This window comes from Zootermopsis nevadensis, unplaced genomic scaffold, assembly GCF_977971745.1.
Source record: "Zootermopsis nevadensis isolate Lab colony 2312 unplaced genomic scaffold, Znev_1.0 Znev_ptg000022l, whole genome shotgun sequence".
NCBI lineage: Eukaryota > Metazoa > Arthropoda > Insecta > Blattodea > Termopsidae > Zootermopsis > Zootermopsis nevadensis.
In genome coordinates, this window is record NW_028259154.1 from 2,493,862 (window position 1) to 3,014,327 (window position 520,466).

The 520,466-nt window shown below is 41.1% G+C and overlaps 8 protein-coding genes, 4 long non-coding RNA genes and 2 pseudogenes across 29 annotated transcripts; 8 read left to right on the plus strand and 6 right to left on the minus strand.

Annotated features, from left to right (window-relative positions):
* The first annotated feature begins 16,373 nt into the window (after nucleotides 1–16,373).
* Nucleotides 16,374–231,393, plus strand: LOC110834179 (neuroligin-4, X-linked-like). 3 transcript variants are annotated; one of them, XM_087353254.1, is made up of 10 exons: nucleotides 16,374–16,738; nucleotides 135,930–136,003; nucleotides 175,729–176,654; nucleotides 214,331–214,483; nucleotides 222,050–222,250; nucleotides 223,125–223,765; nucleotides 225,170–225,321; nucleotides 226,847–226,965; nucleotides 229,357–229,503; nucleotides 230,001–231,393. In XM_087353254.1, the coding sequence occupies exons 3-10, from the start codon at nucleotides 176,201–176,203 to the stop codon at nucleotides 230,618–230,620; spliced, it is 2,487 nt and encodes an 828-aa protein (XP_087209380.1). In that variant the 5' UTR covers nucleotides 16,374–16,738; nucleotides 135,930–136,003; nucleotides 175,729–176,200; the 3' UTR covers nucleotides 230,621–231,393. The 3 variants fall into 3 exon arrangements, with proteins under 3 accessions (XP_087209380.1, XP_087209382.1, XP_087209381.1); XM_087353256.1 differs by having other exon boundaries at nucleotides 223,125–223,675; XM_087353255.1 differs by lacking the exon at nucleotides 135,930–136,003.
* On the minus strand, nucleotides 157,519–163,227 carry LOC110834180 (brachyurin). Its single transcript, XM_022073067.2, has 7 exons — nucleotides 163,119–163,227; nucleotides 162,108–162,261; nucleotides 161,807–161,975; nucleotides 160,126–160,286; nucleotides 159,379–159,477; nucleotides 158,664–158,803; nucleotides 157,519–157,867 (listed from the first exon to the last, which is right to left on the minus strand). The coding sequence occupies exons 1-7, from the start codon at nucleotides 163,164–163,166 to the stop codon at nucleotides 157,694–157,696; spliced, it is 945 nt and encodes a 314-aa protein (XP_021928759.2). The 5' UTR covers nucleotides 163,167–163,227; the 3' UTR covers nucleotides 157,519–157,693.
* Nucleotides 231,394–238,098: 6,705 nt separating the features above from the next.
* On the plus strand, nucleotides 238,099–328,014 carry mtgo (miles to go). 5 transcript variants are annotated; one of them, XM_022073058.2, is made up of 22 exons: nucleotides 238,099–238,206; nucleotides 238,737–238,799; nucleotides 240,428–240,529; nucleotides 252,039–252,496; nucleotides 296,310–296,479; nucleotides 302,065–302,206; nucleotides 302,780–302,932; nucleotides 303,638–303,789; nucleotides 305,224–305,420; nucleotides 305,697–305,867; nucleotides 307,227–307,409; nucleotides 308,415–308,661; nucleotides 309,866–310,070; nucleotides 310,826–311,044; nucleotides 313,329–313,501; nucleotides 315,424–315,693; nucleotides 316,761–317,014; nucleotides 318,741–318,944; nucleotides 320,266–320,432; nucleotides 322,143–322,270; nucleotides 324,479–324,670; nucleotides 325,324–328,014. In XM_022073058.2, the coding sequence occupies exons 4-22, from the start codon at nucleotides 252,061–252,063 to the stop codon at nucleotides 325,450–325,452; spliced, it is 3,792 nt and encodes a 1,263-aa protein (XP_021928750.2). In that variant the 5' UTR covers nucleotides 238,099–238,206; nucleotides 238,737–238,799; nucleotides 240,428–240,529; nucleotides 252,039–252,060; the 3' UTR covers nucleotides 325,453–328,014. The 5 variants fall into 5 exon arrangements, with proteins under 5 accessions (XP_021928750.2, XP_021928754.2, XP_021928755.2 ...); XM_022073062.2 differs by lacking the exons at nucleotides 238,099–238,206; nucleotides 238,737–238,799; nucleotides 240,428–240,529 and adding an exon at nucleotides 251,576–251,722; XM_022073063.2 differs by lacking the exons at nucleotides 238,099–238,206; nucleotides 238,737–238,799; nucleotides 240,428–240,529; nucleotides 252,039–252,496 and adding exons at nucleotides 269,361–269,587; nucleotides 280,659–281,226.
* A 1,172-nt stretch (nucleotides 328,015–329,186) lies between these two features.
* Nucleotides 329,187–346,191, plus strand: LOC110834183 (P2R1A-PPP2R2A-interacting phosphatase regulator 1). Of its 2 annotated transcripts, none has more exons than XM_022073073.2 (6): nucleotides 329,187–330,086; nucleotides 331,350–331,508; nucleotides 334,715–334,882; nucleotides 340,184–340,395; nucleotides 341,368–341,532; nucleotides 343,047–346,191. In XM_022073073.2, the coding sequence occupies exons 2-6, from the start codon at nucleotides 331,488–331,490 to the stop codon at nucleotides 343,270–343,272; spliced, it is 792 nt and encodes a 263-aa protein (XP_021928765.1). In that variant the 5' UTR covers nucleotides 329,187–330,086; nucleotides 331,350–331,487; the 3' UTR covers nucleotides 343,273–346,191. The 2 variants fall into 2 exon arrangements, with proteins under 2 accessions (XP_021928765.1, XP_021928764.1); XM_022073072.2 differs by having other exon boundaries at nucleotides 331,350–331,437.
* On the minus strand, nucleotides 342,978–350,046 carry LOC110834186 (uncharacterized). The gene is made up of 2 exons (XR_002544507.2): nucleotides 349,685–350,046; nucleotides 342,978–343,221 (listed from the first exon to the last, which is right to left on the minus strand). It is a non-coding gene; the product is annotated as an uncharacterized LOC110834186 (long non-coding RNA).
* Nucleotides 348,224–349,170, minus strand: LOC110834187 (uncharacterized). Its single transcript, XR_002544508.2, has 2 exons — nucleotides 349,029–349,170; nucleotides 348,224–348,572 (listed from the first exon to the last, which is right to left on the minus strand). It is a non-coding gene; the product is annotated as an uncharacterized LOC110834187 (long non-coding RNA).
* Nucleotides 349,003–366,071, plus strand: LOC110834184 (delta(3,5)-Delta(2,4)-dienoyl-CoA isomerase, mitochondrial). Of its 4 annotated transcripts, none has more exons than XM_022073077.2 (10): nucleotides 349,410–349,565; nucleotides 350,109–350,220; nucleotides 352,816–352,975; nucleotides 356,086–356,174; nucleotides 356,452–356,579; nucleotides 358,432–358,558; nucleotides 361,214–361,367; nucleotides 361,896–362,022; nucleotides 364,386–364,493; nucleotides 364,956–366,071. In XM_022073077.2, the coding sequence occupies exons 2-9, from the start codon at nucleotides 350,169–350,171 to the stop codon at nucleotides 364,482–364,484; spliced, it is 936 nt and encodes a 311-aa protein (XP_021928769.2). In that variant the 5' UTR covers nucleotides 349,410–349,565; nucleotides 350,109–350,168; the 3' UTR covers nucleotides 364,485–364,493; nucleotides 364,956–366,071. The 4 variants fall into 4 exon arrangements, with proteins under 4 accessions (XP_021928770.2, XP_021928769.2, XP_087209797.1 ...); XM_087353671.1 differs by having other exon boundaries at nucleotides 364,386–364,488; XM_022073078.2 differs by lacking the exons at nucleotides 349,410–349,565; nucleotides 352,816–352,975 and adding an exon at nucleotides 349,003–349,125.
* Nucleotides 366,072–368,011: 1,940 nt separating this feature from the next.
* LOC110834185 (dynein regulatory complex protein 8) lies at nucleotides 368,012–399,905 on the minus strand. Of its 4 annotated transcripts, XM_087353673.1 has the most exons (6): nucleotides 377,669–377,826; nucleotides 373,930–374,040; nucleotides 372,722–372,984; nucleotides 371,661–371,784; nucleotides 369,976–370,186; nucleotides 368,012–368,178 (listed from the first exon to the last, which is right to left on the minus strand). In XM_087353673.1, the coding sequence occupies exons 3-6, from the start codon at nucleotides 372,771–372,773 to the stop codon at nucleotides 368,098–368,100; spliced, it is 468 nt and encodes a 155-aa protein (XP_087209799.1). In that variant the 5' UTR covers nucleotides 372,774–372,984; nucleotides 373,930–374,040; nucleotides 377,669–377,826; the 3' UTR covers nucleotides 368,012–368,097. The 4 variants fall into 4 exon arrangements, with proteins under 4 accessions (XP_087209799.1, XP_021928773.1, XP_087209800.1 ...); XM_022073081.2 differs by lacking the exons at nucleotides 372,722–372,984; nucleotides 377,669–377,826 and adding an exon at nucleotides 375,571–375,603; XM_087353674.1 differs by lacking the exons at nucleotides 372,722–372,984; nucleotides 373,930–374,040; nucleotides 377,669–377,826 and adding an exon at nucleotides 399,545–399,905.
* On the plus strand, nucleotides 375,759–417,794 carry LOC110834182 (uncharacterized). 3 transcript variants are annotated; one of them, XM_022073068.2, is made up of 17 exons: nucleotides 375,759–376,036; nucleotides 379,800–380,182; nucleotides 381,487–381,665; nucleotides 381,773–381,837; nucleotides 383,405–383,547; nucleotides 387,569–387,665; nucleotides 390,356–390,468; nucleotides 390,827–391,087; nucleotides 391,180–391,302; nucleotides 392,212–392,340; nucleotides 396,741–396,909; nucleotides 398,813–399,016; nucleotides 400,092–400,173; nucleotides 401,571–401,748; nucleotides 402,699–402,906; nucleotides 407,371–407,516; nucleotides 411,022–417,794. In XM_022073068.2, the coding sequence occupies exons 1-17, from the start codon at nucleotides 375,901–375,903 to the stop codon at nucleotides 411,145–411,147; spliced, it is 2,742 nt and encodes a 913-aa protein (XP_021928760.2). In that variant the 5' UTR covers nucleotides 375,759–375,900; the 3' UTR covers nucleotides 411,148–417,794. The 3 variants fall into 3 exon arrangements, with proteins under 3 accessions (XP_021928760.2, XP_021928761.2, XP_021928763.2); XM_022073069.2 differs by lacking the exon at nucleotides 375,759–376,036 and adding an exon at nucleotides 376,162–376,242; XM_022073071.2 differs by lacking the exon at nucleotides 375,759–376,036 and adding an exon at nucleotides 376,529–376,666.
* Nucleotides 413,103–414,261, minus strand: LOC110834188 (death-associated inhibitor of apoptosis 1-like; annotated as a pseudogene).
* Nucleotides 417,795–418,541: 747 nt separating the features above from the next.
* Nucleotides 418,542–437,921, plus strand: LOC147872941 (opioid-binding protein/cell adhesion molecule-like; annotated as a pseudogene). Its single transcript, XR_015536502.1, has 13 exons — nucleotides 418,542–419,999; nucleotides 420,270–420,481; nucleotides 420,822–421,027; nucleotides 422,180–422,259; nucleotides 423,231–423,400; nucleotides 426,633–426,851; nucleotides 428,417–428,538; nucleotides 429,398–429,551; nucleotides 430,249–430,512; nucleotides 431,537–431,663; nucleotides 432,960–433,131; nucleotides 435,499–435,543; nucleotides 437,653–437,921. The product of XR_015536502.1 is annotated as an opioid-binding protein/cell adhesion molecule-like (transcript).
* Nucleotides 437,922–439,619: 1,698 nt separating this feature from the next.
* LOC147872942 (uncharacterized) lies at nucleotides 439,620–442,751 on the minus strand. 2 transcript variants are annotated; one of them, XR_015536504.1, is made up of 4 exons: nucleotides 442,506–442,559; nucleotides 441,710–441,744; nucleotides 441,351–441,462; nucleotides 439,620–440,600 (listed from the first exon to the last, which is right to left on the minus strand). It is a non-coding gene; the product is annotated as an uncharacterized LOC147872942 (long non-coding RNA). The 2 variants fall into 2 exon arrangements; XR_015536503.1 differs by lacking the exon at nucleotides 442,506–442,559 and adding an exon at nucleotides 442,619–442,751 and having other exon boundaries at nucleotides 440,094–440,600.
* Nucleotides 442,752–458,616: 15,865 nt separating this feature from the next.
* On the plus strand, nucleotides 458,617–461,498 carry LOC110841564 (uncharacterized). Its single transcript, XR_002547229.2, has 3 exons — nucleotides 458,617–458,719; nucleotides 460,632–460,777; nucleotides 461,071–461,498. It is a non-coding gene; the product is annotated as an uncharacterized LOC110841564 (long non-coding RNA).
* Nucleotides 461,499–494,686: 33,188 nt separating this feature from the next.
* LOC110841553 (uncharacterized) lies at nucleotides 494,687–496,726 on the plus strand. Its single transcript, XM_087354004.1, has 2 exons — nucleotides 494,687–495,122; nucleotides 496,446–496,726. The coding sequence occupies exons 1-2, from the start codon at nucleotides 494,687–494,689 to the stop codon at nucleotides 496,724–496,726; spliced, it is 717 nt and encodes a 238-aa protein (XP_087210130.1).
* The last annotated feature ends 23,740 nt before the right edge of the window (nucleotides 496,727–520,466 follow it).

Here is a 520,466-nt window from a genome sequence, read left to right on the forward strand (position 1 = left end):
ATAGAATCAAAGGCCCCTTCGTTTCCCTCATGTAATCGTTCGGCTAACTTCACAGGTCCCTGCTTATTTGCCGCGTGTAGAGGATGTCTCCTGTGCAGATGCCCGAAGGAGAGCATCGGTTAGCTGAGTGGTCCCTTAATCTCAGGATCGAGTAACCCTATCATAGGAGTAGATCAGTCGGGACAGATGTTAACTTCTCGGTGACTTAAGTGTTTTGGTAGTTACTTAGTAATAACACTGGATTAATCTTACTAACATGCTACTTAACTGCGATGTTTGAATCAGGAGCGCAAAAATGCAGACAGGCTCCTGAACACTTGAATGTTGACATAAAAATTGTATTCTACCACACCAGCAGAAGTAATTAAACCCGTAACCATTGTGATTTCGGCAATGTTTGATAAAATTAAAAACGTCGAAACAGTGCGAACACTCTCCCACCTGGCGATTTGGAAACACGCAGGAATTACCAGTGACTTGACGAGTTCTCGAAACTGGACAGAGGTATTCCGTTCCTCAACCAAGGCACTCTGAAATTAGTATTTGATTCGAAGACGACCGTGTTCTTGGTGGTAGCGCCCTGATGATGGAGGCAGCAAGGACCTCTGAAACGTCGATAAAGTTCTACCAGAGTACACGGTGGTACAACCCAGAAGACAGCCATCTTCGGACTCACCGCCGTAAAAACCTAAAATCCTATTTTTAAAAAAAATATTTTTTCTCGGGTCGTACAGTTTTGCCATCTGTTATCCATTCCTAGGCCTTCTGTAAATTCAAAATTTAGCTATCGTAGGTCAGAGAAGCAGTTAGGTTGGTTCAAGGCATATGACAAAGCGTCGCTTTGGACTGTGTGAGGTGACCTCCAGCTCATAATGCGAACTGGGGAAGGCGCATGTTGCTACGTGCGAATCGCATTTACGGACATCCTCAGCTGTCACGAGGTACAGCCCTCCGTATTTCATCACATCAGCAAGCAATTCGGGATTTGAGCTGAAGACTCGGTTACAGAACAGACTGAAGAAGCTGCGATCCGGAGATCGAGACCATGTTTGGTTTTGGATGTACCGACCCTTACAGCTGCACCCTGCTGAGTTTATGGCAACGATGATTACCAAGGGTAAGAGCTTTGTGCTATTATTCAGCGTAAAACACGAATACACTGAGGATTGTTATACAGAGTGACAGCGAAGTCACCCAGTACATTTCTGACACATAACCTGCCAGTCATAATATAAATCACATTAAAAAGAGAACAAAACATGCGAAATGCCGAGGCTTTCACTATTTTCATCATGACTGATACACCCCGGTGAACAATTCTAGCGTCGCGGAATCGGTTCAGCAGACGACATAGGAGAATCGAGAAACGTATTTCTAAAGCCGTTCTGGCAAGTTAAGTAAGAACGAGAGATGCCAGGGAGAGTTGTTCGACAATGAACACTCTTTGCACTTAGAGAAAAGGACATCCTTGCGCTTCGACTGTTGAAAGACAACTGACGGGCTGGCGCGAGCAGGTTACAACATCACGTGACGTGACCTGCGATTTTGCGTGATTTTACTCCAGTCTAAATTTACTGAATTGCAACCACGAATGAATGTTTTGGTGTGGGCTGCGTGCAGTTTCGATAAACCAGAATTTGTGGGAGAAAACTGTGTGTCCTGTTATACGCGTGGAGTTTGAAATTGTGGGTTCAGTCCGAAAGATATTTTGAAATGGGTGATAGATAAAACGCTGATGATTGTTTTAACCAATTTTTTGTATCCATTTCTCAGTTACTCGAGTTTTGGTTCTCAGTTTTGCCTATCTTCACTCTTAGTCACAGTACCACCCCCGACTAAATCTGCCAACAATATCTGGTAGAAATGATCGTAAATGTCGTGTTTTTCCTCCGCCACTGGCGTCTTTTCCCGTGTTTACCCTAAAATCAATTACAGTTTGCTTAACGCAAGTCTCCGTTTACCCATCACACTTTAATACAGATAAAACAAGCGAAAAGCAATTGTGTCACTGTGATAGCAATTTACAAAATACAGGAATTTACAAGTTTCAAATTTCCAACAAATTTCCTTTGTAGTCTTATATTCCGCCTACAAATTGGTTGCCCTCCTGTCTCAGATTTTGAAATCTTCAGCGGCATTTCATCATCACCCTTCCGCACAATCAAAGTTACATCAGAACAGTCTATGCTTTCTGTAAAATAATTAAAAAATATAAATAAAATTTCAAACCTCATAGCGTGGGTTCTGAATCTGAACAGCATAATTTACCTCCTTCCTATTTTTATCCGGATGTTAGTGTTCAAATACTTTTGCACTTTACAGACTACCTGTTTCGTAATCAATGCGTTACTTCCACTGCCTCAAAAGTACTTCAAAGAGAACAAAACCCAGTTCTCTTTTCGAGTCAATGGCTTTGAATGCACAGAATAAGCCACGAGCAAAGTAGTTCCGTTAGACGCGCTCCGTATAAACTGGTGATAGTTTATAGATTGTTCTCAAGTGTGGATTCTATTGCTGAGCGCAGTCTTATCGTATGTTCATTTATTATAATACAATAGAGCAGTATTATGGAAAGGGAGGTTATCTTCCATTGTTTTCTGGTTTTGTTTGTGTACATGAGCTGGAGGACTCATCCGCTGTAATTCGGAGACTCGGTCTCTTCACATTTCGTATTTGAGATATGGACCTTCTCGAATTTTGGAAACAAAAGCTGGTAAAAATTGCGTTAGTACCCTGGACCGAATCCTACGAAAGAAGAACATTCATATTTCTGAGAAGAGAAGAGAGCAGCTTAGTTAAACGAGTTCAACAAATACCAGAAAAGTTTTTTTATAAATCAGTGAGGTTTCACCGCGCTCAACATTTTCATAGTAATGCATGAACACAGAGTCCAACAGAGAAGGAACGCTTATTTGGAAAAACCGTGTACTTGGGCTCATTATAAGCATGGGTGACGTCAGTCAGATCGCAATACGCATGCGCAGAGCTATTCCACCCTAAATCGCAGGATGTTTTCTTAAACGGTTCCTGTGTCAAATCTCCATCGAGTCGTCATCTCCTTCATTTCTTCGTCATTGCCTCAGTCGCTGGAGTGACCACACTAACCAACTGGGCAACCGGGGTTCGAATCCTTCCCTCGCCACTACGTCCAGACCGGCTCAGGTGTTCACAAAGGCCCGTGCCCACTGGGTACGTCACACTTCATGCAATGAACATGGTTTTCGTAGAGTAGATGAACCGAGTAATTCTACCTGGTGCAAACGAACAACAGATTTCGAAACTGGTTGCTCCTACAAACACACAAACTGAGTCGGTTTCGTCTGACGCATAAATCAGCGGGCAAAATCATAAAATTCGCATGATCTGCATATTTCAGCTGCTAACGCAGTAAAACCGGTAACACTCAGTGCTGGACGCCACGGCGGTGAAATACACGTGGCTGTGAATTTATTATTACGAAATTAGGGACAGCTCTTTTTCTTTTTCTTTTTTCACACGATATTTGTGTTCTGGAGATAAAGTCTAAAGTCATTTGTGACCTGAGTTATCATTTCAATGTTTGTGCATTCTAAAACGTAGGTGTAATAATAAATGAGTCCCACATTCCGAAAAAAAAAATCCTTAAACCTCAACATGCGTTCTAAGTTCTCATAACAGAAAAGCGAAATAAGCCTGCGTTTCAAACGTTCGATATAATCGAATCACCCTGTATTTTGCAGTTTATCATTTACGGAACCCCACAAAACAACACGACGATCTTGGATCAAAGTTTCAAACTGACGTGTGTACAGCGCGGTCTTCTGTCTGGAATAATAACCCAGGGTCTCCGCGTCTTCGCAGCTGAGACTCCAGACGGGGCGAAGCAGCGTCGACCCTTGTAATTAGCCGCGCCAATCGCTAGAGCCGGTCACAGTCTTCGCTTTGAAGTCTTAAAGTTTTAAAATCAAGTCTAAGTTGACTTGAAAGAGAACTAATTTCTCCCTCTGTGTCTTTCTGGATTTATCGCAATTCGAATCCCAGTCTTGTAACTGCGCTGTTAACTTTCACAAAGTCCTGAGAATTAATTCCATAAAATTTCATATTTTGTAATATTATTAAAATGACGCGAGACTTTGCCTCAGCTGTCCCTGATTGTCTCTCAGTGTGTGAATGAGTGGCTATGGAGCATAATCGCTGAAAGTCTCATGATAGAATTTTCTAAGTTGGACTTACTTAATACTTAAGCTAAGCTAATGGAAACTGGATCCAATTGGTGATGAAGCTGGATCAATAATATCACCAGCACTAAATTTTGGTGCTAATCGTTGGCAGCCCTGTTTCGTATTCGGAAGTTGCAAAACCAATTCCGCATCTGGTGCCGAGCTTGAATACGTCTTAGCCCTTACCATAAGTCAATGCGTAATGTCGTGACACAGGAGGAATGCTAAGTCCCCTTTCACGACAGCGTTAGCATTAAAGTTGAATAAGCAGATTCTAAGGGACGTCGTAACCAGCAACGAGGGTAAGCAGCTCGATCCAGTTCCTTGCAATCAGTAACACGTGTTCTGTAATTTAGTGTTCTGTTCCCGACGCCGTTGATTACGGCGTCGAGACAAGTGTTACGACAAACTTATCAAATTTTTGGCGGGATTTTAAGTTTGCTCGGAATATTCGTGGCGTACTCGCTCTACTTTCGAGTTTGTGTCCGATTTGTCCGCTGAAATCAATCCAGCACCAATTCCTGGGCGCAGCACAGCGTAATCATTGCCTGAGGCATCTGCAGTCCTTCAGTAAGAATTTTGGAAGTATTCACTTCGGACTATAATCTTCACTGCTTCGTTCAGTATGTCGTCAGACATTATTCAGGTTTCCTGTCGATAACCCTGAGGCCTCAACTCGCTGCCTATTAAATGTTAATGTTTCTAGCCACGACCAAATCATTAATAACTCATTTATTTTCGGATTTTGAGTCGCCGATCTGAAAATATTCTAATGTTTTTAATACGCGTTATAAATTAGTTTGCATTAAAATTCTACTTAGACCCAGAATTGTATGACACGCGCCAATAAACTAGGATTGGCACGTTCTGCCTTGACTCGGTATTCCTGTTCGTTTGTGTCCCTGCATTTTGTATTTTTGACGTATTTTGAAAGCGTATTCTTGCCTGTTCCTAAAATACACTTACACCAATTTATCCTTGGATTTCTGTTTCCTCATTCATATTACCAATAATTCAGTCGACCTATAAACACCAACGGCTCAAGGCAATGCCAGCTGACTCAGAAATATTTCAAAACAATGTCCTATTATCACTCTCTGAAACTGCGTGTGGTTCTCAATAATTTGTTTTTCTCTGCTCCACATTTCGTTTAAATCTGTCCAGTTCAATATTTCCATATAAATAAGAAAACACAATAATATTCTGTAGCCCAAATAATTAGATACTTCTATTATTTCATTATCGACAATATTTTGCACGTTATGATTATTTCATTCTTTTCGGTTTTTAAATATCTATTTCAAATAACCAAATTAGTATAGAAGTATCCTTCGGAAGCTGATAATTTCTGAGTTGCTCAAGAAATTTTCCACTTTCCATAGATCCCGAATATTTATTTCCGTGTTCGTATACATTTTCCACTCGAACTTATCTCGAGCCAGCTGAATGAGTCCACATCTTTGCATATTATTTCATTTAAGGTTCATTTCAATACAATTATTTCATCTACCAGCATGAACACCAAGTGTAATCTGGTAGACCAACGTTTCGGAGGTCTTTGCTGCCTCCATCGTCAGGGCAAATTTATTGTCTATACACTTCTCACCTCTCCCATGCAATAATAATGCAACGGAGAGGATTATAAGAATAATATAAAAAATATGCCGTACCGTTTAATTTTGTTTTTCCATTAACCTCTACATGATTAAAAATCGAAATGTATTATATTGATCAGAGTTTTATTCTTTATTCTGCCAAGGCTCGCATTCCGCGTGTGCCCATATTTGAATGGGGTCATTTTGATTGGGTCTTGTAAACTGCTCCAACGTGCAACCCCTCCCACCCGTCTCTTCCTTGCTGTGTTCCTGCTGGCATGTATTTCTGTGCAGTAAAACTGGCGAATGGTGACACTTGCATTCATCAATCGTGACACGAGTTCAATATGGCGTCTCTTTTTGTGGACGGCTTATCTCGTTTACAGCGCCACGCACCAGATGCCTCTGCAGTGGAAACACTCGGCTGTTTGCATCAGCCATCGCTGGGAATGAACTGAGGTCGATGTTCCACGCTAGTTTCAATCATCATTAATACCAAGTAATTAATCATTATACTTCGATGGTCGTCTTCTGGATTGCAGCGCTGTGTAGTCTCATAAAAGTTCACTAACGTTTCGGAGGTTTCTGCTATCTCCATCATCAGGGCGATTATTCATCACACCCTTGCCTTCTCATCATTCATAAATTCATAAGAACCTTACTATCCCACTCGATACTGTGCAGTCTAACTCTGCAACTGAATCGGATTCGATAAATCGATTACTAAAATTTCAAAACCCCTTTCAGTCTGGTTTGAACTTTGAGTCGAATTGTCTCAAAATCTGTAACAGAACTCTTAACCCGCAAATACTTGCATCTGTATTAAACACGTTCCCATTTGACGTCCTCTACGACCTGGGAACCGGACGTTAAATCGGGCGTCTGTGCATCCAAGTTTCGTTTTGGGTTACAGCAGCTTGTCGTAACGCGGACAGAGATAAGGCGCGAATGGAACACGCCCTTAAGGTCTGCATAACAGCGCGCCGTTGGCTACCACAGAGCCCTCTGGGAGCCGTACCTCAGCGCTGATACGGATGTGTACGACCACACGTTCAACCAAAAAGTATTCAGATATTCCCAGCTGAAAAGTAGTGAACCGGGCAGATTACGTAGAAAATAACAAAGGCTTACGATACAGCGTAATTATTTCCTAAAACTTGTTACAAAATTGCCTCTAATATTTTAGTTAATTAACTCCTAGGAGCAGAATTCTTTTTGAGTAGATAATAGTTGATCAATAAACCTTGAAATCCTCAGCCAACTATGCAACACAAAGGTCTATTACCGTGTTCATAATAGCGCATTTCTGTACCTTATTCTGAGCCGGTTTAATCCATTCCACATTATCTACAATTCACGAAGACTCACTTTACATTGCCTCATTAATCTTCAGTCAATGACATGTTTTTTCAAAGCATTCCCCTTCCTTCACGCCTCTAGACCAAAATTTTATGTACATTTCATCTTTCTTTTACGCGTTATAAATTCCTCATGCGACTGGCCTTTCTTTATCCGTCTTTGTGTCTCAAAAATTAGTTACGCTGACAGAATGTGTTTACTTCTGTAGTGGACAGCCAGTGCTTGCTGATCTACGAGTACTTCTGAGCCAGTTTCCACCATTTCAACCCCGTGGACGAGTCCAGCTGTACATTTGGTATTTTTTGCTTTACTGATCGTCCTCTGTTATTGATTCTCTAACTACATCATCGTTTGCCCTCCACGGGCTCATCTCATGCCAGTTCCGACTTCAAAATCGTCTCTCGCGTGGGCTTTCTATGTCTTTGTTCTGTGCTGGTTTGTCCTGTAAAGCTGCTTATAAAAATACGCTCCTGTTGAAGCTGTTTAAATATTTCCTGTGGAGTCGTTCATCCTACAATTAATCTAATACGTATTTGGGTATCGATTGTGGTATTTTGGGCTGTAAAGTATCGGAGAAGCGTACCGCCTACAAATTCAGGGTAGAATCGAGGCGGTAATTTCTTCGAAAAAATTCGTAATCACCTACAATGCGGTGAATTTTTGAAACGCCTTCTAACTGCGTGTTGCTTGGTGTAAGAAGTTCAAATTCTACCTTACCTACGTGATTCAAAAATGGAATTCCCCACTAAAATGCCATCCCCGCTGGGCGCTAACCTCCAACGTCTGCGGCAAACGAATGTACAGTTACGCGTTGTAATCAAGTCCGATACAGCGCCACGCTGCACTGGTTAACTTAAGTTACTTAATAAGCGTATCTGGTAGGGCTCACGATGAAAGGGAGAAGGGAAAGGCTGCACGTAAGCCTCGTAGGCCGAGGAAAACTTGATTTTTGTTCGCACTACCAAACGCGACACTGCATTCAACACCCGCAGACGAAAACTGAAGGCTTTATGTAATACTTTCTTTGGAAATTTCTGAAGTCGAGAAATGTCCCGCTCCCTTACTAAAGGGCCACCCCTGGATAACTCACGAAATGGTTATCAGAAAAATTGATCTCAGAGGACCAATAAACCGGCTGGACAATATGCTCCATTCAGACAACAAAATAACAAGCAGGCGAACAAAGGTGCATATGAGAATAGAATGGGACGAGGGCCCAGGTTACATTCTCTGTGCTACGACAGTCTCTCAAGAACCACTTGCATGCAAAATGGCAGTCTGTGTCACAACGCAGACCAAAACAAAATGTCCGAAGTACGAGAGAAGTCAAACGGGGTCAGAGTACAGACCGACGCTCTCCTTTCTAAGCGCATAACATGAATAAAACAATGTGACTTACCACCCTGGATGCCTGCGGAAAACCAAGGGACGCTCGCCTGCAGCCAAAGTTTCCCCGGGCAGAAACATTGTTGCACAAACGACTTGCTCACACCAACCACTGCACATCCAAGGCTGAGACATGACTTAGGCTCGCCGAACGGAAGACTCGAGACTCGTTGATTGCGATGATTGGCGAGGTGAGGTGGGGAGAGGAGGAGGAGGGGTAACTGCCCTAGGGGAAGGTGTTGCCAACCCACTGTTGTGCCGCACGCGTATTTAATATAGTAACTAAACCAAGTAAGACAAAGTTAGCTGTTTCGGGGAGCCCATTAGTTCTGCAACTTGCTAGGCATTTGGGGTTGCAGCTTCTTTAGGTCTTTGTTCAAACAGAGCTTGTGAAACCTCAAAGTGGCGTTAATTACGAGTATCGCATAATGTTAGAAGCCTCTCTTTGAACGGCGGAGTCAGCGTACAATTGTCCGCCAGTGATGGTTCACACCGTGACATCCATCCTCCCTCTGGGGCTTGGACAGGGGGGCTTCATACCCGGCCGTCCTCTTCATTTCCGAGATGACGGTGCCGGTGCAGGCGATGGATTTACCGACTCCGGGTCCGGGGCTGATGTGCCTTTCGCCTGTGCGAGAAGAGGCATTACAAACCTGGAAACAGGACAACTGACAGCCCTTAACTGTAACCACACCTCAGCCTCTCCAAATTTATTCTGAGAATCAGATAAGGGACGGTGGAAATCTGACGTTCGATCCGTGTCAGTGGCAGTTAGACGTAAGCCTTCGAGTGTCAGTAACCTATCGCCTTTTCTCCACAAATAAATTAATTTTACCTGTAACCTTTGTAATATACACGTAGGTCGTGATTCCTGTGATGGTGAGGACGAACCTCTCAGCTCAGGTGTATCCGTTCGCAATCGGAAACCTCAATTTTCGTGTCGAAATATCGACCATTGGTCACTAGAATTATAATCCATGGCGCGTAATTCTTCCGAATGACGCAAACTGACTCTCACCGCGGATGACGTGACAGGTAAAGCCTTTGATATGATCGCCGCATAGCACAAGGAGCCTACACTCACAATTTCGCTTTATCCATCTGTATTTGAGATTACGAGCGTCCACAAGCAGAGAACCAGCATCGCCATTAGTCAGAACGGTGGGAAATGAAGTCTGTGCTTCATTAAATGAAGCATCACTTACGTAATGATATTTTAGTTTGATAGTAACAACTGTGAGCTTTGTGGGTTGCAATTTATACATCACGACTGTTTTAAACACTCGTAATGCTGTTAATTCTTTGTGGAGTTGCGATGGTTTGACGCTCTGATTTGCAACACGAACGCTCCAGGTTGCTCAAAGGGCTGTTACTTCAACATTACTGCCATAATCTCCTCCAGCCCGACCCACGCAGTAATCACAGTTTTAATTCCTCGTGTTACGTACGAACAGAATGAACACCGGAAGATCCCTTTGTCAGATTAACATAGAGACGGAATTCCAACAAGTTCGAAAGGCTAAGATGAACTGTCCAAAAAATTAGCATCTTCAAAAAGTTGATAAAGGAGTATTATATTCTTAAAACTGTATCAACAAAGTTAACCCCAGCTGCAGTGTAATTTCAGAAATATAACTGATACTGGGCCAGAATTAACATTAGTATTATCGAAAGATAAAGAAGGAGATTGAAGTCAGTGGCGTACTGTATCAACAGGACCGACAAAGAATTTGCTTCGGCTGATTATATAAGAATATATGGGGGTGTGTGTCCTATTTTAGTGTTCCTTTATATTCGTAACTGCCCTCAAGTGGCGTCACTTCCAAATGTCAAAGGTCAAATTACGTCGAAGGCAAAATAATTCTTACGTTACGGTCGTATTTCCTAGTTTGTTAAACTGGTCCGTGTTTCTGCGCTAGTCAGTTTAGTTAGTTAGTTAGTTAGTTAGTTAGTTAGAGCGTGTCTTAATTACGCACGAATTCCACGTTACCAGTGACTGTGACGCCCCAAGAAAGCAATTTTAAGTAGGGTCTTCACTGCGCAGAGCCTCTGTTTTGAACTCACACGCTGTAACCCATTAGCTCAAGTGTTTTATTAATGCAGCGAGTTCATGCGTCCTTTAAAATTTAAACTTCATTTCGACCACATCCTGACCTCTGTTTCCTATCTGTGAGTGAGCACTACCCCATTAAATCGCGTGGAAGTTGTCTCTCACCCCCTCCCCCTAACCCTCCACCCTCACACGCACACGTGGTTAGGTACGAACCAGGTCGCGTGGGATGTCCGACGTCGTCGCTTGAAATTCCATCTGAAACGTGCAGTGCTATCGTAGCCGAGCTGAATGTTTTGTCTCTGAATTGTTTCTCAACTCTTCAGACCACTTTGTATCAGATGTTTTTTTTAATTTGGACATTCTCCTCTCGGTCCTTCTTCGAACACGACTCAATCTCCTTCTGCTTCTGTCTTCAGGTTCGAGAGAGCCAATTCGAAGGGCCCGTTTGAAGGGATAAGACGTACAACGGAACCTCGATATAGCGCGGATTTTTTTTTTTTTTGGGGGGGGGGGGCAGAATCAGTAACCGTGTTATATATGAAATATGTATTCGTACTGACGGACATATATCGAGGTCCAACTGTTCTTATAAGTTTCAGTCTGTCCATGTTGCTAACATTAACAGCAATTCTTAGTGCATAAATCATTGGATGAGACACGAGTAGCAGATTAAGAAATTCCTCATCCTTTATGTAACTAAACGTTCATTACTATTTTAATTAAAATGATATTTTCATCATCAAGACTTCCTCGAAAAACCAAGTCAAGAATATTGCCGCTGCTGACAGGCGAAGGAACACGTGGAGGCATCCCCTACGCTCACAGTAACTGATAATCATTCCTGACAGTCAAATACACGAACTTTTAATTCACCCGCGAATGTAACCCGAAAACTGTGCAGACTTGGTGTTCATGCTAATGCAAACTACAAGCGAAACAAGCCCAAACTGCTTTCACATATTTCTCAGTGTCGGAGCCTGTAACCAGGGGTGAGGGGTGGAATTTAGAGGCCAAATGTGACTTTAATAATAGTAATAAATTCGTTAAATAATTTACTTGACATCAGCCAAGCGAGGCCAACTGCAGTCGTACACGATTAAAACAAAAATATTGAAATCAGCTCTACAAGTAAGAATAATATTAACAAAAGGGAGCAGAATTAATTTCTTCGGTGTCGTGGCAGGGACACGCACATTCCGCCTCGTCACGTTTCGGCGAGGATCCTATGCAAAGTGGACTGAGAGTTGGAAACAGCCGAACGCTGCTAGAGAGAGACGCACAGGGCTTAGTGGAACGTACTGTCGTGTCAGACGGAAATACGAGTAAGCATTTGCACAGCTAAGACGGCCCTACGAGTTATTCTTTGCGGCTGATTCGTTGTTAGAAACATCAACGGCTGGAGCTTCAAGCGAAATCAGTTGAAAAGTCACGGAGCAAACTCTTTTAAGAAGTCATCCAAGCCCACGTGAATAAAACCAACTTAGGGATACTTTGGGGAAAACTGAAAGAGTTGGTACGACTGACGGCCAACAGTTCAGACGCGTGTAGAACCAAAGTTGCAAAAGAAAATATCCTACACGGCAGTTTTATATGGGAAAAATCAAAATAAATAAATAAATAAATCTCTTTAGCTGACAGTAAATATTTTCGAACAGTGAAACTGATCAGAATCTCCTTTACAGCCTCTCCGATGATTCATTTCGCTCAGGAATTGAACAGATGGCGGGCTCTTGTTAACACGGCAATGGACATTCGTGTTAAATAATAAGGGAGGAATTTCTTGACAAGCTGAGAGAGTAGCAGCGTCTCAAGAATTTAGTTGGGTAGTTAACTTTTTAATTGCGTTTTGTTCAGATGCGCGGACGCCGGAGAGGCGTGGGAGGATATTAAATTTAAAATGGCCGCGTTTCTGAGAGGAACAGAGGATTTGTGTGACAAAGAGAGAGAGAAGGGGGGCGGGGGAGGGAATTGGCGTGGCGGCTCTACGAACTTTTTGTGTGTTTAAAATGTTTTATAAAAACGCAGGTTGGGTAACAGACGGCAACACGTTGTATTTTAAGCTGCTTAAAATGTTAATGAATGTTATAACACTTGCAGTGGACACGACCTCTTCTTACTGAGCCGCTCTACTGCGTTCGTCAACCGAATAACTTACTCACCAACAGCAATGTAACGAACGTGGACTGTTTTGTTGAGACGGCAATAAAATGTCGGGTTATATGAAATGCGAGGTTTTTGAGAGACTGTTAGTTTTTCAAGATGAATTCTGCTCCGTGGAGTTAGTTAGAGATCTAGTCAGCTTGTAAAAGAATGGATTCTGCATCACGTGACAAACGATTTCCTTATTCTTGCGACAAAACACTGTCTGCTGCCTTTATCTTTGCACACACTGTACAGAACGGACGAGAGACTTGCGGCCGGCCAGCTCCGGCCCCTGTCTAAGCAGTGCTACCAAATGTCGAAAAAAGTTTCGAAAATATGGCGAGAAATTTCTCCAGAAAAGCTGCAGATCCGCGTGGCTTAGCCTAACTCTGCTAAACTGAACGCAGATTAATTAATTCTCAATCAAGACATAAAATAGCCGACTAATGACACAGCCAAGTTTCTCTGTTGACTTGAAGCATCTGTTAGCTGTTTCAAGGTCAAGACGCCGTAATGCCTCTACAGACCGTGCGATGACGCATCTGCTTGTGCCAAATTCTTCGTTCTTTCCAGAAGTCTCTTTGCTCCTTTCGGACCGCTGCACAGAGTGAGTCACTTTGCTGTACGTAGAAACGTCGTTTCGCGACGCCGACACCAGGCTGCGCCGCTGACAGCCCGCGGGCCGCAGACTGCAGACACGTGAACTACTGACATTCGCTGATTTGGACAAGAAGTTCCGAAGGCTCCTCGCAAAGTTCTTAAGAACCAGGAACTTTACTCCGTTCTGAGCCAGAAAATCGCAGTTTCTTCGAGATGCATTTTAGACCTGCAGCTCAGTTCTGTAACTAGGCTACAGGCTGGACAAACCTGGGTTCGATTCTCGGCTGCAAATGTCTTTTTCTTTGCCGCACCATCCAGATCATCGCTAGGACCCACCAACCCCCCTCTCCAGTGGGTATCGCTTTTTTTCGTCAAGTCGTCTGGGGAGAGAAATTCAACACTCACTTCCGTCTAGTTCCGAGGCTAAGAATGCATGGAGTTGTCTCTCCAATCTCCCACACATCTGAGTGTTTTGAGTTTTGTGCTCTTAATGTTTAATATTCATATCCCGTCTACTCCTAGGTCTTCTAATGGTCTCTCCCTTAACATTTTGGGCACAATCCAGAGCGATTGTCACATTACGACTCTTTCTAAAATACCTCCCCCCGCGCTTTTGAAAAAGGAATCCACATCATATTTCTGCTCGAATTTAATTGTTCACATATGAATTAAAATCATAAACTGCATTAATTAAATACCCGAAGCTTGCTGGTGACGAGGGGGAAATGAGAAATTCCTTCAGTGAGACATTTTTTGTTAATGTCATTTCGTTCGAAATGTTCGCCTGAAAACTGCTTTATTCGCTCAGAATAACAGGCGTTTCAGTAGCGTAGCTTGCCAAATAGCTCGTAAAATTATTTGTTTCCTGTGTCTTTTGTTCTAGTAAATTTGGCGAGTGTCACAGTTACAACTTTGAGTAACAAGAAGTATCTTAAAATATAATTACAAATTTTACATTAATCTTCAGTTTCTATTTGCCACACCACCTTTAATTGGTTTTCGAGAATGTGTGTGTATTGTTTGTGTCTAACCTACGCACCAATTCCTATCTGCTTTGTGAAATATTTTCTAGTTCAGCGTGTTAATAAATTTGTATTCTTACCAACGCCAACTACAAGAACCTCATGTCGGATATTTAATTTCATGTACGCAGAATTTCACGGAGGATTTTGCATCATAATGATCTATATCCCCGTCTCAGCTTAGGAACGAATGAAGAACAATTTCATAGTAATGTTGTCACGAGTACAATAAATTTGACGTAACTTTAAACATCATTTGGTTATTAATATTGTGGACGTTTCGGAATTTTCTTGGAGAGGCTGAGGAAAACCACAAAAAGACAGTCAGGATACCTCGTCTCCGGGCCGATATTTAAATCCGAGATCACCAATGCACGAAGCAGGAGTGCTAACCACTTCAGGAAGCTAAGTTATGTAATCTCATGCCATCGAGAATAATTTCACAACTTGAAAGACGTCTACATTTGTGTCATCATTAACAGATCATCTGAAACAAGAACGTGTCGGAATATTAGTTATCATATGGGTCGGATGCCTCCAAATTCCTAGTCAGCAAAGTCGACCTCTCGGTCTGCTAGTAGCGGATTTAGGTAGAACTTGAAACTCCCACTTCATAAAGATCGACATTCTTTTTCGTGTTCATGGACACCGCAGTTTCTGGATTTTCGACGATATGCAAGATACGTAATTAGGTTGACTGTCTGCAAAATAATGTTTATTAAGAATCCACCACATGTTTCGACCTTACCTGGTCATCTTCAGGCGATTCTCTTTAAATGTCACAGTCACAGTCCATTGCATTGTAAAGTCAACAACAGAAAACGTGTTTATAAATTAGCAGTCTCATCTATTAGTTTCGAAAGCTTCTTGAAGAGATCCACCTGAAGATAACAAGTTAAGGTCGAAGCGTGTGGTAAGATTCTTATTAAACATTGAAACTATAGTTAATTATTATTTTTGAGGCTTTCAACCTTTCGTTCAAACAGACAAACTCTGGTAGTTGATGCAGTCAAATTCCCACTGGAAGAAGCGAATCTCTATAATTGAAAATGTGTTTCGCTTACGAACGGAGTTTAAACGCAAATAAGCCTGTAAACCCGCGCTTTAAACACATTTTGCTTTTAATATCGTAATGTACGAACGCCTCTGCGTCGCGTGTATTATTACTCGAGTGTCATACAATTTCTACGAGCCCAGTCAACACAATTAGTAGAGAAAATGTCTACGGGTGGACGATCAGGTGTCGATTTCCGGCAGACAAGAAACTTCTCTGTCCAAAACTCATCATTCTGCCCAATACTTAATAGGACTAAGACAGACGGAACTTCACGCTGCCACCTCGTCTTCGTGTAGTAAGGAAGTGTTCATAACATTAGGCACATTAGAGACTGACACGCGTTTGTAGAACACGTCGCGAGCAGGAGTGTTCTGGGACCAGTAGATACAGTCTCTGGCCACAGGGAGTGAATCAGTGAAGTTGTGGTGAAGGAGCCCAATATGTACGAAGCGCCACGTTTCGCGTACAAACATATTTCGGTAGAGAGCACAGAGTTTCAAATTTTATCGTAATTTTACATACGTCACTGTTCTTCGTGTCAATTTGTTCCTACACAGACATATTCTTGAATCAGATTATATCAATTTATTCCGGTGTCGTTAACTCATCTGCAAGGTTTAAAAATACCAAGTCCTCTCATATTTCTGTAAGATGGGGTAGGTTTGATCCCAGGTAGACGCAGGGACCTTCCGCTAGGCTGAGTCAGGCTCTGAGCGCACGGATAAAGCGGCCGGGGAGCGAGGCTAACCACTTACCTCCGTTTAGTGTCGAGGTTAAGTCATAGTGCCATTATGGCAAAGTGCTTTATCACAGGAATAAGTTTCACTTTGGCTCAGAGTCGAAATTCGTTAAGTGAATGTATGAAAGGTAAAGTTTTAATGCCAGCTGCTTGCTTGGCAACATCGATCGTCAGTGCGCTGGTCCACAACGCCACTGAAGCAAGCGAACTAGAGCCGATCGCGTCAGTAGTGGGAGAACGCCTGACGAGCGAGCCTCTTGGTTCCACGTGCGAGATCCGCACTTCACTTGTTCGTGTCTTGGGAGAGACCGGCAGAGTGCGTTGTCGTATGCGGCTAGCAGTGTTTTGTTCAATGTGGCGTCTGTGAATAGGTGTTGCATTATTAGTGCTAATGTGACTTTTTAATTGAGTGATTAGAAGTTAACCCGCACGCAAATTGCCTCAGTATTTCTCAACAATGTGAATAAAACTTTTACTTGATGAATGTAGTAGCACTGCAGTGATGTGTATCAAAGTCCAAGGTGAATTTTTAAACTTCAGGAGCAGTGCAGCGCGGGAGTTACTTCAGTAGCCGCCGAGATTTATGGTGAGTGAATTGATCAACAGTAGTTTATTCTCACTCTTGTTCAACCAGTCGTATTTCAGGCTTGTGAACCTTTAAGCTTATATGTCGTCCACGCCCTTTCTGAACTATAAAATTACTTCTTCAGTCAGATTTCGACTTGTCGTTGTTTGTAACCTTCTAATGGCATTGTTGTTCCTTTCTAAGTGAATAATTATAACTGATCAAATGTTTATAGCGTACATCGGCATTAGTAGGTTACTGATTGTAGTCTTCATGAATGCGTTAAGTTTCTTAATGTTTTAAAGTGAAGAAGAAACACCTGTTGTGGGATGTTTGGCAGTATAGAAATGCGCCACGTCAGGAGCACAAAGGGAATGGATTCTGCATAAATGCTGGAGATGAAATGTGAAGTGTGAAATTAGCCCGAAATATAAAAGTATTAATATGACGTTATCAAAGAAGACAATTATTAACAAATAAATTCTAATCGGCATGAGCCAATTTGACGTAACTAATAACTTCACTGGAAACCACGACTGCAACTTGTTCTAAAAATGGTTATCACGATTTCAGTTAAGCGGGGGGGGGGGGGGGGGGGAATGATTCCACTTTAACCACCGAGAGGGACCCGCTGCGTTGCTGTTCTTTACTCATAAATCCGTACATGAAACTACATCTGGTCCCCAGAATTGACCATTGTCCATGAAATCTCTCTTCTTGGTCACGTGATGCGTCTCGGTGCAGATTTAGCTTAGGGCAGTCTGCAATTGAACTTCCTTCTTGAACCCCTGAAAGGCGAACCGCACCCAACGGGCCCATTTAGCAGTGTGTCCGAAGCCAGTGACACCCGTAACCAGGAAATAAACCCACTTCAATCCTTCAAATGTAACTGAAAAATTCTTGAACATTTTCCCTCTTATTGACCGAGAAATTACTTCGCGTTGTGGTTGATGCTATAGCACGGGAATCAAAGTTGTGCGCCACAATCTTTAACCTTTAGCGTGCTACGTACGATATATATCGTTTAGGAACACGCGCCCCACTTGCTAAGAATTGGACACTATCGGTGGACTGAAATCTCTGCAAAAGTTACTTGATGTTCTCTCAATTGCAGTGTGATTTAAAGGTGGAACTTTTCTCTGTTTCCATGGTAACGTAATGGCTCCCCGAATTCTCGACAATGCTGTCCGGGGATGTGTCTTTCCCTGTCTTGAGACTAGCTTTTGTGTGACGAGGAACTTCGTGATTTATCATAGGCTTTCAGCCCGCGTCGTACGTTCAGGACGTGGCAGTGTTGCTAGGAACGAGGGCGCGCGGAGTGCGTGGAGCATCGGATGAAGGAGCTTCAAATTCCCGGATCCACCACAGAGAAGGACGGAGAAAAACCTCGAGATTAATATTGGTGAAGCAGGAGGTGGACGGATATGCATTGGCGGCATCTGGTATCAGCGGACGGACTCTGCTACTGCAGCGAGTTATATCGTGAATAGCATGGAAGGCATTACGGCTGATCAATATACAACCAGGGGGCAATGTCCTATAAAGAACTCTGAATGTTTGCGACACAACACACGAATGTTGCAGGAGAAACGAACCACCAGCCTCTGCGATGTTGCCTTAAATGGCTTGTGTTCAAGAGGTTCTCGGTCGCGCTAGGCGAATGCTGTGATAGTACCTTCAAACATCGCACGACCGCCATCTTCCCAGTAATATTCGAGTTCAAGATATCGGTGCGTAATGAATGGACCCTGTTATTTTACTCGATGATTCATCGCTTTTCAGCTGTTAGATAAAAGTGTGAAGCGATCGGCTTATTTCTCAACCTTTGTCGTAGGTCCTCGTCTGTTGCATGTCGGGTACTAACGAACAGAAACGCTTAACAGAAGCGTTGGACTGTTTCTGAGATGTTTAACGACGTTGCTTCGAAACCAGACGTTGTCTTGGCGGGGAAACTCGTGTGAGGCTGTGGTAATCCGGCCAAGATTCGAACAGATTCATGAACCAAGTAGCTGTTTCTGGGATGCTTGTGGTGTTGGCTAATTGAAATAAACGTCCAGAACACCGCAGATGCTGACAGGATGGACACGTGCGTGACCTGGACACGGGAAGTTAATGCAAACAGCTCGCTTGTTAAACGCGGACCCAGATAACTTTTTTGAATGATTCCATTTCAGATGTTAGGCCTTATTTTTAATGGTGTTACGTCTCTGTATAAGGGGCGGGGGGGGGGGTCGTTAGTAGAGTATGATGACATTTGTGTTGTCTATTAAAGATCTTATGACCTAAAGCCGTACAAAATAAGGAGCGAGTCAAATGACAGAGTTTGTGTGCACAAAGGAAAACCGCCTGATATTTTACAGAACTCTGCCAGCGAGCGAAGTAAACTGGGGCAGAAGTGCACATTAGCCGCTCACATGCGCCTGGAAGCCAGATGACCCCATCAATATTAAACGAGTTTCGATCCGCGAATGTTTTTTTCTATTTCCTCTCGTTCTTCTGTTTAAGAGCTTGTTTTTTTAAAAACATATAAAACAATCAAAAATAGCATTTGCTATTATGCGACAAATGCGCGGTTTTCCTCCGTGTATGGGGAAAGAGTGACGCCACAGCGGAAAAAATGCGTGCGAATTGTTTGTTTCGATGATTCTCTTTTATGTAGATTTTTCGCTGCGAGTTGCTCCATTGTCCGTCTCCTGTTCTCCGTTGCTTTTATTTTAGATTCAGTCTCTGAAAGCAGAACTTTTAAATATTCGTTTCTCATTGTCCCTCTCCTTTGGCCTGTCTGTCTGTCTTAAGCAACGTGGGATCGTATTCTGTGAATCTTGCAGATTTCGCTGTCTCCGTTCTGTTGCACGAAATCTTGTCCCAGGTCCCGCTTTAACCTTTCTCTTTGCGTGCTAACAGCTGCCGGGTTATACACATTTCACAATTCATAGCGCTGTTACGTTTTTAACCACTTATTACTAAGTAACTCCCTTGTATCAGAGCACTTTTAAGTCATTTTAAACGCTTAAAATGATGTCTTATCTCCTTTGAGGATATTTCCGTTCTTGTATTTCTTTAAAAATGCTGGTGAACACTTGAATTGTCACTCGAATCAGTTGTATAATTTATGCACAAAACACACTCTCGCCCCTTGCCTCTTCGCCACAGAGGCTCTCGTCCACGGTTACCGCGCGTTCCGTGACGTACGTGAACCATATGAAAGTGCAAGGACGGCGCAAAACCCACGGACGTCCGCACATCAGCAGAGCGAAGCTGTAAGCGTATTAATAAGACGCCACGAAAAGAGATCACACATTAGTCACATACGCCGATGAACAATCGTCTGTGTCAGAAGACTGCGAATTCTATTTAATTAATTTGGTTCCACGACATAAACGCTCTCTCCAATGCAGTCCTAAGCAGATTCAGACTATAATTTGTAATAGAATTAATAAATCAATACAAGTTCTTTACTGGAGCGTTTGCCAACAGCAAAAGTGTATGACAGGCAAACATTGTTGAAGATCGACAATACTAATGAAGATTAATGAGACGAAACAAATTAAAACAGAATTAAACTAAGATATATGGAAAATGGAAAAGCTTTTTTGTTTTTAACATCGGAGGTACACGCCCATCTCGGAATGACACTTTATTATTATTATTATTATTAGTGTTCTGTGTGACGACAGGTCCATATGAACAGGATCCTTCCATCCTTTTCTCGGACTGGGACCTGTTCATATACGTTCTTGGCAGATGATCCAGAAGTGGTTTGCCATTGCCTTCTTCTGTGTGTGAATGGAGTAATTGTTGGGATGCCACGGAGGAAAACTCCGTGTTGCCTAGACCACGGCCTTGCCCAACACAAGTTATAAATTCGGGCACCGCCGGGAATCGAACCCGAGACCCCAGGATTACAAGGCCAGCGTTCTAACCGCTGGACCACCGTGGCTTCCATTTTATTTTACCCTAAAATAAATAAGAAATCAAAGATCGGTGTGATCGTCTGTTCTGCGTTATCAACAGCTTGAAGACAAAACGTCATTACGTGAAACATGAAATTGGCCGATAATGACACGAATTATGAAATCAACCCTGAATAATTTATTAAACTCGGTCAGTGTAAGATTGTTCCGTACAGCCAAGGCACACTTCAGCTTTTATCTGATTAAGGCATTGTATAAAATACCAAGACTGCAGTGAAGGTTAAAAGCTCTGATGTCCTTAGTGACTGAGAATTTGCATAATCAATAATAAAAATAATGTAATTAAGAAGAAAGCGGGGATCATCTTGAAATACAGCGAATGTGAAAAGTGGAAGCAAAAGTGTTCCCAATAATTACAGGAGCAACTGGAACTGTCTCCAGGTCACTCAGAAAATATTTGGCCAACATCCAGGGCGAAGACGACGTCAGGGAAGTTCAGAAAACTGCTATTTTAGGATCTTCATACATCATTCGAAAGACGCTGTCGTAAAATATGTAGTCATCCCTCACAATAAAATTATACACGTATTAAGAACAAAATGTATTTCGGAAATAGCCACTGCGCTGTGTACCTCAGGGCCAAGGTTTGTATCGGGTACATGGAAGTAAATGCCCTATAAAGTGGCGAGTGGATGGAAGAATAATAATAATAAATTGGAACGACAGTAATAAAAAAAAAGAAAATTTAATTCAATGTGTAATAAAGAACAGATTAAATTCACGGAATGATGTTGTTAGTCGCTTCCCATCCGGTTCGTATTAAAACGTAGATATTAAAGGATGGAAATTGGAATGAAGACGCAACCAGAAATGCACTGGGTGGGACTGAACCCAGGACTTGCAGGCGGCGAAACGTCTGGTGATTTAGAGTGCGCTCAGGACACTCCGAAGCCACTCATGGTCTTAGGTCGCTGCGTCGAATGCGCCATTAGCTTCGTTCGTCATCGCCTCTTACCGACTTCATCTGAATAATCCGTCCCAGTCGAGGCGTTCGGCGCTGGCGAGACCCCACGCCGGCAGAGTACATTTGGGCTTAAGCCACACCCACGGGAATCACCTGGAAGACAAATGTGAAAGGAAAGGGAACACGCTTGTTCCCAGTCACATGGCATTTACTCTCAACTGCTTTGTTTAAAGCAGGTTAATGCTTTGACATCTTTTCTGCATTTCGAGTGCGCAAATGAAAAGATGTAATATTATTTTAATTTTATTATGAAATTTCATAAAAAATGTGAAGTTAACTTGAAGATTTCTGTCTTCTGGGTTGTTGCGCCTTGTAGTATGGTCGATGTTAACCAAAGTTTCAGAGGTCATACTGCCTCCATCTTCAGGGCGATGAGTATGAAGATTTCTGTCTTCTGGGTTGTTGCGCCTTGTAGTCTGGTCGATGTTAACCAAAGTTTCAGAGGTCATACTGCCTCCATCATCAGGGCGATGAGTATGAAGATTTCTGTCTTCTGGGTTGTTGCGCCTTGTAGTATGGTCGATGTTAACCAAAGTTTCAGAGGTCATACTGCCTCCATCATCAGGGCGATGAGTATGAAGATTTCTGTCTTCTGGGTTGTTGCGCCTTGTAGTCTGGTCGATGTGAACCAACGTTTCGGAGGTCATACTGCCTCCATCATCAGAGTGTGAAGATTTCTGTCTTCTGGGTTGTTGCGCTGTGTAGTCTGGTCGATGTTAACCAACGTTTCAGAGGTCATACTGCCTCCGTCATCAGGGCGATGATTAAGCGCAACAACCCAGAAGACAGCAATCTTCATACTCACCGCTGTGAAAACCTAAAATCTTACATGAAGTTAACTTAATTCTCCCAGAACTACACAGTTCTCATAAATTTTACGCTATTCCACTGTCACGTGTAAGCGTTTCCTCATTCCAAGACGTACGATGTTGGTGGAAACTGAAATCCTCCAGATGTTGTCCCAGATAGCAACTCAGTTCGGTCTACAGACCTGTGACTCATACAGAAGGACCCTGTACCTCTAACAGACGAGTGTTAATGCAGTTATGTCGTTCAGAGTTCATATATCGACGTTATAAAAATCGAATGCTGGGAATAAAAAAGAGAATACATCACTTTTGCCCTTTAAAGTCCATGTGCCGTAACACATTTTAAATTGATGGCTTTGATATGATCCTCGGTGTAAACGGGGATTATTTACTTAAACAGCGTTAACCACTTGATCATTTACGTGGACAGGCGTTTTTTCCCTATTTGTGTTTGCTGCAGGGGATTTATTATTACGTGTTAGGTGAGCAGCGACTTGTAACGGGAAAACAAATTTTCAAATTAAACATTCTTAAATTAATTTTGGGAAGGAAAGAGGAGAGACGATCGAACTGTGTATGAAACGAAACATACCCGCTTGAAAAATGGAAGAATTGAGCGTCACTGTTCTGACATTATCCTCGGAATTTCTTCAAAGTGATTCATGTCAGCACTGCGGCGCTGTTGCAATGAAGGGGGGGGGGGGGCACAGAACCACAAAATAATGTTTTCGTAGAGCCGAGGAACGCTGAATGCATGCCTAAGACCCGGTGGGAGAATTCACGGCAATTAAGAAAATTTACGGTTTATTTAGTAAATCTGTATTCAGTAATCAGTTGTACGTGTTTTGTTAATTTCAAAGTAACAGATTCAAGGATAATGGGGCGGGACCCAGTAGATGGCTTACTTTGTACGTAATTGTAATCATTTGCTGTACGGTCCTGCATTCGGACAACTAAATATTCAGCCTATTATAAATACGAAGGATTTGATATAGGCTTTGAAGGTATAAATTATTTATCAATTAAATGATTTTATAATTATGTAATTATTAAATATGAAATGTTAATTTGTCAGGAAACTTATTGCTAGTATTTATGGACGCTTTCATTATCTTAAACTGCATTGGAAAGATTTTGTCGTGGTACTATCCCGGCATTTTCCTGAGGGAACTGAGGAAAACAACGAAAATCGTGTCTTAGGGCCGATATTTAAACCCAGGACCACCGGAATATGACTTAGACTAGCGAAATCGTTATCGTTAAGCATTTTACTAATATAGGAAGCTGAATCAAATGAAATTGCGGAATTGCCCCAAAAAGGCATAATTAAATTCCGATTTAATTTCTAGTCGTAATTATTTTTAAGGTTAGCCAAAACACGGTTGCGAATGAGAAACGTAATTGACCTAATTACGTTTCAACGGAGGCTCCGAAATGCGAGGAACGATTGAACTACTTACTAAAGCAAAATTAACTTCATTCCCACTAGTCGTACAGACCTCACAATAATTTTTGTGGCACTCCATTACGTCCGAACATTATAGAACTTACAAAAAAATATCTTGAACCGAGCTGAAATTGTAGGATCCGCCAATATTACACAAAAAATCGCAGATTGCAAACCTTGGGTTAGCAACAGCTGTCAGCTACGCGTGGGAACGAATTCGTTGTCGCCTGGGGCAGGTTCCGGTCCAACGACTTTAGTCTCAGCTGGCTGATACATTCAGCATCGTTGTTGCGATATATCAACTGCGTCCGTGTCTCACCGAAGCCTTTGAACCCAGACTGTAGCGACTGTTCTGCCAGGAATTCTCGACGCAGGTCGCCGTCTCCCGCGTCCGCCACTGCTCAGAAAAGGCGCGTCTCTAAGCGACGTTCAGTAAGTGTGTTTACGCTAAACTAAGTTAAGGTGAATAACAGCGGAAACTTCGTTTCGACGCCACGCGTCGTCGCACAGTCTTCTCGCATTACCCTTCAATTTTGTTCGACGTGAGTAATGTCACCCATACCTGACCGTCACTTCTCACGTCATTAAACAATTTTTATCAGAGTGAGTCACCACGTCATTCGAAACGGTGGCCACCAATTCAAACAGCGCCTTCAGACGCTGTTAAACAAGGAGGTTACTCTGGATTTGTATTCTGGAGGGGCTGGTCTCCCGTTTAAGCACGCCTAAAACTGAGTTGACTGCAGATGTTCGTGATAATTATCGCTGTCTTTAAGCAAATGCTGGACCAGTAACCTGAAGTTTGTCTGGATCGATTTCTTCCAAATCATTGCCTGATTTTTGTTTCGTAAATTTCTTTCCACTTTATTCGACTTTATATGGAACTAAATTTAACAGACGAAACAATTTTATTAAATATTTGGGAATCGATTACAAATCGTTCATGATAAATGTAAAGCAGCTTAAGTTTTAATTTCGGATTCAGATATATTTTCCTTCGAAATGCGTGCTTGGAGAAAATATATATTCCTTCTGTCGACATTTTTTGAAAATGAGGTTTTTAATTTATTATTGTCTAACTTTAATGACAGTTATTGGTCGACTGAATCATCCTGTTGACACAAATTTCAATTTGTGCGTTGTTAAAAGAAGTCATAAATCCGTGATATTGGGAGCGGCCAACATCAAAGCCTGTACGGGCAACGTATTGAACATCTGCTGTCCCCTGTTACGCAAACAGCGCATTTCTGCGTCTGTTTTCATGGCTACTGATGATTGAACGCCAGTCGGACACACCTCACATATGTCCGGTTTATAGTTTCCAAGCATTTAAACTTACCTTTACATCGAGGTCTTATTCGTAATTCCACCAAACTTCGAAAAGTGATGTGTCGCGTCTTGCCAAATTTCCTACTAGCCAATTTCCATATTTACTCTGAAAGCAACCTCTGACCTATACCGGGCGTTGGCTTTACTCCCGAGTACACGCTATCGGCTGGTTTGATCATTAATCTCAAAAGAAATGAAAATAATTTATCAGCAGTGTTTTAGAGAAGCTGCAAGCCGATTGGATTTGCTTCAAGACTGGGGAAGGCAGCGAAGTTCAGGTGCCACCATTTCTCCTACACTGACGCCGTACGAATAAACCAAGATTTTCTTTTCTCTGCCCTTGACATTTTAGGCCTTCTCGTGTTGTGAAGATTCCAGAGAAAATAATCTGCGAAACGACTGTTTTTAAGAAACCCAGGGAAATTTGTTGTTTCTATCAGAGTAGACCCCGTTGGTGAGCCCCTAACAGTGAGGATAACCACTTTAGAGTCGCAAAGTTTCGGACAAAGTTCGTGGAAATAATACTTAAAAATTCAGTTCCTACCTTAGGTTCAATACGACGTCTGTCCCATACCAAAAATACGACCCACTGGTCGATGTTGTTTGGGAATATATTATGATAGTCGCACGAAACCCCGTAGATGTTGATTTAGCAAAACAGGTGGCGTACAATGGACCTGGTGTTAAACGTAGAAACTTACGATTATGGCGTAATCTTCTGAAGTGCCATAATTTGAGATGTGCTTGCAAAATTTTAAGTCGTACCGGCTGTTCTGACGCTCTCATAAGAGAAAACCATCAAGATTTTTTACATCAGAAAATAAGAGAGACAGAAAATGTTCTCTGGTGGTGCTTACGAAATCAAGCTAATTTGCATAAATGAGACGAAGGGCGAGGTGTGTGCGCCATTAGCATATCACAGAGTTCATTTTGACATTTCCTCACAGTGCGCAGTCAATATAAATTTTCATTTGGGGCAAAGCCGTCCCTGACCTTATAATAAGCTCAGTGAGCAGTCAGCTATGCGCAAGACACTTTACTTAAGCCAGCAACTCAGATTAAGAATGCATGAAGACTTACCTCAACCAACCCTACTCATGGAGATGGCGATGGAAGTTTATCAACGTTTCAGACCTCCCTGCTGCCTCCATCATCAGGGCGATATGAAATTTAGAGCATCTGAAATTTTGGTAAAATTCTACGAGACTACATGGTGTTAAAGCCCAGAAGGCAGCCATCTTCAGACTCACCGCCAAGATAACCACAATTCATACAAACCCACACATCTTCTCTGACATATCCACCTCATTACTGAGGTTAAACTCTGTGTTGTGTTTAATTAAAACTGGGCTTCAGCCAGTGTTATCATCACAGGAGATCTGACTGTGAAGAATGTGGCTCGCCATATCTGGCCTCTGCCTCGAGCCCTCTTATGGAAAATGGTGGTCAGAAAAAAGTACTCACGGGCACTGCTAATGCACGCGTCTTCAAGTTCGGGTAGCATCGGGCAGTCCATGTTTTCGAAATTCAACACTGCTGTCAATTTTGTACGAGTCATTTTGATGACTTTATTTCTTTTAGCATAATTCACATAGATGGTGCGAAACCCCTTTTCCGACATCCGTCCGTCTCTGATGAGCCAATTTCTGACAATAAATTCGATCTTCTTCGAAACATTCTCCAATAAAACGCATGATGCTGTTTTGTTGTCAGCTGGCAAATCGTACGTTCTAAGTTGTGTCAAATGAACCTGCTTTCTACATTTTAAATTCTTCTTAATTTCTTTCTCGATGTTCCTCTCCGCCGTGAGAATCTTACTTCCTTCAGCTTTCCTTTACGACTTTGGAGCCTGGTTTATTTATTGCATCTTTTACGGGCAAAATCTTTCTGAATATCTTTCCAACATGGCCGCCACTATTTTCCACTGCCTGCGAATTGCCATGTTCAAGAATCTTGTTCCTCCTGTTGTCTCTGCTCTCCTCGCGTCATCAACGGAACCGGAATCAAGGCCACAAAAAAATAAAATCTTGGTTTATTGGAAAGATTCCAGTGCAGGAGAATTGGTGGCACCTGAATTTCGCGGCCTCTCCCTGTTTTCGAAATCCAGTCTTGAAGAAAATCCAATCGACCTGCAGTTTTAGCCGCCAGCAGAGACACCGCCAAGTTTTCGACAGTCCAGGAACCCCTGTCGCTTTGCTTCCCCTTGAATGTCGGCATCCTGCGATAAACACGTAAAAGTTATGTAATTACCATACGCCCCGCGGAAAATGTCCGGAGCCAACTTGGTAAGAGAGCGGTCTGACAATCTGTGACTGTGATTGTATTTTAACAGCATCTTGTTTATAAAGCGATGAAAGTAGGAAACATTCGTGGAGCCGATGAAATTAGCGGATGCTGTGCTCTGAGGAAGCAACTATTGGATAGGAATGACTGAGGACAAGGACGAATGTAGCATCTAGGCTCAGGGCGGTATCGACCTACGCTGCCTGTGATCTGACAAGGAGAACAGTGGTCCTAAATGCCACGACGTACCTGCTACCTTTATAAATAAAATACGATTGTCCGATAATGCTCCAGGGCTGTCCCGTTTTCAACTTAGTGGCGAACATTCTAATCATTTACGTCGCACAAATGTGTAGGTAGAGGGAAAGCTACGTAGTTGGGGCAGACGTGCATGGAGGTTTTGCTGAACAAGTGGCTATTTTTTTTTTAAAAATTCTACGTTTTCTGTCAATATTTGTTTTTAAAAAGTGCTCCACGTCACCGAAGCTGCCAGTGTTGTACCTGAGCAAACAGACCGCGAATGAATGAGACGAACGTGGAGCGGCGTAAGACGGCTCAGCGTTGCTTATTCGACGACATTTGGAATAGAACGTGGCTGTTACGTGCTATCGCGAGAACCTGTCATTCATTTGGACTTAAATTTATTTTAAAATGATGTACCAGGATTTTTCTGCCTGTTTTGGATCACAACTTGCCTACATGTTGATCGGAACTTGGTGTCCTTTTGATGTATTGTTTTTTAATACAATCAGCGTAGAATTTTCCAAAGAATTTGAAAATTACACTGTAAAATGCCAAGTATAATATAATCAGCATACGAAATCTGATCTTGTTCCTTTAAAGCGTTGTAAAATGTATGCATCTCGTCTAAAATTCTAATTATGGAGATAGGGTTGAAGGCGATACCGAGATTTTGTGACTACGGTAATGAACATTCTGTTCTCATATAATAGGTGAGTTGTTGGTCAGCATTTTAGGCGTGAGTCTTTTCCTTTTGAGGCATTATTCAGTACTCGGAAGTGGTTTAAGAAACGGTTATTACTTGCTTTTAGTCGTAGGGCGCTTTGTCGTTATGAGAAGACTTTCTTTTGGCGCTATCTGAATTAAGTCCGTTGCATACAGCTGTTAATTCAAAACTAAGCCCTTAAGGTAGTCTGTCACCAAGGTTCTGCAGTAACCACTGTCATTAACGTCTGAAACAGAAGAAATAAGTGTTTTTTTTCGAAATATTAAAATAGTAGAGCTGTTTGAAAGTTGCTCGTTATCGCAGTAACAACCAAATAGGCCACACGTCAACTTGTTCCTCGCTTGTTCTGAAACGGACTGATATTTCATAATGATTCTCTTCTTTACGGATTCATAAGCTGGTCAAAGTGAAAATTACTCGTGCAGAAGGACCACAAAATGTAAGCAGTAAGCCGCTTTAATGCAGGTACGGAGTAGTTTGCTTTGTCAGTGGTTTCAGATCAATCCCTTTAAATTAATCTATATTTGTTAGATCAGACTGCTCTGAAATGTGTTCGGATACAGGAATCTCTTACATATGGAGACAGGTTCTAACTGCTTGGTATTGTGACGTAGATCCCTTGTCACAAGAGCACGTTAAGGATGAAGGGAAGGTTTCCACATGTGGAGGGTGGCTGTAATTATTTGAATAGTTGCAGACAGCTTGCAAGCGGTGATATTGAAATATGGGGTCCTTTACTATAAGATGTTTAGTGAATTAGAATTTGTATCAACAACTAACGCAATTCTGGCCGAGGTAACTCGTGAGGATCGAAGGTGGGCGGAACTGCCTCTGGAGTACAGAATGGGCATGTGCAAAGCGACGAATGGACCCTAATTTAAAGCCTGAAACGCTACTTAACGTGATGGAAAGTGTTTACAGTTTAAGTGCAAGCCACATTGAGGTAAATGGGTTCTCAAAACTAGGACGAACTAGACCGGGTTCGTAATTTAGTCACCACAAAGACGGCCAGCACAAAACGTCACCAACGCGAGGACAAATGGATTGTGACGCGGAAAGACGCGTGTGTTTGCAGCTCACAAGAATTTCGTTTCGGTGACAATGATGACAAAAGATTTTGTGTTCCACGTCAACCAAATGAATTCTTAGCTTCCGTTGTCCTCCTTGAGGTCATCTGCCCGTTAACAGAGGCTTAACTGTCTTTTGACGAATCTAAGATCAGAACAGTCATTTATTTTATTTTAATTGTAGAAATCATTCAAAGCTGCAGCAGGTAAGAGGTGTCGACCGCTCGTGATGGAATTAACACTGGTCTTTCGTTACGCGTGAAGTATTTTCGTTGCAACAATAACACGTGAAGCCACGCCCCCCAGCTCTTTGTTGCGCTGAACGACAATCGCATTTCCGGTGCGTGCTTGCAGCACGTTCTTTCAAACAATCAGCCGTAATTTTGTTTGGAAACTTTTCCAATTTTAGTCAAACAACTGTAGGTGTTAATAATGTTGTTGTTAATTTGCGATTCATAAATTGTAAAATATATCTAGATCATTCCAAGCCTCAGAATCTCTTAACTGTCGCTTTTAGTCGTAACGAAAGTTTCAGTTTTCTTTAACGGGTTTTTAAATTACTCGAAATGCATTGTGGGAAAATTCTCTTCATCCGCCGCACCTAGAGCGACGCTTGGAGGCCAACAGTGGGTAGGTGGAGGTCTACTTCCGATGTTCAAGGGCGTGGAGTTCACCTCCTCTCGTTCGCACAACGTACGGCATGGTGCTTAGAAGCTTTTCTCCTCGCCCCCTCACATGCATCGAGATGTTATTAAATAATGCATATGTTACAATAAGACTAAAACCTGCCGAAACATATGTACCTTACCCTACGGCCAATATATCCATCTTATGTATAAAAACCAATGTTTCCTTGCATTAAGCTGTCCGTGTGCCGTGGGTGACAGCCCGAAAATTATTTGTACTTATGTTTCCAAGAGTCTAATTAAGGCTGGCACCAGGGGTATATAAACTCCAACGTCAAAAGGTCGGCCCAATTAATGGACAATGTTTTGTGTGGCTGTTACACTTTTGCACCCAGATGTGGAGTCATTATAAGCTTCCTTAAATTTTTGTCCGCTTTCGACGAAATAAAGCAATTACCAATGAGATTTCCTTTGTACCAGTTCCATCGCCATTAAGGCCCTGCCTCGCGTCCTCTCGACCATGTAGCCGAAAGCTAAGCCTTTCCAGTGGTCTCTGGTTGTTTTTTTATTTATTTTCAGGGAACATGGATTTTCCCCCAGAGAAATGCTTTGGTCCAGTTAGGCTTGGTTACTCTGCCCCTAACATTTGGATGCCGGAGGGTGCAACTGCGCATGCCCGTTACAGATAAAATACGCAATGTAACACGGAAATAAATTAGGCTCTCCCTCGCGTTTAGACTACCGGGCACACACACACACACAGTCCCCCCCCCCTTGATCCAGGCAACCCTCGAACAAAGGCACTAACGCCAGTTACTTTCAGACTTGCAGTAAACTTACTGGCACCAGTGCACGATGTTCAACTTCTTACAAGTGAAACATTAGGAGATTGGGCGGGGAGGGTGAACCGGAGGGTGAGTTGAAAAAGTTGCTGAAAAGTTCAGGAGACGGTCGACAAGAAGGTATTGAATACTATGAATAACTTTGCGATTAGTCCCAAGGTACCAGTATACCGTGCGAGTTTGTGGAACTCTGGTGTGTGCGGAATCCAGACAGCAAACCGCTGTGGATCAGGAGTTCAGTCGCTTCTCTCTCCCCCCCCCCCCCCTCCCCCGTGATACGAGCAGTTTCCTGTACCCTGGCGTTATTTCTGAACTAGACTAACACGATTCTAGTTTTGGAGGAAAACAGAAGTTTTGTTGATACAAGAAGCGAATTGATGTGTTACGTTGTCACACGAGGTCAGTCGACTCCGGCCTAGTTCTTGGAATCTAGTTCGGATACTTTTTATTTTTATTTGTAGTGTTCTGTCTGACGACAGGTTCATATGAACAGGATCCTTCCATCCTTTCCTCAGACTGGGACCTGTTCATATACGTTCTTGGCAGAGATGATCCAGAAGTGGTTTGCCATTGCCTTCTTCTGTGTGTGAATGGAGTAATTGTTGGGATGCCACGGAGGAAAACTTATAGCACCCTAAATTTTGAGTGCGTCCCTCATTTTAGTCTGTTTTTGTCCGCAGTTTTTATTAATTTTTGCAGTCAATTGCCCTCTGACATAATTATCTTTTAGGTAATATCTCATAGAGCGAGAGCGGTAGAAGCACGTAAGTACCACGTTCTTTCTTTCCTGGACTTACGAATGACTGCCTTAGTTTTACGTGAAGGAGGGAAATCCTTAAATCAGAATTTCCCGTTTGTGACTTCTGAAATCCTCCGTCTAGGAGTCTTAAGGCCTTTAGGAATTTTCGGACTTTTCGTTTAAAAGGAAAATCAGTCGGTGTCGATTCTTGTCTGTGCAAGGAGAGAGGTTGTACGATACATGACAACGCTGTGTTAATTGCAGATGCTATGAATTTTTGATGTCATAGGATGGAGAAAGGAGAATGAAGTGGTGGAGCCTTATCACGAGGTACTATCCCAGTAAAAAAATGAAGGGGCTGAGGAAAACCACGAACAGTTCCGGTCGGGACCGGCAGTGCGGCTTATGAGATTGCCCCAGCGAAAATCGGCGGAACTGGAATCAGACGTAGCGCGGCCGTAGTACACGAGGCCCGAGCTTATAAAGCAGTTGGGTAGTTTGTTATTGAGTTACAGTAAACGTGAATAGAAATTAAGCGACGGATATGCTGGGGCCCTCTAAGTCAATTACGAAATGGGACCGCGGCTCCTGCTTCTGCAAACGTCTGCAGCTTTCTACGCGACGCACGAAGAAATTGTGTTTCAGGAAACAAAATGGAGTGTCGTAAACAGAAGAGGAATGACATTTAAGTGAAAATTCTGCTTCCCGGCCTTTAATTATCAATGATCTATGCAATAGGCTAGGTCTGTCTCACTTGTCGATTTTTTTGTTGAATTTGTGGCGTATTTATCGACCGTGTAGTGCGGAATTATGTGATGCAATGGAAGAAATAGGGAAGGAAGCGTTACCGGCCTAATTAAAAATACTATCCCAGCATTGGCCTGGAGGGAATGAGGAAAGCCACGAAAAGCCACTCGAGGTAGGCGGACGGAGATTTGATGTCGGATCTCTCGAGTAGGAGGTATGACTGCAAACCATTCGGTCAAGACTTTCAGCTGTTTAATCTTATAGTTCTTTTAAATTAACTGTGTTACTTTAAAGTGTTGTCGTTCGGATTTTGACGCTGTCCTGTCCTGTAAGCATTTCGATGCCGTGAGAATCTCAGCTCGCAATCAACTAAGTAGCTATTTGACTGCACACTGGGCGCACAGTGGACAGTTCTCCTTCTTGCAGCCTCAGACTTTCATTTAAGACTTAACTATGTCGAACAAATCTCGGTTAGTACGCCTAATCTAATTACAAGCTTTTCGGTGTTTCCTTGGCTGATTTAGACCATTGCATTTTTATAGGACAAACAGCTGTCATTGCCCACCGCTGTTCTGTTGTTTGTAAAGCGAAGTCACGACACTGGTCATCGGGAGAACCCAGTCCTGCAAATCTCGTAATAAACAATCATTTTGATTCTGAAGGGTTGTGACGACGGTGTAATGAAATTATTGATGTTTGGGAATTTTCTTCATCGTCTGATATTATAAAACACACGACGTTTCGAGTATTGGATCTGTCCTCGACTTCAGATTTAGTGGGGAGGCGCGCCTGCTCTGTGGGGCCCTTTATAAGTTAGCTCACGCGGAATTAGAACACGGAGGACAAACGTAGGGCTCTTTTCCGCTGTGAGAACATCGTATCTTATACAGCGCGTGATTTTATCGTGTGATGCACGTGTTAGCTTTCAAGTAGATGGTTAGAAATTGTATTTGAATTCTTCATTTCGAGTTGTGATGACAGCGGACAACGCAGTGTGAAGGTGCCACCAGTTGATTCAAGTTAGTCACGTGTAATTTAAGATATGAGCCGGATACTACATGCCTGTCAGTTGTCCTCAGAGTTTAAATGAGCACCACGCCATGCGGGCGTATGGGGTGTGTAGGAATCGCTCCATGCATTCTTAACGTAGGTACTAGGTCGGTGAGAGTGGTCGCTTAACTTCAGATGAAGGAACCCCCGAAGTGTACTTAAAAGATGCTGGGTGGGCCTCGGAGCCGACCTGAAATTCGAGACAAAGAAAAAATTCTAATTTACCTGAACTAGAACCCCGTTGTTTCAGGCCGTATGATAATTAATATGTTTTTCATATACGCGCGTGTAGGCCTCTGTCGTTTAGGCGAGTGATAAAATACGGCAGTGAGATGTTAGAATCAGACAAGAGAGAAAGGTTAAAAGGGCGGAAATTACAAATTTAAAGCCCGAACCGGGGGTTAGAAAAGCAAAGAAGAATTTGGCGCATCGTAGCGACGACACCAGCCAGGATATTGATTCTGGAAACATTCCCGCCTATGAATAAATTTGCAGAATTACATACATTTTAATTACTCCCTTTTTTTTTTTTTTGTAAATTAAAACTAATTACGCGAGTCGAAATACGAGTTATCTTTGCTTTTCCTTCGGCACGCTTTCACAATCGGGCACGAAGGGACATTGGCACAGAACAGATGACACATCTCGAAATATCGATAAAGCTTTCGGTTTGAAGGAGAGAGAGAGAGAGAGAGGGAGGGATTGAGCACGCGTTTCAGATATGACAGAGTTGACGAGAACCAGCTATGACAATTTTTAGACAGCTCTCTAACACAATAGACTTCGTAAATGCCGTCAAAATGCCCTGCAGGAACACAAATACCTTTCAATAACTGACCAAGATAGAAGTACATATAAATTCAGGTCTTCCAGAGGGACATATCCTGGTCCCTCTTCGTAATTGACTTGCACGTTCCAGGAGAATGGGGAAACGGAACGTTGGTATCCATAATGGAATTAAAATGGTTGGCGACTGCTCCATAATCAACATCTTCTTTGCAGGTGACCGAATACTTACTTCTTCTGTGGCGAGGCACGAGATGCCCCTCGAATACGTAAAGTGTGTGTTTATTTTTTTTTAAAGGTGGCGTTTTAAATAGTCTATTAACTTTAAAATGTGGCATCTTCGAACACAGTATTTCGGCACGAAGTGTTTATATTGAGAATACTAGTAATCCCCTTTTATAGAAAACGCTGGGGGTGGGGGTGGGGGTGAGATGGACGGTAGGTCAGTGAGTGAGTGAGTGAGTGAGTGTTTGAGCGTCTAAGCCAGCCTCTGCTAGCGCACGGCGAGTTGTCATCATTAGCACGGAGACCCCGCCATCCATTTGTGGCTGCCGTTCGTCCTGAGGCTAAACGTTTTCTGCTTCGTGTTGTAGACGAGGAACACGTCGACATCGATTTGTGTTGCAGCTTCTAGTGTTAATTGCGTTTCCGAGCGTCTGTCCCTCTGCATTAGGTGTGTCTATCGTTAGGTTAGGTTGCAAGCCGCAGATGAACACGTGTCTGTGATGAGATCAGGCAGCCTGACGTCCGATGGTTTTACCTTTGGGCGATGATTGATGTACGTCGCGGTCAGGGCGCGTTCAACCCCACGTGACTAGCAATGCCTGACGTTCCTTTTATGCGGGCGGTGCCGGGAGACACGTGATGAGGTTTGTAGTTATTCGCAGTTTTAATAAGCTACTTAATTCATGCTGGACAACAGACCGAAACATTTGATAACGCACGCTTTGGACAGATCAGAATTTTAGTCGGATGAACTCAGTGACGTAGGTATATATGGAAGGATAATACTAAAATGAATCCTAAAGTAGTAAGGTGAGGGTGTTGTCTGGATAGGGACAGACTTCGGGCTCTTGTGAGTACGGTAATGAACATTCTGGTTCCTTAATAGACGGAGAATTTCTTTACTGGTCGAACGCCTGTTAACATCAACAGGATAAAATCCGCTCACTGAAGATAACAGTGTGAGTGTGATATATAAACATTGAAAATTATATTAAAAACTACAGTGATTGATAAGGAAGTATTGTTTGTTTTTAGATGCAGCTTAGGACCTTAAATTGGTTTCGTCTGTGTATGACCCGTCTTCTTTACGTGTTCAGAAGCGTTTTAACCTAAAGATACGCCAGAGCGAACGCCATGACAACGTTTGCTGATTTCGGCTGCTGTCATGACGTTCCGTTTCATAGAAACGTGATTACTCGTTATGCATATACTCACTAACCCTGCTACTTCAGAGACAGAAACCTGCAGAATCCTCGTTGTCATGGAGCCGCTTGAGTTTCATCTGCGTTGGAAATTTGGCTAAATCCATTCTGCCGCACTGTGGGTCAGTTTTCTTTCGCCTTGGGTGTGGTAATCCGAGCAGTCACGAACAGTGAGATGTTATTTGTCGCTTCGTTAACACAATCACAGGGAGAACTTTCCTGGTCACACGGAGGAAGTGGCAGTCATTCTCAAAGAGTAGAAAAGCTTATTTTTCTCCATAAAATAGATATCATGACAATCGACGATTAATATTTTCCTGATAGTGGTAACTGAGTTTGCTCCCTGCCAGCACCCCCCCCCCCCCAGTGCCGCGCAGACCAAAGGAACACGATAAATAGCCGGGACAGTGGGATATACTGTACATACACGCTCCAACACAGTCATTTGTCTGTCATGAGTTGAATCCCCTGCTGTCAGAAATTTGATGGAATGTTTTCATTTATCACGCGACTGGATGATCCGGCAGTCCGGAATGGATTTCCGGAAAGTGACGTGGTTTACAGACTTCGGCTTATCGTATTTCGACTACACGAAACTCCGCGGAACTTCGAACGGACACACGTGCTGCTGCTTATGCTGTGGCATATAAGGATCCACATTTTTCAGCAGATTGAATCCTTTGTGAGGCTAACAGAGATTTTCGGTAATCGTCGGTGAATCGGTGCAAACTGCAAGGCCAAGTACAAATTCCTCCTGCCTCCCCTGATGCCTTACGTCCTAGGTGTCAGGTGTTCGCCAGTTTAGCGCGTAAGGCTTAAATCACGAAGCTAACAAAGGCAGCTATTTAAAGACGACTGTCTTCCGGGTTGTAGCCCTGATGATGGACCTTCGAAAAGCTGGTAAACGCCTACAACCCAGAATACGCATAAAGCTTCTTCATTTTGCTGTAATGCGTGGTGTTTAAGACACGCGTTTGCGTCGGTGAAGCTTCGTTGTTCTGACGGCCCACCTCCTCCTGCGAATTTCATTCTGCGTGAATCTGCATCTTTCGCCAGTTTGTTACGTTTGCGTCATGCCGCTTGATATTGGTTGGGACAGATTTTGGCAAGGACTATCAAATTTAGGTTAAATTATTTTAATATAACTGGGGCTAAATATGATAGAGTTTTCCCAAAAACGGAATTTGATTACATTATTCCATCATGCCAGTGAAATCGCAACATGACACGTCATTTGCGACAATGGCGGCCCTTTATGTTTTCGGCTGGTCCAGCCTGAACGGGAGGTGGGCCATAGTGAAATATTTGCTACTACAGACGGATCATACAATTATCTCAACGTAACCGAAACAAAACCTAATATTACAATCTGGGTTCGCTTTTCAAATTCCAATTCGCGTCATATCAAGTAAATGCACATCCGTGATTCTTAGACGGGACGTCGGTTTGTTTTGTTTTAATACGTGGAAAGCATGTAATTTCTCTGGCGTTACACTGAGTGATGTGCCATACTCTGACCTGTACAGACATGCCGCAGGCCATGACACGGCCATATTTTTATATAACACCTGATTCCAGAAGAGTTAAAAATTATTTTCCTGTTTAGAAAGTTCTGTACTGATTTTGGGAAGTGTCAATTTTTTTTGACAGGTTTAAAATAACCTCACGTCTACAATTGTCAAGGAGTTGAATGTTGGAACAGATTAGTAGTTATTTGAATGTCAATTCTATGAATAACCTGAGACCTGTATTGGACTGAGTGATAAAATGTTTAAGTATTCATAAGGAAAGATAATCTGTGAAAATTATTTGATAGCTGTACAAAGGTTGTCCAAATGTTTCGAAAATCAAAATTTGATTTGTCGAGCTCACAGCGACATACACCAACAAGTGAGTAACACGTTAACTTGTCCACAGTGCATAGGAGCGCTCATCGGATTCTTTCCTGAAGACATTCTGTCGTGACCTGCGCCCTCTGTGTTTGTCTTCACAGAGTAAAACGCAGTACTTTACATTGTGCCTTGTATAGTACTTTGGAGAGGCCACGTGGAGAGGTGCTGTGGACCGAATCCTGCCCGCGGACCGCAGGTTGAATATCCCCGCTTTAGACTGAAGCACTTTGCTGGATTACGATGCGTTTGTTTCTGTAAATGCGTCGTTAACCTGATTTTCTCTCAAACAGTTTGCGGGGGAGCTCACGAGTGAATCTGGATGTCTTCTGTCGCATTACAGAGCAGTTTCAATGCGGGATGAACGCGGGCTTTTGTTTCTGCAAGCAGAAACCAGACGCGTGACAAATAGTAGGCCTGTATTCATACTATTAGGATATTGATATCCGGAAGAAACACGGTCGGGTGGGCATACAGAAAGGAGCAGGCAAATGCTTAAAAGATTTTGATCGGAAAATCTGAAGGTGGGAAACGGCTTTTAAAACCTAGTCACAGGTGGGAGGATAATATTAAAATGAATCTCAAGGGTGCAGCGTGGGAGGTTGTGAGCACGATAATGAAAGTTCTGGCTGCAAAACCTGCGGAAGACTTGTTTACTATCTGAGTGAGTGTTTTCTCTTTAAAAAGGACACAACCTCCATGGGGGTTTATGCGGAACCAGTCCGGTTATATAATTATCACATCCGATAAGGAATTATTTCTAATGTGGTCCTTGCCTCTCCTCTTTTGTGGCTTGATTGTGGTCGCACTGAAGAAAACCACTGCCATCCTCAACCACGGTGACAAGGAACCAATTAAGAAGAATCCCTTTTACTGTTCACGTGCTGGAAGGCGGCGAGGCAGATTTAGCCCCCGCTGCCTCATCTCTGACTACGGGAGAGGGGAGAAATGGAATTTGCAGTAAAGCTGATGATCCACATCGTGGGCTTGTATGTATTTCCTGGCTGTTTGTCTTGTACTTCAAAAAGACCGCCCGTGTATCAGCTAACTCTTCCCTGCCGTAGGTTCGTTTCAAGTAAACTATTTTAACGAGGGCTGTACAATCAAATAATTCAGGGAGTTGTATCTTATAAGCAAACGACGGATTAACTGGGGAAACATGTTTAAACGCTCCTATCGCTTGCTACAATACGCTGTATGCGAGTGTAAAACACGTGACGTGGCTAATCCGACATAATTGGGGTGCGTTGTGGTGTTTCAGCCTACCCCATGCAATTCGTGTTTAATAATTACCCTTCCTACCCCCTACCCCCCACAAAGAGCTATGAAATATGGCAGATGTGTTATCAAATCGTGTATTATTGTTTACACACCAAATATGGTTTTCAAACCGAACGTAATATTTCTGCTCGTGTTAATAACTGCGGTTAAGTTGAAACACGTTAAATACGCGCATCTGTGCGCTGTGGGGCTTCGTACCAGATGGGAACCAATTCAAGCGCTTAACGTGGACTCTACAGTAGCCGGGACGAAACTGTGCGTTTCGAGTACGTCACTAGTTCGCGGGTAAAAGAAAACAAATTCATTTACTGTTCAAACCAAGACATCGAATGGGAATATCCGAGCAATGGCCGGCTGTACTTCTCGCCTTTCGTCAGTCCGTTCTGGCACGAATCCTGCTGAAGTGGCCGCTGTTTCTACACCTTCATATGTCTGACTGAACACCACATCTCTGCACATGATACAGCGTCGCAAAATTAGTAAATCCCTCCAGTTTTTACGCGATTCATGTACACGTGTTGATTTCTGTTTGCGTGCGCTAATTAATCCTTACATTTCAGAAGCAAGAAGCTTTGAATTGCAAAGTGGACACTGTAAAAGAAAGTTTCCAGTTTTTGCCACAGGATTTCGAGGCGCGAACTGTCAGTGATAACAGCAATAAATTATCAAATCAGCAACTTTTACCTGCTCTTTTAGGCGTGTATTCATCTAGCCAAACGAGTTCCGGCCCTCCCGGACCATTATTAGAGGTGACACATTCACAATTTTGAGGTTTTGTTGACTGAGAGGTTCAAACATCACCTCTTTGTGTATCTGAACCAGACTTTGTGAATGTTGACTATTTGATGAGGCGAATTGTTGATTTGGTAATTTTTATTACGCGCTACTGTACGTTGGTAATGGGTTTTATGTCTGTGTGCCTTCCTTCTGTTATAATTGGAAAGCACGTGAGAATTTCTGTTTTTTATGTTCAAAAATCATTTGCATCAGCAGACACGTGTTATTCACAAGAAGTGCTCAAGGCAATGAACAGGACGTGTCGGTTCGCGTGTTTTATCTCCAATTTGGCTCAAGAAACAGGGATTAAATTCTTGGCTTGGGTTTACACAAATCGCAATCCGGTGGATTCGATTTTATGCTCATCAGTTGAATAGGGTCTCTAAATCTTTTTGGGTGTGGGAGGTGTTTATTAAAACTTCTTTGTCAAGACTTGGCAACAAAAGTACAAGACATTATTTTAACAGCACTTTTGAAAGTGCTTCCCAATTTCTAGTTCACAAAATAGTGCTTTAAAAGGAGACGTCTTACTAGAGGTTTATCGGAATGAAAGTGATAGGCAAATTGAGCTCTTCTCGAATTTCATTTTAATCCTCGCACACAAATTCTGTAGAGTTCTATTTACAAAAACAAAATATCTTCGATAATTTCAAAATAACAAATCTTAAAAAAAAATGTTTCGTTTTGAAATACCCTTTGGCATTATATATCTCTTAAACATGTTTCACTGCGGATCTATCTTAAAATAAGACGTATTTGAAGTTATTAAGCAAATGTGTCGGTACAATTGACCTTAAAAGATTGTCACTCAAAGAGGCGTGGGTATATTTTGAAGTCTGTCATGCGCATTGTAGGGCCAAAGTAACTGCCCCAGGGTGAGTTGGGGGCGGACAGACAGGCGCCATATTTATTTTACACCTGTTACCAGAACTTATGTTCCCTGCACCCTCAACATTTGAAACTTAGTGGTAACTTCTGCGCACTCAGGCTTGTGGTTCGCAAGGGCTCTGAAGCTGCCATTGGTATCCCCCCCTCCCGGGCCCCTTTAACTTTATTTATTAGACCATTTAACAGTGACATTTAGATTGCACAGAGAGTCTCATTGCATGTATTTCACAACATACCGGTTAAGACATGAAGTTAAACTGTGGCCATTGGCCATCTGGTGACGTCCAAATAAGGCCACATTACCTGAATTTAGTGCTGAAGATCGCTACCTGTACCTCGCCTCTCCTGCTCTTCGTCTGTTGTAATGTAAGTGGTTCTTTGATGTTATTATGGAGGGATTTCAAAGTGTTTGTAATTCCGATGACGGAATGCACGTTAAATAAGGCTTTTGAGAGCGCGTTTCGCAGGATGTGACAGACGACGCTTAGCTTTTAGCGTAGAAACAGTTTCTTCGTCAGTTCATCCGGCCTACGGGCACTGCCAGAATATTGCAGAGGCCTCTCGAAACATGATGCGTTTAATCGAGTCATAATTTCCGACTACGTGGAGCAAGATTTTTTTTTTTTCATTTTAATAACGCTGAAGCGACAGATCGGCGCTGTCTGTGTCCGTTGCATCGCGCCGGTCGCTGTGCTCTATTGATGGTTGCCGAAATGTATCCAAATCCAGAACCGAAAGGTAAAAATTTGAAATATTAAGATCGGTCTCAGTAAATATGGTGTGAGGATGTCGGCTAGATTCATCTGACTCAAAACAGGAGCCGGTGGCTGGCTCTTGTGAACACAGTAATAAATAAACGTTCGTAGTTCCTGGCTAGCTGAGCGACCATTCGGATTTCGAGAAGGACTCAGCCCCACGGAGTTTGTTTCGTCCGCAGCAACGCTTGAGATTTCGTGCAGGTAAAGCTGATGAAAGCACGGATTCAAGATGTTTCGAAATAGCCTGATCTCGAAAATATTTGGATCTAAGACGGGAAGGAACTAGTAAGCAACAAAACAAATGAAAGTGTGGAATTCAGAGCTTGGTAATTTGGCTCTGGAACCTAACCTTATTAACACTGAGTTATTAAACCAAAAAGAATAAGATGGGAGCCCTTCTTCATAAACTGGTAGTCTTTCATCTGGTTAATAACTTTCCCGCTTTGTACAAAATTCAGAATTTAAATATATTGTTTAAAAGGGGTCGTTTCTTGAGATAAACGTCTGTATCAAAACACGCCCTGTTCTTCAAGATCCTTTTTTTAATATCCTTCCATCATGGCTTAGATCTCCCAAGTTATGTCTTACTTTTAGGTTTTCAACTCATATTTTACACGCATTTCTTATGTATCCCATGCCAGAAGTGTACTACGCCAACCTTGCACTCGCTCTGTTTCAGTATAAGTATTAGGTAAAAGGTATAGATTGGGAAACATTCTTCCGTCTTCCTCTTACTTCGGTCCAGAAATTGTCGTCAGCAATCTCCTCTCATACGCCGTCAAACAGAGTTTCTGTTCAAGGCGAGCGAGTCAGTTTCATACCCACACAAAACACCAGTTAATAGTGCTTTATATTTTAATGTGGAGGGGAAACCATGAAAGGTGTTCAGGGACGCCATCAGCCAGCGAGCAGTGTGCAGACTTCAATGCGTATTGACAAGAGCAGAAGAAAATGGATAAAATAGCGCCTTGTCACTCGTAAGATAAGGAGGGCTTCGTTCTCTTTGAATTCAGAAATCTTTACCGGAAGATTCGGATCACAAAGGGAAGGACCAAACCGCTCTTAGCTGAACATTCAAAATGATTTTTCTTGTTGTCGCGACTGAATGAACCCTCTCACCAAACCTCGTGCTCTTCTCGATTCGTGCGCTGTTTCCCAATATCTTGTCTGATGGGTTCTCGCTGGAACTTCATGCAGAGCAGTGGAAGACATCGAAGATAAAGGAGGAACTTGAGCATTGACTCCAGTTTCCTTCCGAAGTAGTGGATATATCAATAGGATCTGAAAGATTTCCTTCCAGTAATCGAATCACATCACTTCACCAAATAACGGGCGTTCATGGGTCGCGCTGATTGAACGTGGCCTGCTTTATCTTGATGCCAGTCTGCTTTTAAATTTTCTTGGTCGCTTTGCGCTCCATCAGATCTCAATTGTCCTTTGTTCTTGATGCAAAATGTAGTCCCTCGGCAGAAGACAGAAATGAGGTAATTCTGACATTCAGCTCAAACGTTTACTCTAAATCGATCTACTGTCTGAGCTGCCTTCTGTAAATAGGCCATTGTGTTTTATCTGCAACCAACGCAAGAATAACAGCAGATGATTAAAATGTTACAGGCTTACATCTTCATTTGTAATCCCGTAACCAGAAGATTCGACATCCCTTATCCCAAATTAAGTCACTCAACACGATTGTGAGTCGATTTCAGCCACCTTCTAAATTAAACTGAGCCCTGGATCAAAATAAATACAGACAAGGCAAAACTTAAATAATCTGAATAGATTCTGAGAGAAATAAGTTCTATGAATAAATCACGACGCCAAAATTTTTCAGATGCTTAATACACAGAACAATTATTAAAGCTTAATTATAAATTTCCAATGTATAATTTTCACTAGTACAAATACTAGCTATTTTAAATTTTCCAAATATAACCTCAAAGACTCCCACTGAGACCGATTTTATAAATTTAATATAAGATAACATTAAGTATGTGATTTTATGTAGATACGTCTATGTTCTCCCTTCACAGTCGTATTTTAGCTGCGGATATCCGAGTCATAGACTGCGTTAGAAGGACGGAAGAAAATTTAGTTACTCAAAGTATTATTATTAGTCTTGCCTTCAATCAAGTCAGAAATATTTATATACGAAATGAGACACAGATTTGCATATATGACTAACTAACTAACTAACTAGATGGCTTACCGAACCCGAAGGTTCATCACCGAATTAACCAAAGCCCTCCACCGGACCCTGTCCTGGGCCAACAAAATCCAGTTTCCTTCAACTCCTATCTCCCATAGATCCCGCCTGAGATTATCCTCCCATCTACGTCTAGGTCTCCCCAGCGGTCTCTTCCCTTCAGGTTTCCCAACCAGTACCCGGTGCACACCTCTTGTCCCCTCCATGCGCGCTACATGTCCCGCCCATCTCACTCTTCTCGACTTAATCACCCTCAAAATACCGGGGGAGGAGTACAGATTTTTAAGCTCGTCATTGTGCAGTTTTCTCCACGCCCCATCGTCTTCCCTCTTAGGCCCAAATATCCTCCTCAACACCCGATTCTCAAACACCTGCATATATGACTGTATTTAAAAATATATTTCAAATTCTATATTTTATTTTAAGATCCTTTCATTCAAAACATCAGACGTATCAGAACTTGGTGTAATAGAAGAGTGTGAGCAAGCTAATAGACTATACTCACGTATGGTTGAATTTCTGATTGAATGAAAAGGGCAGTCCGCCCCAGCGCAGCAATTTCACACGCGACTGTGTGCAAACTCTCTGTAGAAGTGGAGTCCCGATGTTGTAAATTATGTAACTGAATTTAATTAAAATATATGTAACATATGGGTGGACTATGCACTGCCCGGAGTAGAGAATTTGCGCTATTTAGATGTGAGGTCGCGCCAAAATGCAGTATTATTAAATAACCCCAATAATAGTTCAATAATGCTAAGGGTTTTTTTTTTGTAGAATTTTGGTTTTTACGGCGGTGAATCCGAAAATTTCTGTCTTCGACAAGGTTCTTTCAGACTGAACCCAGAAGTATTTTGACAATGAAAGAAGGTAATTTATTACCAGGGGAGACAGAAGGGTTCCATTTAGGAAATAAAGGTTGGAAGAATCAACTGTTGATATCAAAATCAAAATTGGAAGACTGTAATAAGAAAAGAAATTATCTAAACATTGCATGGATTGAATATCAAAAGACACTTTGTAGTGTTCCTCATAGCTGGATAGCAAAGTCAATAGAATTGACAGGAGTGAACAGTAAAATTGTTAAATTCTGCAAGTTGTTTATGCAGAAATTCAGAAAAAATACAGTCGAAAGCAAACGAGGAATTGATGCAATCAGGGCCCATAAAGATAAATAGAGCAATATTTCAGGGCGACTGTCTGTCGCATGGCGCTTATTCGCTTAATTCATGAATTAATGTGGTCCAAATGTGAATGCCGATTTCGTGGAACCGGAAGGAACACGAGCCATTTGCTCCTCATGGATGATCTGAAGCTGCGAGGGAAAAGTTTGGGAGGAATTAAGAAATGAAATTAGAATTGCAAAACCATTTAGCGATGATATAAATGTGCCAAAATTTCTGTAAGAATTGGTACAGTGTACAGAAAACAGGACACAGGAAGGTCCTCGGAGTCTCCTTCCTCCTCCGTAGGTACTTTATTTCTCCGATCCTCTGTTCTAATTGTTCTGGGGTATTTAAAAAAAATTCCTGCCAGTAAGCAGCATTTCACTACAAACAAAGATCGATTGCCAGAGATTACTTACGATTTCTACTGTTAAATTTTACGTAAGTGCTGTATTTACCGTTAACAACGCTTCATGTCCAGTTCGTAGTTATGAAGTTTCAGCTTATTTTTCAAAATGTCTTCCATGATAAATCGTTTCTCCCCCTTCGCTTTAGGGCAATACAGAAAATCGCGAGTAAAGTTTTGTGTGTGTGTGGGGGGGGGGGGGGGGGGGGGGCTTTACGAAAATAGGACCTCTAAATTCTGTGCATTAGTATGCAAGAAGTATCAAGAATGATGCGGGAGAATGAGTTGGAAGAAGGTGACTAGGAAGACAATAGGAGGACAGAAAAATTGTGTTTGTACATCCTGTTCGGTCTGTTTGAAGTTAACGCAGAAAGATTTCCATGACATCGTAAAACCTGTTAAATAAATAAAAAGTAAATTGCTCTTAGTTAGTAATAAAAATGTCTGTATTGGGGGATTTCAGTATCTTGGCGAGCACGTTTAATGATGTCTAAATAGCCTGTTTCCTAAGATACGAGTAATTACATTTTATAATTACTGATTTTAATCTTTATAGCCTTGCCATTGCTACTGAAGCAGTGTGGCAAATATAGGCATCATAACTTCATGAAGTGGTTTTCCTGTGAACAGCTTCAAGAAACTCATGAGCCTGAAGTACGCTTGAAATATTGAAACATGTATCAGAGCTTGAGGACAGCACGGAAACCGCCCGTCTTTAACGTAGGACGTTTGAAATTTAAATTGTAACTTTGTGCTCGGGGCCTTACATTTAATGGGAGTATAAACATTTAGGTCGAATCCTTTGGTCCTTAAAGCCCTTGAAGGCGGCGAAGTGCATTGTTTCTGGCCCTGCGTTTGTATTGACAGTGAACGTGAGTTACTTACTGAAAGCCGAGCTTCAACTGGCTCCAGATGTAGCTGCTAATTTCCTGTTTGGACAAAGAAGACAGTAGCGAGATACCACATCGAAACGCGGAAACATTTAATGGTTATGCTGAATCCCACAGTTGACACAAAAGCCTTCTCACACAGCAGCCCGCTATTCTGCTGTCTAATGGTTTAACTTCCCTAATTTAATATAAGAGTCTCGAAGTGACGGCCCTTTACCTCTAAACATGCCTCACGTAGTGAGAATATATTTCTATACGCGCTTAAAAGTTGCTATGGGGAAATACGAAATTTCGTGTTTGATATTTGCTTGAAGTTGTTCGAAAGGGAGCGAATTCTGCATTACACTTATTTTTTCAGCGTGTCAATACTCACGTTAAGTTCTGGGTCGAAGAGTCTTTTGAATTTGGATTTCTGAAACCACCTAGAATATCGTAATCTCACTTGGCAATCTGGAGGCAAAAGCCTGTGTATGTAACTGTGGTTTTGTAAGGTTGGCCCCTATGAAAATTGTACCAATGTGAGTTGTGCGTTCTGCTGCCCTGATCCCGTAGAACGTAATTTTGTTATATCGTCCCTGTACACGGCAATTCTCTCCACGAAGAACACCGTACAAATACGTTGTACATCAAACATTTCTGTTCAAGACCTCTCTTCATTTTTGAACACAACATTTGAGAGAAATGCGAACTGCGTCTATACGAATTTCAGGAACGACTAACCTAACCTAAATAAGAGTGAGATTGACGGGACACGTAGCACGCGTAAGAGACGTGAGTTATGCATGCAGAAACCTTTGAGGAAATCCGGTCATAGTTAGGAGGATAATGTTGAATGCATCTTAAAGGAATGTGATACGAGGGTGTGCAATATGTTTATGTGACACGGGATAAGGACTGCTGTTGAGCAAGGCAATGAACCTGGTCCCATAAACTGCGAGGAAGTATTTGGAGAGCCGTGAGAATATCAGTTTTTCAAGATGTGCTTCGTTCCATTCAGTTAGGCATGTCTGGAACTCGGGGGGGGGGGGGGGGGGGAAGGAGACATTTCCTTTGAAGTAATCCTGTTTTACGTCAGACAATCTAATTTTCAGATGATAAAAGGACGTGGTCGGGCTTATATCAGACTTCATTTGTTACACCTGTTAACCAAGTTCTTGGTTGTTTCAGCCTCAAGCAGGAGATTACTTAAAATAAATTTCATTTGTTTTGATAAGTTTTCGTTTCCAGCACGAGATCAAAATAAACATAAGTGCAGAGATGTGGAAAAAATCTGGAGTAATAAGTTTTCCTCGAAGAAGTCAAAGTGACAAGCGTGTGGTGTTCCCGAGGGCACTGAACTGGCCTGAGCGTGGACAATCAATAGACATTTGCCACGTCCCTCTGGGTCAGACACCGTACTACGGTAGTTCCATCTTGTATCTGTCATTTCCTATGTTTATTTTATTTCATTTTATTCTGGCCAGAGGTCAAATTGGCGCCAATCATTTCAGAAGTTCTACCCCAGTAACCACTAGCAGAGAGCAGTTTGAAATCAATAACCCGGTAGTGCCCTCCTCGTCATGAATTCTTCTTGCAAGTGTTTCGTCCCTAAGGTACAGATGCTTCTTTGTTTCTGAGTGAACTCATTTAATTGTAATTAACTAACTAATCACATTTGCAGAATCTTTCTTGTGATGCTACAATCAATTGCATATAATAAAGAAGTTTATCGCCTTCATTGCCGTTCTCGTAAGACCCCAACACTAGCTGAGGTCGACTTTGAAACTGGTACACAGGCTCTGAGTACAGAACAGTGGAATCAGTTGCAAGATTTGTCGATTGGCGTATTCTGTACCTACTACAGAAATACAATCCGTTATCTGAGAATTTCGCGGCTTAATAAGATAAAGTGATGAAATTGCGTGCTTACAGAACGTGTTACATCTGCTATTCGAAGCACATTAATGCAATTCGGAGATCATGAAGGGGGACGTTCCAGTTGAGAGACCGTGACTTAGATTGGAAGGAATAGGCGAAAATGTTGAAATGGATCCTGGAGAAATGTCGTACGATGGTGAGGAGCGGATTCACGTAGCTCATAATAAGGTTTAATGACGGGCTTTTGCCAACAAGATTGTGGCTTTCGTTCCATAAAACTGGGGGTTCTATTTATCAAGGAAGTTTGAAGCACGGAGGCTACTCAACTCAACGTAAATCAGATGCTTCTGGGTTAATTCCGACTTTCACTGACACTCGTCCACTTTCGTTCTTGTGCTTGGTTGACGAAATTTCATCTTGTGTTTCTTTCGGATTTGTGGTTTGCAGTAACTTCTCGGTTGCGGTGTCGTGCGTGGCTGCAGCTCTTCCTGGGGGTCACGAGAACGTGAGCAGCGTGGCAGCTCCCTTTATTACCGGCCGGTCTGAGACAGGTGCAGGGAATTTCGCGCTGGCAAGGCAAGGCAGCAAGGTCTCGAGATTAATGGGAACTTCGGGGTGGGGGTGAGGATGAGATTATATGCGTGCCCTGCTCGTCGTTCTGGACATCTCAGTTACCTCTGCCTTCCTTGCTGAAGCCCCACCCCTTCGTCTGAACGTTTGCTCAGGCGCGGAGAAGTAATCAGGTTACCAGTGCCTATCGTTGTTTGCTTTTCTAAACGGCTTATAACAGCGAACACAACGCGGAAAACCAGACAGAATTAGTCGTGATGGCTAAGCAAAGAACTGTGGTTACCCTTTGTACATCACGATATCTGTTGTTATCCTCTTCGTAATTTCAATATTTTCGCGGTAACCACAGTCGATTATTCATCGTCTGAAGCGACGTGAAGCATTTCATTCACGACATTTCGCCGAGAGTCACGACCGAATGGTTAATACTCCCGCTGTGAGCTGCACTAACTGAGGATTTACGTACTTCGCCCTCGGGGAAATGACCTCCGGTACCCATTGTGCAGGAGGCTTAGAGGTCCCTACAGCCAGTCTGGACGCAGGGCTAGAAGAAAAATCCTCTGTCCCGTCAGGGATCGAACCGCGGTCGGCCAGTCCGTAGCTGGTCACTATACTGACTGAGGTGCCCGACGACGACGACTATTCAGGCCTACGTGTAAATGGGAAGATAATATTAAAATGGGGTGAGGGATGTATCTTGGTTTAATGTAGGGAACGGCGCCAGATTCATGTCGACACTGTAATGAACTTTCCGTTCCATGAGAGGCTGAGAAGGATTTCTTCGCTAGCTGGGCGACTGTCGGTTTCTCTTCACGAAGATCTTTGCTCCATGTATTTAGTTTAATTAGGCAGTCACTTGCTTCTTTACCATTTGCTGTCTACTCTCGTTTATGACGAATCTTCGTTCTTTTGCGTTCGTGCTCTTAACTCAAACTCATTAAACTTCAGGATCACCGCAGATGTTCAATGCTGAATCAAGATTTTTCATCTCTCCGGCGTAGTGGAAGTTCGGACTGATTAGTACTGGAAAGGGACTCTGTGTCCTCCTCAGGCACGTTCTGCCGTTCAGTCCCTGGTCCGGAATTTCAGATTTCGTACGCGACGGCCAACTTGACAAATAGGAAGCAGTCGATTGAAGACGTCACACGTAAACCGTGAATTCAAGTGTTTGTCATTGCCTTTACACAAAACGCAAGTGTTCTTTCCTTGTGTCCTTAATGTAACATTACATGTTTCGGGGTATCTCCCCTTCAGTTCACACGTTGTTGGAATTGTTGGACAGATATGAATCAGGCGTGTTTTTTATGAATAAGGATTTACTTAATATTTTTGTGTAAAATGTTTCCTTAATGGTCGTTGTTCGATTGTGTGAAGTTTTCGTGTTTACTTAATCTTGTAATATAAATTTAATGAGATTTATATTATTTTGCTCGATTGAAGGTATTAATTGAGTAGAACCCTAGCCCCCCCCCCGCCTAAAAAAGGAAACACGTAATTGGTCAGCGGGGAGGAGCGGATATTGCGGGGTTTTTTTTGGGGGGGGGCTTGGGGCTTTGGGGAATATTTTAAATTGTAAGTTGTATAGTAAAAGGACGATTCCATAATTGAAGAATTTCATACATTTTGCTCTTCGCTAATTATTATTAGGATAATCGAACCAAGAAGGAGAAGATGGGCGAGGCTGACAGTGCTTATAAAATTTTGGTTGGAGAACTTGGAAGAAAGAGATAACCCTGAAGACCTGGGCGTAGAAGGGATAATAATTTGAAGATGTGTTTGAGGAAATAGGGTTTGTGGTTCTGGGTTAAATTTATGTGGTTGAAAATAGGGACCGGTGGCGCTCTTTTGTGAACACGGTAATGAAACTGCGGGTTTCATAAAATAAGGGAAATGTTTGGTTAGCTGCTTCTTAAGAACGTCTCTGCCGCATGGAATTAGTGTAGAAGAGCGACACCTGAGTGGAGGCTTCCACGTTTAATCGTGTTCTGTTTCTCCAGCAGAAAATATTTCTTGGAAAAATTAACGAATTCAGATTTTACGGAATTTAGTTTTCTGACCACTGTACAATTGCGTATTGGCCAGTCATTCAGAAGGTCATCGGTTCATTCCCCACCTTCGATTGCAATCTTATGCCGTTCGACTGGAATATGCCCCATTTATAAATAATTATTTTACCAATAAACTATACCGCAAATATCTGCAATACTATACTTCGTATAAGACTTAATATTGATGGAATTGAACATGTAACACCGTCATTAAACAAGTTAGGAATGTTGCCTTCGCACAGCGTAACAGTTCTGGAGCGTTCGAGAGGATTCGACCTTTGACTTTTAGTTATGATAACGATAGTAACCATGGTAATGAAGGCAGCTCGTGTTTAGCCCATTCAGTCATATGTGCCCTCAAGCAAAGCATGTGAAGTGCTGATTATTGTTGTCCGATTTTAGCCAGAATCGATACGTGTCGACGACCTATTTTTTATTAAAACTCAAATTTCGTGAATATTCACAATGAAGGATTAACATCTACTGTTTTCATTTAATTGTGCAGTTATTAGTTATTTGCATAATTTTCTCTCGTGTGAGTCGCATGAAGTCAACAGCAGCTTCCGATGAAAACTTAAGACTTCTCTTTGTCAGAGCTGAGTTAATCAATTAAATTTTGTTAAACATGACGTCCGAAGAATGGTCTTCCTTTTATCGAGTGTCAGATGAATTAAAACGACTTTTGTACCGTCTAAGTTCTTATTTTGATAATGGAAACGTCACGTCTTGTCAAATTCCACGTGTTGCTTCGCCTTCGAGAAGAGAGTTTTAAGGCGCTGTGGTTGAAATCCACATCTAGTGCAGGAGTATTACAGCTTGTAAAGTTCGTTCATTCTCGAAAGCGCAGACGTCCATAACACTTTGATAAGGCTACGTACGAAAAAATTGTAAAAGCGGCGAAGAGATGTCTGACAAGGAACGTTGAGAAACTCCACCAAAATTTACTGCAGTTTCGTGAGCGTTCGCTCTGAGTCGCGATAGAATAGCGAAGCGTGGGCTCTTTCGTCAACCCATTTCTTCCCTTCCTCCCAGTCTAATGGCATTAATACTTCGGGCAACACAGGACAGTGGTTAGGAATTTTGGTTTTCCCCTTCGACTCTCCTTCGAAAACTGATTAATCCATAAATAAAATATATAATTTAATTCAGGTCTATACACAAACTTTATTTACAGATGTTAAAATTTAAAATTTAAAATTTGCGCTATTCATCGTTACTACGATGTTACAATACTGCGCCTTCATTTACTACATGTTTCGATGCGAAGCATCATCTTCAGGTTTTTTCTTTAAAACTACTTTATATTACAATGCAAGTCTTTCAATTTATTCATCCGTTTTGTACATTATTATAGTATGTGTTCTGTTGATCTTCTTATTTTATGTATCTTATGTTTGTTTTCCATTATTCTGTGAATAAAATTAATAAACATATGAGTTATTTATTTATATGTAAATAAGTTTGGAATATTGTTCTATATTTGTAAAAGTAAGAACACAATAACATACCATGAATCGTGATGTACGGTGTATCTACGTCTGAGCAGGTTGACTGTCTGAAGATGATGCTTCGCATCGAAACATGTAGTAAATGAAGGCGCAGTATTGTAACATCGTTGTAACGATGAATAGCGCAAATTTTAAATTTTAAATTTTAACATCTGTAAATAAAGTTTGTGTATAGACCTGAATTAAATTATATATTTTGTTTATAAAACACAAACATGACGCATTTAAACCTTAATCCATAAATGTTTCTTGAGACAATGCCGAATAAACGTATGTAGCACCTGTGACGAGGTTAAGAATACATGGAACCATACCTCCAACCCCCCCCCCTCCTCCACGTCTTTGCGGCCTTTTATTAATTACTTCTTTTGTTGTCCACTTACCCGTGTCCGAGCCCCTAATCCTCCTCGTGTCGAAGGCCCGCCGTACAGTTACGACGACCGTAGCTCAGCCGGTTCTGCTGAGTCCTGTAATTTAGTTTATACCTCGTTCCGCGCTTCCGGGCTTAACAGTGAGCTAAATCGATGGATACTGCATTATGATTCTCTCTGGTTCTAATTCGTATCGATGGACGGGGCTTGTCATTGGCCATTTGTGGGCGATGACTTACCGCTCCTCATATGTTACCAATTTCCTCTCTTTGTTGGAGGAGTGGATTACGGTGGGCTCTTAATATACCAGGATAGCCGTTTTACGAGGTCTTTTTCTATCTCTGAAACCAGGAAGTCCTTTTTACGGCGCTGTGGCTTTGTAGTTTGGAAGGAAGAAAATACCACGAATTATTCTGGGCCTGTTCATCCGCTTACCGTCGTGCAAACATAATTAACACACTCAAAAGTGCCCATTCTTCGTCCTAAATCAAGCGTACTTAATTAAGAAATTATAACTTAATTCTAATGAACGTGTGCATATTGTACCGATTATTCTTAAATAAACTTCTAAACGATGTTAAATGGCAGGAAGACTTAGAAGATGAAACTTAGCGAACGGCAAGAAACAAACAATAAACCATCTTCCTAAAGCCTGTCGTTAAATTCAGATTGTGAAGGATGTGACATTTCGCGTAATATTTATTACTCACCACATCGTTATATGATCGAGTAGATCGCTTTATGCATTACACCAATATGTTTCCTTTGTGTAGCTAACAGCCTGCAAACAAAGTAAATCATTCCACACACATGGACCACTAGGCAGTTTTCATCTGATGAGGGAATTCCCTGTGAGAAGACTCAAAATTGCTTAGAAATTAAAGTATGAGTATGGATTCGTCAGAGATGTTTTGTATGTCTTCGGCGCAATTATAGAGCAGGCCAAATATTGTTCCATCGTAAATTAATTATTAGCATGTTTGAGTTCACTTTCAGCCGCTTAAGTAAAACCAGTCACACCACGGATTATTTTAAATGACGAATACAAATAGGATAAATACGTAGATAAGGGGTTTTGTGGCCTATTATAAGAATCTTTTATGGATCTTACCTGGCGAAACTTGAGAAAAACAGTCGAAGGCTCCAGTCCCTCAGCCGGTACGTAAACCCGGAAAATTCAATACGAAGATTTGGTACAACTGAGCTAGTCACTGGATCATCGCATTTGTGACGAACCCGTCTCGTAGGTTTCATAAAAAAACTTCAGGAAATTGAACGGTTCATTTCAGTTCTCCAAGATTCTGGCGATGACATTCTAGACCTGCTATTGGCGTTTTTGGGATTTGTTCTTTCCCCGTGTTCTAGGATTCGGATTGGAACCTCATTCGAAGATTAGGCCCTTTTCTGACCTCAGCATAACCTCCGTCTAAAACTATAAGCTTTGCGGGAGATAATGATTAACGATGACATTTTCCAAAGAAATATAAACTCCCGTAAAGATCTGAACGTCATTATGCACCGCGAAAGGACAACAAAAATCTGTGAGCTACAAAATTGTAATGAGCGGACAGCGTGAATTTTGCACATTTCTTTCAGTTCGTGGCGTTCAAAACAGCGAAAACAATTTTTGTCTAATGCCAGCTAGAGTTCTGTACCTCCTACGAGTTTCGTATGTTCCTCCGCGTACAAAGGTGTTGTTCCCGCCATTTAATACGAATGTGTTCACGGTTGAAGAGACTGAGTCACGAACCGGAAGACCGTGGAGGCCTCAGACCTCAGAGACATACATGCACTGCCCCCCAGAGGTCGGCAGACCGCAGACCGGCGGAACGAACTATTCGGTTGTTGTTTTGATAATACGGGCCTTTATTAAATTTGCGTTTCCTGTCTGTGGTATGGAGAAAGTGTTTCTGTCGCAAAATAAGGACGAATGTAGATGAAAGTCCAGATATTTATGAAATTGTGAAAATGGGTTCATTGTGGAGGGAACCTTGCAGAACGACAGGCAACATTATACATTTGCATATCTTATCGCTGAAGTTTTTTGGACAGAAAGAGAGGCTGAATGTTATTAATTGACACTTTCGCCGAATTCAGTCCGTTCTTAAATTCATTCCGGATTCAATTTTGAGTTATTACTGGATTCAGTATTTTGGCTAGTAAAATGGTTCGCACCAGCTTTCTAATGCGGATTTAACACTCGATTTGCTATTAAGCAACATTTTCATTCTCTGTGTCTCATCACATAATACTTTATGAAATTACAATAATCCTTAATACGTAAATTAATTAATTATTAACTGTAAATTCAAACAATTATTCCACCCCCCCCCCCAACAATGTCTTCTTTCTCTGATTACACAATTAACTTAATACGAGGCCAGGATTTGTTAATTCGTTTTCAAATCCTAATGGATATTTTGTTGTAATGTTACAGTTCTGTATCCATACATGATGACACAAAGTTAATTAAGTCTTTGTACTCACTGCTAATTGTCCTTATAGCCTTCAATTATTCAACAATTCACGTATAAGCATCTGCAATATAACAATGAAACTATGGAATATCGACATTGTGAACTCTGTAACAAATATCTGAACCGTTGAATGATATTGTTGCAAGTTAAAAATTAAACACGCAATTAACAAGGATCTCACGTGTCTCAATTCCTTGCTCCACAGTTAAGACTTTCAGAATTAAAAAAATCATTCTCTAATATTTGTAGAAGTTTACCGACGTTTCGGAGGTCCTTACTACCCAGAAGACAGTCGTCTACAGAAGTTATGTTGCACAATGCCCATTTCTGGCTACAAAACGTTTCAGGTGTTTGTCCTATCCCTGTCACTTCATTATAGGCCTCCCGACGGACTTCTTATCGGAGCCAGTTCGTTTTTAATATTATCATAATATTTAAGAAGACCCTCTTTTGTGTTCAACCGGTGCCACTCATATCAGAATAAGAGTTAATGGAAATGCTCCAATGTAGGCAAGCATTTAATTACTTAAAGTTGTGAGAAGTTGAAATTCCCGAAACGTCGAGCATATGAGATTATATTAGGCTGTGATCACTGGCTAATCCCAAAATTATATTCAGGCAGTCTTATAATCAACGTTATCCGTAACGTGTGACTTAATAGACTTGTAGCTGTTCAAGACAACTGCTCTCAAATTTACGTCCGATTCCTCGCGTGTAGTTGAACGTGATTTATGTCATTCTATTTTTGTTATTCAGTGTAATAACAAAGATGAACATCATTTTGACGGATTAACAGTGTAAGTTGTATTATTTCTGGGAAAAGAATCTGTTCTCGGTTAACCTTTCTCCTGAAACATACGAGGTAATTTGAGTGAAGGTTAGGTTAGAACATAAAGGTAATTTGATTACACGGCATAATTAGAAGTCAAACAGCAGAATGTCTACTTAAGCTGTCAGTCATACAAAACTTAATCTTCGTTTTCAAACCCGCTCTTCGTGAACAAACGCTTTAGACCGCCATGTTGCTGCCTGTTTCACAGAAGTTACGACGAACTACGGTTAACTGGTGGTCTGAATGAGAGTTCGACGTGTCTCTCGTCTTTGAAGAAGTAATGAGCCGTCTCTCGACTTACTGTAGCCAAATGACGTCACACTTCTTCTTATTCTGCTTCTGCTGATGTTCGTAAATTCCACGAACTCATTCAAGGATTCCTTTGATTTCATTAAGGAAGATGAACGGCTTTCATGTCGCGTTCAATCCGTCTTCGGCTAATTAACATTCTTATTTCTGTGTACATTTGGTTGGTCTTAGCGTTCGGTTCATATAAATTCATCTCATTCTATGACAGCGGCTTAAAAATGAGGCAATTTCCGTTTCATCGTCTTTATGTTGTCTGTCCAATCACACATGGAATAAAGGCGCTGTTTAAGAGTAGCCTTTTCAATTCTGCCAAATTTAATAATATTATTATAAATGAATAACTTGACCCCTTTCTCTTCAGCATTTGTGTCAAGGTCTTCAGCAAGCCATAAAATGTTAATTCTATTACAATATTCAATTTTTTCTCCTTTTTATTCGGAGTACAGGTAGGATCTTAGATTTTAGGCCGGTGAGACCTGTGATAGTTGTCTTCTGGGTTGCAGCGCCGTGTAGCCTGGTTAAAGTTTACCTACGTTTTAGAGATGAATCGCCCTGATGATGGAGGTAGGAAGTACCTCTGAAACGTTGGTAAACTTCTACCATACTACACGGCGCTGCAACCCAGAAGACAGTCATCATCGGAATGCAGAATCATGTTGTCTGTGGCCAGCTCCGTTGGCCCTTAGATGCTGTCTCAGTCATCTTGCAACGCCTTGGGAACATCTGCCGTTCTTTTCTTCTTATACCACAAAATATAAATTTTGTTGAGATGGATAATGAATGGACGCATTTATATTCTATTTTGATATGCTGTTGACGTCGGAAATGTTGGGATGAGCAAAGTGTCTTGCAAATCAAATGCGCTGGCGCCTGTTCACTGGCAGGGCAAAGGGCCGCCTTGGTTGATGAGCAGGTGACGATTTGTCGTAGTTTCCAGAATGCCTTTACGTCATATTCATTTCGAATCTGGTTGCAAGCAGACAGGAATTTTTGGTTGGCAGAACTTTGTTATCTATTTTGCATCTATCAACGAAAATTTCGATGTAAATTATTTTACTAATATTTAAATCCGAGGTAAAATATCTGCTCTACGGATTTTCTTTCTTGGAATAAGTATTTTCGTAATATGGGAATTAAAAGGATTTAATTAATAATACCTGTTTCGTGCTTTCATCTCAGTCAGGCTGCCAGTAATGATTGTAAGTTTGCAGAAACACTCTCAATAACAATAATAATTATAACAATCGCCAACGTGCTTTACGCTGATGCTGGCTTCGTTCACTGGTGCACAGAAGGCAAGAAGTAAGCTACCCAGTGTAATATAATATTGGCTAGCTTTGTGTCCAGGGGGTCTCGAAATCAGATCTCGGTCAGAAGACGCGTTGTCCTGGTTGAAATCCTTCGTAGTCTCGTTAACTCCTCCAGGCTCGTTAGCCGGGATGGTTGCTACCAGAAATCAGACCACGGTTCACATTCACTGTTCATTAATCATCCCATTATTATACGCTATACTACACAGTTTGAGCTACTGACAGCGTCGTTAAATAAACAATGAACCACATAGCGAATGGCATTTAACCTGCATCGTACAGAGACTGAAATGCAAGCTGTCAACAACTGCCCAACGACCTACCTGTTAGCAGATGGGAATATCCTTTCTATTATACAACATCGAAAAATAAATGCGGCTATTATATGACAATGTTGAAATGAGGCAATTAACATTTATGACATGTTAATGATTCAGGTCTCCATGAATTTCGTAACGAAGAGGAATGGGCGATAGTCCGCGTTTGTGCCCCTGCCAATCTGCTCCCTTGGCCTAAGTGCCTGCGCCTTGAATGACGTGCACCGCCTCCATTCTGTGAATACAGGGTTGCGCGTAGCCTATTCTGCGCCTGCAACAAAGGCAACCCGCAGGAACTGACAGAAATCGTTGTGACGCGCGGACGGAAGCTCCAAAGCTTTCACAACTTCAGCATCAAACCCAGGACACTTTATGTTCGGAGAGGAGACTGGGTGACTCAGAGCCGGTGTGGACTTCTCTGCCCCGTAATCCCGGGAACCAAACCCTGGTCGTCCAGGCCTTACTCAGTGACGGAAGTGATTGATGACTCGGTTATGAACTGAATGTGATGACGTGTCTTTGCAGTTTGTCTGTCGGTCCGGGGACCGTTTTCCGTCTTCGGTTTCTCGAGTTCTTTTTTCTTCCCCAGATGTCTCACTCACACGATCCTCCTACCTGAATCATGTCAGTCCTTTGTGTTGATTGATACTTCCAAAGATCGGGTGGTCTAAGAGTATTCGATTTACAAGACTTCCGGATTTCTCCTTTATCAAATATTTGAAGACACTGAACATTCTCCCTGTGCCCCATGCAGAGTCCGTATGTGCTCCGCTGGTCGTGTTGGCCGCTTGGTCGTAAGTGTCTGAGGGCGTGGGCCGCGCGAACACGGGAGTACCCGGTTTCAGTCCATTTCCGCCGTGTGTTCCTGTCCACCGCGCGCCTCCGTTGATCTTGTCTTGAGCGTGCTTGTACCTGACTTCGTCTGAAGCATTCAGATTTTATAAAACGTTGTAATTCCCAACAGCGCAAACGGGTAATGAGGTTTAATTAGAAAGTTTCGAAAATACATGGCCCTAAAATCTGTTTTCGAAAGATAATGCTGAAATTCTGGCAGTTTCTTTTCATTAGACTTCCATCCTTTGCAAGTACCTGTTGAAAGAGAATCCCGTGTATCAACAGAAAACAAAAGCTCACTTTAATCAGAATTAATATTTGCTTAGTGATGTGTATATAAAGCGGGAGATGAAAGGCGTTTGCGTAAGGCACAGGAAGACAAACTGTGGATGTTATTGTGTGTGAGTTTCCCTGTTAAGTTTGTCTTCTTTATGCATCACCGAGACAACAAGACGGAGCGAAAAAAGAAGGACTCAGACTCCACTTCTTGTCTCACAAAACCAGCGTGAAGGAAGTGCCACTTTACCGACTGGAGTTGAGGAACTATGTAAATTGAAATTTCATCCGAACCGAAATCCCGTTAAAGTTGCCAGACTCTGTTCGCTGTTTCCTTTTTTTATTATTATTACCTTTGCCTCTCCCCCTATTCCCTCGCTGTTATTTTTCCATTCCTTTCCCTTCGTAACAATTTTTCTCCACTGCTGTAGAGAAGCCGCTCCCAGCCCCCCTTTGCACCCCTGAAAACTCTGGACGAACCCATCTGTGCAGTCGAAATGTGTTACAACCCCGTCAGACATTTTTCTTGAAGACCAAAAATGTCGTAATCTTTTTGTACAACTTAAATTTAAAGTTTAAATGCGTCATGTTTGTGTTTTATAATTAAAATATATAATATAATTCAGGTCTATACACAAACTTTATTTACAGATGTTAAAATTTTAAAATTTAAAATTTGCGCTATTCATCGTTACTACGATGTTACAATACTGCGCCTTCATTTACTACATGTTTCGATGCGAAGCATCATCTTCAGGTTTTTCCTTTAAAACTACTTTATATTACAATGCAAGTTTTTCAATTTATTCATCCGTTTTGTAAATTATTATTAGTATGTGTTCTGTTGATCTTCTTATTTTATGTATCTTATGTTTGTTTTCCATTATTCATGAAACGGATGAATAAATTGAAAGACTTGCATTGTAATATAAAGTAGTTTTAAAGGAAAAACCTGAAGATGATGCTTCGCATCGAAACATGTAGTAAATGAAGGCGCAGTATTGTAACATCGTAGTAACGATGAATAGCGCAAATTTTAAATTTTAAAATTTTAACATCTGTAAATAAAGTTTGTGTATAGACCTGAATTATATTATATATTTTAATTTTTGTACAACGTTGAACGATTTTAAGTCTGAAGTTCTGTGAGAAATCATGACGGATTTTTTGCGCTCAATGCGGAGGATAGTTTTGGGGCTTCCTTGCGTGTTACAGAAAGTCGTCTTGCGCCCGCAGTTTTAGTCTTTCTTTTATGTCTGCGTGGTTATTAGTGGGGGCACAACACGAAGCCCGTGCCCCGCCATAATTTTGCAGAGAGTCACTAAGTGCCGGCTCAGACGATGTTTGCAAATGAAATCCGAGGCAGAGACGTTTTAATTCTTAAATCCTCCATTTATTGAATGTTGGTGAAAGTTTTGTTCAGGAACAGATCTCTCCCAACTGATGTCACATGACTGTCTACACATCACCTGATCTAGAAGTTAGGTCATGCGTCAGTGCATTATTATCATATCCCCCGAACTATTGCACCATTGCGAAGGAATTTTGATGATGATAATAATAAAATCATATGCCACTCTTGTGTTCCATAGCACACGATTTGTTTTATATTCCTCCAGTTTTATCGGTTCGGCGGCCCGCCATTTGTCATACCGGAGCGTTCGCCACTGTCACCCTGAGTCGTCGTCCTGTAGACAGGATGAGAAGTATAAAGCCACAGAAGTTCGTGGTTCAGAGAAGTCGATGCGAGACAGTGATTCCACAGAGTGATCTGTGACACTGATAATCGCTTTTTACGGAGGAGCACTTAATTGGCTCAAAGGATGTGATGGAAGCTCTTTTGAAAGAATGATTTCGATCTCGTCTAATTACTGTCTGGGGATCGTTTCAATGACGGGGAGCGTTCGTGCTTTTTCCCCCATTACAGTGATTGGCCAAAATCACGCTTATTGATGAGTTCTCTTTCGCCCCTGCAGTAGACTTGAAGCTTCAACAAATGGACCCGGTTGAGCTGAGTCGGTAAAGTGATCGTCCGTGATCTTGAAGACCGGAGTTTACTTAAACAAAGTAAGGACTGGAGGCTGCATGTGAACGTAAATAACACAAGCAACGAATGAAAAGCGTCGAACGTTCGTTGTACCATGCAGGAAATACAGAAGGCACGCGTATTTCGGGAGACGATGACGTGAAATACGTTTTACGTTGTGTGTGAAGTGAAAAGATGTGTTTCAAAGAGTACAAACGAGCGACGGCTTTGTAATGTGTTTTAAAGGTCGATTTAATGTAATGGAAACGTACGGCGATGAGCGGATAATGTAGAAGGCATTTATGTAGTGTGTCGGCAGAATACAGTCGTTAAGTGGCGCGGTGTTGGAGATCAATGTGCTCTTACAACCTGCCGGTTGCTAGTTCAGTCACCAAGCTTCTGTGTCGGGTCGGGACATGACAGTCGAAGCCTAGGACATTATTCCCTTCATTTCAGTGTCTCGTGTACTTTCCAGGAAACTAGACTTCGTATTCTTTTCTCAAAGAACTGTCTCGCCTCCTATCTAGAAACGAAAATATTAAAATAAAATTTTTATATTATCTTCATACGTAACTATAACTGGCTTATAATCAGGACGATGACGGCGGCAGTAAGTACCTCTGAAACGTCGGTCATCCTCGAGGAGACTAAATGACGATGTTCTATACCCGCAGACGTGAGAAACAGAGTTCCCACATGTAATTTACTCTTGTGCGTGAATCTACAGTGAGTCACGTCTCAGTTGAATGCTGAAGAATAATATCGTTTACCTGACAGAGACGAACAGATGCTGGAGACTTCACGAGGAGATTCATAATTTATATTCTTCACCAAAGAGCCTATAATCGGGATAATTACGAGATGACGGAGCATGTAGCACGCATGAAGGATCTGAGCTACATAACAAACAAAATCTTAAGGGAAAAAAAGCACTTGGAAGACCTAGGCGAAGATGGTAGGTTGCTGTTAAAATTGATAGCATTTGGGCTTGTTCTGCTATGTACGGATTAGTTTTATTCAGAGACGCGTTTCTAGTGTAATTGTTAACGTCGGTGTTAAATTCTAAATATGTGGAAACCTGAAGTTGTAGGGACTGAAGAAAAACATGTAAACAGACTATTCCCTCAAACTGTGTCGCCTTCTGTGGAGATATTAGGGAAGTGAGCTACGTAGGTCATAATGAATGTTTCTTAAGCTGCGTGTCAGTTGTTTGCAACGTTTATTGAAGGAAAAACAAATATCAGTACACCGGAACCACGTGTCAAACAGGAAGGTGTTTGAAGGGAATATTTCCAATGGGTATTAGTCACAGACTGCGTCACACGACACAGACATGCGTCAGCTTGTGCGCGGCGCTGCGTTTATCAGACGACGTTCAGAGTGCTCAGAGCTTAGGTGGAAAGGAAATTTCTGTACTTTCGTGTAGTGCAGGGGTAGCCAACCCGCTACCCGCGGGCTGCATGTGGCCCGCCTTGAACATTTTTCCGGCCCGCGAGATTCATCACACTTTTACAAAATATATTTATTTTATAATGGCCAAAGTAGTGAAAACCAATGTATTAAAAAAATACAAAATTTTTGAAATATATTCATCTCCCTTTCATGTTAAAATCGAGTCGGCCCCAGAATATCTCCAAATGGAACTGGTTGACTTACAGTGCAATATTGAATTAAAACACATTTTTGAAACATCAGAATCAAAAATAGATTTTTATAACACTTACGTCACAAAAGAGAAATTTTCCAATTTGAGAAATCTGGCACAAAAAGTTGTTAGCGCTTTTGGTTCAACTTACACCTGCGAATCGTTTTTTTCGAAAATGAAATTGACCAAACACAAAACACGCACAAACATAACGGACGCTAACCTGCAACACCAATTACGATGTGCAAATACCCAAATTGAGATCGATTTGCAAAAGCTAAGTGAAAGAGTGGAGAAACAAATATCGCACTAGTAAAATAAATATTTTTTAATGATTTCATTATTTTTATTTCATTCATATTTATATATTTTTTATATTTAATTTTTAGTGCTATATATTTCTTTACAATGTACGCTTAGTATCATTATTATTATATTATCTATGTTTACATGTAAGAATAATAGTAAACACAATAATAATAACTCATTATGTTTCAATTTCTCACTCCAAAAAAATGTCTATAGTGTATCTAAATCTAATATGGGGATATATAATTTTATATGTGGCCCGCGGAGTTATGATGCATTTCCAAAGTGGCCCGAAAGATCATTTGGGTTGGCCACCCCTGGTGTAGTGTATCTGGATTTTATATCATTCTTCGGTAGACCTGCTTTTGGCAGACATAAATAGAATCAAACCAAGTGCAAGTTATAGGCCAACCCTGCACCGATACTAATTTCGATAAACGCACAGAATTGCTGATGGACGTACATGTTTCACGGTGAATACTGGACGAATTTACATTTTCAATGACGAAGTATGCAAGTTGGGTGCCGCTTCACTTTAAATTGAAAGAAAATTCATGTTTTTGTTGCTTTCAAGTTAATATTGTAAAATAAATTTTAGTGACGTATTGAAACTTTGCTTGTGTTAATTCTTTGCATTAATATTCGAATTTACGTGTTTTTAGACGCTACGTACTCTGATGTTGTATGCATGGCCAATAGAATACTTTTCAGAAGAAAAAAAATATTTTTTTCTGATAAAAGACAAAGGACACGATATTTTTTAATGTAGCTAAATGAATCGTGTGTTTTGAAACGTGTTTAATATAATAAAACGCAGATAAGCTTAGCGTGGCCACATTCTTTCCAGGCACCTTCATTCGATGCAGTTCGTAGCCTGTAGGTTGAATAGTAGGCAACCAGAGGCGCGTCGTAGTCGAAAGGAGGATCAAGACGACGTGTTCCTCTCAGAGAGAAAACTCAGGGAGAATTGTGGAGTTTCTCTCATTTCGAGAATAAGGCGCAGGTATCAGCCGGCACATTTTTCTCAAACGGTTCGTCGTAAGGAAGAAAAGTGACAAGGAAACATCCCGGAAAATGTTTCGACTTTCTCTGTTGCAAAAATTATGCACGGAGCTGCTCGAAAAGTGTGGCACGTTTTAGAGTAATTTTCCAAAGAGAGATTCTCTCGTTGCGAGGATTTTATTTTAAAATAAACGAACATTTCTTATCGGCGCATCGGAGAAAAAACATACAATTTCATGTTTTCCGTTGAACTTCAACGGATACCGCTAGTTACTGCTTTAGCAGTTAGAGTGCATTGATAAATCGTATATTTAATAATTTATACACAACAACAACAACTCTTATCTGTTTCATTTCTTCTTTTAAGAAATGAAAGGATGTGATAGCAGAAACGCCGAGAATTAGCTGAGTATTTAGTGTAGTGGCAGCAGTGTGCGCTTGTATTGGACGGGGCCCAATAGTTGGCTATTGTTAACACGATAATTAAACTTTAGTTTCCATAAAAACTGTGATTTTTTAATCAGTTAATTGTTCTTTATATAATCTGCAATGAGACTTGGTGTCTTTTAAACGAAATAATTAATGCATGATAATTTTATTATGACGAAAATGAAACATGAATTTTAATTTTTTGCGGGATTAAGCAAGATCAAGCACCGTTGGTCCAGAGGGGATGCTGTCAGCTCAGAGAGCGGAAATGCGCTTTGCAGGAATTTAACTTTCCTGGATATGATAACGAATGGCATTGTGAGGTGGGATTTTGGGAAATGCTTCATAAAGGGGAAGATTAAGGCTGTCAAGAATAGCGGTTACAAGACGCACAGCGGCGGAGAGACGTAGAATTTATAAAAAGATCGCCAGATTTAAAAGCAGAGAGAAAGAAAATTAGACTGCCAGAAGGGGGAGACGGGATGAATAAGCAGAAGATGGAGGGAAACGTCAGAAGGACGTTGAGCGGGGAAGAGGGTTTCAGAAGACGCGAGGGCATTTTCCAGACGAACTTCCAAATGATCAGCTCGAAGGCGAAACGAAATACTTTGGACCGCACGGAGAAAAACAGCGATGGTGGACTTGTGGGCTGTGATGTCATGTGGAATTGTAGGTGAGAATCAACGTTTGGTACGAAAATGTTGTTCCAAATTTAGGACTGCCCCCCCCCCCTCCCCAACCCGAAAGACCACAACTGGCCAATTGACCCTCGTAAGAAATGAGAGCCTCCTCAAACATATTTTCCATGCTGTGACCTCTACGTTGTGTCTGTTATTACAGCTTGTATCTGCTTCTCGTGAACTCTGGCTCCGAATTCTTCTGACTCCCGATAAAATTACCAGACAGATCGAAGAATTGCTCACTGCCTCGTGAGCGGGAACTCCAAATATCGGCATCAGACGGCTATTTGTTCATTTGGGACTTATTTTGGTTCTCTGGAACGTCGATAAAGCGGTCTTCTACGACAAGATAAATATGGTATCATCAAGCTGAAATGGAAATAAGATTAGTTTCGATATAAGTAGCCATGAACGTCTGTGGAATTCTGTGGCATCACTAAATGATCGTTGTTTCTGAAGGCTTCTTGATTCTGGAATGTTTTTGAATTGCCAGTAATACTCGTATTATTTTTGATGTAGCCCGATCATTTCTTAGCCCACAGCGTTACAAAAAATTTTAGCCCCCCATTACAGTTGGAAATTTGTTATTATTGGTAGATGACTCTGCTGAAAGTGTATCAAAAACTTAAACCTAAATAGTTTCTGTCATGAAAGTTAAGGAAAATGGATGCGTACGTGATCATTTTAAAATCCTTCGGATAATAAAACAAAACACTCTTTTCGGAAAACAATCCACAGCTATAATAATACTTTCGTTTACAGGAGACATCACCATTTTAATTTGTGTCAGATGTTCTGTAGTTGATCACATTCCAGCCAGAGCTGCCTCAAGTCTTCTGTCAACACGGACCGCAGATATAGCACAGAATGGACAGGTCAGTGTCTGTAATTTCCTACGACAGGGAAATGTAAGCCGCCTGTGTTGGCAATAGCAGCGAAGATAATGCAAAGAAATCCACAGAAATGTAAAAAAAAAATTAGGAGATTTACCAAGCACATGTTCCGAAGAGAGATGTCCTAAATTGTTTCCTGATAAAGCCACGTGACAACGCGTCAGCTGTTTTGTTCAAGTGCGTATTTGGCTCCTGTCCTCCTCCTCATTGTCATTCCAGTGTTCCTGTGGGGATGGATAGGAATGGGAGGAAAGTAGGGTTGGGGGGACATGAGAAGGTGGGGAGTGACCGGGGGCAGGGTCAGAGCCTGCAGTTCATACTTTTTTTGCAATTTGAATCCTTGTTATTAAACGATTTCTGAAATGTTAACAGTGTGTTGCTGAACACTTGAAGCCAGCGTCTGTGGTTGATCGATTAATTCTCAGACCATTTTGATAAGTTGAAACATCTGAAGGCACCGTGCAGTAGCGAAATACTGAGCTGAGTAAGTCAATAAATATTTGTTTGTACAAGAAAGATATAGCTGTTACTAAGGAATATTTTTACGCGTGACAAAAGCTTGTCGTGATTCAGTTCAGTTCGTTAAACATTTATAAGGCCCAAATTACAAATGCTTGCAAACAAATTTCCCAAGAAAAATTTCTTCCTCACAAAGATGAAGTGAGTGAGCGTAACGAGTAGCCGCGTGATTTACAAAGTTCGCCCATTATTTTTTTGATGATGGCAGAACCCAAGAAGCCGAATCAGCGGTAGGCGAGAAGCACAAAGTTTTTCTTATTTTGTGTCATAAAACGTGCATCACACCGAAAAGTTTTCCAAATAGTTTGCCGTATCAAAACAAGAGCTGAGTATGTTGTCTTACATCCATTTCTGTACTTGGAGATTTTTAGTTCATGAGGGATTATGTGGGCCAGAAGCTGGTAGAAAATGATTTTGCTAAAACTTTTACCGAAACTGACGTCAGAGGTTTCAGAAGTGAGGAATGAGGACTGGCAGATGAAGACGTGTTCTTCCTCAGTGCAGGCGCTTTACAGAACAAGGAGAGGGCAGCTTTGTATGGAGGTCAGCAAAGAAATTGTGTGAAACTCGAGTTTCTTCAGTTAACACACTCAAACATCGTTTCTGCGAAACACAACTCCGCATTTTTTTGAAAATGAAAAAATGCTCGCACATTAATGAATGAACGTCACCGTTAACTGGTTAGCCCCGCTGTTTTAATCCCGGTCGATCAGTTCCCGCGTTTCTCCGAATCACTCCAGAATTTATGTGGATTAAAAGTTGCCTTAAAGCACGCTAATACAATTTAAGATTATTGAACACAACAGAGCAACGTAATAGCTTACAGTTGAAAAAGCATCGTTAAACAAGGAACTCAAAGTACGTATGTTTACCCTGCGCGTTCTATAAATCAGGGTTGATACAGCATCAGTTAACAGAGTGAGTAACAATTAAAGTGGGAGGATTGTGAAAGCAAGCCGTCGTGGCCTGTTTTAAGCTGCTATTCCACAATTAATGTATTGCTGTATTATTCCGTAACACGGTAAATACGATTCACTGTATTCGATTAACAGAACGTGTGGTAGGCCCACGGTATAAATTTTATTTCGTGTCCGGTACAAAATATGTGGGCCCTAGGCCTGTTAGTTATGTATCACAGATTTTTTGGTATTTCGCTGTTTCCCTTTTGTGACCGCTGAGGTATGTTTGGAATTTTGTAAACAAGTACAGAATATTGTCGCTCGCTGCCGGTTGCAGCGCTGCACACAAACGCGTTACGCATTCTGTTTGCTTACGCCAAAGGAATGTTGTGTTGATTTATCGGGAAATCAACATTAGTGATGAAATTCGATGGTATATTTAATTAAATTTTGTATGGACCTAATAGTGATTATATCTAGTGATCAGTGTGTTGTCCACATTCATTTCCATGCATGGAAAAACAATTCTGTGTGACACTTTTCATTCTGAACTGATAATGTTTGAACTTTTCATTCTGCATATATTTTTCAACAGCGACCTTCACTCTGTAAAGCAGCAGTGGTCCCAAATCAACTCCGTTGTCACTAACTCCTTGGAGAAAGGGCCTTTTTTTCCAGAAGCTTGTAGTTCCTCAGTTGGTCAAACCACTCTTTGTGGAACTTGAGAGACTCAACCACCTCTTGCCTGTGGATGCTATCCTGTGGCAGTGCAGTTTAGTCCACACCCTCAGACACTATTCTCTAACATCATTTTAATATGTCTCTTGATTCGGAGAACATCGTTCTTTGGTGCAGTTTTCGCGGTTTCATTCATAGGTACTCATCCGTGTAATTCCAGCTCAGAGACTGCGGGCGTAAAAGCTCGAATGGCTAATGGAGGAGGAGATGGTCCATATAAAATACATGATAAAAGCTGTGGGAATTTCGTCAAGAGTAAAACTCCCAGCTCGGTCTCCATTTCGCATGTAAATCATCGGTCTCAGATGAGCGAAGTGGCTAGAAATAGTTTGTTGCGACGCTGGTTCAGATTCCAATAGACGTTCTCACCACCTGGGATACAGCAGACTCTTACAACTTACTCGCGTCTAATGCAGAGGTCGAAACGTCCGGACGTTTGCCTCTGCTTTCCCGTGCGGTTTCTTCTTCATTTTTCAATTCGTTTAACAAAGTCAGTGACCAATCGTTTTGCGCTACTGCGTCACAAGGGAACTACATTTGTACAGCAATATCTTGACTCTGTGGCAAATGGCGGTGTGCTCTGTCCCGCGAACCCACAGACCCAAAACTGTTAATCGGACTACGAACCCAAAGAACACTAGTTACTACCGCCGTCAGAACCTCAGATCACACAAAGAGATAGTACTGCCATCTATCAATGGCCAACTGAACCATTTGTCATCCTCCGTGATAACGCCGTTCCGGGACCATCGACAGCTAAGACCCTGAAGCTCCCTTCATCACTTCCCACCTTTGACCATGATTATGTCACAACTCAATTGAACACAACCAAAGAACTTTTAAACAGTTCCTTCTGCTTTAAAATTAGCGAAGAACGCCCATTGGGCACCTTTTATCTGTCTGTCTGTCTGTCCGCCATGCCTTTCAGCTGAATATATGGTGGTCTGTCAGTGAACTATTTAATATCACAGCCATTCGATATGCCACTGGAACATGTGTATAATGTACAGTGCACACCTCTCATACCTTTTTTTTTATCAGTTTTGTGTTTCAGTAGGAGAATCTGGTGGATCTGTCGTAGTTTCTAAAGAGAAATCGTAGATGGGTTGGCTCCAAAAGTCTCTGGCGTTCCACAGGCTAGCCAAGAAAAAGAGAAGAATATTCATGGAGTTAGGAGAAGACTAGGTCGTTTTCAAGCTACATTGCACGAGACCCTTGAACCGGTCGGTCACTTGAAACGTCTGGAGTCGCGGTTTTTTTTTTTTTGTTTTGTTTTGTTTCCTTAAGATTCAATGCTCCGAAGTACGAAGTTTGCCTGTCAGTTGCCAAAATAAAAGAATAAAACAGTCGTTCAGCGATGGATGGATTTCAGTCGGTGGTAAAAATGGCATCCTTATTTACGAATGCTAACGAAGGCAATCTTTATAATCACGTTAGGTTTTTAATTGTTTGTTATATTTTAAAATTACTGGCTTCACGCTGTGCAGGACGTATCGATGTTTTACCTTGCTGGCGTTCTCTGTTTCGTAAATATTAGCGAAGGACAGCGAAGATTAATACTAACAGTGATACTGCATTGTGATTGTCTCTTTACCAGCGACACAGAAGACACGAAACAGGGCATTTATAAAATGCAGACTGTCCATTACAGTGAAGATCTCGGCGCCATTATTACGGATATCACCTCGGTACACAACCACACGTACGAGGATCCTCAGAGACGGTTTCTTTTTTGAGACTGGGCCCCAGGCTCAAAGCCGTGCACAGCGAACGGACGCCCTTGTGAAATATGGACGAGACGCGCCGCAAGCTGACACCGTGTTCCAAACCCACGTGTGGTGTCACAGCCATGCACTGCGATGGACCAAGAGTGGCACAAGTACAGAGAATTTTCCTTTACGATTGCCAGTCGGAAGAAGTGGCAAAACGAGTAGAACCCGAATTCCTGGATTTGCCGTTTTTGAAGTTGGCGGCGTCGTTATTGGCTTTAAGATTTCACCTTGCAATTTTACCGTAAGAAACGAATGTGTAGCTGTGAATCGAACGGGGTGGATGGTCGTCCATTGGTTCAAAATAATTCCTCGTAAGATTTTAGGTTTTCACGGCGGTGCGTCCGTAGTTGGATGTCTTCTGGGTTGTTGCGCCGTGTAGTCTGGCAGAAGTTTACCGCCGTTTCGGAGTTCCTTGCTTCGTCCAACATCAGGGCGATTAGGGACCTCTGAAAAGGCGGTGAACTACCACCAGACTACACGCCGCAAAAACATAGAAGACAGACATCTTCAAAATTCCCCTTCTTTTTGGGACCGGAAAGTTGGCTACCGTGCTCATAGACCCTGGTCTCCTACGTCACTTTCGTTCTGTGTCGGCTGCATCAGGTCTCTTCTTTATTGTACCCTGAGACCTGCTGTAGACCCTATTCATTTCCCGTTTTCCGCGTGCACCCCCTCCCCATTCCTCACCACTGGCTTCGATTTCTTCGCTGTAGTAATGTTTTGCCCGAGGATAGGGACAGAGAAGGAAAAGTCGACAGGTTTCGACCATTTAACATGGATGAAAGCCCGAGAACATTTTATTTATCACACCCACGAAGTTAGAATAGTAACTCAGTTTTAATTATCGAGTCCACTGATGTCTAAAATGAAATCAGTACGAAAATATGTCAGTAAATTTGCAGCAGATCTCGTGAGGATATAACTTCAGCCAGCTTCCGATCAAACCATGTGAAATGCAACTTAGGTTTCGAGGCGTTATTCAGAATAAGTGCGATGCCGTCGTGAAACAAGCAGCGATTAAACTGTGCAGCTGAAGGACCGACGCTCAGATGACTGAATGTTGACACGGGACAGGAGTACGGAAATTGTACCACAAATATGCCAGGTCAGCGCTTTCAGTTAGCATGAATACCAGCTGTTCGCCAATATGGCCGGTGTTAATCGAGCGAGTGGCAGCTGACGGGGGCATTTGCGTGGCAGGGCTGTCCGCCCAGAATGCGACCCCCCACCTCCATTTCGCGAGTTCCAGAGAACGCGGCTGAAGGGATTACAAGCGTTATCCTTTTACGTCTGTGTGTTATGAGATGTCTTCTGCGAAAGCTGCACTAAAGGCAAATACAAAGGACAAAATTAAACGCGTGTCATTTACAGTAAATAAGCTGAGCTGTGCGGGATTACGTTGAGGAAAGACTGCAGCAAGGCTTTGTGACTGGCTGACTGGAGGAATTTCTCTGTTTAAAGCGGGAAATTTGGTTCCTGGAACATGAACATTGCCACGCGAAGAGCTTCGTCGCTTTTAAAGGGTTCGTGGACTTCGTCCATCGTCTGGTGTTCAAGAAGAATTCCAGACGATGGACAAAGGCGAAGAATTTAGTAACCCCCAAGAGATTCCTGCTTCGTACTCTTCACCTGGTTTCGTTTAGGTAAGGACGATGTGATTAATGGGGAATCTTCCTCACACGAGAGAGACCAGAAATGCTTACAAAATTTTAATAGGGAAGTCGAAAGAAAGGTACGACTAGCGTAGATTGCATGATACGTCTAACTCTGTTGCTAGGTTAGGTTAGGAGACTGCTGATTATAGTGAAATTTCGGCTCTGTACAAGAAGGGAATGTTCAGGACAGCTGAGTAACTATCAGCTCTTCGACAAATAGGCTACCTCATTTAAGCATGATATTGTCCTGCTATATAACGCAAGGATGTTCGACTCTTTTGTAAAAACACGTGGATTAATATTTTATAGCCTGTCTTGACTACAACGTTTACTGATCTCTGTGTGTTATATAACGTTGAATGTGAGATGATTTTGAAGAATAATAAGTATTATGGAAGGAAACTGTAGTGAAGATTGGAATGTAAGATTTCAAGATCTGCGCAGAAGCCATTCAGGGCAACCAACCTCCGAGCCCGGAATGGAGCCGAATATTCACAAGATGGAGACTGGAATCAGTGGTTCCTAATCTGCGACCCTCCCACGTATGTTTTTGTAGTTCAGTTTCAGTGCACGATAAAGTAATATGTGCGCTATTTTAAGTCAGTGTCTGGCCATTTTAACAAATTCCCGTGAATTTCTCAATAAATTATCTACGGCAGCCTGCCAGTCTCGTGATAAATTTGAAAGAGGTTTCGGTCTTCGAAATAAGAAATGCATTTTCAAAGTTTTCTGTACGCATTTCGTGTTTCTTCCGTCCGATCTATATGCGCAATCCATCGTAAAATTCTTGATTGTCACTGTGCTAACGGTTCTAGGTGACAAATGAGCATCACCAAGCTCCCAGTCACGAATATTGTCCAAGGCTCCTCGCTTTAGAACTCGTGGCATTTATGCCAATTTCTCAAAGCAAGACACGCGTAATCGTTGAATATAGTGACGTCGCTGTTTTCCATTTCTTACGACCAAAAACTGGGGCGAGTTATAAAATCGCCTGATATCTGAAGGGGTGAGGGTGGGGGTAAGTGAAAAGTCACGCGCAGTCGCGAGGGCTAAAGGAAGTGATATTAAAACTGTGGATGTAAGAGACGGCATATTTATCGCCTCCGATGTTCTGTACTTCGCTTGTCTCCGTCAGCAGAGACTAACCGGAGTTCATTTGCACACAAAAGAGAATGGCGAGAAGAAATACATCTGTCATCCGCCACGATGTCTTGAAGCTTATATTTGGAGATAAAAAAATTAATTAAAGGCGCCCGTGACGACATTAAAATGGAATTTGCGTTCGAGAACCGAGGTGATGGTGCCTTGGAAATACAAGTGGTATCAGAGAGGAGACGGTGTCTGGATGCCGGGAGCAAAGTGCGTGAAAAATGAGGGAACAGAGTTAATGGGGAAAACAGCTGAAGGAGAATTTCCTAGTGGAGAACTTGCGAACAGAGGTCAGCACGGGTCAAGGTCTGGATCTGGTGCAGGCTGTAGCAATACAATGTGAAATAGAACGTTTCGGGATTTCTCGGGCCATTTTTTTTATCCGCAGAGAAAAATGTATTCGTAATTTCCCTTGTCTTAAGCTCGTGACGCAGCCGGACCCCGGAAATAAATCCCACCGACTTGATTTTCTCGGGGATTTTCGTACTTGCCCACTCACAGAAACATTTCGTATAATACGTATTTTCGGTATTCCTCAAACATCATTACAACCTCGGATGCTCTTAATTCATCGAGGGATAACTGGAGCTTGTATTAATGCGTAATGGAAATCGATCGGGAATTCACTTCGGGCTGGAATAAACGCAAATTTGGCGTAATGGGATGTCGGTTTAACGCATCTGAAGCTGAAATTCGAGTTCCTGTAGTCATTTTAAAATTTCTCCCTTTTCATGAATGATTTTTTGATATATTGATAGGTTATTTAAGGACCATTCCTTAAATTCAGGTGTTAATGAAGCCTGAAATAAATTATGATGCAATGAGCGATAGGCAGACAAGGGATTTGAAAGGATGTGGTCGTGGCATATTTGAAGGCAGGCCGTGCTGTCCCGGAATTTTTCTGGAGGTACTGACAAAGGCCCCAGTAAAACTCACTCACTGCGCCATTCGGGATTCGACTTGGAGATATTTGAAGCATTAACAGTAAAACACGTTGTTCTAAGAATTAAGACAAATTCGACGGGGGAATGGTCAGATTTTTGCTCTACTCGTACATAGCAGGAAACAGCTGTTCTGGTCTTTAAAGGCGGTGATAATTTATCGAGAGAAAAATAAATATCTTAACGGAACACAGAGAAAGTGTATGAAATAACCACGAGGTGCGTCCGCTTCTCATAACCCAGAGCCCAGAATCAGAATATTCACTAGTTCGGGAACTTCAAAGTCGTATCGAATTTCTTTCCCTTTGTTCAATAAATGATCCCGCGAATTTTAGTTCGGATAGAAACTAACATCAGACCATAAATTTTCCTTTGCTGATACAATTGTTTAGAATTATTTATATCGTGTCTCTCTAAATCAGCGGCGAAGCTGGGAGTCATATTTCTTTAGACAAATGGTTAAGTTCGCATATTCAGCGACAAGAATTATCAGAATTAATGCAATAGAAAATATTAATATAATTTTTTAGGACTTAATTTGCAATAATGTGTAGAATGTGAGAATATCAGTGAGAAGCCTTCCACCGTTTTTGGCACCAATTTATCAACGTCTGTTCTTATGTCAGAGGTTTCTAATCCTTTACTGTCGAGTCAGAAACTCGTCACAAACACGTGTTGTCCGGAAAGGCGTGTCATTTGTTCTGCAAGGTCACTAAGCGTGGTTACTGTCACTACAGAGCGCAGGTGTAAAGAAGGTTTCAGTGTTCCATCTAACTCCCTGGTAGCAGAACCCGCAGGTTCAACACCGACGACACAAAAGCCCGCCATCGGACTCGATCCTGAGCCAACTCCTTCCATTTACTATCCTTACAGCCGACCTCCCTAAGATCTATCTTAATATTATCCTCCCATGTCTTTAAAATGTAATTTGGATCAAAATTCTGATACATTTTTCTCAAATAAATAAACCCGGTTATGATGAAATAAAAGTGAAATTTTGAAAGGTTTTTCAACTTTAATCAGAAATGTTTGAACTAGATAACATTTTCATGATTTCCAAGGAATAGCTTATTTTAATTTGTAATAATTTTGAATTGTTTAAATCTTAACATTAGAAGGAGAGCAAATTAGACAAAAAAGCTGTGAAATCCTCATATTCTGCAGTAAGTACTCGGTCATTAAAATAAGAACGCAAAGTAAAATACTCTTTGGAATAGGAGAAACATAACAAAAACAATTTTTCTGTTCTAGCAAACGTGCAAGCTGTCCTTCTTTCCCATGCGTGTGGCATTTTCGGGAAAGTTTTCAATTCCTAGTTGCAATTTTATATTCTCAAGGAGTGCGGTAATAGCTTCTCGTCATGGATCGTGCGAGGTTTGTTTGTTTAAATCGAATTTCGACGCTCGTTACCCCGTTCAGTGCAAGATACACAGAGCCTCTGCTAAGCGACCGAGCGAGAGTCGTTTAGAGGCCAATGTACTCCACCCTGAACAGCAATTTAATCTAATACACACATTAGGAACAAAAGCAGGAGACGTTTCCAGAAGCCACCCGCGTCACATCCATATTAGACGCAATGCGTTTTCTCCTTTGTAGTTCTCGTCCTTTCTCGTTTGTCCTTCGAGGCATGCAAAGTGCGTGGGCAGGAGACTAATTCCGCTCGCCAAGTCCTTCTTTATTTGTTCACAGGGGGGTTCGCGCGAAGAGTAATGAACTTTCCAGTTCCATAGGAGAGGGACGATTTATTGACAAGCTTAGCGACCACCAGCTTTTCACGACGGAGTGAATTACGTAATTTCTGTCCAACTCTTGTCCGACGCCTTCGATAGACTTCGTGCTTGTCGCAGAAGTAATCAAACGTCTTCAGCGCTTCTGTTTATCGTCCTAAAACGTTTTTGTCTGAGTGGAAACAAAGTTGTATTGTATTCATGGATTTTTCATAGGAAAATAAAAAAAAATTAACCAACATTTTGTAAATGAGATGCGAATTGTTTCATACGGACGGGCATTCTGCCAGTCGTCTTTGACAAGTGCGACTAGAAGTTTTTGTTGTTAAGAAATTAATTCTGCCGTTTAGTGGCGGATCTTAAAGCGCGCGTGTACCAGCAGTGACATCTGCACCGATGCCGATGGCCCGGCCTCTCTGTCCGTGGCTGTACCTTTCTTTGATTTGGAGAGGGAGCTTCTTTGAAAACATCGATTCTGTCTGCGAGGATAAGGCAGGTTAAGTATTGGCCGTATGACTCAGTTACGACTCAGGGTCTAGTGCCGCTGGGTGCAGTGTAAATTTTACATTCGACAGGTTATCGCAGTGGTATTTCGTTGTCCATGAAGTCAGACTGAGATTTCTTGGACTAGTGATTGGGTGTTTATGGCCGCTGGACTTGGAACTATTCAATTTATACTCTAATTACCCTTAACTGTTACTGAAACAACAGAGCGAAGTTTTCGAGACACGTCCGCTGCCCGGAGCCAGACGAATCCAACCCACAACTTCCCATCTTATTCTTTAATATTCACTTTAACATTACGCTCCCACCTACGCCTAGGCCTCCCAAATCGTCTTTTCTCGTAGCTCACAAGTTCGAAAGGCGGCACAATGAACAACTTATTGAATTATTTTTAAATTTAAATTCTAGTGGCATTGTGTACATGCCAGGTTTCACCGCAATCCGTCAATTTGTCTTAATTTACGAGGGTAAGATTACACCGTATGATAGGACCATAGGATAGTTCCTTATTTTAAAATAAGGAAGGCGTCTATGAATCGTTAGTCGACCTGCCAATGACACGGGACCAGGAGAGAAGCCATTCAGAATTCTGGGTGAAGTTGCCATTGGAATGCGTCATCAAATTTTGTTACACAAAATGTCTCACATACAGAATCTTAGTGCTCGTATAACCGAGTGATTTCAGGCAACTGTCGCCCATCCTGCAATAAATTTTCGTGATTTCCCTCATACTTTGAATATAAATACTCTACCGATGTAGTGACTGGCTTCAAGTAGCTCGATCCCGCCTCCTGTCGGATTCATACCTACTACCCGGTCACTTTCCCGCCTCATTCTTCGTCTTCCAGCTGTAAAAGTTTAAACAGCTCGATCACACCACGAAAATAAACTTTCCGCCGTCGTAGGGAACGAGGGTCTCCTGCGAAACCCCCCCCCCCCCAACACCCCCCAGGGCGGCCGAACATTTTATGGCGAGGACGACGACTGTTTCTACTTCTTTCTGTCGGCTTAATGTATTTTGAGCGTGGGTGTGTCGTCTTGCTGTAATTCTCACTAGAAGCCTTCCTCCTCCTCCTCCTCTCGTCCTTTGTCTTGCGAGTTGTCGCTTTGTAGCCAGTCTTGTCTCTTCCAAACGTACTGACCGCATCCATCTTCGGATTCACGGTTCTCTGTCACTGACTCCGTCCTGAACCCTATACTCTCCGAGCGGAAACGGCGTTCTTGTCAGAGGCCTCAACAGTGGTCGATGCTGCCTGACGGACGTTCGAAATATTTCATCGATTGATTCTTATTAACCGATACGACTTATTTTTCATTTATAATTCATTGGTTTTAGGTTGGAATCGAACTGAGTACCCTGACACTCCTCCGGTTTTCTAGTGACTGGCAAGGTTGTCTAATATTCAGTCGTTCGTGGCTCCGATGCCAATCGTCATCAGTAATCAGGTATTACAAGAAGAATCTTTCGATACAGCTCACCGAAGACGGCGATAAAACTTACCCCCGAAACACCGTTTATTCAAATATACTTCAGACACGGGCTGTATGGACATGATATTGGTAATACTTTGCAGTTGTATGATGAGGAGTTTGTAGCAGGGCGGTAAAGTTTGTGGAGAAGTGTTCATTTTTTACGATGCGACTGGACATTGAATGGAAATGACTCGAATGAATCGCAGACACAGATCAGCGATGCAGGAGACGCCTACAGAAAGGAAAGGAGGTCCCTGCGCCTGAAAGCCGACGTTTCGGATGAATTCTTGGAGTGAGAATGTTGTTATGCTTTGGTTAAAGCGTCAGTGTCAAATGTATGGGGGGGTATTAGAGATGATCAAACAATGGCGTTTGTGGGAACATGACATCTAAGACATATTAATCATAGAATTTCAAATACCAGTCCTGTTAAGTAGCTTTAATTACTTGGGACGTAATATTTCATATTTAAAATTTGATAGGAACGAGAAGTTGTCTGAATTCCTACCATTTACGCAAGAAGAACCACCTCAAATTAAACGACACTGGATACACAAATACGATTTTATAAGAACCGCTATTTGTCTGTTGACAGATGGCTCTAAAGTATGGACAGCGAATACGAGAGACAATTGTGAAGAATGAGGAGCAGAATTTCTCTTGTTATGGTCAGAAGCTCGGAGTCTTTACGAGATGAATACAGAATTTTCAGACATGAAGAAAGAATTATGTTTTTAACGTACATTATAGATTATAATTTACAAACAAACATGAAAAGCCAGTCTTGACAAATGAGGGCTGAACCATTACCAAAATATTCGTTAGTTATGAGATGCGGTCATGGAGATATCAGAACGGCCCGGTTTAATCCAAACCAGTTAAATTGAAAAATAATAATGAGAAAAGGCCCCTTAGTATACAAAATATTCGTTCGTTCATTTTGGGAGATCAGTAAGTGAACTTTAAATTAACGTTGAAAATAAGCCATTTCTAGGCTCGAGAGTCTTATCGTTAAGTTTGCACGAGGGGGGGGGGGGGAAGAGTCTTGTCAGTTCACGCAAATAAAGACGCAGTTTTCCATCATAATTATCGGGATTGCTTGATTTACAAATGCAACGCTTCCCGCTTATATAGAAGCGCAGAGTCCTGAGGCCGCCCGCGAGTGCCCGATGGAGGAGGACGATGCTCGACTAGGATCTGACTGAGAGTTTTTCCTTGTTGTTCCAAGGCAAACGCTGGGGTGTAATTCAAAAGTGGCACGGCCCGCCTACAGCAATCACGGAAGCCATCAGCCAAAATGATCCCCTCAAGTCACAGAGCCCATCATCCAAGGCCATCCCGACACTTCTGGGTTCAATTCCCAAACATCCATCAGCCAAGGTTCCAGAAAAATCCCATTACCGTAACCATTTTCCCAGTTGTATTTTTAAAGCGCCATTATTACATTTTCCAACTATGCGTTTCGCACGCAGGAATGATCTAACCTGCGCTTGCGCACAACTTCGCCCATGATTAGTTAACTTTTTGGGTTTCTTTTCTCAGAGTTGGTCCACAGTTGGTTGTGAAATAGAAGCTGCGTCCGCGGATTGTGAAGTTACAGACAAAGCGGCCGCATTACCGATAGGCTTCAGGAAGCTGAATCTACAGTACGACGTTGAAGCACACATTTATACCCAGATAATCAGGTGCGTGATTTGTGAAACGTCAGGAATTCTTCCAGGAAAAAATCAATTGTACTCGTTACATCGTCAAATACATTCGTTTTGTGTGAAGACACCCCCCCCCCCCAATCCGTTTAATACCTGATTACGTCACAATATGAAGGAAATCTCTCGATCTCAGAGCTGAGTGGCCACATCCTTATAATTAGTGACGCCCTTGGTTCAGATTCCACGTGGTCCAGGACAGGTATTCGTAGCTGACCGAGTTATTCCAGACGAATGCGAGGACAAGACCAGTTCCTCTCCAACGCCAAAGAACGACAGAGTTTGAAACTGCGTCTAACAAGGTTGAGGCTGTCGATGCTTGGATGAGCCCCAGATTTCTCTTTTGTTTCCCATTTGAATTACAGGGCTCGCATTTCACTCCTTTTCCAGGAAGGGTTTGCTGCGTGATTCATTCATAGGCGGTCGTGTAATTGATCAGGGCTGCAAATACGACGCGCGCCCTCCGCTGAACGGACTGGGAATTCTGTACTCGGCATTGCCCTTGAGGCGTGTTTGGATTATTGGCTTCAAACCAACATGTCGGACATCATGGCGCTGTCCGTCCATCCGTTTACAATTATGTTAATAAAACCGAAATTACGAACGATTCTCCTTTGCGGTCTGCAGCAGAAGTTACGAATTTGTTAAAAACATAATTTTAGCTCTTGTACTGAATGTAATTTCTCTACAAAAATGGGGCGAAAATTTGCGCACAGGGGATTTGGAAAGAAACGTTTCGTTTGCACGTGGCATTTGCTGTTTGTTTAGACGGATTTTGCCGTGGGCCCGAATGGACTGTGTCAAGGAGGGGACAGGAAAGGAGCCGGTGGTATGTCGATGTTGGCGTTCTCGGTTTTAACGACGTGTGGACTTGTGGGTAAATTCCTTCGAAACGTCAGTTTTGTTGTCATTAGTTGTAATTTGGCCGTCATGCTATCTGGGGACTAGCAAGTCATTCGGAACGATTCCACGTAAAAAGTTCATCTCCATTTTCCTTAGAAACTCACTAAATGCTCTCTCGATCTTCCGGGTGTCTGTTCTGAATCGCACAGTGACGTTAAAGTTATCCGACAGCTTACGACAAGCGAACCGGTTCTCAGACACCCACCGCAAGTCGATTACACCTCGCGAGCCACTACGTCGACGATCGAGTTGACTGCAAGAGACGGTAAATAAATGCCGTGATGCATAGCGCAAATTCGCCATCCTGGACCAAGCGCTTCGACACTAAGAAACGAGTTATTCGGTTTGGAATAAAGAACGGAAGAAGTTTTGCTGAGAATATGTCGTGTCCGTCAACTTTGTTGCCACTCCCTTGTTAAGGAGACAATAAAATGATATAAAATGTAGTTTTCTTGCATTGGTAGGAGGCGCGGTCGCCGATTCTGGCTTAAGCATATTTAAGGGCTGCGCTTTACATGAGGACGTAATATAAAGTATCTACATTATGGAAAAATTTAATATCAGTTCTTAACATCCTAACTTCTCTGCTCGTTCAGGGTTCAGAGTAAAATTATCCAAGGGTTTGTCAACTCATGAATGCTACACGCCGCTCCCATCTGATTTTCAATCACGTGATCACCCTGATAAAGATATTAGGGGATGAATGCGAATTGTGAAGATCCCTATTTTCTATTCTTTCATACATCATCTTTCTTCGTATCTCTTAGGTCCGGATATTCGTAGCCCTTTGCTCTCAGACATCCCGTGTTGTTTCCTCAACGTGAGAGAGCGAGCCTCGCCCATTGGCTGCAGCATCGTAAAGATGAAAGTGCCGACGGACCTAGACGGTTCGCAGTAATGCCAGTGTCTCGGAGAGGTAGGACAAAGACCCTGATGACGGACACAGGGCTGGATTCGCAAACCTTAACTCGGCTTTGACGCTGTTGTCCGTCGTGAAAAAGGCCAGAGGGAGGGTTATCTGGTACGGGGCCCAGGCGTCAGAATTGCTTAGACTTTTGGAAGCTGCTTGTCAGAGGTCGTGCGTCGAGTCACATAGCAGCAGCAGCAGAGTTCATAATAACATGAAAGAAGGAGATGCTTCTTAGCACTGCGTTTCCGCTTTTCTGTGGAGTACTCGAGTATAAATAAATCAGAAAACAAAGACGAAATTTGAAATAAATTTCTGCTCCATGGTGATGACCTTAATTTACTCGGCGAAAGAAATAATAATATAAGCAATTCAGAGAGGCTCTGCTACGGTTTATCTCGACTTCTTTAGCGATCTTACCCTCTGAACGTAACCAGTAAACAAATATTAACCCTCCTCCCCTTCTAAACAATGGCATTTATACGCCAAAGCTGTTAAGACCCACCGAACACAGAAACCTACGTTTTACCATTTGAAATATTTTGTTTCCTTGTATATTATGTTGGACAAAACTGAACACTTGTTGTATTACGCATTTTGATTCTTTATTCAGAATTGAAAACACAATTGGGGACGACGGTAAAAAAAAAATAAAAATTTCATTCGAGATGAAATAAGCAGCATCTTAGATTCCTTCTATTCTTTGTACCGTGCAGTTCAGAATCTTTATTCTTCCCATGTGCTGAGTAAAACCGTAAGGCGAAAAGGACACACAAATCTATAATTTCACGCGTTATTTGGTTTGGGTGTAAAATTTAGTCTTTTATATTAGCCAAATTGAGAAACACGGACTGAGGGACTGATGAGAATATTCGGCCTGAAGAAAGATGGTGTGGCAGGAATTTCATTATTCACTGTGTAAAATTAGAGTAATCAAATCGAGGGGTTTGCAATAAACAAATCATGTAGTAGGCGTTGCGGAGAAATCTGTGCTTTATCGAGTGAGTTCAAAAAGGTATGTAACTTTGTCGTATTTTGATCAGGATACCTGACACTTTGATACATTGTGTCTACAGTGCCATGAACTTGTATTATTTGATATACTCATGCCTTTAGAGAAATAATATTTGTTTAGTCGAGTTGCTGTTAGATTAACGCTGTTCCAGTCCCTAGTTTCTTGTAGCGCACGATCATCCTCTGTGATCAGAATCCGCATGCATAAATTTGTCTTCTGTGCTGCGTTACCCCCGACACATTGTACCACCTGCCTCCTGGCAGAGAGTCACGCACGCACGTACGTACTCGCACACACACACTGCAGATCACATGGTCGCTTTGCCGAGTGATGACGACGTAACCTGCCACAGACCTCGTGGCTGTTTTACGTCGACGCGCGAGGATTGTTCGGTGGACGAGGAAATAAACTTTGACGGAAAGGAAGCGAAGATAAACACGCGACATGGGAGATGGTGAAGAAGTACCGAAAATCTGAGGTTATTAACTCTATCTTTCCACATAAAAGAAAGTAATTAGTACATAAACAAACGGTAGAAAATATTTCATAATTGTTAAAACGAGTTCCAATTCATTTTACGTCTCTTCTAAACTTTAGGCTTCCTCTGCAAAATAAGGAAATGCTCTCGTAACATTCACATGATGGATTTCGAGACGTTTTAAGAATTTTTTAAAAAATTAAATCGTATTATATTTCACGGGAGGACTTCGCTTATTTCAACAAGCAAGTCCTTGTGAAGAAACGGGTAAATTGTCTGTAAGTCAACAGGCAAAGAACCTCGTCGTAATCTTCATCTTAGTAGATGATATAATTTCGTATTTTTCGCTCTTAACAGATTATTTTCGCGTAATTTTAATTTTGCGTGCCACTGGATATCAACAGAATACAGGATGATTAGTAAAAGATTGTTTATTGCTTAGTAGTCACATATGTAATAGTCCTCGTTCTTCCTTCTCATCCACAGGCTATTGATAAACGAGTATAACATTTGGACGCCCCTAAGTGTGGCAGAACTTTATTATGGAAGAATTTTCTTTCAACGTTCTTAGTTGTATGTTCACGGAACAGATAGGAAGCGGGTTGCGTGCAAGTTACAGCAAGGGGCTGCGCCGCAGTGACCCAGGAAATTGATGATACCAAAACAGTATTTCTGTAGTTACAAAACAATTTTACTGAACTCTATGACCGTCTGACAGAACGTTATGTGTGTCCTCGAACGGGAAAATGATGCAGAATAATCAGTGCGAAAAAAAGCGGAATTATTTTTTAATATTATCACATGAATTTACTCTAAGAAGCTTACCGACCAACATCTATACCAAGACCAGAACCCAGGGTCTCCGGAGTGCTAACCACTCAACTGTTGAATTTGATGTTCTTTTTCAGACTTACATTCAGGGCGTGTTTGCCCTCAGAATTAGGCCAAATAAATTGTTTCCATAGATGATTGATCAGCTCGTCCTGTTCTCCACTATTCCATCATAAGATAACAATGGATAACGGATAATAATGCTAACATACATTCAATAACCGAGCTAATTCGGGACCCATTTACGAAGGGCTTAAAGAGATAAAAAAATGTCATTTTGAATGTGAAAGCATTTGTTATAATATCGAGCTTTTCTGTTGCGTGGTTTCATACGCACTTTTATTTGAAATAAATTGGAGTGTGTGTGTGTGTATAAATAATGGAAATGGTTTGCTCCGTATCTGAAAGTTGTATTATAAATGTCAAATGCGATATCACTGTGCACTCGTAGCGTTAATAAAAAAAAAAGGAAACTTTCAGCGAAACGGAAGGAGCAGGCTGATTATTATGCGCAGGCAAACTTTTAATCGAACGGAAATGAAAGGCATTAATATTCGATTGAAGTTTAGCGAATAAGTACCGGTTGTGTGCAAAGCTCGTTTCACAGATTTATTTTGAAATAAATCTTGTTCTTCTCTGAAATGGTGTCGGTACATGAACCTTAAAATATTAACTCCGTTACTCGCTGTGAATGTCTGTAGCTCATTTAATTTCGGGTGTCCCTGAAAACGCTAGTTTCTCTGAAAGTATCCACATTCGTTGTTAAGTACTGCTACAGGTATCTGAGTGTGAAACGTAGTAATGCAGCGACTAAGTAACTAGCCATTAATCTAGTTAATGGACTAAGGAGCGAACTTTCCAACTATTTATGCATCTAACAAGCGAAATACGTGACGAAAGAGCCAAGTGATTAACTTCCCAAACAACTAACTATTCAAGTTTTAACCATTAACTGGCAGCTACACATGAGTCACAAGGCTCGACGTTTTACGGCGCAGAGATCAACAAAGATTTGACGTGGACCAATATCACGTCAGCTTCTTAATGGCCGAGAGGCAGGACAGTATCTTTGAGCGCGGTTCACATGTACTTCGCCTCCCGCCTTGTCTCTGTGAGCTTGTCCCGCTGAACTCATGAGGGCTGAACTGCGCATGTCATATTCTTGTCCTTGTTCCATCGGTTGTGTTCGTTTCAGTTCAATACACATCCTGAGTACAGCATAGTAAGTTATCAGAGTGATCTCCAGTTCAGACCAGGCACTACAGGATATTTCAGTTTTATCTATTTTAATATTATCCTGTTATCTCTTGTTCCGCAGCCAGAATAACCGCTTTTCTGTCAACATTTTTCGTGGTCAAATTCCGTGTTACCTCGTAATACGGTTGGCTGTCATTAAGTAGGCCGTGGGAGTTCCCATTGTACATATATTCACGTTTTGGCTTTATAATTAGTCATTACAGATGAATAATCCACTTATTAGCCGTGTTAATTGACATAATAAAGTTCATCAGCCACTAATTCATGTAACGTCGTCCACTTCTTGTTTTGAAGCTCAAAGTGCCTTTGTCATGAAACCATTCTGTAAAATACTCCCAAATGCATAGAATCATCTACGTATTACTACTGTTATTAGTGCACATAACAACCAGTCTTGTGTTGAAAGTCTTTAAAATTAATGTGATCATTAAAATAGCATTTTAGAGCTGGATATAAATATTTCTAACTGCGGTTAAAACATCCATAAAATATCCATATCCAGTAACAGTAAAGTTTGTCCCACTATACGCCATGTAGGCGTTTGGGGTGAGTGGAGGTATAGCTCCTCTCTTCCTTGACCTCGGCACTAGATGGGGGTGAGTGGTCAGCATCACGCCCCGGCCGGGTTTACCCCCGGGAAAGGACCCCGGTACCCATTGGATAAGAGGCTGGGTGGGCCCCAGAGCCGGTCTGGACGCAGAGGCTAGAGGAAAAATCCTCTGCCCCCGTCGGGGATCGAACCCCGGCCGTCCAGCCCGTAGCTAGTCACTATACTGACTAATTGTGACTGAAAGTTAATCACGCCTTCATGCCTGTCTCTCTGTCCGTCCGTCCGTCCGTCTGCATGTTCAGTCTTCACGGCCAATCGCTGGTCCCAGGAATTCATGTACATAATGACCAAAGAGCGGCTGATCAAATTTGTATGAAATCTGGTATGGACGCGAGACCTTTGCAGACAAATACAAACTTGTATTTTTTTATTAAATTTCATACATTCGGTAATACCAACGCGACGGATGCACTAATTTGTGATTTGTAAACATGATCACGTGCGTACTTTCATCACATTGTCACCATTCTTGCATTTGTTACCCCGTTGGCCGTCTTAATGATTATGGCTGTGGGTCTGTACACAAACTTTAACTATAGAATGACGACAGATTTTCATTAAATTCAGTATGGTTGCTATACCGTTGATGCCTAGCTTATGATAGCAATGTTTTGCTTTTCATTAATCCTTAATATCAAAGTGACGGGATGCCAGACACTTGAGGTCGGATGACGCCATCACCCATGATCTCTTGCGTAAACCCCCCCCCCCCAACCCCCCATGAAGGGTGAATGATCAGATTCGAAACTGAAAACAAATCTCTTCTCGCGCTAACACGTAATTCTTTTCTAATAGGACATCTAGGATGGTATTTCCATGCCCTTTCTTGATAAAGGCCCTGCGTTTTCAATGAGAGAATTCTGTTTTTAATTAAATATTCTTTAATTATGAAGTAGCTTAAGTCTTTTCATGTGTGTTTCACTTCAGACTCTTCTAGAACTGAAGCGAAATGTAAGAAACAAAGGACGAATAATCTTCCTCGTTCTAAGCGATTCCCAAGCAACGAAACAGTGACGGACATAGATCACTTTATCACGCAGGCTGCATCCAGTTAGCAGGAGAAGATTTGAAATGAAACCATTTTCTCCTTTACAGAAGCATTACTCTGGGCTTCCGCAGTCTAATCCGAGCCCCAGTACAGAACTCTTGAGTTCTTGAATGCGGCGAGAATGTCTTCGTCAGTGTCTCCTTGCGCCCTACGGAATAAAGGAAAGCCCATAATGTTTACCGCATATAAATTAACTGTGTCGGTACGCACTCAGCCACGTCGTTATGCTATTACGCGGCTTTATCACACCATTATCAACAGTTTATGTCATGAAGCACGAAGAAACTTTTACTGCGTACGTAACGTTAAACCTCTAAAAGTACAGGCCACAACGACGGGAGAAAAACTTCGCCACATTTCCCTCTAATTCGACGATAAATCTGAATGTCTGACACTTTCGTTTCGTTTAGTAAATCCTGCAGAACGACACAAAATAAACACAAATTGTGCGTGTGGAAATGCGACGGTGACGTAAAGATAATGAGTGGTAATTGTACGGCCCAGGGATGATTTGCGAGGCATTGCGTGTACATGAGCACACGCAGCTGGTTGAAGACCCACGATCTGTGATCCTGTGGTGTGTGACATGTGTGTCACCCAGCATCGCAGCTCCTCTGAGAGCCACATCGTGTTCGAGCTCCTGGACAAATTCGAAAGGAAATGCTGTGTGCTTATTATTTATTAAGGCGTGGCCTGAATTTGGTTATGGATACTGTAGTTTATTTATTGATCTTTATATATTTAAATCTGTAAGTGTAGAAACCTAACAAATAAATGTAAAATAACAAAGTGACAGATTCACTTGTGTCGTTGTAAGACGTCGCTTATTTTGAAGAAAATTATTCGAACATAAGCAGGATAAAGTGAGTGACTAGCATAACGATTAACCTCGTATTAGAGACACGAAGGCAATATTTAAAGCCGAGGTAGGTTTCTTTTCCAAATTTTCTTCAGTCAGTAAACGACATTTGTTACAAAAACTTTCAGAAACTTTTAGATTTGAGCGACACTCGTTTCGGTTAACACGCCAATTTTTCATGGAATCTTCCTTCTGAATGTTCTCTGGCCCTTTCTATCGGAGTTACACTTCGCTTAAGATTCATTTAAACACTCAATATTCAAGAGAAAATTTATTCATATCCCATGCTCCGGAGTTACACATAAATATCGTCACATTCCCTTATCACCACAGCTGACACATGACTGTGAACTTCACACTGTGTCAAACCGAAGCGACTCATTGACCGTACTTATTGGAAAGTCCGTGCCGCGGCACAGCCACCAAAAAATCCTCCGAGTTATTGTTACAGTGGTGAAATGAAGGAGGTTGCAATGGTCGGAGTATGTAACGAAAATGCATTGACAGGAAATGTGTACAGAATTTAGGTGGGAAAACGCGTACAGTGCGGGGTTTAGCGGTGTTCATCTTTTGTTTTCACATTTTTAAACAGTTATGTTACACTTTCAACTTATCACATACGACGGGATTTAATAAAAATATTGTATCAAAGCCACACGACGTAGGTTTAGTTACACCTTAGGTTCCGAAGGACTTTAAATTAATTGGATAAACAGTAGCCTGTATTTGCTGGTACATTGATTGGCCATTTCGAGAATTTCAAAGAGTTGTTAAGAATCCAGTAACGTTTAACTATGTGTTTTATCTAGTCATAGTTGATATCTTATGCAGTGATTAATAATTCTTCGCTATTAGAAGGAAGTTTGTCTGACGACTTTCGTGTTGCTGTGTTATTAACCAAACTGCTTATACGAATGTATTTCTTGAGAAGCCGATGATCGCCCGGAAATTCAAGAATTTTTCTTTCTGCCTATTTATCTTATTTTAGGCGGTGGTCGGATGACACTGATTCTTCTGTTAACTTAATGACTGTCAAATTATTGTGAGAAATTGCGAAGGAAGCTTATTGATTTGTCTGAAGGAACTATTTGACAAGGGATTTCAAAGAGAGTCCAACTGAGTTTTGTCCCGTGAATTTTTTTCTTTCAAATTTGGAGCGTAGCCTCGATGGTGCCCGTGTTATATGAACCTCTCTGTACTCTGACCCCGCCATGCGAGGTGACCGCCTGAGAAAAACATTTCTTTAAACCCACACGTAATGGAATTTTGTGTAGGAAAAGAAACGAGCTGTGTGTAACCTGTTTCTGCTTTTACTAGAGTAAGTTGATATAATCCGCCTCTCCGATGCGATTGGGAGTGAGCCAGTACCCTCGATCGATCGATTGATCGATCGAGGGTTCCTTAAATAGCTCTGGAGCTAGATGTAAATTATTAAGTGAGGAAGGACATTCAGTTAAGTGTAACCGTGACTGCTGACAAAAGAAATAGTTCCCTCCCGTTTTAGTCTTTATCACAACGCAAGGCTGTGCCAGCGCGAACAGAGCACAAGCCATTCTTGTGGTATATTCTAGGGTTCCGAAGGCGTAGGTCTTCTAACTTTATTAGGTTTTAGAAACGTCAGAAGTTGCGCCGTGTATGGTTGTAAGTATTCTCATAAAACAAATCTGTTTAGGGAGTGTACCATATTCTGATTCTCCAATCCACCTCTTAAAACAATTCATCTTCAGTTATCAGAATGCATATTGAGAAGTTATGTAGTCACTGAGCTAGTAAGCATGCCCCGTGGGTTAAGGGCGTCGAACATTCATTACAGTGATAGAATCAGCCGCCATTGTGCTCCGTCTTCAGCCAGATGAACCCAGTTCATGCCTTTAAACCTCGTTCCTACTCCCACAAAGACCAGTGTCTCCGCTTTCCAAGTTTCTCAGCTACGACTAGCATCTGACATGCATTTCTAACCTCTCCCGCAGTCCTTGACCTCTTTTGCCCCCAGACAATTCGGTAGAAACTGCCTGCAGCGCGCGTCGCTTCCAATTACCTGTGTAATGTTCTCTTTTATGAACAAACTTCTTACGTACGTCTCATTTTCAGTCCGACAGAGTGAGTGACAATCGCGGTGAATTTGGCTGATTAGACTTAACTACGTCACGCTTCATACGTCTGTCCGTCCATGTGATTTAATCGATGGGGACCGATCCTAATGAAATTTGGTACAGACGTTATGTTATTGGGAACTCCCCAAAAATCGCGCTTTGCAATTTCTTGCAATCGGTAATACCAACATGGCAGAAGAAGAAACTTGTTAGATGTAATCGGCACTAGCGCCACTTGCAAGTGGTCATTCATTTTTGGAAAACACGAAACTTTATTATAGTAACTCTTTGTGTAGTATAAAGTAACATGGACGCTGCATAAAAGATGATACACCACTGTACGGTCAGAGCTAAGACCACGTGACTTTTATAATCGTATACTTTGCTATTCTCCTACTAGCTTAATTTTGTTTTTATTAATGTACAAGGGTTACATTAGCAATCTTACAAACCAAATTGTATCAGCGGTATGTTATCAGACTTCCCTACCTTCAATAGCCTCGACTGACTCAGGATAACTTCGAAGGACATGGATTCCTATTCGAAAGTTTTTCTCTCTGAGTACCTCTATACGCTCCTTCAGTTTGGCCCTAACCTTTTGAATCACCCTGTAGTTCCTCAAATATTCCACAACCACTTCCTTGCATGCGCGGCATTTGCAATAGCTTCTTCAGCTGATTTGACGCCCTAACTCGTGTCGTTGAGACGTTGTTGTGTAACCTAAGAACAGATAAATTATGAATCCCTTCGTGGCTAAACACGCGTATTTTCGCTGGTGTTCGTGTGTGTTAATTAGCAGAGAGACTGAACGAAGCTGCAGGCTTGCGGGTTATTTATAAAGCCTTTGGTCCAAAGACAATTAATTACGCCATTCTGTTCACAAATACACGGTCTCACTTTTTAAACACGTGAGTCGGCGTCTCTCGACCCTTCTGTTAACTGGAGTGAATTTAAATTTTCGTGTCTGAAGTTTAGTTTAAGTGGAATAAATTGGTTGAAGCTACGCGACGCATTATGACTCTAATTGCTTGTGGAAGTACGGATTCTAACAGCGGGAATCACAGTAAATGGTGGCATTTTTCTATGAATATTTCATGTACGTTTCTGTTTTGCGTTGCTTGGGAGGTACGAACTGTGGAATGTTGAAGCGACAACGAGGCTCCACGTAACCATTTTTTAAAGTCTAAAACGAATGACCAATTCCACTTTTCCCTACCATGTACGGGAGAATAGACTTCAGGCTATTGTCCTCATTGATAGTGACAATTAGGATGCCATGCCTCCAAACCATGAGAAATGTATGAAGGAAACGTGACGAAGTTTAGGTTTGTGATCTCAGGAAGAAATAATTACAAACCTTGTTCAAGACGAAATTTACAGCCAAGTGCAAGCTTAAAGCACGCACTACTGTTAAACTGTCGATGTAGATAGCATGTATTTATATATATTTATATATATATGACGTCTGGCTTTTTTTGTGAGCTTGGAACTTTGTCTCCTATTGCTCAAAAGACATAGCTCGAACGATGTTTGTAGACAAATTACTGTGCCGACAGGATGCCCCGAAATGCCCCTTGTCAAGTTTAAAGCTTCATTTCACCTGAACGACGAGGCATACAAATCTCATTCGTGTGCCGTTAAAATCGTTACCACGTGTTAAATGCGTTGTCCTCAGTTTCCACGATCTTTTACAATCTCATCTCAAAGTTTGATACAGCATTTTGGATAATGCGTCGCGTAATTTCGTGACGAAGGTTGAAACTGTGTGTCCCTGTGGTCTAACTCTGACGCCAGACTTAACCTGTACGCTCATCTCCGACCTTTCCTTGGCCTTCAGATAATCGAATCTGCATATCCGCTGCTCGGTACAGCAGGCCGCCATTTTAGTTACGTACAAAATCTAACGAGAACAAATGACAAATAACTGGCTCGAATATTGCAGTGTGTTAACGAAGCTTGTTGCGGAAAAGTTTAGTTTTTAAAACTTCGTTGGTACATTTTGGACCACTCTGTGGATAAAGTTACAAGAAGCTTCGCAATTTATACGTCAACTGTTTTTCAATATTATAATAACATCAGGAGTGGTGGTGGTGGGGGGGGGGGGTATTTTACGTGTGACGCACGAGGAACGTAAAAATGGGTAAGAATATAATTCTCAATAAAATAAACAAACCTAACATAACTTGCCTTAACCTGACCTAACCTAACCTGTTCGAACAAAATCAGTTTTAACGTGCACGAAAACTTCGACTGATCCCCACTTGAATCAGGTCGAAAACGTGACGGCTCGCCAATAGCAAACACCCCGAAAGGCCAATGTCCGTCTCGTGTCGCTGTCGCAGGATATTAAAGTGGAAACCTCCCCCCCCCCCCCCCCCCCCCCCGTTCCAGAGACGGGACGGATAAAGCGTTCTCGCTGTGGACTCGCCATAACACAGAGCCGCAGACCACGACTTCAGTTCAACGACAGTGCGTAGTGAACTTCGTGTACATTTCCTGTAGAGACTGAAGAAAACCTCGGTGAGGATAGCCGGGGTTTGAACCACCAGCTCAACTACGTTTTTGTTAGGTTTTTTTTATTTACGTGAAAGTAGAAACTCATTCACATTCACAAATGTCACGACATAAATTAATTATGTTGAGCGCAGTCCGCTTTTTACTCAGTGCCCTAATTCTGTTCCAGTGAATATACGGAGTTAATTTGTAGCAACGCAATCACGTGCGCATGTCTGCTCCCTTTGTCAGTTCACAAGTTTAATGGTGTATAAAGCAAATTCGTGGGTTTCGCACGAAATTGCTGTCTGGATGCAGACTACAAATGTTTGCGGTGAACTGGATTTTGCTCAGCGTCGGTGATTTGACACGACGGAAAATAAAAACCTTCCACAAAAAAATAGTCGTAGTTTTATTTTAAACATTTCTGGATATAATATTAGGAATTTCATGGAGATAAAGCTGCTTAATTATAATGTAACTCTTCTTACTTTAACAGATGCTTATTGAAATTATTTCTTTTAATATCGTAGTCACTGCTAGAATGACATTTGCCAGGAAAATCATTCGGCTGTCAGTTTTACGTCTGTGACTTGATGTATCACAAAAAAATATCGCACAGAGTGAGGAGGAATATATTATTAGTCGCTTCGCCGACGTCCCGCTGAGCTCTAGGTAGCTGCCGTGTTTTCCCCAGCTCCGTTTTCTTATCTTGTCCTGAATTACAGTGAAAGAAATACGTGCGCATCTGCAATAATCATGGAACAAAGGTAATGTAGCACGAAAAATCGCGAAGGGCCTGAAATATGTGTTAAAGATCAGAAATGTTCAGTTCATCGAACGTATATGAAATACCTTAAATTGCGAAATTCTCAGTGGGTTGGAACTAAAATCTGATTAAATAGTAACAGAATTTTGATCGCGAAGTCTCAAGTTGTCTTAGCCGACGACTGCTGTCGGCATATAAATCGTTCATCAGCATTTCTATTTGTAAATTCACTGTAAAGCATAAAAAATGTGAAGAATCAGTGTCTCGAGGCCATTTTCGTTGGTTCGTGTGGTATTTTCCTGCCTTCTATCAGCTGATGTGTTAATAACCTCCTAATAAATTCAGAGAATCATGACAAATATTAAACAACAAGGTAGGGAGACCCCGAGGAAAATGTTTCGATGTGGTTGTCACTGAACAAATTGTGTTAGTTGTTAGTTTTTAAACAATTGCGAACTGTTAGACAGGTTTGTGTTACTATCGACATTGAGATTTGTGGGCTCCTCAGAACAGTTAATGCTAACCTGCATTATCACATCGCTGCCCGCACCCGAATCTACTACTGGTGGTCCGAAATATAAGTACAGTCGCGGGAATGATTTTTGAATCCACGATGTCATCAGTCGCAAAAGTAACCATCTGTTCAATCATAGTTCTCACCTCGCATTTCCCACTGACATCTACTCGCACTAGAAGCCTTGTGTACGTACATGCTCCATTTTCTCCCCCAGTTCACTCTCTGACTTATTCCACTCTTACTTGTTAACTGTTCAGTAGTGACGTCATTATGAACCGGTCAGCTGTCGAAGCCTCACGCAAGACTCAACCGACGATCTGACAAATTAGCCAGTTAATTAATTAGTCAGCTAGCTGGATAGTTATTCAGTTTCTTATCTAATCAGAGGGTCAGAGCAGTCGTTTCACTTTGCCTTCTTTGAACTTCTCATGTGAAATTCCCCCCTTTCATTCAGCAATTGATTCCCTCTCTTTCTGTTTGATTAGTCCATTGATCCGTTATAATTAGCCTCTGTGATCGCCTCTGATTAGGTTCTGGTGTTCGCATCATCCCAGCTGGAGAATATTAGTTGCTACGTTTCTGGAAGTGCATTGCCGTCAGTGCACTGCATTGTCGGACAGTCTAAAAGGGCGTGATGTGAGCGGTGGTGGGTCTCCCCTGCAGCAACCAGGCCGGGAAAGCTGTTCGGTGTTGGTCGATGGAGGGCCAAGACTAGCGCGCTGTCTCGTACAAGCCAGAAGTTTCATTTTCCCAAGTCGTCTCCTTTGCTTTGACCAGATCAACAATTTTACGCAGAGAGTACACATCTTCAGTGTTTTCCTTACGCTATCTTGTGTTCTCGGATGAGACATCGGCAATGCCTCAACGGCCTCGATATCTTCTTTTCATTTCGACCAAAAGTTTCATGGTGAACCCCGTTGTTCAAGATCTTTGTAGAGTAGCCAATAAACACTCAAGATTTCCCTACATTTTGCAGAACGTGATTGTCTAGTGCTGTTCGCAAGATCCCGCTCATCTCCTCGTCATGTTTAACATTTTTTTCCAAACAAGTATGTGTTAGCACGTACAATTTCTCTTGACAGGGAACCAGGGTTAAACTGGCGACTTAATGGTGGACCCTGGATAGATTTTTGGCACTCTCTTTGCCGCCACAATTGGCATTTGGCTCGTCAGCCCTACCAGAATCGTACCCGGCGGGCAAAATGGTAAATCTGCGGGAGCGTGAAGCTGGATCCCGAGCTTACAAAGGAACTCCTCGATATTTTGGCAGAAGTTTCTCATTGCACGGGTTTGCCCAGTCTCCTGCTACGCGTCTCTTTTTAGGTCCAGATGCTCTGCTTAGCGCCTCGTTCTCAGACACGCCCAGAGTAAGAACGTTTTAACGCAATTTTGGTTGAGGCGTCACCGTCACGCTTGGTCCCACACACCGTCCATGTCGTCACGACTCGATCGATCTCCATTTGATAACAATACTGCGAGAGTGAATCAGTAATGCCATGACGTAACAGGATAATGAGATCGCATGCGGCCGTCACTTCGCAGGAAACATTTCCCAATCCAGAATCCGACTGAGAACAAATAACGACAAACGTTCATTCTTAAATCGTACTGCAATGCCGTGATACCTAGCTTGAAAGGAAACGGATTTCTTTAAAATTAATTAATTATAATTAATTATAATAAAGAAGAGACAGGCACAACCAGCGCTTGAAGACAAAGGCTGAGCGTCAATTTGTGGGACTAAACCAACACCTTGAAACATTTACATTTTTTCCCAAACGTTCACATTTCCAGTGCGACAGATGAGTAGTAACGCAACTGATTATTGCGTGTGTTTTAAAAAGTGCGTGTGTTTGTGTGCACAGTTCAGTTGGTTGACTGCGGTAAATGTTATAGATTCTGCACGTATTTACTAATATAATTGGAAATGATTTTCGAGTTTTCCCTCGTGTTCCTGCATCGCTGATTGAATCAAACGGTCGGTTTTCACGGTTTTTGTGGTTCAGATATAGCCAAGTGGTTTAATCCGGACTTTCAAAACGTGCGTGCCAGAGAAGCATCAAAATACCGCGTGTTAAATATCGATATTAACAATGCTTCGAGGCGGTTTCTTTTGTAATGAGTGTGTGGTAAACAATCGTAGAATAGCCGAGAAAGCGCGACGCCCCCGTGCTTTTGAAAGCGTCGTCACCGCCAATCTTGAGCGTCTTAGGTCTGACGACTTGTGGCCTCGTGCCAGCGTCTGTGGGCTCTCCTCAAATAATTTCGTCTGTTTGGTTGGTAATGGAAAAGTTTAAATGCGGTTCTCGAGCTGCATGTTTTACAGCTCTTTAAATTTGTTCCGTGACTGATTTGTATTTAATTTATTATTAAGTCTAAGTTCTTTTAGTCTAGTTTCTGATTTTTGATTATGCTTTGATTCGAATAAAGAGTGTGGTGGAGTGCGGACATGTTTCCATAGGAAGAGCTTGAGAATTACATCATAAGTTACTAGAATTGTCACTTTTGCTGTTAATTGTAAGGAGAAACATTATAGACTGAAAATCGTATCTTCAGACGAAGTAGACAGATGGGGTTTTTGGAATTAGTGGTTATGGCACTACTGGTGGGTGATTGCTAGAGTGGAGATAAATTGGGATTCCTGATTGGTTCAGAGGAAGGCTGGCAAGACTTTAGCGGACATGATAAACAAGGAGAAAGACAGTATCGAAATTAAGAATTGGAACGTACGGCCTAGACTCTAGTCTGATAAACTGAGTGATTACATACAAATCATTCAGCAAGACACAGAATCCGAGGAGAGGCTACGGATAACAGATGGTAAAGCAAGACATTTGGATAGTTTCGTTTTCCGAGAGAGAGAGATTGGGGGTACCTGGAGGCACCCGGAGTCGTGGTCACAGCCTGTTTACTGACGTAGAATTTGGCACACTTCTCGCTGTTGGCATATCTGTAATTGTTCGATAGAATTCAGCGTTCTGCCATACCCCGGAAGCTATGAGTCTTGGTGACGCCTGTCAGATGTAACGGACTGACGTCACCGCGGGGTCGGGGGTTAAAGAAAATTGCTTTAAGGTATATAACAACGATGATTCATTATACGATTATTACACAGGATTCTGTTCTCTGTCTCAGGTGATAATTTAATTCAATCAATTTAATCGAGTTCAATCTGTTTAGTAAGGCGTTCATTAACAGCTGAAAAGCTAATTACAATAAGTAATGAAGTTAAAAAAAAGTACAATTAAATTAAGAACAAGAAGGAGATGGAAGAAAGAGATGAATTATTTTGATTAAAGAAAGCAGAATTAAACTCTGTTAAAAATTTAAGTGATCCCACAACTTCGATGGGAGCGGAAACACGTGTGGCTGATGGTGTGACCTTGAAATTACGATCCACGGCAAAAGTATAGAATTTTCTATTAGACATAGTGTGTACGCGCAGGCTTACTTTATCCCCGAACAGATGAGCAACTATTTTTTGCTCTTAAAGACGCTGATAAGAAAAAGGCATCGTGATGAGTTCTTAAAGGGAATGTCAAGAAATTTAACTTAAATATTTTTTTACGTATTTATGAGCACATTAGAGATTAAAATCTTGTGTAACGTAAAACTGCAAATTCTCTTTGAACCCTTTCAAGTGTAGAGGAGTCATTGGTCTAATTGTGAGTTCGAGACAAAATTAATAATAGTAGTTCAGTTCCTTCATCGAAATATATGCGAACGGCAAAGAGCCTGCGATAGGCAAATAGAAATAAACATACCGCAGGCCTATATATTAAACAAGAATAAATTGAAACGAACAGAAACTTGTTCAACAAATTCCGTGTGCGGAAAGCTTTCTCAAAAGAGACTTCAATTTCGCCGTTACATGTGCCACGCTCAAAGAGCTGGTTCTGCAGAGGGCTGACGTGCACTGGCGCTCACAGGACGAATGAATATTGTCCATAACCAAGTTCTGTGTCGGATTTCCATCCCAGCAGTGTACAACACTTACTTACACTTGGGCTCTCAGAAATGATTAATATTAATGTCAGTAATGATCATTAATTGATTGTAAACATAAATTTTTATTCAGACGTATTTTTCTGTCTTATCCGTTCTTTTAATTAACTCCACAAATTAAGTTGCGTTATCCATATTCGTTTCCTCATTTGGCCACGCAATGCATCTAAGATTATAAATCAGCATTTTATTTACAAGTGACCTCAGGATGGAGAGGGACGACTTCGGGCGTTCTACTAGCAAGCAATGGAATGAAAGCACATCCTTTCTTCTGTATCATTTTACCTGTCTTAATTACTCTGAATGTTGTCTGTTGGCCAGCATTTCATCAACTTATCCTCTCTTCTGTTCGTTCCAACCCTAGTTAGACCACCCCACTAATCTAGATGTCTGTAACTGTTTCTTACAGAATCTTCCTTTGTCCAACTTTGTCCAGCCAGCCGCTAGCCCCTCATGTCCACGCCGTCCTCAGAATCATTTTGTAAAATGTTCACCTTTAAATCTCAGATTATATCCGACCTTTATTGATAAACTCGACGTTTCGATGATTGCAATTTCTTCAGTTTTAAAGTGACGTGTTGTCAGTATACTTGCAGAAATGTATTGTTATTATGTTTTTCCTGGTGGTTTAGAGAAAATCATACGAGATATTATTCAAAAGCTCTTGGCTTTTTTTCATACATCCGCCACTGATATTACGTAGGCGTTCAGAAAAGTAACGCTTATTTACTTCTGTAATGGGAATGCCTCTCCTTGAAACAGAAACGGGCAGTGTTCTTGAAATTTCTCGGTGACCTTACATACTTGTTTCTTAACATAACGAATGACCTCTGTGGTCAACTAATTTTCGCCACGTTCAGGTTCTCCGATGAGTCCGTCACGATCAAACTGAGCGTCCTGTTGAGAAAACGACGTGCTAACAGCGGTCTTGAATTCATCGTCTAAAAAAGTGATATTCTGTCAGAACTGAAGACAGAGAAGAGGCATCTGATGCTCCTTCAGTTTTCGGTACGGACAGAAGTCAGACGTAGCCGAGTTCTTGTAGTGTGATGCTGGTCCATGGCAGTGAAATCAAGGCTGTGTTCGTCCGTTCGATTGTGCGACGTCTTCTTGGAGTAAAATTCACGGCATGTCGAATAAGGTCTTCTAATTCTGCTGAAGATGTAGGCGCTGTACGTTCCTCTGAGTCTTCGGTGGCTACTCGCAAGTCCACTCGGTATTACCCAGAAAACCAACGTCGTCAAACTTACACCCGTATTTAAGCAGCCGCAGTAAAGAACTTCTAAAGTTTTCGAGTTTCCATTAAGGAAAGCCAACAGGTTGAACCATGCATAAGCCTCAACGACCCCATATTTCAAAATATTGACTATAGATTAAACTCCTTGCGATTATAATGCATGAATCGATATGCGTTTTGTGTATTCATGGCGATGTGTCATATTCGGATATGTTCCGAGAATCGAAGGTTTTATCGAGTGGACGGACGGATGCAGGAGATCGGAAAGAAGAGGGAAATGTAGGGCGGATCCTCGGGCTATTACAGTAAATATCTGTCTTGCCCAGAATGGAAAATAAATGAAAGGAAAAAGTCGAGGGACCTCGGTAGAAAATTTGTAAAAGGATGCACGTGGTAAAAGGCACGGGGAACTGTGCGGAATTTAAAAAAGAAATGTGTGGTTTCGTTCCATATCTTTGAAGAAATGGCAGCCGAAGTTGAGTTTAACGCAGAAGGGTGGGGGTGGGGTGGGGGTGGAAGAAGGATGTTGAGCTTCCAACCCGGACCAACTCCCAAAAGGCCACAAGAAGAAAACGGATGTAAGTCGTGTTTGAATTATGATTCGAATTTCGACATGGACTGCCGGCGGGTGGGGGAGGGGAAGAGGAGGTTCTGTTTCTTTTGGGTCCACAGCAATCACGTGTGGCGCAGGCACGCGGCCTAAAACTGAGGGCAGTAGAGGAGGGCCGAGCCCTTCCACAGTCTGAGTCCCAGACATCCGTTTAAAGCAGTCGCCTCACATCGTACGTCGCTATTAAAAGCCCGAAAGCAGAAAGTTTTCAGGTTTCGAAGCCCTTAAACACATAACGCACTGAAAAAACTTACATAATTTGCTTTGAAATAATATTAACGCACTCAAAACAATGCTTATGAAGATAGGAATGGATTCAGGACGAATACTTGATTAAATTGTGATACGAAACGTCACCGAATGTCGTGATCTATCGATCAGAGCCACTGTTTTCTGTTCCAGAGATCCCGATGTTAAATATCGACCCATGACTTTATGTGGTTTTTCTTAATCCGTCCAGTAAAATGTAAGAATAGTTCCTTAAAACTTTAAAGAAAAAGTTGCTGTATATATGCGGTTCTTGTCTCCTGGAGAAGAACCTTCATCAGGGTTAGAAATGTAAATAGCCTGCCTGTATTAATGATCGTGAGGAAAATTAAGCATCTTATTCTGGAAACCTAATGAAACCCACCAATAGACTTTGTGATGGGTTTATTGAATTATGGGTTTGGAATTAGGTGGTATAAATAGGCGCATCTTTACTGTGCGTTCGTGAACTTTGGCAGTGATCGCCTCTTTCCACAAACAAAAATACATTTTCACTAAATCCTTCTTTCCCAGCGCTCCTCAACTGGCGTGCCGCGAATTTTTCTAATAAATTGTATATTCGCACGTTACAGATAAAGACAATATCTTATCTTTCGTTTTATATATATATATATATATATATATATACACGTTACAAGAATTCGTAATCGCTGGTTCATCATCAATAGTTTTATTCCGCTTGTGATATGTGTTGTTTTCGTAAGCCTGCGTTTTAAAGAGCAGGGATTTATATGTAGATACATATTTATGGTCATGTAGAGTTTCATAACCCCCCTCTTTTGAAGTGAAGTTTTGCGGTGTGCCGTCATGTGTCTTTGACAAATTGGGGCCCACCCACCGCCTATGTAGAATGTTTGTAGAACACTGCTCCACCGTTTTATGCTAAATAGGGGTCTCCCCTAGCAACTGGAAGCTGCCGCTATAAATAAATCAACAGTACATCGAAAGAAACGAGATATGTCGATCTCAGTGGCCGCTTTATCGAAGACGCGTGTGGCATAAGAGACTTGGGTGCGAATCCCAGTCGGACCAGAAGGTTTGCGTGTTTCTGAGTTGTGTTGCGATAAACATTCTGCCCGTCGTACGAATGTGTGTAACCGGATTTTATGCCGAAGTGACTCAACATGAAACTGGGGATGGAAATTCTGTTTTTGTATGACCCTGAGAAAAAGCGGAAATGTAAATCTGTAGGTTCACCCCCCACGAAGGCGCAGTTGTCAAAATCAAAAGTCATGATTTTTTTTTTTTTTTGACTTTGTTCCACCTGACCAGATTGCCAACCAGAAGTTTCGTTTCCAAATTTTGGAGCATCTGAGACGCCGAGTTCAGTGCGTGAGGCTATAAATGTTCCCTGACAGGCGGATTCACCACCATGATAACACGCGTCGCGCACACAGTGATTTCCGTCAAGGAGTTTTTGGCGAAAAATCAATCGCGGTCCTGAAACACCACATCTCACTCCGTGCGACCTCTCCCTTTTCCCTATCACGAAGAATTATCTGAAGGGATAATATTTTAAACCCGCGGAAGAGATTCGGAAGATTACGACGACCGGTTTGGAGTTCTTACAGCAGAATTACTTCCGGAAATGCTTCGACAGTCGGAAACAACGTCGTAAATCGTCTACTGCAGTTCAGAACAAAAATTGAGTATACAGTGATTCTTGTAATTGTGAGACCGGAACAGCGAGGCGTCTTGATAAAATCATCGTGTTTTTGTGTTATTATTTTCAGTACTTAAAAATGTTTTATGCTGACTTAACTACGGATCAGTGACAAGAACATGACGTGGCAATGCTGCTACTATGTCGCGCGCCCTTAGGTGAGAATTAACTAGTGAACGTGCCGGTGGCTCTGTATGTCTGTCTGTGTCTGATGACGGTCGATTGTGAACCATTTGAGCTTGACATGTGCGATAATTTGCAAAGAGGCAGATCGTTATAATACATACAAATCATTTGTGGAACATTTTCCATATGTTATATGTTGCGAATCTTTGATGTCATCGGAATGGAAACTGTTGAAAATTATGCAACGGAATGAAACGCGAAACAGCGCAACAGTTAATTCAACTTCCGGTTCCTCCAGTTTCGCCATGCGAGGCGATGGTCTTCGATGAAATTAGTGTTTCATCACTTCTGTTCGAGATCCAAATGTTCCCAGACTTTTGCGTTAACTTCTTAGCGTTCAGAATGTTTCCGTACGTCACGTAGCTGGGCGTAAAATCCAAATCTCATAGCAGGTTCGCTCAGCGGTAAGGCGTTCGCCTGCCTGCTTCGAATGCCACCTGTAGTCCAGCTGTCTTGCCCGATGTTGTCTCTGGATGTTCTTAGTTCCTCCTGGAAGACGTCGATTTATAGTCGGCGAATGATTCCCCCTTCATACGCACCCTGTCAGATATTTTCTGGTTTTATAGGTTTCATCACGTGATGTGTCGTAGTGAAACAGTGAAATAATCTTAAGCAACGGTTTAGTACACTAGAGTAAAGTGTAAAAAAGCAAACAGTTTTGTCTCATCTTGTAATTCCACGAACGATATTCATAACAAAATCCGTGCATCGGGATCTGACGTCTCGCGATGTTTTAGTATTCTGTCTCGTGCAATGCGATGCAAACGAGCTCGTCTGAATTTTCATTATAAAATAATTCGTAATTCTCCCGTGATTGCAAATGGATTTATAGCTTCTGGAGCAGCAAACCTCTCAGTGCCGCAAATCTGCGTTACAGTTTTATGATTCGCACACGAGAGGGGGACGTCAGCGGCCCCCTCTCACGGATTAATGCTGCACAAATTACAGCTTCCTGTTCTAATAAAACAGAACCTTAGCCATAAATTTCTACGCTGATTGGATTTATTATCTGCTACATTCAATAAGCGTTGACAGTCTGATGAACGTGGATGTTTTCGTGTTTGGCATTCCGGACACTGTAATTTAAATTCAATAAAATCCTTTATCGATTAGAATTGTATTAAATTCAGTTTGAACGACGCTCTACTGTAATGCAGCGAGTATAAAGTGCACTGGAACGATTATTGCTGGACGAGACGGCCCTGGACACTTAGTTGAGCCTTGCAGGTCCAAAATGCAGACACATCAAATACTCGCAGCATAGAGAAGTTTTTATTACCACCGATCCCGGTGGCTAGATAGGTCAAACGCTCCAACACAGGGACCGCTGTTTCACGTCGGTTTTAAGGCTTGTACTCGGCTGTTTCTTGAAGGTGTGCCCCTCCGGTCAAGGGGTCCTAGCGCCTCACCGAATCAGTATTCGGAACGAAGTTATCGTGCATCTCAGTGACTGGCATGAAAAAAAAGGACTCAAATTCTATTCATATTCATACAGAATTAATGGTAAAATAGTGACGAAAGTCTTTGAAACTAATTAATGTAAATGGTACACCTTAAAGAAAAATGTCCTTGGGTTTAGGGATTATAATCTTTTATGATATTCAAGAATTGGCCTACGCGTCGGATGAGAAACTTTGGGACAAGGGAGACTGATAACATTTCTGTAATTACACTGGGTAGATTGCTCGCTTACTTCATAATTCATACGAGATGACAGCAAAACTTTTATTTGGCACTGTTAAATAATTATCGTATTTTATTCAGAAAGTGTATCTAGTTCTCAGCAACCATAAGGTTCGCATTTTCAGTGCCTGATATAGCACGTTCATACGTAAGAACTGTTGAACACGCGTCGTTTGCACTGCCAGCAGAGTTATTATGAATTGGCGGAGAGGGAATCTGTGAGTTACTTCCCCCACATTCACCTGAGGGGCCGAGGACAACTTCGAAACATATGAATGAGTGTGGCCGCTGGGCTGGTCGAGGTCAGAAATTTGTGCAACCCGCAAGAGCGCCGAGTTCGCAAGCAACCAGCGTTACAAAGTGGACATGAGAGAGAGAGAGAGAGAATTTCCTGCAGACCAGGCGATCAGACTGGGAATTAACGTTCTGCCGTAGGTACATGAATAAAACCACGAGGCAGAGCAGAAGTAGTTACGTCACATCCGTCTTTTCAAACCGAATACGAAACTAAATTGGAAATATTAAATTAATTCTTTTCATTGGGTTGAATCGGGCAGGAGCAGTCGGGCTATCGACACATGTCTCAGCACGTTTATTGTTTGAAATTGTTGTTGTTTGTTTTCGATGTTTGCAAAATGTAATCTGATCTGAGGTGGGTTACAACAAAAAAGACGCCCACCATCCATCCTCTCTCTTCCTCAATCTCCTTTCGTCGTTCATTTCCTCTTCCCCATGTTCTCTCTGTCTCCGCGTTTTAGTCTTCATTCCGTGCTTTGTTCTCAGTCCAGTGCTGCGTACCGCGTGGTTTTATGCAGTCAGTCACCTGCAATTTCCGGCCAGGAGCAAAGTCCCCCCCCCTCCCCCCCGCCCCGTCATCCTACGACGCGCAATCTCTCTCTCTCTCTCTGAGACATACGGCAACTGAGTTGATACGCACAGGCCACGACACAGCCCGCAACTGTGGAACCAATTTCACGGTTGTACCCCAGACACTTCTTGGCTCGAGGGAAGAGGCTGGCTCTAAGAATTTTCCCAGTCTGAGTTGGCTCAAAGAACGAAGAAGTGAGTGTCGGCCCCGTTCGTCGAGGTTTGGTGTTTCCACGGCCATTTTTACAAGGTGGCCGGTGGCGGTGTTGGACCTGCGGGTTATGCTACCCGGGAGTTAGTTATTCAGCGATTCATATTCAGTGGCCATAAAAAAGGAAACTTTTGTCTCGCCGAATAACTGAAAAATGAATTAGGCTTTGGTGCGTTAAGATAGGTTCGGTTGTGTTAGTATGAGTCGATTGTGACGGTGCATTATGCAATGTTAGGTTAATTTTACTGAATTTACTGCTGGGAGAATATCCATGCCTGAAGCCCGGACGGAAGATGCAGAGGTCCGTTCGAGGGGCGTAGCCCTCAACAGCGACTTTGTGGAGGGAGGAGGAGCAGTGTAAGAGGGCCTACGGTTGGGGCAGAGACACCCTGTTTATTTGGTTGTCAGGTAGGTTAGGTTACGGAAGGTTGAGCTTGATGAGGGTTGTTTAGGTGGGCGAGGTTAGACAAATTTGTGGACTTACTTAGAACTGTTGCTGTTTTCTACAAATAATTCTTCGATGGATGCTCTCATTTAGAATAAAAGTTAAAAAATACGCAAGTGGAAACTCCGTGTATTCCGGTACGGATTTTACCTTCCAATTTTGTTTGACACTTCAGCACGTAGTCCCATCATTTACGTGTTTTTCTGAAGTATAAAAGTCGGTGCACATTCGTTTTACGTGTCCTTCCCTGATTATTATCCTGTGAGACGTTGAGCATTTTCGGATAATCCATTTCGCCATTGTGAATGAGACCCGCGTTCGATGGTGGTAGTCTGTAAGAGACAGATTCCCCTGTAGCATTGTGCGAGTTATAAAGGCTACTCCATTTTGTGCCCTTCCAACACTTTGCTCTTGCATATTTTTACAAATTTTATTGCACGAGTGAACGTTTCGTCGGAAACATGCCACTGTAATGCACTGCACGATGTTTATATGACGTTTAATTAAGAATAAAATGCTTTCATGAAGTGGCCGTATCAGCAGGCTTCGCCCTGTTTCTCTATTACTGCGTGCCATATATAAGGCGCCTAATGTGTGTGCCTTATTATGTACAGGGTGTGTTTTAAAGTGTGACAATACAATGCAAACTAATAGCAACAGATAGTGGCACGTTCCCCCGCGTAAGCTCACGAACGCGGCAGCTATAAAGTAGAAAAGGAACATCATCGTAAAAATGTAATATAATAAGGAGAGTATGTGAGGGTGGATTTGGGGTGGAGGGAAAAACAACCCTCCAAGTATTTCGTTCCCTCGCCACGCAAGCTTCCTGGGCGATTAGCCCTTGTTTGCTATCTCAAATGGACGCACGCCATTACAGAGCATTACCGCAAGGATTCTGACAACTCAGTCGGAAGCAATTTGTTGCTAACCTAACACAAAGAACAAACAGCTATTGTGCGCCGGCTCTTATTGGTTGGATTGCTGCAAATTATCTGCACAGAAAACAGAGCATGAACTAGCCATGACCCTGTATCTCGTAATAGAGCACGCGGTTCGTATCCAGACACGCACGCAGCGCAAGATAATCGTTTTATTAACGTCTGGGTTACAAATATTTGCATTTCTTAGGATGTAACTGTGTTCTGATATTATTTTCTATGGCTGGAAATTGTCTTATGACTGCTTATTAGAATTTGGCTGATTTCTAAAATTAAATAGAAAATATGAAATGATTTGATTGAACTCTGATTCCTACACTTCCTGGGAAAGAAAGTTGCTGATATTTTTCGTGGTTTTGCTCAGAGCGTCCACGGCAACGACGGTATAATACCGGCACTTTTAAGCGTCGTTAAACAACGTAAAAATTAATACACGTGTCGTCTGTATTTAAATGTATTTGTCAAATTATCGAAGAATAAACAAAATAAGAGTCACTCAATATTAGGTCTACTTTTTATTGTCTGAATATTCCGTGATTATATTAATAAATTTCGTTTAATTATTAAACATCGCCCGTTTAAAATATTATGGGGTTTTGGGTAGAATAAATAATTAGGTGTATCTTATTGTCTTCGTAATTTATTGGTTCGACGAATTATACACAGTAGAATGCACTGATAATCGGTTATTTCTTAGAAATGTTGGAGAAAGCAAAGCGTACAGCAAGGAAGAAGGCACAATTTCAGTTTTACAGAGCACTTGAAAAGTACAGAGGTGTTACTCAACTTTGTAGAGTGAGGCTTACGTTCTGGTGGAGAGATTCTGAAGAAGCAAGGAACAATTTATTTTTGGAAAAAATGTAGAATGATGCTCACGGACGAAGAAAGATGGTGCGTATACACGACAGTGACAGAAGCGGGCAGAACTTGTAGACAGATTATCGGGGAAAAGTTATGAAAGCAGTCAATGGAGAAGATATTTTTGGTAAGCCTCGTACACATTAGATAGAAATCTGAGCGGTGCCGTACGTTTACGCACGTAATGAAGAAGAAGGAATAAGTTTGGCGGAATTTAATTTCTTTACTGGTTTAATAATAGTCATTTACTGCGTTGTGTGGCTTCTCGAGGGTTAGGTTAAAACGAATTTATAAGAAATGTCTTAAGTCGCAATCGGCTTGCGTTGACCCCCAATAACTTTGCCAGTCTGTGGATACGCTTGCTCGGGCTAGCTGCTCGATTCGCGATTTAACATTGGCAGGGGGGGGGAGGCGGGAGGTGTCGTATGTAACTGGATGTTTCCAAGGTGACTTTACAACTGTAAGTAAGACCACGCATTTCGCGCTGTGCAACTCAACATCTCTGCACAGCGTAATATGTACTTTGGTTACAACGCAGACCATGTCATGTTCCGATTGTATACTCTTGTCGATAGTTCATTCAGTTGCGTCGCTTGAATCAGATTATTCCTAGATCGATGTTTACGTTTGTGAAGTCGATCAAAATTTAGTTTTAACCCCGTGAGTTCCTGACAAAACAGGTCGAAGAATGTATGCTGTGTTTTTTATCGAGTGCTAAGTAGCATAAATGTGAAAACTACGGCTGAGACAAACCGGGAACCAGCGAACACACAAGGAGGACTTCGTACGTGGTGGCAGACAACACGATTTCTGGACGCTGTCTGAGGTACAGAATCCTCAGTTGACGGATTTACCACTTTCCAGGGACCAAAGAATATCTTTGTGATTACATTTTTAATTAAAGGGAGGCGAGAAATTTTTATTACATAGAAGATTAACGTTGTAGATAGTAACCCTGAATTCTGTGTATTTTTAATTAAAGGAGACGGTTTTTGTTCTCTAGATATTAAAATAGAACATTGGACTTTTATCTTCGCGTTAGAGGATCAAGGCATTGGGTGCAACTGAACAGCACAGAGGCTACACGTGGCACAGTCCCGTGTAATTTACATCGAAATATTTCTTTTTCTGACGAAGTCGGTAACTCTGTTGTACCAGAGCTTGCCACGAAACGTCGTTCCGAGCTACGTTTTTCAAAGAGTCATCTTGACGTGGCCGGCTTTTAAAAATGATTTCCCACAAAATTCTGCAATCATAAATTTGTCTACAGCATTCGGGCTACGTTCTTCGCCTTTCGTAGGTCCTTTGATTTCGATGTCCAACCACACGAGTGTCAACCTCGTTGCAAAGTTTGTCGTGATGTTATATAAGTCGATATAGTTCTTCATTTACGTACTTAATCTCTTCTGAATCTCATTGAACGCCTTCTTTTAAGGTACTTGTCCTTTATCTAAACGTTGAGCATATCGCTGAATTACTTTTTTAATTGGGCATTTAGTACAAGTGAGTTCCTGCTGCGAACTGAAAAGCACAGGCGATTCGACGCTGCTGAGAGACTCCGATGCAGCGACGGGAAGAAAGTGCTTTATGATGGTCCTGTACCAGTTTCTCCCAAAGCTGTTCTCTGGGCTGCACCTTGGTGATTCCCCCTCTCAAACCGAGATGTGGCGTTCTTTGCGCACACCCCAGGGAAGGGACAGAATGTTCTAACTTCCTCAACGTCGTAGCGATCTGAGGGAAACAGGATTTTCTAGCGACGTCTACAGAAGGTAAATTCAGTTCTCAAATATCGCACGTGATATCTGCATTTGGCTCATCCGCCACGTGAAATTTTGTGAATAAGTCAGTTTAATTTGTTTTGAAGATTTTTCTAGCCTGATAAGCGTGTTTTTGCGCTGTTATTACAGCATATTTAGTTACGGAGTTTAATTGTAATGTCGCCAATGTTGTTGTTTCTTGTTCAAACGGAACCATAAATAATAAATGTTTCGTGGTGTTCGGCAGACAGCGCCACTACCCCTGCCGTATACGGCGTCATAGTGTGAACGATGGCCAACAGTGTCATTCATCAGATCGTGGAGAGCCACGCCGGAAGTAAAAGGATTTTGTGAGTAACTTCATGAAACGGCGTCCGTCTTGAAGACGCAGCAGGGAAATGTCGACGTCGTGTGTGTCCCGAATGTCCAAGGGCGGGCTGGAGAAGGACGAATTCGAAAGGATGTGGAATTAGTCGCGGGGTACTTGAAAGTACTCTGTTTGCATTATCCTGAAGGGACTGAGAAAACCACGAGAATTTTCTGTTGCCGTGGCCGGCCTTCGGAACGGAAATCGAACGCGAAACATCCCGTCCGCGAGCCTCCAGCACGTGTCGTTGGTTTGCACCGCGGTGAAATAAATGCTGAGTGCTTCTGGCTGCTTGTTTACGTACGAGAGAAACAAGGACGTGATGTCAGTTTAACTTCCTTCGGCTTGCTGAGTTATGAGCGCAAGGCCCACGGACACGTAAGCGTGATAATGCCCGGGAGACCTGAGTCATGAATAATTCGAGAAACAGACGAAGGTTTCGCGGTTGCAAACCCACACGTAGCAAATCCTCGTCGTCTCTTCTGCCACTGCCCCATTTTATTGCGCGAAGTTGGGAGGATCCTCTGCCTTACTTTTCTTTTTATGACGCTTATTCCAAACCGCGAAACATCGAATTTAAAAAAAAAAAAATCTGAAATGCAGTTTTCGTAATTGTCAGGATGAAATGATAAATACGAAATCAGAGCGAAGATTCTTTGAATTGCTTCAATGAAACTGTACATTCCAACAGCCTTAGTGATGGAATTAAGTACTTGAAGTGCTGTCGTATCACACGGTAAACCCTCGTACACTAGAATTTGCGACGGGTAGATCCGCGGCGGTGGACGAACCCCGTGCCTCAAATAGGGATATTTAAGTGTGGCGACTCACTCTTCCAAGGGCAAGGGCCCTGTGAGATACGTAAGAGTACAAACATGTCGAGCTTTATATTATTTTTTTTACGTAAATCACATCTGCGAAGGATGTCGATTTAAATTTGGAAGTTGGTGACTTGTTTGTTTCGGGCTGATGGGTTATTAAGAAAAAGCTGGACCTTAAACTCTATGGAAACGGATGCAGATGTTAACTGTTTGAGACCAACGCAGGTCGCAACTGCGGGTTCTGAGAAAAGGCTGCAACGCCTTTTGGCAAGAACGGTACTGGAGCATGTTTGGCAAATTGCATATACGTATTTAAATTTTCCGAATTCGTCGATTGATACCTCTCGCTTGTTCTTGTGTGTATAAGCAAATCCGCGGTGGACAAACACTCGATGGACGAGGCTCTACTGTAATACGAACAAAATATGCGGAGGTTGCCTCCGTGCATTTGCATGTTTCATCTCCGAAAGGAATCAACTTATTTTGTTTATATTTCTTATTGGTGTCTACGCTAAACGTTGTCGGGAGAAGGCCTGTTCGCATCACGCAAATATAATTCGTACTTTGCATGAAGCTAAAATCTAACTAACCATGTTTCTGCATAAGCTGGCTCAGTTGGTATGAAGTATTATTGCACGTCGTATAAAACTTTTTACTATTTGCAACTTTATTTTTTAAAAAATATCAGTTTATCGAATTTAACTAATTATTTGCAGATTAAAATAATATATTTCTGAGTAACGACACGCCATTGGTGTGATTAATTCTAAACGAACACAAGGTAAAAATTTCGGTCGGAATACCTGGAAGGCGAGAGGCATAAGCTGGCTCAGTTGGTGAAGATAGTCGCCTCGCTTCTGATCGCCACGTCAGAAAATTGCGTCACTGGACGCTACCCTAAGACCTTGAGTCCAGTCCACATCGTCATAGGATATTCACTTAAGGTTAATTTCTGTGTTATCCTCTCGTTTCCTGCTAGATATCCCGAGTAGCAGTCTCATCTCCTTTCAAGTTTCGAAATTTAAAAATTGTTTAATTCTTTCTAAGTTTCCAATTTAATTTTTTTTAAAAATCCTTAATTAAAAATTACATAATTCAACCACTGTAAATTCTAACATAACCTAATCAAAAATAATATGTTTTAACCTAACTTAACCTGCCTCAAAAGAAATCTTAAAATGCACTAACCCTTCGGCTGATTCACAATTACGTCAGCAGTAGCCGCGGTAAACGTTTAAAGAACACGTAACTGTGTTTGCTAATAGTAACCATGGAAACAAATAAATTTGGAATATGGCGACCAGATTGCAGCATCTCAGTACACGCCTCGCGAGTTTCCTCATTCGTCATTTTGTTATCGCCACTCGTAGGATATTAAAAATTACGATTTTGAGGTCGTGCAGTATTTCGTCAAAATCTGCCCTTGGCTCTCTTCGTGGCCGTGAGTCCTCGTAGTTGTTGAAGTCTGTCACGTTGACGTCAGCTGCCTTGTCAGACTCACGTCGTTCGCTGTGGATGAGAAATACGGCCGAATGCTGCAGCTGAGTGATTGGTATTACGCGATCTAGGGTTCGATTCACGACAAAAATGTCGTCTGTCTTTGTGATTATCATATTCTGTAAGCTGTACGCTAAGAGGGCTCAAGGCGGAAAAGCATTTGTCTTATCAGCGACATTTCGGGACAGATGTTTTTAAGATACATAAGAAAGTTGGAAGGGTGCACTCCTTTGGGGAGTACACGCAGTTCCTACATACGTCCATTGCGTTCTTAATGCTCGTAGCTGTTCTTATCGCAAATTTATTAGAGAGAGGGTAGAATAGTTTAAAGTTCTTTATTTTGTATATACACCTTACATATCGCGAATTACTTGGTATACGTAATTTATAAGATATATATCTACACAACTTTGTTTCGAGCTTTGCAAATCTTCTTTTGCGAACGTCATACTTTGGTAATACGAGATGCAGTTTAGTCCACGGGCTAGCATTCTGGACTAGTACAAAAAGATAAAATATATTATCTGAAATTCTAAGTGTTTTTACAAGTTGTTACAACTGTCGTTGTCTTCTATATCCTTATTAGGAATTGGTTATTTCTGTTGCTTAAGTACAGATTTGTCGCAATTTCGAAGATTCGCATTATCGCCGTGTTTTCTTTCCTTATAAGCAATATTTAATACCAGATTTGAAATTATTAGGTACAATGGTTTTTTTGTCATCAAGCCTAAAATTATACAGACTTCATACGGCCGCCATGGTTCGCATTTAACAAAACAATTGACCTAGAAAACCTTAATTTATTTTAATCAGCGTTAGTGTTGTACGCACCTCAATGCTGTTAGTACCTACTGCAACATGTTTAACACGGGCTTGGTTTGGCCTTAAATGGCGTGACGCCCGTATCAAGTTTCATAAAAAATGTGTCGAAACGTTCTCGGGTTGAAACTTGCGGTCAGACGGACAGACACGACCAAAACATGTGCGTTTATTTTGGGTGCATTTTGCAAATAACACGTGATAGCACATCTGATGTGCGTTCTGGTATTTGGTGTGAGTTGCAGCATACATTCGAATACACGCCAATACATTTCGAGAGGCGTGTTGCTATGGCAACATTGTGACTAAAATACAGGGAAAAATAACACGAGTTTGGGGAGTTAGATAGCAAATGAGATGAATGTAATCAGATATTAATGCAGTCCACTGACTCTGAACACGGTGTTTATCCACTTTATTCATTATTAATGTGGGCGTTGCCAGACAGATGGGGTTGTCTGGTTCTTCATTAAGCTCCGAGCGTTTAAAACAGGAAAATCTGCAACATATATTCTCAAAATGTTTGAAATCTCATTATGAATCCGATTAAGCTTCTTGTATTTCTGATATAACTTGTTCCAGGAAGCTTCCGTCGTCATGTTGTTCCCCAAGTTTGTTAATTATTCACTTGTCGAGTCAAGCAGCGAAGTTCATCGTAGGCGGAGTGGCTGTGCGCGTACTCAGGACGGAATGTTCCAACACTTCGCTGGTCTCACATTCATAGGCCGGACAGTTCAGTCAATGAAGTGACAGCGGGATCAGAGAGCGTGAATTACGAGATTAAGAATGTGTGGAGGCCTTCTCCTTCTTAGTGTGTGCCTCTGAAACAGGTGTAAATTTCTCCAATTATAAGTGTGATTAATACTGGTAACCGCCCTGATGATGGAGGCAGTTTGCATGTCGTTAGTCGTCTACCAGACTACACGGTCAAACGTTTTTACATATTGCAGAGCGGCGAGTATCAAGACTGATGTCTTCTGAGTTGTAGCGCCGCGTAGTGTGGTAGGATTTTATCGACGTTTCGGAGGTCCTTGCTGCCTCCGTTACCAGGACGATCATCGTGGCAAGGTGAAACGTCGGTACAATTTTGCGCTGCAACCCGGAATACATTCATGATTGTCGGGTCTCCTTTCGCATTATATAAACAAATTCCTTATACATACGATATAAAAAATTTGATCCAACTAATTAATTAACCAAATAACACGCCAGTTTACAACACTGGAATGTGCTCATTTGATGTGAACATGTGTATAAAATGTATCCTAACAATATGCAGTGCACATAATTCACGTGTTATTGAAATACGACAGAAACACGGTCAAAGGTATGCAAAGTATTCTGAAAATCGTACAGCAACAAAATGTCTTCCACTACTTCAAAAAAAAAACGAACAAAGTTTGAAAAATAATCAAGTATATAATTTACCAACAACACATAAAGTTATGGGATGTTTTAGGTGTGTGGACGACTTCCCTGTTGTTTGAGATTTGGATTTAATATCGGCCACAATAACCATATTTTTTAAAAATTTATGCACAGAAAACTCAGAACACATCTTCACAGACAGCAGAACACTGACCTCCGTGACGCCTGATAAAACGTACAAAGACACGGCAACCCGCGTCATTCTGCGACGAAACACCACACCACATACGCCTCGGGTAATGTAATACCGCATATACGCGTATCCATTTTGTAATGTAAAACGTTCTGTTTACATATCAAAACCACACTGACACTCACCAGACTGTAAAACAATCATTAAAAACTTTTTTGCATTTACTGGTTAGAATAATTTAACTAATTAAAAACGTGTTAATAAATATTTTAGTAATATTTCTTGACATCTGGAGGAGAATAATACGATCCTGACGATGGTCACATAGGACCGAAACATGTTGTTTCGGTGTGTGGACAGTGATGTGAGTGTGTGAAAATTGACGAACAAATAAACTGCATAACATTGTAAATGATTGTAATTCGAGTTTTAGATTTACCAATCTAATTTATACCTGAGGACGGTTAAATATAACCGAAACATGTCGTAAGAGACGTTCCAATTTGTAAATCGATCATTCGATGCGGAACGTGAAATGATATTTTAAATATTTTATATTTTATTATCTTATTAAAATTGTGATTTGACGGAAAATATTAAAATATTAACCTAATTCAGAATATGACGCAAATATCCTACCTTATAAAAGAGAACATTTCGGGGCTGGACGTAAAATACGGAGTCTCTGCCTATTAGTGGTAACGCGATTTAGCCGATATTGTTGGAAGCTTTTGTTTCTGAACTCGACGACACATTGCTATGAAAATGTTGTGGCTCTTTGGTCTCCGTAATTGAAACGAGGATGCCTATTACATGTCGGGCGACCAGAAATGTTTTCATAAAATATCTGAATGGAGAACTCGTTAATTCGTTTTGGTGCGTGCGGACGCAGTTTCGGGAATTGCGTTGTGGCGCTGGACACGTGAAATGCTCTTCTCAGACGTCGGGACGTTCCAAATTGCCTAGTTTTGATGACAGATCGAAAGCATTCTCAGCGTTATTCTAGTATTTGTCTAATTAACACATCGCATGCTACGAACTAGATTTTTCGGTTGTTCGAGCGTGCTAGGATTTTTCGCTCCTGCGAAAATATGGATTTTCAAGATATTTTGTCGCTTGCGTTCGCCGCTTCCATAATTTTGTAATGAATTAATAAACGTACGAAATTTCTAAGGCTACTTGCGAATCGCAGAACAGTGAGCGCCTTGCAAATTTTCCGATGATGCGAAGTTGCTACGCTGTTTCCAGGTGCTGCTATTACAAGAGATGGCTGTCTGCTACAGATTTCTAGGGCGAGCAGCCGTAAGTCATAAAACACCTACTGATTGTTTTCTTAAGATCAGTTAAACGTCGCTTACTCTTGAAAGATGTTCTGAAGGCCTTGGCTTCAATTATTTCTAGACGCATTTTGAAAAACAATAAAATCGAGGTACGTCACGTGATTTACAAAACTGGTGTTCGGTACGTTAAGACAAGCCTCGAACGATCTGTAGAATCAGATGGCCCTAGTCTCGTCTTTGTTTGCTTTTATGCTCCATCGAACTGAGAAGGCGCTGCCCGTTTCCAAGAACATGCGATTCTTTGGGTTTAAATTTGCGCCTTTCAAGATCTTAAAAACCGGAGTTGGAGCAACTATTTCTAAGTCGTGTCTTCGTCCTTTTCAGTTTTAATAAAGTGTAAATTAGCCCACTGTTCCTCCCAGGTCTTGAAGTGTTTTTAGACTACGGTTTCCTCCGGAAGAGAAATTGTTCGGTTAGACGAGAAAGGATAGAGCTAGTGTATGTAAACAAAAGTAGTCAAGATCACAGTGCACTGAAATGCGTTCCAAGTTGTACTATAACTTTCTTTTTTATATACCTTTCTCTAGATGTACTTTCGCTCCGGTTTTAAACAAAGTGCTTGCATATATTACAGAAAGTCAAAGCATCGCAGTGATTTTAGCGCCGTGGAACTCGACCTTTTTGGCTTTGCTACTGCGAAACCTTCCTTCAGCAGCAAATGAAAATGAGTTTCTCTCCTGAAGATTAGAGCAGTCGAATAAATAGTCATCACGTTGGCCTCCAGTTCTGAGGCTGCCAAACAGAAATCAACGAGCTGCAATGATATTAGTTTGAAGAACGGTAATAGGATTTAATTCCGCAAGACATTTGCCAGCACTCTGCATTTTAAGATTCCGAAGGAGGCTTCATTGTCAGTAGAATGTATGGGACTTGGGATACATGTTTCGCTCGTTGTCTTGTGAGTTTTGACGCCGTGACCAACGATTCGGAGATCGTATCGCCTCAGTCGTCTGGACAAAATTTGGTCAACCTGATTGGCCTAGAAAAGTGCTCCTACTGTGGTTGACAACGCCTGATTTCGTGCCTTGGTTTTAAGCTGAATTGTGATTTTTTCCACTAAATCGTAGTACATGGGGCATGACGTCATAATTTAATATCATTATTTTGTTTGATTGTCGCCAGTGTGTGAAAATAAGCATTGACGTAGTTTCGCCATAAAACTTTCGTGCCTGCATTGACATTATTTTGACAGTGATATTCTTGAATAATCTTCTTGCTGGGGGCAACAGATGTTGAACAGTAAAACGTATTTGTTTTCAAATTTTCCTGATCACATTGAAGTACGTTCGTCATCAGAGGACTGGCATCTTGAAGCTGTGAGCCTACGGGGGTGTACGACCGCTCTTTCGAAAACTCGATTCGTCCTGATTTTGGGAAAGGAACTTAAGAAAGCTGTGAACTACGCTGTCTCGAGTAACCATATTTGGGGGCTAGCACAAAGGTCTGTTGTGCTGCGTTGCGTAGAAGCACGAAAACAGTGCGTAGTAGACAATGGACGACGCGAAGACTTGTTTTTCTTTTTCCATCCTGTGAATGTACGAGATAATATTTAGTTGTGAATGTGTGAGGTCAGCGATTAGCGAGGCGTGTGGATCCTTTTCAATATTTGGAAGATTCTTATTTTCTTCAGACGACTCTCTTACGAAAAGTTGTTTCGTGAGGTCTCGTAGAAATTTACCGACGTTTTCGAGGTGCTTTCTTGCTTTTCAAGACGCCGATCGCCGCCTTAAAATTTCAGAATATTAGAATTTTCTTTAATAAAGGTACCTGGACGATTTCAACGCAGACCATTTAATAATATCGTACTCGCGAGTTGTCTAATGTGAGTCCTACAGTATAAAGCAAAGGGACGCTTATTAGGCGTGTCTACGTATTACGACAGCAAAATGTAGGCCGATTTGGTTGTTAGGCGTATAATTCTTTATGAATGTAATGTGTAGAATGTGTTACAGACAGGAACTGTGTTTAGTGAGACTCTGCTTATTAAGTTTATAGTTACTCATTTACGTATGAATAATATTAATACTATTAATTATATTGTTGATAATTTCACAGAAATAATGAACAAAATAATATAAACACGCCACATAATATGCAAAGAATCAGAAGATAAAAGGAACATCCACAACTACAACCTACAATCTACAATTACCGAAAAGCGTGCATTAAAAAAAAATATTGAATAGTTTTAAAAAATAAACCTGAAGATGATGCTGAGACATCGAAACATGTTGTAATATATAGCGCAAATTGTAACATCGAGAAAAACGATGAATAGCGCGAATTATTTATATCAATTTTAATTTTAAACATCAATATTAAAATGTTTTGTGTATAGACTTGAAGAATAAATATATGTATCTGCTTATTAAGTTGGTCAGGCTTTAAACTTTTTATTCTTACATTTAAATCATTCTGAACTTTGTTCTAACCTGTATTAAAAGTATTAAATTACTTTTGATTTGGAAGGGTCCATCTCGTGTATTACTTGTAGACAACGATAGCAGACACGATTTTCGGTCGTCTGAAGTTTTTTTTTTTTTTAACTTCAGAAAGATTTGAATGATTTATTCCAGTTTGATATTGGAAATCCTTCAATTATTTTTCTCCGTTTATGAGGGTGTATCAGAAGTTAGGACACACGAAATGAAAATCTAGAGGCAGTCACGGAGCAAATATGCCATATGCTTACATTTCCGACCTTGTTATTTCTCTTATTAGTTACATTCGTACAAGTGTACACAAGCGACATTAATTACGATAGAATTCAAATGATTTAAACTGTAAACTTAGCATAGCAGGACAATCAGCTCTTGTGCAAATTGCAAAATGGCGTCAGGTTATATTGTCATTTAGGATAATTTATGGAATTTTATACAGAGTAATGCAAAATACAACAAAATGCGGATAGGAAACAATGCCGCGAAGTAGCTTGAATGTTAAAATATCTTACTGAAGTCAAAATAAAAATTAAATCCGTGGCGTAACCTCCCTTTGAGAGCCAAAGCCGACTAGCTTGACTGTTGGCCTCGCGTCCACATGCCTAAGCAGAGGTGAACGATCATCCAACCAGATATAGGGTGACGTGTGGTCAGCACGACGAACCCCCAGCCATTGCTATCTTACTGAAGTCAGTTTCTAGATTATTGTCTCAATATGAAAAATGTTGGTTATTTGTACCCAGCACAGAAAAGAGAGCAATGCAGTATACAGTGTACGTCACAGATAACAGCTTCTAGGATTCCTGTGTCTTCCCTGAGGACGTCTCCCGGCATCTGATACCTTGCGTAGCGTAGTAGTTGCTGCATTCGATAGTCGCAAGACCACTAAGAAGCTGTGGGTTGCAGCAGTTTTTTGTTTAATTTTTAGTACAATTTCTTGTCGTTTCTCCTGCCTTATATACTTTATTACATTATGATAGCATAATATTTATGTCGTGTACTGCACATTATCTGATACACACATGCGACACAGCACACAACGTCTCCAGCCTTGGATCAGCTCCAGTCTTTTGTTAATCTGTTAACCAAAGACTGACATTTTTTGACATTTTGTATTTTGAAATTGATCTGTAATGACAACAAATTATCTGAGAGCTGGAAGAGGGATGTGACCAAGTCTCGAATCGCCATGAAGACGATATTAAATACTACAGCTCGAAGAACGGACAATGTACGCTCTGGATCAACCTCTGTGCCAAAAACTTCAGAGAATCCTTCAGTATACTTCATGCAATATCGAACGGGAGATCAACGACCTCTTTAAGAAGTGCCTCGAGGTACTGAGTAGAAGCACGAGAAATATCAGCGAATCTTTGCTGCACGCCGGGACAATGGCAGTGACCTTAACGAGCGAGATCCTTACTTCATTTGTTTGCTCCGGTTGAAGTTAGAGAGACGACGCCATTGGTACAACTGGAACAATGTTCAGCAGTGAAGTAATCCACCGCCTTGTATAGAGCATGAAGGTTCATTACCACGTACGTTAAAGTCAGAAACTGGTCCCTAAAGTCAGTTCAATTCAATCCATGCCACCAATTCCAATTTACGTGGGTTCTATTCCGTCATCGCCTTCGCATGGGCGACTGGGTCTTGCAAATAGACACGTCGCTCGTAGATTTCCGAGCAAAATGTAGCAAGCTTTTCTTCTAACCTATTTCTACAACTCACAAAGAAAATATCTCTTTATATTTAGTAATAGAAACATATTGAGGGTTGCGAGGAACACTAAGGCCCTACATGTCCGCCCTTTTCTCTAACACGAGCGCCAACATTCGGTAATAAAGCTGGAACTAATTGGTGGGTAGTGAAATTACCTTAGGATTTTCTGTGGCTGTGTGTAGTTCATTTCTGCTATTCGCGTCGCAATTACGAGTCACAGTTTAGAGACTCCGTCCGTCGGGTGGCGCAATTGAATTTCGCACGTCAGTCACTAAACAAATTAGCCCCTAGAACGAGACAGAAAATCCAGAGCTCAAAAATGGAATTGAATTTCACCGATCGCCAAATTAACCCTCGTTTGTTGCAGAAGCTAACCTAAGCCGATGAAGGTACATCCATTACTGCCAAATTTAAAATCCTCTTCCCTGTCAGGATGGATGCAAAATCCATGTAATAGAAGCTCGTAGCATTATTTGAGCAGATCACATGGGTAATTACTACAGCCTATGTGATTGACCACATAATGAGCTCATTGGACCGTATTTATATTTGGACCATGTAATTCGTTCCAAATTTCCGTGGCTCTGAACTGGTTAATTCTGTGATGAAATGAAACCCTTGTGGCACTAGGACTCTTAAACCAGGTGACGTTTCGTGCACAGATAACTGCGGAGATGCGTCGACAGTGGAAAAAGAATGGTGGATACAGGCCTATCACAACTTATCTTAAACAGGATAAGAGGTTCCGGAGTGGATCATCGAAGGCTGCCGGGCGCTTGTGAAGATTATAAGGAAACTTTTCCTTAAGTCTTTCGCGGCTCTAGTTCAAGGGGAAATTTCTGCTTCCGTCAACCAGTCAGCACAATGAGGATTTTGTTGGTCCAGGACAGTGTCCGGTGGAGGGCTTTGGTTAATTCGGTGATGAACCTTCGGGTTCGGTAAGCCATCTTGCCAGTTCCAAAGATAATTTTTTTCGGCGTTCGACGCGACTCAACTCCGAAAGCGATAATGAACGTTCTTGTGGTCTGCTTATGTCGTGTGAGTGACATGTGAAGATGGTTGCTTCACTGCGGGGTTGCGCCAAGGACGATCAACATTATTTCCCAGTCTTGTAGCCAATTCTTAAAGTTTCCCTTCGGTTTGTTCGTGTTCACGTGCGTCTGTTTCAACAACACCGGTTTGGCCGGTTTTAAACATTTTAATCCACTCGTAATTGAATCTTACCGATCTAATTTTGAAAGGGGCATTTCCTCCACACCGAATTTAATGGTTATATCGCATTGCCTCTGCGAAAACTCGTTCTGCGTTCAACTGAGGAAGACCGAATTAACATTGTGGGGGAGAGGCACTTCCATTCTGAACAGTGATGAAGGACTTCTTTGCGGAGAATCAGCTTATTTCAGAAAAAAATGTAATCCGCAGAAAACACACAGAGGCACGTGACGTTATTTATTCATACGGATCTGTTTAGGTAATAAAATATTAATTTAAATGCTAAACTTCAATGGGAAAAGTATTGGTTTTATTTTTTCATCATTTACTGTAGGAATGTATGAGCCGGGATAGCCCAGTCAATATACTGACTAGCTACGGGCTGGACGACCGGGGTTCGATCCCCGACGGGAGCAGAGGATTTTTCCTCTAGTCTCTGCGTCCAGACCGGCTCTGGGGCCCACCCAGCCTCCTCTACAATGGGTACCGAGGTCCTTTCCCGGGGGTAAAGCCGGCCGGGGCGTGATGCTAACCACTCACCCCCATCTAGTGCCGAGGTCAAGGAAGAGAGGATCTATACCTCCACTCCCCCCAAACGCCTACATGGCGTGTAGTGGGACGGCTTAACTTTACTTGTTACTGTAGGAATGTACGCGTACTTTCAGCAAAGATAATTAACTAGGATGTAACACATAATTTATAAATTCATAGCAGGATACATTTCGGACGACATGAACTTAGACATAGAATTGTTTGATGTGGGATACGAAATTGCATAAAATAAAAAAGTACTGGATTGCCACTCGAGAGGGTTAACAATCAGAGAGAATTTCAAGGAAGGGCAAAATTTCCAAATCGTGTGATTAAAATGGACGAAGGTTTAAAATTTACGTGTATGAAACGAAAATAGTTGTTATGGGCATGTATAATTATAGACAACGTGTGGCCCAAATAGCTGTAGCAGTTGATAAGAAGGAGTGGAGTGACAATTGAGAGTCAGAATGCGTCGGTGAAATGAAGAATGCCATAAGTGGTCCCGCACACGTCACAAGTCACCAGGTGATGTTATTTATTACGCGATGAAGCTTTTTTTTAATCTAATTTCCGTATCTGAAAGGTTCGGCGCCCGTGTTTTGGTGTGTGCACAAGAGCACAAAGGGCCGTCCTAAAACACTACAATAACGCCCTCTGTAATTCGCGTACACAAACAATGCTTGAAGCAAGCCTCCCTCAGCACGCGGCATTTTTAAAACAAAATTGATCTCTTGGTTCATTTATCAAAAGTGCCTCTCGTTTTTAAAATAAACCACGTCGCTTGACAGCGGAAATGTTGTCCACGGCTGGTTGCTGCACAAAGCAGAGTTCATTCAATTACGATATGCAGCGTTAGAGGTCGATGTACGAAGACTGAAACCAAGAATTATTGTACCATTATTCTTTGTTTTAGCTTTATCAGGCGATAATGGACATTTATTATTTGTTCATGTTTTGTAAATGTGTGTGTGTGTGTGTGCAGTTTGGACTGACTTAAGTTTATTTAATGTCGTTCAGACTTCGCATCCGTCAAATTGTCCTTACTTCCAACGTCTGGTCTGCAACTGAAGCTTTGTTGAAGGATGTTCAAAAGAAACACACAAATATCTATTTTTTTTAAATAGTAAGCCTAGAATCAGAAAGAGCATCTTTGGCCTAGTTACTGTTGTGTCTGAGAAAGCTTATTCTTAAATTAAATTTAGTGTTTATAAACTGTTTGACTGTTTCTACGTTTGTTAAAGTGTCGGCTCTGAATATACTCGGACCTAAGATATCTGAAATGTTCTGGATATTTAATTCTGTATATTAATAATGCAAAAGGACAATCTCTTCAGTCTATAAAGTTCGCATGATTTCAATGAGAGGTTAAGCTGGGCTTGACACGTAGATCGGGTGGGAAACAAAGACTGCAAAACAAATTTGGTGAGGAGACTTCAAGAAGAGGTATTTAAGGGACCGAAGAGGAGACTATGATAATGTTAAGATAATTTTTTCTGCGGTAAGTTTTAAATGGAACTTATTAAGAATTTTTCAAAATGACGGGCGTAGTATAAACGTCGCGAAACCGACGGTTTCGGTTAAAACGTCGGCCAGCCTACTGTGAACAAAGAATCAATTGTAAGAGGCGCTCAGGGATTGTGTTTTGTTAATGACGTTTAGAGAGATAACCAATTCTAGACTCGATCCCCCCCCCCACCCCTCTCCAGGCGACTGGGCGAATGCAACGAACAGACATTATTCTGCGTTGTAAGAAGATGAGAATGATGACATTTCGATCGGGGGGGGGGGATTCAGTTAGAAAATCTCTGGTTAAAGGCGAGTTAACAAACAAGAGAAGGTGGGGGCACGCGCCTCTCCTCCGCTATTCGGAGCAGCACGGACGAAGGGACCAGATTCAGCCACAATTGAACTTATGTTCCGACAACAGACAAAAGAAGCAATGAGAACGTGATCGTCGCCATAGCTACGTGCCATTACGTCCCTTGTAAGCGTCCGACAAAGGCAGTTTATAATCTCATTTGTGCAGCGCGTTCAGGGTGTAGCTTCTGAGAGCCAAGCGTCGTCCTCGTCGCTTGTCTGAACTCTTACAACAAAGCCAATGGTTTCTGATTTCTGTGATATTTGTATTCACCAGATACTGGGTTCTAATCTCGGTCAGGGACGTGCCATACTGACTGAGGGTTTCTCTTGCCTCGTGTTAGGGCCTGCATCCTATTCAGAGACGGGATTTGGCATTAGCATTGTCCATAATTAGGGCTCTAGTGACGTAATTGCAGCTCCTACGTATTCTCACGGCCTGTCTGCAGGTTCACTGCTTCTTCTCAGTTGTGTCTTGCAAACGACGGAATGGGACCAATGGGAGTGCTTCGAAAGCTTCCCCATAAATGATTGCAAAACCGTCATTACCAGTCATTGCCGTCTTATGTTCTGTGAATTCGAACTGTGTCAGTCGATAGAGCTCTGCTTAATAAACGAACTAACCTACAGAAAACAATGAACATAATATATATAAAATGCTGGAGATCTATGTTATAAGATATTGATTACAGATTTTTAGAACGATTATGTACGAATAGAAGGATTTTGCTTTAATTAAATGCTGAGTGTTAGGTGAATGAATGTTTCGGTTGTTTAACGGCGCCGAGCAGAGCTTTTTTAAGAATCTAGTCGTAGTTAAGCTAGTGAACAAATTTTCCTATTATTAAGCCGGCTACGTGTGGAGCCTGCTTTATGGAACAAGGAAAGGTTTTCCGTGTTAAAATTCCGAATCACATGAGCTCGTACCCTCACTTTTCTTCTTCAAAATCTGTTAGAATTATTTTCTCTCATTTGTGTCTTACAAATTATGAAGCCCCTCATCACTCGAGTTCCCTGTTCTCAGTCATTCTCGATTTACGTTTGTTCTACAAATGTAAGGCAGGTAATGTGGCAGTACTTTCGGCCCAAGCTGTACATCCCTCGGCATGTGGTTGCAAGTAATTTGTTGGGAAACAGTTACTCAGAAACTTGTATATGTATTGCGACGCTGACTTGCCCAAGCTGGGAAGAACATGAAAAAGAAAATCTTTAGTTCTCTGAAAAAGGAAAATAAGTGGCCACGTTGAAATCAAATGTCGTTACTCGGAATCAACAGCTTTCACGTTTTTGCCCTCAGGGACGCGTGAGCGAACGTTTCAGTGAATAATAATTTCAAAAAATGTTTCGAGTGTTAATGTGTTCCTTGCGCGAATGCCGTAATGGGGACAGATCATTTTCGTCCGTCTGCCTGTACGCACATAAATTCCTTCAGGGTAAGTTTATGTATTACTGAACTTCCCTTGCTCATTCGGTCGAGTTTCAGGAGAGCGAACACCGGAAATTACTGCTGCGTAGTCCGGGAAAGAAGAACACGTGTAACTATTAAACGTGCCATGCAAATGGCGGCAGCAGTTTGCATTTGAATGCGGTGGAGTCGTAACGGCAGACAGGCGTGTCAGTGGTCGGAGCTGCTCCGCCGCGCCTCGATCGACTAGCAGCAACCCGCAACACACATCTGTATGGCATTAAACTCCGCAGCCCCAAGCTCAGGGGCACAGATGGTCCAAAATTATGCAAAAAGTGGAAGGTGCGTTTGGGCACTTAACCAAGTTCATGGCGTAGAGTCCTTCTTGGAGCTTGAGAGATATTTGGCTGATCTACGACTCCCTCACATTTTTGAAAAATAGAAACGATTATCTTGTTCAAAATAACACACGAAGTCCTAGATACTGTGTGGCATTTTGTAACATGCTGGAGGAACATCCCTTATCGTCTGTCCGCGATTCTCTATTCTTTGTATAGTCTTGAAACAACTTTTGAGATACAGGAATTAAAAAAATCAAATCGTTATCTAACGCTGATGAGGACGGATAAGTGGAAACCGTGTTAGCCCGGATAACACTTTTAGAAACTGAAGAGCGAGGTCTTCCTTCTTCCTTCTGTCTTCAGTCGTTCATCGACACGCCATCCACTGGAACAGAGAAGAACCGACCAGGTGAAAAGAAAGGACTGTTACGCATCACGAGCTGTGCGTTCCTTGGGGCTGACGGACGTGGCGAGCGCCTGGCTAACGCAGTATCTTAAGTAATCCGCAGCGTCTCAGTGGATAAAGTACCACTGAACCACGAAAATGAGACAGAAGACATCTATTTTTCTTTCTTCGAGGTGTTAGCCAAGCTAACACCTTAACATAAACAGTCGACAATGAATACTAATTGTTCACCACGCTGAAGTTAATTTATTACGTTAAATACGTTCCTGGACAAGGAATTAGCAGAGCAGTCATCGCCGACGTCTGAAAATCTGATAAATCGTCCCTGCACAATTCTGTCAGGAGTCACGTAACAAAAACAGATGATAATTTTCATTTTCCAGCTACTTCGACAACCTCATCTTCAATTATAGACATAATAACTGTTCTCTACGCTCTTATTTGATTTCTTTTTGTCATCACAGTTGAGATGAAATCAATGTCGTCGTTCTGGGCGTCATGAGAAGTGTCAATAAACACTGTTGAAGTTTCTAACTGAACACGAAGTTTCTTATCGTACTGAGTTCTGCGATGAAGGAAAACTCAAAATGTCCTCCTATTCTGAGCGTTTACGATGTCCTCTATATAGAGATATTTCAGGCAGATATTAAAACCGCAGTCTTTGCGTTGTTGCACTGTGTAATGTGATAGATTGGCAACGTACAAGATGTTCCTGCTGCCTCCATTATTATGGTCGTGCAACGGAGCCTCTGATACTCCTGTAAACTTCTTCCAAACAACAAGACGGCCCTCTTCAGACTGTTCAGAATTTGCATGATTGATTTACAACTCGGCCTTCTCTGTTCAAAGAAAGGTGTGACGTCACTAACGCCGTTTGCTGTCAGAATATCTCTCGGAAAATAGGACCGAAGACCAGACCTTACTGTCACACAACCAAGGATCAGTTTCGTATCGAGAACCAAGAAATTGCCTAACCTGTTCCTTGAACGTTTCTCCATTTTTGTATATGGTCTGCCGAGTTCAGTCATTTTTTTTTCCTTGGAAACGAAGTCTCTGTAATAAAATAAAATTTTAGTAAGTCCCCCACAATTTCGTCTTTTATGACGCACGATGACAACACGGCACACGCGTGAGACAGAGGTTACGCAAGAGACGTGATCCATCCTCTGCGCCAAACGCGAGCGTGCAAGGCAATGTAATGTGTTAACATTCGACGTCTGGCTAACGCGACTGTTCGGAATGTCATTCAGTCCCTCGTCCCCTCAAGCCTTTTACGTCTCTTCTAATTTCGCGTGCGCTCGCAAACGACCAGCGTAAGCCTGACCGAGCTGGCTAACAGCGCCTCTGATGGGTTGGTTTGAGCTGGCTAACAGTCGTTTCTCCTGCATTCCGGCGTGTGGAGTGAAACTTAACCGCGAAAATAAGACATTTTGTTCTTCGCTTTTCAAATTGTTAGCCGCGTTAACAGCCATTGATAATGTATTAAATGAAACTGGGTTCAGAATTATAAAAAAAATAGAAACGGAATATTAATTCCTCCAACCAGAATGCGATTGCAAATCTTGAAGAAGCTCGCAATAATCTCTCGAATCTCGAATCTCGAATCTCGACAATGACCAAAGGAAATGCCAAAGCTTTATTAAGGGTATTTTCAGATGGCGAGTTTTATTCAGTGTTTTCCTCGAGGCTCTTCCTTCCCTGGTAAGATGTCCGTCGTACTAAGGACTGGCTACCAGTCCCATTGTGAACAGATAAGATTTCAAGTTAATTGTTCCCAATTATAACCCCTGCTACTTGGTTGAGTTAGTTCTGGTACGACAAAGAATGTACTTTTTTAATTATGTATTTGGATGCAAACTAAGGTTTAAAAGAACGTCTTGTTAAAAATGTCGGAATATTTCTAATTCAAACATGCCACCGTATGTTCAGTAATGAAAGAACGAAAATCCTTCAAGACCTAAAATTTGGAATCATGGGTCGTCCAAGCGGTGCATAGAAAGTCGTAGTTAATTGTTATTTCTGCTTTGATAACAATCCTGCTCCTGCAATTGCTGTGTGTAAACCGAAGAACGTTAATGTAAAACTGAGTAAGAGGGACATTTTCCGGTGTTCCTCCATGCAGGCTGACGTCATTAAGGCTGGTGGCCACCTCGCGGCCTTCAGACCTTAATATTTCCAGGCGATTCATATAAAGCAGCAGAAGGTTCAGGTGCCGCGTAATTTGATCTGGCGCTGACCACAACTGTGAGCACAATAGGGAGAAATCAGACCTGACGTGCATTTACATGGAACGCACCAAATTACGTACAGAACAGATTTCAATCAACTGCTGATTTTAATGCGACTGTACACACGACAGGTCGCGATTATCTTGAGGCCGTACACAAAATGTTAATGACCTGGGGTCAGTGTTTGGAATTTATTTGAACAGTGTTTGTTTCGCGTGCTGAAGTTCAGGTCAGTCTCGTTTTGTTAAATGTTATAATTTGTAAAGGGTGTTACGCAATCTGGATTCTCGACTCCCCAGATAAGATAATCGGTATTAAACAAGTGGACTGACTTGAATTTAGTTGAACCTCTGGGGGAAATTGCAAATTATAATTTTCTTTGCTCGTTCATGTTGAAATGAGACTTGAAATCGCACCAAAGGGAAATGCAAAAATCTCAAACCCTGATCGTCCAGCCAGAGTCTGATCACTGTACTAACTTAATTTCCTGAAGTATCGTGTCCTTAAAGCAGAATCCAAGGTTTAGCACGTGTTCTTTGTGACACTGTATCAGTTATACTTGGGGACAAATGTAATGAAAACAAATGACTGTTAACGAAGCCCACAAAACAAAGCCTGCCTCCGAAAATACTGGAGCATCGAAACGCAGGAGTTGGAAAGCAGATCGAGGGTTGTCCACCCCTTTTACAATCATTTTTACATTTCCCCACGTTTTAAATCTGCCCCTAATTCTGGTTTCTTCTCGTGTTTATAAGCTTAATTGTACCTTTTTGTATCTTAAGTGCGTCATGTTTGTGTTGAATCAAATACATATATTTATTTTACAGTCTATACACATTTGCATAATAACACTTGGAAATTAATTCCACAGATAATGAACGTCTGAATACAGACACCAGATCATTATGAAGACGGAAAATTCTACAAACATACTAAAAGATCAATAAATGCAATGCATCAAAATGTATAATAGTTTTTAAAATAATATAGATTGATAAACCTGAAGATGATATCATAAAACATCGAAACATGTCGTCCAAAAACAAAAATAAAAGCGTTGAATAATGTAATGTCGTACTACGATAAAGGAGCGCCATAAATATAACATAATATACTTCATACTGTAAATGTTATAATATTTTAACAACATTATTTTAAATAAGTTTGTGTATAGACTGTAAAATAAATATATGTATTTAATTGTACCTGTACTAACTAATTAACTAACTAACTAACCAAGAAGCCTGGAATGTGTTTGCCTTACTGCTTCGTAATTCCGATGTCAAGTCTTTGTTGATGCCTGTTTATTCTGCTTACTCCAACAGAGCGGTCGAAGAAATCAAAGTTATTGGTGAAATTGGAAGCAGATAACGAGACCATGCCGATATTTTATTCTAAATACGTTGTAGGGACTTTGTTTACTGTTGCAACTACAGACCTAATACATTTATGTATTTCGCATACCGTACATTAGACCAACTTAATGTACTTACTGAAATCTTCGTTTATTTTGATTTCTGATTTTCTGATGTAAATGTTGGTGACATATAAAGAAATTACTGTCTAATTTTACCGAATGTCGTGGCCGAGTGGTTAGCACTTCTTTTCCCTTCGCGTGTGTGGCGTGGTGGTGGTGTGTGGGGTGAGGGGTGTTCTCAGATTCAAAAATCCGCCAGAAGGTGGTCCCTCTTGTCAGGTTTTCGTTTTTCTCAGTTTCTTTACGCAAATGTCTAGATAGTACGTTAATCAGGCTATGACCGCTTCATTACACATTCTTTCCGGTTAATTATTGATAATCCGACGCTGTATTATCTGAGCTGCTGAAAGATTCAGTAAATAAACAACGGATAAAGAGGTAGACGCTCTCTAATTACCTGAATCTCGCGGTGATTAAAGGAAAAGTTTTCGTGTCAATGCCGACAGGTTGTTGAAGTTTCCGCGTGATATATTTTGGGCGCTGTAACGGAGCTGGTGCGTTCTCTTGTGCGGTCAGCTAGAGCGGCGCTTACCCTCAGTGCCTCCTTCCGAAAGCTTGGGACAGATGGACGGAAATTCTGTGGGTGTGGGCGAGGATTCGACTTCTGTAGTGACGTCTGGCATTTCCACTTCTCGGGCACTGAGTTGCGTTGGTCGAAATTATGACGTAAGTTATGAACAGTCTTCAGATTGTGACGTGTTGTGCTGGAAGGCTCGCATCCATCTGCAGAGTCGGACTCGACTGAAGGAAAATTATGTCTGAGGAAAAGGAAGACAGTGACCTTTACCCCTTGCCACATTCGAGTACCTTCATAAACATATTTCAGCTTTGCTTTATCCGTGGAGGGTAAGTAAATAGGACCTGTATCAATTTTCATACCATAAGGTAAATACTCTTCATTACACAATCACACACAAACATTGGTTTCAAGCTGTTTATAACGTTACATATTTCGGAATTTGCTTTAATTCACTTTGCATTTCATTACGTAGCTTTAATTTACTTTTGATTCAGATGCTTCGGTCTGTATTTCATAAGTAACCCTTTGTGTAAATAATATTGGTTAGTACAAATTTCCTACTCTGTTAAATTTGCTCGGCAGGATTCGTATCCTTAGCTAAGTTGCCAATTCTCAGTATATTTAAACATGTTTTTAAGTACGCTTATGGTGATATATCTGTAAGGACACGCACTGAAAGCCAAGCGTAACACCCGTTGGGTTATCATCTCTTTCACATTCCTCAGGGCAATTTTCTCAACAGACGTTACGTCATCGTGGAAGGCCTGTGGCCTCGTCGCTAGTATCAGCATCGTGTGTCCACTTCTGCTGAAACTGGCGCCGGGGTCACGTGACAAGTCTGCAAGTTTTGTCATGCAGATGCTTTTGATGGAGGAGATTAAACAAATGTGAAGTGACTTTTAGTGGCGTGTTCCCCATACCCACGTTCATGGTACCACTGCGGTTTAAAATTTATTGGGGCAGACATGATGCCATCAGAATTCTGTTTAATGTCAGCCGTATTTACAAACCTTCATTGTGAAATATTCTGTGGCGATATATTTTGAGTTACGTAAATGTCATTACAAAGTGATTAACTGTACATAGTGCGCCGCTTCTGTATAAAAACTTATTTAAATTAATTAAAATTGCATAAAATGGAACTACGTTTTGAGGTTATTTCATGTTTGTTTTTAACTTATAATTACTAATTTATATTCCCAGATGTGTCGTATTTATCTTGTACCGATTATTCTATATGAAAAATAACCAGATCCCACCTTAAGAAGCTGACAGTCGCTTAGATGGTCCGTTTATGAAACTGGGAGTTTAAATACCATGTCACAATGTCCAGCCACCCGCTCCTCTCGTATTTTATCATATTTTCTGGTTGAAAATATTCCTATTTGTTACCAGTCAGTATTTATGTCATCTGTATATTTTTATATTCTTGGGTTCTTTATAACGAACGACTATGATGATGGCATCAATATTTGCCGACGAATCTCGCCCTAGGGTCATGTTTCATAATCAAGTTATGTAATTGGAACTGAGTAATATGATAGACAACCAAAGTGCTTCAAAGTAAGACAATATAACACGCCAATTTTTTTTGTCCTCGTATTCTAATGAAAATTTAATTAAAATATAAAGTCCGTGAAACTTTGCTGCTTCCTGTTAAGCTTTCTAAACGAACAGTTGCAAAACCGCACCACAAAGACGTCTGTTTGTCTGTCCGTCTGCCTTCATGTAACAACTTTTAGAACCGCGAAAGTGATTTCCTCTACATTCGGTTAAAATCAGACAGCAGTAATGAACATTTTATACATGAATACTTACATGTGTCTATGCTAGCATGTCGATAGTAACTCGCTAGACATTGATCAGAGCGAAGAAATATTTTGATAAACTTTTCAGAGGAAAGAGAAACACACGTTTTATGACCAATGGTTTTGGTTGAATTTCATATTGGAGGTCGTAGCTGCTTCTACTGCACGATTTAAAAGTGAGCGTTTGAGGTTAGCACGGAAATCTATGGCAGTTGATGCAGTGTGCATTAATTTCCTAACTTATAATTTTCTGTTTCCACAAACTCAGTGGAGCAGAGTATTTATTGAGATGCAGGTAGTAGTTGATACAAAGAACGCGTTTTAGCGGACTTGCATAGAGTATAATGAAATTAGCCTCTTGGTTTTTAGTGCAGCTCCCGTACAAGACGTCGGAGTAAAAGTTTTAGTCGTCTGGGTGATAAAATAGACGGCTGCGACGTCTCTGTGTCAACTCATTACGACGTTTAGTAATGAAGCTTCCCGCTATTTTTGCTCTGAGGCCAATGGAACCGGCGTGAAATGTTAACGATGTCCCCAGATATTCTACTAACTTACCAGCGTCTCGAGAGTCTCTCGTTAGCACGTGATACAGAGCCGCCAAGCTTCGTAATTAACAGAGACGCAACACCATCAAACGGAAAAGTCAGATTGACCTCCAGTCAATAAATTACGCGCCGATTTCAACTGTGAATGGGGTGCAGAAGGCCGTCCTTGGCCTTCGCCCGCAAACTGAGGACCCGTGGTTCGAGGGTGTGGTCATTATGACCTGCATTATGCCTGTTATGAACCACCTACAAGAAGGCCACGTTTCTCTGTGTAGTGAGTAGTGGATGCAGTCCGGGCAAGAAAGAATCTTTGTTTTATAGATGGATTGTGTTAACATTTAGCAGATTCGTGTTGTGGCTGGCAGGTGACAGCACGCGTATTGTCATTGTGGGTGTAATTATTTTCGTTTTTTTGGTTACACAATTTCAGGGTGTAAATCTGAAAGGAGACACTGCTTAAGGACACCAGGACGAGTCTGGTGATAACAGAATTCAGCTGTCTAAAGTTACGTCGTAGAGTGTGGTTGTTTGTTACCATGGTGATGGACCTGACAGTTTCCCTGATCAGCTGTTCAGCATTTCGAGTAGATTCTGCGTCACAGAATTCCTGTGTCAGGACGGACGGCTATAAAATGTGAATTCATTAGAAGAGGACGGGGAATAATTTGGACAATGTGTGTCGGTTTGTTGTGCTCAGCGTCAGTAACTTCGTGACAGAATTTTTTTTTTTAAATTCTTTGTGTTTCTAGGTTACGCAAGGATATTATTGTTATGCGATCACACATGAACACATTTCACGCTAAATTCGTTTCTGCGAGCTCTCTAGGTACGTTCAATTGGCTCTGCTTTCACTATACAGACATTGGTGCCCAAAGGTCACAAGGATGTAGCCGAACTGTACAAGTATCTGATTTCATTATTTCTTCGACATTCAATGACGTAATCACAAGTCTAAGTGCCCTTCTTCGTTTAAGCAAATGTTACTTGAATTATTTTCTCTAGAGCCTTAAGATGGTGATTAGTCCTGACTTCTGGCGCTGATCGTGTAAGGTGGACTCCGCGTAGCTTTCTGGCATAAACGTAACTTGCTAATGAAGGCACCCGACTCTAAGTTCGTTAGATTAATTACTTTTGCTGTAGAGGGGGTAATTACGGCCACTTCAAAGAGGAAATGAGATGTTCATTAGCAAAGCCACTAGAAAATGTTGCCCGTTCTGTCTGACTTGGTAGTCAGCCGTACGAAAACTCAGGGGTTCGATGTTGTAGTCACAGGCCGTGACAAATGGGTCAGGAGGGCCGGGGAGCGAATACGTATCTTGCGATTTCTCTTACCTGGAAGTGACAACGACTGCTGGCACATTTGCTTTGTCATGTTGTCGCATGATTTGTGTTTCTTTTGTCAGAGGAGAATATTTCTCCGTTTATTTTGGGTGCAATTACTGACATGCCAGTAATTATGCACTTGTTATCCTCGGTCGTCATGTGCTGTCTTTGATGTCAAAATCGCTTGACAGGAAAGCTGGTGTCACGGTTTATATGATTTCCCCCCCCCCCCCCCAGATTTTGATTTCTCGGTAAATGTTGATAGGATAAATTCTCTCTCTAAATGTTAATTTATTTTTACTTGTTATGAATCACGATAGATTAGTTACAATTTTCGTAGTTAAGTCATTAAATGACTGAGCTTCAGTTACCGGTAGAACGAAGGACCTTTCTGTTCGTTACGAAGTTCGGACCAAATCTGAAGCCTGGTCACGCTTCGGGCTACACCCAGCGTAAGAAAAGGCGACTGACCACTCACGACACTAGAATACGTTCTAACTCCGTCCCACGAGGCACAGTGTCTGGGTTCAGAAAGAAGCCTCTCTTTATTACCGAAACTCTCATCTTCGTTTTCAGAGTTCTGAAACTGAATAATTACATCCGTTTCTAGAAGTTATTATTTTTCGTTTTAACATAATCCTCGTTTTTAATAATTTCTCTTCTTTTTCACGAAAGTGTAAAGAAATACTTTTTGAGAGTTGTTTTGTATGAAAATGAAGGTTATCTAACTTATAAGCAATAATATAAATTAAGTTTTCTGTGAAAGCAAAGTGCTCAGGAAAATATTTAACGCGAAGTAAGACTTCAGCTAGGATATTACACATAATGACTTACGTGGGTTGCCTGTCAGTGTCGAGATTTGTTGAATCTGGGAGTTCACGCTGCGCTGGGAATGTAACATATAAGTGAAAGGGTAAGAAAACACAAAATTTCTGTGGGGAAACGCCTCGAGTAGCCCACCAGTTGCAAGACCGAGAAGGAAATGGGAAGTTAATGGAGAGCAGATTCTATGAAGGGAGATGGTGAGGGTGGAAGTGGCTGAGCTCCGCGTCTGATGCCGTGCAGTGGCGAACCTTCGGCTGCTGGTAACATAACCTCAATTAGCTGTCGTTATTATCACCGTCATCTGTACCATCTTTCGCCGTAACTTGATAGATCTCTGTCGTATTCAGATCTTTGCCTCTTGCTAACTCTGCGTCAGACTTCAAGGGGATGAGAATCTCGTTCATTAGTGAAGTGACTGTAAGTAATCATCTTCCTATGCAGCGGTCAGCTATCTGGTCTTAGCGGTTGTCACTGCTTAAATTACGAACTGCAGAAGAGAAGGGCGAATGTAAATCGAAATCCTGACCACCGAGGAGGACGGTTAGGTTAAGACTTGTCCCTGAGGCTGGTCAGTGCATCCAAGTAGAAAGAAAATGTTTCGGAACGGACTTCTGATTTGCGGGCCCAGGAAGTTGTGGTGTACGGTCTTTTGCAGAAATTGGATTTAGGTTAAAAGGACATAAAAAATTGAGAGAAATTGACTCAGGAGTTGTAGGAGAAATAGAACGCGATGGAAGGACACTTCGCACGAACGTGGTGACTGAACTAGTATCTCGTCTTGAAGACCCTGTACTGATGTAGGGAAGACGTGTTGATCGTGACTGCATCAAATGGAGACATTAACATTAATCAAATCCTCATTATTAATGATAGATGTGTAGTTTTTCCTATGCAAAATTTTGGCTACTAGGGATTTCCAGTAGTTACATATTTACAAGAGACGAAATGAAATGAAACTGTAAAAGATATGTCGTTGTTTCGATCTACATTTATGACGAATATTTCGTGACATTCAATGACCTGAAATCACGTGATTAGGAACTTTGTAACTTGTACTCCACCATAAATCGTTAAAGTGATAAAACCAAATGGGACAAGACGGGCGGGACGTGTAGCCCGCGTGAGATGAACGAAAAATGCTTTTGAAATGAAGTTGGAAAACAAACAACGCGTAGACGTAGTTGTCTGTCGGAACAGGTGACATTAACAAGCGGCCCTCTGCTGCTCAGGAAAAGCCGCATCTATAATTAATTTAGGGACGACAGACGAAAAGCCAGTGGAAATCGTTCGTCGTTCTTCAGAATAAGTGTGAGAACTTCATCTGCAAAATGGGGACCGCTGTGAAGCAGGCAGTTGCTTAACGCGTTCTGATTTTCGTATGTTCTTTCATTTGTATTTTTAATGCATTTCTTTCGAATTCGTAGAACTTTCCAGAGATCTTGGAAGAGCTTGGCTTCAAGTCAATTTATCTTGTCCCCCAGCACGGATAATGTTAATACGGAAACCCTGTTACACACTTGATGGATCGTAAGTTATTTGACAAAAGTGTTTCTTCTGCAGTGGTCTGTCTTCGGGGCTAAAATTCAGAACAGTCGCCGTATTATGAATATTCCTTTTTACAGAACGGACGTAAAATCTTTATCCTGGCATCCGTAACAAGAAAGTGTTCCTGGAACACACGTGTCGCGTTGCTTAGAGCGACGAGTCAGGCGTGGTTTTCGCCGTTTCGCCTCGTCTGCGTTCGTAAAGCAGCGTGTGACGTCACAAGAGGAGCCTTGCATCCTTTGAATATTCCACCAAATCGGAATCGAAGGCAGCTGACTGACATACGTGCAGCTAAATCCCTCCATCCATTTTGGGAATTAAGCTCCACAAAAGCCGTCCTCTGAATAGCGCTATTAAACAGGCGCGTGATGACGCCGCGTCCTTGCAGCAACACGGCGCGAGGCATCAAAACACAAAGCGGATCTTCACTCCCATTACGACCACGGAACTTAATTCCATTTTTCAACGTGACGTGTATAATCTGTTTCAATTAGAGATTTGCATCTTTTGCCTGGAAATGTCGAATTGCCTCTCCGAAGCTGAAAAGTGTTTATTAGATTAGCACAGTCGAATAGGCTCTTAACATGCACTTCATGTGTCAGTGGGTGTTAGTATCGTTCAAAGTGTCGCCGCGGTTTCGAGTTTAAAAATTGGAAGCTGTCTCTGCTCATTTGTGGTTTCCCACAGTCTCTGGAAAAAACTTGTCGTGTCATAGGTCAGTCCTCCGAATTACGAATGGCAGCCACTCGGCTAAAATTATCTACGCTGTTGGATTTCAGAAGAAACGCATTGCAAACTCCGCCTACAACATTATTCAGTGAAATAGCGAGCTATGGGTTTCATGACTTGAATTAGAATTCCAGAAGAGGCTTTGGAATTCTTCTCTTTGCAGCCCGTATTCTGAACTGAGACTGCTCAGACAATATAGAAACAGGGCTTCGAGATAGACGTCCGCGGTTTGATTACCCCCAGGACAGGAAATTTGTCTTTTTTACAATGTCCGAACTGGCTCGGGTACCTCCCGATGTTTACCGGGGATTTTTCCTGGAGTAAAGCCGCTGGGGACTTAACCTAACTACTCACCACACAGTAACGAGGTTATGAAAGCATGGAGTTACACGTCCACTTCTCCATACGCGTGTGTGTGTCAGTTGGTGGGACAGCATCACTGCTTCCAGAACGTCTGCAAAATCCTCTTCTCTCTTTTGTTCAATGCGTGTCGCAGACTGAGCGTGGCTGTGGAATTTTGTCGGTCACGTGCTGATCATTTGATGCGGAATAGGGGAGTGAAAAGGAGAAAGCGTCACTAGGAAACTTTGAACTTAATTGTGTATCTGTTTAAAGCGGAGAAGTGTATTAGTGTAGCGAACGTCTTTCGAAAACACACGTTTAAATTATTTTTCTACGGTTTTGGCTAAAATTTCGGACATTATCCATAATTTTTTTTATTTATTTTTTCAGTCAAAAGTATTACATTACGTCATCGTCAGTATCATTTAGAATTATCTTCTTATGCTACGGCTCAGAGTATCTGAACTATTTACGCTACCGTGGAAAAGCGGGTTTTTCTCGTGGATTTTTGGTTTCAGAATAATAAAGTAGCATTACCTCCCTCGCCTCTTCGTGCTACTCATATTTTATGAAGTATATAAATTACCGAATACCTCATTATACGTACAGTTTTACCCATCCTCATATTACTGGGCTGTTAACTCAAAGACTTGCTCGCGTATCAGAAGTTCTTAGTCTTCGTTTCATAACAAGAAGGCGGGACGTGTCTTCTACGCCGAGAATCTTGTTGGAAGCTAACTACAAGAGCTCATACATTCAGTTCTGCGTGGGGAAACTAGCCTAACACTCAATTTCCGACCGCGAAACTTAAGTCAAGTTAGTGCGCTATTTACATAGCTCTCACGACAGCCTGGGTCTTCCTTTGAATATTACATCCCGTTTTCCCTGTGGCTAATAACACAAAGCTCGCCCTGTCACCACATGTAATTAACGGCACATAAAATGTTTGCAGGAGCTGGGCTCACCTACCCGGGCGAAAATCATGTTCCAGTGCAGTCAGACAGAGACTTCGAAATGGCGGGGCAGGTACAGTTCCACGGTCTTTGTCCACTTACGTAAAATATCTGGAAATGCTCGTGTACAGCCTCAGGGACCATTCTCTGTCAAAAGTTGCACTCTGCTTAAGGTTCAGTTGGAAATGAACAACGTGAAATGTACATCTCAGGTTTGTTATTTACGCATTTATCGTTTTCTGGTCACGAAATTTGTCCACCAAATGACATGATTCTGTTCCAGCGTTGTAAGCGTCCCTCTAAGACTTGTCCGAGTCTTCTTCGTCAGGATCAGTCGGTATTAAAGAAGCTGATATTCGTGTGTAAGATACGTCCATCCTCCGAACATGACCTGACCACTTTGTCCTAATCGTTTTTCGAACATGTAGATTCTTTTTCCTAAACACAGGTTCTCACAAACCTTATCACTCCGAACCAGTAACGATAAAGATTTAGACCACTTCATATCGGAAAACAAGTTTCATTTAGTATAGCTTCAGACTTGACGGTGAGATGAGATGATGGTCCGCGTCGTTACTGTGCCGTGCAGTCATACGGCTGAAAACCAACGTTTCGGAAGAATGTACTGCTGCCATTTTCAGGGCTGACGTGAAAATTATCCGCATGTTCTGTTAACGTCGTCAGTATTTGGCTGTGGCCCTGTCTGTCGCTGTGAATAACTACTCATTTTAATGACGACCGAGTCCTGCTGATGAACAATTTAAAGTTTTGTGCAAATTACAAGAAGATAAATTACGCTTGGTTAGCGGAAGCACTGAAGATTTATCACTAAAGAAAGTGATTTAGTGGCTTAACATGCCAACCCGTTGGCATTAGCAGTCCTAATTTAGTCGGATTTATTAATAAATTGCCCTAGAGTTTTAATAGTTTGGCCCACGTTTATAACCCTGCGGCACGCGAATCGATGAGAAATGGTAATAGTGATTTCATAACAATGTTCCAAAATCCCAAATTTTGAAGAAAAAATGTCCGTAGTTAACTTATGCTCTTTCCGTGTCATAAAAAATTTTAAAACCGAAATTTGTGAATCTAATTACTACATTTTTGTCCATTCAGATCTTCTTTAATACATTTTAATACACATTTTATTTTATGAAACGCGCTATTGTTGCGTACACTTTATTGTACTAATAGTCTGTTGGAAGAGAATGTTGAACAAATTTTGAAGTAACGTTTCAAGTCATTTTTCAGCTGTTTTTCATTGCTGTTATAGATCGGATTTCTGGAAGAAGAAGAAGAAGATCCTGACCTTCTGTTTATCACCCCGACTTAATTTTTGAAAATTTTCATGTCTATAATTCAGTTTCAGTGCGCTTTAAGAGTACGCTGTTGTACATTTGTCGCAGCTTATTTTTAATTGGATTGACAACTAAAATATGTCAGTAGCCTAGGTATTTAATTTCGCAAACTTCAAAATTGGTTGAAAGAAAATCGATACACGCACGTTGGAATTTTTCGGTATAATTTTGTTATGGTCCACGTTGTGATTCGTATTTTATATCGAGGTAAACAATAATTTAAGAGTAATTTTTAAGCCAACTTACCTCGTCAAAAATGGATACATTGTGTAAAATTTCTGTGTATGTTTCAAAAAAACATTTAAGCTATTTGATTCGTTTTCCGTAATGATGAACATGCAAATACTACATAACTGTGTGTTCTGGAATATTTCTGTGGACAAATATCTTTGTCAGCAGGATAATTTATGACTGTGTGGATTGTATTATCAGATATGTTGTGTTGTTTAGCTCTGTCAACGACAGATTTCTATCCGTAATAACCCCACGGCTCAAATGAAAACGTGAGAAGTTGGCGACTGACCGTTTGTGCAATGTTGCTGCTTTTTCCCACCTGTCACTCCCTCCCGTTTGGGCCCAGATACGGGCCTTAACCTGCGGGTCTAACAACGTTTACTCCCAAATTTTACTATACGAGAGAACATCTTGAAGACGAAATAAATTAACTAAATAACAGTTCCTGAATAACATGAATATATTTTCCACTGAGATAGTATACTTGCGTCATATTGTGATATTAATTAAAATAATTATTATATTTGTTTACCGTCAAATCACAATAAAATAGTAAGATAAGATAATTAAAATTATTAAAATATCATCTTATGTTCCATATGAGCATTCGATTTATATCGGAACATGTGAACATTCACATGTTCCGATATAAATCGAATGCTCGATATGGAACATAAGATGATATTTTAATAATTTTAATTATCTTATCTTACTATTTTATTGTGATTTGACGGTAAACAAATATAATAATTATTTTAATATTTTTCACTGTTGATCTCGAGTTAGTTAAATAATTTATTGCCTGTCTATATATTACTTTTGTGTTCTGTATTGTACTGTTAAGACATAAACATGCAGAGTGTTCCAAAAAGTTGTATTCACTTTATAATACGTAATTATTCGTCATCTGTATGGAAATCAGGACATTTGGTGTGAACAATACGGGTACCCTTATATATTACCGTCGCGCTGTCAGGTCCGGTCTTTACAACACATTTCCCTGCCGATGGATAGGACGCAGAGGATCTGTTGAGTACCCCTCACGACGCCAGATTTAACCACGAAGTTTTCTTCTGGTGTTACTTAAAGTGGACTGCGGTGTACAGGTCAAAGTCTTCAACATTTCGTGAGCTCAAGAAAGAAATTTAACGGTCTTGAGCCATCAGCAACTTTGGTGGCCGCTTGTCAAACAGTTGCTCACCCCTGTCAACTGTGCGCATTTTGAATACCTGCAGTATATTCACTGCCATTGCTGACGTTTGTAACGATTTAGTTGATTTAAATGTATTTATTTCATTCAGTGAATGCGTGTATGCATCATTTTGGGATATCCTGTTTCTTATTATATCTCCATACATTTAATAAGATTTTATTATGATTAAAAGTTATTAGCTTCAAGCTGCTGTAACAAAAGTAAGCAATATACAGTATATTTTTCGGTAGCGTAGATAACAGGTGAATTTTTGAAACTCCTAGTTGCAAACGCGCCTGGAAACGTGAAATGATGAGTGCACGCCTGCTCGTCGCAAGTTATTTCATAAGTGTCCACCTTTTTCGTGTTCCACGTGTTGCCTGCATTGAACCTTGATCCCATCCAGCGGGAAACAGGAAGAGCCTCGCATCGTGTCTGTCAACTGTTTCAAAACAGAAGCTGACAGTCGCCGTGCGGTCGCGAGCATTCCGGGCAGGCGGAGGACATTCGATAAAGTGTTTCGCCGGACTGAGCGTATCATTTCGTATCGAGCCTCGCGCTGTCGGTTAATGAATGAATGAATGAGCACGCGATATTCATTCAGTAACATACGTATATTTGTTGACCTATAACCCACGACTAAACCGTGTTCAGGTCGTGCCTCTCTTTGATGATTAACACATTTTCACGATAACACTAAAGAGCAACTTTTACAATGGCGTTCCGTTATATTGTTTTTTTACTGGAGCTGGAACCAGATAGATGCGTACACAATGGGATGTTTTGTCCCGATCCAACGAAACTTAGCCACTGTTTTACCGAGCGGTGATTAAAACTCGCTGACCATAAAACAAATACTTCACTGCCTGCTGGTTTTATGATCCATTTAGAGTTTAAAATTACTGCGAACAGGACTGCATAATAAGCCATTTTGACAAAATATGCCCGTGCTGTGATGCAGTGCGTCTCGTAGTTGTGCGGGTTGCATTCGTTGCACTATCAGCGATTAACGAGTTCAAGGTCGTCCACAATAAATGTGAAGTGTGGAGGAATTATTCTTGAAATCAAGTGTTTTTTCAGTACGCGCGTTTTATTAACTGCAATTTTCCAGTGTTCTCTGGGTACTGATGTGTGTTTCTTGGAAGGACCTCAATATTCCAAGGAAGGTTACAACATAATCCCAAAATTTCGTCAAAATGCGGTTAATATTTTGTGACGTCATGTGTGCACTTTGTACAAATAACCCAGAAAGGCTATCAATGCCGGAGATAAGCACTGCACAGACGGGCGATTATTATCGTCATTATACGAACATGAATCCTCCATCTTCTGGTTCGTCAGTGACGTCAGGATTCCCTCCGTGCATCAGGGGTGGGGGAACAACTTCCCTCGCTCTTTGAGCAGTCTTTGCCATCGGACTCCGCTGACGGCAATAAGCCTGTTTATGTATTACGTATGACCCCTCTTCCATTTCTGGTGGCCATAAGCTCTTGGTTGTGTGGACAGCGCCTCGGAATTGTTGGTGTGATTCTCTGCGGTATATTTAACGACGCTGCCAGCACGTGAGACCAGACTATATAGTGTCGAATGACGGGAAAGTTAGGCCTAATGAATAATGAACTGGAATGAATAAAGAAGGAAGTAGTCGTGACTAAATTTGAGGCGCTAAACCAGCGTTTGCTTCTGAGGCCGAGATTTGAACACGCGACGCACCGAACAGGAAGTTCGAGTCTTTCGGCAGAGGCGATCGATCGATGCCGACTACCCAACCAACCGAGATACAACCCAGAACGCATTCCAAAAGCAAGTGTTTCATTTACCGCGTCACCGACTGCGTACGATGACGTCTAGGCATTACCGCACAGGGAACCCGGTCGAAAGACAGGATATCGTATCCTAAGAGATTATTCGTACTGAAATTGGCACGTGTGTTGATTTAGTGAGTCGTATGAAATTATTCGGTCAGTGTAAATAACTGGTCACCTCTTCAAACAAAACAAATATCAAAGGTTCAGTACCGTGTCCACAGCAGACCACCGCTGGACCACATGAAGTCATATGACTCTAATCCACTCGCTCTCACAGAACGTAATTACAGCTGCAACTTTCGCCTTCGCATTTCAGCCAATAGCTCTTCGTGTTTTACTACGTGCATCTGCAATCTTTTAAGGTTGTATTCCTTTAAGCTGGCGTGGAAATGTGTATTGGTCATAGTAAGGCAGTCGAATCGAGGTTAGATACATAGACCAGATAACTAAACACATTTGCGAGTTTGTTATTCTGAAATGTCTGTTGCGCTCTGTACAGATTAAACGATTTAAGGAGTTAAGACTCGTCTTGTTTTAGCGGCTTTTCAATCTGGCGTCTTTTATGTCACTTTTACAGCGCGTTTTAACCCTCTGTCGGAGGACATGAACAATTCTGTGCTCGGAGTTATAGAGCTCGTTGTTACCTTTTGTAAACAAAAGAAAAACACAGCCTTGGACGGAATACGTCTCTGTGAAGCGTCGGCCAACGAAATGTACACCAGGGTGGCCAACTGCAGTGACGAGAATTCCCGCAGTTGCTCTCCCGAGTATAAATTCGTCTGTTAGATACCGGAAACCCCCTCCCCCAATAGCAAAAACCATGCAGTTTACCAAGTTAACGTCGTGGTTATAGTTTTCCACGTTAATTATGGCTGTATCTCAAGTAACGGAAATAAAATCAGGTGTTTGCTGTACCAACATTCTAATTAGACTCGCTGTGTTTGAACGGAAACACGCGGATGTTTACCAGAGAAGTAGCTTTTGCTGATACAGCTGAAGGCGTAGCCTGCGTTCCGCACAATCTCAGGCACGTTACAATAACGGTAGCGTCACGGACCCCTCTCCATGGTCTTCTGGTATTTTCCTCCGGGTGTTGAAGCCTTGCAGTAGTTCTGCCATGTGACTGCACACAGCAAAAAATACGGAATTAAGTTCTTGTAAGTAGCCTTACTGAAGTTGAGATCTACTCATATGCTGAGGGTGTAACATTTTAAACAAAACCCTGGAACTGGCACTCACTATGACAATGAAACCATAAGCAGGTCCACCCCCGCGTGTAATAGACACCCCCCCTCCCCGTGTCGGACATTGTTTGTGTAAGTTATTCCTAAGAAATAAAAACTGAATATGAAACCGCGTTTCTTTCTGTATTTATCTGCGTTTTAAATGCAACATCTGTGTTTCTGTAGTTCTTGGAAGTTCACGAATTGTACAGCGCAGAAGGAAAGAATCATCACTGAATTTGGAAGAAAGCGGTCTCGTGCGTTTGTCTAGAGGAACCAAGGAAAAGCGAGAAATACCTCAGTCTCCGCGCCGAGATTTGAACGTTGGACCTGTCATATTCAAAGTGATATTCGATGTGTTATGCGTGGATTTTAAAAATTTATATGTTCTTATAACTTGAAAAAAAAAATAGTAAAAATTGTCTTCTCACAACTTCCCAAAATCTTGTCTGCAGGGAAATTCCAAGGGAAACAGAAACATATCAAAATACCATTAAACGAATATAGACAATATAGGCATAGCTGAATAGTGAAGTGGCGTTCAGTGGCATGAAAATCCGTCTAGCCATCATCGAATCATAATCTTATCAGCTGTGACGTCATCAGTCATGGCGAAGGATCGTCCTCCATCCTGAGGAATCTAAGCACTTATCACGTTCATATTAACCAGTGTAAAAAATCTGTTCAGCCGTTCTCGAGTTTCTATGTTATCTACGCACGGACGGATGGGCTGAACACACATTTGATGGAATTGGAATGAATCTAAAAAACGGGCCTCAGCTGGAGGACACTTGCACCAAATTCGGTAGGGCACCGGCAGTTGAATGTAATTAGACTGATGAGATTGGCAGGGCATGTAGCCCGCATGAGAGTGAAGAGGAATGCATACACGGTTTTGGTGGGCAAACCAGAAGGTCATAGCTACAAGGAAGACCTAGACATCGATGGTAGGATAATATTAAAATGTATCTTTGAGAGGTAGAATGGGTAGTATGGACTGGATTAATCTGGCTCAGGATAGGGACCAGTGGCAGGTTCTTGTGAACACGGTAATGAACCACAAATGTTGAAGACTACTTGAGTGGCTGAGCGACTGTTAGCTTCTCAGGAAGGACTCCGCTCCATGTATTATAGTACGCAAGTGAGTGTCTAGGTTTTGCTCTGAAGACGACATAATTAATAGCGCGCGTCTCTGCGTTTGTTATTTGCATTTCTTACAACGACGTTGCTGTGAGTGATCGTCGTTTATGAACGTCTGTTCCAGGAGTGAAAGCTTCCTCGCTCTTTTATTATGCGCGGGACATTTATATTCTTCGAGCGGCTGTTGTTGGACTGAGATCTTGTCAAATCGGCCCCAAAAAAGGATTCAGGCTTCTATGATAAAGGATTTTCTTGTGATTAATAAACGGAATTACGCAGTTCGCATCTCCTCTAGTCTCATAATTAAATGCATTATACGTCTGGACGCTCAACATGGCCGCCGCCTGCTGAGCTATGGGAAACAACCCCTTAGACTTCAACTCCTGCCCTCTGAGCATCGTGGTCGCTCATTATGCAGAATAATTTGCATGCGGTGACTGATGAATGTAACAATTCATTTTCTCATCACTTACGTTTCTTTAGAAAGAGTCGCGTTAATATTTCCTGCGCGTGATTTAGCTTCAAGTTGTTGGTTGTCGCTACAGTCCATGAATTTGTTACAGCTGGTGAGAATACTTGAATTCGGACATGAATAAAACCGCTTTGAGGCCATTACACCACACACAGGCGATGTTTCGGAGGAGTGTTACTAATAAATCTAATAAATCTTAATTGTTTCCGATAAGATTATTAAATATACGTCTGCAACTGTCGCTCAACATAAGTGTCTTTTTGTAACAACTCTTAAAGTAGTGGAGAACTGGGGCGAGTCTACATTCAGTCGGAAAATTAATTCTGTACGCATTTGGTGTCAGTTTGTTAAAACCACTGCCATTTGTAGTGGATCCTGCGATTGCGTGAAGGCACAGCGTGGATGTGAGCGGTGATTCGGGGATACATTGTCTCTGTCTTGGAGGCTGTACAGCCCACAGACATACGTTGCCACCACAACAGATCTACAACAAAATTAATTATCGAAAACTATCGACTTAACAAGTCGTAGTCAAAAGTAAGAGTTGTTTATGTAAGCATTCTGCATTTGTTTAAATATAGAATTCCTATAATTGAAATTATATACAAAACCACAAAGTAACAGAAGTTATATTTGTGTATTAATGTAACAAATTCGCTGCTTGTACAGTAAAAAGTTAACTAAGTATGAGTAACGCAAAATTAATTACATAATACTTACACTAATTAGTAAATCACTTAATATGACTGTAATAAAATCGAATTGAATTGGTCTACGTCTTACGTACGAATATGGAACGTAATGTTCTGATGATGGCACGTATATGCCGAAGATATGGTTTTACAATTATAAAATTTCTGTAGATGTTTAATTATTTTGATTTATAATAAATACGACAGCAATGCCCAAATTCAAGCTGGCGAGAATTAGCGAGCTTGAAGACTAAGGCAGGTCGAATGCTTCTGATTGTTCACGTGATCTGGTGGAAATGCCACTCAGTGCGGCTCCGTTATTGGTAAAATAACTGACACGCTACCAGTCGCTCATCTAGTCCGTCACCTTCCTGGCTTTTATGGTGCATAATCTTGTTCATTAGAGCCCGCCACTGGAGAATATCCCGTGTCAGTTAAATCCAATCCAAACACTGGCATTCTGTCCTCCCAAGTGATCTGTTCGCCTTTAAACACGCGGATATCAATCACAGGATATCAGCGACAAAATGTCACTGACGTTTCGCCATTATAATGCTATTGTAATTGTTTCCATGACGTCACAATGCACGAGCACTCCACTGACGTCATAATGGATGGTGTGGTGGCTGTCACCTCACGTATTTCGACAGGCAAAAATAACACGGCTGTAATTTTAGGACGGGCGAAGCCCTCGTTTTTCAGCTGTTTCCTTTGTTTCTATTGCACTGGGCGTCACCCGTTGCTATGCAACTATCTCTTACGTGTTTTAATTATATTAACGTCGCTCTTAAAAATGATAGAAATCTCAGCCAAATTTTGGAACAGGAAAACTCTAATTTCTTGTTTTAATTTGTGTTTATGTTGTTACTGAAACAACACGCGTGTTGCCTAGTCACAGTGAGACTCAACATCAACACACACGCACACTGGTTCATCATCGATGATTTTATTCAGCACGTGATGTATTTTGTTTTCATATTCCTGCATTTTTACGAGGTAAGGATTTACATATTGTGGCCGTGTGTAGATCGTGCCCCCTTTTAGTGAGGCGAAATTCTGTGGTGTGCTTTCTCGTGTGTTTGACAAATTATGGTGTGCCACTGGTAAAAAAGTTTGTGGAACACTGGGGTAGACCACCTAGACCATGTGAATACCGGGACTGCCTGAGGGGGGGGGGGCCTTGTCCACCAACGTGGGTAGATGTGGCTACTGAAAGACGCCTTTGTAATTCCAGTGTCTTTTTAACAGTACAAGTTTCCAGTCTTTTCTGGGAGCAGACGGGAGATGAAAAGATTCTTAACTGCGATGTACAATTTCGGTTTCCAGTTGATCTTAATTTACTCGTAGACATGGAATTGATTTGTTCGCGTTGATGAGAGAAAAATTCCATATCTTTATCCATGCAATAAAGATGTTCAGAGTGCAAGAAATTTTAATTGTTTTCATGGGGTAGAAAACATCGAGACTAGTAAAATAGCTGACTCAGTATATTTATGCCCTCAAACAACTTCAGTTGTGGGTAAATAAACACATTTCTTCAGTTACGATGTTACAGTCGGAATTACGTGTCGGAATGTCAGTTTTGACTTCTAAAAGCAGCGAACCTGGAAGGCAGCGAGAATAAGCAGGGAACTGACCTCAGTGCATGAATCTTTGATGCACTGCGGCAAAAGCCTTGCTTTAGCAGGAACACCTGAATAATTAAAGGCCTTGGCGTCATAATTTTCGTTCCCAAGTAAAATAAAACAGAACAGTCACTCTGTAATTAACTTAAACGTGAGTCAGCCAAAATTACTATAATGGAATTCCTTTGGAGAGGAAAACACAAAACGTCCTTTAAGTCCCAGGCTGTACGAATTGTGGGCCCGCAGCATTGATTCTGCCGATCTAATGAAATTCATTACATACGAAACCAGACATCACCATGGTTGTGACGATGATATATTGCCAATTAGTACTGCTGGATTTCTGTGCTTTGTCCAACGTTTGGTGTTCTGAAAGAACAAGACATTTCGGAAAGCGACTGAGCCTCTGTTCTCGGTTGGACCCGTTATAATAGCCTATCAATCTCGGTCTTATCCTGAATACCACATTCTAAATTTAGTGCTAAACCTTCAGGTTCAATTCTGTGGTATTTCCTCGAAACTTTATAACTACAACAAGAAATTTAGAGGACAGCAACTTCAAAGACAAGAAATTTGTGTAATTATCAGGTAGAGGCCGTGCTCTTGATAGAAATTCTGCACGAGGTACACGTACTGACCAAAATAAAAGGCACCGGAGATTCGGTCAATATTCGTACGTATCAAAATGGCTAATTTTGGAGTTACCGTGCATTGACCGAAGGAAACAGCAGCTTATTACGTAGCCTAAGCTTCCGATATTCAGATATAAATATTTTCCTTGGCAGTTTGACGCTGAATTATATCATACCTAATTTTTTTTTTATATTTTAAACGCGGGAATGCATTATAATTGAATGCATTCCGCTTCATAAATGCACAATTCCTGAGAGAATAAGCACACTTAATAATAATAATAATTGTTTAAGTAAGCTTATTAAATTTCAGAATCTGGTCTGCAGTCGATGAAAATTCCGCTTTTCAGCTTCAGACCTTCGTCTTGCCCCGGCAGTGCCCAAGTCACGTGCGAAGGGAATCCCAGCAATACCAACGCAAACGAAGACAATTTCCCTTTCTCCCTGGTATTCAGGTAAAAGGAGGTCCTCTGCTACACTAAGCACACACGACCTGTGCCCCCAGACACCTAGGCCCACTATCCCTTTGTCTCCATATCACACGAACCACAAATGCTCCGCTCCCTGTCTCCTGAACGTTACGTAAACCCTCATTTTAGCCAGGTTTTCCTCAGGTTCCTGTTGCGAATGTATGCTCGGCTAGAGAAGGAACCGCAGCTTCGTGGATTTCGTCTTTTGTGTTTGACACTTTCATGGTCTTTTCCCACAGTTCTCGTAATGTTTCCGTCGCTGCAAGCGTTCATTTGAGACAATGGCCGCTGTGTGCGATAATATCATCAGCGAAATTCGTGGCAAATAGAGGCTGTCCTCTTACGGCAGTCGCGATGCTTTTTGGCCGGTGAAAATTTCAAGTCGCTGGTACAATGGCGTATTAATATCCCCCTGTCTGCCACCAGGAAGTACACTTCATGCAGAGAAAACTGGCGATCTTTGCGAGAAATTTTTAAAACAAAGAAATCGGTCTGTAAAATCTTCCCGGAATCTAATGTCAGGACCCTGGTGATGGGGACGGAGATTGTTCCGGAAACGTCGGTCTACTCGTGTAACCAATTAACGCTGCTGTTTATCCGAGAAGATTTTATTGAGTTTAGTCGCCGCTGAAGCTTCAATTCATATTAAAAAAATCTTGTGATTGATCGTAAAAATCGCAACTGTCAACTCAGCTGGTGTGTGGGGAATAAATCGAAGCTCCGTCGCGACGTTTCGTAAGTTTGTTGTACCGCCTGTGAAAGAAATCCTGTCCCTCAGTTTCGGAAGAAGTTTAGAAACAGTTCCTGGCAGGCGAACGTAATGAAGTTCTCTGCTAAAATTCTTCTAATTTCATTTTCAGAACATTTAGCTGTCTCTTCCGCCCTCCTCTGCGTTTTCAGAGTTGACCTTCGCACTCTGACGGGGGAAACAAATAGCATTTCCTGTGCTTGCCACGTCACGTGACACAGAGCAAACAAGCGGCAGTGATTGTCGTGGTTTTCCTCACTATCCAAACTGAAGAAGCCCTCCACAGCTTTTCAAATCCATATTTTTTTTTCATATTCGTTTTCCCATTCGACGACACATGAACTGCGCTGCTGATAAATCGTATTTGGAACAGCAAATAAACAACACAAACCTCTCACCATTCTGTATATTTGAATAGCCATGTTCTCATTGCAGATCTGCCGTTCCCGGTACTGCAACACGTTAATCGGATTCCAAATACTAAAAAATGTGAACTTTAAATGTTTTCAATTAAATACATATTACGTGTATGTATTTGATATGTTAAAAATTCTTGCATGGTTTCGTAGAATCAAGATCTCTGAGCCACGGACTGTTTAATAATGTGAGTACAAAGAAATTACACTGAATTTGCTAGTGAAACGTCGCTTGGACCTCATCTGCTGACAGTTATTACACTAGTTTTTGAAATCTGATGGTGTAATTCGCTTTCTAACGAAACATTTACCTAATTAACACTTTCAGAATTAAGTCAGTTAATTTGACAGCGTTATACCTCTGTCACTCTGCTGCTCACCACTGATAATCACACGTGTTTGTTTCTCGTCGCCGAATTTATAGCAAAGTTTTGCTGCTGCTACTCGGAATTCGCAAGGAAGGAATTTAGAAACTTCATCTTATGTCCGGTCCAAGATCGGAAGATTGGGTCGGGCACGGATCTATTTCCTCTGTTTTATGAAGCAGTTTTTTCACATTTTAAATTTTCTTAAATCCGGGCGTGTCTTACATTTTATGGCATCTAAGAATCGTAATAGTGCTTTTTTTCACTGAGAACCTAACACTAAGTCAATGGTGCGTTGAACAATCGATGAGATCCTAAAATCGATTAATTACGGTATGTATTTTAAGAGTAATTATGTAAACTGTATGCTTACTTTATCCCTAGATTCACGTCTCATCTCTCACTATGTCCCCAGTTATCGTCTTTTAACCCGATTATGTAATTGATTATGTGCTTATTACCTGAGACTGGCTTAATCATCAACTCACACTTCTCACACTATCTGAGTCAACACTAAGGATGAGGACGCATCAGTCCGTTGCAACTTGTATCTCGCTGAGTGCCAGTGTCTGACTCTGTCTGCAACTGTCTGTCCGTCTTTCTCAGTTGCCTGTGGGCTTTTAAACATTAATTTTTCAATTTGGTATTTTTCTTCCCCTCTCGCGATCATAACAGCGAATTTCCTCTCTTTCTGCTAGTTTATGGATCCTTGATCTTTCGTAACTACAACAGAGACTGCAGTTGTGCCGTGATCAGAATCCGCTTCATATTTAGAAACCGGTAACATTCAAGACCTTCTCGATCTAAATATATCTTTAAGATTTATTTTTAATATTATCTTTTCGTCTTCCGTGCGACTGCTCTGCGTGGTACGTGTGTGTATAAGAAAGCCCAATGTAGGGTTTCCCACTTTCCTAGTGGCATTGAATGATCGGTGTCAGTCACCTTTTCCCCCATATCACACAATCTCTATTTCTGAATGTCGATGAACTCGCTTGCAGAACCGAGGACACAAAGTCTTGCAATTACTAAAATCTTCAGTAAATCTCCTTGTTCGATCCAGACAACCTAAACAAATAAAGAATAGATCAAATTGAATTCTTTTCGCCGCGGGCGATGTCTCGATCACAGTGATTCAGCTGACAGGCCACACGGGCATTGATGTAATCTCCTTCTTGGTCTGCGGAGTTTCGTGTGGACGTCAATCCGTGTTTCTTTTCTTTTCGTACAAACGGAGAGTTATTAATAATAAAGAAGACGCAGCGAAACAGAGGAGCGGCCCACGCTCTGTCCCAATGCGATTCTTCATCCTTCCTTGGTCTTAAGAGGCTTGCGATTGTATTAGAGAGACAGCAGTAGAGAGCGACTCGTGTTGGAGCCGTTATTTCTCTTGTCTGCAGAGTTCATTTGTTTGTGTTTCCTTAACAGAACTCATCTGAGGTAAAACTTACAGATCTTAATAGCATTTGGCAGGAGTGCTTTCGTACAGTTGTTGCTCTGTGCGCGCTGTCTCGGAAATCTGTCAACATTCAGCTTCCGTTTCGTGTCAACTACGAGCGGGCAAAAACAAATTCTTCTGGCAGCATTCAGCGTAGGTACCACACAGTGAAGAGACACGTGCACACAGACATTGCCGCCAGCTCCCCCCCCCCCCCCCTCAGTCATAAGCCTACGCCCAGGTCATGAACGTGGACGTAAGAGGTGAGGAATCTAAAAGTGACCTCCGAACGTTACCAAGAAATCAAGGAACTGGCAATGGGACGAGATTACCCAAAGGTTCAAAGTTGCTCAGACCAAATTCCGCCATTAGACACGATCCTTTGCCAGCTGCATCCACTCCCGAACTGACGCCTGCCTTTTTCACCGCAGAATTGAACAAGTTACAGATATGTAGGATTTGAGGTTCTCACGGCGGTGAGTCTGAAGATGGCTGTCTTCTGGGTTGTTGGGCCGTGTCGTCTGGTAGAAGTTTACAGACGTTTCAGAGGACTTTGCTGCCTGCAGAATCAGGGCGATCGCCTTGATGATAAAGGCAGCAAGGACCTCTGAAACGTCGGTAAACTTCTACCAGACGACACGGCCCAACAACCCAGAAGACAGCCATCTTAAGTTGCAGACAAGAAGGTGCGTATATTTTTAAAAATCAGTTGTAGATGGTCGACAAGAGGTGACGGAATTTCAGTTGACAAGACTTTAATGTAAAGTGTTTCTTCTTTACGGATTATCTTCTGTGTTCATTTGATTTGGATGCAGCGTGGCTTACAGAATTCGGTGGTTAATCGATACCTGAGAAATGGAAAACATGGGAGGATAACATTAATATGGTATTAACGACGTAGTTTTTGAAGGTATTATTTTGATGGTACTGGTTCGGAATTGTGTCCTGTCGTTGCCTTTGGCTTCAATAGTTTCGATTCTGTTCTGGTTCTTAAGGTATTTCACCTACTCGTAACTAAAATTTGGGTAACGCTGTCGTTTTGCCTTCATTTTATTTATTTTTTCATATAGTAAGTAAACACTAAAAAAACATACTCTGTGTCTCTGAACCTGCTTTCCCCTTACAAGATACTTCCACCTTGATAAGAGCTTTTAATAATTAAGTACATCGATGTCTTTCCACTTTTAATTCGGTCTCTCATCATCCATGTACATCTCTCTCTCTGCGTTGAATTATAAAAGCTTTAGCTGACACGTGGACTGTCCGTCCGACAGGTCAGTCTCTGTAGTGACAGGTTGCGCAACGGGTGACCGGGGTTTTATTCCCGGCAAGTGCAATGATGTATCTCTTCGCCACCCCTCAGGTGAAGCTAAGAATCCGTGGCGGTACCTTCATTTACCCAAACATCTTAATTGCGGGGGCAAATTTACTTTTTTTTTAAGTCTGCAGAAAACTTTCAAGTTGTTTGTCTTTAAACCCGCACACATTACGAATACTGTCGCCTTCCACGGCAAAGGACACTCGATGACGTCCATAAAAGTTAATTATTCATTTCTAAGATTCCGCAATAGGATTCACCACTGTTACGAACCTCTGCACTGCGTCGCGGTGTGGCACGTGACTTACCACACGATGTTAGGCGGTGCTAGTCCCGTCAAGTGAAGTTCCGGGTGTCCAACCCCTGGGATACGCGGGTTATTGATGACGTTGTATCTGTGTCGTTTGGCATATAAGGATAATCACGTTCGTAAACATTCAAAAGATCGGTGGGAAGGAGCCGTGGCCTCTTTCAAAGCGCTGTCCTCCTGGAGGGACTGCGAAAAAACACGGAAAACTTTAGTCACAATAATCTTCTACGGCCAGTTCAGAATCTTTCGCCTTTAGTCTGTCTTCCGTGGATGTGACGACAAAGTGGTGAAACTTGGGACTGCCTGAGAAAGAACTCGGTACTGAGGGGAGAATTGAACTGATAGGAAGGAGGAGAAGAGGGCGTAACGACGAGGACCTCTTTTCATCAAATCATTTTAGGAAGATGAAATGAAGGTTTGTGAGGTGATGAATTCATACCAAATTCCAGTCGGAAAACATGGAAGAAAGTGGGCACTTGGGTCACATGAAAGCATGTGAGGACACGGATTGGATTCATCAGGCTGCTGAGAGCGGCAAGTGACGGCGTCTTATGAGCACGAAAATGAACTTTAGGCTTCTTTAAAAAGATGTTATTTATTGACCAGCTGAGCTACTATTAGATTTGCAAGAAGGAATTTGCGCCTTCGAGTTACTTAAACATGTTTATTACTTGCACAGGGCAATGTAACATCCGACTGCGTGTTAGTGGTGCATTATGAATATTTTGGGAGACGAATTTCAAGTTTAAAAATTGTCGTAAGAGATTCAGGATATATAAAAATTTGAATCAAGTGTTATTACCACTAAAGAAAGGCAGTGATTGCCGTCTTTTGAGCAGAGTTGTGCACGCGTGTTAGGAAGACTTGCGGAGAAACAAGCGAATGTCCTGCTTAGATTTACAATGAAGTGTTTCTGGCTTGCCGGAGACTTCCGGGATCCCCGTTTGTTTCTTCAGACTACATCGATTGAGGGAAACTGGGAAGAGAAGATGAGAAAACAAGGGGACACTGGAAGGGGTGAATTCTGAGGACAACTCAAATACCTCTAAGAACTCAAGTCTCTTGTAGCTGCAGTATTGAGGGCTGGGGGGAGGGAGGAGATTGTGACGTTCCCTTTGAGGCGGACGGAACGGAGGTCGGGCACTGGAAAATGTGAGGTTCCGAAGGATTTAGAGATTTTTTTACAAACGAATTTCAGCTCCTGGCAACATTCAGGGTGATTATAAACTGTGGAAAAATGCACTGTTTATTGGAGTGCACAGTGTTTCCATGTGAATAATTTGTCATTTTTACTCACTGTGCCGCATTGATGTTCATTTCAGGGGTAAAGTTATTTACTTTTTGTATCACCCTGTATATTATTCTAATTATTAACCAGCTGCAGTGTCAGAACAATCGTGGTTTAGTTTAAAATTCATCTCACGTTTATAAGCTGTTAAAGTGGTGGAGTCCGCAACAGAAAGTTAGCAGCCGTATCAATTAGTTTCGAAAAAATTAATGAAAATCACCTGAAGATGACAAGTTAAGGTCGAAACATGTGGTGGATCTGAATAAAAATCGACACTGTAATCGAGAATTGTGTAGACGGGTTGTTAACCTAACTTTCGCTAATTGTTTTTAAATATCTGCGCCGCGTTTAATATAACCCAGACAAAGGGGAATTCATTTTGATAGAAACTCGGGGGAAACAAACAGGTGTTTGTTCTGCAGCATCAGTGAATAGGCCGAAATGAAATTCGTCTTGGTTCGCTGGTCCCTGTACGTGGACTAGCAAGGCAATGGACCACGGCTGCAGAGATACGTAAACCATTCGTCTTTCGCCGAGTTGCGATTAATCTCCTTACTTAAACTTGATCCGAGATGAACTAACGGAAGTCTGGAGCATCCTCTGTATGAAGGATGGGGGGACGAGTTCGTCTGAGTTTGGAGAGTAAGCTCTCTCTCTGTCCTTTTGAATTGCCGAAGTGCCAGGCTCCACATCGTAAGTGCTTCTTGCCCGTGAAACATTACGAAACAAGATATTTCGTTATCTACGGAAGTTTACGGCGTTTCATATCAAAAGAAAAGAGGTCCTACGCTAATAAGTGACAAATCCTGTGTAGAACTTTTTGATTTCGACTTTTCCTCGACGAAAGCCCATTTATTCATTCGTTGTAATTCATCGACTATTCATTCCTTCAAACCAAGTCATATCTCGGATAATTATCTGTAGTGTTACCGCTAAGCCAACCTGCCACGTACGTTGATTAAATAATTTATTGCATCTTATACATATTAATACGTTACGTTTCTGTCTACTTATAGTAAATCTGTACTTTATGCCGTGTAACGTGTAGTAAAATAAATTTTCGCGTGTCCGTAAAGAGAGAGATGTAATTCCACAGCGCCAGCTTCTGACGTACGAGACTCAGAATTCCGTAGTCAGCACAAAGTCCATGCACATTGCAACGAAGTTGCTCTGGTAGGAACCGCTGAAGGTGATTGACATCACGTGATTTTTAAGGAAGAGATAGAAATTGTAATTCGCTCGTCTCATTAACCGGTTTGTCTTTATTTCACACAGAATAAAATAGGATTCAGAATGTTTTTAATTCTGATGCAACATTAGACCCGAAAATGTTCATACGCCACTCTCATATTCCTTACTCTGTCTGTGTTGTATTATACAGAATGTCCCACAAAGAATGACCACTCCTCGAAATAAAAAAGATAAAATAAAAATTTCATGTTGTACACCATGCAGGGATATAAGTAAATAAAAGAGAAGTCTGAAACGTCCGTTGTAATGACAGCGAATTCGCGGTCCATGGTGTGGAGATCAAAGACTGTGGGACGTCGACAGGTAATACGCTTTCTTAACCGGAGGTACAGAAATTTTCCACCGGGTCGCGTTCCTGCTTTCAGTGTGCAATAAATTTTGCAGCCAGCAGCTTGTAGCCACTCTCGGAGCTCCCAATGTCTCCGCCCGGTGCCCCAGGATTTCCGCTAAAAGACACAACAGAAATTTCCACGAAGAACATTCAAAGTTCGGTTCCGTCTGTCTGCAGGAATCGCCGCATGGACTCTTGCCAGCGGGTAATTACAAAACTTGGCTCGCGACTTGAGATCGCTCTTTCGAGCTCTCGTGCGTCGCGTGGACACCGACGACGTTACGACATCGAAGGTCGCTGTGGACACACAAGCTTTGCTGTTGTTTGCAGAGCGAAAGAGAATAATAGTTACCTCCATTACTCCGTCATTTATTAAAGCAGTTTCGGTTCTAGGAGTCGTGATTTCGATTCTCAGCTTGGAAGTCGCAACGAAACTGATGTTTCAGGTCGTCCACCTCCGGCATTGAAGGCGCATTTTGTGTCAGTGAACAAAATCTGCAAGGACTGTTTCCTTCTTCTCCTTGTTTCCTTACGTAAGTAAGTCAAGCTAGTAATATATTTCCTAAGCTAACAAACATCCGTCTTTTTCAGTCGTCCATAGCGCTTAGATAGCCTCTGCAGTTTACAGAGCGTCATTAAACAAACAAACAGATAAGTAAAGTTTGAACTAACTGCTTTCTGAGTCACGTTTTGACGGTGCGTCAGGTGGAGATTTGCGGTGAGCCCGTGGGCCCCCGTATCACTGTTTAAAAGTACAGAGCAGACAGCTCAGTCCATCCGGAAGTAAGCGTGCCACAAAGTAATTTAAATGCAAAGAAGTGTTTTATTAAGCCCTCGGGAGTTCAGTTACGCACTCGTGCAAACTGTGGAAGCAGACAAATATGAAGCAGTTTTATTGTAGCCGAGAGATTTAAGACGGGCAGCTGCTTCGACTAGTTTCGGTAGCCGAGGTTTGCTACTTCCGGAAGAAGGGTGGACACTTGGAAACAAGTCCATTCACGTTCTGATTGCAGTTTATATTTTCTGTATTATCGCGTTCATTATTATATTATTGGCGCTTCAATATGTCAACGCAATGTGACAGTGTCATCTGACATTGTTCTTAGTTTACGTAAATTAGCCACATACTAACTAACTAACTAACTAACTAACTAACTAACTAACTCCCTGGTAGCAGAAACCGCAGGTCCAACACCGACGACACAAAAGCCCGCCACCGGACACGATCCTGAGCCAACTCCATCCATTTTCCATCCTCGCAGCCCACCGAGACTTTGGATTATTTCCGCTGGAATTTAATCAATACTAGGAGATTTTTAACGTTTTAATTTCCAATGACAATTTCAACTTTAAGACTCGGTTCTGGGATGAACGGGCCTGCTGTTTGTACTATAAACAATTACCATATTTCTGTGCTTTTCAATTGCACTATCTTCCACTTCAAGACATTTCATATCGTATTAGTGTTAGAGAAATGTTTATGTCTTGCAAAATCGTTGTGGATTTGCAACGTACAACACTATCGATCCGTGTAGAAATTGTGACGGATAATGTAGATGTTTTGGGCTTGGAAAATTTAACAACGCGATATCAACTGAATAAAATTCGATGGGAAATTATTTATGTGTCAAATAATGAAAGATTTTTGAAAATAAGACGAAATTTCATTCTTTCGAGATCTGGTATCTTCACTTTAATCCGGAGAGACTGAATAAAACCACAGATATACTCAGTGCTGTAACCGTGATTCGAAAAAAATAATGTCTCCCGAACGCGTGACCGTTGCGTAAAAGTTGTCGGTCTGAAAACGTTCTGCAGCGAAGGCTCACAAAGCCGGTGACAGGTCTGACGGTCTGGAGGCTAACACAGTCTCCTGCCTTCAACAGCCGTTTGATACCATAGCTAACCACCGTTTAGTAGTGACAAGCGTTGAAAGCAAGAAAACCGCTGCACGCCAAAATGTCAGCATGTACTCCGTGTTGCTGCTAATCTCGTAAACGATCAACTCGTTATTACATTAAAACTGTACACGGCACCTCAAAGCCCGGCTCATTTTGCGCCCTGCAAACTACACATTTAAGCCTGTTTCCTCTCTCGCACAAAATCCCCTTTCGTGTCGTTTACACGTGCGGAATTAGCGACACACAGAGCGGCTTCAGACTGCGCTCAATGCAGTCACTCGCATTTGAACGTGATCACGAAGTCTTTTAACCGGCGGTTGGGGACAGCGCACCGGAAGCGGGTTCTATTAATTCCCTTCTCTAATTTTCCTCTCTTATTATATTTTCTCTTCAGGACAGAGAATGGCTACGGACTGGACGACCGAGGTTCGATCCTCGACGGGGGCAGAGGATTTTTCTTCTAGCCTCTGTGTCCAGACCGGTTCTGGGGCCCACCCAGCCTCTTATCCAATGGGTGCCCGAGGTCCTTTCTCCCGGGGATAAAGCGAGGCCAGGGGCTTGACGCTGACCCCTCAACCCCATCTAGTGCCAAGGTCAAGAATGAGTAGGAGCTATACCCCTCTGCAGTTTTACGACTTTATTATTAGGACGAAATCAAAGAAGATTATTTAAGGACCAGGGATTTTTCGTGAGTTGCTGCGCTGCTATCAAGACTACGCCTGAAAAGGTGTTTAAAGATACCAGCGCCACGACTGCTAAATGAGGACGGTGTTTTACTCAGGAACTGAAGTTGTCCAATGACAACAAACCGATAAACGAGTATGCAACTCATACTCGGTCTTCTTTTCAGCTGATCTGCTCAAGAATTTAGAATTCCTCCTTCGCTTATTCTGTACGGAAATGTTTGTTCGTCATGGAGGATATAAACAGTTAGTTGTTGTGTGTTAATAAACGTTCCGAAATGTGTGTTCACGAGTCTCAAATGTTACACTTACTTGATTATGATTTGTTTTACGACGTTGTCAGCACCTCGGGCAACAGAGTGTTGATTCTTGTGCAGACCGAAAGAAAACCTCAGCTGGTGTCCGGACTTCGATAAAACCCGGAACCTAACCTAATACAGTGTGCAGGATCGGCGACAATTCCTAAGTGTTGTGATGTTGGTTTGTCTCATAAGACTGAGCGTTCAAGTGTTCATGAGCATTGTCGTTGCATGTTAATGGACTGCGATACATCTGTCACGTGGCTGGACTTAATGGGATTTGAAACACGCGTTTCGTATGCGTCACATTCTGAAGTAAGAGGCTTTGGTTCGTTACTGCAATGATTAATTATTCTTGTCAGTGTGTTTGGAATCTATTAAAAGGAACAAATAATTCGTCTTAGAGCTTTAATTAACATATTTGCATGCCCTGTGCATGTATTTTTTGAGCAAAATTATTGGGTCGTCGATAATTGATAACTTTTGTTATAGTGAAACAAAAATTGTCAATACGTGAACTCGTGGGCGGTGGTTTGTCCTGTTAAAATTCTCTGCTCCACGCTGAGTTCTCAAGACTCGATCTTGATGCCGCTGTTCGTCTCGATCCAGTCCAAGAAACTCGTGACTCTGGCGAAGCCATCAGGATATCCCAGCTCGCAGCCAGCGGCGGCCCCAAACGAGACGACCCCGATCTGGGTGTAGGCGTCGTCGATCTCGATAACCAGCGGACCGCCACTGTCGCCCTGTGGGGGAATGTGAGAGATTTCGTCAGTTGGATTGACTGCTGTGCTTCTGGCATCACGTGACGCAGAATGCAAGTCGATCTCCAAATACTACGGGCGTTGAAAAAAGGAAAACATATCCTAACAACCAATTTCAACACTAAAATGTGTTCTGTAATCTTGCTGAATCTGTGCTGTGAAAGTTTGTACAAACGCAACTTACGGTCGTGTGATTTGTAAATGCTGAAAGATACCCCTGCCTCTATCTTCAGGGCGTGTTTAAGGAATGATCAAGAATGCTGATATACAGAATGTCCCAGAAAGATGTATGCACAGCAGCAACTTCGGTGGTCGTTCGCCCGCCGCCATCAACTGCGCCTCGAAGCTAACGGTGGCCATTTTGAACACCTGCACTAGCTTCGCTAATTTGCGTAGTGTCAGTGCTGGCACATATAATGGATCAGTTTCTTAGACTGTCCTTATTTTGTTCATTGAACGCGCGTAAATACGTTTTGGGACATTCTGCATGTAACTCTGCTCTCAGCAATGGCCTTCGGAAGGGGTCAGATTGCGAGGTCAGTCCTCAGTTTTCGTGATTATCGAAGTGTGAGATCTTTTGCCCCTTGTACTATACTTGCCTGCCGTTGTTTTTCTCAAGACCCCGCGCCTATTATTTGTTATTTTATAGACTGGGGTCCATGCGTCGACTTACACTTTTCCTTTTATTAGATTTAAGGAACCAAGACTTGGTTTGTCATAAATCAGAGACGAAGAACGATGGCCGGAGAAGTAAGAGGCCTTGTTCCGGGTTACTTACGCTGCACGTGCTCTTCCCATTGGGTGCTGCGACACAGAGGGTGCTGGACACGATGTAAGAGCCAAATACACCAGCGCAGTCTGTGTTGCTGATGACTGGCAGATCCACGTAGTTCAGTATAGTTGTTATACCAGAGGCACCTGGAAAACGCGAATGTCTTCCATTGGTCCCTGCATTGCTGATGCAATTACCAGAAGCGGTTGAGGGAAAGGCTTATTCTCAGATCTGCTTAAAATGGATTTATTACGGGAAGGTCCGTCCGTCAGTCTGTCCGCACGTTTTATTTCCACTGCTGCTTACCCAATTTCTACTAAACCTGGCGCTTGAGGGTTTGCTTATGCTGAATACACAACACACATACGATGTGCGCATAGCATAAAAGACCTGGCGCATTCTCTAGAATTTGACTTTGAAATTTTCCGAAGACGAGAGAGGCGTCAAAATGTGTGTGGGCAATGACCCGCTGACCGCATGGCACCTGTGATCGTCTTCGCCACCAGTTCCAAGTACGACGTATCCGTCGGACGAAGATTGTGCATTTTTAATCCTTACGGCGCTGGCAAACTTATATGAAGGCCTCGAGAGAATTTTCCTCAAATAATTCCGGGATAGTAACTTAAATTAGGCCTCGATCGCTCCTTTCATTCGACGCTACTGAACAAGCGTCGTTAAATGAAGTATAAATTAATCAATTAATTGTAGGCCTCGTACTCACTGTCAGAGGGCTTCCCCCAGCCGCTGACTCGAGCAGTTTCGCCGGCGAAGTCCGGTGGATTCGGCTCACGACGGGGCAGTTTCACTGGCGTGATGAAATCTGAGAAGTTTACAGAAATATTTGAAGTGTTTTGTCATTTATCTGAATTTCGAAATACTAATCCATCTTGGGGACTCGTGTTGTTTTGTAAATGGTGGAGTGAATTGAATTCCAGTTCTTTAATTCTTTGTCACTGCCAATACTAGTGCGCATTCCGTGCATATGTTAGACTGTTCATTACATATTTTGCAGAATCATAATAAATGACACTGAGTCCACCTTAGCCCTATTTAGTAACTCACGTTCAGCAGCAAGTCATCATCTGATCTGAAAGACTTTTTCATTGCGTTTCAACTCAGAGAATCAGAATTGACTTCTTCACAACTGAGGCAGCTTGAAATCGCAAAATTGCCCTCAGTTACCTTCGTATTTTCATTGCAGCCCGAATTTTGAAAATATTTAATTCCCCTTAGCTGAACACAGAGCATATAACTGATGCTACAAGATCGAAATTTTGTTTCCTCGAGTTAAGTCGACATCCTCTCTCCAGCGAGTTTTAGACCATGGACGCGTTTCAACACTGAAGACAGAATATTTAGGTGGTCGTAAACGTAAACCATGATCAGTCATGATGACGCAGGTCCGCTGATGTGAATTTGCGAGCAGAACGCGTCGCGAACACCTTCCTGCCACAAGAACGCTACTTACCGGAGAATTCAATGGAGACCCGCACAAGAGCAATGTCGTTGTTCAGGCTTGTTGAACTGTACTGGGCGTGGACAATGCTGTCTGTCGACTGAACTGAAATGGAGCCACTTTCTTGGATATCTAATCGGTTAGCTCCGAGTGTTAATCTATATACGTCTCCACTAGAACAATAAATCACAGTTTTGAGGCGAATAGCTGAATTGTCGGTAAATTTCAAAGGCCAAGCTGTGCAGAAACACAGAAGACAGCCATCTCGCAAATAGTTTCCTCACGCGTGTTTATAAACTGGCCACCATAATGCATTTTATATTACTAAAATTGGGCTAATCATAATTTAAACGCAGCTAATGAAACTTTACAAAATATGGCAGAGTCCTGAGTTGTAACACTGTGTAGTCTGGTAGACGTTTACCGAAGATTCAGAGGCCCTTGCTGTCTCCATCGTCAGAGCGATAAGTATGATGGAGGCAGCAGGGACCTCTGAAACGCTGGCAAACTTCTACCAGTCACGGCCCTACAACCCAGAAGACAGCCATCTTTGTACTCGCCGCCCTGAGAACCTCAGATCTTGCCTACCCAAGTTTCTGTTCAATAAACAACATAACATTAAAACATTTTAAAACATTAAAACTTGTTTCTTCCATATGTGTTTTGCCTATATGATAACATACTGGAAGGTGATTATGCATTTAAATTTGCTGTATTTCTCAAGTAAGTTGGAGAAACAATTTGAGCACATTGAGGGCTTAATGCTGTGACAATTTTGTCTAATCGATTGGTTACTTTGAAAATTTATTTTAATTTAAAATACATGGTAAATAATCCATAGGAACTAATTTAGCCAATTGTAATTCCCAATACAGTTAACACAGATAATAAAAGTTCGTGTTTCATTATGAACCCAAAGGGTGTTTGATGACCGTCATAGTGCGCAATGGAAGATGGCGTCACAATGTATGATGTTTTCCATACATCCTAAAGCTCATAGGTTTTACTTCGTTGAATGTAGGAATATGAAACATGACACAGAATGTCCTCAGGATTTATTCCCTCTGTAATAAGGCAACTGTGGTAATTCAATTCAGTCCACCGCCTACTGAGCAAGCTTTCTCCATTTGCTGTCTGATTCGTGTGATTAAAGTCTTCAGATGCTCAATACAGTGCAACGTCAAAGGCGCAATGCACTACAGCCCTTCAGAAATTCCATGGCGAGATTATTTTAAGCTAAAATTTATTCAACATTTCTTTAATTTAGTTTATAATTTCCACATATACAATTTTTTGTTTTTTTTTTGTTTAGAAAGGTTGTGCATTTCTATGACGTACTGCCACACAGTTTTCTGTTAATCATTATGAAATGTGTTAAACGTTAATTAACACAGACATTGGACTAATGTTTCTTGAAGTAAGAGAGCTACTGTCTAATAAGATGTAAATAAACTTTTATTGGTAAAGTTGTATTTTATGATAAATACTGTATCTTACTCAGACGTGTTATGTGAGGCTTTAACAAAACACATAATGTTTATTGCGTCCGAGGAAATCCGAAGCATTTTAAAAATCACATTAGATTTACTGAAAATTGAAATGGTGGGGGCTTGTCTTATTGTGGCCTGCGCTCGTTGTCATAGTTTTCTAGAATGGAGGAAGAGTTGTGACAAGTATTTCGATTTGTACTCACCCGCAGTGCGCAGCTGTGAGGACCCACTCGTTCGAGATGACAGACCCACCGCAGAACCAGGCACCATCAATGATGAGGCCAACTTGCCATGGAAACTGACCACGGCTGGCAGTAAGACCATTGGTTATACGCTTACCACTTTCTGGTACATTTACTTTTCCTGCAAATTCTGGGCAACGAAAATTTGCTGTTAGATGCCGATACACGTTATCGCGGTTTTTAAAATATTAGGTACAGCATGTATTTAGATATATTATCTATGCGTTCTGCTTCGTGAGCGTATTGATCGAAAGATTTTCACCTGGTTGTGGTTTGGTGCCCCTTTTGAAACCAGGGTAAGTTTCCGGGCTTCGCTGTTGTGCCGCCATGATGGTTCGCCATTCCTGTTGCGTGTAGCTCGGGTGTACGGGTACGCCAATACGACGAGGCTTCAAGTCTCTGAGGCTCGGCTGTGCCTGTCAAAACAACGCGACCAAGAGTTTTACAGTTCCTGACTTTTTTTTCATTACAGTCATGAGATCCGCGTTGTTTGCTTGTTAGGCCGAACATTCGAACGACTGTTACGGAAAGAAAGAACGCGGAGAGGCGATGTTGGACTCCTGGGTTGTAGTTCAGTCTGGACTTTTATGTAGGCGTAATCGTTTCAGAGAACCTTGCTGTCACATTCTTCAACCCTGAAGATCTACCCAGAAGTCCAAGTAACTTTACAATCCACATCGTCAGCGCTTAGAGAACCTCAGACCTCCCTCAGATGCAGACCATTTTTGTAAAGAGCATGGTGAGGAGAGCAGAGAAGGTACAGAAACTGCGTCATAATTTATAAACTCCGAAAGGTACTGATGGGAAAATGTAAGGACAAGGACAGTATAAAATGGTTGTCTTGTGGGGTGTTGCGCGAGTGCAGTCTGGTAGAAGTTTGCCGACTTTTCGGAGGTCCTTACTGCGTCCTTCATCAGGGAGCAACTACTTCTGAAACGTCGGTAAATTTCTACCGCGCTACAAGGCACAACATCGCAAAAGTTTCAGACTGTGTGGCGTTGAATAACAGCGAATTGGCAAAGGGTTTGGAAGGAAGCGTTCGTGGCCTGATGTAAGGCAACTTTGTGGAGGACCTGAGGAAACCCACGAAAAGCAGTTATTGTAGCCGGTCTCCGGACCGAAATCTGACCACCTAACGTCCAGGGGAGCGAACCACTGAGCATCTACGTCAGCTTTGAATTAGACTCTTTTCAGGCCCAGAAAATGAAAGCTGTGCTACCAGAGTGTTGATGCTTTAGCCTGAAACTGGGCGACAGACGATCTGATGTCTTACCAAGACTCCGAGGGTCGTGAGAACAGCAAATGCGACGAGCGTCTTCATCGTTGGCCAAGGACTACGCAGGACAGAACGTCGGTGCAATTTATGACCGCGATTTAGCCACCGTACACCAGAGCCACTCGAGATAAAACGTGCATTGTTCTGTGATAAGTCCTTGGGAGTCTAATCAGTAAATCATAATGTATCGAGCTAGCAGGCTGATTAAAGTAAGCGCAGTATTTAACCACGTGTGCGTTTTATTTCGGATTACTGATAACTCTATTTATTATCTGAGGTAATGATCAATCATATCTGTAAGATTCCAAATGGAATGAAAGGCCGTCTCTTTTCTTAATCAAGGCATTTCAGATAACAGTAGGACAAACCAGTTTTGCGACAAGGTACAGAGTCATGTTGAGAGGCTGCTCGTAATTTACTATCCAAATATACCTCGAGGTAAAAGAGTGGAGTTTGTCAGTGACAGGATGTGACGTCATTGTAATTAATGCGCATGCCCCGACTGAGGATAAAGATGGCGGCACAAGGGATGACTTTTACGGAGATCTAGAACAGGCATCACGTGAAAATTTTGCTAGGAGATTTCAATGCGAATGTGCGATTTTTGGTAAGGAAAGTCTGCATGAAGTTAGTGATGATAACGGGGTCAGAGTAGTAAATTTTGCAACTTCGAAAAACCTAATCGTCAAAAGCACGACATCCCCTCGCCTTGACACACTTGGTCTTCCCCTGTTGTTGTCGCACATAGACAGACACGCCATGTTTTAACTGACGAAAGACGAGACTCCGGTAAATTAGATGTCCGATCTTCCGGAGATGATGACTGCAATACCGACCGTTACCTGGTCGTGACAGAATTAAGGGAGGGACTTTCAGTAAGTAATTGATTTAGAAAACTCTGGTTTGAAAAACAAAATATGACGTAGAAATTAAGGGAAAGTACCAGATAGAAATCTCCAACACATTTGCGGCTTTAGATGACAGTTTGGAAGCCAATAGAGCATGGAATGAGGGGGGAAAGCCACAGCAGTGGAAGGAATTGATTATTGTACCAATTCGTAAGAAGGGTTATAAGACTGTAATAATTATCGAGGAATCTCTGTCTTATAATCTGCGTACAAAATTTTATCCAACATTCTTCTGACAAGGCTCACTCCATATGCGAATGAAATTATTGGGAAATATCGGCGTAGGTTCCGTCCTAATAGATTTTCTACATTCGTCAGATTCTAGAGAAAAAGTGGGAGTACAATGGGACACTCCATCAACTATTTACAGACTTCAAGAAAGTCTACGACTCAGTTGAAATAAATGCTGCTTATAATGTTTTGCTTGAATTTGGCGTACCTAAGAAACTAGTCAGGCTAATTAAAACATGTTTAAGTAAAACCTCTAGCAACATTCGTGTAGGTAAACATTTGTCTGATACATTTCCTATTCAGAATTTCCCGAAACACGGAGATGCTCCATCACCGTTGCTTTTCAATTTTGCCTTGGAAAATGCCATCGGGAAAGTCCAAGAAACTCAAGGAGGTTTGGAATTGAATGGGAGACGTCAACCTTTGGTCTATGCTGATGACATTAATCTGCTGGGCTACAATATAAATATTGTAAAAGCAAACACAGAAACACCCTTAAGGGCTAGAAGGGATGTTGGTCTAGAAATAAATGCATCGGCATCAGAATTCAGGACAGCGAATGAATCGTTCGAAAATGCGACAAAATTCAAGTACTTGAGGACGACACTAACAAGTCTGACTGACATTCACGACATTCTTAACGCAGGATTCGTACGTTTGTTAAGTCCGTGCAAGAGGGAAGTAAACTTCATGAGTTCTTGACGAAACTCCTTTATATTACTTCATGTTCGATTAGACTTTATTTAATACTCTTGTTCATTTCCGTCGGGCTTCATTTTAGAAACTTTATTTCCTGAATGAAGATAACGTTTTAAGATGCCTGAGTATCTGAATTTTAATTAAACGTTTGAGGACTGGCTTCTAGCTTAGGCTGTCTCTTATCCTTATTTTGTATTTAATTCTGACAGGAACATTTGTAGTGGGATTGTATTGTTCTGCTTTTTTTCTTATATGTTCATAAACTACCTGTAACTATAACTTGCCGTTTTATCTTGCGAAAATTAGGCATGGAGTCTTCAAAGGCTTATTTGTCAGATGAACTGCCCTTCTCCTTTCCAAACTGATCTTCGTACAGAAATATGTAACAGCCTTATGTTCCTTGTTAGTTAGTTATCCTTGTTACGTGTTTCCAACAATGAGATCAGTTTCTTCCTCGTTTACGAACAAAATATCTCTCTACAGATGGAGACGATATTTCCAGTCGAAGCGTCGGTAAACTCCTACAAGAATACAAGGCGTCACGTCACACGACCCTACAATCAGCGTCTTCGCCGTCGTCAAAACTTCAAATCTCAGACGACTATTCGTGTTCTGTTAATATAAAGATCACATATCGGTGTTAATTTTCGCGTGTTCCTGTCGATGGTGTAGGTGGCTGTAATAAAACAGAGTATTTGGTGTAACTTTGTGCATATCGAGAGGTCCCTGTAAAGTAACTAGTCTCGTATGTTACGTAAATTCGGCGGCTTTTATGGAACCAGGAACTGTATTGTCGTGTTTACATAAGCCCTCCACTGGCCCCGAAACTAAGCCGGAGAAATCTCTTACACCCTAAAATCCACTTTTACATCACCGCTGTGATTGTACTGATTCTTTCTACGGCCATCTCAACATTCATGATTTGATGACTCTAATGATATATTATTTAAAACATGCCCAAAATTACTTAAGGTCTTCAAGGAGTTTCCATGTCTCTCTTAAAGACTTTCTTTGCATTATAATGTAACTGTATTCATAGCAGTAATTTTATTTTATTCTTATTCGTGTGAGGCGTATTGCATTTTTCTTTTGTTTATCACAAGCGATTTTTCTTAATTTGGTCGTTTATAAGGAGAAGCTGTGCAGACTCTCTCCGACTTGGAGGCCGAAGACCTAGACTCCGCGTAATCGTCCGTCTCCTCAGTAGCCCCGGGCCTGGGCGTCATCTGTTATATCGACCGACAGAAAGTGGCTTCTCCCTCAAACCCTCGTTTGGTCGAGCCATTGCTGTGAAAGTCGCACTGTGAATCTTCACGCTGATGTTTAATTAATGTAGGCTCGCAAATTGGAAAGGGTTCCCAGTGGGTTCTAGTTCGAAATGATATGCTGGCTTTTTAACAAGCCGTAGCAGAGGGAAATTGTTCAGGTAGAAATTGTAACGGCTGAAATCTGGGGAGATGACGTGGGGGTACGTTAATAAATAATCGACGATGAACCAATTTTCTGATGGATTTGTTTGATAAAAGTTTAATGAACGAACATGCACGTAGCCAGAAAATTACACTTTACGAAATTAATCGGCTTGATAAGACTCAATGCCGTAAAGAATTTATATCTTTCTGTGAAGGAGGACGTCCAGTTAAACCGAATTTGGTACTCGACTCTGTTTCATTATGATTACGAAATGTTATTTGCATCGAACAAGTTCCTAACATGTCCATGTAATGAACTTCCTCGTTGCTTGCGGGAACGGGTGTTTCGATGCGAGGCGTCACTCACCGGGCAGTACGCCAATTATTCTTCGTGTAAAACAACTGGCACGTGGCGTCTGTTTACGCTAGAGTGCAATTTAGTGCTTCAGAGGCGGTAGAATGTGTTTAATTCGATACCCGTAAGCACGACGGTACCCTTTTCGGCTGTCCTTCAAGAACTTACTGGGCAACAAAGGTGGCCATCTTCATGCTCGTCGCCGTGAGAACCTCAAATCCTGCACCCTGGATGACGTGTTCCTTTAAAGAACTGCGCAAGGTTCATGCATTCTAACATCACACCCCATCGCACTCTTCTGTAACAAATATAAGATTTTTTCGAATAAAGTAATCGTCTCGTATTGGTGTAATCGAACAACGACAATAGGTTTAAATCTCGGCCAAGAGACCGGCTAACCTATTTTCCTTTGTCCCTCCAGGAAAATGCCGGGATAGTGCCTTAAATTATGCCACGACCACTTCCTTCCACATCCTTTCCCATTCAGTATTCACTCTCATTCTGAGCTGCTGAAAAAGTGTCGTTAAATGAACTATAAATGAATAGACACTGTGAGAACCTCAAATCATTCTTGGTCACTTATAATTTGAAAGACTGAACTCTGTTGTGGCGATGTTTGTATTCAGGGTTATTTTTGTCGTTTGATCTCTCGTGGAACGGCGTCTACCAAGAGTCAGCCAGCCGATTGAATTCTCTGCTTTGTGAGTGGGCGCCCGATCCACCTGCAGCCTCAAGCAGTTTTATCATTTTTGAGCCCAGATTGCAGCACGAAAATGGGTTTCTCCAGATATCGCCTTCCTGTTAATTAATTGATGGATCACGTCACTTCTTTTTCAGGTATTAGTGTTGGGATTAGTGTCTATTAATATCGCATCGTTGTTATCAGTACGTGCATAATATCTTCAGTTTTCTGTCCCATAATCTGTATTCGCTTTAAACATGTCCTTGACAAAATCTTCTCTTCATAACACGCAATTTCCTTCATTTCTGTTTTGTTCCTCGATGGATATATCGATGTTTGTATCATTTTCTCTGTGTCTGTGTTGCGATGTCGCGGGAGTTACACCCCTGTCTCGTTTGGTTTGTCATCCTGCCTCGGCTTTAACCATTGTTTATCAGTTATTTTGTTGAATGTATCCTTCCGCCTCAGATATGGGATCTGGCGTACGTCTTTCCACGTAAAATATTACTTCCTCCATTATTAGATTCAAGAAATATTCAGAAGCTGACAGTCAGTCTCCTAATCAAGAAATCTCCCACCTTTTACAAAACGTAGAGGTTCATTGTCCTGCACGCAAGGGCCCGCCACTGGTCCCTGTCGTCGGTCAGATGAATCTGTACAGTCCCGTCGTAACTCTGTACTTTTCTAAGACTCGTTTCGATATGATGTCTCCGTCTACTTCTAGTCTGCAAAGAGAATTTTCTTTCCAGAAATGATTCTTAAACGTCGACTCTGAAGACGGAGGTAATACGTTCCTCCGAAACTTTTTAATCTACATCCAATTCCAGAAGGCGGTGGTCCCTCGATTGCTGTCAACTCACTGTTTAATTGTCTTCTTGTGAGACGCGAGGGCATGGAGTGGAGATCTAGTGGCCGTATTCAACTGTAGGATTGGGCTTCGAAATTTGTAGTGCGGCTCGCCGACTCCTCTGGGGAAACTCTTTTCGTCACATGAACGGAACGTGACCTCTGAACCCTTCTCGTTTATGTCGTGGCGACGTTCGCAGTTTTATCATAGTCGTAGTTCAGTCCAATTACCTTTGCTGCCAGGATATGGTACTAAACGTCGGTCCATAAGAATTAAAAATGATTACGCAGTTATTTATTTATTTAGTGTTCTGTCTGACGACAGGTCCATATGAACAGGATCCTTCCATCCTTTCCTCGGACTGGGACCTGTTCATATACGTTCTTGGCAGATGATCCAGAAGTGGTTTGCCATTGCCTTCTTCTGTGTGTGAATGGAGTAATTGTTGGGATGCCACGGAGAAACCGGGGAAGCCCCCGGAGGAAAACTCCGTGTTGCCTAGACCACGGCCTTGCCCAACACAAGTTATAAATTCGAACCCGAGACCCCAGGATTACAAGGCCAGCGTTCTAACCGCTAGACCGCCGTGGCTTGATTACGCAGTACTGATACTAAATCCATGCATCTTTTATTTAAGTACAGGAAAATATGTATCCAAGATATTTAAGTTTTGTCTGTATTTAATCACAATGCGCTGCTGTCATGACCCATTTCTCATCAGTCTCTTTTTACACTAACGAATGTATTAAAACCAGAAAGAAAATTATGTCAACAGAAGCAGCTGATACTAGAAAGACGTAACGAGGTCAATGGTCTACATTTTGCTCTTTGGCATAAGACGCTCCCCGTGTGTATTTAATGTCCCACTGCATTTACCAGAAAGTTCACGGACGCAGACAGCGCGAATTGTAATATTTAACTAAGACGGAAACTTACGCGACTTACAATGTTGGCAGTTGTGTTGCCTGTTTGGCGACTTTTTCCTCAGGCACACCGACTTCCTCACGGCTTTCCTTTTTAAGTAATTATGAATGAAAGGCCTTGAGGCGTAATCCCCGAACGGACAAGAAGCCATTTCCGCCACGTGATTCCCTGTGTGAATCTGCCATTGCAGCTGATGGAAAGTGGGGGGGGGGGGGGGGGGTTCAAAAATGCACCCAGTATTTTAATCAGGAAACGTGTAAGGAAAAGAGAACTTGCGGAGATTTGGGTGTGGATAGCAGAATAATATTCAAATGGATCTCAAAGCCTCAATGTTCGAGGCAGCTGCTTTCGATATTCATCCCCTGCCTTTTTATTGCAGACTTTTATGGGGCGAGGGTTGTATTAAACTTTTACTGTGCCGAAGATGAAAGTTTCGAAAGTTTTGTGTCTCGATCTGTACGAAATGGATGTTCGAATACAAATTTTTATTATGCACTTAGAACCCAAACGGCTAGCTTGGTCATGTTCAGTTATCATAAAGAGGGTTGCTAGCTCACAATATTCTGAGAGGAATTCTTTATTATGAACGAAAAGATAATCACTTAACAATTCGCAGGAAAAACAATTATTTTTTGTCATTATGTCGCAGAAGTGCGAGGTTAAGCATTTTCGCCGTTCATCGTCAGTTTATACATTAAACAATCTCTACGGAATATATATTTTTTCTTTAGAAAATAGTAATCGGCCACGTAGTCGAGAAACTCCGTGTTGTCGCAGAGCTTGTAAGGTTTGCGAGCATTAAAGTATTTTAAAAAAATCCCACTGCTGTCGATTCAAGTTGACCACCGAAAGAGTAGAACACATTCCTCCTCTGCTTAGTTTCTGCAAAATCATTGCAAACTAAGACTATTCTTTGTCAACTACAGGCCTTAAAATAAGGAAAATAAAGTAGCCTATGTGATTCCGATGTTCCGCCTTGAACCTGCCGTGGTGTCCTGTATTATGCGTGCTTAATTGGTGACATTTGAGGTTCTCACGGCGGCGACAGTGAAGATGTCTTCTGGATTGTTTTGCCGGTTCAAGTGTACCGACGTCTCAGTACTGCTCTCTGCCTCATTTGGATAACTTGGAGTAATTAAACGAAGGAACTTGGTCGTATCTTGGAGACTAGAAATACGCGCATTTTGGAAGGTTACTTAATGATCGTTCAGAGGATCGACACGTTACATCAGTTACTTTATAGGGGGTATCCACGTCTCATGTGTTGTTCATATACACGACGTTTCGGGAAGAAATTCGCTGTTTTCCTAAATGAATTTGAAATAAGTAACAGATGTATCATTGACGGAAATTATGAGGGCCTCATGAACATGTGTGTGTGTTAGGCTAACAGCAGATGAAACGGCTTTGGAGAAATGCCTTGTGTTATGAAATGGATTTAAGTGGAGATGCACGACGCAACAGGGAGTCTGTGTTAGGCGGTTTTGATCCGGTGTGTTCATTAGCAGCGTGGAAAATCTTGATAGGATAAATAGATTCATTAAATTACTGTTGCAAGTGGAACAAGGCACTGTCTTGCGAGAAGGAAAATGTTAGGAAGTCTTCCTTTCCTCGGCACCTCGCGTCCGCTGTGTGGTTTATTTACGCGAGCAAACTGCCATCTGCATGGAGGATTTTCAACAGTGAAATATTAACTTCGCGCTTCCTTTGCTGAAAAAGAGAGAGAGAGAGAGAGAGAGAGAGAGAGAAAGAGATGAAAACGAAGAAGTCGAGGAGCCTGAGGCTTTATGTTTCAAAGGTGCCACGCCTCTAGTGACGCTCCGGGCCACAAATGTTCGTTCACAAATTTACAGGGACGAAAAGTAACTTTCACTGACGTTGCGATTTATACAGATCACGTGATATCGATAGGACCTTATGATGGGCTGGGAATATGGAAGGGATGAGGGGAAGCAATCCTAAGTGGCGGCTGCTTAACAGATGGGGGAACAAAATAAAAATGTATGTTGGCGAGGTCAGGGGGTTGTGACGTCGTGTGCACTAGTAGGTTTTTAACAACGTTTATAGGGGAACTTACTGTCTCTATCTTCAGGTCTGATAATCTAGTAGTATCTCAGGCACTACTTAAAAGTGTTTTCCACCTTTTATGGAAGTCGAAAGTGATCACAAGGTATTGCCAACGATCCTTGTTCTCAACCAGACGAATTCCGTCAGCATCATCCTCCCGCGTACGTCCAAGTGCTTTTTTCTCTTTGCATTTCCTAACTAAATTTCTGCATGCATTTCTCGGTGCTCTCATTCGTCATGGCAACAAGCACAAACATCAGTGTGTCTATATGGCGGCGTATTTTGCAAGGGCTGGAGTACAGCTAACTCTCAAAACGCTTGTTGAGTGCGTATCATACAAATGCACTGGCCGAATTAATTTGCATTTGTTAAGCGCGTCCTACCCTTGCTACTCTGAACAGGGGCAAATTGTTTGTCTCTGTTGGGTGCTGTTGATCAGCTGTGTTAAAAAAAATATTGCTGTCCTTTTAGTATGTTGCACCTTGTACTTGTTCCACTGTCGTTTTGCTTTTGAGTATCTAAATTAAACGATCGTCAAGTCCGGTGGCATGTGAAATCTGAAATTTCCCGCTGCTCTGACGTCTGACAGCCACTTTCGTTTCAGCTTCTCTCGTCAGGTGATTCTGATACAGCACGGCGCGACCACCGCGTAGTAGCGTGTTTGTTTGTTCGTTCGACACAAAAACATCCGTGCGATGTCGAGAGTGGACTGAACGCAGTTCACCGAACGGAGCTCAGGACAAATTATGGTGTGAAATAGATTCGTGCTACTAAAGAGAATGGGAAGGAACATGTCAACAGCGAAAGCAAAGTGAACGTAGGACATAACACAGAGCAGAGACAAGGCGTACTCCGGCCTAGAAAATACGCCTACCCGACTCTTGGCGAATTTTCGCTGCAAACTTCCGCTTCCGGGCGTGAGCCTCGTCGAATGTTGGCTGTTAACGTTTTCAAGCTCATCGTGTTTATTCCTTGTTTACCCAAGTTTTAATGGTTGTGTTGTTCGATATAAACGTTTGATTTAACACTTCGTCGCTGTTTTGCAGGGTGGCGAGGGGCTATACTACGTCGCACTGCGAAGTAGCGTAGGTTTCGAAAAGCGCGTGCCAGTTGGAGGCCGGACTTCTTCGCAGCCGTGCGCCATTTCTGTCTTTAGAGATTTGTATTGTTCCGGGGCCTGAAATAAAAGTGTCCATTGCGTTAATGGAGTTTTGAGTGGCAGTCGTAAGCTGTGATTTTAAGTCAATTGTGTGTAGTCGAAGTTTCGTTTGGTGAAATTTCTAGCCATTAAAAAATATAGTCCTAAAACGTCAGTCCTTTATACTTTTTCAAGTTGCGTATGTAAGATATAGATTCCTACTCATTGGTACGTTTAATGTATTTTATGTACACCAATTTTTAGTACTTCAAAAATATTATAGTTTTCTTAAGTTGTTTATTTCTGCACAAATTTCGTGAAAAGATGGCCGTAAGGGAATGTTTATTTCGCCTCTCCTCCGACTCTTTCATCTACGGAATTGTTAATCGAATTTAAATTAAATTTGAAATGTCGTGTTTGCAGCAAACGTCGATTTGCTAGTTTAATCTGGTTCGTATTGAGTACATATAGAACCTACTTTACATTAAGTAACTTTCGCAGATTTGGTTGTTGTGTCTTCAAAACGACTCACCGCACAAAGTTAGGGCAATGCCCCAAAATATGTAAGTTCCCTATAAATTCTGTTGGCCGCGCGGTCTGGGGCGTGGGCCTCTTGCGTTTGGACACCTGGGCCCTGGGGTTGAATCCCACTCAAGGCATTGATGTTTGTCGGCGTCTTTCCGTGTCGTGTTTTCCTATGCAGAGGCAGAGAGAGGTCTTGCGAGGGGCTGGCAACTCGTCCAAGGAGTTCTACCAAATGTCTAATTAGATCAAGGAAATCTCTGAAAGGAGGTCTGCATGTTTCAAAATTTGAGCGAAAAGGGCAGAAAGAAATAAACCTCAAGTCTCGTGGCGTCTCCTTCGGTGTTCTCTGCCATCCTTCTTTCCATCACACGACGGAAGAAGCCGACACCTCGATTCTTCCATCGCAGGATTGATTGCCCCGGGCTGACGGAAGGCGGAAGCACCCTCTCGGAAACATTTATAACAATTTCGCGCACGCACTGCGTAACACCTTGTAACAGCACGCGGCCCTCCTCGGCTTCCTCTCTGCGGAAGAGGTCCTGTAGAGGGGACCCGGGTCCTTCACGCCCTGTCTTCCTTTCAGGGTTCCCGACTAAAATGTTTCGTGTGCCGTGTCTGCTCTGTGTTTTGACCTTTGACCTTGATTTGATAACTTAAATGATGTGTTATTATTCTTCGGAAATTGACGCAGTTCGTTTGAGACGACGTTATCTGACACGTGTTAGCGGTTACAAACGTGATTAAGGATTTGAGTAACGATTCATCAGCGCCTGTCGACAAGAGACTTTTCTTATAAGCGCGCAGATATGCAGAGAGAAAAATGAATGGGTACGACCCAGCGTTTTTCACTTTTTTCACGAAACTGCCTTAAAATACAATGCGTATTCGGACACACGAAGGAATAAAAGTGCCGATGTGCATGCACCAGGTCCGTCTGTTTTCTGTGAGTCCCAGACTACGACAACGGCGCCTGTAGCTCAGAATTGCTGTTTCGTGTTCTTCCAACCACTAGTCAGAATATTGATTACGATAAAATCAATTTTATTTATTCAATTGAATCCATTCATTAAAGTACTTGACATCAGCGAGGAAGCCAATTAATAATTGAAAGGCTGAATTTGAAAACGCACCCAAGTCGTTCGATTTTTGCAGGATATATCTAGAACACTTTGCAGCCGGGTGGAGATTTGCAACCTGAGGATGGAATCCAGTGATAGGATTCTTACATATTTTTCGTTGGAGGTGTCATGAAAAAGTTAGCAACATATTTTGAAATTTTTTATTAATTATATCAGATTTACCGCGCAAATTCGTTACCAGAAGGTTGTCAGTATTGGTAAAAGAAGAGGGAACATATCGAATGAAACCAATATTTCTGAATTCTTGACGGAAAAAGTGGGCTACTCAATGTGACCTTTGGTTTTTGCTTATTGTTGTGATCTAGTGTTAATAAGGCTCTTAACTGAACAGTCAACACAGATTCCTTGAAGTGGAGACCACCTTCAGAAGTTGATGGTTCTGTCAGCTAGTCGTGAAATTCTGCATGTTTTATGGAACTTTTAAGACATTATAATCTGTCGTGGACCAGATGAATCCAGTTCGGTTCCCTGAGACACAATTTAATGTGATGTTGCTTCCTACGCCTAGATGCTTCCAAAATGAAATTCAGGCGTTTCGGCCAGACTTTTGTGAGCAGTCCTCTTCTCCCCATGCGCAATACATGTCCGCCCACCTCATTATCCTTAGCTTCATCGCCGTAATTGTATTTAGTAAGAGTAAAAGTTTAAAAAAAATTGTGGAGCTTTTCATTTTCAGTTGGCTTCTGTTTTCCTTCATGTCATCTCTTCTGGGTCCCTCAGACATCCTGACATTTGCAGGGACTCTGGACAGGGCATAGGCCCGGTACAAGGCCTCTACGTCCACAGGAGAAAACGAATCAGAAAGACACGGAAAATACGTGTCGAGACATAGAATCGAACTCACAACCCATTTATGAGGTCTGTGACCCACACCTTATGTCCTCTGTCATCCGCAGAAGTATGGTCCTGTATATACCTAGTTCGGCTTATGGGAAGTCGGACGATTCTGAACTGCGTGATGGGAAACAGCGTATCTGACGACAATTCCGCTTAATTGTCATATCGCGAATGCGATGATGAAAGTACGAGTAGATGTTGCAGTCCGGTAGAACATCTGCGTCTCGCTGTGAAACGTGGTAATAGTTTAGGGATTGCAGTTATTTGACTCTTCGTGCTTGGAATTTAATCGTAGTTTTATCTTCGTGAACATCGTACAATTGTACACACATCAATTCTGCACAGGATCGATATCGAATTGGAGATGTTGGAAATGATCGTCGTTAGTATATTCACGTAACGAGAACGCGTTTATTGGAAGTTAAAGTTGCACTTTTAAGCCGGCTTTATTATGGCGGCGACAGTGAGGCGGATTGTATCAACCTGCTTTCCTTTTGTCAACTGCCTTATGCCTTCCTGGTATCAAACCCGGGGGACTTGCGTGTTCTTGATGGCTTCTGCAATCACTCAGGCTCTGGTAACATCTGCATGTCTGCTCTGAGCAGGATCTGAAGTGCCGCATTCTTCTGTGGTAATGGGCGTGGCTGCTAGAAATGACAGACGATATAAAACTTGGAGTAGGCTTGCAGAGGTTGTGTGGATTAGAGCAAAGTAGGTAAGTTATTGGCATGTCGGAGTCGTAGCGCACCGTGCCGCCTCCATATTGACCCAATTAACATACGACACACAATTGAATGCTGCGTGGCCCTTGAGAATAAAATAGCAAATTCTTTCTTCTTTCAGGTCACGTGTCTGATGGCGTCACCCGCAATCCGTAAGCGTAATTCACCAGAAAGTCTGCAGTGAGAGAAAAATGTTCTAGAAGCCGAGACGAACGCGAAGCTCTGTTTCTGCAGTAACCATGCCGAGGCGCTTTGTTCTGGTTGGTTTAAAATACGAGAGTCTTCCTCCAGTCGAAATTATTGCGTGTGGTGAGCGGGAAGAGGGGAAGTTCTGCAAGTCCTAGATTCGCCTGCTGCTTCTGTGTCCTCACGTTCGATACCCGTCGCTTATGACAGGCTGAGATGTGACAGTTGAGTGTCCAGTCCGTACGTCATTCAGTTTCCGGTTGTGCAAGATGCGAGTGCGTCTCAAAGGTCCATCACGCTGCTGCGACGCGCGACTGGACCGCAGATGACGGGGGTGGTGGCCCTCCGCCGTAGAGAGGTCACTGCATGTGGGGTGAGGGGAAAGTGTGACGCCACATAGACGGACCATGTGGTCCAGTGCACCCCATGCTGATACTCCTGGAGAAGCAGCCGTGTTTCTTCTAATAGCCGTCGCGTTCCTGTCCGGAGCGACGGTAGCAGGACCGCGCTACAGTTCGAGGATCGTGGAAACAAAAGCTGGTGCAATCAGAGGGATAATTCTGGAACTGAACTCCAGACATCTGGAGCCCGTGGAGGTGTTCAGAGGCGTTCCGTACGCGGCGCCCCCCCTTGGAGACCTGCGGTACAGCCCCCCGGCGCCTCCCGTGGCCTGGTCGGGGACTCGCCTGGCAGATACGTTCGGGGCCGTGTGTCCGCAGCGATATCCGGACATCTCGAACCGCTCGGCGGCTCTGCTCACCATGCCGAGGGGCAGATACAACCACCTGAAGCGACTCATACCCCTTCTCGCCAACCAGAGCGAGGACTGTCTCTTTCTCAACCTGTACGTGCCGGGAAGCGGTGAGTCTGGCAGAGTTCTGCGTCCTTGGACTATGGACCGTTGTATTCACGGGACATTTTGCTGTGCCGATGAAGGTGCGAGGAGGATTGCATCACTGTACTTACTTTATTTTTAAATGGCGTTTGCTGAGGAGAATAATTTTACCTAATGAACAGGAAGAGGTAGGAGGAGATACGAATTCGTAGGAAGGAAAATGATGTGCACTGCTCGTTGAATAGTCTGTTACGAGGGTGCCCAAGACAAGGAACAAGTGACGAGCTTGGGGAGCGTAAATTCATTCGCGTTTTAGCTCGACAGCCTGAACGGAAGAATCCGAGTCGAAGGCGAAGATTAACTCCAGATGCAACATAAAGAGACAAAAGGTGAAGTTGTGTGCGCTTTTCAGGGGCCTGTGGCGGTCTTTTGTTAGGGTCTTAATGGAATTTCGCGTTGCATGGGATTTGTTTACCAACTTCATAAATTCCACCTTCTCAAGAAGGATTTTGGTCCACAGGAACAAATCGATATCTACATTTCTGAATAAGTGTCGTCTGCGATGTTCACATGGCTCTATCGATTATGCACTCATGCATGTGTACGTTGTGGGTCCCATAATTTCAGGGGAACCCGAGTCAGACATTTAAGTTTTGAAACATCATTCCTATTTGTTTTCAATTACGACGCAGAGTTCTTCAGCTGTACTTATTCTAAGTTAAAGCGTGCAGAAGCCAATTTTTTAGTTCTGGGGGACGAGAAGGAGTGCGTTTCTAATTTATTTATGACAAAATGTTATAGTCAGCGGCCTCTGTGTTCAAGTTCCGTCAACTTGAATTATTTGTATTCCTACTCTATTAACGACGTCATTTTTGTATGTTCGAATACTTTAGTAAGTTGAAATTGTGGTTCAGCGTCTTTCATTATTTCAGGCTTAAGTGCGTTCAGATGTACAAATTAAGACGCCTCCAAGGCTCCAGTGTATTCTAGCACAAAACAGAATATTTGCCGTGTTTCCAAGTGTACCAATACACAAATTAAAATACCTTTAAGGCTTCAAGGTTTTTCAGTTTGCAGATTATAACACCTGTTATTACCTCTTCGAATTATACATAAATTATTCCGTATTCAGCGTCTCTTTCGGGCATGAACGTAACAGATCGTTCCGACTGCCTTGGTCGATGCGTCGCGGGCTTGCATAAACAGTTATAATCTTTTTCGTTGTGGCAGTTTTATTGCAAGTGTAATGCTTTTAGGTGTTCCCGAAATTTGGCTCTTGAGGCAGTGAAATGGAACAACCAATACATTATAGTGAACCATGTATTTTTTCCCAGGAAATAAATTAGAGAAACTGGGGAAAAGGATTGAATAAATCAGGAAGAGAAAAATAAAGAAAGAAAGAGGCGTCCTGTCTTATCGTTCTCTGGTTTTGGAACCCGGGGAATTCCAAACTGGACTGTGTTACTGCTTACTCTAGGCTTATTCGTGGTTTTCTCGTGCAGCAGAGGATCGTGGTGAATGTTTCCGGCGTACGCAGACAGCTCGCTAAACCGTCCACACTTAAAGAGGCAAACTAGGCGGAGTACGAGCACAAATGTGGACCTTGAAAGAGGCTGCTAATTATTTTCAGGAAATTACTTGAAAGAGCTGAGGTCGTATTTCTGTACGGGCGAACTGCACGTGCGTGCACCATCAAATGATATGCCAAGTTTTGACGATGTTTAGCAGCAGGTAAATAAGGAGGTGGTCGTGGCCTATTTTAGGTGACTCTCTCAGCATTTGTCAGAAAATAACAACGAAGATTCTTTGTCGTCAGGGCAGGATTTGAACACGTGATGTCTGGAATAGGAAGCATTTGTTGTTTGGACGTGACAGTAAAGCTGATGGGATTTCATGGAATGTTTGTGTGATGATCTTATCCAGCGAAGTCGTAACTCGGAGCAAGTAAATCTAATTAGAAGAGAGTTTTATTTCGCTATTCTATGCAGCTTCCTTCGGTCCAGCGCTGTGCTGTGCCGTGAAATTTGTTATCCGCCAATGCAGAGAGTGTAGAATGGAAACGGAAAACTTTTCTTGCCACGCTCTTAGTTACGATGTTCTTTTCTTTTCTGCCCTCGACGCAGAGCTCTGCTGCTAAGTGCCGTTGCTGAGGAGAACTTTATTCCACTCGTGTGCATAACTGAGTTAGAGGAGCCGAGTATCGGAACTCTGTCCGAGGTGAAGAAGTCGTTAGCGCTCGTTACAGTGGACCCGTTCTCTTGTGTCGCCAGACCGCCTCTCTCATTGCAACTGCATCCCTTGAATGTTATCATTATTTGTCTCAATGAATGGATGTTCGTCCATTATCGTTTCAGTGTTCGGGCGGTCGGCGGATCAGCAGCGATAGCTCAGTACCTAACCTCCGAACGGATTACCCTCTTCCGGGGCTGTGGAGGGGTCGGTTGCCTCAAACGTCGAATATTAATTAAATCTGACACAGGTCATGTTCATTTGTTGTCTGCCATCATTAAGGAGCGTGGCTCCCGTGCCTGATTTGCGCAAAATTCATAAACTGAACTCAAAATTAGGTACTTTCTCAGCGCGCTCGCTTATTACCTCACAACCGACTACAGGAACTAAATTTTGTCGGTCTTAAATTGTACTTTTGAAGTGAAACCGAAACGTTTGAAGTGTCTAGCTGACGATCAGAACGGAGCAAATGCCCGCGTTGGCGACGCTGCAGGCAGCAGCCAACTTTGAAACGTCCGCTAACGTCTACACGACGCAGCGACCCGGAAGGCGGCCATCTTCGTGCTCGCTATATTTGTGTTTTGTTATTAGTTAACATCCGCTTTTAAATGGCTGTGTGATATTTTACTTGGAGCATTTAATATAAAGCATCTGCATTCGAGTACTCACTGTGTTACAGTAGGAGCGAACCGAGACGTTGAACACAACTTCTTCGTGTCACTTTGTTTGCGACTTGTCCTCCGTTACAAGTTGTGTACGGCACAAGACTTAAGCAGTCGCCCGATCCCTGCACGTGACCCTGTAGCTGATAATTCTCTGAAAACTGATTCTCATGAATCTGCGAGATTGTTTGAATTGTTCTGTCGCTGGAAGACGCCTCGTGTCGCGTGGGAGGGGCGAAATATGGGGCAGGTAACGCAGACTGAATTTAGAAAACAGTAACTTTATGGCAGAAAATACTGTTAAGCTGCATTAGCAACATTTAACAAACGTTTTGTTTTCTTTTCATTAAACTATGAAGATCCAACACAAACACAGGAAACATCTGTGTTTGTCATGGTCCTCACTTCTGTCAAATCCAGTTTACCGCGATCTGTTTTAAGTATCCAGCCTCGCAATGTCAAAAGGTCAAGCCTCACGAAGCTCCGTGTCTTGTAAACGTAGGGAGAGCCGGTCTCCGCCCCGAGATTTCAACCTGGAACCTCCAGAATGCGAGGCAAAAGTGAAAAACCTCTCGGCCAAGGACTACGAGCTTGTTCTTTGAGACGAACTGTCGGCAAGACTTGTTAGACAGGTACAGTGTTGATTCCGTTAATGAACGTCTGCGTTTCACAAATGCGGAAAATATGTTCAGTGGATGAGTGTACTATTAGCAGCTCTTGAAAGACCGACTACTCGTGGACTTACATGGCTAGTCAGTTAGTTAGTTAGTTAGTTAGCGAGTTAATGTAATATGTTCATCGCAATGACTGCATAAAATGCAATGTCCTGTGTTTTTCCCACATATCCTTTGGTACTTATTAAAATTTATAGCATATGCATATGCATTGAGCTTAATATGTATACAGATCTCATTTAGTCATTAATTAGCCTTCATAATTAGATTTAGATACTTGTTCAGTTATTTTAATGTTATTAATATCAGCGGCAATTGTAATTGAACACGTGGCCTATTATGATAGCCACGAGGCACCTGGTGTCGATTAACACGAGCGTTACAGATATCGAACATCGTTAGTAGTTAAACAGTAATCGATTGGGTTTATTTCGTTCAGAAAATCACCCACAAGCTGACTAAATGCATTTGCTTTGTATAGTAAGAAGACGATGGAATCTTTGTCCTATAGTTGGGATTATTTTGGAAGTCATCGAGGTGACGTGAAATGGCCATTTTATCTCTTTCTTTTCAAAATAATCGAATGTCGTGCTCTGTGCATTACGCTAAAGTTTATTTCGTGATTATAATAGCGGCAGCTTAAAACATCTTGATATCATATTGCATAATATTCACAGGGTGAGCACAAAAGATTTTTATGCTTTTAAAATGATACGGAATACAAATGCGGCTTACTTAAAACTTCACACCTACACCAGTCGACGAAAGCAAAACTCAAAATTTTGCACATACGTCACGGAGACCAGACATGTGGTCCTTGAGTCACGTGGCATATGTCGGGACGATAATCGAACTCGCCCCAAACTTTGTGCGGAGTGCCCCCAGTGGTGGAAGCTGTGGCTGTACCAGGCAAAAATGAATGCTCGGCTCGGTGGTTCCATGTGAAATTTTGTGCGCAATACGCGTTTCACAGCTGTTACAGGCTCTTTCTTCGCTAACCGCACAAGACACCATGTCCTCTGTTGTGGGGGTAGCCATTTTAGAAACTAGTGGCATCTAGCGGATGCGCTCAATAACAACAATCACCCGGGTTATTTGAAACAGAACTTTGAGAGTTTCTCTATCGACTGGTGTGGCAATGAACTTCTGGGTATGCGCATTTGTTTTCTGTAACATTTTTGAAGTGCCGAGTTATTTTGTACTCACCCTGTATTATATGGTTCTTCTCGCCTAGAAATAAACTTTTTCCAAAATTGTTTTATACTTTATAAATTATAATTTAAACATATCAAAATATGTATCAGTTTTTATTTTGTCTGTTATATAATGCGAGATATTGAGTAAATTTTAACCACTGCGTTAATTAATAAAGTTATTTTATAAAACACAAATGTAATAGCGAACGCTGCCTGTGAGGTATTTTCTGTTAACAAGCTAAACCACACGGCATATCGCAGCATATTAATGGAGAAATTAGTTTGGTATGGCATAAACGTAAATGTTAGCAAATAGTGTGTTATACCTTGAAAACAGACGACTAATATTTTGAAATAAAATATCCCAGTGCTTCTGTTCATATTCGTTTTATGTCAGATAAAATTCAAGTTTCTCAAGGTTGTGCATTTGATCAGCTCTTTTTATTATCTTGCGTCTTAATGTCATAGATCCAAGTAGTTACTCAGCCTCTACGCGTGTTTTATTCCTAGTACGAGGCGCGTCCCAAAAGTAAGTTTCCCTGGGGCCGTTTACAGAAACAAAACACAATTTCATGGAAATATTTATTGCAACAGATACAGCAAGTGTCCAGCTATTTTTCAACATATTCGCCACCGGAATTGAGACATTTGTCATACCGTGGGACCAACTTTTGAATACCTGTGTCGTAGAAGTCTGCCGCCTGGGATTGGAACCACTGTGTGACAACCATCTCCGCCTCTCTGTCATTCTCAAAACGCTGACGCTGACTGGACAGGAATTTCTTGAGGTGTAGGAAAAGATGGAAATCACTGGGAGCGAGGTAGGGGCTGTAGGGTGAATGATTAAACACCTCCCAGCTGAACTCCTGCAGGAGACTTGCTGTCCGTCGAGCCGTGTGCGGCCTAGCGTTATCACTGACCGCACTTCACAGTCGGCGGGAGCTGGAATAAGAACCTCCATCTTCAACAGCTGCAACGATGCTACTGTGAGAACGCGGGAAGTACCGTTAGTGCATGCGCCATGCTACGTCATTGCTCTATCACGTACGCACAGTCGCTTCGCTCAATATAAGGTTTGCTAGCTGTGGGACGAGTGGGAAACTTACTTTTGGGACGCGCCTCGTACAATAGTCACTGAAGTAGGATTACTGTGTCGTGCATAATTCTGAAACCACGTCTTGGAGTAAAGAGAGAATGGCCTATTCCAATGTTGATGAAACTTCATATTCTTTTTTGGTAATAAGAAATCAATAAGAGCTATAAGCTAAAATGAGTATCATACTATATTCATACAACGATGTGCTGTGGTCTACAAACTGCTTAAATTTGTAAAGTCCTGTGCAACTCACAGGCTTGTGTGTTTTGCACCATTGATTGCAGATTCATATCAAGAACAGTTCTGCCTGCAGCCAAAGGTCTCAGTTACCTCTGGCCGACGTTAAGTCTTACTCAGTCAGATGCCACGTTTCGTCTTCAAACCTTCTGTTTGATGCATAAGAAGTCGTTTCTGTTTCCTTGGCTTTCCAGTGAGATTTTGTTTGTATTCTGAAACGATTCCTTATGCTTCAAACTTTTCTTTGGATGAAATTAGTCTGTTGTGAAACGAGTATCGACTTTTCCAGCTCTTGATAGAGTTTCATAAAGAACGAGGTTTGAGTGTTTTCAGTTCAGAAGGGCTTCCTTTGAAAAAACTAACCACATTTCCTAATGGGTCCCAATTCCCGAAAGAAAGTATTCATTATGGCATACGCAGTCGTTTTTACCGGCACAGTTTTCTTAAAGCTTCTTCATTCTGTTTGCCTTCTGGCGTCTTTCTTCCCAGCAAGTGAAAGGCAGAGATCGGTCCCGAAACTTTCTTTTCGTTTCTTTGTAAACGGGCATAAGATCGTTTAATAATTTTACGCTACTCACATGCCAACTGCAGTGGCGTTACGACCCAGAGAATTCTCTCGCTCTCTCTGGAAATACGACTTCCCATTCAATACAAATGTGGATTTCTCAGAATTATCATGACAAACACCAAAAAACTGTTACGAAAAGACGACTTGAAATACGTACGTGTGCATGAAAACTTGATATAAATAAATAACTAGTTTGTGGATTTGCTTAGGATATGGTTCAGTGGCGGACTGGCCACAGATTCTGAGTAAGTCCGAAGCGCTTCGTAGAGACGTCCATTTCAATAACATTTTAATTTCAAGCAACCAACCAAGTACCTCAATGTACGAGTGTCATTCTTAAGATGCTAGTAGTTGCTCAGGTAGTCACGAAATTCCCCACCTTCCATAATACTCGGTTTTTATTGCCTTGTTCACAAGAACCCGCCTGGGTCAGATGAATCCAATCTACATCACCGCTCCCTGTGCCTCAGGATAATTTTAAAGGTGTCCTCCTGCCTGCGCGTGTGTTTTCTAAAGAGTTAATTTCCTCTGGCGTGCATTTCTCTTCGCCACCTGCGTGCTACGTGATCAGTCCATTTCAATATGTTTAGTTTAAAGTAGAAATTATGAAGCTTCGCGTAATTCAAATTTTACAGCCTAATATTACTGCCTTGCTCTCGTGTCAAACTATTTTCACCAGCAATCTGCTGCCAAATGCGACATAAACGTTTGTTACCAGATCGGTCTGCCGCCTTAAAACAGAGAGGAGCTTTGCCATAGATTCACTGCAACTTCCTTAAATTTCATCGAATCTCCACTTTGCATTGGGATGATAACTACGTAGTTAATTCGGGAACTTGCAGTAACAGACTGTAAACAAGAGGAAGGTAATGGATCTCAGCAACCAGAGACAAATACACCGCCTCCTTCCTTTGTGTTGCTGATTGAAGACGCAGTGAGTGAGAGAGAGAGAGAGGGGGGTATATTTGAAGCTAATATCTCTGAGAATACGTCGCTTCTAACTTCCCCAAGTAGAGGCAGGGGAAACTACCCTACACCCTCCAGCCCGTTAGAGTCGTCATCAGCTTCATGACAATTTGATTTCTTTGCGAGGATATTTTCTTTCAACGCAGAATAACAGCGCCACGTGATCAACAGCAGAATCTTCAAGCAACTCGCGATTCATTATCATTCGCGCACAAAGCCGCGCTCCAGAGGGTACAACAGGAGTTCTGAAGAAATTTTATATATGATAATGAAGTCTCTTCTGCGCGCTGCAAGGCCTTATAAATTCTTGTTTGAAGTTCAGCGCATCTAGAAACGAAGTGTGAATTGTAAAGAATAATGTTTCGAGTGTGATCTTCGGAAACCTGGGGGAGGTGATGTCTCGCAGTGGCGGTGGCACCGGAAGCAGCAGCCAGCGCCGAAAACGTCTTTAGAATCGGCTGCTTCTTTCGCATTTTTCTGTGGCGCAGTGAAAAATCTGAATCTCAGTTTCGTGTCACTTGGTTTTATACGAACGGAAGGTTCCACCCACTGGAACTGACACAGCCGGCGTGTTCGCGCGATTTTACTCTTAAAACTGTGGCTTCCCGTCATGTGTGGTTGCAGTGCGTTCCAGACATTCTGTTGCTGCACAGATTTCTTACTCGCGGATCATTTGTTAATACAGGGTGGGTAAAAACACGCATTCATACATTTTGACATATTTTAATACCACTGAGATTTCGTTGTTGTTTTTTTCTGTTTCAGAAGCTTTCGCCCTTTTTCGTAAGTGAACTTCGCGTTATACGCACGTTCTGCTCGTCGTGTCACTTCTTTCAGCTGAAACGAGAGTACTCCCATCTATCAATGGCCATACGAATTGTTTGTCCTGACATTTGTCAGTGACGTACTGTAAAGAATGCATTTAGAATTTCTGTATAGTCCGTAGAATACACATTTACACATTACGTTTTAACAAGCTGTAGTGGAAAAATTAAAATTTTTATTCCTTATAAGAGTAAGCATAATTTGTTTTGAGAGTCTTATGAATAATTCACTTGTGTTAATTATCACATGCCAATGGACACAGTGAATGATTTATTTCTAATTATATTCTACTTGGGAATTGTAATTGCGTGTACATTACATTAATCCTCTGGAAGCGTAGACAATGCAAACAGTAAGAGGGTGGTCTTCGCTCTTTTAACTGGCATATGCGAGTCCACTACAGGTAGCAAATTCTGAATAAATTGTTGTTACGTGTTATAAAATGCAGGTTGTAAGTAAAATAACTTACGTCTTCGCTGAAGCGCTTTCAATTAAAAGTTTTGTGAACACCAAATAAATCGCTTCATGCATTAATCGTAGGCCTCTGTCTATCCGTCACAGAGGCAACAAGGGAATTACTTTTTACTATTAATATGTGAATTTGTTTTCTTTCTTAGACGATTGTCTTCCGGGTTGTAGCGCCGTGTAATCTGACAGAAATTTACCAGCGTTTCAGCGAGTGAACTTGTCACCCTGATGATAGAGGCAGCAAAGACCTATGGAACGTTGGCAGACTTCTACCAGACTACACGTTGCAGAACCCAGAAAACAGCTGTCTTTATGAACATCGCCGTGAGAACCGAAAGGCCTACTTCTTACCGTCTTGTTTGCTGCGAGAAATAGGTCCGAACCTGTTCCGGGTTCTCATTACCTCCTTTATGCATTTCTTCTCTTCGGTTTAGGGATTCAAAAAAGTAACTTTCTGAAAGGAAGAAAAATACCAAAACCGTCGCTTGTTTTAATAAAATAAGTGAAGGAAAGTAAAATTTGCATTGTGGCAAAAATTGTGAAATAAAAATTTGGACGAATGTTTTGCCCTCCACATTACGGGTTATTTTTGTGCACTAGCATTGTAATGCGTAATAAGAAGTACAGAGAGGAAATCATTCGAAAGACGTGGATAAAAACAATCATACAGGGAATTCTGACAATACTTCGCATTTGTGAAATAGTCTATGCGAAAACTGGAAAATGACGTAGTCTGCGAGCATTACGCACTTGGTGGAGAAGGAATTTGCTGGTAATGGCGACGCTGAAGCAGTTCTAGAACTGGTGGCGGACCCTCGGAGTCTGTTAATTGTATTACAAGGAACGATTCCTTGAGGAATACTAATGAGGCCTCTGCCGGTGGCTCTGTGTACGAAAATGTGTGGCTGAATGGAACGAGCGCTGATGGGGCAATGCGTTCTGGTACAGATGGGGTACTTTAGACTAATTGATTTAGCTTCGAGTTTAAAAGTGATTCAATTCTCTAGATCCTGTGCTGGTTCGCTAAAATTGTTGTCTGTTCGGTCCGCAAGACAGTACACGAACGAGACACAGCTGACGTCCAATTTCTTGGGTGAGACTTGTTTTAAAACAATTATTCGTGTGAACCATTTATTTATGTATGTTTTCTTCAAATTATTGATTTATTTATATTTATATGCTTTGCGGGACAAATGCGAATTCTGAGTTGAATCGTATGTTTTTCTGTTAGTTAACACAGAAGACTGCGTGATTAAGGTTAACTCCGTGGCGCTGCTTTGCTGTCGTAATTCTCGCTTCCCGTGTACCTGAGACTAATTGAGCTCTTAAAAAAAAGAATTTCTACGCAATTTTGAGAATGTTTCTGATTCATCCTGGAGCCATTACTAATACTGCAGTGGATTAACAGAGTAACTATTCCCTTTCTGCTGGTGGCAGTCAGTTCACTGCCTTCTTCTTCTTCTTCTTCTTCTTCCGAAACATGGCTGATATTAAACTTTACATCACTTATTTATTCTCCTGCTTCGCGAAGGTTAGGTGATTCCCTTTTGCGCAAATAACCGCATTACGAAGCTTCAAGGAATCGGACGGCGCTGCCTCCCGGAGGGACCGCGCGTCCAGACGCCGCAGCATCCGATAAGGACCTCGTTTCCTGTCTGAATGCCTGAGTTTCCTTCGTTCTCTTTTATTCTGTGATGTTACATTATTTACGTGTTTCGCCCTTGCTTTGTTTTCTTACACTTTCGTTAATCCGTCTCTTCCTTTATCTCTCCCCTTCGTCATGTATTTCTCTGTGCCTTTCGGGCGTGTTTCTTACTTTCCTCTCCTCATTTATTCCTGTGTTTCATTTTTTATACATTAATCTGTCTTTATTTACTATCCCGATTCTTTTTTTGCCGGTAATTCATTAATTTTAATCGCGGATAAAAGCATTCCGCCCGCCGTCGCCAAGCGCCCCGAACCCTTCACCCTGCAGCGCGTGTATCTATGCCCGCTGTTACTTCAGAGGAACTCGAGGCTGATATGAAGACGCAGTTGAGTTTTCTTATAGCGAAACTTATCTACGTTCAGGTCAAATCTCCACGCACCAGAAAATGGAAAAGAATCTTACTACAACACAAAAATTAAATCGGAAGTGGTCCACTCTTCGATCCTCACAGCTATCTCCGTGACACTCGATTTGCTAGGCTTCTGCTCACAACAGTTGCGCAGTTGTGCAGGTGCGAACACGCCGGATTCACGAGAAGGACGCGTTATTGTTAAACGTTACATCATCCATTGGTCTTTCAGTCGTCCAACGTTTCTCTTTTTTGCCCTGTGAAAATTTGTGCCTCCTGACAGTCAGTCGCGTTTATGATGTGATAAGAAGAAACATTCTTCAGTCATTGCGAGTAATTTAACTTTGACACGTGCATATTCTCTGAAAAGATTTTTGCACGAATAAAACATGCACAGAACGCCTTTTATGTTCACTGGAAGTTGACGCTGTGATATTTTCGGGGATTATGATCTTTTGAACGAAATGAAGCCGACAGAAATTACTTATCCCTCTTACAGCACGATATGAATGCAGGTGAAGAAGACACGAGCAGTGAAAATAATCCGTGTTTGTCCATGGTTTCTATGGAACCCAAGCTAAGTCTGCCCCCTCCCCCCCAGAGCGCCATTAATTAGTCCGGCTGTAGTTACGTCACCAGCAGACTCCCCCCACCCCTTGCATCCACCCCCGCATTTTCTCTCCTTTCATTAGGCACAAAAGCGCCTGTATCAAGCAGTAGATTTGTTTGATACGGGAAACGTATGTAGCAGTTATTTCTCATAGTTTTTTCTGAGTCAGATTGCAATTATCGCCCCTTTAATTGTTCAGGTTGTATGCAGTAATGTTACGAGCTCTCTCCTCCATCAGAAAATTGTCTAAAACATTAAATTTACAGCCCTAAAAGAGCAGCTTAACATAACATTATCCGAATATATAGTACAGCATTTTATGTAGAGAAATTGAATCTGAATCGCGTAATAATTCGTGATTTTTCCTGGGCTCTACCCATAAATAATCAGTTCAAAGGCATCGTAAGTTCTTTGCATGAAGTCTTGTTCTCTTTCATGATATGATTCTATGGCATTCTCGGTCAAGATACTTTGTTTTTACGAAGCTGATTTTGTGTGTAGTTTTTTGTCTTTATTGGTTACACTAATTTTGAGCTAATGTACTTACACACGGCAATTATTTGCGTTTTATGTTTCGCATCTACACTGTACACAGAATCGAGGTTTAACTGAGAGATAAAAGTTGTGTTTCTCTAGGAGCTGCAACGTTCAAACCCAGTCTAGGTCGCTCAGATCCCTAGACCCGTCTCTGCTTATAAATACGTTGTGAAATTCGCCTCATTTCTTACACGAACGAAGCCCACACTTATTTTTTACAGGCTCGATTAAACTTAATTATGAATAGCATTAACCTTTAAAGAACAGCAAAATGAAACATGAGACAGGCGGCAGTTTGAGTCTGCTCATTGCGTGCTCTGGTCTTTGTATGTCCTGTCGTAATTGAAATATCCGTTCTATTTACGTTCTCAGTAAATGCTTGCGTGTGTTGCTTTACCGGTAACTTGTATTTTTTCTTGTATTTCGCAGGTTTATGTAATTTAATTTTATAATAAAAAAAGTCGTGGATTGAATGGCGAAAGTCTGAAATGTAGCCTGACCCAGAATTCCCCTCCTCCACATAAACAGAAAGTTGGCTTACTATATATATATACACACAGAACTTCCAGAAAGATTCTTCCATCTCTCAGATAGATCATCTACTTAAAGTACATCTTAGTTCGCGTGCGCTTTCATAAAGCTATATGAAATCCAAACACTAACTGATAAGACGTAGGACCGTTCATTACAGACCGTAGATTGTGGGAACAATAATTTAGACATGTTTTAACGTGCAGAGCCGACTGTCTGACTTAATAAATACTTTATTCAAATAACACAGTAGAGTATTCCACGATTACTGTAAAATTAATAAATGAATAATGTAAATAAAATTCACACGCTTACAAAAGATAAATCTTCTTTTGTGAATCGATAACCTTGTGCGTTTACATGACACAGCAGCAGAGATGCTCATTGTAGCAGATTCTCCCGCATGGATGCCATCTGCATCAAAATGGCGTACTTTAGAATTAAGAAATAGGTTTTGTAGGAAGGGGGACCAGACCCGTTAAACCTCCCCTACGTTCTGGTGCTCCTGCCTATGTATGCAAAATGCACTGAGGACGGATTGCAGCTTCATAAAAGCCATTCAACACAAAAAACCTTAGGTTAAGTACCTATGGAATCGGTATTAATACGAATGTATGGAGATTCATAATTCATGCTATTTTTCGAATGTTATTAGAGCGATTAAATTAAGAAGGAAGAGGTGAGATCGGTCAGAAGTGCGTACGAAATTTGGGCCTGAAATGAAGATACTACTTGGGGGGAACAGAAATTCACAGAATGAGGAAAATTCATGATCAGCTGACCTTTTAAAGGTCCTTCTCGATAAAAGGCGGGGAACTTTTCGACCAGCTACCAGTCAGCTTCTCCTGAATCCCACTTCTACCCTGCAGGTGAAGACGTTACTTTTCTCCGGGACGTTGTTGAGCAACAAGTCTGAACCATGAGTCCTGATCGCGATAATAAACGACAGTTATGAAGTTGTCAACGGATTTAGTACAAATCTCTTTTATCTTAAAACTTCCTGCAGCACGCGAAATGTTAATGGAATGCAGAGGAAAGCGATTCAGTTTGACTAAGTCCGACGCCTGCAGTGACCTTAGTGTTGAAGCAGCGATGTTTTATGCTCGAAGGCTAAATGAACGCCGGGGTCCGCTGGGTAGTATTCTCCACCAGGGGACGTTCTGCGCTGAATTACAGGTTTCATCTGTTCGGTGGGCCGTCGCCATACACAGGCTGAAAAATTCTTGCCCGAGTAAACGTGGACAGATGACTGCATCGTAGAAGGTGTTACCTCATTTCCTGGATTTTAAGACACTGTCGATTGTAAGACGTATCCTTGATTTAATAATGGGTTTTCAGTAAAAGACACGTTTTATCGCTTCATAGGCGTCCGCCAAATGCAAGATTTCAGAAATTTTAAAGTGTCAAAAAGTGCATCTTAAAATCAAAGCTTACGGAATTTTATTTACAAATGAACGGCCACGTTTAGGCCCATGTGCTTACGTGCCATTGGCTACTTCTTCAGTTGAGTTAAGGTTAGGTTTGGGTTTAAATGTGGAGCGATTAATTTCACTGCGTGCAGCTGTGCTCTCGCGATGATTGATGATAGATTCTTCCTTACTGGGGGCATTTTCATGGCGCTCACAAGACGGGGAGGCATCTGAAAAATGTTTCCAGGGAATGTCGCTCGTATCGATCGTAAATTAACTGCGGAAACTAGAATCTGACTGTCAGGTAGCGACTCAGTGACATTTCGCATAAAGAGAATTACAAGAGCTTTGTGGGGTCTGAAATTAGGTATTTCCGCCCACCACCGGAATATTTGTAACTAGACCTGAATGAACAACAACTTTTGTCGCGTGATTTCTAAATCCACGTAACGTAGACATAGTTCACATCGGTCCTGAAGTATTCCCTCAGCTGAGTCGTGTGTGGGTCCACGTAAGTGGCTTCTACTGTATCTGTCGTCGATTGTCGGGAAGATGAACCCGTGAACTTACTTTACGCCTTCGACGCAGTTACCTTTCCACCTCGAAATGTAAACTTTAAATAGGACGTTTAATACGTTCTTGTGTGGTACTGGAATGACGTCTGGTGTCTCTGATTAAAGGTAGAAGAGACACTGTGTTTGTAAACAAAGCGGTGGCGAGTTAACGGAGAAGTAAATTATAAAATTAATTAATACTTCCTTGATCTCCACTCTCTTATTTATGCAATGGCCAAGTCAAGGAGTTTTGGTGGGATTGGGTGTCGCGTACTTGTGATAAATACGAAAAGCTTTTGAATCCTGTTTTCGGAAAACGTAAAGAAAGAGGCCACATGAAAGACGTAATAATATCAAAACGCATATTCGGAAAATTGGACGTGGATTTGGACGCTGGATTCAACTGACTCGTGTTAGGATTTAATTAAGGACTTTTTTTGAGCACGGTTATGAATATTTACGTCTCATTACACGGGAATTTCTCGGCCTGACGAGTGATTGGCTAGTCAGGTGACGCTTGAGGCAGTGTTGGATTAATTTTCTTCTTTTGTAATAAGTTGGCATCTTTAGGAGTTTGTCTGTTATTAGTTAAGACGTAGGAAGTGCTCATTAAGTTTATTTATGTAATGTACTCGTATTCCGTGCAGCGTGCATGAGCTGTATTACACTGTGTAAGCCCCTGTAATAGGAGAGTTTCTCTTCGTAAGAAGCAAATTAATGAACAGCTGAATAAAGAAGTCAGTTTCTCAAAAGAAGTACGTCACTCTGGTTAATAATATTCAAAGAGGAAACTGGGAGCGAAGTCTTACAGTTATATGTAAGAAGTCGAGATTCTTAGGGCTTGGGGTACACTGAAACGGATCTCTGTGCCCAAGGTCCACACCACAGAGGCGTGGAAGTAAAACTCCACTTGTGCGTTTGAATCCCCGGTCACTGAGGCTGGTCTGAGGCTGACAGGGAAGGGACCGGGACTGACCCTGCTGGGAATCGAACCACGTTTTAAAACAACGTGAAAATGTAAATATCACCGCTCTCTACCAAATGATAAATATCCTCGCTTGACGTGACATTTTTAAAGCAGACGCGTTCCGAGTTCTCTCAGAACTCATGATCTGATTTCCCGAAGGTGACCCACCTAATTTCCTAATTCTCCTAAAAGTGGGAAATTGTGCCTCAGTGCACGGTTGCCATTTGTCTTGCCTGACATTTTCCTCTTCCTTTGCTGACGGTAAAGTTGTGTTGCTGGCAGAGTCACGTGACGGGAGATTCACAGCTGCACGAGGCCTTAAGACATCCGGAACCAAACATTTCATAATGACTATTACGGCTATGTTACTGTTGTTTATGAAACTTTTCTAAACATGCAAAACGTTTGTGTGAAACTTGAGCGATGACTTTCACGGACGACAAAAATTATTTGTTTCCGAGAAAGATGAACCAAGATTGCAGTTTACATCAACAAAAACCTTAATGCCTTTTCCAGAACCGATTATTAATCTTGTGGCTGCCGGACTGGGAGAGATGAGGAGAGCGCATACAATTGATACTGGAAACTTCATGGAAAATGTAATTTTCTGAGACCGAGAACAAGTTGGAAGAGCAGTGACAACGTGGACGTGCCTGGAGGCACCTGACCTCGAGATCGGTCATGCGCAATCCGTCATAGTTTCTTGTGTTTCTGACGGACAGGCCCCTTCTCCTCTTGAGGAAGGAGACAAGATCGCCCAGTCGTTGAACAACCGCTGACGTCCTCCGACCAGGTAAGCCCGGTGTCAAGGGTGACCCCGAGATACCACGCAGTTTCGACCCATCGAGAAACTGCACTGCTCTGGGCTTCTGGATGCGTCTCGCGACTTAACGAAGAGACGTTGATAGCAATCCTCCAGGCCCTGGGCCAGAGCGGGAGGGTGCAGGTACGTCGTTCACATACAGACTGAAAGCACAGGGGAGACGAGTCCACCCCGAACCACTCCGGTCCGCATTCCACGACGTGTGGTTCTGGCTGATTGGAAGGATTTTTGTATATTATTTTTTTAAAAAAAAAGCATTTGAGACCGCGTGTTCATAGGAACATTATTTCTTGTTTTTGATACAGGAACACGCACAAAAAGTTTGTAAACATACTTTTGACTCACCCTGTATTCAGTGCAACTCAGTCGTCTGCTTTGAAATTGTTGAGCTCGCTGTTACTGTCGAGCATTCCAAGATCGGAAAAAAGCTAACCGCCGAAAAAGAGATCACTCACTTGGTGGTAATTTAACGATGCCGGCGTGGCTTTGAAAGCGGAAGGATGCCAAGATGTTTTAGCACCAAGCGCTGTTCCTCGAGAAGAGGCAAGACTACAACAGTTTGAAGCTGTCAACAGGTATCTCCAACGAAATACAGTCGTACCACCGCGCGACAAAAATTTCCCGTGGAGTTGTAATTTGAAATGGTTACAGGGGCAGATGAATCTGCCCTTTGCAACAAGAAGATGGCTGTCACCAGATTCAGGGAAGAAGTAACTATGGAGTTACTGCATGTACCAGAGACGAATGCATCCATTACTGTGACTGATAATGCTTTTTCATCTGTGAACCGCGCTGTTGTAAACTGCGGGTCAGATCTGCTTGCTCGGGGGAGAATACACTACGAATAAGCGTAAACAAACGGAATATAAGTGTACCAAGTGTGAATCATATTTCTCCATGTCACGTTTCTTCATCACACATAAAGCAAAGAGAAAGCTGAATTGTGAAAGAACTGGTTCTTTTTGACAGTTTTGTGTTAGTGGAAGACACAAAAACATTGCGTAAAATTATTAGGCACACTAACCCTTTTTTTTAAATTTTAAAATATCAGGCGCTGAGTCTCAGATTCTTAAAATTTGATTTCTGTAACAGCTTTGAACACTCTAAACCCTATATCCGCTACGTGGACCTATATATGACCTATGTAAAAAAAAATACCAAAGATAAATGATTTATAACAGTGTAGCACACAAGTGTTTCGCAGATCAGGCATATGCGTTTCTTCAGGGGGTACATACCCCTTACCGCCCTTATGTTTTAGCATGTTAGCGGGAATAACCACTGATAAAAGTCTGAATAGGTGTGTTGAGTCAAATGATTTACTAAGATGAGTTCCTTACACAAAGACAGCGTCGGTCTATCGCTAAGATTCTGCACAATCCACAGCTCTGACATTTTGTAATCGGCTCACTTCGTTCAGGAGACGAACATCAACGACGTGCTGACAGAGGACTTGTTCTACCTCCGGCCTCCTGCCGCTGACACAGGATCAGGTTTCCAACAAAAGACTTTTCCCCCGCGTTGCCACTCATATTTAAGAAAAGGACGCCGGTCTTGCGGACACCCTCACCTCTCGGATGAGCTTTTGGATTGGGTTGCAACCTGAGCCTCGACGGCGCTGTCCTCTCGGACGTCGTGGTTCTCGCCCGGGGCCCAGTTTATCCTCATTGGTAGATGGCCTGGGTGGGGCCGATTCGGGCGCTGGCAGGAGCGTCCCCTACGTAGCCCTTGGACGCCAGGCACCTACTGGAGCGAGTCTCGTACGAATTCACCTTCATTCAGAAATCGTCTCTCCGACCTCGGTGAAAGCGTTCACGCTGTCTGACCAAACATTTCCTGTCCCAAGCAATGAAATGAATCTGCGATAAATTGGAGTGCGTCCGACACTGCAGGAAATGCTGTTCTACAAATGCCTCGTGTTAATAACCGAATAAATAAATTAAGAAGCGTGGGTGTTTGATGTTATAATGCCATTTCTTCCGAAACACTTGAGTAGCCTCGAGTGCGGTACAAACGTGAGCCAAATACGCGCGTCTGATGTGAGAGGATCGCAGCGCTCTCTGGAAGTGTTTTGTTTGAATCGATTCTCGTATGAGGGTGACTGGGTGGTCGTTTACAAACACGTCAGGCTGATGCTTCAAATGCACTGTTCTACACTCGTTCTGGCTGAATGGGAACGCTAATTAAAAAGGTCGCTCCAGCCCTCGGTCCGTGACTTGAATGTTTACATCGTTCGATACGCGAATTGGCATTCCTCTTGGGAAGACCAATTTCAGCCGAACAGAGTAAACCTGAAAATAGAATTTTCATCTCTTGGCTAATCCCAGATGACATTTTTTTTTTAACACCGGGCAGTTGTAGGGACATGACTGAACTTATTAAACAAAACTTCGTGAGTTTTGGTCTTTCAGTCTGCATGGGAAGTAAAAATTTCTCGGTTAACATCGGCAAATGCCTCGCAAGACGGAATGAGACGGAGAAAGTGTAAACAGCAAATGAAGTGTCCCTCATGTATGAGGAGGAGAAACGTTTGGCACGAAGGTCTGAAGAACAGGCGTAAGATAATATTAAAGCGGATCTTACGAAATTAGTGTTGCAGGAAGTGGATTGGATTTATGTGGCTCAGGTTAGGGGTGATGGCCGCTTCTTATGAACTCTCGGGTTCCATAAAATGCAGGGATTATCTTGACTAGCTGAGGGCACCATAAAATTCTCTTAGACTATTCTGCTCAGTGGAGTTGGGTTGTTATTCCAGGGACGAAAAAGTCTTAAATCCACCTTTGACTCTGAAGATGGAGACAGTATGTCTCTCCTAAACGTCTCTATCTAAAGCGGATTCCGGAACAGTTAATTTGAATCACAACAACATGTTTGCTTACTGATTCATATTACTTGAATTTAAGCACGACAACTTGTAAGGCTAAGTGAAAATCAGTCGACCCATTAAGCATTTAAGGAAAGTTTAATCACGTTCTTAACTGATATAAGAACAATAAACCGATGAAACGATTTGAAGCCACTGTGAACGTGCCTGACATCGGTATGGAATTTCGTATTGACTGGCACATCTCGAAGTTGTTACTCTTTATTTTATCTCTGCTGTAATATGATAAATGTATCCGTTTGGTGCATCAGTGAAGAAGCAACATCGAACACGCGATGAAGTGTAACACTGCGCCTTCGACGTGTTATGTTTTTCGAAAGGTTTCAGAACTTTCAGTGGTCGTTTGAAATGTGGAGGATTAGTCAGCGATCGATTCTTTCGACGATAATGAACAGAGAGTTGCTGAATTCAGATGTGGCCGGAGAAGGTTCGGGTCTTCTACTTCTCTCTCTCATCTTATGAAATAATGACTGCTGGAACGAGATGGGGACTTGGCAGCCGGCCCACTCAGGACCCAGGACTATGTTCTGCAGATTGGTTCCGCATTTTTTTAAACTAATTTCCTTAAAACGACTGTAATCCCGCTCAGCGAGGTCTCTCAGATGTAAGCCTTGTATCTCGCTTTCCCCCCGCCGTTTATGCGACCCGTTGAACACTGGAATATCATTATGTGTGTACGCGCGCGTGTCTGTAACTTCTTTATTTTCCTGAGAAATCTGCAGGCCGTTTCCTTTTCTTTCTTCTTTCTTTCGTCCGTTCTCCTCCCTCGTTCCTTAGATTTTCAAAACTCTCTTTCAAGTTTTTATCTTAAACCTTAATATTTCTCTGTTTACTTTATTCTTTTCTTTTAATATTTTCTTTCTTTTGTGGTAATTTTAAACTCTCAAAGGAAAAAAAGTCGTCGTTAAAATCTTCTATTCTTCGGTTCGAGGACGTGTCTTCTATATTCAAAATTTCTTACTGTAGACAATTTTTAAGATTTTATTTGTTATTAACCTTACCGTGTTTGCTCTGTGATCTTTATGCTCACTTCGAGTTGTGACATTTTCATCAGCCATTTCACTGCAACGATGGCTTGTCTCTTCACCGACGGTACTGATGATGAAGTGAGAGTCTTAAACTCGGAAACGTTTACAGTTTCACTGCAAACAACTTAAACTGGCGACTTCTATGATTTCGCTAAACGAGTTAGCGTTAGTACAAACTTTTATGTTCAATGAAAGTGTTATCACTCTACGTGAGATACTAGTAGTGCAAAGCGCGAGCCGGAATGTGGCTCTGCCAATAAGACAATAAAAATGAAAAGCAATTTCGCTGCGCGCGGTTCTGGCAGAAAGGTTAGGTTAGGTTATGTTATGTTAGGTTAGGTTATGTTAGGTTATGTTAGGTTAGGTTAGGTTAGGTTATGTTAGGTTATGTTAGGTTATGTTAGGTTATGTTAGGTTAGGTTATGTTAGGTTAGGTTATGTTAGGTTAGGTTATGTTAGGTTAGGTTAGGTTATGTTAGGTTATGTTAGGTTAGGTTTGGTTATGTTAGGTTAGGTTATGTTAGGTTAGGTTATGTTAGGTTAGGTTATGTTAGGTTAGGTTATGTTAGGTTATGTTAGGTTAGATTAGGTTATGTTAGGTTTGGTTATGTTAGGTTATGTTAGGTTAGGTTAGGTTATGTTAGGTTAGGTTAGGTTAGGTTAGGTTATGTTAGGTTATGTTAGGTTAGGTTAGGTTAGGTTAAGTTAGGTATAAATGTGACTTAGAGTGGTTGCGGTCTTCTCATCTTGTGTCCGGTGGGAATAAAAGTATTATCAATGGGTGAAGCGTTTTGACAATTTGCTGCTTTAATTTTTAAAGCCGAAAGAGAACGAACTGTTCGTAATCGCTTTCATTGGGGGAAGATTACATTGATGTCTGCGTAACCATGGCCCGGAATTTAAATGTTTCACTGAGAACTCAGAGGACGAAACATTTGGAAAAAAAATATATTTATATTGTTTCTCATTCGCTTCGTTTAACGCGAAACACGTTCGTTTTAATGGCGGTCCATCTGTTATTCTGTAGTCTGTGATATTTCAGGCAGACGTACTACATCACTTAAATCGCCGAAATGACACGTCTGTATTTATGACAACTTTAACTGCTGTGTGTTCTCGTACGCAAAAGTAATCTGCTGCATGTTTGTGTGTTTGCCATAACAGCGCGAGTAATGGATATGAATATCTGTGGAGATAAATGTAAAATATTATAGGAAGTTTGCGAAGTACCGTGTTTTGAAGATGTGCAGCTTAAATTTGTTCGTACAGCGTGATATTACCAAACTCACCTCTGAAACGTCGGTTCATATCTTGGAGATTACATGGCACAGTAATCGAGAAAGTTTCCACTTCAAACTCGCCGCCTTGAGAACCCAAAACTGCACTTAGTCGTGTCCTTTTCTTTAAATTTATTTTGTGTTCATTTTTCTCACCTGTTCGTCTCATGGTCCCTAAGACAGGGAAATAAATTGCGGAGGAGAAGAGGAGGGGGGGTACAGACAAAAGAACGCGTGGCGGGAGGGGGTAAGAGCACTAACGACGGGAAGAACAGGAGACCCCCGGCGGAGTTAGCGAACGAAGCGAGCTGGGGCAGAGCCCGCACGTTTTGTCTCAAACTAATTAACAGATTATGACAAAACTTCGTTTACAAGAATGTTGTAAATCGAATTAAATTTGTGAAAATGGCCGTCTTCTGCCTTGTAGCTCCGTGTAATCTGGTAGAAGTTTCCCAACGTTTCAAAGGTCCTTGCTGCCTCCATCATCAGGGCGTTGGGGCAGATAAGCATCTTTGTGCTCGCCGCCGTGAAAACCTAACCTCAAATCCTGCTAATTCAACCTTTGTCCGTACAACGCTTCTCCCTAAATGTGTCTGTCCGCCCGTTTCTTGTGACGTGAGCACCTCCCTCCCCCCTCAAAATAAGTTCTGCCGTGTGCCAGTAAGATTATTATTATTATTATGCAAATTCTTAAACTTCAGAAGCTGTGAACACAGTAGTCAAGGAACGTAACAAGAAACCCGCAGTTTGCCAGAGTTTAAATCCGAAGGGATCCGACATCGGAATACTTTACCACTGTCACGACATGTTCATGTTCACTCGGAATACATATTTCTGTGTTTTCCTCTGGTCTTATGATCCTCCCCGAGCCCCGAGCAGTTTTAGAATCTGGAAATCTGGGACAGCTTAAGGACGGACTAAGGTCTTCCTATCCATGGCGTCCAAGCGGTCTCTGGGGTCCATCCAGCCTCGTGTCCCTTGTGCACCGTTGTTCTGTCGTTTGGGGTTTGCGATAGTAGCTTAAACCTGGCCTCTTAACGTGAAGGACTGCAGCTCCACCTCATTCGCGTGCGGCTTTATGGCGCGCTGGTTACGCCCAGGGACAACTTTAAATGCCGCAAATGAGATTAAGGCCGGAATTGCACTGTAGTACCAACAAAGAATAAGTTGGTTAATTGCCTTACCAAAGTTTAAATTATGTTGTAACTAGGGCAAGATCCAAGACGGCCAGTTAAGAACTTTGGTTTTGGTCTTTACGAAACTAAGAGGTAGTTTCCGCCACGGTGGTCCAGCGGTTGGAACGCTGGCCTTGTAATCCTGGGGTCTCGGGTTCGAATTTATAACTTGTGTTGGGCAAGGCCGTGGTCTAGGCAACACGGAGTTTTCCTCCGTGGCATCCCAACAATTACTCCATTCACACACAGAAGAAGGCAATGGCAAACCACTTCTGGATCATCTGCCAAGAACGTATATGAACAGGTCCCAGTCCGAGAAAAGGATAGAAGGATCCTGTTCATATGGACCTGTCGTCACACAGAACACTAAATAATAATAAGATGAGGTGGTCTAGCGGTTAGAACGCTGGCCTTGTAATCCTGGGGTCTCGGGTTCGATTTCCGGCGGTGCCCGAATTTATAACTTGTGTTGGGCAAGGCCGTGGTCTAGGCAACACGGAGTTTTCCTCCGTGGCATCCCAACAATTACTCCATTCACACACAGAAGAAGGCAATGGCAAACCACTTCTGGATCATCTGCCAAGAACGTATATGAACAGGTCCCAGTCCGAGAAAAGGATGGAAGGATCCTGTTCATATGGACCTGTCGTCACACAGAACACTAAATAATAATAAGATGAGGTGGTCTAGCGGTTAGAACGCTGGCCTTGTAATCCTGGGGTCTCGGGTTCGATTTCCGGCGGTGCCCGAATTTATAACTTGTGTTGGGCAAGGCCGTGGTCTAGGCAACACGGAGTTTTCCTCCGTGGCGTCCCAACAATTACTCCATTCACACACAGAAGAAGGCAATGGCAAACCACTTCTGGATCATCTGCCAAGAACGTATATGAACAGGTCCCAGTCCGAGAAAAGGATGGAAGGATCCTGTTCATATGAACCTGTCGTCAGACAGAACAATAAATAGTAATAATAAAAGTTTCTGTTAATATGTTTTCAGAAAACTTCGTATTTCGTATAAATCACTTGCTTTGTGATTTGCAATACTTGAATGGACAGACGTAGTTAGTTTGTTACTTGCTTTGTTAGTTATAATACGTACGAGATTATGGATCCGCCCCTGGCAACGTCCATTCCTGATCACGGAACCTCGAAGAATCAGTAAACGTCTAGGCCGCTCGCTGTTTTCCATTTGAGACGTAAGGCGAACGCAGGTTTAAATATTTAAGGTCCCTATGAGGCCAGGGTTATTAAGACCTTCTGTGCTGCCTTCCCTGCTTGCCCGTTGTCGCATGTCTTCAGCCGTGGACTCTGGGATGTCGATGCTTCTCGCTACAGTGGCCCTCCGTTTCGTACTCGAGTCACATGTGGACTTTATGTTATTCCAATGCCCTTTTAATGTGGCTACCCTGGCAGGTCTTGCAACTCAGCTCCGGGTTCTTCGCGACTAAGATTTCCCACAACCTGGACATGTCGTGAAACGACCTATTTAAGCAAACAGATACGGCATTACGTGGCATACAATTTTCTCGAGGCAAAGAGTCTGAGAATTACTTCTTCTGGGATGTTGCACATGTAGTCTGGTCGATGTTAACCAACGTTTCAGAGGTCATACTGCCTCCATCATCGCCCTGATGACGGAGGCAGTATGACCTCTGAAACGTTGGTTAACATCGACCAGACTACAGAGCGCAACAACCCAGAAGACAGAAATCTTCATACTCTGATGACGGAGGCAGTATGACCTCTGAAACGTTGGTTAACATCGACCAGACTACACAGCGCAACAACCCAGAAGACAGAAATCTTCATACTCATCGCCCTGATGACGCAGGCAGTATGACCTCTGAAACGTTGGTTAACATCGACCAGACTACAGAGCGCAACAACCCAGAAGACAGAAATCTTCATACTCTGATGACGGAGGCAGTATGACCTCTGAAACGTTGGTTAACATCGACCAGACTACACAGCGCAACAACCCAGAAGACAGAAATCTTCATACTCTGATGACGGAGGCAGTATGACCTCTGAAACGTTGGTTAACATCGACCAGACTACACAGCGCAACAACCCAGAAGACAGAAATCTTCATACTCTGATGACGGAGGCAGTATGACCTCTGAAACGTTGGTTAACATCGACCAGACTACACAGGGCAACAACCCAGAAGACAGAAATCTTCATACTCATCGCCCTGATGATGGAGGCAGTATGACCTGTGAAATGTTGGTTAACATCGACCAGACTACAGAGCGCAACAACCCAGAAGACAGAAATCTTCATACTCTGATGACGGAGGCAGTATGACCTCTGAAACGTTGGTTAACATCGACCAGACTACACAGCGCAACAACCCAGAAGACAGAAATCTTCATACTCTGATGACGGAGGCAGTATGACCTCTGAAACGTTGGTTAACATCGACCAGACTACACAGCGCAACAACCCAGAAGACAGAAATCTTCATACTCATCGCCCTGATGACGGAGGCAGTATGACCTCTGAAACGTTGGTTAACATCGACCAGACTACAGAGCGCAACAACCCAGAAGACAGAAATCTTCATACTCATCGCCCTGATGATGGAGGCAGTATGACCTCTGAAACGTTGGTTAACATCGACCAGACTACAGAGCGCAACAACCCATAAGACAGAAATCTTCATACTCTGATGACGGAGGCAGTATGACCTCTGAAACGTTGGTTAACATCGACCAGACTACACAGCGCAATAACCCAGAAGACGGATATCTTCATACCGCTGTGAGAACCTCAAGTCTTACACAGTCTGAGAATTACTTCTTCTGGGATGTTGCACATGTAGTCTGGTACATATTTGCCGACGTTTCGGAGGCATTTCTTCCTCCATCATAGGCGAACGTGTGAAGACTACTATTTTTCACTATTTTTTTTCAAATTAGAAGGTAATTTTTTATTTGAACGCAAGGCATAACGAAACTAATGAATGATTAAATTTTGAGATGTTCAAATTCATGACACGTATGTCTGACATCGGACCTGAAATGAACATTTCTGAGCGCCTTCGCCCACCTTGCTTAAGGCACGTCATTTTAGGATTTATTTGTAAAAGAAATGTAAATACAGTAATGCAACTTACGCCTGGTAAATTATGACTCTTATAATCCCGTATACATATACTTCGGTTTTCTGGAGTCGGTCATGCACTTACTTAACTTGGCAGGGAAAGAATTAACTGCCAGAACAAGAGTTAGAGGGAACTGTATATTGAGATGAAGTCAACCTATGAGAAAACTCCATTTGATCATCCCCATGGAAATTGCATGCCACTGTAAGGCAGTCTAGTGTTTAATTACGTTCCATATTTAAACATAGACCTGTTTTCAAGCACAGTTAACGGAGAATAAATTAAAATTCTTATCCTAACCATGAGAAGAGCTGAAGTGAAAACGTGTCAGTGTTCTCTGACGAGCTTCAACGATACGACACTGACATTGGCGTTCTCTGAAGGTTCATATCTGCAGACGCCATCTGGGTCGTCCGTCAAACACGATCATGCAGTCACGTGTTGCGGAGAATATTTCCCTACAAGAGTCTGCTTTAAGAAGAATTAGTTGTTGTCGTAACAACAGCGCGTCGCGGGCTGCTGCGATGCCCCTGCTTTGCCGCTGTTTGCATTACAACTGCGCGTCGTGTTGCCTATCTTCGGTTGGTAATTGAGGTAGCGGTTTGTTGGTTTCCCCAAACCGGCAGCAGGAGAGCTGAGGATCCATTTCACCTTTAGGAGACAGGCAGATGGGACGAAGACTGATGGATGAGTCTGACTCATAATAGACTGGAGAGGAGTGGCGTGTCATCGATCAGAGCAGTGGCGGCTCGTCGTAACTCGTACTGAGGAATGCGGAATGCTTTGTGACGATATTGTTGTACAGAGCAGTCGAAACGCAACGCAATCGATTCCTGACACATGTTCTGTTTCGTAAAAAAAAAAAAAAAATACATCCAAGTCAGATAATGAGAACAATGATACGAGGCTCGTCCACAAAGTAAGTTTCCCTGGGGCCGTTTACAGAAACAAAACACAATTTCATGGAAATATTTATTGCAACAGATACAGCAAGTGTCCAGCTATTTTTCAACATATTCGCCACCGGAATTGAGACATTTGTCATACCGTGGGACCAACTTTTGAATACCTGTGTCGTAGAAGTCTGCCGCCTGGGATTGGAACCACTGTGTGACAACCATCTCCGCCTCTCTGTCATTCTCAAAACGCTGACGCTGACCGGACAGGAATTTCTTGAGGTGTAGGAAAAGATGGAAATCACTGGGAGCGAGGTCCGGGCTGTAGGGTGGATGATTAAACACCTCCCAGCTGAACTCCTGCAGGAGACTTTCTGTCCGTCGAGCCGTGTGCGGCCTAGCGTTATCACTGACCGCACTTCACAGTCGGCGGGAGATGGAATAAGAACCTCCATCTTCAACAGCTGCAACGATGCTACTGTGAGAACGCGGGAAGTACCGTTAGTGCATGCGCCATGGTACGTCATTGCTCTATCACGTACGCACAGTCGCTTCGCGCAATATAAGGTTTGCTAGCTGTGGGACGAGTGGGAAACTTACTTTGTGGACGCGCCTCGTACATTAAGAACTGGAAATAGCTGACTTATTACAGTTTAATTACAAATATATCAGATTATATTTGGTTTGAACTATTATTAGTGATTATTTGCATTCATTTATTAGTTGTATTTTCTGCATTGGATTTATCTGGCTCAGGTCTATGTCCGGCGATGGTCTGTAAGGAAGGTACTGAACCATCGGGGTACATAAATCCTTACCCTGATTACCTCAGCGAAGACTAGCTTCTATGCCATCTGGCCAACTTTAACTCCTTCTACTGGTATGACCGAAGTTTCTGGTGGCTCCTGTTCCATTTTTCACCAAACTAGGCCTTCATAATGTTAATATATCTGGGATCTTCGTGTTTTACGTTGAATTAAGTATCGAGCAAATAAAAATTCGTCTCTGTCCTTAATTAGGCGGACGCAAATAAAATGCATGCCCGAGTGGAGTTACGGTTCCATACATTAGTATGTCTGACGTCAGCAGTGTGACGTAGGCCTTACGTTTCGGTCGCTGATGTCGTAGAAAGCCACTTGGAGAATCGCAGTTTCTCTTCCGGGAATCGAACAGCCCGGCTCCTTCAGAGCGTAGCTAAGCTAGTTTCTACGTATCATTTCTCACGGTTCGTCTTATGTGGAGTGCATTCGACAAACCGAAGTATTCTTGCGAACAAGAACCATCGCCCTTATCATCTCCTGTTTCTGAAACTGAAACCTCGCTTGACGTGGATCTGTCTCAGCCTTCCTCGGCGTTACAACCGCAGAGACCCATAAATACGCGCGGTTTGCAAACTGAGCAATGGCTGCTGCTGATTCATGCACACAACTACACTCGTTCACTGCGTATAAAATTTCTACAAACAAGCAGTGTTTCCAGTGAAGCAAGAGTAGTAGACACGTTTTGACTTCGGACTGTTGCGTATTTTATTGGCGTCGGGTTCAGTTATCGCGTTCTAAGTGCCCATTCCGTACGATAATCCACCCTCAAGATTTTTTTTTTCTCTGTGACGTTGGTAAAGACAGCCTCGTCTCTTGTGGTTAAGTTTCTGCTTTCAGGTTTTACATCTGTGGGGGAAATTGTTCCTCGACTTTTCCGGGTAAATTTATGAGTTTATTTTTTTTTTAATTATATTATTTTCAGATCATAATAACGAAAGCTCTTTCTTTTTCCCATCGTCATTTGAGTTGTCTTTTACGGATATTCGTGTAGTCCGGTGTTCGTTGACGTCTGTCGCGTTTTGCTGCTCGATTTAGTCCTCCGTCGACCGCAGTTCGTGTTCCCAACGAAAGTTTATCTTTTACATCGGCTTGTTTTCCATTAACCCCGCAGGGTTGATCAGCTCTGCTCTTTTCCGAAGCTTGCCTGTGATCTTGTAAGTATTTCCCGCTGGTTCGCTTGGTAAGACTGCTGATTGCGCTATCAACTTGCAGCCTCCAGACCTGCGGGATCGCGTGTTTTTGTTCCTTGCCTTAGGCACACTGGCTTCTGTACGCCTGAGGGGATGAAGTTGTACCTAGTTACGCGGACGGCGAGCCGGATGCTGTTCAGGCCAGACTCAGGCGCTAACCCCCGGGAGAGCTTCGTGGAAGGCACTGCTTACATTCCACTGTTACGCGTGGACAGACGAGAAAGGCAAACCTAATTATAGTCGCAAACCCTGAACGAAGAACACCGTTTTGAAGCGCCAGGCTTAGATGGGAGGATAATATTAAAATGGATCATGGAGAAACAGACTGGATTCAACAGGCTACGACAGGGAGCAGCAACTGGTGTTTCTTGGTCACTTTAGCGACTATCAGCTTCTCTAAATACGAAGTCATCAGGCGTTATTGCAACTTCCTAAAGCCGAACGAGAGGACGCAGTGATCTTGAACGAGAAGGTGGGATTTCTTCTGTACGGCTGAGATTTTAGCTGTCAGTAATCGATAAATGAATTCGGAATAGGTCAGTTACAGATTAAGGAGAGGCGAGGCGATATTCTCCTTGGCTAGCCTTCTTAGAGCAACGCATTATTTCGGACGAAACGTCCGTCGTTAGTTCACCAAGCCTACGTTTCAGAGTGATTGTGTCTGTAAACACCTCATTTTTGCAATAGTGCCTAAGCTACGAAAGTTGCTGCTTAATTAAGTTCACAGCTGGTAACAGTTTAGCCAACTTTCTGCAAACATAACTTTCTTGCGATTGTTTTCATACAAGGCATAATCCACAAGAAAAGCACTAAGTTCATTTTATGAATTTACAGTACGTAAGCAGTCAGGAAAAGTAGGATTATAAATACTGCGAAAGAAGATGGCGCGCCTGTACGTAGAGCTGGGTCGCCGTGAGTCGCGGAGAGGGAGGAAATATTCCCCTTGAAAATGTTCAGAGCTGAACAGAGATGGCTGCATTGGGCTATATCTTCTGATGTGAATGATACAAATGTTAATTTATACAAGCTTATATACACCAACGAATTTGCCGTACCTACAGAGTGCCCAGCAAGTTTCTTCACTAAAATAACTGGAATTCAATTTGCTTTGAAATAAAATTCTCAAATCGTGCTCTGAAAAGCAGTTGTCGCTGGGATCTGAGGCAGAGTGCACGCAACTCGTGAGTCGCAATTTAGTGGTCGTGGGAACACCCGGTAGTTGGTACGAAAAATATGCCGAACGTCGTGGACGATTGGATTCGTATTCGGGAGGTCCCGGGCTCAAATCTGGACCCGGAGACCGCCTATAATGACTGGTTGTCCTCTGTCCCTCCAAGAAAATTTCTTCATAATACCTCAAATTGAGCCACGACCGCTTCCTTCCACATCATTTCCTCCCATTCGACGCTGTATAGGCTGAGCTACTGAAAAAGTATCGTTAAATAAACTGCAAATAATGGATAGAGGAAATTTGGCGACATCAAACCTTTCGCAACAGAATTATATCGAGTGAGTCTGCATACCAAAGTCTTGAGAATACCGTTTATACGTACGTGACATCTATCAGAACCAGAAAACGCAAGGGAACAAGAGACCAGTACAGATTTAATATTCGACACACTCAGGTACGAAATCTGACGTTTCGGAATACAACGGAAATGCAGGCCAATGATCCGGTACACCTCGTTCTTCTCTTGCGTTGCTCTGCCCCAGTCCTGGGGCTGTCCGGTGACGAAGACCTCCAGTCGGACGACCGATCCCTGTTGCTGCTAGTTGCAACTCCCATTCATTAGAGAGCAAAATCGATGCTAATTATTCTCTGTCCTCGCTGTTATTGCGTCGACCTGATTGTTCGTGCGTGCTTTCGGCGGTGTAATGAGCAGAGTTGCAGTTATCGCTTTCATATTGCCTAGGTGCATGTGACACGCACTGGCGAGAATATTACCTTCTGTACTCTTCAAAATGTATTAGAATTATTCTGCTTCAGAGCGTTGGCTTGAGGCACAATGCAGTGCGCAGGTAGCCGTGTGTTCGAATCCTGTTTGAGTTGGGAATTTTCATATTCTTCTGTGAAGCAGCCATTTTGGTATTTTACGAACAGCTTCTCCATGAAGCCTGTCATGTGCCCAGTGCTGGAAAAAGACTCAGTTACATTTTGACATATGCAGGAGAGCTGGGGTAAAGCTAGGAAAGAAGCATTGGAATGAACACATCCCGAAGACAGTGGAGACAAGTCAGGATAGCCAAATAATTATTTTCTGGAACCAACAAGTCAAAACAGATAGAAACATTCAAAATAACAAACCTGATATTACACTCCGAAACAAAAATGGAACTTGCCTCTTAATTGATGTACCAGGAAAGTAATTAAGAAGAAAGCGGGGATCATCTTGAAATACAGCGAATGTGAAAAGTGGAAGCAAAAGTGATCCCAATAATTACAGGAGCAACTGGAACTGTCTCCAGGTCACTCAGAAAATATTTGGCCAACATCCAGGGCGAAGACGACGTCAGGGAAGTTCAGAAAACTGCTATTTTAGGATCTTCATACATCATTCGAAAGACGCTGTCGTAAAATATGTAGTCATCCCTCACAATAAAATTATACACGTATTAAGAACAAAATGTATTTCGGAAATAGCCACTGCGCTGTGTGCCTCAGGGGCAAGGTTTGTCTCGGGTACATGGAAGTAAATGCCCTATAAAGTGGCGAGTGGATGGAATAATAATCATGTAAAGTGTTCTCCAAAAGAGAATAATAATGCAGATAATGAACAGCCAGTGTAATTAGCAGCCCCTCTCGTGTCTTCCCTCAACGAAAGCCTTAAGACACTGCGTTAGTCGCCCCCCGCCCCGCCCCACCCACCCCCAAGACCTCCGCCCCGCCTTTCTTGTGTTCTTTACCCACTGCTTTGGGTAATTCGGGTTTCCAGCTGAGGAGGAGCGTGTTGAAAATGATTGTACTTTTTCATCTTTTATTAGCGGAGTAGTACTTTGTGTAAAACGTAGTATCTTGTTTTATGGATTGTGTATTGTTTTAAATTAAAATGGGGCTTAGTTTCTGCTCAGTTGCCAGTTTCATCTGCGAAATGCTACATTGCGGACTGTAGGAATGGTTTCAAGAGCGAGGAGTCTGCTGACTGTGCAGACATTTAGTGTCTTGGGTAAACGCGTCTGCACTGTTGACGCGATCCTCGGATCTGTGTGTGCGAGTGGAGAAGACGCCTTCGTAGATCCAACTGGAATTTTCCGCCCTGGAATGATAGAGCACTTTTGCTCTCAACCACTTTGTTACTAACTTCTTGCGTTTTTGCTAAACTGATAGTCATTCAGCTAATCGAGAATTTTTCCGCCTTTTATGAATCGTGATGGTTCATTGTCGTGTTCACAAAAGCTCGTCTGTGCTCCCTGTCCTGGCTCAGATGGATTAAGTCGATCCTCAAGACCTAATATTAGAATGGATGTTAAGGAAATGGTGTGGACTGAGTCAGAGCGAAGTAAAACAAAGCCACGTGAGTTCCTTTTGTGAGTGCGGTGATGAATCTTCGATTTCTCAACCGGGGTTCGCGAACCCCTGTGTGTGTGTGCATTGTGACTAAGGGGTCCGCGATTCGAGTAGGTTCTACGCTTTTGTTTTTAAATACATGTTTTTTTGTTGTATTTCTGTAGATATTTTCGTCGCAAATTTTATTTACACGTTGGAGTGAAAAAACATAGCTCTATTGTAACAATTCTATATTCTATTTATAAAGGATATTAGATAAGTTTTTTGTACGAAAAAGGCTCAAAGTCACTGGCTTATATGGCGAAGAGTTTTCACTAGATGATCGACTATTAAATTCTGAAAAAGGTATCTTTCGAGGAGAATTGTAGATTTATTTCTGTGTCAAGAGGAATCAGACATAGGATTCTGCCCTGAAATAATTATAAACAAAAATAAACTATCGAAATTTTGTATTCAATGCAGATTGCACGTGTAAAAACGTAAAATTATATCCAGGTGCTTCAATAATAATGGATGCGTGTGAATACATTTGCATTTATAAACGATGGCAAAACCTCGGAAGTATTCGCTCGCTTGTCAGCGTTGTTTTGCAGAGTGATAGGAGCGCAGGTCAAACGTGTTAATCCCGTCCGAACAGTTCCCAATGGTAACATCACCAGCGTATCAGTAATTTCGCCAACACAAGGGCGACTGTGCTCTGTGGGGCGGCGTCCAATTACGATCCCCGACCGAAGGGGTCACGTTGTGACGGTCTGTTCGGGGTCTCGGAGGAAGACACGTAAACTCGCGTCCCGAGATAAGATTGGCGGCAGATATGTGGACACATATTCCGTCAGCATGCGAAGTGCGGATAACCCGAAATGTAATCACTCAATAACAAAATAAAGAAACACCAAAACCTGTTATCTAGCCAATAGTAAAGATAACAGAGTTTATATATAATCATCAGCGGTAAAAACAGAAGCAAAATAAATTGTATTTATTCTTAAATAATATTGTTCTTTGTCCGGTACTACCAGAAACCACACCGTCCGATATTAGACGACAGACACGTAAAGAGAAAATTGCTGCTGTATATCCAGTGCTTACTGCTGGAACAAAATCATTCCACACATGCAGTCTGTAGTTGATACAACGAAATAAAATAAATTGAATAATTATTCCACTTACCAGAATTAGTTGATACAGCCTTTCAAAAATAAACAATGTATCTCAAGATTTGTAAAAATTGAAAGATTCACTCACAGAGGCAAGACTCCGATACTTCACAAGTGTCACTAACTAGCGACGTTTCGGTAAAGTAAGCACTGTCCGGTACTATATACGACCTCCCCCTACTAGATGGCTCTGGCAGACAAATCAGGATTGAGTAGAAATTGCTCAGATTGGTCACTCACTACTCACAAATGCAAACTTCAAAAATTGACAAAAACCTCCCACATGGGAGGAGGCCAAGGCCCGACTTCAGGCTGTCGCGCCTCAGAAAGGAAGAATTCACTTCCTTCGTTCTGTAGCAACGTATAGAAAGCGATAAATATTCTTGGGCATGCGGAAAAGAATGCACTCGAACATCTGATGTGGAAATCTGAAGGAGAATGTTCAGTTGCAAGACTCAGAAAGAGATGGACTGTTTGCATCGGGTTAAGTAGCTTAGATTCGCGTTCACGGGCCGGCTGTCGTGTTGAAGCGGTTTGACCTTTTTAATGTGATATTCGGTAATCTCTTTGAAGGTACTGACGAAAAACGAAAACATTAGTCGTGATCCTCGGCCTCAGATGTCGTCAAAACTTGAATCGCTAACCACTGCGTCGCTTACAGATTCACCGAACATCGCATTCCGCTGATTACCACGTCTGATATTATTTTGTGAGGGGGCTCGGCTTCGAATCCCAAACCTATCCTAAGGCTCTTCATCCGCTCAGTCCCCGTAATAAGGCAACTGCGATTGAACCTTGAACTTCGCCGCGTCCTTACTTATCCTGTCTTGCAACCCTGCATGACCCATTAGATGGAAGAATTTTCGTCGAATAAGAAACGAAACTGGGAACTACAGTTTTGTGTAGGCCTATATCTCGGTGAGATGTTTCTTCGGTGGTAAAGTAACTGTTGGCTACTGAAGGAAATGAAGTTTTCCCAAAAGAAACCAGCGCGTAGATTCATGTCATTAAATGCTGCGTCCTGTAACACAGTTACTTTCAAGTTGTTGATTAAATATGCGCTTTCTTGAAAAGTTTAATATCTTTCTAGTATGCCTAATCCCACGGTAACATGAATAACATGCAGGATACAGAGCACTGTGTTTTGTTTTTGTTAGTCTGCTACAAGATACGCGCGTATATGGTTCTAAAAGGGAAGAGATCTTTCTCAAGTGCGCTGAAAGGATGTGAGATACAGAGAGAAAGCTTTTTAAGGGCTTAGGCGAGCTCCTGTTGGCAGTTGGCAGAACTGATGGGGAGGTAAGTAGATGGCTCCCTAGCTGTAACGAAGCTGCACGTCTAACCTCGCCTCTGCTTCTACAGGATGCCTTGATTATTATGTACGATGACTAGACCAGAAAGTTACACGGAAATGTTCTCTTCTTCAGGGTCGTAATAATATCGCAGGAACAAAGCCAAACTAGTAAAGTCAGTGGTAACGAGCATAAAAGTAGAAAGAAAGTTCAAATGCTGCTTGTAAACTAACCTTAGATGTGATACTTGAAAAGCTTAAAATGCTAGCAACTTCCAGACACTCGTGCTAAAAGTTGAAAGAGGGAACTTCCACAGGGTTACCACAACCAGCGCCACTTCGTCTTTATGTGGAGTCTGCACATGGACCTGGGGCGGTTGGTTGTTACTCGAAATATTCCCTGGCACTGAAAGCAAATGTTCATTGCCGTATCTATAAAATCCGGACATTAAACAAGTAGTGGGCAGTCAATCTTTTACTTGTGACACCGAATGGGTCTGTCTCTAAGCGGCTCTTTGGCGTCGAGCTTTGACAAAGTAATACGAAGATCAAAGATTTTTAAAATAGATTGCCATTTAAAACGTCTTTGAACTACGAACTCCCTTCTCCACAGAATCTCGCTCCACGCCTGTGCATATAAGAAAAAATAGCATTATTATAATAATAATAATAATAATAATAAAAGTTATTTTGCACATGCTATCCTAGACCGTGATTAGTGGCCATAAGGTGTTAAGTGGCTTATTAAGTCGAATGTGGATAGTGGATTTAAGGGGTAAGTAAGTTTTATAGAGAGCCGAAATTTGTATTCTTTAGCAAAATGTATTCTTTCTACAGCTTCAGCTTTCGGGGATGAGCAGCGTCGAATGTTGAAAATTATTCAGTGTTTCGGAAAACATTGCAGTTGCCATCTTCAGGGTAAATATGTAATAGTTTGGTGCTTTAGCAGCCTTGTATTGAAAGTAGGTGGAGAGTTGGACGAAACGGTGCTGCCTGCCCCAAGGCTGTCACAGAAACCCATTCGTTGTATGTTCTCCCTGAATATATCAACTTTAAAGTCTGACGAAACATTGCGTAATGTTTAACATTCAGTTTGGCTTTTCCCTCTAAATTCGAGTTTGTACTTTGAATTGCAACCGGAAAGAACGAGCTGGCTAGGACTGTGACGGAAAGGACAAGGTTTTGGTTTGCTTTGACTGTGCTGAGATTCGAACTCCTTGCCCCCAGCATTTTAGCTACAAACCCTACTGACTGAGCTGCCTCAGCTCATAATTAAATGATGCACTGTTAATAACGTTCGAATACAGCGAAGGACTGGGATTCATTTTCCAGTGGCCGTAGTTTTCTGATATCGATACATATCGACTCCAACGTCACTACGTTTATGTTAACATCCATATTAATAAAGTTCTGCCATCTACGCCTAGGCGTCTGTCTCGTGCGGAAAAGTACATAACCTAAAATATTGAAACCTACTTCGGCAAACATTTCAGACATTTTAGAAAACTTCCAAACTCCGGTCGTAACTTGTCGAAATAAGTATCTCCCGCTTCAAGGGTCCAACTTGAAGTTTCGGCAGTGAATCTCATTATCAGATCTCGCATAGTCAGACCATGCAGTAAGGCGGAGGAGCGGATGAAACCGGCTGAGCTGAAGAGGCCATCACCAACTCTATGCAAATGTTCCCGAAACTTTTCTCAACCGCAGAACTCCCTGATTTGTCAAGGACATAAAATGTTGCCTCACAAAGAAGGCTGTACAAAATGACGCATGGCCATAAATATACAAATACTTGTCCTTTAAGAGTGCACACACATGAAAACATTCCGTATGCCGGATGAAACAGTCGTACAACTTATTACTCGTATAAGAGATTCACGGCACACCTGAAATCTCGTGGCGACGCCCCGAATGCAGGTCGGCACACCAGATGTCGCAGTCGAGCGGTTTGCTATTCACGTTCCTTGTTCGGATCTTAACTGGACTGTGGTTTTATGTGCGTTCTTAAGCTCCTCCAGGCAAACTCCGGACAGAAGCTTGCATGTAATTTCCAATCCATTATTTATTCTGACCCACTGGCATTGTCGTTTAATAAACTACAAATAAGTATTTAGTCTTTAAATCTTATTTCTTAAGTCTGTTTAAAAAATGCTGCTACAAATATCGACTTGGAGAAAAACTTATTTTAAAGGCATAAATGTCCGTTTTGCACGAGGCTTGCCCGACCCTGTAGGATCACGTGGCGATGGGGCGCAGATAATGGCGATGACGTAAATTATTATCTTGTTGATTAGATGCTGGGCTTGCTGTTTCGGTGAGCTCGAGGCTTCACTCAAGGAATATTTGTGGTCAGAACTTTCCTAAGCGCCCGTCTAAATCTTACCGCTTATCCATGCTTGTTGCCTCTCAACTTCGCCCTACATGCACTGCCCATTTCAACGTACTTAATTCCATCATCCTGTTACCATTTGTTAAAGGTACAAATTGTTAATACTTTTTATCGTGTTTTTGCAATAGAAAATGTTAAAATATAAACACATTTCCACATAACAATATTTCCCTTTTTTATTCGTACACGTTTCAGTCATCGGTTGTACTTATCAGTTCGTCACGTTTGGCATACTAATCGTATTCATATTTAGGAAAACACAATTAATACATTCTCCATTACTATTATATGCGTAATATATATTATATTTCAGTAATTGTTAATTTTGCAAGGGTTGAGACTTTGTCCTTGCGTAACTGCAGTTCATATGGAACGTCGGTGTAATTTAGAAATTTAGAAAAATAGAAACATTTAGAGAAAGCTGTCCCAGTGTCACTTTTCATTGGCACTGAAGGATCTCGCCTGTACGTATTTCCGGTTGAGCACCCAGAGCGACATTTTCGCTAAACAACCTCTGTGGTTAGCACAGCGCCATCGAGTACCTTGAAAACGAACAAGAATAATCTTGTTGCAGGGAACCGAGGCCTGGAGGCGCCTTACGCCGTCGTCGTCTACATCCACGGCGAGTCTTACGAGTGGAACTCGGGAAACCCTTACGACGGCAGTGTGATGGCCAGCTACGGGCACGTGGTCGTCGTCACCCTCAACTTCAGACTCGGCGTCCTTGGTGAGTGTTCAAGTGCGTGGACTGTACGCATTTCTATGTATTCTTGACTCGTCTTCTCTGAGTGGTCAGGGCTTCCTTCTTCATATTCGAGATGTCCAGGGACCAGACCAGGTCTCAGAACCGGTGTCCCTGCTGAAATCAAACACGGTCTTCAAGTGCATCCAGGAATATGACGACAGTTCAGCCGCCTCGTCCCACACCGTTCTGAATTAACAGAATTTTAGCCAAGTGCATAACCGGAATAGGTGAAGAGTTTTGTTAAGGAACTCTGGTCGAAAATCCTCTTGGGAAAAATCAGCCTGGACGATCAAGAGTGAGACTAACGGGCAACATTTTGGTGACTCTGAACGAGACAGTGGGTCAGGATCGCGCCTGGTCGACTGCTAGGCAATTAAGAGGTTTAGTACAACAGCACGCCACGTCCTGTGCTGTGCCTTTGACACGCGTTTTAATATTATCCACGACTAGATCTTCGAAGCGGTCTCGTCCAGTCATGTTTCCCGACCGAATGTTTGTGTGTTTTCTTGTTTCTCGCATGCATCTAACACACGCTTCCACCTCGGCGTCCTCAGTTCGATTTCAGTTTTAGGGGCACAATTTCTTGAGTTTCTAGACACATCCCCCCTCTTAAGTCCGAATATTAAGTTAAACATTAAACCTGAATTCAACTGTTTAATTAGAAAAGTAGTTCCCGCCTTTACATCACAGAATCAGTTTGTTCAAGCTGTACATTTGGAGAATCATATAAAATCCATAAATCCACGCTCGGTATAATGTAGAGTAATTACATCAAAGCACGTTGTGCTTCAGTGGGTTAAACCGCATTAATGTCGCCATTCGTGTCTTATCGTCGGCCATTATGCACTCTGACCGAGGCAGGGCATTCTTATTGTAATTGCAGTACTAATTGGGACGTAATTAAGATTGCCGAAGCGTTTAATATGTGCAAGTAACTGCTTAGCAGATGCTGTTATGAGGGTCGGGCGCGTTCAGGCGTCCCAGCAGAATAAAAGTCGGCCCATTTCTGCCTCCGCCAATCCACTCACGCCATAGAATTGCGATAAATACTGGATGAGGCGCGACAATGAGGTAAAAGTGGTCCAGCCATTCGTTAGAGATAATTTCCAGTTGTTTTATTCCGACGCGTATGAAAATTACTACGATTCACAGGGAACGGTTATCGGAGGTTGAAGGCAGTGCTTGATTAAGCTCCGTTACAAGAAGTCGACTTAATATCCAGCTCGAACCGTTTAATGGAACAGATCACGCTGAATAAGTGCGAAGTCAGTGGTTCCACCGTGTGTCAGTACGCGTGTGGTATAGATTTAAGGCGGAGAAAAATTCGCTTTCCTCTCAAGTAGGTTGGTAAGCGTGACCGGAAGCAGTTGCTACATGGTACACGAGCGCACGGTCTAATAAACTTTTGTCATTCTAAACACTCAATATTTACGAGTGACAATAAAATCAGGTAAAAATTCTTGGCTGGAGTTGCTTTTTACTCTCCAGGGACTGTTTCCTGCACTTCTGTGTGTGCATTGTCTCCCGGTTTAATACCTAGAATTTTCAGAATTTTTCTTCGGATTTTATTAAATTTCGCGTGAATCTTTTTAAGTTCCCTTTCGTGAAATATTTTAAACTTACCCGCGATAACTACATCATGGCATCCAAGGAATGAAATAATCAGCCATTTTTGACACGCTCACACATATACACTGACTGGAGTACGTAGTCATATTTTTAGAGATTGAAGACTATCAAAAAAGCGTCTCCGAGCCAATCGATGTCACGCTAAGCAAAGTGCCAAGCCCCAATTCCCATAGAAACTAAGTACGTTTGTGTCTGCGTCACATAAGTAGTTTATCACTTAGATTACATTCGAACATAACAATCTAGGGCGTTCTGCCCTGCTGCAAGGGACGCTCCTGTACCGGACTGGACGTCATCATGCATCCTCTGAGCGTTCTTGAAGCCTCTGGGAACCTACAACATATACATGTACTGTGATGCGCTGTGATTTGCTGTTAGTAAAAAGAAAACTAAGAAATTCGTCCGATTTGTGTAACCTCAAGGTTCGTCACCGTCCCAATCCTAAGTCACATAAATTTTATCCCCCCACTAAGCACTCCTTAGCCCTAAAATCCATTTTAATATTATCCTCCCATCTACGCCTAGGTCTTCTGAGTGGTCTCCTGCATTTTCCGTTCCTAGACTCTTTTCGCGTTGCTATCTCATCCTCGGTTCGTTCACCCTCGTTGCGAGCAGCTAAGAGTATAAATTACACAACTCCTTTTTACGCAACGATTCTATCTCTCTCAGGCCAAAATCTTAACTTTTTTTTTAAACGCCCTGTTACATAACGACTTGAGGCCTTATCGTGACGTATCGAGATTCACAGTCATAAATTATAATTTTGTATATTTTAATACTTAAGTTTGTAGTTGCAGACGGAGAGATATAGGATTCTGAAGTTCACGGTAGAAGGCGTTTTCCTAACTTATTCTCCTCTTAATTCATTGCATAATGCAATTTCGGTATCTGCCTTCGTTCCGAAACTTTTTAACTGCGACTGTCAGCTACCTCCGCGTAATGATTTTGTCCTGTAGACTGCTTACGAGACATGAGCACGCACTGATTCAATATTCGATTGCTTCTGCGTTTTCGTTATAATGATCATTTGGCGCTATAAACTAACGTCATCAGCTTTGGCGAAAAGCTGATGTGTCCTGCTCATTTCGAATATTTTACGAAAGCAACACTTCGACGCAATGGCGGTGGAGCACCTCCCACTTTCAGGTCATTCTGAGCGGAAAATATTCACCTACAGAGACCTCATAGGCTCGCTTTGTGCGTAAACCGAATTCGCCGAGGATTCCTACAAAACCTCCCTCCCATCTGAATCCATCCATAAAAGAATGTTGGATAATATTTTTTATTCGTTTGATAACAGAGACATTCGTCGGTAATTGTCGTAGGCAACTTTATCTACATTCGCGTTAAACAGATTTCTGCTGCTCTAGTGACAACGCTTCGTTATTCCAAACAGAATTCAAGTTTCTGGATCTGAGATGCATTAAGTGTTGCTTGGGACAGGTTTGCTCGAATGCGAACGCCGTGGGACTGTAAGACTGAGGTGATACGTTCCTCCGAAACGTCTGTAACGACCTTCAGGTCCTCATAGGGTCGCAATTCTCAGGCCCTGTAAAGAACTGCAAAAATGAACGACTATTTTTTTCATATTTTACCAATTACAAGTTTGGTACCTCTTCTATCAACGCATAATATAATTTTAATGGCTTTATGTGATACGAAAGTCGGATAAATTATGTAATCGTGAACATTGAACATTTGCAATTACATTTAAGCACGATGCGGCGACCTGTAAATCATTTGAACTGTCAGAAATTTCCATTAATATGAAATCGGTATATAACGGATGTGAAGGGAATTTTGTTGAAATAATTAGCTGCTAAATCCCAGTGAGTCTGAAGATGGCTTCTTCTGTGAGTTGTTGCGTCTTGTAGTCTGGTAGACGTTTGCCGACGTTGCAGAGTTCCTTGCTGCCTCCATCATCAGGCCTTCCTAATGATGGAGGTACCACCACTGAAACGTCTGAAAACGTCTATATTTCCATCACATTACAAAGAATACAGCCACCTGTTTGTTTGTTTCTTCCTCTGTTGACTGTTTCCATTTGCATTTGCATTTTCATTCTTGTTACTTGGTTCGTCTTCCCATCCGTTAGTTTGTCAGTTTGTTTTTTTGTGTGTGACTTTTACCTTTCCAAGAAGTGAGCTTCGAAATGTGGGCTGTAACTGTCAGTGGCGCGCCGCGATGGTCATTTCTTGACGCTTGCGGAGACGAAGGACTCGCGTTTGATGAAGCAGCTTCTGAAGCGAGAGCAGGCTCGAAGACCCGACTTCATCATTAGGAAGCCGAGCGCCGTGAGGTCTCGCAAACAGACCTCCTCGCACATTAACGGTGAATCGATACAGCGGACTCCGTTCCGACTTGCCCGCTCGCCGTCTCTTTCGCTCCGTTTCTCCTCGCTCTTTTTTCCATACTTCGCCGTTCTTTTTATGTTCCTGTGGTCCCAACTTCAACTTCTTGCTGTCCTCTCCCTCTTTTCCCATTCATCCGGCGACGAAGTCAGTGGAGAGGAAAGCGATTCCAGCAGCGGCTTTTTTATCTTAATTTCCTCAGCGCCTTCAGGGTTCTCTGTCCAAGTCATCGACAGATGCCCGTTGCGGTTCAACGTAGACTGAGTTTGTTACGAGCTAAATCTCGCAGCATCTGCATCTGGAGCTATAAATCTAGCCTGTATCCTGGACTATTAATAACGCTGCTTCATCTGTAGTGGTTTTGTACTGTGTGGACAATGTGAACGTGGTGAGTTGCAGGAAGCTGTCTTGGTTTGTGCAGGTTCAGTAAAATCTTCTGTGGCAATCAGTCGGTTACACGAAGAGACCGACGTTTCGGTAACCATGTCCCCCCATCATCAGGGCTCTGACATCACAACGTTAGTCTGTTCGTGTAACCAACTGCCGGGGCTGGTCGCCGCGAGAGGTTCAAGTCCTGCAGTGTAGGTTGTTTAACGATGATATGTAAACTGAAGCAGGTATTGAATGTCAAAGAATACGTGAATAGGCGAACTTGGAAGGAGAGAGAAGGAACCCGTCCTCCCTTGTTTCAACATCCGTCCGCACATTTGCCTCGACGGACTGACCAAAATCAGGGAAAGTGTAAGTAATGGAAAGAGATAACCAGGTAGAGAGTGATTCGAGGGGTGGGCTTGCAGGAACAGAAGACACCGTGCAGACTGCATAAGCCAGCTACGCGGGACCGATGCTGCATTTCTTTTTACCCTCGCCGACGAGAGTTGCTTCAAGTCCAGCGCCTCGTTTCGTTCTGGCTAAGGTTAAGGAGATGAGATTATGGAGTAGCTAAACGCAGCCAAATAGTTACCATCAGTGGATTTCTGGACTTGGTCGAACGTCTGCCTCCGTCTTCGTGTGAAATGTTGGGACACGCGCACGGAAGGAGTTACTGGGCCGGTGGCTGAGATTAGCTGTTTCTAAGGGGCCCAGCTGAATGGATGTTATCATGTTTCCACATGAAGACGGAAACGTTGATTTCAGAACATCGGATGGAGGGCAAAGTTCACAAATTCCGTGACGCTGATTGTAATAAACCACTGTCAGCAACCCACGCGCAGACAAAATGGCTGTTCTTATTATAATCTAAGGAACAAGGGACAGGTGAACGAACCTGGACTGGGTTATATTTTAAGACCTAAAGAATCCTTGTTTTCTCATCATTTTCGAACTGTTCCTCCCCTTATTTTCCCCTCTTCTCACGAAAAAGTGTTAGGCCACGTCGTTGTTAAAAACAACTCCGGATATAAAAATCTCATTCCTTGACACCGTTAGTCAATATGTTGTGCAGTTTGGTCGCAATACGTCAACAGGTTTAGTTCGCGGCTGTCTGAACAGATCGCCGCTTGCAGTTGTCCTTTCACGTCGTCTCCTTTCCAATCCGCCGGACGATTCTGCAATCAAATTAAAACGCTTCAGTAGCAGGAAATTGTTTAACGGGGCTTTCAGAACACTGAATCAGACTCCAGCGATTCGCGGTTCGTAGCTTCCGGGATAGGACGTCGTATGGGCAGGCAGAGCTGATGTTACCTGTCCTCCAAGTAGACAGCGAAATTCGTTCTTGATTAGTAGTCTTTGGGATGATCTGTGATTTGATTATGACATAATTACGAAATTAGCGACGCGGAGGAACCTTTACTCCACGCCCCCCCTCACCCCGGTGTCTTCTTCTGCGTCCCCCTCTCCCGAACGCCTGTGACGTCATTTCCAACAACAGCCAGCAATAAACTAACTGTTTTAAAGTTACTTTGTTGTAATTATCTTTGTGATGAAAAGGCGCGCGATATGCAATTTGGCTTCTTACCTTATTTAACGACTATTCCTCGTTTATTTTTTTGAAAAAGTCTTGCAACGGGATCAATTAAGAAGGATATGGGAAGACCAGGTCATAAGCTGTACAAGATAATTACTCTCGAATTAATTTTTTGGAGGGACTGAGGAAACCCACGAAAACAAATGACACTAGCCGTCCCCTGGGCCGAGATCTAAACCTTCACTTCCGAATATGAAGTGAAATTGTTAAGCGTACGATCACGATGTCCAGTGAATTTGGACTGTTTGTTTGTTTGGTGTTCTCTGAAGGGGTCCGCGAAGGCAGGAAGTAGTGTGCGCCCCTCTCAAAACAGAAAACGACTTTGTGTGTATTGAAGTCCGCTTATTAATATAAGTCATCCCGTTTGAAATAACTGGAATTTTTTTTATTTCGCAGAAATAAGTTAGGTCCTTGGGAATTTAATGTGGACCGCTGCACAGCCCAGCAGCGTACAGCAACTGTTATTTCACAAAAATTATTACATTTCATCAAAGCAGAGAGAATTTCGCGGAAATTTTGTCACCCAAACAATCACCGCGAATCGTGACGCACGGCTTAATCTCGCGTCGAGAAATTATGAAAATTAAATTGTAAAAATCGCCTAGAACAATCCCCGCTCTCGTAAAGATAATGAATTTGCTCCATTCTGTATCGGTTGCTTATCATTCAGTTCTGTGTTTAAAAGTGCAGTACAATCACCAAATAACAAGAAATGTTTCATGACGTTGTTTCCGGACGCAGCTGATTGTCCAATAGCCTTGCCACTTTTCCTTTCCGAGCACAGGCCTACTTTTCTGTCCTTAATCGTTTAATTTCGTAGGCAGATTCTTCTAGGTAATCTTAAACATCATTGTCAGAAATACAGTTTTGCTGATTAAACTTGTGACGTGCCTGGAAACCAGTGAGCATTGTTTATCTACGCACTATTAGCATTGAAGCCGCAATTATGTCCCTGACTTTATTGTAACTCAGGTAACTTTTCAGTTGTGAACGATTTTGATATGGCATTCAAAATTTCGTACTCGAATGAATATTGTTTTATAGTATAAAAATTTATAACAAATAAATTGCCTTGATTTTCTGCGATGTAATCAATATAGTTTTTCAATGAAGACAGACATATATCGCACTGAATTAACTGGAAGATCTGAGCAGATAAATACTGAGAGCAAGGTGATATGCTTTTAATATCTTAGCCCTATGCATATACGAAATGAGCCGGGATAGCTCAGTCAGTATAGTGACTAGCTACGGGCTGGACGACCGGGGTTCGATACCCGACGGGGGCAGAGGATTTTTCCTCTAGCCTCTGCGTCCAGACTGGCTCTGGGGCCCACCCAGCCTCCTCTACAATGGGTACCGGGGTCCTTTCCCGGGGGTAAAGCCGGCCGGGGCGTGATGCTGACCACTCACCCCCATCTAGTGCCGAGGTCAAGGAAGAGAGGAGCTATACCTCCTCTCCCCCCAAACGCCTACATGGCGTGTAGTGGGACAAACTTTAAATACCGAAAATGGCAGTGAACGTGCCTTGTACTCATTGGCTCTCCGGCCGTGCGTCACACGAAGCGGGCCTCGAGCCCACTCTATGTCACTGTGTTGCAGGATTCCTGCGTACGCGCCCGGGACCTGACCGCGACGGAACAGCTGGTGGAAACCTCGGCGTCTGCGACATCCTGTCGGCGCTGCAGTGGGTTCGACACAACGTAGCGGCGTTCGGCGGCGACCCGGGTCGCGTCACTGTGCTCGGCCACGACACAGGCGCGGCGCTAGTGAACCTGCTTCTCATCTCCAGGGCAGCGAAAGGTAAGCCCCACGGCGATAAAAAATATGTCTGGAACTGGGCCTGTCTTGCTGTTTCGCTGTAGGTCTTGACATCTTCAGTCAGGGTCTTATTCCTACTGGTGGCAGAGGGATCCCGTCAGAAAATTTGTCCTTTGTTTGGTCGCATGTCCGGGACTTCATCACGGTAAGGTCGAGATAGCGTTGGCCGGTGGCTTCCGTGATTGGGGTGGTGGTCCTTTCGAATTTTTCGCTTGAATCTGCGTTACAGGTCAGGAGAAACACTGAAAAACTAAAGCCAGTATTGTTGGGACAATCACAGCGTCGCGTCTCTTTTCTAAGGCCAGCTTCGTCGGTTTTATGTGAGTGAATTCAAAAAGCTCCTTGGTGACCGGAAGTGCCTTTCAAGTTGACGAACTACTGCGAAGAGGTTCACCGCATTAGCTAACTTCTTCGAGTAAGTCTCCGGTTAATGCTCTGATGTGTTCGGCGGAAAACGGAATCCTCAATCGCAGTGAATTTCTTACTTGCGTTAGTCGCAATGAGAATATGCCTGAATTCCGAACTTGAAGGTTCCGGTCATGGCTAGAGACATCGACATCGGACGTCCACAGTGGCTTCAGTACTGGAGGCAAACTCTGTGCTCGCTTCTTGGTCTCTCTCTACGGCGTTGTAACTCAACACGTTTGTCCGTCCCGAGTCTACGAAAAATATTAAATAAATCGATTTATGCATTGACCATATTCGTCTATGTTTTACCGCGATATGGTGGTCGGCTAAGATTTATTTATGCATTATTTGGTATCCTAGCAACCCCGAGATGGGAAAACACGTGGTCATAGTTTTGTTAAGTGCGTCTGTTCGATATGTCAGTCAATTCCGATGGCCAATGTTTCAGGGCTGTTTCATCGCGTGGTGATGCTGAGCGGATCGGTTCTCAGTCCGTGGGCCGTCGTGCAGCAGCCAGACAGTCTTCGGGCGACAGTGGCGGAGCAGATGGGATGTCTCAGCATGGCGGCTGACGAGGACAGCGCGCCCTGTCTGCGCACCAAACCACTCTCAGCCCTGCTTGACGTGCAGATGGACCCGCCACGCTTTCTCCCCCGTTTCGGGCCGTCCATTCCACCCGATGCGGACACCAGTGAGCCCACCCTCGCCATGGAACACGCCAACGAGGCATTCATCACTTGCGAGATGATGCTCGGGACGACGACAACGGAGAGCTACCTGGACTTCAACGCTGCAGACATTCAGTACGGCTTCGAGGAAGACCAGAGAAATCGCGTGTTGAGGACGTACATTCGAAACGCTTATATGTACCATTTGAACGAAATATTTTCGACGGTGAAAAACGAGTATACGGACTGGGACAAACCGATCCAGCACCCCATTAACATCAGAGACTCGACAATGGAAGCTCTGAGTGACGGACACACTGTGTCCCCCTTGGTGAGGGTTGCGTACCTCCACGCTAGGCGGGGGGCGAAGACCTACTTCTTCCATTTCGGCTACCAGACAAAGGAAAGTGACTACCCACAGGTGTATATCGCCTGCGATTGCTTGCGTTCTCTTTGAGAAACTTGTGTGATTAGCGCATTGATCCGCGGAGTAATTAAATATTTTATTTATTATTGAAAATAATTTTCTTGGGTTTATTAGTCGGCTTATCGGTTGATTGTTTCATAATTTATTAATTGGCTGTTCTTTGATACTGATCGCTTTTGGGTTATTATTAATGGATTTATTTGATTGCTTGTTGTTGTAAATGCACGAATCAAAGGCTTCTTTGACATAATTAATCCATATTTGCGCAGCTGGTCACCGAATCCCTCGGGGTTTGTTGGAGTTTGTGGTACATTACCGCATTCAGACGAGTATTAAAAAAATTGTATTATTTATCGATCGATTGACAGATTAACTCGGTTCAGAGTTCGAACAAGTCTCGATTAATGGAGTGATTTAAACCATTTGGAAGAGCGGTCTGAAGAAGTCCAGAACTGAAATTCGAAACGCGAGTGCAAAGTCGCGAACGTGTGTAACGTGGCTTCGACTGTCGTGGCCGGGGTCCCCTGGGAGTTGAAGGCGCACCCGCTGTAGGAAGTGCGCCTGTGGCCTCGCACGCGACTATGAAAGCCATAGTTAGCATTCTCGCGTTTGCTTGCGGCTTTCAAATTATCGCGGTCACGTGGACAGAAATATGCAGTTTTGCAGTGTTTCGTTGCCACGTGTTTCCGCTAACCGACGCATTTTATATTTTGCTGCCGGGGAAATAACTGACTGGATGTAATTGTTTAATTTTCGGCTACAGGGGTATAAAAAACCTGAATTTGTATGCATCCAAACCAGAAGTTTGTCAGAAATTACCGTGGCCTTTATCGTACGTGTCGAAATGAATTAAGTCCTTACGCAATCCTGCGAAGAGCCTCTTGAGAAATGTTTATCTGGCTTAGGATACTAACCACGGATGTTTTTTTGTGAACACGGTAATGAATTTATGGGCTTCATTAAAGAGTGAGGTGTTTTCTTCTGTAGCTGAGCGACTGTCAGCTTCTCAAGACTTTCTTGAGAAGCAACATTAGTTATTTTATTAAAATTCATAGAGCTATCGCAAATTTTGATGAGCAAGGTTCTACAGTAATCTGGTTCTTTGAAATAAAAGGTTTGGAGTGGACCAGTAGGGACAAAATTAAGTTTTCCCAACAAATTTTAGAGTAGAAATCTAAAATAAATTGTACCCAAATGTTTAGCAAATTTTCAGAGTTCCATGTTCGCTGTGTCGTCTCAATAACTTTTCTTTGCGCCGAGGAAAGACGAAATTCTGTGCCGTTTACAAAATGTGTTTCCCTTCCTGTTCAGGTCCATTCACTGCCCCCCGCCCCAAATCATCCCGTCATCTGCTCTCTTGGGTTTTGCGCTATTAATTTCGTACTCGTTGTGGTTTAGAGGTTGGGCAGCGTCAGAGGAGAGGACGTCACTTACATCCTGGGACTGCCCCTGGTGGGTGGGCATCCCTTCTTCCCGCAGAACTACAGCCGACAAGACATGGGCGTCGCAGAGGCGGTGCTCAATTTCTTCACCAACTTCGCCAAAACCGGGTAAGGCGACGCTGGTCCTACACCCACAAATCCCGTTTTCTGTGCCAAATCGATCACAGCGGCCGTGGTTCCGTGTTCGAATCCCAGTGCGTGAGAGGCTTTGCTGAGGGCAAACGGCGAGCGATTGGTATTTCAGAATTGACCCTGAATTGGAACAGGCCGCATTGCCTGATCTCGAGATTGGGGTCAAATCGGATTGGTGCTGATTGCTTCAAATCAAGTGTCAAGTGCGTCGTATAATATCGAGCTTTTTTAGAGCTCCGAATATCGCATCAACGAACGTCTAATGACTTAAGCTTCTGCGTTATTCTCAGCTTTAAAAACGAATGCCCACAATTTTTGGCTATCTCGCGTGAAGTGTTAATGCACAACTGCTTTTTACGTGTATCGGTTGGATTATTAAAGTTTAGTTCACTACGTGCAAAAATATCTTATGTCGCAGTCTCGTGATATCAACTGAGTTGCTAAATTTTGTATCATCGTCAGGACATTTTTAAAACGCCATAATATGGCGACATTATCTGTTAGCTAAATATAATTATGCTAAAATTTTCAATCAAACTTATTTTATTGTTCGAAGTATGAAAATAAGATATAAGATGCGATTTGAATCGAAACCTAAAAACTATAAAAATCTTTGCAAACCAATGAACTTTCCGGACATTATTTTGGTTAAAATCTCGACGTTTCGGAGACCAGAATCTGTCTCAGGGTCAACGTCGTTGCTGATGGCGGCCGGATGTGGTCTTGACGGGAACTGAAGCACTGGGTGTTAAATTGTGGCACGGAATGTTTGTAATTGTTTCTTTAACGCCACTTCGCGTCCCATAAAAAGTTCTTAGAGTTGCGTTTCCATTGCCATAGACGCGAATATTTTTAGTAGTCGACTCCCTTTCCCCAAAACATTGCTAGAATTAACTTCGTCAGTTGAAGATGGGTTCTTGCGCCGTGCAGTCTGATAGAAGTTTGCCGACGTTTCGGAGGAGGTCCTTGCTGCCTCCACCACTCATCACACAGCAGTGTCGGAGGTTTCGTTGAGTCGTTGCCCCTGCACTTTGGCTGTTTTACGACGCACCGGTCAGCCACCGACACGCATGTGAGAACTCTGTAAACGAATTTTCATGAAATTTGATATTGGGAATTTCTGTTATAACTTATCGATGCTATATCACATTTTCGTGTCTGATAATAACAACAGGAACATGACGTGTAGAACTACGAGCGCGTATTCGCGCTGAAGTAATATGTGGGGATCCCCGCCTTGGGAATCCCCAGCTAACCATCTGCGCGTAGTTCTGCGTCATCACCAAAAACCCGTCTCTCCCTCCAGGTCAGACGACTCTGACGTCAGGCCATTTACAGAGGTCAGAGGTGAAATTCTGTCTAACGCGCCATAATTGTTACGATTTCCTAGGTTTTGTCTAAGGACCTCTCAGTCCGACATTTCCTAAAATCCTTTCGGTCTCCCGGACTCACTTAATACTGTCAAATATGGACACGTGCGAGTTCATGAACTTCTTTGCAGGGACCCGAATGAACCGCGGATACAGAAGACGGACTATGGGACGGTCAAGGAGAAGACGCGGTACAGAGGACTCAGCTGGGAGACTTACGAGACCGGCAGTCAGATGTACCTCAGCATCAGTAAGTTCGTACGCTTTGCTTAACTTTGTAGCCATTATTCGAATGTTTTGATGCACAGAAATTTATGCTGGTCGAGTGGTTTATCTTTCCATTTTCTTTGTTGGATCTAGGCGGACATTATAGATCTGTCATGAAAACTTCTAAACAACATTTCCTTCGGCCTGAAGCAACTCATGTCGTGTAGAATCTGCTTCCTTGCGTGTTTTTTTTTTCTTCTTCAGAAATCATTGGTTTGCGACGCCGGGCGCTAGCGTCTGTCTCGCTACAACCAGCTGAGTGGCTTACTGTGGACAAAATGTCGCAGAAGGCGACTGCAAACTCTTCAATTCTAATTCCTCGCGTGGTCGCCGCGCAAACTTGTGAGGTGGACACGACGCTGATTCTGCTTTTCGTATTTTGTGACCTCAAATACAGCGTCGTAGTAAATCCTCCGAAACGCGTAGCGCTTGTTATGAATTTGTTGTACAATATTAAAAAGCGCGGTGACGGAGTTTAATCTGTATTTAGCTTTCGGCTCGCTACTGCAGATAAACATTCAAAACTGTGAAATGACACACAACGTTAACATGTAGTAACATTGGAATTGACTATTTTCTGTGAAACGTTGGTATGATCATTCATAATTGCAGGTAGCGGTGGCGCGGTGGAAATTAGGCACATAAATTGTCATCAAATGGAGTGACGCCAGTTCATTTTAGCTTCCCTGTAAACGCTTCGGCACTCTTGTTAAAACTGTATTAGAACTAACTGCTAAACCGGCTCGCTGTCGATCAATTCGGCGTCATGGCGTCGATGTGCCGAGGATCAGGGGCCGTAGTGGAAGAATGGCGAATGCACCGCGGGTTTCGCGCAAAGCCCCGGGCTCTGTAGACCACCAGCTACAGCCGCTGCTGTCAGTGATAAATTCATACGCCAGCAGCTCGAACATGTGACAACTTTAGGGATTATACAACAAAGTACAGCCACAGCCCGTTTTTCCAATAAATACGTTCGGCGGCTTGATTAACCGGGTGTTACGGATTTGAGGTCTTTGAATGCCGCCTCAGTGTGTCAGGTGTCACGTCTCGCTCGTGACATACGCGATGCGATTATTTATTTTCACTGAGCATTGTCAGGCGAATAAAAAGAATGATATTTACAGGGCGGTGTGTACAGTTCACTTCCATAGCGCAGTTCGTCGAGAGGAAATGCAAATCGAACTATCATCATCATCATCTGAACCATTATTACCTAAGATGTAACAACACTTTGCGTGGAAGTTGTAATCTCTTCTTCTTCTTCTTTTGTGAGCGCCAACTTAAGCAGAACATTCGGAGAGGAATGAGAGATTCATAGTTTGTCAGGTTGGCAATGCAGTAACCGATGGAACCTAAATTGGCAGCATTGTGTTCACGAAAGTGAGACAGCTGAGTCCACTGCACAACTTTACATTCTTCTTTCTTCCAGATCCACTTTAATATTATACCAAAGGTGTGTTCCGTAAGTCCCGCCCATCCTATTCTTCCGACTAACTAAGCACTGCGACTTTTCCATTTTTCCATCTTTCTTTGGCCCGCAAATCCACTTCAGCACTTTCTTCTGTTGTCAATATTTGCCGCGAGACAGCAGTTGTATCGCTAATATAAAAGAATGTGCGCGCGCCGATTGGACATAATTTAACGACCTTCAGTAAAGCAAGGAACAAGAAACGAATGCGAAATTCAATATATTTGGCATTTCTCGAATATAATCCATCCTTTTCAGTTCCATCTGCAAGTACTTTGAGATTTCCGTACTGTCAAATGATCTATTAATTACTGCAACAGTCGACTTCTTGCTCTGACTTTATCTTACGGGAAAAGGAGATGAAGCCCCTTTGTACTAGGCTGCCGGACAGACTTCCACTCCAGGGCTCTTATTGCTACGTCACGAGGCCGTGAGTCTGAAGATTTCCGTCTTCTGGGTTGCAGCGCCGTGTGGTCTGGTAGATGTCCACCAACGTTTCAGAGGTCCATGCTGCCTCCTTCATCAGGGCGATGAATAAGCCATGCGAGCTGAAAACGCTAAGAGTTACAAGGACCGGATTGTTGAAGGAGTTGCCTGATCCTAACCAATGGGGTCTGGTGTCATCGACCAGACTACACGGCGCAACAACCCAGAAGACATCCATCTTTAACCGATATACGTCATTTGTTTAATTTCAGGCAAAATTGATAGGGCTCATTCACTGAACGCAATGTTTAATTTTACAAGCAAAAAATTTTGAAAGTGTGGAGCTGTTCAGTGCTCGCTCCCAGTCAAAAACAAAGTTAGTGACACATTTTCAGTAAGAGTTCCTCGTTTCAACGGGACCAGCCCTGTTTCAGTGCCTCGGAGACTCGTGTGGCGATGCTCGACTGTTTCTCTGTGCAGCTCTGAAACCAAAGATGAGAAGCCATTACAGGGGCCACAAGATGGCGGTGTGGCTGAACCTCATCCCTCAGTTGCACCAACCCGGAGACGAGGATGTCAGCATGAGACACCACCATTTCCACGAGCGAGGGGAACTCTATTACTCAGGTAAGTTGTTTTAAATTGCGAACATTTTCCCTGTTATTCTGCCACAGAGCGCTATAAATTCAGGCGGTAGAATTCTTATCTGATATCAGACCAACGCAGTAGTAAAATAAAGCCGTCCCGCTACACGCCATGCAGGCGCTTGGGGGAGGGGGAGTGAGTGGTAAGCATCACGCATCTCCTGGCGTCATCATGACCTAGTCTCACCTGCTTTCCATTCTCACATTATCGTTCCCTAAAACTTTCTTTCGTCGCCTTCCAAAACTTCGACAAACATTCCATTCGTCTCCCCAGCCTCGCCACACGCTCAGTCCACATTTAAATATCGTAAAAGTACTGAACCTAGGAAATCTGTTCAAATCACAAAAAGTTACGTGAGAGCGCAAATTTCTCGCTTGCTCTTCCGTTGAGTCCAAACACTCGCATGTTATAATAACCAGGTCTTTTTTTAAACGCTTGTCATTCGTTTTCTTCGCCGAAGTAAGTGACCGCCGTTGCAGGTGTGGTTCGGCCTGAGTCATTCACTCGGTTGCCCCCGCCATTTCATCCCACGACATCTGCTGGGCCCCGAAGTCCTAGTGGTTCGCCACTAGGAGCAGAATGTCTGCCCAACTCGACCTCAGAAGAAGACCTGCTGCGTCACTCCGACGACGGGAATGTCGAAGACGAAGCAGGACTGCTCCAGAGACTGGCGACGAGGCACTACTACAGCTACACGGCCGCCCTGGGGGTCACGATCGGAGTGGGGTGTCTTCTTCTGGTGCTCAACATGCTCATCTTCGCGGGGATCTACTATCAGCGCGACCGGGACCGCAGGAGACACTCTCCTCCTCCTGGGTCCTCATCGTCGGCTTCTTCTGAAGGCATCCCTCTGTCGCACCGGCCCCAGCAGATGCAGGCCACGTCTGGGGCGGCGTCCCCGGCACCTGCTGCTCACGTCATCAAGGTACACGAGCCACCACCCTCCTACACGACGGTCGCCAAGAGTCCGTCCATCCCTGAACCTCCCCCGCCCCCAAGACAGTCCGCCCCCAGTTCGACACCAGTGCCTCCAGCGAGATCCACGAGCACTGGGGGCACAGTGAAGAAGCGAGTTCAGATCCAGGAAATATCCGTATAGCACGCGAACAGCGGTCGAGACATCCACTCGATAACTTTCCAGTTCAGAAATTGAGCGTCCGTCGGAAGACAAGGCTGACACATATCAGAAAAAAAAAATATTCAGTTCGGCGTGTGTTTTAGCGTTAACCTTAAATTGAGACCGATTTTAAAAACAGAACAGCATCGATGATAATGATAATGGACACGTGTCGGTTATTCCTTTGTGCCCACGTGACTCTTGCATAACTAATTGTGACTGGAGTCAAACGAAACACTTTTCATGAGGAAATCTAGGCCGGATGCACAGCGAGCAGTCAAGACAAGACACCGTTAGACGAAACGTGAGGAAGGACAAGACGAGGCGTCGTCAGTCCGACACTCAGTTGCTAACAAAATGATGGAGAATGAGGTTAGAGTTGCGGGTTCTAGCGTCGTGGTGTGAGCAAGGAATTTATGTCAGGAGGTTCTTGGTTCATCCATTTTTTTCAGGCCAGGGACGATATAAATGCCTCGCAATGTGAACACTGACCAAGAGAAGTTGACACTGTCGAGCGAGTGGCGCTGGAACGTACAAGTTCGAATGACGTCAAAGAACTCTCGTGTGCACTGAAGACGCTTGATGTAACAAGCGTGAACTCGAAATATTAGTTACTAGTTCTTTAGTGATTGATAAGAGGGACTTAATTCGGGTGTAATCTGTGTTCACTTAAACCCACATCAAGGAGCACCAAGAATTAATAACGTGAAATACATTCTGAGGTGTGTTTGTTAAATTAAACACATTAAAAGGTTCTTTTTCTGTATTTCATTACGGAAACCTTGAGAAATGAAAATTGTTAACGTATTTCTCTGCTTCTGATGCTGCGTGTGGTTCATCAGAAAGAATGTGACATCAGTCAAATATCATTTAATAAATATTTTCTCCTCCTGAAACAGATCGCAAATTCTGGCTTCTGAGAAGCCGTACGTACGAGTTTCTGAAATTTATCTGCTTCTGTTTCGAACTAAGAAATAGGCCCATCGCATTAAAAGAATCGTTCTCCAAGACTGAGTAATCAGAATGTCGTAAGCGTGGGAAAAGTGTGTTTAAACACTTCTCATTCATTTGTTTCAGGCATCTGACGTAGTGCGATCACAGTCAACGTGGCATCTGACGTAGTGCGATCACAGTCAACGTGGCATCTGATGTAGGGGGTTTTGCAAAACGAAAGATTACGATTAACTAATTTCAGCTTTGCGTGGGGAACTAAAGTGACTTTGTCGAGCACTCTGACAGGCTTTGGTTTCTGGTAATTATTTATACCAAAGTAGGGGTTTGAGGTTTTTCAAAGGATGAGTAATTAAGCGAGTTTCAGGGCATGTGAAAGTGCAGTGCTTTTATGAAACGCTGAAATCAGCCACGCATTCGGTGACCTCTGTAGTTGGTGACGAAGTTCACGTGGAAGATCATTTTCCTTGATCACAGGATCAAAATGATTTTGGGGCAAATCGGAGAACGCGATTCTAGTGACAGGACTTCCCAACAGAATAATATTTTTTCCTGACCACAGTCGTTGGAGCGAGCGTTGACGTCCTTTTATTGATAAATGTTCTCGCTGTGTCTAATTCATGTGAAAATTTTGTGTGCAGATTCGGTTTGTGATCTTTACGGCACAACATTTAACTGAAAAGAGTTTTGAGCGTCGGAATCTGAGTACCTCTCCATTATGCGTTCACTTTACTTGGTTAACAGAGCACACACGTCCTTAAGTTCTGTGAATTCCCTGTATTGTGGAGGAAATCTGGGTAAATTAAATATGAAACAGTTGGTATCTCTGGCTAGACTCTAACCCCACAGTTTTATGCAGCCAACTGCGCCCGAGGACAGGGGTTCGTATCCCCTCCTTCACTGGATCCAGCGACTTCAGAAAAAGATAGAAAAGAATTGTGCGTGGCCTCAGTAAGTTTATTGTTCGTCAATAAATACTTTCAGATCGCTTTAATGTAAATGAAAGACAGTCGTAATAATTTCTTGTAAAGAAGTAATTTGCATAAGGCAGATAAATAAATTTATATTTATCGTTAGTTTTTACACAAACACTTTATTAACCAATTTAAATAATTTTACTTTCGAAACATTTAAATTTGCGCTCACTTCATGTAACAAAACCTAACCTAGAAGAAAAGAATGAGAACAAGAATTGAATAAAATAAACAGAACGACTTTGACTGACGCAAAGAAAACAGTTTCTAATTCCACACGACGCGTGCGTAAAGAAAATTTAAAACTAAAAATAAAGTAATTATTTTTGAATGGATAAAAATGTTACGAGACAAAACATTTACGAGCTGAGATGGCAAACACAAAAATGGTTTTATTAAAGATAAAAACAATGTAAATTTAAACTGACGCCTGTTGTTAATGGTAATTGCCCACTATTAATGTAGGCGTAAAGAGAATCCTGCCGCCATGTTAGGAATCAAATATAATAATTTCATCAATTTGAATGCTGGTTGCTTGTTGATGTTCAACATTGACCAGAATATGTTGCGATAGTATAATTATTTGTGTTGGAAAATAAAGTGCTTGTGTTACAGATAAGAAAATGTAACTTGATAATACAAACAAACAGCACAAAGCTCCAATATTGGCTGTTTTACACGAAGCAGATTCATCTGAATCCTCATGAATTTTTGGTTGAAGTTAGCCCAATGTGTGTTTGTTTCTGTCTCTTGTTTTCATTTAGAACAAGAGACTGTAGAGCTGCTGGAAGGGAATTTGTGGCCACAGGAAGACTTCAGTTAAACTGGTTAGGCCGCCAAGTCACATTCTGAGCAGGCACCCTCGCGAATGTAAGTTTTGGTCTTCAAGAACTCTTCCGAAGTCAATGATTACGAGTTGACTCTAAACAGAAGGACGTTTCGTGTTTGTGACTAGCAAATTACGCACGTGACCTCCTAATTTCATTAAAAGTGTCGAGCCCTCGTCTTCGCCTCACTAAGGCGTCCAATTCCTTCTCGCTGTGCTGATGATTGAACTTTGGCATTGTCGTGTATCAGTGGACAATTTCTTCTGCAGATTGTCATATTGTAATGCAATTATAAGAGGCTACAAATTATATTCGGTTTAAATAAAATTTCAGAGGAACTCTGATTAAAATTCTGTTGGTCATTAGCAAACACGTGAAAGTAAGCTGGTTTATGAAACTGAACTTACAAAATAAACAACTGCATATATTTTAATGGTAAAATGGGGCAGTCGTGTAAACAAATGCTAGATTGTTGCATAAATTAATAAATATCGAAGCCATTCGCCAGAATTCAGAGTCCCAGGTTTGTTATCGTGAAAGAAATTCAAGTCTGCAAGAAAACGAATAAAAAATCCCTTCCCACGCAACTGCGATACAAGCATCATCAACGTGTCTCAAATAAATTGTATTAATGTGAGTCAATTTGACTGTAAATAAAAAATTATGGGACATGTCTGATTATTTCGACTCTCGACTACAAAATTTCTGAAATGACGTTTGTAGTCTGTGGGGACGATTAAAACTAAAGTCTACACGCAGAATCATGCGTCTCGAAGTGGAATACGCCGTAATCAGCCTCTCCCGTAATCTGAGTGTCATGACAACTGGCTGGCAAGGAATGCGATGTTCCTGCCTGCAACCAGAATTCAGTGGTCTGTTAAATACAAAGAAATTGCTACTTTGAAAGTCGAATCATAACCAACGTACAAAACGAGGAAGTTATCGAACGTACGTCCTCCTAAGAGTCGATCCGCTAACTGGCGATTGAAGTGAAACCAGTCGTCTCATTTGTTGTTGTTGTTGTACGAAACTTCACCTTGAGAAATCATAAATTTGTAAAGGTCATTCCAAAGAGAAGGAAAACCAGTTTTGAGGTCACACATTTCACTTTCCTCCTATTGGTTCGACGCGATTAGAGTGTAACCTCAAAACTCCAGTCTCTTATAAAGTGAGTTGCTGTTCTTTCCAACAAATAACTTTAATCTGCTTGCAAAAATTCGAAATTTGTGTTACCACTCACAAAATAAATGGAATCTGAACCATATATTTGGGTTACTTTGCCCCAGAAAAACCTTTTATTTCCACTGTGTTGTTAACACAGTTTATAGGTAAAGTATTACATATTATTCTCCTTTTTTTAGCAGTTTATTGCAATCTTTGAAATAATTCTTTTAAATGTGAGTTAAAAATAACCCAAGTTTTTGGGTTATTGTGACCCAAAATTCCTCCAAACTCAGTTAACGTGAGATGCGAATTCCTTAACAATGTACAAGTATATATAACACGTAAAAATTATGTATTTGACATATAATACAAAATATAATTGTTTAAATTAGAATAAAGTCACAAATTTGGAAATTTTCAAAAAAAAAATGTATCAGCATAAACCAAATTAACAAAAAGCTCGGGAATTACCGTATTAGAGGTGAAAAACAAAAGCTAATCGAATTTTTTCATTAATAAAACAAAGACAACAACAATACAATATTGTAGGTTAGGTTGCCCTCTTCATTGCATTCAGTTTTTGTTCATGTCGTGATGCATTTATTGTAAATAGACTTTGCACTTATTTGGTATTTTAAAGAAATTCTTCGGAAAAGAACCCATTACATTTTATTTTGAAAGTATATTGCGATCCGTCTGGTTCTGTAGGACGCGATCTTCTTGGTTTGCATTAGCATTTGTGGCTTAATTTAGCTCACATTTCGTGCGAGGCAAAGCAACTCGTAATACCGAGTTAACAGCACAAACAATTAGTGCAGAAGAATGACGATTGCTAATTGTAAAATAATTCTTATAATTGTGTCTCTTAAAGTAAGAACTTATATAGATGTGCTTTCACAGGATTTTCAAAATGCATGAAAATTTTGTGTGCCTCTGCTCTGCTCTGTGCACGACGACGCTGATTCAGAGAATCTCGTGGATTGGTTCGATCTACTAGCTAGCCGGTGCAAAGGAGTTTCTCTTTAACTCGTGTAGCATCCTAAGGAAAAGAAGTAACCCTCTTATGTGGTGCATTCCGTCAGTGTGATTGAGATGTCTCTTGGACACACGGACATTAATTTTTCACATTCAAATTTCCCCATATATTATTCTGTCAAATCAAAAAGTCTGTAGTATTCTAAAAGAAAAGAAATCTTGCTAAAACTCGGATTAAATTAAAATTGTCTGATCTAAATGATGTATACTAAAATATTACATGGCCCTCACGATGGATTAATCTGACAAGTGTCGTATATGAATATAAAACCACGGAGTTTCGTCTTTGCCTTTTATCTCAAGTGATCATAGAGTATAGTATCATTTTGTACGTAAACTAATATAAAATTTGAGTGTTTGTATTTTTATCCTCTAATCGCTTTGATTAAAACACAGTTCATTGAACTTATTAAATACTCGTACTGTAAGACGTTCCTTCTTATTCCATAAAAATACAAGTACAACTCAATAATAACTCCACGGAGGAAAGTCCTTGCGACACAGAACACAAGCTGTCACTTCAGAAATCACAGACTTGATCATCTGTGCCATAAAACCGTTCTTCGGGCGACAATCAGTAAAAGACTTGCCACTAGTCGACAGCCAACATATGCCAGAGGAGGTACTTAGGACTTTCAAAAGTTCTTCACTTTCTAGAGTCGTGGCAAGACGTTGAGGTGTTTGTTACTGTTTGCCGTCCATTTGAGGAGCGTGCGAAAACAGCACAAGCGGCAGGGTGGCGGTCCAACCGTAGACCAGCGACGTTACTACCTCGAGTAGCCCCCAGACATGGCGTATCACCGTCATATTCGACCTCGGATGTCGCTAGATCCGATGGACCGTGTTTTCGATCAGGGCGATCGCCCAATACGGGCGACCTCGAGATGCCCGGATCTTGGGCGACTTTTCCCTAATCCGGGTCGGGCGCTACAGACAAACTTCGTGTTCTTCTGCAATAATACCGCGGACATCCTATCATTGGTCACCTTCAGATGGGGATGACATCCAGTGGATCGACGCAGTCGGTCGTAGACTGATCCATGCTGGCTGCCTGTTTCCTCTAGGTGAGAAGAAGCCGCCCTGGTCACTGCAGTTCTCTTGGGACGAAGCGGTGGAAATTGGTCGCAATTTTTCTGTAGTAACCTTCACCTCAAAAGAGCTAGGCTCCTCTGACTGTATTTTAGTGAACTCGACGTGCATTTAATACCCGGTTCTTTCACCTATTGCAAACAAAGGAAATCTCTTTTTTAGCATATCATTTACAAGATGGCGACACTTATTAAACTCGTGTCTCTGTAAAAGTAAAATATATTTCTGTTCCTACTGTGTGTTTCTTTTTAACTTTGCTTTTCAGATATTCCAATGTTTCGATCCTGAAATTTCGTGTCTATTCATTTTGTTTAGATTTTGTGTCCACTATAATTCAGCCAACTTCCTTCTGCCTGATAATTCTGATGTCGTGGTTTGTGATGCCTACGTTCTCATTGGTTGTAACAGTACTTTCATGTTAGTTCTGAAGAATTATGTGAGATCGTCGAATTCCAGAAGAGTGCCTAGCAGCTTCAGGTAAGTGCTAAACATTTTCAGCTCAGGTCATAAGACGTGGCACATTGTTTCAGTTACTACGCCCGTGATTATTGTTGCCGTGCGTGTGGGCACTTAATACCTTCGAGTCCACACAGCGAGAAACCCAAATAGTCAACATGGACAATTCCACAGCCTCAAGAATTCCAAAACTGAATTCTCACGTTGGTAAGAGTATTTTGGACAGCGGAGATTAAATTATTCAACGCTGTATTTTACGAATTGCACCCATGGTTATCAGAACGTGAAATGCGCTAAGCATGACACATTGACGTCTGTATTATGGAGCTGTACGTCTTTCCCCCTGAGTGCCTGAATGGCGTGTAGCGGGGTAGCTTTACCTACTTAACTTATTACCTTTGATAATGACAGTGCCCAATTGCAATCGACACCGAGCGTCCTGGTCGAGTGGAAAACACTCCTGTTTTGTATTCCGGAGGTCCCGGGTTCATATCTCGGTCCGGAGACAGGCTATCCTATCGTGGTTTTCCTCAGTCCCTCCTGACAAATGTCGGGATAATGCCTTTAATTAGGCCACGACCGTTTCCTTCCACATCTTTTCCATCCCATTAAACACTATCGTCTTCTCATTCGACGCCATATAACCTGTGCTACTGAAAAAGCGTCGTTAAAATAAACTATAAATAAATTGAAGTCGACAAGTAAGATATCGAAAGTGGCCATTACTTCAACTACATGTTGTGTGTTGTCACTAGATGGCAGAAATGTATGGAATTCTACTGTTCTGTCATGTACAACATTTTATATATATTCTGCAAGTCAGACATAATTTCATGCGATTTTTTTTTGTCTGTAATATTTTATGAATTTTTTTGAAAAGCAAGTCAGTCTCTATTCCCGCCATTATTTCGCGTTTTGTATTTTGTATTTTTGGTGTTTATTCTGCGCATTGCGTGTTGCGCATGTGAAAATCGATAAACATGGCGACTTGTGTAGTGTTTGTTGATGGTTAGACAGACATCTGGTCCGTATTTCATTACTGTGCGTCTGTGCAATAAACTTCTCAACAGAGGTACTTTTACTTACTGTTGGAAAGAATTTGTTTCTAATAAGATTTGTAGTAAATATTGTGTATTAAATATTTAAGTGCTCTAGTTTGCGGCGTTAGCATGTGGGCGTAGCTGTCAAACCCAGACGGTATGCTTTCGTGGATGCTTCATAAAAGCAATTAGTGTACCACGTAGTCTTGAACGTATTCATATACGTCACGTTTGTGTTAATGTATTTGTCTGGTAGCCGTGTGTATAAGCGTTAAGTCTATTGTGTGGGTACAATTTTATTTTAAAGATGAAGCCTGTAATGAAATTGAAATGGTTTACAAATTTCTGGGGCTAGAGTTATGAAATTATCTGTTAATAAGCCATACTTGTTTCAGAAAACTTGCTATTTACAAAGAACATTTTATTCTGTAATGCATAATATTTATTAACCATAATTAACACACTGCATTAATGTACTGTGTGCCTAAACATCTTACATTTTTTTATCTTGTGTGTCTGTTGTGTTACAATTACTTTCTTTACCTTCCTTTTTATTTTTCAGAGTTGGAAGACCATTTCTAGACAAGGCTGTACTCCTACAGTAATGCTAAATATCTTTTAAAAGGTAAGTTGAAAAGATTATATGCATATAAAGCATATGAAATTATATTGACAAGTCCACTGCACAGTCAGAGAAATTTCTTGGTTTACAACAGGTTTGATGTATTGTGTGTTAATAGAGTTCCAGTCTTATTTATGTATATCATTAGTCAAGTAAATCATAGAAAATAGTATTGAGTGAAGAGATTTTATTAATTTTGATATAAGTTTATCATACCATATTGTTACTTGCAACAAGTATCCCAGATGTTTTTGAGGAAATGAACAAAACTAGCTACTTAAGCTTTTAGTGCTGTCTTGATATTACTTTTTTAAACCAGTGGACTCTTTCTCCTTGTCACAAAGTTAGGTTAGGTTAAAAGCATTAATTTCAAAGACCAAATCATATCACCTTTTGTAATTAGAGTTGGCATCTAGTTTCCTTGGTTTTGATTTTCCTTCAAGTAGGCTATTTGGATCAGAATTATTTACATTTATAGTTACTGTTTTTTATGTTGATTTTGTAAATGAGAGTGATTAAGTATGACAAATTTGTCCATGTAATGTTATGATCTATATGTGCGTTTCTTACCTATAACCATGGTTGAAATATTAGTTTCTTCATTCCAGTTTTAATGTTTGTTAGTGGGTGCAGCGACAGCTGGAAGGTTAGAAAACTCAGAGGCAGATGCATGTGATGAATTTCTTTACTGTTCCGTTAGAAAGTGGAAATGAGCTGTTGTCACTGTAAAGTGAGATTGAATTGGTTAATGTAAATGAAGCGTTAGATAATGAAAGTGAAGTGGAAGTTTCATGTAACAGTGGCATATTTGAAACAAGTTGTGAGGGTCTCGATAATCGGAGGCCCTGGAGGGTCAGTAATGTGATTAGATCCAAAGCTACGAGATGTACGTGGTGATGAGACGTCAGATCATAAACAGTGTAGAGAAAAGCTTGGCCTGTAGGTTGTTTGTGTTTCGTATCAGAATATTATTTTGTGCTGTATAAATATGTGTAAATTTCTTGTCATTGCTGCCACATTTAATGAGACGTTACAAGAGCTTAATGGCAGTAACAGTTGAATTTAATTAGTTTTTTGTGCTGTGTAAAGGTGCGAATGACTTGGTCCAGTAATTTTGGCAGAACACAGGATAATTAGAATTCTTCACAAGACGTTGGGTTACTGATAAATATATTTGTTGTTGTCAGAAGGAAAGATCAAATCTTTAGCTTCTGCTGTCTAGCGTGTGACGTCGATTTGCAGGCTGAGTGGCCCCTCCGCTGTTTCAGAAACATTACATTTGCCATCTTCAAGGTGAATGTTTTGGGTAGGGGGTATATACCAGATAAAAATTTGCAGAGAAGCCTTTTATGGTGTGATTCCTCGTACTCAAACAAGCAGCGAGCTTTCAAGACGTCCCTCGCCATGAAATGGGGCAAGACAATGGGCATTGAAGTAACTAAATTTATTTGCTTGGTCCTTACGCCCATCGCCCTTATAATAGGTGTTCAAAATGGGGTTGTGCACTTAAAGGCAGATGATATTTTCCTGGAAATGCTGTAAGATGTCACTATTGTCAGTTGTGTGACAACGTCTTTGATGCTTGTGGTTGGAACTGTTTACACTTTGTGTTTCTTCAAATATTCCCACAGGAGGAGATCCAGTGGAGTGGGGGCCATGCTTTGGGGCGCGTCTTCAATCAGCCGCAGTGAAACAGACTGAAGAAGAGCACAACATTGCTGGTGTGGTAGCAGGTAAGGGCCCTCGGGGTTGTTCCCCATGATACGTGGATTCATGGACGACATGAGGAGTGACTTGTGGGTGTTGAACGCTCCCTCACAATTAAATTGTGCCCTGTCTGTCCAAATAATATTTCGGTAGAGTCCGCTGGCAGAATGTCGCAGGACTGCGTTTCTGGAAGCTGCTGTCGGCTTATCGTAATACGTCAGAACTTCGCGCAGGCACAGTCGTGAGCGAGGCTCACGAAAACTTTGTATTGTGTTCGGGTTAGATGCGCATTTGATGACGCCTTCAGTCTTAAAGAGCGTGTCCTGCTGATGCGTTCTTGTGGTGATGTTGGGTGCACTTGCAGTTAATATTGAGGCGTGCCATCTGGTGTGCCGCTGTTTAAATAGCTCACGGGTCCTGTATGTTATTTATGGTAATGATTTCTTGATTTTATTAACCCAATAGTTGGCTCCCAGGGTCAAGCTGATGCTGTTTATTTTGATCTTGTCCCTCACAATCTATTACTCAACAAGCTCAGTGCTTTTGGACACTCTGATGGTTACGTAAACTGGTTTCGTAGTTACTGAACCAACAGACAGTCCCAGGTTCGCGTTTCTGGAACTCTTTCGTCTCCTTTTGTGGTCCTCTCTGGTGTTCCACAGGGATCTGTTTTGGGTCCTCTACTTTTCAACTTCATTATTGATGATATATGCCAAGTAATTAATCATTCTAAATGCCTTCTTTTCGCTGATGATATCAAAAATTTTCGTGCCATTAAATCTCCCGACTGCAATCAACTTCAAACTGACATTGACTCGGTACAAGGTTGGTGCACTGCAAACTTTATGAAACTCAATATTAGTAAAACTAAAGTAATTTCCTTCTCCAGGAAAACCACTACTTTTATCTTTGATTACAAACTTTTTCAGTCCTCCATAACATGTACCGACACTATTAAAGACCTGGGAATATTTTTCGACTCCAAGCTCCGATTTCACAACCATGTTGACCACATATTTTCACATTGTATTAAGTTGCTGGGTCTTGTTCGCACGTTAACCTTTTCGTTCTCTTCTCTCGATTGCCTGTATATGTTATATGTAACCTTAGTCAGATCTAAGCTCGAGTACGCCTCGGTCGTTTGGAATTCTATTACGACTACTGATGCCAACAAACTGGAACGTATTCAGCAGAAGTTTGCAGCCCTTTGCTACTATCGTTTCCTCCCCCAAGTTCATTACAGCTACGCTGATGCGTTAGAGTATTTAAAACTCCAGACCCTGCGTAAGAGAAGGCATTGCAGTGATGCACTGTTCCTTGCGCACGTTTACCGCGGTTTTAAATGCTGTCCTTCCCTTCTGGAAGCTGTCGGTCTCCGCATCCCTGCTCGGAATCTGAGAGATTTTTCTATGTTCAGTTTTAGCCCTTTGATCCAAAACAGTCCTGCTAGATGCGCATCAGCTGCTGATGTCGTCTGCAGGGATTTGGACATATTCGAGACGAAAATTGTCACACTTCTTCACATTTTATAATAGTATAATTTACTTAATTGATTCATGATATTTTTACAAATATTCTAATGTAGTTAGTAGTAATTTTTTGTGTATTCTTTCCGTATCAATGTATTTTATATATTGCTTGTTTTACTGTGTTTGTGAGCTCGTCTCTGCGCTGTATCTGTAATTGGCCATCAGGCTGTTGATACAGCACACAAATAATAAAGAATTGAATTGAATTGAATTGATTATATATTGAAGATGGGGGTTACGGCTGAACGTCATTGAGGCGGTCACTCTGTTCTTGTGCGTGGTGGACGTAATATTTTGTTATGTCTGTATTGTTCGTCATACGCAGCTTACGTTTGTACAAATAAATTTCACGAAGACCTCGTGGCTTATTTGAAACATTAGAAATTCATCTGCAGAGTAAAAGGAGTGTCTAATTAAGTAACTTTTAAATACTTATTCGAGCTGCGTCTTTCTATTAATGGGACTTGGTGAGATTTGATGGTGGACAATTATTGAAACTGTTGATGCCTGCGTAATATGAACTCTTGAGAAAAAATTAGAGAATTGAAGTTGGTCTGCGAAGCCGATTCTCGTTCCTTGTGTTGACGCTGTGTGTAGTGGATTTTGTTTGGAAATGGTCTTGGATGTTTACGTTGAAGTTCATTAATAAGGACATGAAATTAATTTCTGTTACCCCCCAAAATTATTCCATTCTTCATAATGAAGTGAAAATTGGTCAAAATAATCTGTCGTTGTCATGCAACAGAGACGTAACGTGCTTACCTAATTTACGCTTAAACTTTTCAATGCGATTTATCCAGTCTGAGTGCTTTTCAGTTTGTAAACTCAAAAATTACAAGGTCGCTGACTGTTCTATATTCTTCCCATCCTAACCAATACTCGTGTGTTATATCTCAATAAGATCTTCTCGGTCGATCGACCGCGTCACGTGGTTAAGAGGAACCGACGTCTCTGTCCACGTCGTCAGGGTTCTGAGCTCGTCTCCCGTACATTTCATTTTGTTGTTCAATAGATTTTTACACTTTGTCAGTTTGAAAGTTGCGTCTTCTGCGGACACGCCTTTCCCTGTTCTGGGACCAACGTGTCGTTAATGTGCATAAGATGATTTAATCTCTTGCACGTAACGTTCAGAAAAAGTAGTTAATAGTGTAATTGGCCCGTAGTTTGTCGTAAAGGTTTTACTGGTAATTTGTGATGGTTTAGAAAATGCCTGAGCATAATGAGTGTTTACAAATGGAGGACTAATTAATGCTGAACTAGCTTTCAAAATTTTGCGTGTTGTTTTATCATAACCCAGTGAGTTTTTGTTGTTATTGTTTGAGGGAATGTCTTATTCTTTTAATCTCAGTTTCAGTGGTTGGAATAATTTTAACACCAGGATATTTAACAGGAAAGCTGAAATAGTTTGTCTTTCCGCAGATGATGCAAATTTGTATTTTTTGCGCAGTTTCCAAAGCTGTGCCGCGCGGTGTGAAGAGATTGGGCGAACTGTGAAGTAGTAAAGAAGATGGCGGTCATCTGGGATGAAGCACTTTTTAATTTGGTAGAAGATTACCAATGTTTCAGAGGTACTTGCTTCGTCCATCATCAGGGCGAATCACCCTGGAATGTCAGTAAGCTTCTACCGGACTACAGAGCGCCGTAACCCGGACGACGGCCATCTCTATTCTCGTGGCTGCGAGAACCTTGAGTACTGCACGTGTAAAAGAGTTCTTTTTCCCCGGCATCCTATCCGCTTTCTTAATGTTTTTCGAGATGTCGTCACCGGATTTGCAAGCCGTTCCTCCTGCCTTTGGTCCTCGTGGTTCTTCAGCACTCGCAGTGGAAGTGGAAAATGTCCGCAGTTTTGTTTAATGTTCTGGAAGGTCAAGGGTCGTTTCGTCTCTTCAGTAGTTACGTGGATCGGCGAAATGAGTTATAGTAACTGACGTGACGTTCTTGAGTATTGGCAAATTTAGTGTTCGTGTCCTTCATAAATTTTGGTGTTTTGTCTGTCACCTGGTGACGGGCGGGGCACGTCCAGAAGTTTTGTTCTCGCTCAGAAGCGATCTTCACCTGAAGCGGACTTGTGCCGACTGCCAAAGAATTGAGATAAACGCAACGCCTGTTTGCAAGCGTTGCAGAGTTTAACGACTACTGAAGAGCAATGGCAGAGTCTGACGGTCGTAGCTCGTGAGCTGCGTCGTGTGAGACGAATTATATTCCCTTCACAATTTTCACAACATCTTCTTTTTTATCATTTGCGATGCAAACCGTTGAGTTTTGAACCTAGTTCTTCAGTGACACTGTCAAGTTCTTGTGCTTAATAAGCAGACGTCATCTGCATAAAAAGTTAATAATTTATTCTTACGTAGGTGAGTGGAAGGCTTCTTCAAGAATTCCCCTTTCTTTTATTCCGTCATGAGCCCCAAAATTTTTTTCCTCGCAGAATACGAATTAGTAAAATATTTTTCAGTGTGAAAAGGGAAATCTCTTTGGTTCAATATATTTTCTTCTGGCTCGGAGAAGAGGCGTGGCTGACAATGCTCTTGAGATGCTGTGAGGTCTCCATCTGTCTCAATATTCCACTTCTTCTTCTTCTTCTCCAGCCCCTCCTTATTTAGGTTAGTTTAAACATTTTCTAAAGAATTGACTTTTGTGACTTAAATTGCACTTGAAATTGTTCCAGCTTTTAGGCAGCTTAATTTTTATTTTTGTGGTATCATCACTTTTCGTAGTTTCTTAAGAATCTGTAGTGTTCTTTTTGAAAGCTCAGACGATGGACATAGTTTAAGAACGTGCCATCGTAAGTGCCCTTTAAAATAAAGTTGTGGGATTTGCATTGACGCGTCTTTGTTCAGATGCGCCCACAAAAACAATGGAATCGACTAACCCGCATTACGTATAAGAGGCGCCGAAAACGATCACATGGACACTCCTTACCTTTTACGTAGGATCCACCTGAAGAAGTCGGATTTGAGATTGATACCTCGGTGAGAAGATTTCTGTCTTCTGGGTTTTAGCGCCGTGTAGTCTGGTAGACGTTTCAGAGGTCCATCATCGCCGTCATGATGGAGGAAGCAAGTATCTCCGAAACGTCCGTAAACTTCTACCAGACTGCACGGCGCTACAACCCCTTTCTGATGAACGAATAGAATTTCGCTTTTGTTTGTGGGGGTTCGTTCTGTAGACTTTGTACACAATGTCCCAAAAAGGTGTCGGTGTTCAAAATGGCCACCGTCAGCTTCGTGGCGCAGCTGACCGGCAAGCGACCACCAAAGTTCGTGCTGTATATACGAGGCTCGTCCACAAAGTAAGTTTCCCTGGGGCCGTTTACAGAAACAAAACACAATTTCATGGAAATATTTATTGCAACAGATACAGCAAGTGTCCAGCTATTTTTCAACATATTCGCCACCGGAATTGAGACATTGGTCATACCGTGGGACCAACTTTTAATACCTGTGTCGTAGAAGTCTGCCGCCTGGGATTGGAACCACTGTGTGACAACCATCTCCGCCTCTCTGTCATTCTCAAAACGCTGACGCTGACCGGACAGGAATTTCTTGAGGTGTAGGAAAAGATGGAGATCACTGGGAGCGAGGTCCGGGCTGTAGGGTGAATGATTAAACACCTCCCAGCTGAACTCCTGCAGGAGACTTGCTGTCCGTCGAGCCGTGTGTGGCCTAGCGTTATCACTGACCGCACTTCACAGTCGGCGGGAGCTGGAATAAGAACCTCCATCTTCAACAGCTGCAACGATGCTACTGTGAGAACGCGGGAAGTGGCGTTAGTGCATGCGCCATGCTACGTCATTGCTCTATCACGTACGCACAGTCGCTTCGCGCAATATAAGGTTTGCTAGCTGTGGGACGAGTGGGAAACTTACTTTGTGGACGCGCCTCGTACATATGTTTGGGACATACTGTATTTTCCAGTATAATGTGCCGCATTGTGAGACAAGTCTCTTGTAAAGCGATAAGCGACCTTTTCGTCCATGCTTCTCGCACTCTTGCTGGAAAGGACGAGATGATTACTCATTTGAGTCGTCCGTCGTCTATTGGCAGTTGTTGGCTGCAGCTCCTGGTGTGGATCGTAATTGGGCTCCTGGCAACTTTTCTCTCCCTAGCCCAAAGGCAACGAGCGTATCCAGTGTTTACTCGTGTCACTACTTTGCGATCGCTGTTTAAGAAGTGCCTTTATTTTCTTCCGACAAATTCTCTGAGCTGCTTTCATTTCAGTTGTCATGCTTACGCCACGATTTTCTCCTTTAAATTGCCGACCGTCGTCGCCTTCCTCATCACGATCTATGTTTTGTCATGCCCTTAACTTTCCCTGGGCGTGCGCATGTCCTCATCCGCGTTCGGTCCGTAGTTCTTCGCTCCGGATGACTTCACTTCCTCCTTCGCCGAGATCTTCAGTCATCCCAATTTCTTCCTTCTTCAGCCCAAGTTGCCCCGTGTTTAATAACCCTTAAATCACTAAGATAACTTTACGTGTTATGAAGATGTCTCTTGTTGTAGATTTCTGTATTGTCTGTCCGTGCGAATATTTTAAAATCGTTTTCTGCCTACTCGTACGAAACAAAATGTTCGAATGTGTAACCTGTAACATCTCATGCGATATGTCATTTATTGGAAAGCTGACCTGAGCTGTGGCAACCAGTGCCATCTCCAGTTAACAGCTCTAAATAAACCCAAAGTCGCCTATGCCGCGTCCGTCCGTCCGTCCGTGTTTTTCAGCTCCTTGCCTGTCCAGCAAATTTCGTATTGGTTCGTACGAATGAATCACTGCGATGCCAAATTATTTTTTTCTGCGTTCATCTCGTCATCTGTTCCGACTGCAGAGCAGAAATTATGGTCGTTCTGTTCGTATTTGCCATTTAATCTCTCTAACCGTCTGTAGCACGAAGCTCGTAAAAATATTTAACACCAATTTCCACCTCACAGAAGGAAGAAACTGATTTTTAGTCCGAAAATAATTCGAAACCCAATCAGGCTCTGTGCAAGCTGTTAAAGCGGCGAAACAGTTAGTCAGGGAGGTTCACGGTACCTCAGTCAGGGTCTACTGAACAGTAAAGTTAATAACATTTTGTTCGAGGAACTGAGTTGTGCGGGCGAATACAACTTTTCTTTTCCCAAATTGCAACTCGTGAGTTTTTCAGGTGTTGTTCCACAGCAAAGTTCTGGTCTACATTAATTAATGAATGGTTTTAATTCATTACTGTAATAGTCAAAGAAAAATAATTCCCTAGCCGCTCTTACTGCGAATCTCTGGCGCGTAGCGGTCGATGTAATGATGCAAAGAATTCGGCTGAAAAATCCTCACCCTTTCTTCGAGGGAGTCTTCTTAAACTTCAAGTCACCGGATCTTATGACATGAATAACGCACGTAGCGAGTCCTTGTGTTGTGTTCTGTAAATTTCTTGCCATCTTTGCATGACTATCCATTTGGTAAAATATAATTATTTGTTTCCCATGCATCAGGACTTGGCTCGCTCTTGATGGCATCTTCCTTTGGTTTCATTTGTGTGTGGTTCGAACGCTCCTCGATTTGTGTCAGATCCGCTGGACGGCGTTTCTGAAATAACGCGGAAGTAAATCGAATCCTCATTGGTGCCTCTTGCTTCAGCGGGAGGCTGCGAAGGCCGCTTAAAGTATTTCTGTGTCTTGAGGTCCCAGCAGGTTTTGGTCCGTGCAGGAGGAGACTCATTTCTTCCTCAGTGGCCGCTCGGTCGCTGGGACCGTGGGTTCGAATCCCACTCAAGCCATGGATGTTTGTGCAGAGGCCTTGCGACTGGCCGATCCCTCATCCAAGGAGTCCTACCGTATGTGCATAGATCGAGCCAACGAAAAGTTGGGACCCGCAGTGCTCAGGCACTTGAAGAACGGGTCGTTCCCAGTATCCCAGTGTTTGCTTGACTAATTTTCCCCATTCTAGATTTGTCCTTGTAAAATGTACCTCTAGTAACTAATTATTACGTAAGTACGCGCAGAATACGCTTGGCTGTTTTAATCAAAAGAGAAACTTGGAATAGAATGGCATTAACTTGAAGGCGGAACGTGGTGGAACATTTTTTGTAAACCTTGGTAAAAGCGAAAGTGGACTGGCTTACTTCCAGAAGAAATGGCTCGATTTCAGAAAATAGCGTCACATCTGTAATTGAATTACCCGTAACGTAGATTAGTTACACCCACGATCTGAGGATCGCTGTGGCTTGCGGCGAGAGTGGCCGATACCGGCGTTCGGAAAACCGAAAAGTTTCCTGAACGCAGGATTTGACGTTTTCACGGCGAAAAGTCTGAAGATGGCTGTCATCTGATAACATTAGCGCTAAATGCTATAAAAATGCATCATGGACACCTGTAAATCAAAATTAACTCGAATAAACAATCCCAGTGCAACTTGAGTTTCGACTTTTGTCCAGCTATACCCCGAAAATAACGCGCAGTGACTTCTATGGAGCAAGGAAGCAAGGAATGCGTGCAGAATTTTGGCGAGGAAACATTGTAGAAAGCGTCTACCTGAGGATGTGGATAACATTAAGACGTTTCGCTGCATATCCGTGACGAATGGAATTGGCTGAGGATCATGTGTGAAGTGTCGTGACCAGGTATTTGCGGTGATGAACTCTGTGGTTCTTACTCGCAGAGAACAGAGGCCACGCCTGGTTAGGTTCCTGAATAACAAGGAGTTGCTGTGAAAAATGTCCAACCCTCTGGCTTCCTCCTCTGTTGGCGTTGTATTTTACACGTAACTGAGACTGCTTTGTGCTGGAAACAGAGGCCACAGCAGTTGGATTCTGTTGGACTTCACGAACAGCGTCTGCAGATCGCATTGGGTGTTTCCATGTCAGATGCTGTGTTCTGTTGTCTGCAAGTGAAATTTACAATTTCGTTTGGGCATTTTATACAAATCGAAGGCGCATTGTGTGTGCAGCTCTTAGAACCTTTTGCTTTGATGAAGTTTTCCCGCTCTTACGAGGTTTCAGTAACCGAATGGCTTGCCACATTTTGCGTGAGCCGATCGCCAGTGCAAACATCGTGTGACGGCGCCTTCGTAGATAATCCCCGTGTATCATTACCGTAGTTAAAACTTTCGTGACGCGGATTCTGCTTATGGATGCACATTTAAATCCATCGGCGCCTTTCGCGTCTTGTAACGAGAGCTGCTATACACAGCGCTCTGGAGAAGATGAGAGAGGGGCAAAGGAGACGCGGTTGCATAAGGGGGACGTCTTTCGTCCTCCTTCCTAACCCTGCCCGTCGTGTTCTTGTTTTCCTAAACAATAAAGTATCATTTTCCTCGGTACCGCCATGGCACGCTCTTTTGGAATCACTGGATCTACCTGTCGCCATTACTATTTTTCTGTGTTTCGCTCTCACCGGATATAATTGTCATGTCCCCATGAGAGCGTACTGCCACTTCCTGCGCTGGTTGTCATCGATCTGCCGATGTAGTGGCGGATTTAATTGTCACGCGGTCATGAGTGTGCGAACTCGATGCGATGCTTCGTAACTTTGTATCTGGACCTACGTAGTGTGGTTTCCTACGTACCGGATGTAATGTTCACAGTGCCGTGACTTTGTTTCGGAATTAGGAGTGGCATAATTCCTTCACAGGGCACCCGGACTCTATCCCTAGGACCTTGTTTGTGGTGCAGGTTGTGGCTTTAAACAGAAAGTTTGCGCGTAAGGTGGGACGGCCGATGCCCTGGTCAGAGTTCCCGTGGAGGAGCTACTGGGACCCGCACAACATTCCACCGCTGGCCACGCCTTTCTCCGCGCCGTTGTCTCTCAAGTGATTTCGTGTCTCCTGGTTTCCCGACCGACATCTTGTGTACATTTATTCGTCCCATGCCTCGTTTAATTGCCGAAAATAACAACAACGATGATGAAATGAGCGGAGGTTCAAGCGTGTGACGTTTCCTTTGTGTCATTCTGTTCTTAACCTTGCGTTTTTCCCGTCAGAGTGCGCCCTGGTCTTCTCCGGGTTTGCTGTGTTACGCGCGGGCGGGTGTGGGACATTCTCTTGTCGGTGGTCGGCCGTTTGACGTCTACGGCGATCTGGACAAAACTTACCTTGGGTGTTTTTTTTTCTGGTTTTGAAAGGGGCAGAGAACCGACACGTGTTCCTGGGGTGCTCTGTGAACTGTGGTCTCATTGGTGTGTATATGCAGTATGCAATTTTGTTAATAAATGATCATAATATTAAAAAGGTTTGTCACACGCGGAGGCTACACGCTCTTGTTCGGACCTTCTCTCTCTCTCTCTCTCTTTATAAGTAATCCCCTGGAAGTGGCCGCTCTGTCCGTCGTGTTTGTATTGTTTTATCTTGAGAGGTTTGCGATCTGAATCCATTTAAAGGAAATCTGCGTCTTCTTTTATAGTCTTATTATGCTCGTAATAGCTTTGACATTCAGTCCTTGGCGAAATTAATTCCCTCATTGCGTTTATGGTCTGAAGAAACCCTTTCGTCTGCGGCGACGTTCAGAGGCCATGTGCTGGTGTCGCCTTAGGTTTATGCAACTCGAGGACAATTCTCCTCCTGTGTTATAAGCACGAAGTTGATGAATGCAGGGGACAGGTACATTCGTCCTCCCACATGTTTCGTATCTGAAATTGCTTACCAGAATCTGACTGTTGTGACGCCACGTGAATATTTTGTCGTGGACGCCAAAAGATCTTCCTTCGGCCTGTTCAGTGCTACAGACAAGCCGTTGCTGAAGTCGGCGCCGAGGCCTCGAGGTAGAGGACTACCGCGACACCTCCGCAATCTAAGGACAAGACGTGAGGTTTGCGATTTCCCAACGATTAGCTTCGATACTGTTCACGGTCTACGTACGGCTTCTAACCACGCCGTCAATATTTCAGTTTATTAGGATTTGGGGTTTTCACGGCGGTGGCTGTCTTCTGGGTTGCTGCCTCGTGTAGTCTGGTGGAAGAATCGGATTTGTTACCCAGCAGCCCTGAAGATGAGAGCAGAGATTGTTCTCGAAACGCTGGCAGAATATATGGTTTATTCACCGTTCAGCCACCCGCGAGTCTTTCATCAACTTCAGTCGTCGCGAAAGCTTCACTTTATGCAAGCGAAACTTAAATTTAGAATTTATTTTCTCCTCTGATAATCGGATGTACACGTGCGCTGGTCTTGACACTTTTGTATTGGAGATCCATATTCATGGGCAGAGCTGATCAGTAGCGCAGGATTTCACGATATTATGTTTAAATAGTTTGTACGGTTTGCTCCGTCCATATGCACGTAGCAAAATGATAGTCGCGTGGGAAGTTGTGTGTTGACGCCAATACCAAACTTGGTCGAAATCAGTTAAGTATGAAAATGCCCTCCATGAGTACATCTTACATCTTAAAAAGTAAACGAGAATTAGATTTGTTTCGGACAGTTCGTGCGAGGTGCCAGGCCGACGCTCGCGTGTCCACAGCGTGCTTCCTCTCGCAGAGATTCGGTTGCATCCGGCCGGATGTAAAGTGGTTATTGTCGCAGTGTGCATGCGAAACGCAGAATCTGCGCTCATAGACACGTAGCAGGTTATTGAGAGGACGGACGTATTCATGTGAAATGTTAAAAGTTGCGAGTGCGGTCAGACGACCTGTGCTGGATTCTGAGGGGACTGCAGCGATTTTTTCCCCGCATTTCTCTGGTCTGCTGTGGGCGTGAATGTGGTAGTTGGACGCAATGCTCGCCCTTCCTGTGAGTTTTTCGCGTTTTCTCGAGTACTCCTAGGTACTGGAGACGCACTGGGCATGTCTTATTTAGTTTTGCGCTCATGCTTCATGTCGTCATGATCTTCCGCATTTTGTAATTATCATTTAAAAACATTTCAGTATTCTCAAATTTTTTGTTGTCTTTGGTTCACAAAATAATGACTGAACCCCTAACCAGAACTGGAGAAAGACTGAAGGTCGTTCTGTTTAAGTTTAAGTATGAGTGAACTTTGGAGGAGGAAAAGTCATCCAGTGCTGTTAAAATGCGTCATGAAATAAACTAAGATTGATTTCGTTTGCAGGAACGACACGTGACTTTTCCGGATGGTTAAGGTACACGACGAAGACATGATGGCCGAGGCGAGGCAGGCCGCGTCTGCGACGACGTCCACCGGAGCTCCCGGATCGAGCACTCGTCATTCGCAGTTCAGGAACGGAAAGAACTCGCACGGCGGCCTCAGCAGCAGCAGCAGCAACCCCTTCCTCCTGTCGCCGCATCACCACTTCCACTGGTCTTATCCAGCCTCCAACCTGGCCACTTCGTCCGCCGTGGGCGCCTCGCCCTCCGCTGTCGGAGCCGCGACGTTCCATTTCGGACCCGGGTTCGAACCCCAGCAGCAGATATCGCAGTATCCTCCTGGTGGTGGCAGTGCAGGATCGAACCCGGGCTGTCCGTCACAGCAGCATGTAGTGCACTTCCACGTGAACCCTGGAGTCACGGTCAGCTTCCAGATGGGGGATAACGTCCAGGTCATCAAAGGTAGGCGACGACAGTCCAGAGTTCGATCAATTTACGTGAACATTTGGGCGGAACCATCTCGTAATCGAGACGGGGGAAGATTTTTAAAGCTTGCGAGAGTTTCTAAGAGCCACTCGAGCCCCTCAGTCGCTGTTGGCTGATCGACGGTCCCCCCCCCCCCCAATCCTATGCAAATTAAGTTAAATAACATTTAATCCATGTTCATAGCAATGACGCAAAATATAGGCCTACGTAAATAATCACGAAAAATTAATTAAATTTAAGAATTTTGAATTGAATTTATTTTATCGTGGAGGATCGGTTTTAAAGAGGCAGGCGGAAAGGCGACTTTGCACCGTACAGCAGAATCTAAATCGGTATTTCATTGGCTGCCAGAAGTTTGACAACCAGTTGTGCACGTGGTGGAAATTGCTCGTAAGAAATTGATTGTGCTGGCGTGTTTACGACTTACGAAGGCAAAAAGGTCGCGTCGAAGTGGCACGTGGCTGTAGCCCCGAGGCAGGTGTCTCGTTTCGGATTTCAGTGAATGAAATTAGACGCGAAACGAACGAAAACCTGTTCAAGTCGGAACGCCATTGGACCAAAATAATGTTCCTTTTCGCTGACGTTTCCATTTCAGATGGTTTAGTACTGCTCGGCAAAGAAATGAAAACGCAGCGCTCGTATCTTACGGATTAGATATAAGGAAAACAAAGCCGTCCCCCTTACACGCCACGTAGGCGCTTGGGGGGAGAGCCGGAAAGACTCCTACTCATTCCTGACCTCGACACTAGATGGGGTGAGTGGTCAGCATCACGCCTCGGGAAAGGACCCCGGTACCCATCGGATAGGAGGCTGGAGGAGAAATCCTCTGCCCCCGTCGAGGATCGAACCCCGGTCGTCCAGCCCGTAGCTAGTCACAGAATTTTAGTCGATGGAGACCATTTTGAATAGCTCGGAGTAAATTGAAGGATAAGATTAAAATGGTTCTTGAGAATTAGGGGGTGGACTGGATTCACGTGGCTTAGGCTAGGGATAAGTGACAGGCGCTTGGAACAGCTTTAATGAGCTTCATGATCCGTGGAAGGTTGTGAATTCTCATGGGGAGTCTTAATGCTTAGGGGCCCGTCTTGTTTTCTGCTCCGTCTTAGTTTTCATTTTGTTTGATGAGATCGGCCAGACTGGGGACAGACGAGATCTGCTGAATGTAATTGGAAAGGGACACGCCCACTTTGCAACAAAACATGTCCATCTTCTCTTTACTTTTATTGCCACTCTGTGCTTTTCTGCAAATATAAATAAGTATCTTTAAGTTTAATTTAGTCTGCCACCCCCCCGTCCCCCCCCCACGATATGCAAAATGGCGTTGGTGTGCCGCGAGTGTAGAAACACTGAGATAGACGAACATCGGGAAATATCATCGTAAAATTGTGATTTTTTATGAATGCGCCATTCTTCTCGGAGGTTGTGTCTAAAAGCATCGTCAAAGTATTTTTGGTGCCACAGAAGAATAAGCACCTCGGCCGACTTGCACCAGCAACGTCGTCCATCACATGGCCGCTCGGAGGTGCGAGAGGGAATTATCATGTTCGAAAGTTGCCGACCTGTGACCGTCGATGAAGTTTCGAACTTCCGTCCGTCAAACTTACATACGGCATTGGGCCTACTCCGCGTTAATTTTAATTATTTATGCATATCGTGTGAGAAATAAATGTAAGTCGGCAGTTTCGCCAACAACTGCACAATATCTAATCGCCAACTCACGCGCCACATGGGATGAGACTTCGTGTTCATCTTCTGTAAGCGGGAGGATTTCTACTGCAGTCTCTCTGGGTTTCTCTAGCTACGGTGATTTTAAGTCACACGCAGTTGACCGAGGATTGTGCACGGCATTGAGAGATTGCGATGACCTTGATGTAGTCACTCCAGGTTCTACCCGGTGAAGTACGCGTACCTCCTAGACTCCAGAAGGTGTGTGTACAACTGCAAGGCTACTAGATTCGTTTCTAGACTGTACCCTCGCACCTAGAGAACTGCAGGCTGAGATTGTCAGCGAACCTTAATTTCCGTTTGGAAAATTAGTCCGTGAGGTTTTTGATTTCACATCAGCAGAACCAAGTAGGAAGGCCGGCGGACAGCGAGAATTGTGACGTCACGATGGTCGAAGCATTCACCGTCAGTTTCCGCTGTTGCTGGGCGCATCCACAAAGCAATTCGCCTGTAATTGCCGGTGAAAGTACAGCGTTTCACGTTTCTTACAGTAATCTTCTGAGAAATTCGTAGCAACCAAGCGGTTGTAATGTGTTTAATTATTCAAGCGAAAGACGGTCGCACGAACACAGCCAATGTGTACGTGATTGCCAGTCGAAGACAGTCACGTTCTGGCAACGTCGCAGTTCGTATCTCTCTCGCTCACCCTTGAATGCTACATCAGTCCCAGAAGGTCTTCGCCTCTTACCATGAAAGTTTAGATCGGCCTAGCGAGGGGCTGACATCTTATTTCGCCTCTCTGTGGAGGATTCTCAAAACCCCAACGGCTGGAGTGCCATTTGTAAGAAAAGTCGACCTTTGGATCGCCGTCGTAAACCACACTCCAAAATGAGTGAGAGTCTGAAGTGGTCTTGAACGTGGCGTGAGGCTACGAACTGCTCTCATGAAATGTAGAGATTGTTTTCAACGCATCAGCTCCAGAATCTTCCTTGGAACTACTTGAAATTGCAACACATTCGTAATGGACCGGTTTCAGTTCTTGCGCCGGGTAACATGCACGCTTCACATCGAAGCGAAATCTGCCTGATATCTTCCCAACGTCCCCCTTTGCCCGTCTGTACCCCTACGCCCTCATTTCAGCCACGCATTAGGGGAAATTTTGTTCTTAAAAATCCCCGCTGCTATTTTTTTTTTAAACATTTTGTACAACGCGGTATCGGTCAACGTCTCTTATTCACTTTCCTAAACCATAATTTATTTGTTCGTTGTCTGCAATGGAACATTCCTTGCAAGAAAATTGTAAGAGAAAAAATCTTGCTTGCTGACGGTAAATAAATTCCTGATAACTTTTGAACCATTTGCCAGATTTAATTGATATCTTGGGCTGTGCCACGCGATTTGGGGCCACGACCATCTGCGAACTCTGGAAATCTGAGCGTCTCCCCACGATGTGAGATCAGCTGCATCAGTGGAACTGCACCGGCTGAGGGCAGATTGTTCGGGCCTGTAACGATCTTGTATATAAATTAATTCCGTGCCAGCGCGATGTTTTCGCCGGTTTGATTATCATTTAAAGGATGCGTCTTTGAAAGCCACGCGATCAACATTTGTTTCCGAAACGAACATAAACGTGGCGGTAGGACTTTCCGATTTTGTGACAGCTGAGGAGAGCCTTGAAGTCCGCTGTTGTGGAAGATTACTTACAAATGCTGTGACAGGTGCTTTGAAAGGACGACAACGCAGCTGATATTTCCGGTTATGTCAGCAAACAGACACCGAGGCGTAACGCTGGTTTAATTCGTGGATTCACGAGTGCACTTTGATTCGACCTTAAATAGTGACTTCCCTCTTGTTAGAAATCTGCGCCGTATTATTTTTTAGCCTTTCATTTCTGAAGACATCGCCGCTAAAAATATGGCCTTGAAGATTAAATGTGGCTTATGCATTGAACCGTCTCGTACTTCGAGTTTCTTATCGCAGCGATCAATCATTTCAGACGAACTAGAAGTTTTCTACGAGCATCTCACACAGCCTTAAAAGTTTCGCTTCCCTCGGTTGGGGATGGGGGGCATCAAATGCGATGTTATTCGAGAGGGTCTCGTGTGGTCCGGGTATGCCTTATAAGGCGCAGTCCCCGAGGTCTCGTCCGGGTTGGGTTGGGTAAGGTTATGCAGGATTCGTGTAGGGTAGGTTAGCGTTTGGTTCGATTACGGTTTAGTAAGGGTTGTTTTGGGGTTAGGTTATGTAAACAGCAGAGCGAGGATTTCATAAATGCAACGATAAAATTAGTGCAAGAATGATTGAGGACGTAGGACTGCACCTGGACCGCGTTACAAGGACGTGGCGTGAAGAACGCCTGTGCAATGCTGGTGTATTCGGAAGAGTACGCCTTCTCAGGCTCTGTCTGTGTGCATCTGCGACCGCTAATGGATCCGGTCCCCAACGGTGGGAAGTAAGACTTGGAGGTAGCCGCCCTTGGCGCGAACCCAGGTATCGTCTGTAGGAAGTCGGCCTCTGACACGAACCATCCAGTGTTTGAAGATGAGTTTTTAATATTATCCTCTTGAGATTGCCCTTCTAAAATTCTGTGTCAGATTCTCACCTTAATGAAGTACACAGAAGCAGGAACATTCGTCGCACTCCTAAATTTAGAGCGAATGTGATTTCGACTGCACGAGCCTGGTTTTGCGAAAGTAAACGCGACCTTGGGAAGGTTAAGTAAGAGGAAGAGTGGAGAGAAATCTCTGACCTCGGTGGCACGAAGCCAACTCGTCGTCATTTCTTTGTAACGCGGCTGACGAAGTGTTCACGCAGTTCCTTGGGCACCGGGGGTGGATCTCTTTCCCCGAGAGCTCGCTGCTCACCTGCATGGAACTAGGCGTTCTTTGCTTCGGGCGTCTTCATGCTCTTTCCAAATTGCGTTAAGTGGGCTCTGTTATTCGTCATCGGCTTCATTCAGTTTGAACTTTTGTGTAGTCTTGTCTCATGTTTGCGTCCGTTCCGCTTCGCCCCCCGTTCATACAGAGGGGTGCACGAGTTATGCAAATCCCCACCCACGCACGCACGCACACGTGTGTTTAATTACCGTTCTAATGCCCTTCAAGCCGTCTAGGTGGTAGACTGGCGATGATTGTTCGCTCGGATATTGTGCCTTGCAGTATTATAGAAACTGACCGACGTTTCAGAGGTGTCACTGCCATGCTCGTCGCAGTGTGAACCTGAAATGTCAGCAGGGCGGATGGCGGAGTGAATTATTAAGCGGTCCCTGAAATTAATCCGCTGTTACCTTCTTATCATTGCGAGACGACTTCATTTTCTGTCGGTGACTGGCCGTAAGTCGCTTGCTTGGTCGTGCCGTAGCTCAGGTGGTTAGTGACCGGGGTTCGTGCCCAGGGCAGTCCACGTACGATTTGTGATGGACTGATTGGCACTGGGTTTCGTCTTGGGGGCTGCCGACGTCCACGGAGAAACGCATTCCTGAAAATAATTTCCACGTGCCTTGTCTGACAGAAGGAGGCCTCCGAGGCGGTCGATAGCCTTCCTCAGGATAATAGCAGCTTGATGGGAATAATTGCATAATGAGATGCGCGCTTGCTGTTATTCTTCGCCAGATGAATCAGATGCAAATGGGTGAGGAGGGAAGAAATGTGAAGCTGATTTTTGGGGCGACGCGAGGCTGTAGGAGATTTTCAAGTCTTGTTGAAGTAGAAATTGAACACAATCTGCCAATTAATCACAGATGCGCGAACTCCAAACTGTCATCCGCGTCGGGAATTTGCCTTTCTCTTGCCTAAAGGTTGCCAGGTCCTAGCACTCGTAAAATATGTGAACAGCAAAGACTGAAGGTCATTATTTTAGTATTTGTTGATATTATGTAAGAGGACGCAACGTGGGACGGAAATAAACAGACAACTCACGTACTTACTTAGAATGGCTGCGGCATTCTCGTTGGCTGGAGACATTACAGATCACGGAGTTCAGTATCCGCGGGATTTTATTCGTACGGTTTCGCCAGAAGTTTTATTTGGTTTTGCGTACACACAGAGAAATTGTATCGTCCGCACCCAGAGACCCATATTTTCTGGGGACAGGGCTCTACTGGCATTTAAAGCCAGTTTGTGTGTTCAAATTTACGCTGCATCATTTCCTTGTGGAACTTACACCAACAGAAACCGGAATGTGATACAGAAATATGTAGTTGTGTAGATGTTTGAAAGATAATGTGTAATTGGTGGTCTGAAAAGTAAGTTCTTGTAAACGAGCAAAATTCAATCGGTATTTGTGCTGCATTGACGAGGTTAGAAATACAAGGTCAGCGCATTCCGATTTAAAGGTTCTCTGTTCGAATATGACCGTGGACAAAGAATTTAATTTACAAAAAAAACACGTCCCTTACAATTGTTTTTGTTTCGTGATGTTGGCCTTTACTGGTTACTTATATAAAATATGAATTAGTATGCCAGCCTTTGGAAGGGCTCTTTTTAGGACCTGGCCTTTTGATAAGATGTTCGGAACCCGTGAGCTTTAACACCCAAAATCTCCGCGGGTTCAACCTGGGTTGTAGCGCCGTGCGGACTTGTTGGTTAATACCAACTCTTCAAAGAAACGTCTCCATCTTTAGGGCCAAATGGAAGGAGTCTGTTCCTCCAAAACATGGAATTATCCGTAAGTCCACGTGACATTGCATCGTAGAAGACGAACATCGACACAGACCAACTCGAAAGAGGAATAAAGAAGACAAGAGGCGAAGTCGACGAAAATGGAAGAGAAGCAACTCCCTCGTATGAATATCGCAGTTCACACTTCGTGAAGAATTATCTTGCCAGCTTACACTGGGAAGTTCCCATTTCTGTGCCCGGAATTTCCGGTAGCAGTAACTTCTAGGAGCTCGCCGGCACAAGCCATCCATCGTTACGGACGATAATTTTTTATTAACGCAAAGAAATAATTGCGCGGCTGTTAGCGAAATGAATGTGGCCATTTCTTATACGGCGAGCGTGTCTTTCTGTGGTATGAATTGAAAACGAGTCATATTCGTATCCAAATTGCATGTGTCATGTTGGCTGCCTAATTAGACCCGATGTAACTTCGCGGATGTTTTTGTTATAAGCAGCTCCATGAACCTTGGCCCGTCTTAAGAAGTTTATTGTCTCTCAGGCGGTTAAATTCACAGCCGTTTTATGGAGCCCTTAAGAAGGTTCGTAGAACGTACCGTTTTCACAAGACCCCCTCCATTGTACTCTTACCCTCATTTAGATTAATTTTAATAGTATTCGTTTTGAACGCCCGAGTTTTCCAAAATGGCGCCTTCTCTTTGATTTCGTGTGCGGTTTTCGACTCTCCCGTGCGTGCTACATGCCGTTGATTTACTCGCTCTGATAGTTGTTCATTATGCAGATATGTTCATCCCCCTTTCATGCCCCACCATTGTCCTCAACACTTGTTCCCAGACGTCGTCCTTCTCTTAGGATGAGGAAGTAAGTTCCATGACCATAGAGTATATAAAACACGTAAAAATTATCAGACACAAAAATGTGTTGAAAACTCATCGGCTTGTCGGATTTGAGGTTTCAACGGCGGTGAGTCTGAAGATGGCTGTCTTCTGGGTTGTTGCGCCGTGTCGTCTGGTAGAAGTTCACAGACGTTTCAGAGGTCCTTGCTGCCTCGAGTTTACGTTCTCCAGAGCGATAAAAATTAGCGTGCATATTTTATGAGTAGAAACAGTTTGCGGAAAATGGAACCCAAAAATGCCTCTGTCTTTAACATTTTTAAGATGAACAGTGCGGCATTTGGCATTTGAGCCGCCATGGCGGAGGCGGGTTTGATCTTGCAGTCTCTAGCACCAGAAAGCGCCTGTGGGACTTAATTTTCTCTGTCATAAATAAGGGACTGTCGGTTTTGAGTTTCTGTGTGAAGTGTGAACTGACCTCGACGTATCTGAAGCATTGCAGAGGCCGCGTCTGACTGACTGGTGGCAATGGGTGAAGGTCGTGTTACGAACAGCCAAGAAGAGTGAAGGATGCGTAAAAGTGGAAAGATTGAAACAGAAAATCTTACGTAAGTGAAGGAATGTACTTCGTAGTAAAAAGCCAGACAGAAGGACATGTAGACCGGGGGGTCGGGGGGCCGGGGGGCTCTCATCATCTTAAATGTGTGGCCATGGCCGTGCAGTCTGTACGTTAGATTGGCATTTATTAGTCTGCTAGATAGATTTGTACATTTGTGCCGCCGAGGTCAGCTGCTTCTGCACTGTAAACTACCGTTTTATTACGTCTGCATTTATAATTACGATGCCTTCTTTAACACTTTAAATGTTGACCGTTGCTCGTGATTCCTTGTCTGTCGTCGGCGATCTCTGACCTGGCGACTTTCCTGAATTCTGTTGACGTAGCCGATAGGCTGGTGTTAGCTGGAAGTGAGATGATGTCTGCCTCGTGCCGACCTCAAACCCTCTTTCGTCTTCCATCGCCACCACGAAAAGGATGGCAACCGAATTACGGACTGAACTCCGGCTTTAGCGGATGGGAAGTTTGCCTTCCGGATGTTTGGCGGTGGGTAAGCCGTCTTTGTTCTTCGCCTCCTACGTCACTGCTGCTTGTGGTCCTATTTCTTCACTGTTTCCGGTGCTGATAGCGAAAGAGCGCTCTTTCTTCTCCCACGATTTCTACTAGAAATCTGGAAAAAGTTTGCAGCGAATCTGAGTCGATTGTAGTGTTTTCGGCCAAACGCATTGTACGTTGTGTGTTCAGATTGTTCTGCATTGTCGAGTGAAAGTCTGTTCGCAGGCTTTGATTTCGGAAATAAATATTTTGTGTTGCATTCCATGACCGACCCTGTTTCAGTCGGTTAAGTTGGAAGAGTCGACACAGAAACCACATGGAGGAGGTGGGATATCACGCAAGGAATTGGTTCGTCGTCGCCCTTTGTTTCTTGCTGAGTGCCTTCTTGGGGCTTTCGCCCCAGTTTTTGTGTTCTAGGCGGTTACTTGGGGTGCCTCTAGTGAGCGTTTTATGACAGACAATTTCAGGCGGTGGATTTGGGGAGAGTTGCGTCCTTGTCACTCGGCTTAGGTCGGCGCTGTTGCTCTCCACCGACTCTCTAGTCTGGATTGAAGTGTTCTCAGGCGCTTCAAGGGTCAACTTATGGGGAATTTGTCTTTTTTTTTTTTTAAATTTGATTTGATTTTTCAGATTCCACGACGACGCCTTATCCGACAAAACATTTCTCGATTGTGCAGCGTCTCTGTTGGTGAATGCGTTTGTTCCTTCTAATGTCTTTACAAAGTCCTGTCTCGTATGTCCTCGTCAACATTGACGTCATGGCTGCTGTAAGAACCAGCTTGGGCGCCGTGAGTCTGTTCCACCGCGGCGAAGTGCTCGCGGTATAGCGACGTCTGGAGGGGGTGGGGTGGGGTGGGGAACGAGGCTACGGCGACCTCGTCCGACACAGGCAGCGGATGGAGGGAGATGTTCCCCGGAAACGGAAGTGCCAACTAGATAACGCGTATTTCTTACAGATTCCTCCCACTCACACACAATATACCAGGTCTGTTCGTTTATTTTCCGGCGGACTTGAACCTGTGTCAGCAGAACCCGGCCTTTCGCCAAAAGCGACGAATTTACAGGATTTTCTGTGTTCTTCTTGATCTTTCAAGATCTTTTTCACCCAAAACCTGGTTGCGTGGCTCCTCTCTCCCGGCCCCAAAATTTGTACTTGTTCCTGTTTGCCTTTCTTTGTTAACTTTAATGTCACAAGACGCCTTAAAAGTGATATTGAGTCTTGGCTCTGCCCTCGCGTACGTAACGTTGACTGTCTTTTGTTTCCGCAAGAGTCACTTTGAACCGCGAAAAGTGCCCGAGTTTTCGGAGTTCACGCATTTTGATATGCGAGCTACATGCCTCGCCCCTCCCTTCCTACCTCGAAAGTAAAGTGTAGAATGCTGTGGTTCCCCTTCGCTCTGTATGGACGCTAGTCTTTGTCTCCCGTATTAAGAAAATGCTTTGGAGATAAGTGGCCCAAAGGAGGCTGGGGAAAACTGCGTAAGAAGAGATCCATAGTTTGTTCTCTGCACCGTTGCATGCACGGGGAGATCAGAATTGCGTACGAAACTCTGGTTGAAAATTTCGAAGTGTTTTTCAGAAGGGCTGTTGAGAGGACCGGACTGCGCCCTGAATTCTTTGGACTCGGGATGGCGTCCGGTTGCGACTTCTTCGTAAGCCGGTAATGCTGACGTGTTCTTTGCGCTCAGTTCCCATTTACGCGACTGCCGTGCGTTGGTTACCGACTAAATTAAGTAATTTATTTCGAGGCTGTGATTCATACATTTTACAAAGCAGAAAGCGTCCGAGTGTTATGTGATGGTAAGTTAGTAGCATTTCTAATAAATTATCACGAAGTTAAAGCAACTCTGTAACCCAGCGGTCCACGTGTCGATAAGAATGTTTAAGAAGCCGTCCTTGCGATGATACCTCGTCCAGATCTGTGTTTGATTACCGGTCGTCGTGGTTGGGGCTGTGGATTAATGTTTCCTCAGTCTTCAGGCAAATACAGGCCTTTAGCGATCCTTTCGAGTCCTTAACCACCTCCTCCAAACTTCTGCGGTTGAAGAAGTGTCGTTATATGACCCATGAATGATCTCTTATCCGTTTCCGGATGTGGGAAGTTCAGCTGTACTTTGTAGACAGTTACTTTATTGAAACTCGAGCATGTTAGCAGCTTATGGTGGCTGTTGTGTGTTTTGAATATTGATCCGAAGTTATGACAGACCAACATGTGAAATATGATCCCTTGGAACCTAAATAAATTGTGTGCTCGAGAAGCTACAGCTGGAGCTTGAGAGGTTCGAACATAATCAGTCATCGGACTAACGTAAGATGAATGCCACTTGAATGTGTTTCCATGTCGAGAATTTGTCGTCACATCGTTCCACGTTTGACCCCTGTGCGCATACCGTGAAATGACACGCATAACACACGCGACAGGGGGAAAATCTGATGTATTTTTCTTTCTGCTATCGAATGTCGGCCTATTCAGTTGCATTTTGCACATTACACAGCGAGGTTCAATGTCTCTTAGCACCCGAAGATGGCGAGACATGTAGTGCGAAGAGAGATGCTTGCGAACCTTTGTTCTTGTCGGCTTCTTCAGGGCTCCGGTGTGGCCTTCGGTCCCTCCCATCGCCGCTAGTCTTATCGGAATAAAGGGGTGACCACGATAACAAGAGATGCAAATTTGGTCTGCTGATACGACGGTAATTTTCGTATTGTTTTCTTAAATGTCGTGTGGTTTGAAGAACTGAACCGCCTGCCTATCCTTGAACGGTAACGCCGTTTTAACTTTACAGGCCCATGTATGCACTTTCTTATTTGTTCTGTTAAATTATTTTTGTGGTTATTTGCCCTAACGCCTAGAAACGTGTCCCAAAAGGCGATCATCGCCCCCAGAAACGCTGGTTAATTTCTACCAGACTACGTGGCGCTGCAACTCTTCGATCATGTTACCTCTATCTTCAGGGTACAGTTTCGCAACTGTCGATGAAGTTTTGTTTGTGAGTCAAATCGAAACACGCGGCGAAGTCCCAGCCTTGCAGTTAGTAGGGACGGCCGGTCCCTGAAATGTTTGTTTGTTTGTTTGATGCTGGTGACTTCACTCTTTGTTTTTCTATCTCCCCCCTCATTTTGGCCACTTAATTCCTTAGGACTGCACATTATAAAAAGAAAATATGTGGCCTCTTCCTTGAAGCCACATCTGCGTGGCTGAGTGAACGCTGTCGGGCGTCGCCATTAGATTAACAAATGGCCTGATGCTGCTGGATGTTGAGTGACATCATTTTCTGTAGTTTAATTCAGTGCTGGAAAAAGACGTGATGTTTAGCCGCGGCGATACGAGATGCCTTCTGCAGATTGTCGCTGAGGTTTCAGCGAGGCGAAACCTCCCAACTTTAATGCTGGAGAGAACACCCGAAGGCCTGTTCACTTTTGTGTCTGAATTAAGAGCCCCCCCCCCCCGCCCCGTTTGTCGAAATTCAAGAGAAGCATTTGCGTGTCGAGTGATGATAATGCCGATTTTCATAGGAAACCACAGCTCGTTGTCTGTCACAAATCAGTGTTTCAAAATCACCATCCCTTTCTGATCCGGTGAACGACAGAGGTCTTGGGGCCGGCGTCTGAATACTCTTACAGCAGCCATGTACCCTGAAGGTGGATTGCTCGGGGCTCGGCGCGAATGGAGTCTAGTGTCATGATCTCTCATCACGTTACAGCGCTTATTGGGGGGGGGGGGGGGGGTTTCAAAAAATAAATTCCATTCCAGATCAACAAAAACATGAGAGGAGGTACATGAAATGCACGCACTGTAAGTGACGGGGCTTTGCCTGCTACCTGCATTCATTTTGAAGTTTGGCGCCGGAGCTGACCGCCGCATTTTGCCTTCGCTGCTGAATTACCGTCGCCATTTCTGCCCAAAAGGAAGCCAGATGTGAAAGAATGCGTGGAACTCTGTTCGCTTGTCGCCTGCGGAATCGGCGTCCGAGAACTTCATTCGGATTAGTTAAGCGACGTGTGAATTGATGGTGGTGAGAAGCTGTGCCCGCGTTCCGACATAAAATATCATTTCGTTGACCCCATGGCTTAAGATTTCGGTCGTGGAGTAACACACTGTGCTGACGTCACAAGAAGGTTTTTAATTGTACTAAGAAGATTTCCAGGCTCTAAGAAGCCTGCACCACCCACGCCGAAATACAGTTTATTTACGATCATCCACGTGTTGGACACGTGTTTATACAATTCGCTGTGATCCTCTGGTTCTCATGCGAATGAGACGACCGCACCGACGTTTACGTGCATGTGCACCACTGACTGCCCCCCCCCCCATGAAACATGGTAGCCCTGTTGTGGTACAGCGCCTCTACTCGAAGATTCTTCCTAAAATGGAGGCCACTTTCTCGTAACTCTCTCCATGGCACTGTGTTTACTAACTCCATACTTCTTGATAAGCTGACAGTCGATCACCTGGCGAAGAATTTCCCCATCATTATGGACCCTGATGGTTTAGAACCATGTTTTTAAGAGCGCGCCCCTGGACCAGAGGTTGTTCCGAAGAATTCGTCCAAGTTCGAGGCCCTGTGTCACGTTTTCAACATGCGATTTTTTTTTCTTTGATGAGCTGTTTGTTTGTTTGTTTGTTAGTCCAGCCGTCTCTTCCTTTCACAAACCAAGGACGCTGTAAGCCTTGATGATAGCATTTTCTTTGATCAATTGATATTCTTCCAATAAAATAATTCTCAGTTTATGGAACTTCAAGATCCATTGTTATTTGGTCCTCTCCTGAGCCAGTTCAGTCCAATTCACATCTTACGTTGTTGTTCTGAGAGAAGTTATCTAAACTCAAAACGCGTATCGTATTGAACGTTGCGAATTTGCTACTTTGCACTGAAGAAGGACTTTCCCGCATGAAGCGTGGGATGTCAGTGCGTTGTATGTACCGATCGAGTTACAGGGTGGACTGGGTGTCGCTACGGTGGCTAATCTTGAAGACCAGTCATCGGATCGTAAACAAAACAAACTCCAGAAGCCTTCTTGTTTCGTCAATAATCTGTTCGGTAGTCAAGAAATCCCTCCCTCTTATGGAGGCCGAAGGCCCCCGCTGGATCCTGTCTTGAGCCAGTTGAATCCATGGACCTCAGTCTGATCCCTTACGCCCGGATTAAGCTGAAAATAATTATCGGCCGAAGCCAAGTGTGCTTTTTGCTATGACCCCGTTTCCAGCTGGGCTTCAAGCTGTGGGAATCACAGTCTTACACGTGACTTGCAGATGTGCAGCGTCCGTCCCCGCAAACCCCGTTCAACTCTCGCTCAGCTCGATACCCGTGGCACTCGTGGTAGCCGGGGTTCCGCTTTGCGCGTGCGCCGCCAAACGGGCTCTTTAATTTATGCCCCCTCCCCCCGCATTCTCTGCTGGCAGAAAGCTTAAAATGTGCCACGGCTGTGCCGTGCCCCACTGATCCTCGAATCCTCCGGGTGTGAGCGAAGGGCGTGTTCAAATGAATTATTCAGCGACTGCTGACTGAGGTGTTTTTATTTTGCTGAGAATGAAGCCTTTTCGACGTCGAAGTCGATGAAGACCGCCCGCTTTAGCGTTGGCCTCCTTTGAAATCTTGGATTCACTCAGTTCGAGAGAAATCAAAGAAAGATTAATCACCTTCAGTGCTTTACTGCTTTCAGATAAGTGCTCTTTAAGTTGCTATAAACTATTTCTTTTCTGTATTTAGTTTTCTAACCTTGGCAGACAGCCGGTGTTTGACTTTGTCGTAAAGGCAGAGGCTTCCCGCGTTTCGATTTACAACGGGTGAATGAGGCAAGTCAGTTCTAGAGAGGCACTTTTCAAATCGTTAAAATTGTAATAATGAAATCGCCTAAAATGCCTCAGGTGTTTTCTTGTCGTCAGGGGCCTCGGTAGTGTAACAGGCCCGGGGCTCCGCCGCCCCTGGGGGTAGTCATGAAATTGCTCTCCTTTTATGTAAGGCGGCGGTCTGCCCAGTCAAATGCCAAGAAATTCATTTCATCTCTGTTTCCACCCAAATCCTGTCGTTGCTCATTCATTCGACGGTAAAGAATCTAATCAGTTGATTTGACACTGCAAACAAACACCTGCGTGTCAATATGAAGTAGTCTGAAAGTCTTAAGGTCGGCGCTTGGCTGGCGGCTTCTCCTTTAACCCCGGCCCAAGGTTAGTTGCTCCATAGTCCGCAACGCGCGCTATTTTTGTGTTGCGTCTGTGTTCTGGAGGAGCTCAGTAATTCGTACATTTACCAGCTGTTGTTAGAATGACCAGATAACAGTTGCAATGGTTGGGATCGAGTCCCGGACCTTTATATACTGACCTAGTAGCATTTGGTGACACGCGGGTTTAAATTATTACAATATATTTTCTTATTATTGGAATGTAAAAGTTTCAGTGCTGTCTGACATTACATTGGATTGCCTTCGTAGCTTCGAGGCTGGAAAATGAACTCATTTTTGCCATAATTTCCAGCAGGTTTGCATTTTTTATTGTGCCAGATGTGATCCTAAGACATTAAATTCACAGGCCGCTAGAAAGTGAATCCTCCCGTGCGCACTTGTCGTGTTGAATCTCTCGAAAAATGTGGTTTGTGGTATGGGAAGACGATCATGCAGTGACGCAATTGGCCAGAGTGCGCGTAGAAGCTTGACTTATTTTGATGCCAATTGCATTTCGTTTATTTCCAGGTAAGTGAAGGCGCAGTGGAGCCATTTTCCTTTTTCGAGAGCCGATCTTTTGTAATGTGAAGCGTTCCAAGAGAGTTTCTACTTTGACGGTAAGCAGCGAGCGCAGAACTCTCTTCGCAGCTTCCAGCCCGAAGAAAGCATTGACACCCGTCAGATTCTGAAAGTGAATCAAAAGTTTCTGTCATCTAGACCTTGTGATTGCTTCACTGGTTAGCACTCCTCCGTATTCGGGAGGTTCCGGGTTCTAATCTCGCCTCGGATACCGATTAGCCTGACGGAATTTTTTCGTGCGCCCGTCCTCGAACATTATTAATCCACTTCGTCCTTTGCCGCTGTCCGCGTCGTGACAGGAAAGTCGTAGTGACTGGTAACAGAATCTCACGAGTTTCTCGGGTTTCGTGAGAGGAGACAACGCGGAGCCGAATCGGGATCCTTCGCCCCAGTTGCAAGAAGATGAAGGCGGTCGGTGCCTTCAGCATGACGGGGCGACGGCCCGCGCCGTGAACACAACAGCTGCTTCAGTGCAGACGGTCATTGATGGGCTTGGCTTTCGGACACCGCGGTCTCCGGACCTCACACCGCTAGACGTATTTCTGTGACGATTTCTCCAAGAAATTGTTTAGTCCGGCGCAATACATGAATATCCTCCTCCGTGGTAAACTGGGAATAAATCATTTGAAAGTGATTCAGAACGTCCTGGAATGTTTGTGATTAAGAGGATGACGTTCAGCTCAGAGGTTATCTTTCCTCCTAATGTCCAAAACTCCACACAAACAAACCGATTATTTTGCCACCGTCCGTTGTTTTATGATTGTTTGACTTGTTCCTGGAACGCAGGAACAGCGGATCAATTAGTACAGAAGAAAGTAATTTAAAAAAATTATGACTTTATGCTGTTATGAACTGTGTTCTTCGTGTTGGTCACGTGATACTGTAATGCTAATCTAATCGTGTAGTTTGGGCGGGCAGACAAGAAATGCGTGCAGAATTTTGGTAGGGGAGAATTCGAAAGGCAATATATAGGAGGCTAACATTAGGGATTCAGACACAGAGCTCGCGTGTTGGTCCAAGACGAAAAGTCAACAGTCTCTTCCGGTGGTAGGCGTAGTGACTTTTGTTCGCGCCACTGCCAATTGGTATGGTAAATTTTCCAATAAATGCTTCGTAGCGTAAGGAGTCCATTGACTTGTATTGCCATCCGGAGTTGTTACGGAGTAATATCACGTCTCGTATTATAACTTACGCACACAAGCGACCGCACGTCCGTATCTAAGCCTGCAGATTTTTTCTCATGGTTTCGATCTGTTCCTCATTATCTGAAGACTGGTTAGTGGGGCTTGTTTTAGATTAGTCAAGTACATATCACATCAGTCCACGCATTTGCGATTTCGTGGTCACTATAACTTTATAACCTTATTATTTATTATTCGATGCTACGTATGTTCATGTTGTCGGTGCATAGAGCATAGGCGAACAGTTTACTGTGGTTTGTAAAGTTAAAATCACGCCGCAAAGACATGTCAAGGAACGGGCGTGAGCTTCACACTCCGCCCGCTTTAACCAAGGACGAGGTGCCCTTATTCGCAGTAGGCAAGATGCTCGTTGGCGAAGCCCTATCGTGTTGTTGAAATAAAACAGCGTTTAGCGAATAAGTAGCGTTCATGCAGCTGAAGAGAAATGGGATATAGCTCGATTGCTACGAAATCATTGCTTACGAGGGAGTCTGCAACTGCTGGACCACTCCGCCGTAGCTGTCGGCAGGGCGTTCATTGACTCCCGACGTCTGAGTGAGTGACCTTCCTAGGTTCGTGTATGATCGGCAGTAATCGTGGAGTGCGAGACTCGCTCGCAGCCTTTCCCCGCTTGCCACATCTCTCGGACCGCAGCCAGTGTGCGGAGCTAACAGTCTCGCGCCTTCACTCCTGAATCTCTGCTAGCGGACACGTAAGCATTCGGTCGGCTCGTGCAGATGGTTGTGCAGTCGACTATTGTATTTCGGAAAACTCTTTTAATCGACGTAATTTGGTGCAAGTTTCAAGTGTTTTTTTAACTTTATACCGATATATAAAAGTGTTTGGTGACGCCAGAGGAACTGTATGTATTGCAACTAATACAGCTTGAATTGATTCTGTGCATTGACAAGTCAAATTGACATGTAAGTACTATTTGCTGGGATAAGAGTTCGATCTTTGTTGCTCTTGGTAATTAAGATCTTAATTGTTTTCAGTAATGTTTGAAAGCATCACAGTATTTTTCTAGGGATGAAATTGGATGTAGTGTATATAATTAATATTGGTGAAGGTACTTTCGTGACGTGAAATGTATGCGCTGCCAACATTACACTGAAAATACTGGAATGTTGTCTTCCAAGCGTGTAGTTTATAATTGCAGGTGTTTTTTTTTCCGTACACCTGTTGAGATCCACAGTTTGCGTCCAGGCGAAAACGCACCCAACAAGAGATCGCATTACACGCCGTTACCTGACATGACCTCAATTTCATATCAGACGTGTCTTGAGCTGAACGGTCAATCGGTCACACAACCGGATGTGCTGCATTTCCCTTCCAGTTGAAAGATCGACTTCTTTATTGTTACACAGTTACTCTGTGCTCATTCTTTTTTGTGTGCGATGATGTCATTCATGTTAAAATATGCGTTGGAGTGTTCGCTGCAGTAAAGAAAGCCTTGTCAGAAGCATTACGCGTTCATTTCCACACCCTCGATGAGTGTGTCGACTGGATTGGATTTCTTTGTGGACAAAACAAAAACAGCGGAGCGTGTTTTTGCAGTGGTTGGACGTAGTAGCCAAATCGTGTTCCTCAGAACTGATTCATAAACGTCACAACAACAACAACTCTCTTGCCTTTGCAATGTACCTGTTAACTTGAATTAAGCTTTATCACCTTGCTTCGCCGAGCGCACGTTTTCTCCGTTGAGACTTTGAAGTACGTAATTGGAGAGAGGCTGCGTGATTTTTGTTTAATCTGGTGATTCAAGGTATGCAGCTGAATCAGCGCCATCAAATAACCCAAAGACCCATGACAAGCAACAATTACGACAAGAACTTTGGTTGCGGATAATAGAAGTGCGTATTGACCTCTTGCGTGTTGAGTGCGTTGCGAGGTGTTTCGGAGAAGCTAGTAGTGGTTTTATTCAGCAAATGTTTAATGCGTTGTGTAAACAAAGAAGTGAATTTTATTTATCAATTTCTCCTGCAGTTTTATTAGCAGCGGGAAACCTCAGAATAGCTAGATGAGAGGACGAAACTTTCCGGGTCGTTCGGTTAGTGAGGTTTTGCTGCGACGATGGTTGAACCTTTCTATGTATTGCAACAGGAAGTTTGTCGGTGATCTGAGAACTAAACGACCGACGTGTTGTAAGGCCACTCTCTAAATGTCACGTACGTCGTGCATATGCAGACAAGGTGAACGGGATTGTGCGCCGGTAAAGTCTGCATTCCGCCACATTCTCCGGTCAAACCGCCCGCCTCTTTGTTTCATGGACGTGTGACGTCTTCAGCGTACGAACGTGGCAATGAATTCTTGAGTAAATTTCTTTAAAATTGGCAGGACGTCGCAGTTGACTCTTGTGGATTAGATTTTCATACTTTTTCGTGGTTTTCTTCGGTCTGTAGGAAAATTCGTACCGTAAAGCAGACCAATCTGCCTCACGTCCATCTGCCCTTTGATTATTCATGTATAAAGTGCGTAGTTGAGCGTCTTATTTACTGAACTGAGAGCCTAATCTTGGGTAATGCCAGTTTTTCTGTATTGGCGATCAGTTGATTGTAAAAAAAAAAGAACAACGTTCACGCGATTTTGTGTTCAAAATGACGATCAAATTAAACGCTGTAGGAGGTGAATATGCCCGCCCACTTTAATCAAACATTTTTCTGCGTGTACATTTCACAGGTTTGTGATTATACGTTACGGTGGTCCTCCGCATAGCTCTATAAAATTCCGTGTTCACTCTGTTCAACTAAAATCAAGCGTTTGAAATTGGCTTTGTCCGAAACCGAGCGTGAGGCTGTCGCCTTATATTTGCCCCTTAAGCAACACGTCCGATGTCTCCTCCGCCAAATTTGACGAAAAACGGAGGAGACGGCCTGGGTCAGGTGTCAGTGTTCGAGACTCGATGCGTGCATGCTTATTTTTCTGCATGTTCGTGCGTTTGAACATTTCCGCCTGGAATTCACACAAACAGCGACAGGAAATGGGCTCCGAAATATCTAGATTGTGGGGTTTTCGTTTCGCGTGTCGGCAAAAAATGTTCCTTTGTTCTCACTTGTTCTTTTATTGGCATTTTGGTTTAAAGGCTCCGTGTTCGAGTCTGACTGTGGACGAAGAATCTTATCTTAATTCAGTCATGCCCAGACGAACGAGACCCCACGAGATCGAGCCAGCTGTACGCTTACGTCACTTCCGGTTGCGAACTTATCAGAAATTTTAGCGCTGATTTTTGTAGCAGAGCGTGCACAATCCAACCCAACCTTCACAGCATTTGCTGACATCACGAAATTCCTCTTACGTCCGAATGTTTTCAGACTCTCGAAGCAAGAGAACGCGTTTCACGACCTTACAAAGCATCCGACTTGGTTCGTGTTTTCGAAAACAAACGGCACGGCGTTCCTTTGAGTTTTCGTCGGTGTTAAATTTCGGAAGATTTCTAGAAGGGTCGTTATTTTAAATTATTCCTTGGCCACTTTGGCCCTGCAAGCAGAGGTTCCCCTTCTTCCCGCAGGGCGCTGTATGTCGCCGCCGGATTCTAAACTGGATCTGCCCCGATCGCGTGTTTTGAGAGTGAGGATCCGACATCTCCACTGTGAAATTGGACTGACGCGGAATTGAAGTGAGGAGGAAGGCTTTGGTCACGGGGATCGGCCGATCAGAGCCATGGAATGAAGAAAGGAGATGGAGTAGTGAGCGGGTCAGGAGAAGAGAGCCCTTTTCAGAGCACCAGGGTAGAAGAAGGCAAAATGTCTGTCCATCCGGGGCGTGATTATGACGTACGTGGACCTCGAGGTCTGGCGCTGTCGAACAAAAGGCAAGCAGAAACCAGTGTTTTCGAGCCGGTGGATCTGGCGATCGCTGTTCTTTCGTGTCTTACCAGTGCAGTTATTAAATTACTCGATGTAGCGTTGTTCGCAGGTTTCGACTGAAGCTCATATCGAGGTGGAAAGTAGACGCTTTTGCTTGTTTTGTGTACCGAAAATACCCAAAAATCCGTCCAAATTGGTTTGTTCTGTTCGAAACTGTTATACCGCACGCAGCCTAACCAAACCTGCCTCGGACGAACTAGCATACATGAGAAAGTTATCATTTCAATGCAAATCCTGCTTAATTTTTAATATGAATTGTAAAGGTCCTTCAGTAAATCGTCCCCATCCATAACTGTCCGGTTGACAAGAAAGGTTGGATGTGGCCCCGTGTCCTTCAAATGAAGTCTTCGCCGGCCAGATTTCCTGACGATGAGGACCGAGAAGGCTGTCGAAACATTGCTTTTGTACGACCACCTGACGCCGCTGATTGCCCGCGAAGACTTCTCTGAATTCGGTCGGCAGCGATGTTCCCTCTACGGATGATCTCATAAGCTTTTTTGTTCATTTAACATGTCGCACAAAGATCAATATTATTCATGCGTCACTAACATCTTAAATTCTTGTTCAGAACACCGCGGCGTCATTTTATATCTTTGTGAAACTTGGAGGGAATAGCAAAGTCCAGAGAAGGAAAATGAATAGTAAGGAAAACGTCTTTGTGAAAAGGTTCGTAATTTGCGTTCCGTACTTCATGAAACCATTGAAGATGCCCGCTAAATATGGGTTGCAGGAAGGTATTAAAATCAGTTTTGCACTGACGTGTGCAAGTGTGCACTGGGTCCGGTGAAATGCTTTCACATTTCTCACGCCTTTCGCTGCTGTCACGCGCGTGCGCGGTGGCGCGAATTTTAAATTTGCATTCGAATTTTGAGCAATTTTTTCGCACCCTTGAACAGCGCATCAGCAGCTGAAATTTTGTGTGCAATCATTACTAGATGGGCTCTGTAGACGAGCAAAATTTCAGGTGAGGTTTCGGCATGGACAGCCGGGCCATTGCCTTGTGAGAACCGTGGCAATTCTTCGCAGTAGAATGAAAGTCAATAAAATAAATAAACCAAAATAAGGACGGGCCAAGCAGGAAGACGTGTCATCCCGCCCCTCCTTTGTGAGGAAATTCCTGTATAAAGTAAACAAGTCGGAGAGTGTCGGCGAAACGCAACAGTTCGTTCTGTATTTTTCATTTCGCTAATGGCCGCTGTATTTTTATCTCCGCTAGTGGCACCACTGACGTCAGTGTTGTCCAGATTCATTGACCTTTCTGTGGGTGGAATGTGCGAGCGCGTGATTACGTCATCACGGATTCTTCCACGCGGTTGCATGGGCGGGGAATTACCCCAAGGTCATTTCCGCCTGCAGGAACGCGCGTGTGTCTTCAGGAAGACTTTGGCCGACTTTACCAAAACTGGAATTTGACGAGCCCACAGTTCGTGTTGCATGACAACCCCTTCGGCATTCATAAGGTTGTTCAATTTCATAGACGCACTGACAGACAGAGGTTCTCTGACGTCACAACAAACTGCACCAAAGGAAAGTTTTGTGCTTCGCTCGAATTGCTAGAATGGAGATTTCGTGGTGCTTTGTGACGAACTCTGAGAGAGCTCTGTCCGACCAGCGGGGAGTTGGTGGACTTGGCAGTGCGGAAATTGCCTCGCTTTGACATCCTCGCGTTTCTGAAGTGGTCCTAATCGTGCGTATCGGTAGAGTACGATACGCGGCGAGAGTTTACTTTTAATGCGTAGTTACTCGGGGTGGATATGAATGAATCAGAGATACTTTAAATGGCGTGGCGTGGGGAAAATTAGAAATGCTTGCGAAATTTCGGTCGAAAAAATTTGGGGAGAAAGCCAACATCATTTTGTAGCACCTGTGGAGAGATCACTCACAGGCAGCGTACGGCTCTGACAGCCTTGCTCCCCCTTCCTTTTTTTCCAGTGACGTACCGGAAGGTCGTAGGAGGTCACGTGTATTGCCACCTATGAGCGATGATGAATTATCACCAGCCAGAGGGATAGTTCGGTAAAGTGATTGGCCCTGACCTGGATGATCGTTGATCGATTCATGATCTGAACTCCCGATGCGAGACCTTGGATTGACTTATCTCGTCCTCTTCGTTGCACGAATGTCCAGGTTTATCTGGTTAATTTCTGTCTTTAATATTCTCGTGCACCGAACGTTCGTGTTCAGTGGTTTTGCATTTTTATGTCCAAAGTTTAAACCTTGACCCTGAAACCGGTTTTCCTGTCTTACGTTTTTCGTTGATCTCTTCAATGCCTCCAGGCAAATGCTCGGATGGTAACACCTGGACCGAATGCATCGTTCGCCATTCAGCGCGGTTGAAAGAACATCGTCAGACAATATTCTTTCTGCCTTGTAAATTATGTGAGCACAGCAACTAGTAATTTAAGGTAGGGTCACCAACTGCGGGAAACGCGAAGACGGTTCAGTGCAGTGTTCCCGGAGCCGGGTCCAGAGAAGCTTGCAGGTGTTGGGCACGAAAGTTAGGTCCGGGCGTCACGCATGGAATGAGGCGGAGACGCGTGCCTTGGCTTGCGTTTGCCTGTGAGCACCGATGAGGCGATTTTTTTATTGTGGATCACGGCTTTTCCCCCCTCTACACGGAGTCGGCGTAATGGAATTCTTGGAGGCCGCAGATTTGGATTGAGCCCCCCCCCCCCCCCCCCGCTGGGTATGGGAATCTCGTTTGTCGTGAACTGGAGGCTTATTTCTAGCAAACCGCTTGTCCAAGTTTAGTATTTTGCTGCCATGTTCAAGAGATTTTTGAGTTTTGATCAGCGATGGCAATTAATCGGACGAATTATCTGCCTTAAGACCTTGTAAAACCTCAGCTTACGTTACTTATTCTTGGAATTGAGTTGGATGGATTGTCGGCCGTCGAAGCCACAGATTTTCGACCAACTCGTCTTGTGGAGAGACGCCTTCGGCTTGTCATCTAACCCGACGCCAAGTAACACTGAGTTCCATACAACGTCGTTAAATGATCCCACCGACGTGGCAACGCTGTTGCGTCCTCGGAACGCCCGCACGCTCATTTCCATCCCCGGTTCTCTTGAAGTCTGTCGTGACCTTTGCCATTTCCGCGAATTCGTCGATAATGCAGCCCACGATTGACCGGTTCACTGGTTGCTACGTCTCTTCTGAAATCTTGACGGACGGGGGTGGGGCGCGACGCAAGATCGCCGGAATGATGTGTTCCTGCCGTCGCTCTTAGCATTTTCCGAAATGTTCCACAGAGCCTCGTCTGTCGCTGTAAAGGAGGGAACAGTTGAAGATTTCTGTCTTCTGGGTTGTTGCGCTGTGTAGTCTGGTCGATGTTAACCAACGTTTCAGAGGTCATACTGCCTCCGTCATCACGTCGGTAAAGTTCTACCAGACTAAACAGCGCGACAACCCAGAGGACGCCATCTTCGATGGTATCTAAGGTTCTTTTCTTTAAGACGTGGCATTCTTACTGGGTTTGGTAAGTTTTTCCATGAGAAGTTCAGGGTTTTCTTTTTGTCTGAAGAAAGTGTTCATTTTTATTTCAGTAACAAATTTTCAGCAAGAGCTAAGTCGTAGGTACAGTTTTACGCAAACTTTAGGATTTGAATTGTTTCTGGAAAGTCAGTGACCGTGGTAACAGACACACGCATTCATGTTCATGTGGTAATTATGTTGCACGTCTTAACATGGGCGTGTGTGTTTCAGCGTAGCTTTGATATCTTCAGCTGCTTGTGAATCACGGGGGGTCTGCTGTCGTGTTCCTGGGTACATTGCGTTCAGGACTCGTTGTCAGGAAACATTCAGTAGGTTGTTGAAGGAAGTTGCGGTTTCCACTTTTTGATTTAAATAAACTTCTCCTTCGTCAGTACTGACATTACTACCGCATTGCAGTTGGCAATCTGAAGTTGTCATGATTTTCATTTGAGATACGTGCTGCATTTATTTTTGTTAGAATTTATTCTTTCTGCGAGGGAAACGTAAATGTGGGGTGGATTAACGGAAAAATGTCAACTGATTTTTTTTTAACATGGTGGGCGACATTTTGCTACCGGAACTACAACGATTGTCAGCTGTCAGCGTTACAGGAAGCGACTACGAGTGCATTTGATTCTGTCCTGTAAAATTTCTTCTTTCTGGTGAAAGCAGATGGCGCATTTCGTCATTCTGTGGAGTGCCCAAATGAAAATGTTCCCGTTTTGCCGTGTTGAGTGCGTGCCAGACTGTGGTACCGTATGTACCGGTTGGATCTTGCTTTGGCTGCCCCCTTGTACCGGTCGGAGGGGTGGGGTGGGGTAGTGGCTCTCCTCCTTGGAATGTCGCCTCGTTCCGTGAGCGATTTGTTGGAATTCTGTACTTCAAATTCCTTCTCTGCTGTGGGCTTTGTTAAGAGCACGTCCAGAAAATATCTTATTTTCATGATTCTGTTTTCATCCGGGATGTGCCACTTGTGAACAACGCGGTTTAAATTATCCAAGGTATGAAATACACACGAACAATATTCGCGTTGTCTTGAGTGTCGTCTAAGTATTGTGAATTTCACGCTCGGAACGAACGGTCTCTACAGAAACGTGCCTTTCGGCTTCGCCACGTCTGCCTGTTTGAATTTTCGTGGAATTTCACGTTGAGAAGTTTCACTGCAACCTGTTGGCGCGTCGCAGTTTTGGTTAAAATCCGCCTGTTATGAAACCGGAACGTTCATGACGAGGTCGCCCGTCAGAGGTGAGTGCATTCCACTCTTGCCAACCCTGTAAAACCCGGATTAATGTTCCGTCTCACGTGTGCATGTGTCTCCCGAGTGGTCTTTGCCCCTCGGGCTTTCCCGCGCGAGCTGCATGTCATCGTCCTCTGATCTGATGATCCTGTCATTATTTGGTGAACTACAAAGGCCCTCGTTTTGCTATTTTTCCTAACTTCTTGTTGCCCAGTTTTTCCTCAGACACCTCAAATCGCTGTTCTTCCTTTAATTTAAGAGGCCAAGATTTACGCTGCATTCAGGAGTTCGTGCTTTTCTCCCGTTGTAAGGCAAGTGCAGGTCGTAGTTTTGAAGACTCGCGACCAACTTCCCCCAGTCATGGAGGCCTTCAATTGATGGAGTTCTATTCTTCATGGGTTCAACTGCGGACAACCCATGCGGGAAAAGTTTGTTTTGCAAATGAAAGTTTTGTGATGGAGTCCTCTTCCAGCATTCGTAGTAACAACCCCCAGTCTGAAGACGCCAATGCCTTCGGCCAAGATACATATTTTAAGACGAGGTCACAGGAAGGTGGCGTCTTGACGGAAACAGTTTTGTGTCTGAATGAACGTAGCTGTCATTAGAAGGGCGTATCTGGTCAGGTTATAGCGTAGACGCCGCCAGATGTCTGGGGGAACGGGAACTTCAGTCTTTTTGACTGGTTACATTCCTCAGTGAGCGCTTACCTCACCACGAACATTAAGAGAAGCTGGCGTTGCATTGCAACAAAACCCTGCTTGTTCGTGGCATGTCGACGAGTGGCCTGGTGGACACTTCCCGTAACTACCGCCCTCTTAGCTGTGCGCTGTTGGTCTGTCACTTGTTCGTGAGTGTCGCAAGTTTTCGCAGGTTCATTTCTTTAATTCTTCGTGTGTCTTGTCTGTCAGCGTCACTACTAAATTCTTTGCCACTCTTGCCCGTGTGACGATGAACAACTCCTTCTAGACTATTCTTTCTTCTACATTTTCGATTTGTTTCGAGATTTTCGCCCGTTCCCGATATTGTGCGCGCCATTTTCCCATCATTCCGTTACGTGGAGCACTGATTGCGATTATCGCAACTTCTGTTGGGAGGCGGTGAACTGTCTTATGTATACAGGACCGCGTCTTGAAGTCGTATCGGAGGTGGCCGGGGATTGCATTCCGGTCTTTGTGCAGAGGAGAGGCCGTGACGCTGTTTGTCGGAGTCAGCTGGTCGTAAGAAGGCTGGATCGCACGCAGAGAGAGAGTGAGATGAGATCATTTCCATTGGCCTTCACGCTCCAGCGTGTTTACTTGACTGTCGGAATTAATAGCGACGACACATGCGTCTTCCGTCCTCAGTTTATCATTTCCTGGTTGCATTACGACTCAGTTATTATTAACTTGTCGCTGCTGAGTGTTTACGGAATGTGTCGCATTCCCAAGCTCAGAACACTTTCTCATTCTTCGACATTACTTCGTGGTGACGGGATTCAGTGACGTATTTCCGGTATAGAAGCCCCTTGTTCTTCTGACATGCGGAGTGATCCGTTCTCAGAAAGCCGTTCACCTCCTTTATAAACCGTGTACAGTCGTGCAGTAAATAATTCCATTGTCCTCGTGTGCCCGCGTTTACCTTCGAAGGAGAACACACAATTTAACTTGCCTGCAATTGGTTAGGAGACTCTCATGTAACAGCATCCAACAGCCACATTCGTGGACAATTTTCGCTTTTCTTGGTCTGCGTCGTCTATTAACGTTTGTTAAGGTGAAAACGACTTCTGGTTTGTTGCGCTTTGTAGTTTGGTCGACGTTTACCAACGTTTCAGGGGTGTTTTCTGCCTCAATTGTCAGGGCGCGGGTCATATGTCTGCCGTACGCAGATGGTCAAGTTATTTTGCGTTCTCTGAGGAGACAGACGCAAAGACCCTCGAAAATATCTTTAAACTTAGTTCATTGTATGGAATTCCTGTATCAAAGAGGAAATTATTAATTTTAGGGATTTTTGTCAAAGAATGTGCATGAAGGCATGTTTGGACCTGAGGCGTTGCTGGATTTTCGTCAAGAGACGCAGTGATAGAATCGGACTGAGAGACTCGGTGTGGTGGATGTTGAGAAACGACGGAGAACTGCCTAAAAGAGCCAAATGAAATTCGGCCCACAGCTGTCAGTGTAGGTAGTAGACCGCCGATACCAAATTTGATCTAAATCCGGCTAGTAGCGACGACGGATTAAGCTGGCTGGTCTGTTCCCGATTCAGACGTAATTCTCAAGCTGTGTGTGACGTTAAAACAGGCTTTTGGCGAGGCTGCTTGAAGGCACGCAAACGTCCCTACGCCTACCGACGTGGATTCGAAATCTCTTTCTGTGTTCTTACGTTTGCGTTTGTTTCACAATCTTTTATAATTTCTGTAACGTGTTGAGTGGGAACGTAGAAGTGCGATGATCTCGCAGGGGGGGGGGGGGGGTCATCGCTGTTAAAATTTTCTTCCCTAGAGTTGCCTGCGCAAGGTGTGCGATGTGCTGGTCGTTTGTCGTCCTTGGCGTCTGCGTCGGTCGGAGTTACGCGTGCTCGCCGATGCCTGTCTACAGAATAACAAAGATACTTTGTCTGTCCTTAGGACATGTTACTGTAGTTGTTTGGTTAAGATTTCAGTTATTCGCGTGAACGTGGTCGTGTTTCAACGTTGAGTGTGTATTATTAACTACTTAACGGAGCAAACAGTGCCAAGAACATGACGGATTTTTGAGTTGCGTGTTCACTGATGTAAAATACATAGCAGTTCTAAGAATTCTCAACAGGATGCTGTCTTACAAGTTCCTTGCCGTGATATTACGTAGGAATCCGATTTGTGATGCCGCAGTTAACAAACATGGACCCCGGTAAAATTGGGGGCGTGTAGTAGGTACAGTCCACGACTGTAATCTTGAGACTTGCAAGGAATGCAGGAGGTCCGAAGCGTTAAAGGCAGACGCTGTCTTTCCTCCTCCGCCCCGGAAGTCTCAAGATTACAGTCGCGGACTGTAAATATTTGGAACGAGTAAAGTTTTGGCAGCTTTTTGCCAAGTGAGCTGCTCTTCTGTAACTTACCGGCTTCCTTTATATGATTTTAACATCCGGTCTACTGCAGCCCTTGGACGCTAACAGTAAATGCTATTTAAATGTCGATTTTCGAAAATGGAATAGTTCGGTGAACTTTGACTAACCAATCACGTGCTTTAACAGAAGTAATTTATTGGCCAGACGGATTGAACGTGAGTGGCCACATTCGTTTGTTTGTCGGTGCGGTCGTGAAGGAATCGACTTCCTGGCGACGGAAAGTGTGCAGTGCCAGGTTGGTATCCATGAGGTTTTTCAGTGTAAACGTTGGCAGCCGCATTTGTTGCCGATATGTAAGTCCTTGTTTTATTTGTGCGTTTTGTTTCTTTGGTATAGAACGGACATTCAGGAAGCTGACAGAAACATCGACGACTGTCAAGTGGGAGAGACGATGCCTTCTGGATAAGATTCCTCCGTGATTTTGTTCTGTGTCTCAAGAATCACTTCGTCGAGTGCAGCAGCGACGCCTTCGGGTTTCATTGCAAGGACGTTCGTGTGACAAGTCTGAAATCGATATCGTCTGTGATATTACTAGTTTTCTGTGTTCATTATTCACTGTGATCTGTGTTCTGTGTGCACTTGGTCTGTCCGGTGGCGATAAGATTAAATACAAGAGCCCAGTGTTCCGTGCAGCGCCCAGAATCTCACACGTGCGCCTTCTGTTGTCGATGCTGGCCATCCCGTCATCTGCACCTCCACTCTCGTTGCTTGCTGTCCCTCAAGGGTGGTGTGGTACCCCCGCTGGTTGTCTGGCTCATGTTGAAGGCTATGGTTGCAGGACAGACGGCGGAAACTCATGATGACATGTATTGCTCTCAATATGACTACTACCAAGACTATTACCCTCAGCAGCCGGAGCTGTGTCCCGCGCATGCGCAGCTCTGCACTGTCCACGGAGAGTACGGTAAGACGCTGTGTACAGTTTGATCACACCTTGCAACAACTCGTAAACGTCGGAACCAACATCCATAATTAGGTATTGCAGTCTTTACTTCCAGTCCACGTTGCGTGTGAGTTTCTTGTCTGATTTCAGCAGATACTGTAAACGGGCGTTGGATTTCACCGAAATTTCTCACTCGAAATATCGATCTGGGGCCCGAGAATGAAAGAAAAAGTTCATTCTGATACAAAAATTGCATCTGAAAAGGCGGACGATAATTTGACGGAGGATAATCCGTGTTCTGTTCGTTTCATCTTCGTAACAGTCCTGTCAAAAATGCGAAGGAAATAACGAGACCGCCCTCCAACATTATGTGCTCCGCAGGTACTCCGATGAATTTCTGCAAAACGTAATTATAGAGACAGACAGACAGACAGACAGACGGAAATAATAGGAGGACAAGAACTTCTCTTCCAAATGATCGCCACTGGTTATAAGGATAATTGTTGGGCTCAAAGCTCCATTAGATGCTAGCAAAGAAGTTGGTCTACTCACCGCACCACAGAACATAACTCTCAGAGTAAATGTGGGTAACACATTCTTTGAAAAATTGCGTTCACGAAGACCGGACTGAATCGGCGAATGATTTCAGGATCTCTCGTTCAGAACTTATGATTTGATTTGTAGCTTTTCGTGGGTGTCTGTCACGTTAAGGAGACGTCACAAATTGAGGGTGTTTGAGAACAAGGTGCGTGGACCGAAGAAATTGCATAACGAGTCCCAAAAAGTGTCCATTCCAAGGAGGAATTTTCAACCTACTTCCATATTACTGGTACTCTCCGCCCCTTCGGTCCAGATACCATCTTAGATAACGTAGGATAAGTCTAGTCTCGTTCGGAAATGCAGTGTTTTTAAATTCCTACGACAATCGCACCAAAATCGTAAGGAATTCTAGTAATAATCTGTTATGTTCAAAAGCATTTATTTTGTATCCGATTTAGTTTTTTGGTGGTCTGTCGGCGTCCATATGACACAGTAGATTAATTTTTTCGCTCCTGTGTATTGTCGTTATCAGATTTGCTCCCTTTTTACCGATTTATTTCCTTGGAATGCGGACAGTGTTTGTCGTGGGCTGCAGGTCACATCTCTGGTGGTGCCGTGTCGCACGGAGGCCCCGGTTCGCTCTCAGGGCAGTTCATCCTTGTCAGCAGGCTCGTTCCCTCGTAATGGGGCGACTCACTTTCTCTTGACTTGGGTTCATCTGACCTATGTGCGACGGCGCTGCCCCTCGTGTTTGTTCGGGAAGTACCCGGGTCGCATCTCAGCTCGAGCCCCCGCAGCCCCTCGTGGCGGATGCCTTGAAAGAGACGCCGATGGTTGGCGTAGGAGAGCAGTGAAGAGAGATTCGTAGAAAGCATCATTCTGAGAATGCGAAATCGTTTCCGTGCGTGACGTCATGTGTGGAGCGAACGGAATGTGAGTCGGGCGCAGCCGATGATGATTCACGTGTCTTCGGTTTTCCGTTATGCTCGGGCCACTGTTCGTAGACGCGATGAGTACAGTCTGTTCAAAATTATTGCACTTTGGCTACCTGCTTGCGCAATCTTCATGGTCGTGCTGATCAAAAGGTAATAATTAAGCTGTGGGTATCCATTATTAGTTATTGCTCGTTAAGCCGTTAAGCCCTAAGTCCGTCTTTGTAAAGTAACTGTCGCAAATTTAAAATATTAATAATTGTTTTATATAGAACTTCCTGTTCGTTTCTTCTTTTCATGCGCTCTTACCTGAGTTCCCGGAGTCACTTGTGTGTTACACAGGCCATTTAGACCGTCTGTAATTCCAGTCTCCATGTGACGTATTCATAACGAGCTCGTTGACTCAGGAGCCGTCGCTTGTAAATTCTAGACCTGTCTAGGACGTGTCAGGTCTGAATATCGACTGGGACATCGAATATTCCGGTTTCGTGCTTTTCCAGCCATCTCCGAGCGAATGGCGGGGTGGAATTCGCTCTGACAGCTGTTCCTGAATTTCGAAAGGGTTATCGGGTTCGAGTGTTGGTTGGTGCTTTTTGTTTTTTTAAGTCTGCTTAAACACACACACACTCCGAGCCGGAACCTACGACGTTCTGCAGCTGATGTAGAAAGTTCGGCTCGAAGATATTTGCGTCAGTTGAGAGAAACTCGTGTCTCCGACTTGAAGCCACGTGCCATGTCTTCCTTCAACTTGTACCGTTCAAATGTTTTCAGATGCGCTTATCTTCTAGTCCCTTGTCTGTCGAAACGTCGGTGCGTTCCTCATTTCCTTTGTCAATAATCCTTGCTCAGCGAGAGGGGACAGAAAGGGGTTTTGGAACCGTCGGCGGTAGAAAATGCTTTGTATTGCAGCTTCTAGAATATTTTGTGATCTTGTCTCGAAGAATGTCCGACTACCAAGTTCATTAAGAAAATGATTTGATGTCGGATTTTCGCGCACTCCACCTGCGCCAGCTCGTGGGACGCTTTGACTCCTGGATGCGAATTTTTAATTACGACTATCGTTTGGACGCCACTGACTTTGATAGACGTCACTCGGTTCACTTCATAAGTAACATCGTTTAAAGTTTTGCCTGCTTTCGGGTGATGTGAGGACAAGGGTGCGCTGGTCCGTAAAAGGCCCCTTCGCTGTCGTAATGATTTAGTTAGAAGCGCCCCGGAAGACTTCCTGAATACTTAAAATTATCGCCTTCTAACTTTTTGGGAGTTGTTGAATCTTTAAATTTTTCCTTAACTGGTTTAAAATCTCAGAATCCGGCTATGGAGGAATTGCACTTCAATTGGTAGTTTCATGAATGTTAAGAACTCTCGTTTCAACAGCCTTTTCGCTTATTTGTTTGCGGGGGGGGGGGGGGGGGCTTTCCTCGCCCAGGCCCTTTTTCTGGCCCACCAATCGATTGCAAACACTTTTTTTTAAGGATTGCGTTGCAATGATCTTCGCAAATTTCTTCAATCTCGTCGCTGGCGTCTTCTTGTTCATTTGATACATTGTCATCGCGTTTTTCGGTTATCCAAGGAAGTGTGTTCCTTTAGTTGTTTACGACATTACCATCTCCACTTTCAATAAATGGGTTTCAGCCTTAATTGTGAACACACTCGGTGGACATAGTCTGTAACATTTTGACTGCCCAAGGAACAGTGAGCTGCAGAGGCTTCAGGTCGGACTGCGTGTGACTCATGGCTGTCAGCTAAATGCCAAATGACGCAGGGCAGAGACGTCTGGACGTGCCCACAATGTTCAGCTGATTGATGAATTCTGTCTCAGCAGATGTTCTGTTTGCTGCAGAGGTTTAAATCAGAATTAATGAATATAAAGAACTGAAAAGAGATGTGTCGCTTGAAATTGCGTCATCAGAAGAAGTGAGGCGAGAATCAACAAAACGCGGTCGCAGATGTTTTAAACAAATGTTACATGCTCACTTTTTGCCAGCATTTTCAGAAATGCAACATCAAAGGTCAAATTCGAATGGCTTTAAAACGTTTCTGCGCTGAATATGACGATGCAGTAAGTCATTAGATACGGGATTTTGTCAGCTTTGTGGTGAGCTCTGTATCTCAGTTAGGGCAGAAGTTATGCCACTTTTACAAGATAACTTATGTCCAAAAACTAGTTTTTTCTTCTCGGATTTTGATATGCACTGTCAAAATTTTAATGGACGTAAGATTAGCTTTGGAACGACAGTTGTGAGGCGTTGGAGCTGTGACCCAGACGCAAGTGTGGCCGCCGGCCTCGTGGAAGACGGCTCGCAGTTCAGGGGCGGGTTTGTCACCAATGTCGAGCTACTACGATGATTCTTTGTTTCCTTCAACCAGTTTGCTGTGCCTCGGAAGGTCAGTCCCGTTACGCGTGGAATTAACTGTTCTCGTAAAGTCAGAGCGTTGCAAAGAAGGCGAGTCATTTGAGACTGCTTCGAGGAACCCCGGGATTCCGCGGTCCACGGTTTTAGAAACACTGGCCCACACCGCGTAGACGAGGTGAATGCGGTTTTGACACAAGTGTTTTGCCGACGTTTCGTCAAGAACGTAAGAAAAACGTGTTTATTAATTGTCAAGTTTTGTGCGCTACGAGATCGGTACGGCTTGATTCCACGACTTTGCATTAACGTCAGAGCATGTTTAACTGAGGATTTATCCCCTAGTGTGGGGGCGGTGTCTTCGGAAGGGGGAGGAAGCATGTCAGTTTCTCAAATAATAGCCTTTCAGCAGAGTTCAGCGCCTTGGATCTAAATCAAGGAAATTAGACGTAATTCGGGAAAACATAAAAACATACAAATGGCAATTAGTGAAAGGGAAAATCAGTCCAGCAGAGTTAAACAAAATTACGTCTGAAACGTGATTCAGACATTAATAAAATTTCCTTCGGCGTACTTAACCCGTTTAAGCAGAATTACAGTCTAGCCCCCAACAAAATATAGTGGCGGGAATTTTATCACGCGCGTCCAACGACGCCACAAGACAAACAGAAGACGACAACATGCCATTCAGAACGCATTCGTTTAGGTTGAAAGGGAAATGAAGGAACCGGAAGCCAGGCGCGTGGTCGGTGTGTCAGGGGCTGGTGCGCGCTACGTCTGTAATCGGGGATTTCGGATTTCTTATCAAAGACGCCGTGTCATGAAAACGGCACATGTTTCGATATATTTTCAGTGAAATTCGAACACGGAATGTTTAAAAAAATGAACTGCGTTGGACAAGGAGTGGGAGGGAACCGCGCCAGTGTGGGTGGACGTCGACGCTGCTGGTAATCAGTTCGTGCCGGAATGGTTTCACGTGTGGATTATTGCGGGGGATGTCGGGTTGACGTGGGGGACCAGGTATAATAAATAGCAAGCAGACGACGGGCTGGCGGTGAGTGGGCGTCGGCGGCGATGTTGTGACGTCCTTTTATCGCGACAGACAAAAGCTGTTTGTGGTTCGCTTCTGGTACGTGATGCTGGTTGCATTACGAAGGGATTTCTGTGACTTGCCGATCGAAAGCCGCTTGGCTGCTGAGTGCGTGTGGACACGTGCGAAAGCCCCACCCCCACAGTTGAAAAAACTTGTTAGCAAGTGTTCGAATATCGCAGCCCGTTTCCAGTTGCTCTTGGTGTTAAAAATGTTAATGAAAAGTAGTTGAATAATGCTCATCTGGTCAGATGGGAAAGAATACGTCACGTGCATTTGAAATTGTATCGGAAGTATCGTGCCCGACTTTCGCATGAACGCTAAATACCCTCCTACGCCAATCGCCTTTCTGAGAGCGAAATCACTCACACATCTCGGAAATGTAATTTCAGAATTGTCTGTCTTAAAAAATCTGCAGTAAGTAATTGTAATTTACGGAAGGTAGAGAAAACCGACATACGGATTAAAATATGAAGGAATTGTGGTTGACTGGAATTATGTCACCAGCTGTACGCACCAACCACTTCCGGGTCCTCGGTTTCGTTCTGCTGGTATCACAACGAATAACAAGAGAGGAAGTTCGGCCGATGTGGAAGTTAAGTTGGTTCTTCATTCCCAGCTCTTATTGGCTCTCCTGACGAAGGTTTTAAGCTAATCTTCCGTAACATTTTGAAGTGAAACTTCAATAAATTCTGTACTGGCTGTTCTCTTTTAAAACTTGTGAGGTTAAATTAACCTTCGTTCTGACTCATGGAGCATAGTCCTCCTGAGGAGGGCAGTAGTCGCTCAGCTCGAAGGTTCATTGCCATGTTCGCAACAGCAACCTACCCTGAGCCAGATCATTCCACTCGCACATAATTTCTATAAATCCGCCAGGCCCCAGTTCTCATTTCACCTACGGTTTCAAGTATCCCACGTGGCCTCTTGCGTGCAGGCTTTGCGGCCAAAATGCAGTTTGCATTCTCACCTCCGACCTGCGTGCTACATTCCCCGTCCATTTCATCCTCCTTTACTTCGTCGCCAGAACATTGTTTTTGACGAGTACAAATTTTTAATCTCCTTATGATGCGATGGTCTCCGTCCTTCTCTTGGATTTATTTCTGTGCAAATTTTCCGAGAATATTTAGGGCGTCCTGAAGATGGACACAACATGTTCCTCAGAAACGCTAGTAACTACGTGCAAGTCCTTACGGCGTCACAACCCATAACTGCAAAGACACCTTCATCTCCTTGAGAAAGTCTTGTCCCTAAAATTTGCCCATACTCGATTTGTATCGATGTGAAGTCCGTGGAGGATTTGGGTGTAAGCGGGAACGTTGCGTGGCGAGGAGCTTCATGATTCAGATCAAGTGGGAAAGGATGAGGATGCCAGTGGTAGGTCCCATAAGAAGGACACTTGCCGTAGATGGCACTAGGGCGAGAGGGTGGCTGTTGCGAACACGACAATGAACTTCACAAAAGGCGGCAAATGTCTTGACTAGATGAGCGAGCATCAGCTTCTACAGATGAGATGGTCTCTGTCTGCTGTGAGAATTGTGTTTGTAGGAAAGTTGCACAAAGGCCCTCATCCGCCATGTCAGGAAGCGAACAATGTTGCCACGATGTTTGCGATAACAGTGCTGGGAGAATATGCGGGCGATTGCGCCTCGGCAAGATTAGTGCGGGCCGCGTCAACTGTGAGGAACAGAATAGAAAGTTTCTATGAAGCGAACGGGCCGGAAAGAAATCATCTCTTCATTTTCGAAAGTTCTTGGTACTATGTTCTCTACATCGTCGTTGCATCGCGCTTATGTGCACTCGTATTTATTTTTTAAATTGAAATAATAATGGAGATTTACTTAAACGGCGATCGACAGAGAATTTTCGATAAGCGGCTTGTGGTGCACCGTTTAATAACTGTAACTGGTGGGCCGGAAGTGGGTCTAATCGCAGTTACAGCGATAAAACATTGCAGGCCGATAATTAACTGGACAAGGAATGCGGTAGGCTGAATACCTGCCCCGCGTATTGACTGAAATTGAGGTGGTGAATTACATTTTATTCTCCGGCTCTTCCCGGAGCACGACAAGAATTTCTGCGAACAACGGAAAGACTGTTTCTCCCAATTCCCCGCAGATTCCGACAAGGTGTCCGAGCGGGTGCGACGTTGAATTTTCAGTGGACATACGAACGTCTTTGCTGCATATTTGTAGTGCCTTTATGAACTTTTATTATTAGTGCTCTGTCTGACGACAGGTCCATATGAACAGGATCCTTCCATCCTTTTCTCGGACTGGGACTGGGACCTGTTCATATACGTTCTTGGCAGATGATCCAGAAGTGGTTTGCCATTGCCTTCTTCTGTGTGTGAATGGAGTAATTGTTGGGATGCCACAGAGGAAAACTCCGTGTTGCCTAGACCACGGCCTTGCCCAACACAAGTTATAAAAATTCGGGCACCGCCGGGAATCGAACCCGAGACCCCAGGATTACAAGGTCAGCGTTCTAACCGATAGACCACCGTGGCGGATTTATGAACTAGAGCAGGGGTTCTCAGCCTTTTTCGCAGGCGTGCCACTTATTCTTATTTAACACATTAAATGTACCACTGACCAAATGCGTTCAGCGAAAATATTAACTTTTGATTTTCTTACTTGATTCGCGTACCATAGGTTGAGAAAGAAAGTGACACGATAAAATCGTGGGAATGCTTTAAATCTGAGAGCAACCAGCTGTTTCTAAAGTAAGGGATATTGGTTTTTGTGCTGTCTGTGACCAAGTGGAATTTCGTGGAAAAGCGCTAACGTGGGAGGAATAAGGACTTGTTTATCGTGATTTATTTTTTATGAACAGCGTTTGCTCTGCTCTGCTCCGCTCCTAGACAAAGAAAGTGTGCTGTTAACATTGTAAATTTAATGTTGGGTATACTAAGCTTCATATCACCAGTGCCTGGTTGGCCGGAAGTTGCCTCTAGCCAGCGCTGGCTGCTCCGTGTGAAGATAATAAGAGCGAGCTGGTCGTAATCAAAATTTTGAGTCGCTGTTGTTACTTGTGCGTAATGTTGGGTATTTGCTTTTTTAAGGGGAAAAGTAATGCGTGGAGTGAAGAAATATTGTGAAACGTCGGAAAGAAAAGACACTCGAAATATGTTTCGTGGTTTTCTTTCGTTGGGGCGACTTTCTTTTATGTTGACGAGGCCTGAAGATTAGACCAAAATTCATGTAGGCTGCTGTAGTGTCGATTATACGGACTGCGATGACGACAGACGAGGCCGCCTGAGTGAGCCCTGAGCACGTGGTCGTATTCTGCGACGAAAGCGACGGGGGAGGGCTGGGAATCGGGAGGTTTGTCGGCGACCTTTTTCTTTCGAGACGCTCAGATTAATAGAAGTCGTCGTGGCCTCAGGTTGTCAGATCGTCTGACTCAGTAGACGTGAAAACATTGTGCGATTTAAGTTCGATGTGAGTAAATCACGGATTTCTAGTTTTTAAAACAGCGGGTAAGGGGGGGGGGGGGAGTTCTGAGCGTGTCAGTGGCATCGTTGCGGGCGGGTCGTTCTACAGGAGTCGTCGATTTTAAGCGTAGCTTTTCATACCTGAGCGCTCTGCACGAATGATTCCGGAATCGATTTGCATTTGCAATCGATGGAGAAAAAGTCGCCTTTCTATAAACTTCCCTGCGGTACAACGCCTCTTCGTTCTTTTTGGGTGTGTATCCGAAAGGAGTATGTGGGACTCTGACAAGAACATTTTGGGACAACTTACCCGTACAATTTTTTGTAACCATAACAGTAATTAAATTCATCTTGAAGTGGCTTAGGGGTCGATCCAACCTTTGATAGGTCGCCCATCCTTCCAGCTGAGTAAGCGATGCAGATTTATTTTTCAAGTACGAAACAGTGCATGGCCCGCGTTTTAACGGTGGTGTCAGTCAATAGATTTGGTGATCGCTGGTGTATTACACCCCCAGTGTGTTTATTGACACCACCTTTTTAAGAGAAAAGTTTACCGAAACTCATGAACACCGTTTGCCCTGCAGGACGATAAGTTGGAAGGTCAAGGTTCAAATGGTCGGAACAAGTTCTGAAGCTGAAGCTAGAACACGTTTGAAGTATTTAATCCAAGTTGGTGTTGACTAATGTTTTCCTGTAATGTTCGATCGCTCCTTCTTGCTTGTATCGTGTAGCGTACCCAATAAAGCTCTCTTAACTGAATTCCTAATCGAAGTAAGGTCTCTCGTGTCACACTTTTCCATTAAAATGTGCTTAACGGAGCGCTTTATATCTTAAGGGAAGTGGCATTCTGATCTGATTCCTGTGTTTGGTCTAAAAATGTTGCTCTGCGTTTGTATTTGTTTGCAAAGTTTGCTAATCGAGAACGCCATTGATAGGCTCTGTGCGTCGTCGTCGAATCGAGGCGGTCCACTTCATCGTGTTGCTTAACCCTTTGAAGCCGAAGATCGTCTGAATATTATTTATGAATTCAGTCCGTACCGCGAAGAAAACACTACACCTCACCATTACGAAAATCAGCTGGTTAACCCTTTGAAGCCGAAGCTCGTCTTCATAATATTTACGAATCCAGACCGTACCTCGAAGAAAACACTTCACTTAACCATTAGAAGTCGAATCAGGCGGTACCACATAAGATTTAACAAAAGAACATCCCGGTCAAAGCCTTAAAGAACGTCTGGTGCATTTTGTGACTTGTAATTCTCTGCCAGCCACGAAGGCAAGCGTGTTTGTTCTTCTTCTTCTTCTTCTTCTCCATCCCATTTCTGCTCTCATGCAGTCACTGGGATCGGCAACTTTTAGTTCCTTGGAAATGTCTCTTCCAGATTTCAGCCTCCTGCTTTTTGCCTTACGCCAGCTCGTCTCTGGTTGGTTATTCGCTCTGACAACACAAAGAAAAGAGACCATCGAAAAGTTTATATTCCGACGCGAGATCTGAGCTTGCAGCCATTGTTTTGAGAAGACAAGTGTAGCGCGCGAAGGTGAAGCTGGCATTGCCGTAGGAGAGGCAGACTCCCCCCCCCCCCCCCGTTTATGGGCTTTCCGTGTTTAGTGTGTCCCTCCCCCATCGTCACTGTGTTGTGAACGGAAGGAAGAATCTCGGTCCCCGGAATGTCGCCTGGCTGCTCTTAACAGAAACGGTTTCCTAATTCTGTCTGCGATTTTACGTGCAGAATTTGTTTGTTCCCCTCTCAGGTGCAAACCTACTGTTGCTAAGTTCGTCGCCCTTCGTAACTGCTGCTTCGTATTTCGTTTAATGTGGACCGTGCGTAGAAGAAGTGTTTCAAATATAAATTGTAGATGTTAATGAGAAATGTATTTTGTTATATGCACACAATGTTTGTACTACGACTTATTATGCAGACGTATTGTAGTTCTGTTTAAAATTCCTTTGAAGTGGATGTTACATCGAATCTGTACGCAGCCGTACCAAATCTCATTCTGCCATAATAGAATTTAGATTTAACCTTATCAGAAAAACGGATACAATTTACATTCCTTGACAATTGGCGCACTAGGTCACTTGCAAACAGGCACAACACATTCCTTTCTCTGCTCTGGCAAAGTCTCCTTGTTCCACAAGATGGAATTTGCTTTCTGTGTCTCGGAACTCCATGTTTTACCCCCTGCTTGGACGATCAGTTCTGCCGGAATTTGCACCAGTTCCTGGCGATTTAGCCCGCATCTGTTGACTCTTCAGTATCAGTCTCGGCCTGAATACACACGCCCTGTTGCCGGCGTTTCGGTAAGTGTAACTCCATGTGCATTGAGCCTACGCAAAATGTTGCGGTAAGCATTGAGAGGGTTATCATTTTCAACTTAATTTTAAGCTACTGGTCCTACCAAATTCGTCCATGCCCCTGTAATTTCCTGCTAACATTTTTATTCTGTTTTTGTTTCAGTTTCACAATTTTCTCTTTCGGATGTGCCACTTGTTGGTCCTGAACGCTTCGTTCATTTGGTTTTGATTCTGGAGCCACTGTTGCCATTCGTCTGATAATTTTATACGTTTATTGTCAAACCGTTCCTGGTTGTTGGTGTTTTAACTCGTACTGACGTAGACTCTCCCTTTCTCGGTTGTCCGCGGTTGCTTAATCAACATATAAGCAAATCTGTAAGGCCCCCCATTTTCGGTTCAAATCCCAGAGAGCCATCCGGCCAATCAAAATCCTTTTCGCAAAGGACAAGTTGTCTGACGGGATAACCTCCCATCAGCAGCAACAGACCCTAATTTATTGAAATAGTCGAGGCTGCCGCCACGACAGAACGCCGTTTCAGTTTTAAGGCGCTAACCAAACACTGAAGATGAGGATGTACAAAACAGTAATTTTTCCTGTTGTCTTGTATGGCTGTGAAACATGGTATCTTACCTTGAAGGAAGAATGTAGATTACAGGTGTGTTTAAAACAGGGTCCTAAGGAGGATATTTGGACCGAGGAGGGATAAAATAAGTGGGGAATTTATAATATTAACGTAACGAGGAAATGCGTGAATTATACGGGTCACCTAGCATTGTGAGGGCAGCGAAATGTAGCACGCATTGGGGGGAACTCCCGGAAAACAACTGGACAGACCAAGATGGATCTTACGGAGGATGGAAATTGAGTTGGCTCAGGATCGTGTCCGGTGGCGGTGTTGGACCTGCGGGCTCTGCTACCAGGGAGTTAGTTTACCATATGCAGCAATGCGTTTCGTACGTAGGAACGGTGTAACCCGCTTGCGAAGGATTCCGCCCTTAGTTAGCATTTTGTACGTCGTCTCCTCCATCCGCGTCTTGGTGACAAAGGACTCTCTTAACATTGCCGAAGTATCAGGCGGCAAATATGAGTGTCCCTTAGAAATAATTCCTTACAGACTTTCGACATTGTCGTAAGTTTTCCTTGCGAATTCTCTGCAACATCCATGAAAGTGAATGATTTTTGGGCGGGGTTTTACTGTGCTCCTTGTCACGTATGTTTTCCGAAATATTAACATGTCACTAAAAAGCTCCCATGTGAGACCGTAACAATGCCATTTCGTCATGTCCGGAATAATTTTAATCAGGACTGCGATGTGCAGTGTCCGGTCACAGGAGAGGAAGCACGAACGAAACAGCTGAGCGATCTTTGCCAACAGCTTTTCTTCTGGTGTACGTACACAAAAGTGCATCGGTCAGCGGTAGTTTCTCTAGGAAGTTGCCGGGATAATCAGCTTTCATCTCTCAGAGACTGACAGTCGCTTAGCTAGTCAAGAAACTCCCCTCATTTTCATGTTCACGATGTGAGGACAGTTTGCACCTTTCGTACGTTCATTCTCATCAGTTTCGTCGTAATAATTCTTCGTTTGTCATGTCGCCGGGAGATTCTTCGTCGTCGAAACCCAGACCGTTCTTCGCGACATCGTCACCGCCGTTGACTCTTCTGGCGCGTGCAGAACGAGACGTTGCAGGTTTCTGCGGAAGAACTAATGAAGCACAGACGACACGGACTGACGTCTCCATGGGTGGGTGACACCGCCGGTTCGCACGCCTCCAGTAACCCATAGACGTCATGGAGGAGGTACAGATCGCGTGGCATTGATGATTTCTGTAGCAAAATAATTGCTTTGGTTGTGATGGCCCTCGTATAAATAAACACGGCTGTCCTGTTGCTCCGACGCAAATCCATCTTGACATCCGACATTTTCTGTTGAGTTTTGCTTTCCAAGATCCTGTAAGTTGTCTTGTGGTGGGACCTCAAAGTGCGACTGGGAAAGTGTCAGAAGAAGTGCCCTAGATGTGAACCAAGTTTTTTTAGAACTTCCGGAACCCGGAACCCGTCAGTCAGTGGCATGGATTTCTTGACAAAGAATACTTTCTTTGCAGCTGTGAAGTTACTACGATTATTGCTTGTATGTAGACTTTTATGACGCACAAAAGCATATTTCCACATTTTTATGTAAATACTTGTTTTGTGGTACATAAATGAAACTGTGTGATACAGATCTTTGGAGAACTGGTTCGGACGCGCCCCTTTCTCCAGCTCTGGTAATTACACGTTGGGTGCCATCGCATGTTACGCAGAGAACTTAGAAATCTTTTGTTCAGCGGTGAATGAACTTGACGTGGACAATGCTTCCCCTGGCACAATATTACGAGACTCGAATGAATCGAAAGTACTAAATACTGGAATCGCCTTCAGTTCTCTGTCGTAGTCCATAATAAAGTTGGAAGACACCTCTGATTTCTTTTCGGAAACGACGAAAGATTAACTGAACGGGGCCGACGACTCGAGAACTGATGCAATAAAACAAACCTTCCACTCATGTTTCGGTAAGAATTATGTCTTTTGAGTCACGTACAAGATTTTATGTGAATCGGAGGGCGAAGACGGCCATGGCCGATTCTGGAGACCACGAACTCTTGATTGTTAGCGACTTCGTGTGCTACGAGTCTGTGACATGGAACGTGCGTTTTCTCGACACAGATTTACGAAGCAGACTGGCAACTTTTGAATGGCACTTTGTATAATAACGACTGCTTGGGAAAATATGCCCAAATTTCTAAATCTGCTGCTTTAAAACAAACACAGATGTTATCTAAATTACTTGTAGCAAAAATCCCGTTCCCGTGCCGAAAATCGTTAGAGGAGGAAAGCGCCTGCTTTTTAGACAACCCACATTGCACGTGTGTTTGAGGCAGGGAGCATGAAAACCGACGTCGAGTGTGACGTAATGTTAAGACGGCGTCTCCATGGTTATGCCTTGTCGATACAAACGCAAACGCCGTTTGAATTAACTGTTCTTCGACAGTGCAGACATTCGCCCCACTCAGTCGCAAGTTTCGAGAATTCTGCTATTGGACGATTTCAGCCTCAGAGTTGAGGCAAGTTTTGTTTCACGTCTTGCGATCCACAGGTTTTCTGTTTCCATCATAATAATATGTTTACCGTTCGTTCTTAAGCCGTTCTTACGCAGCATTTTCCACAAGTGACTCTCCTTTCAGATACCTTTTCATCAGTGCCAACTTCTCGGTTGTCCCGAACACGCCTCCGACTAGCTGCAGTCGATTGCCAAAGTTCCCACTGGTTCCCCGCGTGTCACCCGATGACAGTCATTCGAGGAGATTTTGCTGGCCCTCAGCTCGAAATAAATCACGGATCTTTCTTTGTTCGTTCTGTTAGTGGAGCAGCCATGTTACGTAGTTGCTCTTGTTGAAAGGTTATTTTATCATGCTTTTCAGCGCTGCCAACTTCATTTCTACCGCAACAAGAATTACCTTCACTTTCTCCATCCAGCGGTGTCGCCATTCTCGTCACAGTACGAAGTGAAATTGCTCACAGATGCAGGTTGTTTTCGTGTTACGTGGGGGTGGAGGCCATGTCCTGGTGCGTCGGCGCTGAGGAGTGGAAGAACGAGCTAAGTGCAATAGCCGGCGTTGGTTATTTGGGTGGGGGAAATGCATGTGAAAAATGGAACAGCGAGCAAAACACTTCTACGGGAAATAAACATACCATGTGACACTTTCAACCTTTAAATGTAAAAATTTGCCGCTTCAACACGAGTTGTAGAGTTTGTGTACAGCGAGGAAATGCTCTAAGCTGTTCAAATTGCGTAATCGGATCGGTTAGGATTCGGAGACCGGCTGTAACCGTACTGACTAATGTGTTTATGTGTTTCGTGGTTGTCCTCGGGTGGTTCCTTACCATCCTCACATGAGTTCAGTCCACGTACTGGCACTCCGTTTCCATAATACCAATTTATATGTTAATCTGAAAATTTCGGATGAACTTTTTTTTAAAAAAATTTGCCATCACTCATCCGATTCTACATGCACCGCCCATCCTCTTTGGTTCGATCGTCCTAATAATATGTGATGGAATCGTACAAATAGTATTTTTAGTCTATTTTTTCCAGGTATTATGACTAGCACGCAGTTCTCAAACACTCCATCTGTTTTATTCTCTCTGTGTGTTGGACCAGGTTCAACTCCTCCTTGGAACAGTGTGTACCATTTAAAATGCAAATCGTCAGTCAAGTACTTGATAAGCCCCACGTGTAAGAGACTCTCCCGTGACACTCGAGTCGCGCCTGTTGCTAGGCCGATGCTGTTTGTGGAGCTCTTAGCAGCAGGGGAGTGCCCGGGACACGGCGTGTGCTCGGAGTTGTGTTCCGTTTTCTTAAGTTCAGTGTAAAGGTTTTTGAAACCTTGGGACTGAGATGTAATCGTGTTCTTGTTTTCGCAGGGCCGGTGACTGTGCCGATGGTGTCGACCAATTCGTCTCCTCCCATCGCGATGCCAGTGCAAGTGCCCCCCGGTCACGTGGTCCAGCAGATCGTGGACGAGAGCGGAACGCTCCGCCACGTCATCCTGTCCCCGCAGCCGCCGATCGTCCCGATGCCGCCACCTCACTACGTGAGTAATTCGTCTTCATTTGTCGCAATTGTAGCCTGCGCTGACACGTGGAGGAGTCACCACTTGTTCGGATTGATCTCCTACCTACGCCCATCAGCGTCTTCTGAGAGGACGAAAGTGTCGCGTTTTTCACCGGCTCTGACCCTAGTGAGTAGCCACGGCGATACACGCGTCCTACTTCTTTGGGAAGGCGTCGCTGAGCCTCTCGGGTGCCGGGCGCTCGGCTAATACACGCATGTAATTGCAGGAAAGGTTCTTAAACGCGAATGTAAAAAATTACGGCATGTTCCGGCCTGCATAAAGATTGGAGTAAACGTACGCCGTGTAATACACGCCAGAAAATGTTGTTGTCGTTCTTTGAAGGTTTGTGTCTGACTGATCTGAGATTTGATGTGCGTGATATTTTAGGGGTTAGCATTATGTGATTACTGAATAATAGTTGAAATAGTGCATTGTAAATGATGAGGAAGATTTAAGGCACTGAGAGAACGCGCCGGAAGTCTCTTCATAAAACCAGTACAAACTTGCACACGTTCACACAGAACCCTGAGGGAAAAAAAAAAAAGGCTGTGTTTACATGAAACAGACGCCATTGCAAAGCCAAACTATCAACAGCTTCATATGACATTTGTGCCAACAACTGAATTGTTTCCGGTGCCCAGAAAAGTGTGACGCTTATGAGACGAGCTGACCTCTGACGTGCGATGCCCTCGACACGCGTTTGGAAATTCAGGGAGCGCAGTGACGACGCGTTCTCAAGGCGGCCTTTTTGAATTTCGGATCCCATTTGTCGCAGCCAAGTTTCGCGGTTCAATTCATCGCTTCCATCAAAATCCGCAACCACGCGTTGTTAAATACATCTTTCCACCCCGTTCCACGGTGCTTTAAATACGTCATTAAATAAGCCGAGCTTATAATTCTTTTTTTACGTTTAACTCCACGACATTGCACGTGCTAACTTTGTTTTACGACGCGGTATCAGTAGTGCCGACGAAAGACCTCGTAAATAATCTCATTATTATTTGTCATTACTCATATCTCTCTCTCTCTCTCTCTCTCTCTCTCTCTCTCTCTCTCTCTCTCTCTCTCTCTCTCCCCCCCCCCCCCCCCCCTCCAGAGAAATGCGATTTCAGTTCATGTTCGTATCTTCGGCGCATCTGCGCCGAGGTCGCCTTTCCTCCAGGTGTCACCGTGCGTCCTACGTCTCCCGCTCGTTTTAAGCCTGAAAGTGTTCGGACGGCGGAGGGAGAGGATTTCATAAAACACAGTTCACCGTCAACATTTTGCAGTTCGTGAATGGTCGTGGTTTTACGCGTGCAGTTTTGCTCCATTTTTATTTTGTTTTCAAATGATGTCAGATCGTTAGCAGAAGCTTATAAAACCTGACGTTCGTGTGTGAGTTTTTGTCTTCCGGAAATGCTCGGGTCATGTTTGTAAATGTTTTGGTAGTCAGGATCGCATTCGCTCCCTAGGGCTCCCAGCACTCGCTGATGTCGGGGATAAAACGCTGCCTTTTGCGAAAGAAATGCGGGAATGTTCCTGTTTCGCTCCAGGAACAAACAAATTCACTGCCGAGAGAAAAGTATGAACGTTCGTAATAAATTTGCCTTTGCATCAGCAGAGATCTTGGCATTTCCTGTGCGCGATCGAGACTCTCAGAACAAGAGAGCGGATCAGAGTGTTTCGATTAAAGAGTAGCGGAGGTAATAAGGATCGGAGAAAACTGAGTAATGAATAACATCAATAATTCGTACTTTTTGCCAAAAAAAAAAATATTTAAAACGTAATGGGGAGCTTCAAAATTTGCGCTCTCCGTGATATTGCTCGGGTTATGAACCGAGGAACAGTGGAACGGGCGGCGGGTAAGCATAAGCCAGAAGTTTTCGGGTAATTCTGTCGCCGGCGAAGCGTACGTCGTATCGCGTTCGATAAGTCATCATCGACTGCAATGAATTCACGTCGCCGAGGGACAATAGAGTTCGCGTTGGCCCCTTGCTTCGCCCCTCTCGGGCCGAAATGCATCGATAATAAACTGTAACGTACCTTTCGTTCCCAGGAAGGTTCTGGCTTTAAATCGTTTAGGACGTAACTGTAAGTCAGAAATTATTGCACACGAAGACGACAACGTCTTGGGCGATCAGACGGAGGTGAAATTATGCGTCATGTTCGATGTCTGTTACTCTGTTGACCGATGGTAAATATAAAAAAGGGGCTAGTTGAAACGACTGTACCAGAGTTCTGTGCATTAGCGGCCGAGGAGAGTATTTTCATGCATATATTAGGGACAGTTACAGAGATGCCACCACAGGACATTTGAACTGGCAAGACCTTTTCCAAAGATAGAATTCAGTTTTCATTTCCTAATGTAGAAACAATGTTGCCACAGTTTTTTAGTATTGTGGTTACAAACTCCCCAGGAGGAAGGTTGTTTCGTCGTTCAAGACACAAACGAATTAGCCGCGGTCAACAATGTCGCAAGAAAATCTCTGTATGCAGAGGATTGTGTCCATTGCTTTTCTTTTGAAGGTATCACCAAATGACTCTGCTGTCCAAAAATCACGGTAATAATGTTTTCATATTTCAATTGCTCTGGTTAGGCAAACATGTTATGATGACCATAAATAACTTTTCCCCACATCCGTTTCGTGTTTATTTTTCAAACGTTTGAAAGTAATTTTTTTTTTTAGTTTCGAATTTAGGGGCCTGATAAACTTGTCATAGATTAGGGCCTCGGATGGTCAAACTACGGCCCTGAGTGTAGTGTAAGACATTACAGAACAACATTTTTTGTGGCGTAGATGGAGCGATGATTACAGTGGCGCCGCGGTGGCGGTTTGGAGAAAAACACTTGCCAACGTAGCCAGTGTGCAGCGTTGGACCCGTCCTGGTTGTCGCGTCACACTCGGGCAATGCGAGTTGTAATGTCAGAAGAATTAGTTTGGGCTTGCAGGGAAAATGGCGTATGAAAACGACAACGAAGTGAAGGAAGAGAATCCGCTCGGTGAAGAAATCAATAACGTTACGCGGGTGGTGGTAAGAATACAATGCAGTTTAGTGTGGGGAGGGGGTAATTGTCTCAACCAAACGGAATATTGCCAACTATGCTTAGTAGAATGTGCCTTGTTTGGTGTAGTTTTCGGTTAGTCAGAGTTCCACCCACACCCAAAGTGCCATTAACAAGTGTGCGTTCGCTGTGTTGGCAAGAGCTGCTTTAAATGCTTTCTGGTTCAAAAAGTTGTGTCTTTTAACGAGTGCTGATACGTTTAAGGCGAGATGATACAGCTTTGTAGGGGCGTTTGGATTTTTGTCTTCGACTCCAGTTCCTGCAGATTTTGCTGGTGGGTCTTGGCTTAGCCTGTCTTCTAAGCATCACGCTACGGCAGGTGTGTGGCAGGTTTTCGCTAGACTGGAAAGCTGAACTGTACGCAGCCCGTGGTAACGATCAAATAAGTGCCCCGTTGGGTTTTGCAAACCGACAAGTATATTTTTTTTTCAGTTTCCGCTCTGATAAAGAAATCTGTCTTCGTGTACTTGGTTTATCATGTGCAGGAAAGAAGTCACAACGAAAATTCAAGCAGTCGCGATAACAGCAAATTGATAAGAAACACTGCCTGTATCTAGACGTGACATTCTAGTGGTGGAGTTTTCAATTGCTGGACAGTCTCACGAACACGACGGAGAAAATATCACGTCTTTATACCTTATGCCTCTGTCGATCCACAGATAAACATTTATCCATTAGATAAGGACTATCCCAGTCTGCAGTGTGTTCGGTTGAATCTTGTTTATTTCTGCCCATCGCATTCACGCAGTGTTCACTGTCGGCTCTCGTGAACTGACAGTGAATCGGTCCATTGTTGTCTCATTTCGTCCGGTGCTCGAGGATGTCGCAAATGATACAGTCACGTGTTTAAACTTTTTTGTTTAAAAGTTGAAGGAAACTGTCTTCATAAAGTAACGATTTCGTTGCTTGAATTATGAGGAAATAAACTCTGGAAATGATTGTTATTTGGTTCGAAAGTGTTATCGTGTCTTCAATCCAAAATACTAAAATTCAAGAAATGTTCTTTTGTGAGTGTAGAAGTGGAAATGAAGTTTGGTAGCGTACGTTTTATTATTAGTGGATTCAGCACCTTTCCACCTCTAATTGATACCTCAAGGCTTACATGAACCAGGGCAGGGACTTATTTCCTGCTTCTGAGTCCCTCTGCATTGTATGAAAGATCTTCGGATTGTATTTTTGTCAGGTTTGCACCTCCGCAGTGGAACCTCGTGGTGATGACGCATCACGCCCGCACGCCATGCAATGTTTTTCCTTGCCCCTCAGCTGTGACACTGGCTTCGCTGATGCTTTGCAGCTCCTGCAACCAAATCCAGCATTTGCTGTTTGCTCCGATCCTTCCGCGCCGAATTCAGACCTTGACTAGATGAACCAGGGTTTCTGCCCCTCCATTTTTTACCTGAAGACAGAAGCTCCAGTTTCCAGAAAACAATTTTTGCAGATTATCATGCACCATTGTTAGAATCCTTCCGACTTCGTGTTGTAACTTGTTTAAGTGAATAACTTTTACGTTGGTACTTCATGTATGCACTGAAGATTTGTAAGTGCTGTGAAATGTTAATAGTAGAGATAGTAACATTGATTACGATTTAATTGTTTGTTGTGTGACCTGCCCTCCTTAAGTCTGTTTGTTTGGGCTTATCATTGGAGCACGTAATTTCACGAGACCTCAGTACACGATTGCCGTGTGGTTGTTGCATTTGTTAATCAGAGTTGGTGAATAACCTGTACACAAAACACATTATCCAGGAACGAACGAAAGTAGGTCAATAGTAAATTGGTTTTCAGGAACTCGTGGCACGCCCACCTGTTTCTGAAGTCTCCCTCATTTTCCCTGGTGGTACATTGTAACTGCGTGATCTAATTCCAGCAAGAGGTGAGATCAATAGACCCCTTTATTCCATTTGGAATAAGGAGGAATTGCCTTGGCAGTGGGAAGAGTTTGTTATTGTGCCAATTTACAGAAGGGCGATGAAACTAATAATTATCGAGGCATGTCACTGTTGTCGACTTCTTAAAATCCACCCAGCATCCTTCTCTCAAGGATAAAAAGTATTGGAGGTCTTCGGTGTGGGTTTTGACTTAATATTGATCAGATATTTGTATTTATCAGAAACTGGAGAAGAATGGGAGGGCAGTGAGAGAGCCCAGAAGCCGTTCATAGACTCCAAGAAAGCCTCTGCAGTAATTCAGTTAGGAGGGAAGCGTGTATAGTCTGACGAATTAAAATGTGTTTAAACGAAACTTGAGGTATGTTAATGTCTCGTCAGACACGTTCACACCCAGGGTTTCTGACATATGTGACAATTTGCTTACTCAATGGGCACCCCTCTTCATAAAAGACATTTTACTAAAAATTAAATTATTATTATTAAGTAGTCAGTCATATTTAATCCTTTCAAATTAACGCAGCGAAGGTTGACACGTGTTTTTAGGCGTTGATGGTCGGTATTCTGTCTCCTTCTCTACGCATTTTGGTAATTCCAAATGCTTTAGTAAATGCAACTTCTGTGTTTGTTTTCAGGGACCAGGGCCTGGGACCAGCACAAACCAGCCTCCGCAACCATTCTTTGCTCCGCAGGGTCTGCCCCCGGGATATCATTTTGGCCATGGAAGTCCGATGCAGCCGGGCGTCATGGGACACGGACCTCCGCCTACGCAGCAGGGTCAGTGATTATGTTCTATGTTCTTATAGCGTCTTACATTCTGTGCACTGAGCAGGTTTTTATAACAGGAACACTCCAAACTTCTTTTTTGATACCCATTTGAGTCTTGATGAAGCAACTGGCCAAAGTTTTCTGTCTTTTTATTATTATTATTATGATTTATTTACTGCAATTGGGTTTGCACCCGGTGGCAGTGGTCCTTAAGTCCGCCCTCAGTACATGTAACTTTTATCCCAAAGAACTGCAGCCCTTCATCACTTGGAGACTTCCCTTATCACCGTCTAATCCCCACTTTGCCAGGTGAATGTGCCTGCAAGTAGGCCATCACCAGCTCCTTTCAGATACTTGCATGCAGATAATCATTTCCAGTCTTAATAATAACCTAATAATGAAATCTGTAGGATTAATTTAACCATGGAGGGACTTCGGCTTCTCCGCCCTCGCGATGAAATCTTGTGCATTGTGTCCGTACATTATCCAGCACTTCCTGGGTTTTGGTTCACGGATGTTAAGTAGTTATGGAATTCTGATAAGAGAAACGTACAAGATTTTGCCATTGTTTGTGTTATACAGCGCACTCTCCTCCGCCGCCACTTAATTTCAAGGATGAGAGGACGCAGCGTCAATATATCAAATTGAAGAAAAAGCTGGAGCAGAAGCACATGCGAGTAGACAATGTCAGTATTACCTCTTCACAAGTTACGCCGCCCATCTCGCCCAGAAAAGGTAATTAAGTCATCGCAGATCGATATAAACATACGAGTTTGACTCTGTGGCCGAAGAATTGTCGGTAAACGAGTTGTTACGCATCACGTTCAGAGTGAAAACGAAGGGAATTACACGTGTGCCGTAATTCATGCATCTTCTGGTGACATTTCAGGTTCTTGGGCCAACGAGTTCGAAAATGGTTGTCTTCTGGGATGTTGCGCCGTATAGATATTGACGAGACCGCGTGGCACATCATAACAGAAAGACAGCCATCTTTACACATATATTGTTTACGTATCTGCATGCTTCAAAACACCCCCTCGCACATTGTTTCCCTGTATATGTAGCATGTGTATTGATTCTAACATAAAGACTTGTGTGCGCGCACACTTCAGTAGCAGCATCTTGCGCTTCGTGTCCTTGAAACTCATCTCTCTCGTCCTCAGAAATTACATTTGGTGGCCTCCCCCCCCCCCCCCCCCCCCCATCTTCTCTAGTTAACATTCTTAACCTCCGGAGTTCTTAGTTTGGGCCCGATAAGTGACTTTTCGAAGCGCTTATGTTGGTACAAGTATTGAAGTGTTCCAGGAGTTCCAGCCATAACATTTAGTACTGTTACAGATGTAGTGTTAAAGGTCATGTTTGAAGTCGGTCGTGCTAAAAGTAAGGAAATTCGTACTTGAGTTTAGAATGTGGAATGAATGAGAACGTCTGTTGCTTCAGAACTGGCGAACGGTGTGCGGCGGGGCAAGGACCGTGGGATGAGTAGCGTTGGTACGTCTGAAGATGGAGAGGAAAGCAGTAGTGTGCAGGAGGATGAGGAGGAGGATGTCCATCTCATTATGGAGATGTTGTCCACTGTCAAGCCTCCACAGGTAAAGCACAAATTTAAATGAGACTCGGTTCAGGAACGACTTGTCTGCCGCAGTGCGCGTTGTCACGGGATAATTTTAACTGTCTGTACATCATATAATTTACATCTGAAATGGGGAGACCCTAGTCCGTGGAAGCTTCTCCATTTAGCGTCACGCTAGGTTGTATTTTAGAATCTCTCGGCGCACGAGTCGTGTACTGTAATAAAGGTGTATGTTGGTGCGCATGCAAGTGCCTACAATGGTCATATTTATTAAAATTATAATTGTGTACTTTGGAGGAGGGGTGGTGATGGGGAAAAGACCGAGGCTTACGAGATCCCCCCCTCCCGCTGTCATTTAAACTTTAATCCGGTGACAGATTTTGTGTGTTATTCCTTTAAAGTCCGTAGCAACTTTCGATGTTTTAAGTCAACAGCGAGAGTAGTGCTACTTATGAAAATAACTAATGAACCAATGGAGACAGAAATGTGAAATGTGATTTGAAGACGGGGGTGTTGACGTTCGTACAGATGATGCTTGATTTTGACAATATTGGAAAACTTTCAGTTCTGTGTGTCAGATTTAAAGTAGTTACAATCTGTATTTAAGGAACAAGTTCCTAGTATTGATGATGATGATAATATCGACAACAACAACAACACAGACATATTTGCTGCCTGAAATCCTTGTTGTGACGTGCTTTGTAGTTCACATGGGAATTTAACAAACTTTCAAGAGAAATGGACATGGACCATTAGTGAGGCTGCGAGAAGTAAGGGCTACATCGCCTCAGATGAGACTCTTCGAGAGACCTGACAAGTTGGCCACCTTTTATCAAGAGGGGGGAAGTATGGTGTGAAATGGAGGGCACCGTCATCCCCTTATTTTATGCTGGTGTTTGATCGGATGCAAGGAGCGGAGTCTCCAATTACGACTTCGAAGGAGACGTTAAAGGGGCGGAGGGACTCGGAAATGCCCGTAGACCAAGCGCGCGAGGCGCAGGCAGAGAATAATCATTTGTAATTATCATGGGGAGTAATAAATACACATTTCAGCAAAGAACGCAGCTCGTTAAGCAGTGGCTTCTGTTCCAATATTTTAAGTTTTCATTCTGATTTTTCCTGCTATTGTAAGAATAGCTAATGGAGCGTTGTTGCAGGGCATGCAACGTATGTTTACGTAACCCGCAGTTCTTGCATGAAGCAATTTTCTGTTTGGTGTTCGGTGATATAAATAGAAATAATACCAGGGGAGAATTCTTCATGTGTGTAATTCTGGAAGTGTTAATGGAACGATGTGTGAAGGCTGACACGATGGGAAGTTATGAACATGATACGATATTCTTGATTAGTTGTGATGCATCAGAATTGCCGTTGCATTCGCTTACCTTTGAAGGGATAATGGCAGTCAGCGAAGGTGAATGTTGCAATATAGTTATGCTTTGTGTTGCAACAGGTTGCAGAACTAAGTTCGCGAAGTGCCTTACTCCATTGGTTGCCCCCAGAACGATTCACTGAATCTCCCACGTTGGAAGGAAAGCGCTCCGAGTTTGACTTCTCGGATGCTGACCTCTGTTACGAGGTGTTGCTGAGTGATAAGGGGAAGGAAGGAAAGTACAAGTCAATTTACAGTGGCGTTTCTCTTTCTTGCAGGTATGACAGTTTATCTTTGGCTCCGCTAACAATAAAAGTTCTTTACAATGTTTCAGGGTCTGAAAATTTTCATTAGAGCATGTCTTGGCTATTATGTAAGAAATCTTTGTTCTGAAGTCTCTGGTTTCTGAGCAGGTCATGAAATTCTCATTGTCAACAAGTACTTCCTAAATTGATTGCTTTAATTTTTATTTGCGAGAGTCTGTAAGTTTAATGTTCCAAAGTTGGTACTTCATGTATTCGGGTTTGATGTAATTATTGTCTGTTTTGAGTCAGGATTGAAGATCTGAGGCCTGGGACAGAATACTCAGTGTGTCTGCAGGTACAGCTCGAAGAACTTCAGAGTTCAGTATCAGAGCCCACCACCTTCGTAACTCCAGCCTGCGAACCTGATCAGCCGCAGCCCCCGAAACTCATCACCCGTTCTCGTACTAGCCTTCAACTCAGGTAAATGCTGGCTCGCTTGCTTACTAAGTGTGTCATGTGCCTGCTTCAAATGTAAATATCCGTAGTAATAAATCTGTGAAATGTACCATCCCGCGGGCCAGAGTTTGATAGTACGGTAGCTTCGATTAGATCGGTCGTCCATTGCCAGTTTGTGTGCCACGTCATACTGCAGCGTGTAGCGTCCTAGAGGCAGGGGCACATTTGCTACAATTTGTAGATTGCAGAGTAGTCTCAGAAACATTTTGTTACTACAACAAATCTTGCCTGCCACTTTTTCATATACGGAGTAAACTACCAGACTACGTGGCAAAACGTCCCAGAAGAGAGATCTGTATACTCGCTGCCGCGGTAACCTGAAATCTCTTAACGATAGCAATAACAGTAACTTCTGGTTGTGCAGTAAATTGTTTCTGATGTGATAACCTTTGCAGCGTTGGATTTGCGTCTGAAACAATAGATACCGTATTTACTCGAATGTAAGACAAAAATTGTTCCTAGAAAATGGGGGTTGTATTGTAATTTTCCACAAAATTTTATGAATAGCCTGAATGTTTTTAGGCTGAGTAGTACAGGTGTTTCTTTGTGCCATTTTTTTTCCTCTGTCACTTGCAGTGCAGCCTCGTATACAGAAACGTCCATCGACAGAAGATTACTTTTTTTAGTAGTAGTGCTGTAGATTAGGTAGTAGCCTAGGGTGCAACTGTTTCGTACTGTCGAGTCGGCACCGCGAAACGCCACCGTTCGTCGTATTGCAGGCGTATGATCGAATATACCCTTTCTTTAACTCTGCAACTTGTAACATCTAACAAACTACGATATTCTGTTACGTATTAGTTGTGCAGATTTCCGTGGTCAAACGATCAGACTTTATAATCCATTCGTTGCGTTCACATTTATAAAGACAATCACGTGATATTCTGATTACTTTGATTGCTGTAAACTTCCCATCTGAAATAAACAGGCGGTGTGACCAGATTGTTCCAACAGTAATTTTGTGTACATAATGCAATTTCAGTTTGTGAAAAAAAATTTAAATGCTGTAACTGCAACAATTTTCTCTTGCTTCTAAGTGGAGGATAATTTTTAAATACGATGCAATTCCTTGGCTGATTTCAGTTCTTGTGAGTGACACAAAAACCTGACTAATGTGAATATTGTTAAGGGGTTTGTCTTACATTCAGGTAAATGTGGCGTATCTGTGAAGAATGAACATGCAGACTAGAGAAGTATACAAAATGTGGAGATGCGTGTACTCAAGACTGGAGTAACAGATAATGAGCGTGTTAATATAATCTCAAAGCAGTGCTGAGCAGAAGAGTGAAACTTGCAGTTACTTCGGGATTGCCTTTCTCCTTGCAGGTGGAATGGATCCGCAGACAATGGGTCTCACATAACGCATTACATTCTCGAGTATGACGAAGGAAGAGATGAAGGCTTTGTGGAAGTGTTCAAGAGCAGAGGAAAACAGCATAATCTCGCCAAGCTCCAAGCGTCGACGGGCTATAAGTTCAGGCTGGCCGCAGTGAATGCGTACGGTAAAAGGTGTGTTGGCGTGTTGTTGGTCCATTTCTGTTCGTACAGTACCACAAGTATTGGCTTTGTGTACTATACGTGCAACGCATATTTTAAGTTGTGTTGAACGTGGAAATACTTTCAAGCTACAGATTGTACAGGACTGTAACGAGCATATAGGATACTTCAGAAATGGTGAGAGAATGACAGATATTTACTCAATCCGTTGGCAGACTGAAAAGAGAACAGAACCTTTTTTTCCCCACCTGTTGGACGTTTCTGTATTATTTATAAACAGTTTCCTCCTCCTTATCCTGTTTATTCCTTTGGAGTGAATTGTAGAGTCTTTCTTACATGACGGATACAAAAGATAGTGAAAGTAAAATGCAAGGAGTGCGATGTGGGTCCGTGTATTGGTGTTTTGAAATGAGCCACAAAAGTCTTACCATTTACATTTAAGAAAATTTAATTTATTCTGAAATTTGTTCTGCTGAGAAAATTATATCCCAGTGTATGAGCCGTATATCTCATTTTTGTCTTTGTTAGGAAACTGAAAGAGAGTCCACCTCCGGTGACTCGGAGGCGAGATTGCCGTAATTTATTCCTACATGGGAGGGGTCTTAGAATGGGATGCTTTAATCCTCATTGCAGCCTTTAAGATGGAGAATGCTACATAGCTCAACAAGACCACCATCGATATTCAAAACAAGTTCAGAATTAAAATGGCTACATGACGCTCCATGTCTGCACTTTGTAGTTTTGTTCATTGTTTATTACAGTAGCATATTTTACATGTCTTTGTGTCAAGGTTGATCGATTATAAATATAGAATTCACGTCACCGTATTTTATTTTCCATGTAAGTGACATTAATTAAAGGTATTTTTTTTAACACATCACAATTCAAAATTTGTTGGTATTACTGATTATGAGAAGTTAGAAATTCACGTAAGTATTGTCCTTGATGTTATGCAATATCATGAAAGTGCATTTCAGAAATAAACTTTAAATTTTTAAATTGATTTTTCTTTTCCAGTTGTTATTCGGACGTGGTGCAGTTCTCGACGTCCGGAAGCCCTCCCAGCCAACCGACTCCGCCAGTGCTCAAAGAAGCCTCAGTCACCAGTCTTCATCTGGCATGGCAGATGCGTCCATTTGACGATGACTTTTCTCTTCAAATGGATCACAGAGAATTGGGGCACGGTTTCCTTCCCGTCTACAACGGCAAGGACTTGCATTACGTCTGTGACGGACTTCGCAGACATACAGAATACTGGTTTCGAGTAAATACGTATAGTAAAAATCTTTTGTAGTAGTAAGTTTGTTTTTATGTACGGGCAGCGTAATGATCTTAGCCCTTCGTGTCCACGTGTTGTCAGATCACACGCAGAGCAGTTACTGGGGTTTTAACGTACCCCAAATAATTTTCCTATTTGAATGCAAACAAACCTGATACTGTTGCTATTACGGTTTGATTCATGCTACTGATTTATTTTAAATTATAATAAAATATTTTTAAACCATGTGGTAGTTTTGCATTTCCAGAAACATTGTTTACTGTTTATGAAAATGATACCCATGTTTTGTACTTGCAGCCTCGCATGATCTGGCTTCGTCATCTTCCTTATAAGTAAAACTTTGTTAGGGAGGATTTTTTTGGCGGGGGGTGGGGGGTGGGGTCTTCGTTTGGATGCCATTGTAACAGAATCCTTTTTATAAAGCAAAAATGTTGGTTATTCCTTGTTCTTCAAACAAAGTGAGTGATGCGCAAAATAATACAGAAAATTAATTTAATTTAGCCGTTGAATGTGATGTTTTTGAACACACGTTGCAGTAAGGTTACTATGCACTCAAACCACATGTTGGCGTATGCACATCTTTCCTACTTACAAAATTTTTCAGTCATAAGTCTGTTGTTAAAGAGAGTTATTTCTAAAAACTGTTGGTTTCTTGGGTTGGTATAATTTAAGCTCTGTCACTGTCAAAGAGACGTTCAGATTTGCCATTTGATTTAATTGAACTAGGCAAGGAGGAACAGAGTTTTGGTGATATTTATTTTGAAAGTTAGGAAAAATTGTATCCTCGGCAGTGTTGCAAGTACAAGTATGACTACGAGCGCTGTAGTATATGGTGACACGGTTTTGAAGTGAACAGACTGATTTCCAATCACAGTATTTAGATGAAAACTGTTGTTTCTGGCAAAATAGAAGGAAAAAGTTGGATTTTCAGTTCTTCACACGTGATTCTATGCCACCTGATGACGGCTGAGACCAAAACATGTTGCCAGTTTAATACATAATTAGTACACACTGACATTCACAGTGCTGCTCCTTGCATTTCAACTGTTTCCATAGTTTTCGTTATAGTTTGGGTAACCATCGGTCATCATTAAGTTGCAACGTGTGTTAGAAATACAAATACTTGTTTTTGTGCGTATACACAACAGACAGTCGGTCGATTTTAACAGTTTGTTGTGAATTACTTCAGCTTCGTGCTCACAACGAGGAAGGTCCCTCACGCTGGTCTGATGAAGTTTGTTATCGGACGCTTCCCGACAGACCCGCCACACCTTCCAGGCCTACGGTCAAGGGTCGTGTTCATGCTCAGACATTTAAAATGAAGTGGGATCCTCCATCAGACTGCGGTGGTGCAGATATTACCACATATCTTCTGGAACTTGATGGAGGAAGTGGTAAGTAATACTGGAAAGATTGATTGTTTATGTCACAGAGCAGCACGAGTTCCTGAGTTCAGCGTCTTTCCCTTTGCCAATTTGATGTGACTGGTGCTTCTGTCTCCTACTTTTATGCAGCTGGATGCAGTATAGATGAATAAATTCTTTTCATCACATTTTGTGTTGTTAAAACGGGAAATTTATCATAAAGCAAGATTGATTGTGGTATATATCAGGAGTTCTAAACCCACAGGCTTCACGTTTCACACCAGCATGTTTTGCAACACGCGTGCATGCATGTGCTTGGTTACTTTGTGCCATTACTGGGGCCACGTCACATAATGCAACTAAATAGTTAGGTTGGTATCGTCTTCTTTAACTATGAAAGGTGAACATTTTTCATTCCGGAATATTGAGATTCTTTAGAAATGTCTTTGGAAAACATGGACACATTGCAAATAGCTCTCTTACTGTGAATTCTAATGGCATATTTTCACATTCTGTCCAGCTTTGCTGGTGAAGTAGCAGTTGAGGAAGTTTCAGGTTGATCTCACACGGCAATTTAATGAAACGTCGGATATTACAGACTTGTGAAGAAATTAATAAATTAAAATTAAATTCACAGCTCGTAAAGCAGTGGGTGCTTGTGCTGTTCACTAAGAGTTTTATTGGGGAAGAGAAGGGGTGAAGTTCTTCTGTGGCCTTGAAGCGTGCACGTTTTTTTTAATTGTGCGGGTTATACTTAAATTACAGTGTTCATTTTATCGTTTCAGGTTTTGAAACTGCGTATACAGGTTCAGAGACAGAATTTATATGCGATCGCCTGACTCCCGGCACCACGTACCAGTTGCGCGTGTCGTGCATCAGTGCAGGAGGCCGTAGCAAATGTTCAGACCCGTGCATTGTTACTACAGAGGCTGTTTGTCCTGGAAAATGCTCTCCACCTCGCTTGCATGGCAAACCACGTGCCACTTCCCTTGCCCTCAAATGGAGTAAGTTAAGTTTTACTACCGTGTCAAGTTTATCTTTCAGCAGAAATGTCTTCTTATCTGAAAACTCTGTGAACACCCTACATTCATGTGAAATATTCAGGAAACTTTATCAAATGATGATTTCTCATCTGATTTTCTTCTATTTATCCTTACTACTCTTCACACATAAGTGCGTACTTCAAATAACAGTTGTCTTTGCCGTGAACCTTTAATTCTAAAATAATAGCCTATACTGTATTTACGTGAATGCCACAACTCCCCCCCCCCCTCCCTCCAAATGTTCATCCCCTAAAACTAGGTTGTGGCTTATAATGCAGATATTGTTTTTGATGGTGAGACAATCAGTCTTTGTCACGGTTGATTAGAAATTGTTGCTTTGCGGCTTTTGACGCAGAGAAGCGATGCAGATATTTCATTAATAGTGATTATACAAATAGTTGGTCCATAGAAGTATGGATGGTTGAAACTGTATGAAATAACACGAGGTGAAATGACTGCGTAAAAGGTCACATTTCCGATGTTTTAGGACTGGAATGACTTGAACAGGTACAGGGACAAAATACAACTCGGCTTTAGCAGTAGCCGCTTATGGCTGGCACACAGAATAATCTGCACAGGCAAAGTTCATCATCTTTGGAGAGCACAGGGTGTAAAGGTCATCAGTTATCCTCATTCCAGAAAAATACCCGTGGCCTAACGAGCATGAGCAATAGTCCAGTGGTTTACTACAGTTAATATCTTTTGAGATTAAAAATTGTTTAAATCTGACAGGTACTTGAGAGGAAGGTAATTTAAAACTTAGATGTGGCTTATTAATGAGATTTTATCTATTTTTTTATTTTATTCTTATTCAGGCACAGCTTATATTTGAACGTCATACTTTTTGCTAAGCAGGTAGAAAATTAAAAATTTATGATGTATTCCTTCCACTGTACTTTTTATTAATGACGTCTCGGCATCGTGTGCCGCGTGTACGTGCAGTGACAAGCTGATCTCATGTGTCATCAGTTGAAGAAAGTCTTTTGAACTGGCGTTTTTACAAGGATGAAGGGAAGACTGCGTTTTATAGACACAGGCTGAAATAAAGATCTGGTGCCCTTATATATAGGGCCAAGGAATTAATAGAGCTTGCTGTTGTACTCGCAGTGTACATGCAGCGACAAGCTGGTCTGTTGTAGGTCACCCTCTTGGCTCTGACTGATGCTCTGTCCAGGCAGTACCACCCTGTTATAGCCAGGTTAGCCTCAGAGGGGACCCAGAAGACAGCGAGGCCATGGCCTCACTCCAACTTTATTTTGAAAAACGTACAAAATAGCTCCTGAAGGAGCTGATAATGCCTTAGGGTTGCCCCTGCCGTCTCAGCAGATTGATATTTCGCTGGTCCTGGTAGAAGGACTGATGAACGCGAAAAACAGGTTGAGTGTCTGCACGCGCTCACACACACCACAATGGAGGATGGGTAGCGTCCAAGTAGAGCTTTTGAGATTGGAGTGGCATCTGAAGGTGGCTTGGCAGCCGAAGAATGTCACGCCGGTCCAACCAGGAAGACCAGTAGATGTCTCGATGAAGGATGTGGGCGGCTGCAAATAATGGCCATCCCATCACCCAGGCTAACCGTGTCGCATATCCAGTGTGTTGAAGGTTCTGAGTGGTCCCACACATTACCCAAGAAATGAATTTATGAATACTCTGTGGGCACTGTGATTGTCACTTGTCTCATCTTGTGCGTCCCTTTCTGAACTTTGCCTGTAGTAGCATTGCATCTTTAGTGAAATACCAAATGTTGTATAGATGGACATTATGGTAGTCACTTGGTTTCATGAAGTGTTTTCCCAGGTGTGAAAGTCTTACTTTACTAAGCTCTTGCAGTTACGTAAAATGTGAGATTGTCTCTTCTTTCGTGTGACATCTGTCACGAGTTGTGCTCTCTGCCAGTCCCAGTTTGAACAGATGTCGCTTTAAATTATAGTGCCCTGTTGATAGTCCTGTCTCCTGATCAGTGTGTAGAACTTGTGGCAGAAGGTTCTTGGAATAAATAAATTCTTTGCGTTCTTCTGTTTAGGTATGAACTTTGTCAGTCCCTGATGACCCACTTATTTGTTTTTTCTGAGAAAAACTGACGGAGAAGAAACCAAGAGACTCAGAAATATGGCCTTGAGAGCATTGAGTAATTTGTTTCATTAGTCTCCATCAAATAACTCAAAAGAGTTAAACACAAAACACGTAACTCAATTTAACGAGTTTAACATTTACGTCATGTTTCACTGATCCGTATTTTTTGCAGGTTATCCTGAATATGATGGAGGAGCTCCACTTTCTGAATTTGAAGTTGAAATGACAAGTCCAAACTCCAGCCGGCAGCAGACGTACAGAGGGAAAGATGCTGAATGCATAGTTTCAAATCTGTGTCCTGGACAAACCTACGTCTTCCAAGTCAGGGCATTTAATAGGGTTGGGGTAAGTATCAGCTGGTTTGGCCTACTTGCTGCAGTTAACATTGTGTCCTGCAAATCAAATTGCGTTGCATGTTTGGACTCAAAGACATTTTTAAGAAATGTGCACAAACTACTGAACTGATTTCAGTATAGTTGAAATGTCGTATCTATTCCTGCTTTCGCATGGTTTATGTTGCAACAAAAGAATTTTTGTAAATCTTCTTTACCTGAAATATGATCTTTTAGTTATAACATACAAGTAAAAGTACACTATACGCCATGTAGGCGCTTGGTGGGAGAGGAGGTATAGTCGCTACTCATTCTTGACCTTCGTACTGGAAGGGGGCGAGTGGTCATCATCACGTCCCAGTCGCGCTTTACACCCCAAGAAGGACCCCGGCTATTGGTTGGTTGGTTAATGCGCAGCATGCGTTGCAGTAATGCAGTATTTCCATACCAAGACGAGCACAAGAGGCTTTAGTAGGTTGTGCAGGACCGCGTAGCGTAAATAATTCACAAAGGCATTGGGCAGTCTTTCTGGTGGATTTCTGCAATTTTGATTTTATTTGTTACATATTTCTGTGGTAATGGGAATGGTAAACATAGGGGGGCAACTGCTGCACACATGCCTTTTGAGTAAAATGTATTTGAACGTCCAAACTGCAGACCAGTTTTAGTAATAAAAAACAGTTGGTTGGATGTGCCAGTAATTCTAGTTCACACAAAGGTGAGCTTTGCTTGTGGGTGAAGCTAAGAAGCTACATTAATTCAAGGAAACAGCGAGTACAGATTTACCAATTATTCATTCTTTTCGTGAATGCATCATGGACTGGTTGTGTCCATCCGTCCGTCCAGCCGATTCAGTGAAATTCTGTATGGAGTTTGTGCTGTTCTGTATGACCTCAGAATTGTAATTTTTAATGTCCTACAAGTGACAATAATAAAATGACGGATAAGGAAAGTTTTGCGTTAGATGATGGTCGAATTTTTATGAAATATTTGCCACGTACTGAAACTGAATTAATTCAGACTTTGTGCCTTGGAGTGATTGCCATAAAATTTATATGTACAGAGGAAGCCTTCTCCAGTAGCAATATTGCTGTTTTGTGTTGTTTATGAAGTGTAAAAGGTGTGGCTTATGGTAAGACCATCTACCATAAACATATCATATAAAACATTTGTTTCCTGTCTCCAGTGACATTTTAAAAGTTGTTATAATGTAAAACAGAAAAGAGTCTCGGATCAGTAAGGACGGACAACAGAATCAAGTGGATTACTGACTGAATAAAACAGGTACAGTATAATCTGAACAGTCTGGTTACGTATGCTGGCTCTAAAGTGATAAGCAACATATTATCCTTGTAAATTGACTTTTTTAGGTCACTAATTCCCAACACTGGCCAGAATATAGCGTTAATGAGGTAGGAAGCCCAGGTTAGGGAATGGTCGGTGGTTTGCTTGGGATTTGCTGAAATTTGAATTACTTGTGCGTACCATTCAGAAGACTGTGCATATAACGTAAAACAGTATTTAACACAACCTTTGAGTCTTACAACTAAAAATTCTGTTGCAGTGAGGGACAAAAATATGATTCCTTTTGATGATGTTAATCCATTCTCTATAAAACAGCTGATTATGATGACCGGTGATCACATCACGTAGTTCCTACTTAAAATATCTGTATAGGACTTCCAACATTGAATGCTTACTAGTACATTTAATTTTCCTACAAGAAGTGGCAGGACAGTACAGTACTCTTTATCCTTCATTGTTAAATTTATTTATGCTACATTAAACTGGCACACGTTACATTCAGGAAAACCATGAAGAATCTCAGATTATCTTTCCTGGAATCGGTAGATGCCATGAAAGTAACTTGCTATTTGTGTTGTAATACTAAGAGTAGATTCCTATCATTGTCATACAACAATATGCATTTTTCAGCCTGGTCCATGGTCTGACAGCCTAGAGGTGATGAGTGGGGCCGCACCTCCCGACACCCCCCGTGAACCCGCGGTTATATGTCGGTCCTCCCACCACGCCGTTGTTCACTGGGATGAGCCTTCCAGCAATGGAGCACCAATCACAGAGTACCGGCTTGAGATGAGTATGGCGGACAGAGAACCGGATTACACCACAGTATTCCATGGCCTGAATAACTCGCATGAAATTAAAGGCCTAAGCGCAGCGACTCCGTACTATTTTCGGATACAGGTATGAGCGTCGCGACTCATTTGTGATTTCATCGTACTTAGTTGGCTTCAGATCATGAACTGATGCTGTTGTCCATAATATGCATTACTAGTTACAGATGTAATAGCATTCCTTATTCAACCCGCTGGTATACCAGAAAACCAACAGTTGTACACAAAATAAAGTTGTGAAATGAATGGCATAGAATGAGAATTGTTTCAATCCTCATCACAAATAAGCCATGTGCCCCAGTTTTTGTTCACATTATTTTGAGAAAAATGCATAGAGGATATTTCAGAAAATACAGGAAGTGCAGATGAAATTTGGGGAATGCACGCTGACATTGAGTTCAGAACCTTTCGTCTTTCTATCTCCTAAACTGTAATTTACCCATTGTTTTGTATGTGTATGAAACTTTTTCTCTTTACCTGAAGGAAGGATGAATTTAGTGTAGAACAGGGTGCTAAGAAAAGTATTAGGACCTGAGAGGGTAGTAGAGAAAATAGCATAATGGAGGGACCAGATATTTACACAGTGATCAAATCAAGGAGGATGAGATGGTCAGGGAATGTAGCATTCACGGGAGACATGAGAAATGCGTGCAAAATGTTGGTCAGAAATTTGTAAGGAAAGAGACCATACGGAAGACCAAGGCATGGCAATGAACTGAGCGCATTCCAGGAATGTAAATGTGAGCTTAGGTTGGGTTGTGACCAGATGGTTCCGTCACAGACTGGAGTATGTACTTTCTAAGTTGGCATTACCATTGTTGAAATGAGTTGGTCAGTTGACAAAAGTCCTGACTTGCTGTACGTAAACTCATATTCTGAGATGAAAAAAGTAAAATTGTAGCCATGATTTTTTTCTTCTTAATTTAACTTATGATTTTTGCACATCCTGAAATTTTCTCAATCTGCAGAAAATTATAAATAAAGGATGTCTCAAGCTAAAAAGGTCATCACACAAGGCTGTTCCGTAAAAGAGTGACATTCTCTTGACTCTCATTCATGTAATTAGTTGTTCATGTAATTTATTGACTGCCAAATCTGAACAAATCTTGGTACACTTGTAATGTCTGTTCTGTACAGGCTTGTAACAGTGCTGGCTGGAGTGGAGTCTCGGCCGCATGTCAAACCATTACGCCCCCCTCCTCGCCTGCAGCCGTGTGTTTGCCTCGTTACGTAGCCACGCCAACGACCTTAAAGCTGTCTTGGCAGGAGCCAGCCTGCCATGGAGCTGATATTCTCCATTATAATATTGACATGAGTGACCATGTCAAATCTACCAGTGGACCAGCAGTGGAGCACGCACTGGAAGGCCTAATTCCAGACACAACTTACAGGTCATTACATTTCTTTATAAGCATAATGAATAAGATTCATGTCGTTAAATAAAGCTAATTATGAATCTTAGTTTACTATATTGAAATTTAGGGTGTAAGTAGGACTGAAATGTAGTGTCCCAAATCCCCAGCCACAGTCTGTAATTAATTCAATTTGTATATAACAATATTGGAAACATGCGCACGTGCACACGCATTCTCCCCCTATGCCATGTTGACCGTCATTCTTCTATTGCAAAAAAGCTACTTCTGCATATACTGAAAAATTTCCTTGCTATTATTAAATGGACATCATAACAGTATTTTAAAATAAAGCTATAGGACCTCTATTTTACTTTATATACATGTTTTATGGCAATATGTTTTCAAGAAAAGTGATGCAGTTCAGTTTGAGCTTTATATTACAGACCGGAGCAATACGGATCAAAATTAAATTTGCAGAACTTTTGGTTTGTTCTCCATTTACTAAATTTAATTCACTCTATATAAATTTTTGGAAAGAGAGAGACGACCTCCCCTCACTTGTAATTTTATGCGCTTTGTACGTAGGACACTAGAAATATTCATTGGCATTCGCTTGTTGAAACAGATTCTGTACCTGGATCGCCAGTGTAGTTGCCAGGAATTGTCATTGTGTTTTTTTCTGTTGAAGCTTTCATGTCATTTCTGAAATTGTCAAATATATCTTTTTCTTTTAAAGTTTCCTTGTCACCAGAAGTGTTGTGATAATTTCACTCTGGAAATATTTGTAATAGTTGATACCCACATGAACGAGTGGAATTCACACTGTTAATTTTTGTTTAATATATATATATATTATTTTCTCGGAATGTGAAGTGTGTCCACTTTATTCCTTACCACAAACAATTGGACTGCCAGAACTAGAGAATGTATGGACATAAGAGATATTAACTAAGAGAATAATGGATAGTTACATAACATAAAGCTCTATAATTTATATATTGTATGTAGTATTATAAAAGTGACCAGAGTGGAGATGGTGGGTGGTCGGACCAGCTTTGAATCTTGGAACCGGTCCTGGAGCTTTAGAACTTGCTTGTAGGGAAGAAGGTGATTAAACCAAGGAAGTTTACTGGCCATGTAAAATTGGTTGGAAGATCTATTTGGCAGGTGCTGCTTGGAGGGTGAGACAGTATTAAAGCAGATCTATATAGCATTACAATCCACATATCCAGTGATTAGATCCAAAAACAAAATTTATGTATATTTTATCAAAGTATGTGTTTGTTTTAATCAGTGTGGAAGTATGATGTTTAACGTCCACTTTAGGCTTAAGGTTTATGTGAAAATTCTCTGGCGCCACAGTTAAAGTGCAACCACGAATATTTAAGAAATACTGATTTTGTCTAATATGGTGGTTCCTGTTTTTCCAGACTACTTGAAAATTGCTGAGAGTTTTGGCAGGCAAATTAATGATTTTTACCTTCTTGCCTAGGAATTGTAATGTGCTAAGCTACAGATGCTGAAGATGAAAGTAAAAGAGTTGATACTGTACTTAATTTATTCAGTAAGCACCTTGGAACTTAGTAATCCTTGTTTATATATCTTTATTGAGTGTTTTTCCTTCTTCATTTTGCAATCCCACCACCTGAATGAAGCTCATGGTCCTCTGGTCTAATATGTTTGAATCTTAATATTAGTAGTAGTAGTAGTAGTAGTAGTAGGCTGCTACAAATGACATGAATATAATTTGTTTTTTTAATAGACTGCGAGTGCAGGCAGTGAACAACGTGGGACCAGGACCGTTTTCACCCATCTTGCGTGCAACAACCTTGCCACTCCCTCCGGCCCCACCCAAACTTGAATGTGCTGGTGTGGGGCACAACTACCTGAAGCTCAAGTGGGGCGATGGCAAGAACCCCAATTTCAACCAGTACATGGTCGAATCAGAGAATACGTGGACGAAAGAGTAAGTTATTAATTTAAAAACAAGTATCTTCCTCGCTACAGTAAAATCGTTGTATAACAAAATTTAATAGAAAGTTCCCAGAAATTTGAGTTACCCAAAGGAACCATATTCAGAATCTTGCAATAAAGTAAATAGAATTGCCATGTTAATAGGCAGGAAATCAAAATGTGAACATCAAGTATATTGTTTGCTGTAGTTATTTTGTGTATAATTAATCGAAGTAAAAGGACGCTTCATCTAAAAGGGCCGTCAGCTCAGGGTTAATCACGTGCACCATTGTGAACGGACTGAAGATTCCAGTTATGGAAATAAAGTCTAGCTACTGGATCATGCCTACAGCAGTGATTTTGTAAGGCTGGAGGAGTCGCTCTAGCTTTGTACAGGTTTCGCATCCCTTTCGATACTCCCATCTCTTGCGCTCGTCCTGTAAGGCGCTTACAAGATGAATTTTCGAGCCAAGATCTGATATCATTAAACATCTTATCTTAATTCTCTACTTTGATTTTAGTTTTCTGCTCGTTGTTGCTTTATTGATAATTGTGAACGCTGTTTCTGTGGGGAACTTGAATCCCAGAATTTTCTCCGATACCGCCTCGCAGGCCTATACTTACTGTAAGATCAAGGCTAAAACACTAGACGCTGCAGTGTCAACACAAAAAGAATATTGCACAGCAATAAATCAAACATGAATATGGCAAGGTAATATAGTTCAACTTTTCTCGTGTCTGCTACTAACTCATAGTGACTTGTAACCGATGTAGTGACCGCAAATAGCAGAAAGGCTGCCAATTATTCCCCCTCTAAGTACAGTAAACCACTGTCCACTTTATGGTTATCCAACTCGTATTTACTTATTCATGCAAAACAAATTATGTAAATAGTTACTTACCGAATGCTGCAGGGTTCTGCACTCCCACCACTTTTTGTCTCGCTGTTGCTCGCGTGGCATCAAAACACGAAGCATCTTAAATTGGTAGGAAGAAAACAAAAGTCACAAGGTGAAACAAATTAAGATTCTGGGTAAGTTGCATGATAGTATTCTTATTTCATATATGCTATGTGTAGGGCCGTTCATTTGTGTATGTTTGCACACACGCGCAAAACATCTGTGGACCTAGTTACTGATGGTAAACTTTAAATGAAGTTTGTCCAACACATATTTACCCAACATTTTGTTCTCAAATAAACTAACCCACACGTTAAGCAAGTGTTCACTACGCTTCGACGCGAAGGAGCAATTTCTTTTGCTTATGGGACCCGTTCGTTCATTCATCGTCTGCTCTGTCTCATTTATTTTAGCTTTTTTATTTTTTTCTTCCAGATTTCAGTGTGTGTACCAAGGCACAAGTCATACCTGTAAAGTAAATCGTCTGCAAGAAATGACGATGTATAGGTTCCGAATTGCAGCAGCTAATGGTGCGGGGCAGGGACATTATTCTGAGATCTATGAATTCAGCACCTGCATTGCACCACCTCCCTCTCTAAAAGGTATTCTGCTGTTTTATCACTTTATTTTGAACCTAAAGTCTATCACCACAAAATCTCGCCAGTGAATTGAGCCCCGAAACTTAAGCAATCCATTTCATTCTGCTAAAGTATTTTACTGTTAGCAGAGAAAAATAAGTCTGTCGCGCATGTGTGTGTAGTTTTTAATCGTGAAATAATATGCATAGCATTGTGACATCACATTTTTGACATCGGCAAGGTGCACGATTGCAATTAACATGGAGATGACATTGCCCATACTGAAAGCTGGTTTCTGGCATTTATGTTATCAGTGTTGGTTTTTCATGACCAATCGCATCATATACCTCTGATTACATGTTACAATGCCACAACAGTGCCGTTCATTGTACATCATGAAATGTCTGTGTATAATGAATGACCAGTCCCTTGTCATCTTGTGAGATTTTGTACTTTGCATCTGAATGTCCCTATCTCTCTTGAAATATGCAGTATCATCTCTATCTTCCACATAAGCATAGCAGATCACATGACATGGCATATATTTGCAGCATAAGATTTATCAAGTATGTACTTATCACTAAATGCATGGATATTTGCTTTGTATGTTTTGAAGTCCTATTATGATACGCAGGTAGCCCTCGATTTATGCCGAGGATGCGTTCCTGGACGAGCCGGCGTAAATGGAATCTGCTTAAATTGAAACTCTTTTATAATGTAAATCAATGGGAAGTCAATGACATGCGTTCCCAGCACCCAAACATTGGCGAGTAATATAATGGCGTTACATTTAAAGATCTGAAATAACGTAAATAAAATAAAGGGAATTTAAAAAATATATTTTATGCACTTACAATCGGCAATTTGTTGGTTCCCGCGATTGACTGCGGTTCTTTCGTGTGATTGATGTGTACAGTCATCTCTGCTGTTATGCAATGGTTGCATTCATGTAAGACGCTGACCTACAGAAAATCGCGTAGTAAAAATAACCCCGGTACCTCCGCAGAGTTTAAATTAATCCTTTGAAAGTTTAAAGCGAAAGGAATGAAATTGCATAAGAGCAAATTGCATTTCACAAACAGCTTTTACCAATTCATCGATCTCATTGGAGCAAATTCACGTTAACGAAACATACGTAATTGCAGAGATGACTGTATTTATAATTTTTATTCAAAATCAGCGATGTAAGAATTACGATTTAGTATAAGAATCAGTGCAAGATGCATTGTAAAAGTTATAAATAATAGTAAAACATATTTTTTTCACTTTTTGACTTGCTGGTTTCAAAATCGGCGTTATTCTGAACCGGCGCAAATCGAGGGCTACTTGTATAGGGGTCCGCGTGATCTGAGGCGTGGGCCTTGCGCTGCTTGGACACTGGAACCGTGGGTTCGAATCCCACTCAAGCCATAAATGTCTGTCCGCGTTTTTCTGTGTTGTACTGTCCTGTGTACAAGTAGAGGCCCAGTATCCCAGTATTATGATATATCATTATAGGACTGTATTAAGGGACACCAGTCATGCGGGGGGGGGGGGCACATCTTGTTTTGTGGATCATTGATTTAATGACATCATCCACATTGTTCATAGTCTTCCAGTCGGCCACCTTCCAAGAGTTTCGTACCAGCTTTTTATGTTTCTTCCTTCTTATCGTTAAGCTACTTACAGCCATATTTCTTGTTTGTTTTTTATTGGCCGCAGTGTAGTTTTGACGAGGTTTTACTTAATTTTCAGCTCCAAAATTCAGTGACATTCAACAAAGGAGCTGTGTGGTTGAATGGAATGCTTGTAAACCCATTGGTAGTGACCCAGTAGTATATCAAGTTCAGCTTTCACGTCTCCGAGACCAGGAATATAAACAAGTGAGTACTGAATCAGCTAATTTTCAGTAAACATTGCGCGTAAGTATAGTAAGTGACCGTGAATTAATGTCTTCTATAATTTAAAAATATTATTAAAATATATATATTAAAATTGTCCGTCAATCACAATAAAGTAATATAAGATAATTAAATGGTTAAAATATTATCTTTTGTTCCGTATCGAGTACTCGATTTACATATGGAACATTCTCGACATGTTTCGGCTTTCATAGAGCCGTCATCAGGTGTATGTTATAAACTCTTAATTCAATTACTAATTTTTAATTTTCGTATCATTTCTTCAGTTTTTCACATTGTATCAACATTTGTTGTTGTATTATATATCATTGATACAATCGTATTGTCGGAGTGATGTTAATGCTGCGTATATTGGTCTGTGAATTAAAGGATTCAAACCATTAATGAAATTGAATATAGAAAACAAAATAAATAAATGAAAGTAAACGTATAAACTTACCAGAGAAGTAATATCGAAGTTGTAAGAGGAGAGATCAGAAGTACATCGTATCGGAGAGAGGTTTGGTTATTGACTGCGGTGTTAGTGGGTGAAGGGCGGTTTGTCAGGGTTGGGGTCAAGGTACTCGATCTGATAATATGCAATCCCATCCCGAGAAGCATAAGTGTGCTTGTGTATGTTATGACCATCTTTATCTTCATCTGGGCCATGCACATTTACAGTGAGTAACATCAACTCTAAAGGACATCATTAAATAAAAAACTTGACTGTTATTTCAGCCCCTTCTTTGCCCAAAAGCCAGTTCCCAAGATATTTGCTATTCCATGGCAAAGTAAGTACAGCCCCTTTCCAGAACTACCCACTATAGACAATTGGATCCTGTAGTCAAAATAGAGGTTGATCGAAAAGCTCCTGACACATGTTCTGTTTCTCAAAAAATAATTTAATTAAAATCAGAAAACAGTGTTACATGACTTGACCTGTATGAGTTATTGTATAGCCACAGTGAAATTTTGCGTTTCTTAATCCACTCTAATCGTGTTGAATTGTAACCACCAATAAATATTTTGATACGGGTTGCGACTTTTCATTCAATCCGTATATTCATATTACGCTTGGTTGCCAGTGGTACAGAGTGACTCACAAGCAGTTGTCCTGCCATTGTTCATGTCCTGCAGGCATTACTTGGGTCATTCCAAAGAATTCATCCTGTTACAGGGCTTTATTACATTTTTTATTGTTAAGGGCTGGCACCCAGTGACCAAGCTGGAGGATCGCTGCTTGTTATATGTCCATGAATACTCATTTATTATATTGGCAGCTACCCTTGGCATTGTTTTTCATTATCGTGAAGATGGCAGTTTTTAAAAAGTTTCTCTAATAAGATGGTATTTGACAGCTCATATGTATGATACTTATAGTTTTGGTCCTTTTTACACACATGCTTCTAAACACTTTGAGGTCATTAGTTTCCATTGAAAATTTCCTTGTTTCTAGTGTCATGCACAGAGAACAGACATATAATCACAATGAAAGTAAAAATACTTGAATTACAAAAATTTAGTACTTGTAAACTTTTTTACTGTTCATAAAGTAAAATTTATTTTATCTTTGAAATTTTTAAACATTTATTATTCATAACATATTCTTTTTGTCGCTCTCGGTGGACTAATGGTTAGCATGCTCGCTACTGGACCCAAGGTTTGCTGGTTCAAACCCGATCGAGGTTGATGGATTTCTAAGGGTGATTAAAATTTGTAGCACAACTTCCTTCAGAGGGGAAGTAAAGCCGGTAGATTTACAGCAAGTAAAAGAAGAAGCATGATCGAGATGTTCTGTAAGCAAAAATTAAGCTGATTCACTGCTAGATGGCTCTGGCAGTGAAATCAGGATTGATTAGAAATTGTGCAGTCAGTGGGCTGGTCACTCACTATTCACAAATGCACCCTTGAAAGACTAGGAAACCTCTGAAAAAAAGGAGGTGGCAAAGACCCATAAATGGGTTGTAGAGCCAAGGAACAACAACAACAACATATTCTTTTTGATAGAACACATTCATTCATAAGAGTGAAGTAGTTAAACATTCTGTGTAGTGGAAACTTCATATAACAAATTACAAAGATGTTACTCAACATATTTCATTACATATAGGTGCTAATATGTGTTTAGTTGCCTTGTACTGATGTCCGTCATAAAGGAGTTTTTTTTTTAAGAAGTTTCTGCTGTTGCAGGTGTATAGAGGAGCTGAGACCAAAGTGCAGCTGAATGACCTTGAACCAGGCGCAGACTACAGTGTTCGGGTTTGTCCCGTAAGGCAAGCGACTATTGGAGATTTATGTGGTGTGTACTCTCCATCATCAACCTTCTCCACCTTGCTGCCAGATTTAGCGACGGTTGCAACTACGAAGACAGCTATTTTGCAGGTGAGAATAATGAAACAGATTCCAGGCCTGCTTGTCTTCTAAATAATAAAGTTACAAATTAACAGAGAGGTTGAGTGAGAAAGAAGCTAGTTCTGTTCCTTTGAAAACGTTAGCTCAGATTTTCATCCATCGTGTTTGTACTTACCAACAAATACTTTTCCTATTGCTACGTTCTGTGAAGTACGTATTTTTGATTAATTTATTCTGTAGGCCATATGTTAAGCTAGTGTTTGTAATGTCGTATTGAATCCTTTGCAAATTTGGACACATTTTTAATAAGTTTTGTTTTTCTTGGTTTTTTATTGTCACAGAAATATCTGATATTGTATGTAATTATTCTTTTTGTTTTCATAAGAAACAAAATGTAGAGAAATGAAGAAGATGTAATACACCTTATGAATACTTTGGCCTTATAGTTATGGGCTATAAGTGTTTGCCATGTTGAGGTACTTTATAATTAAGTTACTGCTTAAAAAACACCTATCAGATGTTTATCGGTACTTTGTTTTTATTGTCAGTAAAAATTACCTTGAAGTTTAAAGTGATCAAATGAAGAAGGTTGAGATGGACAAGGTGCATAATTTATCTCGTTTCACAAGGACTGTGCTGCGTGGAGTTGGTTTACCCAATTGGTGTTTTTCTTATCATTGTAGGTCACTGAGAGAAAGCCATTGTCAGATCAGCAGTGGGCATTGATCATTCTTTGTGGCTTCACTCTGTTTGCTTTGCTGACGGCCGTAGTAATGCAGAAAGTGATTCACTGGAGCAAAGGAGCACCATGAAGGGCTGAAGCCAAGCAGCATTTCTGTTGTGTTGCGTTCACCCCTGATATTCCGTATTAACTATGATCGCACGTTAATTTTTATTATTTTCTTTTTGTTTATTTTCTTCTTGGACCATTTTATATTATTATTAACTACTATATAACTGCTTTCCAACCATGGCTTGCTGTACTCTTGATGACACACAGAGAAGAGGTAAAGTGTATTAAACTAATAGCTACAGGTCATTAGCGTTCTGGGAGCACACATCACTTCCATTTAATTGGTTAATTTAATTACTAAAGCTGATCTACTGTGTGTTGTGATTCAAGTGACAAGTGGCGTCTTACAAACCATGATTGGAAGGAACCTTAACTTTTTGGCCGTTGGGACCATAAGCTGTGGATCAGTTCTTGGAAGAAGGGAAAGAAATGTAAATTACAACTTTCAAATTAATAAACTGTCATAAGTTGTGTAATTGAATTTTGTATGTCACTGTCTTGTGTCAGTTATGCCTCTCGTGAAGTTCGGACTTGTCGGTGACATCGTACGTTTTATTTTCAGGTTTTTATAGATTTGTTCCTCAATTCCATTCCATGAACTTCTTTCTGATGTTTACCCTTTAATCATGCCTTTTCATATATTTGCATCAACCAAGTAACTTGTGTATGTAAGGCATGCAGCTTTGAATGTTGTTTTTATGATTCTACAGACTGCTTTACGGATGTGGAGCTCTGCTGGTACGTGGCTCCTCCATGCTTGTTTTCTTAACAGCATGTGCTGTACTGTATCAGAGTGTCAGTATTTCTTGGCAGTGCATCTTTTTTTGTGACAACTGTACTGTGGTTATATTTACTCTTATTATCCATAAGAATGGTGGTTGGTGAGTTTTGACATCATTTTGGGCATGCTTACAACCGTGCAGAACACCCACTAAAAAAACTCTATCTATCCATATGCATTAAAACAAGTGAACTAGTTTCAGTTCCATTTTATAAAAATGTTGACCTGTTTCAATTTTCATTTACATTGGACAGTTTCAATAACCTCTTTACAAAGAAAATTGTTTTTGAATTTAAGCAGAAAAATTTCACTGGTAACATAGCACATAATTTTACCATTGATATCTTACCAAGTCACTGCTGTAGCTTAAGTAGCTTGAATTGCCTCATCACCCCCACCCCTCCACCATTTCCAAATCAATAGACAAATGTTTAGATGCAGTAAATAAAAATATTTAAATTCTCCTTTGCACCTGATGGTTCAAGTTCCTCTGCTATACAACTCTTGTAATATTATCAAGTATGTAATGAAAATCCCATTTCTCGAAACTTTCTGCTTTCATCGGAGACTTTGGGTGATTCTGATGGGTGTACATAGTATGTCCTTTACTCTCAAGACTGCATCATCGTGTCAAAGCTCATTTGTCTCACACATCTTTGATGTTATGTGTGATTCACAAAAGTCAAATTCTGGCAAATGCACCACAGTTATGCTATTCATACATTTCCTAACTTTGTTTCCTAATCACTGTTGAGTGGGGTGTTGTGTGAGATCCTCTCTATTGATTGGCATTTCATATATCGTCATTAGGCCTAACGTAATGTTATCGTACTTCCTGAAATGTATTTTGTTTTCATCTGCTGTGCATTACATTACTGTCTAAGTCTGTGACGCATGTAGCGTGCGTTCTTATGGTATTTACTGAAATCTCTTATTTGTTACATGACTATCTGAATTGGGGAGTGGGGTCAGGTAAAGATTTTGCTTTATCTTTTTTCGTTCTTTAACTTTGGTCGGAATGCACAGTGGTGATGCCATATAGTAGCTAATATCATGTGGTTCTGATGCAGACTGTTAGGAACTGTGTAATACACAGTGGAGATTAACCATGAATATTTGTAGAGGATTTGTATTCTATTTACATTATTTTCTCCATAATATAACATTTGTTTTTCCCTTCTTGGGGGTTATGGGATATTTTCAACAAGTATTCTGTTGCATTTTAAAGACATGTTATGTGGCAGGTGTTGTCTGTGGTGCTAAAATTGTATTCCTAGTTATTATGTTAATAGTGTAATAATGAATTCCATGGGCTATAAACCAGGAGCATGAAACCAATGTATTTTTAATATGATATTAAAATGTGATTGATTTTTAGGTGCAACCATCATAAATTGAATGAGATGGGATTTGTTTAAATATGTATGTTGTGTATGAACATTGTAAATTGCTTCCATATGCCTTAATTTAACACATTCACTGTGTTCTGCTAAGCAGCGCTGGTTTCCAGGTCACAGTGAAGTGAATTAGGATATGTATATATATATATTATATATGGTTACAGAGGTGTTAAATTATTTCATTGAAATTTATAGTAAATTAGTTTGTGACTGGATCATATTCTTGTATGTAATCATTTTCAAAAAAAATAAATAAAAATAAAAGAGGGAAAACTGTAATAGTGGTTGGAAAGCAGAATACTTTATACTGTTGTCTTGTGCTTATGAAATGGTGAACTATTATACATTATTTTTATTGTTACAATTCCTATATAAAAATTGAAATTATTATTATTGTTTACATATTTTTATTATGATTTGATTTTATTATTTTACTGTTACTACTCCCACTTCATTACATGCAGTAGGCTGTTGCTAGATCTAATTCTTTCACCCATTATTTTATCTCTTGTGTTGGTATTTCAATTATCAGCTCTGTCTGTGCTGGTTATTTGAAACTGTGACAGTAGAAATTATCTTTTGGAAAAGTTGTTTCTTCACTGATAATGAGTATACCTATATGTTTGGGTGGACTCGATATTTCAGCACATGGGCCTAAGAGTGGAATGTAAAATTGTACAATGAGCATTTGTAAGCACAAACACTTCTCAGTCTCGTGTAATGGGTAAAGTTATTAAATTTCCTTCCATCACTGGTATCAACAAGGCCAAATACACCACAAAATAAATCTTTTACAATAGACACACACAAAATGTGTTCAGTGATAGCAGAACAGCTTGAGAACATTAGTGTTTGGGCAATACAAGAAGAATGTTAAGACGTAATCCGTACTACAATTCAGTTTCCACTAAATGTCTTGGGCCAGCCTCACGAAGATTAACCTAACCTTCCGTTACCTAGTCTTGTTAAACTTGACCTGACCACCTTCCTTTAGCCAAGTTTGACCTACCCAGGTCATATCTGTCTTTAGTATTGGCAATTGAATGAAATTAAAGAGTGTGATTTTACACCACATAAAATCAAATGACATTAATGGAAGTCTTATATGACCGGACGGACAGACATGGCCTATTCTGCATGTTTACTTATAAGCAAAACATGCCCCTAAAATATACGGACAGAAATACACGTGGCATAGATAATACTAATTTACATGGCCATTCTTGTATGAGTTCAACTTACATTCAAATTGAATTATTTGGTTATTCCGTCAAATCACAATGTATTTAAATTAAGATAATTAAAATATCATTCTGTGTTCCATATCGATTATTCGATATGGAACACAGAATGATATTTTAAATACATTATGATTTGACGGAATAACCAAATAATTGAATTTTAATTTAATAAGTCACAATATGACGCAACTACACTATCTTATTTCAACTTACATGTTGAATTTTACTGACAGATAGACATGGCCAACCTGTATTGTCATCTTTATTAGGATAGATAAGGCCAATCTTGTACGGCAAGAATTTTCTGGCTATCCGTTTGTGCGGAAGGTCATACATTGAAAGCAGGTTCAACGTCTATCAAAATCCACTTTTTCACACTATTATAGTTTCTGGCAAAAGAAACCTTTTTGCATGATGATTAGAAAGTGAAACTACTGCTACCGTCCATCAACGTTCAGAGAATTCCTTGAGTGAACGGAGAATGGAAACTAGGGAGCGAATTCTTTGTGAGGCCATGATTGACAGGGAATGGACAGAATCAAACAATGGTTGCAGGCACACAGTGACGCGTTTGAAAGTGCATGGTTCCACTACAAAACGTATCAAAGCAATTCCGTTTACTAGAACTGCCGCTCTAAATTATATGGCAGAACATGTGGAAAATACAACTTATAATTTGTAGGCAGAGGGCACAGTCATTGACGGTGTATGTTGAAGAAGATTAACATGCACATTGTGTGCCATTACTCGTACCATAGATTCCCACAGTTTATACCCATCGTTATTCGCTTATGCTGAGCCATAAACGAAGGAATCGATTGTTTACGGTTTCGAGATGAATATTGGTATATTCTGTGATACGAATAGTGTCCCACAATGTCCCCACTTTCCAGATGTGATGAGGAAAACTTGTACGTTTAATACTGCCGGAAAGAAGAGCAGTCCAGTTACAGATATTATTAAGTGACTGAATAATTTGTTTGTAAATGTTGGTTAAATTCGTAGTATTGTGGGAAAAGTTCCTATGCAATTGAGCAAATGTTGGATAGCAGAAACTGTATGCAGTTGGATTTATGTACTGTTGCCTGTAGCTTCATGATCACTTTATGTGTAAATTATCACTGATTATCATGGATGTTGATTCTCCCGTAAGTTTGAAACGGTCTAGCAGTGCACCAATGATAAATGAACTGAATACAACTATGACAACAGCATCCACATCATCATCAAGGTAAATTTTGTCTGTTACAAGAAATAATGCTGTAATTGGTGAACTACAAAGGATATACATGCTCTATTTTACATGCATATATTATATGCTATTGAACATTGCCAGTATGTTGTGAAGGGCATAAATGTCAACTGATTTATTTTACAGTGAGTATTAATAGTTGCACATCTCAGTCCTTCTGTATATTGCTTGCATGTGGAGTCAATCGATAGTGAAACAAACTGGCTACAGTGAAGCAGTATGTTTGTTTTTAAGAGTTATGATTGTTACATGATTTTGATGTTAATGCATTAAATCATGAAAGGCAACATAAAGTATGTAAAAGCTATGTAAGGAAATAATTTGGGTATGACGTTGACGTTGTACATGTTTTATAACTAAATTCTAAGTCTAGTCAGAATGTAACTAATAAAAGTCACCAGGTTTAGGCCAGGTTGACTTCTCCTACCTTCTAAAATTCTGCCCAATTTGGCATAATCACCAAAGATTAATATAGAAAGGAGTGACTAAGTAAGAGTAACACCAACCCATACTGTCCTCCAGAATTCACTAAGATTTTTTGCTTTTGTTTTCCTCATGGCTGGTAAAACTAACAGAAAACCTCCTAAAGTAACAATTTCTTGGTGACCTAAATTAATTGTTTGTTGGGATAAGCTAGAGGAGCTTCAAAAGTGGGAAGCTCATGTTGGAAGCAGTGGGGTGGAGCTTCAGGAAGTTGTTGGGTCCTATTTTTATGGAAATGATGTACTGAAACTGGATGAATGACTGAAATATGTCTATAGAGAGAGAATAAAGAAATAAGTGATGGGTTATGGATTCAAGAAATATAATGTACATTTTTGAATGATACACAACTGGTCTTTACAAACCCTGGGTACCAGGTTTTCATGGGACCTAAAATTTTCATGGTAACCAGCGGCAAATGCAGTGATCTGGTTAGTATGCTGCCAGACCACTAAAATTAGAGGAATATAATATAAATGTTTTACCATGAAACACAAAAGCAGCTTAATAATAATACTAATAGTGATGATGATTATAACAATAATAGTCATAATAATCCAAAAATATGTCAGTATTGTGGTGTGATTGTTGTTGAGTTCTGCCATGTAGAACCTATGCTTAAAGACAACATTTATTGTTGTTACATGTTGGTATGTGTATTGAAAGATTTTTGGAGTTTGGACAGTACAAAGCCTTCTCTAAGCTTGCAGATTATTATAATTTTAATACAGAATTAATATAAATTTATTTCCATTTCAGGGACACTTTGTCATTCAGCATATTTCCAGGAAACCAGCCTAGAGCTCGGAGATTCAGTGCAAGCTTCAGTCCAGTTCACAACGCAGGAGTAAGCATTTCAGTTGAACTATATACTTGCTTCAGTTGAAGAGCATAAGTATGCAGGTTGTGTATAAAAATGTAGGTACAAAGTAAGATTCCTCCATTCTCTTGTGTGATGGCCTGCTCTCTTATGTCCAGTGCACAAAGATTCTTCTTGTTGCATTGCACCACTTTATCCTATGCACAAAGGGGGCAGCCATCCAGGCCCCCTGATTTTATGCATCTTACCGCATGAAAATTATGTATGAAGAGTCTTACAGTGCCTTGTTCAGCTTCGAAGTTTGATTCACATATTTGGGCAGCAAGCACACAAAAGAATGTGCAAAGTTCTTTTTTGTCTTTAACATAAGTACCTATACAAATTTGTTAGCATTTTTCTACATTCAAACTAGTGTTATTAAACTATCATTGCTAGTTTAAATGTAAAATTGTTAAGTACCATGTATTGATAAACAGTTTTAAATCTTCTCTTAACTCATGTTTTGTTAATGTAAATAAATGTTGTACTTGTATAAAATGATTAGGAATTTTCTTAGAAAAGTAATGTCCTGGGTTGAGGTGGGGGGCTGGGGTCTACAGCCCACTGTTGCCTTGAAGCAGCCCTGAGAGTACCCCATATATGATTTTTGTAAGGTTGCATTTTCATATAATAATAGAAGGATTTGTGTTAGGTCTTATTTTTAAAATAGGAAACAAATTCACTGACTGCTATTAAAATACTGTTGACTCTTGTTTGGTTTGTCTTAAGATAAATCTTTTGTGATTATAAAAAATAGTCAGCTGTAGGAGGTAAAATGAGTAACCATTCTCTTTTTCCTGTGGTGCCTCTGCGCGTACTGTCAGTCATATTGGTATAGTGATAATGCGGTAGACTTTTGTTTTGTCAGCAACCTCATTAGAATCATGCCTCGGTTCCTGGATTTCCTGACTGAGGCTTTTGTGATTTGTCAGCTTGTTTACGTAATGCCAGTGGCGTAACTTTGAGTAAGTCATGACTGTCTAGTTCCAAATCCTTGCCTGCTTATTCATCATGATCATTCTTGTCTTATCTCATGCCATATGACCTCTTAGATCAGAACAGATTTATAAACACTGGTCAGTAATACTTTTGTCATATGTTTTAGGTGATCTGTATGTATTTTTTCTGATTAAAAAAAAATCAGAATTTTGCTGTCACCTACAGTTTAGATTAGGTTAGGTTAGAATTGGAAGAGGCAGGTGTCTGTGACTTTATTCTCCTCCTTTGCTTTGTTACTTTCTGCATGTCGCTCCTTGCAAGTTCATGTTACGACGTGTGCATATTTACTCAGTTTCATCACACAACTTATATGTTGACTTTCTTTTGTCAGTTACTTTATTTTGCTCAGTGTAGTTTATTAATTGTTTTTATTAATTGGCAGATACTTGTACATATTTATCATTTTGTGTGAATATATTCATATTGTCTTGAGTGCATGCAAGTGTGTCAACTACCTAAACAGTTTTGGTTATGTGTTCAGAGAGTTCACTTTTATATCTCAGTGAATTTTCACCTTTTATTTGGCTTGTAAGATGTCAAAATGTTGGCATCTAATGAATGGTGAATTATGTGTATATAAATTCTCTGTCAGGCTGGCTATATTGGTCTTTTGAAATGCCATTTACTTTCTGATGATCTGGACAGAGCCAGGAAACCATCTGTTTAACAAGTATGTTAAGCATTGCTGCAAAATTTAAAGATATGATACAATTTAAAAAATTACCTCAGCTGTAAGGCCGTGAAGATTTACCAGTACCGAGGCTGCCTGAAACATTCAGTGTAAATGATGAAAGTGAAGGTGTTGTAAATATAACAGTGAAGTTCAACATGGTGTACTGACAAACAATCTATGCAGTGTTGATCAGCTGTTTGAACCATTTTGTTCATGCATAGAACTTCTTTTAATATTTCAGACCTGATCTTGATTTGTCAAAAATTAATTCTGATGTTATGGCTTCAGGTTACAGTGGTTAGAATCTTTTAGTAAAAGGCACAAGGATGTCTTAGTTCCATCATCATCCATCTCTGTTTCCAGCCTGGGGCCGGGTCCGCTCGTTAAAGCCCCTCCATCTCTTCCTGTGCCTCCACCACTCCTCCTCTTCCACCAACTGCCACTGGGCACCTCTCTCCATCACTCCTCCTTTTATCTGCTCCTCCCACCTTCTTCGTGGTCTTCCCCTTGGTCTTGAGCCAGTCACTTTCATATTTGTCTTGCTATTCGCTTCACGTGTCCATACCACTTGGGTGTAGGGTATGACGGGCCTAGTAAGCCGATACCCGAAGCCAAGAAAACATCACTCGAGTTTAAAAGGGTAATAGCCGGACTGCTAAACAGGAGTATTTGTTCCACAAGTGTAAAAAAAATTGAAAACTATGTTGCTGCATGTTGGAAATAAATACACTTCAGTTCCAGTAGCACATGCTGTTGATGCACATCATTGTCAAACATAATGAGTATGATAAATATTCTTGTCATATATCTGAAGATTTGAAAGTGATCAAACTTCTCTGAGATATATGAAATTTTTGTGAATGAGGCAACTGACCAAGGGAAGTCATTACTATAAGAAACCACAGCTACTTCCAGGGTAAATGAATTTAATCAGCCAGCCTTTACTTGGGGGGGGGGGGGGATTCTTGCCACATTACATATGAAGCTTGGTTTAATGAAAAATTTTGTTCAGGCTGTAGATCAAAGTCATAGAGAATTTCTGTACTTAAAACTTTAGGGGTGGGGGAGTCATTTGTTGAAGTACTTCTCAATACCTACAAAGTTATGGGATGCAGATGTTAAAAATTGATTTTCTGAATTCTCACCACAATGGAAAAGTGACTCCAGGGCAAGTGAATCCCCACTTTGTCGCCATATCAGCTGACTTATTGCTGGGCAGTGGTAAAAATATGTCAGAGGTTAAATACAAACATAAATCTTGAGTAGCTAAATTTTATTTTAGTCCAGTATGCTTTTTCTACTTTTGTATTGTTATTGTGTCTTTAAATTTGTATAAATTTAATTTTTTACTCATTCAGAATTGGTGGGTGACATAAATTTATTCTGTGTTAAAATACTATAAAATCCATCCATTTTTTAGATGTGATGAGAAAAGTCCTTTCTTAGTCCACTTTAAGTTGAGAATCAGTTTATATTTTATCCAAAGTATCATTTAAAAATGTGGTTGTGGAAGAATTGTGGTTAAATGTATGCAGTGAGCATGTGTTTATTGTCTTGGAAGGTTAGAGGGAATTATTTTATTTTTGTGTACAGTGTTCTTCAGGGCCACCACGCCTGACACCCCGTGTAAGCCAGCTGAGACAAGAAGAGCGTGTAGAAATGGGAAGGGAAGCTGCCCATGAACGAGAACTACATTCAGCTATGCAGATGTCTCAGTCATGTGAAGACCTGACAATTATGTCTGGTTTGACAAGTTGCAAGGTACAATGCAATGTTGTTACAGTGAATTTAATCAGATCTCAAACCTTTATTTCACTCACTCTGTGGTGCAGGAAATCCTTTGAAAATTATATTGTGTACTCAGCTTGTCGAAGAATAGCCCACACTGAAGGTTCATCACGGTGTTCACAAAAGCCTGCCACCATACTCTATCCTGAGCTAGCTGTATCCAGTTCACCCATTGATTCCTATCTCCCTAAGGTCCCTCTCGTCATCCTCCCACCTACGCCTGTGTCTTCCTAGCGGTCTCCTCCCTTCAGGCCTCCCAACTGGTACCTTGTAAACACCTTTCCCCTACCACATGCATGCCGCATGTCCAGCCCACCTCATCCTCCTCGATTTAATCAGCCTAACAATGTCAGGTGAGGAGTACAGGCCGTGAAGCTCATCAATATGCAATTTTCTTCATGATCCATCCTCCTCCCTTTTAGGTTCAGATATCCTCGTCAACACTCTGTTCTCAGAAACCCTCAACCTGTGTTCCTCCCTCAAAGTGAGAGACCAAGTTTTGCACCCATACAGCACAACAGGCAAAATTACAGTTTTGTGTATTTTGATCTTTAGATTTTTCATGAGGGGAGGACAAAGGATTTTGGACTGAATGATAGCACGCTTTCCCTAACTTTAATCTGCTCTTGATTTCCTCAAGAATGTCAGTCAGACTTGTTAGTGTCGTCCTCAAGTACTTGAATTTTGTCGCATTTTCGAACGATTCATTAGTTGTCCTGAATTCTGACGCTGATACATAATCATACACTTTGGGTTTTCTGCATTTATTTCTAGACCAACATCCCTTCTAGCCCTTAAGGGTGTTTCTGTGTTTGCTTTTACAATATTTATATTGTAGCCCAGCAGATTAATGTCATCAGCATAGACCAAAGGTTGACGTCTCCCATTCAATTAGAAATCGCCCTGATTTTCTATCTTTCCTGGTGGCATATTCCAAGGCAAAATTGAAAAGCAACGGTGATGGAGCATCTCCGTGTTTCGGGAAATTCTGAATAGGAAATGTATCAGACAAATGTTTACCTACACGAATGTTGCTAGAGGTTTTCTTAAACATGTTTTAATTAGCCTGACTAGTTTCTTAGGTACGCCAAATTCAAACAAAAAAATGTGTAAAGAGCTTCAAACCTTTATTTATGAATGCAGATTTTGTGTATAGTTGGTGATGGTGTGTAAGAAAATCTTCCCACTTTTGTTATTGCATGATGCTCTATTTGTGTGACATTGATCTGATTTTTTAAAACAAGTTTTATTTTCTTCAGAAGAAAGAGAATGAAATGGGGAAACTTATGTTGTAAGGAGGATTTGAGGTTATCATGGTGGTGAGTACGAAGATGGCTGTCATCTGGGTTGTAGTGCTGTGCAGTCTGGTATGTTTGCCAGTGTTTCAGAGATCCTTGCTGTATCCATCATCAGGGTGATTAATAAACCATGTGCATGGAATTGGTTTGAGTTATAGGAAACTGTCAGTCAAGGTAGAGCCTTGGCTTGACCAGTGGGGAGTGGAGTCAGGATCGGGCAAGGGCCCGGGAGCCAGTGGCAGAGGTGGGTGGGCCACAACCTGGCCAGCTGGGGAAGGACATGAAAAAGAGAGAGGTCCGAGAAAGCATCCTGTGTAAGGGCTCCTCAGGGTCTGGTCTGGTGGGTGGAGGGAGTTGGGTGGATGTGACGAAGAGGAACAAGGAGAGTGGAATTAAGGATTGGCCAGGGCCGAGTGGTGTCCTGAAAAAGGATTGTAGTGGCCGTGTTGGGACTGGCAGTGCTGTATCATATGCTTCCTACTTCCTTTGAGAGAGTGGATGATTGGCTCAGGTGAAGGTCATCCTCCCTGTTCATGTTGTTCAGATATAACTTGATCTCATTGGCCTCCCTGATCATCTGGTCCATGTATCTAGATTTGGTGGGCAGGATCGTGATGTCCTGGAGTTGAATGCGATGGCCCAGGTTGATGCTGTATTTGGCAATGCTGGATTTGTCTGGATGCTCCAGACAGACATGGCGCTGGTGCTCCTTGACCCTGGTCTTGATGGAATGGTTGGTCTGCCCAATGTAGACTTGACCACACTCACAGGGCATACTGTACACACTAGGAGTCTTGAGTCCCAAGTCATCCTTCACAGTCCAAAGGAAATTGGGGATATTCTGCAGGGAGGCCCACAGACTTGATGTTGCGCCTGGACAGCAGCCTGCTGATGCGGTTGAAGGTTGTGTTCACATAGAGCAGGAAGGCAACCAAGGCGGTTTTCTCCGGGGGTGGTGTGACTCTCACTGGAGAGTTGTGAGACCGTCGAATCTGTCAGTCACTGTAGCTGTTCTGCATGATATTACATCCAAAATATGTGTAAGTATTGGCAATGTAGAGACAGTTGTTCATGAACACTTGGTGTTCAAGGAAGTGTGCTGACGTTTTACCAAAAGGCACAACGTGTTTCTTTGTCTGCCAAACATCTGAACTGGTTTGAACTGGAGGGAAACACATTTCTGCGGTGAATAGTGACTTGTGACAAGACATGGACGCACCACTTCACTCCATAATCAAGGAGGTCCTATGTGGAATGGCACCACAAAGGATTCCTGCCACCCAGAAAGTTCAGGACAGTCTGTAGCTGGCAAGATCATGGCAAGGGTCTTTTGGGATTCTGAAGGGTGATTCATATTAATTTTCTGACACCTCTTGCAGCAGTTAATGAACAGTAACTTGCTTCTTAATGCAGTGCAGTTTGCACGGAAATACTTGGCAAACTGTCAAAGGAACTCTTCATGCTGCTTAACAGTGCACTTTCACATGTGGCAGATTTGACAATGACACTGGCAAAATGTGGCTGGGAAATCTTAAACCACCTTCCCTACAGTGTGGATTTAACCCCTAGTGAATTGGCTACATAGTCATCTGGCATCTTTCTGTGCTTCCCACATGAGTGCCTTACAAAAATCTGTTCGTATAGAGGGACGGTATATTGAAAAAGAGTAATAGTGTGGTGATTCTGATGTGTGTGTGTTTTGTGTGAGGTCAACCCTGAACCATCCTTATGTTGTCATGCAGTTTCATTTCTCATTTTTACTTTGGTACATGAAATGCGAAGTAGCTTCTATGTTTAAAGCACAATACCATGGTGGTCAAACCACCATACTTTGCATACCTTTGGGTTAGGTATAATGGTTACATTATTGCATGTAACTTTGGCTTTCGGAGACAGCCGTGTCAAATTTTTGGTGTTAATCGGCGCTCTGGCAGACATTGCAGTTGCCATCTTTAAAGTAGGTCTGAGGTGTCCCAGTTTGCATGTGGCCATGTTTATTTAAAATGAAAGTCATGTGGATAAGCCACATGTGAATAATCCATACATGGATAATTGGGAATTTATTGTTATAATTTCTGGAACCCTGTTGTTTTCTATACTGTCTTCACCATTATTCTGTATATTTAATAATTCCTTAAACTGTTCTATCCATGTCTTAATATATGTAAAGTAAAGTTTGTCCCACTATACGCCATGTAGGCGCTTGGGGGGAGTGGAGGTATAGCTCCTCTCTTCCTTGACCTCGGCACTAGATGGGGGTGAGTGGTCAGCATCACGCCCCGGCCGGCTTTACCCCCGGGAAAGGACCACGGTACCCATTTTAGAGGAGGCTGGGTGGGCTCCAGAGCCGGTCTGGACGCAGAGGCTAGAGGAAAAATCCTCTGCCCCCGTCGGGGATCGAACCCCGGTCGTCCAGCCCGTAGCTAGTCACTATACTGACTGAGCTATCCCGGCTCATGTCTTAATATATGTCGTATGTTAATATGACTGAATTCTTTTTCATTTCAACTTATTCCTCATTACTGCATTTGATAACATCTTGTTTCCTTTATAATCTCTTTCTGATCCATCACATCATTTTCCCCATGTCCTTTCTTCTCTAATTTAATTCCTTGATCTAGTCTTTTCAAATTCTCTTCTTTATTGTCAGTTCTGTCATTGAGCCACTCCCTCCAGGCTTTGTATGTCCTCATTGCAGTTTCTTTTATTCTGTCTTTCTGCCTTAAGTCTGTTCTATTCTTCTTTCACTAATTGTAATTAATTTTGGGTAATTTGGTGTTTAATAACTTTATGAATTTTTCTTTATCATTCCATCTTTTAATATTTTCCTTTTGGTATAAAATTGGCTTTCTGTCCATCAGAAAATTCTAACATTTTTTAATTATTCAGCTTCCTTAATGACCATTCAAAGTCAGAAATGTTTTACCAGGGCATTTCCTTATGGTAAAGTGTTCCACCCACCTAGAAAACAAATCTACTCAAATGTAACTCCATCTGGATTGTGGTTTCATGAACATTCTTCAGCCTGGTAACAACTCTGTGAAGATATTCCGACCAACATCAAAGAAAGGGAAGAATTTCTTTTCAGAAACCAGAAAGACACCTAATAGGTTTGAAATAAGATTAATATTGTGCAGGAATATTACCACCTGAAACAATTGTGGCATCTCTGCATTTTACATTGGACAGTTGCCCCTGCCAACTGCTGCAACATCTATGACACAAACATGGTGGCTGCTGATGTTCACAGTATGCACGTGTTTGTAAATGGTGTAGGTAACAAGGCAATCCTTGCACTGTGACCATTTTGTCAGCTTTTGTGCATCCCATTCTTCTGATGTGACAGTAGATCTGTGCTTACATAACACACAATATCTTACTCAGTGGAATCTCATGAAAATTACCTGGTTCCAGAAAATGTCTGCCCAAATGGCAAAATTGTAAATCTGGTGGCCATAGTTAAGGCCTTCCTATAGATCTCAGGTCTCTTTTCTTTGAACTTAGCTAGGGTACTGTCCTCGGACATGGTCTTTTAAGCACCTTGGTCAGGGCTTTGTGCCGTGTGGCAGGTCCAGCCAAGATTGTGAGCCCTCCTATAGTACTGTTGTACCTGGCCTTGTGGGGTATAGCCGGCCAAGAGCCTGTATCTCCTTTCTTAATTGCTTTCCATGAGTGTGTGCACAAAAGTAACTGGATGGGAAATCTCCATTCAGCCATGCAGCCACAAGAAAGTTTCATCTGTGACAACACCACAGCTCAGTCATATGAAAAACAGGACCGTTCTTTGTCTGCCTCTTGTACCTTTCAGGCTGTAAAACTATTCTGCCATCTGCCACTGGCTCTACGAACTGTTTGTGCCATCTTCTATCAACGGCCATATGAATGAACTATTTTTTATTACTCCATTGTATGTGCCTTTGAAACTTTTGTGTGCTGTGCAGCATACACCTTTCCAGTCTTGTTATTTTGTTTGCAGACAGAGCATTTGGAGAATAGAAGGACAGAATCTACGCGAATGGTTCATCAGCTCCCACCATTACACCTCAGTCTTCCCATTTGCCCCCCAGTGTGCTCTTCTCCTTCGCCGACACGTCCTGGCCTGGGTCGACAGTCTTATTCTCCTGGTATCCATAATATGTCGTGGAAAAGCCTTTCGCCCAGCCCTACAAGAAAAGCCTTCACAACAAAGTAAGTGTTTGAACACTTATTATATAAATACACACACAACTATAGTCCTTTCTGTCTGAATAAGAATCATTGCATTTTAAATTTTAAATCCATGCATTTGTGTCATTGTGCAATCTCATCTTTCTTAAAGATCATAGTTTTGTCAACTTAAGACTGTTAGAATGTGTTAGAATTGCCAGGAATAAAGCAGATTTGCAAGTAAAGAGATCGGTTTTTGAATGGATTCAATCATACATCTGATATGCATTCGTACATGCCATTTTATGCTTGCAGGAACTCTATCAGATTATCATGTGAAAATGTTGATTGCTATATACAACTTTGGCTTTAACCCTTTTATGTGTATGCACTTACATTTAAATTGAAGGGGGCTAAATATAATACTATCATATTAACCAAAACAACATAAGAAGATTTGGAAACTGGTAGGGACTGAAAAGGAAACTGAAAGCATTGCATAACATGGAGCTTTATAATTTGTACTTTTCATCTAAGATTGCTGGGATGTATAAATGAAGGAAATGGGGGTGGCATCAAGCATTAGCACGAATGTATTCAGAACACTTCTTACATTCTTCTTGATAATGTCATGGGAAGTGACTCTTTAGGGTGTATTAAAAATAATGCTTAAGGAAATTAGTTGTGAAGCTTTGAACTAATTCAGGATCAGATGGATAGTGAAGGTAAGAATTGATTGACGCTAGTGTGGGTTGTGAAGATGTGAATAAACTCAGGATATATTGCTTTATGATTATGTAAACTACCACAGGATAGACTGGGCTGCAAAAGAACGTAAATTGGCTCATATTTGGGTTATGAAGCTGCAAATTGGTTCTGAATAGAGTGGGTTGTGAAGATATGAATTTGTTCAGGATAGACTGAGTAGTGAAGATACAAACTCTTTCAGGATAGAGTGAAATATATCTAAATCTACCCAAAATATATATCTTTGTTATTTGTCTCTGCTTGCAGACGTAGCCAGAGTCCCATTGCCATACGACCTAGCTCTCTTGGTCCAGTGAAGCGAAAGTTTGACTTGGAAGAAGAAAAAACGGACCAGTATCTCTCTCCACCAGCAAAGCGTCCAAATAGCTTCACTGTGGACAGGGGTGGGCTTCTCATGGCCCATTCAAACAGGTGGGCATAAAATGTCTTCACAGTGATCTATTATGCTGTTTTTGATTGAGTCTGCATTATAACATTTGCCATTAAATAGGGGGCATTTCCAGACCCTTGAGGTGGCATTACTGTTGTCTTTGATGACCCCAGATAGGAATGTTTACCATTCACTGCAGATATTCAGTTTGTTCATCTTAATTGGATCCCTTGTGACATCATGGTACATCCTCCAAACATGGAGGGTATCTACAGGTATAATAAATAGGCAGTCAGTAAATGGTAGATCTCTAGCTTTAGTGTAGGACAGATGGGCTAATGACTCTCTTATCGTAATAAACTAGCATGTTATGAAGTGTTACACTGGATCTCAGATTTGAGTGAAGACTGTTGAACCTTCAGATTCCGTAATATACAGAGAATTTCTTTTACCACCTGAGTGACTTGGCAACTTGTCAAAGAGGTAGTTGAGCTTTGCACGACATTATCAATATCAGTTGAGATATGGTCACTGTTGCAAGACTCTGCAATAGGAAAGTGTGCTGAAGACTTGACTTTTTTGTAATACTTTTCCTAATTTACCAGTAGTTGAAGATTTCTGTCTTTGGGTTGTTGTGCCGTGTAGTATGGTAAATATTTACCAACATTTCAGAGATCATACTGCCTCCGTCCTCGCCCTGATGATGGAGGCAGTATGACCACTGAAACATTGATAAACGTCTACCATACTACACGGCGCAACAACCCAGAAGACAGCAATCTTCATACTCGCCGCTATGAAAACCTCAAATCTTACATTACCAGTATTTTCTCTCTCTCATTTAACACAAGGAAAATAAATTATGGATACTTTTTTTCATGTGTGTGTATACACACACACACACACAATTTTTATTTCTGATCTGATAACTTGCACATGATTGTAATTGGTTTTAATACCTTGTGCAGATGTATTGCACGTGTGTTTGAGATAATTTTTTATTTTGTGAAGTTACAACACATCTTGACTTTCATAAAACAAAGGAGTTACGTATAGACTGTTTGTTGTTTTCTGTTATGGAAGCCTCAAGATGAGGGCTGAAACATTAAGGGATCAAAACCTGAAAAAGATAAAGTCTATTTGTTTATACATGCACGCAGGCACACAAAGGTTTTAGGCATAAGGTTTTATGGTTTAAAAAAATGAGGATAAGGATAATTAATATGAACACCGATATTTAAACGTATAGTGATTGACTACAGACTGGATGATCGGAGTTCAATCCCTGATGGGTAAGAGGACTTTTCCTCTAGCCTCTGCATCCAGACTGGCTGTGGGACCCACCCAGCCTCCTTTTCAATGGGTACTAGGATACTTTCCTGGGGTTAAAGCATGGCCAGGGCGTGACAGTGACCAGTGCCAAGGTTACGAAGAGTAGGAGCTATACCTCCTCTCCCCACAAGCACCTACATGGCATACAGTGGGACAGCTTTTACTTTTTTTATTTGCTATGGCATTATCTCTTCTCCATTACATGTTTTAAAATTGTTATCAGATTGGATGCAACATCGAGTCCACTGCCTGGATCCCTCAGTTCTGTTGGAACTCCTGAGTCACTTTCAAGTGCAGATTCTCCTGGTTTCACATTCCGACCAGTTGACAGCCCTTCTCCGGGACGCCCCATTTTGCCAGTTACCGATGAGCCCATGCATGAAGAACGACAGCCAGAACTGTCAAAGCAAGATCAAGTTATGACCTCTGTAGAACATAATCCAAGTTAATCTCTTACTTCAGTGTTTTCTTCCTTGCCATGCCTTCATGGCTGGCTTCTAGTCGTGACTTGCAAGTCCTTTCCTCAGACTCATGTAATATATTCTGTTACTATTGTTGTTTAATGCTTTATCTGTATCAACATCAGGTGAACTGAACTGTTTAGATTCTAGAATGTATACTATTGAATATGTATTTTAAATTTTATTCAGTGACTGTTGGGGAAACTAATGTTCAGAATTTTGGGAATGTTTTATTATTATTTTAAATATGTGGTTCTCTACAGAATGTAATCTTCGAGCCTTACATTCAATCAAGAAGTGACCTCCTAATTCATTGTTATGGAAATCTGTATTTGGAGGATAAAGTACCTGAAGGTATTACTAATACTAAATACAGTAAAATCTTTGTATAATGAATACCAGCATAACAAAATTTTCAGTATAATGAAACTGTTGTTCACCCCCTATCAGAGCATCATATCCTGTTGTGAAAAACATTTTACTGTAACAGATAACGGTATAGCAAAATTTCATAAAAATATCAAAAAAAAACCCTTCCCCATCGAAACAGAATTTGTTTGATAATGTTTATCCTTTCCAAGTTTTATATGAACATATACACATTCCTGTGCCAGCAACACAAGCAGTGTTTCAAATTAAACAACCCCTGTTGTTTTTTCAAACAGTTTATTAAATGTGCACTAGATGCAACAAGCATACATGCATCTATGGTGCTGTAATTTAGATTTCTGTTCATTGAACTTTAAGATGAAAATATTTTGATGGTAGCCCTTGTAATATTGCCATTTAATGACCAGGCTAATGCCAAAGTGATGACGTCTGCTGTGAGCAGGATTCTCACCAAAGCAGCTAGCAGTGTTTAACAAGTGATAGCTGATGTGTGATGATGGCTGTACATTTATGCCAAAGAAATCAAACTGCTGGTTTGTGAAAGTGTTGGGAACAAAGTAATCATTGCGTACTGCAGGTTTTATAATTTGCATGAATGTAATATTTCAATGAAGTATTCATGCTCAATCAGCCTTATCAGATGACCATAAAAACCAATGTTTTGAGAGCAGTCTTGATTCTCATTGACAAGGATCTGATATGTCTGCGGAGCCCATGATGTCCCACATATATACTTGCCTGGACTGGTTGCTGTCAGACCGGGCGGCCAGTGGCGCTTGTGTGCCTTGGCTTAGCTTTGCCATTGGTGCGTGTCCAGACCATTTGAGTAGATTGATTTCTGGACTCCATGTGTGGCTAAGAGTGAACCCTTTACCTCTGTTAAAGTTTTTGGGATGTAGCCAGATCTCATTGGCTTCCCTCACAAAGAAAATCTGTGTACCTGGAAGCTGTCCCTGGCATGGAAATATCATTGAAAGGATGTGGTAGATTGCTACAGCTCACCATATTGATTTCAATGGTATCTTCATACTGAGGATAGCTAGATCTCAACAAGTTTAATAGAGACAAAGGGTTCACTCTGAGCCACACATGGTATCCAGTAATAAATGTACTCAAATGGTCTAGAGATGCACCAGTAGGACTGGAAGGCGAAGCAGAGCTCGGCATGTGGCTCCACCCACTAACCCCATTCAACAGCAACCGATTCAGGTAGGTGTATATCTATGTGGGACGTCCCGGGCTCTGCAGACGTGTCAGATCTCTGTTAATGAGAATCGAGACTGCTCTCGAAACATTCGTTTTTTACAGCCACCTGGATGTGGCTGATTGCCTGTGAAGACTTCATTGAATTTAGTTGCTTTGAAAGCTATGGATCATGCAACATAATATTTAATTGTTCTTAAGTAGACACAGTTACTGTTGATTTTAATGCCTTGCAGACGGGATGATTCACTGGATGATGCAATAATCCACTACAAACAAACCCCTTATACACTGACAGGTGACAGTTTCATTTGGCAGAAAAGCTGAAATGTTGCTTTTGAAACATATATCACTGAGTGATCATTTTAAAGTAGTATCCCTGTCGGAGTGAACTGTGTCTGTTGAACTTCATGCCGTTCATAAAAGTGATGTCTGCTGCCTATTGGTTATTGCCTGTTGCTTTGCTGTGAATCTTATCCTAAAGTAGTTCATTTCCTAATGGAAGATGCTGACCTTGTTTCTGCATTCACATATATGCATGTCCGATGGGTAAAACCAGCATCTGGCTGCAGGAGTCCTCAACTCTTCTGACTAAACACAAATTGCTTCCTGAATTGTGTTTATACTATTCAAGACATGCTTGTGACATCACTTCTTGATCGGTTTTCCTATCCTTAGCTGTCAGCTCTTTATTTGAACTCCAAGTGCGGAAGACATTCTGGTGGACTAAGCAAGAGGGAAAAGTGGCAACGTGCCAGGCAAACACGACTGTGTGCCAATGGTTTTAGAGGCAAAAAAAAACTGGTTAGTGGGGTCAATGAACAGAAAATCATTTAACTACCATAATTCACGCAGTACACAATACGTTGCAGAATAATGTGATTAATGATGGTACTATGTCAGTTTTGGATTCTGTGGAAGAAGATATTTTGGAATAAGAATATGATGACAGTGGTGATGAAATTGGTGGTAATCAAGCATCTTATCTTAAAAATAGCACATCAGATTGTAAACAAAGTGAAAGGAAAGCTTCTCCAATAGTCAGTAAGTGGTGTGATGTGAAATGTAACCACATTAGTAGTTTGTACCAAATTTCGTCAAAATACTTCGTGTGTGTGCGCTTGTGCGAAGATTGCACAATAATTTACATAATCATGTAAATGGTAGGTCATTCAAGTTTATGTTGTAATAGCAAGAATGTATGAACAATTGTTTTATACTCACTAATATCATGAACAGGCAATGTGTCAAATATTTGAGAAAAAAGCATTGGTATTTGTGAAAATAATAAATCTTAAGTTATTGATTTCTTTTTATTGCCTTTCAGTATAGCAAACTTTCATTGTAACATAATTTTCTGTCCACAAAAGTATGTGATACCAGATTTCATTGTATGGGGCCAGTGCATTGCCAGCTATGTGAGAGACTGAATCGTGTTGCATTTGTTATCATGTTTTTGCAGATATATGTTAAGTATTTGGTATCATATAGTGCTGTGAAGCACGGGTGTCAAATGAAATTGCCCTAAAAACATATTCAGTAAGTATGAGCACTATTCATTCATTGGAGGCAGGTTTTGTGAGATTTAGATGCGTGTTAGTGTTGCAAAGGACTGCGAGAAGCTGTGCCATACTGTACCACGACAGGATGGTTGTGTGCCGTTCTTTACTTTCTCTCCCACTTTGAATGGCACGTACATGCCATGGTACAGTGTGGCAGAGGTACATGTCCACCGCCTTCTGGCAACAAGACTAACATGCATTTGTCCTGTGCATAACCTGGATTTTTATGAGGTATTATTGTAGTTACTAAACGTGTTTGTACATGAATCCTAGTGTTTCACGCCACTGTACAGCAGTTTCTTACTGATAACAGTACAGAGTACTGCATTATTGCCATTAATTTTTGAATGGCTTCTGTATGTAAGCTTTAAACATACATAATGCAAGAAGTGTGAATGCATATCAACTAAATTGATATTTGGGACCATCAACTTTGAATTTTGATTCCATTGAGAACCAAAATATTTTCTGCAACACTGAATTAACCTGATTAGTATTTATCCAATTTGGTATAACAGTTTCATTTGCTTTTATTATCATACTTCAAAAAAGGAGAGGTGTGTGTTTTTTGTGAATTTGACAGAAAATGTTGCTGAATCACATCAGTGATGATGAAACAAGCAGAAAAGTGATTTTAGCAAACAGCTCACGCACTATTATGTTAGTTCTACTTTTAATATTATGTCCTCTGCTGTTGCAATAATTTCCTCTTTTAATATAGAGTAATAATTAACAACTTGAACGAAGTGTCATTAAGTTTTCTCTGTTATGGTTGCAAAATGTTACTGATTTCATCAATGCTGATGCCACGCTATACACAGTAAGTCATACTTTTCAGTAGAGCTGAAAAGAATGAGCATTAAAATTCTGCATACTGTTAGAAAACATGAAGTTCCTATGTTTAGTTTTACAATATATTTGTTACCGCTGGTTGGTTGTCTGTGAGATTATTCATTCATTGAAAACACCTTGTTCATATGCATCATGTCTTTTATTACATTCTTAACATATTAAAGATTTAGATGTGATGAAGATTATCTGTGAGCCTGCCAAAGTTGTAAACTGGATCTTAGAAATGAATAATTTTTTACATATTAGATAATACATAACCGTATGTCATTGACACAGAGTGCTTGAAGATATATATAAAGTGCAATCTTCTAGTAGACTAGCGATTCCCAAACTGTTCTGTGGACCCTGGGTTACTTGAGAGGTTCCCCTGGGTTTCATTCATTATGATCAGCTGTTGAATTTGAAATTCAGGAAAGTTTCTAGTTACTGCTGCTACCAAGATGTGAAACATAAAAAATGTCAATTACAGAATTTATACATTATCAGGTTATCTTTTACCAAGGTAAAGTGAATGCCCATGGGTTGGATGTCTGGGATTTGATTCCTGGCTGAGGCAGGAATTTTGATGAGGTGATTAATCTTTGACCTTCTTGTTAGTAATATTAATTAGAGGTATTTTAATTTGTTTCTTCTAATTCATGGTTTGGTGCATAAAAGTGCATTCTCAAAGACTAGTCCAAAATGAAATGAAAATAAGTATTTTAACCATTAAAAATTGTACCTGCCATTGACACAATGGATGTAACGAGAGGTGTCGCCTAACATGATGGCCTGCAGCAAAAAATGAAAGTGGGATATTTGCACGTGACGTATTTTTGGCTCTTTTAAAAACATAAATATGAACATGGTGTGATGACTAAGCTTTGGATAGATGCCCCACTTTAACATACCTTCGGGTCAGTTAGTTGAATGAATGTGGCTGTAACAATTGGTTCCATTATATAATACATGATAATTTTTATTTGTATTAAGTACTGTATAAAAACTAGCACGTTGTGTTTTGTGTGTTTATACATGATGTGTCAAAAATGCTGGAAACATTGAAGTATGTTGTTCACTGGATCTTCACCACTTTGTGCTATGCTGTATTTTAGTATCATCCAACATCTGTTACATTTGTTGGAACTGGGTTAAGTATGCCTATTCCAGCATGATTTCTTGTATGTAAGACAACAGAAGTGTTGTTGGGTCCATGGACATGTACAAGTGAGAAACATAAAATTATGCTCACTTAACAAGAGAGGGTATTGTTAAGTATATTATGCAGCCTTGCGTTAGACCCTGTAAATTAAGAGCATATATGAAGACGTGCATTTTTGGTATCACATATTGAGAGCTTCCAGTTATGTGGCTTGCTGATACTGTATGCCTAGGGAACTACGTATACATGTATTTTAAATGTACTACTACTAAACAGTGGCATATTATTTGTAGAATAATACTGTTCTCAGACAGTAACCCTTTAAACACCAAATACTCCAATATTTGTCTCAATGGTATGCCAAGTTTAAATGTCCACTGCACAGTTAATTATACAGAATTATATTTATAGTTTTTTTTGTGAGATTACAGGTTCTTATGGTGACAAACATGAAGATGGTTGTCTTCTGGAACGTTTTACAAGTACGGTAAACACTGACTGACACTTCAGAGTAACTTATTGCTTCCTTCAACGGGGTAAATCAATCGGACAGAAATACATGTAGCTGAACAAGTTTTGAATTTACATGTACTTACAACCGAATGTGCGAACAGATTTAATTTATTTTCAGTGATACTTCGAAGGCAAATTTTACCACAATGGCTTGGTCTTATGAGTCCCGAAACATTTTACGTGAGTAGAAATGTTCTTTCTCAGATGCGAGGAACGTATAATGTGTCTATCTAGAGTTAAAAACTCAGTTATTTGAATTTAAAGTTTTAATTTCATTACTGAAATCAACGAATACTAAAATGTGTATCCGATGAATGAAGATGTCTTGGTATACATAATTGTTCTAATTCAATTAGTTTGTTTACACCTCGCCATTGCGTTTACTTGTTTAATATACTTTAGTGGCAGCCCGACGCACAGTGCTGCGTTGGAATTATACACGTATAGGTTAATTATATAAGGCATGCATGACCTATCGTTCTAGAGCTATTACCCGTGCCAGTGGTAAACAGAATGTTGGTGTTATCTGTGCCAGTAGTATAGTTTTTGTATAGTTGTGTAATGTTACGGAGTGCGTGTTTGTTCAGTTTAACAGTTGCTGTTGTTATTTATTTTGATTTGTAAGTACTAATCACAATTAGTTTTTGTGGGGTTAACTTCGTACTGCATTTGAATGTCAAACGTAAAGGAAGACAAATGTAGCAATAGTCGGAAAAATATAACTACTCATGAGGCCCACCTTAGCAGTCATTAAGCAAGTCATCTTGAAATTTCCAGATCCAGCATTATCTTCCATGTTAATCATAATCACCGTCGTAGTATCCTTAGGATTACACCCTAAAAACGAAAAAGAAAATTCTGCTTTGTCAGGTATTGAACTCAGTTGTCCAGCTTGTAGCACGATCACTGTACTGATTCAACTATTCCAGTGTCTATTTAACCATAAATTTAAGGTCCAAAGGTTAGTGTGTCGATTTTGTGTTCCTGGTGAATTAATATTTGCCTTGGGAAGTAAGTATATCTTACAAGAAATGAATGCTAATTCTGCTTATCTGTAATTTAATAGTAGAAGAATCTTTCCATCCTTTGGTATTCATTCCTGTGACTGCATACGAACAGGTGTACTAAGCCAAGTTATTTTCTTCTTCTTTTTCTTGGTACAGAAGTCAACAGAAGAGAAACACAAGGACTTGTACATAATTGTCTAATTGGTGGTCTTCGCAATGTATTCACTGTTTATGAAGAGAGTAACAAGAATGGCATTAGCAACAAAACGTGAGCAGTATTGAGAACAGTGTTAGACCTGTTGTCACTTGAATTGTTTTATTAATATGTGGTCACACACTAAATGATGTATGCACAGGGATTTGGAAGTGGGGAATGACATATTTTTCTTTGGAGTAGAAACCAGCCAAAACCTCTAAGAACCTAACAGTTTTTTGCCCTCAAGGTTTTATGTTTTAAAGACTAACAAAAATATTTCAGCATGCCACCAATTAATGGAATGAATTACATTCTTTAAACTTTAAAGGCCCAGGATATCTTTAAAGATGCAGCACTGGTATCCCTAGTGTGCCCACTGTAGACTTTAAGACATTTCATGCATCACATCATGTAACATGGCTTTGTGAATGTTATATTGGGTTCTAATCAATGAAGACAATGTCAGTGTGTGTACTCCAGAAGGATGACCATATAACCTTCAAAAATTTCCTTGTTAAAAGACCCCCTTTCCTTCCTTTATGTAACTGCCCTTAACAATTGACAGCTAAGATTTGTAAGTGGGAATTAACTTCTTATTTCTGGCTATACTCTGTAACTTTCAAATAAATATTGAACACAAGGCTGTAAAGTGTTTCAATAACTTGATTTGAAAGGGCACTATTGTACTACTGATTTCACACTGATAAATGATAATGAAATATTGTTATATAATGTGTTTTTTTTAGGTTGATATAACTTCATTTTTACATTGCAGTTGCAAAGACATGTTTGTGTGCTTTATGTAGGGATTTTATTTAATTAAAAAGTTCTTTTAGTAATTTTCTTGTGCAATTTTGGGTTTTGCTAGAACAACAATTTCTGGAAGGGTTGGTGTTATTTATTTGCATTCTAGTATGTGCCTCCTCTGATTAAGTGGTTCATTTCACCATACATTTGCCATTGATGTGTGGTCTACTGTTATGGTCAGATGTCTGTTGTATATTTGCATCAGTTTTCTCATTTATATTATCTATAAATAAACAAATAAATAAATAGCAGTGTAACTGATTGTTTCCATGGACCGGTAGATCACAGCGTCCACTATGATGTGGCTGGTCACACACTGTAGCCCATCCCGGACCGTGTGTAGCTGGTGGGATATGTTGGGTGTTTGGGATTTCTCAGGGGTATTTGCTTAGCTCTGCTAGTCGGTAGGTAACGACTCAGTCTCATTTGTTGTTACGGCCAGTTCGTAGCAAACCAATCAACTACTTTATTAAATTCCACAATCCTCTCACAAATCACTGCCACCTCCGCACGTACGTCCACCTCTCCCGAGCTCACAAAAGTGTTGTGTGTCTCAACAGTCGGCAAAATCCCTCTTATACCGTAAACACATTTATGGTTGGACAATCAAATTTCAAACTTTGCCCCAATAGGGAATGTAACATTAACTCCTATTGGCGTGGGTCCAAGTTCAGTCCGACAAAAGCACGACAATGAGTGGATAATACTAAGCCTTATGACCTAGCACATAAAAGTTGGATTAATTACAAGTACGGAATTAACATAAACCAATAAAGGGATTGATGAGTGGTTACAGCAGGTAACTTGAAAGGTCACTGTTTGAGTATAGTATGAGGACTGTATCTAGACCAGGATTCAGGAGAGAAGTTTGTAAATGAGGAGTGAACTGTTTGGAACATGTTTTATCTGATTCAAAAGAGAAATGATCATAATAGCTTGTGGATGATACATCAAAAGCAGAATTAGCATTATGCATGTTTATAAGACCCAGTGTTGAATAGGCTCATTATGCAGCACCTGATACCAAGGATTCCTATTCCATTGAATACTCCAAAGTCTTCCTTGTGTAGTTTCTGGCCACATTTTTATTCGAGGAGTAAAATCTGTACTGCAGTCAGTATTACATCCTGCAAGCAACTAGCAGCCTTTCACAAGTAGCGGCCATCAGTGGTAGTACATCTTGGAAGTATTATGAATTTAAGTGCATACACTTCTCAGCTTCCACAGACAATCCTACTGCTGCTTTTTTCTGTTGGTGGCACAGAGGGGTGCGGGGATGGTTGTATTAGCAGCATAATATTATAATATAAAAAGAAATATATCTTGAATAATTTCTTTAGATAACAAAGATGACTGGTACTGTTCATCATGCACCAGTAGCTCTTCTTGTGCCGTCTATAGAGAATAGATGCATTGAAAACTTTTATTTCTTTGAAACAGGAAAATTGTTTATTGTGATGCTGTTTGGCATTACAGAAGGAATGCCAAAAATTTTGACTCTAGGGCCCTCAAAAGAGAGAAAATGGGCAATACAAGTAGAAATCATAGCAGAATCACAGCAATGTGCTGGAAAGACAACATAGCAAGTACAGCTGTAGCTGTAAGGAGTTTTTTGTGTGCATAATTCTCTGAAGTTCAAAGTAGTGCAAAGTACAGAACACATGATGCTGATACAAATGGCAGGATCGGCAAGAGGTCTGGCATAGGTCACAGAACTTATGTTAACAGAAAGCTTTTATTTACTTCTCATTAATTATCTTATAATGCAATTGAATATTATAATACGTAAGCCATATGGAGTGAAATGGCCCGCTTGCAATTCAGGAAAATTCACAATGTATTCTGTGTTTACATTTTCAGAGAATCAAAATCTGATTCAAATAGCCATGCTAACTACAGCTGCAGAAGAACCAAGGACACAGTTCAAAACATTAAATATAACTGTGCCAAATCCATTTGTTTACCATGTTGAACTCAACAGACCCAAGAAATTAAATGCAATGAATAACACTATGTGGCTGTAAGTAAACATGTATATGTATGTTTATATAACAATAAAGCAGAGTCTTTCTTGAGATAGTGCCAGGAGCTCACCTAGTCAAGAAATTGCCCACTTTAATAGAACCAGGGTGTTCATTATTGTGTCCACAAAAGTCCAATGAGCCAGATGAATTCAGTCCACGTCCTCAAATCATGTGTCCCCTTAAAATGTGTATTAATATTATCTTCCCATTTCTGCATAGCTCTCTCATGCGGTCTGTTCCCTTCAGATTTTCAAACCTAATGTTTAAATACACTTCTCTCATACATGCTACATATCACACCCATCTTCATTGTTTTGATCATCGTAATAATGTTTGGGGAAGAGTACAAATTATGAAGTTCCTGTTTATGACATCTCAATGCTCTTGTTAGTTCATACCTCTTGGTTTTAACATTCTCTTCATTAACCTGTTCTAAAACACTCTCACTCTGTGTTCTTCTCTTAACTATTTGAAGCCCAGTGTACCACCTGCTGTAATATTCACAGAGTATGTTTATGGGTTTTGTATCTTTCTCAGAGTAGACGTTTGATGTTTGTAATGGCGACCTGTTATTTTTTCTTTGAGGTAGGGAGTGAATGTTTACATGTTATTTAGATGTACTCTAGTTTCAAAGGGTCAAGGTTAGAGACCAAGATTCATACCCACGCGAAACAACAGTTTGTTTATAATGTGCAGTAAAATCTTCATTATCCATTTCTGTGGTAAAAGATTTGCTTTCTTTGTATCCCGTATAAACTTAATGTGTGTTTATTTTTTTTTTATTTGTAGTGTTCTGTCTGACGACAGGTCCATATATTATGAACAGGATCCTTCCAACCTCTTCAGGTTGTCAGGGACCTGCTCATACATATATACATTCTTGGCAGAGATGATCAGAAGTGGTTTGCCATTGCCTTCTTCTGTGTGTGAATGGAGTAATTGTTGGGATGCCACGGAGAAACTGGGGAAGCCCCCGGAGGAAAACTCCGTGATGCCTAGATGAAAAGTTAATTTTTTTTGTTCAGTACATTTTTTTACTAGCTGACATTTATTCAGAGTCTATTTAATGTACAAGTTTGACCAAGTCAGGACAGAATTTTACTGTAAAATTGGTGGTGTTGCCCTTGTGCTTTTTCATATTTTGTTTTGGTGGAACTTGATGACTTCAATACATTCACTACTGAAGACAAAAGGAACGCTAGCAGATTTAGTTGGATGTTGCTAATGAAAATTTATTTTCTGGTAGTTGAATATGAAGTTTCCACATCATTAATACGAGGCTCGTCCACAAAGTAAGTTTCCCTGGGGCCGTTTACAGAAACAAAACACAATTTCATGGAAATATTTATTGCAACAGATACAGCAAGTGTCCAGCTATTTTTCAACATATTCGCCACCGGAATTGAGACATTTGTCATACCGTGGGACCAACTTTTGAATACCTGCGTCGTAGAAGTCTGCCGCCTGGGATTGGAACCACTGTGTGACAACCATCTCCGCCTCTCTGTCATTCTCAAAACGCTGACGCTGACCGGACAGGAATTTCTTGAGGTGTAGGAAAAGATGGAAATCACTGGGAGCGAGGTCCGGGCTGTAGGGTAGATGATTAAACACCTCCCAGCTGAACTCCTGCAGGAGACTTGCTGTCCGTCGAGCCGTGTGCGGCCTAGCGTTATCACTGACCGCACTTCACAGTCGGCGGGAGCTGGAATAAGAACCTCCATCTTCAACAGCTGCAACGATGCTACTGTGAGAACGCAGGAAGTGCCGTTAGTGCATCCGCCATGCTACGTCATTTCTCTATCACGTACGCACAGTCGCTTCGCGCAATATAAGGTTTGCTAGCTGTGGGATGAGTGGGAAACTTACTTTGTGGACGCGCCTCATATCAAAGCCAATGTTATCCACCTCCCACTCATACTCCTTCCCTAAGATCTTCATGTTTTTCTTCTGTCTCCCTACTTCGTACCTTACCAACCTTTTCCAGTCTTTTATTTCTTTTGTTTATGGTTTATTTAATTTCACTGTCACTAGGTCATATTAAATGCCATTGAATTATGTATTGATTAATGAATAATTAATTGGGAAAGACATGGAAAGAAGCTGTTGTGGACCAGTTTAAGGTAACATACTGGAATTTGCCTTGACAGACTGAGGAAACCCATGAAAAACCTCAAACAGGCCAGTTGGTCCAAGGGTTGATATTTTTTAACCACTCTGCTGTGATTTTTGGTCTTACCAATAATAACAACTTTGATTTAACTGCCTGATTAGTGTAAGGTGGTCTGTAAAATGACAGTTTTTTTAGTGTTGTTCTAATTTTCTCACTTCGTTACAAGTAGAATAACAGTGACCTGTGATGTGTGTGTGTGGTTAGAGGGTATGCACGATAGTGACTTTATGGAGGAATAAGTATTCAGTATGGCAGTAATTGTATAAACGAGAGGAGCATTTACAAATTGGTAGAACAATTTGGAAAATACATTGAAAATGTACTACCTGTCCGGTTGCCAACAAATTAGATTTCCAGTCTTTAGCAGAAAGATTGATGTTTTTTGTGATTCCACCAGTCTTATCTGGTTAAATTTCAGATCATAGGAAGAGCAATGCCTAATGTTAGATGCAGTGTAACGGATTGAAGTGTGCATTTTAGTTCTATCAAAACTGCATCAGCTGCTTTCCAGAGGTGTTCTTCCGTTCCAAGATAATGCTTATGTTCTTGCAGCTCCTCACACAGTTGAGACCTTCAACAACATACACTTTGAATTCTTCCAATATTCATCGTTCGAGCCTGTCTCAGTGTCTTGTGATGTTTGTCCTTTTGGCTACACGGAAACATTATGAAGTTGATGGTGGCGGTGGGAATGAAGCAATGCAGGAATGGCCTAAGACCCAACCAGATTTTATTCTGATGAAATTAAAAAGCTTCTAGACCATGGAAACATGAGTTTTCAAAAGCAGGGTGATTGTTTAAAGTAACTACTAAATAATTGTTTTGACAAGACTTACAATAAAATTCGCTAAATATTTTATGTGCCCTGCAAAATTAAGAATTTAACTGTGCAGAAATTGTACAGTTCTTACCATGATATTTTAATGCTTATAGGGAAATTGGAAAGTGTTTCTCAGAGCTTGGAAATGATCCAGATTGCCGAGTTATCGTACTGTCTGGCACAGGAAAGGTGTTTAGTGCTGGTGAGTCTAATATTTATGTGAAATTACATGCCTTTATAGCTTGTGATTTAAGGGCAGTAGTTTATTGTGGTTGATTTTGTGCTGTTATTTTATACTTTCATGCAAGTTGAGACAGGAAGTGAGGTTTTCATGGCAGTGAGTCTGAAGATAGCTGCTGTCTTGTGGGTTGTTGCGCCGTGTAGTCTGGTAGAGGTTTACCGACGTTTCAGAGGTCCTTGCTGCCTCCATCGTCGCCCTGAAGCAAGCTATTAACACATATTATTATGTCGCAATTTAGGCATTGACTTTGCTGATGCGGCCCAGATCGGCGCAAGATTGAGTGAAACCGAAGATGTAGCAAGACGCTGCAAAATTTTACATGACACTATTAAATTATATCAAGATTCAATGACATCTCTTGAAAAGGTAATGTTTGCTTATGGTGTAACACATGTAAGTATAGTAATGCTTAGCTTTGTCAATATTCAGTGAATTTTTGGTCAACAAGTAAATTTTAAGGAACACATCCCTTGGAGTTGATATGCTCTTCATCATTGCGGTGTTCGTCTTGTAGCAAGTGTGTCACTATTCTGCATAGGATTTAAATAGATTTCCTGTTGCATGGTATGTGTGGTATGAAACGGACCAGGGACGAATCCTCAGAGCCAGTCTGGATGCAGGGGCTAGAGGAAAAACCCTCTGCCCCTGTCGGGGATTGAACCCTGGTCATGCAGTCCGTAGCCAGTGGGTTACTGAAAATTATGAAAAATATTCCGCATGCTGTGATTAATTTTGTGTTATTTTTAATTGTATCTATAATTATTATTTTCTGTACAAAGTTTAAATTAAATTTATCATTACATGACTTAGAAAATGTGAAGCAGAATGTTATACTTTTATTCTTCAAGAAATTCCTCAGATGCAGTAAGGAACATTAAGAAGTAAAAATGTGTTATTTACTATTCTTATTATATATGAAGTAACTGCTGCTCATTTGGTGTGAAACTTGGGGCCTCTCAGTTTGAGGGAGGAACATAGATTGAGGGTTTTTGAGAATGTAGGTTTGAGGACGATATTTGTACCTAAAAGTGAGTAAGACAGATCTTAGAGGAAATTGCATAATGATGAGCTTCAGGGCCTGTACTTTTCACCTGTTACTGTTAGGGTGATTAAATTGTGGAAGATGAGGTGGATGAGATATGTGGCAAGCATGGGGCAGGGGAGGGGTATTTACAAGGTGTTACTTGGGAGGCCTGATGGGAGGAGACGACTGGGAAGACCTAGGCATAGATGAGAGGATAAATTTAAGATGGACCTTAATGAGACAGGAATTGCTGGAGTGAACTGATTCAGCTAACTCAGATTTTGGTGATGGGCTTTTGTGAACATGGTGATGAACCTTCAGGTCCTATAAAGAAAGTTGGCTATTCTTTGACAAGCCTGGTATACAATTGACTTTCCAAAGAATATCCAGTACCATAGAGTGAGTTATAGTTGGTCATGTTTGGTGATAGGGAGTATGGAACAGTACTGTGAAGTGAAATTTATTTACCCATATTAAAGAATGTGCCTAAAATGTTACTCGTTGGTTTCAATATGTTCCCCAAACCTAAACAGATTCTGCCTCACGTGCTACATGTATTGTGCTCTTCAAAGTGAATGACTTCTCTTACATCTTCTGTGTGTTGATTGGTTCAATACACATCTTTTAAATATCCTCTGTGGTTTAGGATAACATGACAAATTGAATGTTTAATGGCCATATGGATGTAAAGAGCATGCAGCTGTGATTATCTAAGGCTGTAGTTTTAATAATTTTGTAGCATTTCTCACAGTCCCTTTCAGTACTTGTGCATGGCACTTAAGAGGTTTATTTGATGAAGGTTCAAACCAAATTATGATACTGATTCTGTTAATATTTTACTTTGATGTTTTGATTTCCTCTCTTAACATGCCAGTTGTTACTTTATTGACGTGATTCTGAATAGTGTTTCCGTGGTTCAGGAAATAAAAGTAATTAAATTAGTTCTCCTTTGTCAAGTGCTACTGCTGTGAAATCCTTGTATTATGAATCTTTATTAACAAATTCTGCTTTAATCAGAAGAAAACAATCAGACTTTTTGAGCTACTGATAGGGGCGTAGATACTGTGGTGCTAGGGTCAAAGGTCATGGGCACCATTTTGTAAGGTTGGAGATCAGATTCATACAAATGCACCGGAATTGTTATGCATGTATTTCTGAACTTCTTTTTTACTTCAGTTTTATCTGTTTTTTTAGTGCCCGAAACCAGTAATAAGTGCAGTTCATAATGCATGTATTGGAGGTGCACTAGATTTAATAACAGCAGCTGATATTAGATATTGCACTAGTGATGCTTGGTTCCAGGTGAAGGAGGTTGATATAGGTAAGTGAAACCAGCAACAACAGCCATATTTGAAGGATTTGCTTCTAGTTAGAAAAATACATGTTAGTATTGAGTACAAATTTGGCAGTCCATTTCTATACATTTATGGCAGAAAATATTGTATTGTGGCCATTGCAGACAACTCTGGTTTTGTCCATACAGGGTAGACAGAGTTACAGTACTGAATGCTTTTCGCTTGCAGTGCTACTTTCCTCTAGGCACCCACATGTCTTACCATGGAATGTTCTGTACTGCAGTAGGCATAATTCACAAGAGTGGGCTACCTTCATTTCAAGATGTTCCTCAGGAACTTCCACAAGTTTCCTTGTGCTCATCTGGTTACATTGTTTTCTTCAGTGTTTTCCTTAAGAAAAAAGTAAAGCTGTCCCAGTATATGCCATGTAGGCACTTGAGGGGGGGAGGTATAGCTCCTACTCATTCTTGACCTTGGCACTAGATGGGGTGAGTGGTAAGTATCACTCCCTGGCCATGCTTTATCCCTGGGAAAGGACCCCGGTACCCATTGTATATGAGGCTGGGTGGGCCCAGAACTGGTCTAAACGCAGGGGCTAGAGGAAAAATCCTCTGCCCCAGTTGGCAATTGAACCCCGGTCATCCAGTCCGTAGCCAGTCACTATACTGACTGAGCTATGCCTAATGGAACAAAAATATTTATGACTTGAGTTGTTCAAGTGTACACAGCATTAACTGTGGACCAACATGTAGTCCATTCAGGTGCTGTTGGACCAAAATCAATTCCATTAACCTGTGTTTTTTGGCAAGAATGTGGGGTGTTCCCTGTCTTGTTAAAATGGTGTGTATTTCAGCCTGCTCCCTACCCTGAGGATGCATTAATTGTCCAGGAATGGACTGAGATAGCGAAGCTTACTGTAGTTGGACACTTCTGTCTCCTTGCTGAAACACAATGTCTCTTCCAAGAATGTTCCTGTACCAGTATTATTTAATGTTGCAATGCTTATACAGTTTCTCGATCTTCAGGGGTCCCTTAATCCAATCTCGATGCACCAATCTGCAATTTGTGATGAATCTCCTGCACCAGGCTGTTTCTGCAACCGTGACAAATAATTATCCAACAAAGACTTGCCCATCTGAACACAAGGCTCAGTTTTCTGCTGTATCATAACTTCTTCTTGGTTTTAATTAAGGGCCTTAATGACAGGAAGACCGCTGCTTCAGTCTGAGCCATTTCTGCCCCTCCCACCATAGCATATGGTTAGCCAAAGAATGAGGTGAGATGCCTTGCGAAGCTCAATCAGCTGGATTTTCTTTACCATTCGTGTGATGCCATCAGTTTCTTGGAGTAACTTCTTGTACTTCAGCCACAAGATTTGCCACCAAGGTTCTCCACTTGTAGGTTGGTGCTGCCAGACTTGCCAGTACCACTGTGGAGTTGTTCCACGGTGGCTTCTTGAATATTCATGCTCAGTGAACTTTGTACCAGTTAATCAGCCGATCCAAGACTACTGCACTGCATAATTCTGGGCTAGGTAAGGATAGCGGCTTGAGAGATGCCACTTTCATTTTACCAATGATGATGATGATGTCTGTCAAAACTGTCATCATATAAACTGCCACTAATTAGGTAGCCTGTGACCCATCACAGAATACAACCATTTTGTATTGTGCTGCCTTAGATGCAGTGATGTTAATGTCTGCCAGTAGTTGGAGCTCTTAACAGTACTTTTTCCACATTTGAGGGATGTCCATTGGAAGGCCTTTGTCCTATCATGGTTCCATCTTCCAAATATTCTGTATCAAAATCTTTGCCCTGATAGTTGCCTGGGATGGTTATCCCAGTGGATAAAGAACTCTTGCAATTTCTGAAAGAATAATTGTCTTGGTGTATGTCGTGCTTCTCCAGAGGAACCACTTTCAAACCTTCGGGTTCCACAAAATGTTGGGAATTTCATGAGTTGCTGAGCAATTGTTGGCTTCTAAGAGAGGACTTGCTTTATGGAATTAGTAAAATAACAGCTGTTTTAATTGCAGTCCCATGGACAAGCCTCTGTACCTTTGCATGCAGATAAAGTTTGCTAGGTGTTGTGACATTGCTGTTTCTTCACTTAAATGTTAGGCAAGTGCAGATGGACTTAGAAGGTGATGTGTCTGTAAGCCCACAAACATTCAGCCATTGCCTTGTAGTACCTAAAATTAGGTATCAACTGCTTCTTCTTACCTCCATTATAATTCATCAATCATTAATCATCCTGTAATTTAAGGCATTGGCATTGCCATGAGGTAAACCGTTATTAAATATAATTAGAAGTTATTGTACTTTCCGAGGTCATGCATATTCAATGGTGCTTGAAGTGTATAGGAATGAGAGTGGATCTTGTGATGTATTATGGAAGGTAATGGCATCTGTGGCTGTGTAAGTTTCTAAGGAATAACATACTGTGTAGAGAGACGGAGCTGCTTGCTGTTCCATTCCAGTACATTTCAGCCGTGCGACATACATGCACTGATGATAGATGAATAACACTGAATTGCCTGTGGCTGAAGAAGACTAATATAAAAATCTGTGATGAATGGCTGGTGGAATTACACTTGTTAAATATATTGTTGATTTTTTTGCTTGTTTGGAAGGTGACAGTACTGTATGGTGTGTGTAATTACTTTTGTCTTTTTGTACAGGAATGGCAGCAGATGTGGGAACATTGCAGAGGTTGCCTCGCATAATTGGCAGTGAAAGCCTTGTTCGTGAATTGGTGTTTACAGCGAGGAAAATGTTAGCTTCCGAAGCCAAGGAGTGTGGTTTTGTCAGTAAAGTGTATGATGACAAAGACAGGTAATAGAAATGTTTGTTTTGTAACATTTTCCATTTCCTGGTGTGATACATCTGCCCATTTAATCATGATTTCCTGATAAAATAGTCTGTTTATATTTGCACCTGGGAAGCTTTCTGGCTACTCCTGCCATCCAATTTATTTTGTAGAGAGAAACCTGCTCTCCTAGCTACTCAAAATGGTAAAGCAATTTGTAGCGGCTGTGCCATTGAGGACCATTAATAGAGTAACTGTATACTGATTCTGAGTTAATGTAGGAAAATTCGTAGATGAATTATGGAGAACCAATGCATTGCATAATAACTACTCAGAATATTTACTCTGGAGGCTGATGCTGGTTAAGCGAACTTCATATAGCTATCGTAAATGATAAATCAGCAGTTATATGCATATTAATGTCTTCTGCTCTCTCCTCTGACCTTATTAACAGTTTTATCCATCATGACATTAAGTAAAGTTGGAGAGAGGAAATTCCTTGCCTCATTCCATCATACTTGTTTAAAAACACAGACCATATAATTTTATTCTAGTATGCTGAAAGGAGCAATAGAAATGGCCGCTGATATCGCAGCTAAAAGTCCAGTTGCAGTTCAAGTAACAAAAAGGAATATTGTGTATTCGAGGGATCACGCTATTCAGGAGGGTCTTGATCATATAGTAAGTACATAAAGCAATAAGAAGTCTTTCTTAAAAGCTGGTGGTTACTTAGGTGACCAAGAAATCCTCTCATTTTATGGAACAACAGGTTCATAACCATGTTCACAAAAGCACACTGCTAGGCCATATCTTGAGTCATCTAAATCCTTTCAGCCTGTTCACACCATATTTATCCATGTTTAATTTTAACACTTCAGTGATGTGTAATGTAAGCTTTTAGGGCTCAGTTATAATTGGTGCACTTAGGAACACTACATTTGGTAACAATGTAAGCAGATGTGGGTGGCTTCTCACAGAATAGTTACCCGTTTTCAGTCATGGCTTTGATCAAGGAAACTTGTCCTGAAGAAAGTGGAATATTTCTGGAATGTGACAGTGAAACTTATTCATTGGGTGAAGAAGAGTAATTTTAAGAAACGAATCACAACTCTTGCAACCTCAGCAGCAAGAACAATGAAGGTAGCAGCATCTAGCCTTACAGTCGGGGTCTGTCACCTCAGAATGTGAATATCAGTTCTGTCCACAGATTTACAGGAGGGTCTCATGGGGGGGGGAAAAATCATTGAGGTCAGTGGGGCACCATACTTAAATAATTCTAGTCCACTGGCTGGTTTGAAGTTTTCTTGTGCTATCAAATTGCTGGCGGTGGATACAAACCAGTGATGATCCAGAACCACTGGCTTCACATTGGTCTCATCAGAAGTTCTTGATATCTCAGGGTTTGATAGGTTGGCAGCTTTGGATTAGGTCTAGCTCAGGTTTTATTAGGTAGGACTGATTTCTGTTCTCATGTCGTCACAGATGAGGCTCAGACTAGTGGCACAAGGAGCCCTACTTAGTGATTCATGAAAGCCACTGCTAATAATCTTGTTTAATTGTGGATCAATGAATAACTGAATGTAGCTAAAGAAACCATTTCAGGAGTTGACAGAACACTCAATTAATAACTTGCTAAACAGTTATTCATTTACTACCTTGAAAACCTAAAAATCTCATCAATTTATTAAATTCTGTAAGGAAACAGAAATTATGAGTGAATACTCATTCAAAAGTTTAGCATCACCTTTATGCCAAGAAAAATAAGAGTTTTGCAATCAGACTTATGAAAGTATCAGAATTATGCAATTTCAGGTGACCACTGTTGTGTGAGAATACATAAAAATCTGTTTTGCTGCGCTATGTAGAAGTATATGTACATAGTAGAGCATGGATGAGCAGTCTTCTGTTTCAATGTATGGTTTCCATTCTGAATATTGACAATATTTGGAAGTGAATATGTAAGGTTAGTGATTGGTAAGACTATTAGGAATGTGTTAGCCGATGTAGTGAACTTTATTATTTTTTGGACAAAAGTTCCTGTGTTCGTATAATATGTAGAATGATGTATAATATTTAGAGTCAGTTACAGTTTGTCTCCATTCACTTCTCAAATTACTAAGACTGAGTTTGTAAGCTATTTTTCAGTAGCAATGGTGTTACTGCCTAAATATGAATGAAGTAAATCACCATTTGTAAAAGAAATCTTTAAACTTTACACTTTTCAGTCTGTGCAATTTTATTCTTATCGTGAGTTGTGTTTCTGCAGTAAAGCTGGAAAGACTGTTTTTGGATCTATATTTTTTAAATACTGAATGATCTAGAAGTCATGCAACCATATTAAAATATTTATTGATGATCATTTTTTAATGCAGTTCAGTTGGATTAATACACTCATAATGTGACTATACAAGAGCCTACACAGGTCATGCCATGTTAAACCTGCTTGTGCCAGACTGACATTTGTCTTTAAAGAATTAAAATTCAAGGATGCAGCGAGTCTTCATTGTCTAAACTTACGTAGTATCTTATTCTTCCTTCACTTGCCAAAATGAGTTCAAAGATAAATTTCCTGATTCCCCTGTGCCAAACAAATTGACAGTATCTCATCTGGTGAACTGTTTCTGTGACACATAACTCTGTACTTGCTTGCATTAAACATGAGGAAAAGAGTGAATGCGTTGTAGACTCATGAAACAACAGAGAATTCCAGTCACAGTGCATAAAACCTAAACTCCTGTTGCACAAACTTCTAGTTCTCTGAATCTTGTTCTGTAAAGTTAATGGTTTTTAGTTAATTTCACATTTGAAGGTACAGTCATTTATTATTACATTTTACATATGTGTAATGCTGTTCTTATCCCCACAACAACAAAAACTTACCATTTCTAAAAGGGGCATACTTTTGATAACACGGCCAGTTTGTGTGTCTGATGATGACAGACTGAAACTTCAGTTCTATTGTGTACTGAAATGGTTGATTGGCTGAGAACACTTTACTGCACTTTCAGCTTAATTTCTGATTCTGGTGTTTAATTTAATTACAGCGTTTCTGGAACATGGCCATGCTTCAAAGCGAGGACTTCATGAATGCCACTGTAGCACAAGCCACCAAGAGTCCTCTGCCAACATTTTCTAAGCTTTGAAATGGTTAGGTATGGTTTATGTGAAATACTTTAGTAATCAGTTTATACAACAATATCAAAACAAATTATCCATCAGCAATTATTCAGTAATTACATTGGACTTATTTGAAATTTTCTAGCTTGTTTGCGATGTTTCTGCCAGTGCCACCAAACTCACCTTCTTTGACGTCAAGTTGAACACATTGTCAAAATACTGTTGGGGGGGGGGGGGTTAGATTGTTTCCCTTAGGCATTTTGTCTCTCCTTCAGAGAATGCAGTTGAGGCCGTGGGTAATGATGCAGCACTCAGTGATGACTTAGGTAATTTTCACTCCTTTGGGAAATGGCCAAGGGGCAGTGGGTGTTTATGCAGTGAATCCACTGCTGATTCACTCTCAAGGTGTTCAGCAAAAATTAACATGAAGTAGATAATACCATTATTATTTTATAACTAAATATATATAATTAACTGAAGCTTTTCCTCTGTTTCAGTTCCTAACAACCAAGTAAGAGTTCAAGGCCATTGCTAAGAGATTTGAAGAGAGATGGAATTTTTCAAACTGTCTAGGAAAACATATGCATAACTGGACCGGCAGACAGTGGTTCAGCGTTTTGGAATTACAGTGTTCATTAGTCTTATACTGCTTTTCATATGCAGTGTCAGTTTATAATATGTGATTTCAGCATTGCAGTACATCAGCTATTCATAGACTTCAAGAAATTGTTCGGTTAGGATGGAAGAATTCTGCGGTATTCTCAATGAGTTTGGCGTACCCGTGAAACTAGTTGGGCTTATTAAATTTTTACAATAATTTTATTCACCGTCTTTACACAAGCTTATAGATTGTTAAAATCACATAAAATTATAACATTTCAACATTTGATATTGTTACATTTTAAAATGACGACATGTTTCGATGTTCATTCCATCATCGTCAGGTCTATCAATTAAAATTAAAAACTGTTGCACTTGCTGCCCTGCGTATACTGATTTGTTCTACCTGTTAGATTTTATTTGTTTAACCTCCAGGCTTCTTCCATTTACTTTTGAAGACTGCGCCTGGATGTCTTAAATCTGCAAAATCAATTTTAATTTTCATATCCTGATCCTGGCTACTGACATAGGAAATGGAATAATTTTAAAGAATTACTCAATATATCGTCAGTAGCCAGGATCAGGATATGAAAATTAAAATTGATTTTGCAGATTTAAGACATCCAGGCGCAGTCTTCAAAAGTAAATGGAAGAAGCCTGGAGGTTAAACAAATAAAATCTAACGGGTAGAACAAATCAGTATACGCAGGGCAGCAAGTGCAACAGTTTTTAATTTTAATTGATAGACCTGACGATGATGGAATGAACATCGAAACATGTCGTCATTTTAAAATGTAACAATATCAAATGTTGAAATGTTATAATTTTATGTGATTTTAACAATCTATAAGCTTGTGTAAAGACGGTGAATAAAATTATTGTATTGAAGAACACAAGCATGACGCAATTAAGATATAAGTTATTAAATTGTGTTTAAACGAAACTATACAGTAAAGTCCATACATGTAAAAATTCGTCTGACACGTTTCCTATTAAAAATGGTCTAAAACAAAGACATGCTTTATTGCCATTGCTCTTCAACTTTGCTTTAGAATATGCAATTAGGAAGGTCGAAGAAAACGAGGTGGGACTGAAAGTGAATGGGACATAAAGAAAATTACAGAAGCTCTGGTTGATGCTAGTAAGGACATTGGTCTAGAAGTAAACACAAAGAAAACTAAGTGTACACCAGACTGCAATATCATAGTATAAAGAGAGCTGATGGATCCTTTGAAAATGTGGCAAACTTCAGATATTTGGGAGCTACAGTAACAAATCAGAATTTCATTCATGAGGAAATTACGAGCAGATGAAATTCAGGTAATGCTTGCTACCACTCACTTCAGAAAATTTTGTCTTTCCATCTGCTGTATAAAAACGTAAGGTTGATCTTTTAACACTAAGGGAGGATTGTCGATTGAGGCTGTTTGAGAACAGGGTGCTGAGGAGAATATTTGAACCTAAAGGCCGGAGAAAGTTGCGTAATGAGGAGGTTCATAAGTTGACCTCCTCGCCAGATATAATTAGACTGATCGAGTCAAGGAGGATGAGATGGGCAGGGCATGTAGCCTGCATGGGGGAGAAGGGGAATTCATACAGGGTTTTGGTGGGCAAACCAGAAGGAAAGAGACCACTAGGAAGACTTACACATAGGTGGGAGGATAATATTAAAATGGATTTTATAAAAATAGGATGGGGTGGTATGGACTGGATATATCTGGCTCGGGATAGGGACCAGTGGTGGGCTCTTGTGAACACGGTAATGAACCACAAATGTTGGGAACTTCTTGAGTGACTGTTGGCTTCTCAGGAAGGACTCAGCTCCATGGAGTAAGTAAGTAAGAAAGTGATTTCAGCATTAATGGGCAAGTGTCAGATGGTGGTAGTCTAGAATATAGAAGATTCTGTGAAGGATCCAAGAAACATACACAATGAATACAACTGTGAATTCGACAATACAACAATACTGTGGAATCCTAAGAACAATAATCAGTCATTTGCTGTGACTTCCTTTTTACAAAGTTCATCAAATATTTTCATCTTGGTTCATTCTGTGTTCCAAACAAACCATGCAACCTGTGAAACTTCAGTCTAATAACACAGGGTCACTTCTCTTACTCATGGAATATATTAATTTTTATATTGTTGCTAACACTGAGTGCAGCAGCCTGGTCAGCTTCAAGTGACATGAGCCAGCTTGTGCATGCATCTCATCGGAAGACGTTCTTTGATTCTCTCAAAATGAACAGAGAGACTGGGAACATTCTCTACTGAGCCAGACCCTTCTACAGCCACCATGACCTCTGTACAAACAGAGCAAGTTTGGTCAGTCAGTTGTCCAAAAGCCCAATTTGAGTTGAGAGTTAAATGAGTGACATGGAAGGAGAGTGCAGTGACCAGCTGTGATGAAGAGAGCAGAATCGGAGGTTGCACTCCGACTTGAGTGTGGTTGTGACTAATAAACTAAGAGAACTGCAAGAAAGAAAATAATTAATTTCAATAATAGTGAGTGTAATAAATCCAAATTTCAAGAACAAAGAACCCACAGGCTGATTGCTGATAATCGCTCCACAGTTCAGCAGTAAACATTCTTCATGAGGATACAACTTTATTAAAGTACTATTACATGTTAACTATGCATAATAAAGTATGGAAGGAAAGGAATTTAAACAGTAAATGTTTACAATTAGAATTGGAAATGTTATTTATTACTGTGTAAGACTTGAGGTTCTCACAGCGGTGAGTATGAAGATATCCGTCTTCTGGGTTATTGCGCTGTGTAGTCTGGTCGATGTTAACCAACGTTTCAGAGGTCATACTGCCTCCGTCATCAGGGCCCTGATGACGGAGGCAGTATGACCTCTGAAACGTTGGTTAACATCGACCAGACTACACAGCGCAATAACCCAGAAGACGGATATCTTTATTTATTACTGTTAATTAAGAAGTGTAATTGAATTTGAAATAATTTTATTCATGATTATGACAGTTTTATTTGAGCATAGGTGAATTTGCTTGTACTCACACATTAAGTTCCTCTCATTGAATCATATGTTTGGAATGTTCTGTTTTTGGGATATATTTTGGTGGAGGAATGAGGCTGTCATCAGTTGCATTAACCTGCAAATATTAAAGTTCATATCAGATAAGTTCTTGTTTGTTGACAACTAATATGACTTATTAGTAAGGTTGGAGGTTCTCACAGCAGCAAGTGTGAAGATGGCTGTCGTCTGGGTTGTGGCGCGGTGTAGTCTGGTAGAAGTTTATATCAAATACAGTTTTCTTAGCTGCATTGGTCTATTCCATGCATTATTGAACATACCTTTTTCTTCTCCCACGTAATGAAATAAATACTGGTTGGGATCGTGTTACAGTTCTGGCAACTCTGTGCAAGACTTGTGGAAACACCAGACAACTTTTGTCACGTTAGTGTAATATCGACTGAAGTCATTTTGAGCAGCAATTGCATATAATTATCCTAGGTATTTTTGTGCAGTTTTGTCTTTCTAGTTGACAAATTATGTGATGCAAATCCTCAGCTAAAACTCAGGAAGCTGTCTCTACATTAACAGCTTCTTACTTTGTGATTCAATTTCCCATTTTGCTTTGGTTATACTGCACTAGCATTAACATATTTGATTAACCCACTATACGTTGCTTTGTCAAATAACAACAGTTCCATTTATTTATTGGGCTTAGCCCAACGCAGAACCTGCATGTCAGGAAGATTATGAATAGGATGATAAGACAAGGGTGTAAAACATACAATAATCCATATCCTTAGCAAAATTTAACCCACAACCCCAGAATTTGTTTTGTATAAGACTGTACATGTCTTCATAGCTGAAGTTCTTTTTAGTACAAGCAATCTTTAATTTTGATCACTTCTGCATGTGTATATGGAATCATTTGTGTATGAATATGTGGTCTGGTGGTCTGTTAATAATGTAATTGTGTTGCCTACATTTATAGCTTATCACAAGACAATCATCTGTATCTGATCTAATGTATAATCACAGGGCATGGCACAAATACTTGTCAGTCAAGTGTAAAGAAGAATTGCTTCCTCTCTGTGAAATGTAGAGTAATATGTAAAACACCGCCATCTCAGCTACTTATGGTTACATTTTGGACTAATAAAATGTTAATCTTATTAATAGCTATTGCAAAGTTACAAATATATAATTTTACATTTTATATAGGTGTGAAATGTGGATCATTTCTCGAAGGGAATAACATAGAATGGATGTTTGAGAACGGTGTTGATGAAAACATTTGGACCAGGAAATAACAGGAGACTGGAGGAAAGTACATTATGAAGAGGTTTGCAGTTTGTATAACCCACACCAACATTATTAGAGTAATTAAATCAAATTGGGATGAAATGGATGTGCCATGAAATGTGTATTCATGGTGAAGATGAAAATGCATACAAGAGTTTAGTCAGAAAGTATGAAGTGAAAATACCACTTGGGAGGTACAGATGTAGATGGAAGGATAATATTAAGCTTGATATTAATTAAATAGGGTGTTCAAATACAGCCTAGATTCAACTGACACAGGATAGAGTCCAGTGGCAGACTCATATATATGGCAATGAAACATAAGGTTCTGTTAAAGGCAGGCAGTTTCTTGACTAACTGAGAGACTATTAGCTTCTGAAGAAGGACTGTGCTTATGAAGTTAATTAGGTATTGCAAAATTGTATTGTATTTCTGCTTCATCAAACTAAATGTTATATAATGTACTGCTAATGTTTTAAAGACTATGGACATGCACAGGATACTGAATTTGATTGTTTCTGTAAATATTATAATTGAGAATCTATATGCCAAACCCGGGCACTTCGATGGTAACTTACAGAATTTGACCTAGCCTTGTAATAGTTGAGTGATAAAAATATTGCCCAGTTCTTACCATAAGGTGATTGATATAGTACTCATATGGAATGTTTCCTGTTTCTCCATCGATCACAACAGCCATCATCTCATCCAGTTCTTCCTGAGTGAATGGCTCTCCTTCCTCGATCATAATTTTGCTGAGAAACTCTTTGGTTAAGTACCCCTTCCCATCATGGTCAAGTGTTAGGAAAGCTTTCAGGAGCTTTTCTGGTGATGCAGGTAGTAATCTGTAAAAGAAAGCCACATGTTAGAATTCTCACCAATGTGTTTAAAAGAATCTGCCGTTGTGAACGTAATGTGTCAGGTGTGATAATATGTAAAGATGTATGAAGTCAATGAATGTGCAATATGTTATGCATGATTGTTGCTTCTTAGTTGTATACTGTCCACTCAACAAATATGATCCATTGCTTTCATGATAAAGTTGATCTGTTAAAATCCCGTCATGCTAAAGCAAGAACTTGTGATATAATTTTAGGTATGTTTTAGCTATATATTTTTCCTGTTTCTGTGTTTGGTCAGGTAAACGTGTTATGGCAGCGCTTGAGAAACAAATGATGCAGTGTTGTAACTTTGAGATGTAGTGTGGTGTTGAGCATTCCATTGCTTGTTGGGTACTGGAAGTAATTCTTGGGTAATTTTATGAATGTTTAATCATTTTCTTATGGTTAGAAGTGCATAGATTAATGTATTAGTTGTGATAAAAATGCTGTGCTGTGTTGGCTGTTTGTACTGCAGAAACTTGACATGAGATTATACACCCAACCAATGTAGTTATGTCTTCAGATTTTGTAAAATCTCATTCTTTTTAAAGCTTGTTGCTTCATGGAGAGTCTTTGTCATATGATTTATGTTGTTCTGGTGACTTACATTGTGGCCATTTTCATTGGTTATGTGAGTAGTCCCTCAATACTAATTCAGTGGGCTCATATCTATATAAGTAGTTTGTAAGTGGGATTTTGGTAATGTTAATGTTGTTTCACTCGATTATATACCATTGGGACATAATTCTGTACAACTGGTAGGACAGGCTACTGTGGGAATTATGTTACTTTTTTTTTCGTCGTCTATGGTCAGCTTGCCCATCGTGACCCCTTTCAGGGTTTTCTTGCGAAAGTACCATGGTGAATGATGTTACTGGGAACATACTAATATATATATTGCTTGGGGGGGGGGGGGGCATATTGTGACTCTGTGTGATGACAGTATGTTGAATGAAAGAAGGAATATTTCTCATGTGTTTGGTGTTATGTTTCAGTTTTGTTGTGAATTTGTTGACCCTGCTTGTGTGGTTGATTTCTCATGGTAACTTTATACTGGCTCCAGCATTGTAAGTAAATGTATTTACATTATGTTTTTTTCCTAAATTCATTTACAGTTTTCTTGATTTGGATTTAACTTGTTAACTCTGCTAAAGCTTATTGGTTCATATTAAAACTCTTGTTAAGTAGTATAATCGAAATTTTTGCTTTTTCCAGTAAATTTTCAGTTTGTTAAATTTTGATTTTTCCTTGCAATGTTCTCCTTGACTGCATTTTTCCTGGGTGTCATATTGTGTAAAAGTGAGTCATGGATAGGCTAGTCTGTTAGCTAGTCCCCTTATTCCCCTGGGTTCTTCATGACCCCCCTAAAAGCTTGGATACTACAGCAAAGGGTCAGTGAAGGGCTGAGAATTTACCAAACTGTTATTTAGATACAAACCTTCTCTCTTGAATGATATGTGATACAGTGTACAAGAACCGATCTAATCTAATACTTCCAGATGTTTCTTCATCTTCTATTGCAACAAGGATTTCTTGAATTTCAGCCTCGCTGGGACAGCACCCTGGAAAAAAATCAATATAGGGATACATCTTTATTTGTATGAGGTTCTACTGAAGAAATTTGAACTCCCAGTGCATTAAAATTCATTAATGAATTTGCATCTCCTAAAATAATATTTTATTCAGTACTGAACATGTGAATCAAAACACAGTGAAAAGTTCCTAATTTAATACATTTGTATATGTACTGTGCCATAATTCAACCTCTAGCCGGTACATGGATTTGAAGGGATAACCCCAAATCCCAAAATGCACCAAAAATAACTAGATGGAAGCTCATTTTACAAACATAGTACTGTGACATACTCACTGATTACACAGTGAGTTCTTAATACAAGATCAACTTATTTTATGCTGTTATAACTGATTATTGCTGGATTAATATCTGATGCTTAACTAGTCAAGAGTACTGGTAATCTGAGTATAACTATTGTCTACCATGTCTTAGCTGTGGTTCTGCTCCTCTACACTCCACTGACTTCACACTTCTTACTGTATCACTTGTCACTTTAAAACTACCCTGCTCAGCCCTGCGAAACTTACAACTGTTTCAGTGTTGCATAGATACATGGAGTTCATTCTGGAACAATGACCAGGTTCTGTGACTGGAAGTAATGCAATTTCAAAGCTTGAGAAACTGGACAAAATGAATGAGAACATGCCAGTACATAGGCTGCCAACTGCTTGGCTACAGGAAGAGGGGAATTCTGGTATAATACTACAACATCAATGGTGTAGCAGCGGAGGGGGGCTTGCAACCCTGTTCCTTCTACGAGGCGCGTCCCAAAAGTAAGTTTCCCTGGGGCCGTTTACAGAAACAAAACACAATTTCATGGAAATATTTATTGCAACAGATACAGCAAGTGTCCAGCTATTTTTCAACATATTCGCCACCGGAATTGAGACATTTGTCATACCGTGGGACCAACTTTTGAATACTTGTGTCGTAGAAGTCTGCCGCCTGGGATTGGAACCACTGTGTGACAACCATCTCCGCCTCTCTGTCATTCTCAAAACGCTGACGCTGACCGGACAGGAATTTCTTGAGGTGTAGGAAAAGATGGAAATCACTGGGAGCGAGGTCCGGGCTGTAGGGTGGATGATTAAACACCTCCCAGCTGAACTCCTGCAGGAGACTTGCTGTCCGTCGAGCCGTGTGCGGCCTAGCGTTATCACTGACCGCACTTCACAGTCGGCGGGAGCTGGAATAAGAATCTCCATCTTCAACAGCTGCAACGATGCTACTGTGAGAACGCGGGAAGTGCCGTTAGTGCATGAGCCATGCTACGTCATTGCTCTATCACGTACGCACAGTCGCTTTGCGCAATATAAGGTTTACTAGCTGTGGGACGAGTGGGAAACTTACTTTTGGGACGTGCCTCGTATAAGGCTGCTTTTTGTGTGGACCCTCGGTATCGCACCAGTCTGAACAGGTGTACCACCATCATATATATCCTCTCCCCTTAAGTGCGTACATGGCATATAGTGGGACAGCTTTATTTTTTTTTTACTTTATTCTATCTTCAATCTCTACATAGCTCTCTGTAGGGCTCCCTTAATATGGAAGAAAATAACTCGGTGAAAACAAGTTTTTAGGATTCTTATATAGAAACTTGTGAGTGAAATGGTGGTTTAGAGTATCTGATTCTCTCTAACACAGCTGTCAAAATTCAGAATCCATTTTCTATTACACACTACTGTGAGACCAGCTTTTCTGCAGTGGTCATAATTAAAAACAACAAGGAATATACTGGGTCCTCTTTTGTTTTTTTTTCTTACAATGGGGTGAGACTACATCTCTGCAGAACCATCTCTAATAATGGGCCAGTTGTCCATCCCCCAAATCATACATGAGTGAATATGGAACATCAGTGGAATTATGTTGACAAGAAACACCACTTTGTCGACTACAAATTGTTGGCCAAGACTGGATTGTAATCATGTCTTCAGATGTGCAGTTGCTTTAATAAGACTGATATGTAAGCTAGTCAGTCAGAAGCAGTATCAGTTATAAACGGAGAATATATTTGTGATATCAGTCCATAACTCCATGCCAACAATAAGCCACTTCATTCATTCAGGCCTTTTTGTAAACTTCATTCCTATTATTTTTCATGTGTAATGCTTTCAACTAAAAAATAACTTACCAAGAGACCTTATAATCGTTCCAACTTCTCGAACGTCAACTGTGTTGCTGCTTGCATGATCAAAAACCACAAAAGCTTCTATAATCTTTTTGTCTAGATCAGTTATGGCCTCTGTAAAATAACATGAGACAGATTCAAGATCAACTTATATAAATGGTAATTAACATCTTCTGCACTATACATCAAGGAATCATCACCATTATTATATGTATTTATAATAACTAAAAATTATTGTTTAAAGTAAATTCTACCGTGTAGAAGGAGTGAGATAAGAGTTACTCCTTTAGTGCTGGCTTAAATACTTCTGTGTCATGATTTAAACTCTTTATAGTAGGAGGAAGATTATTGAATAATAATTCCAGTGTAGTTATCTCCTCCTTCATATTTGCTGAGGTTAGTTTTTGGCACATGAAGGTTATGTTTGCATCTTGTGTACGTCTACATTTGTTTGAAATTCTTCCTTGTTGTCCACAACAAATGATAATTTTCTGGGTAGGAGGAAAATATTAAACTTCAATAATAACCTGTAAGAGACTCCTTTTAATGCCCATCATTGTTGTAATGATTTTTTTGGACATAAAACCCTTTATTCTGCCTGTTGAATTTTCCCAGAATATTATTCGATATGACATAATGGAATGGAAGTAAGTAAAGAAGATTAATTTTATAGTTTCAATTTTCATGATTAGCACTAATGTCCTCACAGTGCAACATCCTGAACTTACTTTAGGGACAGTATATTCAATATGTTTTTTCCAATTTAAGTTATTGTTAATGTGTATGCCAATAAATTGAGTTGGTTTTACTTCTTCAGTTATTTTTGTAATATACTCTATTTTAAGATTAACACAAGTTTTGTTGGGAGTATAAAATTTCATGAAGTTTGTTTTGTCAGATTTTAAAGTGAGTTTATTGGCTTTACACCATTTGTTTGAGCAAATAAAGACATCATTCATGCAAGTTTGAAAGTAGTTAACTCTTGGATGTGAAATAATAATACTAGTGTCATCAGCAAAGAGCATAGGTTTAACTGAGAGTTGATGATTCCAGGCAGATCATTGACATATATGAGGAAAAGGAGAGGACCAATTATTGAACCTTGAGACTACATTTTATAACATCACAGTTTGAGTAGGTGCTATTGTAGGAATCTGCTCATTTTATTTCTATATGCTGTTTCCTGTATTGAAGGTATGATTTAAACCTCTGTCCAGCTATACCTTGAATTTCATAAAACTTTTATCAGTAATAATTCATTATTTATACAATCAAATAGTTCAGTAAGATCAGAAGATATTCTGCCAACATGTTATTATGAGCACATAATATTTAGTTTGCATAATCGAATGGGGCTTTATCTGTCGAGAGGTTTTCTTATAAAATCAAAAATTTTCATCTGAAAAGATGATTGAGTTTAAGAAATCACTTTCTGTTTATATATATATATATATATATATATATATATATATAAAGTATTTTAGGGAATGCTATTTGTAATGAAATTGGTTGTTTAAGTTATTCCGCTTTTTTATACAGAGGTCTCACTTTTGAGTATTTAAGGCAGAAACGTGTAAGCAATTTTATTTCCATGTTTGAACATATGCTACAACAACACAATATATTAAAATATGACGAACGTACCTTCCTCGACCATTTTTAAACAACATTGTTGCCAAGGTAACCGCGGTAAATATATAATCACTAATTGTAGCAGAATACGTTCATCATTAACCAATAAGAGTACTGCTTTCAGTCGACATAGTGTTGTAAACGAGTGATTCATTGGTAGCCATAAAGGCGTCCAGTGTAGTATTCGTGCATTGAACCAATACTAAGTTATCTTATAAAATAAATTTACGGACTTCACGTACGCCATCTCAATCCAGACAAAAAGCAGAAAATAAGTGCGAAGTTAGTGTTATAGAGTTGTTGACAAGTCTGTAATTCCGTTTGAAACAACAGCCAGTAAGAATGAGTGCTAGCATGGATCCATCAAAATTGAAAGTTGTAGAGCTTCGTGCAGAATTATCGTCTCGTGGTTTGGATACCAAAGGAGTCAAAGCCACTCTAATTGACAGACTGAAGGAAGCTTTGGATCGAGAAGCAGGTTAGTAATTTTAAGTTCATAATAATTTTGCATTCGTGTTTTCACGTAAGTATGCGGTTTTGATTGTGGTTGAGGATCGTATTTATTGAGTTTACAACGAATGAACAAGTGTGTACCTTGATTGCCATTTTTGTGGTAATCGTTGGTTAGGCATGTAGAATCAATTGGAGTTACTGTTGTATGCCGTCGGAATTTCATTCATGGATGTAAGTAAAAAATATCGTAGTTTGGCCATTTACGTAGACTGCGCCCGGATTCTGAACATAATTTTAAACATTTCAGTCCAATTTCTCAGAATGATTTCTCTCGAAAAAAATGTCCGTTGTTTGCCCTACTACATGGGAAGCGTCGCCGACTTCTGTGCCGTACGTGTGGCTAGGACCTGCTACATCACTTTCTTTATAGAGTGCCTCAGATATTTTGAGAACGTATGTGGGATTGTTAGTGGACAGGCCCCAAACCAAACTGCACACTAAGTAAAATACCATTGGCGTTTAAATTGTTATGATATTTTTTTTTGAAAATCCAATTGAAAAGGAAGTTGGCCAATAGGTTGATACATTTGACTCGTCCGTTTTCTTGTATATGGGTTTTTATCACTGACTGTTTGTATCTTGGAACACTCCTGCGGTAAGTGAATGGTACATACCCAGCTATTTAAGAGACTAAATAACATTATTAATTTTTAGTAGTTTGTTTGGGCATGTTATGTTTGCAAATATCCTTGGAAGTGATGTTACTGTAATGAAGCACTTGTGTCAACTGAGAGGTATCTTTAGTCACCATGAGCAGATAGTGTTGACTGCATAAATAATTGTAGAGAAACTTTCATTACTGTACGACATTTTCCCTTCAAGTAAAGAATAGAATTTATTTACATTCCATAGATCCTTCATAGGCCTAAGCCAGGGATGTAGAACAGGTGATAGCACAGGTACAATACTTGTTTCTAGTAGAAATATAAATACAAAGATATAACAGCTATTTACACATTTTTGTAACTACAGTATTACAGCAAAATAATCATGATGAGAAACCATCACCATTGTTACATGTATTTATAAATTCTTCTACTGAATGGAAGAAGTGTGATAGGAGATACTCTTTCAACGCTGGCTTAAACATGTTTATATCATGATTTAAACTTTTGATAGTAGGTGTAAGATTATTGAATAACTTATTTCCAGTATAGTAAACTCCTTTTTGATATGTACTGAGGTTAGAATTTGGCACATGAAGGTTGCATCTGTATCTTGTTCTTATATTGTGGATATCTGAAATTGTTAAAAAAATCTCTATGTTATCCACTACGAGTGATAATAGTGAGAGCAAGAATTCACTGGATAGTGGAAGAATATTAAACTTCTTAAGTAATGCCCTACAAGAGGCTCTCCTTTTAGTGCATGCCATTATTCTTTTGAATGTAAAATAATCTTTTCCTGCCCATTGAATTTTCCCAGAAAATGATTCCATATGACATGATGGATTGGAAGTAAGCAAAATAAACTAATTTTAAAGTTTCTGTTTTCATAAGTGCTGCAACTGCCCTCTTAGCAAAACATGCCAGGCTTAGTTTAGGGATAATGTATTGACTATGTGTTTTCTACTAAAGACATGAAGTTGGCCACTTACCTCTGTCTATTGTGAAGGTTAAGAAAGAGTGGAGCTATACCTCCACTGCCACATTACGTGGTGTTTTTTGATGTAAATACGTCTAAATGGAAGGGTCAGTGTCATTCCGCAAAAAAGTGTAACAAAAAATGTGTAAGATGGTTACCTAGGAAACATCAACAATTTGTAAATATGGACTGACAACAATGGTCAGCTTGTATGCATTGTTATGTTACCTAGGAAACATCATCTGTTTGTTCGGCATTGTTGTGTTTCATTACTGCCGTCAACAATCCACTTTCGTTATTGCGGAAAGAGCTGAGCTGTGAATCGCTTGTAGAAGAAGTGTGTCGTAGACTAGATAATTTTGTGCTGGTAAAAACGTTTTACAATATCACAGGTACTTATCTTATATAAGAATTATTAAGAAATCTATTGTTAATTGAATAAAATTTTTCTTGGATATTATCCATCGTCTAGTAAATATAAAACGTAAAACGACGTTTCGGAGATGGGATTAGCTCTATCTAGTGGGCCCAACTGAGTAGGAACCTGAAGACGGAGATAGAGTCCCATCTCCGAAACGTCATTTTACGTTTTATATTTACTAGACGATGGATAATATCCAAGAAAAATTTTATTCAATTGACTCTTTACCATTGTCAAGAAGTTTTAGATTTTGATAAATCTATTGTTGCATTAATTTGTTGCGTCATACTATGTACAAGATGGATGACATTGAAGCTAAAAGACTCCATAAAGCAGAATATATGAGACAGTACAGAAAACATAAAAAAAATTGAAGTATTATATAATCAACCTAATGTTACCAAAAACTAATGCTGAACATACAAGGGAATATATTGATGATTGTAAGAGATTTATTTTGAGTCATTTGAGAAATTATACAAAGATGTTTAACGTTATGGCCACAGAAGATCCTAATACAATGCCGATAATATTGACAGGAGATTTTAACATTGATTTAAAGAAGGAGGAAAATCAAAGCTTTGTCACATTTATGGAGGAAACGTTTGGCTTAATGTTGATGTCAAATCCTCAATGTAGTACTACTAGATCAAAATCTTGTATAGATATGGTGTTTGCACGAAATGTTGATACTCTAAAATGTACAAATTTTATAACATATTTCAGCTACCACAGGCCCATCTTAAGCGTAACTAATTCAAGGAAGGCAGTACTGTCTTACTCAAATTTTAATCAATTGTAAAGCGTGTATAAAGCCACTATATAAACTCCTTACCGTATAGTCAGAATTCATGAATTACGCACTGAATGACATACTTATTGAAAAGCTTGTGTCTGTCGCATGTTTTGGTACTTTGTATATCTTGCCAGGTATTCTGAATGAAGTTCCTTGCATTTATACTTTCATGGAGATTGAAAGTATAAATGCAGGGAACTTCCTTTAAAATTCTCCAAATTGCCATTTTGGAAACTTTAGTTCCCTTTTCATGCACTACAGGAACTGCATGATATATAGGGCGTTGAAATTTGGCACCATTACTATTTTCTTTGGAATCTACAAGCCTGCCAACTTTTATTGAAATCTGAAAAGGTTGGGTTGTGGACTGTGTTGACTTGGTATGACATTTCCTTGCTTTTCAGTGACTGTCACATAGCGTTATTGAGTGTGTATCCATCCTCATTAAGGATGTCTGTGAAGTCCTTTCAATGACCAAACGGTTGATAGTCTGAAATATGTGGAGGGTGAGGCATCACAGTGCATAAATTTTGTCATCTCTGTGGCACACATTTTTGTGTGGGGACTGCTTTTATCATGAAGGAACAGAAGCTCAGATATTTCTTTGTGGGTTTAATTCGCAAAATTTTCAATTTTCTTAATGTCTCCATGTAACAATCTGAAGTTTACCACAGTGATTTGAGGTAAGAAGTTCACAATCATCACATCATCCTTATCCCAAAAAAAAATGTTTTTTTGTGCTGCGTTCCTTGAAGTCTTTGCTTGAAGAAATTTTGTGGTTGACGGCTCCGTAACCATGGGTTCAAAACATTTGACCCAGGTTTCATTCCATATGATATTGGTCATTAGGAAATTTGCACGTTAAAAATTGAAGGCATTTTTTTCTTTTTCTTATTTCCAATATAGTAATTGAATATATTGTTTCAGGTGTAAAAGAAGGAAATAGGGAAGGAGAGACTGGGGGAGATGAAGTGCTAGGTGGTGATACAGCAGAAGAGTCAAACATGGAATTATCACAGAATGAATCTGAACTACAGATGAATTCGCAGACAGATGCAAGCTTCAAAGCAGAGACTGATTCAGAATCTCTGATTAAGAAGGAACCAGAACCAGAACAAGAACAAGAGCAAGAAGAAGAACAAGAAGAAGAACAAGAAGAAGAACAAGAAGAAGAGCAAGAACCAGAACCAGAACCAGAAGTTGCTTACAAAGTGGAAGAATTGGAAGAAGCTTCCGTATGCGACATTTCATCTGAGGATGTGAAGTCAGAAATAAAACAGTCTGTTGCTAAAGAGGAAAATAAAGATCAGGTAATGCTACCATCTTTATAATGACAGTGTAAGTAATATGTGAGTTTCACAAACCTGGAATTTATGAAAGATTTCTTTGGGTTATGTTGATAAATCTAATAAGTGTTGAATACTTGATTTAAAATATAATTTCTTTTAATATATTCGAGCATAACCTTTAATCTGCAGTTTTGGTTCAAAAGCATGAACAGAAGTAACTTAAACTGATTTCTGGCGACAAAATTTTTATTTACATTACCTACTTTTTTTAGTAATGTTATTTTAAAGTAGTGGATTATGTTTGTTTATGAGTGAAGTCCTGTTTCCAGTCCTGGAAAGTATAAAGGGCCTACTGGGACAAGATTTTTAGATGGGATTTTAGGTTCTTACTGCAGCAAGTACGAAAACGGGTGTCTTCTGATCGTTACACCACGTAGTCTGGTAGAAGTTTACTGACGTTTCAGAGGTACCAGTCAGTGAAGGCAGAACCTTCACTGGACAAATGGAGAAGAAGGTGGACATTAGGCAAGGGCAGGGGGGCATACCACAGCCTGGCCACATGGGAGGAAAGGACATGCATGGCTGAAATTGTCAGGATAATTGAATGACATAGAAAGCATGGCAGAGGGAAAATTAAGACTTGGTGAAGAAGGCGGTATTCTTTAGGAAAATTTTCCTTCTGTGTCCTTATCACCTCCTTGTATGGTAATATGACAGCCTCCATCTCACAGCTGAATATCTTGCATGTCTCCATGAAGCAAATTAATCTTCCGAGCTTTTATGTCAAAATATAATATTAAAGCATACAAAACAATAATTTTATTTGAATTGTATGACTGTGAAATTTAATCGCTTATAATCAGGGAATAGGGTTCTAAGAAGGATATTTGGACCGATGAGAGGTGTTATACCAGGATGCAGGAAACTTCCGCAATATTAGGATGATAAAATAAAGGAATCTCAGATGGGTGGGGCATGTAGCATGAATTGGGAGATGGGAAATGCATAAATGGCTTTGTTTGGAGAGTCTGAAGAGAAGAGTCCTCAGAACTGGGATGGATTGGAGGATAATATTAAATAAGACCTTAAGTAAATAAAGTAGGAGGTTATGGACTATGTTGAATTGGCTAAGTATAGGGCCCACTGACCACCTCTTGTGAATGCAGTAATGAATCAATGAGTTCCATAAAAAATTCTCAAGAAGAATTTTGTACTGTGGAGATGGTTATTGAAAAAGTAGAGTAATATGAACAAGATCACGTCGTTTCTAAAATTTGACTTGAAACTCCAAAATATTTTTTCAGCTGAAGGTTTTTTATTTTCAGATTGATGTTACAGAGGCTTCAGCAGAAATTAAGACAGAAAAGGATGCCGAGGTAATTGAAGTGAAAGATGAGCCTGAAGAGAAAATGGTTGTTGATGCAAAAGATGAGAATCGTGACCGTAGGGACAGAGAGGAACGTCGTGGTGAGAAACGGCGGCGATCCCCAAGTCCTCGCAGAAGGTACTGCATATTCTTATAAAGTACACACATATTTAAGTTCCTTCTTGTCATTTGTGTTGTATCATTTTTGTGTTTGTGGGATAAGTATAGTTTTTTTTTTCCCTCAGGAGTCCTCCAAGAAGACAAGATGATGAGCCAGATTATGATGAAACTGCTGTCATCCTAAGCTGGTGTAAGTTTCTGCACTTAGGCATATATAATGTAATAGAATTCAAAGCATGCAAATCTTACAAAGGCATTCTCTGTACTGAGGTTATAGAACATCTATTATTATTATTATTATTATTATTATCCCATCTATTCACTACTTTATGGGGTATGTACTTCCATGTACCCAAGACAGACCTTGTCCCTAAGGTACATAGGGCAGCAGCTATTTCTGGGATACGTATTGTTTTTAATATGTATTACATGTATTATATAATTTTATTTTATAACAGCGTCTTTCGGATGATGTATGAAGTTCCCAAAATGGCAGTCTTCTGCAATTCCCCGATGTCGTGTTTGCCAAATATATCCTGAGTAACCTGGTGACAGTTCCTGTCGCTCCTATACCTATTGGGATTTTATTATTCTTCTTCTGTTACGTTCTGTGTATGATCTTTCAGTAAAGTATCCCCCATAACTAAGTATCATGTGATAAGTAGTGTCCCACATACCGAGTATCACGTGATCTTACCTGGCATTCCAACTTACAGCTAAGATGTTCTTTCTCATTTTATGGTTGTAGGGATATTCAATATAGGCTTAGTAACTCTATGGAACAGTGTCTTTCTTGAGAAGCTGCTAGTCACTCAACTTGTCAGGAAGGTCCCTACTTTTTATATAACCAGGCCCATTGCTGTTTGTATGAGAGCCTACTATTGAATCCGATCCTGAGTCAGTTCGAATCCAATCTACACCCTCACACCTTGTCTCGTCAACGTTTAAATGCCGGGGCTGATTGCTAATGGGTAGGATTTTGCAGTCTCTAAAGAAAAATAAATTATATTAAAAGAAATCTTAAAAGAAGAAAATGAAAAGTTTACTCTACCTTTAGTAGATTGAGCGTGTGATACCATGTCTTCAGGATGCGGGGGAACTTCACATAAAAATATTATGTTCACTTTCAACATTCTTAGGAAATGAAATGTCCTGCTTACCAGCCTTCAACGGTAAATTGGCTCTCTCTGTGTATATGTGACTTCATCCTTTGAGGATGTGTTGCGTGAACACTGAATTATTCAGGATTTTGGCAAACATTACAGTTGCCATCTTGATATGTAGTAATTGTTCATTTAGCTATGAGAGCTGTGTTATCCACGTATTGTAGCTCAATGTGACAGGAGGGTGTAGGTATGTCTTTCACATACAGACTGAACAGCACAGGGGAGATAAGTCCACCCCACCTCACAGATGTGGCTGCCTAGAGTGACATTTGTATGTTCATTTTAAGGATGACGAGGGAAGTGAGGAATGTGTACAAAACTGACCACTCAGAAAACCTAACTGTAGGCAGGAGGATGGGTCATAGGGATATAGAGTGTGAGGTTGCGGACTGGATTGTTGTGACTCGAGTCAGAGACCAGCGGCTTGCTGATGTGATAATGGTGATGGACCTGTGGGTTCCATAAAAGGCAGAGATTTATTAACTAGCTAAGCAACTGTTGCTTCTCAAGGACTTGTGCAAGTAAGGTGGTTAGTTTGGGGGGGGGGGGGATCATTGTATAGCCAACTAAATATGGTACTTTTGTTTTCAGATGACTCTGACTTGAATCTTGTTATTGACAAAGAAAACTTCACTTCAGCTGCTCCGATGTTTGATCATGGATTTGGTTACATCTGGGCTGGAGCACGAGCCACTTATGGGTTCACTCAGGGAAAGGTGTTCTATGAAGTTAAAGTAAGTAATGCGGTTTATTAATAACACAAGTTTCTTATAACATGGTTTGTGTAGTGTGGATGCAGTAAGGTTGTTCCCTGATACTTTTGTACTGTTATTTTAATTTACTATTTCTCTAATGGAATATTCTTGAACTTCTGTATCTTGTACCATGTTTGTAAAAAAATATTAAACAAAATGGTCAGAGTACAAGGCACCTTTGCACTGAGAAGATAAAGATGCCAACAAAGGCATCTGAATTCAGTCATAAAAATATATACTGCTATATAAAATAACCATCAGCATGCAGCAAATGAATATATTTTCAGTTGTCACAGCTGCACGGTCTGAGGCATCATGCTTTGGACCGGTGATACAGAATGCGCGCTGGTTCGAGTCTCAGGGAAATGGCTGGGGGTTCGTCGTGCTGACCACATGTCACCCTATATCTGGTTGGATGATCGTTCACCTCTGCTTAGGCATGTGAACGTGAGGCCGGCAGTCAGCTAGTCGGCTTTGGCTCTCAGAGGGCTGTTACGCCACGGATTATTATTTAACTGTACAAACTTCAGAGACTTCCACTTGTTTTGGGAAATTTGCAGATTAATTGCTAAGACTAATGTAACAACTGCCCTTGTTGCTTCCTGCAATCTTTATTGCAAAATTTTCATTAGTTTAGCTTGTTCCAAAACTTATAATTTCATAAGGAACAAATAATCATTATTTCCCATACCTGCAGCTAGTCTTTGCACTGTCTTCATCTTCAACCGTGAAGATGAACAGAGTGTTTCTTTAAAATATTGGTTTCTATCTATGACATCACAACCCAGAAGAATATGTTGTCCTCACCATCGCAAGAGCCACATATCTCCCAAGATTGGAAGAGTATGATGTGTACTAGAATACAGTTTCCACTTTCATTCTTAGCACCTCTTCATTCTTAATGCTTCTAGCTAAAATATATTTAAATTACCTACACTGTACAGACTTTGCCATAAGTAGTGGCATTGTAAACATAGCAGTAGGTCTTAGACAGTGTAAAGACATGAGTGTGTACTTCAGTGTATGATGAGATTCATTTATGAACTTGTTCTCTTATTAAAAATGCGTGAAGATAAGCTTCAAATGCTGTTTTCTTTTTGTCCACTAATTTGTTTGTTTGCTTCAGTCTCCAATGGCATGATGTTTACATGTCCATTTCATTAAAATTTGTTTCGTTTTTCTTGAGTTGAAATGTGATTGAACTTCATCTCCACCTCTGTCTTGACTTTATGTCACAAGTAGTGATGTCCTCACAAATGTCCCTTCAGGTTTGGAAAGAGATCGAATCAAGTCTGGGTTGTTTGGTTGGGTTGTTCCAAGTAGCCAAATGAATGCAGTGAATCTCTGCAGTCATTTATGCATCACATTGTCAGAGGAAACTAGTTGAATGATGTAGTGAGGGAACTTTCTCAGAAGCAGCGTACTTCACTGCAGCATGTTGGTCCGCAACTACTAGTCTAATGAAAAACATCTTCTGTACATACCCAAAACTCGAGACACGCAGAGAACAACTCTGAATTTTTATAGCACCGTAGTGTAGTTATAACAACACCACTAAAAGACATTTTCACTGCACCAAAGTATTTCAAAATATTTGGATAGGAGACATCTTAAAAGCTGCAGAATGTTGTTCTGTACATTAGTATCACAACTTGGTAGTGTCAGCAGTACAACCTCACGTGTCCACAACTAACCCAAACGCCCCTTTGTGAAGCAATGTCGGAATGTGGTCTTGCCCAAACCCACTGCACAACCACAAACGAGAGGCCAGGAAAAATAACATGGACAGTATTTGTTTGAGTTTCATTGCCATACTGCATGATACAATCCTTTGAAAATGTGGCGAAGACAAAATATTCGAAGATCATGTTAACTAATCAGAATTCCATTCATATGGAAATTAAGAGCATTGTGCTTCTATGCAATTCAGGGCCCTGTACCCTGTACTATCTGATTTCTGAAAGCATTAAGATTAAAATAAAGGATTTCTCAATAGGAAATGCACAAATTGGAGATGATAAATTGATCCATTTTGAATATTGTGTAATTTTCAGTTACAGAGTTCCAGGTGTTTGATCTTTCAGACAGACATCTACAGGAATGTGGCATTCCTCCCACATGTTTATTAGAACATCCCCACAGACATGATGGGTTAACACTGTTTCTGTAATTGAACTTAGTCCACACCAGAGTAATCCTCACATTTCAGTCTGACTGGCATAAATTTTGAACTTGTTTGTCCATATCACATTCATCCAGTTTGACATCTAGAACCATGAAACTATGTCACATGGTTACAGTATTGCAGGTGGATCAGTGGTCGCTTTGAACTTGGTCTCCAGAGAATCATGGTATGACCAAGTAATTTCCAGGATGAGTTCTCTATAAGTGTTTGGTTCAGCATTATTTTCAACAAACTTGATAGAACTTCATATTTTTGACTACTGCCCTACTTGGTGAATGTACCTAATTTTTGTGCAAAATGAACGTTTCCTTCTGGAGGACGTTCCTCTTGTAACATGAATTCACATGTGTCTACAGCATGATGCAGCTCCACCAAATTTCAACCAACAGATAACAGACTTTCCACATGACACTTATCTTGGTCAGTGAATTGGTGAAGGTGGCCTTTAATTGGCCACCAAGATCACTCAATCACAAGCCTCTGGTTTTTTATCTTTGGAGTCATTGAAAGTCTTTGGTTTGTGAAGAGAAGACAACTGAGATACATTGCTTCACAGAGTATTGGATGCTGCAGAGCAAATATAGAACACTCTTGACATTCATGAGAGGACCGTCAGTTTGTTGTCGCAGTGCGTAGCGCTGTCAATGGAGCACAGCTTGAACATTTATTGTAGATGTAAATTATGAATTTAACAGTTGGCAAATTTATAAAATTTGCCACAGTTGTGCCTGTTGAACTCTTGAACACTTTCAATAACTTCTGAATGGGACATGTTAATATGACATTTCTATTGAAAAGGAGTAAATATATCATCTTCAGTTTGTGCAATTCCTCCTGGGACATTCTGCGTACAAAGTTTATAATTTTACTTATTTTGTCCGATTGTGAAACCTGGTCTCTTGTGTTAACCCTTTGCAGTCCCTTTTAAATACTGCTACGGCTCTCCGCTGGTCTATTTAAATGCCACTGAGCTATGTAAATTCAACTACTGTTATGAACTGATTTGATATTCTTTTATAAGTTGCATAAAGCAGAAGAAACTTTCCTCAGTATGGTGAAAATATGTTCTGAATGGATCACAGTCCTACTGTTTAAATACTGACTGTGTGAAATATTTTTCACGGTCTGTACCATTGTCGCAGTTGATATGTATAGTAAATGGTGCCTTTCAGAGAATAAAGCAAGACCAAGTCAATAGATATGACTTTGGCGACTTCTAAACATCTCTTATTGCATGCAGATATATGATGTATAAGCTTTGAATTTCATAATCTCAGAGCTATACTTCTTTTCGAGCTGTTTGTGCCCGTAAGTTCAAGACAGAGTTCAGCACCGTAAAAGTGAAACACAACGTGAAGTGTAAACGATGAAGTCACTATACAAAAAGAATGCTTGATAAGAAGATGAATGAATATGCCTATATCAGTGACAGATTGCTCTATGCGCCAAAAAGAATTTAAAAAAATAGAATTTCCTACTAGGAAGATGTGATATTTATTTTTTAACTTTATCAGATATAAAATATTTAAATTCTAAGTAAATATGACAGCTACATAACCTAATGGTGTTTCTTCACTGTATGATACATGGCAAAACACTCAGTGTGGAGTCGTGGCTTCCTTGGACATGTGTCACAATAAAATGATGTCTCTCTCTCCTGCCTCCTTTACCATCCAGAGACTTTACCTCCCTCCATGATGAGGACACAAAAGGTCGGATTTTGGAGGGGATAGAGTTAGTTCATTAGTTCTGTAATTACTGCGGCAAGCCAGTTCAATGGTAAAGGTGGTAAGTTGTTACATATTGTGTTTACAGTTGATTGAGGATTGTGATGTGTCTCACTTGGAAGATGAACCAAACCCCCATGTTATAAGAGTTGGTTGGTCTGCAGATAACACTTCCATGCAACTTGGTAAGCTTTTTCACTTATTAACTGTACTTATTCTGGTTTACTATTGAATATTTCCAGTGTTAATACATAAACGTTTTCTATGTGGTGAAATAAATGTAATCTGGCCCATGAAACTCTTTTGTATGTCCTATTACAGATGTTTTGGTTTATAGTTTAGATGCGTCATGTTTGTGTTCAAAATTCAAATATATATTTATTATTCAAGTCTATACACAAACTTTTAAATTGTTGATGTTAAAATTTAAAATTTAAAATCACCATTAATATTCTGCGCTATTCATCGTTATCTCGATGTTACAATATTGCGCTATATAAAGGAACACCCACAACAGTAATCTACAATCTACAATCAATGAAAGGCGTGCATTAATAAATATAGAATAGTTTTAAAGATAAAAACCTGAAGATGATGCTATGACATTGAAACATGTAGTAAAATATATAGCGCAATATTGTAACATCGAGATAACGATGAATAGCGCAGAATATTAATGGTGATTTTAAATTTTAACATCAACAATTTAAAAGTTTGTGTATAGACTTGAATAATAAATATATATTTGAGATGTTTTGGTGTTGACCACATATCTTTTTCCTGTTTCAACATGTAAAACACATGGCGCTTATGCATAGATACTAATGTTTCACTTCTCATAGTGCTAATGTCAACACTTGTTTTCCACATGGTGTTGCATACTTGATTTACATTTTGTTGGGCTGAATTTCATCAATTTTCAGTGCTGATTAAACATAGAATGTCTGTCCTTGTGACATGTTATTTTTTTGCCACGTCCAGAAATGTCAATGAAAATGATTTGTATCTGAATCATTTAAAAGTTACGATTAAGTAAGTTGTATTATATTACGTTTTTTCTGGTAAGTACTACTGTTGCTTTCACAGGCTTTAAAATGAATGTTTTTTGAGATACATTAATCTGTGTACATCATGTACCAAGCTTCTTTCGACCTGCAGAAATGTTCTTTGTGTTTTCAGAATCATCACATTTATCATGTTTGATATTATGAAAGGAGCTTTTGGTCTCACTAACCATTCATAAACTTTCTGACCTGAAACTTTTGTCTGTAACTGTTGCTTTTTTGTCCACTTTTAATTTAGAGGCATGAATAGATTCTGTATTGATCACACGCACGCTTTATTACATTACCACAGGCAATAAAAATGTTGTACTGGTGTCATATTGAAAGGCAAAACAATGATTTCCAAAAATATATTGTGCAACAAGCATATGATTCACATGAATGTTCTCAATTGAGAAGTGTGCATGAGTTCAAGGAAGATGATGAATTTTGGTTGAAAGTCGTATGAAAAATTCATAGCACCATATTTCCTGTAATCCTGCTTAATGCAAGGGACTCATTTACCAAAATGCATTTAATGAACATGCCTCTCTGTGTTTCCCATGTTGGAAATCGGTGACAACTGTTGTAAGTTATCAGCTGATGGTCTGGTATATTATCTTGCTTTTTGTTGATACCATTTACCCATTTTGAACAATTTTGTGTGATGTGGCTTGGATTTCTAGGCTTCCCTGAACAGGTTATGAAATTTGTGTGACACACTTCTCAAAAGTATTTGGAGCTGATCACTGTATGCTTGAATCTTGCAGACTTTCTGAGTCCATATGTGAGCACATTCAACTACTGTTCTGCCTACTTACTATTTACAGTATACAGGTGAGTCAAAAGTATGTTTACAAACTTTGTGTGCATGTTCCAGGATAAAAAAAAATGTCCCTATGAAAATGAGGTCACGAATGTTTCATTTCCGAAATAATAGCCAAAAATATCATATTAGCGATTCTCAAGAAGGCGCTTGCCACATCTCCTTGAAGATGTACCATTGAATAGAAGAAGACAAATATGGTTTATGTGCAACGGAGCCCCAACACACTTCTCATGTCACGTCAGAGATCATCTCAATGAACAGTACCCTCAGCGATGGATTTGACGCGGTGGCCCAATAGCATGGCCACCGAGGTCACCGGACCTGATTCCATTGGACCCTTATCTGTGGGGTGACTTGAAGTCTGTCGTTTATGTAACACCCATAAACAATGAAGACGACCTATGGGAACGTGTGCAGAATGCATGCCACATGATTCAAGGAAACCCTGGTGCGTACGAACGAATTCGTCAGTCTTGTGTACGTTGTGCTCATGCATGTGTGGAGAATGGAGAAGCAACCTTTGAGCATCTGTTGTAAAGAAACATCCCTGTCCTTATCATCAATTCCTGTTGTCCCTCCCGGAACATAGGGCATCAACAAAGCATCGCCACCTGGTTCTGCTGACGGCCATCCTCTTCGTTCCAGCTCTTTCCTTCCTCCAGTGCCTCAGCGTGGACCGGTCTTCGCCATGTCTGTCTGAGCCTCCCTCTCTTGCTTTTCCCCTGTGGATTCCAGTCCAAGACCTCTACTTGGCAACACAGGCATACATTGAAACTTATTTTTGGCTATTATTTTCAAAAAGAAGCATTAGGATCCACATGTTTATAGGAAATTTTTTCTTGTTTTTGATCCAGGAACATGCACACAAAGTTTGTAAACATACTTTTGACTCACCTGTATATTAATGCCAGGCATTATGGGTGTTAGCTCACACATGATATTACTCTTCCAATTCTGTATGCATGAGTGCTGATGGTTAACCATTATTTCATTTTGTGTGAAGGGGAGGAACTGTTGTCTTATGGTTATGGTGGAACTGGTAAAGCCTCAACTGATTGCAAGTTCAAGGATTATGGAAAACCATTCCACGTTGGCGATGTTGTTGGAGCACTTCTGGTGAGTAGGCTGGTACTATCCTAAAGTCTGTCTTCAAGATACCTGTACTGTGTTACTGTGTTTGCTAGACAAGAAGATTACCTTGGATATAAGACAGACTCCCATTCATTCCTAGTGGTAAACGTTCAGTAAAAATGCATTTTATACTTACCTGGATAAAATTTGTAAATATAGCACATTTTCCCACTTTTTTATTGGTAATCCATTTAATGTCTGTAATTTTTCTAGTGCAACTTGCACCGATTTAATAATATGCAATTAAGGTTTACCTTCATTTAATATTCGGTCATCAATCACGAGTTTAAGTGTCCGTATGTTTTGTTATACTTTTCTTAATACTTAATTTTTATTGATACAGGATTTGGATGATGAGACAATTACAATGTCATTCACTTTAAATGGAGAAGAACAAGGCATAGCATACAACTTTACTCGTTCTGAACTTCAGGATAAGGCTCTGTTCCCACACATTTTAAGCAAAAATACCAAGTTCAAATGTAACTTTGGAAATGAAGGTTCCTGGTTTCCACCTCCAGATGGATACACTTTTGTGGCGCACGTGCCATTGACCGAGAGAGTTAATGGTGCAAAACGTCCAGGAAGAAGAGAGGACTGCGAGGTACATTTTGGCAGATTGGATGTAATACTTTCATCATGTATTGGTAACAGTGTATTTCATACCATGTCATTAATTTTAATTTATTTCTGCAGATAATTATGATGTGTGGTCTGCCTGGCGCTGGGAAAACAGTGTGGGCTAATGAGTATTATGCAAAGAATCTGGACAAGAAATATAACATTCTTGGCACAAATAATCTGATTGATAAAATGAAGGTTGGTCTGAAAACTTTATTTCAACTCATGCTTTAATCAGGGGTCTAGTCTGTCAGAACTCTAAAATGCACCGTGGTACTTGTGACTTTGTTGGGGATGTTTTATGACTGAAATCTGCAGTCATTAGAGCAAAGTTTATACTATATTTTCTGAATATATTAATTGTGGGTGAATTCTGGTTTATGTCATTGTATTCTATGGTTTTAATTCTAGTGGTAAATGTGCTAGTCTAATATTCAGATATTATTAGTGTCACATTACAGTCAATTCCTTTATGTTGTGTTGTGCGTCGCTTTGTTGAATGTGCTAGTTAACACTTACGGTTCCGAAATTAAATGGCTGAAAAATGTAAGACAATTGTACTGACAGTAAAACAAATGCTTTCTTGAAAAATCTGAACAGTTCACAAAAACAAGCAAAGCCCAACGTGTTCTCTCCGTGCAATTTGTGCAAAAAATGCCTAATAATGATGAGGATGTTACCTTTGTTTCCCTCTTGTTCTCATGCCTGATGCAAAATTTTAGGGGGTCTGTTGTCTTGGCAATGAGTTCAATTCTGGCCTAGTCTCTAAGCGGTCCTGGATTTATTGTTAGTCATTGGTGGAAAGTGATAAGCCAGCTGACGCATGGTATTTGTATTTGTGGTAAGTATGAGGTCACCACAGAGGAAAGGCTTGACAGGCGTTTGGATAGGACATGCCAGTAAGGTGTTTCATGCTTCCATGAAAGCATAATATTGCCTGGAAAGTAAATAGTATGTCAATAAAATGACGGCCACATACCTAAAGATGGGAATTGAGTCAACTTCTGGAACATGCATCAAATGTAGGCTACCTCAGGTGTTTCTAGAATAAACCATCTTTTAAACCAACTTTTAAAACATCTTCTGTGTGTTTGTGGAATATTTTAGTTGATGGGTCTGCCAAGGAAGAGGAACTATGCTGGCCGCTGGGATGTACTTATTGACAAGTGCACAAAGTGCTTGATGAAGCTGCTGGATGTTGCATCTTACCGCAGAAGGAATTACATCCTTGATCAGGTAATTGCTGGTTTTTGGTTGATTGTGTAGCTAAATCACACTCTTGTTTTAAAATGGCTTTCATTCCACTCTGGCAGGCAGGTATGACTGTTGCATGACATACAAAATGGTCATGTTTTTGGATTAGTTTTGTTAATTTAGTATAGGGTTTTAAAGGTTCTTCATAAATGGATATCTATCCGACTTCTACAGAGTGTATGTTCTTTCTGTTGTAAAGTGATCACATAGTGACACAGTCCCACAAGTTGTGTTTTTTGTAACATTCAGCACATTTAGATGGTTTAGTGCCAGTTAAATCTGTACTTGCACTTAGACTGCAAGAATTTATATGTTGCTCCTAAAAGAGTAATGCAAAACATGTTGAAGAAAGTCAGGGTGTCATTCTCCTCTGTGATATTGACCAGCCACATACAGCATTGCACCTGGGAATTCATGTTATATATAGTATGGTTGGCATATGCTTGAGCACCCACTGTGCAGTACAGGCCTTCTGCCCAGCTATTTTGACCTGTTCCCTCTGCTGAGTACATTCGTTCACATCTGATACAAGTGTTAAGGGGTTTGGAACTGTCTAGTTGAATGCCCGGGCCTTGGCGAGGCTTATTGAATGTGGGAACAGTCGTGCGACTGTGTTAAAAGACTGTAGTCCAATGGCAGTTTCAGTAGTAGATAACAGAAACAAAATATCAAAGCTTTTGTGGTTAAACATAGGAGAAAGGGAAGTTCACTGGATTACGTGTTTTTATTCCATATTTGGTAGATGTGATGAAAGTTTCTGAAAGTAAGAAGAGAAAGATTTCTGATTTTGCTTTATGTTGAATATTAAGCATTGCATTACCACACATGATTATGAAAGCTTTTGATCATATATATAAGAATAAATTACTTTTAAAATGAAGATGGCTGTCTTCTGGGTTGTTGGGTCATGTAGTCTGGTAGAAGTTTACTGACGTTTTGGAGGTTGCTGCCTCCGTCTTCAGGGTGATGATGGAGGCAGCAAGGACCTCTGAAATGTCGGTAAACTCCTACCAGACTGCATGGCGCAACAACCCAGAAGACGGCCATCTTCAGACTTACTGCCATGAAAACCTCAAACCCTGCTTTTAACATATCTCTTTGTAGGACTAGATTTCTGTGTCGTGTACTTAGTATGCAGTATGCAGAGAATCATCTGTCATCAAAATATAACATATAAATTATTTCCTGCTCGTCTCTTGTCTTCCTTCAAACTGCCATGGAGCTTGAGAAAATATTTTGATGTACAGGGTTCGGCAGGGGAACTTGGTTTTTGAAATGATAATACAACGTTGTAGTTTGATAAAAAACAAAAAAAAAATATTTTTTTACTTAAAGAGAAATAGGTGCCATTTATGATCCGATAAAAACCAAATTTAGAAAGTTGATTGTTGAATTTAAAAATGATGTCCTCCAAATGATGACCATTTCTGCGAACACATTCTTGCAGTCTGTTAGTGAAGTTCTGCATTGCACGCTGAACCATATCTCGTGGAATCGCCTGAACTTACTGACGAATTGCATCTTTTAATTCCTGGGTAGTGCGTGGTTTGTTTATGTAAACCTTTCCTTTGAGGTAACCCCATAGAAAATAATCACACGGTGAAAGGTCAGGTGAACGAGGGGCCACGGTATGTCTCCGCGGTGAGAAATGAGATGCTCGGGAAACATTTGTTTTAGAACCTCCATCGAAGCCCTTGACGTATGGGCTGTCGCCCCATCTTGTTGGAACCAAATTCATCTGGGGTTAATGCGATATATGCAAAGTTCTGGCAAGAGGAAGTCACGCAACATGGCAATGTAACGTTCAGAATTAACAGTTACCACATGTCCATTTACTTCAAAAAAATACGGACCAATTATGCTGAAATTGGCCACCCCAGACCACACGGTAATACGTTCAGAATGAAGGGGACGTTCATGAAGTTGTCTTGGATTCTGTTGCGACCAATATCGAAAATTCTGCTTATTAACACACAGCCAGTTAGGTGAAAATGCGCTTCGTCACTCATAAGAACAACCAGGTCATCATCTAACGTTTCGAGCGTGGCTTCAGTGAAAGTTTGACGTTTTTCCCAATCAGTTGGCCTTAACTGCTGGACAACCATCATTTTGTAAGGATGAAAGTTCAGATCGAAATGTGAAGCCTGACTCCGTCTGCCTGCAGTTTTAACCAATCCAAAAACATCATATTCCTCTGCCGGACCCTGTACAAGTTTAGTCGCTTTGTGTAATTTTCAGTCTTCAGTTCTCATATTTTGCAAAATAGAAATTCTAGTGACATCAAGATAAATTCTTGAAACAAGGTGCAGACTGGATGTAAATCAGCTTGAAGTTGTCTCTTGTGAGTTTATAGTAATAGGGGACAGCTTGTGTCTTTGGCATAAATCTGCTTTATTTTGTCATTCTGGGTCCAGCGTATCCTTCCGAGTGTTGTTACAGAAGTGGTCACTGTACATTATACTGTTAGCAGATAGGCTTATAACTGAGATATTTGAACACGTCGTGTGTTATCCTGTTTTGGAGAATGTTGGTTCTAATTTTCAGTGGCCAAATCAATATTATGCCATAAAAAATGTTTAACTTGTTTGTAATGTTTTTGAAATTCATATGCATCAGCAGTTTGAATGCTGCATATTTGTTAAAAGAGGGCCAGTAATATATTTCTTTTGTGAATATTGAAAATTCTTTGTGGTAGTGACAAATATTTGCCTGTTTGAAATTTTTGCTTGCAATAGAAATACATTCTGTAGAAGATTATATTGGTTGTAGAAGATCAGCAGGAACTATATACTCATAGTACTCGCACAACTACAGTTACGCGTGTTTTATTACTGTTACATGCTGTGGGGTTGTGTTTAAAGAATTACTTTTTGGACAGAATTTTCCATTGAAGTTGTGCATGTCTACTCAGGTAGAAAGAAATTCAAATTAAAGGCTTTGATGTTAGTGTAGCAGTTGGGTTATTGGTCAAAGTGGGGGAAGTGGTGCAATGTACTGAAATCTTCAGTTCTCTTTAGAGCTTTCTCTAGTGTCTATTAAAACAGTGTAATATTAAAAAGTACTGAGTTTCAAATCTCTGTTTTCCTTGGCAAAGTATTTGTAACTGGACGTGGTCTTCTGGATTATAATGCCATTGTATTCACCAGGATTTTGGAGGATCATATTGCCTCCAACTTGAGGCATAGGTGAAGGTGGAGGTGACACGTTCCTCCAAAACATTAGTAACTGTTTGCTGTAGTACCTAGTGTCATAAACCAGAAAACTGTGATGTTTATTTTTACTGCAGTGAAAAATGTCAGATTTCATATAACATGTAGGAGTTTTGATGTCAGTTTTTAAGGAAAGGTGAGTGTTTAATCATTTTGCAACATAATTTACAGTTTCAAGAAGTTTAAACATTGTGGTAAGTACAAAGTTGGCTCTTCAAAATGCTGGAGTGCGAAGGTAAGTCTGCATATAAACCAAGGTAAGTTTCACTTATTTTCAAAAGGGACGTCAAACTGTATGGAAATTAGCTGTAGGTGGAAAGGTAAGTTCTAGTATTATTTTTATCTGAATGTAAGACTTTTTTTTGTGAAGCACAGCTATGCAGCACCCATTATATTTTTGAAGAATGATACTGGATGGCACTGTGCAAGAGGAATAGTATCTATATAGGTAATAGATTTTAGAGATGTGCAGAGAATTATGCTTTAAAGTATATATCTTTTGTAAGGCTGTAATGATTATAAAGCCTCACATCAACAGGTTTGTGCCAAGTCTTAGGTAGGGACCAAGAAGTTGAATTTATTGGCATAAAGACAGGATTCTTTTCTTTTCTTCCCAATGCTGTAGTGACCGTGGTATGTATAAGGTGAAGTAGGGCCCCATAAGCATCCTGCTGTGCTGGTGTCAGGATATGTGTAGACATAGTTACAAAAACAAGCATAAGTATGACATCAGAATGTATATTTGTACATAACTGGAGTATAATATAATATATCAGCAGTGATAGATACTACAGATCTGATACACTGATCGTCTTCTACGTTATTAGTTGGTGAAGACATTTGAGGTAGTTGATAAGCTATATTTGAAGCAAGAATCCAGATGTGGAGAAAGCCAAACTAATCATTCTGTATCAGAGAGAGCTTGCTAGTAGAATAAGGATTGTAACGTTCACATTTGTTCCCAAGACAGGCTTCTGGATGTTTCAACTTTGAGGTAAGTATTGGGTAAAGGGGTGGGAAGGGAGAAAGGCATTACCAGCTACTAAACCCATTTGTTGAGCCCTTGTCATTCCAGAGTTGATGCTAACAATGTATATGAAGGAAATGGAGATGGGGTCCTGGTGACCCCAGCATGGAATCTTAATCATGTCTGCAACCCTATACATTACACAGACCAATGTCTATCCGTCGGCCCAAAGACGCAAAATGAGGGGTTTTGAGGGCTTCATACGGCGAGCGGTAGTAGTTGTACCAACAGACGAGGAGTTCAAGAGGCGTGTTGAAAAACGAGAGAAGCTGGAAGGCAAAGATGTACCAGACTCTGCTGTTCTAGAGATGAAAGGTAACTAAATGGACCAGTCTTCCGTAATACTTCATGCAAAGGCCAGGTTGAATTCTCCTCTTTTCTCTTAAATACATACCAGTTAGTTGTAGTGTGATGTTGTGACAGCCCAATCTGGTGTACTAATGTTCTTTTCAGCCAGCCATGCTCCTTTCCATCTTCGTCCTAGTAAATCATGTATGTTCACTGTATATTTGGTTGGACACTGTGCTTTGATGTTTTGTAATACTTGATTTTCTCCTTATCAGTGCTGAAAGTGTGTGAAAAGTTTAGGAAATGTGAATACTTCCAGTGCATTTCTTAAATTGTTCTTGGCTCATGAAATCTTTAGAAAAAATACAAGGAGGTACCAGGGCTAAATATCAGATTTCTTGATACCACAAGTCTATTGCATAAACTGACATTAGTTGTTACATATGAATGACGTATTTTAATCTACTTTTGTAACATTTCCCATCAGTATGTATAGGTGCAATTTTTCTGAAATTAGTCCATTTCTCCGTGCATTGTGTAAGATTATCTTGATTCATCTCCAACAAACTGTCTCACTAGAGTAGCAGATTAGAATATGTAGTCGTAAATCAGTGCAATATAATGAATCTATAGTGCATACAGGTTTTTATTTCAGGTGGGGTTTTAATGTGTGTTTATTTATTTTGTGTATTGATGTAATTTCAGCTAAGTCCACAGTCAGGTTTCATATTTCCACATATTGTGGTAATTAAAGTTATTATTGAAGGTTACCCAAACAAATGTCTGTCTCTGGCTCTCCTACCGATGTTATGTTGGGCTTTGTCCCTGTAAGAATAAAGAAATGTAATAAATCTCTCAGTTTAATGACAATCACCTAAAGACAGGAGGGAGTAGAGGCATCTCAACATCATGCTCATCAAATGTACTTCAGACAGTGTACAGTGTTCAACATAATAGTAGTATAATGAATAAACCATCTTTACAGACCTTTAGAGAATGATGATTACAGGTAGTAATTATAGTAGATATTTAAAACAAATATATGCAATATGATGCTTTGTTAATATTACGTTAATTCTTTCACATAACCTTTTACTGTGTAGTGAATGAACCATGTACATTAAAGTGAAATTGATTCAATGACAGAGAGAGAGAGAGAGAGCACAGTATTATATACATAATTATAACAGTATTTATCCAGGTGGTACGATTTTTGTAGTTCAGTGTTAGCTTTGCCAGTTCATTTAGTTAAGGTTTGTTTGGATATATTGTACACATTATTTTAATAGCAGTTGCATGAAATGACAGGCAGCCCAGGTTTCTCCTTGTTTCAGACTTATTTACTTTTAGGAACATTTAAATTAGCATTGCTTAATGAAAAGTAAGTTTTGCGTTATTTTTAAGTCATACAAAAAACAATTTACTGACCCTTGCTGTTTCTTTTTACTCACTTAAAGCACTGTTCATTCATAATGTCAGCTTTTAGTTTATTGTTTTTGTATTGAACAATGGATTGGGAACATAGGGTGGGGTCAGACACACACACACTTAGATTCTTGAATGCTATATATATAATAGTTGCATAATGAATGCCATGAAACTTAGATGAAAATATTAAAGTTAATAACTGAATAAAACTGATTGTGGTTATAAAACATGTATATTGCATATTTTAATATGTTTAATTACAGAACTGGTGGAAATTATTATACAGCCTTTGATGTTGGGGATTATTGTGATATGTTTGTTTAATATGCTCTAAACTATTATTTCATACCTAGATCTTCATACATTACAAACATTGACATTTTTGGCTTGAAGTATTGATGTTTGTACCACATTAATCGGTGATTATATACATCAAGAATCTAAGGAGATGTGTTTAGAAACCAGTGAAATGATGCTTATTCAAGTGATTATGCTGTTACAGCCAACTTCATGTTGCCTGAGGTAGGTGATATATTCAATGAAGTACTATACAGTGAACTGCAAGAGGCAGAATCCCGTCCCTTGGTCGATCAGTACAACAGAGAAGGGCGAGATGCTGGGTATGGACAATCACAGAAGCGCCACAGAAATGACTCCCGTGACGGGAGGGATAGGTCTTCATTCCGAGGAGGATACAGACCAAGAGGTATAAATATAGGGTTATTGTGTTCATAATGTTGTGTTGTGTATGTCCTGTTCCAAAGCTACTTCAGATTATGACGCCTGTAGACTGGATGACTGGTAAGTAGGCTTTCCATGCTTCATCATAAATTGCTGTTGATTGTTCTGTGCAGTATTATAGAAGACCGTAATACTATATGATTATTTGTTATTTCAATATTATTTAAAATGTTGAAGTCTAGCCATGAATGAACCCCAGTAATTTTATGCTAACAGGCTGCTGTACATGTGATTGCCTAGTAGAGTCGTGAAATTAGTTCACTTTTACCCTCATGGCACAGTTTAACTGCACATTATCTTGGTAGTAGTTTATTTCCACTATTATACGAGGCTCGTCCACAAAGTAAGTTTCCCTGGGGCCGTTTACAGAAACAAAACACAATTTCATGGAAATATTTATTGCAACAGATACAGCAAGTGTCCAGCTATTTTTCAACATATTCGCCACCGGAATTGAGACATTTGTCATACCGTGGGACCAACTTTTGAATACCTGTGTCGTAGAAGTCTGCCGCCTGGGATTGGAACCACTGTGTGACAACCATCTCCGCCTCTCTGTCATTCTCAAAACGCTGACGCTGACCGGACAGGAATTTCTTGAGGTGTAGGAAAAGATGGAAATCACTGGGAGCGAGGTCCGGGCTGTAGGGTGAATGATTAAACACCTCCCAGCTGAACTCCTGCAGGAGACTTGCTGTCCGTCGAGCCGTGTGCGGCCTAGCGTTATCACTGACCGCACTTCACAGTCGGCGGGAGCTGGAATAAGAACCTCCATCTTCAACAGCTGCAACGATGCTACTGTGAGAACGCGGGAAGTGCCGTTAGTGCATGCGCCATGCTACGTCATTGCTCTATCGCGTACGCACAGTCGCTTCGCGCAATATAAGGTTTGCTAGCTGTGGGACGAGTAGGAAACTTACTTTGTGGACGCTCCTCGTATATTTTTGCCAATGATTGTATGATTTCTGGAAACACTCTTACAGGTGTTTTCTTGTGGTGGAAAGCTTTACCTCGTTATTAATGCAGTGTTTATATATTAGGTGGACCAGATAACAGGAACCGTAGCGGTGGCTGGCAGCCAAGAGGTGGAGGAGGAGGAGGAGGTGGTAGCTGGAGAGACAGGTACTGAGTCGTGTACTTATTTTTTTAAGGGTTTCTGGTAATGCTTTGGTGATGTTGTAAGAACAACCATAGGAACAGTTAACAACTTCTCTGCAGCAATTTTGAAGCTCACAATAATGGTTTATTTCATTTGATCAATGCTGGTTTCTCTTAAACTCTGGTAAGTTTGTATGAAACCCAATAGATGGCAAGAGTCTTGATATGGGAGTGAAATCCATTGTGATGACGTGAATCTCTGTATGGTACTGACTCATTTCAATGAAATGTGATATCAAGGTTACTTCAGCATGTAACTGATAAAGCTGACATTTTATGCCTAAGTGTAGGATAGAGAAACAAGGCAGATGGCAAAAGTGAATGAAGGAGAGTTAACACTAATGAGTTTCGGAAGAAATGGAAAAAATATCATCTGTTGTCATTTAATGCTTCTGTTTGTGGGTCTGAAAGTTTGATTCTTGAAAATGACATTTGTTATATTCTTTCACTTAGTGGACCTCTTGAAAAACTTCATGTGATGTTTAAATTTGTTATAAAGCATGTGAGACAAGAATAATGAAGATTAAACTGAAGGAGCCGAAACACCTTACTGGTCTAAAAGGGTCAAATGTATTACACAGTAGACCATGATACAAATATGTTATTCAATTAATTCTTAATTATCAGTGGGAGTTTTAGATGCTCTCTCATTCTTATATAAGGGAGTAGAAATTTTGATTTGTGTTCGCCAGTACCTACACTATCTGTAAATGGTGGTAGGTGTTACCCTTTCTCAAACAAGTTTGGAAACTGTATTCCGTACCAGAATACACATAATTTCCTCATGTGTTCTTTGCAACATGCATTTTCAGGTATTAAATTTGCCTTGTTCAATAGTTTTCCTTTTGGCTGCCAGATTGCAGCACTTTACTGTCTACCTCATGACTTTTCATCCGTCATTTTATTTTTACCGCTCGTAGGATATTCACAACCTCAGAATCAGAGGTTGTGCAAGAATAGTACAACGTCTACATCAAATTTCAGCCAGATCGATCCAGTGGGTCTCCAGTTGAATTGACTGGGTGGGTGAATGGGTAGACTAACATGACCAGCCCACAATGCGTTCTTACTATGCACGTTGTGCAAAGAATGCATAATTATCTTATTGGGCATAGCAAGATGCGTAAATTTTAGGATGATGGCCGATGATACTGTACACAAATTCTGCTTTTAGGTGTATTGAATGTTCTCCATGGGCTTAATAAAGTATGCTTCCTTAATTCCTTCTGTGTCACTTCAGATGTAAAAAATAAATTGGTGCCAGTATCATTTTATAACCTTTTAAAGACTACTTCATTGTAGAATCTCAACACTGAACACAATGTACAGTTAGCTGCTTATTAAATTGTTTTGTTGTCTAGAAATCAGCCTCATGGTGGTTTCCGAAGTGGTGGCGGAGGAGGAAGTGGTGGTGGTAGTGGTGGTGGTGGATGGAGAGGAGGTCGTGGCAGTGGTCGAGGAGGTGACTCCCATGGCAACAGAGGCTTTGATCGTAATCGCCAGTCAGGAGGAAATCGTAATCAACAATCTGGAGGAAAGGTATGTATGAATGGATATTCTGAATTATTTAAATTAGCCTACGCCAGGGATTGAAACTGGATTCATGCAGGTATATTGTCATATCTTTGTAGTTAAGTGTGTAGAAATATGTTATGTTATTTTAATTCTAAAGGGTTTTGACGACGGTAGTTTACATTTAAAATTGTTTGTTATCTCTCACTGGACTAGCTCTATCTAAGGGGCCCAACAGAGTAGGCACCTCTCACCTGAAGACGGAGACAGAACAAGCCTCCGAAACGTCGATGGAAAAGTCCTGATAACGAACAATTCTGTTATTTTAGTCGAATATTTCTGATCCCCCCTCCTCCAGAACATTTCAGTCTGTGTGTGTGTGTTTGTGATACTTGTATGTGACATTCTGATGGACAGAGAAAAAAAATCATCTTATTCTTTGGTTTCATTCTTTTTGGTCAAAAAAGAAAGTGGGTATGTGACAGTGTTCTGCTTCTAATATTGTTCAGTATTCACTTTCCAGTAATGTGGTAATTAAGCTATTATATTGCTATTTTTGTAATCTAACAGTTGGCTTTGCTGATATTTGTCACTTTATTCCATTTCAAAACAAAATATTGTTTACACTCTTTGTGCAAGAGGAATTTAATATGACAAGTATCATAAATAGTTTATACTTTCTCATCCATTCCTTTGATTTGCTACTAAAGGACCTGTGCCTCAGTAATGAATATTGTTTGCTATAGAGAAATGCATATTTACCCGTTCATAAGTTATCTCCTGAGGCAAGCAACTTCCTAGTACTTGTTACATTCATTCAGTACTTTCTGTACCCAATAATGGATTATCGTTAACAGCTTGTTTCATATACGTGGTGTCCCAGTGTTCTTGGAAGGCTAGACATATTGCATCAGTGATATTCAAGCCATGAAGGAAACTGAAAGTGGCATAAGGTTTAAGGTTTGAGTGTGTTGCAGGGAAATTGGGGAGGCTATAATCAAGGAAGTGTTGGATGTGGCGGCAGCGGTGGCACCAGCAGTGGTGGTGGTGGTGGCAGCGCTGGCGGTGGCAGCAGCAGCAGCAGCGGTAGCAATTGGGGAGGTGCTGGTAGTGGAAACTGGGGAGCACAGGGCTACAACCAGCAAGGTTGGACGCAGCAGAATTACCCACAGCAAGGTTGGAAAGGTAAAACTTGATTTTTGCATTATCTTTTCTGAAGGATTTTATCACATATTGCAGGTTTTCCACATGATTCAAACTTATTCTTTTGAATAAAATTGAAACAAATTATTGATAGGAAATGCCAAACCTCTCCACTTTGCTTGAGGCTACGGTATTTTCAGTGATTTTACTTGCACTAGATTATCACATTTGTTAGGTTCTGGAAGAAATATGTTGAATTATGAATGCTAGGTTTCTTTCTTTGAATGATTAGTGGTAATCTGGTTGCATGGGAACTAATTGCACTGGCTGGAAATTAATTTGTTATTTAATCTTGGAAGAATTTTCAGATGGAGTTTAATGATTTGAGTAATGTTTATTCTTTTGTACATGTCTTGTCAAGTCAAGTCAAGTCACTATATGGTAAAATCTTGTTAATTTAAATGTAGTTTTTACAGAATTTAATGCAGTTAAATTGAAGTTTGCAGGTAGTTTGAAATGAAAATTTGGAAGAATTACAATTTAAAATGTCATTTTTTCACAGTGTACTGCTAAAGTGATACCATATCCTTTTTAGTTAAAAATTTCCATAGATCATTGCATTTAATAAAATCAGTATCCTCTTCAACCATCTGTTAAATCTGAAAATTGTCAGTGGGCTTACAGATTCCAGGTCGTTTTTCAAAACTTCCTACGTCTAAAAATTTGTCACTGCAGCTTTTGATAACAGCTCGTAATATTTTTATTGCATAACAACAAAGAGGGGTCTTACTCTTCAGGCTGGAAGGCCACATTGAAAGGATAATGTGCCACTAGGGCTAGAACATTCAAAGATCCCTACCATAGTCGACACAAAACTGAATACTACCTTGGACCTGCCTTTGCTGCATAAGGAAGTTTACATTTTGTTCCACTTTTGAAGTACCAGTTTGCCTCACGTCATGCAAGTACACATCAGTGATTCTTGAACTTGGCTTTGATTTATTTTGATACAGGAAACAGCCTATTCACACGAATTTGTGCTGCCAAATGCACTTAACAAATGACATGCTAATGTGTCTAACTCAGAAAACCAAGATACAGGTAAAGAAGCATAAGATGTTATTAAAATTTACTGGATAAAACTACTACTACACAAGATTGAGTTGAAGATGCAGTTTTCCTTGTGTGTTATGGACTTCACAGGGGAATGGTTCTTCAAAGCATGGTTACAAAAGTAATTGAATGTCATTTTTAAATTCTCAGCTGAGGAATCATTCACTTGTATAGCACAGACACTTGGAAACAACACATGATGATCCATTCATATGAAGGGAATCACAGGGAGAAGAACGATATAGGTTAATACTTTCCAGCTACTTCTGAAATAATTTCAATTTTATTTCAAAACCTCAGGCATCTCCAAACATATCAGAAAAGAGTTTTGATGACCATGTAGTTTGGTATGTTTGTAGTTATGTGGTGGCTTATGTCACATGGCAATGCCAAATTTTAAAACCAGTTATGAGTTACTGGGTTTTTGGAGTTTGGCATAAATGAACAGCAAGTACCAAAGAGGGTTCTGAACATGAAAGGAGGGATGCTGTGACCAAGATGGGAACAAGTTAGTGCAAGAAGAACCTGGGAAGGAATTGAGCTGTGGAAGACGAGAGTTAGATGGAAAGTTTTCGTTGTCAGATCACTTACATAAAGTGAAGATACCTTAAGAGAAAGAAGAAGAAGCTATGTGCACGAGAATGGCTTAATCTGTGGCAGGTGGTGCATGCGATTGAGACGTTTATGCAATAGCGTACTGAGTTTCCACTGAGTAAACCCCCAGTTGCTCTGTGATCTTGGTCTCTTTGTCACATTTGGCAAAATGTTGAAATTTGTGCAGCATTCAAACAAGTACACAGAGCCCCCAGTGGAAAGCTTCCACATCACCAGCACCAAATGAAGGCATGTCAGTCAAGATCACAGGTGATTGCATTCTTTGATATTGAGGCATTGTTGATTTGAGTTTTTCCCCTGAGGTTAAACAGTTAATTCAGCATTATAAAAAGAAGTCTTACAATGTTTGAGAGAGGTGTCTGACAGACATTACCATAGGAATGGCGGAACAGTTTGATGCCACATCATGACACTGTACGATGCTACTTGTCACTCTCCATCCTCCAATTTTTGGTGGATAGAAATAACTACGAGGGTGAGTCAAATGAAAACCGTAATTTTTTTTTTTTAATTTAATTTATGGAGTGAAAGCGGTACACAACTATATCATTTTTCTACATAGTCTCCATTTCGTTCAATACAGGCCCTCCAGCGTTTATGAAGTGTATGGATTCCTCTACGAAAAAATTCTTGTGGTTGTCTGCGCAACCACTCATGCACCGCCTGCTGTATCTCTTCGTCAGAACGGAACTTCTTTCCTCCCATCGCCTCTTTGAGTGGCCCAAACATGTGGTAATCACTTGGGGCTAGGTCTAGTGAGTATGGCGGATGTGGAAGACACTCAAAGTGCAAGTCTTGGATTGTTGCAACTGTTGCACGGGCAGTATGGGGCCGAGCATTGTCATGTCAAGGACACCTCTAGTCAAAAGTCCACGTCGCTTTGATCTGACTGCAGGTCGAAGATGATTCTTCAAGATTCTTCACTGATCAAAAAACGAATTACAGAACGTTGTTCTTCTTTCGTGCACGTAACTAGTGGAGCAGCCATTTTCAAATTGGCACTGTGATGGCGATATGTTTGTCTGCATTATACTACCACCTATAGGATACTCGTTATAGCATTGGTAACATGTCTGCCAACTTATAGGACAATGGCGCGATATTTCGAATTTTTATCTCAGTTTTACGGTTTTCATTTGACTCACCCTCGTACAACCAGCCTACTCTTCTGACCTGTCACCATGCAACTTGCAGCTCTTCCCCAGATTCAAAGAAATGGTGAAAGCGGAGTAATTTGACATGATTGAAGACACTATCTCCAGCAGCAACTTCATGTGCATCAAAGGAAGTACTTAACGGGGAATGGTGATGAAGTGGGTATTCAGTCATTCATAGGACTTCTTGGTATACATTTTGAAGTATCTCAGTTTATAATTAGCTTGCATGTTTTGTAACATATTTTGCTGTGGTGTGGGTATAAAATATAGTAGAAATAAGTTCATGTTTTAAGGAGAAATATATCTTGAAATGTTGAAGTGAAATATTTTACTTACTCTCTTCTTTCATTATTCTTTATGAATGTATCACTGTGGTGTGAACTGATTAATTAGATATGCTGAGAAGGTGCAGAATTTCATGAATGAAAATAGACTGACTTGTGCGTAGGCTGCATCACTGTTTTCAGACTGAAACTTTAGAATGGGGACTATAACCCGTATGAACCTCTTGTTTCCATTGCCTGCAGCTGTACACCTTTGATGTTCTTTGCCTCTCCCCAACTTGAATGGACGGAGAAACCCACTTCTAAGTCGAAAGCACTCATATGATGGGATTCCACTTTCTGCCCTCCCTGTTTTACTTTGATATATGTTTTGAGGATTACTTCCTATAGCTCGTAATGTCCCATAGGCTATGGCTAGTTGCAATTTTGCTAACCACTGACTGCAGTGTAACTCAAGGAGACTACTGTACATGCAACGTGGTTACAAACTACCGATTTAAGATGTAGCGTATTTAAAGTCTTACGAGCAAAACCTCTCAATTGACAGTACAGTAGGGCCCCGCTTTTCGGCGCTCCGCTTTACGGCGATTCGCTAATACGGCGCTCAACAGCTGAGTCAGAGAAGTGCATCCGGCGCCATTTTATCGTCGCTGATTCAGTCTGTTTACAGCTTTTGTGCGCTCCGCGTCTACGTATTTCTGGCAATTTTTCAAAGTTATTACAAACTGTATATTTATATAATATTTTTGTGTTACTACAGTGTAATTACAAAGACGTCTAAGGGTAGTAGCGATAAAAAGAGGAGTCGTAAGCCTCTTACTTTAAATGCCAAGTTAGATATAATTAAACTTCGTGGACAAGGCATGTCTATGGCCGAAATAGGACGTAAGCTAATTCTAGCTCACCAAACTGTTAGTACCATCGTGAACGCTAAGGAGAAAGTGTTAAATGAAATTAAAAGTGCCACACGAATGAACTCTAAAGTCATAAGAAAGAGAGATAGCCTTATTGCTGACATGGAAAAACTTTTAGTTGTGTGGATTGAAGATCAAACGAGCCACAATGTGTGTACTACTGATATTCATTTTACTTTCATATCGTTTTCTTAGGCCTAGCACTATTGTGCACTTACTATATGATAGTGTAACATCTTATTAGGCTTTGATATGCATTTGCAAGTGAAAAAAGGCAAAGATCCGCTTTACGGCGGGGGTCTGGTCCCTAACCCGCCGTATAAGCGGTGCCCTACTGTACACATACCTTGAATGCTGACTTTTTGCCCGTAGTTTCATGGTGTGTGTGGAGCTTTGCATTAAGTGTGACCTTTCTTCTTCTAGGCTATGGTCAGCAGGCAAGCTATGGACAGAACTATCCTCAGCAGGGCTATGGCCAGCAAGGTTATGGAAATGGCAGCAACTATGCAAACTGGACTCAGCAGTATTACAACCAGGCCTACGGCACAGGTGCACAGGGATGGGGACAGGTACAATTTTTTGTCTTATTTTGCATGCTAAGAATGAAAACATACTTTATGTCTCAGTAGTCCATTTTCAATGTCTTCTCTTTTGTCATGAGGTAAGATAACGTTTTGTATGATTTGAGGTTTTCACAGCGGTGAGTATGAAAATTTCTGTCTTCTGGGTTGTTGCGCTGTGTAGTCTGGTCGATGTTAACCAGTGTATCAGAGGTCATACTGCCTCCGTCATTAGGGCGATGAATGTGCCAATTGGATGGGTGGTGCTAGGTTTATAGGAGCCAGACCCTGAATGGAGTAGCCTGCCCCTAGCCAATGGGAGCAGGTGTCAAATCAGGCATGAATGGGGACCAATAGGAGCGCGTGTGGGTGTGTGAGAGAGAGGGAGGTCAAAGTGCAGCCCTCATGAGGGCCTCGGGACGTGCGTCCAGTGGGACATCGGGAGTTGGGTGGATTGTGAAAAGGGCCAGGTTAGTTATCTGGGTGGTTCATGGGGTGCACTCTGGAATGCTTCCGGAGCCCTCGAAGAGTGTGAATGAGGGGCTTCTATGACTGGCTCAGGTGAAGTCCATCTTCCCTGTTGAAGTTGTCGGGATGTAATTCGATCTCGATGGCTACCCTGATGATCCAATTCATGTAGCTGGTTTTTGTCGAGAGGACAGAAGTATCCCCGAGCTGTATGTTGTGTCCCAGGTTGAAGCGATGTTCAGCAACAGCAGATTTATCAGGCTGTCCAGCCGGATGTGGTGCTCGTGCTCCTTGACCCTAGCTAGGGTCAAGGAACCTGTTACCTGCATACAATGGCCAGATGAGATGTTTCAGATCAGAGCACTTGCACATAGTTTTAGTGAATTTGAAAATATTGACATATTCCAATTCCCTGTTTTAAGGAGCATCTTCCAAATCTTTTTAACTGGTTCATGTTTCATGACAAAAAAGAACTGTAACATATCATACTCAAAGATTATAGACGCACAGAATAACAATTTATGTATAAATATAAAACAGCAAACCACTGATATCCATAATAAGTTCTTACTCCTGTAAAGAAGCCCCTAAGCACAGCAGACAAAGCTGCTATTCCCTAGTAAGGACTGAAAATTATTGGATTTGCTGGTAAAAACTTGATTCAGAATTTGAAGATTTGGGGTTTGCTACTCTAGATAACTAGATAGCTAGATAACAGGTCAATTTATTTATTTATAGTTTATTTAACAGTGCTTTTTCAATAACTCAGATTATATAGAGGTTGGTAGTGAACAATGAATTTGATGTGGAAGTAAGTGGTTGTGGCCTAATTTAAGGTACTGTCCTGGTATCTCCTTGGTGGGACTGAGGAAAACCATGAGAAACCCCAGTCAGGATAGCCGGTCTCTGGGCCGAGATTTGAATCCAGGACCTTTGAATGAGGAGGAGGAGTGTTTACCACTAGACCTCAGAGCTTGGCAGTAACAGGTCAAGGAATGGTTAATAGCGCACACATGGATAGGTCTAAGAAAATACAGTGAATTATGCACTGTGTTCAAACATGGTAGTGAATAATGTAAAATTGGTGCACAACGTATGATTAGTTTGAGTTGAATGTTTTTTACTAATACATATATTTATTTTTCCAGTCTATACACAAAACTTGTTTTAAAATAATGTTGTTAAAATTATTTATAACATTTACAATATAAATTGCATTATGTTATATTTTATGGCGCTTTTCTGTGTCGTATAATATTACATTTATCACAGCGCTTTTGATTTCGACGACATGTTTCGATGTTTACCACATCATCATCAGGCTTATCAATTCATATATTTTTAAAAACTATTGTACATTTGTGCATTGCGTTTATAGATTTTTAATTTTCAGTCTTCATCTTGATTTGGAGTATGCATTTTGATGTTTATTATGAGGTTGTATTGTGATGTGTCGGACGTCTGATATCCACAGACGATAAACTGCAACTCTGCAACTGATCACATCTTGATACTATCACACCTTGTGTAAGGTTAAATAATCACTCATTCTAGTTTTCTGTAGACTATCACCAGAGTTGATTGGAAGTCCTTTCGGTTCTGAATAACAGTCTAATCACGACCATTTGCACCACCTTTCTCCATTGCTTTCTGGGGGTAATTGCTTCATGGGTTTGGCATTTGGCATTTCAAATTTATCGCTGCATGGTGACCAACATGTCTCAGCTGAAGCAAGAAGTATTTAAGAGTGCATGGAAATATACAAGACACAAACTATCCCTCTGCACTTGCAGTGAAATGATATGGTTCAGCAACAAGTCAGGTTAGGTTGTTTTGGCACACCAGAGAGACTGCACGAGAGTCTACCCATCTTCCTCCTACTCTGCTGAGTATCAGCCCATGAGGTCACATGCTCTTTGTCCATTGTAATTTATTCATGTCACATTACAGGGTAACAGTACTGCAATTATGCCTTTGATATTTTGAAAGTTTGTAGTCAACGGGTAAAAAGGTTTTATAATGGTTCACAACGTATATAATATCCTTTCAAAAATGAGGCTTTCAGACTGATGAATGCTGACACCATTCATAATATAACCATCCATAGTCTAGCAGTAGCAAGCTGAGGTTGGTACTGACCAATGAACCACCTCAGTACCCTGACGACAAGGACGACGATGTTTCCTTACTTGCGGCAACTTTTGATTCTTATAATGAAATACATCGTTATCATAATCAAACAGTCGAGGAGTTAGGTCATATTGACCCGTTCTGGCCTCGTACTCTAAAAGTATCTTATGCGGTTTTCCAGGGTTTCTTCATCCACATCCTGTAAGTAAAGTAAAGTTTGTCCCGCTACACGCCATGTAGGCGTTTGGGGTGAGTGGAGGTATAGCTCCTCTCTTCCTTGACCTCGGCACTAGATGGGGGTGAGTGGTCAGCATCACGCCCCGGCCGGCTTTACCCCTGGTACCCATTGTAGAGGAGGCTGGGTGGGCCCCAGAGCCAGTCTGGACGCAGAGGCTAGAGGAAAAATCCTCTGCCCCCGTCGGGGATCGAACCCTGGCCGTCCAGCCCGTAGCTAGTCACTATACTGACTGAGCTAGTTTTTTTAATTATTTGGGAAGTTTGTCTCTCTACATTCTGTTAACATGTTGAAGCCAATTGTTTTTGTGTTTCAAAATTTTGTCTAAATTGGGTTTTGTTTTTAACTCGTAATCAAATACCTGATTCCAATAAGCAGTGAAAATGTAATGTGTTTTGATGTTCTTCTGGTTTTTAGCACCATGTAGACTCATCAGTGGATGCATCTACCCATCATCATCCTCATGGTTGTGAAAACCTCATTTCACATGGTGTATTATTTTGATTTTAATCTTATTGCATAAAACATTTTAATAAGTGGTCATCACATTAAGCAGTGCATACAGTGGTATGCAGAGTCTACCCTTGTTTCTTGGGTGTGATAGTTGATGTTTTAACTGAATTCACAAGGCTGTGGCTGTGTGCTTTGGAAAAGAAGTGCATGAATTTTTTCTGTGTTTAGACTGGAGCAGATGGGACATATACTGGTTATCCACAACAGGGAAATTGGCAAGGCTATGGGCAGAACAGTTACAGCTATGGTAATCCAGGTACAGGAACTGGACAGCAGGCTCAGCAGAATAAGTAAAGCTGCATTGCCATTTTTGTAACAAAAATCAACAGGTACAATATTTTATGTATAGAACAAAAGAAATGACAGTCTTTAAAGTATGTTATTTTCTTCCTGAAAGATGTATGACTTATAGTGGTAGTATCACATATAACAGGCGCAAATATTTTTTTTTTCCTACTATTGGTAGTTTCTATGATGTGTGAAGTAGTTTTATGTGAAGTACTGTATGACTGTGTACAAGTTTTTTAATACATGATTTTCCTTGAAGGACTTTCATGTCATGTCACACACCATAAACTCTTAAGGGATGTGTATGATGAGCAGAGTAAGAAAGAAATTCAATGTTGTTTTCCCACAAAAATTATTCACAAAATTAATTTGATTCATTGATAATTTGAAAACTATCTCAATTGTAAGATTATTGCAGAAACAAACACAGATTTACCTTGAGTTAAGGATGTCTGGATCTGAGTTGTAACATGTGGGTTAGGATACTCACCATGGTGAATTTTATTCAAGAAATCTAATGCAATGTCCTGTTTTCCCTGTATTTAACCAATGCCATATTTTTACTCTACTGTTTACATTGCATTGTGAGCTTATTTAAGTACAATGGAAAGGTTAAAAAAAAGTTGTAATTTTGCAGTGTTATAGCAGAACACTTGAACACATTTTCAAGAAAAAGTTGTGCCTGTAAGGGATAATCATATATTTCCAAAGCAAGAGTGATGTAAATCATATAAACTAGGCCAGTGATGAATTTGAGAGCCCATGGTAGTGAAGGTTTGCACAGAAATGTCTATCGAAGTGTTTCATCTTAGATTTCTAAATCATCAAATTTCTAGTATTTTGTTGCCTTGGTCTTGGTTTGTGTAGCTGTATCATTGAATGTTTTGAATTCCTGGTGCACTGGTACTTTTAAAGATGCAGAATAAAACATCTTGTCAGCATGAGTATATATAAGTCACATCATCATCATCATCCATTGCTGTTTCCAGCCTGAGGCCAGGTCCGCTTGGTAAAGCCCTTTCGGCTATTACCCTTTTCAATTCGAGTGATGTTTTCTTGGCTTCGGGTATCAGCTTCCTAGGCCTGTCATACCCTACACAGTATCACAACCGGTACAATCAGTATGTGATTGTCGCCTGTGAATATCTGGTGACGGGCCTTTAGGGAAGTCATTCTTCAATAGCCTCGCCCCAGTAATGATGTAGCTGCTGCCCTATGCCATCTACCATGACCCTGGTAGAGGGACCATTGCAGGTTGCTACCCCTCGGGTCATGGGGAACCCGGAGTTCGCGTAGGCAGGAGCACTCACTTACCTGAAGTAGGACTATCTCCGAAGAGAGTTCCTACACGCTACATAGTACTACATGGTTTAGAACAACATAACCTGTAATTAATTATCAATTTATCAATCAAAGTTCCTAATTTCAGACAGCAATGCATAAGTCATCCAGTATCAGAGGGCAGTATTCTGTTTTCATAAGTTGGAAGAAATGCCCATAGCAGAATACACTGTACTATGTGGCAAGGTGTGTCTTGCCATGCCAACATGCCCATTCCCCGCGCATGAGACTGTGCATATCACAACTACCAGCTTTCAAAGACACACAGACACCTACCTGCCATGGACAAAGCCATCAATTCAATATGTAAACTGTACCATACAAACTTTCTTTGGTAGATTTAAATGTCATTACATACCATTCATTCTGACATGTCTCAATACGAAACACAACATCTCATTCCTTTACACTGACACAAATTTGGTGCCAGTTTGATCTGAATGTCCACGGGAGTCGTGTGCCTGCAATGTCGAGAACACACTTTAGAGGGAGATGCTAGCGGACATCAACACAGTTTAGAAAGCAGGGCCAAGTCATGTTGGCAACACTGCAGGCCAACTACATCCCGTGAACCTAGACTCCCTAATGTGAATTTGGTATCCCAATGCTGGTACAGGTTTTCACGACAGGAATGCTCTTTCAGTGCCAGTGAATGGTTGTCTGCACACAGCGCATGTTGAAAGTGATGCTGCACATTTCACACATGCTACAAGGTGACCACAAGGTAAGAATAAAACTCCCCGTTCTTCCACGTAGCAAATCTGGCAGACTCGTGCGTCATCAATTACCTTCTCATGTGAACCGTTTGCTTGAACAGCGGATGCTTTCAGGCTGGGCTCCTTACTTGATGATGATGATGATGATGCCTTTGTCTTCTGCATGTCTCCCAGCAAATTCTTCAAATCCTGGACTGGAACATTGGCTGCCTTTGGCTGACGACATTCTTGAATGAATTCCCGCCCCTTGTTCAGCACAACATACTTACACTTGGGAAACCACACTGCATGTTCAACCCACAGATTGTCCGTCTCCTCCCAGTCTTGGAGTCCTCCACCGCAGTGGAAACACACTGTTTGGTCTCCCTTAACCATGTAATAGAACCCTTCTTCACTCAGTTTGTCTGGCTTGTGTTTGAGGGAGCGTTACCAGTTCTCATATGACCGTACTAGTGAATCATATGTGTTGTAAGATGGGTGCATTGGGCCACGGCTCTGGTTGATGCCATGCTTCTGCAGTTCCTCTGGTGTCAAAAGGTTGTGATGCACCCCACTGCTGACGGCTCGCTCTGAGCCAGAATTCAGCCTAAAGTCCGAGAATGGTCCACAGACATCATAGCCACGACTCTCTTGTGACTCGGTGGCCATCGGAATTGATGGGAATGTTTCCAACTGGCATCCCTCTAACAAACCCACAGGATGGGGCCCAGTGCTGATGATCTGTGAAGGGGTCATCTCCTTCCTCCCAGTGTCCCACCTGAACTCCACAAAAGGCACACTGCACCACATCACCCTGGTTTGTGTTGTAAAAGCCAGCAGCTGACAGAGGATGTGGGTCCATGAACAAGATCGACCATTTCTCATACGTTTTCAGACGGTCAGCCTCACGTTTCAAGTTTAGTGATTGCCAGATCTTAGTGGCAGGCTGGTGTGTTGGTGAGGCACAAGGGGCAGTGGAGCTGGAAGGTGTGGCGTCTGCGGTGTCGATGGAGGATTTGAGGTGTGGGTGGTTGTTTTCAAGGCACTGGGAGAGCTGCGTTAACACCATTGGGAGGCATGACATACAACATTAGCAGCAAACGTTAATTTGTTTGTTTTTTCTGTAAATTTCTTCAGTTGCGGAAAAACAATCAACTACGAGTTCTTTCAAAATTTTAACATAAAGATGGCCTACAAATGGCTACACGTAAGCACAACTGTAGACTGCTCTCATCATAAGTGCTGATTGTTAAAAATCATATTTTTTGTTATGCTGCACATTTAAAACCATGTATATTCCAGAAAGACATCGTATTCGTGATAAGGTAGAGAGACCAGGTGCTGCAGGTGTAGTTGCTCATGGATGATTCTTGTCAGCTTTGCAAAATTTACAGCAGTGTGAAGTACGAATGTTTTGGTTAATGATATGAAAAACTTGCTCTCACTTGGGTTGTTTTTTTTTTTTTTTTGACGTTCACCGTTACTTTAGTGATGGATTTTATTTCTTTGTAACAAGTTCAGAATTTGAGACAAATTTCAGACATTAATAAGTGTGTGCCTATATGCTGTAATAATTGTATCTGCAGTGTATGCTCTTAAGTTCTCAAATTGTATTTGCTTGACGTACACATCCCTGCTTATAATAGAAAATTGTTTTACTTCAAATCATTAGAGCACGTTCACGAAGTTATATGTCAGAGTGTCTGTTGAAGCTAATATCAACTTTGTATTCTTTGTACTAACTTCTGCAGCACAGTCCTTTTTTATGTACATTACATTTTAGTATAGGTGCATTATTATAAATGGTTAAGAATTTAATGATTATACAATTTTAGAAGTGTTCTTTATTATGAGCAACCATGGTATATCTTGCAATTTTACCTTCTTCAACTGTGTGTCAACATTGAGCATGTTGCAGCCGAATGGACATGTGTCACAGTTGTATGCTGCTGAGGTAAGCATTTAGTTCCAGCCGTTTTATAATAGTTATGACACTAATTCAATTTTGCTTAACTGCTGTGAGTTGTTTATATAACATCGACCTGTAAAGGCTGTTGTGACAGGGAAAGTGTTAAGTTCCAATCACATGGTTATGGTCATGGTCTTCTCAGCTCTGATGTAGTGGCATCAGAATATGAACCGGAAGGAATACCAAAGAGATGTTGAATAAATAGTACTTGACTAGTGTGTTTATGGTTTGCTGATTGCGAACGGTTGTAAGGGAGGATGTAGACAGGAACTTACTTATGTATTTTAGTTACTCAATTGGAAAACTGTTTCTGTGAAAAGAATATGACTTTCTTCTCTCATGATGGCATGAAGTTTGTGGAATAGAATAGAAATTTAATGGAAACTAGTTTTGGAGACTGATTGTGATGAAGCAATCTCATCTCACACTGAAAATGAGCTTGATGAATATACTGTGGCAGCAAACATTAAAAATAATGCATCAGTTCTTGGAATTCTGTTGGTATCCATCTTTTTATTTGAGTTGTCAGTGACTTGAAGATGCAAGAAGTACCTCATGAGAACAAGAATTCTTCATTGATCACAACCTTCTTTTCTCTTGTTTATGGACCTAATCCAGCAGTTCTGCATGACATTTTACACCAAAATGATGAAACACAGTAAAGTTTTTATGTGCTGAGATTTCAAAATTTTTGCTACAGTATGAATCAAACAGGCAAGACTGACAAGAAATGTGAGACTTAGGAAAACGAAATCTCTCTCCAGTAAGCTCGGTGACAGTAGCTAAATTTTACAATCCATCTGATCATTTAGTTGTCGACAGAGTCATTGTGCTCTTTGAGTAAAGAGTTACACATTCCAGGGAAGTAAACATTGTCTATAGTATTTTTCTGTGAAATTGGCGGCTGAGTCGAGTTCTGCTCTTTGTGAGTGACCAATCAGCGCAAAGAAGGTCTGTTGGTAAGCAGCTAGACCTCAGTCTGTTCAGAAACTGCGTGATGGAAGCATCAGCTGCTGCACTGCATTGTTGCCAGTTCTCGTGTCGTCTTTGCGTAGTGTTGTAACCATTCACTGGAAACTGATGCTGCATCTGGCACCATTGTATGTTTCCTCACTTTCTTGCCCATCCACCTCCCACCACTACTTCCTACCGTGGCACAGTACATGCCAGTTTGGCTGAAAACGTATTGGTACACTTAACATGAGGGGAAAGGCTAGGCAAAATGCAGCACAGGTGGTGACAGCTATGCTTGTGACAGTGAAGTCTTGTTAAATGGGTGTAAAGAGCTCATAAACTTTACGTGAAAAATTCTTCATCCATATTTTTTGATTATCTATGCATATGAGCTGTCAGTTGTTAATTGTTCTGAAACTATCTGAATCATAAAGCAATACTGGGGGGGGGGGGGGGGCATAAGACAAATTGGAATGGGGTGACAAACATGCTAGGGTCATAGGTATCTTTACTGCAATAATGCGAAAAGGTGACCATATATAAATTGACGATTGTGCATAAACCACCAGTAAAAGGTGACATTTCTGATGAATGTGTAGGAGCTCATAAACTCATTATTTGACTTTGGTTTGCACATGGAAAAATTGGCCAGTAGCTATTATTTTACTTGGACCAAGAATTTTTTTATCACCTGTTGGATCTACCACTATTAACTATATCATTTCAACATGTGTTAGCTAATCAGATCACCAAATATTTCATCTGACTTCAGTATTTGTTGGAAATAAGTAGATGGCAGCCTCCACTCCAATCCAGCTCAAGAGGAAAGCCAGTCATATGTCTTCTCTTGAAACTTGTTACACTAAACGATGGATGATGCTTGTGGTGCCATGTGTGTTCAGTGAAGAAGAAAAGAATGACAGCAAAATTTCAGGGCTTGGAGTGCTCATTTTATTTTTTGCATCATACTGTTAAAATATAGCACTATACAACTGGGCATTTTATTCTTTTTTCAGTAACCTGTTCTGTATTTTAGCACTAATAATTTTGTAGGTGTAAACGTTTTCTTATAACACATTAGTTAAAAGTCTGGCCACCAGCCCTGTACTTTGGGTTTTTAATAACCTATTTACATATGATAAGTCTTTATGTTTGGTTAAAGCACTGATACACAGCATGCAATTTATGAGATATTGTAATTGATGAGACAGTTTTGTGTCTCAGAAGTATTTATACAAATCACATTGAATTTCAAAGATATTTCATTTTACATTTTTGTTTCTCTGCCATTTTGAAAAGTAATGTATAAGAATGTAAGATTTGAGGTTTTCACAGCGGTGAGTATGAAGATTTCTGTCTTCTGGGTTGTTGCGCTGTGTAGACTGGTCGATGTTAACCAACATTTGAGAGGTCATACTGCCTCTGTCATTGCCCTGATGATGGAGGCAGTATGACCTCTGAAACATTGGTTAACATCGACCAGTCTACACAGCGCAACAACCCAGAAGACAGAAATCTTCAATGTATAAGAAATTTTAAAAAAGCAGCTCTTTATGGGACTGGATCAGTTAGACCACTGTTATTTATTATGTCATTCATTTTATGGCCATGCAAGTGGTGTAACCCTTCTGTGCTGTTAATATGCATGTAAGAGTAACATGTTCAAACTTGAGTAATACATATTTTGTATAGTCTTCTATTTTGTTTTGCTAGTAGGAAATACACAAGTAACTTTCTATTTTGAACCCTCGTCTTCCTTTTTGATAGTTGAAAGTGTGGTGGCCAACACATCTCGGAATGAGAGAGAGTTTGTCCTGTGTGAAAGGCTGTAAGTTGCAGGTACTATTGGCTTTGGCTGCAGCTTGTCACCAAAAATGTGATTCCTCTTCCTGGAAAGAATATGGTATTTCCTTTTATCAGCTTCATTCCATTTCACATTCTCAGTTCAAGCTAATGCCACAGGAAGAACTTCAAAACCTCAGTCATTCTGCATCTGTTCCACAGCAGATAGTGTGGGCTCTGCAGTTTCACTCGTTTAGCAAGTGTGGTGGGTTGACTTGAGGTCCTTACTCAGATGTTGATGGTATCTTGTAGGCATGTAGTTGCTAGCGCCCACCGAGAACCTGTGTGGTGATGAAGAACTCTGGCATAGCTATACTGGACAGTTTTGATAATCATGGATGTCCGTTCTCTGACCCAAGAAGACTTTAAAAATGTGCTGACCACGCATTACTTAGTTTGCTTTTTCTCTATGGAAATCTGTAAAAAAAAATGTCAAAGCAGGAGGTAGTGGGAATATTTAGTGATCATCACTGAGAGGGAGTTTCCAAACAGTCCTTATCGGGAGATGCACAGTAGCAGTTGTCCCATGATTGAAAAGTGTTGACTTGCCAGCGAAGAGATTGCTTTATGTAAGACGGGTAAGTGCAATGAGAGTTATGGATTGTGTGTGTTTTGCTACAAGTGGTTTTCGGCGAATATTGCCGGGATTAATTTTGTTGGTTGTGTGTTTTTGTGCTGTTGCATCCGTATTAGGCGTTGAGTGCCAAAATGAAGTCTGACGAAGGGAAGTTCGCGTTCGTAAGTATGGTTACCAGTGGACGCTTTCACTCGGTGTGTGTTATAGATAGTCGTGTAGGTATTAAAGAGTTGTGTCTGGTTTTGATCTAAGCAGTGTGTTAAAGGTTGCTGGGTTCAGTAACAAATCGGGTGACCGAGAGGCAATGTGCGCCAGAATGTAGGCGATCTAGTGGCGAAATGTGTGTTATTTGTTTCATAGTGCTTCGTGCTATGTTGATTGAGCTGTAGTTTACGATCCTAGGTGTTGTTCAGTGTGGTTGGTTTCATAAATTATTGGAAGGTTTTTAGGTTATGGATATGTTTGATAGTTGGTTTCTTATAGGTGAAGTTGTTAGGCGTGTTTCGCCTTCATTTGTTTATAGTTCCTGTAATTTTTAAGAGCTAAGATGTCACGGAAGTACTGTTCAGCAACCCCGTTGCTGCTTATGAATTTACAATCTGTGGAGTGGTATTTCAGGCAGCATTTCGTTCGGCAGTGCAGTGGAGTGTGCGCGGACGGGCATGTAGTTCAGCTCTGATGTCGGTAGATGACAGGAGACTTCATCACGGTGGGCATATAACGATCGTTGAATATCCCTCGTTCTCCGGCGGTGGCGGGATGTGGTCGCTGTTTTTCAGACGTTGCCGTCCCTGCGTATGACAAAATGGCGTGGACGTTCTGTCGTTGTCGACTTCTACGGTCGGCATCCAGTGCAGATTTACTCTCATATATTGCCAGGGCGTGCAAGTTAATTTGATGTTATTTGAATTAATGTGTGTCATATTTCCCCTGTGTGAAGGACGTAAAGTGGGAAATATTTTAGTTGCATGGAAGGTCGGTTTAGTTGGCCAGTTGATTATTAATGAAATGAAGAACTTGTCTATTTCTTCTATTGAGACTACAAAGAAACAATGAAGAACGTGATTTTTCTTTGCCAGTGTAAGGAACCACATTTTGAGGCTGACCTCCACATAGTTCTATAATTGAGAATGCATGGAGTGTACCTCCATGCTCCCACTGCCTCATGGCATTGCGCTTAGTCACAAGGATAACTTCAGCTGATATAGCGAACCATTAAATGTTTAAAAATCGTAATCGGTGTTGGTTTTCTGTAAGTCCAAGTGGTGTTAGAACCCAAAGACCACTGTGAGAACCTGAAATCTCTCTTAAAACCACATTTAGTATGTGAAATTGTTGAAAGCGTCTGCTTCATATCTGGAAAAACCAGTAAGGCCTGTTGTGTAAGTTGGTAGGAGTGTTTGTTGCTGCAGCCATAAAAGAGTTACGACGGTGTTCCTTGTTTGTCACTACACAATGGTGGCGATATCACAGGAAGCTGGTGAGTTCAGTTTTATAACTTTATATTGTTCAACATTGAAACAATTTATATTACTGATGGTGAAGTTTTCACCTTTGCTTCCAGAAGGCATTATAAAGTGGCGTTACTGATGGTGATATGGAAAATAAATCTAATTGATACGGCTACCTCTTGCCCCTTGTCGGTTGAAGTCACCTTAGTAGTAGAAGTGCTACAGATGTTGGCTGTGTGGTAGAGGCTTGCCATTTCTTAAGCTTTCATTTACGTCCTTTCTCCACGACATCAAAACAGGCGAACCTGAAGGGCATGGACCGACTGGTGTTTATAGACTCATAATGGGGCACGAGGAGAGGGAGCCGTGTAAGCCGGGACACCTGGCACTCGTTCTTATCTTGGAGACAGCGATCAACATCCTGGGCTCCAAACAGACGGCAAGCGAACTGTTCGTTAAATATCCACTGAATCAGTGGCAACGGAAGTTGCGTGGGACTGACGTGACGTGTGTGAGTTGTAGAGTTTGTAGTTGCAGTATTATGACGTGTGGAATAATGGCCCACTTGGCGAATGTTTTAAATTTGCTGGGGGGGAGGAAAGAAAGGCTCCAGTATGAATCTGTAAGCGAGGGAGTTCAGAATTTGTCAGGTCGCTGGTCGTGACCCGTATTTAAAGTTAACTTGTGAATGGGTTTGTAATGAACATGACAGAATTTGTCTTCTGAAAATGGAAGGTGCTTGTTCATTGGCTAAGGTGGGAGTGTTAACTGCTTGGTGAAGTAAAACTGTGTGTTCTTAGAAGAGTGTGATGTCTTGATTTCTTGAATGTGAATGTATTTTCTCTTTCTAGGAGTAGCAGATTACGAGAAACAGAATGATCCTTCAGATTCTACTGAGCACCACGTGACCTGCGTACTGCTAGCCAGAGAAGCATTGAAGTACGTGCGGCAACAGTTGGCAGACCGACTTGATGTCAGAAGATTAAACCTGCTGGGACAGAGAAGGAACCTCGTATCCGCAAGAGACTGATATCAGTCTGAACTAGGCATTCGTTGTGTGAGTACATGAGCATTAGAATGTATTTGATGTGGTTGTCGTGTGAGAGAGATGAGTCTGTCTAATTTTATGAGGTACTTTAAATCTTGTGACTATAAGTATGATAGTTGATATGTCAGACATCCTACGTGTTAACATTCTGTTAATTGAATGTGTGAGTGAGTAGGACTCAGGTGGCTTGTGGTAGGGTCCAGCCGAACCGAATGCAGTTGTGAACACGGTGATGAACCTTCGCATAATTGCTGGAAATGTAACCAAGACTTTGAATAAAAATCTGCCCCAAGATGTGGGCATAGGTGTGCGGATTGTTTTAAAAAGGGTAGCAGAAAAATTGAGCGTAGTTTAGCATAATGAATGGCGCGTTGCTTTGGTTAACAAGGAAATGATCATTTTTTTACCGTAGCTGAAACAAATTATTAAGAACACACAGTCACGAAGGTCATATTGAACGGCTTTTCGCGTTTGCTTTCTTTCATCGTTTTGTCGTCTGATTTGACTTTGTTTGTCCCCACCATTTTCCTACGTAATACGACCATAATTCGTTGCGTTGGATACATTACTGGGCGGGGGAAAAGGGTTCCTTTGTAATTTATGAAAGTGACATTTGACAACTTGCTGAAGTGTAGCCTAGAACGTTTGTACATTGTCCGACAGAATTCGTGTATTTCTACATTGTTTTGAGGTCTTGTTCGTCCTCGTAATCGTTAAAAAACAACTCGGCTCAATTTGAATACTAAGAAAAGTGTTAAAACTAGCTACTACGTGTTTGTCCAGGAAGGCACTGATGTTTTGTAGTTGGTAGTATAGCCAATATGATCTGTGTTTTTATTCATTTTTGTTGTCTGGATTTGGAAACAATTATTATTGAATAAGCAGGGTTCCTAATGACGTAGGATGTGGAAAGAGGCAACTCCATTCTGAATGAATCTGGTTTCATGTGGAATGTCACGGCCATTGCACTTTGGAATTTCCTGGAAACTCAGCTATGCTGTCAGAGGAATTTTGCACTTGAATTCCAGAATTGCAACTATCTTCATCCAAGATTGTTTCCTTCCACACAAGAGACTGAGCTACTGTTTATTCTGACGCAGTTTAAAATATAAGGTGACATTATCATTGATCTGTCTTTTACACGAACATTTGTCGTTTCAGAGTTGGTGACCTTGAAATAATGACTCTTTGTACAGACTGGATGCAGCGGCTTGTTACCGTTTAGATTCAGCTGTAACAAGGTAAATGTTAGGTGGAGGGAATATGTTGTTTGTGGCAATTCTTACTAATATAGAATATCACAGGTACTTATCTTATATAAGAATTATTAAGAAATCTGTGAAACTCCATTTTAGTTTTGATTAAACTGATCTCCTGACAGAACGCCTCTGGGTACGGCGGTTATCCCATATGTCAGAGGTGTCTGAAAAATTTAGAAGAATTGGGAACCGATACAACATCAGGACAATCTTTAAAACCGGACACACTCTCCGTGGTTTATTGAGTTCCATGAGACCAAAAACAGCCGAGAGACAGACTAGGCAGTGTGTGTATGGAATACCGTGTGATTGCGGTAGATGGTATATCGGCGAAACCAGCAGACCTCTGGAGGTACGCTTAAAAGAACACAAATATAATTTCAGACGGCCTGCTGGAGAAATCCAGATTGGCCCAACATGTGTACGAAGAAGATCATCATGTCTGTTGGGATGGGGCCAGAGTATTATTAACAGAACCCAATACCATCTACAGAAAATACAAGGAGGCTGCACAAATGGCACTACTCGCCAATCCTATCAGCCAGCCTAGTTTGGATTTATCTCCTATTTGGATACCTGTAATCTCTGAAGAAATCCAAGTTGGGCATCGAGTTTCGAGCTGATATTCATGTGTATTTATTCTTACCTTTTGTGAGTTTTTGTTTTTTTGGCTTTATCGTGTTTATAAATTTTGATTTCTACATACTATTCTTTTATGTTCCACGGATGGATGGTGTGGTAATGCCTTTTTATTCTGGGACTTTCACTTTTTTACTTTGTCCAGAGATAGGGATTAGCTCTATCTAGTGGGCCCATCTGTGTAGGAACCTGAAGACGGAGATAGAGTCCCATCTCCGAAACGTCGTTTTACGTTTTATATTTACTAGACGATGGATAATATCCAAGAAAATTTTTATTCAATTGACTCATGTTAAATGTGGTTGCTTGTGCAGATGCGCCACACACAGTGGGGAACATTAAGCTGGTGGTGTCCGCAGTTGGAGGGGCTGTTCCAACAGCCATCACAGAGACCGTTGAATGTGAAATGGTCTTATCAGACATCGCAGCACACAAGCTGACTCTGCTGTACCATTTGACATGAGTAGAGGATGTGTTAAGACTGGTAAGTACACATTACAAATTACAGCAGTCCGTGGTCCATCTGGGAACATAACGTAACATTCATGGCAGTTTATAACTAATGAACTACTGCAGAAAGTAATCCTTGAGCTTTATAACGTACCATTTGTATTATGATGAAATTAGTTTTTATGTGTATATTAACAACTGACACTTTGGTACCAAAACCAAAGGACTCAATATTGCAAATTCCAAAGGCTACGATTGGACATGATTTTGAACGAATTCAATCAACCTCAATTTTTTAGTACTACCTTCCAGTTCTTCATCACAAGTTATCGTTTTCCATCACATATCTCCACCAGTATTCTTTATGCATTTTTGTCACCCCATCCTAACTTATTCTTCCTCCTATGATGTGTCTGCTTGCTTTATGGGTCATTATACAAAGCCTCCTCCCGAGGCTTTGCTATGTGTTGAAACCAGTTTCAATCCACTACTGGTTTGCTGGACCTATCGCAGCTTCGCGAGAACACCATTTGCCATCCTTCTGGGCTTTCATATCTACATTAGATGTGTCAGGGACTAATTCCCCACTTTGCATCAACCCAGTTGGCACTTCCCTACTTGATGAAAATAAAACTGTAATGGGTCAACAGTAAACAGACAATTTTGTTGTAACCATTTTATAAACATAATTTATGTTGGGATTCAACATATTCAAAAGTAATTAATATAAAATTTGTAGGAGAAAGTAGTTAATTTGGTGATGTACCTTAAGGTCTCCTAAGCCATGCACTTGGAAGTAATTTAGACAGCCAAATACAGTGAAACCTCAATGCATCGTTTTCGGCGGGGGTGGGAAATAAAAACGATGAATGCGGGAAAACGATAGATGCGGGAAAGCATTAAAAATTTAAAAAAAACAATGTTTCTCTTTCAAAGTTACTTCTTTTTACCAAAAAAGTCTTTAATGGTCAACTGGTTTGTCGAAACTTTACGTTTTAGACCAAACAGAGTACTTTCCACGTTCAAAATGTTTTCCTCGTCACGTTAAGCGCATAAAAGAACGACTTCACTTTCACAAATGCAGCGTGTGCTTCGGCAAAATGGATAAAGGGCTTTCCTTGATTTCAACAGTCAAAAGTGTACATTGTGAGAAGCCAGCCTATCAGAGATGTTCTCTGAGGGGTGAAGCCTCATAAGTAGAAGGGACTGACTGAAATCTTCCAGTGAGTTGTGAGGAATTTTAAATCAAATCAGAAACTGAGAAGGTTGTTTTAGAAGCTGTGGTCTTCCAAGATTTTTAAACATACACATGTTTGGATACCAGTTATTGAACAGAGCAGATGTCTCTTCATAAATCAATCAAATTTATGACTATAAAAGAATTTTTGGAACCAACTTTAAGAAATTATATTATATGAATAGTTCATAAATAAACTGAGGCAAGCAGTTTAAAATTTGGGTCAGGTTAATTTGAGGTGTTTGAGGTTGCAGTACATTAAGCTTTATGAACATTTATTTGTATTTGATAAACTATGAGTGAGTGTGTTGTATGGTGGAATGTATGAATTGAAGTTGTGATAGTTAACAGGCAAGTGTATCCAGTTTTAAGAGGCATTCTGTTTATAATAGAAAAGGGACCAGTCATGATGATACCTTACTCCTCATCAAAACCACATTCAACCCTGATTTAGCACGTCCATTGTTGACATTTACTAATCTATTCCTGTAATATTAAAGGTAGGAAGACTGTATACAAGGTTGGATATCATTTGTATGAGGTTCAAATTGGCAACAACCACCAAAAAATATGAGTGCAATTGCTTTTTATTTGCAAGAAAATAGTAAAAAAGTACTTTTGTATATTTAACAAGCAAAATATTCCATAGGGCACAGCCATTGAGAAGCTGCTAGTAGGCTCGGCTAGTCAAGGTATTGTCTTCTCTTTATGAAAATGATTGTCTAGTTTGCTGTAGCTCAGCCAGTCCCTACCCTGCACCAGATCATTCCAATCCACGTTTTACTTCCCTAAAATATTTTTTAATATTGGCCTATACTAAGCAACAGTTAAAATTGTAGTGTTTCATATTGTAATCTTTGTGTCTTTAGATGGAAAAATGAGTCCATGGGGTAGGACTGTCTGAAAAAAAATACACGAACACTTGCGCCATATCACCATCTTAAGTTTGTGTTATACAGCCAGGTTCACCAACTTCCAGTTTGGTGCACCACTTTTGTTAGCTGAGCCTCACTCATGTGTGAAGGCATACAATGCATGAAATTAGTAGAGTGAAGATCGTTTTTAAGAATTATTTCACGATTAGTTTACAATGTACTTTTCTGAAAAAATGAAACTAATTTATGGCAGATATTTTAAATATGTACATTTTGTTCTCTTTGGTTGGCACGATGCTCTTTGTTCCTCGTAGCTGCATCCGTTAATACTCGTGACTTGGTAGCCTGGTGTTGGAAGACAGTTATGTCGTAATAAAATCTAGATTGTATTTAGTGTGGATGATTTTCATTGTAATAGAGTGTGGCAACTGTGATACAGATTACTATTTAAGTGACTGTGTGTACTTATTGTGTTGGCTTCTATTTTACGAACGCTTAAAATTGTCGGTCGAGAATTGGGTAAATATGAATTGTTTGCACAATCGCGTGCTGCATAAAATTCACCATCTCTTGTGGAGTAGAAGATTCCAGAGTCTTGCAGTGTGCATTATGTTAATACAATATGAAACGTGTTATTACGAAGGGTTATTTTTGCTGTTAAAGATTAAGGTGGGTTTGAATCCAGATTCACTGTTTTTCTGTTTATTTTGTGTTAGGCTTATGTTTAGGTGACGGATGCTGCTATATGTAGGCCTACACAAAATCGCGTTTCGTGTTTGAAATTTGCAGGAGGATTATGTACACTGAATTATCTCTGTTCCATCATAATCTGTATTTGGTCTTGAGATGTGAATTCAAGCAACACACTTAAAAATGTTTAATATAAGATTTGTGTAAATTATTGAAATGTGAGAAGAGACTAGTAGGTTATACAACAATTCTCTCTCAAATGATAATTTTTTTAGAAAATTATGAATAAGATACTGCAGGCAGTGTAAATCATTCTGTGTAATAATTTTAAGTTGTTTGGTGAAAAATACAAATTATGAAACTCATCAGTGTGTAATAGTTTTATACCTTACGAACAAACATATTTATTGTGTTCTAGAATTTAAGTTGTAAGGTCTTGTTCATGCATTGTTATGTTGTTACAGCTGATGATCTGAATGTGTTTACGGTCATGTGGAGGAAAGAGATTACACTTCTATATGTAGACAAAATCCATCAGGGGGCCAAGGACCCTCGGATTACATATCACAGACACAACAATTCTCTTATTGTCACGAATGTCAATACCAGTGACTCTGGACAGTATTATTGCACTTTCAGCACTACTCCAAAAGTGGAAGTGATGCATACAGTGAATGTTTTTGGTAAGAAAATGAAGGCTTTATATCTGTAGCAGTATAAAATTTACTTTAATCCTCTCCATTATTCCTTTCATACCTTTGTCTCCGTCCATTTTCTATTTCTTTCAACTTTGAACAACAGTGAAAAATACCAGGCGTCAATTTATTCCATTTTCATTACTATTTACCTTATGGTACTATCACTCGTAAAATATAGTAGTTGGCATGTAGAGTCATTACTGAGAAGATTTTGTATTATCCACACTACATCAAGGTTTTCCCCATGTTTTACTCCCATCGGGATATTTCCTATGACTACAAGCAAAACAAAAACATACTGAAGATTTCTGTCTTCTGGGTTGTTGTGCTGTGTAGTCTGGTAGATGTTTACCGACGTTTCAGAGGTCATACTGCCTCCATCATCAGGTCATCGCCCTGATGACGGAGGCAGTATGACCTCTGAAACGTTGGTAAACATCGACCAGACTACACAGCGCAACAACCCAGAAGACAGAAATCTTCACCGCCCTGATGACGGAGGCAGTATGACCTCTGAAACGTTGGTTAACATCGACCATACTACACAGCGCAACAACCCAGAAGACAGAAATCTTCACCGCCCTGATGACGGAGGCAGTATGACCTCTGAAACGTTGGTAAACATCGACCATACTACACAGAGCAACAACCCAGAAGACAGAAATCTTCACCGCCCTGATGACGGAGGCAGTATGACCTCTGAAACGTTGGTTAACATCGACCATACTACACAGCGCAACAACCCAGAAGACAGAAATCTTCACCGCCCTGATGACGGAGGCAGTATGACCTCTGAAACGTTGGTTAACATCGTCCAGACTACACCGCGCAACAACCCAGAAGACATAAATCTTCATACTCTGATGACGGAGGCAGTATGACCTCTGAAACGTTGGTAAACATCGACCATACTACACAGCACGACAACCGGGAAGACAGAAAGCTTCATACTCATCGCCCTGATGACGGAGGCAGTATGACCTCTGAAACGTTGGTTAACATCGACCATACTACACAGCGCAACAACCCAGAAGACAGAAATCTTCACCGCCCTGATGACGGAGGCAGTATGACCTCTGAAACGTTGGTTAACATCGTCCAGACTACACCGCGCAACAACCCAGAAGACATAAATCTTCATACTCTGATGACGGAGGCAGTATGACCTCTGAAACGTTGGTAAACATCGACCATACTACACAGCACGACAACCGGGAAGACAGAAAGCTTCATACTCATCGCCCTGATGACGGAGGCAGTATGACCTCTGAAACGTTGGTTAACATTGACCAGACTACACAGCGCAATAACCCAGAAGACGGAAATCTTCACCGCCTTGATGACGGAGGCAGTATGACCTCTGAAACGTTGGTTAACATCGACCAGACTACACAGCGCAATAACCCAGAAGACGGAAATCTTCAGGTCTGATTCTCTTTTGGTCTTTATCCTGTAAATGTTCCGACACCTGAATGAAAATGTTCGGTTAGTGTATTAAATGTATTAAAATACTTACTTGTCTTACTGCAGACTAATTATGCTGTTTACAGCTCCAGCAGCAATAAAGAACATTCAACCAAGCAGAACACTTATGATAGATAAGGGTTCTGCGGTCACACTGAAGTGCAGTGTTACTGGATATCCCCGCCCAGAAATCAAATGGAAGAAGTTGGTAAGTAAACCTTATATCATAATGAAACCTTGTTTGTTGTAAAATGTTTTATACTAGAGTGACAGTCTGTTATTTTTAAACACCAGACACTGACTTCTTTGCCGTATACCTCCAGTTTCATTGAGACTTTGCTTGATGTAGAGCAGATTTTTTTCCTTTTCCTTCTTACAAAATCAAATTTTTGTGACTGTGAGAAATGCCTCTTTTGCTCTGGTTCAGAATCTCCTTAAACGTGTTTTCTGTCCGTCACATTACAGACTGTGTTAAATTTCTCTGTATATTTGCTCATTTAATTGTCATTTTGTCTGGTAGATGGCTGTAGAATGTTTTGAATTCCATAATTTATAAAAGAGTTTCTAGGATGTCTTTGTTTCTGTCAACTTTAATCTAAAAGCAGTCGGAACTTCTTTTTTACTCCTAACAAAAGCATATACACCACTTATGTTCTGAATTATGAAGTGGCAACTTAGTGAATGACTCTAATGCTTTTCCTGAAAAGAAAGTTTTTTTCAGAATATATGTTAAATAAACTGCCTCTTAATGGCTTGCCTCTACTATTTATGAACAAATTCTGTAAAGTGGATGAATGAGGTCATAAATGTCTGTCCCTGTGTTTCATCTTTGAAAAAATAAATTGGATTTCAATTGTATTTTGTGGTGAGGTTTTACACACAAAGTAAACTTAGCCCTTTCACTTCTGCTTTTGTACTGTCTTTTCCAGATCAGATTTCTTTAAATATTGAAATTAGCTAAACCCCTTTCAATTGACATTCTCTTTATTTCTTTCTAGAAAAAAACTATTAATGTGTTATTTCAGAAAATATACATCAAAACTGATAATATCATGATCTGTTTGCAGACGAAGTATAATAAACCTGACGCAACTGTCATTGCAACTATTGAAAATATCACTTTCAGTTCTGTGGAGAGGTTTGACTCTGGCACTTATGAATGCTTTGCCAAAAATAATCAAGGACCAGAAGTTTTGGCTGAAGTTTATATTAATGTTACATGTAAGTATGGAATTAGTCTATGGCTAATGTAGAGAGTTTTGTTGAGTTAGATGCACCACATCATAGCATTATCCTCCATACTTTTGAATTCACCCTTCAGAGTTGAGCTTCTAACAATACGGTGTAATGAATTTACACTGAAATTTTGTGGTTACTCTGCGTTTCCTTTTGATGACAGGATAATATATGTTGAACAGTATTTTTGCAGCGTTTGTTGCCTTTGGGTGTTCATTGGTGTGACTGAAGAAGAAGAAGAAGATAATGAGTTTGGTTTCAGTTGCTGTGCCCGTGGAAGTGGAAAGGCAAATCCAAGTTATAGACTTCAGTTTATTGGAAGATGAATATGTTTGAAAACTAATTTAATATGCTTTCATGCATAAATTTTAACTGTGAATGTTTACTATAGGTATTATGACTCATTAAATTTAATGCGACATAGATATGTTCATTTGTAAATTTTAAATAAAGTGTATATATATATATATATATATATGGTAGTAATAATTAAATTTGTAGACTGTTATATCCTGTTCAGTTTTAGACAGATAGAGGATTGTTACTTGGAAAGTCCACTGCTGTTTTACTAATGTTTGGGTCAAAGAAACCTTTGAGGGCTTCTGATATACATTTCCTTGTTGTCAAAGATCTCGCTGTGCAGGGAAGTGTAATATATTTTTTGTTGTGGTTCTCATTTCAGATTCTCCTGAAATTGATATTGGTGAAGAACTGGTGGCATCAGGAAAAGATTATGATGCAGAATTGAAATGTGTTGTACGCGCAGAGCCCAAAGCAAATGTTTATTGGTTGGGTCTGTAACGGAGTTAGACCGTGTGAAGATAGATGGCAACAAATATCTTTATGTTATTCATAAAACCCAGGTTTCTGACTTTGGCAAGTACAAATGCGTTGCGACCAATATCAAGGGAACAACCAGCGCTAAGGAAATTGAACTCACTGGTATGTTTTTGAAGTTTTCATAAAACTGACAAACTTCAGAAGTTTATCCATATTTTATATTTTGTTTTGCTTTTAATTTAGGAACATACTTTTCACTTTGTTTCATTTCCATGATACTGGTGTGTGTTAAAAGGCACCAATATGCCTTACTGATACGTAGCCCTAAAGAAATAGCTGTCATATTTTATTACTTTTGGCTGCACAGGAAACTTGGTTGAATCCGCTCTCAGGGGTAGTGTCGCTTGGTCTGCTATTGCTGTTAGTGAGACATGTCGTTTGTCAAGAGTTTTGATTATGAGAGGATTGAGCATAAACACACTAGTTGTCATATGTGACCTATACTGAGTAAAATACAAGATTACGCACAGCTAAATAACAGTAAACAATTCTGTAGTGTCATTATTATATCAATGAATCTCGTGGTAGTTTTTGATTAATTTTCCCAAACAGGCCTGCAGCAGTGATATCATTGGTTGGGTCAGGAATTTTTATCTTTATCACAAAATTTGGAATATCTGTGGACCCAACCCAGTCTTTTATGAAATGTGTTTCTATATTTGGGAAGGGGGGGGGGGACTTTCCGTCTGGGTCAATGGTGTTGGTATATGGAGGTGGCCACTCCCAGTTAGTGCTAGGGTTATAAAATATGTTGAGCTTCACTTTCATACTATTTTAAATTTACATAATGTGCTTAAATGCAGAACTATATATCTTGCGGAATGTGCGACGTTTCAATCATTTTGAATATTCAGCTCTCTTATGTTACACCTACACATTTCAGCAGCCACCGAAATTGTTTCTCCAACAATGAAGAGATTCATTCCAATGATTCTTATTTGTCACACATCTAGAATGTGGCAAACAGGGGACATATTTTGATCAAGGATTAACACATTGTCACTGTTTCTGTAATCATATATTTGTCCATGATTGAGCTGGTGTTTGGTAATGAAGAAGAGCCATGATAAGGGTCCATTTGTGTGTATATACTGTACACTACTATTCTGAAGTTTCCCTTAATTTTCAAGGAAACCTATGACACCAGAATTGGTCAGTGCCAGTGTAGGTGTTGATGGCAGGAGCCTTGATGTAGAGTGGCACATTATCAGCTACTCTCCAATTCTTGAGTACAAAGTACAGTACAAGAACACAAAGGTAAGTACCAGCTGTTTGAGCCAACAAGAGAATTATATTACTAGCAAAACAAGTTACTTATTTTATTTTTTTCATCTCCTTATAGGAGTTGTGGTAGCTCAATCAGTATGTTGTTTTGACTGTAGACTGGATGATGTGTATGATCACAAAGGATTTTTCTTCTAGCCTCTGTGTCCAGACTGGCTCTGGACCCTGCTCGGCTTTCTATTCAGTGAATACCGGGGGCCCTTTCCCTGGTGGTAAAGCATGGCTGGGGTGTGATGTTGACCACTGACCCCTTTACCTCATCTTCCTCCTCAGTTTCCTCTTTGAACTCTCTCTCTCCCTCCTCATAGTCCTCTCATATTCTCCAACCCCATCACAGCATTTTCCAATTTTGAGATCTCAGTGGGAAATATATTTTAGAGCTCTGTCTGGAAATTTAAACTTTAGACTACTTGTGATAACTTGGGAGAATTGCAGCAAACCAACAAACAATGCGTGTAGGAAAACTTACAGAAACTTAAAATTGGAACCTTTTGGATGAGAATTCCTCTAAAAACTCTGGTTCTCCATATTGTGTTGGTTTTGCTGTGGTAAGCTTCCTGTAGTTCTTGAAACAGTGGAAACTGCTCATGTCTCTCATTTCTGTTATAGTTACATTCAGATATAGAAATATAATAGGAGATTGGAATGATGCACAAAATGTAAGATGCAGGGAGAGGAGTCAAGGTAGTGGTTATGAGGGTGGGAGGGCGAGCAAGCTAGTGTGATTACTAAGCATGACATATGAAATTCTCTTCTAAATCACATCTGAAAGATGGAATGCAGACATATTTTTATAACATTGTTTTGTAAAATAACTTTAAATTTTATTACAGCAGATGAATTTGTCCTGTGTCATAATTTTTCTGTTAATATTCTGTTAACACCTATTTTTAAAGAACCTTTCTTTCCTACCCACATTTTGAATTTACTAGAATTGCTTTATTAAGGGACTTGCTATTGGGTTAATGACTGGGGTTCAATTCCTAGCAGGGGCAGAGATTTTGCTCTTTACCACCATATCCAAAACAGCTATGTCCTTATTCATTGTATGGGTATCAAGTGGTCTTAACCCAATCTGCCACAGTCATGAAGTTTAGATGCATTCAGAAGTGTAAAAATTATTATAGTCTATTGTCTCATTCACTGTGACATTCTTTATATAGTTCTGTGACATTATAAAGGCAGAATGACAACTTCAGGTTATATAAAATAAATTGTGTTTCTATGTAAAAGAATTCCAATCTTATGATATTTGACATTTATTTGCAGGAAAGTGGGAAGTGGCAGGTTATCGCAATACCAGTGCTGGATGCAGAAGGCAATATTTATAAACTAAAGTATCAGTTAAAGGATCTTGCAGCAGGAGACTTCTTGGTGACTCTTCGAGCAAGGAACTTTTATGGCTGGACAAATCAGGCAAAGGCACATTCATTTACCATAAGTACGTATTAACCAATGTACTCTGTTTTCTAGACTGGGCAGATATGGTACCGCTTTTTAAAATGCTAATTTTTGCTGATTCATATGTGCTTTATAAACTTTTTGTAATAAAGAATTACCACATTGTATCTATAATCATATGTTATTTTTCTTCATATTGCAGTAAATTGTAAATAAAGATTTTTGCCACATGATGACTTATTCAAAAGCAATCTGTCCCTTGGTCTAATCTGGCTCTGTATAAGAAGTTTATTATATAGAAAAATCTTTTCTTTCTAGTATGATTTGTGACAAATTAAATTAAAACCAATCCACAAGTTTTGGAAGAAGTAAAATTCTTTTCGTCTTCTTCCTCCTAAGATTTGAAGTTAATGGCTGAATCATTTCAGTTTCTGGGGAAAGGCTTTAAAGAAAATCATTGTTGATTGCATGTTGTCTATGCCAATGATGATGATAATGATAATAATATGTCACAGTCATCTGTCATTGTGTAGAACACATCTCCCAGTTGAAAAGTTATTACTCTCCCGTTTTGTTCGTGTGTATCCACAGCAAGCACGAAACAGATAAAAAATTTGCCATTTCTGACAAATTATGTTGAAGGCAAAGAGATAAATTGTATTACTTCTTAAATGTTTTCAGTCTTAGGAACTAAAACAATGTTTTCTTTTATTATAAACTAATGGAAATTAGTCATTAGTGGTACCTAGAATATGGGGAGGTTTTCCCCACACTCAGTGATTGATTGTTTTTAATCTTACCAGTTTTATCTTTTTTTGGGGGGGGGGGTCGGTAAGAAGTGTATTTTATTAGCAGCATGAGTATGTTTGTGGCGTATTTGATTTATGTTGTACATTTTCATTTGCGGTGCTGTCATAAACTTTAATTTGGAATTGTATACAGTTTGATTGACTGAAAACAAAATCTGTTGAACAGACTGGGGAAGTATATTCTATTCATGCACTGTTACTGTGATATATTGCTGCACCATTGTACTGCCATTTTATGTGTTGATTGTCGTTGTTAAAAGTGGCTTGTAGTTGTGTGTGTTTATAGATGTTTGAGAGTAATTCAGAAATTTACAAATTAATTGTAATAGGTTCTGATGACGGTGTATTATAATTAAATATAGTTTTTACTGGACTAAATATGTTGTTTTGTGTATTAAAATGAAGTCACAATATTTCAAGGGCTGGCTCTGGCCCCATCTTCAGGTGATGAAAGAACTACTTTGTTGGGTCCTCTAGACAGCCCCTGAAATGTAATGGCTTTATTTTAATATACAGGATGATAGATGTAGTTTAGAAGAAAAACAGTGTTGAATACAGAGAGTTCTTTGCTGCAAAATAACTGCATTACTTTATGATTCAAGTAAGTCATATTATTTCTGCTACCTTTTTCAGTACATATCTTCCCATGATGACATTGTCAGAAAATATGTTCTTTCTGTTGCAAAGCTGATTTTGTAGCTCTAATATGTGCATCTTTGTTCATCCTCATACCAGCCATACCCATATGCATGAGTTGTAGAAGATAGACACAGGAAAAATTTGTATGCCAAAGTAAAATTGTGTTTTTATTAGAATTATCCTTATATAAACACATTTATTTGTTTCCCAACTATTTTATTAAAGTATTAGTCCAACACCACATACATTTTCTTATAGTTTATATTCTGAATTGGACTGTAGCTGTTACTGGTAAGAAACATCTTATAATTGGAAAAAAAGATGTTTTTACACAGCACACTAAATATGCCTCATATGTTTTTTAGATGACAATAAATACTAAAGGCACTTGGCATTTGTTTGGTAAATTTTGAAACTTTAAAGGATTTTGTTTCTCTATGCTTTTGTGTCACACTTACTGCCAGTTTATGTGTTATAACAACGTTATCAGGATATATTTTTGTAAGTTAACAATGATGTCAATTACTGTTGTCACTGCGAACAATTTTCAGGGTCACCATATTCATATTTGCATTTTCCTAAAAAATATCTTATTGAAAGACACATTTCAAAGGTCTTGTTGGTTCAAAGACTGCGATGAATAGTTCTAGTTTTTCCATGCCACAGGGTACGTGGATTCCATGTTGGTATTATTCTTGAAAGGGAGATAAATGTGTAAAGATTAGGATGTTTATACAGAATTCATCAAAAATGGTAAATTTCTGTCTGAAGTTTTTCTTTCGCACTCTAATCAAAACAAGTGATTTTTATGATGTCAAATATTTGTGTGGTGCATTTCTGGTCCTTATTGTAATAAATTAGAGGCAATATTTGTTTCATTATCCTCCAGTACTTTTTAATATGTACTTACATTATTTTGTTTCTAGAATGCTATTATGCTTTGTTATTATTTGCTTTAGAGAATGAAAGCCATGAGGTGACTGCTGAAACTAGTAAATTGGAAGGTATGTTGTCCAGATTGCAGTTTGTATACAAAGTAAGATGTTAAGACTTCACTGACTTTGTGTCATGGCTTACATGTGATCCAGCTGGCCATGCTTGCTGTACCATACTGCTAAATTTTTAATCCTGTAGTAAGTTCAGCTGGCAGCCCATCAGTTGGGGGTTTAAATTTCCTTTACCTTATTGATGTAGAATGAAAATAATGTGCTACGTGGAAGATTGCCAGGTTGATGCATGTTCTTTGATTTGTTTCAGACTCTGTCACCTTAAACAGTATTTGCTTAAATTAATTTTATGTCTTCACTTGCACCTTCTAAATCTGAAATTCTGATATTAGTATTTAATTTTTGTATACAGGGAATAAATAATTGTGTCTGGTTTCAATACTCATTTCTTAATACTCATATCTGTATAAAACTTTTCAACACTTTTAAAAATGTCCAACCACATTTTCAAAACTGTCCCCTGTTTGCTCCAAAAGAGGAAATTGTATGCTTTCCGGTTGTACCACCACTTCCACCGCAACGTTTGCTTTACTTCTTCTGTGTTTGAGCCAGTGCCTCCTCTCATATAGAGGTTTGTTAAATCCTTAAGACATAATATGATTTCATGGCATCAGTATTTACTGAGTCCCACATAAGTCAGAACCAATCTACTATCATGTGATGGCTATGTTCTGGATTGTGACTAACTCATTTCTTGGTAGTTTAGTAACTGCTGCTATGACATGCTATCATGGTGGGTTTCATGTTAAGTGGGACATTGTGATTTGGTATCTGAAGAGAATTCTTCTCCTTTTTTGAGATGTTTATAATTTATGGGGGTTGTTGAAGAGTCAAGTTAGATTATCACTATGTATGTCCAGCACTACATCCTGAAAAGTGTATGTTGTAGACAAGCAATTCTCAACCCACAGACTGCATACAGCCCTCTAATGTGTTTTGTGTGGCCTCTGTGCATTTTACATAAAACACTTCCTGTGCCAACCTCTGTGGTGAAAATATTTCTGCAGTATGGGAAAATATTTTGTTGATGTCATCATAATTTGGCAGTACCTATTGCTGTAGGCTCCAGCTTAATGAATAATATAAAATAAAGAACTAGGATGCATTTTACTAGTGAACACTTTGAGGGATATGTGAATCACAACAACTGAAATTATACCTGATAATGAAAAATTGTTTAAGCACAAGCTGTGTCTAGTATGTACATAATGTTCTGATTTTGTTGAGGAAAATGATTGATTCATATAGGAACCTGTTTATAATAGAATTTTAGTAACATTTTGAATAAATTGTCATGAAGTTTCAACAAATCATTCTCATACAGGTTGGTGATACATGATTTGAAGCTTTCGCGGCAACGTAACTCAGGGTTCACCCTGATGATGGGAACAGAGATGGTCCCTGAAACGTCGGTCTTGTCTTTTAACTATTTTACGTGGCTGATCGCCGAAGAAGATTTTATTGAAACCATTCTAATTTATAACATTGTGGCCTGAAAGTTGTTTAGTAAGGGTGAATATGTCCCTTGGTCTGGAGAAGGTTGGGAAGCCCTGGTGTAAGCCTGTGTCATCTGTAATAGTGAAAATTCTGTTCCATATGTGCAGAAGCCTCTGTGATATTTTGGTTGGCATGGGGATATTCATTTCTTAGTATGTGGCTTGTCTTTGTGCTGCCATTGTCTGCTTCCAACACAAACATTTTTTAAACAACTTGTTTTGGTTCTTTGCAATTATTCATTTTTATGAAGTCAACTTTGGAGGAAATTCAGAGTGGCATAAATGAAGTTTTTACATTGCTAGAGCAGGTGTGTGACATCTGCATAAGGAATTGTATATATTTTAGGTGATTAATATAAGAAATATGTTGAGGGATAGCTTTTCATACCACTCACAAAGCATTTTCTTACCAGCCTTCATTCCTCTGATATGGGTAATTGAGGTTAGCTGTGGCTGTAACAGAATCTGTAAGTCAGCCTTCAGAGTTTCTTTTTTCATCAGTTACAAAACAATATATTTCTGGCTCTTCTCACTATCAAAATAGACATGTTAATATAATATCTCCCAAAGGTTAAAGTGATTATAATTATTTGACCTTTTTTGTCCACAGATTGCAAGGAAATTATTGCTATTCCCTCAGACTGAGAAAGCACTGGTGCTTGTGAGAGAATTTTTTAAACTAAGAAGGGACAGTAAGTGAGCCAAAGTCGTCTTCCAGTCAAATATGATACCTGGGATGTATGTGATGGAATCTTGTAATTCCTGGATGTGAGTGTGGATAGAATTTCAGCACTGAATCATCAATGTGGATTTAATTGTGTTTAAATGCAGAGGGAAAATGCAACATCAGGGAAATGTATGATTTCAGTCAAACAGGAAAAATAAGAATATTTGTAATAACAACTTTCATCTGCATTATATATATGACATTGCTTTTATGTTGCCTTTCTGTCCTCGGTGCCTAAGTCCATAAATAAAGTTACATGTTTAACTTGAGGTACCATTTACTGTGCTTGGAATTAAATTTAAAAGAAGCATGCTATCATTAGTGTGTGAATCAGACCAACTTTTAATTATGGCGATAAAATCAGCGATCTGGAAACATGTTAGCAAATATACCAAGAGGCCAACAAAGTGGGAGAGAATAAGATTGCATTCAAAATATTTTGTTCCCCAATTAAGTACACATGTCTTATTATGGGCTCCTTTGATGTTGTATTATCACAAATATATATATATATATATATATGTTCTTTCTTTCTCTGAATCATTTCTTACAAGGACAATACTTTTTATTTACATCCTACAAAATGTCAGAGATAAAACTGCTTTTACAGATAAGACGAAATCATTTATTAGGTGCCAATTGGCTTTTATTAATCACTGTATATTAGATGCAGTTTCTAATGGTTGAAATATTTTATAGAGAACATGGATGTATGGACTCCATTTTAAATTCAGGTCTTCTATTTGTTTGCGTCTTGGTAAAGTATTGCAGATGAATAATTTAATATAAATTTTACTTGTGTTCCATCTAAATGTAAATTGAATCTATAGTATTTCATTCAGTATGATGATCAAAGTGTGACTTCAGAGTACTAAATGAATATATCCCCCCTTGGTATCTGTGTTGTTTCTATTACAACCAAATAATTTACATTTTTGTTTTGTAATGATATTTACCAGTTGTAGTTGAACCAAATGCACATGTTAATTTATTTATGCGTACACAGATATAAATAAGCATGCCGTCGCAATTGTTGGTCTGACAGTGATTTTCTGATTCTTGTTAAAAGGTAAATTCCTTATATGGCTGTTTAATCATATTGTTCCTACCTTTCAGTGCTTGTAAAACAGGTGTTCATGGTCCATACAATATCTTCTGTGCAGTTAAATAATCATGTTCTGGTTACAAAATTTTGCCCCAAAATCAGCTGGTCTGACTTCCTGAAGGGAATATTTGAGTCTCTGGTTTCATATTTTCGCATTTTGTGAAAGCTAATGTCCTTCATTTAAATACAATTTTCTGTTTTGTGTGTAATTAATTGGTTGTCAGATGCAACGATAATGTGGTTCTCATTGTGTGGAGGTTTACAAGATATTTTATTCTTACCCTCATCCATTGTTATGTACAGGAAAGTCTTATATCAGTGCATGTGTGTTGGTTCATTATATTTCCTCTACACACCAGATATATTGTGTATGAAATTCTAACCTTGTCTGACTATTATTCATGAAGTAAGTACAGATATTACTGTAAGTATTGTTTAACATTATCTTCAGATGTGCTATACCAAGTTAAACCTTTGAAGCTGTAGTTTGTTTAAGTAATATTTAAAAATTCATTTCTTACTACAGAGCAAAAATAACACTTTCTGTTTACAAAGATGAATGGTGATTACTGTTTAGGGAAATAATCACTTTTTATGCTGAAAATCATATGTATCATTTAAATACAGTCTGTGGGAAAAATACAGAGTTATAGATTGTTAAAGCAGAAGGTACATATAGTTACCAGTGAGTTTTAAAAGGTTATGTATTCACTGGGAACAAAATGGTTTCAGTGACAAGTTCTTTAATCCTTGAGATAAATATTTTTGTCCTTTAATTATTGAAATACTGCAAAGTTTTGTTTACAATAAATTGGGACAATTAAAAATTCCAACTGTAAAACAAAACAAAAAAAAAGATTTAACATACAGCAAATTTCCAGCCAGACAAATTTGACTTTTCATAGGAAAAGTTTGTGGCACAGAGATGTGGTAACATTCCAAATTATGAATGTCCAAAATTAATTCACCCATCACAGCCTCTTGTGGTGCAGCTAACATCATTTTCAGAATAGGGAAAGATGCTCGGTGACAAACAAATCTCCAGAACTATCTTACAGCCAAATGGTATGAAGGGAAATTAAATTCATGTTTAAGACTCTGTAAATTTTAATTATAATGGAAAGAAACATTTTATGAAAAGTACAAGTCTAATATAAGCCTTAAGTTGGTAATTACTTGTAACTTTGGAGCTAGTAAGATAGTTTCTGGACTGATAAACAGTGACAAGGTGAACTTTTTTGAACAGTAGTTTGCAGAACAAAGTAGAGAGCAGTTACATTGCGTTCTTAATTAAGGATAACATGAAACATACTAGCATCTGGATGAGACATTATTTTGAGTAATGGATTCGTGAAAAACTTAATGTTTAAGAAGTTTGTATTAACTGACTGAACAACAAAGAATTTCACAATTGAAATTTTGTACTCAACAAACATCTGGTAGTTGCACATATAACCAAAGCAGTGCCTTACCAAAGAGTTTCATATATTGATATATGTTGCATGTAGAACAACAAAATCCAAATCCCTTGTGTTAGGATACTGGAATCTAAATGAAGTATTAGAATAAAAATAATAACATATGGCTATCACTTGGATAACATGGAATGAATTCTGAATATAAAGAAATTTAATTTTTGTTCTATAATGCAGGAGTTAGGGATTCTAAATTTTTCCATGCCCTTCCTTTTCTTCGTTAGCCTTCTTGGCGTCTGCAGCTTGTTGCTCTGAAAACAAAAAGTTCTGATAATATTTCCTGGTTGGCAGCTCATATCTTAAAGTGAAATGCTATATGCAAAAATAAAAACCACAAAGCAGATAAAAATGCACCTCCCCTGCGCATTTAATCATGTGGGGAATAAAAGTACATAGTAAAAAAAAGCCAGCTAAGAAATGAGGCCTATGCAGCATTCATTAGTTTTTTGCTATTTGCACTACAAATAAGTATTGCATTTGTACTTATTACTTTCCTGTTCACCTGGAAGCAAAGTTATCGAAGCTAAAATGTTGAAAACCAGATGTTATAACTTAACGATCCTACAACCACTAACATAAGGTCAGTAACAACAGAGAACCCAGGAAATTGTGAAGCGTCTTGTCTGCGCAAGGCATGAATTGCCTGGAATCGAATCAGAAATGGTCATTGGTCTGTTTTATGAATCATCAACTGCAGGCATTGCTTATGTAGTGCCAAATGAGATGTGTGCATAGAAAGATACGTGGAAGTTGTTGTTGCCTATTTTAAATTTGAATTCTCCTGGAAATAATAACAAAAATGTATTGATAAAAGCTATCTCCAAACATGGCTTGTACCGAATAACTTCAAAATGTGAGCGTTACCAGATATTCATTGGGGATTAACTAGAGTACTCCAAACAGGAGATTTATAAGTTTAGAGTAGGGAAGGAATGTGACCACTTCTTTATTCAGATAGATTTTACTGACACAGAATAAACTGCAAATTTGTCTCAATATACCTTCCTCTGCTTTTTGGAAGCGTTTTCCCGCTTCCAAGCAGTGTGTCTTCGCTGCTTGGTATTCCTCATTGTCTATTGCTAAATGCGCAGCTTTTGGCCAACTCTTTTCTTCCTGCAGAAAAAAGAAAAATTAAGAATGTGGTAAACATTTCCAACCTCGACAATGTTAATAATAACGAATCACATAATTTAACATGTAAGAGAGACAATTGTTTTAGTTATACACACAATGCCCCTTAATAACAGCGTTAGTTCAACAAATCACATTAATGTGAAACGAAGGTCACATTCAAAGTACATTCATAAACGTGTAACTGAACTTTATTTAACCTTTACTTAAAAATCAAACAAAATCTTACCTCAAATGGAGTTTCCTTTTCCATTCTGGAAAGCTCTAAAAATAAGCAAGAAAGCAAAAATTAATTTATATTAGCATATAATATTACCTGTTATATAACATAATATTTCTTACTAAAAAGTGATATTGGAACCATGGTTCCGGATAATTAGACGTAAATACATCTATACGGAAAGGAAGTTTATATATTGGCTTTATTCTAAATATTTCCTTTAAACATGCTTTACAATTGAGTAAAGTTTGATTAAGACTTTGCTTATTTAACTTGAATTATTTACGCTTAAGTTGGGTCTGTGGTAGCTGAATGTAATGTATTTATTTATTTAGTGTTCTGTCTGACGACAGGTCCATATGAACAGGATCCTTCCATCCTTTTCTCGGACTGGGACCTGTTCATATACGTTCTTGGCAGATGATCCAGAAGTGGTTTGCCATTGCCTTCTTCTGTGTAATTGTTGGGATGCCATGGAGAAACCGGGGAAGCCCCCGGAGGAAAACTCCGTGTTGCGTAGACCACGGCCTTGCCCAACACAAGTTATAAATTCGGGGATCGCCGGGAATCGAACCCGAGACCCCAGGATTACAAGGCCAGCTATCCTCCCTTAAGGACGAAGGTGTCTACAGAATTCCCCCGGTAGCCAACAATACAGAAGTAGAGTCCTCTAGATTCAATGACATCTTCCACATGGAGGTGCTGGCATATGAATGTTTGACGATTACACACCAACACTCACGATACCACAGGCAATTACAAATACAACTGCATATAACAATAATAATAACTAGGAATTCCTTACCTCAAACTTTGTTCAATTGTAAGAGACCACGATGTCCACTGGTAATGACCGATTTAATCAAAACTAACGGCAGTATCTCAGATTTCTTAATAATTCTTATATAAGATAAGTACCTGTGATATTCTAAGAGGTTTTTAAGAGCACAAAATTATCTTCTCTACGACGCACTTCTTCTACAAGCGATTCACAGCAGAGCTCTTTCCGCAATAACGAAAGCGGATTGTTGATGGCAGTAATGAAACACAACAATGCCGAGTAAACAAATGACGTAACAATTAGTTTCTTAGGTAAAGTAGTGGAGTGCAATACGGTTCATTCAGGTAATTATACTGCATGCATAAGAAAGGAGAAAAGAGCCTTACGGCATGCTCAGCTAATATTGTTGCAGGTGTGGGTTAGAAATTCGAATACTGTACCTTGCATTGTTATGCACGCAGGAGTTCATAGTATAAAAGCTGACCATTGTCGGTCCATATTTACACATTGTTGATGGTTGAAAAAATTACTCTAACTTATAATTTGGTTGCAAGTAATTGTAAATGTAAGAAGTTAATATAATAATAATAATCTTCTTTTTTGATGTAAATACGTCAATACGGAAGGGTCATTCGGCAAACAAGTGAAATGAAAATGTGAAAGATCCATATCAACAATGTGTTAATATGGATCGACAACAATGGTCAGCTTGCGTGCATTGTTATGTTACCTAGAAAACGCCATCTGTTTACTCGGCATTGTTGTTAATATTGTTGTAATTAAAGCTAATATATAAACTTTCTTTCCGTATAGACGTATTTACGTTAGATTCTCCGGAACCGTGGTTCCACTATCAATTTTTTACTATAAAAATTTGTGTTTTTTCGTCGTCGTCATACAATTTGTAGCCAAATAATTACGTCATCAAACAATGTTAAGTTATATTTGTTTACTCGGCATTATTGTACCAACACAACAATGCCGAGTAAACAAATGACTTGTGTAAACTAACAACACTACACTAACCCCCCCCCCCCCCGAAGGGGGGTTAGTTTAGTGTCTTACTCAAGATTTTAAAGTGTTTTCACCCCCATTCAAGTGTTTTAACCCCCCATTCGGGGGGTTGATTTAGTTTCTTACTCAAGATTTTAAAATGCAACCACCCCCCCCCTCCGAAATGGGGGTGGTTGCGTTTTAAAAACTTGACCAGCCCCCCCTAAGAGCTTAGTTGCATAATTTCTGTTAGTACAGGTTATATTGCCTCTGTTAGTTTAGAATTGCTGCTCTGAAAATGGAAGCAGTACATTTTTCCAAAATGTTGGTAACCACAAGACCAGTGGAATCACAACATAGGAAAGGACAATTGATATTTTTACTGCTGTAACAACCTCAACATATGCTCTTTCCTTATTGGGAGACCAAGTTTCACACCCACATACATAATATAGTTTTCTCTAATTGAGTCTTTATTTTTTAATGTAGCAGATGGGAAGACAAAATGTTCTGAATTGTATTGTAACCTGCATTTCTTATGTTTAATCTATTTGAAATGTTAGGGATACTGTGTGATAGCTCTCTGGCCTTGCATTATTATTATTATTAAGTGTTCTGTCTTACGACAGGTCCATTGCTCTGCCCAAAAAGAGCTCTCCAGTTGTCCCTATTCTCGGCTTCTCGCTTTAATTCCTGGAACGTCATCTTCTTTCCTTGTTTAAGGTCGTCGGTTAGCTGTATCAATCTTCTTCCTAGTCCTCGCTTTCCTTCAACCTGGCCTTCGGTGACATCACTCAGTAACCCATTCCTTCTCATAATATGTCCCAGCCAGTTAGCTTTCCTTCGTGTAATCGCCTGCAGAATGTTTCTTTCCTCGTTGACTCTCCTCAATACTTCTTCGTCGGTCACTCGATCCGTCCACCTGATCTTCTCTATTCTTCTCCAACACCACATTTCAAAACTCTCCAGGTATTTCTGTTCCTTCTTCCTGAGTGTCCAAGTCTCTGCTCCATACGTAACACTTCACTAGTTTCTTCTCCATCTCCAAGCCCAACTTGCTAGTGAGAAGTATCCTCTTCTTGACGAAAGCTGCCTTGGTCATGGCTATCCTTGCTTTTACATCCTTGGTGCATAGGGCGTCCGTCGTGACTATGCTTCCCAAGTACTTGAAATGCTCCACATTCTCCATCTGTTGGTTTCCAATTACAACGTTCAATGGTTCTGCTCTCGGTGCTATCCTCATTACCTTTGATTTTTCAATGTTGATTTCCATTCCATACTCTCTACCTGTCTCCACTAACTTGTCCATCATGTTCTGTAATTCCTCCTCTTCCTTCGCCAATACTACTAAGTCGTCTGCATACTTTACAGTCTTTATCACTCTTCCTCCAATTTTGAAGTCTCCTGTTCCCTCCAGAGCTTCCTTGGCAAGCCATTCCCCGTACAGGTTAAAAAGAATTGGTGATAAGCAGCATCCCTGTCTTACACCTCTACCTATCTCAACGCTGTTGGTGTCTCCCGAGTCCAGTCTCACTTTGACTTTTTGCTGCATGTACAGGTTTTTGATTAGTCTTCTGTCTCTCCAATCAATTCCAATTCTCTGTAGGATCCTCATTAATTTCTTCCATTTTACTCGATTGAAAGCCTTCTTCCAGTCGATGAAGCAGGCACATACTTCTCCCTTGACATCGAGAACTCTCTCTGAAATTATTCTCATAACTCCGATGGCATCTCTGGTTCCTCTTCCTCTCCTGAATCCAAATTGGTCGTCTCCGATCACTTCCTCTATCTTCTTTTCTAGTCTTTTAGTCAGTATTCTCGTCATTATCTTCGCCGCATGTGAGATTAGGCTGATGGTCCTGTAATCGCCGCACTTCTTGGAATTCTTTTTCTTCTGTAATGGAATCATTGTTACTTCCAGAAAGTCCTTGGGCCACTCACCGGAGGTGTATATCTTGTTAGCGAGTCTAGTAAGAACCTTCACTCCTTTCTCTCCAAGTTCTTTCAATAAGTCCGATGGGATTTCATCATCTCCCATAGCTTTTCTTCTTCTCATATCCTTTATGGCCCTCTCTACCTCGCTCTTCAGTATCTCTGGACCATTGTCGTCCTCTTCTACTTCTTCTTCTGGCTCCAATTCCATCTCCTTCTCATCCAGTCGGTTGGCCTTGTCATAGAGCTGGCCTTGCATTATAAATAAATAAAATATAAGTATTTGAATGCATGGAACAAACTTTCTTGAAGATGACATCTGCAGTATTTGTTGTTTGGAAAGCAGGATTTATTTTGTGAAGTTACGTTAACTTAGCTAAGGGTAAGAGTTATCAAACCTTTCCAAACATGGGGCCACATTTATCCTTTCTTATAGACTCACTCGTTGCAAGGTTACAAAGGACAATTTGTTGAAAGTTCATAATGATTTATTAGAAGGCAACTAACTTACTCATTACTGCTAAGCAGTTTCTTTAACAAAATTAGTCATTAGTGACATGTTTGTCCTTCCTTGTGCTTGATTAATCTTTCCTGTAGTTGTCGATCGAGTCTCATGGGTTGTGACACTGCGTAGTTTTTTGTAGGTTATTACTCACATTTTGAAGGAATGTATTGTCTGCATCTCTAAGGTCAAAGTTACATTTGCTACTAATGACTCCATAAAGTCAAACTATACAATCATTGCAAATCAATGACATTCATAATATTGACTGCCAAAATGTTGGTGATGTTTATACTGACCAAGTTTGCTGATCATTTTCATTTGTAGTTCAGGCAGTTGCTGTTCTCGTTAGTGCTCTTAAATAGTCAGTGTCTGTTTTGTCTTGTGTGTGCACACACAAGAACAGTATGTAAGCTTTTACATATTCAAGGGGTACCAAGTTCACATCTCAGCCTGGAGACTAGCTGCTCTAAGTGAGGTTTTCTGCGCATTTCTGTATTCTCCTGAGAAAAGTAATGGGGCAGAAACCTAAAAAGGGTGATGGCCGTTTCTATCCAGATTCTTACCAATTAATTGATGAACCATCTACCATTTTATATTTATTATTATTATTTAGTGTTCTGTCTGGCGACAGGTCCATATGAACAGGATCCTTCCATCCTTTTCTCGGACTGGGACCTGTTCATATACGTTCTTGGCAGATGATCCAGAAGTGGTTTGCCATTGCCTTCTTCTGTGTGTGAATGGAGTAATTGTTGGGATGCCACGGAGGAAAACTCCGTGTTGCCTAGACCACGGCCTTGCCCAACACAAGTTATAAATTCGGGCACCGCCAGGAATCGAACCCGAGACCCCCAGGATTACAAGGCCAGCGTTCTAACCGCTAGACCACCGTGGCGTGGCACCATTTTATATAGGTGCATAATATTTTTTTTAACTCCAACATTTTGTGTGCAGCAACCTTTTTAATGTTTTTCACCATTTCACATGTATCACAGGTAATATTTTAGGTGTGATATTCTGTTAATGTGACTTGTTTAGGGAACTGGATGGAATGCGGTACCGTGGGGTGCATAAGGTTGACATGTGTTTGAATAAGCTATCACAATGCAGAGATAGTACATATGTGATAATCTTGTAATGTTTAAGCAATTGATATATCAGTAAAACTATTTCTCTATGATGTGATATATTATTGTAGGTCAAATGCTTTTAGATGGAAAATAAGGGCTAGGCTTGGTCAAATTAAAATACAGTATTGGTAATTTTGGTTGCAGTCTCATTTTTATGCGTGCCTAAATTGTATTGAAATTGGTTTTTATTAACCTTCTTGCCAGTCACTTATATTAGTACACACAGAGGGACACTGAGTTCATAAATCTGTGACCCTGATTCATTACTGTAAGGTTTTGATCTCATTATTTTAATTATTTTTCTCCTCGCTGATGGAAAGGACTTAGTAGGACCATAGTTTTAAACTATGGTTCTCAGGTTTATAAGAAGATGAGCTAACAAGAAATATACCAGCCAAAATTATTACCACTTTATGTAAAATGATTTATAATGTAATAAAAGCCAATTCTTTTATTATAAGAACAGCAGCTGACATTAGGCGGCTTAAATTAAGGATTGTAGAATGATTGGGAGCCAGGGTAGCTCAGTCAGAATAGTGAGTAGCTACAGACTGGATGATCAGGGTTTTTTTTTCTAGTCTCTATGTCCAGACTGGCTCTGGGGCCCACCCACCCTTTTATTCAGTGGGTATCATGGTCCTTTCCTAGGGGTAAAGCTAAGCCAGGGCGTGATGCTGACCATTCACCACATCTAGTGCTGATGTTAAGAAGTCTCTCCTCAAGCACCTGTATGGCGTGTAGTGGGATAGCTTTACTTTATTTACTTTTTATTGTAGAATGATTATTAATTGCATTTAATGAGGGAGGGTAAGATAAACAATTATAACAAATTTTCTGCCAAACACAAGGTTATAGTTTTGTTTATTGCCTTCACCAACTATTCTGCATTTTGTTTGTTCATATTTACCATTTTTATTTTCTCTGCTAGAAAACTATGTAATGCAATTACATATCAACGGAAGGTAAAAGAAATGTTAAACTTTTAATTCCTGCATTAATATTTGTTGAAGTAAAAGTTGTTGCAGTTCTGATTTTAGTCCAAAACAGAAGTTTATGCACAGAAGATAATCTGAGGTTATTAGTTTGATTTTTCAGTGAATTATCATTTGTTTTTGGTCATTGATAAGCATGGAAGTAAATTAATTATGTATATGTTTAGTATCTTCCTTTTTATATTTAACAAATTATAACTTTGTTTTAAGGCTTAACATACCCTCCCATTTATCAGAGGCACTTGAGATGAGGAGTTCTCAATTAATATTATATGGCAGGAAATCTGAGTTCTCACAATTATGTACATAGCAACATGATCCAGCATGAACAAACTCATTAGTATTGCCAATTTCTTAAAAAAATGTTTATGTGTGTTTGAATTCATGTCCATGAAAGTATGATTCAACAGTCATATACCAAACAGTTCTTGGGATTCTAACAGGGACAATAAATTGTTAACATGTGGCAGAACTGTCTGATTGAAGAGGGTGCATGACTGAATGTCATAATACTAAAATGTTTGATTTTTTGGTTTTATAGGCACTATGAATTTTCCTTTAAAAGGAAATTTTGACAATTTTAAGTGTAGTAAGTGTCTAGTGAAATCTCTTCATAATATTACAAGTTGTACTCATTACTTCCATTCTGCAGATTCAGTTGAGCAAAGTATAAGAACTGAGGTAATTGCCTGATTGACATAAACACTTTATCTTAAAAGACTGAGATTTGTTGAGCTCACAATATTCTGGAAATTATTTTGTATTCACTAAATGCTCGCATCTGCTGTCATGTCTGAATGCTCATCTGTACTTATAGTCTGCATTTTCATTATTGTCTTCAGCTTCATGTAATTTCGTTTCTGATAAATGGTTAATTTTGATACTAGAAAAATCAATTTTGTATTCTGTGTTGCCGCTTATTAGATTTTTATATTTGAGCGTAATTTAGTAAGTTTCTTAGGGTCACGTCTAATATTTGTGGGGTTCATGTCACCACCTCCTTTGTGCTGTTAGGCTATGCCTCTAATGATTGTTCGAATAGTATCAGTTATAAAATTTTGTCCAAATTGAAAAAAATAGGTTTGAATTTTACAAAGTGTTAACAGCAAATTTATTAACAGCAGTTTTGAGAATACTGGCTTTTGTGTGGGTTGAGTTATTTCAAGGCAAAAGGGATGATGTTGCAGATGATGAAAGGTGTGGTGGCCATAAAAAAAACTTTCTTAAACTTGGAAGAAAGTAACAAATACTGAGAAATGATTGTCACTAGACTGTTTGGAAAGTAAGAGAAGAACCTAACATGGATAGTAGAACTGTGAGATTGACTTTAACTGAGGGTCTGTACTGGAAGTTCCACAGACTTTCATCTGAGCCGTGTCTTACAGAGACCGGTCCTTGCAGAGCCCAAGACATGCACAAACCATTTTCGTCAGAGACACACTACATCAGAAACAGTCCGAGAGGGACCGCTTCCGCAACGGATCAGGTGGCGGAATTTTGAAAATTTTCAAAAAACCAAAAATTGCTAGAAATTGTTCAAAAAGCGCACAAAACCAAAGAAATTTGAAAAATTTTACATTCAAATTTTTTTCAAAATTTTTTGGTTTTGTGCGCTTTTCAGGTATTTTCCAGCATATTTTGATTTTTCAAAACATTTGAAAATTTTCAAAAATTTTCAGATCTTATCAAGAGATGCATGCCAGTCTCGGTGATTGCCACATCCTGTCTCTGCCGGACTCGGCCTCCATCTCACCCACTTGCTGCCTTCCGCGTTGTCTGCACTAACCGGCCTCTGCAGCATTCGTCTCTGCAGGTCCGCGTCTGCCTCACGTGTTGTCTTCCGCACCTGGGCTCCTCAGAGACGGCACGTCAGAGCCGTGTCTTACAGAGACCGGTCCTTGCAGAGCCCGAGACATGCACAAACCGTTTTCGTCAGAGACACACTACATCAGAAAGAGTCCAAGAGGGACCGCTTCCGCAACGCATCAGGTGGTGGAATTTTGTAAATTTTCAATAAATCAAAAAATGCTGGAAATCGTCCAAAAATCGCACAAAATAAAAGAAATTTGAAAAATTTCAACTTCATAATTTTTTTAAAAAATTTCAAAATTTTTTGGTTTTGTGCGCTTTTCAGACAATTTCCAGCATTTTTTGATTTTTTGAAAAATTTGAAAATTTTGAAAATCTTTCAAAGATCTCATCAAGAGATGCATGCCAGTCTCGGTGATTGCCATATCCTGTCTCTGCCGGACTCGGCTTCCATCTCACACAGTTGCTGCCTTCCTCGTTGTCTGCACCAACCGGCCTCTGCAGCACTCTTGTCTCTGTAGGTCCGCTTCTGTCATCCGCACTTGGGCTTCTCGGAGACGGCACGTCAGAGTCGTGTCTTATTAAGTCCGGTCCGTGTAGAGCCCAAAACATGCACAGACCGTATTCGTCAGACACAGTCCGAGAGGGATCGCTTCCGCAACGCATCAGGTGGTGGAATTTTGAAAATTTTGAAAATTTTCAAAAAATCAAAAAATGCTGGAAATTATCTGAAAAACGCACAAAACCAAATTTTTTTTAAATTTTGAAAAAAATTATTAAGTTGAAATTTTTCAAATTTCTTTGGTTTAGTGCGCATTTTGGTCAATTTCCAGCATTTTCTTATTTTTTGAAAATTTTCAAAATTCCACCACCTGATCCGTTGCGGAAGCGGTCCCTCTCGGACTGTTTCTGATGTAGTGTGTCTCTGACGAAAACGATTTGTGCATGTCTCGGGCTCTGCAAGGACCGGTCTCTGTAAGACACTGCTCTGACGTGCCGTCTCTGAGGAGCCCAGGTGCGGAAGACAGAAACGGACCTACAGAGACAAGAGTGCTGCAGAGGCCGGTTGGTGCAGACGAGGAAGGCAGCAACTGGGTGAGATGGAAGCCGAGTCCGGCAGGCAGGATGTGACATTCACCGAGTCTGGCATGCGTCTCTTGATGATAACTTTGAAAAAAAAATTCAAATTTTTCGAAAAATAAAAAATGCTGGAAATTATCTGAAAAGCGCACAAAACCAAAATTTTTTGAAAAATTTATTATTTATTGAAAATTTTTAAAATTTACAAAATTCGACCACCTGATGCGTTGCGGAAGCGGTCACTCTCGGACTGTTTCTGATGTAGTGTGTCTCACGAATACGGTCTGTGCATATCGTGAGCTCTGCACGGACCGGTCTCTGTAAGACACGGCTCTGAGAAGCACAGGTGCGGAAGACAACACGTGAGGCAGACGCGGACCTGCAGAGACAGGAGTGCTACAGAGGCCGGTTGGTGCAGACAGCGAGGAAGGCAGCAACTGAGTGAGATGGAGGCCGAGTCCAACAGACAGGATGTGGCATTCACCGAGACTGGCGTGCATCTCTTGATGATATCTTTGAAAATAATTTGAAAATTTTCAAATTTTTCGAAAAATCAAAAAATGCTGGAAATTGTCTGAAAAGCGCAGAAAACGAAACTTTTTGAAAAAATTATGAAGTTGAAATTTTTCAAATTTCATTGGTTTTGTGCGCTTTTTAAACAATTTCCAAATTTTTTTGGAAATTTTGAAAATTTTCAAAATTCCAGCAGCTGATGCGTTGCGGAAGCGGTAACTCTCGGACTGTTTCTGATGTAGTGTGTCTCTGACGAAAACGGTTTGTGCATGTCTCGGGCTCTGCAAGGACCGGTCTGTGTAAGACACGGCTCTGACGTGCCATCTCTGAGGAGCCCAGTTGCAGAAGACAACACGTGATTCAGACGCGGACCTGCCGAGACGAATGCATGCCAGTCTCGGTGATTGCCACATCCTGTCTCTGCCGGACTCGGCCTCCATCTCACCCACTTGCTGCCTTCCGCGTTGTCTGCACCAACCGGCCTCTGCAGCATTCGTCTCTGCAGGTCCGCGTCTGCCTCACGTGTTGTCATCCGCACCTGGGCTTCTCAGAGCCGCGTCTTTCAGAGACCGGTCAGTGTAGAGCCCGAGACATGCACAGACCGTATTGGTCAGAGACACACTACATCAGACACAGTCCGAGACGGACCGATTCCGCAACGCAACAGGTGGTGGAATTTTGAAAATTTTCAAAAAATCAAAAAATGCTGGAAATTGTCCAAAATGCGCACAAAACCAAAGAAATTTGAAAAATTTAAACGTCATAATTTTTTGAAAAATTTTCAAAAAATTTTGGTTTTGTGCGCTTTTCAGACATTTTCCAGCATTTTTTGATTTTTTGAAAAATTTGAAAATTTTGAAAATCTTTCAAAGATCTCATCAAGAGATGCATGCCAGTCTCGGTGATTGCCATATCCTGTCTCTGCCGGACTCGACCTCCATCTCACCCACTTGCTGCCTTCCGCGTTGTCTGCACCAACCGGCCTCTGCAGGTCCGCATCTGCCTCACGTGTTGTCATCAGCACCTGGGCTTCTCAGAGCCGTCTTTCAGAGACTGGTCAGTGCAGAGCCCGAGACATTCACAGACCGAATTCGTCAGAGACACACTACATCAGAAACAGTCCGAGACGGACCGATTCCGCAACGCAACAGGTGGTGGAATTTTGAAAATTTTCAAAAAATCAAAAAATGCTGGAAATTGTCCAAAATGCGCACAAAACCAAAGAAATTTGAAAAATTTAAACGTCATAATTTTTTGAAAAATTTTCAAAAAATTTTGGTTTTGTGCGCTTTTCAGACATTTTCCAGCATTTTTTGATTTTTTGAAAAATTTGAAAATTTTGAAAATCTTTCAAAGATCTCATCAAGAGATGCATGCCAGTCTCGGTGATTGCCATATCCTGTCTCTGCCGGACTCGACCTCCATCTCACCCACTTGCTGCCTTCCGCGTTGTCTGCACCAACCGGCCTCTGCAGGTCCGCATCTGCCTCACGTGTTGTCATCAGCACCTGGGCTTCTCAGAGCCGTCTTTCAGAGACTGGTCAGTGCAGAGCCCGAGACATTCACAGACCGAATTCGTCAGAGACACACTACATCAGAAACAGTGCGAGAGGGACCGCTTCCGCAACGCATCAGGTGGTGGTTTTGTGCGTATTTTGGACAATTTGCAGCATTTTTTGATTTTTGAAATTTTTGAAAATTTCCACCTTCTGATGCCTTGCAGGACTGGTCTGTTTGGGACTGTTTCTGATGCACTGTGTCTCTGACGAATGCGGTCTGTGCCTGACTCGGTGTCTGGACGGACCGGCCTCTGTATGACTCGGCTCTGACTTGCAGCGTGTAAAAAACTCTGGAGCATCAGACAACACGCAACTCTGGATCGAGTCGGACGTGACCGAATGCCTGATCGGGGGCATTCCTGCCATTATAGCTGGTGATCACAATGCAAATCACTGATACTGGTATTCTAGGTTGTTTTCAACAACGAGTTAGCTCTTAGGGGTTTATGCCTGCAGAAACTCGTATCTGATCTATGGGTCGGGCTGTTCCGCACTCAGCTCAGATTACTGTGCTCTTCTGATAGAAATCGCATACCGATCGTGGTTTCAAAACACACCTGACCACCTCTAATTTACACGAATGTACTGGGCTACATTCTAAGCTTGCCTTGAAAACAGACACCAGGAGGCAATCGACAAATTCGTCGAACAGCTGACCAGCGCCATCCGCGAGTTTACAGCGACATCTGCTCCCGAGCGATAACCTCGCATTGACCTGTGGCCTCCTCTAACCGCTAGTATTCAGGACGAATTACGGCTGAACAATTGGCTGAGAAGGCAGTGGCATGTCACAAGGGACCCCACTTTGAAAGCTCAGGTCAATCGCCTCCAAAGGTCGGTGACCAATTTGCTGAACGTCTAGAGAAACGAACAGTACACTAGAATCCTTGGACTGCGAGGACAAGTTCGCTATGGAAGTTGACAAAGCGGGTGATGCGAGTTCGTACTTCGCCACCTCGTTGCAGGTGCCGAGAGGACTTGCTCTCTCGGACTTCGAGAGAGCGGAAGCCCTGACCGACAACCTTGAGATCTAGTTTCTTCAGGTGGACGACCCGTCGGACCAGGCAGTTACTGACGTAGTTAATTAGTCTATGCGCACATACGTGTTTGACAGCGCAATTGAACCGAAATTAACCATTCTTTTGGAGGTCCTTTAGGCCATCAAGAGACTCATGGCTGGCAAGGCTCCGGGCCCGAACGATATACCTTACAGTGTCCTTAAACACATACAAAGGTGCGCGATAACCTTTCTCACAAAAATGTTTAACGTAGTCATCCGCAGACAGTACTTCCCCTCGGCACGAAAACACGCTCACGTGGTGTCCATGATAAAGCCAGCGAAGAACCACACGCTACTCTCTGCGTACGGACCTATCAGTACTCTTGACACGGTTGGCAATGTCTTCGAGAGGGTCCTACTCAGTAGGGTACTTATTTAATGTTCTGTCTGACGACAGGTCCATATGAACAGGATCCTTCCATCCTTTTCTCGGACTGGGACCTGTTCATATACGTTCTTGGCAGATGATCCAGAAGTGGTTTGCCATTGCCTTCTTCTGTGTGTGAATGGAGTAATTGTTGGGATGCCACGGAGGAAAACTCCGTGTTGCCTAGACCACGGCCTTGTCCAACACAAGTTATAAATTCGGGCACCGCCGGGAATCGAACCCGAGACCCCAGGATTACAAGGCCAGAGTTCTAACCGCTAGACCACCGTGGCGGTTTAGTAGGGTACTACAGGAGGTAAACGAGAGAGGGCTGCTTCATGACAAGTAGTTTGGGTTTCGACACAGACATAACATGAACCTGCAGCTGGCCCACTCGTTGAATAAGTTAGCAGAATCTTTGGCGAGAGGCGGCTAACCGGCGCCCTTTTCCTGGATGTGGCCAAAGCCTTCGGCACAGTTTGGGTCAAAGGCCTCTGTTACAAGCTGTGAAACCTCAACTTTCCGTACTGTCTGGTGAAAAACATCTCATCCTACATTGCCTGCCGAACGTTCTAAACTTCCTTCCAGTCAGCCACATTCAAACGTCGTGCCATGAGGGTCGGAGTTGTTCAGCGTGGACTCGTCACCTCTGTGCTCTTCAGTCTGTATGTCAACGACATACCTATACCATCCCGCCAGTTCGAGCTAACGCAGTACGCCGATGACACTAGTCTCATAGCCACATCCCGGAGTCGAGACGCGCGCAAAAGCCCAGAGCAGTGCAATTTGTCGGACAGCCGACATAATGGGTCGCAACAACGCGGTATCTTGGGGTGACCCTTGACACCGGACTTACCTCGTCGGCGCAAGTCAGCCAGATGGGAAAGAGGGCAGCCTACTCCTTAACAGAAGTGGTCGGCCTCCCCAATCATGGAGGCCTTCAGCTGAAGTGATTTTCTTACGAAGTTTTAGAAACCTTCATCCAAAGCTTTCCCACCCCTCCTGGGTCCAGATCCCAGACAGTCCAACCAACCAACCAACATCTTTTCACAAAGGAAATGTTACCTGATGGAGGCAGCAAGGACCTCTAGAATGTCGATAAACTCTTATCAGACTACACGGTGCAACAACCCAGAAGACAGCCATCTTCAGATAACGTCGTCTAAACCTCAAATAGTACATAATTAATAATGAATTGGGGTGGATACGGAAAGAGGCGGCCATAATCCAATTTAAGGCAATTTCGTGGCATTTTCTTCGAGAAGTCTATAAAGACCACGATATTCCTGTCAAGATAGCAAATGTCCGGGCCAATATTTGAATCCGGGACGTCCAGATTATGGAGCAGAAGTTGAACACCGAACACGATCCGTTCTGTGAAGGCTGTTCATGTCCGTGCTTGTAGGCTTTCAACGTGCAAGGAGAATTGTATCGAGACATCACTTACGGACATGCGTACTCACTACAAATGGTCAGTAATGAATCATGTATTTTTTTTTCCCCTCTGTGACTGGACCGCGTCACGTTTTCCATAGAACTACACAGGGCAGAGAGCAGATAGACCCTTTTGATTTCATTCTCTTTAAGTGTTTGAGTTCACTTATTCTCATACACCGGCCATCACCCCACCCATCCTGCACAACATCACGGCCTCTACTTCCATTCCATTCACCAGCCTTTAGATACGGTCATTTCCCGACTCCTCCAAATAAGAAAAGGTCCATCTTAGTTGATGACCTCTCGGACTTACTGGACTCTTTTAAGCTGATTGAAATCGAGACACTTGGATCTGGGATGCCAACATTTTCTTTGTCTCTTTTTAACGCTGTCCATTTTTCTCGCCCCTTCCTAGTTAGTCTGTCCCGTCCCACTCCACCCCATTCGACCTGTGCTCTCGATTTACCGCCCAATAAACGAAGGGGCAGCTATTAAAAGTTCTGGCGGCAAGATCCATTATCGTTGACCAGCATCACCCAAGCGTGGAGCGATGGACTCGATCTCAGGTCCCTGGGGAAATTCATTTTCTGATGGGATTTCCATTATGCCACGCCATAATACACACGCTGCTGGGTGTAAGACAATGCCAGTCCCTAACAGTCCTCTCTCAGCAAGTTCAGTAATAACCGGAGTAAAATGGTGGCCATCAAATGTGTACATCCGTTTTTTAAGAAACACTTACTTTTTCGTTTTGGCATGTGGGAGTAAGGACGGAAAAGTTGTATCGAATGTGTGCATGAGTGTCTATATAATAATACTGGTGAGATATAATCTAATATTATCTGAGCCGATAACAAATGGCTCGAATAATTTACCAAATTTTAAGAAATGACTACCCCTTCTAGACCCCTGTAGTTCACCCCTGCTCACGACCCAGCGGAAAGTTCAGCTGAAATCTTTTGCATTTATTAAGCGTTCTCTTCTGTTTTAGCGTGAACTATTACACCTCATTGTCCAGTCCATCTGTCTGTTAAGTATATTCATCACGTCACAACAATAATTAGGTTACCTGGATCGAATTGTTTAAAAAATTACATCAAAATATCAGCGTGTCCTTTGATGTAATTCCACTGACGCTCAGTAGCTTAGACTGTGTAGACTAGAGTTACAGATGACTGATAATTAATAAATTGAAAATTATAAGGAAGTAAACAGTCGTAGCCTATTTTAAGACACTGTCTTGAGGATATATAACCGTTCTCCGATATTTGAACACAGGACCTCGCTGCCAAGACCCACGCCTCACTGCCATTGCAGTCGGCTTCTAATGGGCCACGACATTCTCTATTATCGAACAGTTTTTGTCTCGTAATACAAATAAACCTGTTATGTCAGACGTAGCCAATTGTCTGGGATATCTTTCCACAATTTAATTCCAACGCCGTCTTTAGGTTGCTGGTTGTCAGTATCCATATTTTTACTACGTATCTTAGTGGCCACGGTAGGGATGCTAATGTCCCGTCCACTGTACGAATCGTCACTAATATTGAAACAGAAAATGACCAAATTCAGTGTGCTTCAATATGACAACTGATCACTTGTAGACGAGAGTACAGCCAAATTCAAAAACGTGTGTATCAGATGTAACCGGAAAAAGAATCCGTGTTGACCATGGCTTAGCTGTTGGTCATGGTCCACGTCTTTTCGCCACGGAGACCAGGGTTTGCACCCAGGTCAGTCCACCTAAGATTTGTTGTGGACAAAGGGGAAATGAGACATTCTATAATCACTCAAGTAAGAACTCGGGGACGGATAAATATCTTACGTCGTTTCGTGGTTTTATTTTATTTAGTGTTCTGTCTGACGACAGGTCCATATGAACAGGATCCTTCCATCCTTTTCTCGGACTGGGACCTGTTCATATACGTTCTTGGCAGATGATCCAGAAGTGGTTTGCCATTGCCTTCTTCTGTGTGAGTGTGAATGGAGTAATTGTTGGGATGCCACGGAGGAAAACTCCGTGTTGCCTAGACCACGGCCTTGCCCAAGACAAGTTATAAATTCGGGCACCGCCGGGAATCGAACCCGAGACCCCAGGATTACAAGGCCAGCGTTCCAACCGCTAGACCACCGTGGCGTTGACGTTTCGTGGTACTATTTAGAAATAGCAGCAACAATTTTTTAGTTACTGTCTTCGTTCCACGACTTTGATTCTAACGAACCAAGATATTTTCTACTTTTTAAATAACTCGGAGATTCAATTCAGTATTCACGATCCTATCCTGAGCTTCTAGGTCTCCGAATTGGCCTCTTCCCTTAAGGTTTCCTGAATAAAATTAATGAATTTGTCATGCGTACTACATGATCCACCCAATTCACAACCCTATCGATACCTCGCAAATAGTACAAATTATGAAACTCTGCTTTAAGCAGTTTTCTCCATTCCTCTGCTACTACTTCTCTCTTGGGTTCAGTTACTCTCTTCACAAACCTAGACATGGATTTATTATTCTTTCCCTTCATGCATTTTATTTAAAAAACGCATATAGGGTTGGTCATTTCCTTCCGTCCGTATATTAAACTCGACAATCACTGGGTTACATCGGTTACTAGGACTATACCGCAGGTACCTTGGTTACACCAGTTACCACGTTTACCCCGATTGTTTACCTTTGTTACCATGGTTACCTTGCTTGCCTTCGAAGGCATATTTGTCGTTACCATGGTTACACGTGTGCCATGATTACATCGGCGAGTATGCCTCTTGGGATGAAGCCCTCCGGTTGGGCAGAGACCATTCTCGTTTGTGTTGTTAGGTTACGTTAAGTTATGTTAGGTTAGGTTAGGTTACGTTATGTTAGGTAGGTTTGGTTTGCTTAGGTTAGGTTAGGTTACGTTATGTTAGGTTAGGTTATGTTATGTTATGTTAGGTTAGGTTATGTTATGTTAGGTTACGTTATGTTAGGTTTGGTTAGGTTAGGTTAGGTTACGTTATGTTAGGTTACGTTAAGTTAGGGTAGGTTAGGTTAGGTTACGTTATGTTAGGTAGGTTAGGTTATGTTAGGTAGGTTAGGTTTGGTTAGATTAGGTTAAGTTAGGTTAGGTTAGGTTTGGTTAGGTTATGGTAGATTAGGGTTTGTTATTTTAGGTTAGGTTCGACCGGGATAAGATAGGTTAGGTAAGGTTCAAGATGTTTTCGACAAATCAATTTCAAGAGTTTATAGCCCACCCAGAAACAAAAGAAATGTCAAAAAAATTATGTGGAAATTGTATACTCCGACACGGATTATACCTCGCCAGTCTTGTTTATAATGTCTGCTTGAGTGGTTCAACGTTAGACGAGAGTTTGGTGAAGCGAAAGGCTTTGCACTGCCAAACAAAGTTACTTTTAACTACAAGAGAAGGGCAGATACATGTGTGCAGAGGGTGGAAGATGCAAGATCGTGTAAATATTGGTATCGTTCTGTCCAGTCGTCCCTCCATGCTTATTCCTTTCCCAGAACCAATCAGAGTTTACTTTGTTTCAACCAATAGCCAGTGTACACTAATGATGTCGGTATGAGGAATTAATAATTCAGTAATTGCGTTGGCCTTTGCTCTGATGGATGTGAGAGACGGCTGAGTTTGGATAGAGTATGTGGAAATTGGGGTTGTGGATTTTACGATAGGAAAGCCATGGAACACGAAGACGGTCTGGAAAATGTGCGCTATTACTCACTGCCAGTTCCATGAACATTCCTGTTCCTAGGGTTGTGCACGGGTCGTGTCAGTGACTCACAAGTACAATTAGTTTATTATCAACTGCAAACGACCTTTCGAAACTTTCCATTGTTTTTATCATTGCTAATAAATCAAAGAAGAACTCAATTCTCCGGAATGTAACCTTGTCTGTTTCCTTCCTAATTCCTGCCTTTCTTCTAATATACATTTTTCTCTCTTCTTTCTCGTTGCTTTCTTCCTCCTTTCTTCTTTGTTCCATATTTCCTTTTCTCTCTGTGTTTCTTTGTACTGTAGTCTGAGAAAATCAAATCAGAATCGTATTTGGGAGGTTTCCAGTTCGAGCCTTGGGCAGGGTGCTATCTGTGATTTTCCACATTTCCTAAAGACGACGGTCATTGCAGTGACTTAAAGCAACCACAGCCGTTTCTTCACACATTCCATCACAGTTTTACTCATTTTAAGAACCACCCTGTTGTGCCTCATTCGACTCTAGGACTTCATATTCGTCATGACGTAATAGTATCATTAATTTTAAGAGTACGCACGGTCTGGTCGTGTCGATAAGCATTTCCCTGCATTCTTTAAGCAGGTTATCATTCTGCCCACTTTCTCCCAAATCATTTCCAGTTCACCTCTCACCTCATGAGACCATAAAAAAGCTCTTCAGCTTACATAATTCAACATTAAACACGCCTTTGGACGGCCAGCATTCTATCTTCGTATCATGCAGGTCCCCTGTTTAAATCTCGGCCCCGGAGGCCAGCTGGCTGACAATTTTCCTTACCTTACCCTTCCCCATTCCCACCTATATCTTACTAGTTTCATTCTTACGTTTAAATTTAACTTTGTAGAAATATTTTCCTATATTCTTTAATTCTGCTGCATAAGTAAAATTTTATTCCCTAATAATCTAATCTTTATTAATGATAGAACATTTTTACACGGTACACAGAACCTCGTGGTCGAGTCTTTTTAAAGGGCGTCTGTCTTCCTCTCTCATTTCCAAAGTACCAGCCTCAAACCGTGCTAACTCATTTCCCTCATTTCTTATAGAGCAACCTGTGTCCTCTGTCCTCAGCCTGAGGACGCGACGTGTCGTGGTGACAGGACATGAAAATGTACGCATGTAACTTGTGTAGAGATCGTACTTTTAAGGAAACAACATGTTTGCCGCTCAAAACAATTTTCTGCAACCTGACGTGAGTAATCTGCTCAGTGGTATATTTCTCTACAAGTATAAACGCTGAAATATATTACTATAATCCTAATAATTCAATTGTAACACGATACAAATGTCAAATATTAGTGGTTTATATTATCGACTGCTATTTCAATGCGATTTAATCGGTCAGTGTGGACGAAGTTCGCTAAAACGCCTAATTCAAATGCGAACCATGAACAATAGGGATATTTATATAGATCGGGGGTATAGTTGACAGGGAAGGATGGTCATTACAGTTTACTAATTACATCGTTCTGATACCCGGGTAAGGCAAGCAGCAGCCCTGGACCGACCACACTCTCAGGTCTCTCTGTCCGTCAGCGTCAATCCATCAACATGCCGCCGACCTGGCTACAGTCCTTGGACGCCGTGGCTGTTTCTCCCTGCAGATGAAGACGTCGCCAGAACTGGACTGTTGCAATTGTAGCGAAACGTTCCGACCTGCTTTACTTTGTGTCTCGATGTAAAAGCGAATAATTACAAGTACAAAAAGTTGCGTCGTTATGCTGAGTCATTGTCAGATTTACGCAGAAGTTACTGTTTGAATTGGGATAATATTAAAGTGGATGTCAACAATTATGTGAAGATGTGGACTCAATTATTTTGGTATAGGATACGGCTAACTTGTGAATTTAGTAATAAAATTTCGGGTTCGATAAAAGGCAGGTAATTTATTGAGCAGCTAAACGAATGTTGATCTCTTAAATAGGACTCTGCTTTAAGGAGTTAATAACATTAAATGTACTACTTTAAGACATAAATATAAATTCTATAATATGTAAAATTGTTCTTTTGAATTTTATCCGTCGTATAAATTACAGAAATTTAAAACTACAACGTTTCGGAATCCGAAATCTGCTTCCGTCTTCAGGAAAAGAATGGTGTAGGAATACAGACAGCCTATCTGTTGGGCTTCTTAAGGTTTCTTTCCTGAAGATTTGAGGTTCTGACGGCGGTGAGTCTGAAGATGGCTGTCTTGTGGGTTGTTGCGCTGTGGAGTCTGGTAGAAGTTTACCGTCCTGATAATGGAGGCAGCAAGGACCTCTGAAACGTCGGTAATTTATAATTTTATAAATTACACAATGGATAAAGTCCTTTATAAAAGCTTTCCATGTTACAACGTACCATCGTCAGGAAACTTCAGACTTCGACTACAAACGACATGATGTCATTCGCCAATCATTTCAAATTTCTATCTTCAACCAGAAGTTAATTGTTTGGTACAGTGATGGAGGAATTTCTTCAGTGTAAGAATTATCTCTCAGGTTTCGGACTAAATATTTTTATGAGTTTTCTTCTCACCCATGCATGATACATTCCAAGCCCACATCGTAATCTTGATCTGATTATCCAAGTAATATCTGGCGGTAAGAATAATGAAGCCGTGTATTATCCATTGCAATTTCATCCAAAATCCTTTTACTTTTAAAAATGGCGTTTGTTCCGAACAAGTAAAGATGCTTATTCTGTGGGAAAATAACGATTGATTCGACGTTAAAGCAAGTGGTGCGTATAGTTACCTTCGTAAATTAGGAGATCATCTGTGACGTAAGTACACTGTAGTGCGTTCAGCAGACCCGTAGGAGAACATTGCAAGCGACAGTGAGGAATGAGAATCATTCCGTTTGTTAGACCATCCACTTTGCGGTCACAGGGCAAAGTAATTACTGAATTATTAATTTCTCATCCATGCCAGCGCAGGACGTGGTTGGTTGAGGGTCGAGTCATTATTTCTGGGCAACCGTGCAGTGGTAGAAAGGGCTTCGGTGGGCGAACGTTGAAGTAGGGGGAGGAACAAGACGAGAGAATATTCTGCCACCGCACAGAGCTTAAGACACGCGTGTTATTTATACCATACAGCCGTATTTTTCAATTATCTCCGAGTTTGCACTTCACGAAATGCTCAATACAGGTCTTCACATTCTTATTCTTCTTGCAATCTTGTCCGACTAGAATTCGTTTTAAATATTTGTCCTTCTTCCGGGTTGTACCGAGGAACAAACATTTGCATTCTGCCACAGCCTATTCTTCTAAGCTTTGGGTAATAAATAAGCTAATTAATATATTTTTTTCCAAAATTGTTCGTTTTTAATTATGTCTATCTGAAATGTCTTCGTTTGAATTTTAATTTAATTTTACTGGGGGTAAAGCCGGCCGGGTCGTGACGCTGACCACTCACCCCATCTAGTGCCGAGGTCAAGAATGAGTACGAGCTATACCCCTCTCTCCCCCCAAGCGCCTACATGGCGTATAGAGGGACAGATTTACGTTTTTATCCTAATTGCAAGTTGTTTATTGTTTCACATTGTCTCGGGACCAGTGGGGGGCTGTTTTGAACACGGTAATAAATTTTCGGGGTACCGTAAGAGTTTGGGAATATTTTTTGATCAGTCTAGGGATTGTTAATTTCTGTATCTCATGGAAATGTCGGTATTTTTTCTTTACTTTTCCTGCTACTATGATGAATTTATCATTATATCCCTTGATTATGTTATAGTTTATTATATGAATTACAGTCTGGGCTCATAAGAAATGCCACATAACATGCACTGAAAGTATTAAATTCGTTTCAGAATTAATTATAAATCATTTTCATCGAATTGGATGTCATTCCTTAAAAGTATTCACTTTTATTGTTTTGTGGAGTGGAGCGATCTGTCCGCCCTCTGACCTCATCGTGTCCGCCCTTCAAGCCACTGTCACTGCTTTTCAATCCCGTACGTTCAGCAACAAACCGGTCAAAGATTTTAAAAGATAATCATGACAAATTTTTGACTGCAAAAGGGTAATTACATCTTCAGAATAGCCGATCGCAATTTGGTCCTTTCTTTAAGGTCATCTTATCTTTGAGAGCTATTTAATGTTATCCTTCCATCTACGTCTCGGTCTCGCAAGCTGTCTATTCCCTACGGTATTTCTGACTAGTATTTTGTATAAGTTTCTCATCTGTCGTGTAGTAGGAATAAGTCAGGTTGCCAGCTCGGGCCGAAAGATGCAGCCTGCCCATATTCAGCCGTCACTTCACTCTGTGCCGTGGCTGCGGTAGTTAAGGCGTCGAGTTTCAATGATGACGGCGGCCATGATATCTGTCAAATAATTATGATCAAATAGTGGCGATAATGATGATAAGAGATCGATCCCGTTTCTGTGTTCCGGACAGCTATACCTTGATACGCTAGATATTTCCCTCCTGGTCCACTTTCTCTCAATAAGATTACCTTCCAGTCTCATTTCTTGTCCCCTCAATTAGAAAAAGAGTTACCCTGTGCACACGAGAGGTCAGTCTGCTTAGGAAACAGAGGGACAGAAAGGGAGAATGAAGGGAGCGAAACTAGAGGAATGACCGAGGAAAATAGTAGGAGACTCCGCCGATCAACTTCAGGCGCCTACTTCGAAAATTGGCATGATTTACGGACTATCATGACAAAAGTATTTAGCGGTTTTCTATTCCTAGCCAGACGAATGCATCAAATAAGCCACGACCACTATCTCTGACGAAAACTTACCGACTCTGATCCAAATCTTGTCTACCTCAATTACGAATTTAATACTGGATTCTGCCGGACTTCACACGTAAGGACGTCAGAACGCGATTGTAGACCTTCCCTTTGTGATCTTCACTGATTTTATTTCAACTCTCCAAAGCCTCAGCAAAGACGGATTAGTAACCATATGTTAGGTTATGTTGGTATTTCTGACTCACTAACAGGTGCAGTGTTCATTCAATTTACAAATCACTATGCATGCAGACAGACGTCAAACATAGAACAAATACACTTTAAAACCACCCCACTAGAGGAATATAGAATGAAAATTTTTCTGAGCACTGGGAAAGTGTATGGATGGGTTGTCCATCTCTGGCATTCGGTTTAAAACGAAGTTTAAACTTACACTTACGTCTAAATTAGTCATGCTTCGCAATAAGCCTTGTGGCTATTGCAGATTTGGACTCATACGCGAAGAAATTAATTGGACAAACGATGCATTTCGAATGGTTACCTCAGTTCTCCGCGTGTCTTCCTCCGACAAGCGGACAGACCTGCATCAGACACATGTGAAGGACAAAATACGAACAAAGGGAACTTCGATTCCTCGATGCATGTGACAAGTGTCCGAGGAAAGTACAAATTATGAGTGAACGTTAACAGGACTTTGGCTGACTCTACGTACATCTGCACTCGACTTTGTTGGATGAAGACCTAAAGGCACTGAGAAGATTGCAGGTGGAGATTACTTTGGTCCTTGAGTCACAAACAGGACATAAGAGAAATATTGTAAGTCAGAGGTAGTTGTGTATGGGGGGGTGGGGGGGGGATGTTTTCTCCCGAGGGAACTAGGCGGGACACCTTGCGACACGCCCCTTCAGAATCAGTATCCCTCCTACAACCCCCCGATTGCTTTCAGAGCAGGACTTACATCAGGTTAGTCCCACAAGAGACAGCCTGCTCCATCTCTCCAGAAAACATTCACTATACAATTCGTTTCCATCAAGACGTTGTCCAAAAGAAGAGACACGAGGGTGGAGAGGCGAGTAGTGGATAAGAAAGATAGAAATAAAAAGAGTAAAGGAGATGGGTGGTGGGACAGAAACACGAAAAATCTCGCGGAAAATAAATGACCGCCCTGTACACAGCCTCTCACTCTCTCGCCCCGACGCCGCGACGCGCATATGAAATTCAATTCACTGCCTCTGAAGATTTCTCTTCAACTGGTAAAAAGGATGACCTGCCAGCACGAGGGGGGGGGAGGGAGGGGGGAGAGTGTGCAGTGGCGGTCCGTCGGTCAGTCACACCAAAATCGCTGCAGATCAGTCCCACCGGAAGAATCCTCTTACCCTGATCTGCAGTTCCTTCAAAGAATGCCTGTGGCATTTATGACGCTTTTGCATTGAAATGATCTCGCCTGCGAGCCTCTCCACAGAAACAAACACTTGAGAAAGAAATAGAGGGAAACAAACAGAATACTTCTGGAGGACGTAACTATCTCTTGGATGATTATAAAATTCCCAGCCACTGTCTTTGTAAGAGCACGCTAATTGTCCCTGTTTTGAGTCAGATCAATCCAATCTACAAGTTATCACTTTTTCTCTTTAACAAACATTTTCATATATATTAAATCTTGTCCGTCTAATCACAATAAATTCTTATTAAATATTAAAATATTACAATAATTAACATTTAAAATATCAAATGATGTTCTTTATCTTTGATATCTGATAAAAATCTGATAAAATGCACGCCAAAATAATATATAGAAATTGTATTTAAGTTATTATTGATTTGAATCTTTATATACACCTGAAGATAGTTCTTTTAGGAACTGAAACATGTCGTGAAAAAAAATGATGGTCTAATGTAAATCGAATATTTCGATGAAGAACATCATTTAATGTTTTAAATATTTTAAATGTTAATTATTGTAATATTTTAATATTTAATAAGAATTTATTGTGATTAGACGGACAAGATTTAAACAATATATATTTATTATATCACAATATGACGCAACTTTACCATCTCAAACATTTTCATGTTATTTTCCCATCTGTGTCTAGTTTTTCCAAGTGAGCGCTTTCCTTAAGATTTACCTATCAAAACTTTGTACACATTTATCGTGTTTCTATTCGAGCTGCATTCCTTATACGTCTCACAGCCCTTAATTAAATCCTTCTAATAATTTGTGGCGAAGAGTCAATTCTGCTACGTTGTTGAGCCACGTATCACTTCAGTCTTTCTTAAGTGTAAATTTTCTCCTCAGCGCCCTGTTTCCTGGCATCCCAGTCTGGGATTTTCCTTTAGAGCGAGAGACCAAGTTTCAGACTCGACAAGGAAAGTCGTAGTTTTGAGTAGTTTAATCTTTTTCCTTGACAGCATCAGAGCAGACAGAACATTATGAACTATATGTTAGCAAATATTACTCGAATTTAATTTGGTAATAATTTCCTTGTGAATAAAATTCTAATTTCTTATCGTCGCTTAGAATATTTTGATTTTGCTACATTTTCAGAGCATTTATTAACTGCCTTTATGTAATGATACTTCCTTATAATATCTGATGATGGGACATAAATATAGTATATACGTAGTTTTTTGAGTGTTTACGTTTAGACTAACTTTCTTAGTAGTGTTCTCTTTATGTTTCATCAGGAAATTAATATAATTAGTACAGATCATAAGATTTCGTGTCCCATTCAGTTCCAATAAGACTTCGTCTTCTTGGGAATTCATAATAATAAAAAGCAAATATCATGTGATAATAAAACGAGAAGAGATACATATATAAAATGAAAATATATAAAAAAATAAAGAATGGATATAGAAAATAATAAAATTTATTAGAATTTGCATCACGAGTAGCCACGTCACGACCCAGTGAGACCGTTGTCAGGAATGTAGTTATCTGATCCTTTATACAAAAAGGAAATTCATAATTCGTGATTCATAATTACCTTCACATTCTGTGCGTTTGAGAAATAAGCTATTTATTAGACGTGGTAACAAATAGGCTCTGACGTCAGTTAATGATAGGATGACCTTAAAGTAATACCGCAATCCTTTGAAGAGTGCGTGGTCTGCGATCCGCCCTTGTTTCCGCTGTTGGTTGCTTACCGCGTCTAGTGAAGTTAACGAATAATATGTGCCTGAGTGCTCAGTTCTCTGTTATGTAACCCAAAACTTTAAATTCGCCATTACAGAAGCTAACCATTCATCAGCCAGTTCAATCCATTCACAACCTCAAATTCTTTTTCTATAAGAACATGTGATTCTGATGTCTGAGCCTAGCTGCGATCACAGAATTGTACCTTTCCATTCGGTATTGTAACAAAAGTTGGATAAGAATTTGTTTTTATACGTAACAAACTTCATAGAGCAAAGTCTTTCTTGATAAAGTTTCCTCGCCTTTTAAGCAAACCAAAGATTAAAACACTCTATTCACGAGAGTCTTCAACTGACTGATTTCAGACAAAACCTTACACCCCATATCTTTATTCGCTTTAATGATTTTTGTGAATAATGCAAATTACGAACTAATAACTCGGAATTAAAAGTTTAGGGGCGTTAATAAGAAAGAAGATTACTGTCTTCTGGGTTGTTACGCCATGTAGTTTGGTACAAGTTTACCGACGTTTCAGAGTTCCTTGCTGCCTCAGTCACCGATGGGTACAACCCAGATGACAGGCATCTTCGTACTGGATCTCAAATTTCGCCAGGCATATTGATTTCAAATAACTTTTAAAATAAACCGGAAGTGATCAGATAATAAATTGAAAATCACGTCTTAACTCAGTTCTAAATAACTGAATATAATTACCGTGTTTCTTAAATTATAAATTATGTAGTTCGGTAATGAAAACACAGGTCCCGCTATATAAAAAAACTCTAGTGACTATGGCTGTAGAAAATTGTAATAATTATACGCCGTTTACAATCATCGTATCTCGTATCGTGCACGTGGGGACTTCCGTGGATGTCAGTAAATCCTTAAGTCTCGCGCTGTCAGGAGGCTGGGTTATAACACGCCATATTGACCCGCGCGGAGATGTGTGTTCTTTCCGTAGTGACAATTCTGAAACTGTTAAAATCTTGCTCATTGCATCAGGACAGTTAATTGATATCAACTGCTTCCTGTCACACTGACCAATAGTAATCATTTTGAGAGTTATTCATGAGGTAACTTCGGCAGTTGTTGTAACTGACTGCTGCCATAAGAAACCCTAGGTTCAACGCCGAAGACATTCAATGAACACAATCTGCAGTGTAGTTTAATCCACCTCTCACCATAAAAACCTGTTTTCCTGTTGTAATACATATCTCTTAACCACTGGCTCCCTGCCAAGTACCAATGTGGGAACATTTGGCCACGTTCTTAAAGATCTTCTTTGAAAAATGTTTTATAATTGGTATTTTTAAGAAGAATAAAGTTAATCATTGGACGACGCTGTAATATACAGGGTGTCCCAGGAACAATAAACTTCTATGTAACTATCCTTTTGTGACAGTCTGTATTGTTGGAATGGGGTAAAAATATTATAATAATAAAATATTAGAGCCACAATGTTCTGCAGTCTGAGATTTCCTCTCCTGTCGTGAAAAATAACAAAATCATGCAATGGTTTCTGCTCTAAACAACGCGGGACAGCCATCTTGTCTTAAAAATCTGCTGTCTTGTATAAACTGGAATGTTCTTTACTGTTTTCGCAGAGTACGCACTGCACAACATTGTAATAAATAATTTATACTTTTTATAAGATGGTAAAGTTGCGTCATATTGTGATATAATAAGTATATATTAAATCTTGTCCGTCTAATCACAATAAATTCTTATTAAATATTAAAATATTAGGACCTGAAACATGTAGTGAAACATGAAAAAAAATGATGGTCTAATGTAAATCGAATATTTCTATAAAGAACATCATTTAATATTTTAAATATTTTAAATGTTAACTATTGTAATATTTTAATATTTAATAAGAATTTATTGTGATTAGACGGACAAGATTTAATATATACTTTATACTTTTTAATAAAATCTAAATACTTAATGTTATTATTTATATTTAAATACAATTTTTGGTGTGTCTTTTAAACACCACAACCGAAAGGATGGTTCCCACAAAGTTTTTAATTGAAAAACAGTATAGTAAGATTTTGTACTGTAAAATCCCGGTATGATGTTTATAGACTCTCGATATTATTGCCACAGTTACGTTTTAAACACACAAATAAATGTTCATTTTGCTGCTGAAATACGCGTTTTGACTGTTAAAATATGTATAGCGTTTGTAAAAAATGACTGTGACAACAATATGGCGCACAGCGCATTAAATATTTGCGACTCGCTCTCCGCACAGCTTTTGAACTGGATGGGTGTGTCTGAGTTCTTGTTACAAAATACGTCACAAGCCGCCACTGACAGACACAAACACGTGACACGACTGATGGCAAGCTCCATAAAGGGAGACGGCTACATGAGATTAATTTTTATTCCTTGTCACAAGAAGAGCTACGAGGATCTTCTCCCCTTTCCTAATCGTGTCGCAATATTGGAGCGCGAGAAGAATTGAACCAGTTAAAATTTAGTATGGCCGTCGCGGAATGCATTGCAATAGCAATCCTAATGGGGAAGGGGGTGCAGGAGGGGACAGGGAGGTCATGAAACATGAAGAGTCCTGTCAGTTGTAAACAGGCATTAGGATATTGGCAAACAGCGGAATTAGCACCTCATTCTTTTCAGTCTTAAGTTATTTTTTCTAAAGACTGACAGAAGACTGATAATGCTCGCTGACATAGAGTTTAGAATATTTTATCTTCACGTCAAGTATTTAAAAACTTAAAGATTAAAATAAAAATATCTAATTCTGTATGTTGGTATTACGTGGTGTGATTACAGTCACGTTGTTGAAAATATTTGGATCTAACAGGAAAGAAGGAACCAAAGGCTTGCCGAAAGGTACCTAATGATGACAAATCAATTATATAATAGGCTGAGTTCCCTTTACAGAACACTTTGTTCGTCTAATACCAATATTTTACGGTCAACATAATCCTATAGAATTAGTCATCATTAACAATCAACAATTTTCAACCTCAATTTCTCATTTTCGAACACTGTAATTACATTTCGTCTTTCTTTCTACCCAGAGGACATCTTTCATTTTTATATCCGTTCTGCATCTCTCCCAGTTTCCAAACACCTCATTTCTTGTACAGTAAACTGAATATTCTACCCTAGCCCACTCAAATTTCTAATCACAGTAACGTGTTCATGATCTATTTTATGTTATCACCTTGTCTGATAACAGATACTTCCCCTAGGATCATGTCAGATTATCCCAATTCTGTTTTTATTAATTATTCATTCAATTTATTTATTTATTTCCATAACTTTATTAGTTATTCCTTGCACATCTGCAAAATTCTTAAAAAATATTTCACAAGCTTCATAGCTTGTACAATGCACCATATACTATAACTGTGATCACGTCGAGTAGTATGAGCTGGACGGTGCATGTAGCACGCATAAGAGATGTGAGGGATACACAGTGTGAGAGCGTGAACTGGATTAAAGTATCAAATTTCACAACTGACAACGGCAGAGAAATTTTGTTAACATCGCAATGTAAAATAGAAGAAGTCATTTAAAGATAGGAAAGATGAGAGAGGAAACGGTCGTGGCCTATTTTAAATTCTAATTATATCACATCATATATTTTTTATTTAGTGTTCTGTCTGACGACAGGTCCATATGAACAGGATCCTTCCATCCTTTTCTCGGACTGGGACCTGTTCATATACGTTCTTGGCAGATGATCCAGAAGTGGTTTGCCATTGCCTTCTTCTGTGTGTGAATGGAGTAATTGTTGGGATGCCACGGAGGAAAACTCCGTGTTGCCTAGACCACGGCCTTGCCCAACACAATTTATAATTTCGGGCACCGCCGGGAATCGAACCCGAGACCCTAGGATTACAAGGCCAGCGTTATAACCGCTAGACCACCTCATCTTATTATTATTTAGTGTTCTGTCTGACGACAAGTCCATATGAACAGGATCCTTCCATCCTTTTCTCGGACTGGGACCTGTTCATGTACGTTCTTGGCAGATGATCCAGAAGTGGTTTGCCATTGCCTTCTTCTGTGTGTGAATGGAGTAATTGTTGGGATGCCACGGAGAAACCGGGGAAGCCCCCGGAGGAAAACTCCGTGTTGCCTAGACCACGGCCTTGCCCAACACAAGTTATAAATTCGGGCACCGCCGGGAATCGAACCCGAGACCCCAGGATTACAAGGCCAGCGTTCTAACCGCTAGACCACCGTGGCTCTATCATACATGGGAAAGAAGTAATATACGAAATGGCCATATTCCTTTTCGTGGCTCGAATCGGGGATCTTCTAAATACGAAGCTCATCTGGACCACCTACACGGACTGAGTTTTGAATCATTCAGAAGTGGTTCATAATGAAAACGTCAGATAATTTTATGAAGTTTCTATTGGGAGGTTGTGAACTTCAGCAAAACTGAGCGTTCGCTTGTAGTCTCCTTTTTGAGTCTCTCCTTTTAATCTCATCACGGTTATATTGAAGTTTCTTGCCCGTCAGGAAACTGCATTGTGTTCCATGTTTACCTTCGCGAGATGTATGGACAGACAGACAGACAGGCCACTGTCCATGAGGCCAGCGGGGGCGAGTGAGGGCTTGTAGTAATTGATTCCTTTGTGCGTATGACGCAAGCAAAGACGTTTTCCCTGTAAATATACCGACAGAGCGGCAACGTATGGGATGACCAACAACAAACAGCGGCGCTGTCTTTAATGGAGTTCTTACTTACAAAAAATCTCATTTCTTTTTCTGTTACCAGTCAGCGGCCTCAACGTCACCTCAATCCTCTTCCTTTCCGCAGTAGAGAAAACCATTCATTCGTGGTTACGTTTTGAATTAGAAGAAAGATGGAAGGAAACAGTTGAAGTATGAAACATTACTCAGCCGAATGCAAACAGCGTTAAACATCGACGTTAAATATGAAAGTACCAAATTACGTGCCAATAGACAAGAGACGGGACGAGACGCGATTTCATATTACGTGTAACCGAGGCAAGGGTAGCGTGTATGGAAACCGCCCGAATGTTTGCAAACATAACCTCACATTGCACGTACTCTATCGAATATTTTTTAGATACGGCATTTCGGAAACTGGCTCTACTCTTGACTGGTTGTCATTCTGATTAACTAACTCCATGTATTACATTCTCTATTGAGAAGAACTTCTATTATGAAACCTGAGGGTTTATCGCCTTGTTCGTAACAGCCTATCAATGTCTCTGTCCTTAGGTCATCGAACAATATTTAAAAATCAATTTCTTACCTACGTAAAAAATAAAAACGTCAGTTTGTTTGTTTGTTATAATAATATAAAATCCATTAATACACTTTGCGGATAAAATATACAATTTCTGATTATTAAAAGAAGTTTCAAAGGATTTCTAAATGGTTCTTGCCTATAGACCATTCAGCTAATGTTTCGTGTTGAAATTCTCGTCTCTCCCATGTCTTTGACCGGCTTTCGGGGGACAATTCGAGTTAAGCATCAGAGCTGTTCCTAATTTTCGAGAAAGAATACAATTATGGCCTTTAGGGTGAATTTTTGTATCACTGTATATCACTCAATTATGCCAGGGCATATCTCTCTGTGTCTTCAGTGAATTGCTTTAGTAATAAGCACTGGTAGAGTTTTTGAAATGAGGGATAGAGTAGTTGACCGACATTGTTCTACAACGCAAGCTCACCGAACGTCGGTGTAAGGGAGCCTTTCGTGAACCACCTTCCACTTTCGTATGTTATTATTACAGTCTAAGAGATTATAATCTTATCAAGAAAGGTTGTTTCATGGATTTGATAATAATTATACAAGACATTGGGAAGGATACAATTATTAAAAACGGAAAACACATACGGAGTACAAGAAATAGATGTGAGAAAATAAACGAATTATACTGGAAGACGGAATAAAAATACAAAACAATTTCCTTTAGTGATAATTTAATGTTAGGAACCTACTGTTCTTGAGACATTTCCACATTTAACCTTACTAACTAACTAACTAACTAGATGGCTTACCGAACCCGAAGGTTCATCACCGAATTAACCAAAGCCCTCCATCGGACCCTGTCCTGGGCCAACAAAATCCAGTCTCCTTCATCTCCTATATCCAATAGATCCCGCCTGAGATTATCCTCCCATCTACGTCTGGGTCTCCCCAGCGGTCTCTTCCCTTCAGGCTTCCCAAATAGTGGACCCAACCAACCAGATGGCTTACGGAACCCGAAGGTTCATTACCGAATTAACCAAAGCCCTCCACCGGACCCTGTCCTGGGCCAACAAAATCCAGTCTCCTTCAACTCCTATCTCGGATAGATCCCGCCTGATATTATCCTCCCATCTACGTCTAGGTCTCCCCAGGGGTCTCTTCCCCTCAGGCTTCCCAACCATTACCCGGTGCACACCTCTTGTCCCATCCATGCGCGCTACATGTCCCGCCCATCTCATTCTTCTCGACTTAATCACCCTCACAATCCACATTTAACCTAAACAAGCAAATTTGGTTATTAGCTAAACTGGATCGGATTGAGTCAGAACCGTCACAGGTGACGCTAAGACGCAGAACGTAACTCACAGGCTCAAGAGATTTATTCTTTAGGTGTCTTTAGATGTGCCGGTGTAACCAGACTTTGAAGTTTAGTGCAAGGCACAGAAATTTAAATTCCTAAATTCAAATCTACGGGCTGTAAGCCCCTCAGGCTGTATTTCATGTGGCTTTGGGGAATAGTTCAGGAGCACATTCTCGAAACCGAAAATCTCCATCAGATTTCTCTGTATGAGAGTGTCTGTTTCTGAGACCGGTACTTCGCTCAGGGTCTGTCGAGTCCCCGTGGGACAGAAACAGTCGCGTACCGGGCGGATTTAAAGTTAATGCGATCAACAGAACGGTCATCTGGAAGAGGTAAAAAGTTGTGATTGCTTCGTGGAAAGTGGAGGATGGGAGGGGTGGGGGTGGGGGGTCAGATGGTCCAGTGGCTATGGTCGTCACGGTGAAGGGATTTACGCGAAAATCCTCCATCTTGCCATACCAAGTGCGAACTTATGTGAACGTCTCTGATGTGACGAGGAAAGTGGAATCCACGCGCCATACAGAAATCTCTCACACTCTCACCTTCCTTCTGAGCTTTGAAACTTCAGACTCGTATTCAGATTTAAAGCTCATCAGGAGTAATTAGCCACCGTGACCTTTGCACTAAAGCGCTCCAACGTCTCGTTGTCTTTGTGTTCCCACCTAGTCCGTACTTGTTGAGTAGCCTAAAAGACGTAACATGGAATGGAGAAAATAACAAAGTGGAGCTTCACCTAGTGGCATTAGGGAAGACAAACAACTGCTGGTTACGGGCTGAAGCACCGGGGTTCGATTATCAGCGGGGGGCCGATCCATACAGCCAGAGTCTTCTGTGTTATTGCGCCGTGTACTCTGGAACAAGTTTTCTTATGTTTCAGAGGTAATTGCTGCAGCCATCATCAGGACGATAATCAAAGTCCTCCTTAGGAAATAATTATATTTTAGTTATTGAAAGAAACTGAATAAAATTTATTAAAATATGGAGAGGGGAATAATAAAAGAATTCAAATAAATTCAGGTGAACGACGAATATTATGAAGATCACTGCCTTCTGGGATGTAGCGCTTGGTAGAATGGCAGAATTTTACCGACGTTTCAGAGATACACGCCCTGATGATGATTTCTTATCAGGCGTAACTGTATGAACAAAGAAAATGGAAGTATCGATGAAGGTACTGAGATCGATTCTCGACCGGGTCATTGTACATCCCTGCTTGGGTTTTTCGTGGATTTCTTTATGTTCCTAAGCAGAAACATAGGGTTATTATCTTCATATTGCCTAAAATCCTTGTCTGGGTTTAGGTCGTGGTTAAATTGTCCTTACGCGATGTTATATAACTTCTGCGACTGAATCCGTGTCTTCATTCTACTGACGAAATAGTGACAACTGGTTTGGACTGCTAGCGTATACCTGAGAAATAAATTATTATTCTTGTATTTTTGAGCACAGAAATACAAACAGACGTATAATTAACACCCCTTATTTGTTGTGCGTTAATGTTAACTACCTTCATAAATAAGAGTTCTTCTACAAAAGCTGGTTGTGTATTAGCTAGTCGCCTTTTACAAAACTCAAATGTCTATTACTGTGTTACTGTGTTCGCAAACGCCCGCTCTGGGACCCTGTCGTGGGTCAGTTTAATACAGTAAAATGATGTAACAGGTTGCAAGGTAAACTTTCGCCGTAACGATGCGGCAACTTCTCCGACAGAGACGCGAGAGCAGTAAGTCTATGCCTACTGTTTCAGGCGCACTCAAAATGTTCGAGGGCATTTTAGCGCATAACAGGCAAATCCCACGGCAGTACTTGTATATCAAATTACACGATTTTAATCAAATTTACACGCAACGTCTTTAAATTCTACTCAAAATGAGGCTCTTAAATTAGGCGGAATATGAGTATGGAATATATTTTTAGAGAAATCTATAGGACGAATGAGAATAATATAATATTTCGCATTAAAATTATCACATGGAAACATGAGAAAGGTTTTGGACTGGATTCAGCTGGCTCAGGTTCGCGATAGCGGAAATACAGAGTGAGATTTAAAGTTCTCACGGTGGCGAGTATGAAGATGATCCTGACGGTGGAGGCAGCAGGGACTGTCGAAATTTTGGTCAGTTCATACAAGACTACATCAGACTACAACGTAAAAGTAAACAGACGTCAAAAGATAATACAATTTTGGTTTTATAAAACACCAAAGATTTAATGATGACAGCAATTATTAGGTTCTGAAGATGATATATTCTCCTTCCACCTAAGACTTGGTCTTTCACACTGCCTCTTTCTTCAAGCTTTTAGGCTAAAATTGTGCTGCTCTGGAGTAAAACACAACAGAACCCCCCCCCCCTCTGTTTTTAAACGAAGTTATACATGAACATTCAAACGAAAATGAGTTATGAAAATACACTGCGAAATTGAGTTGTGGATAGCCGTTGCACAGTGCCGTATGGAAACGGAGTTTTTCAGTTCGGAAGTTAAACATTTGAGGACATTACACCTCACGACACAGGGCATCTCAGAAAACTCAAGTCTATTTTGTATGAATTTTTAGAATCACTGACTCACTCCATCTTTAGACTAGGACCTGGTTTTCAGATTCCGTTCCATTTATTTGAACTCGTGTCAATATAACAGAGCCAATTTAAGTTTTCACGATGTTTTGGTGGGGATTTTCGGACACCCTATAGGCACATGGATTTCGGGAATGCCGATCGGTTAGGCTGAGCCAGCAGAGGAACGGAAGGAGGAAATAGAAGAAGAATAAGAAGAAAGAGAGGCAAAAATCGTTGCTGGGAGTTCGTTTAAAGACAGGGTACGAGGAATATTCTCTAGGTGCAAAACGAGATCACAAAACGTATAAAGTCTTAAATTGGAGACGGCGTGTAGAAAGGCCAAGAAGATAGGATAACTAAAGCTACATTGCCCTTGGCTATAAACTCTCAGAAAAGTAAATATATATATAGGAAGACCTCATAAAAGAAGGGACAAATAAGTCCTGAGCCCCAGAACACGATTTAAAGAACCCGGGTACCTGAAAATGAAGGAAGAATTGATGACGACCTCCTGCGACATTGCGTCTTTTAGCATATCAGAAGCTTACCGACGTTTCAGAAGTGTTTACTGTTTCTATAACCAGGGCGATAATGATGGAGACAATAAGCACCTCCGAAACGTCGGTAAGCTTCTGCTCTATTGAAACTTATTCCTCGTTACCGTGAAACCCCGAAATAAACGAACACGATGGTAGTCCCTGAGTTGAATCACGTTACAGGTTCTTAGATTCCAGCCTCTGTGCATTTGTTTGATTCCAGCTACATTTCAAATTTCGTTTTGTTCTACAGTCCACATTAACAATCCTGATTTAAATCGTGCTGTTAAAGCAAGGCAGGGGGAAGGGATCGCAAAGGAAAGGCTGTATTAGATTATGACGGCTGCTTCGTTAGACTCCTTATACGGCCAGGGCAGTGGAAACAGAACGCGCAGGATAGAACGGACAGACAGATGCTGGGAGATAGTGATCGTGGCCAGCTAGCTAGCAGAGAAGTGACCATGTGAAAGGCCACATCTGCTCCTGCTTACACCTCACCCTTTCAATTTAACTCTCACAGCTTTATGTACTGTTTACCCCACAAGAGGGTGTGTTGGATGGTGTCTCAAATACAAGCATAACGAACAGAATGTAAATCGCACGAAGCCCCGAAGAGAGCCTAATGCTATCTAAAACCTGTGTGTATTGACATTATGTGTGGCCGAATTCAGGTAGTTGCCTGCTCTTAGTACGTTTTCATTACTGAAGAAGACTGACAAATTATTTGCTATTGTAGGTTAGGTTACGTTCTCGAGGATTATAAGAATCGTTTTGTAGTTGGAAAGAACGCCATGTGAAAAGAACCAACACACAAACACAACTCATGCATTCGTAAGTTTGAGCAGTCAGAAGTCCAATACAAATTTCAGTGTTTTCTGGGACGTTGCGTCGTGTAGTATGGTAGAATGTAACAGACGATCCAGAAGTACTTTCTGCCTCCATCATCAGGGTGATGAGATATCTTCTTCATAATCGAGGCAGTAAGCGTCTCGGAAACGTCGGTTACATTTACCAGACTACACAGCACATCACAGAAGACAGTCATCTTCAAACACGAGAACCTAAAATTTCACCAACTTTAACTGCATTGCATTAAAATATACATAACTTAAATATATTTTGGATAAGGTGTAATATATCCATTTATTTTAATTTTTATTGACATAAATGGATACATTACACCTTATGTCTATTAACATATATGCCTGATATATTATTCTAAATGTAATGAGAGTGGTGTCTTATTAATATCAAATCATATTTAAATTTTATATAATACTATGTCAGTTATTTTAACTATGACAATTATGAAATTAAAAAAATACTGTGTTTTGGAGATTGACTATATTTCCGTCTTCAGGTAAGGATTGAGAAAGTTACCTAACCTGTAGGACTACTGATGAGAATAATTTTGTCTAACGGACACTACAGACAAAGTGCTTTCCTCACGTTTTTAACTGAAGACGAAATGTGACTCAGTCTTGGAAACGTAGTGACTTTTAGGATGTTTCATACACTTTTATAATTGCTGTACTTTAAATACCGAGTAATACATGTATTGTAAACCTACCTAACTTAAACAATTCTAAGATAAATTGAACTAAAATATCCTAACCTGCCATAACCTTACGTACCCTGCACTAAACTAACTTAACCTAAACTAACCTGACCGCATAAAACCTAACCTGAATTAATCAAACTGTATTCTCTGATTTTTATAATTTTCAAATGTTAAATTTTTTATTATTTAAAAATGTTTAAAATTAAAATTCCTGAAATTCCAACTTTTGCAAGAAGATTAACATTTGAAACTTTCCTAATCCTCCAAATGTTAAAATTTTGTAAACACCCACAATTTTAAAAGTGTCAAAATTGTTCAAAATTTCAAAATCCAAAAGTATAAATTTCGTAATTCCCATATTCGATATCACAGCACTTAAAATTTATATTTGAACATGTATGTTACTCTAAACTTTCTTAACCGAAACTAAACAAAATTATCCTAACAAACACGCCTGTGCCAACAAAGTCAATCTTAACATACACAGATACTCGGCTGGTTCTCACATTAGTACGAACCATGATTAACATAGTAACCACGATAAATCTTCAGAAAACCCATAACAGTATTTGTCAATGGTAACCATGTTATCTACTGTAAATAAACAAATTTCAACTATGGCTGAAATTCCCACCTACATCACGATTACCATAGTAACTCGGTAACACTGGTTGCCAATGGTAAACAAGTTTCCTCTATGGTCATCATATCGCAGCACCTCAGTGTCCACCTCATGACTTTGCTCGCCTTTGATTCCACACCAAATTTCATCCAAATCCGTCCAGTGGTTCTCGAGTTAATGGACTCGACAGACGGACAGACATGACCAGCCCATCTTGCGTTCTCGCTATGCACTTCGTTCTAAGAACGTACATAGTAACACGAAACAAAATTAATTTTTTTCTCAAAATGATGTTTGATATTAAAGCATGTACTTTCATCTGAGACATTTCTTGGCTCTGTGTATTTAACGCACTGCAAGTGAAATTATTAGTACTGTGGAGTGTTGTGTGGGCTATGATCCTCTGTGCACGTATAGCAAATGGACATTAAGACGAAATGCGAAGAACACCTTTGCTAGTCTTACCTAATTGTCCTATAATTTCGTAGATAATTCCTTCGACATCAATCTAATGGAATTGTGGACTCTTAGACTATCCGTGGCGCGGATAAACCGACGTATATTTGGTTTAAACAAAAAATAAATTAAGTGTACAAAATCTTTCATGAAATTTTGAAAGTTTAAAAAGAAAGGAATAAATACAAAAAGTGATAAACCGACGTCTATCTGGTTTAAACAAAAAATAAATTAAGTGTACAAAATCTTTCATGAAATTTTGAAAGTTTAAAAAAGGAAGGAATAAATACAAAAAGTGACATATTATTTAAGCAACGCATGTCTGTAAATAAACTAACGTACATTTTAAATTTGCTGTTTCTTGGATTTTTGCAGATTATCCCGGAAAAATAAATTTCGCTATCAACCCGGATAATCGAATCTCCTGTATAAAAATAAAACACGTAAATAAAAATATTTAAATTTTTTTTTTAGAACTCAGTATTTTTTTAAAAAAAAAGCTATCCATAATTTCTACTTTCAATACAGGAACGCACAAAGTTTGAAACTATATACATGTATATATATTATAGTTCTTTATCAACGTTTTAGACCAATTATCTTCCGGCTACTTCTACCCCACAGTTCTGAACCAGTATGTAAATTTAGGTTTATTTCCTTTGTCATTAATAATATCACAGAGATCACATGACAAAAGTAAATTAACCAAATGTTACTTGAACCTACGAAAGTGGAGTCTTCAATGTATGGGGGATTCCGTAATTTAATTATGGCTGTTACATGACGAGGGGACGACAGACTTCGCCGCCATATTACGTTATGTTGTGTAGCCTATATTCTGATCGCCAGGCGATCAAACTGTAACATTGCTTTATGGATGGTGCAGCAGAGATTTTTTGCGGGTCACGATTGCGGTCATAAATCCACCGTAGCCCCGTTTTTATCTTCCTTCTGTGTGAGAGAGAGTCGAGCATCAACTCTATGAATATTGCATGCAATTTTGTGGCTCCAGCAAAGGAACATCACATCTGACCGTCATCTGCTAGGTCCGATGGCCTTGTTTTCGTATCCCCTCTCCCCCCTTCACTTCTCATCTCATCGTTCTCCCTTGTTCTCTGTGCAGGACTTCATCCACTCTCCCCTCCCACCGATATTCTCAAGAGCAGATCTTCCTTCATTTACTCCTTTCACTACAGGTTGTACCACAAGTTGTTAACATCGTTTCTGTATCAGAAACCGATTTTAACTCATACGTTTAAGATAATCTTTCATTTGGGTTGCAAAACGGGATTTGTGTTCTTGGTTTAACGTTTCACATTCTTATCCGAATCTTAAAAGACTGTCTTGGGATGTCATTTCATAATGCGCCATGAGACGGCAATTACATTTCATTTTTTTGACGTAAATACGTCTATAAGGAAGGGTCATTCGGCAAAAAAGTGTAACGAAAAAGTGTACCTAGGGAACGTCGTGTTTACTCGGAATTGTTGTGTTACATTACTGCCGTCAACAATCCGCTTTCGTAACAAGATGGGTGACATTGAAGATAACATTACATTACATTACTATTATTTATTTTAGTGTTCTGTCTGACGACAGGTCCATATGAACAGGATCCTTCCATCCTTTTCTCGGACTGGGACCTGTTCATATACGTTCTTGGCAGATGATCCAGAAGTGGTTTTCCATTGCCTTCTTCTGTGTGTGAATGGAGTAATTGTTGGGATGCCACGGAGGAAAACTCCGTGTTGCCTAGACCACGGCCTTGCCCAACACAAGTTATAAATTCGGGCACCGCCGGGAATCGAACCAGAGACCCCAGGATTACAAGGCCAGCGTTCTAACCTCTAGACCTCTAGACCTCTATTTACGTCAAATTCTCCGGAACCATGGTTCCACTGTAACTTCTCTCGTTTACTTATTCGTTCCTTTGCTATTTTCTCTTCCCTTCCTCCCTACTTCCTCTGGAACGGGCAGGGGGTAAGTGGTGCCACCTGTTCTGATCGAAAATTCCCTTGTATTTTCTCAGTATTTCCAGCGATTTCTGAGAGGATTTTGAATTACATCAAGACTGACTCTTCCAAATCTTTGTATATTCAACATACATCAGTACCTGCCCGTTTAATTCCATCATATAAAATGCCTGCAGTCAAAAGGACGTCATTGTATAAGCTAAGGAACAATACGTAAACAATAATTTGTTCAGGTACAACGTAACTAGAATTCGCCGATATATCCACCTACAGTCACGAAGTCAATTTCAGAGTTACTTCTGAGATTATGAATCAGTTTGGCAGGATTCCTTCAACAGATGGTCAGCATATCGCAAGACCTTTGCTTACACAGGACATTAAAACGTAAGAAATAGGAGTTTAAACATACATGCATTGAGCGGAATTCGAACCCGCGATCCCAGTATCCAAACAGCTACGACCGTCGCCCTAGACATCGCGTCCTCTGACATCCGTCATGTCTGTTAATGAACGTATAAAATGTATAATTAAATTAATAACAAATGTTGGATTGTCTCTGGTCGAAACTGAGAGGACGATTTACTTGTAAAAGACACGCGATTGGCAAGTTGTATCTCAATGCACTAATACGACGAATATAAATATATTCGCCTCTATTTCATAATAGATTCTTCTATTATGGAGAAATGAAATTATGGAAAACACAATATCTTTGACGATATACATACACTGGCATAAGACCGTGAGATGCCACTAGGCCTACACGTTTTTGTAGCGAGAATCTGGAATCTAACCAAGATAATTGAATAATATCTCCTAAAATAGAGATTTTAAGAGTCAAAGGCTGTAATTTAGCATAATGATTGATTACTCAAAAGAAGATATACTCGTATTTTCTCTGGAACAAAACACAATCTTCGATAGTACATTTAGACAAGTGTCGTTGTAGGAATATTATCTCGAATACATTTTGAACGAAGTCTACAAGAAAGACAAGTTGGTATTGTTACTCGCACACTTTGGGCTGAAGACGGAACACACTGGTCTTTGAAAGTAGAACGAAAAATTAACTCTAAAATTCGGTAGCAACTTGTAATTAGTTAGCCTTATAAGCACTGTCTCAGGCTGAAGTAGTTTTCTTTCAAGTTCTGATTGCAGGCTTCTCGCGCTACTTCAACTGGCTGTCATTAGGATATATTTCTACGGAACCGGTGCTGTGGCGAGTGTACATACAGAATGGCAAATTCTACGGCTCAGGCAACCGTCGATGTTGAAGCTTCTTCGACGTGGCGCTGGAAGATTTGCTGGAACGTGACTATTTTTTCAAACGAGCTCTCTCTTTCCTTTGCCTCCTTCGAGATATAAAATGGCAGCTTCCTCTCGTTTCTTCCTTCTGATGGTGTTTCCTCGCAGAAAATTAAGCATACATCCAATGACGCAAGAACTCGTAAATCTTGTTTTCCAGCCAAAACAACAGCAATCCTTTCTCGTTCCCCTGCAACGCCTTGTTCTTAACCTTGCCCCTCCGGGCTTGTGCTGACTACGAAAATCTCCAGGACAAGAAATAAGCCGGTATTGGGTGCTCGGCGTTTCAATTTCACCGGCCGCTATCCAACACGCAGACAGGGGTGGCGTCCCAATGTACTCTCTAGACCAGTGGTATTCAACCTTTTTTGTTCGCGTACCCCCGGATATAATTTCTCTTCAACTTTGTACCCCCAAATTTGTTGGTGCATAATTCAAGTTATACATAGTATATAATCTACATCTAAAATAAATTAAATAAATTACATTACTGATTATTTAGTGTTTATCATAAAATAATATATATATTTTTTAAATTTCACGTACCCCCTAAGATGTTGGTGTATAATTCAAGTTATACATAGTATATAATATACATCTAAAATAAATTAAATAAATTACATTACTGATTATTCAGTGTTTATCATAAAATAATATATATATTTTTTTAAATTTCACGTACCCCCTAAGATGTCTTTGCGTATCCTCGGGGGTACGCGTACTCCAGGTTTCGACTCAGTTGTATTATGGGGAAAGGGACCTCTTAAGACGCTCCATGCTACAAAATCATTAATTTACTGGAAGCTGTATTCTTGGGCATACTTGATTCGACAAAATTGCGTTATTAGTGTTCATACGACCAGATGTAACTGCCTGTATCTCTGTGTAGAACAACATTTGGAATAACCTGCATCCCACTAATTTATGTTCTTATATCAGATATGTTTAATCATGCGAATATGCTGATACGCCTATCTGGCATGAATCGATCGCTATGAAATACAAAGAAAATCGATGGAACATTCAGGTGTACGAGGTGTATAAAAATAAGTGAGCAGGCCATTAGAAAAACGAGTTTCAGAGTATAAAATTTAATTTTATTTAATTATACATAATACTTTTCTGTTAATGCCGTACATTTTTAGAAATAAACAATAAAAAGTGTGGTTTGAACAAGCAACACACACGCATTTCATATTAATAATGTCATCTGTCTACACAACTTATTCATTCAGGTGTCTCATTTACCATTTTCTTATACAAGGTTTTTATTGAACTGTGAGACCTCTATTAAGATTAAAATATCTATAACAAATACTCCTTGTTATAAGATTGAAGTGCTTTTAAAATCCACGTTAAAGATTAATACAGGTTTGAACATAAAGTGTAGTTATTTAATGTATTTTTTCTTAGAAAACATTGTTATTAACGTTTTAAAAATCTGTTTTTTAAATCCAGGCAGTGTATTTGTTTTGTACAATTTAATCAAAATATTTGTCACATTTCAGTAAATGTCTCTGTGTACCTCCACAAGATGGTCTCCGAAGACCGAAATAGTTAGTGAGAATGTTTAAAATAAGACACCAAAATAAATAAGCCGTACAGGCGGATATTTCTTACTAACTAGTTGGCTTAAGGAACTCAAAGGTTCATCATCGAATTAATCAAAGCCCTCAGACAGTCCCTGTCCTGAGCCAACAAAATCCATTCGCCTTCAACTCCTATTTCAAACACTTGCTTACTTAGACGATCCGTTCTTCAGTGCCTTGATCATCTGCGGGTCTCAACTTTCATTGACTTTGATCTGTTAGACAGTTGGTAGGACTCCTTGGACGAGTGATCAGCCCGTCGAAGGCCTCTACCTGTACACAGGACAGCACAACGCAGAAAAACATCCATGGCTTGAGTGGGATTCAAACCCACGGTCCCAGCGACCAAGCGACACAAGGCCCAAGCCTCAGATCGCGTTGCCGCTGTGACGGCACTCCTATTTCGAATAATTTTTCAATTGCCGTGGTCATGCCAAACAGTCCGAGGCTCGGTAAGATTTTTCGTAAAAATGCTGTTTTTTTAAGGTGAAAGGTTGTTAGCCTCACACCCAACCCCCAAGATGGAGGAATGCTTATTCAATATATTCGCAGCTAACTTCCTTAACAGGAAGACGCCCCATGCCGTGGTTCCGAAGGACCAACCAAGTAATGTAACTTATTATTACATGGCAGAATGATGTTAATCAACACACACACGTCTAATTACATTTAAATCGGTTACCAAGAGGATTCAATTACTGAAATTAGAACAAATTTTCATGTCATTAGAGTCACTGTAGAATTAGTGTTAAGTGTTCCTGCAAATTTGTATCTTATATAACAAACGGTCGCTGTTAAAGATACATTTTTTCCATAGTTCCTCTGGAAAAACAACGCAGTCCTTTACTTCAAATGTCTTCTTATTCAGAAGAGATGTTGTCGTTTTGCATGCCGAGACACGTCCTGATCTATCGTTTTTATAAAGTGACACCCTGTATCTATAATTTGCCGTCTTGAACCTCAATCCCACGTGGTAGAGAGAGAAGTACATTTTATGATCTAGCATCTTGTTGTACATGAAGAATGTCTCGCCGATACAGAAAATGGCCTCACGCCAAACTTTGTTCTCACTTTGTTCAACGCAGTTTCCTAATTGCAGGTATTCAATGCCATAATTTTTCTTCTTATCAGCAGTTATGCTCTCGTTATGCGTATTCCGAATATGATTCCTAACGCTGGTAGCGTTACCGACCCAAGAGCAACTTAGTTTGGCAAGGCACGAGAATGGACACTTGAAGGGGCGGCAAGGACACTCCTCAGTATGGGGCCCAATATTTTCTGGGAGAAACAGCTTTCTGCATCCTCTCTCAGAATATCTGCAGGGAAACCTGATTTTTCTGACCATATTTTCAGTGAGCAGACATCTGGCTGTTGAAAATGGATATCTGCAGGTTGGGCAGTTAAAAAGTTTCTCTCTGCACTTGGAACAAATGCTATGTCCGTTCACACACATGGCGATCGGTGGTAACATGTACTCCGTACACACCGGACACTCCAGCTCATTCAGTATATCTTTCCTGACAATAACCATTTGTAGATTTCAATGTTCTGTCCTTGAAGGGAAAAAAAAAATGAATATATATATATCGGGCAACGCAAGAATAGATATATCTTCGACATCACGTGACACTAAAACTCGTAATTTCCTAAACAGAAAGACAGATTTTAACAGCATTAGTACATAATATATATCATTAGAATTCAGTATTCAGCAAATGACAATCAGTGTCAAATAGAATCACATAAACTTATTTAATAAACACTTATGTACACCTCATGAACATAAGAACGTACTGATACAGCAAAAACTTTTTATTTTGATTGTTAGAAAATAACTAATTATGAATTCAATTTTTCGACGTCAGAAACTTAGTTAAACTTTGCAAAGCTTCCACGCGTTATATTTATCTGGTGGCAAAACCCAGTTTTGAAAACGGAGTTTTAATCAGGAGAATAACTTACTTATACATTCTACTATTTATTTACTTCAATCATTTTGTTTTCTATATTACTCCATATTTATTAATGTTTTTATTTAAATCATTGCTTTACAGACTAATATTGAACATCAGATGAACCACGCCATATATAGAAAACAATACCTTCGTTCTAATATATAAGAGTAATCTGATAAGAACATTTCAATAAACTGCATAACATTGTAAATGATTGTAATTCGAGTTTTAAATTTTACCAATCTAATTTATACCTGAGGACGGTTAAATATAACCGAAACATGTCGTAAGAGACGTTCCAATTTGTAAATCGATCATTCGATGCGGAACGTGAGATGATATTTTAAATATTTTATATTTTATTATCTTATTAAAATTGTGATTTGACGGAAAATATTAAAATATTAACCTAATTCACAATATGACGCAAATATACTACCTTTACCATATATTCATTTTCTCAAAACTTTGAGTCCCAAAATACATCTAAATAATACAGATCTGTTGGAATACATTTGCAATTCGTTTACATAACATGAAAATACACAATATAATTACACAGGAAGCTTAAGGTCATTTCATCAAACTTTTGAACGTATCTAAATTATATTTAAAATGTATTTGCTACTCACTTGTATAGGCGGCTACCAAGAATCCAGGATTTATGTCATAAAATATCGAAACACGAACTGCTTCGCTGGCAGCTACCAGCAAAATTTTCGTACTCCCTCCGGCAGCAAACATTTTTCTGTGTACACAGCAGCCAAAAATCGACAGCCACCACAAAGTAACTAATCATCAATAATATAATCCCAACACTGACATTATCTCGCCGGCCGGTTCAGTCCCTTTATTTAACTAACATTTTCTAAAATTGTATTATAATATTTTTACTCACCTCAGTCTCTCTAATTAATGTAATTAATGTTAATTTCCGTTTTATTCTGTGCACTAATCTTCACGTCGCCTTCAGTGATGTTGACGTCAGAATTGAAGTTTGTGTACGTTCGTTGTCAGAGCAACGTCACCTGTCAGTTTATATAGCAATGACTTCGCTTTATAAACATTCTCTTGACACCAGATAAATTTTTATTTACGCCAAAAGGGGCGCTGTTTTTATTTAACATATATACATAGGCCCACTACTGTTTTTTGACGTGAAAACGTCTTTAAAATCGATGCCGGGTGTGGGGAGCCAATCGAGCCCAAATGAGCGACAGTTTCTGTCGAAGTAATTTCAAACGTCAATAACTCGGCTACAAATAGACATAGCGCCGCCATCTTAGTCTAGTTTTAAAGAGGAAGGATGAAAGTTTGTGTCAGTACCGCTCCGACATTCGTGGCGGCCGGACGTAGCGAACTGCGCACGCGCAAAGTGAACCCACGATTTTCGACTTTCCGGATTCGACACGTGTCCATAAACGGGATCATATCTCAGAGACTAATTATCCGATTCGAGTGAACCAAGTGTTGTTTTGAAGAGGAGTGTATATGTCACAACTCCGCTTGGCCTTCAAGTGTGTATCTCAAAAACTCAAAAAGATACGAGGCTGTGAATTTGAAAAAAGTTTGAAACTTTCCCGATTTTCTTAAAATGTCGCGATATATGAGAGAAAAGTAAAACCAGAATTACAAAAATCGGGCACGAATGCGTAGAGCACGGAATTCCAAAGAGAATGACACCGAAAACGCCGGGCCCGGACCCAAAACCAACGCGCAGTACTGCCGCGAATATAGGCAACGTAAGCGCGCTCGGACAACTCAGGCGGCATCTGACGAGCCTGGGTGAAGTATGGATGTGTACCAATTAAGAAATAATCATTTATAAAAAAATTGTTTAATTTCAATATACTATACACGATTGACGTTTTCACGAAAATAACTGCGGCAGTGTCCGACACTGCCTATCAATTTTTTCTTATCCTCAATAACATAAGCCCACTTTATATTCTCACACCTCATTTATTTAGTATCCACTACAATATTATCCTCCCATCTACATCGAGGTCTCCCTAGTGATCTACTTCCGTGAGGTTTTCTAATTATATTTTTCTGTGTAGTTCTTATATGCGTTCCGCGCTACGTGCACAGCCAATCTGTCTTCCTTGAAGCAACAGGAACAAATATACTTTTGTTTATTTTAATCTTAACATCTCTGGATATGGGACTGAATGGGAGAAAACGTTCCCTGAACACAGTTTGCTCTCAATGCATTTGCGTAATGTAATGTAATATCCTTCGGATAAGCAGCGTTTGATGTTGGGTATTAACCAATTTTTCAGAAAAAAATCCCAGCTGCCATCTTCAAGGTGAATGTGTTGTGGGGCGAGTTCTAGAAGCCTTCAATGGAGAGTTAGATTTTATGGTGTTGATTGGTGGATTGGCCGATGTAAATGGAAGAAAGGCATGTAGTTTTATTTTATATTTTTATGATATATATATATATACATATATATATACACACACACGAAATTTTCCTAATTTCCGAAGGATTCAATTTGAAGGCGTGTGTTCTGAATTTATCGCTTTCTTGATTTACTAACAAATGAACTAATTTTTTTTTTGGGAATATTTTATAAGAAATCACAAATTTTTATAGTAGAGAATAAGCCGTCTCTGTTTAACGACGTTGCTCACGCTCAAAATATGTACGTCTTGGTATTGCAATAAGATGATAAATTAAGATAATGTTTCAAATCTCATAACGAAACTCATCCAAGACCTTGTGTTTCTTCATCTTTTTCTGAAACTCCTGAATTGAATTAAACGTTTTCGTGTGTTCTGATAAGATAAGAAATAAAATCTTCCGCTCTTACTTGAAGGTGGATGTTAAAGTTATAAACTAAACCCGAAATGATTAAGAATACTTTTCGGTATTAAGTTTTACGCTTTAAAGCCTAAGCAAGATTAAATATTGTTTAATAATTCAGTCCGTACCGCCAAGAAAACATCACTTTACCGTTGCAAAAATCGACTTGTTATGCTGTTTAAGGAAGTAACCCCCGTTGACAGTAAAAATCATATAAAACCTATAAAGCAGAATGAAATGTTATTGAAGGTTGAAACAGGTCTGACATATAGTTACCATCTGGTATAAACGGTTTTAATCAAAACTGGTCTATCTAATGTGACTTTACATTATCTATTTATACACTTCGAGAACGCCCAGCATCCAGTTAGGAAGGAGGTGTTATACAACATTTTCACTTAATTAGGCATACAACTTTAATTAAGCTGGTTTGAATTATATAAATGGAAGTTACTGTAAAATCCGTTTTAGTAAATGTGACGCGATTAGATGCTTTGTCACAATTTCTTTCAGTATTTTTCTTTAGAATACGCAATCAGGAAGATTCAGAAAACAAAGACTGATTGAAATTGACAGGGACAAACCATTTCCTGTTCTGTAGTAATGATGTTAATTTATTTGGTGAGAACATAAATGTCATAACGTAACGTTAAAGCTCTTTTATATGATATTAGGGGAGTTGGTCTAGACATAATGTCATAAAATAGTAAGTACATGTTCATGTCTCAACACCGGACTGTAAAATAAACTAATATATCCATTGAATAACGTGTGTCAGTTCAGAAATTTGGGGACGACTGTAATAAATCAGAATTGCATTCACGAAAAAGAAAAAAAAATAAGATCAGACACTACATTCGGGAAATCTTTTCTCTTCTCATCGGCTATATAAAAACGTAAAAATTAAAATAACACAACTGCTGCATCGTACGTGTGTTTGGATCTGAGAGGGGTGAGATTGGCTGGGCATGTAGCGCGTATGGAGATTTGACATAAGCATGATTTTTTAAAGCTTGAATGGAAGAAAGCACACTGAAGATCTCAGCACAGATGGTAAGATAATATTAAAATAGATATTAAAAAATTGGACTTATAGATGTGGAGTTGATTTATGTAGCTCAGGATAGAGACTGGTGGCGGGAATTTGCGAACATAACAAGACACCCTCAGGTTTTATAAAATCAGGATATGTATATTTAGTAGATCTCAGATTCTGAAGTGCGAGGAAGATGGATTTAATCGCTTCTGATTTTTGAATATGAGTTTCGGATCACAGATGTTGCATTGTCTGAACGTCTGCACTTTTAATTAGTCGTAAATAATTAGTGAAGGAAGTCGATCTAAGAGCGCAAAGCTGGTTGCTGCAACATTCGAAGCTGGCCTTCACGGGTCGCTCTTGAAGAAATAGAAATCAGAAGACGAATCGAAGGGCATTTGATTAGTTTTAAAGTTCGTCAGTTTCGGCCGACGCTTGTTCTGATTTGCCGTGAGAATGCAGAGTACTACGAGACTGACTTTATTCAACAACACTATTTCAACTGTACGCGTTATCTACTGACAAAATTGTAAAGGACACAAATTGACGAAATTATGTGAGTGTGGAAGCGGGCGGTCGTGGGCTATTATAAGATATGATGCGTGGTGTCCAAGCCAAGGTAAGTGTTGGATACGAAGGAAAATGCCAACCTCTGCGGCTGTATTTACGAAAGAAGCGATCAAGTTTAAACACGCAGTGTCAATATGGTGTGTGTCAGTTCGAATTTGATGATGGAGGCAGCAAGGACCTCTGAAACGTCGGTAAACTTCTATCAGACTACTTCTGATGATGGAGGCAGCAAGGACCTCTGAAACGTCGGTAAACTTCTACCAGACTACTTCTGATGATGGAGGCAGCAAGGACCTCTGAAACGTCGGTAAACTTCTATCAGACTACTTCTGATGATGGAGGCAGCAAGGACCTCTGAAACGTCGGTAAACTTCTATCAGACTACTTCTGATGATGGAGGCAGCAAGGACCTCTGAAACGTCGGTAAACTTCTATCAGACTACTTCTGATGATGGAGGCAGCAAGGACCTCTGAAACGTCGGTAAACTTCTACCAGACTAGTTCTGATGATGGAGGCAGCAAGGACCTCTGAAACGTCGGTAAACTTCTACCAGACTACTTCTGATGTTGAAGGCAGCAAGGACCTCTGAAACGTCGGTAGACGTCTACCAGACTACTTCTGATGTTGAAGGCAGCAAGGACCTCTGAAACGTCGGTAAACTTCTATCAGACTAGTTCTGATGTTGAAGGCAGCAAGGACCTCTGAAACGTCGGTAAACTTCTACCAGACTACTTCTGATGATGGAGGCAGCAAGGACCTCTGAAACGTCGGTAAACTTCTATCAGACTACTTCTGATGATGGAGGCAGCAAGGACCTCTGAAACGTCGGTAAACTTCTATCAGACTAGTTCTGATGTTGAAGGCAGCAAGGACCTCTGAAACGTCGGTAAACTTCTACCAGACTACTTCTGATGATGGAGGCAGCAAGGACCTCTGAAACGTCGGTAAACTTCTATAAGACTACTTCTGATGATGGAGGCAGCAAGGACCTCTGAAACGTCGGTAAACTTCTACCAGACTACACGGAACAAGGACCCAAAAGAGTCATCTTAATACTCGCAGCCGTGAGAATCTCAGACCTTACTGTAATACGTTATGTACTCAGCAAGAATGTTAATGCTAACCTGTAGTTGAAACATCGTCGTTGAATAATCTAAGAAAGATTTTTATTTTCCTTGTGTGTCCTTGGAAGTAGAATGCACTGTGTAGTGATCGTGTATCTGAGCTGTGGTTGGACTACTCACTCCTGTGACGTTCATGTGATTTTTCAAATTAAGGAAGATTTCGCTTTGAAGCAAAATATTGATGGATGTCTTCTGGGTTGTTGCGCCGTGCAGTCTGGTAGAAGATTGCCAACGTTTCAGAGGTCCTTGCTGCGTCCATCATCAGGAAGATAATCAAGAAGACAGCCATCTTCAAACTCACCACCGAGTAAACGTCAAATCCTACTAACTGAACTGTTTTTTTACGGAAATGGCTCTGTGATTCGTACTCAGTATTTTTGCTGATAGCACGAAAGAGTAAGGAAACTTGTAAATAAACTCCTGGCAAATTTTGAGAAAAGAACAGGAAAAGAGGGAATGATAAAGAAGGCATGAAAGTTTCTTTCATGCCTTCTTTATCATCTTTATCAGGCATCCGTAAAACTCGCTACCAGAACGAGTAGTGATCAAATTAAGAACGACTTCTTGTGTTGTGCATTTACGGCTATTAAGTGTGAAGCCGGTATAACAGCACGCGTTCCACTTTCACTTGTTTCCTACTTGTTTAATGAAACTGAACACACGGTCCGGCTCAACTGCAGCCAAACCGAACTGCCCTCACCGGTGTCGTGGCCCACGTGTTGATCTCCCAAAGATTCTGGGCTAGTGTTTGGGCATAAGGCGCCTATGGAAATTCGATAATGACGAGCTTAATGTTGTTTACAATAAAAGAAATAAGAATGTAGTTCTGGATTTTGTCCCCGTTCACACTCGTTGGTAAATGCCAACAAAGTGTTCACTTTAGCCCTGAAGAAGGAGCTGTATTCACATGCAGAGAGCTGCATGAAGTAAGATGCGATCGGAAAGTTTCAAGACTGCGCGTATAAAAACCCGTACACTTATCTCAGGTATTAAATTCATCCATCACCCTCGAAGTAGTTCCCCTGGGAGTGAACACAACGATCCCAGCGCCGCTGCCAAGCCTGGAAGCATCCCTGAAAATCTTTCTTTGTCAGCCTGTCAAGCACCATCTGCGATTCTGCCTGAATCTCTTCTATCGTCTCAAATCTCCTTCCCTTTAGCTGAATTTTCATCTTTGGGAAGAGGAAGAAGTCACACGGCGAATAAGGAGGGTGCGGGATGACGGCCATGGTGTTTGAGGCCAAAAACTGCCGAACTTTGAGGGCGGTGTGCGCTGGCGCGTTGTCATGATGCGTCGCATGTGGAGTTCTTCCTTTAGAATCAGCTGACAGGTCCCATAGCCTATCCCAACAATGTCGCACAAGTCGTTGATGGTACGACGTCGATATTCATGAATGGCCTGCAGAATCTTCGTAACATTTTCGGGCGTTGTGCTCGAAGATGGTCGTCCAGAACGCTCGTCATCATCGACAGAGGTTCGGCCATTTTTAAAACGTGAATGCCACACAAAAGTTTGCGGACTCCCCAAATGCTTGCTTTAGCATTTCATAGGTTTCCGTAGCCGTTTTGGCGAGTCTTTGGCAAAATTTGATGCACACGCCATTCCGAAATCGCAGGAGGGTCGGTGTAATGCGCTACCAAAACGCCCGTAACTAAGAAACAAATGCTAATTTGATGATGCCGGCTGGCACACTGATTCACTATGAATGTAGGCCCAACCCCATAGCGGCAGAAGCTCGTACTACATCCGGTTCGCCCTCTATTGACACAGTCTAGAAACTTTCCGATCACACCTCGTACAGAGCTCTTATTCTCACTCTGGGTTTAGACCAGCCTGTCTGTGGGCCAGGGCACAAGATGAGAGTTGGAGAAATGTGCCTCGTGAAGACTGAGGCTTAGGGAGGCCAAGGTCCTCAGAGGACCGTAGAGCCATGGAGGAAGGTAGGAAGGAAGGAAGGAAGGAAGGAAGGAAGGAAGGAAGGAAGGAAGGAAGGAAGGAAGGAAGGAAGGAAGGAAGGAAGGAAGACTAAGGCCTAGGACGATATTAAACGTGATCACTGGAAAACTTAACAAAGAGACGAACTGCAGGACTGCAATCAAAATAGGTCAGAGGATAACTTACAAAGATGTAATCTGTGCTGAAGATAATGAAGACAAACTCAATTTGACCGCAGAAAGAATTCAGCGTGGGCCCCAGTTCTGCGTTTATTGTAAATGGACGTTCGTGTTGTGTGCCAGTGGGACACGTGCTTCATCGCGCGTTCTTGCTGTAAATGTCGCGGTCCACGCGCTTCGAGTTATGAAACCATAACATAAGCGTGTATCGTTTTCATTTGTCCTTATCAGATATTGTAAAAAAAAAAAAAATTCTCCCCAACACCAACCAAATGCCCGAAAAATCCAGTTTCATGCACCACATATTATTGACGTAATAACAGGCGAAGACTGCTTAAAAACGCCTGACAGTCCGAGATGCGTCAGTTTTCCAACTACAGCCCGACTGTTCACACCTGGATGTGTGAAATGACTACGGAAATGTTTAGGAATCGCCCTATCCTTTTTATTCTTCAAGTTACAATTTTAATATCGGCGAATTTTGTAGCCGCTTTAAGAAGTCTGCCTAGAATGGAACATGGCAAATGGAGTCCTGTTTCATTTCCGGCTGCTGATTTCGATAAATCTGCGAGATCCCAGGAAGAGACTTCTTCATCATGGACCCTATTTGCCGATAGGACAGAGTACAGGGTTATCCAGAAGGTGTTGGATGATTGCATGAAGAGTGAAGATGGAATCACGTGCCTCAAGACGAAAGCGATCTCGTTCCTGGACCGAGCGGCGAGGCTGGACAGTATCCCGTTGTTCACAGGAGTGTCGCTGGCTCGTCAACCGGAGGAGGTTGCTGAGATGCCAGCAATAAGCGAAGCTGAACTGGAGACAACTCTCCCTCGAGGTTGGAGCCACAAGAACGAGAAACTTGACCAAATGATTTACGATCGTCTGTCCAACTTCTTGGCCAACCACACGCTTGTCATGGACGTCTCAGAGCAGGCCGTCCAAGAAGGTATGATTGGCTTCGTATGAGATGAAGTCAACTTTATGTGTTCTTATAACTAGTCGAAATACCCCAAGGTCAATTGAAGTAATTCTATAATGACTTGTTAAATCAATTGGGACTATAATTCTTAAGTATGGGAAATGGATAAGGAAAACTAAAGAAAAGGCAACACTTGATAGATCTGGGCCTAGATGGGAGGATAATATTAAAATTAACCTTAAAAAAATACTATATGAGAACACCTGGTTTAATATGACTCAGAATTGAGAGTAGTGGCGGGCTGTAATGAGTACGTTAATTAACCTATTATTATTATTATAAAAGGAGGATAATTTCTTAAGCAGCTGTTTGATAATTAGTATTTGTCTCTGATTCATGGAATTAGTTAGAAAATACATACACCAATAATACTAACTTCAAGGGAGGCTGGCTTGTTGGCTGCAGCGCCGTGTAGTTTGGTAGAAGTGTATAAGTTTACCGACGTTTCAGAGGTCAGAGGAGCTCTAAAACCCAGAAGGCAGTCATCTTCGTACTCACCGCTGTGAGAACCTCAGATGAGACAAAATTTTGTATCTTATCGATTGTAGCAAGTCGGCTTCATCTCACACTGGTCTAGCTGTAACGATTTACGCTTCTTTTCTGGACCGTCTCCTTCTAAATCCATGATCATTTTCCATCTAATTCGGCGACCTCTGAACCAAAAAGACTGTAACTCATTCATTCTTTCTTTGCAAATGATGAGTTATCGATAAAAGATGTCGTTACTTATCTTGCATAGTTAACTTTAATCTCAGCCTATAAAAATCACGAAAGGTCGTGGTTGTTCTCAGTTCCTCAAGGCAAATTATGTAATAATACCCTAAATCAGAGCACGACCTCTGCCATCCACATCCTTTCCATTCGCGCATTCGACGCTGTTTAATCTGAGCTACCGGAAAGTCGACTTTAAATAAACTAGAAATAAAATTCTCAAATTGCATGGTCTTAAAGTCTTCTTTAAGGTGCTTTAACCCTGTGGTAGCATACGGGTTCGTAGGGTCAAATTGTGGTGAAGTAATTTTCTTCATGCAGTCGCCATGTTTTTATTTTTATAAGACAAAGAATTTTTTTTTAATGATTACATTGCTCAAAATCTGTGATCCTTTGTGATATCCATACTGGTTGTTGATGCAGCTGGTACATATACTTACCACCCGGCTTTAATCTGTTATTACTAAGTATGCCTGTCATGTAGTCGCTGCTGTAAATGCTAGATGTCTGATTCGGCTTCAGTTGAAACAAATGCCATGTCTGTAAGGCACTCCGACCCGAACGACGTTTTGGTTACAGGTCGGGTCAGACGTCGGAAGAAGTTGATGGGCTTCGTGCTGATGGCTCTGTCTGCAGTGGCTGCAATGGTGGGACCTCTGGCCTTCAAGAGTCTGGCAGCCTTGGCCTTCAAGGCACTGCTGGTCGCAAAGGTTGCTCTCGTGCTGTCCTCGGTCTTGGCTCTCAAGAAATTTGTCCACCACGACGACCACAACAGATCCTTGTCGCTTACGGAGAAAGCTACTGAACAGGCCCACAGAATGGCTTACAATGCCCACCTGTGGCACACCTTGACGGATTGAATGTCTTCAGAGGCTGTCAGTCGGGACAGGATAAAGTTCACGGTGCTGTGTGTCATAAGTTATTTAAAGTTTTCGTATTTTAGAAATTCTTATTTTGGCTTACTCTAAGATTTTCCGATAACAAACAATTGTGCTGTTGTTGGTGATGTGATCACTGATATAATAACGAAAACAACAAGCAATCAATTTCAACTCTGACGATTAACATTATACTTGCAAAAATTTTCAAATAACGTAAAAAATATCTTCCTGACAATACTTTTGTTTCCAAAATTGACAAGCTCCTCTGAGAGGCTTCAGGTTAGTGAACTCAGGTTAATTTATTTATTTAAATAAACAATGATACAAGATTAGAAACTGAACAGAAGTAAGTAATTTGGACTAATTCCATGAAAGCTGTAATAGGAATTATAATCATAAATGTATAACTTTGGTTTTACGGGATAACTCGAAATTGAAAAAAACCTTACCTAAAGTCAAGAATTATGAGCATAAATATTTATAGCGTTTCTTTAAAGTAGTGTATTTATTGACATTCTGAATTGTATATAAATGTAATTGAACTACCAACAGAGTGCATCACTGTCGATAAGTTTTATTACTCGTTACTAAAATAAAACTTTTACCAAAATAAAACTTTTACCATTCCCTGTTCAACTCCCATTATTTAGAGGGTGCATAACACATTTGATACCACGCTGGCCTTGTAATCCTGGGGTCTCGGGTTCGATTCCCGGCGGTGCCCGAATTTATAACTTGTGTTGGGCAAGGCCGTGGTCTAGGCAACACGGAGTTTTCCTCCGTGGCATCCCAACAATTACTCCATTCACACACAGAAGAAGGCAATGGCAAACCACTTCTGGATCATCTGCCAAGAACGTATATGAACAGGTCCCAGTCCGAGAAGAGGATGGAAGGATCCTGTTCATATGGACCAGTCGTCAGACAGAACACTAAATAAATATAAATAACACATTTATGAAAATTGCCGATGCCAATAAACTCCACAGAGCATTGTTCCCTCTTTTGCAGGTAACAGCATCTAAGCTGGTCAATGAATGTCCCAGATTTTATGAAAATATATGTTTCATTGCCGTGCTCACAAAAGCTTTTCACTTCCACACGAATCTATTCAAGACCATCACTACTGCAAGAATTGTTTTAATATTGTATTCTATGCAGGTCTCTCAAGAAGTAAATTATTTTCAGGTCTTCTGACTAAAATCCTGTATGCATTTAACATCTGTCACATACGTGCCACATACCCAGCCCATCTCAGCCCTTGAAAAATTCAGTATTGTCTCTAAATAAAAAGTAAAACTGGAACACTGAGTCTCTCTTCACTCGAATGTGAAAATGAAACTAAGTCGAGAGCCAATACGACGTTCTTGTGTTTTGGGGGCTACAAAACCTGCAATAAAAAATAATTTTGCTTATTCGCAAATACACGCACGCATGCGTTGTCTCGCTCTTACGCAGTCATACGTATTATAAATAGCATAATTACGTTATTGCAATGAACATTTTTCACCGAGATTAAAATTCCATACAGACAGACCTCCATCTAGTATCGAAGACTTTGTCTCAAACCTCCGGTCCGTGCCCTTAGTTTAAAATTCGTCTGACGATGTTTTCTTGTCTGACATCACACGAACGGAATTGATAGGCGACGGAAACTTTCCTGATGAGTATGAATCAATTTTTTAACATTTTCTTGTTAGGATTCACGAGAAACATGCGAATTAATGTTCTGCTCGTGAATACGTCATGTTTGCATCTGAACAGCTCAGGGCAACTCATCGAGTATAATTACCAGGTTACGAGCTGGATGATCAGGGTTCATTTCCCGGCGGGGAAGGGCAGATCTCTTTCCTACGACGTCCGGACCGACTCCGAGGCCCACCCGGCCTTCTATCCAAGGTACACGAGGCTTTCTTTTCGGAAGTAAAGCGGCCAGAACATGAAACTAGCCAGTCACGTGCATTTAGTTTTGATGTTATGGTCGACTTCTTTTCAGATACAGAAAATTTCCTTAATAATTGCATGATTTTCGGGATTACCATCTGTTATCTGGATGATACACTTAATACCGCGGTGTTGGTAGACCTGGAATTTTGCACGGCTGTCACGTTGGTACTACTAAACGTAAACAAGTTAAAAGCAGAAAAAATAATTTTTAAAACCTTGCATACCGTGTAGTGTATTGGAAAATAAAATAAGTGCCCTCTAGTACCAAATTTCGTAAAAATCCGTCTAGTACCTCGAAAATATTGGGAGGGGCAGACACGCTGATTTAACAGTGCTAAAAGAATGTCTTTTATTACAAATCAGGCTACAAATTAGCAGTAATAATCTGTTTATTTCTAAATTATCTTTCTACTTTTGCTAGAAATTGTTTTATAAAATAAATATAAGGCCTAGTAGGATGATGGCGCAGAAGTGGCGAATACAGATGGTACGGCCGGGGAACACGGTGATATATCCGATAGGAATGAGGTAGATAAAAGCAGATAAACACAGGATAAATGCAATGCTCTGAATTAGTAAGATTCCAATTTCAATCCTTCCTTCACTGCCTAGTGAAATGCATTTAGTGATGCCATTCGGTTGTTAGAATCCATACATTGAAAGAGACAGAATGAGGAAGAATGATCCTGTTCTATTTAAACACGTAAGCGAACCTGGCCGATACCTCTGAGCGTGTTACGTGCCAGTTCGTGTCCCTTACTCAGCATTCAACTGAATGAAGACGACTTGGGGTCGGCGCAGTGATGCTTCTTTATCGGAAGACAGGGCTTCTAAAGGCAGTCTGACGGCCGCTGGTTCATCAGGCATCGTACGGTCAATGGCATTCTGGCCAAATGACGCAAAACCAAAATCCCTCCTTCTCAACGACTCTAATCTCAAAGAAATATTTTCAGAGAAGACGTGGTTATACTGCTGGAACCATCAGGTTATATTCAAGTTCTTTGTCGTGACGGTTTTTAAAATTATTATGATACTTCTTTTAGACGTCCATTGACTATTACTTAATTATGATGGTAATAATTAACTTTGTCTTACGGGCCCTGTAGACTTGATACATTCTTTCACCTGGCTACAGAATCAGAGCTGTGACGTAATGAATTTCTTTATTTTAAGTTCTTATAATTGGTCTAATTCAGATAACAAAAACGGAAGTTGAAGCATGTTATCTGAAACAGTTTTCCGTTCTAAACTATTTAGAAACTCTGTAGTTAAGCAATGTTAATTAAATACTGAATTACTTGGGGGCCTTCATTATCTGAAGACAGATATCTTCTGGGTTGTAGTGCTGTGTAGTCTGATAAGAGTTTGCCAGCGTTTCAGAAGTCCTTCGTGGAAGCATCAATGATCTCTATAACATTAATAATCATCAACTAGACTAAACGGAGTTACAACTGAACAGACAGCCTACATCGTACCTGCTCACCACTTTGAAAACCTCAGATTCTACTTCGTTATGAGTTCATTAGCAGATCGGTCACTTCTCGCAGTTAACACAGTTTATCTGCTCGTGTGACTTAAAGGCAGGTAATATCTTGATCTGTAAAATTGGCGTCATCTGCTCAAGAAAACCATGCAATATGAAATTGGCAAGCATATAACAGAGCCTCGTTAAACCCAGGCACAAGTTTCTATGTACGGACGTACATCCAATATTCTCCATCCATTCAGACAAAAATACACTAAAAATTTCGTGACTTCGACTGAGGACAGAATGCTGATTAAGAATACTTAGTCCTAAGAGAGTGGAGCTTCATAAATGTATTTTTCACCAAATACTATTCTGGTAATCATATGAAGGAGAATATGATGGGATAGGCATGTAGCACATACAAGACAATTGAATAAAAAATTTCTTGGATATTATCCATCGTCTAGTAAATATAAAACGTAAAACGACGTTTCGGAGATGGGACTCTATCTCCGTCTTCAGGTTCCTACACAGAGTCCCATCTCCGAAACGTCGTTTTACGTTTTATATTTACTAGACGATGGATAATATCCAAGAATTTTTTTATTCAATTGACTCTTCACCATCGTCAAGAAGTTTTAGATTTGATATACATACAAGACAACTGAGAAATATATAAATTCGAAGTTTTAGTAAGAACATGGGGGGAGGAAGATAAACATTTAGAAGAGTTAATAAAAGATGGGTATATATATATATATATATATATATATATATATATATATATATATTAAAATTTACGTTGTGAGTATGTGGACCAGATTTATCTACTCAGGAGAGGGCACAGCGGCGAGCTCTTGTGAACACGGTAGAGTTTCTTGAAAGAGTAGCCGAGTCTACTATCAGCTTCTCAAGATGAGTTCTGCTCCATAAGTTTGTAAATTGTGGAACTTGGATAAGCACAGAGAAATCGATGTCATACATACATTTTACAGACAACTGGAGACCCCTGTTTTAAGGATTGCGGGGAACTGTGGGGGAGTTTGCCGTTGACCAATTCCAGTCAGGCAATAGTTGTCTCTAAAATAAGAAATAGAAAAAACGCGAAGGGGGGCGGGGAGGTATCGAAGGGCATAAGCCTGCATGTTGTATGTGCAACTTGCTTCGTCAGACAATGAATTAAAGATGACACCGAACGGAGAACAAATTGATTTGATAAAATTACTGGTGTGTCTGTTGCGCGCAAGTCCAGCGCGGCTCCAGCGGTCGGTGGCCCTCTGTCTCCGTCTCTTTCTTCTCTCTGGAGACTCCAGGTTACCGGACATCGCTGGAATTGAGACTCGATTTTCAAGACGTGGACAAATTGACTATGGTTTGGATGCCAGGGGACTCTGTGTGTGCTGGGGACCAGTTTGTTTTGAAAAGTAGCGACGTGGACTCGCAGTAACCAACATATGCTTTGGGGAAATGTTACGACAGCGTTGTGCAGTTCACTGGGTGGACACAAGCTAACTTGCACAAGGAGTGAGGAATCTGTCTGAGGCACATAGCTTCCCAGTGACATCTGGAAACAGCTTTCCAATTGGAGTTACACAGGCCAACTTGATTTGCTCGTTTTAAATACCCATGGAACGAGAAAGAGTTAGCGAAAATCCCCATTCGCTTACAGGAGGAAACCCACTTACATAACCCTCTCTGTCGACACTATTCATTGTACATGTGTCTACTTGGAATATAAATATTATATTTTAATATCAGCTTAGATCAAGTCCTTCGAAAGTGTCACTGACTCCGGACACTAACGAATGCCAGTAAGAAGTGAGAAATTTTTGTCTTGCTGTCTCCTATCTGAAAACGTGAAAATTAAAATACAAATAAAATAATACCCGTTATTTTATATGAGCTGAAACTTTATCTCTCATCGTGGAAAAACACAGATTGAGGGTATATGAACTATAAAAACAGGAAGGGACAAGAAACATATGCAAAATTTTAATTGGAAAACCTGATAAAAGAGACCACTTGGCAGATCGTATAGAAAGTGATCGGCAAGGGTGTGAATAGGATTTTTAGGGTCAGGCGTGGGACACATGGCGGGTGACGTCTATCTGTTCTATGAAAGGTGGAATAATTATGGAATAGCTGAGCGTCTGTCAGGTTCTAAAGGACTCTCCTATGTGTAGCTAATAAGGAGACATCACAAAGTAACGCTGCCCTGTATAATAAATCAGCAAACTTCAGCGAAGTCAAAGGAAATATTTTTATTATATTTATGTCTATGCGGTATCCATTGTGTTTATTAAATTATTCGATTCATTAGTCTCGAAACTTACAATGTTTCATCGAAAACTGAAATGAATTAACTACAAATCGCCGCTCGGGGCCGTCCTCATTCTATATTCAAGAAGTTGTGGCTTTGATTTCCGAACCATAGACACGTTCTTCGTGGTTTTATTCAGTTCTTCAAAAACCGTAATATCAATTCATAACAAATTAAGACCGCTTATCTCTGAGGCCATCAACAAAATCACCCACAGTTTAAGCTGTGCAACTTACTCAGTCGAGATGGCGTCGTAAGACAAACAAAGGGATATATAGCACAAACGTCAGTGGACGGTGGTTGTTCTGATAAGTAGGAAATATAATTTAGAGAAAAATTGTGAAAACTCGCGGTCTATTTGAAACTATCGACTATGAACTCGCCAGACCTGAAGTTTTTTCGACGAGTGGTTGTCGGGATTGGTTTTATTCGGGAGTTCCTGGTTTCGACTCTGGTGCCAGCTAATTTAACTGACGATTTCTGTGGTCTACCACAGTACCTCGAGTGGAGTTGTACTGAGACAGTGTCTTAAAATGAGCCACGTCCCACGAGTGGGTTACCTGACACCGCTGACAAGTTTAATTAAGAATGACGTAATTTATGTCGTGTTGAACCCTGGTCGTACGACATGTGACACCGCGTTCTGTACACTTTATCCTAATCTAATACTTCTTGAACACATTCTGATCAGAACGTGTTTAACGTGTGGTAATCGGCGAAGACTCACGTGTACTGAAGCAAGCGTTAAAGCCTCATTCCCAGTATCCGTAATAAGAATCTCACCTCCCGACTCTAATCTTCACGTAACCAAAGGCTACGTGCGTCCACGGCGCAAACCTTGTTAGCAGCATCTCCACGCCGGATTTAATAACTCTCTCCTTCCACTCCTCCAATTTCCCGGCCTTTATCCACAAAATTAAGATGCAAGCATTCCCCATTCCACTTTCCCCCTGCCCATTCCTAGTTTTCACTCGGCTTTGCCCTAGCTATGAGATTTGGGAACTGTTGGTGGGGACAAAAGGACTTTCATTACAACCCGCCTTCCCCTCTCCCTTCGCATATCCTAGAATCTCTACTACTACACATAATCCCGACTATTAAAACACAGGAGAAGTGATAACGAGGACAGAAGATTTGGATGCGATCACAATTCTTCTCTCATAGTGTGTCACGCAAACAGGCACACGTACTCCTACGTTCTAAAGACGAGTTTAACTAACATTCTGACTTTTAATACGGAGGCTAAGTCTACAAAATAACGCTGAAAAACTGAGTTATTCCTCGTGTCTCCTTACCAAAAAAAATAGGACAAAATCTGATAGAGATTTTGCATCGTATTTTCCCGTAAAGTTTGAACATAAACGAGAAATATTCACCAAGATATTTATAATAATCTGGTTTATATTAAAATAGTTTAAAACAAATTAAAAACTAAACACTTCTCTGACTAACGTAAAACACATTTATCAGTAATGGCGACCTTATAGGCCGACACGCGTCTGGTTCTAATCTGTTTTAATAATAACCAGTTTTTGTTACATATGATTAAGGCAAGAATTAAAAATAAAGGAATGGTATAGGGAATTACACACTGAGAAGTGTCATAATTTGTGAGCTGCGTCGAATGTTAATACGGCGGTCAAATTAACGAGAATGAGGTGGACTAGGCATGGAAGACATCATAAATGCACACAGAATTTTATGAGTGAAGTTAAAGGACCACCGGCAGCATAGATTTCAGGTTAAGAAGAATATTTAAAAATTAGGTTGTACGCTTTTGTTAAAATTAACCATCACCCAGAGACGAAAGATAAAAAGAAGTGTCTCTGAACAAGGCCCTGCAGGGACTCAAACTTTTTGAGGTTTAAAGATCACAGCTTTGCCATCAGTTGTAACACAAATGGTCATTTTTTAAAAAAAAAAAATAAATAATTTTTAAAATGATTTTTTCTGACTGAGGATAGGATCTACTGGCAGGTTTTGTGACCACGGCGATGAACATTTAATTTCCATTTTCGCCAGAGAATTTCTTGTCCAGCTGAGCGACTAGTGACTTCAAAACGATCTTGAACCAGAATCCACTCATCTTTTTTTTTTTTTTTCTTTTAAGGGGTTTCCCCAACAAAATTCAGTACGCATTCTGCCTCTGTTCATTTCTAGTCACGTGGCCAGCACACCTCAGTCACTAAGCTTTAAGTATTTAAACAAAAGTAGGCAACTTGTGAAGTTTCTCGTTGCTTAGTGACTCAATTACTGACGCTTTGTTACATTTTCCTCGATCTCTTTGTTAGTCTCTTATTTTCTCTCTTTCATTCTTCGTTCTTCCTCTGTCTGCCTCTTTCTCTGTGCATATATAATCCGATTTTAACCCGTGCTGCTAAAGAAAATGCGATATTAAACACCTAAAAATAATCTACTAACATATAAACGTAAATATTTCATTTTTACTCATAAGCTGTCTCATCCTGTTCTGGGCTACACAAAGTTGAGTAGAAGTGTCTGGACCACCCTTCATCTAACATTGTCTCCATCTCACTCACAACATGCAGATATAAAGCTCCCAATTTTGTTTCCAATCCAGCGTCTCAAGTCTTCCTCCCCCCTCCCCTCCACAGCGTCATCTTACCCTCCCCCTCCCCCAGAAAGATCTCTCGACCGCGTGGAAACGAACAGGAGATTACAACATCTCGAATTAGGAGCTACCAAAAAGAAAATGAAGAGGTGGCAGGTCCTAACACTGCCATTACAGCTTGTCGATGGGTAGGCAGTTCCATACGAGAATGATTTAATGCAAGATCTTAATAAGAAAGTACAGAAGCGAACTGACGCTATAAATAGAAATGAAATGAAATGCGATGAATAGAAGGATTAATTTGCTTTCTGCATAGCTGAACAGGTTCTACAGGAATGTAATGACTGCGTTCCCTTTAACAGATAACGAGGGTTTCAAATAGACATACGACTTTGGTTGTCAAGGAAGGTTTCTCTTAAAAGCCCGCAGATATTCTGAAAATGTGCATTGAATGTGTGTGTGTGTGTGAGAGACTTGAAGATATATTAGAACAAGTCTGACGGATCCAAAACTTTGTGGGACCAACATCTCTAGATAATTGCAATGTCTTTGAATGAGATGCGAATTATAAAACGACTCACGAAATGCATGATGGGAACGAATATATCTTATGGTATTTCCGCCTGATGTCTAAAGCCCGTAATTTTTATATAAATCATCGTATTATAACAAACTATAAATTTTTTTAAAAAAACTAATTTATTTGTAGAATTAGACGTTGATATTTTAGTAATTCTACTGAAATGCTTCACTCGGGATTTATTTATTTAACGACACTTCGTCAACTGTAAACATTATAATTCTTTTAATAAGACAACGATTGTTAATTTATTATTTATTTATTTAGTGTTCTGTCTGATGAAAGGTCCATATGAACAGGATCCTTCCATCCTTTTCTCGGACTGCGACCTGTTCATATACGTTCTTGGCAGATGATCCAGAAGTGGTTTGCCATTGCCTTCTTCTGTGTGTGAATGGAGTAATTGTTGGGATGCCACGGAGGAAAACTCCGTGTTGCCTAGACCACGGCCTTGCCCAACACAAGTTATAAATTCGGGCACCGCCGGGAATCGAACCCGAGACCCCAGGATTACAAGGCCAGCGTTCTAACCGCTAGACCACCGTGGCCATCATTTATTTATTTAGTGTTCTGTCTGACGACAGGTCCATACGAACAGGATCCTTCCATCCTTTTCTCGGACTGGGACCTGTTCATATACGTTCTTGGCAGATGATCCAGAAGTGGTTTGCCATTGCCTTCTTCTGTGTGTGAATGGAGTAATTGTTGGGATGCCACGGAGGAAAACTCCGTGTTGCCTAGACCACGGTCTTGCCCAACACAAGTTATAAATTCGGGCACCGCCGGGAATCAAACCCGAGACCACAGGATTACAAGGCCAGCGTTCTAACCGCTAGACCACCTCATCTTATTATTATTTAGTGTTCTGTGTGACGACAGGTCCATATGAACAGGATCCTTCCATCCTTTTCTCGGACTGGGACCTGTTCATATACGTTCTTGGCAGATGATCCAGAAGTGGTTTGCCATTGCCTTCTTCTGTGTGTGAATAGAGTAATTGTTGGGATGCCACGGAGGAAAACTCCGTGTTGCCTAGACCACGGCCTTGCCCAACATAATGTGAATATAAAAGTAATAACGCCACATCGATGCAAAGAAATAAACAACCAGTCACACAATGAAACAAACAACGAGACGTTTCGGTGCGAACAAATTTTTGACTATATACAGTATATATATATATATATACATGTAACAATTTATTTACCATGAGAATTTTAGAAAAAATTAACTTCCAACAAAGCTTGATGAAAAATAAAAATTGGGCCTATACAAGACAAACGCGAACCACGATTAAAATTACTACAGTCATATAAATAATTTTAGTTGTTTCAAAGGTGGAACATATAGACAGACGTACAAATGCGTCCTTCCAATCTCCGTAATAGAAAAAAGTACGCAATTGATATATTTCTAAAATTGCCGTAAGCAAAACTTCAAGATCCTTTAATTTAACCGACTTAATTTGTCAACTTCATCATTTGAAGGGGTGAAAGTGCGTTAGGGGGTATGTGAGAAAAGTCATTTAGAGAATTACTTGAGAGAAATGAAACATGCATACACAATTTTAATCGTAAAAGGTGAAAGGATCTGACCACATCAAAAACCGAGGTATAGATGGGAGGATAATTTTAAAAAAAGAATCTTAAATAAATGAGATTTGAGGTTCTCACGCGGCGAATGGGCAGCTGGTTGTCTTATGGGTTCTTGCTGCCTCCATCATCAGGGTCATGGCTTCGGCAGACTACACGGAACAAGAATCAAAAACAGCCATCTTCGAATTTTAAATAAATTGGGTGTGATAGCGCTGTCGGAATTTAAGTAGTTTCTTAATAAGTGACCATCTGATACCCACAGAAGGAGGTTTAAGTTTTTCCAACTGAGTGACCACTCTTGTTATGTGGAGTTACCTTGAAAGCTAGTATTTGTATTAAAATGTTATAATTTTCAGTTTTTAGCCTCTGGTTTCAGGGTTTCAAACCAGTGCTTGTCGTCAAAGCAGAACTGAAGAATCATGAGTCTGTTCCTAACGAAGAGGCTGGTTGTGAGCGGTTTCGTGACTCTGGTAGTATGGAACACTATATATTGTCATTTTCATGAAGCCCCCAAATGGCGAGCGAGGTCACGCTGGGTGCGTGGGGGTTGGGTAGTCGCAGGGAGAGGTCGGAGCCAATTCAGGAAATTACAGCCCCTGCTACAGTTACGAACTAACGAAATCAACTCAGGGTCGGAGCAGCAACGGAAACTAATGAAATTTACATGAAGCAGAGACTCGGGATGGCTTCGTCTCGCAGTGGGGCGTTTGCTAAGATATGGTTTTCAGGAACAAGGACAAGGCAATGCGAAAGCGGTGGACGAGACGTTAAGATTTTATTTTAGTAACAGCTTCAGATCTGCAAGACGATGGAAGTACGAATAAGAATAAAAGACAGGGAAATTATGCACGATCTGAAATAGGCCTAGTAAGAAATTCCCCCGTAAGAACGAATCCCGTAGTTCATGAGAAATTCATTAGATTAAAACAGAGCATTTTTAAAGTACCGCCTTTATTTTCTGAGTAAATAACTTCCAGCGGGATTCTAAATCTTCACTAAAATTATGATCTTCCAGTCGAAATACACGTCTTACCTTTACTGAACAAGTCAGAAGCTCGCTCTACGTCTATTAGAACAGTGATATTCAACCTGGGGTACTCGTATCCCCGGGGGTACGCGAAGACATCTTAGGGGGTACGTGATATTTAAAAAAATATATATTATTTTATGATAAACACTAAATAATCAGTAATGTAATTTATTTAATTTATTTTAGATGTAGATTATATAGTATGTGTAACTTGAATTTTTATTTATTTAGTGTTCTGTCTGACGACAGGTCCATATGAACAGGATCCTTCCATCCTTTTCTCGGACTGGGACCTGTTCATATACGTTCTTGGCAGATGATCCAGAAGTGGTTTGCCATTGCCTTCTTCTGTGTGTGAATGGAGTAATTGTTGGGATGCCACGGAGGAAAACTCCGTGTTGCCTAGACCACGGCCTTGCCCAACACAAGTTATAAATTCGGGCACCGCCGGGAATCGAACCCGAGACCCCAGGATTACAAGGCCAGCGTTCTAACCGCTAGACCACCTCATCTTATTATTATTTAGTGTTCTGTCTGACGACAGGTCCGTATGAACAGGATCCTTCCATCCTTTTCTCGGACTGGGACCTGTTCATATACGTTCTTGGCAGATGATCCAGAAGTGGTTTGCCATTGCCTTCTTCTGTGTGTGAATGGGATGCCACGGAGAAACCGGGGAAGCCCCCGGAGGAAAACTCCGTGTTGCCAAGACCACGGCCTTGCCCAACACAAGTTATAAATTCGGGCACCGCCGGGAATCGAACCCGGGACCCCAGGATTACAAAGCCAGCGTTCTAACCGCTAGACCACCGTGGCACGTAACTTGAATTATAAACCAATAACTTTGGGGGTACAAAGTTGAAGAAAAATTATATCTGGGGGTACGCGAAAAAAAAAGATTGAATACCACTGTATTAGAACACGTTGTCCGTTTGTAAGCATAACACATCTTAAGAACGGCGGCACGAATTTCATGTAGTTTCAGACTGGACAACGTGTCATTAAAAACCACTCTAAATTCATACTTTCAAATTTCCTTTAATCGGTAATGCCAATGTGAGAATGCTCTTAAGTGACGAGGTGAATTATCCTCTGCGACGATACAATTTACCCACGATCCTCCGCCATGACGTCAGCACCCAACCACACCCACGCAAAAATCACTGGCTCCAGATGACTATAAAGTTACTTGTGTCATTCTCAAAGATCAGAAATCAAATTCAATGGTCAGGGTCGAACCCGGGACCCACTAAATATTAGACTAATACTCCAATCCTTGTTCGGTTATCGACGGAAATCAGCGGAGCGCACATTTCGCATTCTCGCATTTGCGATCTGTCCGTCCGTCTTTACCCACATAATAATTCGACTGTAAGGTTTCTTACAACTGACACAAACTTGTAACACCAGAGACAAGGCAATTAAAAGCACGAGAATGGTTTCGCATTTAAATAAGCTTGTTATTTACTGTAATATTTATTATCACGAGATTCCTCCTGTCACTAAATTGACATGAAGTACTTGGTTCATCATCAGACACTGCCTCTTGTTATTGAGAAACACCCGCGATATACGAGACTCAGATAAATCATAATTTAATTACATTTAATGAGAACGTTAGATTTTAAATATTGATTATTTAAGCATTAATTGAAATTACCGCCCTCTTCATCACCTCAAATGCACTTTAAGGAGACGCTACAGTGGCAGAGTTCCACTTCGTTCGGGGTCCGCGAGTCATAACTCTTCTCCCTCAATTTTAACATTCTTTTTCGTAAGACAGAAGAAAACTGAACACAAAATTGTAGTCACTTAACCTTAAGGAAAGAATAATCTTAGTAGACATCGGTGTAGATGGTAGGATGATATTAAAATGAATCTTAAATAAACAGGGTATCTGGGCGTTGAGTGGACTGAACTGGCTGGCGTTGAATCCAATTACCAATTCTTGAAAATACAATAATAAACCTTAAGCACTAATTTGATGGAGTAAAGTCTTTCTTGTGTAGTTAACAGTCCTTTAGCTGAAGAAGTTTCCAAACTTTTACTGTGTAAACAAAATATCTCTGCTTGTCTGTATCTTTAGCCAGATGAATCCAGTCCCCACATTTATAATAATTTTTTTTAAAACCCGTTTTAATATTATTCTATTTGAGCTAAACGTTAATAATCTCTACCAACTTCGACCTGAACCATCGCCCGAAGACAGGGTCGAAACAAGAAACAAAGATGGTAATGCTGTGGAGTCTCAGGTAGAAAAGTTTCGGAGAATAATATTCCCCGTCTGATCCCTGAAGATGAAGATAGCAGTTTCTCCGAATCGCTTATGTCCTCACACGTAGATATTCCTTGTTTCCTTTTGTCTCTCTTCGTCATGTCTCGGTCGTAGTCCTGTTTGTGTCCTGCGAACCGCGTGTTGAGAACCCGCGATGCAAATCCCAAGCCCTGCTATTGCTTCGACACGTTTCCTTGTTCCTGATCCAAGTCGTGACTGGCATTTCGTGTACGAGAGAGCGAATTAACCTTATTAAATGACTCGGCATTGATATGCGCGCTGTAGCATCTCTCTTCGCGTCCCAAAATGCCGTTTGCCCACGTTAGAATTAAACACCCTTGTGTTTCTTCTTATTTCAGCCGTGACTGCACTTACCTGCTCTTTAATCCTGCTCTAAAACACTCTACAGCTACAGCTAGTGCGAAATCATATAATAACATTAAGCGATAAATATTAAATCGACGAAATAATTACGCGAATTTCATTAAATACTTAGCTGTTCTGATAAGGAAAAGACGAAAACAAGATTTCGAAGTCAGCAGCTAATATGCAGCAACTTTCGCGCCTAGATAGATAAGCTTATCAAAATTTGTGTGATGACCGCTCAACTAGAAAAGATATTCCCCAGTCTTTTATGGAAATAGCAGGTTCAGAAGAATCCGCCACTGGACCATGTCTTGCGCCACATAACTACGGCCCCAACATCTGAAACTATTTCTTTAATTTGTTTATTTGTTTAAATCTTGTCAGTCTAATCACAATAAAATTCCTATTAAATATTAAAATATTACTATAATTAACATTTAAATATTTAAAATATATTAAAATGATGTTCTCTATCGAAATGTTCGATTTACATTAGAACATCACTTTTCACACGACATGTTTCAGTTCTAAATGAACTAGCTTCAGGTGTATAAATTATATAAACTTAAATATAATTTCTTAAATGCAACTTTTAGTCAGATATTTATCAGATATCAAAATGATGTTTTCTTCCAGATTTTATTGTATTTTAATATCGTATTCGAAGTTGTTCTGTATATGTACGTCGTGCTTAACATGATTTTGTGTGGGTGAACGTTTTGTTGTTGTTTTTGTATCAGCCTGTAAAGTAAATAATATAATATAAAGAATAAATGAATATTAATGAATTAGAAACAGAAAATAAAATAATATATTTGATAAATTTAAATTTAAATTTAATAAATTTTTCTTTAATGTCAAATTTAATGGACCTGTTCGTCTCCATTTGGCTTATAGGTTTCGCCAAAGTCACTGAAATAGTATAACCATTTCAGGTAATTCACTAAAAATCCTAAATAATTTCACATTTATGCTACAAATTACATCCAACGTTCTCCTTGATTTAATCATCCTAATATAATACGGCGAAAAGTACTAATTATGAAGCTCTTTATTTCAAGCCTGCTCCGATGCCCTCAGCGTCCTGTTCTCGAAAAAAAAAACCTTCAGTTTAGGTTCTTCCATAAAGGCGTGAGAGATCAAAGTTCAATCCCACATAATAAAAGCGTCTCTTAATTTTATCGCTGATAATTTGTTATTGTTACTGTAGTTAAAAAAATATTTTAATCTTGCTGTATTTTGAAGTACTTAAAAGTGCTTGCTTGTGTCCTGCGTCTTTAAAAATCCTTCAATTTATCCTCGAATTAAAAACGTTTCGATGTATAATTCCTTCCACCAGCTTGAAATAACTGTACATAAATGTGTGTCTAATCTATTCTACTTCGCCGACCAGCTCCTTAAAATTATCTGTCCCCTTCTTTTATTGTATAATACAGAAGTGTTAATATAATTTCCAGCAGTTTCGTGGTTTTGCCTATCCCTCTGCAGCGAGCACGTGCTTCCTACAGGCAGTCAATTTGCAGATGAGCAGAACTGTGTTCAAGAGTAGACAGCGCAGACCTACGGTGGTTTCAACGACTACGCCTGACGCCCTCTGTACGTCCCTACGACTCGGACTTTGCGGGTAAAACTTGTAAATTTGATCACGTTGCTCAGATGGTCTGTTAGAAGCGAGAAAAGGTGTCTAGGCACAACCAAATCATGGACCATAATTATAAGACTGGATCATTAAAAGTTGGATGGAAACTCGTAACTTGAGCCTCTGGGGGTTTTGCCCCGCTCTCATCCTGACGTTATAAGGACTTCGTACAAATGCTACGTGGTCTCTTCTTCCCAGGTGTGAGCCAAGGTCTTCCATGGCGCTAATACGTTTTGCAAATTTCCGACGTCAAAACTATATTTACTATGGATTTATAGTTGGCAGAAATAAATATGCAGACTTTCATGGAGACTGCGATTCCGGAGAAAATAAAGTTACAAAAGGTATAGAACATTTCGTGTCTTCTGTGAGTTGAGCTGGAAATAAATTGTTAATAAAACGCCAGATTTTTCTTCATATGCACGGACACTGGAAATCCAAAATGACGTAGTATAAAGTATAAATAACTTAATAAAGAAACAATACTGACGATAACGGGAAAAAAAATTAGGAACATGATTTTATCATATACAGAGTGGTCTAGCGGTTAGAACGCTGGCCTTGTAATCTTGGGGTCTCGGGTTCGATTCCCGGCGATGCCCGAATTTATAACTTGTGTTGGGCAAGGCCGTGGTCTAGGCAACACGGAGTTTTCCTCCGTGGCATCCCAACAATTACTCCATTTACACACAGAAGAAGGCAATGGCAAACCACTTCTGGATCATCTGCCAAGAACGTATATGAACAGGTCCCAGTCCGAGAAAAGGATAGAAGGATTCTGTTCATATGGACCTGTCGTCAGACAGAACACTAAATAATAATAAATAATATTTAATGATGAAAGTATTTGATTTAGTCATGAAGTTAATTTAATCGTTACAAATGTTATTATTTTTGTATCTGAAACGACTATACACATAGAAACACATTATTCAATGCGAAAATCATTCGACCTGTCTTCCTTCCTGCGAGATGGCGTGTTGAAGTCGAATGTAAAAATGATACAAAAATGTGAAGTAAGCTCAAACCAGGTGATCAACTACGAACGTGAGAGAATCTGTTTTGAGAGAACTCCGTTTCAAAACTTTTTCTTCATAAATTCAACCACAAGAAATCTGGCGACATCTTGTTGAAATCAGACGTTAACGATATCAAGGATGAGTCACTCCAAACTGCGTACGAGATGACAAAAAGTATTTTCTTTGATCGTTTATGTAAAGCAAATCCTGTAGATAATTTTCAAAGCAGGTTTAATGTAACACTCATTCACAACGAAGAATTTCTACTACTCAATGCAGGCCTCCATGATGTCTGAGATTAAAATTGCTCTCTTTTAATGCCATTAACCTAAAACACGAAACGATCGAAAAGTCACGGAACCAATTTCTGGCAAGTATTCTATTGGTTAAAAATTAAATTGCATTTAAATAAAGAACAAATAATGTTGTATTAAGTGTTGGAAATGTCCACCGCGTTCAGAATTACACGAATTTGCTCTTTCCATCGTGTTTGATGCATTCCTGTGAAACTGTTCACCAGACAAGAACCTGTCACTGGGCTCTGTCTCAGACTGAAATGACTAAAATTCTGAGACAGTTGTCATGACAAATTTGTTGAGAGCTGTGAATACAAAGAATAGAAAGTGTAAAGCAAAACTTAACCAAGAAAAGAATTAGGTAGGATTTGAGTTTTTCAAAGCGGTGAGTTTGAAGATGACTCAACACCCTGATGATGGAAGCAGCGAGGACCTCTGAAACGTCGGTAAACTTCTACCAGACTACATTGACCCAGAAGACAGTAATCTTCAAGAACAAAATTGACACCCAAGTGAACTTCGTCACTGACCTATCACGTTAATTCGATTTTAAAAATAATTTTGTATCGACTTTTTAGTGTGGACTGAAGAATATGAACTGAGTAGGCTTATAAGTGTCTCAATTAAAAAACGTGGTGTGAGATTAAAAACACAGAACTGCCTACGTCAAGGACCCTGCTTACTCGTGGTCTGCTTCCGAGGGGCTACTCAGCCATGTTCCGTGCTCATAGGTTGAGATCCTTATACCTAATTAAGGACGTCGTAGGCTGCTATTGGGCTATGACATTCCCACAGCAAGCCACTTTTACATCCCCGAAATCTGGATCAATTCAAAAGCCTGAGTACATTCATTTATGTTAATCATATTTTACATATTAACGCGTTTTCACAGTCATTTCATTCTTCTTATTCCGAGGAGTGTTTGTATTTATTGCCTTCTGGTGGCTTGTTCCCAATAAACGACGGCCTACTCCTGACAACATTACCCTCTTAGCTGACTTGTCTCCCTAAAAATAAACTTTCGAACAATTGGAAGCATAGTTTCTGAGCATAAAAGACTAGTGTTTATGACAACAGCTTTAAAAAATAACTGAAGACAGCCAGGTACAGTACAAATAAAAAGTTAAGAACACGTCAAATTCTCGGCTAGTTTTGCTAAAAGATGTAACCAACCATATTGTCGACGTTAGCCGGTAGATTTTCCCGCACGCAAATAAATTGATGTACAGAGTACTAAGTTGCACGTACATTTTATTTCAAGATACATTTGACGGTAGGTCATGTTCAAAACAGATTCTCCGTCTGTGCGCTTTAGAAAAGCAGTTTTATTTACAGAAAGTAACAACGCTTTATATCATAAAGATGAAACCAAACCTGAAACTGATGACAATCGTTTCATCGCCGATTCCATGCATTTAACAAGAGAGGAACACTGTTATATAAAATATAATATAAAAAAAAATCATCATTAAAGCAAATTTGAAAAGTTCGTCTAATCGAGTAGGCGATTCCTTAACAACAATTTACTCTTACCATCACCTTTAAAAGAAAAACATTACGAAAAACACAAACGAAACAATATATTTCTGACTCCTAGCCATAAGCCATAGATATTTTCGAATTATTATTTGATTTTATTTACTTTTAACATCATATCTTGACCTGAAACACTCATCATATAGCCATCTGCATAATATAACATAACAACATAAACAAATTGTTTGAATTGAATTCGTCAATCATTTAACCTATCGATTAATACGTGACATAATATTAAGATACATGTAATGCTTGTCCTTACATTTTTGGAAGGAGTTAAATGTGTAACTTAGGATTTTGGGAGTAATTTTCATCAAATGTTCATGTTTTTCCAACATTCAGGCAACCACTTTAGTTGACATCTTCACTGTCAATGTGTATTGTGGGTTTTAGAAGTCTCGTATACACGAGACAGCAGGCAGCGAGTAAAATGTGGACGACGCCTACACATTAACCCCGAAGAAGTTTAACAAACATGTAGTAATTCGGGATGTCCCCAGATCGAATATCGATTGACTACTCGGCTGTCGTAAATGAGGTTATCTTACCTGTCAAGGTGACTTTCGAAAATTTACCTTGAATAAGCCACGACAAATATCTTCCTATTTATTACTGATTATTAGACATTATTAACTTGTGTAATGAAAACACTACTGATGTAAAAATTCAAAATAAGTAATAAGTTTGGTGCATCGTGTGTGTTATAAACACTTTCGACGTTTGTTCGCTGCAGAAAACATTTCATTCTTGTTCTAACATCCAGATCCATTTTCCTCGACCGAGCGCTGCTGCTCTCTAGCGGTTGGTACATGTACTAACGATTCGTAGCTTCCAGTCGAGTCCAAGCACGTGCCCGTCAGAATCGAATTTTCGTACGTTTCATGTCGAAAACTACCAAACGGCTTTCGACAAAATTTTCCATTGGGGTTGTCTGTTGATCGTTGGTCTATTTAATTTGACTGTGAAACTAAATTATCCCTGATGTGTCACATATCTGGAATTTTATCGCTAACAACAAGGAGTTTCATGTACCCTGGATGTTTGAGATGCAGATGGTTAGTGATTTGGCTTCAGAAGAACAATGCATCGCCTATGGACAGGTCGCTGTCAGAATAGTTACGAATTCTTATGTTTAGTAATGAATTATAATTGTTTAATTACCCATTTTATGAATCCCTTTATCTATTACTACGAATTATGTGTCTAAAAGGGATATTCAACTACCTCATTTCGTTGAAACACACGCCGCGATGTAAATTAGTTTAAGATAGAATCAGTTTCTAATACCATAACACTGTACGTGGAAACTACAACTATGGTTTTAATTTTCACACACAGAAGAAGGCAAAGGCAAACCACTTCTGGATCATCTGCCTAGAACGTATATGAACAGGTCCCAGTCCGAGAAAAGGATGGAAGGATCCTGTTCATATGGACCTGTCGTCAGACAGAACACTAAATAATAATAAGATGAGGTGGTCTAGCGGTTAGAACGCTGGCCTTGTAATCCTGCGGGGTCTCGGGTTCGATTCCCGGCGGTGCCCGAATTTATAACTTGTGTTGGACAAGGCCGTGGTCTAGGCAACACGGAGTTTTCCTCCGTGGCATCCCAACAATTACTCCATTCACACACAGAAGAAGGCAATGGCAAACCACTTCTGGATCATCTGCCAAGAACGTATATGAACAGGTCCCAGTCCGAGAAGAGAAAAGGATGGAAGGATCCTGTTCATATGGACCTGTCGTCAGACAGAACACTAAATAATAATAAGATGAGGTCGTCTAGCGGTTAGACCGCTGGCCTTATAATCCTGGGGTCTCGGGTTCGATTCCCGGCGGTGCCCGAATTTATAACTTGTGTTGGGCAAGGCCGTGGTCTAGGCAACACGGAGTTTTCCTCCGGGGCATCCCAACAATTACTCCATTCACACACAGAAGAAGGCAATGGCAAACCACTTCTGGATCATCTGCCAAGAACGTATATGAACAGGTCCCAGTCCGAGAAAAGGATGGAAGGATCCTGTTCATATGGACCTGTCGTCAGACAGAACACTAATAATAATAATAATAATGGTTAATAAATAGATTTAAAAATGATTATGAATGTTATGTGAAGATATGGAACTACGCGGCTGTAGCCTAAATCGAGACACGAGATTCATATTCAGAGACTGAGGAAAACAAACGAAATACATCAGTCATGATGACCGGTAAACCAGTCAGTATCGTAACCGGCTAGATGACTTTAAAAATTTAAGTCTATAAATGAACCTGACATATTTAACATATCAGGCCTTAATATAAATTATATACTCATTTACATTATATAGTATTATAAACTTATAGGAATTACCATACCATCATTTCAGACAGAATCTATAAATTGTAGATATTCTTCGTATTATGATAATTTTCTTATTTCTAACCCACACCAAGCTCTCTGGATAAGCTATCTTACGTTGTAGCCGAAGTACTCGAAGGTTGGGTACCGCTGATGTTAAAGTCCGCCATAAATCAGAGTCCTGAGTTAGTTCAACTTCCCTTCCTCAGAACTTATGGTACTTCAGGCCCATTTTATTGTTAAAGTTCCATGACTATGCTGCTTTTACAGTTAGGCGTTTACCCACTAAAATTCTTTAAGAATTCTTTGTTTCCCCACTCCAATAACATGTATAAACTGTCGTAGTTTCGTAGATTTCAGTAAGCTAATAACATTAAGCGAAGAAATCATGATCTCTTTTCCTTCGTCTTTCATAGGTTAGAATATTTTTTTAAGTAACTTATTTTAAAATATCTCTAATTTAGTTACCTACGAAGAAAATTCTTCAAAAGGCAAATAACTCTTAAAAGAATTTATTTAGTTATTTTCTAGGTGAAAGACAGCATTTCAATGTTGTTTGGACTTCAAAAGCTAACCTTCTCTATGCAAATTCCACTGGCCAGAGGTTCTTCTGCGCTAACGTTAGACGGATTCACTGTTTAATTTCTTAGAAAAAAATTAGATCAATCAAGCGACCTCTATGAGGCGTGAGTCAGGTAAATAAGGGAAATTAGGCGTTATGTCACATTTTTTCGTCTATAAAATTTAAATTACAATGAATGTCATCTGAAAACTACTCAACCTGTATGATGGAGACAGACAGAATCTCCGAAACGTCTGTAAACTTTTATTAGATTGCTCAACGCAAGAACCCAGAAGTCATTTTTGTCAGACAACTACAGGGCGGAACGTCTCAGACGACAGTTGTCTTCACTCGTTTGAGCATAGTTTGTCGTACGTCAACGAGTTATCAATCACACCACCGGGTGTCGGAAGAGAGTCTTATGGCGCCATTACGGCTTGTGAAAACTGGGCCAATTTTAAGTTAGTCGCCGCTAGAAACAGTGAATCATGTTTCCATGTTCACTTTGCTTCTAAGTTGAAGGGTTTCGACGTCGTTCTAGTGGGAGTCTGGATGCACTGACTTATGTTGTTATGTGTCATGTTACCATTAACAGGTCGAATGTTCTCACACAGAGTGAATATTCTGGGGACAGATGATTGACGTACGTAGGGCCTATTAGTTCTCACCCCTCTTATCACAGGCGTGGAATGTAAATGTTTTTCCTTTCCCATCGTCCCCTCTTCAGAGAGGAATTTGCTGCCTGCAGTCCAGGGAGCTCGAGTCGTTTATCATGAGATCTGCCACATGGATGGGGTTAAAGAGATGGGGTGTGAGATATGTGTTAGGGGGTATGACAACAGGGAGAGGGGTTCGTTACTCACATCGCGAACCGTAAACCGGGCTGTAACTTTCTAAAATCTACATGGACCCAGTTCCGTGTGCTTATATGCATGAAGGAGCGTGTGCAATTGGCGAATTACAGCATAGATATTTAATATAACACAGACAGATGTGTACTCACAAAGCGTGACGAAAAACTAAATGAATAAGCGAAGAGATCGGGGAAATATTCCGACTTTTATATGGATGACGTAAGTGGGAATATAGAACAAGGACTTTGCGACTTACGAGGTGCGATCGAAAGGTTTCCAGACTGCGCCTATAAAAACCCGTACACTTATTTCAGGTATTAAATTCATCCATCACCCTCGAAGTAGTTCCCCTGGGAGTGAACACAACGATCCCAGCGCCGCTGCCAAGCCTGGAAGCATCCCTGGAAATCTTTCTTTGTCAGCCTGTCAAGCACCATCTGCGATTCTGCCTGAATCTCTTCTATCGTCTCAAATCTTCTTCTCTTTAGCTGAATTTTCATCTTTGGGAAGAGGAAGAAGTCACACGGCGAATAAGGAGGGTGCGGGATGACGGCCATGGTGTTTGAGGCCAAAAACTGCCGAACTTTGAGGACGGTGTGCGCTGGCGCGTTGTCATGATGCGTCGCATGTGGAGTTCTTCCTTTAGAATCAGCTGACAGGTCCCATAGCCTATCCCAACAATGTCGCACAAGTCGTTGATGGTACGACGTCGATCTTCGTGAATGGCCTGCCGAATCTTCGTAACATTTTCGGGCGTTGTGCTCGAAGATAGTCGTCCAGAACGCTCGTCATCATCGACAGAGGTTCGGCCATTTTTAAAACGTGAATGCCACACAAAAGTTTGTGCACGACCCATTGCGGACTCCCCAAATGCTTGCTTTAGCATTTCATAGGTTTCCGTAGCCGTTTTGGTGAGTCTTTGGCAAAATTTGATGCACACGCCATTCCGAAATCGCAGGAGGGTCGGTATAATGCACTACCAAAACGCCCGTAACTAAGAAACAAATGGTAATTCGATGATGCCGGCTGGCACACTGATTCACTATGAATGTAGGCCGCACCCCCTAGCGGCAGAAGCTCGTACTACATCCGGTTCGCCCTCTATTGACACAGTCTTAAAACTTTCCGATCGCACCTCGAATACGAGCCGACTAGTGTTGTACGGATAGTGGAATGCGAGGGGCTACAATAGACTGGGCGTGTGGATAGGATGAGGAGACAAGTAATGTACACAGAATTTTGATGAGTAAACTTATTTCAACGCGATATTAAATGGAAACAAAATATAGAAAAATATTGAGACGTAAGAATTATGA

Excerpts from the sequence above, each read along its gene's own strand:
- LOC110834184 (XM_022073077.2), top strand. The coding sequence starts at position 350,169 with ATGTATTCACTGTTTATGAAGAGAGTAACAAGAATGGCATTAGCAACA. Across the intron at positions 356,175-356,451 it reads AGGAAAGGTGTTTAGTGCTG|GCATTGACTTTGCTGATGCG; the intron begins GTGAGTCTAATA and ends GTCGCAATTTAG. Across the intron at positions 362,023-364,385 it reads AGGAGGGTCTTGATCATATA|CGTTTCTGGAACATGGCCAT; the intron begins GTAAGTACATAA and ends ATTTAATTACAG.
- mtgo (XM_022073058.2), top strand. The coding sequence starts at position 252,061 with ATGGTTAAGGTACACGACGAAGACATGATGGCCGAGGCGAGGCAGGCC. Across the intron at positions 310,071-310,825 it reads GGAACTTGATGGAGGAAGTG|GTTTTGAAACTGCGTATACA; the intron begins GTAAGTAATACT and ends TTATCGTTTCAG. Across the intron at positions 320,433-322,142 it reads ACCACCTCCCTCTCTAAAAG|CTCCAAAATTCAGTGACATT; the intron begins GTATTCTGCTGT and ends CTTAATTTTCAG.
- LOC110841553 (XM_087354004.1), top strand. The coding sequence starts at position 494,687 with ATGGAACATGGCAAATGGAGTCCTGTTTCATTTCCGGCTGCTGATTTC. Across the intron at positions 495,123-496,445 it reads AGAGCAGGCCGTCCAAGAAG|GTCGGGTCAGACGTCGGAAG; the intron begins GTATGATTGGCT and ends TTTTGGTTACAG.
- LOC110834179 (XM_087353254.1), top strand. The coding sequence starts at position 176,201 with ATGTGGTCCAGTGCACCCCATGCTGATACTCCTGGAGAAGCAGCCGTG. Across the intron at positions 226,966-229,356 it reads TCAGATGTACCTCAGCATCA|CTCTGAAACCAAAGATGAGA; the intron begins GTAAGTTCGTAC and ends TTCTCTGTGCAG. Across the intron at positions 229,504-230,000 it reads AGGGGAACTCTATTACTCAG|GTGTGGTTCGGCCTGAGTCA; the intron begins GTAAGTTGTTTT and ends CCGCCGTTGCAG.
- LOC110834183 (XM_022073072.2), top strand. The coding sequence starts at position 329,962 with ATGTGTAAATTATCACTGATTATCATGGATGTTGATTCTCCCGTAAGT. Across the intron at positions 330,087-331,349 it reads GCATCCACATCATCATCAAG|GGACACTTTGTCATTCAGCA; the intron begins GTAAATTTTGTC and ends TTTCCATTTCAG. Across the intron at positions 341,533-343,046 it reads CTCATGGCCCATTCAAACAG|ATTGGATGCAACATCGAGTC; the intron begins GTGGGCATAAAA and ends AATTGTTATCAG.
- LOC110834180 (XM_022073067.2), bottom strand. The coding sequence starts at position 163,166 with ATGAAGACGCTCGTCGCATTTGCTGTTCTCACGACCCTCGGAGTCTTG. Across the intron at positions 159,478-160,125 it reads GGTCTCCATTGAATTCTCCG|ATTTCATCACGCCAGTGAAA; the intron begins GTAAGTAGCGTT and ends TAAACTTCTCAG. Across the intron at positions 158,804-159,378 it reads CTGGGGGAAGCCCTCTGACA|GTGCCTCTGGTATAACAACT; the intron begins GTGAGTACGAGG and ends CGCGTTTTCCAG.
- LOC110834185 (XM_087353672.1), bottom strand. The coding sequence starts at position 376,234 with ATGAAATTCCGACGGCATACAACAGTAACTCCAATTGATTCTACATGC. Across the intron at positions 374,041-376,152 it reads CCACAAAAATGGCAATCAAG|AGGCCATAACTGATCTAGAC; the intron begins GTACACACTTGT and ends GTTATTTTACAG. Across the intron at positions 372,985-373,929 it reads AACGATTATAAGGTCTCTTG|CTCCCGCCGACTGTGAAGTG; the intron begins GTAAGTTATTTT and ends TTCTTATTCCAG.
- LOC110834182 (XM_022073068.2), top strand. The coding sequence starts at position 375,901 with ATGAGTGCTAGCATGGATCCATCAAAATTGAAAGTTGTAGAGCTTCGT. Across the intron at positions 381,838-383,404 it reads TGCTGTCATCCTAAGCTGGT|ATGACTCTGACTTGAATCTT; the intron begins GTAAGTTTCTGC and ends TTTTGTTTTCAG. Across the intron at positions 387,666-390,355 it reads TAACACTTCCATGCAACTTG|GGGAGGAACTGTTGTCTTAT; the intron begins GTAAGCTTTTTC and ends TTTTGTGTGAAG.